Consider the following 576,716-nt stretch of genomic DNA (forward strand, 5'->3'; position numbering starts at 1 on the left):
ATGTTACCAACCTACTAATCCCATGTCTTTCAAACTTGTTTTCAGTGCAGAAAGGGGGAGGGATGGTGAAAGGGCGTGGACCAAAGTTATGAAGGTTACATTTAAAAAATGAACAGATATAGAAAATAGCAACATTTATGAAGAAAAAAATGAGCAATTACCTGAAATAGGCAAAATTACAAATTCAGAGGATTACTTCATAACCAGACTTCAGTTCCTTAGACTTACACTAGTCATCAATGGATTATTGTAGTAGGGAGGGAGGTTTAGTTGGGATAGGTGTTGGAGCCAGTGGGATTATGACCCAATGTCAGCAATTTTTCTGATGTTAAGGGGAGAGTGAAAGCGAGAGATTTGTGCAAACTGATAAAGAGTGAGATTTGCAAAAGTCAAGGCTGCATTTAATTAAAGATATCAACTCCTCTCTTTGTTGTTAAACTTTAAAAGGTACCTACATTACAATTTAAAAGATACCAGTACCTATCGAGCAAAAACATGTTCAATGTCAAGAAAAATGGGGAGAGGAAATTTCTCATTTCAGATCGATAAAGCAAAGACTGGGGAGCTCAAATCATTTTAAAGACGAGTTAGATACCCTCAGTCACCATCCCAACATCCAGCATTTCAAAAAAAATCAGACAAATTCTTCATTTAATGGGCATTTATGCCATAATTACCACATTAATATGGGTCAAAATATATAAAATGTAATATTGCTTTTTTTTTCACATTACACAAAAATATTCATGCCAGTATAAATCTCCAATAAGTTGGAAAGACACATCATTCCTAATATTTAGTTAAAGCATTGAAAACTGCTGGGGATGAGAACAAGGGTATTTATGACCGGGGCTCGGGATCTTTACCAGAATGTCATCTCTGAAGTAAATTGGCAATTCCAGAGGAAGCCAGAGGCAGAGACATGCCAGCTATGGCAGGGAGTGCAGGGCAAACACTATTAGATGGCTGTGATGCTTCATTACCCAATGAGCTGAACACCTATTCCCACTGTAAGAACCAAACAGTGCCTACTAGAATCCCTGAAAAGGCTGAACACCCTGCGATATCTGTCTCTGAGAGACATGTCAGAACAGCATTCAAGAGGATGAACCTGGCAGGGTACTGATAATCTGCACGAACCAACTAGCCGGAGCATTCATGGACATTTTCAACCTCTCATTGCTGCAGCCAGAGGTTCTCACCTGCTTCAAAAGGGCATCAATCACCCTGGTATCCAAAAGAGTTGTGTGAGCTGCCTCAATGACTACTCCCCAGTAGCACTAGCTCCTACTGGGATGAAATACTTTGATCATGGCCAGAATTAACACATACCCAAAGGTCCAGACCTTCTGCAATTCACCTATTATCACAATTGCTCTACAGCAGATGCAATATCACTGACTCTCCATCAGCTCTGGATACCTCTTAAACAGCAATTCATACATACGGCTGCACTTTATTGACTACAGCTCAGCCTTCAATGCCATTATTCCCTCAGGGCTTGTCAAACAGCTACAAACTCAAGGTTTCTGCACCCTTGTCTGCAACTGGATCCTTGACTTTCTCATCGGAAGACCAGTCGGTATTAATTGGAAACGGCTCCTCACTGATTATCAACACAGGTGCACCCTTCTAAACACCCATGACTATGTGACCATGGAATGTTATCTACAAGTTTGCCGATGACACCACAGTTATCGGCAGAATCACAAATGGAAATGAAGCATAGAGGAGGGAGATGGATCAGCTCGTTGAATGGTGTAATGACAACAATCTTGTGCTCAATGTCAGCAAAACCAAGGTGATGCTTGTGGACTTCAGGAGGAAGTCAGGGGGAATATGATCCAGTCCTCATCGAAGGCTCAGTAGTGGAGAGGGACAAGAACTTCAAATTCCTTTGTGTCAACATCTTGGAGCCTCCATGTTAATGCAAACACAGAGAAGGCTCGCCAGCAGCTATAATTTAGGCACTGCAGAAATATTGTTACTATTTGATCTCACAGAAGATGGATTCAGTCAAGACAGAGTATACAGGATCCTCAAATTTGACTGGCCTGAAACTCAGTACCATCTTGGTCATAAGATGCAAGCCATGATCCTCCTTAGTGGAGCCATGGGACAAATTCCAGTTAGAGGAGACTGCTGCAGACAATCATTTGCATTCTTTTTGATCCTTAGTACAATACTTCATCCTGCCTGCACCTGAGATCTGGACTTATTTACTTGTGATGCTTTCATGCATTCTTCCAAAATGACATTTTTCTTAAATTGTCAAGTCGTTTGACTTTATTCCCAAAACATTTTTGCAAATGATCAAAGGCTAATCTACCTTGAAACCTTTCCAGAAATTTTACCATCTTTTATGCATTTAACAACAGTTTCTTGCCGAATATTCCCAATTTCTGACAATTTTACAAGCCTTTTTGATTTAATAAAATTGTGTTTACCATTGCCAGACTACTTTTCTGATGTATCAACTTGAAGACCCATCGAGTCTGCCCGCCATAAGCTGATCCATTTTCCCACAGCCCTATTGTCTGGCCTTCTCTCCATAACCTTTGATGTCCTGGCTAAGCAAGAATCTTAAATACACCTGGCTTCCACAAAGGCTTGTGGCGACAAATTCCACAGATTCACTAGCTGAAGAAATTCCTACACATCTGTTCCAAGTGGACACCCTTCAATTCTGAAGTTGTACCCTCTTGTCCCAAACTCTCCACCATGGGAAACAACCTTCCTAGATCTACTCTATCCATACCTTTCAACATTTGAAAGGTTTCAATGAGATTCCCCCTCAGTCTCCTGAATATCAACAAATACAAGCCAAGAGCTGTCAAAAGCTCCTCATGTGATAACCCTTTCATTCCTGGTAATAGTCCTAGTGTACCTCCTTTGAACCCTCTGCAAAGTCAGCACATCTTTTCTTAAGCAGGAACTCAAAAATGCTCACAATATTCCAATTGAGGTCTCCATGTGATATTTGTATACTTTCAAGTTTTAAAAAATTAGATTAGGACACTGGTAGTTTCTCAGTCTACCATAGTAACACTGTTTCAAACTTTCAAGTAAATTATGCAAACATGCTGGAGACACTCAGCAGGTCACACAGCATGCATGGGAAGTGAAGGGTAACCAACATTTCAGGCCCGGGCCCTTCATCAGGCATCTTTCTGCATTGCGTATTTTATTTCAGACTCTGGTCCTTTCCCATTTTTATACAAAATAAAAAAAAACATTTTAGATTGGACAATTGCAAGATAGTTGAACCTATTGAATTGCTGCTTTGACCCCTAAAGGAATTGAAAGCATTAAATGGCAAATAGTTCAATCTTATAAAAATGTTGGGGTGTGTTCTAATAGAGATCAATGTTCTCTGAACATTTAAAGAACCAAGGCCTTATTCAGGAAACCACAGCACCTTACTTCAAACTGGAGTGGTTTTGTTCATTACAAGTACATAATGTTCGTAAAAGGAAAGTAGATACAGCATTTTTTTTTTTTTTTTTTTAAAAAAAGTTGATAGTTTATTAAAAGTAATTAGCATTCCTCTTTGGGGTACTAAACCACTAGTGCCTGGCTATCAAAGTGTGCCTCCGTTCCAGAACATTAAAGGACGATACAGTGGCATGTACAAAGCCACACTGGATACCAATCGGATACAATCATTTGGAAACTACGTACTGAGATTGTGGTGCAATTATTACAAATGCTCTGAGTAACAGGTCAAGCTCCCAACCCTTTTGTATTCAGCACAAAATATCCTAACACTAGGATTGCAGAAGCTAGTGAAAACAAACTTATTCACTGCTGCAGGACATTGGGTTTCATCATCACCACCTGTTTGAAGAACAATTTTCCAAAGTTTTGACATTTGAAATCCTTGTCACATTAGCCTGTTCCAAACTGACTGACAGCAATATCTAAAGATGCCATTAACACTTCCAGTGTGCAATACTACATTTGAAGCAGACTTTGAAACAAATTCTTATTAGTTTCACTGTTGTAAAGTTAATACTTCCAGACATAAATGACATGGTTAGTTAACGGTTATCTCTTGTATTGCATTTCCAATGGAGTTGATAATTGTTACATTTCCTTATTATAGAACAAATACAAACTGGAGTTCATTCATACCTCCCTCTAGTTTTATTTGTCAAATTACAGATTTTTGTATTACAGACTGGCATCTCTCACACAGACAAACTTGCTCTTTCACTGCCAACAGTCACAGCAACACCTCATAATCTGAGCACTGTGTAAGAATGCAATTGCTGACATTAGGGACAACACATCACCTCCATGGACACTGAAAAATTTACAGATTGCAGAAATTTGAACAGAAATGTGCATAACATTAGAAACCAAAAAACTCCATGCTTTCCAAACACAAGGATGAAGAACAAAGCAGCTATAGTGGAAGGTACTGAATGGACAATGGTTTACCGATTGAAAACAAAGAAAACTGACATTACAAATAGAGATCCTTTTCAAAATTCATAATTGCGATTTGGTCAAAACCACGAGCATTTAACCGCTGATTCCCGTATTAAATTAATTTGTTAACATTAATTGGAGGAGTTGTGTACTAAGTAGTTCTTTAGGCAGATTTTCACAAAAAGACATCTAATCTATTTTTTTTTAAATTTTCGCTCTCCATATATTTATACAAGATTGTAGAGTCTGAAAATGAAGTAATGACCCAGGTAAAGTTGCCTCAAAGTAACTGGTGCATGCATCCGCCACTGGAATTAGAAGGGAAGGGCAAAAGGTTGATATTAAAAGTGATTTAAGACTTAATTTTTGATTTCATGTGGAAAACGCGTTGGTGGATTTCCTCCTGGGTGACTGGAGCGGTGTGAAGAATCAGTGCAGCGATTTGCGGCTGCTCTTGCGGTAAGTGCGAGTGGTAAAGGGGAATTCCGGTCGGGCTTTCTGAGGAGACCTGCCAGTTACCAGTTTAATTACTGCAGCACTGGCTTCGACTCTGCGGACTGGTCTCCTGGAGGTCCACACCCCTGGTTCGGCCTGAAGTTCCACCTGCATTCTGAGGCTCATTTTTCGGCAGCTTTTTGGCTGGAATAAAAGGTTCAATGAAAACAGTTGTTGCAACACATTTAGTTTTGTATAATCTATTGAGAAATTGTTGATCCAAATGTCAAAGGTATTATTTATTGAGCAGTATTATTCCTACCCATGTGGGAGTTTAAAAAAAAAATCAAGAAACAAAGACCACATTTTAGATTAATGGCCATGCATCTTTTCTGCTTTGTCCTTGAGACAGGAAACATCTTTGGAAACACATATATTCTGGAGAGTTCCTCCTGTGTTGTGTCTACCAGTCTCAGTACATTTATATACTGTCTGCAGACCTCCAGATAATTTTTGTCTGGAGACAGGTTTTAATAAAAACTGCAGATGTTGGAATCTGAAATAAAAATAGAAAATGCTGGAAATACTTTGCAGATGAGACAGCGCCATGGAAAGAGAAGAGCCTTTATCTGAACCTCATCCTGAAATATTAACTGATTCTTTCCACGGATGCTGCCTGGCCCGCTGAATTTTCTAGCAGTTTCTGAATTTATTAGAAATGCAATGTGCAGATAGCCATAAGGTGCATTAAAATCAGATGGTGGTTGGAGAGATTTCCTTCAAGGCTTCCACATAGTTATGATTTTTTTTCCATCAACAGGAAAATATCCAGTGCAAATAAAGCATGTTAATAGCCCAATTATTTTCTCCACAGGTTACATTAGCTGGATAGTTCCCAACTCGCTTCTACTAGCTTAGCATCGATACACAAAGACAGTGTCCCATCCCATATTAGATGAGCTTTTAGCTCATTTAAAAGGAGCAATCCAGCAAACCTGTGCCATCAGTAAGGGCAAAGATGCAAACCAAAATGATTTCTCAAATTCAAACACAATTTGAAAGCTGTTGACTTCAGAAGGAACTCAAGTGACATGAGACAAGAAAATATATTTAAGAGAATCAAGAAAAATACTTACCTATGGCCATAAATATTTCATTCACATTCATTGCCGTCTTTGCTGATGTCTCCATGAACAGCAAGCTGTTGTCTTCTGCATATGCTTGTGCTTCCTGCAAGAGAAAATAAGTTCAATTCTAAAACAAAGCCCAAGCATTTGAGGTCTACACTTCTGAAATGCAAACACAAATGTGCAAGAACATTTTCTGAGATGTTTGAATGAATTTTTGACGAGGTTGGAAATGGGTAGTGGCAACCAATGAAATACATGGATGCAATTTTATCCCGACTTACCTGAAATTCCACGGTTCTTTTATTTGCAAGGTCAGCTTTGTTCCCAGCTAATGCAATCACTATATTTGGACTGGCCTGTCGCTGCAGTTCCTTTACCCAGTTCTTAGCTCGTGCAAATGTGTCCTTCAAAAATTAAACATTAAATTAACTTACATAGCAAGTGGAACAATGTGGTTAAGTTAAGATGATTGGCCAAATGTCTTAAACTTATCCATAAGTGATGTAGTCTTTCAATTTCCATTGCAGAGTTATGTTAACTGTTTCACACTTGACATTCAAAGTACAACTGGGCAACTAAATCTAGTTCAGGCACATAAAAATGAATTTGGGAAAACTGTTACATACACAAAGTAAATTCACACCAATATTCCAAATTTTGAGAAAGTTTGACTGCAGAAGTGAGCAACCAAGGTCAGCTACAAAAGCTACAAGATCAGTTATGACTAATCTCAACAAAATTGCTGCAAGTCAAATGCACCAAATCTTTTGCCTGTGTGAAATGATTGGGTGGGGGGAGGGGGTAGCAGTCAAAACCAGATCTAAATCAATACTGGCCTTAATTCAGCCTAGTACTTCAGCCACATGTGTAAAGGCTTTATCAAGCAAGAAAATAATGATTTTTTTTGGGTGGGGGCTTCTTTTCTTTTTTCTTTCTATTGATTTTAAAACTTGTAAAAGCCATGTATGACAGATTGTGAATGAATGTAATGCAACTGATTATATGGGATTTATAAATAAAATAAAAACAACAATGAATCTTTGAAGTTAATTTTTCAAGTACAGAATATTCTAATGCCTTCTGTTACTTGTAATCAGGAGGAAATGAAAGCAGTTCTTGCTTATTTGACAAAAGCTCCAAATAAAGGCAAGGTTTTTCCTTAGTAAATTAGATTTAGTTGACGCACAGCTTGTGATTAAAACCACTGCAATTAGTTCAGTGAATTTGAAGGGAAACCAAGTTCTCCAAGTTACACTTTCATAAATCATTTAATACGATTTTCAGTATTGGCTGTTTGTATTTATAACAATTGCCTTTTGTTGACAAGTTGTTAATTTCACATTCAGTCAATGTGGTGCAAGTCTGCAGCTTTAACCCATGCCAGAATTTGGAAGGCTCTTCATATTCTACTGTGCAATGGCACATGACCGAATGCCCAAGCAATAAGACTTCATTCATGATTTACTATAGCTTCTGCCTCAGTTCCAAAATAGGTTCAATTCTGTCAGCTAGTGTTATGTGGAGCTTGCATGTTCTCCATGTAGGTTTCCTCAGGTGTTCCAGTTTCTCCCCCCCCATCCCAAAGTGGCAATTTGGTCAGTTAATTGACTATTGTGAATTGCCTCTAGTGACTATGTGAGGGGTAGAAACTAGGGGTTATCCAAAAGTGACATGGGGAGAACAATGTGGGCTAGGGCAGGATTAGTACAGCAATAAGGTAGAGTAAATGTGCTGGAATAGAATTTTATGGAACTGCTAGGCCTAGTAATGGCAAGGCTAGGGTCAATGACTTCATGTGCAGAGGCCAGGGAAATAATCATGTGAGATACACTACACTCAAAATCACCAATGCCTGAAGAGGGCGCACAAAATCAGTGAACCGGTGCGGACTCGAAAGGCCAACATGGCCTGTTTCCGCTCTGTAAATGGTTATGTGGTTAATGAGTCCATTAAGCAGGCAAAAATTATTCAAATGTGCCCACCACATTTGAATTTGAGATTCAGACACCAGCATCAATTTATCAGTTCTTTGTTTCATACTCTGGGTGGGTGGGACTGCATACGGCTCTAAGAGGCAATACAAAGAACTTTCTACGATGAAAACCTTGATGCATGGAAACAGTGGTGACAGCCATGTTAAAAAAGGAAGAGAGCACCATTAGTGAAGATAGTTTTAGCATGTCTACCTGGGGAGGTTCAGTCCCCATCTCAGTAAAGTCATGGCTGCTGTTGACGCTCAGAAAGAGATGGGAAGGAAATACAAAACAAAGAAACGGGTATCACTTACTGTGTTGGTTATATCATACACCACAATGGCAGCTTGTGCCCCCCTGTAATACATTGGTGCCAAGCTGTGATATCTTTCTTGCCCAGCAGTGTCCCAGATCTCAAATTTAACAGTTGTGTCATCCAAACAGACAGTCTGTGTTAGAAAGGCAGCTGGAAGTAATATTTGATAGATCATTAATTCAGTTCAATGCATTCAGATCTCATACAAAACATTTGAAAAGTTCAAAATACATGGTTATAATCCTTCCACCTTCAAAAATCAGGTTTAATTGGAAATATCAAGCTAGAATCACACTCTAAAGGCCCTCAGTACAGGAAATGGTCCAGTTTTAATCCTGGGCAATACAACGCTGGATAATCCAATGGGATGTTACTCAAGAAATGGTCTTGTTCAGGCTTTGAGCAACTGTTCAATGCAAAAAAAAGATTGTGAATAAAATGAGCAAATTGGTCAAAATGTTTTGCATTGGTATTGGCAAAAACATTTTAAATACCATAGGTTGAAGTGCAAATGTTCATACTTCTCTTCCTTTCAAGTAGAATTTTAAAATTACTGGCAAATTTCCATACTCCAAAGACTTAAAATTGCTGAACATTCCATCAAAAGACAATTAAAAACCAAAGTACAACCAGTTATAATTCGACCTCAAAGTAACTGAATAAGATCAGTTTTCCCAATTACCCATTTCCCTTCCTGACATTCAATGTTAATGCAGCTATTCTGCTAGGAGGTGCCTAATCTTTTATCTGGGATTCCGAACACCAGCAACCTCCAAAAACCAGCACTTTTTTCAGTAGATGACATCTGCTCATCAAATATGCTTTTTAAAAATAAATGCTGCCAGTAGATCACAGGAATTTCTCAGAAAATTCCTGCAACACAGGTGGTGTATAAAGTTTCAGGCTGGAATTAGAAACTAATTCCCATCCAGAATTTTTCCTGCAGCAGCCCTGGACATTTTTGCAGCCAGCCTGCAGCCTAAACTGAACTGCAGGCTGTCTGCAACAAGTTAATGAATACACCTGACCGCTTCATTCCTAGGTGACATGCCAAATTTCCTCCAAATGAGGATGTAGAGGCACTTGGTGTACTTCCTTGACCACTGTCAAAATGGTTGAACTCAGTCATTAGAGATGGTTAACAGCTCAACAAAAGTTGTCCTCATCTCCATTCTCATACTGTGGATTCTGTAGATCCCATGGGACTGAAAATGCAGTAACCTTGCTGCTCTCTCTCTACTACTCCCCCAGCGAAGATAAGAGTTTGAAAACACCACAGATTCAAGGATATTTTCGACCCCATTGTTAGACCATTGGCAAAATACTGTCCTTGCATTGTTTGAATTGAACTTTAAGATCATAGTATGGACTTGTTTTGTACTGTTGTGTTCAAGGATAAGTTGACTTGACTGCATAACAAGGTTTTTCACTTTGTCTTGGTACATGTAACAAATAATTCTATTCCAACTCATTGGTTCAAATCCCACTTTAGGTTGCAGAATTGGATGAACCTGCAGTCAGATGTTGCATTGGATCATGGGTTAAATTATTGGACTAGAAATTCAGATAATTGAACCAACTATAGAGGCACCATGGTTCAATTCCCACCACAGCAGTTACATCCAGACTGAATGCGACTAGCTTCTTTCCTCCATACACTGAGATACTAAACAAACTCAAAGATGCTCCCACAGCATCACTTGGATTCCTATAACCTTGGCTAGCACTTGTTGCACAGCCATTAATAACATTATTATTCATCTTTTTTTACTTTTGCCAAATCTTGCATTGCAAAACACTGCAGTTAATTTAGGAAATCTATTAAAATGTGATACATTTGTACCATGGCCTTCATTTGTACAAATACTCTTATTGACCGACTCAATTGAGCAGTTAGCCCACATTAAAACAGTTTCAACATCATTCCAATATCTTAATACATTTCACGCAGTTTGCAAATTTGCGTGGCATACTTGATTTTTGATACAACTGTGCTTTTATAAAACTAATTAAACTGATAAATTAAGACAAACAGCAGAGAAATTAAATTCTCCATTTAACTTGGATTCACCTAAACTGTTTAAAGATAGGCCAGTATTCCTGCTGGCCCTATGCCAAGTTTCACATGCATACTTCTAGAAAGTAAACTTGTTACTGCTACATTAAATGAGAGCTTAGAATGACAAGTGGAAATATCTACAATAGCTGGAGATTCAAGCTTACTAGCTGCTTCACATCAGCTTCTTACGACCCAGTACCATCGTTACCCATGTGCAATATTCCGCCCCAAAAAAGCTCAAGCCTCTCTTTTTGCACAAATATTTTAAATTACCTTAGAGACTGAGAATTTGATATAACAGAACTTATTGGATGTTGTGTGGTATAACTTAATAGCCTGCACAAAAGCGTTGAACAGTGACGTGGGATATCTGCTGTTTGAAAATTTCAAGATTCCTTTATTGTCATGTGATAAAACAGGTATAATATTACTAAAAAATTGCTTTATTCTGCCATTAGGGAGACAGATTTGCCATCAGCAGAAATTGCTGGGCATCTCTTGGGGGAAAAAAAGGAAAATAATCTCTCTCTTCCCCCACCCCCCCCCCCCCCCCAAAAGTCACTGGGTGTTCATGAATTCATCTCCAGTGTTCCTACAGCCTCCATATTCACAAATTCCAGCCCAAGCCACTGGCAATCCAAACTCAAAATCGGCAGTCCAAAACCTGCATGGGTTTCTCGCCTCAAGACAACAACCTGCTGCTTGTGTTTTTCACTGTCCCTGTGGGTCGTCATCTCTGCTTCTTCTCAAACCTGGTTTTTTTTGGAGGGGAGGGGGGGGGGGGAATCCTGCTGTGCTCTGAACCAGTCCACTGCTTCCTTGGAATCTGCAATCCCAAAGGCTGTTGCCAAACATAGACACTGCCATCTTGGGCCCAGACCCTGCAGTCGGAAGAGTTTAATATAAATCACCATCTACTCTGTTAAAGCCTGTACAGAGCTGCTGGTATTTGCAGAAGAGTCCCTCCTAACTCTCTGTAGGGCCGCACCAGCAGTGCTATCTTTTTCCACTGTAATTTTTTAAACATTCTTCCCCCCACCACACCAAGTAAATAATTAATAAATAAACTTGATGTGGTCAGAGTTTGTTCATACTTAGATTAAATATTCAATCTGTTTTAGTTCAGATTTTTGTTCCTCCCAATTAATGCCAGTAATTGGTAAAAATCAGGCATTTTTTTCAGTTAAATTAGCCTACTTATCAAATTGCAAGTCACTGTGTTGCTGGACAGTTCCTCTTTTACAGGAGGGGACGATGGAGGAAAACAACTCTGGTAACAGCCTTTTCAGTGGTGGACTGCAATCAAATTGATCTCCTTTCTTGAAAACTGCCTCCGATATATTCAGTACATTCTCTTCTTCCCAGAAGTGGGATTAGAGATTAGGAATTCCTGACTGAATACTGTCACCATCTGCTCCAAAAAATGTGCTGCTTTTCCGTTGATTATGGGTCCTTTGTCTTCTTGCTTCATACCACAGTGACATCAATTGCAAAATGCTGGAATGGGGTTATACCTCCTTTCATTTAATTGCGAGAAATGTGCCACTCTTGATAAATATTGCATAATTTTGATATTATCAACTAAAAGCAGCACATTTTTTGATACAAACATATGTATGCCCATAAAGTTCATATGAAACAAGATTGACAGAGCTAGGGCTTTTCTCTTTGGTGGGGGGGGGGGGGGAAATGAAGGATAATAGGTAACTTAATAGAGGTAAATAAGATTATGAGGGGTTTAGACTTTTTTCCTGGGACAACAATAACAAATACTAGAGGACATCTGTTTAAGATGAGCGGAGGAAAGTTTAGGGGAGACGTCAGAGGCAAGTTTTTAAAAAAAACTGAGCCGTGAGTGCTTAGAATACATCCCCAAGCACGGTGGAGGCTGGTACAATAGGAACATTCAAAAGACTCTTAGATAGGCACATGAATGCAAGAAAAAAAGAGGGTTATGGGAGTGCGAAAGGGGAAAAAAGATTGTTGTGGAGTAGGTCAGCAAAACATGGGCTGAAGGGCCTGTACACTGCCGTAATGTTCCATGCTCTGTATCCTGACTGTCTGTAAACAGCATGTTTCAGTAACCCAACCATTGGAAATGTTACCTTTTAACATCTGCTCCTGCTTCAATTTATTCAAGTGCAACTTTTGCCCTCATGACAAATGCCAAAATTGTGACCGGAAAACTCCATTTCACAAGGAGAACAATAAATTACCAATGGTCACCAGACAACTCTCTCGTGCTGGTTTTCATGTTTAGAAGCCATTTCCAAACGCTGTTGAACAATAAACTTATCAAAGGTGTATTTACACAAATTTACAACCAGAGCATTAACAAAAAAAATCAATCTTGCAAAACTTCAAGCTGGCAGTACAAATTCAGGAGTTGGGACTTGACAACTTGAAGTACCAGGACTGCAGTCGACTCACATCCCTGCTTTGCACAGGAAGCTGTTATTATGGTGCATTATCTCTTGTTTAACAAATGTGATGAGCCTTGGAAAGCGAACGATCTGACTAATTTCATTACAGACAGCAGAAATGTCAAACTTGCTCCATAAGGTGCAAATGCTTAATTTAGGAAGACAAAAGTAATATTTTCATGCAAGTTGAGAAATGGCTCCATAAAAGTCTGAAATTCCAGCAAGCCCAAACCCAGGGCAACAGGGCTCTGCATAAATTGAAAATTTAGACTTTCATCATTTGGCCCATGAGCCTGTCCCACCCAATCCTAGCTAAATGACCTACAATCCCAGTACGTTTAAATGTGGGAGGAAACCCACGCAGACATGGGGAGAGCGTACAAGCTCAGACAGCTCCAGATTCTAACCCGAATCACTGGTGCTGTAACAGTGTTGTGCTAACCATTACATTAACCACTCTGTCCTGCATACTCATTGCACAACCTTCGCTGCATCAAGCAGCATTGGCTGATTACCTTATTAATTGATGCTAAAATCAGAGTGACCTCACCAAATGATTCAAACATTGACTGTAAATTTTCACTTACCTCCAATTGTGCTTTCTTGGTATTCATGAAACTGTCCTTTCACAAAGCGCAAAACAAGGCTGGATTTACCCACTGCTGATTCACCCAGGAGAACCAATTTAAACTGACAGATTTTGTTTCCAGCAGCTGGTCCATTGGATCGAGCCGTGCCACCCCGACCCCGACCCGCCATGGCCTAAAGTGCAGAGGCTTGCAGAAAAGTTCCGAGATTCAACAGCAGAAGTGATGCGTCAAGGCAGGGATTCCAGACACAGCTGTCAGCAAGTTTGGTACTGTAAAACACAATTAATAATACATGAAATATTTGTTGTACAGACACCCAGCCCAATGCACAGAAAAGTTTAAGAAATTTGATGAACGAGATGTTATTTTATGCATTGTAGATGCTGACTTCAGAATCTGCAGTTGTTATTCTCTTTCATTCAAGTTCCCATGCAAGAAAAATCTAATAATCTTCACCACTACACAAGTTTTCGATGATTTGAACATTAGGCCAGATGTTCTGCACATACACTCTGACCTTACAAGGTCTTAAAAAGGGAGACTTTCAGCCCAACAAGCTTTAATCAGCTCTTGGAGCTATCCCATATCCCCATTCATTTCCTGTGATTTATTCTTCAAATGACCATCAGCAACCTCAATTCTTCAACTACTACCCTTCACTGGGGTGAATTTATAGTCGGCAATTAACCTTCCACGGACTCACCTTTAAGATGTGGGAGGAAACAAGGAGATTCAAGAGGCCCAGGGTGAACTTACAAAACTCTCTATTACCAGCAAAGTAACTTTGGGAACAGGGTACATGGTAGGACGAAAAATTGGGTTGCAGGTCAAAGTACAAGGTTGGAGAAGGAAGATTCTTTAGGAGTCATGAAGAATGCTGCAAGCAAAGTAGTTTCAAAGGGAGGTCGAAAGCAGAATAGCTCAAGGATAAAAGAGGACATCAGCTTAATAGGTAAATGGAGCTTTGCAACAGGAGGTGGAACACAATTATAGATTTTTGGAGTCTCCACAATGAATATAATTGTCTTAATAACTCAATACCATAGAGATAAGAGGGTAATCTAATTGAGATGTCAATAGGAGATGATTTTTAAGGATGTGTAAAGTTACAATCCATAATTATCATAAAACAAATTGATCAGGATCAATGATTCTAAACAAACGAACAGGAGACACCAGATTACAAATCAGGATTTTTAATCAAAGAAAATACCACAATAGTAGCTTCACTCTTATCATAAATAGCAAAAGGGAAATGTTTTGTTTGCAAGGATTACAAAAAAACAACTTTGAAGGTTTGATCAGTTTAGGACATTTATATTGAATAAGTGCTTGAGGTTTATAGGAGAAAATTTAGCAAGTGAGGACAAAAAGCCATTAAGTGCTTTTGACAAGCAAGATTAAAGAGAATCCAGAAATCACAAGTGCAGAAAAACCCGCAGTATCTGGCACCTATAGGGATTGGTAGATGACTGACAAGTAAATTTTCTGGTTGCTTGAGCCTTGCAAACTAACTGATGGGGGTGGGGAGCAATTTTAATTTTTTTTTTAAAAAACCCATTTATTTTCCTTTTTTTTTTGCCAGTTGCTTGAGGCTGTCAGCTGTTTGAATTCCAGATAATGGGGATTTTACTATATATTGAAGCAAGAGGGCCTCTCAGGGAACCATGTGATACAAGATATTAAATGATACTTCCCATTCACAAGAAATGAAGGCTTGAAGAGCTAAGGCACAGGTACCCCAACGTTCTGGAGCACATCAATATTAGGGGAAAATATAAGTAACAGATAATAATGGGAAGGAATGAATGAAGATAAATCCCCAAGGCCGAACAGAATCCATCTCAGGGTGCTAATGGAAATTGCTGGGACTCAGAAGATTTTTGCATCTTCTTAAGCAGGGAAGGAAGAGACAGGAGGATAGATAACTTTGTCCTCTTGTTCAAGAGGAACAGAAGGGAATGAGTAATGCAGTTTCCAACAGTAGCCTGAAAACTATGTACCAGTAAACCTTTTTAATCATTGATAGGAAAGTTGAAGATTCTGAAGGCCAGGATTTACATTCACTTGGTGAAGCATGGATTGATTAGGAGGAATAACCATAATTTTGTGCAGAGGAAATTATGTCTCACAAATCTGACCACATTTTGTTTGAAGATAGTTGCTAGAAAATTTAATGCAGAGCAGTAAATATTATTTACATGGACATTAATATGGATTTTGATAAATTCCCCAGATGGGTGGGGCACAACAGATTGGAGACGTGTTGGCAAATAGGATTCAAAATTTGCGTGGGTTAAAAGATGGTGGCAGAGGGGTGTTTTACTGACAGGAAATCTAACAGCATACTGCAGGGACTGATGCTGGTAAAGTTGTTTGTAATGTGTACAAGTAACTTGAATAAGAATATAGGTGGCTTGGTGGGCAAATCTGTAGATGGCAAAGATTGTCTAAGGATTCAGCAGATATAGATCAGCTGAAATGCCAGGTGGAATTTCAATATTTTATGGTCATGTTACAAGACAGAAAATGTGATAGTAAATGAAATGTTCTTTAGTCTATCGCAAGGCAGACTAAAGCCCCTTTCACACTTGCCAGTGATCCCAGGAATCGAACACCAGTCAGCCTTTAAAGTGGCAAGTCTGAAAGCAAAATCTGATCAACGCTGGCGTGAGATGACGTCGTCTCACGCCAATCCCCGGCATCTGCAGAAGCTGACGTTGAGATTAGGCAAGTGTGAAACAGACAGCAACATTGCAGGCACTTCCTATTAAAGGTAGAACAGACCAAATGCAGGTGTGAAAGCTTTCAGTGTCCCAGTTAGGAGTGGTCTAGTGTGAAAGGCCAAACCCCCATTCCTATCCCGGGACACTGAATGGCCGGTTTACAGGGATGCAAGTGTGAAAGGGGCTTCAGACTCTATCAGCAGCGTCACCACTCTTTTCCCAAAGTGTGAAGTATTGCACCTCGGGAGGTCAAATTCTGATTGGCCATGTCGACTAAATGACAGGGACATTAGCTGCAATTGTAGTGGAGACACCTTGGGTAAAGTCCACAACTCCTTCAAAGTGACATAGATGGACAGGGTAGCAAAGATGGTGTATGCTTTCCTTCATAGTCCAAGGCATCTAGCCCAAGAGTTAAGATGCAACATTGTGAACAATTCTGCTCTCCACAGTACAGGATGTGGTATCAATGGAGAATGCAGAAGAGATTTACCTGATATTACCTGGAATGGAGGGCCATAGTTATACATGGACAGATGGGTTTATTTTCATTGAAACAAGAACCTGAATGGCAACCTCAGGTTTATAAATTATGAGTGGCAAGTTACAATGAATAGTTAGAAACTTTGCTCCATGGCAGAAAAGTTTAGGACAAGAATGTGCAGATCAAATATTAAAAATACAAATATTATACCACACCGAAAGATGTTTTTAATGTTGCCATAATTTAATTTTCCCCATAAATCAAAGATTGTCAAATGACATACAAAGAGACTGGAGGAATTCAACAGGTCAGGTAACATCCATGGAGAGAACTGATCAGTTTCAGCTAGGATCATTTATTGAGATTGTCAAATGATGCCCATTTGAAATGGTAGCCTGTAGATACTTTAAATGCAATATTAAGAAAACAAAATGTTCTGAAATGGAGTAAGAGGAAAATTGAGGTAGGTTTTTTTTAAGCAGAGATTAAGACAGATGCAGCAAGACAAAATAGATCAGGGAAAGATTTTAAATTCAAATGCAGCTGAAGGCTCTGTTAACAAAGATCCAAGATTATAGAAGAACAAAGCTGAAAAATTCTCAACTACAATTATTTTCAGATTTTATACCTTAAATGGACGGGAGGGGGGGGGAGGTGGGATGGGGGGGGGGGGGGGGAGAAAATGGCACTGTATAAGGAAAAAGTGTGTACCATGGTTAATGTGATTTATGGTGTGAAAAATAAAACATTTAAAAAAAACTACAATTATTTTCAGAGAACGACACCATCAACCAAAAATACATCAACTAGGATGTTAGTTCAACTCCCTCAAACAGCTAAATCTTGCACCAACAAGTTTGCCTTTATGCCATCAGCAATTTCTTGGGGTGGGAGGTAACACTGATTTGTAATCAAATTTTTCGCAATAGGCTTGACATTTTCAAATGGTTCTGACAAGACTAATCACCTCTATGCAAAACCATCTTACCAAATTATCACTTCCACAGCATTAATTAAAAGCAGGCCAAGACATCACTGTCAAATTATACAAATATTTACACAAGCCCGATAGGTCCAAAAATCACATTTGAATGTTTTTAATAATATTCAGAATGCAAAATTTGGAAAGGAAGAAAGTCACCTCTTTTGAACAATTTCTGGAACTACAACCCCCAACATAAATACACTAATTTTTGACTTTAAACTGTTAAAAATACAAAATAATCTCAAACATTGGTTGATTTGGGAAGTCGCCGGTCTAAAAAAAATCTCTGCTGACTCAACAGCACTTGGGTTAAACATGTTTAGCACAGGTAAAAGTCCTCCAGTCCACATTGCACTGAACCTGATGCAGAATTTATTGCAAGACTTTGCAGTCTGGACATGATATAGATCCTTCATAAAAGGGACAGTTGGAGAATGCCAGTAATCTAAACATTAGTACATTTTACATTAATTATACATTAGTACTGCAGCACTAGTGAAAACTCTGTTCAACAACCCCCAATTCCATTAAACTGTTACTGGTTTATGAAAAGTAACATGGATAAAGATCAGCATTAAACTGCCCTAAGAAAGTGATTCCTGCTTTGCAATTTGCTGTTAGCAATCACATTATGATTGTCTCAGTACCACAATACAGGGACAAACTGACGTTTTTCTTTAAAATTTGGGAGGTAAATCAAAAACATTGTTATTTCAGAAATGTTTCAATAAAAAGGCAAAAGCTTAGTTTTCACATTCCAAATTTGGACAGCGCTGTACGAAAAGTTGCCAACATGAGTAGCTCTCTACTTTTCTACTGTTTTAATCACTTTGTGGAAATAGATTTTAAACTTTGGCTTGGCGACATCATCTCTGTATCGCATATTTCATTGTCAATCACCCGAAGAGGATTAAAGTGGACAATGGTTTAAGATCAAGCTATTCATTGCTTACATAGCTACCCGAGCCACTGAAATCAAAGTAGATTAAATAGTCACTGTAAAGGCAAAGGTTCCATAATTGTCATGTAATATTACATTAACATGCATGAAATTCTTTTAATTTTTGTTTACTGTGAGACAGAGTTGCCACTTTGTTCAGCACCCCTCAGAAACCTACAGCATCTGGTGTTCCTAGGTGGTCTCCCCTCCAAGTACTGACCAGAACTGTGCCTGCTTAGCTTCTGAAATCAGACAATCTCAGACGTATTCAGCTATTATGTAAAATACATCAAAGCAGCTAAAAGTAATCAGTTCCTTCAGTCAATGTTTGCCTTTTTAAAACATTCATTTTTTTTTAAAAATATGTGGACAGATATTTGGAATTGCCAACCAGCTCAAATACCTTGGGGGGAGGGGGGGAAAAAATCTCAAATAATAGGTAGATTTATTCCAGAAATTCTAGTTTAAAATTAAAAATATTTTGCAAAATGAAGAGAAGATTTAATTTTGAAAATGAGCTAAACTGACTCAAAATCTGAACATCTGGCTGTTCAACATATGGCTTTACTGTTTCTCTTTATTCATGTTATGGGACAATCTTTCAATACAAGAATGGACCCCACTCAACTGGTTACTCCACATTGAAGTGCAATAATTTTAGATAAAGTACCTCCACATAAACATTACACACTTGGGTTCAATATTATCTGTTGGGAGGGGTCAAAAGGTAATCCTTTATGTTAATAACCTTTGATCCACATGCTTGTACTATTTACCACATCCCCAACGTCAGTAACCAACTTGGTGTAGATTAACAGGGACTGGTAGTAATAAAACACAAAAGTCTGCAAACACCATGGTTGAAGTAAAAACAACGCTAGAGAAACTCAAGAGGTCAAACAGTGTACTTTATATAGCAAAGACAAGATTGAGTAATCAACATTTCAGGCAGAGCTCCTAACTTCTCTCACCTAGGCCCCGGCTGCCCTCGAGCTAGAGCTTCCAATGCAGACTCTCACCACGAGGCTCTCGACGAGCACTTACTGCAGTCCTGACCTCGCTGCTGGATCCCACAGGCTCATCCCCCACCACCAACACTTTAGTTATGTATCTTTATCTTTGCTATACAGAGTACGCTGTTTGACCTGCTGAGTTTCTCCAGCGTTGTGTTTTTAATTCTAACAGGCACTGGTAAACCTCCAGCAACCTGCCAATTTCTTCTAAATGTTAATAAAATTAAACCTTCATAAATGGGAATGCAACCAAAAGTTCAATTTCATCTGTGGCAAATTCAACATGTGCTGGCTTTATTCAAGAATCACCAATTTAAAAAAGATTGGAAACTCATTTTCACTTTTTGTAATCAAGTCAAAGAATCTATAGATTAAGAGAATGAAACCAAAACCTCCTGGACAGTCCAACTCACTTTTACTGCTGTGACACTTACCCATGTTCAAGGCAGGGAACAAAATGGATGACATAGCAACATCACCCAACAAGCATTGACAACTATCCAAATGTTTCCAAACTCAATTAAACAAATGAAAACAAATAAACTTTAGCCTTACTAAAACACTGGGACAAACTGATTAGAAAGAAACTTCCCAGTTAATCCCAGGAAGGTGCTGGAATAGATCACCTCACATGGGAGTGCAAAGCTGCATGTGGCGGGAGCTCGAATTAGAAAAAGTGTGAAGTGGAACACTACTGTTTCTGTTCCTTAGACAGAATTACATAGAACACCGATGCTACTTCCCATGGTGAAACAGCCTCCAAATTTCATGTGGTTACATCAACATAGAGTAGAATACTAAGGAAATTAAAAGCATTCTTAACCAAACATGACTCAAAAATCTTGATTTTAAAAAAGAGAAATGAACTTTGAGCAGTATGGCAGCCAAGAGTGAACTAATCAGGTATGCATTACCAATCGTATTTCTCTCTCATCGTGTTTTACAATGACCAATCCAAATCTAAGTTCCTGATAGCCAAGAGTGAACTAACCAGGTACGCATTACCAATCGTATTTCTCTCTCATCGTGTTTTACAATGACCAATCCAAATCTAAGTTCCTGATAGCCAAGAGTAAACTAACCAGGTACGCATTACCAATCGTATTTCTCTCTCATCGTGTTTTACAATGACCAATCCAAATCTAAGTTCCTGATAGAGGTCATAGCAAATACAAACTCCATGGATATTTGCGGTCACAGTCAAGTGGGGGAAAATAACCAAACATCACTGTGCCATTGCCAAAAACCAACTCTCATCTCTGCAATGTCAAACTATATCTAATCATTTCCATCACACAGACCGGCATCAAATTTTTCAAGTGTTTCAATCCATTGGTTATCCTAGTCCAAGAGTAGCAAGATCACAATAGCCAATTAGGCTCTAATTGTAAACCCCAAAGTGTGGAGATTGGTGTTTCCATGCATTCATTCAAATTTTTGCTGTACATTCAAGCTCCCCATCTCAGTCCCAATGATTACAATTCCTAGCCATGAAGAAATGTCACTCTTTTACAATAGTCAAAAATTTTGATAAGATGCGAGAATCAATCACCTTTTACCAAAACAAATGTACTGTACAGAACATTGTTGTGATGACCGATATAAACCTACTCAACAATCAAAACCTTCACACCCATAACCCTCCAATTTTCTTGCATTCACAAGCCTTAGAGCCTTTTAAATGTCCCTATTGTACCAGCCTCCACCACCCCAGCAATGGATTCCAGTCACCCACTACGTTGTGTTTAAAAAAAAACTTACTCCAGATGTCTCCCCTAAAATTTGCTTCCCTCTCCAAAATCCTATGTATTTTAGAATAGTTATATAGGTTTTGTTAAGGCTGTAAAGATATTTCCTAGAAGAGTTCTCAGAATGAGAGAGTACAGTTACATCAATAGGCTAGACAGATTTGTTTCACTTCACATCAGAAGTGATGGGGAGAATTGATAGATGTATTCAAAGATAAAGAGTTTGGATAGAAATGAAATGTTTTTCAATGATTGGATTACTGATAGTGTGATGACACAAATTTAAATGTTTATGGAAAGAGCCCAAGTCCATAAAGTAGTTGAGCAACAACAAAAAAAATCACATGCTTAGGATTGAGTACATTTAAAGTATTGAAAACTGAGAACTTGGCAAGTACTCAACAAAATAAATTGTAGGGACACGACAACAGAAGAGAAATGGAACCAAGCAGACAGACCACTTTCCAAAAGAGCCTCGCTGCAGAATCCACGCAAAATTAGTTAACAATTCAGTAAGGTCACAGTATAAGCCTTGCATATTACACATGCAACTTGCATTATTTGCTCCTGCCCCTACTGAATTTGACTCGTGTTAAAATTCTTGGTACAGTAGAAACCCTAGTCCTTCAGAAACTGAAAACAAAACCAATATTTGCCCCAAATCCCCAAGATGGATCAGATCTAAACATCACAAACTGGTTTAAAGTAAAAATGGAGAAATGCATAGTGGTCAGCATAATACCTTTACAGCACCAGTAATCAGGACCAGAGTATGAATCCTATCTTCTACCCATATCTGCATGGGTTTTCCCTGGGGGCTTCAGTTTCCTCCCACTGTTCAAAATGTACCAGGGGTGTAGGTTAATTGGGTGCAAATTGGGTGACATGGACTCATGGGCCAAAATGGCCTGTTACTGTGCTGTACATCTAAATTTTTAAAAATTAAAAATTGCCCTGAAACTGTTTTTTTTTTTAAATTTTTTAAATTCTACTTAATTCCATGCCTCGAACATTTCCCAAAACCCTTCATCCCGTTAGAAATTGAGAAATTAACATTTTTGAAAATGTTATACAAGGGAATAAAATTATGCCAGAGAAACTAAAATAGTTCTCAAATATCAGTTTTTGCTTTGAAGAAAAATAATGGGAAACTGAGAAATTAGAAGAGAAAGGCAAGTTGGCAGCAATAGATTTTAGGAAAATGGTCCAGCTAAGTAAACCAAAATATTCAGTTGGTGAGGCTTTAGGTATGTTGATCTTGAACTTAGAGATTTATCATACATGTGCCCATCTTTGGATCATCTTCATTTCTTTTTTTTTTATAATTTTTTTTCACACTATGAACTATATTGACCAAAATACACAAACATTTCCCTCTTGAATATACACAGTGTCATTTTCTCTCCTTTTTCCCCCGGAATCATCTTTCTGATGAGCGTATGTGTATATGTCTGTCTCGAGGCTTTAAATGCCAACTCGCCTACATGTCAACCATCCACAAAAGGACAAGGTCTTCCATGGACTGGGAATCAGTAGATTCTGCAGTCTAACTGGTTTAGTTGCTCGAGACGGCAAACTCTCACAAATAGGTCAAATCTGAAAATGTGAGAAGTATTCACCAAGTAAAATAGCATCTGGACAGAGGGGAACATTTCAGACTGATAGAAATAGAAGCCATTTTATATCTGTACAATCAATACTACAGGTACTTCCTTGTGCCTAGCACGGTACATTAACATTCCAGTGAGATTTGAGAAGAAACCATTAATATCCAAACTACTTCAATTGCCCATTTCCCTTTTTGAGTGAAAGCCCTTTGATTTCACATTGTCAAACAGCAACTAGCTAACTAACTACAACTGATGCCAGAGGGCTTGGAATCAATAAATTTCTGATCTATTAGTAAGAGGGAGAAAACAAATTGAAGTGCTATAAAGCCCACAGATTTGTTAGCAAAGTGAATCTGCCAAAACCAACTTGTCTAATTTTTGTTTTATTTACACCATGGTAAGAGCAGATTCCGATCGTTTGAACCTGTTCAACCCAATTACACCCAAATTAACCTACAACCCCATATGTTTTGAAGGGTGGGGGGAAATCTAAGCACCCAGCAAAAACCATGCAGACACAGGGAGAATGCAAAACTCCTTATATTAATTTATAAATGTCTTGCGGTGACTCAAAAACATTAAGCATGTTCTCATCACCATTAATTTGGAACCAGCAATAAAATGCAGCCTTTAAACAAGATCCCAACCAGGGACAAAAAGATAGCAAAACCTTTCTCTCAAGCCAGAATGCAAGCCAAAATCTGCTGTTTGAATTCAAGAACCAAAAGATTTGGTGTGAATTTGAAAAAACAACATTATTTTCAGATTTGTGGCCTTGCAAGTGCTGTTGTAAGTGTTTAAAAGATAATCAACAATCAAGAATTAAGCATCCGTGGTTGCATAAAAATAATATTCAGCGCATCCATCTTTCATCATTATTACCATGTCCATAAAGATTATAGTGTAAGTCACATTTATCCAATTTTAAAGTAACCAGACATGCAAAATTAAAGTCATGTATACAAAGAAGCAGAATTCTTTTAAGCAGTCAATTATAAACTCCACAGCAGTTTTTGATGCCAGATATGCAAGTTAAATATCGTACAAATTAGAATAGGCCACTCTGGGCCTCAGTTGTCATTTAGTCGGATTCTGGCTGATCCAATTGTAATGTGACCCCCCCACCTCCACCATCCCATCGATCAAGTATCAACCTCTGCCTTAATAATATTCAAAAGCTCCACTTTCTCTGCACTTTTTGGAAGTATGCTACTAGACTTGTGACCAGTGGAAAGATATTGCCTCATTTAAAAAGTGACCCATTGCTCTAGACTTTCCCCACAGAAGGAAACTCCACACCAACCCTGCCCAGTCTCTTCTGGATATTGTTCACTTCAATTGTCACTTCTCATGTTAAAATATCTGAAGTTTATTTGCACTCTACGTTCATTTCCCCTAGCAATAAACATGATAGTCTTCCTAATGACTTCCTATACCTGCATACTAGAATCAGGGCAACAGATCAGTCTCATCTTAAAGTTCTCCAATCAATACTTTTCATTGTATTATATTTGCCAGATCCTTTTCTACTCCCTTACCCTATTTACAAGGTGTCAAACTTGCCAATCTTTGTGTCAAAGAAGTTAGCTTTCGTACTTTTGCTGCCTTCAATTTCATTTACATCATTTTATTTTTTAAGTGTTGATGCTCCAACACATCATTTGTAATATCTAGGCAACCAGAAAAATAACTAAGGTGAGGGGAAATAAAAATTGATTAATGTCAAAAGAATCCAGATAGAAAAATAAAACTCAACGACAATTGGAGATCTGGATGAATCATGAACACAACTCATTTGGATACAAAACATTTCCTAATCAGGAATGGAAAAACCAGAGGTGTTCGATTCAGTGATCATTGGGGGAAATCAGAGATGAAGAGGGTGAGCAAATTTAAGTTCCTCAGAGGATCTTTCCTGGACCCAACACAGTAATGCCATTGAGAAGAAATCACGTCAGCATCTCTACTTCCTCAGGAGTTTACAGAGGTTTGGTAACATTGGAAACCCTGGCAAATTTCTACAGATGTGTGATGGAAAGTGCTGACTGACTGCATCTGGTATGGGGACATCAAAAGCCCTGAGCAGAAAGCCCTGCTAATGGACACAGCTCAGGACAACACAGGCAAAACCCTACCCATCACCAAGAACATCAGAGAGCAGCAGCAATCATCAAGGATCCACATTACCCAGCACATGCTCTATTCCTGCTGCTACCAACAGGAAAGAGGTATAGCTGCCAAAAGACTTACCCCTCCACCATCAGACTCCTCAATAACAAACTCAATCAGGGATTTATTTAAGGACCCTTACTTTTGCACTTTATTGATTTTTTTTCTTCTTTGTATTGCAGTTTGTTTACATTTATTTATATGTGTACCTTGAATACATTTTTTTTTGCACTGCCTAAGTGCTACCTAATTCTGCCTTGCCCTCATGAGAAATAATCTCAGGGTTGTAAGTGATTCACGTATGTACGCTGATAAATCTGAAGTTGAAGCCACACATTTAAAGAGGGAAAGAAGCTGAGGAAAAGGCCCAGAGATGATAGATGGTCCAAGAGGTGGAGAGACGAGGGAGAAAGCAGTGAGGGGTGGTGGGGGAAGAAGGAGTGAAAGTTAGAAAAAGTACAGGTGTTATAAGAGATAGAAACAGTGGAACAGTTGGGGGGAGGGGCATAAAATTAATGATTGTACTTTTCATTTTAAGGATGCCCAGAAGGAATATAATGTGTCATTTTTCAAGTTCATATTTGTCTGCTGAAGATTCTTTGTTTATATTTGTCTGCTCCATATTTCAGCATCTGTAAATTTTCAATTTATTTTTATTGGAAATGGGTTTGGCAGCATTTGCCAGTTCTGGTGAGAATTCTGATGAGTACTTCCCTTGAAACCTGAACTATTTCTTCTACAAATACTGCCTCTCCTACTTGGTGCTTCCAGCATTTGTTATTTCAGATATTTAGCATCTGCAGTTATCATTTCTGACTCAACACATTTTTAAAACTTGTCACAAGCCCAAAACAAAATCCCAGCAGACCAAAGTATCCTGCATATTTAAGATAAACAATTCAGTTAAACAAGAATCACATTCCGTCCTGCCTTTGAGCTATATCTGGTACATGCTCAGCATTTCAACTTCCTTGTATGCCATAGGAAATTACAAAAAAAGTCCATTTTAGTCAATCACTTTAAGATCATAACAGGTAACACCCCTAAAACCAATTTAACAGAACAAAGAAACCAAGTGCACATACATTTGGATGAATCATGGATAGTTTCTATTCCCATCAGATTGGAAAACATTTTGGGGAAATTAAAGGGATGACAGATCAAACTTGACAAAAGAAAATCCATGATAAAAAAGATGATTCACAAGATGAACTGTTGAAAATTCACTCTCCAGTTTTAAGATGTCACCAACCCTAATGTCATTCAAATTATTTTCATTTCCAGAATTGCATTGCTGAATTATCAACTGCTCCCAAGACTGGAAAACCCTGTCAAAATACAAAACAACTTTGCAAATAAATGCAAAAATATTTTAGATGAAATGCCCAGTCGGAATAAAACACTTTAATTTTTGCAATCATTCATCTTTTATTTGAATGATTTTATTCAAGAATTGTTCACTTGGATTTCCAGAAGGTGTTCGATAAGGAACCACTTAAAAGACTTGTACACAAGTCTTTTACACATAGAGTTGGAGGGGTGATGCACTAGCAAGGATAGATGAGAGGTTAACCAATAGAAAGCAGAGATTTGGGATACAGGGGTGATTTTCCTGGTTGGCAGTGGTGAGCGGAGTGCTACAAGGGTCGGTGCTGGGCCAGCAATTGTTCACAAACGATCTGGAAGCAAGGATAGAGTGTAGTATTTCTAAGTTTGCTGATGACGCCAAATTGAGTGGAAAAGCAAATTATGCCGAGGATATGGAGAGTCTGCAGAGAGATATGGATACGTTAAGTGAGCGGGCAAGGGTCTGGCAGATGGAGCACAATGTTGGCAAATGTGGGCTTAACAACTTTGGAAGCAAAAAAAATGGGAAAAATTAGATTATTTAAATATCAAGCAATTGCAGCAAGCTGCCATGCAGTAGGACTCAGGAGTGCTTGTGCATGAATCACAGAAGGTCGTTTGCAGGTACAGTAGCCTTTCAAGCAGACAAATGGAACGTTGATCATACATCTCAAACAACTGAGCTACAACAAAGCAATATTAGCAATTACATTAAGAAAAAAAAAAATCACATCACAGGAAACAGCCATCTGGGTCTTTAACCTTTAAATTTGTCATTCTCAGCTCAATTCCTGTATCCCTTACACATTTCCGTTTAAACTCTACATGCCATGTACTTTTGAAAGTTAATTCCAAATCTCCTTCCACCATCTATTCCAACAATGAATTCTAAGTCTTGTTACTCTGCCTGAGAAAATTCTTGCACGATTTTTAGATCCAACATTTCTCCTCTGATGACTGAAACTTGGTAATTTTAAGTTTTACCTGATTTATCAAATATAACTGAATTTAATCCAGACACCCCTGCCCCCCCCCCCCCCGCATCTCTCCTTAATCTTCTCAGTTTTAAGCAAAATAATTTAACTTATTATCTTCCACAGTCAACATCAATTATCATTTGAATCACTTTGAAATGAAAATAGGACTGCCATTTCAATCAGTTTCTCTTTGGTGTTATACAGTGAGAAATTTGTTATCTGTACCCAGAATTGAGATGTTTTACACGAGATGATTTCTATTTGTTGATCAAAGGATTACTTCCTGCATCTTACAAAACAATGTTACTATATGACTATGACAAAGCCAAATGAAAATAATTCATCTTTGCCATTTGTTTAATTCAGCTTGTGAATAAAACAAAATGCAAATGTAACATTTTGTCAAATATTTTATTTGGTCAAGAATAAATCTGCTTTCATGCTTTTCCTGCAGTCAAGAGGTATACAGTACTTTTGCTAATGAATAAACCCTTTGGACTCCAGCCATTTTTAACCTTTCATAATATACACTCTGACTGGGTCCATGGGTAAACTACAGTACAAACCAGCTGGTGGTTGGGTATGAAACCGTCTCAGAAAATGGGGACACGGTGTATACGAGCTCATTGGTAGTCCCTGATCAATAGGGACACCGAGTCAAAAGTGTTAAAGCTAATAAAATACAAGCAATTATAGTGACAAATAGGAAGCTGAGTGATGGTGAAGGTGTCATCTTATGGCAATGCACTTGCCACACACTCATTGTCTGCAGATTTTAGCCTAACCATTAATACTTTCACATTATAATAGTCATACAAAATTACTTGCTCATTCCCATATACACTTTAAAGAACTTTAAAGTAAAAAAGCCTGTAGATAATGGAAAAAAAGTCAGAATAAACACAAAACACCCAGGTCTAGTAGCATCTCTGGAAATAAAAATAATTGGTATTTCAGTACAAAAAAAGTCTTTGTTTTTTCCTTCAGCAGAATTTATTGATTTGAAAGATAGGTAATTATTTAATTCAAAATCTGAGATTATAGAACTTTAATGAATTAAAAGGAATTGACAGTCATGAAGCAAACATTTTATCAATTAGTCTGTCATCTTATCCTGCATCATCATCCTGTAGAGTACCAAAATCAATGTTAACTACAATAGGCTGCCTGGTCTCTTCTGACTGTCTCATACACCACTTAACATCACACTTCCCGTTTTTATTTCATTTTGTAGGTTAAGAATTGTGGAATAGCAAGTCCCTTCACTCAAATCGAAGTACAAAAACCCTGCTTGTGCAGAAATGTGCAATTGCATAATTGTTTGATTTGATTAGGTGCAGGAAAAGGCAACTAAGTTTTAGAAAGTGTGTATCTACTTCTTTAAATAACCTCAAATTTTACTACACTTTGAATTCCTAAAACAAATGTATAATTATAGTGATTTTACATCAATATTCTGCACATAAACAAAAGACACAAACAACCTTCACTGATCAAGTTACCTCAATAAATGGCTCAAGACCAATTCATCACAGGGTATTTTAAAACATCTTGGCAAAAACACTCCAGCACCAACTTGAATGCACAGGATGTAAAAGTCGAAGAGTTTTCATGCATTGCAAAGAACTGATATTTTTGGAAAAATACTGAAGACAGAGAAAAGAAAGTTAATAGAGCCACAGAGAAAGCAGATTCCGAGAGGCAAACGAACTCGACTGGATTTGAGGTGCAGGAATAAATTGAAAACTGGAAAAAAAAGAGGAAGAGAGAGTTGATAACTGAACGAGAGAGATTTGTTCCAACCAGAAATAAAATAGTTTACACCTGGAGGTTAAACTTTCGAACCGTGTTCAAAACTGTTTCACAATAAACTTTTGTAAAAAAATCAGCTGACTCAGAGCAGAAACATCCAGGGCTCCTTCCAAATGTTGTTTACATGCGAGCTTCCTAAAAATAATGGAGCTGAAGATATCCAGCGTCATGGTAAAAACCAGGAACAAGGCACCATGACCACGCAGGTTGGACACAGACCCTTGCACCAGTGTCATTGAAACCTGGCTCCACCGTGAAGTTTCTTGCCAACATTTTGGGGCGGAGGAGGCCATGAAATCCCCTTTCACCTCGGTTCCTGGGGTGGAAATGCCCGGTGTTGCTGCCACTTGGCCCCAGCCACAACACAGAGAGCATTTCCTCCCTCAAACGAGCCACCAACCCAACTAACAGATACTCACGCGACGACAACAGGGCAACAACGTCGCCCTCGCCCACTCGTATCTCACTCCAATTCCCAGCTTCAGGATTTATATTTATTCTACCCAAAAAAATAACTCCAGGCCCGACTCTCAACCTCCACTTCCGCCTTTCCGCTTTCACATTGCCGACCCGCCCATTCCTCCTCCGGAAGCGACGCGTGAGGGTGGGAACATCTCTCCGATTGACAGGGCCGTTCACCCAATCGGAGATACGAACACCGCGCCAGCCGTCGGGTGACACGAGCTGACCAATTGCAAAGGCGCCAAGCGAAAGAAGGGACCAATCGCCGCGAGGAATGCCCTTTCCCGGCAGCTGTAGTCCGAGGCAGGCCACTTCATCTGGTTGGGGTTGAGGAGCGACTACAATTCCCAGAAGGCCTTGCGGAGGCAGCGTATTGTCTTCAAGGTTGATGAGCAGGTTACCCTGAGGAATTGGGTTATCATGTCCCAGGAATTCAGAGTAGGAGAATTATCTTTTGGACACCAAAATAATCACATTTCCGTCTTATGACATTTTCAATGAGGTACTTTGCAAACTTCTCCACCTTATTTATTGGGGGTGAATCTCAATTTAGTTTGTGAATATTCATTTTGGTGAGTATCACTATCGAAGTTTTCTGTTTTAAACAGTTTTTTGTTTCACTGGTTTACTCTTAATATTATTCTGAAATCTTGGAAATCAGGAGAACACGAACCAGTCCTCAGCGAGGGCTCAGTAGTGGAGAGAGTCAAGAATTTCAAATTCCTGGGTGTCAGCATCTCCGAGCATCTGCCCTGGTGCTTCATGTAGATGCAATCACAAGGCTATACATTGTGAGGAGTTTTGGTACGTCACTGCAGTCTCTCAAAACCTATGCAGGTGTACCGTGGAGAGCATTCTGGCTGGTTGTATCACTCTTTGATCCGGGGGTGCCAACACTCAGGACAGGGAAAAAAAAACAGAAAATTGTTAACTCGGCCTGTGACATTATTGGCATCAGTCTTCACTCCAACGAGAGCATTGACAAGAGACAGTGTCTTAGGGAAGCAGCATCTATTCCAGTGATTCTCAACCTTTTTCTTTCCATTCACATACCACTTTAAGTATTCTCTATGCCATAGGTGCTCTGTGATTAGTAAGGGATTGCTTCAGGGGTATGTGGGTGGAAAGAAAAAGTATGAAAACTACTGTTTTAATTGTACCTAATTGACTCGTTATGTGCACGGTTTCATAACTCCAAAGGAAATGGGCCAATGACAATTTTTCTCAAGCAAAATATTCCAGTTACAATTGGGTCCAGAGCTGTGGTTCTCAACCTTCCCTTCCCACTCACATATCACCTGCAGCAATAGAAGAGAGTGAAACAGAAACATCTGCAGATGCTGTCATTGTAGTAAAAATACACCAAAGTGCTGGAGGAATTCAGCAGATACCTTGCTGACTTTTCAGGCTCGAGCCCTTCTTCAAGGAATAAGCAAAGAATTAGAAAAAAACAGGAAATCTCAGAATACATTCAGTGCTGGCTGGGGGAGGAATCCAGACCAAGAAAAGGATATGATAAGGGGAGAGGCAAGAATTGATTTTGTCTGTGTGAAAGGAAAGACAGGGAAAAAAGGGAGAGAGACAGAGCTGGGGAAAGCGATGGGAGGTGGTGGGAGTGGGAAGAAGTTGGTGGGGAGGTTTATCAAAAGCCGGAGAAGTTGATATTAATGCCATCTGGTTGGAGGGTGCCCAAACTGAAGATGAGGTGGTGTTCCTCCAATTTGTGAGTGGTCTCAGTCTGGCAGAGCATGAGACCATGGACAGACAAGTCAGCAAGGGAATGGGATGGGGAATTGAAATAGATGGTCTCTGGGAGATCCCTGCTATTGCAGCAGACAGAACCGAGGTGCCCACAAAGCAATTTCCCAATCTGTGCCCAGTCGCTCCAATGTAGAGGAGACCACCAGAGGAAACTCTGTCATTTCACAAGTGATTCACTTGAAAGGACTGTTTGGGGCCCCGAATGGTAGTGAGAGAGAGTATCCAATAGAAGACAAAGATCTTGTTGGATTCTTCCATTAGCAAGGCATTGCAATCATTTGGCAGAATGCCTCATCACCAGAACTCTCAGACAATCACAAGGACTTTGCTTGGGTGGTGGTGAAAAGGGCCCTCCCCTTCAGATCCTTCATCCACTCAATCCATGAAATCCACCCTCAAGGAGACTCTAAGAAGACTGGGAAAAGGATGCAGTGTTTTTTGTCAAGAATCACCCGAGCAGCTGTGTAAAACAGGACTCTGTGCTGTATGATTTGTTCCTGCGGATGTATATTGAGACAAACATTGACTCATTGAAAGACATATTTTGGTCTTCCCAAAATGTGCTGGTCTTCCAATACATGGAGATATCCACAAATGAATGTTCCCATTTGCACATTCCATTATGCTGTAGTAACTACTTGATGTAGTTTGGTGCAGCCACTGAAAGGGCTCTGGGGGAATATCCATTGTTTAGGTCCTGCTGCCACTGACCATTGAATGTCAGCACCCCCTATGCCTTCCTCTCACTGATGCAATGTTTGGAAAGGAAATGTTAGTGGCATTGACATATTGTAGGGGCATATATTGAATTGATTGGTTCAATAGCTCTAGACAATGGCATGGCTCGTTCCTCAGATCATACTAGTCAACAAGTGTGGAAGGTCAGTAATGCCCAGTTGGACAATGGTCAAGGGAACAAAACTGAGTGCAATGCATTATGTATATTTCTGCTTTTTATTTAAGTATCCTTTAGACTTAGTTCTTACTTGCCCCGTTACCCCTTGGTCATTCTGCCATCACACTCTTAAATGAAACTCACCCTGAGAAAAGATGATACCTTTTGTCCCGTTTTCTATACCTTCTTCTGGGCTTTTCTCAATACCCTGCATGATTTGATGTGCTGCTCCATCTGTTGTTTTATTTATTAACTTCTTTATTATTATTATTTCAGTACCTGCACTGTATCTCAGTGCATGAGACAATTAATTTCTGACAGATCTTCCCTTTCCTCTTTTTCTGAATCCCAAAACTTATTTTTCTCTAACTTTTCTCAGTTGCTATGAAAATTCATTGACATCCTGCATTAATTCCCTTTCTGGCCTGCTAATTATATCAAGCATTTTGTTTTTTTGTTATTTACTGTTCTTGGGAGCTTGTTATGCGCAAGTTCATATACTCTTCACCTTGTATTACAACGTGCATCATACATTAAAGACACCTTTGGTTGGAAAGTATTTTGGGATACATGAGAATCGGAAAGGTATTTTGTTTTGCCTGAATGAGTTCATTGTTCAGAGTTTCTGCTTCAAACTGAAACATTATGTGCAGGATCAGTCATGCCACATATTTTATGTGACAGGGTGTCATACAGCACAGATGCAGACTCGACAGCCAACCATCTTTACTAATCCCATTGACCAGCAGTTGGCCTGAGGTGCAGTGGATGCTGAACCTGAAGTAATTAACCTGTGACAATCAGCTTTTATTCAGAAACAAAAGAAAACAAAATTCACATAAAATGAAAATATAATTGAAGTACTACTCATTCTATGTAGCTGTTTTGAGAAAATAGTTATCTTTTTAAATTTTCTAGAGCCAACAGGAAAGATACAGATGAATGCTGACTGTCAATTTCTGTCAGGAGTATTGAAGGTAGTAGCTAATGGGACAAATGTGAAACCAGCTTTCAATCCATAGCGACGTGAGAATCATAAAGGTGTTTGTGGTAAACCACTGTTATACTGTGATTGGCTACTGCCAGCTGGTCACAGCTTCTGAGACCGATCCTACCCATTACCCCTGTGCATACTCCCCACTCTTCCTGCCATGATCAGTCGATGAGGTTGGTTGCTGCTCCAGTCTATAGTCAATAAAAGCTGGTCAGTTTCACAACCTCAGTCTTTTGTGGTAATTGATGGTGCATCAATTTTATTGATCATATTTTTCAAAGAAAATAGAAAAATACCTGAAACCCAAGAGACTCGTCATAGACCCTCGATCATCTGATGCCCTGAACACGTTCGAAATCTGACTATGTTGCTTTGAGAACTTCCTGATGGCAACCGTGAATGCTGTTAACAGGAATGAGGACAGACTGAAACTCCTTTTCTCACAAGTCAGACCCTTGATCAATCATATGTGAAGGCCATGGGTACATTGAAGGTCCAGTATTGCAGAAGAATGAATGAGGTCTACACAAGACATATCCAGGCCACCAGAAAGTAGTGATCCGGTGAGTCGAGTGCCAAGTACCTATGGGGCCTTTGGGCCCTCTACAGAGGGTGCGACTACAAAGCCGTGATGGCTACCCAGAACACAGAGGACCTCATCGGGACCCCTATGTGGCCGGCATCTGGACCGGATACATCATACAGCAATTCCTGGAGCACAAGGTTCTTTACCTGCAAAGGGCGGTTGAATTAACAGAGACACTGGAGGTGGCCCTCCAAAATTTGGACAACTACTTGGCCTCCAAATGCACCTCAATTTTGGGATGGGGTTCCATCTCGTGCCATGATCAAATGGTTGTAGGCATCATCGCACCCTCTAACAACCTGACCTTGTGCTACTTCTGTGGGCAGGGCAAGGATCCAAGGAAATGCTGCCCTGCCAAGAAGGGGACATTATGCAAAGATTTGCTAGTCTAACCTGCCCGTGAAACCTAGCAGCGCCGCATGCTGACAGCCGTCAACCCAGACAGCACAATTAGCACCATCCCCTCTGTGGACTAGGGCCACGTGCGAGCCGTGGGGGTCGCCATTTTGGCCCACGTGGCTGGGGCCATCTTCTTGGGCCGGCAGCATAGAGGGGGATCAATGAAAGCAGCCATCTTGGGAACTGTTAGGTCTGCTTTGTTCATGAATGAGTGAGACAAACACCAGGCTGAGTCGAAATCAGGGTTCTTTGTTCTTTATTACCGGATTGTAACACTTGCGACTAAACATGTTAGTCGGAGAATGCATTCTGCCGTTATCAGCAAAATGGTGATTTTTTATACCCTTGGATATGTGCTTAGAACATCATCATATCATTACTTGTCCAATGACTAAAACTGTTGCTATCCTTTCCCTGCTAGCTTCCTGCCTCTCAATCCATCAATGTCTCTCTTATCTTGTAAGTACAAGGATGCATTCACATCTTGTTACTGCCCCGTACATTCCCATCTCATGATGTTTTACCTAACAGGAGTACAAGGACACCTCCCCTTCTTGTTACAGCCTTGTACAGGGTAACTCCCTACACATTCCCATCTCATGATGTTTTACCTTACAGAACCCATGCTCTCATCAGACTCGGACAGTGAGACTTTATTGGCCTCCATCACCCTGAACCAAGAGGGACCACACAAACTCGTCAGGTCTATGTTGGATGTCCAGGTAAACAGGTGTGTAACAAGCTCTTAGTTTGATAGCAGGAGCATAGAAAGCTTTATTCACTGTCTATCCCTCGAAATGTGGCCAGTCAGCCATATGATAAGACATGTCCAAATCCCATATGGCAGAAGTCCACGGGCCCTGTACGGTGACTTTTACCATTGGAGGCACAGTTTACAAACACTTAAGGCTCCTTGTCACGCTGCAGCCCTGTGCCCCCTTGCTACGGGGGCTAGATTTCCAGTGCCAACTTAAGAATGTTACATTGGAATTTGATGGGCCCCATCAGCCCCTCACCGTTTACAATGAACAGTTCCTAGATGGCCCTCTACCCATGACCTGTGGGCTCTTGACCCTCAAAGTAGCCCCTCCACTGTTGTTCGGAGATCTCACCCCTGCCTGCAAGCTGGTGGCCACCAGGAGCAGGCAATACTGTGCCGCAGACAGAGCATTCATCAAGTCAGAGGTGCAGCATTTGTTGGGCGAAGACATCATCGAGGCCAGGAGAACCCAGGTGGTCTAAGTAAAGAACACGATGGTCATAGACTATAGCCAGACCATAATTGGTACACGCAGCTTGATGCGTACCCCTCCCCCGCATATCTAATACGGTTAACCAGATTGCACAATATCGAGTATTCTCCATGATCGATCTCGTCAGCCTATCACCAGCTCCCGATTCGCCTGGAGGACTGCCAGTACACTGCATTTGAGGCAGATGGCCATTTTACCACTTCCTCCAGGTTCCCTTTGGCGTCACAAATGGGGTTTCCGTTTTCTCGCTGGAGATGGACCGCATGGCCACCTTATCCTATCTTGACAATGTGACCATCTGCGGCCATGACCTGCAGGACCATGATGCCAACCTTCGAAAATTCTTCTGGGCCGTGAAGCTCCTGAACCTTATTTATAAGAAGGATAAGTGTGCGTTCCGCACAACCTGACTAGCCATTCTCGGCTGTGTGGTCAAAAACGGTGTCATTGGCTCCGATCCTGACCGCATGCACCCTCTATTGAAGCTACCCCTTTCCCACACCCTCAGAGCTTTGAAGGGATGCCAAGGTTGCTTGTACTATGCTCAGTGGGACCCCAACTTGTGGACAAGGTTCGACCATTGGTCAAAGCCACCTCCTGCCCCCACTGGCAGAGGCCTGAGTAGCCTTCGACCATATCAAGGATGACATCACTAAAACAGCAATGCATGCAATAGATGAGTTCACACCTTTCCAGGTGGAGAGTGATGCATCTGACTTCTCCTTGATTGCCACACTTGCCTTCTTCTCACACACCCTCCATGGCCTTGAAATCCACCATTCCTCAGTTGAAAAGGAGGTCCAGGCCATCGTGAAGGCAATATGCCACTGGAGGCACTACTTCGCTGGCAAACACTTCACCCTCCTCATGGACCAATGGGTGGTTTCCTTCATGTTCAACAACAAGCAGAGGGCAAAATCAAAAGTGATAAAATTCTCAGATGGAGAATTGAACTGTCCACCTATAATTATGATATCCTATACAGGCTTGGCGATCTTAACAAGCCCCCGGATGCCCTCTTCCGCAGGACTTGTGCCAGTATCCAAATGGTCAGACTGCAGACCCTCCACAACAGCCTCTGCCACCCCAGAGTGACTAGGTTCTTCCATTTAATTAAACCATGGAATGTACTATACTTCTTTGAGTAAGTCAGAACAATGACCAAAAACTGCCTGGTCTGAGCCGAGTGCAAACTGCACTTCTAACGTCTGGACAAGGCACACCTGATCAAATCTACTCGCCCCTTCGAGCACCTGAGCATCGACTTCAAGGGGCTTCTTCCTTCCTCGAACTGGAACATATACTTCCTTACCATTGTCCATGAGTACTCTCACTTCCCTTTCGCCATCCCCTGCTCAGACATGACCACGGCTACTGTCATCAAGGCCCTCAGTGATATCTTCACGCTCTTTAGGTACCCCAGCTTCATCCACAGCGTCCGGAGGACCTCATTTATAAGCGACAAGCTGCGGCAGTACCTGCCAGCCAGGGCCATTGCCATGAGCAGGAACACCAGCTGCCATCCCAGAGGGAATGGGCAGGTGGAGAATGCCAAGGGCCAGAAAACCATCCTCCTGGAACTGAGGTCACGGGGCCTCCCCGTCTTCCACTGGCAAGAGGTGCTTCCAGCTGTATTCCACTCCGCATGGTCGCTCTTATGTACAGCCACTAACAATATGCCTCATGAATGTATATTTGCTTCCCTAGGATGTCTATGTCAGGTACTATGCTGCCTGTCTGGATGTCCTCCCCGGGACTGGTCCTGATTTTGAAGCACACCAGCCAATCTAAGACTGCCCACTAGTGGAAAGGGTCTACCTCCTCCACACAAATCTCCAGTATGCCTACGTAATCTTCCCCGATGGGCGCAAGGACACCGTCTCGATCTGGAATTTGGCACCATCGGGCGTCCCTCCAACCGCGATCAACCACCAACAGACAGTCACCCCCCCCCCCACCCCTGCCAGCTTGGGGTCCCCGAACCTGCTGCTGACCACACTTTACTCTTGGCAGCTGTTGTACCCATGATGCACCAGCACCACACTCCCTCCTCTCTTCATTTGTCCCTTCCCCCTGGCAAACTGTAACCAGTGATAACAGACCAGCCGCACAAACTGCCCATGGCGGCATCTCAACCATGTCATTCGCTGCAGCAGAGGAGATCCCCTGACAGACTTAACCTGTAAAATATGTATATGTGTATATATTTGCTTCATTTTTCTCTCACCCTGCAGGACTCTTCTTAAAAAAGGAGGGGTGAATGTAGTAAATCTCTGTTATACTATGATTGGCTACTGCCAGCTGGACACACCTCCTGAGATTGATCCTACCCATTACCCCTTTGCCATTCTGTGGTGGTACACCAATGGCCACTGTAAGGGGCAACCTCTGTATCTGTAGGGGGACAAGACAACACCTGGCCGGCTGTCAATCAGCCAACCTGAATGGACCCAGTTGGGTCTCAATCATCCTCCACTGTAGGGGGCAACCTCTGTACCTGCAGAAGAGCAGGGGGACAAGACAACACCTGGACGGCTGTCAATCAGCCAACCTGAATGGACCCGGTTGGGTGTCAATCATCCTCCAGGATATAAGCCTTCTAAGTACTCTCAGAGTTCATAGCAGCACACTCTCACAGCTGGCTCTGTGGAGTTTTACGTCGAATAAAGCTTGTTGTACAGTCTTTAGTTTTGTGTGTTTGCTTCTGACCAACACATTCTTCCTGCCATAATCAGTTGATGAGGCTGGTTGCTGCTCCAGTCTATAGTCAATAAAAGCTGATCAGTTTCACAACCTCAGTCTTTTGTGGTAGTTGATGGTGTATCATTGTTATTGTCTGCACTACTCTTGCTGTAGTAAAAGACAGAGGATTTTGAGTGTCCGGATTCCCAATAAAGTTGCTTGAACATACAGGAATGTTCTTGCCAGTTCTGCTGTGCTCCCATTGTAAATTCTATAGAGCCATTTGGCCATACCCAAAATGTTAAAGTTGAAACTGTATTTAATCACCTGCTGCTATATTTGCGATAAGAGTACAAAAGCTCAAATCAGAGAGATTCTCTTGAGATTCTTCAGGAAGAAATTCTTCCAGAATGCTTGCATATACTGCTGAATGAAAAAAAAGCCCATGCTGCGACTGCTCGTCTCCATGTGGCTCACAACAGGGACAAGGTCCCATGACTGGCCTCCTACTTCCTCATTCCTCTTTCAACTGATTTCTCTGTGTCACTTTGGAAACATTCCTGTCTGCTTTCCTTTATCATAGTTAAAATGAAACATAGTCAAAAAGAGTCTGTAAACCATCCAACACAAATGATGTCCAATCAAGTAACAGGAAATTTGTTGCAAATTTTGCAGTAAATTATTAGCTGACAATGGTTTTAAATTTTGAGACACAGCACCTTTCTGTTTGAAGCCTTGCTGCTTGGGAACCTGTTGATGGAATATTGGCCAGGATCAGTGACGAAGGAAACAAGTATTACTCAAAGTTTTATTCTTATCATATCTGTACGTTCTGCTATGATTAGTCCATCTTGAACATTGGAGTCATAATATAATATTATTTACATTCTCCACACTTTGTATTTTTTAAATTCTTGTTGTGCATGTTCCATATTAATGATAACAGTTCCCAATGTGGCAGTTGGATCATGTAGTTGGAAATTGAAAGCAAACATTTGAACGTCCTCCTGTCATAGGATGTGAAGACCTGGTACATTTTAAAATTTATACATACATCACTGTAACAGTCAATTTTGGCCCTCGAGCCCTTGCCACTCAATTACACCTCATTGACCTACAGCCCTTGGTACGTTTTGAACAATGGGAGGAAACTGGAGCACCTAAAGAAAACTCATGCAGACACGGGGAGAACCTTGAAACTCCTTGCAGACAGCGTGGGATTCGAACCCCAGTCGCTGGCACTGTACCAGTGTTGTGCTAACCATGCTGTCCAAACATTGGCCTAGGCACAAGAAACTTCTTTATCTTTTGGCAGAAAGAAGAGTCACTAAACTCTATAAAGCATGATTCATAAAGATACGTAGAAGAAGACAGTTGTGGGTGTAAATATTTGCAAAAGCAGTAAATGTAAAATATTTTAAATTTAACTTAAAATTTTTTAAAACTTAGACATATACGCCCTTTCAGCCCATGAACCCATGTCGCCCAATTACACCCAATTGTCCTACAACCCCTGATCCCTGGGGAAAACCCATGCGGACACGGGGAGAACGTACAAACTCCTTAGAGGCGGCATGGGATTCAAACCAGGTCCTGATCGCTGGCACTGTAACAGCGTTGCACTAACCGCTACACCAACTGTGCCACACTGGGATCCTGGGCTCCATACTCAGAGGCAAGATAGATATGCTAAAATGACTTAAAATCTTGACTAAACCACAAATGGATTATTGTGTCCAATTCTGGTCACCTATCTTCAGCAAGGATGTGTAACTTACAGTAGAAGGTACAGAGAAAATTCTGGGGGTCAGGGAATTCAGCCAAATAATTGGATTGGAGAAGTTGGGGTTCTTCTGGGACATCTGAATGATGCATTTTGGTAAGTCAAATATGGGTAGGAGAAAATACATTAAATGGTAGAATGCTGAGGGAAGTCTAAGTCCATAATGTTTAGAAAATGGAAACACTGGAAGATAAGGTGGTGAAGAAGGCATAGGCCAGGTAAAGGATATAAAAGTTGGGCTTATGTTGGAACAATACTTGGAGAATGGAGTGCAGTTTGGGTTGCCGCACTATAGAAAAGGTGTGGTCCCACTGGAGAGAGTGCAGCAGTGATTCACCGGGGTGTTGCTTGAATTGGGGGACAGTTTGGAATTACTGGGTTTATTTTCTCTGAAGCAAAGGAGGCTTGACTGATGAAGTGACAGAGGTTTGTACATAAAATGATAAGAGGCATAGATAGGGCAACTAGACATTTAGACACATACAGTACAGTAACAGGCCCTTTCAGCCCATGAGCCTGAGCCATCCAATTACACCAAATTGACCTTCAATCCCAGTATGTTTTGAACAGTGAGAGGAAACCCACGCAGACATGGGGAGAATGTACAAATCCCTTATAGATAGTACCAGATTCGAACCTGGATTGCTGGCGCTGTAACAGTGTTGCACTAACTGCTACGCTAACCGTACTGCGCCTGTCAGAATCTTTTTCACATGGTAGGAGTATCAAAAATAAGGAAGTATAAGTTAGGGTTAGAGGTAGAAGTTTTGAAGAGTATTTAAGGGGATTTTTTTTTCAAATAGGCCTCAATTATACCTGTGCTCAAGAAGCGTGTGTTAATCTGCCTAAATATTTACTGATCAATGGCACTTACATTCACAGGGAGGCTAGCGGTGAAGCAAATAAGCTCTTGTCTGATCCAATTTGCCTACTACAGCAGCAAATCTACAAGCAGATGCCATCTCCCTGGGTCTAACCAAAGCCCTGGACAGCAAAGAAATATACATCAGGATGTTCAGCATTCAATACCATTATCCCCTCAAAACTGATCAGCAAACACCAAGACCTTGCCTGTGTAATTGAATCCTGGATTTTCTCACCTCCAGATCACAATCAGTGAGGATTGGTAAGGACATCTCTTCCACAATCTCCATCAATACTGGAACACCACAGGGCTGCGTTCTTAGCCCCCTCCTCTACTCACTTTATACCAGTGACTCTGTGGCTCAGTTCAACAATAACACCATCTACAAATTTCCTTTTCAATCTTTGTTATAAACATTATAGTAAACAATACATGAGGAGAATAGAATACAGAATCGAATAGTTAAAACAGAAACATCAATATATTGCAATACAACATATAACATTATAACATATTGAACATATTATCCCATTCTCCTCAATTTGAAATATTCAAAAAAGAGAAAAAAACCCATTTAATTTACCAAATAAACAAAAAGGCTGGACAACCTAAACTGAGAGTTCACTACAACAGATCAGTACAAATTATTTATCTAGTCCTTGCCAATAAAAAAACCGAGAAATTCAGAACAGTCTGGAAGGTAAAGTCAAAATGCAAATGAACTAAAAAATGAAAATAGTTTATAAAAGGACGCCAGGTCTCTTCAAACTTATCAGAGGTATCAAAAGTGCATCTTTTGAGAGAGCCATTGCATCAAAGTAGGTGAATTAGAATCTTTCCATTTAAATAAAATGGCTCTTCTGGCCAATGGTATAGCAAAGGCTACAACCCGATGTGCAGAAGTGGGAACTCGACCCACCTCCGGAACTATAATTCCAAAAAATAGCAGTCATTGGATTAGGTTGCAATCTAATACCCAGTATAATTGACAAAATTTTGAAATACAGAGCAAGACCAAAACATATGCGTTAATGTGTCCACTTGTGATTTGCATCTATCACACATAGGACTAACATTTGGAAAGATACGGGCCAATATCATCAACAAATTTGCTGATGATATCATGGTAGTGGGTTCATGAAAAGGAGTGATTATTAGTCAGTGTACAAGAGGGAAATTGAAATATTGGATTAATGGTGTATTAACATCAACCTTGAACTCAATGTCACCAAAAACAAGATGATTGTGGACTGTAGGAAGGGAAAACCAGAGGGGTACAACTCAGTGATCATTGGGGTATTTGAGGTGGAAAGCCAAACCAAATTTAAATTCCTCAGAATCACTATCTCGGAGGACACAACACATTAATGAAGAAAGCACGTCAGCACCTCTACTTCCTCAGGAGTTTGCGGAGGATTGGGATGACATTGGAAACCTTGGCAAACTTCTGCAGATGTGCAGTTGAAAGAGTGCGGACTGGATGCATCACAGCATGGTATGGGGGCACCAATACCTCTGAGGGGAACTCCTTGCAAAAGGTGGTGAACACAGCCCATACATCAGAGGCAAAATTCTCCCCACGATCGAGAACATCGAAATGGAACGCTGCCGCCGGAGAGCAGCAGCGATCAGTAAGGATCAACACCACCCCAGCACACGCTCTGTTCTTGCTGCTGTCATCAGGAAAGTGGTAGAGGTGCCACAACAGACTTGCATCACCAGGTTCAGGAATAGCTGCTACCCCCTCACCATCAGACTCCTCAACCACAAACTCACTCAGGGACTCCTTTCCACATTATTTATTATTGAGTATTTATTTTCTGCATTGCACAGATAGTTTGTTTACATTTCTTTCTTTGTTTACATATCTCTCTTTTGTATACTACCCTTTCTTGAGTACAGTTTTTTGCATTACCGATAAGTAGAAATTCTGCCCTGCCTGCAGTTAAAAGAATCTCAAGGTTATATGTACTCTGACAATAAATCTGAACTTCGAATTTGAAATCTGGAGTTCTGAGCCAGAGGAAGTGATGGAGTAGTTTACAATTACAATGTTCTTAAGAGATATTTAGTCAGGCAGTTGGAGGAAACATCTCTTTGGCTTGGCTTCGCGGACGAAGATTTATGGAGGGGGTAAAAAGTCCACGTCAGCTGCAGGCTCGTTTGTGGCTGACCAGTCCGATGCGGGACAGGCAGACGCGGTTGCAGCGGCTGCAGGGGAAAATGGGTGGGTTGGGGTTGGGTGTTGGGTTTTTCCTCCTTTGCCTTTTGTCAGTGAGGTGGGCTCTGCGGTCTTCTTCAAAGGAGGTTGCTGCCCGCCAAACTGTGAGGCGCCAAGATGCACGGTTTGAGGCGAGATCAGCCCACTGGCGGTGGTCAATGGGGCAGGCACCCAGAGATTTCTTTAGGCAGTCCTTGTACCTCTTCTTTGGTGCACCTCTGTCACGGTGGCCAGTGGAGAGCTCGCCATATAACACGATCTTGGGAAGGCGATGGTCCTCCATTCTGGAGACGTGACCCATCCAGCTGGATCTTCAGCAGCGTGGTCAGGCAGTTGGAGGCAACATACAGAACAGGAATCTAATGCAGACAAAAGGCATCAGTATAGGTGAGAGAAGATTGGCATGGACATGGTGGACAAAAGGCCTGTTTCCGTGCTGTCTGACTGACTCCCTGAACCAAAAAGGCTGAGTGGAGATTGGCAGAGGGGTACAGGATTATGGTTTATAGAAGGTAACAGCAGATGATATTTATCTTTGCAGATAGGTCAAGTCCGATGGCACAGATATAAAATTTTAGGCAAAAGATAAATGAGAAAAAAGTGGAAAAAAGTCTGGAATTCACTGCAATTAAACCTGGAGGAAACAGAATTAAGCAAGGCTTTCAAAGGAATGGAATAAGCAACTGAAAAAAGGAAAAAGAAAATGTGCAGCAGAAGGATCAGGTGAATGGACGGCTGAGATTTGCTGGCATGGACTTGATGGGTCAAATCAATTATTTAATTCTTGGTTTGCATTGAAACATATGTGATCTTTAACCCCTTTTACACTGACACCCTGTCCCAGGAATTAACTGGGACAGGGTCCAGTGGAAAAGGAACACTGTTCGAATGCCAGTGTCAAATGATGTTATTTCACACTGGGGATTAACCGCCTCTACCCCTCACTCATATCCCCAGCATTTGCTGATCTCGGCGTGGTGATAAAACCAGTGGAAAAGGGGCAGCAGAAAGTCACCTGTTTCCGGGGATGAGTTGTGTTCAGTGGAAAAGCAATTAGTATCCCAGTTAAGGGAAACGGCATGAAGGGCTTCCTATCCCGGGACACTGCACAGCCAGTTAACTGGAATGCCAGTAGAAAAGGGGCTTTTGAATACTACTGGTCTCTGAGGATATTGGACAAAATTCTGGATCACCTCAGGGTTCATCTGGTGTGTGAAGTCCTGATGCCTGGGACCTACAGATAGGAGACTGCAGTCGGTGGCCAGAAGGATGTCAGGAAATGTTTCCAGGACCAAAGATTCACTTTTCAAACCCATTCTGATTGCCAACGTTATTTGATCTCAGCCTATGGTGCCTTTGAAGAAGACTGCAGAGCCCACTTCACTGACAAAAGGCAAAGGAGGAAAAACCCAACACCCAACCCCAACCAACCAATTTTCCCCTGCAACCGCTGCAACCGTGTCTGCCTGTCCCGCATTGGACTTGTCAGCCACAAATGAGCCTGCAGCTGACGTGGACATTTACCCCCTCCTTAAATCTTCGTCCGCGAAGCCAAGCCAAAGAAGAAGATGGTGCCTTTGGAGATGAGTCTTGAGGGGGTCCGGAGGGGGCTAAAAATCATCCACTTTTTATCCCTGCTGGTAGTGTGTGCATTGAAGTTGATGCTGTCTGCAGTTTAAACTGACAGATATTACTCACTGCCTTGACTTGTATGTGAGGCAATAGGTTAGAGCCTACAAAACTGGGGGGGTGGCTGGGGTGGGCGAAAGGAATTTGAAAAATTATTCCTGCTTGCATACTAATGTTTGTTGTTATTTTGGGAATACTTTCAGGACTCTTGACATATAAAAGATGCAAATTGTGAGGATAGAAACTTCCTTTCTGGAAACCAAATGATTTGAATTTTGCATTTAATTGCCAAAATGAAAATACAGATAAATAACACCGCCTCCGAAAAGGTGAACATAGCTGTGTTTATTTTTGAAAGCTGCCTTCTCTGCGAGGCAGATTTTATTGTTCAACTAACAATACTCAGGTCAGAAGTAAAACAGGAAAGTCTGAAGACAACGCGATTGAAGTAAAAAGACAATGCGGGAGAAACTCAGCAGGTCAAAATGTGCACTCTATACAGCAAAGATACATAAGAGGTGCCTGCTGACGTTTTTCCAAACCTCGGCGAAGGACACAAGCCCAAAACGTTGCTACATAAAATACACTGTTTGACCTGCTGAGTTTCTCTAGCATTGTGTTTTTACAATATTCAGGACAGGTCTGCTTAATAGCTAATTCATTGGCATTACAATCTTCCTCACTTCCTGTAGAGGGTGCTGTTATCCATCATCATGCCACATATGGCAAGCCAAACCAAAATTATTTCATGAAGTGATACACAAAAGTTTGCAGACACCGTGATTGTAATAGAAACACAGAAATGCTGGAGGAACTTAGGGAGACACGCAGCGTCCTTAGGAGGTAAAGATATATGACCAATGTTTTTGGTGTGAGCCCTTCTTCAAGGTAGGAGAAAGAGCAGGGAGCATCTGAATAAAGAAATGGCAGGGGGAGGAGTACAGACCAACAGACAAAAGGTGATTATTGGATATTGAGAAGAGGCCGGGCAAAAGGAAAGGCGAGAATTGATCGGGAAAGAGGTGAAGAGGGGTTTGGCTCTGTGAATGCAGAGCTGGGGTAAAGGAGATAGAGGGAACAGTGAAGAGAGAGAAACAGAGCTACAAGAAAGGAGACGTGGGTGGTGGTGGTGGTGGGGTGGGTGGGGGGCAGGGCTAACAGAAACCAGAGAAGCTGATGTAAATGGTGGAGTGTGCCCAGACAGAATATGAGGCGTTGTTCCTCCAATTTATGGGTGGCAGTGCATGAGACCATGGACAGACATGTCGGCAAGGGAATGGGGTAGGAAATTGAAATGGATCCCCACTATTGCAGCGGACAGAACCTAGGTGCTCAACAAAGCGATCTCCCAGTTGATGTCTGTTTATCCGATGTAGAGGAGACTACACTGGGAGCACCAGATGCAGTCGATGGACCCTGCAGATTCACAAATGAAGTGTTGCTTCACTTGGAAGGACAGTTTGGGACCCTGAATGATGCTGAAGGAGGAGGTGTGGGCATAAGTGGAGCACCTCCTGTGGACATAGGGGTAGGTGCCAAGGGAGTGATTAGTGGGAAGGGAGGAGTGGACACGGGAATCACAAACGGAGTGATCCCTGCTGAAGACTGAGAAGGGAGGAGAGGGGAAGATGTGTCTGGTGGTGGGATCATGTAGTAGGTGGCGGAAATGATGCAGGATTATATTTTGGTTGCCCAAAAGGTTGGTAGGGTGATAGGTGAAGACAAGGGGAATCCTGTCCTTGTTACATGTGGGGGCAGAGGGAGCCACGGCAGATATGCAGGTAATGGAGGATATGCAGGTGAGTGTCAAGTTTATGGTGGAAGAGGAGAATCTATGTTGTTAGAAGAAGGAGGACATCTCTAATGATCTGGCCTTGAAGACCTTGTCCCAGAAGCAGATGTGATGGAGATAGGGAAATTGAGAGAAAGGAATGGAATCCTTATGGGGGTCCGGGTGTGAAGCAATTAGGTCGAGGTAGCTGGGGAATTGGTGGATTTGTAGAAGATGTCTGTTGAGAGTTTATCTCCCAAGATGGAGACAGAGAGATCAAGAAAGGGGACAGTATTGTTAGAGATGGGCCAAGAGAATTTGAGGTCAGGATGGAAATTGGCAGCAAAGTGGATAAAGATGACCAGTTCAACATGGGTGCATAAGGCAGTCCTAAAGTAGTCGTCGATATAGCAGAGGAGAAGTTGAGGGGTCTTGCCTGTTTTGGCTTGTAGCATGGAATATTTGGTTAAGCATAGCTGGGGCCCATGCAAGTACACATGGCTACTCCTTTGACTTGAAGCAAGTGGATTGAGTCAAAGCAGTTATTGAGGGTAAGTCTGCCACCCAGAGGAAGGTGGTGAGAGAGGTGTACTGGTTGGGTCTATTGTTGAGAAAGAAACTAAGGGCTTTGAGGCCTTTGCTGAGGGGGATGGGCATGTATAGTGATTGGATGTCCGTGGTAAACATGAGGCGATTGACTTCAGGGAATTAGAAGTTGTTGAAGTAATGGAGGGCATGAGGAGTATCGTGGATGTAGGTGGGGAGGGAGAGGACAGGGGGAAACAAAATGGTGTCAAGGTAAGTCGACACCAGTTTGATGAAGCATGGCCATGTGGAAATAATGGGTTTGCCAGTACAATTGGGTTTGTGGATCTTGGATAGGAGGTAGAGCCGAGCAGTGCAGGGTTGGGCAACAATGAAGTTGGAGGCTGTGTGAGGGAGACGACTGGAAGATAGTTCATTTACTTATCAAATCACTGGAAGGATACATTCGATATTAGAAGCAAAAAAAAGAACAGGAGGGGCTCATGAGAATTATATGGTAGCCAGGAAGGAATTTAAGACAGGACTTAGGACAGCTGGAAGTGGGCATGAGATTAAGGCATTCTATGCTCATGAGAAGAATAAAAGATGACTAGAGGGAAGGTGGGGCCGCTTAAGGAAAAGGAGGCAACGTGTACCTGGAAGCGGAGGAGGTTGAAATGAGGGCGGATCTCATTGAAACATTTGAATGTTGAAAGGCATGGACAGAGTAGTTGTAGAAAGGTTGTTTCCTATGGTGGGAGAGTCTAGGACATGAGGGCGTAACTTCAGGATTGAAGGGTGTCTGCTTAGAACAGAAGGATGTCTGCAGAGGAATTCTTTCAGGCAGAGAGTGGTAAATCTGCAGAAGGCTGGCAGTGGGGCTGAGTGGGAAAATGAATCAGATTACGATTAAATAGTGGGCTCTTATGGATCTCCCAGAGGACACCCATTTTAAATCCCCACCCCATTTCCTTGCCAACATGTCTGTCCATGGTCTCATCCACTGCCAGGTTGTGGGACAACCTGCAAATTGGAAGAACAACACCTCATATTCCATCCTCCAACTGGATGCCATTAACATTGATCGGTTTCCTCCCCCACACCCCCACCCCACCCCTCCCTCCTCAATCCATGTCTCCTTTCCTGTTGCTCTGTCTGTCTCCCTCTCTCTTCCCCTTTCCCTCTGTCTCATTTATCCCAGTTCAGCATTCACAGAGCCAACCCCCCCCCCCACCACCTCCCATCCATTCCCTTTTGTCTGTCTCTTCTCCATATCCAATAATCACTTCCTGTCTGTTGGTCTGGTCTGTACTCCTCCCCCTGCCTTTTCTTTTATTCAGGCTCTTTCTCTTACATTGAAGAAGGGTTCAAGACTGAAACATGAGTAATGCAATATTCCTTTACCTCCTATGGATGCAGTGTGACCTACTGACGACCTCCAGCGTTTTTCTGATTTTACCAAAATTATTTGATATTTGCTTTTTAGCTTGCAGGGATATTCCTAATTTAGAATGTTTAAAAAAAACCGTATAATTAAATGTTTGGTAAGGTTTTGAGATATATGACATTCAATTGCAGACCATGAATCCCCACGTGGAAGGAACAAAGGAAGAGGAGTCTTGCATCATTTCAAAGAAGGGCATCAAATCGTCATTATGCTTATTTTTGTGGGTCAGATCAAATTATTAATTATTTGTCATGGTAACGGCAGTAGTATCTTGTCCTTAAACATAGAATCATCAAAAATAGGATAGGCTATCACAAGGCTGCAGGATTGGTGTAGTGCAGGGGTTCCCAACCTTTTTGTTCTTCTGTACCCCTTGGGCATTTTTATAGGTTCCCGTGTACCCCTAAAAATTAAGGATAAAAAAAAACGACATTGTGCAATCTGACTGCAGATTACAACACCGTGTATTGTACAGTAGTGGTTATTCTCTCAGACCCAATGTACCCCCTGAAAAGTGCAAATGTACCCCTGGGGGTACATGCACCCCAGGTTGGGAACCCCTGGTGTAGTGGTTAGCCCAACAATGTTACAGTGCCAGTGATTAGGACCAGTGTTCGAATCCCCCGTTGTCTGTAAGGAGTTTGTATGCTTTCCCCGTGTCTGTGTTGGTTTTCCCGGGGCTCCAATTTCCTTCCACCCTTCAAAACAAATTATAAAAAAATAATTGAAGATACATTGGATAAATGTCAAAGATGCACTATTCAGCCTTAGCTGCCTCCACCGGCTTAACTTGAGATGTTCCCTATCTTTCCTCATCTATATCTCATAGAGTAGTCCTCAATTCATGCTTGTTCTCCTTCCACTTAAATATAGCCATACATTGACTTCCGTCTGGGTTACGTTCTAGACGTGGGGACACAAATCAATTTGGGTGTAAGTTGATCATTATAGGTGAAATATACTGTACAACGTGACACACATACATATTTATCTAAAGCTCTATATTGTACATACATGTGATTATATATACATGCATATATTATAGATTTCAATTACACATATGTCCTGGCAGCACAAGAGTCTGCGTGTCGAATGTGTGATGCATGACTTAGCATCCTCTAATGCCACCAACATCGGTCTCGGCGTAAATTTTGCAATTTTTGTTAAGCCATTATCTGTGATCAGATGATACTCGATCGGGCGCAAGGTATGGCTGTATATCAGTACTATTCTCTTCAGCCACTTCATTGTCAGGGCATTGAGTATGGGAGGGTAGTGGTGCAGGGACATCATGTTACAACTGTTCAACAAGTTGGTGAGACAGCACTTGGAATATTGTGTTCAGTTCTGATACAGGATATAATTGAGCCAGAAGGTGCAGAAAAGATTCATGAGAATGTTGCTGGTACTGGGAGGCTTGAATTCTGAGGAGAGCCTGGACAGGCTGAGATGTTTTTCCCTGCAGGGTTGGAGGCTAAGGGAGGGCCTTGTAGGAGTTTACAAAATATGAGGGGTAGATAAGGTAAATAGTCATAGTCCTTTTCCCAAGGTAGGGGAATCTAAAACTAGAGATCTAAGGTGAGAAGTGAAAGATTTTGAAGGAACCTGAGAGCCACCTTCATCATACAAATTGGAAGAGGAAATAGTAGAATCAGGGACAACTGCTTAAAATACATTTGGACAGGTTTGGAGGGATAAGGGTTAAACACAGGCAAATGAGACTAGCATGATTGGCATGGACAAGTAGGGCTGAAGGGCCTGTTTCCATGCTGTGGAACTCTGATTCTATGACCTATTTTGTTAAACTCTCCTCCTCCCGACTTTATCAAATGGAAAAAGAGATCCAGTTCATTTTTTATTGATACATTCATGATCATTTTTGTAGTCTTTCCCTGTACACCCTCAGCTACGTCTGAATCCTATATAATGTGGCAACTAGCATGCTAAACGTGGCATAACTCTCAGTTGATGAAGGCCTGGCTTCTCTAAAAACAAAGAATGCTGGAAACTCTCAGCAGGTTAGGAAATTTCAATGGAAAGAGAAAAAGAGTCAATGTTTTTGATCAAAGATGCTCAGACAGATCTGGATAGGATAGTGTTACAGAATAAGTTAATTAAATTATGATAAAATACATATTAAAAGGGCGAGATTCTGAGGTTTAGTTATCAGTTCACATTTCACAAACATCACATTTGTCAACAAGAGCTATGCAAGGGTAGACTTTGTGTCTGCAGTTGGCTTTGCAGAGACAATGGGAGGTGCTTGTGAGAGTTTCACAAGTATGTGTTTGAAACAGCATGTTTGAACAGTGTCCAGGCTCAAGAACTGAGAAATCTTTTGCTGCTATTCTGGTTGAAGTTTTTCGTCCTAAGTAGGGCTATGTAAAATGCCTGGAGAGGATGGATTCCCAATAGAATTCCATAAAAAATTTAAAGAGTTATTAATTCCTCCTCTCCTGGAAGTAATGAACCAGATAGAAGAAACGCAAAACTTGCCAGATTCATGTAAGACAGCAATAATTACAGTAATACCAAAGACGGGGAAGGATCCATTAACACCAGCATCATATAGACCAATATCTCTACTTAATTCAGATTAAAAGATAATAGCGAAATTATTAGCATACAGATTGGCTGATTGTGTACCAAAAATAGTAAAACAAAATCAAACTTGATTTATTAAGAAAAGACGAACAGCAGAAAATGTCTGTAAACTTATTAATCTAATTCATGCAGTTCAAGGAAATAAGAAGCCAACAGTGGCTGTTGCTTTAGATGCAGAAAAACCCTTTGACAGAGTAGAATGGAATTATTTATTCAAAGTATTACATAGGTTCAATCTACCAGAAAAATATATTAATTGGATTAAAGCTTTATATAATGTATCATTGGCGAAGCTAACAGTAAATGGATATGTATTGAACCAATTTAAATCAAGTAGGTCAACTAGACAGGGATGTTCATTATCCCCCTCATTGTTCACCTTAGCAATAGAACCATTGGTAGAACTGGTAAGAACAGAAAATAAAATAAAAGGGATAAAAATAAAGGAGGAGTACAAAATCAGTTTATTTGCAGATGACATCATAGTATACTTAACAGAACCAGAAATATCAATAAAAGAATTACATATGAAATTGAAGGAGTATGGAGAAATATCGGGGTACAAGATCCACGCAAATAAAAGTGAAGTGAGTAACGCGGAATATACAGAATTTAAAAAATAATCATCATTTAAATGGCAAACACAAGCAATCTGATACCTAGGTGTTAGGTTAAATAATAACTTAAGCCACCTGTACAGACTAAATTATCTGTCACTAATAAAAAAATTGCAGGAAGACTTAAAACATTGGAAAGAATTACCATTAACGTTGATAGGGAGGGTAAATTGCATTAAAATGAATGTCTTCCCAAGGATACAATACTTATTTCAATCGTTACCAATTCTCTTAACAGAGAAATTCTTTAATGAACTAAAGAGAATAATAAGGAAATTCTTGTGGAAAGGGGGAAATCGAGGATAGCGTTAGATAAATTAACAGAGAGGTACAACCAAGGTGGTTTGCAGTTAGCAAACTTTAAAAATTATTATAGAGCCGCACAATTAAGGTATTTATCAGATTTTTACCAGACAAGGGAAAAACCAGACTGGACTAAGATAGACTAGATAAAATAGGGGAGAAGGTACTGGAACATATACTTTATAAGTGGGATGAAAAGCTGGTGCAATATATAAGCTCACCAGTATTGCATCATTTACTTAATATATGGAAGAAGATTCACTTAGAAAGGAAAAAAAACAAATTACCAAATACCAAAATTGTTATTGACATAAAACCCACTAATCCCTTTTACAATAGATAATCTTTCCTTTAGAGAATGGGAGAGAAAAGGAATCAAAAGACTAGAAAATTGTTTTTTGGGAAATAATTTATTAACATTTGAACAAATGAAGTACAAATATGGTACAATGTTTGCATATCATCAACTGAAATCTTATTTAAAGGATAAATTGGGAAACAGACTGAGATTACCAGAAGGAAGCAGCTTTGAATATGTGATTACAGACACAATGATAATTTATAACGAACATGTACATTAAGCTGCAAGATAAGGAAAATGATGAAATAAGCTGTAAACCTAAACAAAAGTGGGCAAAGGATTTAAACATAAAGATAAAAAGTGAAGCATGGGAAAAGTTATGTTCTGGAACTATGAAGAATATAATAAACACAAGGTTATGCATGATACAGTATAATTGGTTATACAGGTTATATATCACGCCTCAAAATTTAAAAGAATGGGATCCAACATTATCAGACAGATGTTTTCGCTGTAAGAAGGAAATGAGATCAACAGTACATGCAATTTGGGCATGTGAGAAAGTGCAAATGTTTTGGGAAGATCTAAATCATGTAGCAAATAAAATCACAAAAATAACATACCAAAAAATCCAGAGATCTTTCTTCTAAGTAATAAAGAAATAAGGAATTAGGCCTCAAATTGGATAAAGTGCAAAAAAGATTTATTATGATAGCCTTAGCAGTAGCAAAAAAATGTATAATGTTAACTTGGAAAATGCAAGAGAGCCTGAGAATACAGCAATGGTACATGGAAATAATAAATGTATTCCACTGAAAAAGATAACATATAATTTAAAAAATAAAGTCACATTATTTGAACAAATTTGGGAACCATACATGGAACATAACAGAGAGGGCTTGCCTCGGATCTCCACCCCATAAAATGATAAGAAGACAAAATGACTTGATCCAGTGTATAAAGTAGATGACACATTTTTCTTGTTTATTTTTCATTGTGTGATGACATTGTTTAATGGGTTTATTGTATTGTATATGTTGAATATTTATTGGTTTTTGAGGGGGGTGGGAAGGGGGGGAGGGAGGGTAGGGGGAAAAAAAGGGAGAAAATGCCGCTGTGTATATTTAATGAGAAACGTTTGTATATATTTTGGTTGATATGGTTCACAGTGTGAAAAATAAAAAATTATTATAATAAAAAAGGAAGGGCCACATAGTTTTTCAAACAGAGAGAAACCATCCATTGTTTGGGAATGTATCCTGCAGCAGATTGTGATGAAGCCTGCAAGTTGGCAGACCTGCTGCATTTCAAGATGGGTTTTGAGTTCTGCAGAGGTTGACGCTGGTTATTGTATTTCTCCTGGAATAGTGGAAAAAGAACTCCTTGTGGTAACCTAGAAGAAGAAGCAGTTATCTTTTGGAAAACCCAAGAGGGGGCAAGTTTCTTCAGTAAGGCGCTTCAGTTGCTGATTGAAGGAGATCAGTTTGTGTGTCCAATGAACAACAAATATCTCTCTGAAACCAACATAGACCTTCCTGAGTGGTAACAACTTAAGTTAAAGCACCAGAGCCTGGTCAATATATTAACTGCTTAATTTTGTGCACAGTATGGATAGCCTGCTGCCAGTGAACTTGGAGAAGTGAAAAGTGAATGATTGGATAAGGAAAAAGAACTTTCCTGAATACATAAACATTACATACACGTGGTCTTAGAAATAGAAGGGTGTTAAGTTAGGTTAAGTTAATAGTAATAAGTTAAATATTGATCTTATTATGAATTAAAAAAATAAAACCAGTTTAGTTTAAGTAGCCATTGCCTTTGTGAATTTCTGTTGCTGCTGGACTCAAGAGAGATAAACATGATAATTTTAAATTGTAGAGAAGGTGATGGTGTGGATAAATGAAATACTTATCCTATCCACCTTCTCTGAAACTTAAAACTGACCTTTTGTCCACTCATTCCTAGAATCGTTAATCCTCTTTCTCATCCTACATACGTTGCCTACCTGCTGAGGATTTCCACCATTTTCTCTTTTTACTTCAGATTTCTAGCATTTGCAGTTTCAAAAAATGTTCTTTCCTTCTAGAGATGTCCCCAACTGCTTGGTGTACATTTTAAAAATAGCCTTCTGTAAACTCGTTTTTTGCCAGTTTATCAGTGTGTGTTTAAGGCTGGGAAGGCACAAAAACTTTAACATCCTTAAACATAACATCTTCATATTCTTCTGTCAGTGGAAATGCTGGAAGGAAGAACGATTCAGTATTTGTACCAAAAATATAATTGCCTCACAAACTATGTCCATTCACATTTATTTTTGCAGTGGCTTCTATGGGCCTAGAAAAAGAATTTAAAAAACCACATAAATAACATGAAAAATAATCTTCAGATGCTTGAATTCCAATTATATATCAGCTTTCAACTGCATTTTCAATGATGTTGATATGACTATTTTTTCACTACATCCCATTTATCACACAAAAGGAGATAATTTCTCAAAATTTAATTTTCATGTTAACATTTCAGTTCTTTCTCTTTTCCTTTGTTTCATAGTTTCTTGTATGGCAAGGCTGGAATGGATGAAAGGGAAGGAGGAATAGGTTGTCAGAAGAAATTTAATTTTAAATACTTTTAAAAATAGCTGCATATACACATACATATGCATTTATCTTTCATGAGTTGAGCGGTTGCTTGGAGGGTGGTGGGTACTGTGATCCTGTTCGGTCGCCCCCCCCCCTCCCCCCCGCCCCACTGAACACAACCTTGGTGGGAGAGGAAAATTCATGGAGCCACCTTTGGCATTTCTCAGCTAGGAGCTATTTTTGAAATGTCTTGCATATGGCAGTCAATGTGTACACCATTAGCTTCCACAATGTACGAATGGCCAGATTGACTCCTTTGTGATGAGGGGAAGCGATTAGTTAGGAAGCCAGCGCTGACTCTCCGCTCTTCCTCAAAATAGTACAGTGGGATCTTTTGTATCAACCCTAGATCTTGGGGTTGTCTGTTCAGAATGATGACGCTTTGATAATGCAGCACTCAATAAGAATAGGAGCCATCTGACCCATTAAACATGCTTCACTATTCAATACATTCATGGCTGATCTGACAGTGGAGTCAAGCTCCACATCCATCTGTTCTCCATAATCCTTAATTCCCTTATTATTCTTAAGTCGATTTAATGGCGTCTTATATTCATTTAATGAGAGGCACTATCTCAGGCTTAATTGGGCGGAGAATTTCACAGATTCATTCTTTCCTGGAAGAAGCATTTTTTTTCTTATCTCTGCCTTAATTCTACTCCCCCTGAATCTTTAGGCTATGACCCCTAGTTGTAGTCTTATCAGCCAAAGGAAATAACCTGCCTCTTCCTTGGAGTCGCTGAAATGCCAACTTAGATCACTGCATTTCAAACTTGGGACATGAGCCTACAGTCTTCTTGCTGAGATGAGAGGGTATTAAATTGAGGCAAAGCTGGTAGCATTTTCCTGTGTTCAAATGGGACAGCATTATTAGAGGATCCAGCTCCCAAAGTGTGATTTATTTCCGTGGAGGAACAGAAGCTCTGAGTGTGTGAGAGTGAAGTGCCAGTTGATGAAGTAGACAAAGACGATGTGGTCAAACAATAATCATGGCTTTTATTAGCAGAAACTCATGATACGATAATTAAAGACAATAGGTGCATACACAGTAACTCCCAAGGGGAGTGTCCTTAACAGTAGAGATAATGCACAGCCAATGTTAGTACAGCAAAGCTCGCCAGAGGGGGAGACAGGCAGCTTGGCAGACATTCACCAAAGAGAGGACAGCAGAAGGGCATTTGATCCTGGAGAGCGAGGTAGTAGTAGTGGGGAAATAATTCCAGAGGATGACAAAATGTAATTAGATAACAGAACATGAGGTAGGAAATGCCTTCCTTGAAAGTTTTGAAGGGAAAGGGGTAGAGGAACTAGATCCCAGAATATACAGGGGAGAGATGAACAGGACAAAGTTGTGCTAAAAGTATCTGCTTGGTGAAATAAGTGTGCAACTGAGGACACTTAATTCTTAATCTTTGCTGCAGTAGCCTTAAGTTATAGGTCTCTTTAAAGAAATGGATGCATCAACAGATTTCTCATTTCTATTGCCTTCACACCCTGTGGTTCTGTAGAAATGCATAATTAAAATAAAAGACCTACAAGATGCAGGAAAATGAAAACAGAAAATGTGAACACACTAAACTGGTCTGACAGTATCACTAGAAAGAAAAGCAGAATTAACATTTTGGATCGAAGACTTTTCGAGATGTGATATTTTTATGTGCTTGACTAGGTATGCCAGAGCTAACTCCCTCTTTGGCCTCCTTATTTTCCTCTAAGTGAAGCATGTGGAGGTTTATAAAATTACGAGGGATGTAGATCGGAAAGTCAGAATCCTTTCCCCAGTGCAGGGAATTTTATAATTTAATTTAATTAAAAAAAAATTTAGACAGCAACAGGCCCTTTCGGTCACGAGCCAGTGCTGCCTAATTACACCCAATTGACCAACAACCCCTGTACATTTTGAAGGGTGGGAGGAAACCGGACCACCCGGAGGAAACCCACCCAGATTCGGCGAGAAGACACAAGCTCCTTACAGATAGCGCGGGTTCGAACCCCAGTCCCGATAGCAGCGATGCACTAACCGGGGCTGCCCTAATGAGAGGTGCGAAATTTAAATGAAGTGGAATGAGCCTGCTGGATGAGGTAGTGGAGGGTGAATCATTTACAATGTGCTTGGACAGTTACTTGGAAAGGAAAGTCTTCAGGGGATATGGGCCGAATGTAGAGAAAAAGAATTAGTTGACATCATGGTGAAGATAGGCTAAAAGGGGTAATTTTTGTGCTGTCCATTTTTTGATGAGTATAAAACTTCAAGGGGCCTCGATAGAATAATCTACTTCTTTTGGCAGAGGTGTTCAGTAATGGTTTGAGGTGGGGGTGGGAGTTAGGTTTCTGGATTTGGAGTGATTGGCAGAGGGGTGACGTGGAGATGAGGGAAAAATATCTCAGGAGATGGCAGGGGAACCTATCATAAATTTAAAAGAAAAACTGCAAATCAAGATGCATTTAAACATTATCTGGACGTGTTCTTGTAAAGCTGTGACCTGCAGTGCCAGGGACCCAATTGTTGGAAGGTGGAAGTAGAATAGGTAGCTCTTTCTCAACCAGCACACACAATGGGCACATTGGCATCCAACTCAGCAAATGTCCAATGAATCTGTGTACTATCTGGTTCAGTACATCATCAAAATGGTTTTCTAGTGCTTTTGTGTTACTAAGGCAGATACTAATCACTCTCAACCCTAATATTGTGACCTGCTTGTCTCTGCCTGCTATTGCACACACGGAATGTAATATTTGCAGCCCAATGCCTCACTTACACATAAAGAAGAGGTTTGACTCAATAAATAGTTCTGCAGAACTCCCAAGTTTTTAATTAATGAGAGAAAATGGACAGGATTTAATGTAAAATTTTGCTTGGGTGGGGGGGGGGAAATAAAGCAGAGTTCCAAATCAGCCTCAATTTCATCAGTACCTTTTTTCTAACACTTAAATGCAACTGAATAAATTTGAATCAATATTTAAATACATGTGCCTGAAAGATTTTGTTGCCTTGGTGCTGGTTACTGCAAGGTTTAAAAAAAGCTGGTGTGAACTTTCTTTCAATTTCTCCCACTACTTTCAGTCAGCTAAGACAATTGCTGGGGCTTCAAAGCAGACAGAGCCTGGATCACTGCAGATGGAAAGGCTCACTATCCCTTCTCCTCCACACCTCCAAGACCACTCAGTATTGTGTCTGCACATGTGCCAAACTGGAGCCAGAGAGTTTGTGTGCACCATTAATGCATCAGTCATCAGGTGGCATATCACAGGACGGAAAGAGACAGAATGGGACACTGAGGTAGGATAGATGGTTGAGGAAGGACAACTGAAGGCACAGAATTGGAAAGGAATTGACACTTGAGAGGAATAGATCGAGTAAATATATTTAAGATCAATTTTTACATAGTAGGGGAATTAAAGGATATGGGGAAAAGGTGGAGACGTGCCTATCATCAGATCAGCCATGATTACATTGAATAGCGGACAGGTTCAACAGGCTGGATGGTCTGCTCCTGCTCCTATTTCTTATATGAGAATTGCACTGAAACAGGCTCTTTGGCCCAAAATAGCCAACCCTTCTATCTATTAATCCCATGCCTACATTAGGTCCTCCATGCCTTGGCTTTTTAAGGGGTTCCCCAGAAGCTTCTAAAATATTGTGATTATTTCTGTGTTACCACCTCCTTTGGCAGCATGTTTTACTCTCTGTGTGAGAACCTTTCCCCTCTGATCCCTTCTAAACTCCCTCCTCTCACATTTGAAAGAGCACAGGAGAGGATTCTGGTGTTCCGTTGGGAATTCTGGCCCTTGATATGGAATTCAAAAGAAGCCATTGAGCGGTGAGTGCAAGTAAACTGCTGCGACTGAGCTTGTTTGAGGATGTTTGAAAGGCAATAAGGGACAAGGAAATAGATTGAGATGAAAATAGGAGGAAGATGTTTGAGTGAAGCATAAACATCAGCATAGACTGGTTAGGTTGAACAGACTGTTTCCCTTCTGTATAATCTTATCTTTTTTTATCCTAGGTAAAAGAGAGCTGCAGTGAGACTCTGAATTGATTTTAAGATGCAGACACAGAGTTAAAATGGAAGAAACTTGAGAAGAGGAGGCCCAAGTGTGCAGATTATTGCAGATACAATGGAAGCAGCAATATCAACAATGCAGTTAAAGAAAGGTTAGCAAGCAGAATTTAGGATTAAAAAAATCCTAAATTAGCAAAAAGATGGGTCAGGATTTCAATGGACTTGAAGAGAGGCATTGACAGGAAGAGTTATAATGACAAAAATAACATTATCTGTGGGCTCTGCCCATTTTACCATCGGACTTGGGTTACCCCAGCTGACTGTATTGGAAGGCCCCGCCTCTGATGAGCCAGTGAGTGGAATCCACTCGAATCTTGGGTCTCAAATCTTCAGCATTGATTTCTAGCAATACAGTACAGCATATGGGCAGGGTCACTTCAAGTCATAATGTGTAACAGCTGATCCAAGGGTTGAACCCTGTATCCATGGAAATTGTTTAATTTTTAAAATTAGACATGCAGAACAGTAACAGGCCCTTTCGGCCCACGAGTCTATGCCAACCAATTACACCCAATTGACCTACAACCCTGGTATGGTTTGAACTGTGGGAGGAAACCGGAGCACTAGGAAGAAACCCACGTGAGCATGGGGAAAACTCTTTACAGCCAGCGCGGGATTTGAACCCCGGCCATTGGTGCTGTAGCAGTGCTGTGCTAACCGTTACACTAATCATGTCACCCTATAATGAATTGTTTTTAAATAAATGGAATAAGAAAATATAGCAGGAGATCTGTCTTTGACTCATTGCTGAAATCTGATAATTTTGTACCATCTTCTTCAGTAATATTACATTCAAAGCTATACACTGGAAATAATTCATTATGGCTAAATAATTTTTTTTCGAAAGGCTCATGTATTCATACAAGAGTGGGTCATTGATAAGTAGAAATTAATTAATTCTGTGAGATGGGACAAATTATAGCTGATAAAAAGTAAATTTGGTGTTTGCAAGTTTCAGTGAGCTTGCTGGATTCTGCCCACAGTGGGATAAATGCTGTTAATTCAAATGTATTTCATTTTAAATTCAGATCTATCTTATTTTAAGATGGGCATTATCACAGATTAATCCAAACAGGCCACTACCAATTGTGCGAATTACAGTTTTCACACCGATAATACAAATAACTCACATTTATTGTTGGCAAAATACCCTCTTCAGATAGGAAAACACTGCAGAACATTGATTACTTAATATTTGCATCAATCGCTGCAAGTCAAACCTATCCAAATGTTCTCAGGGACATCAAGATCAAGTTGAAATAAAGACCTAATGGCTGGCGTAACGATTAGTGCAACGCCTTTACAATGTCAGTGGTCGGGAGCGGACCCGCATTGTCTGTAAGGTGTTTGTACATTCTCCCGTGTCTGACTGGGTTTTCTCCGGGGCTCTGGTTTCCTCCCACCCTTTAAAACATGCCAGGGATGTACGTTAAAGGGGTGTAAATTGGGCAGCATGGACTCGTGGGCCGAAATGGCCTGTTACTGTGCTGTATGTTTAAATTTTAAAAAACCCTAACCCTTTCTTTTCTTTTTCTTTGGCTTGGCTTCGCAGACGAAGATTTATGGAGGGGTACCTAACCATACTGAATATAGCAAAGAAGTTAGCATTCATTTCAAGCAATTAATTTTCATGCGAATATCTCCTCCAAAATCTCCATCAGTACTGGAGCACCCAGGGCTGCATTTTTAGCCACTTGTTCTACTCACTATACACTTATGACTGTGTGGTTCAGTTCGACAACACCATCCCCAAACCATGGTAGTGGGTTATATAAAAAAGGGCGATGAATCAGCATACAGGAGGGAGATTGAAAACTTGGCTGAATGATGCACCAACAACAACCTCACACTCAATGTCACCAAAATCAGAGATGGAGAGGATCTAGAGAGTCACTATCTTGGAGGATCTAGAGAGTCACTATCTTGGAGGATCTTTCCCGGACCCAACACACTAATGGCATATTGAAGAAAGCACATCAGTGCTTCTCCTTCCTCAGGAGTTTGTGGAGGTTCAGAAACCCTGGCATATTCTACAGATATGTAGTGGAAAGTGTGCTGACTGGCTGCATCACAGTCAATACTCCTGAGTGTAAAGCCCCGCAAAAGGACACAGCCCAGGACATCACAGGCAAAACCCTCCCCCACCATCGAGACCATCCACAGGGAATGATGCTGTCAGAGAGTAGCAGCAATCACCTAGGAGCCATACCACCTTGCACATATCCCGTTCTTGTTGCTACTATCTGGAAAGAGGTATAGGTGCCTCAAGTCTCACGCCACCAGGTTCAGGAACAGGTGCTATTGCACAGTCAGTTTGTTCACATTTCCTTTATTTGTTTACTTGTATACATTGAGTTCAGTTTTTTGCACGACCAATAGTGGTAATTCTGCCTTGCCTGCAGGTAAAAGAATCTCATGGTTGTATGTGATGTCATGTATGTACTCTGACAATACATCTGAAATATGGAAAAGAACTCCTGCAGTTATATAGTATTATCCATATCCATTTCAGGATTTTACTATTTTGAGATAGAAATATATTTCAGGGGTTCAAGCAACTTTAAGAAGAGCTTGGTTTGATCTGGATACTGTGAATTTCATGCACCATATGTTTGGTTTTGTTTTATTTTAAATATGCAAAAGAGATTCTTAATTTTTATTCTTTGAGTTGCAATGGGAAATACTATTTCTGTCAGGCAGATCAACAGTGAAACTTATTTAAACCACTTCCATTCTAAAAGCTGCAGTTAATTGCTTCAGCAGTATACATAGCAGCTGAAAGGTACCACATTTAATTGATTTGCTAATTAGTGCAGAGTGAATCCAAATCATCAGGTGCTCCTGCAGTAGACCATTGATTCCAAAAACTTCTGTTTCACATTGAATATGTTCAGATAGATGATGGCTCCAGCTGGAAAGGACGGGAAACTGAAAGTCTCAGGTGGAGGAATGATGAGTGCACTCATATCTAGATAAGATGCAAAGTCATTTGTTAACAGGACTCAATACTTGGTCTCTTAATATTTGATATGAGTGTGGTTTCTTTGTTTAATTAAATTGTAGGTACAAAGAAATGGATTTTAACATGGCTGTTGCTTTATGGTAGTTGAACAAATCCATTTGCTTCCTGTAATAAGATTTTGGCAATGTTAGGGTGAAATGATTCTGTGAAAAATCAATGGCCATGGTTAAAGATTTTCATGTTAACTTCAGCTCTTCACGTTATACTATTATCATAGTTTGTTGTTTGCAGTCTGACTCCTCCAGTTAAAAATAATGTTGCGTTTGTCTGTACTTGGCATCTAACTATTGTTAGTTTTCATTTAGTAACATGGTGCTTACAAAAAGTAGCAATTGAGTGGCATTATGTAGTCTAACTTAAGTATCTTCAATCAGAAGAAACCTTTTCAAGCAATGTCCTTAAAGTTAGAGGGACTCTTGGTAAAGTATTAATGTGGATTATTATTTCATTAACTCATTCAAAGCTGAATAAGTTAATGAAAAGAATCTTGGATGTTGATGAAGGAGTTGGAAATAATTAGATTGCCTTTCATTTGAGATGGTGCAGATTAAAAAAAAACCAAATAATTAAGTAGAAAGTGATTAAAAATAGAGTAATCTAATTGTTCAGTTTTCATCAAGTAAATAGAGTAAAATAATCTTGTATTTTAGAAAGCACCCTTTAATGACCTGAGCTCACTCCAAAGTGCTACATATCAAATACAATTTTTTTGAGGAGGACATCTCCATTTACTTTACCGTTGTACTTCTCCATCTTGCTCCCTGTCTTCAGTTTTTAATGTGGTTTCACTTGGTTGCAGGAACAACACTTTATTCTCTGAGATACATTATGGATTTTAGACTCCAGTCCGAGTTCAACAGTTTCAGTTATCAACTATTCTATCAGATTTCAGAACTTGTTTTGTATATTCTGGTCATTTTAAGTAATATTTTGCCTTCTCCTATTTACACTCTATCCAAACTTGCATTTTGTTATTAACTAATCTCTTTTAATAAAATGCTTATTAAGGTGCTCAGTTCAAGAGCAATTAACAACACTTGTGTCCTGAAAAATGAATTAAAAAAAAAAAAATCCTTCTATTGGCCATTTCTCAAAATATAAAGCCAGAAAGCTGCCAAGTTACAACAGCAAATGCCTATCAGAAGTACTTCATTTTGATTGTTTTTTCAAATGTCCTGTGGGGGGATATGAAGATATTATATAAATTTGCCTTTGTCTTATTTATTAACAGGTAGCATCTTATTTTTAACAGATTTTTGTAAGTCATTGTTACCTGCAAATCATTTATTTAGTGGCACAGGTCTGACCTTGGTCTGTTCTTTCCTGACTTGAGCACTTCTGTTTTTGTCAGCTCATCAGCTGTGCCAGTGCTTGTCATACAATTATAGGGGGCTGTTGGAAAAGCAACATCCTCCTCTCAATAAGAAGATGACAGCACAGAATCATCTCTTCAGAGGAGGGTTGGAAATAATTTGGCATAGTGTGCGGTTAATGACCTTTCCAGCTAGAGTATGGATGAGTAACAGAAAAATGTTTATGTAGCGAAATGTTAGGGAAACAGGCTAAAAAGGGATAAAAATATATTTAAATGGGTGTGACAACTCTAATTGTCTTTGTCTCAATCCAGTTCTTAATGGTGTATGTCTACCATGTAAAACCATCTATAATTTGTTATTAGTCTGATTCAGTGGTGCTTGAGTTGGAAAAAGTTGTTGAGGTGGGATTGGGGAGTGGGTGGGAGCAATGTGATGGAATGGGGTTGTTCAAAGTTTGTGATTACAGTGTTGGGGTAGGGTGCAGAATATTCCTACCTTGCTACCTTTGCTTGATGTGAGAGTTCGGAATGGTGCTGTTTATATATTTAAAAAAAAGCTCTAGATTGGATAGAAAATTGGTTTCATTCATAGAAGAAAGTAGGGGGTGATGGTGGAAGGTTGTTTTCTGACTGGAGGCCTGTGATTAGTGGTGTGCCATATGGTTTGGTGCTGGACCCATTGCTGTTTGTCATCTACATCAATAGGCCTTTTCACACTGGCAACCTGCGTGTGAATGACCCATTTTGAGATACCGGTGGGGCCATTCCCACTGGACTAACTCGGTATTGCGGCACCAAGGGGAGCCCAACCTCCAGTGATGATGTCCTGAGTGACATATTACGTACTCACAGGCAGTGAATGCTTTGTTCTATAGGAGATTACCGATTACCCACACCTCACTCCAGCCCCGCACTCTCCGGGTGGGTGGAGGTGTGGGGGGGGGGGGAGAGGGGGTGGGTGGATGTTATGAGTGAGAAAACAGATTTGATGGGTCTCAAAAGCAAGGACGGGACTGCAGTTTAGTAGTAAATGATTCTATTTATAAATGGCAGGCATGAGAAAATGGTAATGGGGATAACACGTGTGTGTGTGTGTGTGTGTGTGTGTGTGTGTGTGTGTGTGTGTGTGTGTGTGTGTGTGTGTGTGTGTGTGTGTGTGTGTGTGTGTGTGTGTACAGTTTTATAGTGAGCATGGGAAAGTGGTAGTGGGAATGAAACAGGAGTGTGAGAAAGTTGCACTGGCAATGAAACACACGCAGAAATGGTATCTGGCCAACCACCATCAGAATGTAGAAGTAATTGAGGATTTGTTTTACTCCATACCACAAATCTTTAATTTGATGAACAGCATGTGGACTGTTTGTCGTCATTCTGACAAGTTCCTGTTGTGGACCTCATTCTGCACCCTTTCCGTAAGTTTGTTCTCTTCTGTGTTCTCACCGTTTTGCTTTTTCTATTCCCTGTCTCTAAGAATCTCCCACACACGCAAGAACGACATCAGCGCATCGCTAATGGGACCCGGCTTATTCACTGGAGCTGAGTTGAAATGATCCTAGCTCTGATAGTATCTCCCTTGGCATATCAGTCCCAGGTCAATTTCCCCCTATACTGGGTTGGGAGCATTAAGACTGGAATATTGCTGGTTAATTCCCACTTTCGAGTGCCAGTGTGAAGATATGTAGGCCTTTTCACACTGGCGACCTGCTAAATTGGCATGTGAATGAGCAGTTTTGAAATACCTGTAGTGCCATTCACACTGAACCAAGAAAAACCTGTTCTGTGTGCCCTTTCACATTATCTACCTGTTATCGCGGAGCTAAGGGGGACCCAACCTCCAGCAGTGACGTCCTGAATGATGTATTACATACATGTAAGGCAATTGTAGTGGGGATAAAGTACACGCACACAATTTATGAAAGAGCAAGGGGAAAATTGCCCACAATTTAATAAGACATAGGTGCACAATTATAAAAGAGCATGGGAAAATACACACACAATTTAATAAAACATAAACACACAATTTATAAAGGAGTGTGGGAAAATCTACTGCAAGTATTGATCAAAAGAAGTGGATTTTAAACTTTTTCTTTCCACTCACATACCACTTTAAGTAATCCGTTACTAATCACCGTTACCTATCATTGGAAACCGATGGTGGGCCGTTGCTGGGGGAGTGGGGTGGTGGGCTTCAGACTGCACAAACTGAGGACAAACTCATAGACCAACTTGCTCACATTATGGCAGAACTAGTGTCCAATTTTTATGGTTTGCGATTGCCCACACAATCTGGCAGATGATACAACCTCCCAGGCGGTTAAGTCCCCGGTCAATTTGTACCCCCCCCCCACCCCATTCTGCTTTGGGAATGTTCACTGGTGAACTGATAAATTGCCGGTTAATTCCTAGTTATGTGCCAGTGTGAAAGGGGCTACTATGAGTAGTAGGGATATGGGGAGTGTTGTAGAGCAGAGGAATCTATGGGTACAGGTACATTGTATCTTGTGGTATCGCAGGTAGATTGGGTAGTCAAAAAGGCCATCTGCAAGTTGGCCTTCATCAGTCAGAATATTGAGGATAGATGTTGCAGTTGTGCAAGATGTTGGTAAAACCCCATTTGAAGGATTGTGTTTAGTTTGGTCACCGTGTACCAGGAATAGCCCTGCTCCACAGTTCAATCACCGCTACCTAATGGTTGATCTGGCTGTGGGTTCAGCTCCACTTTCCCGCTTGTTGCCCATCCTGTTTTAAATATATTTAATAAAGCGGTCTCTGCTATGATGGAGAAGGACAGAGTTGTAAGATGGTTTGAAGACTGTAATGGTATGGATTGTGTATGCTAATTGGCTCAGTCTGGCGCGCCCCCTGATGATACTCTGACCTGGACTCCTCCCCTGGGACGGGACCCAGGCCGCAAAGGTCAGACCACCTTTCCCTTCCCTGCACTACCCTAGTTTGGATCTGGGCCAGCTCCAGTCTTCTGTGCAATAAAGCCTATCGTTCCCCTTAAGTCTTTGTCATTGCAATTATTGGGGCAACTGATAATGCCCAACAAAGACAAACTCAGAATTTTAATTACATTTGTCAGATCCATTGGTGTTCAGCACAGAAAAGCTGATTTGTGCTCATGCCAACCATTTAGGAAGAGGTTTTGACTGGATTCAACATTAGGAAGCAGGCCAGTTAGGATACAAATGGCATTGTTTTAAATAAACTACAATTTTCAGAAGTTAGAAAATATGAGATCAGATTGGAGACAAAATGCTGGAAATCCCACAGGTCAGACAGCACAGTGGAGTGAGAACCCTTTCAGCTTGAAGACCCTCAACCCATTATCTGTTATTGTTTCTGATTTCCAGCAGTTGCTCTTTTTATTTGTTTTCTAGTCTATTGGAATTATTGAATATGGAGGTTTCTAATTTGATTGCTTTTTGTTGCTTTGAACAAATTTGAACAACATTTAAAAGTGCAAATATATTTAGAAATAAATGCTCTGCATTTACAAGAACTCTTCAACCAAACGTTTCATGGTTAAATTCTCTTTTTTTCTCTGAGCCAAGGTGTTCTTTCCATCCATGTTCCAAGGTGGTAATCTCTGGATTACTCTCAGTGTCACGAGTTAGGGAAGGTCAAAACAGGAAGAGAGGGCAGACAAATGAGAAATTGGTGGCAATGTGTTTGCTTTGTTATTGGTTAATGCCTGGAAGAGAGAATCACAATCTCCAGATTGTCATATTTTAGAGTGCTGGAAAATTTTAATAAAGAGGAGGAAGGCTTCAATAATTTAGTAATAATTTAATAATGTACTAATTAGCCTCTGATGTAATTGCCAATTAGCATACACAATCCATACAATTACAGTCTTTAAATCTATTGTTCGAGCACAAATCCAGGGAGCTAGACATTCCTTGAATTGGTGCAAAAGTTATTTTTAAAACAAAAAAGAATCGCAATAAAGCTCAGAGAATCCTCTATAATCAGAAGTTTGGTGATCCAGAATGGGCAGATTTTCAAGACTGTTTGAGGACTCGGCAACTGGTGAATGTCAGGAGCTGTACTTTGTTTCAGGGAAGTGGAGTGGATATTGGTGGGAGTCTGTGCTACAGATAGAACCAGTAGCAAAAAGGGAAGCTCAAGGAGAGCTGCCGGTGTGTGATTGGTCCAGTATAGGAGTGGAGAGTTGGATGCTTTGGCTCCAGGGGTTTGACCAACAGAGGTTGAGGACGTGCTTCAGGTAAGGTCCGGTAATAGTAGTAGAAATGAAAGCTAGGGCAGTGGAATGCTTCAATTGCAGGATGTGGGAAATCTGGGACAGTACAAGTGTTCCCAATGACTCTGCCTGCAAGAGGTGCTTCCAGCTGCAGCTTCTTCCAGATCGTGTTACAGAAATGGAGCTGGATGAACTCCAGATCAATTATGAAGCTGAGGATGTGACAGAAGCTATAAGGAGACCGAGAGACAGGTCAGGGGAATAGACCGTCAATGCAGAACACTCCTGGGGCTGTTTCCCTCAGCCACAAGTATACACCTTTGGATGCTGCTGGGGGTATGACCTATCTGGGCCACATGATGGCCAGACCAACACCACTGTGGTCAGCTCTGAGTCTCAGAAGGGAAGGATGTAGCCAGGCTCGATAATCAGGGGAACAGAGAGGAGATTCTGCGGCCACAAAAGTGATTCCAGAGTAGTGTGTTGCCTCCTGGTCCAGGAAGTCTCTGAGTGATAGGAGGATATTATTAACCATGTAACCATATAACAATTACAGTATGGAAATAGGCCATCTTGGCCCCTCAGGTCCCACCAACATGCTCCCTGTCCATAACCCTCCAATCCCCTCACATCCATGCACTTATCCAACCTTCTCTTAAATAACAAAATTGACCCTGCTGCAACCACCTCTTCTGGAAGGTCATTCCATTCAGCCACCACTCTGAGTGAAGAAGCTCCCTCTCGTGTTACTTCTAAACATTTTCCCCCTTAACTTATGACCCCTCATTCCAATCTCACCTACCTTCAAAGGGAAGAGCCTATTCACATCTACTCCATCGATCCCCCTCATAATTTTTAAATACCTCTATCAAATCCCCCTTCAACCTTCTACACTCCAATGAATAAAAACACAGTCTACTCAGTCTTTCTCTGTATTCTAGATACTGCAATCCAGGCAACATTTTAGTAAATCTTATTGATATTCTTCCTATAATTCGGGGACCAGAAATGCACATAGTATTCCAAACACCAATGCCTTGAACAGTCTCAACATCACCTCCTATATTCTATGCTTTGATTTATAAAGGCCAGCATACCAAAAGCCTTCTTTACCATTCTATCCACATGAGATTCCACTTTCAAAGAATGATGAACCATTGTTCCAAGATCTCTCTGTTCCTCTGCATTCCTCAATCTCCCTCCCCCCCCCCCCCACTTCACTGTAATCGTCCTGTTTTGATTATTCTTCCCAAAATGAAGCACTTCATACATATCGGTTTTAAACGCCATCTGCCATCTTTCAGCCCACTCTTCTAAGCAGTCCAAATCCTTCTGCAGTCCACGAAAACCATCTTCACTATTTACAACTCCCCCTATTTTTTTTGTATCGTCTGCATATTTACTCACCCAATTTACCACTCCATCATCCAAATCATTAATGTAAATGACAAACTACAAGGGACCCACCACTGATTCCTGAGGCACACCACTCATCACTGGTCTCCATCCTGACAGATACTTATCCACCATGACTCTCTGGCATCTACCTTCTAGCCACTGTTGAACCCATCTGGCTATCTTAACATTAATATCTAAGGGGGAGGGAGATGAGCTTAAGGACATGGTATGCATTGGTACCAATGACAAAGTGAGGAGTGGGGTAGAGGTCCTGCAAAGTAAGTTTAGGGAGTTAGGAAAGAGGCTGAAAAGCAGAACCTCCAGTGTGGTAACCTCTGGATTACTCCTGGTGCCACAAGCTAGGGATAGTCAGAATAGGAAAGTGGCATAGACAAGTGAATGGCTGATGAGATGGTGCAGGGGGCAAGGTTTCAAATTCTTAAATTATTGGAACCTTTTCTGGGGGGAAGGGGTGACTTATACAAATGGTATAGGTTGCACCTGAACTTGAGGGATATTTCCTGGTGGGGAGGTTTGCTAATGCTGTTGAGGGGGGGAGGGGTGCGGTGGGGGGGGGGTTTAAACAAGATTTGCAGAGTGGGAACTAAAGGGAAGAGGTGGTTGGATCACAAGTAGAGACAGCTGGTAGGGAATTTGTATGAAAGGACAGGCAGATAGCACATAATTGCAGCCATTGGGAAGAGTTGCAATGCAACAGGGAAGTTTGCAGATGATTCAAGGTTGGAGGTGTTGTGGATAGTTTTGAAGGTTGTCATTGGTTATAATAGGATATAGACAGGATGCAGAGTTGGGCAGGAAAGTGCCAGGTGGAATTCAATCTGGATAAGTGTGAGGTGATGCATTTTGGAAGGTCAAACTTGAAGGCAGAGTACATGGTTAATAGAAAGATATTTAACAGTGTGGAAGCATAGAGGGACCTTGGGGTCAAAATCCATAGATCTCTCAAGGTTACGCAGGTTGATAGGACAATTAAGAAATCTATGGTATGATGGGCTTTAGTAGTCAGGAGATTGAGTACACAAGCAATGAGCTGATGTTGCAGTTCTATAAATCTCTTGTGAGACCACGCTTATAATATTGTGTTCACTTCTGGACTCCTCATTTGCCTGTGGTGACCTGGAAGAAGAGGTTGACATCATTTCGAAAACTCATGATGGGGCAAATTTCTTCAGCAAGACACTGAAGCGACTGATTGGAGGAAATCAGTTTGTGTGTGTCCAACGAGCAACAAATGTCTCTCTGAAACCAACAAGAACCTTCCTGAGTGGTAATCGTTTACCTTTGAACTCCAGAGCCTGGTGAAAATTCATAAATGTTACATTTTGTGCCCAGTATAAGAATAGTCTGATACTGGTAAACTTGGAGAAGTGAATGATTGGACTATTAAAGCAAAGAACTTTTCTGAATATGTACACGTTACATACATGTGCACTTAGAATTAGAAGAGGCAGGTTAAGTTGATGGTAATAAGTTAAAGTTTGATCCTTTTTTATGTTTAATGAAAATTAAAAGCAACTTTTGTTTAAGTAACCATTAGTCTTGGTGAATTTCTATTGTTGCTGGGTTTTGGGATCCTCTGGGCTTGTAACAGTATACATTTTACCTTTCTATGCATACAAAACACTTAAAGATTTTGTCATGTATTTGGAAGAGTTTCTTAACATGGTGTTAACAGCAACGGATTCCAACTTAAAATAGTGGTCCTCAAGCTGAAAAACTGCTGAAGCTGTGTGCAGTCCATTTGTAAGTATGAATTATCAGAAAGTCGGATGTTCTTAAACCGGGGACTTGCTGCACTTACTTCCTCAAGTAAGGAGACTAGAATTGCATGCAGTTCTCCAAATGTAGTCCCACCAGTACCTTGTACAATTGCACCATAACCTCCTCTTAAATTCAATCCCTCTAGCAATGAAGACCAACATTCAATTTGCCCCCTTGAGAGCCTGCTGTACATGCAAACCAACCTTTGTGAGGTGCTCTGGTTTCTTCCAACGTTCTAAACAAATGTATGGGGTTATGTTAATTTGGGTGTAATTGGGTGGAATGTGTTTCAATGGCCATAATTGGCTTCTACTGTGTAAATAATTTTTAAAAATTTTATTAAGTTAAAGGTAAAGGAAAGGGTATATGAGCAAGTGGGAAGATAGAGGACAGGGAAGCTTTTAAAAACATACAGAAAACTAAGGTCATTGGGAAGGAAAAGATGAAGTTTCGAAGGAGGCTAGAAAATAATATCGAAAAGGGTTAGTAAAAGCTTTTAATGAGTAAAGCCATTCCCTGACATACATCCGAGTTCCATTCTGACCGATCAGTTGGATCTCAAAATGGATGTAGCATGTAGTCCCCACATTGATCCCACTGCCCTGCATTCTCCCAACATCCCACTGTACCTGTACAGCATTCTTTTGTCCTGAGAACTGAGAGATGCTGTAATGTACACAACTGTGTGACGGTCACTGTTGTACGTATACAGCCGTTAGAACTTGTGGACACATGATCAAGCATAATTTCTATATTTACATATTTTTCTTTATAACATTTGTACAGTATTTTTTGGTTGTATGTATGAATGGTCATAAGTCACATAGGTCGTAAGTAGGGGAGAGGCTGTGCAGTCCTATCAGAATTAGAGGGGCAAGTGTAGCTATAGGACCAATAGAATGATGCTGGAAACAAGGAGATGGTAGAGGAACTGAATAAATATTTTGCTTCACTGTGGAAGGCATTAGCCGTATACTGGACTTTGAAGAGTGCCTGGGAAATGAGTTGAATGCAGTCACGATCACCAGTGAGAAAGTGCTTGGGAAGCTGAAAGGTCTAAGGGTAAGTAAGTTTCCTGGAACAGATGGAATGCATCCTCCGGTTCTGAAAGAGGTAGCTATAAATATTGTGGAGACATTAGTAATGATCTTCCAAGAATCAATAGATTCTGGCATAGTCCCGGAGGACTGGAAAATTGCAAAGGTCACTTTGATATATAAAAAAGGAAGGAGGCAGCAGAACGGAAATCATGGACTGTTAGCCTAACGTCAGTGGTTGGGAAGTTGTTAGTCAATTGTCAAGGATAAGGTTATGGAGTACCTGAAGGTGCATGACTAGAGAGGCCAAAGTCAGCAAGTTTTCCTTGCCTGACAAACCTACTGCAAATTTTTGAGGAAACCACAAGCAGGCTAGACAAACGTGATGCAGCAGATGTTGTATGTCTGGATTTTTCAAAGGCCTTTGTCAAGGCACTGCTCTTGTGGCCATTTCACACAATGAGAGCCCAAGGAATTACAGGAAAGATACTAGCATTGGCTGATTGGCAGGAAACAGAGTGGGAATAAAGGGATCCTATTCTGGTTGGCTACCAGTGGTGTACACAGGGGTCAGTGTTGGGGGTCACATCTTTTTGCATTGATATTAATGATTTGGATTGCGGATTAAGTGACTTTGTGACTAAGTTTGCAGATGATACAGAGTTAGGAGGAGGAGCAGGTAGTGATGAGGAAACGCAGAGGCTGCAATGAGACTTGGATAGATTAGGAGAATGGGAAATAAGCAAATGAAATTCAAAGTTGGAAAGTGTACGGCCATGTACCTTGTTAGAAGGAATAAAAGGGGACTATTATTTGGTTGGGGAGATGATTCAAAATTCCAAGTGCAAAAGGTTTTAGTGCAGCATACCCGAAAGGTTAACCTCCAGGATAAGTCGGTGGTGAATAATGTGAATACAATGTTAGGGTTAATAGAGGAATGGGATACAAGATCAAGGATGTGATGTTGAGGCTTTATAAGGCACTGGTGAAGCTTCAATTAGAGTAGGGGGTACAGTGTTGGGCTCCTTATTTAAGGAAGGATGCTTGGCATTGGAGAGGGTTCAGTGAAGATTTACAAGAATGACTCCTGGAATGAAGGGATGAGCATATGAGGAATGTTTGATGGCTCTTGGACTGTACTCCTTTGAGTTCAGAAGAATGAGGGGGAAATTTATAGAAGCATATCGAATGTTGAAGGGCCTGGACAGAGTAGATGTGGCAAAGTTGTTTCCCGTGCTAGGGGAATCAAGGATGAAATGGCACAGCTTCATGATTGAAGGGTAGACATTTACAACAGGAACTTCAGCTCGAGAGTGATGAACCTATGGAATTTGCTGCCACGGGCAGGTGTATTTAGTGCAGATATTCAGTGAATAGTCAGGGTATTAAGGGGAGAAGGCAGGGGAGTGGGGTTGAGTGGGAGAATGGATCAGCTCATGATGGGATAGTGGAGTTGACAGGCTGAATGGCCTACTGCTCATATATCACAGTCTATTTTTATTAAAATCCCAATGTGCTTTCAATTTGCTTCTTTTGTTAACATATTTCATGCATTATACTAAATTGTTAAAGGTAAGTAGGTTTAAGGGGAATTCTGGCCCCAGTGTCTGGGAAGGATGTGTAGAAAATATCACCATCTGAGCCAGAAGCTAAAATATTGCAGTTTAAAAAAAAAAATAGTTGGATTGCAAATTATTGGAGAATTGTACACTGGCAAATCTTGGATATTTGATCTCATTTTGCCAGGTGTATATTGCCTGTTGGATGGAGGCTGTTGGCAGTGCCCAGTGGGAATAAAATGTATTCACTATTCAGTTTGAAGTTACTTGTTCAAGCTGCACCAATACTGAATGAGACTTGCTCAGGGTTATTGAATGGGCCCATCTTAGAGTGCTGCCAGGGATTAGAATTTTCATGGAATTGTGGTGGCATGGAAGAGGCCACTCAGTCCATTAACTCTTGTTTCGCTTCTTGTGGCTTCTTTAACTTTGTATTCACCACCCCAATGTCCACTTCTATCTTAATTGCCAGGATTATCAAGATCATCCATCATTGATGCTCCATCTAACTGACCAGCAGAAGATGGGGAGTAGGGGGAGCAGTGCCATGGCCCTTCACCTCTAACCCTGACACAAGTTTAGGACAAGCATCTATTTATGTGTGTATTTGTCTCTCCAAAAAAATGATGCTCTGTTGTCACAGCATGGTTCACTAGCATGACCCTCATGCATTGCATTGCTCAAAAACCTTTTACAATTACTAAAATGTTGAATTCTGTGGTTTTTTTTAACTTCTCATTTTGGAATATCTTATTGTCAATTTGTAAACTTAAAAAAGAATAGTCTATTGATTTGTGAAGAACATCCCTTGTCTAATTTTAAAGTAGTCGCAGTGTAAACAGTCCACTTGACATTTTATATGAACAAATATGACACAATGCATCAAACTTCACTTTTTTCATTGCATCCCTAGGGCTTTGAAGCAAAATGTCTGTTTTTTTCCCCCCAAATCTCCTGTTATCTCCTTTTCTGTAGCTGCTGTTTTCGGACTGAGCTCACCTCTTGTGACGCGTCTTGTGATGATGTCCTGTTCTCCACTGATATGCAAGCAAATGAAACCTCAAAGATTAGACATGACATTTCAGAAAGGAAATTATTTGTAAACTAGTTATTCCGTACAATGCAAGTAACGTAGCTGGAAATAAAGGAAGATTATTATAGTCACAATTGGCAGATATCACTGGACAACAAAGGTTTTGCTTACTGAATATTTTTGCATGCATTTTATGGAATTTGGACTGCTGATCACGAAAATCACCCTCAAATTTTCCTATTGCTTACTTTTTTTAAAAAAAAAAGCAACTTATTTTGTGATTTCCTATCCTATTTCAAGTCTACTAGTATATTGACCACAAAGCAAGCTGTGTTGGTCAGTCCAAGCATGCCTGGACATGAACTCAGTGCAGATACTATACAAATGTTGTCTGGGCATTCTTAGGATAGATGCAGACAGGCTATAAAAGCAACTCGTCTATATACATGCTGTGCATTATATTGAACACCTGTCTTCAGAGGGTACTTAACAATGGCATTTATTGTCTTCCGGAAGATTCAATACAGAAATGTTTTGTCAAGGAATCTCAGGGTTGTATGTGATGTCATGTATGTACTCTGACAATAAATCTGAAGCTGCAATGCATTGTTGCAGTTGTGGTGAGTATATGCTTAATGCTAAATTCAATAAAAAGTTAATGTTTCTCCAACTTCTTACACGGTACAGCAAAACTGAAATTATTTTTGTGTTCAGCTTAAGGTCGTCTATCATTATCCCCAATTTATTTTCAGGAAGATTGTAAAAATGTGTTGTCCAGTGTATTCAAACCCAAAAAAATCCAGTAAGATCTATCCACATATCTGCCTCTAATGTTGTCTTTTGGAATGGCTCTGTAATTCAATCCCAAATTGCAGTGGCTTCACGTAGTCCTGGACTGCCATTGTGAAATTTTGTTCATCATCCCAGTCAAAGTAAAATGTGCAACAGCATTTATCATGGATAGAAAATATCACAATTCCTCACTACGAAATGTTTTGGAATTTTACAAAACACAAGCACCGTATCAAGATGATGAATTTTAGTGTTGTGGCTCGAACGATTCCTTTCTGTGTTGGTCAACCACAGGATTGGGTTACTAAGAAGTGAGTGTACATAATGGCCAAAACATGAGAGGATGCAAAGAACAATTTGCGATCAGTTGATTGTCCTGCAATTTTTGGTACAGGGAGGAAGTCTCGTTGCAATGCATGTTCCCTGTAACCATAATAATCATCCAACTAATGCCCATTAATTAGTTAAGTGGACTGTTTGGCTATAAATACTAATTGAAATAAATCGTGGATTTATTCCAGTCACTTAAATTATAATTATGAAAAGGACAATACATTAATTGTTGCTTCTGTGTTTTTACAATTAAAGGGGATTGTCACAGGAAAGAAGCTTGCAGGACAAAGAAGGCTCTAAATGGAGGTTGTAACACCTTATTAACATTATCTGTTGTTGTAAATTTATCAAGAGCCTATTGTGAGAATATACCATCTGTGGCCAACAGTGCAGAAAGGTAACGTTTCTTGGCTGTTCTCCATGAACATTCAACCTATTTCCCAAATCCTTTCAGTGAACTGGTGTGTTTCCTTGATATTATTCTGTTCCAACTTTCCCACTGTATATCTGCTGCTTTATTACTGTCCATTGAATTTTCCAATTTTGTCCTGGCTTATTTTTACTTTCAATGTGCCACTTTTGTGATAATTTAACCATAGTAAAATTTAAAAAAAAATTCCATCACAATTCAGGTGATAATGTTGATATTATTCTGTGATATTGCTCACCGTGACTCTGTTCCCTCGGCCATGAACAAGACAATAAATAAACTCTTCTGAATCAAGTACTACCTCTTCACCCTCGCAGTTCTTTCTCCTCTGAAGCCTGAGCCCCCAAAGCCAATTCCTGATGAGAGGTGACTTGGAGGTCTACCAGATTCTGATGGGCATAGATAAGGTGGACAATCAGCCCTTTTTCCAAGGATAGGAGTAGCAAATGCCAGAGGACATCTGTACTAAGTGAAGGGAGGAAAGTTTAGGGAAGACATCAGGGTTGTTTTTTTGTGTGGGTGCCTGAAATGCCTCACCTGGAGAGGTGGTGGAAGCTGGAAAATGGGGGCATTTTCAAGAGACTCTTAGACAGGCACATGGATGAAAGAACAATAGAGGTAGAGAAGGTTTTTTTTGGGGTAAGTCTTTATAGGCCAGCTCAACATCGTGGGGCGAAGGGCCTGTAATATGCTGAAATGTTCTCTGCTCTAATGTCACCCTAACTACTAGATCCTGCTTCCAGTCCCTCAACATCCACATCCTGACCTTGGTTCTATTACCTTCATCCTCCAGAAGACCTGGTTATGTCCCCCTGAATTCATCCATAATGTTCAGGCAAACGACAGAAGTCCTGTTCTCTTTATCCTACTCTCTGGCCAATCACTGGTCACCAATCCCCACACAGTCCCTTAACTTCCAAACCATCACACTTTCCAACTTCTAACCTTTGGATCCTGATCATTGATCCAAGACATTGTGTAAACCTGCCATTACCCCACCATAATTTATTAAAACTTAATTATATATATATATATATATTTTTAGACCTATAGGCATAGTAGCAGACCCTTCCAAGCTACGAGCTTGTGACACTTGATTACACCCAATTGATCTACAACACTGGTATGTTTTTGAAGGGAGAGAGGAAACCCATGCAGACATGGGGAGAAGGTACAAAGTCCTTACAGACAGTACTGGATTCAAACCCAGGTAACAGGTTTGTGCTATCCTCGCCGCCAATCATCCAAAGCAACCATTTTGGTTGCACCAGAATTACTCGTCTACATTTCTCAGAATGTAACCTCCTCATAAACCTTCTTAATTTGTTATGGCAGCTCATGTAACCCAGCGAGCACAGACTTTATATTGCATCTTTGACAGCATTAATGAATTTCTTTTGTTCATAACAAGAAGAATGCTTTAATTGTAAATTAATTTGGATGTGAAATAACAAACAAAATCAAGATAGGAATGTTAACTTCTTAACTGATGTTTCTAGTGATAAAGACTAGTTGGAATTTGAGGGGTTGTGTAGAAATATAACCTTATCTAGAATACAATATTTAGATGTTTAACAGGATAACCATCTCAATATTAACATGCAAATAGATTGACATTGAGACAATGTGCTGTTCATCCCTGTAGTCTGATGGGAAAGATCCCGAGGTCTTTGCATTTATGGGAAAGTGATCATAAGCTCTGTAAAATGCGCTGGGTACAGTTTTTTAAAAAATGCATTGTCATTTACATTCAACTGTCTTCTTTAACATGAAAGAAAGCTTTGCTTTGTTGCCTCTTCAATGTTTAATATTTTTTCAAAGTAGTTCAATCCTGATTCTTCTATGGACTGAGCAAGCAAAAACATTATTGGTTCCTTTGGTTTAGAGGTGGAGTCCGACCCTAACATGGGCCAATGAGCGGAGTCAAAGTTTCTTGATTACAAGATATTCAAATTAAATAGTCACTGATGTTCCTTGGCCTCCCCCCCCCCCCCCCCCCACCCCACCTTGAGTTCTTGGATGCAGTCAAACTTGTTCTTCATCATATGCAAGGTTTAGCTGATTTATCTGCAATGGCCAATTGTATCTGAATGCCAGTCATGCAGAAACCAGCATAACAATTATGAACTGAAAATAAGTTTAGATATGGAAGATGCATTAAACTGATTTTATTTTTCATGTGGGTTCAAATAAACTTGTGCACTACCCCTGAGATTCGGATGTTTCTGATTTTTATCCTGCACACCTCTTCTGGAGAGGTGTTCATGTGCAACTTCTGTTTTCCCATTATTTTTCTGGCCAAACTCTACACTGTTCAAGTTAAGAGAAACTCTGTTCTCAATTCTCCACCAACTTTGCTCTATGACCAGCGGGAAAGAGTAGTGGGGCTGATTCGTCCTCTCATTACACTTCCCCCTGGGAGTGTTTGGCACAACTTTTGGCTGCCTGATTGGAACTGACTGCTAACCCCATTCTACCACTGAATGACACATTGGCTTTGTGACTCACAGAAAAACCTCAATGCAAAAGGAGGCCATTCAGCCCCTCTTCTCAGTGTTGATCTAAAATAGCTACCCAGACTAATTCCACTTTCTCACATTTGGTTCTCTGTCCTATATTTTACTGCTCTTCAGATACACATTTAAATACTTTTTAAACACATTGAGGGTTTCAGCCTCTGTTACCTTTTCAGACTCTGACTTCCAGACCTTTTCACCTTCTGGGTGAAAAACCTTTCCCCAGTTCCCCTCATCCTTCTACCAATCACTGTCTCTGTTTTACATTTTATATCTCTGCTAACAGAAATCATTCCCCTCTCTGTGCACCATCTTGGCCACACATAGTTTTCTACAGCTTGGTTAAAGTCTCTTTGCTTCCACTGTGGCAAAGAAAACCACTACTTTATCCAATCTTTCCTCATGGCTACAATTTTCCAATCCCATTGACACCAGTTCACCTCCTAGCTCCTATTTTTTTAAAATTTTGAATCCAATAGTTTCTCTTTAGATTTTTCTTGTTCTAAATATGGTTCAAGAATAGGAGAAACTAATCCTTTTGTAAACCTTCTTAGTAATTTAATCTAATTTCTCAGGTTGTTGCAATATTAGCTCTGCAGAATGCTTCCTTATTGAAATGCAAATTGCTCTCGTTAAGGATCAAACAGTGTGTTCTATTACACCATGATCTTGGAAAGAGAAGATTGATATGCAATTTGATATTCCTGGTTGTTGGTGTCTATCATTCATTTCGGATCATGTCTTTGTGAACTGAAGACCAAGTTTAAATTGTATCATGCGCAAGGAGAGCCAGTTCTGAAACAGCAACTCGTGAGCCCAAATAATTTTTTTGGAACCCATGTCATTTGTTCAAAAGATACAAATAACACCGGATTAAGGAAATTTACTCCAGATAATAAGGCTCCTTAGCAAGGTATTATCTGTGTCCCTGAATTAATTCTGAAACTACTTGAGCTCAAGATATACATTCATCACTCGTGCCCCTGGAGTTCAGATCCATCAGATCATCCCTAGAACTCAAGCCAGTAATTGAAGAGGCAATAAAAGACTGATTGGAGGTTGGTGAACCAAAGATATTGGGATTGGGGATCACTGAGAAGGATTGCCCAATGGTTCGAGTTACATTTTCAGTCTGATAAGGCATTGGAATGATAGAAATAAGTGGGCTGGTGGTGGGAGAAATTTTGGCAGGGTGTACAGGATTTGAAGAGTTTTCAGTGGATGGCCTGGCATCTGACGTTCTTGAGGCAGATCGATCCGGACTCGCAGAGATCAGGGGAGAGTTGTGTGGACTCTGAGGAAGACCCAGAGAGTGACAGGGACTTGCTGTTGTCGAAAAACTGGGCTTCTGCATCATTGGCGTTTGTCGTCCTGTTTTGGGCGTTGAAGTCATGGAGCAGCCACTGCTCACAGGCAGGGAGACTGGCTGAGCAATGTTTGGAGAGGCAGCAACAGACTGAGTAAAATTTTGATTTATGTCTGTGTGAGTAACTTGGCCCTCTCGCTGATCTCCCAGACCCATTTGATAATGAAATGACGTCACTGGATTTGACATTGCATGGAAACAGTCCAGCACTGGATGAAGTTCCACATCTGCTGTCCTCTGACATGACACTGTTGCCCTTGTGGATCTCCCAGGATAGCACACAGTTGAAGGTTTGTTGTAATTCCACGAGCAGGGAGCTTGTGTGCTTTGGCTGAAGGAAGCTGCAGCAAATGGTCCAGACTGCATGTGAAGGGTCGACTGCTGTACAGAATGCGAGCACCTTGGTTGCCATTCATTCCCACTGCTGTCAGTAGAAGGTGATGAAGGAGAAACCACGGAGACACCATATGGGGTGTAGGCCATTGCAGGGGTGTACTGCTGAGCAGACATTTGCCTTTGAAGAAGATGCATCATATGATGAAGCTCCTTGGTGAGATAAGATACCTCCTGATTCAGGTTATTCATCTGCAAAAAAAAAAAAAAAAAGTTTTTGTAATTTATTTCATAGACTATATCAAATTGATATTGTGGAACTATTAATGCAGATCCACCTGTAACAAGCTGATCAAAATGATAAGGGCAGCACTAAACATATTTACTGCAAGATGTTATAGATATTAAGTCTAGATTCAGGATTATTCCATTTCAGCATTAAATGAAGTGTTACACAAATAAATAAAACACATAACAAAGTCAAACTTTTGCTTGTATGATACACCATCACAACAACCTATTTAAAGATCTTGCCCTTTTTTTTTGGTCAAGAGATCTGCATGTACCGTCCTGCAACTGGGAAGTGGGATGACTGGAAAATGTCTGTGAGGCAATCGTCTTTTTAAAAAAAAAAGCAGCCTCTATCCTCAAAGGCCTCCACCACCCAGGCCATGCCCTCTTCACCATGCTACCATCGGGGGAAAAGATACAGGAGCCCGAAGACGAGCACCCAACGGCACAAGGACAGCTTCTTCCCCGCTGCCACCAGATTCCCAAATGATCAATGAGGCAAAGACATTACTTTTCGTGCACTATTACTGGAATTATTATTTTAGATTTATACTAATGTTGTAAGATGGTTATAATATGTATGTTTGCACGATGACGCTGGCACAAGTCGCCAAATTTCACGACTTGTTCATGACAATAAATCCTGATTCATATACTGTAGCTGTTATTGAAACAGCATTCAGGTCAGGGGAATAGGATGGAGCTCCACAAGTCATGTGATGCAGTCTGTCTCTTCTACCAGGATGCCTTCCTTCACTGCTTGAGTGATTTTAGCACTTCTGACCAACACAAAAGGGAATAGTTAGAAATGGCAACTCGGATTGGCACCAAGTTCATCGATAATACCAGTTACTTGAGGAAGGATGTTCTGGCTTTAGAGGTGGTGTAGAGGAGGTTCACCAGATTGATTCTGGAGATGAGGGGGTTAGCTTGTGTGGAGAGGACAGTATTAGCTGGAATTTAAAAGAAAGAGAGGGGATTTTATGGAAATGAATAAAATTATGGAACACATAGATAAGATAGAGGTAGGTACATTGTTTTCATTGGTGAGGGAGACTAGAACTAGGTGAAATAGCCTCAAGATCCAGCGTAGTAAATTTAGGTCAGAAATGAGGGGAATTGCTTTTCCCAGAGGATGGTGAATCTGTGGAATTCGCTGCCCATTGAAACAGTGCAGGCGACCTCAGTGAATTAAATTAAGACAAGGTTGGATAGATTTTTACATAGCTGAGGAATTAAAGGATATGGGGAAAAGGTAGGTATATAGGTGGAGATAAGCCTATCACCAGATCAGCCACGATCACATTGAATGGCAGAGCAGGCTTGACAGGCCAGATGGCCGACTTCTGCTCCTATTGCTTGTGTTTTATGTTCTCATCAGGTCAGATAGCATGATGATGCTCTCTAAGCCGTGGTTTAAAGATTAACAATAACTTGGTGAGAATGCACGATACTTACGGAATTGTTCTGTGGCAAGAAGTGAACATCATTAGAAATGGAGAAAACTGGTGGAATAGGATACTACTATACTTCATAAAAATCAGATTTTATTTGGTTTAAGTTGGCAGCAAAGGTGTCAAAAGATGCTGTCAAGTAAAAAAAGAAATCTTGTAATAATCTCCATCCCGCAGAAAAATGGTATATGTTGAACTACTCTTTGCAGACGATGCCGCTTTAGTTGCCCATTCAGAGCTAGCTCTTCAGCGCTTGACGTCCTGCTTTGCGGAAACTGCCAAAATGTTTGGCCTGGAAGTCAGCCTGAAGGAAACTGAGGTCCTCCATCAGCCAGCTCCCCACCATGACTACCAGCCCCCCCACATCTCCATCGGGCACACAAAACTCAAAACGGTCAACCAGTTTACCTATCTCGGCTGCACCATTTCATCGGATGCAAGGATTGACAACGAGATAGACAACAGACTCGCCAAGGCAAATAGCGCCTTTGGAAGACTACACAAAAGAGTCTGGAAAAACAACCAACTGAAAAACCTCACAAAGATAAGCGTATACAGAGTCGTTGTCATACCCACACTCCTGTTTGGCTCCGAATCATGGGTCCTCTACCGGCATCACCTACGGCTCCTAGAACGCTTCCACCAGCGTTGTCTCCGCTCCATCCTCAACATCCATTGGAGCGCTTTCATCCCTAACGTCGAAGTACTCGAGATGGCAGAGGTCGACAGCATCGAATCCACGCTGCTGAAGATCCAGCTGCGCTGGATGGGTCACGTCTCCAGAATGGAGGACCATCGCCTTCCCAAGATCGTGTTATATGGCGAGCTCTCCACTGGCCACCGTGACAGAGGTGCACCAAAGAAAAGGTACAAGGACTGCCTAAAGAAATCTCTTGGTGCCTGCCACATTGACCACCGCCAGTGGGCTGATAACGCCTCAAACCGTGCATCTTGGCGCCTCACAGGCACTTGAGCAATCTCCCTCATTCGGTTTTGCTTGTCTTCTTTGCCCATGTTCTCACTGTCGCGGGTGAGCATCTGGGACCAATGCTGGCTAAAAGTGTTTTACCAGGGTTTGTAAGATGTAAGTGAAGTTTTTGCATTGCAGCCTTAAAGGTAAAGTTTAGACTCCACCATTAACTAAAGGAATTAATATAATGCAACATCTAAACCACTAAGATCAGAAACGAATTAAGGTCTTTGTAATATTAGCTGATTTTTTTTTAGGTCTGCAAACTGAATACGACAAATGTAACTGTTTTTATGTTGGAGAAAATGGTGGTGTGGACCCACAGGGCGTGAAGCACGGAGATGCAGTGCTCCTGTGGGATTCAACCACGCAGTCAACTGCCGTCAGCTCCGCACAGGCTTTGAATGGCCCATTAAAGGAGCCAATGGTAGTTTTATTTAAAACCCTGCGATGTCTGGGTCGGTGCCCAAGATGGCGGTGCCTCTGACTGGCAGCAGCCACGAGGGGTTGCAGACTCCAGGGGAGTGGAGGACTGGCACAGAGCACCAGAAAATGGGGAGACCATCCCCTATCTGAGAAGGAGAAGTAGAGGACCAGTGAGGGGGGGCTGTGCGGCTGAAAGACCAATGCATGTGGCGAGCTGCTGGTGACTTGAGGCGAGGAACCCATGGACGTTGTGGGCTGCTGGAGACTGGTGTCAGGAGACTTGTGCCAGGCTGCAGACTACTGAAGACTGGCTCAAAACTGGCTGAAGGGATACCAGGTATCTTGACCGGGATGCGAGAGGGTGCCGAAGGCATTGAAGGGTTCCTGACCGTGTCGGAGGTTGGATCTGGAGGTCGGGTTGTCAATGACTTGGACTGGACTCTGTGGTTGCAGAGGCTGTGGAAGTGCTGGAGGTGAATCCATGGACACTCAGTGGAGGGGGGGGGGACGACTCTCTTACTTTATCTAACTGTAAGGAGGTGCTTTTTTAAAATTTTTTTTATTTTTCACACTGTGAACCATAACAACCAAAGTACATACAAACATTTCCCTCTTAAATATACAGTGGCATTTTCTCCCTTTTTTTCCCCCCACCCCCCTCCAAACCCAATAAATATTCAACATATACAATACAATAAAACCATTAAACAATGTCATCACACAACGAAAATAAACAAGAAAATTGTGTCATCTACTTTTACACACTGGATCAAGTCATTTTGTCTTCTTATCATTTTAGGGGGTGGAGGTCCGAGGCAAGTCGGTTCCCAAATTTGTTCAAATAATGTGACTTTATTTTTTAAATTTTGTTACTTTTTCCAATGGAATACATTTATTCATTTCTATGTACCATTGCTGTATTCTCAGGCTCACTTCTGATTTCCAAGATGACATTATACATTTTTTTTGCTACAGCTAAGGCTATCATACTAAATCTTTTTTGCGCTTCATCCAGTTTGAGGCCTAATTATTTACTACTTGTATTACTTAGAAGAAAGATCTCTGGATTTTTTGGTATGTTGCTTTTTGTGATTTTATTTAATACCTGATTTAGATCTTCCCAAAACTTTTCCACTTTCGTACATGCCCAAATTGCATGTACTGTTGTTCCCATTTCCTTCTTACAGCGAAAAGATCTATCTGATACTGTTGGATCCCATTTTTAAAAAACTTTTGAGGCGTGATATATAATCTGTAACCAATTATATTGTATCATGCGTAACCTTGTGTTTATTATATTCATGGTTCCAAAACACAACTTTTCCCATATTTCATTTTTAAAAGTCTTTGTTTAAATCTTTTCCCCACTTTTGTTTGGGTTTATAGCTTATTTCATCATTTTCCTTCTCTTGCAGCTTGATGTACACGTTCATTATAAATCTTTTTATTATCATTGTGTCTGTAATTACATATTCAAAGCTGCTTCTTTCTGGTAATCTCAGTCTGTTTCCCAATTTGTCCTTTAAGTAGGCTTTCAGTTGATGGTATGCAAACATTGTACCATGAGTTATTCCATATTTGTACTTCATTTGTTCAAATGTTAATAAATTATTTCCCAAGAAACAATTTTCTATTCTTTTAATTCCTTTTCTCTCTCATTCTCTAAAGGAAAGGTTATCTATTGTAAAAGGAATAATTTTGGTATTTGGTAATTTGTTTTTTTCCTTTCTAAGTGAATCTTCCATATATTGAGTAAATGATGCAATACTGGTGAGCTTTTATATCGTACCAGCTTTTCATCGCACTTATAAAGTATAAGTTCCGGAACCTTCTCCCCTATTTTATCTAGCTCTATCTTAGTCCAATCTAGTTTTTCCCTTGTCTGATTAAAATCTGATAAATACCTTAATTGTGCGGCTTTATAATAATTTTTAAAGTTCGCTAACTGCAAACCACCTTGGTTGTACCTCTCTGTTAATTTATCTAACGCTATCCTCAGTTTCCCCCTTTTCCATAAAAATTTTCTTATTATTTTCTTTAGTTCATTAAAGAATTTCTCTGTTAAGGGAATTGGTAACGATTGCATCCTTGGGAAGACATTCATTTTAATGCAATTTACCTGCCTATCAATGTTAGCGGTAATTCTTTCCAATGTTCTAAGTCTTCCTGCAATTTTTTTATTAGTGGCTGATAATTTAATTTGTACAAGTGGCTTAAATTATTATGTAACCTAATACCTAGGTATCGGATTGCTTGTGTTTGCCATTTAAATGATTCTTTTTAAAATTCTGTATAATCCGCATTACTCATTGGCATCACTTCACTTTTATTTGCATTGATCTTGTACCCTGATATTTCTCCATATTCCTTCAATTTCTTATGTAGTTCTTTTATTGATATTTCTGGTTCTGTTAAGTATACTTTGATGTCATCTGCAAATAAACTGATTTTATACTCCTTCTCCTTTATTTTTATCTATTTTATTTTCTGTTCTTATCAGTTCTGCCAATGGTTCTATTGCTAAATCGAAAAGTGAGGGAGATAATGGACATCCCTGCCTAGTTGACCTACTTAATTTAAATTAGTTTGATACATATCCATTTATTCTTACCTTTGCCAATGGTTCATTATATAATGCTTTAATCCAATTAATATATTTTTCTGGTAGATTGAAACACTTTGAATAAATAATTCCATTCTACCCTGTCAAAGGGTTTTTCTGCATCTAAAGCAACAGCCACTGTTGGCTTCTTATTTCCTTGCACTGCATGAATTGGATTAATAAATTTACAGACATTATCCGCTGTTCGTCTTTTCTTAATAAATCCAGTTTGATCTTGTTTTACTATTTTTGGTACACAGTTGGCCAAACTGTTTGCTAATATTATCTTATTATCTGAATTAAGTAGAGATATTGGTCTATATGATGCTGGTGTTAGTGGATCCTTCCCCGTCTTTGGTATTACTGTAATTATATTGTCTTGCATGAATCTGGCAAGTTTTGTTTCTTGTGTTACTTCCAGGAGAGGAGGAATTAATAATTCTTTAAATGTTTTATAGAATTCTATTGGGAATCCAACCTCTCCTGGCCTTTTATTGTTCGGCAGCTTTTTTTAATATATCCTGTACTTCCTCTATTTCAAATAGTTTTATCAGTTTGTTTTGTTCCTCTTCTTGCAATTTCGACTGTTCAATTTTAGCTAAAAACTCTTCTATTTTATCATCTTTCCCCTCGTTCTCATTTTGGTATAAATTGTTCATAAAATTCCTTAAAGTTCTCATTAATCTCTATTGGATTATATGTAATTTGTTTGTCCTTTTTCCTTGATGCCAATACAGTTCTTTTAGCTTGTTCTGTTTTAAGTTGCCAGGCTAATATTTTGTGTGGGTTTTTTTCTCCTAGTTCATAATACTTTTGCTTTATTTTCATTATGTTCTTCTCCACCTTGTACATTTGTAATGTTTCGTATTTTATTTTTTGTCCGCCAATTCTTTTTTTGTTATATCATCCCTTGTTGCTAGTTCCTTTTCTGTACTTACTATCTCCCTTTCCAATTGTTATATTTCCTGATTGTAGTCCCTTTTCATCTTAGTTACATAACTTATTTCCTGCTTTGGCAAATACTAGAGCGCATCGGATGTCCCCCAAAGTTCCTCAACATGATTATCCAACTGCACGAAAACCAACAAGGTCGGGTCAGATACAGCAATGAGCTCTCTGAACCCTTCTCCATTAACAATGGCGTGAAGCAAGGCTGTGTTCTCGCACCAACCCTCTTTTCAATCTTCTTCAGCATGATGCTGAACCAAGCCATGAAAGACCCCAACAATGAAGACGCTGTTTACATCCGGTACCGCACGGATGGCAGTCTCTTCAATCTGAGGCGCCTGCAAGCTCACACCAAGACACAAGAGAAACTTGTCCGTGAACTACTCTTTGCAGATGATGCCGCTTTAGTTGCCCATTCAGAGCCAGCTCTTCAGCGCTTGACGTCCTGCTTTGCGGAAACTGCCAAAATGTTTGGCCTGGAAGTCAGCCTGAAGAAAACTGAGGTCCTCCATCAGCCAGCTCCCCACCATGACTACCAGCCCCCCCACATCTCCATCGGGCACACAAAACTCAAAACGGTCAACCAGTTTACCTATCTCGGCTGCACCATTTCATCAGATGCAAGGATCGACAATGAGATAGACAACAGACTCGCCAAGGCAAATAGCGCCTTTGGAAGACTACACAAAAGAGTCTGGAAAAACAACCAACTGAAAAACCTCACAAAGATAAGCGTATACAGAGCCGTTGTCATACCCACACTCCTGTTCGGCTCCGAATCATGGGTCCTCTACCGGCACCACCTACGGCTCCTAGAACGCTTCCACCAGCGTTGTCTCCGCTCCATCCTCAACATCCATTGGAGCGCTCACACCCCTAACGTCGAGGTACTTGAGATGGCAGAGGTCGACAGCATCGAGTCCACGCTGCTGAAGATCCAGCTGCGCTGGATGGGTCACGTCTCCAGAATAGAGGACCATCGCCTTCCCAAGATCGTATTATATGGCGAGCTCTCCACTGGCCACCGTGACAGAGGTGCACCAAAGAAAAGGTACAAGGACTGCCTAAAGAAATCTCTTGGTGCCTGGCACATTGACCACCGCCAGTGGGCTGATAACGCCTCAAACCGTGCATCTTGGCGCCTCACAGTTTGGCGGGCAGCAGCCTCCTTTGAAGAAGACCGCAGAGCCCACCTCACTGACAAAAGGCAAAGGAGGAAAAACCCAACACCCAACCCCAACCAACCAATTTTCCCTTGCAACCGCTGCAATCGTGTCTGCCTGTCCCGCATCGGACTGGTCAGCCACAAACGAGCCTGCAGCTGACGTGGACTTTTTACCCCCTCCATAAATCTTCGTCCGCGAAGCCAAGCCATTATTATTATATTACATAACTTATTATCTGCCCTCTAATGAAGGCTTTCATTGCATCCCATAATATAAATTTGTCTTTCACTGATTCCATATTTATTTCAGAGTATATTTTAATTTGACATTCACTAAACTCTCTAAATTCCTGCCTTTTAAGTAGCATGGAGTTTAACCTCCATCTATATGTTCTATTGCTAATAACATGGGTGAATGATCAGATAGCAATCTAGCTTTATATTCAGTTTTCCTAACTCTCCCTTGAATATGGGCTGACAACAAAAACATATCAGAGTATGTTTTATGCCTACTCGAATAATATGAGTATTCCTTCTCCCTTGGGTGCTGCCTTCTCCATATATCCATGTTTAATTTCCTGCATTGATTTAATCATAAATTTGGCCACTTTATTCTTTTTGCTGGTCTTTTGTCCAGTTTTATCCAACATTGGATCCAAATTAAGGTTAAAATCCCCTCCTATCAATATATTCCCTTGCGTATCTACAATCTTCAAAAAAAAATCTTGAAAAAATTTTGATCCTCTTCATTAGGTGCATATATATTGAGCAAATTCCAAAATTCTGAATATATCTGAAAACTTTATCATTACATACCTCCCTGCTGGATCTATTATTTCCTCCTTTATTTTAATTGGTACATTTTTATTAATTAATATAGCTACAACTCTAGCGTTTGAATTATATGATGCTGCCGCTACGTGCCTTACCTAGTCTCTCTGTAATTTATTGTGTTCCACTTCAGTTAGATGCATTTCCTGCACAAATGCTATGTGTATTTTTTTCTTTTTTCAGTAAATTTAATAGCCTCTTCTGTTTAATTTGGTTATGTATTCCATTAATATTTATAGTCATATAATTCAACATGGCTATCTCATACCCTGTTTACACCTCATTTCCGCTTCCTCACCACCACCACCCCCCTTTTCCCCATTTTCATCTGTTTTCCCTTTTTAAACTCAATGAATGACAACACGTTTAAAACATAAAATACTTCAACAACTCCCACATCCAATATTCCCTTAGTCCAAAATGTCCCCCCCCCTCCCTCTGAGTTTCCCCTTATCCCTTGCCGGGCAACCACAACTCCCCTCTCCATTTGGATTATGAACCTGCTCACAAGCATCAACTGATTTTGCAGTGACGGTTATTCCCTCCCACCCAACCCCCCCCAGAAAACTTTTTTTTTTTTTTTTTTTTTTATACACATATAACAAAGCTCACCCTCTTTTTCCCCTTACTTTCTTTCTTCCCTTCTCTTTCCCTTCTCTTGTTCTTACATATACATTATTTTTACATTTTTATATGTATTTTATCGCCATTCTTCATTCTTGTTACATCTCTTCATCTCTCCTTCTGACCTGCAGGCATTCTGCAAATTCTTGTGCTTCCTCCGGATCCGAGAACAGTCTGTTTTTCTCCCCAGGGATAAATATTTTAACCACAGCTGGATATCTTAACATAAATTCATAACCTTTTTTCCATAGGATCGATTTTGCTGTATTAAACTCCTTCCTCCTCTTTAAGAGTCCTTGTATTTCAATGGTTTTTTTGTCTTCTCTAATTTTATTCCTTGCCCGCTCCAGTATATTTTCTCTTGTCGTACATCTTAAAAAATTTTACTAAAACTGATCTTGGTTTTTGATGTGTCTGTGGTTTAGGGGCTAGTGTTCTGTGTGCCCTTTCTATTTCCATTCCTTGCTGTATTTCTGTCCTTCCCAGGACGTTTGGGATCCAATCTTTTATAAATTTCTTCATATCTGTACCTTCATCTTCCTTTAGGCCCACTATTTTATGGGATCCAATCTTTTATAAATTTCTTCATATCTGTGCCTTCTTCATCTTCCTTTAGGCCCACTATTTTATGGGATCCAATCTTTTATAAATTTCTTCATATCTGTGCCTTCTTCATCTTCCTTTAGGCCCACTATTTTATGGGATCCAATCTTTTATAAATTTCTTCATATCTGTGCCTTCTTCATCTTCCTTTAGGCCCACTATTTTATGGGATCCAATCTTTTATAAATTTCTTCATATCTGTACCTTCATCTTCCTTTAGGCCCACTATTTTATGGGATCCAATCTTTTATAAATTTCTTCATATCTGTGCCTTCTTCATCTTCCTTTAGGCCCACTATTTTATGGGATCCAATCTTTTATAAATTTCTTCATATCTGTGCCTTCTTCATCTTCCTTTAGGCCCACTATTTTATGGGATCCAATCTTTTATAAATTTCTTCATATCTGTGCCTTCTTCATCTTCCTTTAGGCCCACTATTTTATGGGATCCAATCTTTTATAAATTTCTTCATATCTGTGCCTTCTTCATCTTCCTTTAGGCCCACTATTTTATGGGATCCAATCTTTTATAAATTTCTTCATATCTGTGCCTTCTTCATCTTCCTTTAGGCCCACTATTTTATGGGATCCAATCTTTTATAAATTTCTTCATATCTGTACCTTCATCTTCCTTTAGGCCCACTATTTTATGGGATCCAATCTTTTATAAGTTTCTTCATATCTGTACCTTCATCTTCCTTTAGGCCCACTATTTTATGGGATCCAATCTTTTATAAATTTCTTCATATCTGTGCCTTCTTCATCTTCCTTTAGGCCCACTATTTTATGGGATCCAATCTTTTATAAATTTCTTCATATCTGTGCCTTCTTCATCTTGATTTAGGCCCATTATTTTATGGGATCCAATCTTTTATAAATTTCTTCATATCTGTGCCTTCTTCATCTTCCTTTAGGCCCACTATTTTATGGGATCCAATCTTTTATAAATTTCTTCATATCTGTACCTTCATCTTCCTTTAGGCCCACTATTTTATGGGATCCAATCTTTTATAAATTTCTTCATATCTGTACCTTCATCTTCCTTTAGGCCCACTATTTTATGGGATCCAATCTTTTATAAATTTCTTCATATCTGTGCCTTCTTCATCCTCCTTCAGGCCCACTATTTTTATGTTGTTTCACCTACTATAATTTTCCAACATATCAATTTTCTGAGATAACAACTCTTGTGACTCTTTAATTTTTTTATCACTTTCTTCTTGTAATTTACTTCCACTTCTACAGCCATTTCTCATTCTTCCACATTTTCTAATCTTTTCCCTATTTCTGTCATGACCAGCTCTATTCTATTCACTTTTTCTTCTGTACTTTTCTTTTCACTAAATTCTAATGTCAACCATTCCTTTAATGCTCTCATTTGTTCTTCAAAAAAAGCTATCTATATTCTGTCCATCTGTTTTACCTTCTATTTCTCTGTGCAGATCTTGGTCTTCTTCTTCTGCGTCTGCACCTGTCTTTGTGTTGTCTTCTTCTCTTCCTTGAATCTGTCTCTTCAGACTTTCCTGATGAGTTGCTTGTCTCACTTTGCTGGGTTGCTTCTTGCTGTTGGTCCACTTCTGGGCTACTCCTCTGTTGGGCCTCCTCCTGCTGCTCTTTCCTTTCACTCCCTTTCATGTTGCTTTCCTCTTCTTCCAGCTGAGAGCCCTGGTGTTGGGCATCCCTCAGCTGGTCGCATTGTGTTTGCCCGCTCCTCAACTGAGTCCCCCTCCCATCAGTGTTCTCCTTCTCCTTAGTAAGCGCAGTTGCGCACTTTTGTTTGGCTCAGAGAGCCATTTTTGCAGTCCAGCGGGGGGGGTGGGGGGTGGTCGCGACTCTGCGGGGTTGTCACCAACCTTGGAGAATGGGCTCTCTTCTCCACGATGGCACCCTGTTTCTTCATGCAGGTCAGGCCTTCTACTGTAAGGAGGTGCTTCAGGCAATTTCTGCTGATGGTTAATCTGTCTGTCTTACAGCAGGAAAAAGCAATTTCATGTAATATCGCACTGTTTTATTACAATAGGAGGACGTCCTGTTTTGCGGAAACTGCCAAAATGTTTGGCCTGGAAGTCAGCCTGAAGAAAACTGAGGTCCTCCATCTACCAGCCCCCCCACATCTCCATCGGGCACACAAAACTCAAAACGGTCAACCAGTTTACCTATCTCGGCTGCACCATTTCAGCGGATGCAAGGATCGATAACGAGATAGACAACAGACTCGCCAAGGCAAATAGCGCCTTTGGAAGACTACACAAAAGAGTCTGGAAAAACAACCAACTGAAAAACCTCACAAAGATTAGCGTATACAGAGCCATTGTCATACCTACACTCCTGTTCGGCTCCGAATCATGGGTCCTCTACCGGCATCACCTACGGCTCCTAGAACGCTTCCACCAGCGTTGTCCCCGCTCCATCCTCAACATTCATTGGAGTGGCTTCACCCCTAACATCGAAGTACTCGAGATGGCAGAGGCCGACAGCATCGAATCCATGCTGCTGAAGATCCAACTGCGCTGGGTAGGTCACGTCTCCAGAATGGAGGACCATCACCTTCCCAAGATCGTGTTATATGGCGAGCTCTCCACTGGCCACCGTAACAGAGGTGCACCAAAGAAGAGGTACAAGGACTGCCTAAAGAAATCTCTTGGTGCCTGCCACATTGACCACCGCCAGTGGGCTGATATTGCTTCAAACCGTGCATCTTGGCGCCTCACAGTTCGGCGGGCAGCAACCTCCTTTGAAGAAGACCGCAGAGCCCACCTCACTGCCAAAAGACAAAAGAGGAAAAACCCAACCCCAACCAACCAATTTTCCCCTGCAACCGCGTCTGCCTGTCCTGCATCGGACTTGTCAGCCACAAACGAGCCTGCAGCTGACGTGGACATTACCCCTCCATAAATCTTTGTCCGCGAAGCCAAGCCAAAGATTACAATAGCTCCTTTTGCGTATGTGAGCATGTGTTTAGCACTACATCAGAGTTGGGCTGTAATATTTCCCCGTGACGCATTGAATGAAGTACAGTGGTACTGTGATAATGTCAGTAGACTAGTTATCCAGAGGCTAGATCAATAATCAGAGTGGCAATGTCAAAACTCACCTGGTCAGCTGGGAAATATAAATTCTGTAAATTAAATAAAGCTGGTATAAATGATTACATAACCGTCAGATTTTCATTAAAACCTCAAGATTTGCTAATTATCACCAAACTCATCGCAAAGTGTACTGCATCTTAACTACCATCTGAAATGGCTTGGCAAAGCTCAATTCAATGTGAATATGGGGTGGGAAATGTGTTGGTCAAGTAAGTGAACCCCATGTCCAATCAGGCGAATCAGAAAGGAACCAGGTAACATTTAGAATATTTACTCAAACATACCTGAATAAGTTAGTAGGAAGACTGTGGAACTGTATCCAGCAAGGAGTCAATGACTTCAGGACTAAATTGGTAAGAAGCTATTGTAAACCAAAATCGATGTGTTGGAAAGTGAAACGAACTTTTATTTTTCACTCTGTGACTATTGAACCATGCTTGATCTGAGAACAATACAGAAATTGTTCTCAACCAAACCTCTACCTGAGGAGTCACGTGATGGAGTAGTGGCCGGACGGTGAACTCCAGCCCTCTCCAGAAAAGTCAGAAAAAACAAAGCAAAACACAAAGGCACAAAAATAAAAATCAAAGTAAAGCGAATATAAAGGTGGAAAGAAGATGGTGACGAAAAAAGAAAAGTCGAAACCAACGGTAAGAAGAGAGGAAGAGAAGACAACGGAAGATGAAGGAAAAGGCCTTACCTGTTTGAGGAGGCCCGCGGTGGAGAGAGAAACCCGCTCCCTCAGGTCGGTAGAATATGGACTACAAAAATGGCTCGCTAAGCCGAGTAAAAGTGCGCAACCGCGCATGAAAAAAAACACACCGACGGGAGGGGTGACCAGCTGGGGAGTCGATCTCCACAGCCGGCAACGACAGCTGCAGAACACCTGCAGCAAGAGGAGAACATAGAAGACAACAAAAACAAGAAAGAAGAGAAGAAAAGGGCAACAAAGAAACAACAGATGGCCAACCCAGAGGAAGAAGAAGAGGAAGAGTACAGTGAAATAGAAGAAGAAGGGAAAGGCAAGATAAAGGATATACTTTCTCTTATTAAAGAATACATGGAGTCATTTGAAGAATGGCAAGCGCAAGAATTTAATGATTTAAGAAGAAGAATAAACAACACAGAAGAGAAAATGAATAAAATAGATATGACCTTATCAGAAATGGGAAAAAGAATGGACAAGGTGCAAGAACGAGAAGCAGCAGTAGAAATGGAGGTAGAGGACTTAAAAAAGAAATTAGAGGAATCTAATAAAAATGTTAAAGAGACACAAGAACTGTTAGCTCAGAAAATAGATATAATGGAAAATTATAACAGAAGAAATAACATAAAGATAGCGGGCCTTAAGGAAGATGAAGAAGGCAAGAATATGAGAGAGTTTATAAAAGATTGGATCCCTAGGATCCTAGGATGTCCAGAACTACAGCAAGAAATGGAAATAGAAAGGGCACATAGAGCATTGGCCTTTAAACCACAATCACAACAAAAGCCAAGATCTGTTTTAGTAAAATTCCTAAGATATACTACAAGAGAAAAGGTACTGGAGAAAACAATGGAAAAAGTAAGAGAGGACAATAAGCCACTGGAGTACAAAGGGCAAAAAATCTTCATTTATCCAGATATAAGTTTTGAACTCCTGAAGAAGAGAAAGGAGTTCAATACAGCAAAGGCGATTTTATGGAAGAAAGGGTATAAATTTATACTAAAGCATCCAGCGGTATTGAAAATATTTATTTCAGGACAACAAAACAGACTATTCTCGGATCCAGAGGAAGCACAAAAATTTGCAGAACAATTACAAAATAGACTGAGAGATGAAGACGTGTAACGAGAGTACAAAAGACTGAAAACTAAAAAGACATAAGTTTTGAACTCCTGAAGAGGAGGAAGGAGTTCAAAACATCGAAAACAATCTTATGGAAAAAAAACTATTCTCGGATCCAGAGGAAGCAAGGAAATTTGCTGAACAACTACAAAACAAACAGAGAGATGAAGACATGTAATAAGAGTAAAAATGACCACGATTTATATGTATATGGGTATATGTGTGTATATGTATAATGTGCATACATGAATGTATCTGTATTTAGAGGAAAATATAGATAGTATAGACAAGAATTAATAAGGGAAGGAAAAGGAATAGAGGGAATAAGGAGGGAATTAAAAGAGTGACCTTTGTCACATATGAAAAGTGAAATCTTTTCGGGGGGGCTGGGTGGGGGGGGTGTTACGGTCACTGCAAAATCAGCTGACGTTTGCGAGTGAATTCGCAAATCCAAATGGAGAGGGGAGATGTGGTTGTCCGACAAGGGATAAAGGACAACTCAGGAGGGGAAGGGGGGATTGGGGCTAAAGAAGTTTTAAATAGGAGAATAAGGAAAATGTTTGATGTTTTAGGAATGTTGTCTTATAAAGGATTCAAAACAAGAAAATAGAAATGGATAAGAAGGAAAGGTAATGATGGAGAAACGGAAAGGGAAGATAAACAAAGTATAAAATGGCTACGTTGAACTATATGACTTTAAATATTAATGGAATACATAACCAAATTAAAAGGAAGAATGTTAAATTTACTGAAAAAAGAAAAAATTGATATAGCATTTGTGCAAGAAACACATTTAACTGAATTGGAGCATAAGAAATTAAAGAGAGATTGGGTAGGACACGTAACGGCAGCATCGTATAATTCAAAAGCAAGAGGAGTAGCTATATTAATTAGTAAAAATGTGCCATTTAAAATAGAAGAGGAAATAATAGATCCAGCAGGGAGATATGTAATGATAAAATGTCAGATATATTCGGAGTTTTGGAATCTACTCAATATATATTCACCTAACGATGAAGATCAAAAGTTTATGCAAGATATCTTTTTGAAGATAGCAGATACGCAAGGGAACATATTAATAGGAGGGGATTTCAACCTGAATTTGGATTCAAATATGGACAAAACTGGGAAAAAAATTAACAGAAAGAACAAAGTAACCAAATTTATAATTAAATCGATGGAAGAAATGCAACTTTTGGATATATGGAGGAAATAACACCCAAAGGAAAAGGAATATTCATATTACTTGGCTAGACATAAAACATACTCAAGAATAAACCTATTTTTGTTATCAGCTCGTATGCAAGATAGAGTAAAAAAACAGAATATAAAGCTAGAATACTATCGGACCATTCACCCTTAATATTGACAGTAAAGTTAGAGGACATCCTTCCAAGAATGTATAGATGGAGATTAAACCCCATGTTACTTAAAAGGCAGGATTTTAGAGAATTTATTGAAAAACAAATTAAAATGTATTTTGAAATAAATACGGAATCAGTGGAAGATAAGTTTATACTATGGGATGCAATGAAAGCATTCATTAGAGGGCAAATAATAAGTTATGTAACCAAGATGAAGAAGGACTATAATCAGGAAACAGAGCAGTTGGAAAGGGAAATAGTAAATATAGAAAAATAATTAGTAATGAAGGAAGATATTACTAAAAGAAGAGAATTGGCGGATAAAAAAATAAAATATGAAACACTACAAACATATAAGGTGGAGAAAAATATAATGAAGACAAAACAGAAATATTATGAACTAGGTGAAAAAACGCACAAAATCCTAGCATGGCAGCTTAAGACAGAACAAGCTAAGAAAATGGTATTGGCATCAAGGAAAAGAGACAAACAAATTACATATAATCCAAAAGAAATTAAGGAAAACTTTAGAGAATTCTATGAACAATTATACCGAACTGAAAACGAAGGGAAAGAAGGGAAAATAGATGAATTTCTAACTAAAATTGAACTACCAAAACTACAAATAGAGGAACAAAATAAATTAACAGAGCCATTTGGAATAGTAGAAATACAAGAGATAATAAAAAAATTATCAAATAATAAGACACCAGGAGAGGATGGACTCCCAATAGAATTCTATAAAACATTTAAAGACTTATTAATTCCGCCCCTCCTGGAAGTAATCAACCAGATTGATAAAACGCAAAGCTTACCAGATTCATGTAAAACAGCAATAATTACAGTAATACTAAAGCAAGGGAAAGATCCACTCACACCAGCGTCATATAGACCAATATCTTTACGTAACACAGATTATAAGATAATAGCTAAATTATTAGCAAACAGATTAGCAGAGTATGTACCGAAAATGGTAAATCTAGACCAAACTGGATTTATCAAAAAAAGACGCACAACAGACAATATTTGTAAATTTATTAACTTAATTCATGCAGTAGAAGGGAATAAAGCACCAACAGTAGCAGTTGCTTTAGACGCAGAGAAGGCCTTTGACAGAGTAGAATGGAATTATTTGTTCAAAGTATTGCAAAAATTCAGTTTACCGGAGAAGTATATTAATTGGATTAAAGCATTATAGAAGGGACCATTAGTGAAAGTGACAGTAAATGGACATGTATCAAAACAATTTAACTTAAGCAGGTCAACACGACAGGGATGCCCACTATCACCTTTATTGTTTGCGTTAGCTATAGAACCACTAGCAGAATTGATAAGAACAGATAATAATATAAAAGGAATAAAAATAAAAGACAAGGAGTATAAAATCAGTTTATTTGCGGATGATGTTATAGTGTACTTAACAGAACCAGAACTATCAATAAAAGAATTATATAAGAAATTGAAGGAATATGGAGAAGTGTCGGGTTACAAGATAAACATAAATAAAAGTGAAGCAATGCCTATGAATAATGCGGATTTCTCAAAATTTAAGAAGGAATCACCATTTAGATGGCAAATGCAAGCAATAAGATACCTAGGTGTACAAATAAACAAAAATCTCGGCCAACTATATAAACTCAATTATTATCCACTAATGAAAAAATTACAGGACGATTTAGAGCATTGGAAAGATTTACCACTAACACTAATAGGAAGGATAAACTGTATTAAAATGAACATTTTTCCAAGGATATTATACTTATTTCAGGCATTTCCAATACAACTGACAGAGAAATTCTTCAAGGAGTTAAAGAAAATAATAAGGAAATTTTTTTGGAGAGGGGGGAAACCGAGGATAGCACTAGATAAATTAACAGAATGGTATAAACAAGGAGGCTTACAACTGCCAAACTTTAAAAATTATTATAGAGCCGCACAATTAAGATACCTATCAGATTTTTATCAAACAAGGGAAAAGCCAGATTGGACGAGATTAGAATTAGATAAAATAGGGGAAAAGATACCTGAACACACATTATATAAATGGGATGAAAAATTGGTACAACATAGAAGTTCTCCAGTATTACATCATCTCCTCAATATTTGGAAGAAGATTCATGTAGAAAGAAATAAAACAAATTATCAATTACCAAAACTAATATTGACGCAAAACAAGTTACTCCCTTTTACAATAGATAACCTTTCCTTTAGAGAATGGGGAAAAAAAGGGATTAAAAGAATAGAAAATTGTTTTTCAGGAAATAGATTCTTATCCTTTGAACAAATGAAAGATAAGTACAATATAACTGGAGATACAGCGCTGGCATATTACCAATTGAGATCCTACTTGAAGGATAAATTAGGAAGCAGTTTGAGTTTGCCAGAGGGAAGTAACCTTGAATATGTGATTACAGATACAATGTTAATCAAAAGATTTATAACAAATATGTATATTAAACTGCAAGAAAAGGAGAATGAGGAAACAAATGGTAAAACTAAACAAAAATGGGAACAAGATTTAAATATAAAGATAAAAAAGGAAACATGGGAGAAGCTATGCTCCGGAACGATGAGAAATACAATAAATACGAGGTTACGTATGATACAATATAACTGGATACACAGGCTATACATTACACCTCAAAAGTTAAATAAATGGGACCCAACAGTATCTGATAGATGTTTTCGATGTAAAAAAGAAATGGGAACAACAATTCATGCAATCTGGACATGTGAGAAAGTAAAAAAATTTTGGGAAGATCTAAATCAGATATTAAATAAAATAACAGAAAACAATATACCAAAGAATCCAGAGATCTTCCTCCTAAGTAACATAAAAAATAAAGAATTTGGAATTGATTTGGAGGATGCACAAAAAAGATTTGTTAAGATAGCTCTAGCCGTAGCAAAAAAATGTATTATGTTAACCTGGAAATTGAAAGATAATTTGAAAATACAACAATGGTATATATAAATGTATTCTATTAGAAAAAATAACATATAGTTTAAGAAATAATATTGAAATATTCGAACAAATATGGGAGCCTTACATTAAATACAATAGCGAAAACCTACCGGGGACAATCATTACCTAAGTTAACGGAAGGAAAAGGAAATGAAAAGAATGGACTCAGTAGAATTTCTGGTGTATTTTTATTGAATGACAACATTGTCTGACTGGTTTAATGTATCCTTGTGTGGGATGGGAGGAGGGAGGGGGGGGGGGAGAAAATGGCACTGTATATGTGTGAAAAGGAAAAAGTGTGTATCATGGTTAATGTGATTTATGGTGTGAAAAATAAAAAAATTAAAAAAAAAACAAACCTCTACCTTAACCAACCAAAATAGTTCTAACAAAGGAATATTGATCTGAAACTTTAACTATTTCCCTCTTCAGATGCTGAACATATTCTTTGACCTCCTATTCCATCAACTGCCAAGATGCATGATCATGAACAGGGATAACTTAAGGCTTCATGTGTGGTCCTTGCCTCTATACCTCTGATTGGTAGCCTAGGTCACTTCCATAGTAATCTACAAATACACTGACAACACCACCACAGTTGGCTGAATAACAGGTAATGATGAGTCAGAATACAGGATGGAGAATCAGGTCGTGTGGTGCAAAACATCAGGAAGGAGAGTCTGAGGAATCACACACCTGTCTTCACTTGACGGGTGAGGGTTAGCACCTTCAAGGTCCTGGGTGTCCATGTATGAGAGCACAACTTCTGGATTCAGCACATTGAAGCAGTGGTGAAGAAGGCCCACCAGCACTTTTTACTTTCTAAGAAGTCTGTAGAGACTTGGCAAGTTGTCAAATACCCTAGTGTACGATGGAAAGTATGCTGACTGGCTGCATCACGGGCAGATTTGGAAACTCAAGTGTACATGAATGCAGAAAGCTGCTGAAGAAGTTGCAAACCTAGTTGTGGGCACTGATTTTTTTTTTTCCCCATCCATTGAAATATCTATACGAGGCACTGCCTCAAGAAGGAACCCAACATCATAAAAGATCTCCATCATCCTGGTCACAATTTCTTCTTACTGCTACCTCCAGGCCTGAGGTCTGGGACCTCTCGGTTCAAGAATAGGTTTTTTAACAACAGCCTCTTGGAACTCTCTGAACTATCCTAAACAGAATTAACTCCAGGTCCACCAAATGATCTATATACATGATGGAAACATCACTTATTTTTCACAACAGAAACTGTGAACATGTGTTTATCTAAACTTTTTCTAATTATTATTGCTTTTCCTGATCATGGTACATTGTCACGAAATTTTGTATGTACTATTGTTGTTGATCTATCTTGTGTGGCTGCAACAATTAAGAATAATGGTGCATTTGTACAATGTATTTGTGAGAAAGACAATAATAAGATTTGTTGTGCGGCTGGAACTGCTGTAACAGCAACGCTGCCACCCGTGTGGACACGGGGAGCAGAGACACAGCATTGGCCTGTGGGATTCTACCATCCAGACTGACAACTGATGACCGGTTTAAATGGCCTGTTAAAGGAGATGAAGGCATTTTGTTTAAAATCCTGTGACCGCAGGTTCTGGCTCCAAGATAGCAGCACCTGTGTTTGGCAGCGGCCTTGAGGGGTTGCAGACTCCAGGGAAGCAGTGGACTGGTGCATTCACCAGTAATGAGAACTCTCCCCAACTGTTGAGAAGGAGAAGCCCGAGGAGATGTCCCTAAGGATGGTGACCACAGTGGCGGACTGGTGAGGGGGTTCTGCAGCTGTAGGACACACAGAGGCAGTGAGCTGTTGGTGACTTGCGGGCGAGGAACCCTCATGGGCTGCTGGCAACTTGAGGTCAAAGGATTCGCATCAGGCTTTGGACTGCTGGGAGACTGGTTTATGAACCAGGTATCAGAATCGGGATTCAAGAAGATTCTGAGGGCAAGGAGGGCTCCTGAAGAGCCCTGGGCACTGAAGGCTTCCTCATCATGTCAGTGTTTGGATCTGGACTCAAGCTGCCGATTGTTTGAACAGAACTGGAGTCTTGTGCAGCTGCTGAGGCTGTGGGAGCACTGATAGACAATCCATGGACACATAGTGACTCTGGGAGCCTCAGATTCTCTTTCTCTGACTGTAAGGGTACCAGGCAATACTAATGCTAATGGAGAATCTTAGTCTGCCTGACAATTTTGTGTAATATTATACTTCTGATTCATTACATGACAATAAATAGGATCTGATCATTATATATTTTAGAGTAGCAAGCATGGAATGACATTAAAAGGCTGATAACAGGGATTGCTGGTGGAGCAATAAAAACTGGCCACTTGACCAAGGAGAACTTCCCATCTCTGCATTAAATTGCATTCTGGGATGTTTCTCAAATATCTGATTGAGCAGTTTCTCGTCTCCTCTGAACAGCTGATGCTGCTGACCTCTTCTATACTGTAATGTAGTTTGCCTTGGTATTGGGTGATTTGCTTGAAGAAATAACTTCTGACTTAAAAGATAGAAATGCTATGAGCAACTTCTAGTATAAGTATGATACTTACAGAAATATTTTCTGATGTGAAATTTATTTTCCAACTGGTAAGGTGCACCAGTCCATTGCACCCTGGTCCTGAATTTCAGATGAAGAGAATAACTTTCAGATTCTACTACATTATTAGGAGAATTTCTAAGTAATATTTCACTGCAAAATATGAAAATTGCTGCTTCCAATTTGTTCAGTCTTTGTTAGCTTTTCAAAATCTGCAGTATTCTTCCCTTTTTTTAAGCTCTCCCTGATTAGAATACTTGTTTATATTTTAGTTCATGTTTATATGAATGGCTTTATTTTAAAAAAAAACCTGAATTTCTTGTTTTTGGATGAATGTTTGGAGTTATGGTTTAGTTGGAGTATAAAGTGAAGAACCCGAGAGCAGCCAAACACTGGCTGATGCTGCATTAAAAAAATACACAAAACAATTTGATATTGGAGAGGAAAACGGTGCTTTGACAATTTGAACCTTGCTGTGAAAGCAAGGATGCTTTTGTTATTCTGTATTGACTGTTGAGTGTGAAATCCAACAACAGATAAAACATGGAAATCTGATAGCTTTCATGAGAACAATTTACACCTCACTTTACAATTATTTCCCATGTGAGTAGACTAGTTTAGCCCTTCTTCCAACTGACTGACAGCCTACACTTTGGCTAAATTAATTAACACATTCATTGATAAGTAAGATACGAAACTCCATAATGTCTCAGAGAATAGGAAAATATAGAAAGTAGAAAAGTGCAGAAATTGAAATGTGTTTGGATCAGGGTATCATTTTGTAGATAAATTATTAATAGTTAATTTGTAGGTTGAGGAAGCAATTAGAAAGACAAATTGTATGTTAGCTTTATTGTAAGTCGATAAGAATACAAGAGAATAGATGCTTGCTTCAATACTATGGAGAGTCTCTCCCTCTTTCTCTCTTTCTCTCTCCCTCTCTCTCCCCCTCTCTCTCTTTGTTGAAGAGGTGTGGAAATTCAAATTATTTCCTCAGGTGAAGGGTTTATCTGATAATTGAGGCCAAGTTGTATTCTCTTGAGTTTAGAGCAAAGTCAGGTGATTCATGATAGGTTTTAATTTCTTGAAGGTTGATGCAAAGTTTCTGTTGGGGTGTTTTGAACCAGGGGTCACAGTCTCAAAATAATATAGGCCATTCAGAACAGAGATGGAACATTTCTTCAATTCAAGGGTAGGGAATCTTTAGAATTAATTGCCCAAAAAGTTTGTGGAGACTTGGTTGCTAACTATATGCAAGACAGAGAAAATAAAGGGATATGGGGTAAATGATTGGCAAATTATAGTGCAAGGGGAGGACACAATTACTTCTGATTCTATTTCTATGATCTCACGTTCTCATGGTTCTGAGAAGCTACGTTAAATATTTCCTATTGCTTTCAAATCCACCTGTCCACTTATCAGTGTGCCCATAATGGCCAATAACAACAGAAATTAAGCATTGTCTTTACAGCTTGCACAGGGGAGTCGACAGTAAGATGCACTCAACATCCTTGAGCACATGGGCAACATGCCCCATGGAGTTTTCTTTTACATTTTTTCACAGGATGCTGATAACATTTATTGTTCTCCCTGACTGACCCTAGAAGCCATTTTAGAAGATAGTTAACCAGAGTATTTGATCTGGGGACCTTTATGGACCAACTTATGCAAAATAACAGACCTTTTCTCCTGAACCATACATTACAGCACTGAAACAGGCCCTTCTAGTCTGTGCTGAACTATTATTCTGCCTCGTCCCACTGACCTCCACGCAGTCCAAAGCCTTTCCTACTCCTCCAACCCATGTACCTGTCCAAATTTTTCTTAAATGTTAAAATTGAGCTTGCATTCACCACTTCAACTGGCAGCTTGTCCACACCCCCACCACTCTCTGTGTGAAGAGGTTCCCCCTAATGTCCCCCTAAACGTTTCCCTTTTCCCTCTGGTCTGTAGTTTACCTACCATAGAATCCTTATTTTCTTTGGCTTGGCTTCGCGGACGAAGATTTATGGAGGGGGTAAAAAGTCCACGTCAGCTGCAGGCTCGTTTGTGGCTGACAAGTCCGATGCGGGACAGGCAGACACGGTTGCAAGGGGAAAATTGGTGGGTTGGGGTTGGGTGTTGGGTTTTTCCTCCTTTGTAACAGGCCATTTTCCCCCTCTAGTCTGTGCTAACCATCATCTCCCTAGTCCCAATCCATAACCTCAGTGGAAAAAGCTTACCTAGATTTACTCTATCTATCCCCCTCATAATTTTAAATATCTCTATTAAATCTCCCCCCATTCTTCTAAGCCTCAGGGAATAATGTCCTAACCCGTTTAATCTTTCCCTGTAACTTGGTTCCTGAAGTCTCGCCCACATCCTACTAAATCTTCCCTGCACTCTTTCAATCTTATTGATATATTTCCTTAAAACAGCACACAATACTCCAAATTTGTCCTTACCAATGTCTCTATACCTTTACCATAACATCCCAACTCCTTAATACTTTGATTTATGAAGTCAAATATGCCAAAACCACTCTTTACAATCCTATCCGTCAGTGACACTACTTTCAGAAAATTGTGTACCAGTATTCCCAGATCTCTCTGTGCCCGACAATTTACCATGTCTTTTCTTGGTTTGTCCTTCCAAAATACAACACCTCACACTTGTCGGCATTAAACTCCATCTGCCATTTTTCTAGTCCTTTGAAAGCTGCCTTTGCTGCTCACAATGGCTTTAATCCTTGTGTCATCCAAACCTGCTGATCCAGTTTACCACATTGTCATCCAAGACGCTGGTGAACGAGACAACAAGCTCATAGGTTAGTGTGGAGACAAGGTTTTACTTTATTCCTGCTTTATCTTTTAATAACTTGATTTTAAATTCTCCAGTTGTAACTTATGTCTTGGACCTCTGCAAGCTGGTGCAGTATCTTAACCTTCATGCTACCAAACCCTCAAGTTTGCAGTTACATAATGAATGGGAGAAACCCCCCATCGCTTCATCCAGATCATGCTTCTGCAGTGTTTACTAGCGTGTTGATGAAAGCCACCCCAGTCAGCAGTTTCCTAGGGTTTCTGTTAATTTTGGGAATTGTCACCACCCCTCAGTGTTCCCTATTGCATAGCCATGTGGAGAGGAAATAAATCTGCAAAGGAGATAAGTTATGACTTTATTGTATCTAAATCAGGAGGCCCCGGGGGGGGGGGGGGTTTGATGGGACTATCAAGGGGTCGATAAATGCCTGGGGCTTGAAAGGGGTTTGATTGAACTTTTGATGTTGAAAACAGGGGTGTATATATGGAAAATCATGCCTATGGTAGGGGTGGCCAACCTCTTGAGAGCTGGCATTGGTGGTCAACCTCTTGCAGGAGTTGGCCGCCATGTTGTATTTGGCTCCGGCCATCTAATAAGTTGAGAGAGAATGGGAGGTCGAGAAAGGTGGACGGCAGCATCGTGAAACCACCCCCACCCCCAACATCCTTGGACAGTGTCGCCACCCCACCAATCAGACACCTTCTGACATGCAAAGAACACTTCAATGGCTGGGGGTTGATGAGGGAGCAAGGATTCCATGAAGGGGTCGATGGTCTAAAACATTTGGATGATGAGAGAACAATCAGAAGGTGAGTTTCTATTGTGTTACCACTATCCATTCATATTTTCATGCAGTACGATTTGTAAGAGAATCAGTGTTGAGGCTTGTGACGTCCTGTTTATAAAGGCACAATGAACCACTCAGAACAGGCAATTCAGCCATGACAAAACAGGAATTACTTGAGTTTTCCAACATACTTTACCTCCTGGTTAAGTCTGCAGATGTTTTGTTTTATATCCTGTGCCTCAGCTGCCGCACTGGAATTCACCTGAGATGCAGCTGCCAACAAAAGACAGTATTGTTAAAAGAAACTGAGGAGAAAAGGGGTTTGGGGGTGTGGAGAGTTTGGGTGGGGCGGGGGGGGGGAAAGAAATAAAGGATCAGTGCAGGTCTATGGAGGAGAGTTATTGGCTGAACAAGATTTTCTGTAAAACAACTTGAGATTATTACTTTAACTGCTCAAATTACTCCAGATGAATTTCTGTGAGGAAGGTACATTTCTGGGTTAAGGTGTGGGTTTAACTTGCTAGGTTGTTTGCAGCCTCCTGGATCATTGTTCCAGTTAGATGTACTTCCAACTTCTCGGAAGCACTGTACAATACTTGGGTGGGTTTACTTAATCTGAATATTTTGATATGATTATGTAGGTGCTCTGGTATGTTTGGGCTATTCCAAATTCAGTAATGAGGGATTATACAACTTTGGAAGAGAGTGTTGGAGAAATGACCCAGGTTCCTGCTGGATATCATTATCCCATGATGCTTGAACTCCCACTTGGTTGAGAAATGGGTGTGGTTAACAAAGAGAGCCATAGCCTGATAATTCTACTGGAACATGCACAGAATTCTCGATCTGTGCAACCCACTGGGTGAACATTAAAAAATAAAAAGCCTAGAATGCATGTCTAACAGCAATTGAAAGCATATTTGCTAATGGTTCTTTTGGCTCTATTGTAATCGTGGATTTTTAAATGCACTTATAGCTTGCACCAGAACACAAGAAATGGGAGCAGGAGTCGGCCATCTGGCCCGTCAAGCCTGCTCTGCCATTCATTGAGCTAATCTGATGATCGGCTAATCTCCACCTTCCTGCCTTTTCCACATATCCCTCAACTCTTTTAAAAAAAAACTATCCAACCTTGTCTTAAATATATTTACTGAGGTAGTCCTCACTGCTTCTACGGGTAGCAAAATCCTAGATTTACCACCCTCTGGGGGAGAAACAATTTTAATTTAAAAATACAGTATAGTAATGTGCCACCCAACTAACCAACAATCCCCCCTTCCCACTGATCTAAAGTGGGTAGAAGGCCAAAATGGATTGTCCTAGAGGAGGAAGAAGGTTTAAGATGCGAGGAATCTGCAGTGGTGTGGGGTGGGGGGAAGGGAGGAAAGAGTAGAAATTCTGGGGAAGAAGTGGGCTTGGAGACGTATGGAGGAAAAAAAAGTTTAACATCATGGGCTGAATGAAACTCGTTGAGGTGTAAGTGAAGGGGGATGAAGGCGAGTTCCTGTACTGAGGACCGAATTTTCTGTCTCTGAGAGGGGGCAGTAAAGAACAGATAGGGGTTAGAGTAGGAGCCAGTAGGTGGAGGGTGTCGGACATAGAGAAATATTACATCTGTTCAAATGGTGTCTTTGGGAAAACTCCTTAAATGGAGGAATTTCTTTGCCTGTTATAAGAATGCATCTTCACAACACTAACTTAGAGTGATTTATCACTGGTAAAAAGGTTTAACACTGGTAAAGGTTAATGAGGAAATAACACATAACGAAAGGTTGCGACTCCAGGCAATGCAAGTTCCCAAATTAATTTCCACTGTCAAGAGAAGGAATGGAGTAGGGAGAAGGAATTGTATAAGACAATTTGACAAATCCTCATTACTCCCTCTTAGCAGTTTTTGTAAATCTTCGTCCGCGAAGCCAAGCCAAAGAAAAGAATCAAGACAGATGAATGCAAAGTGGTTAGAGGGCGATGCTGACGAGTGGATGAGAAAGAAACTACCCTTAGAGTGAAAAAAAACCATGCTGGCAAGAGCTGATCGGGCCGGATAATCTGCATATTTCACCTAATTTTTGGGGAAGGGGGAGTGATGCCCTGTGGCTTAATCGTGAAATGAAAAGTGCCACAAACTGGGAGCTTGCCTCTTTTCAGATTGTGAACACCCCCCCTGCCCGCGACCAGACAGTTCACTTCAGTTGGACATTTCATTCAGAGGATGTAACCACCTAGAGGCTCGTAAAGGATCAAAACAACAAAGGTCAAATTACACCTTGTCTTGTAAATTATTCTTTCTATCTTTAATTTATCTTCATAGTTTAATGCTCCTAGAATGCATCATGGTTTTGTACTTCGTGCTTGTGCACGAGATAAATGAACACGTGTTTAAATTGTTGAACATTAAGCATAAGGCACAGGGTGATGCACTTTGGATCAATCCTTTGTGTTCTACAGCAATCACCTAGGAAACAGTAAGATTTTCATTCTCACTGAATGTTCCAGCCATTTAGCATTTATGATAATAGGATTGATTTCAATTACTTAACAATAATTAGTAAAATGAGATCTGATGGTTTTGAAACCTAATGAAGTCTTTACATTCATCTTTCATTGTAGATTCTTGATGTCAATACCATTATGTTCTGGGATAAATAAAGAAACATTTTTTGTCTTTAACTGCCATAAATTCTATATCTCAATTGATTTGATGGATGGTATAAGAATAATTAATGAGGCACATGGATCTGTCTTCCCCCTCCCCCGGTGAGGCAAATCTAAAACCAGAGGGGTGAAGTTTTACAAAGGACTTGAGGGGCTCCTTGTTCACACAGAAGAAAAGCTGGCAGAGGAAGTGGGAGTGGTGGGTACAATTACAACATTCAAAAAAAAAATTTAGCCAGGTACATGGATAGGAAGTGTTTAGAAGGATGCAGGAACATGGGTATAGCTCAGGTAGACACCATGGTCTGCATGTGAAGTTGGGTTGCAGGGCCTGTTTTGGTGTGTACAGGTGCTCCTTGCCCGATGGTAGAGCCGGGTGTACTTTAAAGGAAGAGAAGTTTGTGCTGAAGCGATCCTCATGGAGCCTGAGCCAGGGATCATACACGATGGAACTTTGCACACAAAGGAAAAGGGGAGACCACCCTCAGTTTAAGAAGGAGAAGCTGAGGAGATGAACCACGGGATGGTGACCATGGCAGCGGACCAATGAGGGGTTCTGTGGTTGAAGAACACACAGGCTGTTGATGACCTGAAGCGAGGAACCCATCCAGGCTGCTGGCAATTGCGGTTGAGGGATTCACAGCAGGCAGTGGACAAATGGAGAATGGCTGAAGGCATGTCAGGTATTGGAACCAGGACATGAAAGGGTGCTGAAAGTTTTATCGAAGAATTACAACACAATACAGGCCCTTCAGCTCACAAAGTTGTGCCAAACATGTCCCTACCTTAGAAATTACTCGGCTTTCCCATAGGCCTCTATTTTCCTAACCTCCATGTACCTATCCAAAATTCTCTTAATGGACCCCAACATCTCTGCCTCCACTACTGTTGCCGGCAGCCTGTTCCACACACCCACCACTCTTTGCGTTTATTTTTTAAAAAATTACCCCTGACATCTTCTCCGTACCTACTCCCCAACCCCTTAAACCCGTCCTCTTGTGGCAACCATTTCAGCCCTAGGAAAAAGCCTCTGACTCTACATGATCAATGCCTCTCGTCATCTTAAACAACTCTATCAGGTCACCTCTCATCCTCTGCCACTCCAAGGAGAAAAGGGCGAGTTTACTCAACCTGTTTTCATGAACCAGACAATGTCCTTGTATATCTCCTCTGCACTGTTTCTATGGCTTCTGTTAGTGAGGTGACCAGAACTGCTCACAGTACTTCCTGATCGTGTCAGATGTTTGGATCTGGAGGTCGGGCAGTGGCAGTGCTGGAAGTGAATAAACAGATATTCGGGGACTCTGAGGGAACTCTCTTTTACTTCTCCTCTGACTGTAAGAGATGCTTTAGGCAATTTCTGACAATGGCGAATCTGTCTGGCTTATGGAAAGGAAATTCCATGGAAAAAGTGCAGAGTTTTTACATGACAATAAAGGAATCTTAAATCTTGCCATTGACACTGAACTTGGAAGAGAGACCCGAAAACTGCACACCCATCCCCACTCCAGTCCCTCAAGGGCTTCGTAACTGAGGGTTTATCTTGCATCAGCTCCCTGGTTGGTGCAAAGTACTGTTTGGTGTGGGGTTGGGGAAGAAGAGTGTCACATGCATGATTGGTTGGACAAATTATTAAGCTGGGGTCAGTGGTCTGGATACACTTGGCAGGTCCTGTTCACACTAGCAGTGAAAGGGGAAGATGGAGTGAACAGTAAGAGAAATACTGAAAGAAAAATCTACATGTAGACACCTTGGACTCCACAACCACAGTGGAAGCCATCTAAATAAGCATGGAAGCAGACTTCAACTCTGATGTGCATACCTCAAATACTACATTTTCTTTGTGACAAGAGGACCTGCATCACACCTTGAATGAATGAGTGTTTATTGTCACGAAGACAAGAACAGATGCAATGAAAATCTTGCCTGCTGCAGCTTCCCAATTAAGCAATTTAAGTGTAATTAACACAAGGTGCCACAAAGAGTGAAAAAAAGATAATAAATGTACAGTAAAATCCGTTATCCAGAATTCAAGCAACTGGCAGTCTTAAGCAACCAGCAATTAAAAAAAAACCATGGAAAATAAATAGGTAAAAAATATTTGTTTAAATTTGGCATGCCTTGCTGTTAATTTGCCAATCTATGCCTCATGTAATCTCAAGCAACCGGAAAATTTACTTATCTGGCATCTTCCAAACCCCATGGGTGTCAGATACCAGGGGTTTTACTGCAAAAGGAAGAAAAAATAAAATAATAAATATTTATAATTGGCTGGTAGTCCAGAAGATGTGCAGACAGATTCTTATTGGTCTTGAAATAGAATTATAATTTGGTTGGTTAAGGGAAATACAAGGGCCTGATAGCTGTTGGAAAAAGATTTAATTCTTGAACCTAGAGGTGTTTGATGTTCCTGTGCATGACTCATGGCTTCTTACAATCAGGATCTTGACTAATTTCAATTGTGTGTTTCGCAATTGAGACCATGAGCAACTTGCTTGTGAACAGCTCTGAGTGAGGTAAAATATTCAGGGTTATTTTGCCCAAGTATAGTCATGGAAAAACTAACATCTAATCAAAGAAGCAGAGGCTAGAGGAGGAGAGGAAAACATGCTGGTTTTTAAGTACATTGTAGAAAAATCCATTTAAGATTTTTCTAACATTATGTAACCTGCATCTTTATCTAATTCTACTTTTTCCATCAGTTCTTCATCTATGTCTGTTACTTTTCTCTCCAACTCACCCCCTCCCCTTGCCTGGTGGTCTCTCCCTCTGGCTGTCTCCATTTCTCCTACCTTTTGTCCCCATTCCAGCTTCTTCCCCCATTTATATATTAATATATCAACCCTTTTTACTTCTGATATTGGTAAAAGGGCCCAGATTCACTGGGGGGAGGGGGGTTGGGGGTGTAGACTGTACCAGATGATACAGTCAGAGGGGGTGACACCAAAATGATTGACCATAAATTTTTTTGTGCAGTGTTTCAGCAGAAATGTATTTTTTTTTTTTTAAAATGAAAAATATCCCTGCAGTTAGTTATAAACAACAAAAACATTTTTTTTTGTAAGCCCAGCTTACATCTATCAATATCCCTACAAGGCTAAAACTCTATGCTAATTTACTTTTTCAACCTTCTAATGCGATCCAGTCAGAGCTGTCATTATTACCCGATTACAACAATGCTTCAGATCACGGGGTTTCGTCTGCACGCGCTACAACCACGCGCTGTTGTTTTCGTTGCTGCCGGTGTTTTTATAGTCGCTGCTTTTGTCAAATGTTCTAGTGTTTTAGCTACAATATTGTGGTCATTAGTATTGGTGAACTGATATCAATAACTTTTCTGCGAATGAAGTTTTCTTACTGAATTTTCACTTTAACCAAATTAAATGATGTAAACCTAAATATGATATTATAATGTAATGGTGTAATTTAAATTTTGCTAGTTGTTTATCTCACTACTATTGCCGTTACACTTAGTGATATACGGAAATTATGATTTATGAATAACATTAACACAAAAAAACATTCCTAAGGATTCTGTATGGTCCGGTATGGGAGGGGGCCCATGGGTTGGGGGAGGGTGGTGACACCATGAGTTACCGCACTGGGTGACATCAACCCTAGTGATGCCACTGCCCTGACTCAAAGTGTTAACAGATCATTTCTGCCCATGGATGATGCCTGCCTCGCTGAGATCCTCTCACAACTTAAATATTTGAGCCAGTGCTGTTTTGTGGTCCATTTGCAGCCCTATATACATTGACATTGGGACAAAACTTTCACTTGGGCCAATGTGCTGTGAATGATTTTGGTCCGTAAACATTTAGGTCTCATTATCCTCAGTTGAAATTAGATGTTCAGTTAACTGGAATATTAAATTCCAATAACCAGAATCCATTTTAATGTGCATTTTTTTGTTGCCTTGTTCCCTTAAGCAGTGTAGCTGCTGGGCATTGTGTTAACTAATGTGGCTGCAAAACTTGGATGTGTCAAGGGATTGTGGAGAATCCAATTAGTAAGGTTACCAACGAGTTGACTTTGTGGACATCTAAGCCCTTCCATCTCTCTGGTGTTTACTGAAATGAAATAGAGCCTGGACTTGGGTGTCAAACCATCCCCTCCCAGGGAGCAGACCAATTTCTTTCTTAGTGGCTTAAAATCAGCTTTAAAATAAAGCTTTCAATTTGGGATGGTGATTGTGTCTGGGCACATTTACCTTTCACTTACGAGGCCATATTCCTCTCAGTCAAAACTGCAAGTTCAATGGCAGCCCTTGTACTGAAACCTTGGAGTCGTTTTATCCCATACCAGTGGCCTGCCACATAATCAACACGAGCAGCTGTCATGGAGCAATGGTTTTGAAGAGAGCAAATAATGGACTTCTATTGCACCATTCAACAACACAAACATAATGGCATACCTGTAGATTGAGCCAAAGACTGGCTTATGGTTAAACATGGCCTCATAGGTTTGCCACGAATAGAGAACACTGACCACACTGCGTATGTGAATATAATGCACTCACCATTCAACAGTCAAATATCTTAAAGAAATCTGTAGACTCAAAATAATTTTTGCTTCATGCACACAACGGTCTCCCACTAAATGCTACCCTCATAAATTTGTAACATCGTCCAGAACCTGCTAACAAGTTTCCAAGCGAATTTTTTTTTCTCCCTTGGTGCCTGCCCCATTGACCGCCGCCAGTGGGCTGATCTCGCCTCCAACCGTGCATCTTGGCGCCTCGCAGTTCGGCGGGCAGCAACCTCCTTGGAAGAAGACCGCAGAGCCCACCTCACTGACAAAAGACAAAGGAGGAAAAACCCAACACCCAACCCCAACCCACCAATTTTCCCTTGCAACCGTTGCAACCGTGCCTGCCTGTCCCGCATCGGACTTGTCAGTCACCAACGAGCCTGCAGCTGACGTGGACATTACCCCTCCATAAATCTTCGTCCGCGAAGCCAAGCCAAAGAAAAGAAAAAAGACATCCGTTCTGGCAGAGAATTAATAGCCTGGAGGTCATTAGTAGTTCTTTATGTTGAACTAAGTACTAAGATTATGCATTAGCTAAAGATTGTGATTTTTTTTGCATTAAGTACAGGGGGGAGTGTTGACTCCAGCTGCCTAGTGTAGTGAAATAATAAATCCCTTTTCATGAATAAATTTATGATTTTGCTGCATCTAGTGATCACAGGAACCCTTTACCACACAGCTAACTCTTTCACAGGAAACTATTCTAAAATCTCCACTTAAAAATATTGTCCTCCTGTATCAATAGTTGCACCTTCTCCATAGTGTCACATATTTCTGTCCCTCTTTTCAAGGCTGTCCTCAATACTTGAATCCTCAATAATTGCCTCAATGGAAGGATCAGTGGACTATTTAACACTGCAAGATAGATACTACAGCAAAATCTGATCTTCCCACATTCTCTTTCCAATAGGAATGGATGGGCAGGATTCAAGAACCCGGCCAAATAATCTCTCCCCATACACAAGCAATCTTCTTTTTTTCTTTGGCTTGGCTTCGCGGACGAAGATTTATGGAGGGGGGGTAAAAGTCCACGTCAGCTGCAGGCTCGATTGTGGCTGACAAGTCCGATGCGGGACAGGCAGACACGGTTGCAGCGGAAAATTGGTTGGTTGGGGTTGGGTGTTGGGCTTTTCCTCCTTTGTCTTTTGTCAGTGAGGTGGGCTCTGCGGTCTTCTTCAAAGGAGGTGCTGCCCGCCGAACTGTGAGGCGCCAAGATGCACGGTTTGAGGCGAGATCAGCCCACTGGCGGTGGTCAATGTGGCAGGCACCAAGAGATTTCTTTAGGCAGTCCTTGTACCTCTTCTTTGGTGCACCTCTGTCACGGTGGCCAGTGGAGAGCTCGCCATATAACACGATCTTGGGAAGGCGATGGTCCTCCATTCTGGAGACGTGACCCACCCATCGCAGCTGGATCTTCAGCAGCGTGGACTCGATGCTGTCGGCCTCTGCCATCTCGAGTACTTCGATGTTAGGGATGAAGTCGCTCCAATGAATTTTGAGGATGGAGCGGAGACAACGCTGGTGGAAGCGTTCTAGGAGCCGTAGGTGATGCCGGTAGAGGACCCATACCAATTTATTATCCCTTTTCACACAGCCAACCCTCCGAGGAAGCGGGCAAACTTGCCAGGCCTGCTGCACTCGTGGAGCCTTTCCCACTGCACCCTGATTTACCTGGTTGTTTGGCAACCCGGCATTTTAAGGGAGGAGGGTCCCCACCTCCAGCAGTGACAACGCAAGAGCAGGTTGCGCTTTCATGCTGCTGGAAGACAATCAGTGAGTTAACTCAGACAGGCTCTGACACTTGCCCCCAACCAAGTGTCAGAGCCGGGTTGAATTTAACTCGCCCTGCTGGGTTGGGACGTTTCACACCGCACGATTACCAGGTACGGACTCAGTAATATCTAGTTTTGTCCAGTCTGACAGAAGACTAGAATTCGCATCTGCCTTGACAGCCATAAGCAGAACAACCTCATCAGGGCGCTTATAAGTGCTTAACTTAATCACAAAAGACTGTGCCATAAGGATATTCCTATGAAAACTTTTCTTGGAAACTCCTCCTTTATCTTTTGAGTAAGAGTTGAGGAGTGAAAATTCACTTGACACTGTAAGTGTTGCTTGGCAACTTCGAACTGGATTACCTATTAGGTTAAGTGAAGCTTTAAGAACTAAATGGCTTTAATACAAAGTGGTACAAGATGTACCATTTGCTGAGTATTTGCTGCCCTTTACTAAAAAATGTTCCAGTTATATTTCAACCTTGGTTTTTCAATATGCAAAAAGACAAAAAAAAAGAGCCTGCAGACATTGTGTCTGAGCCCCTGAAGGTACTGCAGGGCCATGATCTAGGTGATGTGGGTTCATTTAGTTGTAGATCGATAAAAGAATTCAATGTTTGTTGGAATATTCAGTAGAGGTGAAAGTATAGTTATGATACTTTTTAAAAGCTAGAGGATTTTTTACTCTGGGCCTGACTCTGAGATGGAAACGGTGAACAAACCTATAGAAACAGCAATGGTAGCCTTCGCTGGGTCTGTGACACTGGAAGTGGGATTGCTGGGTCGCTTGAATGGAAAAGGTTGCAAGCAACGTGTGCTAAAGGCAGGTAGCACAACGTGCACATGATATCAAGTTGGCCTCCTACTACAGTTGTCCCAGGATAGGACAAATCCCTGAAGAAAGTAACTCCTGGTAAAGTGCAGTATGTAAAAGTGCATCCAAAGCAAGCAAAAAGATGGAAGTTCCCATTTCTCTGGGATGCTAAAGGATGTGGAAGGGTTTTGCCGAGGTATTACATATACCGCAGAATCAGATCATTATGAGACGAAGTAGTGGATGCGTAACAATACATATTGCACATCCAAAGCAGTGGAGAAGGACAAATACTTAAGGTCAGATCAAAGTTCTTTGGTCTCTTTCTGGATTGACTCTGAGTTTGATAACACTGGACAGCAAAGATTTTGCTTCTTGAACACTTTTGGCTATATTTTATGGACTTTGGGCTGCAGATCATAAAAATCACCTTAAAAACTTTCCTATCACCTATTTTAGATTTAACCTTTTTTAAAATTTCCTATCATATTTTAAGTTTACTAGTATATTGTCCACAAAGCCAGCTGTTTTGGTTAGTCCAAGATTGCACTCAGATCAGGTGCTTTGTAAATATTGTCTTAGACCTGGGCAAACTTAGTCAGGATAAATGTAGACAAGCTATAAAAGCAGCTCACATATACAGATGCTGTGCATTACATTGATTATAGATTGAACACGTGTTGATGCACATTTTCTTCAGGCAATAGCATAGTGAGTGTACTGAACAATAGCATTTAAGTCTTCAGGAAGATTCAATACACCATAATGTTGCGACGGTGTGATACATTCTGTTACATTTGTGGCGAGTATACACTCAAGGCTCAAAGATGTAATGTGACTGCACTTATTAAGAGAGTCTATGAGCTCTACTTAGGTTGTAAAATTGATGACCAAGGCAAACCCTGGGCTCCTCACATTTGTCGTGCAACATGTGCAGTCAACCTGAGAGCTTGGCTCAGAGATACATTATGTTAAATTCAATTATAATTTAATGTTTCTCCATCTTCCTACATGATCCAGCCAATCTGAAATTACCTTTGTGTTCAGCTTGACGTTGTCTATCATAATCCTCATTTTCTTTACAGGAAGCAAACTTTTTGAAAACATTTGTTCTCCAGTGTAATCAATGAGATGAGTTTGTGACTTCACAGGAACAAGCAGGAGGGGCAAGGGGAAAGTTCAGAGTCTGTTGGAAGTCTGATAGGGAATCAAAAAGATGATGTGAAAGCGGATACACCGAAATGGAGAGCCTTCAAAAAGCAATGGAAGTGGAGATCATTGTGAATGAGTTCACGGTGTTCAGTAATATACTAAAATATATTAATCATTAAGAGCAAGTAAGCTTATGCTTATGTGAATACTCTGTGTGGGTGGTTTGTGCGTGTGCTTGTCTGTGTGTGAGTGCATACTTGTCTGTTTATATGCACACACTCATACAGTATTCAATTTCAGAAAGCTATTTGTGTCGAAGCCACAATTTCATAAATGGATACGAGCCAAAATGTATGTCCCATTATTCTGCAAAAGTGATCCATTCGACTCATCAGTACCTGGAGTGGATGTTCATGTTCAAGAGTTTTGTGGATGACACTTACATCTGTGAGAATTTTTAAATGATCAAATTTATAACTGTCCATGTACATCTCTGTAAATACCTTCTTAAATGTATAATTTCATATCTGTAAATAATTATTTTTGTATGGGTTTACGATTTTTGTAAAGGGGAAGCGCTGTGAGGGTACCATGCAGTATGATGTTTGGATACAATAGAACCATACAAGTAATAATATTTCCAAGAGATAACTCATGGTCATGCACATTGGTTCAGTTACTTACTTTAACACAGATGCAGCCAGCTCCCAGCAGAGCAATCCCATCACATCTCTCCTAATTTCCCTGTAGTCTCACTATCTATTCTTTCTCAGGAGTCCATCAACTTGTCTTTGATCCCTAAGCCGTTTACCTATGTTAAGGGGCAGCTTATAATCGCTAATTAACTGGCCAGCACATCTTCAAGAGGTGGGAGGAAAGTGTGCCCCCAGCAGCAACCCACATAGTGGCAGGGAGAATATACAAATTCTACAGCAGTCAAGACTGAATTCAGATCCCTTAAGCTATGAGACTGCCATGGTAATTGCCTAGCAGCCCGCTCTTGCCAGGGGAATGAGACATATCCCTGAGGAAAATGGTAACAGTGTATTAGTATAGAACCTAGTCTACACGGTGAGGTTCAGGACCTGGGCAATCAAAACCTCCCAGGGCACTTAGACCCCACGTTTGCAAGCCACGTTGCAAAGACACACAATAATGTCCCATAATGGCTTTGAAGCCTGATGTAGACAGCCATCCCACAAATTCTGGCAATAAAGGACTTGAATGGGCACTTACATACTGGAAGTTTCAGGATTTCAACCTGAAGAATTTCAATCCCTCCACAGTACTCAACAACATCTTTTCATCTCGCTACATTTTCTCAGAGACATTGCCAGTCAGACTTTTGTGGCTGTTTCTCTGCTCTGTTTCCTTGCTTATGGCACCCTTCTTCCTCTAACGCATTACCTTTCTTTGGAGATAATCTGGTCGATTTCTGAAAGCTCTGATCAATGTTGAAATGAAATGTGTGTGTTTCGGAATTCTTGCCATCATCTTCAATCCCATCAACGAACCTGTGACAATAATGAAAGGAACTAAATGTGAAGTACTCATTATTTTGATGACGATTAAACTCATGACTCATTCAGCTATGCTCAGCAGAGGCATTTACTTGTGAATGCACACTGCCACATCATTGCATTCAAAGCTGGAAGGAAATATTACTGGCTGACACCTCAAAAAGTCATTTATCTGACATTTTCAGCTTTAATACTGCAATTCCAGCTCTCTATCCCCTGTTTACCCCATGACCAAAGTATTAGTTGACCAAATCTGCTTTCTTTAAGCAAAAATATCTGCAGCATGATAGCACGATCTTCACTGGCTTGTGACTGCCATGCAAGAAAAAAAAAATGAAAAAAGAGAAATAGAGAGCAAGAGAAAGACTTGAATTCATATAGTGTCTTTTTCAATCATGTGGACGTAGACAACATAATACAGGCCCTTCGGCCCTCAATGTTGTGCCATAGTATTTTTGTGCAATAATATGGGTTAGCACAATGGGATAGAGTGGTATCCAACACCTATGGGGATTGGTAGATGCTGGATAAGCATGTTTTCCAGATGCTTGAGACTCACTCTTACAATGCCTAACTAATACATCCGCATTAAGAATAAACAAAAATACCATACCGTACTTACACCAAACAAATTTCACTTCCCTGAATAATATATAAATCTTAAAGTGTTTTATTTATTTTCAGTTACATTTTTTCAAAACATTTAACTGTTGCTGCATCTGTAGGTTCCTTCCCCTCCATGGAGCTGCCCAAAAAAAAGAGTAACTTTATATATATATATATATATATATATATATATAGATATATATATATCTATATATATGCATGTGTGTGTATTATATTTACATTGTATATTATGTATTATATTATGTATATTATGTATATAATGTATATTATATATTTCTTTGGCTTGGCTTCGCGGATGAAGATTTATGGAGGGGTATGTCCATGTCTGCTGCAGGCTAGTTGGTGACTGACAAGTCCGATGCGGGACAGGCAAGCACGGTCGCAGCGGTTGCAAGTGAAAATTGGTTGGTTGGGTTTTTCCTCCTTTGTCTTTTGTCCGTGAGGTGGGCTCTGTGGTCTTCTTCAAAGGAGGTTGCAGCCCGCCGAATTGTGAGGCACCAAGATGCACGGTTGGAGGCGATATCAGCCCACTGGCGGTGGTCAATGTGGCAGGCACCAAGAGATTTCTTTAGGCAGTCTTTGTACCTCTTCTTTGGTGCACCTCTGTCTCGGTGGCCAGTGGAGAGCTCGCCATATAACACGATCTTGGGAAGGCGATGGTCCTCCATTCTGGAGATGTGACCCACTCTGCGCAGTTGGGCCTTCGGCAGCGTGGATTCGATGCTTGCGGATTCTGCCAGCTCGAGTACTTCGATGTTGGTGATGAAGTCATTCCAATGAATGTTGAGGATGGAGCGGAGACAGCGCTGATAGCTCCCCCCCCACCCCAAAAGTTTTACAGATAAAGGCTCTGACCGAGACAACTAAGCAGGAATAAGGAGATAGTGAGCAGCATCAACCAGCTCTTCATCCTGAATGATGCCATTGCTGTTTCACACAACTTTATTTTAACAGCTGCTTCGAGCAATCCCTGATCAAGGTGAAGATGGGAGCAAACATTTGGTCAGCGGAGCACCCCAGTCATGCTCGCCTGCAGCAGCTGTTGGAATAAAGTAGTGATTGAATAAAATGGCAGCGCCCAGGATGAAGAACTGGATGATGGCGCTTGGGCGACTCTCCCAAAGTGTCTTCCTATCCCTGCCTAGTAAATGTCTTTATATTTATTAGTATTAAGTCTATTAGTAAGGCTTTATCTGTAAACTTGGGGAAGTGGCACAGTTAGCGTAGCACTTAGCCACAATGCTATTACAGAAACCAGGATTCGAATTTACATTTTGTAAGTTACGGGAATTACCTGATTAAAGTGAATTTTACATAATTAAAGACTACAATACTGAATATTTTTAATCAAATTACTTTATATTTTGCACTAATTTTTTAAAAACTGTTTATTCTTAATGCAGGTGTATTAGTTAGGTATTGTAAGAGTGCAACTGGAAAATTCGCATATCCGGCATCTGCAATCCCTGTAGGTACCGGATAATGGGCATTTTACTATATTCAATTAAGATAAAAAGGAAATTGATTAATGGTTTAAATGCTTCACATCTCAGGTCCAGTTCTTTAAGAATTATCTAATTTTGACATTTGAATGTTCTTTTTCCTGATTTATGTTCCTTCTCTGTGCTACTTTTTTCCATCATGTTCACTGCATCAACATTCATTAACAACACCCAGCTCTTCTCTTTCTCCACTGTCTCACTTGACACTTCCTTCCATTTACACCATCCTCCATTCCTGTGTGTATGGGTTTGTGTGTGATGGCAGGCCACAAATTAATCACATGTATCACATTTCTAATAGTTAAACTAATGTTTTTTCTTTGGAGTAATTTTAACATTCTAATCTCTTATTTCAAGGCACCTCCTTAACGTTCTCTGAGATCTCCAGAATTTTGCCTTCCTGATCATCCCTGATTTGAATTGTGTTTCCCTTGACAACAATGCCTTCAGTTGCCAAGGCCACAAGCTTTTGTATCACCTCATTACCAAGGTTTCCTTCTGTGCATTTAGTTACCCATCCTGGTATCACGTCACATGTCTCTAGTGCTGTGAAGGGGATTGAGACATCTTCCATAAATGTTCTTGACAAATGTTATTGTTGAGTCAGACAGACCAATGCTGCTGTGTCACATGGAACAATTCTGGAGGTCTTATCTGAATAACAAAGATTGCTTTTAAACTTGCATCTACATGACAGTAGATGTACTCTTGCAGACTTTTTAATATCTGCTTTTGTCTACAACTTGCAACTCATCCATGATAATTAAATATAATTATCAGCTGGGTTAGTTCACATTTCCACCTTCCTCTTACATTGTCACTCACAGTCTCCTAACCTGCCTTTTGTGTCAGTTTCAGGAGTTACAACAAACAGGAAAGGGAAAATCTAAATAACCTGTTGTCCCAGTGCCTCCCTCCTCTCTGTTCTGAGATAAAACACTGCGGCTTCTCTTTTGTAAGATGAGTCGCAGGATGAACCTCGCAAATAAGAACCTTATAGCAACCATTGTTGGACTGCAGCTCAGCACAAGTTCTTTTATTTTTAGACTCTACATTGTTGGGAGAATTTATGGTTAGTAAAAGTGACACAGATCACAATATTGATTAAATAAGTCAAGTTACTCTTGTTTTTCCAGTAATGTGCATCAAAATAATGCATTCATGAGTGAGTGCCACTCTTGTTTGAGTGTCAGTTACGCAGACAGTGCGTTCATAGAGAGAAAAGAAACATGTTGGCTTAATAATCTTCCCTTGTGTTCTAGGTTTCTTACTGAGCAGGAAGTGCTGCACTTAAATGCAGAATATCATTAACTTGGCGGGTAAGGTGACAAATTATTAAAACCTTTTGATCATCCCTCCCTAGGGATCCAAGTCTCTAATCCGGCCAACAACCTTTTTATTTGCTGTTGATGAGCTTTAGTTTCAACCGCCTGGTGGTAGATGGGTCATTAGGTGAAACTCACTTCAGCAATTAGAGTGCACTTGGATAGGAAAATCATCAATTATTGATTTCGCCATTACACAACAGAATGCATTTGAAGTGGTCCAAAGTCACCCTGGGACCAAATGCTTTTGTCCAACTGAGAATGTAAACTGTTTCTCATCTAGTTCATCGAAAGGAATGATTCTGCTGCATCTCCAATAATGGGTGCCACCAACCTGCCTGTTCCACAAGTCCACATATTGCTCACAGGTTGCATCCATAGAGTGACAATGTTATGGGCCAGGCATGCTGCAGATAATTCCACTAACAATTAAGAGAGTCATTAATTTTATATACATAATTTTTAAAATGTGATTAACCATCGTATTTTCCAGAGAACTTACCCAACCAAGAGAAAATACTGCTCTTTGACCAAAAGTATGACCTGAAATCTCTCTGTTTAGCACTATACCCACTTCATTGCAATTTTACTGTTTCACAACAGATTCCTGATGACCTGCAAGGAATCTGTCACGAAATTAATGGAGAATGTACTCAGCAGGGCAATTGAGCCATCATTCATGTGACAGGACATCAAGTCCAGTTGTAGATCAATTCAGAGCCAGAAGGTTGTGGTCCCTACAATTGTATCTTAACAGAACCAATAAATCCAAAAGGAAAATGTCTGTGTGTGATAGAATTCTCTGTTAACTTTCTTGCAAGGGAAATAGCTCCATTAATAAGATCATAAGAGATGGGAGCAGAATCGGCCATATTGCCCATCGAGCCGACTCCGCCATTCAATGAGATCATGGCTGATCTTCTGAGAGGCTCATCTCCACCATCCTGCCTTTCACCCATATCCGCTGATTCCCTTATGTAAAAATCTATCCAACCTTGCTTGAATATATTTACTGAGGCTGCCTCCACTGCTTTAATGGACAGCAAATTCCACAGATTCACGACCCTCTGGGAAAAGCATTTCCTCCTCATCTCCGTCCTCAATAATATAGGCAAATAATATGTTTTTCCCTCTGATGCTGACTGATGAATGAAGTCACTTTGGAAACTATGTTTCTTGAAGCTACACGTCACTCCGTTTCCATTAGTGGCTGACAATATAGATAATTATTTAAGAAATACATTCCCACATCTACATTTATTGTGTATTACCTTCCAGACATCTGCTCTGTGTGGAAAGTCTTTTGGCCAAAGCCAGCCACAGTCTGCCTCTATATTTAATGAAATTCTATGATTTATTAACATTGTAAACCTTGGAAGACTCTTGTAAAGTCATAGAGGATACAGCACAGAAACGGGCCCTTCAGCCCTATTTATCGTTGCCGATCTTGTCTGCATTTGGTCCATATCCCTCTAAACCTTGCCTAATCATGTGCCTGTCCAAATGCCTTTTAAGTGGTACAATTGCATCAACCTCTACCACTTCCTCTGGCAGTTCCCTATATCCACAGTTCCCTTTTAAATTTTCCCCTCTCACCTTAAATCAGCCTCTATCCTCAAGGACCCCCTACCACCCAGGTCATGCCCTCTTCACCCTGCTACTGTCAGGAAAAAGGTACAGGAGCCTGAAGATGAGCACTCAGCGGCACAATAACATCTTCTTCGCCTCTGCTGTCAGATTCCTGAATGAACCGCAGGCACTTTGTCTTTTTCTTGGCCAATATTTATTTATTTTGTAAGGTGGTTCATAAAAATGTTTGCAGTGTGAGCTGCCGCAAAACAATGAATTTTGTGATATGTTCACGGCAATAAATTCTGACTCTACTTTCTATTTTAGATTCTCCTACCCCGAGTAAAAGACTATGAGGGAAGTTTCTTATTTTTTAAATGCCCCCCTCATATTAACTAATTCTATTCTAGTCGACAAATGTTCAATACACAAACATGCAGAAGGTATCTCAGCAACATATGATCTCATCCCTGTTGACTCAATTGTCTAAGTATATAACTCAGATGACTTTTCTACAGCAATATCAGTTGTACAAAACAGGTTGATCCAGAAACACTGGTTTAAAAAAAAAGTCAAATTTATTACTAACTAATGAGACACAAAACACTGCAGATGCTGGAATCTGGAACAAAAAAATCAACTGCTGAAGGAACTCTAATTAGTCGAGCATCTCCCATGGAGAGAGAGAGAGAGAGAGAGAGAAAGAGAGAGAAAGAGAGAGAGAGAGAGAGAGAGAGAGAATGCCAACCATCCCTCTCCCTCAACTGACGTGCCTTGACTTGCTGAGTTCTTCTAGGGCACTTTCCCTTTGTTATCACCAACTATTTCTTGTGTAGATAGGGCTGTTAGAAATACATTTGTTGTGTTTAGTGCTCATTCTATGTGTACATTAATGCAAGAATATACCTCACACCATCAGGTTCAGGAACAGCTGCGACCCCTCCTCCATCAGATTCCTCAACACAAACTCAATCAGGGACTCATTTAAGGACTCTTACTTGTGCACTTCATTGATTTTTTTCTCTCTCTGTGTTGCACAGTAAGTTTGTTTACATTTCTTTATTTGTTTGCATATGTACCTCGAGTAATTCTGCCTCACCTGCAGGCAAAAGAATCTCAAGGTTGTATGTGATGTTATATACAGTATATATTTGACATATGAATACATCTCTGTGGAGTATTCAGTTGGAAGTCAACAAGTTGAGTGTTATTTCTTGTAAATAATGCATGGAGAGATATTATTACCTTGGGCTTAGGTCAGGGGGTCCACAGCAGTTCAATGATGGAAGAAGGAGTTTTGCTGGCTTTCGGACATTGCCATTTCCACCACAGTATGTGCTGTCTTCTTTTTTATGCTGGGGGCTTCCCACCTTCCTGCACTTCCTTGGAGATCGGCTCCCGAGTCGGATTGCCGAGTAATGCTTCAGCTCCTCTCCCAACAAGCTGCCAAGTGATCCTCGGCGGTTCGGACTGTTCAAGCCTGGCAGTGTGAGCTTCCTGCGGGTCTTGGCTGCTGGCGAGAGGTGTGAATATTCATTTGGTTCGTCTTCAGATTCCAAAATGGAGGGAAGTTTCTTATTGGAGTTAACACTGCTATCCAACTGATGCTGAAAATAAAAGCGTCCATTCCATTAGCTGTATATTTTGTTTTAGAAAGACATATAAAGAAACCAAGTTTTTGAAGAACTTTCCCAGTAATCTTCTGCTGACGAGTTTGTCAGCTACAAATCAATGGTAAACTCATAACTCTTCCCTTAAATGCACAGTAGGAAACGTCCTCGCTGGAACTCAATAGGTCTCTCTGTAACTGGATTCTGAACTTCCTAATGAAGAAAACCACAGTCTGTCTGGGTCGACAGCTGATCGTCAAACGCGGTCACGCTGAGTACAGGAGCACCTCAGGGCTGTGTGCTCAGCCACTCCCGTACACACTACTGACCCACTCATGACTGCTTCGTCAGATTCAGCTTCATCAGAGTCATCAAATTTGCAGATGAGACCACCGTAGATGACCACGTCAGCAACAACGATAAAGCCAACTACAGAGAAGTGGAAAACCTTGTGATATGGTGCAAGAATAACAACCCAAGTCTCAATGTGGACAAGATGAAGGAGATTGTGGTGCACTGTTAGCCAGAATCAGACGCACTCAAAGATAAAGACTGTACAACAGGCTAACAGTGCACCACAATTTAATCCACAAAGACTGCCACAGAGCCAGGCTGGCTGTAGGTGCAGTAACTCTGAGCTTTGGGAGGCCGGCGCAGGCTTATATCCCGGAGGGTGATTGACACCCGACCGGGTGGGGCTTGATCCATTGAGACCGACTGATTGACAGCCAGCCGTGTTGTCCTGTTCCCTTACACTCCTGCAGGTACAGAGGTTGCCCCCTGCAGTAGGTACCACCACAGAGATGATCGTGGATTTCAGAAGGACCAGGTACAACCACCCTCTAGAACACATCAACAACTCTGTCGTGGAGAGAGTGGAGACCATCAAGTTCCTTGGAGTTCACTTAACTAGCGACCCATCCTGGACCCACAACATCACCTCACTTGTCAGGAAGGTGCAACAGTGACTGCACTTTCTGAGAAGACTGAAGTGGGCAAGGCTACTGACCACCATCCTGTCAACTTTCGACAGGAGCTCTATCAAGAGTATCCTGTGTAGTACGTCACAGTGTGGTTGTTGTAGAGAATTGGATCAGAAGTAAATCCACAGGACAGAGAGGATCAATGGAGTCTCCCTCCCCCCACATCTACTGGAACCGTTGTCTGAAGAATGTGTCCAAAATAGTTAAGGATCCCTACCACACGGCATCTTTCAGCTACTCCTGTCAGGAAAGAAATACAGGAGTATCAGAGCCAGCCACCACCAGGCCAAGAAAAAGCTTCTCCACATGGGCAGTGAATTTGCTGAACAATAAAATTAATTGCTCACTCTAACCAACTGACACTCTACTCTTTTATTAAATGATACTTATTTCTTTTTAAAATATGTATATTTGTTGTGTATATGTATTGCTTGTCTCTAGGTGTGTTACACCTGATTGTGTGTTTGCAGGTTTTTGCACTGAGGACCGGAGAATGCTGTTTTGTCGGGTTGTACTTGTAAAATCAGATGTTAAATAAACTTGAACTTGAAATAAATGCCAACTGCAAAAACCTAGGTTCAATCCTGACCTCAAGCAATTTATACCAAGGACATCCTGTGTAGAACTTCACAGTGTGGCATGGTTGCCGTGGAGCATTGGATCAGAAGTCAATCCACAGGACTATAAGAGTGGCAGAGAGGATCACTGGTATCTCCCTTCCACCACCACCCCACCCCCCCAATCAATGTGATCGATTGGGTGATAGTGGATTTGAGGAGTGAGTGGGCATCTGAAAGAGAATAGTTGTAGACCCGGCAGGCTCAACGGACCAGATGGCCTACACATGCTCCTATTTCTAATGCATAGGATGGATGGAATTTCTCTGAGCCAGGAAATTGTGTTAGGAAAGGAAAGGACTGGTGTTGGAAGCAATTTTAATCTCACATGCACTGAGCCACAATCTCTTGACTCTACTAGTACTTCAGAAAGAAGCCTCAGACAAAGTACGTAAGCGAGCTATTTGAACGCAAGGCCTCTGCTTTCCTCAACTAACTTCCACACATCGGTCACAATGTTGTTTTATTTTGCTTAACAACAGTCCTGTGAGCCGCCTTGGGATGTTTTTTTCAACTCTCTCTGAATTAATTTGTTGCTGAGCTAGAAGGAAACCCAACCTGTTTCACCTCTGAACTTTCCCATTTTGGACCAAATTCTTCTGGGTAAGGATTGCACTTGCCGTTTTCCAGACACGATCTGACCATTCTACCCATGGATGCTGCCTGACTGGCTGAGTTTAATTTAATTTCAATTTAATTTTTAATTTAATTGAATATTTAATTTAGACATGCAGCATAGTAACAGGTCCTTTTGACCCATGGGCCTATACTGCCCCAATTACACCCAATTAACCTACACCCCCAGTACATTTTTTTTTTAATGGTGGGAAGAAACCACAGCTCCCAGAGGAACCCTACACAGATACTGGGAGAACATCCTATGCCATTGGTGCTTTGTGGTTAGTAAGAGGTTACTTAAGGAGGTAAGCAAATGGAAAAAAATGGTTGAGAACCACTGGCCTAGGCTTTCTGGATGACAAGCACCAACGAAAATAGCAAAAAGGCCTACAAATTCAGACGTGGGTTTTTTAAAAAAAATCTCCAAATCAGTGGTTATCAACCTTTATTTTCCCACTCACATACCACTTTAAATGTTCTTTATGCCATCTGTGCTCTGTGATTAGTGAGGGACTACTCAAGGTGGTATGTGGGTGGAAAGAAAAAGTTTGAAAACCACTGTTTTAATCATATCTAGTTGACTTGTTATTTACACGGTTTCATAACTCCAAAGGAAATGGGCCAATGACCATTTTTCTCAAGCGATATATTTCAGTACAATTGGGTCCAGAGCAATTTCCCTTCCCACCCACATACCATCTTAAGCAATCCCTTACTAATCATGGAGCACCTATGGCAGAGGGATTCCTTACAGTGGTATGTGGGTGGAAAGAAAAAGGTTGAGAACCACTGACCTAAATGTATATGGGTAATGCATTTCTTTTCTCTCATCTCCAACCATATAGTCTCACGAGCTGACCCACCTGCAATGTCACCTCAGGCCACTGTCCCAAGATCCTCCTTTACCAGTAACACCACACCCTCTTCTCTTTTACTCCCACCTCTGTCTTTCCTCAAGCACCTGTAGCCTGGAATATTGAGATCGCAGTCCTGCTCCTCCCCTGATGAGGTTTCCTTATCATGTTTATCCATGTCTGAAGTTCATCTGCATTATCTGACAACCCTCAAGCATTAAAATAGAAATAATTTAAACCAACTGTCCTTCCTCACTCCCTACCTTTTTCCAGCCCACTAAACTTTCTATCATCACCCTCTCATTTCCCTCATGCTGTTTAAATATTAAAGCTATGTAGAGTTTACAAAAAAAATCTTTTTCATGCTAATTAAACTAATTAAATACAAATTCACCAGGGGAGCTGTGTGCACATGGGGATCCAATAATACTGAAAGCAAACTCTGAGATAGAATTGCAACCGATGCCAGTCAGCTCTAATGAGACCTTGCCTGGTTGAATTCAACACTAGAGCTGTCAATCTCTGATCCGAAGCTCCAATATGAATGAAATTTCACAGAATTTTATTCATATTATTAATGATTCTCTTTATCTCCCTTTCAGTTTATTGCCGGTTCAGACCACAACAGATATAAAATGCATCACAATCAGAATAAAATAACCAACGTACCTGAGGGAGTCTTGGGGACTTGGAGCATTTTAAGATTCCCTGTGAAAATAATAGAAGGAATTTTTATAATGCAGTGAGCAAGAACAGTTACAACTGAAATTATGTGCAGATAATCTCGAAAATATGACCGTATTGACAACAAGGCCATCTTGCATTATCAGTGCTAGAAATCTACAGACAGACGAAACCTTTCAGGAAGTCAATGTCTATAATCATATTTTTTTTCTCATTTTACCTGGTGAAAGGACTGGGTGAAAACTCGTAAAGGCTGATGCTTTCCAATCAATTTGCATAACGACAAATTTTTTTATACTGTTAGCATTGTGGTTAGTGTTTGTGGGGTTCAAATCTGGTCAGCAAGGAGTGTATACGTTCTCCCAGAATTGCATGGGTTTCCTCCCACCATTTGAAACATATCTGGGGTTGTAGGTCAATTGGGCGGCATGGGCTTGTGGGCCGAAAGAGTCTGTAACCATGTTGTATGTCTCAATTTAAATTGATTTGATGAAATTAATTAGAACTATAGAACATTACAGCAGAGAAAAAGGCCCTTCGCTCCTTCCATTCTGTGCCAAACTATTATTCTGCCTCGTCCCACCGACCTACACCCAGTCCATCGCCCTCTAAACCCTTCCATCTATGTACTTGTTCAAATTTTTCTTAAATGTTAAAATTAAGCCCGCACTCACTTCAGCCAGCAGCTCTTTCCATACTTCCACCACTCTCTGTGTAAAGAAGTTCCCCCTAAAGTTCAGCCTAAACTTTTCCCTTTCACCCTGAACCCACGTCCTCTGGCTTGTATCTCACCTAACCTCAGTGGAAAAAGCCTAATTTCATCTACTCTTATCTAGATCCCTCATAATTTTAAATGTCTATCAAATCTCCCCTCATTCATCTACGCTCCATGGAAAAAGTTCTAACCTGTTTAATCTTTCCCTGTAACTCAGCTCCTGAAGTCCCAGCAACATCCAAGTAAATCTTCTCTGCACTTTTTCCAATCTTATTGATATCTTTCCTGTAGTTAGGTGACCAAAACTGCACATGATACTCTAATTTGGCCTCACCAGTGTCTTGTATAACTTTACCATAACATTCCATCTACTATATTCAATACTTTGATTAATGAAGACCAGTATGCCAAAACCATGCTTTACAATCCTAACTACATGTGACACCACTTTCAGGGAATTATGTATCTGCATTCCCAGATCTCTCTGATCTATTCCAATCCTCAGCAATCCCTTACTAATCACAGAGCACCTATGGCACAGGGATTACTGAAGGTGTATGTAAGTGGAACGAAAAAGGTTGAAAACCATTGTTTTATTCGTATCTAATTGACTCGATATGTGCACGGTTTCATAACTCCAAAGGAAATGGGCCAATGACAATTTTTCTCAAGCACAATATTTCAGAAGCAATTGAGTCTAGAGCAGTAATTCTCAACCTTCCCTTCCCACTCACATCACATCTTAAGCAATCCCTTACTAATCACAGAGCACCGATGGCATAGGGATTACTTAAAGTGGGATGAGAGTGGAAAGTAAAAAGGTTGAGAACCACTGATCTAGTTGGTACCTCAATATATTGATTTACAAAACTTTCCTGAACACATTTGACAAACTCCAAGCCATCCAGCCCTTTTACAGTATTGGAGCCCCAATTATTCTGTGGAATCTTTAAATCTCCTACTATCACAGCCTTATGTTTCCTGCAGCGGTCTCCTATCTCTCTACAGTTTTGCTTCTCCAATTCTCGATAACTATTGGGCTGTCTTTAATGCAGTCCAATTATTGTGGACATACCTTCCCTAGTTCTCAGCTGCACCCATATAGCCTCAATAGATGAGCTCTCTGGTGTGTCCTGTCTGAGCTCAGCTGTGATATTTTCCATGATGAATAATGCCTCTCCTCCCCCTTTCATCTCTCGCATTCTATCATGTCTGAAACAACAGAACCCCGAAATCTTGACACTATTGGCTACAATGTCATAATCCCACATACCAATCCATGCTCTCAGCTCGCCTGCCTTTCCTATAATACTCCTTGCATTGAAATTAGTCTTCACATCCTCTTTTTCCTCCTCTACTGCAGCACTAGCAAACCTTCTCGTAAGGATATTAGTCCCCTCCAGTTCAGATGCAGACCATCCTGTTGGAACAGGTCCCACCCTCCCAGAAACCAGAAGCCCTCTCTCCTGCACCATCTCTTTAGCTACACGTTAAGCTGCAATATGCTCCCATTTCTAATTTTTATAGCATGTGGCCCAAGTAGCACAACCCTTTAACTTAGTGCCTCACTCCCTGAACTTTTTTCGGAGGACCCTTCCTACCTATGTCATTGGTCTGTACATGGACCATGTGATCTGTCTGCTCACCCTCCCTCCTGAGAATGGTGCGAACTTGATCTGAGATATCTTGGACCTTGGCACCAAGGAGGCAACATGCCAGTTGGGATTCTTGATATCTTCTACAGAACCTCTTAATGGTTCCACTAACTTTGGAATCCCCTATTACTATAGCTCACCTCTTCTTCTCCCATCCCTTTTTAGCCACAAGACCAGACTCAGTGCCAGAGATCTGACCTCCATGGCTTATCCTTGGTAGCACCACCCCCCCTCCCCAACAGTATTCAAAATGGTATTCTTGTTATTGAGGGGAATGGCCACAGGGGTGCCCTGCACTGACCACCTGTTCCCTTTCCCTCCCCTGACTATCATACAGCTACCCTCCTCCTTCCTCCTAGGTGTGAAAGCGTCTCTGTAACTCCTGTCTCTCACCCCCTCAGTCTCCCAAAAGATCTGGAGTTCATCCAACTCCAGCTCAATTCCCTATTTGCAAGGAGATGCAGCTCGATGTACTTCTCACAGGTGAAAGTCTTCAGGGAAATATCAGATTTGTTGGTCAAGGCCAGGAAATGTCAGATATGTTGCCCATCCCTAGATGATGATGAGCCACCTTGGTGACCTGCTGCTGTCCACATGGTTAAGTTATTCTGACAGTGCTGTCAGGCGCCAAGTACTGTCACAACTCTTTAAACCATCCATCACTGTGCCCTAGGGCTTGGGGGGCCTGGTGGCGAGATGTCTAGGTGACCATGTTTGAGGACCCAGCCATGACAGAAGGAACAGTCAACTACTTTCAAGCCAAGATGGTGTGCAACTTGGAGATACATTTGCACTTGGTGATTGACATTTCACTCGACTCTCCTGGTGATACAGATTACCAGATGAGAGACGCTTCACAGAAATTTTGATGATTCACTGCAGTGCACCTATCGATAGACCCACCATAGTCTCATTATGCCAGAGGTGAAGGGGGTGAATATTTAGAACATATGCACATAGGAAACATCATCTTTTCCATCCTCCACTCCACTCACTATCTGCTCTGGCACTGGATCCCATCCCCTGCATATCTCGTTTAACCCCCTCCCGGAGCAGCACTAGCAACCCTTCTTGCAAAGATATTTGCCCCCTCCAGTTCAGAACAGGTGTCACCTTCCCTGAAGCCCTCCCACCTGCACCATCTCTGTAGCCACGCATTAAGATGCATTATCCTCCTATTTCTAATGGCTCTATCTAGCACGTGGCACGGGTAGCAATCCTGAGATCACAACCCTGGATTGGGCTATTCTGTCCCTTGAACTTGCTTCACCATTAAATAAGATCAGAGCTATTCTTTTGCCTCAGCCTTGCATCCTTTGATACTTCTGCCTAGAAATCTATTGATCTCACCGGAGATACAAGAGACGACAGATGCAATCTGCTGGAGGATCACAGCAGGTCAAGTAGCAGTCGGAGCAAAAGAAAGGTTGACATTTTGAACTGCAGCCTTTTATCAAGACTGGGGAGAGACAATATCATCCAGTTAGATTTCTGGTCAAGTTAACAAAAGGCAGACGATGGCAGGAAGATTTTTTTCGACAATAAAATAACAAGTGAATTGGTCAAAAATCCATAACATAACTGTGAGTCAGACGACATCCTAATTATCAGTCTGATACCACAGGCATGGCTGTTGCAGGATATTGAAATGGCACAGTAGGCAACAGAATTCACCATGATAACATCACTCTTCTAGCAAGCCAAACCACCCATTGTTTGGTTATAAAGAGAAGAGTCTCCAAATGCCATGGTCACTCTTCCCGTTACCCACAGACATCAAGCCAGAAGGGCTGTTTCCCAACACACAGTAAAAATCAAAAATCTGGACCACTTACGAACCTGGACTTCAAACTTTTAAAATTTACTGGCTTGTGTGTGTGTGTGTGTGTGTGTGTGTGTGTGTGTGTGTGTGTGTGTGTGTGTGTGTGTGTGTGTGTGTGTGTGTGTGTGTGTGTGTGTGTGTGTGCACGCATGCGTAAGCATCTCAGATACACAGAAGTCGTGGAAATATTTATTTATTTGTTTTTTTCCTACTTTGTATTTTATACGAAAGCAGACCAGATTTTAGGACTTTTACTGTATCTGACTACTGTGAAGATGAGAGAGTGTTAAACCATGGGAAGCATGTAACTGTGTAGGGAGACAGTGATCAGAAGGATCACCTAATACTATCCCATTTGCGCATTATTCCAAAATCTCATTAGGCATTTTATGTTCACTAGTTTGGGGCTTATCATTACTGCGTGAAACAGATTTGAAGTTTAATTAACTACTGTTAAAATAGGGCAGACATTAATTTATCACATAGAGAGAGAGGAAATTTAAATCTCAAATACTTTCTAAACAGCTGTTGAGAAGGAATTCATAAATGTTTACACATGCTTTGATTTGGCAACATTTTATAAATGAAAGCAGCTGCTTCTCCACCACCACAATTTCTAACTGAGAAGTACTTTACCCCATCCTGTTTCTGATTAATGTAATTTTTTCGAGTGGAAGAGGCTGTTAGCTCTCATCTGCAAGCCCAGAAGAATTATGATTGTTGGCGAGTACATATATGGTAATCCCATCAAAAGAAATTGTGTATTCCTGCGTTAGGTTGGGCACAGAACCTCTGCATCTAATCTTCCAAAATCTTTCACCCATCAGAGGAACATCCTGTATTAGCAGGCAGCAACTTTGTGACATCTTTGCTACTGTTACCCACTGATGTGCAACACATTTGGTTAATCAACCCTTCCTTTAATCCAGTAGCAATTATATTATTGGAAAGTTGTATTAAATTAAATTTTAAATTTCAATTTAAAAATGTAACAGGCCCTTCTGGCCCATGAGCCCGTGCCACCCAAATACTCCCATGTGACCAATTAACCTAGATCTGTACATCTCTGAAATGTAGGAGGATATCAGTGCACCTGAAGGAAACCCAATGGGACACGGGAAGAACTTTGACTCAGTGATAGTGTGTGCTAACCACTACACATGATATGCTGCCCAGAATCAAATGCTGAAATTAGCAATTCTAAACACACAAGGATGGAAACAGCAAAGGAGCAAGTGAATTTGGTGGACCTTACCAGGTTCCAGTTTACAAGCATTGGCAATGGCCATGATTTCCAGAAAACTCCAGTTCGAATCAGCCTACACTGAAGTCAAGGAAATCCTGGACATTTAACATTTATTGCCAGCTTCCATAACATTTTCTCTACAGAAAGAGCAGGTTCAGATCTCGCCAATTCTGATGAAAGATCAAGGGCTTAAAATGTTAACTGCTCCTCCTTCTGCAGATGCTGCCTGACCTGCATTCTCGGTTTTAATTTCAGATTTCTAGCAACTGGAGTTTTCTTTCCACAACAGTGAATGGCAATCGAGAACATCTGTCAATGTATCCTTTCACAAAATAAGATTACAAACTCCACATAGACCCTAACCAATCTTATTAGAAAATGCTCACTTTTCAAATAAATCAGCATAAAGCCTCTAAGAATTTTTATTCATCCATTCACTCACATTAGTCCAAAAATCTGTAATCAGAGAAATTTAAGTGTTAACATAACTTGAACATATTGTTCAATGCATTCAAAGAAAAATGTAAAAATCTAGTCTCAATGATCAACAAAAACATTGGAAAGAAAAGAATGACTTTTCCCCTCTCATGTATCGTACATACTCGTGAAATAGTCGAGTTTTTCGGACCAATTTTTCAAGTCAAATTTGGGAGGGGTCAACTTTTACATGGGTCATACTTTTGACCCATAATTGCATCGTTCAAGGCGTCGGGAGCTTGGATGGCCAGGACCCGGTGGTAAGTCCGTGTTCGGGGCGCTGGGAGCTCGGATGGATGGGCAACTGGTGCTTTGGAGAGAAAGTCTATGGGTGGCCGGGGCGAGCATCTGCAGTTGGGGCGTCAGGACCTTGGATAGGTTGGTGGTTGGGGCCAAAAATAGGGTATTTACACAGGTCATAAGAAAAACATGCAATTTTTGGAACATAAAATGGGGGTAGAATATTAGATGGGATTGACTATTACATGAGTACGTATGGTAATTGACGAGATTTGACTGTGTCTGCGGGGTATGTGACCACATGTTTGGAAGACAGTTCCATGGCCAGCAAACTTAATGTGCAACTGACAAAGGTGGAGGTGACTTGGAAGTAATGTAGCTCCACGTATTTACTCACAGATCTTTTAAACCATTTGTTGTGGGAAAAAAAGGCACACGGGCTTATTGTCACAGATTATGAAAAGGTCCACATAGCGCAATTCCTAAAAGATCTGCTCTTACCAGAGCTTCACGTCCTTCTTCGAGGTTGAAGGTCAGGTCACGGTGGATGTTAGACAAGAATTTGCTTGAATACTCAGGATAGAGTTCTAGCACCTCATATAAGCCTCTCAGACTGATATATTGCAGGTCACAATATGTTAATGCTTTCACATCTGCATTTGTTTTAATCACTTGTCCCTTGGCTGAAAGATCTGCACCAATCAAGTCTCCTTTGCCTGCAACGTAAAGCAGTTCAGAAAATTTATAGGCACCTTGGTATCTTGAATTATGGATCCAAATTGCAGAAAGTGATTTAAAAAAAAATTGAATATTTTATGTTTGATTTTCAAAGACTCATAAATCCAAATAAACAATACATTTTCCCCACAGCAGTGTACATCATGCAGACTCTATTTTATACCCTACCCATCTCCCCTCCCTCCTCCACCCTAATACAACAAAGAAAAACAAATACAAAGAACGGAATATCATTAGTAAAAAAAACCTTAAGGGAACGCAAGAAGGACCCAGAGAAATAAAAGGATAAGAAACAAAATACAAGAGCCCGTCCCTTGCGCCATGACCCACTTCACTGATCTCAAGTATTTCACGATTGCCACCATTTATCTAAAAGGGGTACATCTGTGCACCAATGCACTGCAGACAGGGACAAGACAAAGAAAATGATTGTGACTACAGGTGGACCAGGAATGACCTCCCTCCACTGCACATCCACAACTCTGTAGTAGAGTGGAGAGCACCAAGTTCACTTAACCAGTGACCTATTTTGGACACACATCTTCTCAATTCTCAGGAAGGCCCAACAGCAACTGCACTTCCTGAGAAGACTGAAGCAGGCAAGGCGACCGGCCAGCATTATGTCAACCTTCTACAGGAACACTGTCGAGAGCATCCTGGCCAACTGCATCAGTGTGATATGGTTCCTACAGAGAAATGGATCAATGGATCAGAGGTCAATCCACAGGACAACAAGAGCAGCAGAGAGGATCACTGGAGTCTCCCTCCCCTCTCATTGCTGTGATCTACCAGGATTGTTGTTGGAAGTGGGCGAAGACCCCATCCACCATGCACACAGCATCGTTCAGCTGCTCCCATCAGGAAGGAGATACAGGAGGATCGGAGCCAACGCCACCAGGCTGAGAAACAACTTCTTCCCATGGACAGTGAGAATGCTGAATGATCAGAGACTCTCATATTCATGAAACAATATTTAAGAAATCCCTATATCATAGGTGCTCTGTGATTAATAATGGGTTGCTTAAAGTGGTATGTGAGGCGGGGAGGGAAGGTTGAGAATCACTGCTCTAGACCCAATTGTTATGGAAAGATTTTGCTTGAGAAACATTATCATTGGGCCATTTCCTTTGGAGTTATGAAACCCTGCACATAACGAGTCAATGAGGTACGATGACGTAGGTGTTCTGTGATAAGTAAGGGATGGGATTACTTAAAGTGGTGTGTGAGTGGAAAGAAAAAATTTGAAAACCACCAGTATATGAATAGTTGTCTTGAATATGTATTGTTTGCCTGTATGTGTGTTAAATCCGGTTTTGTGTCTGAATGTTTTGTACCGAGGACCAGAGAACACGGTTTCATCGGACGTACTTGTACAATCAGATGACAATAAACTTGACTTAATCGAGCGAAGATTTTTGCCTGAACTTGTAACTTTTGAATTTATTAATTCAGAGAATATAGATGTTGCTAGCAAGGCTGTCATTTATTTCCCATCCCTGATACATAACAGCCTTCAGATCAGAAGCTATTCTTTTATATCACCTTTTACAAGAACTAGAGGACAGTTAAGGTGAAAAGGTGAAATTCTTAAATAGAACATTACGAGGGACTTCATGCGGAGAGTGGTGAGAGTGTGGAACAAACTGCTCACTGAAGAGATGAATGCAAGCTCCATTTTGACAATTAAGAAACATTTGGATAGGTACATGGATGGGAGGGGTACAGAGTGCAATCATCTGGGTGCAGGTAAATGAGACTAGGTAGAATAAGAGTTTGGCTTGGAATTGATGGGCTGAAGGGCCTGCTTCTTTGCTGCAGTGTTCAATGAGAACTGTTGTGATGAATGATGACCATCCTGAATTGTTGGCTGTCACTCTCTCCCCGAGACGGCCTGACTTAGTGAATATTTTCAGCATTTTCTGTCACGACTGCAAATCTTGGCCCAAACCGATTAGCTCAGCGTTATATTTGCTTTTCTACTGAGCTCCCTTTCACTATCAGTACTAAACAGTTTTTTTTTGTGAATCAGTGTAATATTTTTGGAGCCTGTAGTTTCCAAACACAAAGAGGATATTGCACAAGTGTGAAGAATTAACAAATGTAATGGAACATGGAATTTTACAGAACAGCCTGTCATCTTGGTGAATTGCACATTATAATGTGATAAGAATATTTACAGTACTTCAAATTTTTTTTTGAGGGTTGTAAAATCACTTGGGTTATCAGGATCATCCAGACCTATTTCAGAATAATCCAGATCCCCTTTGTAATTCTCTGCTGCCTCTGGTATTCAATGATGGTATTAAAAGATGAAAGGCGAGAATGAACCAGTTTAACAATCAAATTTGAAATGGAGGAGGGGATTGTTTAATAGTTCACTTAAAACTTGCAAGCTGTTCTCACTTTGCAGTGCATATTTCACTGAGACATACTTATGTAATAACTCCCTCCTACTCACATTATATAAATTTGTAGCTTAGCAACTGCAGCAGTATCAATGCGGGTTTTCAGTGCCAGAACACAGTGCATAAACTGATTGGTGCTTTGGCAAAAATGCAACCCTCTTCAGGGCCATTGTTACTTAAAATGAGGCAGCAGTATTTTAATCAGAAGACTACACTTTATGTCTAATTATCAAGGGAAAAAAAAGTAATTGGAATCAGAAATCAACATTAAAAACAGAATTCATTCATTCACGTGCTTTGCCGTTCAGTGTGGGTGATCACGTCTCTCCATCCGTCATGATCTCTGACCCTCCAAATTGTAGTTGTTGCCTCCCTTGTTCTCCTTCGGTGAAGGCTCCATCTTTGAGCTGAGGCTGTAGTCTATGTTGAGTTCATGATTATACAAGGGAAAATATACTGAAGTGTTTCCCTGTTCCCTTCTTCAGTTGCAGTGTCCGTACTGGACGAGTAACCCTGGCCATTGATCAGCCGATTCACCTGCCCAGCATTTTTTAGTATTACAACCATAAATTCCAATTTGTAGAATCTGCTTGTAAAAACCATCCACCATCTGCAATCCATGGTTTCACGTGACCCTGATTGGGAGGCTAAACAGATACCACACTTTGCCCAAGGGTGGCCTGTAGGCTATTCGACGGAAGGAGCGCCTTACACCTCCTTTTGCTGAGCAATTGCACAGCACTGACACCGAAAAACAGAATAGGCTATAAATTTCTGCCCGTGTTTGCACCATGAACATAATACCTGTTCAAAATGTGGTTCTTCCTGCAAACTCGTGAAATTTAAATCTATTAAAGATTAATTCTTCTCACTTCATAGTTAGGAGTATTACCTCGGTTAGAAACTAGTGGGCTAGGTCACATTCCACAATTTGGGTCTGTATCCTAGGCTGGCAGTTAGAACTAGTACTGAGGGAATGCTACATAGTTGGATCCAAAACAAGACCTACGTGATTATTTCTTTTTACAATGTTTCTTCAAATAATTTGCTATTTCTGGAGTAGTTTGGTTGGCCAATAACATTGATAACACATAAAAAATACCATTTAGTCAGATATAAAACACCCAAGACATCTGGATCTAAATAGTTGGGACTCTTAGCCATATTTTGCTTTAAATTCCCAAAAGTGTGGTGGCATACTGAAGCATAGAGTGTTTGCTTTTACTCTCAACATTTCTGTGAAATTAATAAAACAATTTGGTCGAAAACGTAAAAAGTAAATATATTATGTGGGTACTAACACCAAGTAGAATTAAATCATGCAAAATATTTAATTGGCTCAGGGAATTTCTGCTTCTTATAGATGGTTTTAGTGTAGTGGTTATCACGTTGGCCTCACATGTGCAAGCCCCCTGGTCCGAAGCCAGGCAGAAACATTTGGGGTGGCACGGTTGACGTAGTGGTTAACGCCAGTGATCGGGAACTGGGTTCAAATCCCGCGCTGTCTGTAAGGAGTTTGTATGTTCTCCCTGCGTCTGTGTGGATTTTCCCTGGGGGATCCAGTTTCCTCCCACCATTCAAAACATACTGGGGATTTAGGGTGTAAATTGGGTGGCATGGTCTAAATTTTAAAAAGTTTAAAAAATTTAAGTTGAGGTTAACCAAATATAGATGGTCTTAAACTTAACCTAATCTTGATTGCAGGCTCTGGAATTGTGTTCCCCTGTTAGTGCACTTTGCTAGCTCCCTTTCTTCCTTTAAAACATATTCCTTAAACCCTGTCCTTTTGACCAATCACATCCACCCAAAGAAGATGTTAGGTGAAAAGTCAAGCAGTTGTTAGCTCTTACCGAGAATTGCCAAGACCATGTTGTCCTTCAGAACTTCCATAGAGCCTGAGCACACAAAGTAGTTTGCCTGCAAGGCATCACCTTGTCTGATGAGATACTCTCCAGGAGCACAGAACGAAGTTTTGATGTGGAGAGACAATGACCTCAAGCATCCATGACTGGCCGATATAAAGAGGGGTAACTGCAGAATCTCCTTGTGGAGGTGCATGGCAATGTCAGCACGGAGCTCATCTGGGAAATCCCGTAAAAGCTGCAGCAAATAAATAGATTTAAACAATACCTCCAGGATGTATTTTTTAAGCATAAAACTCAATGCACACTTAATGGTGAAAATGGAAGGCAGGATTTAGATACACATTGGTCAGCTCAGAGAATTGCTGCCTCACAGCTCCAGTAGTCAAGGTTTGATCCTGACTTCCATCGCTGTTTGCACATTCTCCCTGTGACTGTGTGAGTCTCCCATGGAGGAGGGTCTAGGAGTCTGGTTTTCTCCCACATCCTAAACATTTGCATGCTGATGGAGTAATGGGCCACTCTAAAGTAAGTGTGTGTGTGTGTGTGTGTGTGTGTGTGTGTGTGTGTGCACATGCGGTAGGATCTGGGGAGTTGATAGGACAATAGGGAAAATAAAAGAGCAAGGGGATTTGTGAAAAAGGGAGTGATAGTCTGGACTCAGTGGAATGAAGAACTTGCTTCTGCTTTGTATAACTCCATAACTAATCTATATGTGGTATCTCTTTGATGAACATATCTTTCCTTTTTGACCATTTCTATCCAGGAAAAGCATGACTGGAAAGTGAGTCCTGTAGTATTGTGTTTCTGTGCATTGTATCATTCCACATCAGTGAAGAATGAAATGTTTATTCAAAACTTCATGAGAGGAGCAAAGTCTGTGATTTCCCTTTCAGCTCCTTTTCATATGTGACTAAAGCTCTAATATGCAAAGCATCTGGACACAGTCCGTGGCATCAATGATGTGGAATGAATGGCTAGTGGCAACGTTCATGGACGTTGCAGTGCCTCTGAAGCCTTCTTTTGATTTAACTGATTTCTCTGAGCCGGTCCCAGATCAGAGCTGGCATCCAGACTCAAGCTGGATCCTCCTGAAGGCTGGTGTTTGAAACTGCCCCATATCAAAGCAACCAACCCTCCTCCTCAAGCCTCACAACACTTGGTTGTCTCTGCCCTCTACCCGTTCCACCCCTCCATCTGCTGACCTTAAACGATTCTTCACACCAAGTCAAAGCCTAACATCGACCACCAGCCATTGATAATACTACCATTGTTTTTCTGATCCTATCCCATTGCCCACTGAATCTTAGCGACCAACGCTTAATCCAAGTAACTCAGTCAAATGTCTTTTCAACCTCTTCCTTCTCTGAGTCCTGTGGATTTACTGATTCATTTTCCCCATGACTGATCTGAGCATATCACTCATGATATGCATCTAGTGCTCCACTGGGAATGTTCCATCTAAAATGCTGATATTCCTCTTCTAATTCCGCCATTGCAGATACTTCACCCTCCCCAGGTGGTGTTGACGCACCCTATGGGGCTTGTGAATTGAAATGGTACACGGGGATCTGTGCTCAGGTGCAAAGGGGAGGCTTGGATGTAATTCACATCTTGAACGATACAGTCTGTTACAGGTCAGAACAGTCCCATCAGGACACTGACTTTCTCTCTCAAGAGACTTCCGATTTGTAGGTCAGACTAGAAGAGTATGTGTGCAGGTGGCCTGGATAATGTACCTCATTGGCATCAATCCCGTTATTCACTGACCAGGTGGTCTGGAAATATTCAAGCATTCGCTGCTTGAGGTTCTGAGGAAGGCGATGAACTCGAATAAAGTCTTTCAGGTCCTTCATGCGAGTGTGGTAGAGTGAGCGCCTCGAGTACATGCGTTGAATGATGGCGGTAACGTTCCCAAAAACAACAGCGTGCATCAGAGCTGGAAGGAAAGATGAAATAGATGGAAATGTAAGAAAAAGGAGCCAGGATTTGTCTTTCTGATAGCCTATTTAAATATTTATCAGCTCATGGCTTTTTTGACAGTCCTCTTTCCAAATGTTTTCTTGAATCATATGCCTTTTAAAAAAAATAGAATTGCATTCAGACAGTAGATTGAGTTGAGGTTTAGGATGGCCACAAGATATTGGGTGGGAGGAAGGACAATATGTAGTTGTACCTTTAACACAATGCGAATGTATTCCTGATCTCTGGTCTGTATGTGCATGGCTGCAATCAGGCCTGTAGGCACCCTCCCAATGCATATACTTGAATACAGGCTGTGAGTGTACTGTTAAACTTGGGCCTGCACTTGAACACAGGGCTCTCAGCCCACAACGCCAAAATTCGCACATCAGTGCCAGACTTGGAGGGTGCCACTTATACAGACTGGAGCCTATAACCTGTGGTCTGTGAGGGTTCAGGGGTGAGAAAGCCTGAAAAAATTGCAGGTATGAATTTAGTGGGTGAGTAGAATAACTCGTAAAGAATTCACGAGTCACATCACATGCTGGATACTTCAATGAGCCAAAGAGGAAACTGGCAGAATAGGTATTCACATGCTCTCCCTCTTCTGGCCTCTGCATTTTGTCTATTTTTCCCCAATCTGACATGGCTGTTGAGTGCGGGGTTGGAGGGTATGAAGCATCTTGTCACAGTGCCTGACCTTTCATTGGCCTGGTGCTGATGTGATGGCACAGCGAGCTTTTATCTGCTTGTTGCTTTCAGATGTTTGTGCTGGGAATAAACATGCCAGGACTCAATCACGTACCCCCAATCAACATTGTGCAAATTGAAAATATCTTTTCCGCGTCTGTGTTTGCAGAAACGTTTCCGAAGCCAACACTGGTTAGGCTACTCAGGGTGAAGTAGAGGGCAGCGATATAGGCACTTCGAATGGTGGGGCCACCCAATGAGTTATTAGTGTATGGAGTCTCCAACCGTTTGCCGAGCTCATTTAACCAACCTGGGGAGAACAAACAAGCAGGAGTTTAAATTACAGACCAGCTGAAAATTGGGAATATCAATATATATTCATATAGTAAATCAGAAATAAACTCACCTAAATTGTTAATTTTAGCTTACGTTTTGCCATCACACCTTCAATTATAACCACCCTCCCTTTCTTGTTCCTTCGATCACCTACCATCTCCTATCCCGTGGACCCCTCAGACTGCTACAGGCTGACAATCTCTCTTCTTCCCTCTCAGCCCTGATGCAGGACCTCCATGTGGAATGTCAAATTGAGCCTTTTGCCTCCACAGACGCTGCTTGACTCTTTTGAGTTCTTCCCGCATTCTGGTCTCCGCTTACCTCCAATTTTCCCTTCAGTTGGAAGCGCAGTAAACCAGAAAGGAATCATTTTGATCACAGCCAAGGACGAAGATATTGCTGGAGTTTACAGTCAAGTTTATAGTTGAGTCACCATCAGTAATAACTTGCGTGTACTTACAGATCATGAAAAAAAAACCTACTTGAGAGAGATAAATAATTAAAATTTTGAAGAATCCTGATTTTCAAGGAAGTTTTTGTCCAATGAAGTACAAACAGATTTAAGATATTTTGTATCTTGCTTTAATTTAATGAGAAATAAAAATGCGGAACTATAGGGGTGAATATCTAATATCTCTGACAGAGATTGTGTATAATTTCTTTACTATGAGATTAATTCTTTGCTGTGTTAGTTGGCATGAACATTTTAAAAAATTCAGATGCTGTAAATCTAAATTAGAAACAAAATGCTGCAAAATACTCAGCAGTCAGGCTGCATCTGTGGGGGAAGAAGCAGAATTCATGGCTCAAGCTGAAGACTCTCCATCAGAATGTGGTGCATTTGGTGTGTTTTTTTTTGTAAAAGAATGTAATGCTTTAGCCGGAATGCTGTAGTGCCAGTTGGTCCTTGTGCAACTCCATTCTACAATAGTATTGTTGACTAATAGCTGCCTTCTGAAGGTGACCAACCAGATGTTCAGTGCAGCAGCTTTAGAAGGTGCCAGAAATGCTGACCTTGAAGCCAACTTCAGCATCTCAAGAATGATCTGGAGTAGTGGGTTTCAAACTTTTTCTATCCACTCACATACCACCTTAAGCAATCCCTGTGCCGTCGGTGCTCCGTGTAAGGGATTACTTAGGTGGTATGTTTGAGTGGAGGGAAAAAAAGGTTGAGAACTACTGCTCAAGGCCCAGTTGTTACTGAAATATTTTGTTTGAGAAAAATTGACATTGGCCCATTTCCTTTGGAGTTATAAAACCTCCTTGGTGCCTGCCACATTGACCACCGCCAGTGGGCTGATCTCGCCTCCAACCATGCATCTTGACGCCTCACAGTTCGGCGGGCAGCAACCTCCTTTGAAGAAGACCACCTCACTGACAAAAGACAAAGGAGGAAAAACCCAACATCCAACCCACCAATTTTCCCTTGCAACCGCGCCTGCCTGTCCCACATCGGACTTGTCAGTCACCAACGAGCCTGCAGCAGACGTGGACATACCCCTCCATAAATCTTCGTCCGCGAAGCCAAGCCAAAGAAAATAAAACCGTGCACATAACGAGTCGATTAGATATGATTAAAACAGTGGTTTTCAAACTTTGCCTTTCCACCCACCTACCACCTTACTAATCCCTATGCCTTACTAATCACAGAGCACCGATGGCATAGGGATTACTTAAAGTGGGATGTGAGTGGAAAGAACAAGTTTGAAAACGACTGATCTGGAGGTTGGATACCAATTGTTGCATTTATCGGGGTTTCAAAAGTTGCACAATGCTACACCACAAACAACTTAATGCATTACTGGCCTAATTTCTCCCTGTCTATTCAGCAATATTGTATAGATTTAACAATTTATATAAAAGCTGATGAGGTAGGAAGGAAAAGTTACTCATCTAGTTTGCTGCTGGTCCATTCATCTCATGGAGCAATCATCCGGATTGCAATCGAGGTCAGAAGATGATCACTGCTTGACGTGAGAATTTAGGGATTGCGTGGCGATTGTGGATTTCCAAATCAATAAGGAATCAGCAACATTTTTCTTTCTTTTATAAGTGAGCAATGTCGAGAATTAACTGCACTAACTCATACTGCTGAAGGTAATTAACTTACTCTCTTGATCCTAAATGCCATATCTACCCATTTCTCCAGTGAGCCAAAAATTTAATGTCTCGATCTTCAATATATTCAGCAAATGAGCATCTCCAGCACTAATGGAGCGTAGAAGGCCAAAGGATCCAATCTCAGGTTTCAATGGGCTAAACATTATACTGAGACCATCACACCTCGATCCATTATCCCCAGCCAAAGCCAAAGGAAGTAGGCTTTGAAGTCTATTTCATTTATTTCAGATTTATTTTCAGACTACATACATGTCATCACATCGAACCCTGAGATTCCTTTATCCTGCGGGCATGGCAGAATTACCATTAATTAGTAGTGCAAAAAATAACCTGTACACAGTGCAAAACATGTAAACAAAGAACTATAAACAGATAACGAATGTAAACTCACTGTGTAATACAGAGAGAACAAAAAGAATCAGTAAAGCAAGAGTCCTTAAATGAGTCTTTGATTGAGGCCCCTGATGATGGAGGGGTAGCAGCTGATCCTGTACCTGGTGGTGCGAGTCTTGTGGCATCTACACCTCTTTCCTGATGGCAGCAGTGGGTACAGAGCGTGTGCTGGGTGGTGAGTGTCCCTCCGACGGCTGCGTTCCCTGTAGATGTACTCAATAGCGGAGAGGGTTTTGCCTGTGACGTCCTGGGCTGTGTCCACTACCTTTTGGAGGAGCTTATGCTCAGGAGTATTGGTGTTTCCACACCAGACTGTGTTGCAGCCGGTCAGCACACTTTCCATCGCACCTCTGTAGAAATTTGCCAGGGTGTCTGATGTCATATTAAACCTTCGCAAACTCCTGAAGAAGTAGAGGCGCTGTCGTCCTTTCTTCAGTGTTGGGTCCAGAAAAGATAGTCCAAGATAGTGACTCCCAAGAACTCCCAACTGCAGAAGTGGGCAGAAGTTCTTCAAACTTTTAAATGAGCAGATATATGTCTCAAGATTCACAATAGAGATATAAGTAACACGCCTTTGGAATAATTGGGATTATTTTTAACTGTCATAAATCCTGGTCATATTTTTAGACCTATTACATTGAACTATTTCTAGTCTTCGATATAGTTACTCAATAACAGAAATGCTTCTAAAAATTTGGTTATTTTGCACATCATAGCTGCGTAGGAAATTGGTCAATTTCTGCTGACAGAAGGACTCTAAAATCACTGGAGTATTGAAATATGGACCGTAGAAAGAGGAACACTGAGACTTATTGGGAGCGGTATGCTTTGAAAAATACTAGCTGCAGTTTTTCCCCCAAGATTTCTTTGTGTTGACATGAAAAGAAATTTATTTAATACTTAGTTATTGTTTTAAGATTAAAAAAATGCTTTTTTTTTCCTTGTTGACTTATGGGTTTCTTGTTAACTTAGATATACATCTATAATTTAGCCAGAATATAATTCAATTATGTTGCACAACTTTGGATTTCTGTATTTATACCACACCCCAACTGAAAGCAATGGGATTAACAATCTACTCTTTGCATCTCAAGGAGAATAAACTGGAAGTAACATTGAACAAGGAAAATAATAAGCATTAAAAGTGAGCCTTGGATAGTAGCATTAAAGTTTCCAACTAATAAATGTTTAGACTGGTTAAGTTCAAGGATATATCTGTATGATCCAAAACCTCGTCTAGTCTTACCAATATCCCAACTGTGTGGATCATTCATTTCCATCTCGCTCCTGCCAATCACATACCAAATGCAGGCCATCCAATGAGCAAGTAATGCAAACATTGACATGAGCAGTGTGAGGACCATAGCACTGTACTGGGAATACCGGTCGAGCTTTTGTAACAACCGCAGCAGCCGCAACAGTCGCACGGTCTTCAACAAGTGAACTAGGGAGGTCTGGAAAACAAAGGAGAGCAGTTGCATTAACTCTGGGAGAACATCTGAAGTAGCCACTACACTGATGCAAGGGCATTCACTTTGAGCCAGTAACACATGGACACTGACGCTGAATAATTTGAACAAGCATGGATCTCTACTCCACTCCTGCCCATGTCATTGGTACCATTATGAACAACAACCTCTGTCTGATCACCCACCCCCTTAAGAACACACTGCACCTACTCAGAGACTTCTTGAAACTGAGCACCCAGGAGGTAACACCCTATCCTGGTGCCTTTTGAGGCCACAGATTCTCCTGACTATAGAGTCCCCTATGATTTCTGCTCTACCTGATCACCCTTCCTTTCTGAGGCTCAGGAGCTGACCAAGGTGCTATTGGTCTGGCTGCTGCCTTACCCACATAGATTATTCAGGCCCCCAGCAGTGTCAAAGTGGTAATATTTGTTGCTGAGGGGAATGGCTGCAAGGATGCCCTGCATTGCCTGGCAGTCCCCTTTCCCTCTCTTTAACTGTTACCCAGCTACTTTCCTCCTGCCTCCCAAGTGTGCTGGCATCTCTGTCTAACACCCCTTTAGCCTCCCGATTGATCCAGAGTTCATCCAGCTCCAGCCTCCAATTCCCTAACACAGTCTTGAAGGAGCTGCAGTTGGATGCACTTCTTGCAAATGAAGTCATTGCATTCCCTTACTATCCACATTCTGCAAGAAGAGCATGTCCCTGTCCTGACTATTAAAGAGCAAAGAGTTAGAAATACCTGTCCTTACCTTGCTTCAACTCCTGCACCTTCTCCTCGGCCTCTGCTCACCAAAGTCTTAAACTCACACTCCTCCACTGGGCCACTCACACAATTGCTGGTCCGCTTGAGCTTCCCCTCTTTTTAATGGCTGCCGCCAATTGGCTAATGGAGGAATGAAAAGAGCACCTGCTTTTCCTGCTGCTTTCTAAAGGCTACTCTCCTCCTGTAATAGCCCACTGTTGCAGTCCCTGATGGAAGTTATCTGGGAAATAAACTGATTTGTGGAATGTCATCAATGAATCCTGTCGACATTCAGCCCCATCTCCTCATCTACCTGGGTCCCTCCACCTCTGTTCATCTGACATCCAGCAACTGATTTTGCCCTCTCTGGTCATCCTGCAAACTACCAAATGTTCATTGGGTTTAACACAGCTGACTTTGCAGTCACAGAGCCACCTGTACCAACCGACGTAACATCACCTTTGCCTCAGCTGTGAAAATATTCACACTTCCCCCTAGAAGGACTCCTGCCCTCTGTGTATATCCCACCGGGGCAGAGTGACAGAGACATTCCCAGCATCGCTCAGTTCTATCTTTTCAGACCAATCTAAGAAAACATCCAAATCTTTATTTATTCATATTTATTGTCTTACCAGACAAGTGCTTGCCACTTGATTGCTAGCCTGAGAGAATTTAGGAAAACAACACAGATTCTCTTTTAATTTGTGAGTAGGTGGTTATGGAATCATTAAACTGAAAATTTGTTAATTATATGCCAAGAAAGATTTATAACAGTTAGCTCCATCATCTGATTGAAACAATCCATTCAGGCATTAACTATTGGATAGTTCAGAGGACCCTACCAAAGCGATTGCTTTAAAATAAAGACTTTCTTTAAGAGATTGGAGCCTAACAACCACGAGAACATCACTTTCTCTCTAGTCCTCTCACTAGATGTTGCTTTTGAAATCTGGTTCACATTTCTGTAATCAATGATCCTCTTCCTTCATCCCACATCACCTACTTGTTTACCTGAGGGCCCTCATTTAAGCCTAAATTATATTTGTTATATCCATGACTTTAGAAAAATGCAGAAAAATCTCATTGTTGCTGCAGATTTTGACGCAGTGCTGCTCTGCCTTATCCTCCAGCACCTCTCTTGTTTCCGTGAGATTTCCATTCTTATTTATTGATTTGTATTTGGAATGGTTTATTTTGAACTCTTGCACTGCTAACTGGAATCCTGCAAGACATTTCCTTCATCTCCTTCCCTTTCCTTGAGTCGTTGGTGGTATCATTCAAATCCACAGGATATTGATGCCATTCATCTCCATCCCGTCGCGCCAGTGCCTCTCTGGACCCAGACCGCTTCCTCGTTAATCACATTATCTGTCTGATGTCAGAGACAGAATGAGGAGAAATTGCCCACAACAAAGTTTGGCTGAAACCACTGTCCGTGATTTATGACGCAGAGCGCCTCTGGCCACCACTTCCATCTGAAGCAGCACCAGGTCATTCACAGCTGTGATGCTTGGAGTGACACATCTGAGGTTTGGATTCCATCTCAAGACTGCCACTCCCGCCTCTCAAATTTCACTCAACTCCTCCATTTCCTCAGATGATCTGCTCCCGAAAGCTGCATCCTTGTTTTTGTTTGACTCTTCCATCCCAGTTCTCCTTGTCCTTACGTCATCTTCCCTACATAAACTGCTCACTTACAACTTTGCCTCCATATCTTCACTTGCCCCAGGTCTCATCTTTAATTATAGCTTCGCTTGTTGATGGGTACTGGTCCCCAAACTGAAAATGCCTTAATTTTAATATTGTATTCCTTATCTTTGAATTGCTCCAAGTATTTCCATCTCTAATTCTGCCATTTCTTCTGGCTATAAAACCATGTTCACCCACTCTAGCTTTTTGTGATTGCTGATATTAATTGCTATATCAATAGCAGCTGTGCCTTCAATTGTTCAGGTCCTATGTTCTGGAATTCCCACTACCCTGCCCTCTCAATCAAACCTCTTGCATCTCAACCATGCCCTTTTTTCCTTCTTTGGCTTGGCTTCGCGGACGAAGATTTATGGAGGGGGTAAAAAGTCCATGTCAGCTGCAGACTCGTTTGTGGCTGACAAGTCCGATGCGGGACAGGCAGACACGATTGCAGCGGTTGCAGGGTAAAATTGGTTGGTTGGGGTTGGGTGTTGGGTTTTTCCTCCTTTGCCTTTTGTCAGTGAGGTAGGCTCTGCGGTCTTCTTCAAAGGAGGTTGCTGCCCGCCAAACTGTGAGGCGCCAAGATACACGGTTTGAGGCGATATCAGCCCACTGGCGGTGGTCAATGTGGCAGGCACCAAGAGATTTCTTTAGGCAGTCCTTGTACCTTTTCTTTGGTGCACCTCTGTCACGGTGGCCAGTGGAGAGCTCGCCATATAACACGATCTTGGGAAGGCGATGGTCCTCCATTCTGGAGACGTGACCCATCCAGCGCAGCTGGATCTTCAGCAGCATGGACTCGATGCTGTCGACCTCTGCCATCTCGAGTACTTCGACGTTAGGGATGTAAGCGCTCCAATGGATGTTGAGGATGGAGCGGAGACAACGCTGGTGGAAGCGTTCTAGGAGCCGTAGGTGGTGCCGGTAGAGGACCCATGATTCGGAGCCGAACAGGAGTGTGGGTATGACAACGGCTCTGTATACGCTTATCTTTGTGAGGTTTTTCAGTTGGTTGTTTTTCCAGACTCTTTTGTGTAGTCTTCCAAAGGCGCTATTTGCCTTGGCGAGTCTGTTGTCTATCTCATTGTCGATCCTTGCATCTGATGAAATGGTGCAGCCGAGATAGGTAAACTGGTTGACCGTTTTGAGTTTTGTGTGCCCGATGGAGATGTGGGGGAGCTGGCTGATGGAGGACCTCAGTTTTCTTCAGGCTGACTTCCAGGCCAAACATTTTGGCAACCATGCCCTAAGATCTCACTTAATACCCACTTATTTGTCAAAGACTCGGACCATCTTATCCTAAGCTATTCGTTTATGCCAAACATTTGTTGCTGAGGTGGTTTGATGGGTGTCTTCTGTTGTTTTGAATACAATGGAGGAGCAAAGTGTTTGCTGGTTGTTGCCATTGTGGATTACCTCTTAACTCACAGAATGCTTAATAAAAATAACATTTCTTATTGCGAGTGTGATCAAAAGTGGATCTCATGTTTTCACAGTTCAATAGACTTTACGATCATTGATAAGTTCATGGTAAAACCCTAAATATTTCTGCTACGAATACCGAAACATTATTTCCACAAGGAAAACATCATTTTGAGATATGGATGTGTGGGTAGTGAAATTACAACTATTAAGCTGCAATAGAATCTTTGCACAAAGATATTATGTTTTGTAATGTTCTTCTCTCTTGTAAAGTCACAGATCGAGGTATTGAGTTGTGCAGGACAGAAGTGGGGACTTTGTCCAACTACATCCATGCTGACATTTTTGCCCATCAATACTAATCCCATTCGCCTTCATTAAGTCCTCACCCTTTCATATTTTGCCTTTTTAAGTGATTGTCTAAATGTCTCATAAACCTAATATGATATGAGATATGGGAGTTCATTGTCATACATGTTAGTACAATGTACAGGTGCAATCACACAGATATGTAAAATGCCCCCCAAAAAGATTGATAAATAAACATTCACAGTTGCGGTTAGTGCAATAAAAAAGTGATGTTTAAAGAGTGCAGGTGGTCCCAGAGAGGATTACGGTTACAATAGTTTAGGGAGGTTCAAGAGCCTAATATAGCAGCGAGAAGAGATCATGATCAAGGTGATGGTCCTTTATGATGTTGGCCAACTTCTTGAGGCACTCACAATGGACAAGGAATCAGTGTTGGACTTCAGCTTCCATAGAAGCAAGAAATATTTCTCACCATCTTCCCTATCTAATATTATATCAGGTCACTCCTCAGCCTCCTTTGTTCCATGGAAATCTCCTCCCAGGATGACATCTTCCATACCAGATCATCAGAGATGTCCTCCTTCTTCAAACAACATGGCTTTCCCTCTACTACCATCAACTCAGCCCTCCCATCTGCATAGCCTCCATTACCAGTACATCTGCCATGTCTCCCTCTGCGTAACAAGGACAGGATTCCCCTTGTCCTCACCCACCACCCCAACAGTCTCCGTGTCCTCTGTTGTTTCCGCCACGTACTATGTGATCCCACCACTATGATATTCCCCTCTCTCTTCCATGATTCAGAGAACTATCGCATACATTTATGGAAACATTTCCAGTGGACCCTCTGTATATTTCATTTTCTCCAGTCTAATAAAAAAACTGATGTCCTTAATCCATTGTGTAATAGAAGGACCCCTGTCAGACGTCTAGTGTATCACCATTAGATGCTTGGTGAATAAAGATGTAAACACTATTACATCTTTCTATCGAGAATTTAGGGAGTTGTTGGGAAAAAAAACTTCTTTGTCACACACATATCCACATACTTATCCTGCTACTTTCCAATTCAGCGTTTCATTTCAGTCTTTTTCAAACTTCCCTCAGTTACCTGCTAAACAACCCTGGGAAGAGCTGGTATCAGTTAACCCAGGAGTGAGAGGGACAATTTCAAAAATTTATAGCTCTATCCTATAAATCAAAAGGCAATCACTTTCCAAAATAAAGACAGAGTGGGAGCAAGAATTAGAAATGGGAACCTAGGAGAAACTGTGGGAAGAGGCTATTGAGTGAATTTGCTCTACCACCTCCTGCACTAGGTTGGGACTTATTGAGTTTAAGATGCTGCACAAAATCCACTTATCTAAATCCAAACTTACAGCCATTTATCCTGTAATTAAGGACAAATGCAATTGGGGTAATGGCTCCCCTTGCCACCTAAATCACGTGCTTGATCAGTGCCCCAAAATACAGGAATTCTGGAGCAGAATTTTAGGACATTATCCAATATTGATTGTAATATTTGGAATCTCCAACAATGCCATATCCCTATTTGACTTCTCAAACTGCAGTTCAGAAATTCATTCATTCTCATTGTGTGAATAAATGCTTGCAAGCATCTCCAAGTTAACTGGGAAAGGGGAAATGCATAGATATAACTTACCACGGTAATGTTGAAGGCATACAGTAGGTCAAATGGCAATGCAGCTATTAAATCCACAATAAACCATGTGGTTCCATAATGGATGCATATGGATCGGGCATCATACACCACTTGTCCTGACTGACTGACATATGTGGTCCGAAAGTTCAGGATAATATCTGTTGGACAAAGAAAATAAAGCAACAAGTGTTAATGCAGAAAAATTAGTATACACCCAATTTTCATAATAGTAAATGATTTCATGGAATAATGTACGTTAGCACCAATAATTTTAAACCTAGAATGAGTGGCAATTATATGCTCTCTTCCCTTGACTGGTATTGGGAGGTGCATTAGGTGATGGGATGTCGAGTCCAGGGAGTACTAAGGAAGATTCCACTCTGTAAGCAGTTTGCCAATTCCCAATTGGTTGCACCAATGTTGTGCTCAGAAGTGACAGTCAAACCAGCCAAGGATCCCATATCTGATCACTCTGCATTAACTCCCATTACAGTTGGTGTGGGGCTTGAATGAGGACAAGCTGGAATTTTAGCTTCATTTGGTCACTGTGTTGGCTGCACTCCCTTATGGGAGCCGTCAGAGAGTCATAGAATCATGTAGAACTTAAATAGGCCCTTGCAACTCATCTTGCTCATGCCAAACTTAAAGCCTATCTACGCTCATCCAATTTACCTGCATTTGTCCCATATTCCACTACACCTTCTGATTTATAGGTGCTTTCTGAACATTATTACTTCCACCACCTACTACTCTACAGCACCAGTGACCCAGGTTCAAATTAGACGATTTCTGTAATGAGTTTATACCCTTTCCCCGTGTCTGTGTGGTTTGCTCCAAGTGCTCCAGCTTCCTCCCACCTTTAGAAAAACGTACCAGGTTTGAAGTTAATTGGGTTTAATTGGGCAGCACGGCCTTGTGGGATGAAAGGGCCTGTTATTAAGTTAGATGTCTACATTTTAAAAAAATTAACTCTTTTGGAATTTTTCAAATGCAATTACAAGTGGGTAATAAATACTGATCTTATGAGTGATGCTCCCATCCCATAAAATTAATAAATATAATCTAATACGCTTGTACTGTGATTAGGAAGGCAACAGAAACATTGGGATTTCTATGCATGGGTAGTTTAATGTAGATTTATTCTGTTGTCTTGTTTGGCATGTGAAAATCAATCTTTATTTCACATTGTAAAATACTTAATATTTCAGAAATAAATTGTAATTCCTTTCCATAAATACATAAAAGATTTGGACTACGTTTACTCTGCAATATTAAGCTTCCATCTTAATTGGACAAGTGGACTTTAATCTTTAAATTACATTCTAAAATATTTAAAATATTAGTTAAAACTTGTACTTAACCATTTTACTTTGTAGGAGAAAGGAAATGTGCTATTAATAAGGTGGAAAGAAGGTACCTGGAAAACAATAAGGGACTGGGCAAATTCATCATCCATTTATGAAATTTATTGAGGTTGTTATGGGTAAAATAGTAAAACCAAACCAATTGATGTATGGGGTTCTTGGATTTTGAGAGGACCTTTGATAAAATGTCATATAAAAGATTATAGATTAAAATTAAAAAGCATATCATTGGAAAAAATGTTGTCACAGGGGGAAGAATTAGTTAATTAAAACAGAGCATAGAGATGAGAGGGTCATTATGTAGCTGGGAGACTATGACCAGTAGGATGCTGCAGGGTTTCGTACTGCAGCTAATTCACAATCTATATCAGGCACAAATCATCCAGGTTTGGCCATGATACAAAACGAGGTGACAAAATATGTTGTGAAGAGGATGCAGGGACTTCAAGGGGATATAGATTGGATAATGCAATGGCAAGAACAGTAGATAGAATATGGTGTATGAAAAAGTATGCCATCTACTTGGGGGGCCTCGAAGGTAGAACATGAATTCCAGAACAAGAGCAAGGGGCTGAAAGGCCTACCTCCTACTTCTATTTCTTAAGTTTTTTATTCTTGTGTGGTCAGGTTGATACCATCACAACAGGTGGAGGCCAGCAATCCATTGACTCCTGATAATAATGACACTAGAAAAGGATAAGCTCACAGCAAAGACTGCTCCTTTCTTTGAGATCGACTGTGAGCACACTTGCTTGGTCTTTGAACGTAAACCCTCACTTTTCCAGTTCCAGCCAACTTCCCACTGAACCGCTATACGAGGGGGAACCTTCTATATCTCTGACCACAGTTGGAAGCAACATACAGCTCCACACTACAAATGGAGAAGAACAGACCAGGCAAAGCCACAAAAATATCAATCAGCCAAAAAATTAAATTGAAAGACAACTGGTTAGCAAATGGTCTGTTGGTACAATCTTTAGAATGTTTTAGAATTTAATTGAACTTTTATGTCCCTCAGTCATGGATCTGCAAATATTAATTGGAATTAATTTTTCATTTTCAATTTAGAATAGAAATGAGAAGTTTAGGGAGCTATAAAAAAGACAGATTATCAAATATAGAAATGTAATCATAATTATTTTTTCAACTAAGTCTTGATCTTCATGAAATGAGCTGTAGACTGGAAAATTCATTTCAGTGTACCAATGCATCGTGTAACGGAGGAGAAGAGAATAAAGGCTCGACATCAGCCCATATCTTTGCGGCCGCAATGAAAGCAGCACAGTTGGTCATACTGCAACTTTCCATGAACAACAAGCAGCGGTATCAACTGCAACTTGAGATTTCAAGCAAGTTCAATTCCTCATTGAAATATTACTGATCATAATAATTAAATTTTGCTGTCAATTTAAAAAAAAACATCAATGTGGTGAAACACGGTAGTGCAGGTGTGACCTCAGTCAGCTGTACAGGCTGGCCTGTCCCCAACTCTGTCACACCTCCCCGAAGGATTCCCAATAAAGGCTGATAGCCCTCATCTTCTCCCTGCATAGCAGCCTTGGATCTGGGCCAGCACCAAGTAAAGACATACCTGATGTTTCAGGATATTAAAGCCTTTAATCACTTACTTTGGGACTGCTTATGGTTTTGATCACGCTACACTCAAAAAAAACTATGAAATATGACAAAACAACTCCAAGTAATTTACAAGAATCACACAGTATGTTGCAGCCTTTGGTAATGCTTTGATGCACTTTTAAGTGAAATTATCACCTACTGATGGGAGCAATAAGGGTACAGGCAGTCCCCTGGTTATAAACAAGATCAGTTCTTCTGTCTGTCTTTAAGTTGAATTTGTAGATAAGTTGGAACGGGTACTTACGGTTCTTATCTTACTGATCCCACTGCTTCACTCTCTCCCCACAACTCCGTGTCGGTCTCCACACTGATCCCACTGCTCCGCTCTCTCCACACAACTCCGTGTCAGTCTCCACACTGATCCCACTGCCCCGCTCTCTCCCTACAGCCCCGTGTAGGTCCCCACACTAACCCCTACTTACAAATAAAAAGTTTACAGGTACACTACAATATCCCATATAGCTTTTCTAACTATATAATACTTACTCTCGTTCCATCCATGTCTTGCATACCAGAAGGTAACATTATGCCCATACACAAATTGGGATACAATTTGTTCATAAGTACGGGTTGTCCACAAGTTGGACGTTCATAACTCGGGGGATTGCCTGAAATTCATTCATATTGAGGGACAGAACTGCAGGGAAATGTATAAAATTAATCCCAATCAATCAACTGGGATGATTACCTGAGAAGGGAACTGGAAACATTGTGGCATGGTTAGTGTATCAGTTAGCGCAATGCAGTTACAGTACCAGCAACCATGGTTCACTGTCCGTAAGGAGTTTGAATGTTCTCCTGTGTGGGTTTCCTCTAGGTGTTCCAGATTCCACACCCCCCCACCCTTCAGAACATACAGAAACTTGTAAGTCAATTAGGTGTAATTGGGCAGCACGGGCTCATGGGCTGAAAGGCCCGTTACTGTGTTGTAGGTCTTAATTTAAATTGGAATTTAAAATTTTTACCCAATCAGAAAAGGTAGCGAAGCTTTATTAAATAAGCAAAATGAGTAAATAGCTTAAAGAGAAGCAAGTTCAAAAAAGCTGAGCAAATGCAACCTTGTTTTCTCTTTTGGCCTGATGAAATTCTACCCTGTTGCATTCTATGGCTTGGGAATAACGAATTGAAAATTTGCCTTACCGAAAATGAAAAGCATTTCCACAGCTACGTCACTCACAGTCGTACTGCGGGAAGCAGAGGAGCTATCCTCAATCTCCGTGAAGCAAACGTTGTAAGGAACGGTCACTGCAACGTAAAACGTGGCAAGCAAGATCAGCCAATCCCAGCCGGCTTTGAAGGTGCTGTAATGCAGGAGGATGAAGCGTGATTTCTGGACAGACGCCACTTTGTACTCGGGTAGAGAAGGCTTATTTTCAAACATATTCTACCAAAGAAGAAATTCAAGTCATTTAATGAGGCAATATGTTATTCTATAAGTTTTCAGCTTTCTATAAGTTTTCAGCTATACAATAAAGTTCATGTCTAGAAATTTATTCCCTGTCATAAGCTCCATGGCCATAACTACACATGCCATAGTGTTTCCAAAATTCAATTTCAACAGAATTACGTTTTGCACTGGGAAGAAGTTTTTTGGGCACCGGTATTTCTAAGTTGATTTTAATGCCATAAAACATCCCTAGAATATTTACAGGAACGACTATCAAACATTGGGGATGTTTGCACCTTTGCAATCCAAAATTGGGGATTTGTCTCTCCTAAGAATTTAACCCATCAGTTCCAGTCACAATTCTTTGGAACCTTTCTTGCACCATTTCCAGCTTCAGGACATCTTTCTCTTTCCTTCCTGCCTGGAGGAGTTGTGCTTTCTTTCCTCTTGAGCTACCAGGTTTATGAACTGAGATTTATGCATCTCATCAATCTGCAAAATCTACCTCATTTCAAAAATGCATTTTACAATTTCTGCGTTGCCTGGTACATCTCCAGGTTCTACATATCTAGGTGAATGCAATTTGCAACTTTTCTCTTCCATATCCTATAGATTCCCACGTTTGATTCTTTCTGCATCTGTACATTGGCCTTTTATCATTTGAGGTACAGAAGTATGAGAATATGGCAAATACTATTCCAAGGAGCAACTTTACTGGGAGATCGATGTTAGAAGCGTCAACACATTGTGCTCTGTGGCACTGTCCTGTTGAGTCAGGATTATAAAGAAGTGCCAAACCAACTTTCTATTTAAATACAGAAAGCACAGTTGGATTTAAAATCTTATAACTCTTCACTTTAAGCCCACAGATCTTCAGGCAGATGGTCTATTACAAATTTTTATTTTGTCTGAGTTCAAGTCTTGTTTATTCTGGAATGAGGTGTTTGGAAGCTATTTTATTCTTGCACTTTGTAAAGAAAGATTGAAGGTCATTCCTGAAACAAGCGACTCGACTACCTTGTTAAACATTCTTTACCTCCTCAGCCAGCAACACCCCAAGGGCTGATAGGGTCTGAACTGATATGCAGACATCCCGGGAGCTTCCACCCACAGGGAGCTTCCACCCACAGGGAGCTTCCACCCACAGGGAGCTTCCACCCACAGGGAGCTTCCACCCACAGGGAGCTTCCACCCACAGGGAGCTTCCACCCACAGGGAGCTTCCACCCACAGGGAGCTTCCACCCACAGGGAGCTTCCACCCACAGGGAGCTTCCACCCACAGGGAGCTTCCACCCACAGGGAGCTTCCACCCACAGGGAGCTTCCACCCACAGGGAGCTTCCACCCACAGGGAGCTTCCACCCACAGGGAGCTTCCACAGGATTCCCTCAGTGCTGCATTGGCCCAGATTGATGCTGCATCGTCACATGTTGCCATCAAATGCACTCTCAAACAAATAAAAAATTCTGTCCTAAATTCCTTCGTATTCAGATTATGAATGAAATCACCTGAGAGATGGTGATGATTTTATAGATTTGATATCATTTTAAAATTTAATTTGTATTGTTTTAAATGTTTATGTAACTAAATATTTTAGTATACACAATATAAAACTGCATGAACATTTATTTATTGTATTTTTTGGCATTAATTAACAAAGATAATTTGTTTCATTGTTTGGAGTTTTAACGTTTCATCGTGGGGTTGTTAATGGAACACAATACATTCAGGGTGGATAGATAAACAGTTGTTGAGTGGAAAAGTACAGGTTCAAAAAAAAACCAGGGAATTAGATTAAAAGTTCCAGTGACTAATTGTCTTTGGTATCATCAAATGTCTGGTAATTTATTGATGACAGTTCACCTGTCCAAGGTATACAGGTAACCACCCATGTATGAAACTCTCTCCCTCAAAGGTAACAACCAGGATCATTTCAGTGCAAGCAGCGAACACCAAACTCCTTGAATACTTAACTTGGGATAAAATTAAAGCCCATTACCCTGTTCATTCACTCTCTTCAAGTCCAGCACACCACGGCTCTCGCAGCATGAACAAAACACACACCACAGTTCACGTAGCATGAACAAAACACACACCACAGCTCTCGTAGCATGAACAAAACACACACCACTAATTTACCAAAGAGTCTCCTCTATCTGGATCTCTCCCTTCAAGAACAAGGAAAAAAAGTGCATAGAAATGTCACCACTTAAGATTTCACTCTAAGATTTTAAACATTTTGAAAAAAATTACTTGCACTGAAAGCTGGAAGGAACTCCCTGCCCAGAAGATCTGTTGGACTCTCTTCAGCTGAGAGACTCCATTGAACAAGGTAATGCTCATTATCACCTTTGCAAGACAAACATGGATTGGCGATACCTACTGGCTTTGCTTTTGATGCTCTCACCTACATTGATAAAACTGCCAAATCCATCTACCTACTTGGAGAATCCTCAACAATGTTCTACTAACCCTGGTGTTACGCTGCCACAAAATTGTCACCTCAAAATGAAAACCCTTCTGCGTGAGCATTGATGTCTCAGTAAACTGTGGCAATAATAAACTTTAAATTGATGAAGGTAATTGCTGCAAATCTTAGATTTTATGCAGAGTGCTTAAGAAAGAAACCATTTATACCCAAGGACCCTCGATGAATTTTATTTTTTTATATGCATTTGCCCCATAAAACATAAATGTTATATTTGTGTCCAAACTATTTATTAATCAGGTTCAGTTTCTTGCCTTAAGTTCTAATGTAGAAGCCACATTTTGATTTTATTTAAATACTTTCTGGGTATAACCATGTGATTTTATTTAAATACATTCTGGGTATAACCATGTGATTTTATTTAAATACTTTCTGGGTATAACCATGTGATTTTATTTAAATACTTTCTGGGTAATACCATGTGATTTTATTTAAATACTTTCTGGGTAATACCATGTGATTTTATTTAAATACTTTCTGGGTATTACCATGTGATTTTATTTAAATACTTTCTGGGTATAACCATGTGATTTTATTTAAATACTTTCTGGGTATAACCATGTGATTTTATTTAAATACTTTCTGGGTATAACCATGTGATTTTATTTAAATACTTTCTGGGTATAACCATGTGATTTTATTTAAATACTTTCTGGGTATAACCATGTGATTTTATTTAAATACTTTCTGGGTATAACCATGTGATTTTATTTAAATACTTTCTGGGTATAACCATGTGATTTTATTTAAATACTTTCTGGGTATAACCATGTGATTTTATTTAAATACTTTCTGGGTATAACCATGTGATTTTATTTAAATACTTTCTGGGTATAACCATGTGATTTTATTTAAATACTTTCTGGGTATATCCATGTGATTTTATTTAAATACTTTCTGGGTAATACCATGTGATTTTATTTAAATACTTTCTGGGTAATACCATGTGATTTTATTTAAATACTTTCTGGGTATAACCATGTGATTTTATTTAAATACTTTCTGGGTATAACCATGTGATTTTATTTAAATACTTTCTGGGTATAACCATGTGATTTTATTTAAATACTTTCTGGGTATAACCATGTGATTTTATTTTACTTTCTGGGTATAACCATGTGATTTTATTTTACTTTCTGGGTATAACCATGTGATTTTATTTTACTTTCTGGGTATAACCATGTGATTTTATTTTACTTTCTGGGTATAACCATGTGATTTTATTTTACTTTCTGGGTATAACCATGTGATTTTATTTTACTTTTTGGGTATAACCATGTGATTTTATTTTACTTTCTGGGTATAACCATGTGATTTATGCACTAATCAATAGCTCCAAGCAGGGGCTTCTCAAAACATGACCAGGTTCTACTTACAAGCATTCCTGACTGGGAGCTTTCAGTTTCCTGTCCATTGAGTACATGCAAATGGAGTAACAATAAGAGAGAATAAGGAACTGACTTGAATCACTCACAGAAACTTGTCAATGACAAACAAGGCAAAAAAGGATACCAAAACAGGACACATATGATGTCTTCACAAGGATCCACAGACTCTCTTTGTTCAAATATGATGGGGATGTTACCAGGTTTACTTCAGACATGAATGGAACAATGAAAAATGTTTCCAATGAACTCCAAACCATCAGAGTCAATAATAGTGTGAGAAACTTTATATTGTTTTATTGACTTAGGGTTGACAACATACTATTGGGTAATCCTTTTCTACCCAACAGCTAAGGCTCATCTTTAGATTTAGACATACAGAATGGTAACCAGCCCTTTCGGATCACGAGCCCTTGCCACCCAGTTACACCCAATGAACCCAAAACCCCTGTATATTTTGAAGGGTGGGAGGAAACCCACGCAGAAACGGGAAGAACGTACAAACTGCTCATAAAGAGCGACAGATTCGAACAGCGTTGTGCTAACCGCTACACTAACCGTGCCACCCATCTTTGTTCTGAAAGATGTGCCTCACTGTACCTTTCCTAAGAAGATCAAGTCTAGAAATCTCAGCCTTCAGAAAACACTACTTGCAGAAGGTGCTGGGAAGTGATAATACCCCTCTCTTTCTTTCAAGAATCCATGGCAAACAAGAGCTTTGAACAGTTGAGGCCTGTAATTCACAAAAAAACACTTTAGCGTGACTCATGACTGAAATTAATGTTATCAAGAGAGAAACTGCTGGAAACCGCAGGCCAGTTAGTTCCTGTGGAGTGAACGAGATCTGTTGATGGAAGGTCATTCCATCGATTTCTTTCACACACACTGACTGACAGGTGGAGATATCCCAATCTTTTCTATTTTACATTTCCAAGATCTACTCTTTTCCTCTGCCATTCTCCTTTACAAGTACATTCTTGTTCCAATAATGACACATGTAGAACAAAAAAAAAGACGTTTATTTAAGGCGGCACGTTTAGCTCAGGGCTAGCACGACATTGTAAAAGCACCAGTGACCAGGGTTCGAATCTGGCGCTGTCTGTAAGGAATCTGGGTCTGCATAGGTTTCTTCTGAGTGCTCCAGTTTCCTCCTACCCTTCAAAATGTACTGGGGTTGTAGGTCAGTTGGGTGTAATTTAGGTGGCACGGGCTCGTGGGCCGAAAGGTCCTTCACTGTGCTGCATGCCTAAATTTATACACGGATCTTCATGTTCCTTTTAAATATTCCAAAGTGCTTTGCAACCAATTAAGTTTGGTCTTGTTGCAATGTAGGAAATATAGTAGCCTCTGTTTGTGCAATAAACATTTCAACTATAATGTAATAATGGCGTGATAATCAAGAATGTTGCCAGATGGAAAATACTGGCGAGGACGCTGGCACTAACTGCCCTGAAAGAGGTATGTGGGATTTTTTTTCCATCCAGCTCAGGAGGCAGACAGGGCCTCAGTTTAATGCCTCATCAGAAGGCCACAGCCCCTCAGCTTGGAAGTTAGAGCAGATGCTCATGTATTGGGATTTGAACATTTGACTGGGGAGCAAGACATCTAACAACTGCACTAGTTAGCAGTGGCTGCACCAGAGCTTCCAAAAGGCAAGGAAAGGCTTGAAGACTTTTACATTTCAGCTTATTCAAATAAACCAATCATATATGACAGGCGTGCTGTGCCTTCTAGATCTTTCCAACTTGTTGAGTGACAGAGTGCTCAGTGTGCAGTTACAGACATTAGGTGTTCTTTTGCCAGTTCTAACCTTACATTGCCTCTTATTCCACTCATAAGGAAAGCACTAGCTCAGGGAACAAGAAGAATTCCTGGCACATAAATATTTTTAATCTTTCCTATGCATCAAGACCATTTCTACTGTTGTTGGGGTGCAGAATAGTATCTTCTTCTGGTTTTGTGGATACTCTCCTGTGCTGTGCAGAAGAGCTCTAGGAGCCCAAATAAAGACAATTTTACATCACGGGGTAATACAGCTAGATACAGTACTGTCTCAGATCAGTCAATTTGTCCATTGTTATACAAGAGGGTAAAATTAGTAGTTTGTCTCATGTACCATTTATAGTGACAACCACTTGTTAAACTCCACTTGCAGATTTCAGTCCCATGAAGTTACTATACAGACAATGAATTGCTACCTCAAGGTTTCTATATCCATGAGCCAGGCTTCCAGATTTCAGATTTATTGTCAGAGTACACACATTATATACAACCCTTTTCCTGTGGGTCAGGCAGAATTTCTACTTATTGGTAGTGCAAACTTTACTCTAGAAAAAAAGACATGTCTACAAAAGAGGGAAATGAAAACAAATGAAGAGATGTAAACAAACTAACTGCAATATCCAGAGTTGACTGAATTAATGAATGAAACACAAAATGAAGGCGGGTCATCCGCAGTTGCCAATCAGTTGATTAATTGGCTGCATCTCCACCGACCAATCACAATTTACAAAAGCTTTTTGGACAGGGATCCTCACTCAACCAAAATAACTAACGACTGTCAATTCTTCTGGTCTGTTTAAATAATTCTGAAGATTATTTACACGGAGATCCCAGCAAAGGAAAATTCTTTTCACTGCAGCCAGATCAGGAAGTTTAAAATATGTATCAACATAATATACTTATTTGAAAGATTGAAAAGACAGATGAGATTAGATGGGATCATGGTCAGCACCGATATTATGGACCAAAGAGCTTGTTCCTGTGCTATGTAAACCTACTCCGCAACAATTTTACCCTTCCCAACCTCACATCCATAACCCCCTCTTTTTCTCACATCCATGTGTCTATCGAAGAGTCTTTTGAATGTTCCTGTTGTACCAGCCTGAATGCAAGGCATTCAGGGCACCCACCATGTTCTGTGTGTAAAAAAAACATACCTCTGACATCTCCCTCAACTTTCCTTCATTCACCTTAAACAGATGCCCTCCGGTTATTGCTGATGGCTGTCCCCTCTATCTAAACCCCTTATAATTTTGTACACCTCTTTTAAGTCATCTCTCATCCTTTGTCACTCCAAAGCAAAGAGCCCTAGCTCTGTCAACATTGCTTCTTAGGGGAAGTTCTCCAATCCAGGCAACATCCTGGTAAATCTGAGAGAAACATGATAGGCTGCAGATGCTGTGATTGTAGTTAAAAAAAAAAACCACAGAAATGCTGGAGGACCTCAGCTGGTTTATTCAACATCTAGGATCTTTTTGATTAAAAAAAAACTATATTGCTGACGTTTCAGGCCTAGGCCCTTCTTCAAGTAAAAATCAGAAAAGGCAGAATCAGGAGATATCAGAAAGTCTCAGAGAATTCAGGCAATGGGGGAGGAATCCAGACCAACAAAAAGTGTTAATTGGATAGGATGAGGGACTAGGTGGAATTTATCATGTCTGTGAGAAATGAGACAGGGAATGGAGAGGTGACCGGGATAGCAAGGGGGTTGGGGGGAGATGGTGGTGGGGGGGAACTCTCATCTGCATTGCCCCTAAAGCATCTACATCCTTCCTGTCATGAGGCGACCAGAAATCAGTGCAATACTCTTAAGTGTACAGCATCTAGAGATACTGGGCATGGGAAATTTTAATCTGAGCAACCCAGTAGGAAAGTGGATGTGTTCAAACCACCATATTTTCTTCAACAGACCCAAATCTATGTCCACATGACTCAGATGTGAAGACAGACGGGAACAATTGGTGATTGAGATCATAATTTCCATACAGTCGATTCAGTGGACATATTTCTAAAGGACTGTTTTAGCATTTTTTGCTTAAATCTGTTATAAAGGCTATACATTAACTTATAATGCACATTAATTGCAAAATTCATATAATTAGCCATTCAAAATAAATCACAGCTTTATATTGGAAAAAACCTAATGCAATTAAAGTAAATCCTGAAATATTGCACTTTGCAGAGATGGTCAGACAGCAGGACATTCAATTTCAGAAGTGTGTGTAGTCCAAAAACTCTCAATCCACGGGCCATTAATGAAAAGGGTTGCTTTTAACCAGAGAGTGTCTACTTAATTTTGGTTCTGACTGATTGAAGTTGATGGAGAATTATACTTTGCTCCACAACCTACTAACGCAATCTGTCAACGTGTGACACAAATGAGCTCTGCATGAAGCGATGTTGTCAGAACCACCACATTCCTTCCAGCAAAGGGAAGTTTGATAGAAGGTTAAAGAGGGGAAATGCAAGTGGCAAAGTTTTTACTATGACACAAAGCAGTTTATTTTGAAATTTTCAACAGAGTGGAACTTGCTTTGAATCACGCCAGTTGGCTTCACTACAATTCTGTTACTGGAGAGTTTAAAGAGCTGATTTTCACAGTTTCAAGCAGCACCCCCACCCAACACCTCCCCCCCCCCCACCATAAAAAGGAATTGTTAATCTGAAACTCAGGACAAATTTCAAGTGTGTTCTGAAAGCAACACAATAATAATTTTTATTATTATTAAAAAGTTAACTACATTGGCATTATGTTTTCATTGGGGTCCCGTGAAAATCTGTCTCCTTAGTTTACTTTGTGTGAAATTCTTATTCTTAGGCTTCAGACTGAGTGCATTTCAAAACTGTTGATGTTTCACTGGTTTCTGCTTTCTGCTAAGGTACAGACCATTCAGGTTTCTCGACTGCAGGCACATAACGGCACAATCAGTGAAACTTGCTGCTACAGAGGCAGTCTAAAAAGGAAAGTGCAGGAATTTTTAGTCAGTTTCTGTACCGCGATTTATACTTTGAGGGAAGCCTGCAGTCTAAATCACACCGCAAAACTCACTTCAGGAATTCAACATCCATCTGATGACTCGGCCCATGTTGTACCACATAAAAGCACTGGGACTAACGTGAACGGGAACTTAAAGGCATGCAGTGTAAATGACCAGAAGGTGAGTAATTATGTTATTTTTGAGATTTTTCCAGACATTGCGGTCTTACAAAACATTTGTGATGTACAATTTCATCCTTTACCAGGAAGAATGTGCTGGCATGAGATAAGCTGTAAAGGAACTTCCAAGGTTCTACCAGAGCTTTGGAAACTTAGTCACGAGGGTTTGGCTAGGTTGTTTCCTTGGAAACGGAGGGTGTAATTTAATAGATCTGTATAATACTGTTAACACTCATAAGTGGAAAGGTGAGAAGTCAGCTCTCAGTATTCTCTCTCTTTCTTACTCACACCCACCTCCCCCCCCACCCCCCCAAACCAGATGCTCACTTCCATTTATCCTACTCTGTGGCTTGATCTCTCTTATCCCTCAATCCACTCCATCCCTTTATTTTTGTTCTCTTTCAGAATGTCCTGCCCCTGAACCTCTTCCTACAGACTCCCTTCCTCTAGCTCTCATATCCTCCCCACTTTGTGGACTAGCCACTTCTTTCTTTCTTCTCTTCCTCCCCTCTACCTCACCAGTTTTCTCTCTCTCTCTTTCTCTGCATGCTTTCTTCACTCTCCAGTCTGGAGAAAACTCCTCATAAGCTGTCATTGAGCAGCAGAAATAATAGGGCTGGAGCGTCGGAGCAAATGGTACTAGTGTCAGGTCAGGGGAATGGCATTGTTACAGGCCCCCAGTAGGATAGGGAATCAAGTCCCTCAGAAGGCCAGCCAACCACCCCTCTCGGCTCCCTCACTCAATCCATTTCAGAGAGGCACAGAAGGACTCATCATGATCCTTCCAGACAGTCCCACAGAATATCAATGTCCAGATTCTTTGATGTTGACATAACTGGCTTGAGTGAGATGTAATGAGCAGCTCAAAGACAAGGTGGTGGGTATACTACTGCTAGAAGGGCAAACAAGAAGAGGTGCATAAAATTCAAGAGGGTGGGTTTTAGTATCAGGGATGAACTGGTCTGGAAGCTCAGGGACTTGATGCTCTGTTCACAAATGTAGATTGTTTGCACTATGGACATGAGCAAAAATGCCCCAATGATGGAAGGTCCCTCATTCTTAGAAGGACTCACCTCGAAGGGAGTCAAATTGATCCTACTGAATGACTTTGATCCCAGGAAAAAAAAAAATTCTTGGGCAAATCTTTAACTGGGAGAAGGGGAAAGCCAATTCCTTGGAGCATGGTCTTGATACAATTTACGGTTGGTTTTGACAGAGGGACAAGTACAAGATCTCATGACAAAACAGTGATCCAGGTATTGGCAACGGTTAGATTATGTCGTTGTTTAATTGACATGTTATAAGGATATCTGTCTAACCAACACATACCATTGACAACCACCTAATCTGCTGTTATCCCCATTAATTGAGCACCAAAATCACCAGAAATATTGATGCAAGGAAGTTAATGCTGAAGGAAGGTTTCAAGGACCAACCACCTAATCTGCTGTTATCCCCATTAATCGAGCACCAAGATCACCAGAAATATTGGTGCAAGGAAGTTAATGCTGAAGGAAGGTTTCAAGGACCACACAGTAAAAACTTATCCAAGTCAGCACCTCACACACAACTTCCCGAGTCCCAAGCGTGACAAACAGTCCACGACATCTGAACTGCCCTGTGAGGAGATCTTTGCCAATACCTCTCTCCTTCCCCACTTCCAAAGAATTGTGGCCCATACCTACTCAAAGTGGATAAGCAGCATTTAGAATGGCACTGAGAAACTCTCTCCCATTTGTTGAAAGCATACAGCCCCGAGGTTGTCACCCAGCCAAATGCACACCTACCTCATCCCTCACCTATGGCAGAATCTGTGTAACATCAGCAAAGTACTAGAGAACAAAGAGTTCAGTAGCTAAATAATTAGAGGCTCTTTTCACCCTTTGCCTACTCCCCATTCTCCCTCTCTCCTCCTTCTCTCTAGCTCTCCATCCCCTTCCCTCTCCATTAACAGAGCCACCCCCTCCCTTTCTTTAATGGTGTGCCCTCTCTCCCTTATCTACCTATTACCTCCTGCCTATGGTATGGTGCTCTGCCCCCTGCTCATGCTCCCCCCTTACTTTTTTTTTGGGTGCCTGCCTACATTTTGTTTATACCTTGATGAAGAGCTCAAGACCAAAACGTTAGTTCTGTATCTTTATTTTAACTATATAAAGTACACTCTTTGACCTCTATCTCCAGACTGAAGAGAGTATGCAGAGGATGAGAGAGAGAGAGAGAGAGAGAGAGAGAGAGAGAGAGAGAGAGAGAGAGAGAGAGAGAGAGAGAGAGAGAGAGAGAGAGAGAACTGGTGACGTGGGTGAGGTAGAGGGGAGGAAAAGAGGTGATCAGCACTGGGAAAGAAAGAAATGGCCAGTCCGCAAAGTGGGGAGGGTATGAGAGCTAGAGGAAGGGAGCCTGTAGGAAGAAGTTCGGGGGCAGGACACTCTGAAGGAGAACAAAGGGATGAAGTGGATTGAGGGATAAGAGAGATCAGGCCACAGGGTAGGATGAATGGAAGTGAACATCTGGTTTGGGGAGGTGGGTTTGAGTAAGAAAGAGAGAATACTGTGTTTTTACCAACAAGAAGCTTCCTGATATTCTTTTGGCAGCCTCCTATGTCTTTAGAGCAGTGGTTCTCAACCTTTTTCTTTCCATTCACATACCACTAAGTATTCCCTATGCCATGGGTGATTAGTAAGGGATTGCTCAAGTTGGTATGTGGGCAGAAAGAAAAAGTTTGAAAAGCACCGCTTTAATCGTACCTAATTGACTCGTTATGTGCATGGTTTCATAACTCCAAAGGAAATGGGTCAATGACAATTTTTCTCAAATAAAATATTTCAGTAACAATTGGGTCAACCTTCCCTTCTCTTCTCTTACAGTCTGATGGTTTGGAGTAAGGTAGGGCCATGAACCTTGAGTGCAAGTGAAGATGATAAGGCAAAGGAAGAACCCACAGGGGTGTGAACATTGAGGGCTAGGAAGAACATTTTAGGGAAAGCTGATTGCAGTTAAATAGCAAAACACAACACAACAGGAACTTCAGACATAACTTCTCAACAGTGCATGATCGAACAGGCTCACCAGCCAGCTCAGTGTAGGATATTAAATTCTGTTCTGTGTGTGTTCCTATTATGGACTCAATAGCTACTTTACGGTAATGCAAGGCTTACAATATGTATTCAGGAAAGGCATATGTTCATTTCACAGAGGATTGCCATTTCCTTGACCTACAAAGATTGTGCATCAGCTGTGTCCTGGGCTGGACCCATTCTACATCCTGACACTGAAGGTTCTGATCAAAATTCACCAGGATGTTCATCACTGGATATGCATTTAGGTTTCAACAATTTCTCACTTTTTTCAAAGTTATTCAACAAAAAGGAGAAAAGAACCATTTTAGAATAAACGCAAGTACACAAGAAGATCTCAAGCCATGGTTTACAAATTAGGAGACGCTGTCATTCATCCTCATCTTATGACAGGGTAATACACTTATTGCGTACATAGTAAAGGACATACTCACATTATTCAATGAAACTTTACTCTTGTCTCGTTTCTGAAGATGGCTGGTTAGATGGTAGAGGACTGTTCGTCCCTGTCTACGTGCGGCGCTGAAATGAGACCCACCTCCCTTTTTGCTTTTGTGCTTCTCCTCTGTTGGGAAGAAGGAGAAAATATATCAATGGTACGCAATGAGGTGGCAGGGGAGGGGGGGAAACAGAGTCAGTAGACCTTTTGTTGGGTGGTCAGGATCATTTATTTACTGACCACTCTCTTGTGGGCTGATTGGAAATGGATTGAGGAAATTCTGCAGGATAATGAATGACCACCTCTCAGAAAGACCCTGTGGGATTCAGCAATGAGGTCATGCTAGCCTGCAGGAACTGGGGCTGCTCTCCTTGACCATGTACTTTTTTTTTGACCATCCTGGACAATGGAGGTTTGGAGAAGGTGAACACTGGATTTTGGTAGAGTAAATAGACAGAAGCCAGTCACCTAATAGATGGTGTAGGACCGTGACATTAGACAAACAATTTGGAGGGATGTGAGAATTTTTTTCTCTCTAAAAACTTATGATGTGGAATTATAAAACTGGTGGAAACAGAATGAAGAGGGCATTTATAAAGGAATTGGATGAGAGAGTACCATGCTGAGACTCTGAAAGGTGGTATGGGATTGCACCAACATGGAATTGATGGGGCAAAAGGACTCCAGTTTCACATCAATTCTCTGAAATATTGGTTATCAAGACTTCACTTGTTGTAAATGATGATCACCTCCCACAAGATCTAAAGTCACTCACCATTCAGTTTGAAGCTTGTTTTGTCATCTCTCCACCCCTTAAAATGCCTAGCTATCCTCATCCTTCAAAATACATCTGAAACTGGCTTTATATCATCTTTTCTTGTATCTCATGCCACTCCACATCATTTTTTTTCTCAATACTCTGAGACATTTTGTTAGATTAAGTGCTCTCTATAGACTGAAGTCAGTGCCCTGGATGGCTTTTCTGATGGTAATTGATGTTCAAGTTGCCATATGCTCATCAGTGATGAACTTTCTGTAATATTTATATCTCAAGGCAATACAAACAGAATAATTATTGGAGGAATCAGAGATAAATATTAATGTCACAGTGTGAATAAAATTTATAATTGTCAACAAATTTCTATCTGCTATTTATTACTGATGTTCATTCCAACCAAACAGCTAAGCCTTTAGATCAGTGGCTTTCAAAGTTTTTCTTTCCACTCACGTAACATTTAAGTAATCCCAATGCCATAGGTGCTCTGTGATTAGTATGGGATTACCTAAAGTGGTATGAGGGTGGAAAGAAAAAAGTTGAGAACCACTATTTTAATCGTACCTAATTGACTCGTTATGTGCAAGTTTTCATGACTCCAAAGGAAATGGGCCAATGACAATTTTTCTCAAGCAAAATATTTCATTAATAATTGGGTCTAGAGCAGTGGTTCTCCACTATTCCCCCCCCCCCCCCCCCCACTCACATACCACCTTAAGCAAGTCCTTACTAATCACAGAGCACCTAATGGCAGAGGGATTACTTAAATTGGTATGCAAATAGTAAGAAAAAGGTTGAAAATCACCACTTTAGATACTTGAGAATGGAGTCGGCTCTCGTGGTTCCCTACTCACCCTGCCTGGGAGAGATGTGGAGGGGCTGATTGCGCTGACCCTCTGTCCCAGACGGGTATAAGGAAGCACTGACAGACTTGGTGTGGCATAGTGATGTAGCAAGCTGCATTACTGTCACAGAGTTGCAGGGACCCAAGTTCAATCAGGACCTCTGGCACTGTCCCAGTGGTGTTTGTGGGCGCTGCAGTTTCCTTCCACATCCCAAAAAAACATGGTTGTTTGTTAATTTACCACTGTAAATTTCCCCCTCATGTGTAGGTGAGAATAAATTCTGAAGGGATGAACAAAGGCCATGAGACCATAAGATATAGGAGAAGAAGTAGGCCATTTGGCCCTTTGACTCCACTCTGCCATTCCATCATAAGCTGAAACATTCTCTCACTCAGCTCCATGCCTTTTTCCCATAACCTCCCCCCTACATTTTGCTCGTACCTTGATGAAGGGCTCAAGCCTGAAATGTCGGTTATGTATTTGTATCTTTGCTATATTATGTAAACAGTTTGACCTGCTGAGTTTATCCAGTGTTGTGATTTTACTTCAACCACGGTGTCTGTAGACTTTTGTATGTTTGATCCCCTACTATTCAGATAGCTATCAATCTCTGCTTGAAATACACCCAGTGACCTGGCCTCCACAGCATAATGTTCACCACTCTCTGGCTAAATAAATCCCTTTGCATCTCTGCTTCAAATGGGCCACCCTCAATCCTGAAGTTGTGTCCTCTCATCATTGACACCCCCCCCCCACCATGGGACACAACTTTGCTACATCTACTCTGTCCAGGCTATTCAACATTCAAAATGCTTCCATGAGCGCGCCCCCCCCCCCCCCCATTCTTCTGAACTCCCAAGGAATAGAGTCCAAGTGTCCTCATATGCTAATCTCTTCATTCCAGGAAAATCTCCAATGCCAGCATATCATCTCTTAAATAAGCAGCCTATAACTGTAACCTGTGCTCCATGAAGCCTCACCAGTGCTGAGTAAAGACTCAATATCACATTCCTGCTCTTGTATCCTATTCCTCTAAATAGGAAGACCAACATTGCATTTGCCTTTGTCATCACCGATTCAGCCTGGAGGTTAACTTTTGAGTATCCTGCACGAGGACTCCCAAGTCCCTTTGCACCTCCAAATTTTGAATTTTCTCCCCATCTAAATAATAGCCTGTCCTTTTATCCCTTCTACTAAAGTTTATGACCGTACACTTTCCAACATTGTATTTCATTTGCCACTTCTCTATCCATTCTAAGTCTCTCTGCAGCCTTTCCTTTCCCTCCTCACTACCTGCCCCTCCACTTATCTTTGTATCATCTGCAATCTTAGCCACAAAGCCATTTATTCTGCAATCAATAAAGCATCAACAGACAACATAAAAAGAAGTGGCCCCAACATTGACCCCTACGGAACCAGAATAGGATCGCTGATCAGTCAATGATCTGCCCGTCCTTCCTGTAATTCCATGGGCTCTCGTTTGTGAAGCAGGCTCATGTGCAGCACCGTGTCATAGGGATTTTCAAAAGGCCTTTGTTTAGCCTGCTTGTGGCTTCCTCAGGTTTATCAGGAAAGATTTTCCCTCAAGGAAACTGTGCTGATTTTGTCATGTCCCTCCAGGTACTCCATCATATCATCCTAGAAAATTGACTTTAACAGCTTCCCAACCACTGATGTTAGGCTAACAGGTCTCCAATTTCCTTTCTGTTGCCTCCCCACCCCCAACTCATCTTGAAGAGTGGGGTGAATTTTGCAATTTTCCAGGACCATGCCAGAATCTATTGATACCTGAAAGGTATTATCAATGTCTCCACATTCTCCACCACTACATCTGTAAAGAATTCACAGGTCTGCGTGGGTTTCCTCCGGGTGCTCCAGTTTCCTCCCACCCTTTGAAAACGTAAGGGATTGTAGGTTAACTGGGTGGAGCTGGGCAGCATGGGCTCGTGGGCCCGAGCTGCTTGTCTTAAAAAAAGATTCCAATGGAATTTGAGGGAGCAGATTTGAGTGGTTTTATGTTGAGAAACTGGAAAACCAATGGGTTTGAAAGCTGTAACCTCTTGCAAATGAGAGTGAAAGATGAATGAGTGAATCTCCAGTCAATCAAGCTTGGTGCTTACATCGAAGTCAGTGATTTGAGATGGAGTTCATGCTCCTCGTTTCAAACATGACCATTCTTCACTTATTGCATTTACTGGAGAAATTACCTTTCTCTTATTGGGAGAAGATGTTTGGTTCCTCTGAATGTCTTGAATGAATCAATTTTGCCTGCTCTTCCGCAGATTGCTGACAATCGTGCAGCTCCCATCACTGTAGTTCATTGCCTGAACCAATATCGCCAATAAGGTATTTTAAAATGGGATTATTTACTTGGGAATAAAAAAAGCACCTCACAATTGATGGCACAAAATATTGTGCCACTATCAATGCTAGATCGTTATGGAAATACATGAAAATGGAAACAGGTCTTTCAAGGTGGCCATAGATTAGAGAACACAGGACTTGTCACATCTCCAAATTATTACCATCCTATTGAAATGTGATTCTGAAGGGACTCTACTCCATAGCGCACCCACATCTGCCTCCATACCAGCTGTGAGATGACTGTCTGAAGTGTAAAATTCCACTCTTAGTTGCTCATGCGGAACCCAATGGTATTCAAGATTCTTTTATTGTCATGCAATAAAATAAATAATCTGATATCACACAGAGTTTCCTTTAGTCTACTGCAAGGCAGACCAAGATTTCCCATCAGCACAATTGCCTCGGTGCCCTTTCAGTTAGGGAAAGAGAAGAAAAGGTGAGCCAATGAGTGTCCGTGGATTCATCTTCAGCGCCTCTGCAGCCTCACAGCATTCCGTCTCAACCATCGGCAATGCGAGATCCAGATCCAAACTTCTGACATGACCAGGAAGCCCTCAGTGCCCTGGGCACCTTCTCGCATCTCGGTTCTGATACCTGGCGCCCCTTCAGCCAGTCTTGAGCAGTTGCCAGCCGCCTGCATGGGTTCCTCACCTAGAGTCACCACCAGCCCACCACTTGCATGTTCTTCAGCCTCGGAGCCCTCTCTGGCGTGTAGCCATGGTCACCATGATCCCGTAGGTCATCTCCTCTGCTCCTCCGCAGTCTCCCCGTTATCTGGTGCCCTGCGTCAGTCCTATGCTCCCCCAAAGTCTGCAACCCCTTGTGGCCGCTGCCGATCACAGGCGCTGCCACCTTGGACACAGACCCTGTGGTCGCAGGATTTTAAAAACCACCGTCAGCTCCTTTAACGGGCCGCTTAAAGCCCGTACAGAGCCAACGGCAGTTGGACTGGGCAGTTGGACCCTGCAGGGAGCGCTCTCCATGGGTCTGCCCCAGTGGCAGCATTGCCATTACAACAGCACCACCATTTTGACTACTCACAGTCGAAAAAACATCTTGCTCCACAATAGGAAATATATATGGGCCCAATGTGATAAAATTAATTCTTGCAATATTAGTAAATATTAATCATACAAAACTCCTTAACCAGATATTGTATTTTTAAAATAGATCAGTGTCAGAATTAAATGTTATTATGAACTCATTACATTCTCAAATGCCAATATCACAAAGCAGTTCCACAAACACCAGTAGCCAAATGATAAAGAAATATTATGGATTTAATTAAAAAGCAAGTTAGGTTTTAAACAAAATATTACCCTTTAAATGTCTGAGCTAAATCTTAATGTTGGTAATTGCTGACATGTTACATCATGGACCAATTGTCAGAGGTTTTAGAATAATATTTGAATAATTGTCAGTGATTTCCCACAGTCTGTAATCATTGCTTTAAAAGTGATGGGCTTCAGGCATTTTGATTTTAAATAATGGCACCACAATTAAAAATGCATAATAGTGTGGAATAGAGTAAAAATTACTAAGATTAACCTTTACAGAGAGAGGCATGAAAAATATATTGGAATCGTGAAATGATGAAGTGGGATAAACTCTAAATTGTGTATATATATTATATATATATATATACAAGGACTGCCTAAAGAAATCTCTTGGTGCCTGCCACATTGACCACCGCCAGTGGGCTGATAACGCCTCAAACCGTGCATCTTGGCGCCTCACAGTTTGGCGGGCAGCAGCCTCCTTTGAAGAAGACCGCAGAGCCCACCTCACTGACAAAAGGCAAAGGAGGAAAAACCCAACACCCAACCCCAACCAACCAATTTTCCCTTGCAACCGCTGCAATCGTGTCTGCCTGTCCCGCATCGGACTGGTCAGCCACAAACGAGCCTGCAGCTGACGTGGACTTTTTACCCCCTCCATAAATCTTCGTCCGCGAAGCCAAGCCAAAGAAAGATATATATAATATATAATATATATAATATATATATAAAATATATATATAAAATATATATAATATATATATATAATATATATATAATATATATAAGATGAAGAAAACCTTTAATTTCAAGATATTATTGTGGATAATATGAACATTGCATGGGAGCCCCATCACCACCAATACTTGCTAATGCTATTTATGTCAACTTCCTGCATTTGCCTGAACCAGCATTCATCACGGAGTCCGTGATCCACAAGCCTTTGGGACAGAGCTTATCTTGAAGATCAATCGGCTATTGGTGGAAACCTGAACATTCGGAGAAAACCCATGCAGTCAATAGGGAGAACATGCAAACACCACTCAGACAGCAGTAGAGGTCAGGGTTGTCCCCTTCCCCCCCCCCCCCAGGTCATTAGAGCTGTGGGGCAGCAACTCTATTAATTGTTCCACTGAATTCCTCCTGATTTATGATAGATAATAATGGCAAGAACTATATAATTACCAGAGCTTACAAGTTAATAAGTATTGCTTTGTTCGGGTGATTACATTACCATCCCATTCAAATGAATTATTAATTGTAATAATGGCAAAGAATACATTCAAGGGTCGATGGCAAACCTCCCTGGGTTTCACTAGCCTCAAGACACCAGGGCGGCTCCAAGGAGCTTCTGAACAGGACGAGAATGTGGCCAATTAATCCACAAGCGATAAATCAAACTTTGCCAAAGTTGATTGTTCTGAGACTGAGCAAAAGTGACAGTATTTGCATAAAATCTTGAAAAGAACGTCAACCACTGACACTCCTACCTTCCTTCCCCTCTCCCTGATGGATTTTTCCTCGGTTATCTGTGACATCTTTGAAAGAGACGAGGAACAGTACAACCTCTCCTTTTTCATTCTTAATGGGGACGATGTCAAGTAAACACCAGAATGCAGCTCCTGTAAGTGAAGAACGGAGAAGTCCACATGGAATAGGTTATTGGATCAGTGATTGCATTGAGGGTCCCATCACAAACACTAATGTTGGACCTACAAATATTGCTTCCTTGATTATTCTTTAATACTGACCTCTTAAAATCCATAAAATGGTTTTGTGTAGGATGCACAGAAATACAATTACAAAGGCTGAGTTTATTAACAACCTAATTCAGATCAATGAGATTCCACAAGAAATTGGCCCAAGGTGTCATAGCTTCCTGTATAACTTTAATTAGTTAGCTATTTCTAATAGCTGGGGTGTAGGATTATAGAGTCAAAACATTAGGATGACTCTCAAAGATTAGGATTAGACTAATAGTTAAAACAATAATTGATCTCACATCAATTGCTGACAACCCCAGCAAATTCTCCCGGCAGTGCACTCCCTATTGAAATGGTTAGAATTGTGTTCCACTCAAAAAAAAAATGATAGGTACCCAAACAGCTGCTATGGTAAATGCTACCTCTTCTTATTGAATACACATCTTAGGCCAGGTTTCCTCAAATGTGTAAGTGATATAAACAACACAAACTTTAACAATAAAATCTCCCCTTTTTCTTCCCCTCAATGACAAATCTCAGTGAATAATTGTTAAAGGTAAAATATATTTTAATGAACTGGAGCTGTATTGATTCTGCCAATCAACATTTTTATATGCGAGTAGGATAGCTGTGAAAATGCTTCTGTAATCAATTCAGAGTCTCATACACCTCAGTGGGTGTCAGGGATCATGACTTAGAAGTGTAACAGTGACAAGTGTTTTTGTTTTGGTACTAACACCTCACTGACAAAAGGCAAAGGAGGAAAAACCCAACCCCAACCAACCAATTTTCCCTTGCAACCGCTGCAATCGTGTCTGCCTGTCCCGCATCGGACTGGTCAGCCACAAACGAGCCTGCAGCTGACGTGGACTTTTTTACCCCCTCCATAAATCTTCGTCCGCGAAGCCAAGCCAAAAAGAAAAAAAACACTCAAGTTATGTTGTGCAACCTCTCCAAACTGATACCAGGCTGATTGTGGGAACTGGACTTAAGTGGGTCATGTTGAAGCAAACTGCTTACCTACACATCTCATCCCTTCCTCAACCCTGACCTCCATACCTGCGCAACTAAGACCCACAGCTCACCATCTTCATCTCCACGGAACCAGAGACCACGACAGCACAGAAATAGCCCATCTAGTTGGAGACAAACTATTTTTCTGCCTCGTGCGATTGACCTGTACCTTCTGGACATGCCAGAGTCTTGAGAATTATTAGATCGAAGTATTTCAAACTTACTCTGCACTTTTTAAAGAGTTAATTTTGAGCCAAATCTCTTAACTGCTTGATTTGGTGTTATTGGAGAGAATGATTAGAATGCCAACGACATCCAAGCTATATGTATTAGTTTTTATTTCCCTTATGGCCAGATGGGCGATGTTGCTCAGATGGAGGGACATTACCCTGTTTACTCACGCTCAATGGCCAAGTGACATCACATTTAAACTTGGAGAAGATTAGATGCTCAATTTCCGATTCGCATGTAAATTTTCAAATACTCTGAGGACCCTTTTTGAGTTTCTTTTCTAATCTTTGATATGTCTCTTTGGCTTGGCTTCGCGGACGAAGATTTATGGAGGGGGTAAAAGTCCATGTAGAAATATTGATCAATGAGGTAATTTATCTCTCTGATAAGACTTCTGTGGTTTTGTTTTTCTTTTTTTATGGCCAAACAGTTTCTGTCTTGGCAGTGGGGTTAGATTTTTTTTATATATATAACAAAATATTACAATATAATCTGTTTGATTAAATTGTGAGGAACCTTGGGTGCAATGATGTGATTTAAGGGTAATGTAACTTTTGGAATTTTAACATGTGCTCTGTAATTTTGGATGTGAAATTTCAATGTTAATAAAAATGCTGAAAAAAGAAAGAAGAAAGACCTGCACCCAGACCATATCCCTCCATACCCTTCCTATCCATGTACCTATCCAAATTTTCGTTAAATGTCAAAATTGAGCCCGCATTCACCACTTCAACTGGCAGCTCGTTCTGCACTCCTACCACTCTCGGCATGAATATTCCCCCTAAAATTAGATCATAAAATTATAAAACATAGATATAGAAATAGGCTATTCAGCCATCAGTTCTGTCCTGTCATTTAATCATGAATTGCCCCACTGCCTGGCCTTCTCCCCATAACCTTTCATGCCCTGGCTAATCAAGAACCTATCAGTCTCTGCCTTAAATACACCAATGGCATGTGGCAACAAATTCCACATATTTACAATGCTCTGGATGAATAAAATCCTCCACATCTCTGTTCTAAGCACATACAATTCAATCCTGAAGTTGTGCCCACTTGTCTTAGACTCTCCCATCATGGGAAACAACCTTTCTACATCATGCCTTTTAACATTTGAAATGTTTCAATGAGATCCTTATCATTCTCTAAATTCTGACAAGCACAGGCCAAGAGCTGTGAAAAGCTCCTCGTGTTTAACCCTTTAATTCCTGGAATCATCCTTGTGAACTTTCTCTGAACCCTCTCCAACACCAGTACGTCTTTTCTCAAATAAGACACCCAAAATTGCTCACACTACTCCAAATGAGTGCCTTCTAATGAGTGCCTCAACGTCACATCCCTGCTCTTATATTCCATTCGTCTCGAAATGAACGCCAGCAAAGCATTTGCCTTTTTCACCACTGACTCAACCTGCAAGTTTACCTTCAGGCCCGTCCTGCACGAGGACTCCCAGGTCCCTTTGCATCAGGACATTTTCAATTTTCTCCTCATTTAGATAACATTCTTCCCATTCATTTACTTATTTATTTTTGCACACACCAAATGCATGACTGTACACTTTCTGACATTGTATTTCATTTGCCACTTCACTGCCCAGTCCTTCTACAGCCTCCCTGTTTCCTCTACACTACCTGCTTCTCCACCTACCTTCATATCATCTGCAAACATGACCACAAAGTCATTCATTCCATCATCGAAATCATCAATGTACAACATAAAAAAAAAGCCGTCCAAGCCTTCTGGAACACCACTAGAATATGGCAGCCAATCAAAATAGGATCTCTGTATTCCAACTCTCTGCATCCTGCCAATCAGCCAATACTCTACCCATGCTGGTATGTTTCCTGTTATCCTTGGCTCTTATCATGTTAAGTAGCCTCTGGCGGGAGGGGTCCTTTGTGTTGCCAGAAACTGAACCACTGGTCCAAGATGTCCAGTCTCTTTGGCCAATGTACTTATCTGGTATCGGGCTTCAGGTATTGCTCCATCTTTCTTGAAAAATTATAATCAATAAAATGGATGCATCAACAATTACCACAAAAGAACAAGGTTGTGAAACCAATGGGCTTTTATTGACTATGGACTGGAGCAGGAGCTAACCTCATCAACTGATCCTGGCAGAACGAATAGGGAGTATGCAAAGGGTTGTGGGTAGGATCGATCTCAGGAGGCGTTTCCAGCTGGCAGTAGCCAATCACAGCATTACTGTTGTTTACCACAAACATCGATTCATTTACGAATTGAGACTTTTAGCATCAAGGACGGCCAGAAACAGAAGCACTTAAAAACCAATCATATCCAAGGATTAGAGTCACATATAAAAGGCTTATGAAAGTAAGTTGTTTCCATTGTTGGGGAAACTAGAACCAGAGGCCAGAGCCTCAGATCCAGAGTAGTAAGTTTAGGATGGAGATGAGGAGGAACGGCTTTCCCCCAGAGGGTGATGGACCAATTTTTACATAGTAGGGGAATTAAAGGCTATGGGGGAAAAGGCAGGTAGGTGGGGATGAGCCGATCATCAGATCAGCCCATGATCTCATTGAATGGCGGAGCAGCTTCGACAGCCCGGATGCCCGACTCCTGCTCCTATTTCTTATGCTCTTAAAGGATACACCAAGTAAGTCTCTCTGAAGGACAGGCTGATTTTAGTAGATTCACAATTAGCAGGATTGATGGCTTCAGCACATTTTAAAATTACCTATTTATTTAGTTACTTTAAAATAAATTCTCCAGTTTCTATAGTGAATTCAAACTCATGTCCATAAGATTATAGGACCAGAAGTAGACCATTCGACCAGCTGAGTCCAGCCCACCTTTCTATTATGAGCTGATCCATTCTCCAACTCATGAAGCATGAAAGTCTGGAGGAACATAACAAGCAAAGATATTCATTCTCTTATCCCTTGAAGAAGGGCTCAGGTCCGAAATGTCAGCAATATATCTTTGTTTTTTATAGATGTTGAATTCCTCCAGCATTTTGGGGTGTTTTTACATTCTCCCACTCAACCCCACTCCTTTGCTTTCTCCCCCAAACCTTTGATACCTTGACTATTCAGATACCTATTAAGCTCTGCCAACAACCTGGCTCCACAGCAGCCCATGGCAGCAAGTGCCAGAGGTTCACCACTCTCTGGCTAAAGACATTCCTCCACATCTCTGCTTTAAATAGGCGTCCTTCAATCCTGAAGTTGTTCCCTCCTGTCCTTGATTCCTCAGATTAATGGTTCACACTTCCGGATATTAGACCTGCATCTCAACTGTACAAAGTTGAACGTGAAGTGAATGTGGTTTACAGTCCACCTTGTTGAATCTGGCCATTACGTTCTTCCTGAGAGACAAATCAGCCCAAGTCAGAGTGTTCTCCGCATCCTGCCACACACAGTTCTTGATTGCTTCATTATCTAAATGTAACTGCAATACTCAAAGGTATAAAAGATGATTGGATTCCTCAACTGAAGAAATTAACATCTCTAGGGCATCCCAATCTTTATCGAAAGGATTTATTGCATTGTATAGACTGTTTTCATTGTGGTCAATCAAATAAGAGAATTTTGTTTCTCATTCAAACTTCATTTTCCTTTCATAGAGCTCTAATTATAATCCTGTTCGCATTCTTGTGTGCTTATCCTGGCATCCTTGGTACAAATGCGAAAATGGAGAGGGTAGAGCACAAGAATCAGTAAAAATTATTTGGCAAGATCATTATTAAATTAATAGATTGATGTATTTTCACAGAGAGAGGATTGCCTTTTGAGGAAGAACAAAAGACCACACTGTTGGAAGGCTACAGGATTCCCAGTTTGTAGTCCATAGATACATTAGATAGTTCAGTCACCAGAGAGTCAGGATGGTCCCAAGTGCCCAAGACAGCTTTGTAATTAAAGTTATTATTTTCACTCTAATTAGTAGAGAGGGAAAGAGATACAGGAGTATCAGAGCCAGGCTGAGGAACAGCTTCTTCCCACGGGCAGTGAGAATGCTGAATGACCAAAGGATCTACTCACATTAACCACCTGAGACGCTCATATTCATTAAAACAAAATATTTATTTATATCGATGAATACTTGTCCTGCATATGTGTTTTGTGTTATGTCTGGTTGTGTGTCTTGCAACAAGGACCAGAGAAAGCTGTTTCGTCAGGTTGTATTTGTGTAATCAGATGACAATAAACTTGACTTGACTAGAGAAGGATATTTACTGGTAATTAAAATTAAGGCTGAATTTGTAAGGCTGAATTCATGTGTTTTTTTTTAATGAAAAGGAGGTTTGAAGTTTGTAGGGAGGTTGAAACTACTTAATTTTTTCAAGGAAGCCAAAGATGAAAAAAAATTGCTTGGCAGTACATTCCACTGAATAAATCTCAGAGATCAATATCTAGATACTATTATAAAGCAAGATTAGAATTTCAAACTGGGCATGTCCTTCCAGTAATTTGAAACTTGGCACTGGTCGGTTCTATGCACGATACAGTAACGTTCCTGGTATATGGAATTCAAGCAACTGGCAACCCAACCAACAGGCAAAAGAAAAATCAAGGGAATAAATAAAAATTTAAATAAAAGTTTAAAATTGTATAAGTAAGTGTTTTGTGACACAACACACAACCTCTTGGTGAAGATGGGAGCAAACGTTCAGCCAGCAGAGCGCCCTGCAACTGTTTGAATAAAGTTGTGTTTAAATAAAATGGTGGCGCCCAGGATGAAGAGCCGACCGAAGTTGCTTGCCACTGGGGCAACTCTCCCAAAGTGTCTCCCTATCCCTGCCTAGAAAGAGTCTTTATCTTTATTAATTTTAAGTATATTGGTAAGGTTTTATCTGTAAACTTAGGGGATTAATTATGACGGTGGCATGGTTAGCACAATGCTGTAAGATCGCCAGCGACTGGGCTTCGAATTTAAATTTAAATTTTGTAAGGTACGGAAATTATCTAATAAAAGTGAACTTTACATAATTAAGGACTACAATACCGATTCTTTTTCACATTTTGGACTGTTTTTTGTCTTTTAATCTGTGCATTCTTAATGCAGGTGTATTAGTCAGGCATTGTCAGGGTGGGTCTCAGTCAACTGGAAAATTCACATCCACAATCCCCGTAGATGCCGGATGGCGGGGATTTTGCTGTATAATAATGGAGCAATTTATTGAAGTCCTTGACTTCAGAAATTCAATGCTTAAAGACATGGAGCCATTTTTAGCTGCTTCTACTTTGTATGATCCGTGAAGATAAATGAGAATAAAATTCTGTAGTTTATTTCCAACTTGTTCGCTAATACCCTTGTTGTATTTACTCCAGAGGCTTGACCATAAAACGAAAATCTGATGAATAAATGCTGATCTGACAGGGAGCAGACCCTGATATTAAAACTGAGGTCCTAATAGCCTGAATACACGTGAGATTGTCTGATCTCGGAAGCTAAACAGGGTCAGGCCTGGTCAGTACTTGGAGGGGAGAGCGCCTAGGAACACCAGGTGCTGAAGGTTTCTGTGAGGGGCGCTGGACAAAGTGGCGACTCTCTGTCTGCCTTACGGTGGACAAAAGTTAAAGAATTTCATGTAAGTTACATTGTAAATGTAGTGCTATGTGACAATAGTGGAACCACTACCTGTTTGTTCTGTCTGTTGTACTTTAAGGCTCCTCAACCTTAACTAGAGTTATAATTAACACATCTCTCAATCAACATCGGTAATGATGACCCTCACACTGCTACATTTCCTACATCACAACAATAAATGGACTTAAAAAGAATGTCACTGGCTGCAGAACCTTTTTAAAAGACAATACACAAATTTTCTTTTCTTCCACCAAACAAATTGGATTGGAATTGGGCCGATCATCTAGTAATCATAATAAAGTGAGAATGTTTCAATACAGGACAGATGTAGAGAGAGTTGCTCAGTTTAGATTGCCAGAGTTCTAAGTGATCATTTCTAAGCAATGCCTTTAGTGACCCTTTTGATATGCTACCAATATATGGAACGGCTACTTTGGGGGAGAGGTAATGGGTACATACGATCGCACAATGCCCTGCAGCACTGAACACCTTACCAGATTTCTTGTATAACTGCACTTCCCCTTGAAACTCTTGCTTGCTGTCAAGTGCTTTTTCAATCTGGATGGAGAGCTGGTCACTGGTCTCTGCACCGTACAGGAACCGGCATCCACCATTCTTCTGCATAACCTCTGTGCGGGCATAGCCAGTGAGGTCACAGAATCCATCCGAGCAGTAGACAATGGGAAAGCCCCGGTACACTTGAGCATTTGCAAGGATGAAGTTGCTGTCTGTAAATTCACAGAGGAGAAAGTTCTAGAGATGAAAATGTTTATGACAATGACAACTTGCATTTCCTAACATTAAGTCTGGCTAATGAATGGACTTTCACTCAGTGCAATTGTACAGATACGTCAACGTTAGTGGCTTAAAAGGAAAACAATTCCATTGGTGTTGATACTTCCATCAATGAGCGTCACTGTGAATTTCAACAGAGAACTTAAAAATGTTGGCATTGATCCTACATAAAAGAATCCATGCACACTCTATCTATCCATTCATGTCTTCGATAGTGCACTGTTGGGAGACTCCAGTGGTCCTTGTGAAGATCATGGGTGTGACTGGCTTTTCACATGAGAAGACTGACCACTTCACAGGAAATTAATATGGAAAACAGTGGAACCGGTAAAGATTGCTCACTCTTCATCCAATTGACTTGAAACATTCCCTTTATTTCTCTCTCCACAGATGCTGCCTGGTCTGCTGAACATATTTAGCACCCACAAGATTCTGCTTATGAATGAATGAAACTAATAGGAAGAGGAAAACCAACTACGATGTCAAATCCGCCCTGCTCTTCTACGATAACCACAAAATGACTCAGCATTTCTTCACTCGTTCTACCAGCTGTGATTAGTGTGGTAATTGTTGATTTCAGGAAGGGAAAAACCAGAGATGTACGAATCATTGATCATTGGGAGAAATCAGAGGTGGAGAGGGTGAGCAAATCTAAGTTCTTGGCAGTCATTACCTTGGAAGATCTTTGCTGGAGTAATGGCACTAATGGCATCATGAAGAAAGCACCTCTACTTCCTCAGGAGTTTGCAGAGGTTTGGCATAACATTGGAAACCCTGGCAAATTTCCACAGAGGGGTGGTGGAAAGTGCCTTTTTCCCCAGGGTGGGAATAGCAAACACCAGGGGACATATCTACAAAGTGAAGGGAGGAAAGTTTAGGAGATTTTCTTTTGTTACGCAGAGTTGTGGGGGCCTGAAATGCCTCACCAGGGATGGTGGAGGAGCCTGGAACAATAGGGTCATTTAAGAGACTCTTAGACTGGCACATGGATGAAAGAAAAAAAGAGGGAAGAATATATAGGTCAGCACAACATGAGGGCCACAGGGTATGTACTGTACTGTAATGGTCTACGTTCTATAACAGCTTACAAGTACAGATTCCAAAGGGCCATCACCAATATTTGTTCTGAATCTGGGCTCCGATTCTGCATTTTGCATGTTGGATAATGCAGTGATAACAGGTCAAATAAGTGCACCAGATTCAGCAATACTGTACACAAATATGTTGGAGAGACTCAACTCGTCTCTCAGCATCCATAGGAAGTAAAGGGTAATTAACGTTTCAGCCTTGGGTTATCCTTCACTCCTCATGGATGCTGCATGACCTGCAGAGTTCTTCAGCACGTTTGTGGATTGCGCTCGGCCTCAGCATCTGCAGACTTTCTTGTTTAATAATACACTGACTGATGAGTGACATTGCACTCTTTCCTCCTCTGAGAAGTCCTTGGCAAAGCAGCAATAAGACAGGATTCCGTCACTGCCATCATCCTACTGCATTAAACAGTGTTAAAAATCATGTTATTAGTTTATAAAAAAATGTTAGTTATTTTATGGCTTTGGAAACAGGAAAAAACATACATAGAGCCATATCACACATTTGTGTTAACAGATAAGAAAGGTCTTCCAGAGACATCAAAGTTCTCTATTGAAAGTTTGGACCATGGATGTTTGCTCAGAAAGGCACCTGTGCATACAAAAAAAAGGCCGGCTGCTTGTTGGCTGTGTAGACAAATCGGAGGCATTTTCTTGTAAACATTTGGAAGAGATGAACTTCAAACAAAACCAGTAGTGATGTCACATCATGTGATTGGGACCCTACAAGAAAGCATGTTTTAATTTTGAACCAGTCTTCAACTGAAGTCAGAAATGCAGTGACATTCTAAGGAGAAAGTCGGCCGTTGTGTTCTCCTTGTCATGGGAGGTACACAAGATCAGTGGCTAGTTAAGAAAGGGCCACTTCAACTGTTTCTTTGTCAAGAGAGGGCAGTTCTGCTGTGTCCATTTTAAATGGTCACTTCATTTAACCCTTGCCTGGGTTTGTTAAATCATCATGAAAAACATAAGTCCTGTAACCTCCATGAAAGAGGGAAATTTGAGGAAAATCATTTGAATGAAGAAACATTTCTCTAAAAGCAACTCTACAAGTGTTCATGAGTTTTGAGAAGTCTGATGACTTGGTGTCTCAAACTACTTCACAATCACTTTTGAACAACAGGTAAGATTCTGAGTTTCAACACCAAACATTTCTAAGACTAAACTTTAAAAATCTACTTTTCAGAATTGTAATGGTTGGGACCTGCCATACACACACACACACACGTACGCATAGAGGGGTTAAGTTTAGAGTTAAGTAAGAAATGTTATGTTAATAACAATTATTAATAAAAATTATTGTTTTTGAAGATACCACTGTCTTGGTGAATTTCTATTGCTGCTGGCCTATGTTGTAACAACAGAGATACTGTAAATGATGGAAGTTGCTATTCCAAATACAGTAAAATTCCTGTTATCAGAAATCAAGCAACTGGTAAAGAAAATTGCAGAAATAAAAGGTAAAAATACAAAAGTTTAAAATTGGCACCCCTAGTGATTAGTTTACCAATCGCTCAACCACACAATCTCAAGCAACTGGGAAATACACTTATCCAGAATCTACCAATCCATAGGTGCTGGATACCAGGGGTTTTACTATCCATAGAATACCATCTTATTCCACTATCTTGTGAAAACATCAAAATGAACAGAACACTTAAAATTTGCACTTCTTTCAGATTAAAAAAAAATTGAACAATGTTTTAAAATGTGAATTGGGATTAACAATGACAACATGAAACAAGCTGCTTCTGGCTACTAAACCTCTCCGCATGTGGGAGTTAAGTAAGTACACAGAGTTAAAATAACAATGTCACTGACACAGTCTAGGTAAATGACTTTTATGTTTTCTGCACAGCTGAGCTCAGCAAAACCTTCAAATGAGGTCAGGGGCATTCAGATAAAACCATTTGAACAGAATCCATACCATAGGAAACATTAAAGTCGGAAAGATCTAGGTTAGACCATGATAGATTGATGTTATAGGTGGTGCAATGATGTAATGGGAAGGTGCCAGGAAAGCAGTGGAGTATTGCGTGGAGTTGGAAACTGCTATTCAGTTCAGCGTGGAGAATGGAGCTCACTCCTCTTCCTGTCATAAACTTAAGCTCATTAATAATTCTGGAGCTCATATTCTACCTTGAACAAAGCCTAATTCATCTATCATTTTCATGTCCCTTGTTGGTTAAGCAATGCTTTGCTGTTAATGAAAGAAGAATTTCAAACATAGAACATTTTAGCACAGTGCAGGCCCTTTGGCCTTCAATTTTGTACCGACCTATATATTCCTACCAGAAAAAAATACTAAACCCTTCCTACCTTGCAACCCTCTATTTTTCTTTTATCCATGAGTCCCTTAAATGCCCCAATGTTTTAGTCTCCACCACCACCTCTGGTAAGGCATTCCAGACACCCAAAACTCTTCGAAAAATACTAACCTCTGATGCTCCCAAAGCTTCTCCCCCTTCATTTTGTAGAGATGTACCCTGGTGTTTGCTATTCCTGCCCTAGGAAAAAGGTGCTGCTGTCCACCTATCCTTCTCAGAATCTTCTAGATCTCCAAGTCTCCTCTCATCCTTCTTCACTCCAAAGAGAAAAGTCCCAGGTCTGTTAACCTTGACTCAGAAGACATTTTCCAATCCAGGTAACATCCTGATAAATCTCCTCTGCACTCTCTCCATAGCTTCCACATCCTTTGTATAATGAGGTGACCAGAACTGAACACAATATTCTTAAGTGTGGTCTCACCAGAGGTTTGACCTCTCAACTCTTGAACTAAACACCCCTGTTAATGAAGCCCAACATTCTATGGACCTTCTGAACTAACCTATCAACCCATGCAGCAACCCTGCATGAATTTGGATCCAAGGTCCCTCTGTTCCTCCACACTGTCAAGTATATAACCATTAACCCTATACTCAGTCTTCTTGTTTGACCTTCCGGATTGAACTCCATCTGTCACTTTTCTGCCTAACTCTGCATCCAGTCTATATCCTTTTGTAAATGACAACAACCTTCATCTCCATCCACAGCTCCTCCAACATTTGTATCATCCACAAACTTACTGACCCACCCTTCCATTTCTTCATTTAGGTCATATATAAAAATCACAACAAGAACAGATCCCTGCAGAACTCCACTAGTCACTGACCTCCAGGAAGAATTCTTTCCATCCACTACTACTCTCTGCTTTCTACAGGCAAGTCAATTCTGAATCCACACAGCCAAGTTTCCATGGACCCAATACCTCATGACTTTCTGAATGAGTCTCTCATGGGGAACCTTGCCAAATGCCATACACATCACATCTACTGCCCTACGTTCAGCAATTTGTTTTGTTACCTCCTCAAAAAATTCATTTGTGAGGCTTTTATTGTCATATACAAATAAGTACATTGCTCAGATGCAATGAAATTCTTGCTTGCTGCATCTACCCAAGTAAATACATACAACACACTAACAATGTTTACATTAAATCGACACATTGTGCCATGAGCGAAGACAAATATGAAATGACAGATTAATATTCAGAATTGCAATATTGCAAAAATATGATGTTTAAATAGTGCAGACAAATCATTGGTTTTCCTGGGGCTGTGCTTGTTAGGGTACGTTGTGGAGGTTTAAGAGTCCAATAGCAGTTGGAAAATAAAACTGTTCTTGAACCTAGATACTGGACTTCAGGGTCTGAACCTCCTGCCTGAAGGTAGCAGCCAGAAAAGAGTGTGACGAGGTTGATGGAGATCCTCTACGATGTCCCTGCCTTCTTGATAGAGTGCCTCCTGCAGATGTCTTCAGTGGAAGGAAAGTGAGTGGCCATATCGGGCTTGGCGAGGTTTCAATTTTCTGCGGCCTTCAGCAAACTTGACTTTCCAAACCAGGCTATGATACAACTCCATCTTTTAAGCTTCTGTAAACTGTGACAAAGATGGGAATGATACTCCAATTACGAATTCTTGTGTACTACAAATTCAATTATTACAACACTGGTGTCACATCTACAACACCAAGACCTCTGTCTTAGAATTACACTCCTCCCCCAACTTCTACTTCCTTTTGGATCTTTCCTGTCAGTTGCATTAAATATTTTGTTTGGTTCTGTGTGGAAGCTCGAGATAGTTTGCCTTCTTTGCTTTAATTTTGTGAATTAAAGTAATGAGAGGATACAGATATATGTGGACTGTTTATAAGATACAGATGAATATGTTTTTAAAGGAATGCCTTGGAGTGTTTTTGCAATAATCAGAGAATTGCACAAGTAAAAATGGTTGATTGATGGTACAAGATTTTTCCCTCTATTCATCAGACCCCTGCAACTTGCAGACCCCTTCTGCAACTGGTGCTTCTTTCACTTCCTCTTTTAATCTCACTAGTTACCCCTTTCATTTTGCCCCAAAATATTTACCCATCTTTTCCCTTCAGAGTTGGTCACAGGCTCACTGCATTTCAAGTGGAAACACAGAAATGCGGGAGGAACTCAGCAGGTTTCTCAGCAGCCATCGAAGGTGATGATGTACAAGTGATGATTTGGGCTTGAGGCCCCCTTCAAAGAGGGAGTTAAAAGCTGGCAGTTGTCGGAATGAAAAGGCTGGCAAGGAGGGGAAAACACAAAAGTGGGGGGGGAGAGAGAGAGAGAGAACGTGAGGGGGAGGAGTACAGACCAACAGACAAAAGGTCTGGATATAATAAAAGGACAGGAGAGAGGAAATAATTGATCGATTTGGGTGGGGGGGGTGGGTGTTTTTGGCTCTGTGAAAGGAGTCAGAGGGAAGGGGAAGGGAAAGAGAGGTAGAGCTAGATGTAAGGAGACAGGGGAAAATGGTGGGGGAGGTGGCTAATAGAAACTGGGGAAGTCGATGTTAATGCCATCTGCTTGGAGGGTGCCCAGACAGAAGATGTGTTGTTCCTCCAATTTGCGGGTGGTCTCAGTCTGGCAGAGCATGAGACCATGGACAGACATGTCAGAAAGGGAATGGGGCGGAGAATTAAAATGGGTGACCACTGGGAGATACCCGCCGTTGTGGTGGACAGAGCAGAGATGCTCAAGGAAACGATCTTCCTGACTGTGTCCAGTCTCTCCAATGTAGAGGAGACCACAATGGGAAGAATTGGATGCAGCAGATGATCCCTGCAGAATCAAGTGTTGTTTCACCTGAATGGGGCCCCGAATGGTGGTGAGGGAAGAGGTGTGGGTGCAAGTGGAGCACCTCCTGTGGTCACAGGGGGTGAGTGCCAATGAGGAGCTTGGTGGGAAAGGAGTAGTGGGGGATGAGGAGACACCAAGGGAATGGCAGAGAAGGAGGAGAAGATGTGTCTGGTGGTGGTATTAAGTAGTACGTGGCAGAAATGATGGAGGATGATATGTTGGATGCAGAGACTGGTGAGGTGGTAGGTGAGGACAAGAGGAATCTGTTCTTGTTGTTCATCTGGGCATAGGGGGCCAGGGCAGATATACGGGTAAGGGTTGAGTTGATGGTGGTGGAAGGGAAGCCACGTGGTTTGAAGAAGGAGAGCATCTCAGATGATCTGGCATGGAAGACCTCATCCTGGCAGATGTGACAGAGACAGAGGAATTGAGAGAAAGGAATGGAATCCTTACAGGGGTGAAGATGTGCAGTTGAAGTAGCTGTGGTCGTTATTGAGCTTGGAGAAGGTGTCTGTAAAGAGTTTATAAAGTTGACCAGTTCATCATGAGTGAATGGAAACAACACCAAAGTAGTCATCAATGTGGGAGAGGAAGAGTTGAGCCTTGCTACACAGACGCAGTACAGGGCATCATGGTTGACGTAGTGGTTAACGCAACACCTCCTCAGCGCCAGCAATTGGGACTGGGGTTTGCATTTCGCGCTGTCTGTAAGGAGTTTGTATGTTCTCCCTGTGTCTGCGTGGATTTTCCCCAGGGGCTCCAATTTCTTCCTTCCATTCAAAACGTACCAAGGGCGTATGTTAATTGGGCGTAAATTAGGCAGCACGGATTCATGGGCCAAAATGGTCAGTTACTGTGCTGTACAACTAAATAAAAAAAATTTAATTTGTGGATTTCTCCACATAATCAAAAAAAAAACACAGGCAGAGCTGGGGAACATGCAGGTACCCATGTCTACCCCTTTGACTTGGAGAAAGTGGGATGAGTCAAAGAAGTTATTGAGGGTGATGACAAATTCTGCCAGCCGGAGGAGGGTAAAAAGAAAGAAAGAAAGGAAGGCCTTCAGTATGGAGGATGGGGGTTTAGTGATTGGAGTCCATGGTAAAGATGAGCCAGTCAAATTCAGGGAATTGCAAGTTACTGAAATGATGGAGGGTATTGAGGTTTCACAGATGTAGGTGGGTTGGACTCAACTGGAGGCAACAAAACAGAGTTGAGGTAAGCAGATACATGGCCTGTGGGGCAGGAGCAAATGGGAACAATGGATCTGCCAGGAAAATTAAATTTGCGGATCTTGGGTAGGAGGTAGAACCAGGCAGCGCAGGGTTGGGCAACAATGAGGTTGAAGGCCATGTGAGGGAGGTGACCGGAAGTGATGAGTTCAGAGCTGGTGCGTGATACAGTGGCTTGATAAGCTTTGGTGGGGTCCTGTGGAGGGGTAATTAAGAGGAGGTGTCTGACAGCCGTCATCTGGCTTTGGCACCAGCCTTGTCTGCGGGTTTGATGGTGGGGTTGGGATCAGTGCGGAGAGGGTAGAGGGCCAGGTCTTCCAAGAGACTGAGATTAGAATGTGTGAGGGAAGTCAAGTTGAGACAATTGCTATCTTGGAAGCAGTTGGAAATATAAAGGTCCAGAGAAGGCAAAGGTCAGAATGAGGTGTCCAGGAAGAGAAGATTTAAAGCAGGAGAAGGTGTCTACATTGGGGCGTGGGGTGGGGAAAGGGATGGAAAATCCTCATTGCAGGAGTGAGATGGAGCCGACAGAAAAGGAGTTTGGCATCATGGCACATGCGGAACTTATTGATGTGTGGGCCAAGAAGGACAACGGTGAGGCCTTTGCTGAGGACAGAGCATTCTGTCTTGATAGGGAAGGTTGGAGGGGGTGGTAAAAATCATTCTTCAGGAGTGGGTGGTTAATGAGGTGGAGGGTGTCTGGAAGGGGGAGGAAGTTGGGGTGAAAGAGAAGGTGGATGGTAGATAAAATTAATTGAGGGAGGGGAGGGTGAGAGGGACCATGATGGAGGCTCAGTCCCGTGGGTCACTGGGACCAGAGTGCGAGTTCATGTTGCTCCTGTAGGCTCACTGCATTTCCAGCGTCATTCAGGCTTTTTTCACGAGTTGCCACATAATGATTGTCTCCCGATTTGACATTCGAACAATTAAAGAGAGTGGATGGTAATGCGAACTGCGCCTCTGGAAAGATTCCTACTTTTAATAAAGCTGGCATATTTACTTTGCTTTGTTGATGCTGTGTTATTTGCCTAAAGGTCAGACTAAAGATGCCAGAAATAGAGGGTGAAAGTTTATTAAGTTGAACCACTGTTGATCTGGCCCTTGCTTTGAGTTGCTTCCTCCCTGGCCTTCACCCACCCATACCTCAGCATGGCCGTGATTATGTTTGGTGTTAACAACAGAGTGAGGTGTATATAAATTTGCTGATACTGAATTGTGCAGAGGATATGGAGAGCCTGCATAGAGCTCTCTGCAGGTTAAATGAGAGGGCAACGGTCTGGCAGATGGAGTACATTGTTGGTAGATGTGAGATCATCCACTTTGGAAGGAAAAATGGGAAGATCAGATTATTATTTAAATGGCAAGTGATTGCACCATGTTGCCCTGCAGAGGGACTTGGGAATGCTTGTGCATGAATTGCAAAAGGTTGGTGTGCAGGTGTAGTCAGCTGTCAAGAAGGCAAATGGAATGTTGACCTTCATTGCTGGAGGGATGGAATTTAGGAGCAGGGAGGTTGTGCTGCAACTGTACAAGGTACTGGTGAGACATCTGGAGTATTGTGTGCAGCTCTGGTCTCCTCACTGGAGGAAGGGTGTACTGGTTTTGGAGGTGGTGCGGAGGAGGTTCACCAGGTTGATTCCAAAAATGAGGGGGTTAGTCTACGAGGAGAGATCGAGTCTTCTAGGGCTGTACTCACTTGAATTTAGAAGAATGAGAGGGGATCTTTTAGAAACATGTAAAATTATGAAATGCCTGGATAATTGAGAAATAGGCAAGTTGTTCCCATTGGCAGGGGAGTCTAGAATAATGGGACACAGCCTCAAGATCCAGGGTAGTAGATTTAGGATGGAGGAGGAGGAACTGCTTTTCCCAGAGTGCAATGAATCTGTGGAATTCACATTGCACAAATATTTGCCAGTAGTTTACATGTAGTATGTATAATAATAAATAGATATTGTTAAATAAATAGAAGATTCTTGGAGGAATTTATAAGAGCAGTTCATCAGCCATACAGCAGTTTCACTGCCCGTGGGAAGAAGCTGTTTCTGATACTCCTGCATTTCTTTTCTAACAGGAGTAGCTGGAAGATGCCGTGTGCAGGGTGGAAGGGGTTTTAATGATTTTGCAAGCCCACTTTAGAAAACTTCTTGGTAGTTCATGTTGATGGAGGGGAGGGAAACCCCTGTGATCCTCTCTGCCTCTCTTTATGGTCCTGTGGATCGACTTCTAATCCATTTCTCTGCAGCAATAATACCACACTGTGATGCAGCCGGCCAGGACGCTTTCAATAGAGCTCCTCTAGAAGGTTGACAGGATGGTGGCTGGTAGCTTGGAGTGAACAGATTGGAATTTGGAGCCACTGGATCTTTGGCCCCAGAGATATATGTGTGGGGGTTGGTGGGGGGGGGGGGTGCCGGAGGAATGTGAACATTTTGGATCGAGATCCTACATCAAGACTGAGAGTGAGCAGTTTAAAGAGGAAGAGGGGGATTAGTGAGACAGAGTTCAGTGGGTGATGGGTGAACAAAGAATGATAGGGGGATAGAAACAGGTGGGGGAGGGGGGAGTTGGGAGATGGAGGCAGGTGAATGGTAGCAGTCAAGGAGACAGGGAGGGTGAAAGTTGAGACAGCAGTTGGAGGCTGATAAGTGGGGACACAAAGGCTGCACGTGCTGGAAACAAATCATTAAATAACGTGATAATGGGAAGAGCAGACGGAACCAGAAGAGGGAGGACGAAATGTGGAGGTGGTCAGTGAAGGGAAAGGTAATGGAAATGGGTGATGGAGGGGCTGGAAAGGGGATTGAAGAAAGGAAAGAGAAATGGGACAGAGATGGATTGGAAGGAGAGGGGTGTGTGGGGTGGGGAAATGACGACATGAAACTGGAAAATTCAATGTTCACCATTATATCACTCTGCCTTACTTTTCGTGCACTATTGTTTTAATAATAATGTTGTAAGATGGTTATAAATATGAATGTTTGCCCTATGACGTTGTGCAAAAACACCGAATTTCATGAGAATAGATTCGGATACAAGATATGGACCTCATTCAGAGTGCACTGACGGTTTTGTTATACCACAGACACTGTCTTTTTGAGCTGAACACAAATTAATAGTCAGTGTGCCCAGAAAGGAATAATGTCTCCATTTAGCACCTCAGAACATGCCAGTTCAAATATCTTTCATTGATAGCCTTCTTATGGGGGACTGGATTTTGTTGTCATTTTCTGACAGTGAAAATTCATGTGTGAAATCGGGCGGTAGGGGGACAATCTGGCTTGATGCGAGCCTGCAGCATGGAATCTGAAATGCTAAATTAATAGAGCAGAGAGTTCGGCTGGAAGCTGCTGTGTCACATCTGAGATAAGAGCATTTCACACTGAGCACGTGTACCACTATGCAGGCTGACCGACCTCGTCCAATTACTTTCCTTCCCCGCCCCCCCCCACCTCGTGGGAGAGGATGCTAGCCTTCTCTTGCACTTGTGGATGGCACAAAGTCCAGCCCAGAGGCGTCTCCCCAAGCTCCACGAGGCCAAAATCAGGTTCTCTGTGCGTAATTACGACAAATATTTGAATTGAGCTCCTTGCTTCTCTTTTTTTTTTAAACTCAGGACCTAAGTGATTATTGAAACTTTAATGGTCCCACAGGAACTATATGTACTATCTCAAGGTGCATCATGCATGGAGATGTATCCTCATTAAACTAAATTAACTGGAATAATACAAAATAGAGGCATCACCTCAAATGAAAAACAACAGAGCTTCATCAAGCAACACACAAGCAGCAGAGGTTCTGATATGGTCCAGTGAAGAAAAGGCAAAAGTAGTCAACACGCCTTTCATACCTCTGCACGTGCAACGTCCGGCACTTGTGCTGAAAAATTAAAATGCATTTGATTATCAGATTGCAGTCGGTCTCAAGAGAGCATCACCATACTTCTCCTGACAAGATGCTGGAGATAATGCTCAAAAAAATAGATGGCATCAGGATCTTCTAATGAGTGGTGAATAATATGTTGCTGCCTGCTTTAGTACGGAGTTAGAAACCACAAATTCCTGCAGTTGTTTATAAACCTCTGAGTCACAGCCACCTAATAAAATCCAGTTTGCAGAGCATTTTCTGTTAATTTTTTTTTTAAAGTAACCTTTTTGTTCCCTCTCCAATAGGAATTGCAGTGCAACTCCAACACAAACATTTTTTTTTTAAGGCTAATAAGAACATAAGAAAGAGGAGCAGGAGTCGGCTATCCGGCCCGTCGAGTCTGCTCCCCCTTTCAGAGCGATCATGGCTGATCTGATGCTCATCCCCACCTACCTGCCTTTTCCCCTTATCCCTTAATTCCCCTACTATGTAAAAATTTATCCAGCTTTGTCTAAAATATATTTGCTGAGGTCGCCTCCACTGCTTCAATGGGCAATGAATTCCACAGATTCACCACCTTCTGGGAAAGCCGGTTCTTTCTAATTTCTGACCCAAATCTACTGCCCTGAGGCTATATCCCCTAGTTCTGGATTCCCCAGCTTTGTAAATTACTTACCTACCTCTATCTTATTTATGCCTTTCATAATTTAATACGTTTCTACAAGATGTCCTGAATTCCAGCAAATATAGTTACAGACTGTGGTGATATATAATTATACCATTAGGTCACCAGGGGTCATCCCAGTGACCTTGTATATAAAAGTCCAGAGCTACAGTCTAGCCTTGCAGGTTCATCTTGCAGAGAGACAAGACCTCTTAGTGTACATATTAGTTTATTAAAGCTGTCTTACACTTGCACTGCTGGTGTGGTTATTGTCAGTGCAATTTAATAAACTAATACCATAGGTGCTAGGATGGAAGCTGCTTCTGCTCCAACACGTGTTCCAAACTACCTGGAGACTCTTCCTGAGGAATGGAATCCGGGGATGAACAGCACACATGTGCATCCGAGGTCAGAGATGGCGAGGGAACGCCGAACTGGAATCGTGGTGGAATGTGGGGAAGACCACAGAAGTACAATAGGGCAGGTAAGAAATGGCCAAGAGCCCCCTGCCTGCCCGTGGGTTTTTCAGTACAGGTGCCACTGACTCTAAACCCCGGTCCGATCAGAAAGGAGGCATTACAAGCGCGGGTGGAAGGATCTCTACAAGTCGGGCTCCTGATCGCCACGTATGTGTAGCATTCTCGACCACTTAAGAGCCAGGGAAAGCAGACACCGCTACCGTCACTCCCCCAGCAAAAGTTTCCCCAGACCCACGGAGACCCGACACTATCGCTGGGATCCCCCCTAAGCCCGCTGCAAAAGTCCCAAAGCCAGAAACTCAGCCAACAGCCCCAAACACCCAGGTACTCCTCCAGCAGACACAAGCCCCACAGAGGCTCCCAGAACCCCATGGTCCGCCCTTGCTACACCTAGACCCAGAGACCACATGGAGACCAGGAACAACCCCCGGGGTTCCCCCGCATTACCCAAGGGATCAGAGACCGTGGCTTAGCCATGTGCTGCGACCAGACAGGCTGGAGCTCGACCCCAGAAATCCCAGAGCCAGTACGCACTTCAGCCGCTGGCAGAGATGCTTTCTGAATTACATGGAGGGTGCTGAGGCATCGGATAAAGAGTTATTAATGCTGCTGTTAGCACAGCTGGGAGACCACCCTTACTCCCTTACACAGGATGCCAGGTCCTACCAAGAGGCAATGAGCACTTTACAGTAAGGGGCATAGCGAACTCCACTCCCAGTACAGGCTCATGACCAGGTCACAAGTAGGGGAGCCTGCCAGAGACTTTATACTCTCTCTGAAAGACCTGGCGAGAGGCTGCAACTTTAAAGCAGTATCAGCTCAGGAGTATGCGGAGGACCTTATTAAGGAGAGAATTGTTGCGGGCATATGGTCCACTGAGAGGAGACATCAATTGCTGGAGAAAGGAATGGTGGGGCTAGATGAGGCAGAGACTATTGCAGGAGCTTTAGAAAGTAACAGGAAAGAATTGGAGGAGTACTCACAGGACCCTGGGGCTGGGACAAACATCACACTGCTGGACTCTCTAGTCCCACAAAAAGAAAAATATGCTGCCTCACAGGAATTCACAGTAGCAGCACACCTTGAGGGTCCCAAGTGCTTTTTCTGTGGATAAAGAAAGCACCCCAGAACCCTCTGCCCTGCCAGAGAAAATGTCTGTTCCAACTGTGGAAAACGTGGGCATTATGCAAAAGTCTGCAGAAGCCCCAAGGACACAGCCAAGGCCCATTCTCATGCTAATGAGAGGCAGGAAAGCTCTTCTTTCTCCACAGACAAATACAAGAAGAAGAATGCCATGTGCAGCCGGCCATTTTGGACAAATGCTACAGAGCAGAGGACATAGTCTTCAGGAGATGAATAAGATGCCAAGTACTATCAGATGGAAGGACATGCCAGACTTGCTTCCTTATGCATGAATCAGGTGAGTCTACACAATTTATCTGATACCACTGTGTGCATCAAAATTAATGATGTGTCATGGCTATTGTGATTTATGGTGTGAAAAATAAAAAATTTAAATTAAAAAAAAAAAAAAAAAAAAAAAAAAAAAAAAAATTAATGATGTGAGGGTAAATTGCTTAATAGATAGTGGAAGCACTGAAAGTTTTATTGACCAGAGGTTAGTCAACCGTCTTGCCCTCCCCACATGCCCGAGTGAGCACCAGATCCTGTTAGCAGCCAGGAGCCTTGGGGCTGAGGTACAACAGATTTGCAGGGTTACTCTAGAAATCCAGGGCACAAAATACGAAGGGTTCAAATTACTAGTACTCCCTCACCTCTGTGCCCCGGTACTATTGGGATTAGATTTTCAGTGCCAGTTAGAAAGCATTACAACAGTGCACAAGGAGTCTCACCCTCCACTACGCCTTACAAAGAATCAACACTGCAGCCTGTCTGTCCTGAACATAGAACCCTCTCCGCTGTTCACACACCTGACCCCAGAATGCACACCAATAGCCACAAAGAGCAGGAGGTACAGCCCGAGGGACAAAGCCTTCATTAGGACAGAGGTCCGCAGGCTACTATAGGAGGGCATCATAGAGCAGAGCACCAGCCCCTGGAGAGCCCAGGTGGTTATAAGTCAGGAGAAAAACTACGCATGGTAGTGGATTACAACCAGACAATCAACAAATTTACACAACTAGATGCCTACCCCCCTGCCACGCATAGCAGACATGGTCAACAACATTGCGCAGTAGGAGGTGTTCTCCACCATAGACATGAAGGCAGCATACCACCAAGTGCCCATTAGAAACAGCGATCACATTTACACGGCATTTGAGGCAGACGGCAGGCTGTATCAATTTCTGCAACTCCCCTTCGGTGTCACCAATGGAGTGTACCTGTTTCAGAGAGAAAAGGACTGAATAGTAGATGAGTTCCAACTGAAAGCGGTGTTCCCCTACTTAGACAACGTGACAATCTGTGGCTACACTCAGGAGAATCTTGACACGAATTTAAAACGCTTCTTCCAGGCAGCCAAGGAAGGAACCTAACATACAACAGGGACAAATGCGTCTTTAGCGCCAGGAAGTTGCCAATCCTGGGCTACATAGTGCAGAATGGGGAAATCAGCCCAGACCCAGCCTGTATGCACCCTCTCCTAGACCTCCCAGTGCCACACACGCTGAAAGCACTAAAAAGGTGTTTGGGACTGTTCGTTTACTACGCCCAATGGGTCCCCAACTACGCCGACAGGGCCCACCCACTTATAAAAGCCTCAGTTTTCCCACTGTGCCCAGCAGCCACCTGAGCATTCAGGGACATTAGGGACCATATCGCTAAAACTACCATATCGCTAAAACTACCATATCGCTAAAACTACCATATCGCTAAAACTACCATATCGCTAAAACTACCATATCGCTAAAACTACCATATCGCTAAAACTACCATATCGCTAAAACTACCATATCGCTAAAACTACCATGTGGTCCATAGATGAGTCGATCCTGTTTCAAGTAGAAATGGATGCATCTGATGTGGCTCTGGCAGCCACCCTAAACCAAGATGGATGACCGGTGGCCTTTTTCTCACGAACCCCAAGGGGTCAGAGGTAAGACACTCAGCAGTAGAGAAGGCTACCAATGGCTTCCAAGCCATTTTGGAAGCAGTAAGGTACTGGCGACATTATTTGGCGTGCAAACACTTCACCCTCATCACGGACCAACGGTCTCTGGCTTTTATGTTCGATAACCAGAACAGGGGGAGAATTAAGAATGACAAAATCCTGCGCTGACGGATTATTCTATAGACAATTCTGTCTACATTTAACTACGACATTCTATACTGCCCCAGAGACTCAACAAGCCCCCGGACGTGCTGTCCAGAGGCACCTGTGCCATCCTTAACCACACGTCCCAGTTGCAGAGCTTGCACAATGATCTGGGCCACCCGGGGCCGCTCGACTGTTTCACTTCATTAAAATCCAAAACCTCCCATTTTCGGTAGAGGAAGTGAGGTCAATGAAGAAGAGCTGCCCCATCTGTGCAGAATGCACACCACAATTTTACCAGCCAGACAAAGCCACCCTGATAAAAGCTACCAAACCTTTTGAGCGCCTCCACTCCTGTCCAATAATAGAAATGTCTATTTCCTAAATGTAATAGATGAATATTCCCATTTCCCCTTCACAATCCCGTGTTCTGATATATCTGTCACCACTGTTACAAAATGCCTCCAACCCATCTTCAGCATATTTGGGTACCCGAACTACATACACACAGACAGAAGAGCTGCATTCATGAGCACAGAAGTACAGCAGTACCTGCACGAGAGAGGGGTTGCCACCAGCCGCACTACAAGTTACAATCCCAGGGGGAATGGACAAGTCGAAAGGGAAAATGCCACTGTCTGGAAAACGGTTCTCTTGACCTTAAAAGAGAAAGACCTGCCTGTTATTAGATGGCAAGAAGTGTTGCCAGAAGCCCTACTCTCTATACGTTCTTCGTTGTGTACTGCCACGAACATGACCCCACATGACCATATCTTTTCTTTCACAAGGAAAGCCACGACGTGCTCAGTGCTGCCTAAATGGATGATGACACCGGGACCTGTTCTCCTCCGGAAGCCCTGCAGACCCCACAAAGTGGACCCACTGGTGATCAAGTGGAGTTGAGGCACGCGAACCCTCAGTACGCCTTCATCACATTCCCAGATGGAAAAGAAGACTCAGTGGCCACCACAGATCTTGTGCCGGCCGGACGTGTGAACAACGTGGAGGAAACACAGACGTCTACGGATCAACAAGGAGCACAGCAGCAGTCACCAGAACAGTCGTCCATCGAGTCACCCCAGAGGACTAGACCACCCACCCCGGAAATCAGGACCCTGGGTACGCCCGCCCCACAAAATATCTCCACCCTAGACTTGATGGCAGGACCTAATCCCATACAAGAGGATCCCCAGCCCACACGGCCACATGACCAACCAGTACTTCCCACTCCCACACCTCCACCAAGAAAGGCTGAAAGGCAGACTGCACTCCCCACCCCTATACCACTACTGAGGAGGTCCAGAAAGCAACAGAAGCCACAAAAAATTTTGGACTTATGTACTTACAAACAAGGGAAGGAAGCTTTTATAAGTGGGTGGGCCCTGTCGGCATAGTTGGGGACCCATTGGGCATAGTAAGCGAACAGACCCAAACACCTTTTTAGTGCTTTCAGCGTGTGTGGCACTGGGAGGTCTAGGAGAGGGTGCATACAGGCTGGGTCGGGGGGGGGGGGGGGGCCGGGGGAATAACAGTTTAAAGAGGAGGTGAATGTGGTGATATGTAATTACACTACTAGATCACCAAGGATCATCCCGGTGACCTTGTATATAAAGCAGTCCAGAGATACAGTCTAGCCTTCCAGGTTCATCTTGCAGAGACAAGACCTCTTAGAGTACATATTAGTTTATTAAAGCTGTCTTATACTCGCACTGCTGGTGTAGTTATTGTCAGTACACAGACAATTCAATCTTGCCTCAAAGGCCAACCCCTTCAGACTTGGTATCAACCTGGTGAATCTCCTTTGCATCACCTCCAAAGTCAGTACATCCCAAACTGAGTGACAACATCCTGATGCTTTGCATTTCCAGCACACCTTCAGATTCCAATTTCTCATTGTTCCCTAATCATCAGTACCCCAGCAGCAGTCAACTCAGATAGGTAACAATACTGACACCGCTTCTACAGTGATTTATTAATTAATAGATATTTGTAATGTTCAGTCATTCTAAAAGACAATTGATAAATTTAACAGCTAACAGCTATACCTTGCACAAAAATGCAACAGCAAAATAGTGTTCTCTACGTTAACTTTGATAGTTTATTTGAAGCAAAAAGGACTGATTTTCGTTGAGGCAAAGCATACAAGGTTTGCATTTTATTGTGACAATTCCCCATCTGTTAGTTGTGCCTACCCATAGATAAATACCCATGTATAATTTTTAATAGAAGCACCGAGATGCCTGTGTCACATCACTCATCTGGAGCTCTTGAAGTGTGCTAGTTCTCAACTGGAATTGCTGTTGAAAACAGTAGGATTATATGTGATGGTCTATTGGTAAAAGTGCAGGAAAGCTTGTCAAGCTTGACATCTGGCTGCAGGAGGGATAAATGGAGATTCTCAGGAGTGTGAGTGACCACTCTCCAAAAAATAAAAAATGGATGGGCTGATCAGCAGAATGCTAAAAACAGTAGACTATCAGTGACCCATTATTCTCTCAGTGCTGATCAAAAAGCTCCAAACCCTGGGCCTCTGCACCCACCTCTGCAATTGGATCCTGGACTTCCTCATCGGAAGACAACAGTCAGTATGAATTTGAATCAACGTCTCCTCCTCACTGATGATCAACACAGGCACACCTCAAGGATGTGTGCTTAGCCCACTGCTCTATGCACTCTACACCCATGACTGTGTGATGAGGCACAATTCAAATGCTATCTACAAATTTGCCGATGACACCATGGCAGAATCACAAACGGCAATGAGAAAGTGTACAGGAGGGAGATAGATCAGGACCCTGGGTATGTCCGCCCCACAAAATATCACCACCCTAGATGATGGCAGGACCTAATCCTATACACTCAAAGTTAGCAAAACCAAGGAGATGATTGTGGACTTCAGGAAGAAATCAGGAGAAATCATCGAGGGGTCAGGAGTGGAGTGGGTCAAGAACTTCAAATTCCTGGATATCAACATCTCTGAGGATCTTTCCTGGAGCTTCCACATTGATGCAGTTATGAAGGCGGCCTGCCAGTGGTTCTACCTTGTAAAGAGTTTGAGGAGATCCTGCATGACACCAAAAACTCTCGGAAATTTCTGCAGGTGTTCTGTGGAGAACATTCTGAATGGTTGCATGACTGTCTGGTACAGAGGTGCCAATGTTCAGGACAAGAAAAAACCCCAGAGGGTTATTAACTCAGCCTGTGACATCACTGGCAACAGTCTTCACTCCGTTGAAGACATCTACAAGAAGTAGTGTCTTAAGAAAGTAGCCTCTATCTTCAAGAACCCCCACCAACCAGGCTTTGCCCTTTTCACTCTGCTACCCTCAAGGTGGGGGGGGGGGGGGGGTGGAGAGAAAGAACAGGAACCTGTAGATGAGTACTTTGTGGAACAAGGACAGCTTCTTCCCCTCTGCCATCAGATTCCTGAACGAACAATGAACTACAGACACTGCCTCGCCTCGTCTTTTTCTTGCACCATTTTTATTTGTTTTGAAATGTGGTTTTATAGAAATGTTTGAACACCTAGTGCTGCTGCAAAACAATTAATTTCATGATGTGTCCATGCCAATAAATTCTGATTCTGACCAGAACTGAATTCAGTATTGTGTGCTGCAGCAGATTCCCGAAAATCATTTCATTAGAATAAAAGAAATGGAAGCAGAGCCTGAATGCCAAATAATATTACGACCCATCTTTACCTCAGTGTCATTTTCTTGCATGGACTCCATATCCACATCTATTAACGCCATGGTTTCTTTTTACTAAGACTGAACTTTTCCATCGGATGTTTGAGAGAAAAGAATTGTTTGCGCGATTGTGAGTCACTAATTTTTTTGCAACTGGATTACTGTGAAGATTTACTATGTATCTATTTATCGTCTCTTAATTCAATTAAGTTTACAATTATAGTTTTTTTTTTTAAGTACCTGCTCAACTGCAGCAAATAAGAATTTTGGTGCATATGTACATTATATGTACACCTCACTGACAAAAGGCAAAGGAGGAAAAACCCAACACCCAACCCCAACCAACCAATTTTCCGCTGCAACCGTGTCTGCCTGTCCCGCATCGGACTTGTCAGCCACAAACGAGCCTGCAGCTGACGTGGACTTTTACCCCCTCCATAAATCTTCGTCCGCGAAGCCAAGCCAAAGAATGTATATGACAATAACTAAATTCAACTCAAATAAACAGAGAATCTCATTCTATTTTCTTTAAATTCTTACCCGACATTTAAACACTCATTTAAATTACGTACCATTTGTGATATACTAAATGGATATTGTAAACGAGTGAACAAGGGACATCAATTCAAAATTAAAAATTTCCAGTGTGTGGTTGTAGTTACCCAGAACAGATCATCGAATAGATAACATTCCCAAAGAACCTTGGGGGCTGAAAGCTTCCTGATTGTGTTTGGGCTGCCGAGGCTGCGGGAGCACTGGAGGCCAACCTATAGATACTCAATAACTCTGAAAGGGCTCTCTTTTGCTTCTCTTTCTTACTGTCAGGGACATCAGGCAACACTATGGGTGACTCTTTGTCTGCTTTATGGCAGGCAGAAGGCAATTCTGTGTAAATTACATGACAATAAAAATAAATCTCAAAGACCAGAATTAAATAATGAGATGGAGGTGTGGAATGATACATTTTGCTATTCCTCATGTGTTTGTTTGCCATACTCACATAAATGTAAAATTATAGGTGCCATTCTACATCAGCCATATGAAAGAAGGAAACCAAGTGCTTGAGGGAGTGCAGGTGCTACCTGGGTTGTGAAAGGCTTACTGAAGTCTGACTTCACAAAAATTCTCCCATTCACTCATGAAGCACTTTCCCAAGCTTGTAATAGCAATAAAATGTTTCGTGGTATTCATTAATGACTGGATACAGTATCTATTCCATTAGTTTATTTATGGGTCGTGTAAGGGTGATTGCTCAATGAAAGATTTTTAGTAAATGTCTGTAGAATGATACAAAATAGATTACCATAGAACGTGGACATCTCTGACTTGTGAACAAACAGCTCTCAGTTGACCCGGGGATGGGCCATCATTTACCCACCTCCACTCCATCAGTTTCATTAAAATTCGCTCAGTGTTCCAATAAGGAACAAGTCTAGATCACACTGGGCAGCAAGTTATTTCAAAATGTTTACATCCTGGGAAAAAAAAACCTGGGGATTATGATGGACAACTTCAAGCTGAACACAAGGATAATTTCAGATTTGATATATCAGATAGGAAGTTGGAGAAACATTAAATTAATTTTTATTGAATTTAGCCTGTTGAATTGCACATTGGACTAATTCAACTGACCTAAAAATGTTTTGCCGCTGATTTTCGTTTGTACTCAGCATCTGATGTCAATGTCCAACAATTGTCGGCCAGCATTGATGGATTCCACTTGCCCTGATCCCACTTTCCCATCAATGCAATGTCCTGGTGAAACCTTTCACCATGTTCATCACTGACTGCACACCAAGGTCAGCAGGGAAGGAGTCCAAGGACGAATGCAGAAAATGAATTTTCAATGACATGCTGCACTTCATGGTTTTGTACGCTTGAAGCATGTTGCCAATCAGCTTGATGTAGTTTAGTGTTCTGAATTGCCAAGACAATTCTCAGCAACATCTTTAAATCCCTTCCATCCTATTCCAGACCCAAGATGACATAAGCATAGGACCTGCAGTGAGTGCATGCCCAAGCATGCATGGACTGACTAAAGAGCTCGCTTTGCGGGGAATATAACTAGACTTAAAAAAAATGACAGGAAATCACAAAAATTGGCTATATCTAAAACTCAGCACAGGATCAGAAAATGTTAAGGATATTTTCTTGATCAGCATCCTAAAATCCACAAAATACACCCAAAAATGTTCAGGAAGCAGAATCTTCACTAGCCAGTACATGTATTATGGATCTGCAGTTGTGTTTAAATCCACAGATTGCCAAATCAAGAGGGTTCTCATTGCTACATTCTCAAGCTAACATCTCTTTAAAATCAAGATTTGTTAGTTTAAAATGTAAAAATTTGCTTCATTGCACTTTTTTTTTTGGGAAACCAACAAGAACCAGAATAAACCTTTGCATAGACTATTGGGAAATGTTTCTTAAATATAGTTCCACATGACACTGTTGGGGTAATTGATTACTGTAATATTTTTAGCTTTTTCCATTGAATTTAGGGCAGTGCTAAGCTTCAGCCAACAAGTTATCAGCTTGATCTTGATGAGTAACTTGTTTGCTGGCAAGTCTCTGAAGTTGAATATCGCCCTAAATTTAGCTGAACCAGCTAAAAATATGACAATAATGAATTATTCCAACACTACCATCAGATAATGAACAAGAGATATATTGGCCCCATCTTACATGTCACTCTGTGCTCTAGGCTGTAATCCCGTCTTAATCCAGTTTGGTTTTGAATTGCACTAGATTGACATAGGGTAAACTTCTCTTCATAACCAGTAGAGGATTTCATACATTGCCAGCTGTTATTTTTGATATGTAAAACAGGTGCATGATTGCGCAGAGCAAGAATATTTTGCCTTCTCTCTTGCTGTGGACACGGCTGTATCACGGTCAGATGTGGAGACCAAATACCCCTGAGCATAGAGCCCGGAAAAAGGTAGGGGACACAGCCCAGGACATCACAGGAAAAGCTCTCCCCACCGTTGAGAACATCTACAGGGAACGTTGCCGTCAGAGGGCAGCAGCAATCATCAAGGATCCACACCTCAGCACACGCTCTGTTCTTGCTGCTACCATCAGGAATGAGGTAGAGGTGCCACAAGACTCACACCACCAGGTTCAGGAACAGCTGCTCCCCCTCCACCATCAGACCCCTCAACGACAAACCCATTGGACTCATTTAAGGACTCTTTAAGCACTACATTATTTTTCCTCTCTGTATTACACAGTCATTTTGTTTACATTTCTTCATAGGTGTACATTGTGCAGTTTTTTTTGCACGACCAAGAAGTGGCGATTCTGCCTCGCCCGCAGGAAAAAGAATCACAAGGTTGTATATGATGTCATGTATGTACTCTGACAATAAATCTGAAATCTGAGATGTTGTTATCTATTAGGAACAAACCAACAGACCACAAAGATCCGTGCAATAATTCAAGACAATTATCATCTCCTTGACCTCCTGCACACATAATGGTCAAATCATTGATTATCCAGCATGCAATGATCAAGATACAAAGATTATCTGAATTAGGACAATTACATTTCAACTCTGCTCTTTTGAAATGGTATTGCTTTATGCTTGTGAAAGCCAAATCATGGACAATATTGATCAACATCAGTGACCATTTTGAACTGACTGATAGACCATGTTCTATAGCAGCTGATCTGACTGATTTTTCATTCCCTTCACCATCAGGTCTGATTATCTGAAGGAGTTGGGATTGTATTGCAAAGAAGCTGCACCATGCTGCCTGTTCTCGTGCTACAACAGTCACCCAAATGGATGGCATCTCCAAAGGCTTAATGTACAACATTCAAGCTACTGTGAATAAAGACATTCTTCGGGGGAATAAAAAAAACTTCTTCCTGATTGATATTACAAGGTGAACTGTTGAACTAGGTTTTCCACTGAAAACAAATTCAAGCAGATCTTAAGACCTAACCATGATTCTGTCCTGTTACTCCAATAACACAAGATATGAAGTTCCTTCTTAGAAGTGAACATTAATCCTTCAGTGGTCTATTATGAAAATAAAAACATCAACCTGAAATATTATCAGTCTTCACAGATGTGGCCTGACATGCTGAGTATTTCCAAGAATTTAGGTTCTCATTTCAGATGTTTGAGGTAATGTTGCAGTTCTATAATTCTCTGGTGATTTAATCACAGGAAGATTGTGGAAGCTATGGAGAGGGATCAGAGGAGATTTACTAGGATACGGCCTGAATTGGACAATATGTCTTATGAGACAAGGTAGAGCTAGGGCTTTTCTCTTTGGTGTGAAGAAGAGGAAAGGTGACTCAATAGAGTTCTACAAGATTATGAAAGGCACACAGCCAGCACCTTTTTACCAGGACAAGAAAATCAAACACTAGAGGATATCCATACAAAGTGAAAGGAGGGAAGTTTCGGCGAAACATCATGCTAAATTTTATCTATTTTACACAGAGTTTTGGGTGCATGGAATGCATTGCCGGGGTGGGGGTGGAGGCTGAAACATTAGGGGAATTTAAGAGTCTCTTAGACTGGCACATGGATGAAAGAAAAAGAGGGTTATGAGGTAGGGAGGATTTCATTTTTTTTGGTAGGTATATATAGGTTGGGATATTATCATGTACTGTGCTGTAATGTTCTAGTTCAGATTTTCAACATTTATTTGCTTTGTAATTCTGTTTAAAATATTTTTATTGATATTTTGATTATAAACAATTTAACAGTACAATGCACTAAAAGATTCAAAATTTTTTTTCAAAATAGTCTCACAAAATGGAAATCAAGATCAGAATCATGAGAATGAAGTAAAATTTAACAAAAAACCCAAAGGAAAAACAAGTCAAAACCCCTTCCTCTAAGCAAAGTTGAAAGTTGACCAACATGAATCAAATGTCACCAACTTGGAGAGGGACAGCACAGCACCCACATTCCAGAAAAACACTAAATGGCCTCCATGTCCTTTAGAATTTAACATTTGAATCCTTAATAGCATATCTAATTTTTTTTCTAGACTTCAACATGCCATAATATCTTAGTCATTGTGTATGTGTAGATTAAGTATTATCTTTTCATTTTATCAAAGTTGCACATCTGGCTATCAATGATGCCAAAGATCAAATTGGCTTTCAATTGAAGTCAGTAAAATATCAACATTTTGAGGTGATCCAAAAAGAGACATTTTGTTCAACCTCAGATCCCTGGAATCCCCGAGGTGACAGTTCTTGACACTTTTTGATGTACAATCTTTCCATAAAGGCTTAATATCTCACATTTACGATAATTTGGCTGATCTAAGATAGCCCCTCCCTCCCCCCCCCCCCCCCCAAGTTAAAATCAAGAATGCCTGGGAGCAGGATTTGAATCTTTCATTCTCCGAGGAGGTTGGGGAGTCCAATTTTAATTTGATTAACCCTACTTCCATTTGTACATGTGTTGTTTGGGTTTGTGTGGGCCTCACAGGTTAAAAAGCAGACCAAAGTGCAGGTACAAAGCACAAATTTACTGTAGGGATGGAAATGGGACAACAGGGTCAATATGTTAGGCAAACCTCTATACATGCGCAAGCATACACACACACACACAATAAAATGGTACATATAATGATCACTACGTTGCCCCACCACCCTTTGGCTCTATGCTACAAGGTACACTAATTAAACCCTCCCAACCCTTTTAACAGTGCACATCTTACCAACAGTTTCTCCAGCACCCTTTCACATTTCTAGGCCTGGAATGAAGCAGGGTGGTCCCAAGCTGGCAGAGAGAAGAAGCAGCACATGGCACCTTTATAGTGCTGGGGGGGGGGGGGGAAACAAGCCCACATCATTTACTGGGAGCCAATAGCTCAGTGGCAGGAGGGTTAATCTAATTACAACAGCCAATGTCCCAAGGCCAAGTACAGGCAGGCTGGAGAGTGCAGTCCAAGTAATTTACATGTGGCCAACAGCAAGGTGTGCACTAATGGGTGGGGTGGAACCAAATCTTGATTGGCAGCTGGTGTGTCCTCTAACGAGGTAGGGGGCAGTGCTGTCACATGACAGGCTTTCCCAATACAGCATGGCATTGTTTGCTAAAGTTAAATTTTCTCATTTTTATTCAGACACAAATCCTTTATGTGACAAAAGCCTTGTAATTATTAATCCTATTTTTTTTCTGTTTGCTGGAGAGAAATAATTTTATTTTAATTTGCAGAAGTCAATACTCCTGTAAGATATTTTGGAGCAGTGCAACTAGTTCTCTCTATAGCATTGCTTTACAGTAGGTTACATTGCGGAAACTTAGCAGTATTTACTTTTTCTAATATTTGATTGACAGGGAAACCAGGAAAAAACACTGATTAAGGAAGGTTCAACATCTTTCTATCAGAAATGGTGGACAGGTTAGAACATAGAACATCACAGCACAGACCCTTCAGCCCACAATGTAATGCTGACCTAATAAAATCTCTGTGAAGGCTGATGGCGAATTCTTCATGGTGCTCCTATAACCTAATAGGGAAGGGGTGGGGGTGGGGGTGGGGCATGGGTTTCCAAGAGGACATTTGAAAATAGCCAAAAATAAAATTGTTTTGGATTTCTTTCTTCCTGCTGTGGCTAGTCCCTAGGTTGTTATCAAAAGTTCAGGAAACAAGCTTTTCATGATTTCCACATTAAGCGAAATAGACAGAAAATTGTAGGCAATCTGGATAAATCTGCTGTAAGATCTTGAAACCACTATTATATCAGAGCATGCTTACTTTAATTATCCAACTGGTTCATTTTCCTGTTTTTTTTGGTTCAATGCATTTCCCTTCAAAGTACTCTTTCCATTCTATTTTAAACGTACTTCTATTAACAAATAGCCTCTCAGCAAAGTAATGGTTCTAGAAAATGCATTAACCAGATGCTTTAAAAGCTTTACAATAAACTCACAATTACACCAGCTTTGCAAAACCTTGGGAAGTTGCAATAACATGACTTTCATAATCTTGCTTCTAATTGAGACACCTTTATTCAAACAGGAAAAACTAGACAGTAAAACCTATTTTGGACATACAGCAGGGTAACAGACTCTTACAACTCATGCAGCCCAACTAACCTACAAACCCCATACATTTTGAAGGATGGAAGGAAACTCACGCAGACACAGGGAGAGACTCCTTACAGACAGTGCTGGATTTGAACCCAGATCGCTGGCGCTGTAACAGCATTGCACTAACCATGCCACCCCCCTATGCTAATGGTTTAAATAAATATTTCTTATTTGTTGCCCATCACTAATTGCTTCTGAGAATGTGAGCCGCCTCTTAAAGTGTGTGTGTGTTTGTATTTTCAAGATGGTGCCTCACTCTAACCAACTTAAATATGTTTGCATGTGAAATGTTGGCCAAGGCACTGATGTCTGCACCCAATGAATGATTAAGAACAATGCTCTTATTGGTCTTTCACTGATTGGGCTGCTCTTTTAAGATGTTGATTTATGATATTGAATAACTTCCTTTAATAAGAACCTCTTTATTGGCAGTGGAGGCAATGATAATTCACGGTGTGGACCAAAGATCCTATTTCCATGCTGTATCTCTTATGAATGATGTTATGCACCTTTTTGAGGATGGATCCAGAGAGAAGCATTGCAAGTTGGATATTCCGAATGTCGAGCAAAAGTTTTTGAGAGTTCTTTTGGAAACTATTGGGGTTAGATGGAAAGAGCATCATACATGTACACATTGTGCTGTCAAACCAGAAAGTCTGCAGATGCTGGGGTTGAGTGCAATACATAAATGTGCTGGAGAAATTCAGCAGGTCACACAGCATCAATAAAAGGGTAACCAACGCTTCAGGCTAATGCCCTTCATTGGTAAACACTGTGTGATCTGCTGAGTTTCTCCAGCATTTTTATGTCTTGCATGTAAACATATATGGCAGCCGCTTATTTTGCTGCTTACAGTTTGACATTATTTCTGGGTCAGGTGAGAAGTACAAACAATCTCTCACCTTACGTTTCAATGGCCCTCATCAATATTCAGATAGACACAATTAACAGTCTTCAACACCAAGGAATGCATTTCAATTACGTGGTATTCCTTCCCCACAGGTAACAGGTCAGAATTGATAGAATTTAGTTTATGGTCACATAGGCCAAGATATGGTGAAAATCTTAGTTTTGGATGCTATCCTGATGTTGCCACTGGCTGGCACAATTTTGTATTTAAAAATGTGCAGAAACTTGGTCAAAGCAAAGATTAATCTTGGATTGAATCTTCTAAAGAGAAACTAATGAAGATTGCAAACCATATTCTAACCCTCAGATTCATCAGCCCCATTTATCCTTCCATGCATTGTGTGTAAAAAATAATTGCACCCCATGCAACCCCACGAGAAATTGGCAGCCAAGTCAACACTCATTTCTCTGAGGTAAACTATTTTGAGGCCATTGTATGGTCAGTCGAGTAGCCGAGTTGGACTAATATCTGTCAAGGAAACTGCAGAGGCTAGCTTTGAAGCAATTTCTTCAGGCAGTTTAATATTGGATATGTATATTTTTGGTTTTTGATTATTAAATTGTCAATAAAATTCTCACATCCCTGACTGAAGAAAATCTACTTCTGGCAATGGTGTAGCTGTTACAGAGTTTGGTTTATATTTAGAAAGTAGCTTAAACGTGTTCTTCTTCTACAGGCTTAGTTATTATTAAAAACCAACAGCTCTGGGGAATATAATGATCTCACATCTTGCACCTTTAGTCAAGTTTATTGTCATCCGATTGCGCAGGTACAATCTGACAAAAAAGCGTCCTCGGTGCAAAACCCGCAGACGCACACCCAGACATAGCACACATACATACAGACAAACAAAACATACGCAGGACAAACGTTCCTATATATGAATAATAAAGAGATATTGTTTCATGAATATGAGAGTCTCAGATGGTTAGTGTGAACAGTTCCTTTGGTTGTTCAGCATTCTCACTGCTGGGAAGAAGCGGTTCCTCAGCCAGGTGGTACTGACTCTGATATTCCTGTATAGTATGTCAATTAGATCTACCCTGGCAATGAGCAATGCAACGCCCACACCAGGCCCACAGAGTTATGAAAGTAACTTAGCTTGGAATCACAGCAGAACAGTATGATTTCCTCTCTTCTATGTTCAAAGTTCAAATTTATTGTCAGAATACATACAACCCAGAAGATTCTTTCTCCTTCAGGCCGAGCAGAATTCTTAATTCTTGATAACTATAAACTGTACTCAAGAAGAAATGCACACAAAAGAAAGAAGTGTAAAGAAATTGACTGTGCAAGGACAGAAAAATATTCAGTAATAACTAATGCACAAAGTAAGAGTCCTTAAATGAGTCTCTGAATTAGTCTGTTGTTGAGGAGTCTGATGGTGGAGGGGTAGCACTACTCCTGAACATGGAGGTACAAGTTTTGTGGAACCTATACCTCTTTCCTGATGGCAGCATTGAGAGCATAGCATATCTTGGTTGGCGAGGATCTTTGATTATTGCTGCTGCTCTCTGAAAGCTAATGTTCCGTGTAGATGGTCACAATGGTGGGGAGAGTTTTGTACTGGACTGTGTTCATTACCTTTTACAGGGCTTTCTGCTCAGAGATATTGATGCCCCCATACCAGACTGCAATGCAGCCAGTCAGCGCACTTTCCGCTGCATATCTGTGAACGTTTGCCAAGTTTTCCAATGATATACTGAACCTCTGCAAACTCCTGAGGAAGCAGAGGGGCTGACGTGCTTTCTGCAAGATTATGTTGGAATGATGAGTCTAGAAAAGGTTCCCCGAGATAGTGATTCCCAAGAATTTAGATTTGAGAACCCTCTCCACCTCTGATTTCCCCAATGATCTCTAAATCGCACACCTCTGGTTTTCCCTTTCTCAAGTCCACAATCAGCTTCTTGGTTTTGGTGACATTGAGTGAGAGGTTGTTGTTGGTACACCATTCAGCCAAGTTTTCAATCTCCCTCCTGCATGCTGACTCATTGCTCCTTTATCTACAGGCCACTCCCATGGTATTGTCAGCAAATTTGTAGATTATGTTATTGTCATACTGAACCACACAGTCATGGTTGTAAAATGAGTAGAGCAGGGGCTAAGAACGCAGTCCAGTACTGATGAATATTGTGGAGATGTTCTCACCAATCCTCACTGATTGTAGTCTGGAGGTGAGGAAATGCAGGATCCATTTACACAGTGGGGTGTTGAGACCCAGGTCTAGGAGTTTAATGATCAGTTTTGAGGGGATGATGGTGTTGAAAGCCAAATTGTAGTCAGAGAATCCTGATGTATGGATTTTCGCTGTCCAGGTTTTCCAGTGTTGTGCAGAGCCATTGAGATGGCATCCGTCATAGACGTGTTGCTGCAGTGGGAAAATCGGAATCGATCCATGTCATGCTCAGACAGGTGCTGGTATGCTTCAACACCAGCCTCTCAAACCACTTCATTAGTGTGGATGTGAGAGCCACTGGTCGATAGTCATTTAGGCAGGTGACCACCCTCTTCTTGGGCATCGATGTGACTGAAGCCTGTTTGGAGCGGGATATTAAAAATATCTGTGAATAAACTAGCTAGTTGGTCAGCACAGGTTTTCAGTGCTCGGCCAGGTACTCCATCCGGACCAGAGACTTTCCTTGGATTCACTGTCCTGAAGTCCATCCCTTTACTTGGATACTGACTGTAGAGGATCATCACAGGAGATGTGGTTCTTCTTTGGTCAAACTGGGCCCAGAAGGCATTGAACTTATCTGAGAGTAAAGCATCGTTGTCTGCTACTGCACCAAATTTGGTTTTGTAGCAGGATACGCCATTTAGCCCTGCCACGGCTGTCGGGTGTCCTTTGTTGTTTCCACTCATTGTTGTGTCCTGTCAGCTCTCTACACCCAGTTGTTAAGCTTCTGCTATCTCCAAAGCAAATCTGTGAATCCACTCCAGTGCCTGGGAACTAAATCCAAACCCAATTTGCCAACTGTTACAATGTACCACACGGTTGCTAACGGTCCCGACAATGGCATTTTAACATTACCTTCCATATGCAAACCAAATGCCATGGGTGACAATTCTAGTGCAACCAGAACTTGAGAATTAGCCTTTCAACTTGTTATAATATTGACTGGGTAAGATAATTTCAAGATTCAAGATTCCTTTATAGTCATGTAATAGAACAGAACACATCATATTACATGCAATTCCCTCTGCCTGCCGCAAGGCAGATAGAGTCTCCATTTGTGTCGTCCAGTGCCCATAAGATCTAGGAGCAGAAATGGGCTATTCAGCCCAACGAGTCTGTCCTGCCATTTAATAATGAGCTGATCCACTTGGCCACCATTCTCCCCACAACAGTTGATGGCCTGGCTAATCAAGAACCTATCAATCTCTGTCTTAAATACACCCAATTACTTGGCCTCCACAACCTCCTATGTCAATAAATTCTACAGAATTACCATCCTCTGGCTAAAGAAATTCCTAAACATCTCTGTTCGAAGCTGACAATATGAGAGAAAGAGTAGCAAAAAAGGGTCCTTTCAGAGTCACTGAGTGTCCATGGATTTGCCTCCAGTGCTCCCGCAGCCTCTGAAGTCACACAAACTCCTGTTCAATTCATTGGCACCCCGAGATCCAGATCCAAACCTCCGATACAATCTGGAAGCCTTCAGCGCCCGAGGCCCTTCGGAAGCCCTTCTTGCCCTCAGCACCCAATTGAATCCTGGTACTGATACCTGGTTCCCATGAGACAGCCTCCAGCAGCCTGCAGTCCATGCCAGTCCCCTGACTGCAAGTTACCTGCAGCTTCTGTGGGTCACTCATCTGCTGTGTCACCATCCTGTCGGGTTGTCTCCACTGCTTCTCCTTCTCAACAGGGGGTGGCGGGTGTTCTCCCCATTTCTGGTGCCCTGCACTGGTCCACTTCTCTCTGGAATCTGCGATCCCTCGTGGCCACTTCCAAGCACAGACGGTGCCATCTTGGGTTAAGAAACCACAGATTCTGTGGTTGCGCAATTTTAGTTAAAAAAAAAACACCATCAGCTCCTCTAACAGGCCGTTTAATGCCTGTACAGAGCTGCCTGCATTAGTACCGGACCCTTTGGAGCAATACTGTCTCCACTTTCCCATTTCCACAATAGCAGCAGTGCTGGCGTAATAGCAGCGTCACCATTTTTTAAAACTTAAAACTGGATGAAAGTGTCAGCAAAGGTTATTGCACACTAATTTTTGACGTGAATGGCTTGTTGGCTCATCTCAAAGGTTTCAGTGGTGACCACACATCAGAGCTGGTAAGAATCACTAACTTTCTTCCTGGGAGACAATCATGAATCTGATGAGTGTTAGGACAATATAATGATTTTATAACCTCCTGACATGGATTTATCGGGTGTTTTATTGAATTCATTGTATTTGAAATCCCCAGTTCTCAAGGTGGGGTTGGAACTCTCATCTCTGCTTGATTTTCCAGATCTCTGGATGAATGGGCTGACATCACCCATATGAAAAATAGTTTTGTTTTCATGACAGATTCATATGGTGGAATGTTGTGATTGGCCATGATTAAGGTGGGCACGGTCAGCGCGATGCTGTGATCGGGACCAATGTTCAAATTTGGCGCTGTAAGGAGTTTGTACATCTGCCCACATCTCCATCGGTTTCCTCTGGCTTTCTCCCACCACTCAAAACATATGGGGGTTGTAGGTCAATTAGGTGGCACGGAATAGTGGGCCAAAAGGGCCTGTTACTGTGCTGCATGTCTACATTTATAAATTTAAATCATATAAGATACAAATATTGAAAAAAGGCCTTAAGGATAACAATCGACCTGAGATATTAACCCTATATCTCCACATTTGCTGCTAATCTATTGAGTATCACTGGGAATTTACGAGTTTATTCCAATGAAACTGGAGTCCAACCAATTGCAGAGTTCGGATAAACCCGTAAATACACACAGGGAAATGCCACAGGCAGCTTTGATATGATTGATTTAAGGTTAATGACCAGAGCCATCTTCCTTGGACATGTTGTTTTTAATTTTAACGACGTAGCTCGGTTGAAGCCCCACGACCTATCCAATTACACCACATACATTTTGGAGGGTGGGAGGAAACTGGAGCACCCGGAAAAAAAAACCCTGCGCAGGTCACGGAGAGAGTGTATCAATCACTTAAGGATTCAAACCCAGGTCCCTGACACTGTAATGGTGTCGTGCTATGGAGCCACTGGAATTTCCCAAAGGGGCAGGTAGAGTTTTGATGTACTTCTTCCAAACAGACTCCTCAACAGCTTTCTTCTGTTTAAGAGTGGAGGAAGGTCAGATGGACAGTTACAAAGAGAATTAGTTAATGGCTGCAAGAACAAATTAATATTCCTCAGGCAGCCTGAAACCTTTCTCGGATGATTTATTTTTTTACTTTAAAAAAAATTTTTTTTCTTATGCTATTTCCCATATGTTCCCCCTCCCCCTCCCCCTCCCCCTCCCCCTCCCCCTCCCCCTCCCCCTCCCCCTACCCCTCCCCCTACCCCTCCTCCTCCTCCTCCGGACCTCCAACCCCGGTCTGTATTCTGCCAGATGTTTTATGTTCTTAAAGCCTATCTCTTTCTGTTAAGAAATCAGATTAAAATGATATTAAAGAAAGAAAGTGATCATTAATTAACAACGTAACTACATCGATTGATTTCATTTATTGTACTGTGGGTGAAGAAAGTAAAGATCTAATCATCAGTCAGGAAATGGGTGAGGGAGGCCAACATTTCTGTGACGCCCTTGTAATAAAAAGAGAGGAGGGAAAATTGAAGGAGGCAGCAACGAAATGGCGATTTTTGTCGATTCGTTTGATTTTGGTTCATGGGAAGTCGATGTACGTGACTTAAAAGAATCAGAAAACAGCAATCAAAATTTTCTGGACGCATCAGGGCGAAGAGACACATTAGAACATTTAGTTACAACCAGACAGCTGGAAGGAAAAAAGCCGAGGCAGATACAATGAAAATGAGATAGATAAAAATCATGGCTTAGAAACAGGGGAGGAAACAATTATAATTCAAAGGGTCAGGGAACGTGATGGTTGGAGAGACGTGATCATCGATGCCAAACGGCAAGGCACCTGAACGAACGAATGGACTTGTAATTTAAAAAAAATACATTTCATCAGGCTGAGTCCTGGGATGAAGACATGGTCTTGTGAGGAAAGGGTGAAACCAGATTCCGGCATTTAGAGGAATGAGAGGTAATTTTAGCAAAGCAAAAAAAATTCCCTCAGGAAGAATACTAGTGAGAGAATATAGCTCTTGGGGCATAATTTCAAGAAAAGGAGATATCAACACAAGAGTGAGGAGAGGAGAGGTTTCACATCCTGGAAAGCTATACATTTTAAAACTCTCTCTCCCAGCGAGCTGAAAACACTGACTCACTAATTTTAAAAATACAAATAATCCTGCAGTTGGTGGAAATCGAAAAAGCTGGAAATAATCAGCAGGTCAGGACACAACTGTGGGATGAGAAACAAAATCAATGGTACAAGTTGAAGACATTTTTCCCGAATCCGTTCTGACGAAGTGTTCCAACTTGCAACCTTATTCCCTCCCCAAATGGCATCCCTGGTGGGGTGCAGACCGCACCGGGTGACACCATCAGAGGGGGTGACACCAAAATGACTGTCTATAAAATTTCTGTGCCGTACTTAAGCAGAAATTTATTATTTTTTATAAAAATATCCCTGTAGTTAGTTATAACAAAAATATTTTTCGTAAGCTCATTTACATGTTTCAATATACCTATAAGGCTGAAACTCGATGCTAATTTACTTCTTGGATCTTCTAATGTGCTCCGGTCAGAGCCATCATTATTACCCAATTACAATGACACATCAAATCACGGGGTTTCGTCTGCACGCATCATCAGAAAACGCTGTTGTTTTCATTGCTGCTGGTGTTTTTATAGTCGCTGCATTTGTCAAATGTACTCGTGTTTTAGCTACAATACTGTATTGGTGGAACTGATATCAAGACATTTTCTGAGGATGAAGTTTTCTTACTGAAATTTCACTTTAACCACATGCAACTATGTAAACTTAAATACATTTAGGCTGAGTGTATGATGTTGTAATTTAAAGGTGTAATTTTAATTTTTCCAGTCGTTTACCTCACTATTATTGCCATTATATGGGAGTTATGATTTACAAGGAACACCAGTACAAAAAACATTACTAAAGATTCTGTCGGTCTGCTACGGGAGGAGGCCCATGGGTTGAGGGAGGTGGTGACACCATGAGTTACCACACTGGGTAACATCAGCCCTAGTGACGCCACTGCTCTCCCCACAACCTGACCTGCTGAGCATTTCCAGAACCTTCTGTTCTGGTTAAGGTTGAAATGGGGAAAATAGAACATGGCACAGGTGATGGGAACGTTTCCTTTTTAACCCCCTTTTTAGTTTTAGTATTTTTCCCCTTTTATTTCTTAATTGGGTTATTTAGTTAATTAAGGCTGTTCCTCGTTTTAGGTCTTTGGTGAGGACTCTGATCCCCACTTGTATTTGTATAATGTGTGATTGGTATCGCTATGTGTTTGGGGGCAAGGGGGGGGGAAGAAAACCACAGACTCTGTACGTCCCATGCATGTTGAAAAAGATTGCATTGATTATTACTTACTTTATGAGTTTGTAAAAAAAAAATCAAAAAATGTGCAAAAAAAAATGGAGATAGGGAGTTTTTGGAACTACAATAAAACCAAGAGTTATGTGATTAAGTAGGAAAGCACTGAGGTCAACATTAAGAACAGCCATGATAAAAGTGGTGAGGAGGGTAGTTGGCTCATTGGACTTGTCACCTTCTTTGCTTCCCTTGGTTTTCCCTCTCACTGTTTGCTTTCCATCTCATTAATCCCAAGTCTGACATCTTCTAATTCCCATGCATTGTTGTGGCTTGTCTCCTTCAGTGTGGGATTTAGTTTATTTATTTTTTATTTAGACATACAGCACGGTAACAGGCCTGATTACAACCTGATTGACCTATGACCCGGTGCATTACGAAGAGTGGGGCCCCTGGGTTAAAACCCACACAAGGAGAACATAAAGACAACACGGGATTCGAACCCTGGTCCTGATGACTGGTGCTGCTCTGCCGACTGTGCCGCCTCAAGAAGTTCTTCACTGCTCATAAAAACAGCCTGCATCATTCCCCAAGTTGAAATGTCACGCTTCTGCTGTTAAGGTCTAATTAGACTCAAATGAGGGTGCAATTGTTAGTTAATTAGTGTTAGAATAGGAACTTGCTAAATTGTCTTGAAATTGAGTCTCCCGATAATGTTTCGTAAAAGCGTATCATCTCTTTAAAATGAATGCAGAATGTTAATTTTATGTGGTGCTAGGATAACTAATGTCAAACTTTAAATTCACTGCTCATGGAGTTATGATATGAGAATAATCGCTGCCCTAATAGACAGTGTTCTGACCCATTTAAAGAAAATAACATAGCACACTGTCCACCCACACACCTGCTAGTCTGTATCTGCAATGGTCCACACAATCTGTTCACTAAACTGCTAAGATTTTTACAGCCACTTCAATGCAATTTTAACAAATTTGAGTGTCGGTGAAGCTATCTTTAAAAAAAAACATTGCAGTGTTTTTTTTCCTCTAGTAATCACAGAGCTGTGAAATTTTCCTCACAAGGTAATGAAATAATTGACCCCCAACCAATAAAGTCAATAGCCAGTTTGAAGAATGCATAAGGAGAACAATAATTTTAGAGAGGACTTGTAAACCATAGTGACAAAGATTAATGTACCTTCCTAATCTTGTGTTTCTTTGTGGGAGAAAGGAGGAAAATGGGAGATGAATAACTCAGGCTTTTCTCAAGGAGAAAAGAGCCCATGTAATTGGCATCCAATCCTCCTCCTCTTTTAGCTTTATGGCTGTGAAATGACCATAAGGCTGTTGTACAAACTCTTTCACAAATATAACTGAAGGTAGCTAATGGAGAAGGTGGGCTGGCTATTCTGAAGGTAACTAGACCACATTCAGATTAACTAAACCACTGGCCTAGTTACTCTGAATGTAACTAGAGCAGTGGTTCTCAACTTTTTGCTTTCCACTCACTTACCACCTTAAATAATCTACAGAGAACCTATAGCATCTTATGCAAAAGGTTGATCGATAGTCTCAGTGCAGGGATGTCGGCCTGGGTGAAGAAAGATATTAGTTTGATTATCCTTCCAGTGAATGTGGAGGATATTGTAGTGGTAATGTCTTCTTTGTAATCCAGGTCTCTGTATAAATATAAATTCACTCCCTTCACATCACCAGTGCAGTCACGCTCCAAGCTTAGTCCAACATGGGGGCACGGTTATCTTAGCAGTTAGTGCAATGCTACTACAGAGCCAGTGGCCAGAGCTCAAATCCGGCACGGTCTGTAAGAAGTTTGTACATTCTCCCTGTATCTGTGTGGGTTTCATCTAGGTGTTGCATTTTCCTTCCACCATTCAATAAAAAAAACATACAGTGGTTGATTAGGATATTTGGATGGCATGGGTTCGTGGACCGGAAGGATCTGTTACCGTGCTGCGTGTCTAAATTAAATCCCTTAAGATCATTACCTTTCCATGAAGAAGGAGAATACTCACTGCTCGAGGTTTCCTTCAAAGTGGACGTACTTTCACAATTGCTGCACTTTAACATCAGCTCTCAACTTTTTTTTTCCACTCACGTTCCACCTTAATGCCTTAGTAACCACAGAGCACCTGTGGTAAGGGGTTACTTAAAGTGGTATGCGAATGGGACAAAAAGGGTCGGGAACCAAGGCCTTAAACTAATACTGGACTAAGTCCCTATCTGAGGGAGGAACTTTCACATGAGGTACTGCGGCAGTCCAAGAAGGCAGCTTCTGAAGAACAATTAGGAACCAAGGCTAGCTTTGGTAAATGAGTGTCAGAAGTAGTATGTAATACATAATCAGCGGAATGAAGATAATATCAGACTGCATTTGAAAGCTTGAAACAAAATCTCAAATGAACGAATTGCAGTGCTGGCGTGATTAATATTTTTTGCCATTTAATCGAACTGGTCACTGTTGTCTGCTTCTCCAGAGTTTAATTCATTCCCTTCACTCAGTGCAGTTCTTTCCTCACTGCTACTGTTGAATTTTTCCACTCTCCTGATGGTAATGGTCAATAGTTCCCCCCCCCCAACTTTCCTCTTATCCTTCTTTGATGTAGTCCCTTGGGTTTGAGGATGAATTATTTACGTCCCAGGTAAAAATTCAAAATTCCACAATTGTACCAAGTTGGCTTACAACAAACTACATTAATTGGCCCAAGATGCAGAATAGTGTGAAGCCCGTGGATGCTGGAAACTGGAGCCATAAAAAAAAATACTGCTGGAAAATCTCAGCAGTATCTGAGGATCCAAGAGAACGGTCAAAGTTTTGGGTTCTGATGCAGGGACTCGACTCAAATGGTGGATGATGCAGAATAGAAAGTTTGTTAAGATTCTTTTAACAAAGTTCCTTGCTGAGCAGCTGTGTTGCTGGAGGCCATGTAGGTAACATTTAGAAACAAGCTCTTTGAAGCTGTTTTAAAGTCAGATCTTGTTGCCAGTGGGACGTGTGACTGAAAATTAGTCTTGTTGTCCTTTATGTAATTGGGTAACTTAAAATGACTGTTATTTTAGCTATGAGGCTGACTAAAGTAAGGCAGTCCCCGGGTTACAAACAAGATCCATTCCAAGTCTGTCTAAGTCGAATTTGTAGGTAAGTCTGAACAAGTACATACAGTTCTTATTTAGCATCATTTAGTCAAAATTCTTGAAGTAGGCATCAAGGGAGGTTTGTACAAAGCTTTTCCTGTATCGGATTTACACTTTGGAGACATGGTTAAAAAGGTAAATAACCATGATCCAACATAAAAATGGCGGATGTCGTTCTCCTTCCTTGAGTCAACAAATCACTGAAGCTGTGCATAGCCAGTTCTTGAGTACAAGTTGTCCACAAGTCGGACGTTCATAATCCGGGGGCTGCCTGTACTTCAGATGGGAATAGTGGTGGGAGAATAAACATGCTACTTCAATGACCAAGTGTAAAGGATAGTTTATTTTATCACTCCTTTCCAGTCAGCATGTACAGATGTAGTTGCCACAAGGTAAGACCATCAAATATAGGAGCAGCAATAGGCCATTCAGCCCATTGAGTCTGTCCCACCATTTAATCATGAGTTAATCCATTTTCCCACTCAGCTCCACTGCCCAGCCTTCTCTCTCCAACCTTTGATGCCCTGAATAATCAAAAACCTATCAATCTCAGTCTTAAATCCACCCAATGACTTGGCCTCCGCAACTGCCTGTGACAACTCTCAGGCTGAAGAAGTCCCTTCACATCTCTGTTCTTAGCGGATACCCTGCAATCCTGAAGTTGTGCCCTCTTGTCCTAGACTCTCCCATCATAGGAAACAACCTTTCTACATCTACCCTGTCCATGCCTTTCAACATTTGAAATGTTTCAATAAGATCCCCACTCATTGTATTCCAATGAATACAAGCCAAGAGCTTTCAAATGATAACCCCTTCACTCCCAGAGCCTCCTTTCAATCCTTTCCAATGTCAGCATATTTCTCTTAACTGAGAAGCCCAAAACTGCTCATACTACTACAAGTGAGGTCTCCCGGTGCCTTATAAAGCCTCAACATCACATCCCTGCTCTTGTATTTTATTCCTCTTGAAATGATTGCCAGCTTTGCATTTTCCTTCTTCATCAAGTTTACCTTCAGACGATCCTGCACAAGACTCCCAGGTCCTTTAACATTGGGGTATTTTAAATGTTCCCATTTGAAAAATAATCCGCCCCTTTATTTTTTTTCTGCTACAATGCATGACATTTCATTTGCCACCTTTTTGCCCATTCTTCTAATCTGTCTGTCTTCCTGTGTCCTCCCTATTTCCTTTACACTACCTGCTCCTCCACTTACCTTCCTATCATCTGTAAAATTGGCCCCAAAGCCATTATTTCCATTGTCTAAATCATTTACAACATTAAAAGAAGTGTCTCCAACACAGACTCCTGTGGAGCACCACTAGCAACGGGCAGCCAACCAGAATATGATCCCTGTATTTTGACAATGCCAATCAGCCAATGCTCACCCCATTCTGATATGTTTCCTGTTATACTCTTATCCTGTTAAGTAGCTTCATATGCAGCTCCTTGTCAAAAGCCTTCTAAAAATCACAACATCCACTGCATCTCCCTTATCCAGCCCGCTTGACACTTCTTCAATAGATTTGACAAACAAGAACTTCTCTTGAAAAAAAAGCATGCTAGCTTTGGTCTATCTTGTCATGTGCCTTTAAGGACTCCGAAACCTCATCCTCGACAATCAACTTCAACATCTTCCCAACCACTGATGTCAGGTTCAGGGGTGTATCCAGGATCTAAAGTTAGGGGGAGTGAGCACATTAAAAAAAAAAGCGCCACGACACATGCCTGATAGTGAGTCAGTGTTTGAATGGCTGGCTGCACTCATTTTTCAATGGCGTTGGAGCAGGGATGGGGGGGGGGGGGGGGGTGGGGGGTGGTGGTGGGTGGTGGAAGTGACATCAAAGTAGGGGGGGTGGTGGAGTGTCAGAATGGGGGGAGTTTGGCTCCTCCTGCACCCCCTTCTCTCCCCATGCCACTGGTCAGGTTAAATGATCTACAATTTCCTTTCTGTTTCCTCTTTCCCCCTCCTTGAATAAGGGGGTGGGGGGTGACATTTGGGATTTTACAGTCTTCTGGGATGATACCAGAATCGATTGCTTCCTGACAGATCATTATCAATGCCTCCACAATCTCTACGGCTATCTCTTTCAAGAACCGAGGGTGCAATCCATCTAGTTCAGGAGACTTATTCACCCTTAGACACTGCAGCTTTCTGAGCACCTTCTCCCTTGAATTACTCACTTCCCTTCGCAGATACCCTTTGACATCTGGTTAGCGTCTTCCACAGTAAAGACTGATGCAAAAGACTCATTTGCTTCCTCTGCCATCTCCTTGTCACCCATTATTATTTCTCCATCGACACTGTCCAATGGTCCTACTCTCACCTCTTTTACATCTTAAGAAGCTTTTTGTATCCTCTTGGTAACCTATTTTCATATTTTATCTTTTCCCTCCTTATGAGATTTTAGATACCTTCTGCAAGTTTTTAAAAAAGTTTCCCAGTCCTGTCTTCCCACAAATTTTTGCTTCCTTGTATGCCCTCTGTTTAGCTTTTAATTGGCTTTGACTTCCCTTGTCAGCTACAGTTGTATCATTTTTCCATTTTAATATTTCTAAGCCAGTGGTTCGCAACCTTTTCCTCCCCCCCACTCACACACCACCTTAAGTAATGCCTGACTAACCACAGAGCACCTATGGCATAGTGCTCTGTAGTTAGTCAGGCATTACTTAAGGTGGTGTGAGAGTAGAAGAAGGTTTAGATCCACTGCTTTCAGCTCTCTAATCATCTTGGGTGCATTACACAACACCCAATCCAGTACACCCGGTCCCTTAGTGGGCTCGTAAACAAGCTGCCAACAGTGTCTCTTTACCCTTCCCATTTCTTAACTCAACCCACAATGATTTTATGTCTTCAGATCCTCTTTCTCTAATAATTTAATGTCATTCTTCACACCACCCCCACTGCTGACTTGCCTATCCTTTTGATATACATTAAGTCCCAATAACGTCCATCCTTAAGCTAGCTAATACTCCACGATGGCCACAACCACATAGTTTCCAATGTAGCTGTTCTACAAAGTCATCCCCTTTACTTATGCTGTATGCATTTAAACACAAAAACATTAGACCTTTATTTGTTACTTTTGACTGTGCCCCTGTAGCATTGTGAATCATCCCCTTGGCTTCAATTTGACCCTATCGGCCTGTCCTTCCACATGAACTCTGTACCAGGTGTCTCCACTTGTTTGTCAACCACCTCTTCCTCTGCTTCACTCCAGTCACCCACCCCCCTACTTTCGAATCAAGTTTAAACCTCCCTGCGCCCCTCCACACCCCCCCCAACGGAATTAGGAAACCTACCTGCCAGTATATTGGTTCCCCTCGAGTTCAGGTGCAACCTGTCCCATATGTACAAGCCACCCTTTCTCCAGAAAAATACTTCACTCTCTCACTGATGAAATTGACAAAGTGATGCAGTAATTTTAGTCATGGCTATTACCAGTTAAACTTTAACAAGGTTCCAAAATAAGCAAGAGATGTCAGTGGGTACATTGAAGGTTGCAATGAGTGTTACGCTATATATCTATATACATCACTACCTATACACATATATATCTAGATACACACACAACAGTAGACTACTATTGACAAGATCCTGATTTCAAGCTCTTTTTTGTTCATCAGTAACTCATTGGAAAAGCAGTCCTCTTTAAATGAGCCCTTTTTCCTGGGCCATTGAATAATAATGGACTTATCAACCAAAATGATTGAGACCGTAATCTAATCACCTCATATGCATTATCAAAACATTGCATGTTGGACCTCATGGATTTGTGGCAAGAAATCATGCCAGGGGAGTCATAAATGATGTCAATAATTTAAATGAAAAGGAGAGATGGTGTGTGTGAGACATAGGTAGAAAACAAATTTACCAGCAAACATAAACCTTTGGTCTTTGTACTTACACTCCAAATATATCATTGCAATGCCTCAGTAAGGGAACAGGTTGTAACAATAATTAGCTTAATAGACCAAATAATCTCTTCCTGCATGGTACAATTTCTGTCAGTGGTGCTAAATCTGTGATATTGCGGCATTTATACTTTGAAACCTGCCTCTGGACTTCAATGAACTGCTCAGGAGATTTTTCAACTGAAGTCAATGGAAGTGAATTTTGGAAGTAGTACACAATTCTCCATTGCAAATTTAACAATACTGATCCAAGGATAAGTTTCCTCTTTCAAATAAAAATTGTGCTCTAGTTATTCCCAATTTGCATTTCGGAACGTTTTGCAGTTTTGAATTGACGCTGCCCTCATATTCCATAGCGGATGGATAAAGACTTCAACTCGTGGGACAAGTTGCTACTCTTCAGGCCAGTCCAAAACCTGAAAGGAAAGTAGCTGGGATTCTCCAACAGCAGAGTTAAAATTACCCATTAAAAAACATTTTTGATAGCATTCCCGACAAAGATCATCCTAAATTGAAGAAGAAATTAAATCATTAATCAGTTGACGGAAACATTCACGGATCCAGATGTGCAAATGAATCATGTCCTCTTCAAAGCCAGGAAAATTTTTTAGCCAGGCCACTGGATTCTGATATTGAAATTTTCACCGTGGATTCAGACTCTGTGTAATTTGTTCAATAAACTGCTTTCCATGAAATTGTCCTCTTCTGCATTTAACACATCATGCAAGCTTCCAGCTAAGCACTAACCTTTATGCATTTATACTAAAAATAAATCAAATATCATTTCTTCTTAGTCTATTGCAAACAGTGAGAAAAATATGTGTCAACCAATATGATACTGTTTTCCCCAAAGGCATGTTTAGGTTTTAGATTTTTTTTAAGATCGTGAATGTGAATTTGCCCATGCTGAGATAATGTGGTGATTTGGAAGGCTCTGCAGATTAAGGAACGTTAAATTGATCTGCTTCTGAGAATTCAGACAAGAGTAAAGGCCATTCAGTTCATATCCATGTGTTGTCAACTCACCACTAAAAGTCATGCGACACGTTTCACAAGATATAGGAGCAGGAGTAGGCCCATCAAGTCTGCTCTGTCATTCTAATCACAAGCTGATCTATCCTCCCACTCAGCCCCACACCCCGGCCTTCTCCCTGTAACCCCTTGATGCCCTGTCTAATCAAATACCAGTCAATCTCTGCCTTAAATATACCCAACAACCTCGCTTTCACAGCCACCTGTGGCAACAACTTCCACAGACTCACAACCCTCCAACTAAATATGTTTTCTGTGTATCTGTTTTAAATTGATGCCCTTTTATCCTGAACTGATGCCCTTTTGTCCTAGAATCCCCTATCATGGGAAACATTCTTGCCACATCTACTTTGTCCAGACCTTTCAGCACTCGAAATGCCTCTCTGAGGTCCCTCCTCATCCTTCTGTTCTCCAATGATTACAGTCCAAGAGCCGACAGTCATTCCTCACATACTATTCCTTTAATTGCTGGTTTCATTCTCATAAGTCTTCTTTGAACCATGTCCTTTCTCAAATAAGGCACCCAAGACTGAACACAATGCTCCTAGTGAGGTCTCATCAGTGCTTTATAGAGTCTCAGCATAATATCCCTGCTCTTATATACTATTTCTGTAATAATGCCAACATTGCATTCATATTCTTCACCACCAAATCAACCTGGTGGGGGGGGGGGGGGGTGGGGGGGTTAATATTTTGTGTATCCTGCCCGAAGGCTCCCAAGTCCCTTTAAACCTCAGAATTTCACATCTTCTCCCCATCTAAAAAATAGTCTGCCCATCAATTTCTTCTATTAAAGTGCCTGACCGTACATTTTCTAACATTGTATTTCATCTGCCACCTCTTCGCCCGCTCTCCTAATCTATCCAAGTCGCTTCAGCCTTTTGGTATCCATAGCACCACCTCTCCTACCACCTATTTTGGTATCATCCACAAATATAGCCACAAAGTCATCTATTTTGTAATCTTAATGATTAATATACAATGTTAAAAGAAGCAGCCCCAACACCAACCCCTGTGGAACATCACTGATAACTGGAAATCAACCAGAATAGGATCCCTTTATTTCTACTCTGTTTCCCGCTGATCAGCCAAATGATCTGTCTATGCTGGTGTCCTTCCTGTAATTCCATGGGCTCTTGTGGATTAGAAAAGTTATTAACAAAAGTCTAACCACTCGGGTTTATTTCTTGAGGGACATACTTGAAAACAAGGGGTGTTATACCAAATTTTCTGCAGGACTTTCATTAGATTTCAAGTGTTACACCCTGCCTGAAAAGGATAAAGGAACAATGAAGAGATGCAGAAAGGATTTGCAAAGATGATTCCAAAATGTGAGGATAAATGTATCAGTCAAGGATGAAAGATGGAGTCTCCTTTCTCTCAAGAAAATAAGGCTGAGGGGTGAAAAACAAAATCAGTCAAAACACGTAGAACCTGGAAATCTGAAATAAAAACAGAAAAAAAGCAGAAAACAGGATATCATCTGTGGAAAGAGGAAGAGAATTAATATTTAAAGTTGAAGTCTCTACATGGGTACTGGGAAGGAGAGAAAAAACAATTAGTATTGAACTAATAGAGGTCTTTAAAGCTGTGGGTTTTCCCAAAATGGATGCAAATATAACACTTCCACAAAGAGAAGAGTTGAACCAGAAGTCATAAAAATAAGATGGTTACCAAGGCAAGTATGTAGAACTCAACACCACAGAGAGTGACTGACCCCCTAATAGTATGGATGTAATTAAGGGGATGAATGATTGAGAGAAGAATAGAAGTTGCTTGAGGAATAAGAGGAAAGAAAGAAAGAGGCTCAAGTGGAGGACTGACAACATTTGGACTGATTCAGTCTATCCTATCCAGTGCATATCTTTGGCCCTCTACCCCAACCAACATCCTGACAGGAAATTTCCTCTGAATCTCTCCTAAGCCAAAGATATATCTGAAAATTATGATGTAGTAGTGCTATCATTGCACAGCTTTGAACTTAAACTGGATGCTCCGATTTCCCCTGATCAAATGAGGTTTAGTTAAATATCAAGTACAATTGAGTACAAGGCTTCTTAATCCTTTAATTGTTGAACTCTATGATGAATATGAGCAATGTCATTTTACCTTTTGAAAAATCATCAGTTAATGCATTGAATATTTAAAATATTGGTGTAAAATATTAATGTTTAATAAAACAAGATATTGTCAGAAACACATGTATTAGAACCAATTTCTGATGTGCATGGATTTGAAATGCCATTGCTTGTGCTTTAGAATAAATCAAAATCGTTCTCCTCAAATTCTTTTCTATTCCATTCCTTCCTATTTCAGAATATGCTGTATTTTATTTTATTAGTTAGAATTAACAACACTTGAACTGCTCAGTATTCAACAGGAAACAGCAAGGCTTCTTTCTTTCGTTACCTTCTGTTGTTTCCAATAAACCACTCAGTTGTGAAAGAGTTAAGTAAATCGGCACAAAATGTTGGCAATTATTCTGATAAAAATGTGATCTGAATTAACACCTAAAAATTGTGGAAATGCATCTGAACTCTCAATTCCAAGATAAAATGCTTTTAGCTTTCCCCATTCGAATAAGTAAGGGATCAAAATTCTTGCTGGGCCTTTGACCAGCAGATAGCCTGTCTCTCCCCTCACACTCTCTCCCCTCACGCACTCTCCCCTCACGCACTCTCCCCTCACGCACTCTCCCCTCACGCACTCTCCCCTCACGCACTCTCCCCTCACGCACTCTCCCCTCACGCACTCTCCCCTCACGCTCTCTCCCCTCACGCTCTCTCCCCTCACGCTCTCTCCCCTCACGCTCTCTCCCCTCACGCTCTCTCCCCTCACGCTCTCTCCCCTCACGCTCTCTCCCCTCACGCTCTCTCCCCTCACGCTCTCTCCCCTCACGCTCTCTCCCCTCACGCTCTCTCCCCTCACGCTCTCTCCCCTCACGCTCTCTCCCCTCACGCTCTCTCCCCTCACGCTCTCTCCCCTCACGCTCTCTCCCCTCACGCTCTCTCCCCTCACGCTCTCTCCCCTCACGCTCTCTCCCCTCACGCTCTCTCCCCTCACGCTCTCTCCCCTCACGCTCTCTCCCCTCACGCTCTCTCCCCTCACGCTCTCTCCCCTCACGCTCTCTCCCCTCACGCTCTCTCCCCTCACGCTCTCTCCCCTCACGCTCTCTCCCCTCACGCTCTCTCCCCTCACGCTCTCTCCCCTCACGCTCTCTCCCCTCACGCTCTCTCCCCTCACGCTCTCTCCCCTCACGCTCTCTCCCCTCACGCTCTCTCCCCTCACGCTCTCTCCCCTCACGCTCTCTCCCCTCACGCTCTCTCCCCTCACGCTCTCTCCCCTCACGCTCTCTCCCCTCACGCTCTCTCCCCTCACGCTCTCTCCCCTCACGCTCTCTCCCCTCACGCTCTCTCCCCTCACGCTCTCTCCCCTCACGCTCTCTCCCCTCACGCTCTCTCCCCTCACGCTCTCTCCCCTCACGCTCTCTCCCCTCACGCTCTCTCCCCTCACGCTCTCTCCCCTCACGCTCTCTCCCCTCACGCTCTCTCCCCTCACACTCTCTCCCCTCACACTCTCTCCCCTCACACTCTCTCCCCTCACACTCTCTCCCCTCACACTCTCTCCCCTCACACTCTCTCCCCTCACACTCTCTCCCCTCACACTCTCTCCCCTCACACTCTCTCCCCTCACACTCTCTCCCCTCACACTCTCTCCCCTCACACTGTGCGTGCGTTCGTGCGCGTGTGGGGAGCTCACTGAAATCGTCTGTGACCAGCTCAGTATCAACAACGGCAACAATTAAAATGTGGCACTAATTATGAACAAGAGGCTTTGATAAATGCTGGAAAACAAACCTATGGAGGGAAAGATAATTGCTGCAGTTCAGTTTGAAATTTGTCTGCTGTGATAATGTTATCCTTAAAAGGGGTAGTTAGAGAGTCACTGTGATAATGCAAAGAATATTTTTATTATCCATTGTATTTCTGTGATATTCTATCACTTCCTAGGCTATGTGGAGGAGGCTGGTAAGAGACAACTCAACCTTCGGTGTCACCATTACATCTTTTAGAAAATATTTGCAACTCACCCTGTTAACTGTGATTTGTACGGACTTTGTTCATTAATAAGGATAACTGAGTTTAAAATATTCAACAAGATGATAATTTAGTGTTAATCTGATAGAGTTTCATTTCATCCTTGAGCGTTAGCCACTTGATTCTAAGCTTAATGTGACGTTCCTACCTTGTTAAAATTTGTTGTAGCATTTTCTTACTGAAATCATTGAGTAATTCAGGTTCAGTCATTTATTAACACCCTTAGCATATCATGTTGGTTAAAATTCATGACCTCTGCAGCCCCCAACACAGCTTTGAAACATTTCAAGAACAGTAATCTGTTATCAAAGGAAGCTGCCGTTTCCTTTCTAACTGTGAAAGCTCCAGTCTGAAGTGTACAATTTAAAAGAAATTCTCGTTTGAACATTACTTATTTGGGAGAAAGTTAAATATAACCACATAGAGCTGCAGCAACAACAAAGCTTAGAAGTTAATCATTAGTTAGAAGTTCAGTTGTGCACCATAGTGGAAGGACCTCCATCATTAATTGAGGCCCCCTCCCCACCCCCACCCCTGCCTATATATTCTGACACAGTATGCTTTCAATTCCTCAATACTCAGTTTAGACTAATTCCGGTTTCCAATGCTTGCAGATGAGCTCCGTATTTAAAAAATAATGTAGTGGCAGCATGACTCCTGCCTGTTGGTTTTCCAGACCTGCAGAGAGAGGGTGTCAGTCACATTAGATGTTATCAGGTACAGGAGTACCCAGATAACAAGCACTTACCCTGTCAGCTGAAGACACGAGCACCTGCGAGAAACTGAAAGCTTACAATTATGTGTTACTTGATTTATGCACGGTATTGTAATGGTGAGTGGCAACAATGACTTATTTTTCCCCCAAATTTGGTGTTTTCTTTCATTTATCTTGAGATGGGTGTGATTAAAGAGTCTTGTCTTTGGCTTGGCTTCGCGGACGAAGATTTATGGAGGGGGTAAAAGTCCACGTCAGCTGCAGGCTCGTTTGTGGCTGACAAGTCCGATGCAGGACAGGCAGACACGGTTGCAGGGGAAAATTGGTGGGTTGGGGTTGGGTGTTGGGTTTTTCCTCCTTTGCCTTTTGTCAGTGAGGTGGGCTCTGCGGTCTTCTTCAAAGGAGGTTGCTGCCCGCCAAACTGTGAGGCGCCAAGATGCACGGTTTGAGGCGTTATCAGCCCACTGGCGGTGGTCAATGTGGCAGGCACCAAGAGATTCCTTTAGGCAGTCCTTGTACCTTTTCTTTGGTGCACCTCTGTACGGTGGGATTTCAAAAGCAGTCTTGATGTTGACACTCAGACAGCATGGTATATGGGAACATAAGAAACACAAAGAGAAGTGGGAGCATTCCAATCTGCCCGTGTGAAACGGCTTAAGCCACTTTTCTATCCTGACAAAGAAAAGATTAACACTCCAAGAGCCTGACTTTCACATTAAAATATTCAAGCATTTCAATGAACTAATTATGATTTTAAGGAATCAATTTATTCTTGAAGCTAAACTCAAACTCTGATACATTTGCTACCATGGCTACTTGTGGAGTTACACTTCAGTAACAGGAGCCAAGGGAAGGTTAGGTAGTTTCAGACATCTTCTTCTTTCTTCTTCTTTGGCTTGGCTTCGCGGACGAAGATTAATGGAGGGGTAATGTCCCCGTCAGCTGCAGGCTTGTTTGTGGCTGACAAGTCCGATGCGGGACAGGCAGACACGGTTGCAGCGGTTGCAAGGGAAAATTGGTGGGTTGGGGTTGGGTGTTGGGTTTTTCCTCCTTTGTCTTTTGTCAGTGAGGTGGGCTCTGCGGTCTTCTTCAAAGGTGCCCGCCGAACTGTGAGGCGCCAAGATGCACGGTTTGAGGCGATATCAGCCCACTGGCGGTGGTCAATGTGGCAGGCACCAAGAGATTTCTTTAGGCAGTCCCTGTACCGCTTCTTTGGTGCACCTCTGTCTCGGTGGCCAGTGGAGAGCTCGCCATAGAACACGATCTTGGGAAGGCGATGGTCCTCCATTCTGGAGACGTGACCTACCCAGCCCAGTTGGATCTTCAGCAGCGTGGATTCGATGCTGTTGGCCTCTGCCATATCGAGTACTTCGATGTTGGTGATGAAGTCACTCCAATGAATGTTGAGGATGGAGCGGAGACAACGCTGATGGAAGCATTCTAGGAGCCGTAGGTGATGCCGGTAGAGGACCCATGATTCGGAGCCGAACAGGAGTGTAGGTATGACAACAGATCTGTATATGCTAATCTTCGTGAGGTTTTTCAGTTGGTTGTTTTTCCAGACTCTTCCAAAGGCGCAATTTGCCTTGGCGAGTCTGTTGTCTATCTCGTTGTCGATCCTTGCATCCGATGAAATGGTGCAGCCGAGATAGGTAAACTGGTTGACCGTTTTGAGTTTTGTGTGCCCAATAGAGATGTGGGGGGGGGACTGGTAGTCATGGTGGGGAGCTGGCTGATGGAGGACCTCAGTTTTCTTCAGGCTGACTTCCAGGCCAAACATTTTGGTAGTTTCCGCAAAACAGGACGTCAAGCGCTGAAGAGCTGGCTCTGAATGGGCAACTAAAGCGGCATCGTCTGCAAAGAGTAGTTCACGGACAAGTTTCTCTTGTGTCTTGGTGTGAGCTTGCAGGTGCCTCAGATTGAAGAGACTGCCATCCGTGCGGTACCGGATGTAAACAGCGTCTTCATTGTTGAGGTCTTTCATGGCTTGTTTCAGCATCATGCTGAAGAAGATTTAAAAGAGGGTTGGTGCGAGAACGCAGCCTTGCTTTACGCCATTGTTAATGGAGAAGGGTTCGGAGAGCTCATTGCTGTATCTGACCTGACCTTGTTGGTTTTCATGCAGTTGGATAACCATGTTGAGGAACATTGGGGGGCATCTGAAGCACTCTAGTATTTGCCAAAGCCCTTTCCTGCTCACGGTGTCGAAGGCTTTGGTGAGGTCATCAAAGGTGATGTAGAGTCCTTTGTTTTGTTTTCTGCACTTTTCTTGGAGCTGTCTGAGGGCAAAGACCATGTCAGTCGTTCCTCTGTTTGTGCGAAAGCCGCACTGTGATTCTGGGAGAACATTTTCATCGACACTAGGTATTATTCTATTTAGGAGAATCCTAGCGAAGATTTTGCCTGCAATGGAGAGCAGCATGATTCCCCTGTAGTTTGAGCAGTCTGATTTCTTGCCTTTGTTTTTATACAGGGTGATGATGAGCTTGAAAAACTCATGCAGTTTGGCATGCAGAGTTTTGCCGCCAGCCTTCCAGACCTCTGGGGGGATTCCATCCATACCTGCTGCTTTGCCACTTTTCAGTTGTTCAATTGCCTTATATGTCTCTTCCTAGGTGAGGACCTCATCCAGCTCTAGCGTTAAGGGCTGTTGAGGGAGCTGGAGCAGGGCGGATTCTTGGACTTTGCGCAGGCCCGAGGACATGTCCACATCCTCCCCCTCCATGTCCTCCCCCTCAAAATATGCTCACAAACTCAAGCTAGCATGCTGGAACATCAGAACCATGCTAGACAAGGCTGACAGCCACCGACCTGAACGTCGGTCTGCCCTCATCGCACATGAACTCCTCAGACTTGACATCGACATAGCTGTTCTCAGTGAACAATGCACCCCTAAAGCCAACAAGGTTGTCATCCTTGGTGACTTCAACGCTCGCGTCGGCAAAGACTCAGAAACCTGGCCAGGAATCCTGGGCAAGCATGGTGTCGGCAAGTGCAACGACAACGGGTGCCTCCTGTTGGAGCTCTGCACAGAACAACGGCTTGTCATTACAAACACCCTTTTTCAGCAGAGGGACAGCCTTAAGACCACCTGGATGCATCCCCGATCCAAACACGGGCACCTCCTGGACTACGTCCTGGTGCGAGAAAGAGACAAACGAGATGTGCTCCACACCAGGGTCATGCCCAGCGCGGAATGCCACACTAACCACCGGCTTGTTCGCTGCAAGCTCAACCTTCACTTCAAGCCAAAGTCCAGGAACAGTAAAGCCCCCAGAAAGAGGTTCAATGTTGGAAACTTGCAGTCAGACGAAGTGAGAGGAAACTTCCAGGCAAACCTTCAAGCAAAGCTCGAAGATGCAATCCGCCTCATGGACTCGTCCCCTGAAATCCTCTGGGATCAGCTGAAGACTGCCATACTGCAATCCACTGAAGAGGTACTGGGCTTCTCCTCCAGGAAAAACAAGGACTGGTTCGACGAAAACAACCAGGAAATCCAGGAGCTGCTGGCAAAGAAGTGAGCTGCCCACCAGGCTCACCTTGCAAAGCCGTCCTGGCCAGAGAAGAAACGAGCCTTCTGTCGCACATGCAGCCATCTTCAGCGCAAACTCCGGGAGATCCAAAATGAGTGGTGGACTAGCCTCGCCAAACGAACCTAGTTCAGCGCGGACATTGGCAACTTCAGGGGTTTTTACGAGGCTCTAAAGCCTGTGTACGGCCCAAGTCCAAAGCCCGCTGCGCAGCTCAGACGGCAAAGTCCTCCTCAGCGACAAGATCTCCACACAGGGTAAAGAGATGGAATTATTGGAAGTAGATGGAGGTGGAGACTACCTGAAGTTAGAACAATTGATATTCATGATGTTACATTTAAGGTGGTCCAGGAGGAATATGATGCGTTGTTCCTCAAGTTTATGTTTGACTTCGTCCCGACAATGAATGATGCTGAGGACAGACGTACATGTGCAGGAATGGTTGGCGACAGGAAGTTCGAGCTTAGACCCACAAACGGAGTGTAGGTGTTCCACCGTGGGCAACCAGTCCTTTACCTGCGCCATTGCCTTCTACCTCTCCAACAGAAAAGTGAGCCCCCCAAGCATTCTCCTTGTCAAACCCTCTCAGCATCGGTTCTAATGATTTCCAAACAATTAGCATCAAACTGACAGCAACTTCTCAACACAGTCATGGTTTGGGGCAAAAGTCAGGAGGCTTCGGCCCAAATTTCTGCCTGCTCCCATCAACTGTTTTGCAGCTTTCCAGTGAGAACAGAGGGAGTTCAGTGATGAGAAACCGGATTGAACAAGGGCCATATGTTTGGCCTGCTTGCTACAACTTCAAAGATAAAGAAAATGTATTTCACAGACAGAGACTGTATATGGGTTTTTATTCCAAGCATTTGCAATTGCACAGATTTACATTATCCAAGCCATGTATTGTTGATCTATGCAGAGACATTTTCTGTTGCACCTGCAGTATGTTTATGTGACATAAAGTCTCTGGAGACCTGACCTAGGGAGTTATAAAAACAGGAGCAGAAGGTGGTCAATCAATCTCTTGAGTCAGCTCCACTAAGATCATGGCTTATCCCAACTTGACCTCAACACTGCCCATTTGCTTTCTCCCCATACATTTTGACTCTCCTGTGCCTCAAATGTCCATCAGCCCCCACCTTCAATATAATCCACATCCCTACCTCCACAGCTCATGTTGGAGAATTGCAAGGTGTAACAAGCATCTGAGAGAAGAAATTCTTCCTTATCACTGTCGTAAATAGGCATCCCCTTATTCTGGAATTATGCCTCAACTAAAGAAATCATCTTCTCAGCCTCTTTGCTCCAATATTAACTCCTGGAATTTACTTTGTGAACCTTCTCTGAATTGCAAGAATAGCATTCCTTAAATAGAACACCTAGAATATTGTGTTCAGTTCTGGCCACCTCATTATAGGAAGGATGTGGAAGTTAAGGAGAGAGCACAGAGAAAATTTACCAGGATGTTGCCTGGACTGGAGAATGTGTTGTATGAGCCAAGGTTAGCAGAGCTGGGGCTTTTCTCTTTGGAGCGAAGAAGAAAGAGAGGTGACTTAATAGAGGTCGACAAGATTCTGAGTGAAAGTTGCTAACATAAGAGGACATCTATTCAGAGTGAAGGGAGGAAATTTTAAGGGAGACATTGGGGATAATTTTTTTCTAATATACATGGAGTTGTGGATGCCTAGAGCAGTGGTGGAGGCTTCAATATAAGGAGCATTAAAGAGACAGGTACATGGATGAAAAAACAAGGGTTTTGACGTAGGAAGGCTTCGTTGTTTTTTGGTAGGAATATATAGGTTGGTGCAACATCAGGGGCTGAAGGGTCTGTGCTGTTGTGTTCTATATTCTAGGTTCTAGAAAGACTCTGGTCTCTCTCGGAGCCTGTAAAGTTACATCATAGGTTTGGCAATAAAGACCACTCTTTGTTGGTCTTCTAATGGCTTGTGTACCTGTCTGGCTATTCCTTGTGTTTAATAATAATTTGTTTTCTTTCTTTCAAGGTAATATCCTTACATTTTCATGAATTTAAACTCCACCTCACATTTCTTGCCCAGTTGCTTGACCTATATCCCTTCGTGTCCTCCTCAGTTTCTTGACCTTCCTGACTTAGTGTCTTCAGCAAATTTGGCTGTAATCTATTCATCCCCTTTATCCAAGTCATTAATATAGATTGTAAATAGCTATGGTGACAACATTGACATCTGTAACACACTACCAATTGTTGTCTCTCCCAGTGCAAAAGAAAATCATTTATCCTTTCTCAGTTTCCTGTTAATTGGCCCATTGTTGGAGACAACCAGAGCATCCAGAAAAAACCTACGCACTCACAGGGAGTAGGTGCTTCCTCTACCCAAGGTCAGGATTGAACCTGGATCTCTGGAACTGTGAGGTAGAGGTCCCAACAGCTTCATGAGATTTATATTGCTTTAAAGCAAACTTTTGTACTAACCTATGTTCTCTTTTCTACAGTCATAAAGTCAACATTTTAACCCTGTTTTTCCTTCTACAGATGATGCAAAACTTGGGAAAACACTTTCGGTCCCTGCGCACCCACACACATCCCTGGAAGCACTCAACTCACCTTTGGTTGGTAAGAATAACAGTAGACCACTACTGGCAGATGGTTTGTGTCTGAACTGGAGGGGGACTAATATCCTTGCAGGAAGGTTTGCTATTGCTCTCCGGAAGGTTCTCAGGTACATCTATTTCAATACAAGGTGTGTTGTAGGAAAGTCAGATGAGCCAAGACCAGCGATTTTCAAACTTTTTTTCCCACTTACATAACACTTTTAGTAATTCCTATGCCATTGATCCTCTGTGATTAGTAATGGATTATTTAAGGTGGGACGTGAGTGGTGGAAAAAGTTGAGAACCACTGCCAATTGTTACTGAAATATTTTGCTTGAGAAAAATTGTCATTGGCCCATTTCCTTTGGAGTTCTGAAACTGTGCACATAACGAGTCAATTAGGTACGATTAAAACAGTGATTTTCAAATTTTTTCTTACCACCTTAAGCAATCCCTTACTAATCACAGAGCACCTATGGCATAGGGAATACTTAAAGTGGCATGTAAGTAGAAAGAAAAAGTTTGAAAACCACTGGTTGGCACATGGAATTATGAGATTTTTTTGTGGCCATTAGTGAAATTTGGTTGCAGGAAGGGCAGGACAGGCAACTGAATGTTCTGGGGTTCCGTTGTTTCAGACGTTAGAGTGGGAGGGATGAAAGGAGGAGGAGTGGCATTGTTCATCAGGGAAAATATCACAGCTGAATCTAGAGGGCTCATCAAATGAGTGTACATGGGTGGATCTGAGGAACAGGAAAGGTATGGACACATTAATGGGATTATATTGTAGACTATCCAATAGTCAACAAGAATTAGAGGAGCTAATTTGCAGTGAGATAGAAGTCTGCAGGAAATATAAAGTTGTGGTTGTGGGGGATTTCAATGTTCCACATGTTGACTGGAATTTCCCATATGATGAAATGGCTGGATGGCTTAGGTTTTGTCAAATTGTGGTCAGGGAAGTTTTCTAAATTAATAGATAGAGGTACCAACTAGAGAGGGTGCAATACTGGATCTCCTATTAGGGAACAAGATATGTGACAGAAGTACACTTAGGGTCCAGTGATCACAATGTCATTAGTTTCAAGATAATTATGGATAGGAATAGGTCTGGTCCTCGGGTTGAGATTCTAAATTGGTGAAAGGCCAATCTTGAGCAATTGAGAAAGGATCTAAAAAGCATGCATTGGGCAAGTTGTTTTTTTTGGCAAAGATGTGCAAGGTAAGTGGAAGAGCTTCAAAGGTGAAATTTTGAGTGTAGTGTTTGTATGTTCCTGTCAGGATTAAAGGCTAAGTTAACAGGCACAAGGAACCATTGGTTTTTAAGGGATATTGGGGATCTGGTTAAGAAGGGAGAGGTGTACAGGCAACAAGGAACTAATGATGTAGTTGTATTAAAAAATGGAGACACATTTTAAGGGAAATCAGGGGGGCTAAAAGAAGACATGAGGTTGCTTTGGCAGACAAGATGAAGAAAAATCCTAATGGCTTCTATGGGTATAATAGACTTCGGGCTGCTGATCACAAAAATCATCTTAAAATTTTCCTACGACATACCCTTTTTAAAAAAAAAGATACATCTTATCCTTCAAGCATGGATGCTTCATGATTCAAGCACACAAAACTGCAAAGTCCAACATGTCATTAAAACAAAATAATCTTCTGCATTCGCTCTTGGACGTCTTCCCTGCTGATCTCGGTGCAGTCAGTTATGGACATGGTGAAAGATTTCACCAGGACATTGCGACCATGGGAAAGCAACTGGAATCCATCATTGCTGGCTGACTATTCCTGGACACTGACATGAGAAGCATCAGATGCGGAGTACAAACGAAAATCAGCGGCAAAACATTTTTAGGTCACATCATTATGTGACTAAACATGCTATATTCAATTAAAGTTCATTTAATGTTTCTCCAACTTCTTATGTGATACAGAAAATCTGAAATTATCTTAGTGTTCAGCTTGAAGTTGGCAATCTTTATCTCCAATTTTTTTTTCAGAAAGCAAATCTTTGGTGGGGGGGTCCAGTGTTTATGAGGTGTGCCCTTGACTGGAAAGTCTTCCACAGTTAACAAATATGTTCCATAAAGTGGAGAGGTGAGGAGGGACAAGAGTATAATAATTGAAATAGCATTTGTTGGAAAAAGAAAACAAGACACATAAAAAGTGGACTCGTTGTTATGTGCTTTAAAATAAATTCACAAAGCTCCAGAGGTGAACCCAGGTGTACAAGCCAAACACTCATTAATTGTTGTCTGCACCAGCTCAGTCACACCCACAGAGTGCCTGAACAGCAGCCAGTGGAATTATCCTATTTAATTGGTACATTACATTACTGCCATGATAAAAATATAATCAAATCTTCCCTTTTTTCGTAAATCTATATTGTGATGACAGTAATGTGTGTGACATACAACTAAACAAAAGATATTTACCAAAGGTGGCACTTGACAGTAACGGCCATTATTCTGTTAACATCACTCAAGGAAGCTGATAAACATTTGAAGAAATTCATGCTTTATAACGCCGAAACTGATTGTCTAAGGGGTTGCTGGCCTTGTGCCATGAGGATGATTGTGGAAAGGCTAGATAAACATTCTGATAATGCTGCCTGAAGATTGGCCAACTAGCGCCAAGAGTGCTGATGGCCTGGTACCAAGCAAAATTAAATCCAATTGTGTTCTAATTCTTGACAATCAAACCTTCCGTTCGCATCTAAAATATCTCATCCCCTCAGATTGATTACAAAATGCTGAACCTTGGATGGTCACTACCCTTACTGTTGTCTTAACAACCACAGAAAGAAGTAGTCCTACTCTGCATTTTAGGTCAGCCTTATTAAACCCCTCCCCCCCTGTAATTATCAACCTCTTATGCTAATGCACATTTTATTTGGCCTGTTAATTCCACATTCATTTCATTTTTAGTAATGTTGTTTAACACCCATTCCTGGTAATTAATAATCTTCCATTTGACTCAGAAAATTTAATGTAATATTTTCTGGCAATAATTGTTCTGTAGCTTTCTTTGTTAGTTGCACCCTCACCTTAATTTAAAATTCTTCTTTCACTTATTTTGACTCATTGGTAGTAATTCATGGCAAAGTACAGGATGCTGTCTGGTTCCATTGCATTACAATTCCTTCTCCTTTGATGTGGAAAATATGTATCAATAATCTGTTAAACCGCAGAAAGGGGCAGTAGAGAAAAATCTCTGTAATTTTCACATCCATTCTTTCAAGGTGGGGGGGTGTGGGGGTTCACCCAATGGTGATCAGAAGTTATTTATTTCCCCTTTCCATTTCCTGTATTACTGAGACTAATTATAGCCCATTATCACCACACTGGCACCGAATCTGGTACCTTCTCATTTGTTGGGCTCAGCGCCATAGCAGATGGTGTATTTACTCATTGAGCCACATTTCCTATCCAACCTGCTTTCCACGAGAAGTTCCATCCAAATATATCCACTGTTGTGGATGTTGAAAATTTTAAATCAAATTAGAAGATACATAAAATGTGCAGCAAGAGGCAATTGGAGAGAGTGCAAAGTTAAAGGGCATGTGCCTGAAATAGTTTCTGTCTACAGCAGTTGTCTGTTCTGATGAGTACTTCAGGATCTTCTGTTTTTACTCTATCTTACTACTGTTTCTTACATTAACTGAAAAGCATTTTTAAGTTTGTGTAGTGATTACAACCTCGGCACATTGACTTGCTTTCCTTCCATTTTGAATATCCTATCCCTTTTATCACTCTTGTGAGGTTGGTTCTAATAATCGGGTGTTTAATCTTCTCACCCCGTATCTAGTTCGATCTTTTTCCATTTGGATTCCCATTTCCCACTGTGAAAAATTCAGAAAGAGTATGCAGGACCAGGGAAACTGGGACTCAAGTTTGAAGGTGGCAGTTCATGATGCGAGGTTACATTCCACAAGAGTAACTTTCATTTTATTATAGAAGCAGCAAAGTTATGACGGACCTTTATGAAACTGATCAGACCACAAACTCTCTGGATTATTGAAATGTCATGCTTTTTTCTTTCACTAATTGCAATTGTGAATATTTATTTATGTACCCTTCTATGTTTATTTTTTTCTTCTGTCATGTCATTTTAAATTTAGACATACAGCACTGTAACAGGCCAATCGGCCCTACAAGTCCGTGCTGCCCAGTTTACACCCCTTTAATTAACACCCCGGTAGGTATGTTTTTGAAGGTGGGAGGAAACTGGAGCCCCCAGAGAAAACCCACACAGACACAGGAAGAACATACAGGCTCCTTATATTTTGTGTCAATTTAACTTGTACTGTTGTAGTTGGTGTATCCTATGTATCTGTATGCCTGCAGCAAGTAAGAATTTTGCTACATTGGTACATTGTATTTGTGTATTTGACAATAAACTCTACCTCATCTCAACCATTACACTAGTTCTGGTCACCACATTTAGGAAAGGTCAAGTCCATTGTCATCTGATTACACAAGTACAACCTGACAAAACAGCATTCTCCAGTCCTCAGTGCAAAACACTTGGACACACAACCAGACATAACACACATACAGATAAATAATACGCATGCTGGACTTGAATTCATATATACAAATAAATCAATGAATATTGTTTTAAGAATATGAGAGACTCAGATGGTTAGTGTGAACAGTTCCTTTGGTCATTCATTTGGAGTAAAGACTTCTTGCAATAATATCTCTGATACTGGATTGTAATCAAGGTTAGAGGGAAGAACTGGAGAAATTGAGATCCAGCTTCAGGGCCCGACCTGAAATGTCGACCATCCTCAATTACTACTTTATCCACTGAGTTTGATTTTTTTCTCCAGATTCCAGCATCTGTAGTCTCTTGTGTCTCCCTCGATAATCAGCCCTAAATTCAACTTATTTCTTAAACTCTCCTTCTCAACTCCACGTCGATTAAAACTGAGTGTTCTTTTTACTTTTGCAGCAGGGTGGTGTTATCTAAATTTATAACCTGCTATGAAATGGGGATTTGTTCTTCCTTAGTGGGGCTTTTAAAATTCACCCTGAGGTCTGCACTCAAATCTTTTAATAAAAGCCCTTCTCAACACTGATGAGTTTGGTTTTAGTATGTACACCATGTTAATAGACCCTTCCAGCCTGTGCCATCCAATACACCAATGCACATACAACTCTTGCATGTTTTGATGGGTGGGAGGAAACTGGAGAACCTAGAGGAAACCTGGGGAGACACAGGGAGAACATACAAACAGACAGTGCCAGATTCGAACCCGGGTGTCTGGTGCCGTAATAGCATTGCCCTAACCGATACGCTAACTATGCTAACCTACGGATCTGTTCTGTTACATTTTACCATTCACGACTCTATTACAACAATGGATGTAGAAGAAATTATGTATTCTTGGGTGCTTTCATCAGCTAAACATCTCCACATCACTGCCCATTTATTTATAAAATCTGAACAGTGAATTCATCTTTCTGTAATGTACCAATAACATTTGCACAGGTTGACTGAATAAGCACATTGAGAATGGCAAAATACTTGGGAAATTGGCTGTAAAGACTCTTGAAACAGCATTTTGGTTGATGAACAACCTTAAAGGCACACTCCCCATTGCAGCTATGCGAATTACGGTTGCCAAAGTGGAGTGAGAGTCTACAGGGGACAGGGAGAGAATTCTAGGTTCATTCAAAGGTACTTGGAAGTCCTGGTCAAGGAGAAACATACGAAGAGGGAGGAGGGAAGTACTGGGTGCCAAGAGGGTCACGGTCACTACAAGAACAGCAAAGCAGAGAGTGACTCCATTCGTCTCCACCAGGTAAGAGAGTCACCACTCAATAAGAAATACAAAAATAAATTTCATGTCCTGAGAAGATATGTCCGGGTAACCTGCAAGAGTAGTTTATCCAACCATTTCACTATTTGGATTTGGATAATAGATAAATTATCATTTGTGTGGCAAGAACTGAAAAGTAGTATCAGAAAGCACCTGATTTGATTAAAACGGTTACACCACAGACACTGATCTCTCAGCTGTATTGATACCGGTAGAAACGAATGATACACCAAGCAGTGGCATCATTAGGAATATGCCAGTTGCATAAAGTAGCCAGGTAAGTTAGCAGATTGTTGGTCATGTTCAAGCTTGAATTCACCCAGAAGTTATCTTTAACATGATTTCTAACATGGAATTGGATTGTTTGGTGCAGATTTTATTCAAAATTGAGTTCCTAGTTAATTACAGGATCAGCAAATTCCACCTTCATTTCCCAATGGTTCAAACAGAAGAAGCAAGGAATATTATTATGGGAGCCGTCACGTGGCCAAAACACAATGACTTGCTATCAATATCAAAATGACACGAGATTCCCATACCAGACACGAGATGCCCATCCAGGATTACTTTAGGGACTTGTATTTATTACTAGTTTTACACAGAGATGGACTCCATGTAATTGAAATCTGTCTTTGGTTGATGATGTTGAACAGGAATTATTGTGACAAAACCACATCAAAAATGGGATGGAGTGTCTTCAGTGCTATTGAATAACAGGAGGTTGATAACATGATGTCTGTTAGGCATCAGAGATAAAAGGGAATTCATACTACCTTTTATTGCCATTGTGTTCCACAGAATTTTTTTTTATTGGTGTGACCCCTCTATCGCCCTAGTATCACGCCTCTATCCACGTACATGAAAGTATTTTTCAGCAGGAGATCCAATTACATGATTAATACTTGGGACTCTAGCCATTTTTAATCTTTTATAATATAAACTCCGGACTGAGTCCATGGCTAAACTGAAGTATGAAAGATTAAAAATCAATATGAACCAGCTGGCGGTTCGGTATAAAAACAATCCCAGAAAACAGGGGCTCGGAGTCCAAATTAAACCTCATTCGAAGAAAATGTAAAATAGCTTCTTGCAATACATTTTATAGTTAGAAGGCAATTCCGTTGGCACAATAATGAGCAGAAGAACATAATAGGTATGGTAAAAACCCAATGCTGGAGAAAGTCAGCAGGTCAAACAACATCCTTTATGTAGCAAAGAGAAAGATGCAGAACCAACGTTTTGGGCTTGATCCCTTCAAGGGATGAGCAAAATGTAGAGAGGCACCTACATTGGTCATACCTTGATGAAAGGCTCTCGCCCGAAACATTGATTTATGTATCTTTATTTTTGCTCTATAAAGGACACTGACCTGCTGAGTCTCTCCAGCGTTGGGTTTTTACTTCAACCACAGTGACTGCAGACTTTCGTGTTTTGCTCCTTTAATAGGCATAGTCCCGGATTCAAATAATAGCTTGTTGTTTCTGACAGTGAACTACCGATTCAAAATGTCACATTTATTGTCTTGTTCCTTGTAGTTTTTGTTCATTTTGCCATATATTCACTAAGTATTCACCATTTTCTTTATGGCACACTGCCCTTGCTTGGTATTCATTGATCCTTTATTTTCATTCTAATTCAGTAATTGTGCTTTTATACCTTATCCGGCGAAGTGTATGTTGGAGTTAACCTATTAGACAGTTCGCAGAAGAACCCTTCTCATTTTACTAGGTTTAACGTGACAAATACACTTAAACTGAAACATAAACAGGTAATTGGAGGCTGCATGTGAGAAAGAAACGTTAACCAATTTTTATATAGCCAGATCCTGATTCATGGAAACCCAAGCTCCAGAATTGGCAGTTTTGCTGATGGCAAAATCACCATCATTATTTTCTGAAATTAAAGCCCTCTATTTTGCAATACAGTCAGTTGTTGATCGATTCGGGAGTTTCGACCACAAGACATAGGAGCAGAAATAGGCAATTCAGTCCATCGGTTCTGGCCCACCATTTAATCATGAGCTGATCCATTTTCCCATTCAGCCCCACTCCCTGGCCTTCTCCCCATAACCCTTGATGCCCTGGCTAGTCAAGGACATGTCAATCTCAGTCTTAAATACACGGTTATGGACCTTGGTCAATTTTATTTTTGACTGAGGACAGGACTGAATCTACTGCAGGGGATTTCACAGCTGTTAGGAGCTAGAGTAGTGCTGAGAACTTTGACAGATGTCAAAGCACGAGAACCTTGCACAGGAAGACTATGGGCTCGCAGGAGAGTGAGCCTGCGGCTGTTAATCTCCCTCCACCAATGGGGAGAGCTGGAAGCACGTGCTGGGCAGTTAAAAAGTTCAGCGCACTTATTGTGGGAAGGTTAGTCAGTGGTTTGGACTACAGGCAGTCAGAGAGTTGGTCTGACTGTGCGTGCTCACCCAATGGCTTCTGGAGGCCCGACGCTGAGTTGCTTTGCTCATGGGTGCTAGCACTGCTGTCGGGAACTGTATGTCAGTGTGCTCACCCAGTAGTTTCAGTGGGAAAAGGAAGACTGAGCTTCTTTATCCATGGATAATAGCAGTTTGGGGAACTCTGATACCCAGAGTTGCCCAGAGTGTGGGACAGAAGGTCACTTGGTAATCCCAAAGAGGGCTTTGAAAGACTTGTGTGACAGAGGTCACTTGGTAACCCTAAGGAGGGCTTCGGATGCATGAACCTCGTGTGGTGACCAGGAGGACACTATGAAAATTCCTCGGTGAAGGAAGTCAAGGTGGTTGTTGTCACATTCAAAACTCAAGCAAGTCTCGTGTTCCCCTGACAGGGTTGTGAGTCTATAGGGACCATAGTCATCTGGATACAACCTCAAACTAAAAGATCAGTGGGCAAGGAAACAAATAATCCCAAGCCTGGAGACCAGATCTGTGAGCTGACTGATCGACTTGATGTGACTGACTTGGATTTATTTTGGGAATTTTGTTTGTTTATGGGGGCATTTGAGCTTGGACTGTAATGGTCTGGGGTTTCTCCCTGCCCACATATACCATATAATTATCTGTTGTTCGAACAGAGTTGCCATTGTGTTCGGGTGTTAAGCTTATTGGGTTAATTCTATTATTTGTTTGTTAATAAACTTTGTGTTAAACTTAATTCATTTGTTTATGCATCTCTCAATTGCTGCTGGGGAGCGTATCAACACCCAATGACCTGGCCTCCACAACCATCTGTGGCAATAAATTCCAAAGATTTATTACCCTCTGGCTGAATAAATTCCTACATATCTCTGTTCTAAGTGAACGTCCTTCAATTCCTGAAGATATGTCCTCTTGTTCTAGAGGCTCCCACCATGGGAAACATCCTTTCTACTTTATCCATGCCTTTCAATATTCAAACTGTTTCAGTGAGATCCCTCTCATTTTCCTAAATTCCAACAAATACGGGCCAAGAGCTGTCAAACACTCAATGTTTTCATTCCCAGAATCATCCCAGCAAACCTCTTTCAAACCCTCTCCAACGTCAGCGTTTCTTTACTTAAACGAGGAGCCCAAAACTGCTTGCAATATTCCAAAGAGAGGTCTCACCAGAGCTGTATAAAGACTTAACATCACATCTCTGTTCTTATATTCTACTCCTCTCAAAAAATGAATGCAAGCATTGCATTTGGCTTCTTCACCACTATCTCAATATGCAAGTTTACGGTCAGGCTATCCTTCACGATAATTCCCAGATCCCTTTGCATCTGGGTATTTTCAATTTTTTTTTCTCCATTTAAAAAAATAGTCCGCCTGTTTTATTTTCTACAAAGGTGCAGGTCCGTACATTTTCCGACTTTTCATTTGCCATTTGTTTGCCCATTGTTTTAAATCTGTCCATGTCCTTATTCAGTCTTCGTGTTTCCTTTACACCACTGGCTCCTTCATATCATCTGCAAACCTGGCCACAAAACCGACCCCTATGGAACACCACTAGCAACTCACAGTTGATCCTTCTATTCCAACTCTACAGATACTCATGGAGTAAACCCACCAATCAACAACGTTATTTGGCACAAATTTTAAATTTGCAGACTTTTCCCCATTGTAAGAACTTTTAAATGTCTAACTTTTAAATTGTAAGAACTTTTAAATGTCTAACTTTTAAATTGTAAGAACTTTTAAATGTCTAACTTTTAAATTGTAAGAACTTTTAAATGTCTAACTTTTAAATTGTAAGAACTTTTAAATGTCTAACTTTTAAATTGTAAGAACTTTTAAATGTCTAACTTTGCTGATTAAGGCACAGCTGAATTTTAATAGACCTAATGCCTTGATAAAAGCGATATAAATAGATTGCCATACCCCATGATTATTTTTCAAAATTCTCTGGATTTCAGCTTTTTATCTTAATTCTATGCACGCCATAATTTTTTTCCTTTTCTGTAAAATGTTTTAAAATTTGTATCAAAAGTAGCACTACTCTTTCTTTGTTGTCTGAGAAAATTTTTTACCCTCATTGGCAGCTCAGCCAGCTGCCATTTCTATTGTTCGACACCACAGGTCAGCTGCTCATGGTACCAGACTAATGCCAGACTGGGAAAGGGGAATCCATAGTACAGAATCCACTTAGTCTTTATGATATTTTTTCACTGTAACAAATGCTGCTTGGCTTTAAACCTCTGGAATTTTCTGCCACACAGACAGTACCAGAGGTTGAAGTCACTGGATCGGCGGAGGCGGAAGCTGTGCTATTGCACAGTCCCAGTTGGGGATGCCCATGCTCAGTCACAGAATGCACTCACTTGTCTGAGTCCAAAGATCTTAGATGCAAGAACTCTGATACATCAGGCATTTATAAACATTGTAGAATCCCAGAATTCAACTCTAGTAAGCTGCCTACGCCATCACTCTTAAGACCTCCCTTTTAGACACTGGGCTATCTTCAGAAGGAAAATCTAATGCAGAGTCCTAACCCTAATAACCGACTGAGGTGGAATTTTTAAGAAGGGTTTAAAGCCTTAGCCACAACACACACCATTGAAAGATGATCAGTGCCTTAATTTCTACTTCCTCTTTACTTTCAGCTACCTGAGACCAAAGCTTTAAGATTCTCTCCCTGAATCACTGTCTCACACCTCTCCTTTCTCAAGGTGTTCCTTAAAATTTGACGTTGTAACGATGCATTGGCTCGGCAATCCTGATAGTCCCTCCAGGTATTACTGCACTACATGTTATTCCTTTGAAACACACTAGGCTGTTCAACTACGTCAACAGTGAAAATAACATCGGACTTGTTGTTGTTATTGAGGAAGCAAAGTGAGAGTTGGAGAGAAGAAAGAGAAATGATCAAAAATTTAGATGTAGGGGTCATGTTTTGAAAGGAAGATGATAAAGTAGAGACCACTAGGGCAAGACTTTTGGATGTAACGGAGTTGTGGGCAGTTTTGAACTGCACATAGGAAGAAAGAGTGCATTGGACCATGGGCTGTAAAATATGGCATCGGTTTAGGATTTAAAATCAAGGATTTTTTTTTTAAGGTGAAGAGATGGAGGTGGTAAAATATAAGGAGGAAAACAATGTTTCATATAAATCAGGTAGTTTTGCCTGAAATCATTTAAAAATGTCAAGAAATGCACATTACTTAACCAGGCTAATGGCGAAGATTGAATCTTCAGTGAATAGTGTAAAATGATTTATGGCAATAACTCCAGGAATCAAGTAGCAAAATTAAACTAGATTTGCAAATTACTGGAATGGCCAAAGTAGATACTAGTGACTACTATCGAGTTTTGTAGGCGCTGAAACATTTATTTAGAAGTGTTTAGAGATTTATTTTATGCATGATTGGAGACTAACAGCAGTTTAGCCAATATTTTCTGATTAAATTGCAGGGTGTGAATGGCTTGCTCTGGCTGGAATTGGCCAACGAACAGAAGCTCTTCCCTATAAATCGTGTCTGGTTTCCCGATGAATGAAATCAGCAAAGATGGAATCTTCACCGACAGTTACACCAGTGAGATTCTCTGTCCTTCACAAGGTGATTTGCCATCTCAATGTCCAGAACACCGAAAGCAAAGAATATTAGATGGGGATAGAGATATTTAAGACAGGTAGCTTCATGCCCTCCGTGGCCTAGGACAATGTCCTCCCAGTGTTACTCTACCAAATCCCTTACTAATTTTAAATGTCAATGAAATTAACCCTGATTATTCTGACTCTGTCGCATATAATCTGCCCTTATGCCCCTTTGCCAGAGATAAGAGCAGCATATTGTAGCAGTGTCTCTGAGAAAAAAAATAATTGTACACAGGTGTGATCTCACCAATGTCATATATATATTTTTTTTTAAATTGCTTTTATTTAGCCCTTAGGAATAAAGGCCAACATAACACTTGATTTCCAAATTGCTGGTTGCATCTCTATTGTTAGCTTTCTGTACATGTCTGTGTTGGATAAGGAAATGAGGTAAGAATTTATAATTCTTGTGCAAAAGGAAATGGAATGGAGAGACAGAGTTAGGAGGAAGACATTGGGAGAAGAAGTGAAAGGGGGAAGAAGTGAAAGGGGGAAGAAGTGAAAGGGGGAAGAAGTGAAAGGGGGAAGAAGTGAAAGGGGGAAGAAGTGAAAGGGGGAAGAAGTGAAAGGGGGAAGAAGTGAAAGGGGGAAGAAGTGAAAGGGGGAAGAAGTGAAAGGGGGAAGAAGTGAAAGGGGGAAGAAGTGAAAGGGGGAAGAAGTGAAAGGGGGAAGAAGTGAAAGGGGGAAGAAGTGAAAGGGGAAGAAGTGAAAGGGGGAAGAAGTGAAAGGGGGAAGAAGTGAAAGGGGGAAGAAGTGAAAGGGGGAAGAAGTGAAAGGGGGAAGAAGTGAAAGGGGGAAGAAGTGAAAGGGGGAAGAAGTGAAAGGGGGAAGAGGTTGAAACGAAAGCCAGAGAAGTCGATGTTAATCCCATCTGTTTGGTGGACTGAGATTTCCTGCTGCCAGCCTTTTCCTCAAAGAGGTGCTCAGGGCTGTAACATTGATAATGTATCTTTGTCTCCTCTGGACACTGAAAAGACCGGCTGAGTTCCTCCAGCATTTTGGTCTGTTTTTACTACTTTCTGTATATCTGGTTCAAGTGGTGTTTGTCCAAGGACTTAATAGGAAATTATTTCATAGTTTGTGAATTAGTCCTGACATTAATTCTTAGTCTATGAAACACTCACTGAATAAACGGTTAAAATAAGAACATTATCTTGATGTAGTTGGAAGAAAATTGACAGATTAATTTTGGTTATTTTCAAGATAAGTGTTTGCAGAAATCTATCATTCTTTGGATAAATAGCTTCATATGGCTGACCACTTGCTTTTTAGACATGAAATTTTCCTGCAGTTAGAATGGCATTTATATTAAATAAGTGCGATTTGAAGGATAATTTGGTAAAAATTTAACTAATTTCTAAAGGTTTGTCTATCCTAATAATCCAGAACAATGAACATTGAAAAAGGAAAGAGTGTAGGTCGAGTGAGATTTTAAATACAGGGTTCGGATTGTCAGTCATCTAACAATTCTTTGGTGGTATTAGCATTAATTCCAGTTACAAAGATTCTCTAACTATTATTTAATATGGTTATTGAGCTGGATTATTAGTCCTTAATCCAACCCACATGTTAATTCATTTGCAATAAAAGATTGTGCCAATAATTTCAAGTTAGATTAGAAACAATCTTAAGGGACAATCTTCTCTACATGGGCTTAGCTGAAGTGCCCAAATGAATAGAACCACCTTCTAAATGGAGCCAGTGTCTCCAGATTTAAGGTTAATAAAGCAACGTGGTGATTCTTTTTTTATTTCACAAAATCATTTCCCGAAGAGCAGATGAAATGAGCTCCAGAAGCAAGACCGAACGAGGAAAACATTTCTCCCTGTCTCACCATTTCTACCATTCTCCATGACGAAAAGCCCTGAATCAAAAGGAGCTTTGGTGGAAAATAAACCGCATGCTGGCCTCCCCAACACACGCACCTTCCCAGACCAAAACCCAACTTCATGGACTGCAAAATTCAATGATTTCAGCCCCAAACCGCGAGCCACAATTCATCCCTCTGTTTTATTAGGACGTTCGTCGTTCTAAAGCGCCAAAAAAAAGTCTTGGGTAGAATCACAAATATATCATGTTGGAAACAAACCGAGATGGGAAATAGAAACGTTAAGTGACAAGTTTATTGGATCCGTTTTGCGTGCTATTAATTATAGTGGTTTAAACGGGAGATTTCCGTGTCATTGCAATCTTATGAAATCAGCGCAAGATGGAAATGCTACGGTTAATTGGATTTCGGAGATTTGGAAGGCAAGTCGTGAAGGGAGGGGGAGAAACATTCGTTTGAATGAAGCTCTTTCCGTGCGTTTGCAAAGTCCCAGCCGACCGCACTTCCCTGTCCATGGTCCTGAAAGGGCGCCAATCTGCCATCTCCGCCGGCGCAGGACCAGTCGCGACATCTCCAAAGATGGGCCGAAGGGTGAAGCTCGAACTCCAGCGGCGAGGGTTGCACACGCCAGGAGGGGAGAGGGACATCCCGTCCCAGTGTTCCGGGGAGAGAGGGGGGTGGGGGAAAACAGGACCGGGGTTTTGTCCGGATCGAAAGAGAAATGATCCCCTGGAAGCGCAACTGAGGCAACGCGGGCTCCCAGAACCCCAGCCCGGAGCTGTTTACCACGCGTTCGGTTCTCCCGCGGGGCAAAGCAACCGCCAAACAAGGAGTTTGTTTTTCCACTTTGTGAAGTCGGTGTGTTAGTTTAGACCCCCCCAGAAACGGAATAGCCCCCATGGACACGCACAAGCAGAACTTCCAGCAAAGGAACGGAATAAAACCCCAGGGAAGGCGGGTTGATCTCCTGCTGCAGGCGGGAAATGCAGTCGGGATGTCTCCATTGCCCGCCAACATTTCATCAACTTAAACTAATAGCCAAACCTGCGCCAAAATCGCCCATTCATTGCCGTCTCACACTTACGTGTTCCATCAAACCGTGTTGCGATGGTGTCTAAAAAGGTATTTTGAGGCGCCAGCAAGCCTTTGATAATAGGCATTTTCCCCCTCCGTCGGCCAGTCTGTTCTTTAATCACTTTAAAACTAGCCCATTGCAGAGCGAAGTTGGCCAGAAGCGGCAGCCTGAACTTTCCGCTGCAAGGGATCACAGACTCCGAGCAACAGCGCTGAAACCAGCTCTCAGTGCATCACATGCTGCCCTTCCCAATCCATCACCGTCATTAGTCATTAGTTGCTCCTCGGTGCAGCAATTCAAAGCCCTCGTCGTCTCCATCTTTCGGGGCTGCCTCGCCCCCCAAACACTCCATCAGATTGCAGCACCCTCTGGCACTCACTCCCCCCCCCTCCCTAGCAGTCCCGGATCACAGCCCCCCCCCCTCCCTAGCAGTCCCGGATCACAGCCCCCCCACCCTCCCTAGCAGTCCCGGATCACAGCCCCCCCTCCCTAGCAGTCCCGGATCACAGCCCCCCCTCCCTAGCAGTCCCGGATCACAGCCCCCCCTCCCTAGCAGTCCCGGATCACAGCCTCCCCTCCCTAGCAGTCCCGGATCACAGCCCCCCCTCCCACCCCTCCCTAGCAGTCCCAGATCACAGCCCCCCCTCCCTAGCAGTCTCGGATCACAGCCCCCCCCCCTCCCTAGCAGTCCCGGATCACAGCCATCGCACGGGACCGATGTGACTCACTGGCGACTGTACCAACGCGTCCTTTTCTCCTCCCCTTCTTTCACCCAACCTCTCCTACTTTACATGTGAAAAGAAATATTTGGGGGGGGAGAGATCAACAGGATTTCTTTTCAACGCTGCGTGATTTTTATTTTAAAGGCCAAAGTGATTTGTCTTCAAAGTTTGAGTGAAAAACTCGTAATAAAAACTCTTTATGGAAGGGAATGGTGTGCAACCAGCTTGTGGGGCAGGGCAGTGGTTATTGACTAAGTGAGGGAAGGTATGGGCGACACTATTGATTAACTTAGGGAAGAGAAAAAAAAATCAAACATTAGACCCTTTTCCACTGGCATCCCACTTAATTGGCTGTGCAGTGTTCCCCCCCTCCCCAGGATAGGAAGCCCTTTGTGCCATTTCCACTGGGCTGCCCTTAACTGGGACGCTAATTGCTTTTCCTTTGAACACACGCATCCCCGGGGATCGGAGGGTTCTGCCTTCAACTGCTGTCCCTTTTCCACTGGTTTTATCAGCGTCGGCAAACGCCAGGGATATGAGTCGGGGTAGAGGTGGTTAATCCCCGAAGTGAAATGACGCCAGCATTTGGACAGTGTTCCTTTTCCACTAGGCCATGCCCCAGTAAATTCCTGGGACAGGGAGCCAGTGGAAAAGGGACAATTGATTAAGTGAAGGAAATCATTGCTAGCATGCCATCTCCCAATATAAGCTTCAAGGCAACTGGTTGATGCCCTACATGACTGGGTGAAAGGGACATTCTACCAAGTTGGGCATTAGGGTTTGATTATAATGAACAATAAGTAATCAGTACAGCCTGAAGAAGAAAGGGTTAAATTCCAAGTGCAGGTACCTGTAAAATCTAGGGTTCTGCCTTTGAACATTGAAATTCAGGAAATTGGGAAGCAGCCATATTTAAGGACATAAGATTTGTAAACTGTGCCAATAATTTCAAGTTAGAAACAGTCTTCCAACACATAGCGAGATCCCCTTCGCTAATTTGGCTTAGCTGTAGTGCCAAGGGAGAGTTCAAACGAAGAGAACCACATTCTAAATGCAGCCAATGTCTCCAGATTGAAAAGTAAAAAAATTGGTTAAAATTGGTTAAAAAACCCCACATTTCTGGGAGAGCAGATTAAATGAGCTCCAGATGTAAGGCCCAATGAGGCAAAAAATTCTCCCTGTCTCATTCTATCCATAGTGTCCATGATTCTCCTTTAGGAAAACTCTGGAGTGGAAAATGGAATAAAAGCTTCCTCTAAGGTTTTCAATTTTTTAATTTCTACTCAGATACCACTTCAAGGAATCCCTATGCATAGGTGCTCTGTGATTAGTAAGGGATTCCTTAAGGTGAGTGGGAAGGGAAGGTTGTGAACTCCTGCTCTCGACCCAATTATTACTGAAATATTTTGCTTGAGAAAAATTGCCATTGGCCCATTTCCTTTGGAGACCTGAAACTGTGCACATAACGAGTCAATGAGGTAGAAATAAAATAGTAGTTTACCCTAATCACAGAGCCCCTGTGGCATAAGGATTATTTAAGGTTGCAGGTGAATGGAAAGAAAAAGTTTGAAAACCACTGCCTTAGAGGAAGATTTTATTCCATTTTGCACTTTGAAACATGCAATCACTTTTACAATAACATTCATGATTTCTTTTGGTTTATGGTTTAGGAGAGGGATTTTTTTTTAAATCACAAAACAAATAATTCTTGATCTTTTTTGGAATGTTGGATACTATTGGTGTGGAAAGGAAGAGTACAATTCTGTTAGGTTAGTTGTAGATCTCAGACTGGATTCTCAAGATCTGAAATGGACAGGTTTTGCTCAGCCTGTCACTTGGTAAAGGAAATTTTTGGCAATTTGGGAAATGTCATTCACTGTTTTAACATGCAGGTGACAAGTCTGCTGTGATTATTATTATGTTCCAAGTATTGACCACTCTCAGTGAAGAACATTCTCTCATTTTAGTCCCATAAGGTCTAACCTTTTATTTTAAATCCACCACTCCTCGTTCTAGTCTGGGTGATGTCCTTCCAGAACACAGCAGGCTCTTCGAGAATTTTAACTGGCCCTATGTGTCCACATCACCCATCAAGCCCCTTTTAAACTAAGCTCATTTTATATTCCCCACATTCCCATCAATTTCCCCACCCCGAAATTCTAACATCCAGCTACACCCTAGGGGAAGATTGAACTATCCTACCAACCTGCATGTCTTCAGGATGTGTAAATTTCAAGAAAGAATCAGTAACCCTCATTATTAGCACTGGAAAAAGTACACTGCTTCATCAGAGAGGAATGTTTGGATCCTTGGATAGGTAAGGAAAGATACAAGACAATAAGAAATGCTGTGAGAAGGAGAGTGGATGTTAGCAGGCTTGAGAGCCGGGAATTGTGGCAGGAATGGCCCCAATGGAATGCGGAAAAGAGTTGGGAGGGGAGTGTGTGTTGACATGATGTTGAAAGGTGGAAGAAAATGGGCTGCACAGATCGCATAGTGGTTAACCCAATGCTATTAGAGCACCAGAGTCCTGGGTTTGAATCTGACACTCCCTGTAAGGAGTTTGCATGTTCTTCTCATGCCTGTGTAGGTTTTCTCTCATTATCCAAAACGTAGGTTAATTTGTGTGTAATTGGGTGTCATGGATTTAATTGGTCTGAATAGGCTTCTCCTGTGCTGTAAATAAAATTGAACTTAAATATTTAAAAAATGCAGAGGATCATTGAGTGTGTGAGATGAGTGAGATGTTAGCTAACTTAATATCTCACTGGTTGTTAGCTTCCTTCTAGCTTGTTTATCTCTTAATTGGGTTGAGAGCAGGGGCTCACAACCTTCCCTTCCCACTCACATACCACCTTAAGCAATCCCTTACTAATCACAGAACACCTTGAAATGGTATTTGAGTGGAAATAAAAAATTTGAAAACCTTAGAGGAAGCTTTTATTCCATTTTCCACTCCAGAGTTTTCCTAAAGGAGAATCATGGACACTATGGATATAATGAGACAGGGAGAATGTTTTGCCTCATTGGGCCTTGCATCTGGAGCTCATTTAACAGATGGCCATATTCCACCTGTTTAAGTGTCCTAAATCAACGGGTCTTGAAATAAATTAGCAATTAATTACTTTGCAAAGTCCAGTGAAGAAATTCAGCTTGGTATTTCAAATGCATCGATCACCATGAAGCCTGAATAGTTCCAGAGCACATGGATCTTTTTAATCATTTGCAAATTTGTTTTTAAGATTGGCCATTGGTTTGCAATAATGGACAACATTGTTGCAAAGTTCAATAGTACTTAATTTATATTTAATGACTCAAATTGATTAACATGAATAAAAAAACATTTGCTTACAAATCATTCGTTTAAGTACCTTTAATGAGGAAAGGATTTAATTACCAGGCAACATCAATTTATGAAAGGCAGATTGTCAGTTTCTAAGAACATCAGCAGGTCATGCAGCATCTATGGAAAGAGAAACAGATTTAATATTTCAGATCCAGGATCCTGGATCTGAATGCCATTAATTACTGTGAAATTCTGGCTCCATCTATTTTCCCCACTGCTGAATATTTGGAGCTTTTTCTGCTTTCTTTTCAGGTCACCAGGATTTGCAGGGTTTGATTTTCATTTACTCTCAAGTAAGTCTCGAGTAAGTTTAGTTCTTTCATTAGAAGTACATAATATTTGATGATAATTAGAGCTGGACTAGATTTTATAAAAAAGCAGAATAGGTCCTTTGAAATTGTCTTGTGGTGAGAAAAATCAGTGATTCCATGAGTTAATTTAAACCAACACTTTAATTGGATCTCTCGTCTCTGATCTCGTCCAGTAAAGAGAAAGCACTCTGTGTGGGGTGCTCTGGGTCTCTGGTGCCGTAATCGCTTTGTGCTAACTGTACCACCCATTTTCTGCTCTGCTTTCTCAAGGTGCCAAGGGTTTGTTAGAGTTCAAGCACAGTTTCCGATTCCTTCAGTGCAGACGTTTAGGTTTAGAAGGTTCTTTTTTTTTACACACTGTTTATAATTGGTTACGTTCACCAAAGAATCTTGTTTTCTGCTTTTGCCACGAGGTACTGAATGGATTATTTAGAAATGTATGTTCATTAATTTTCACAAGATCAAAGGAGAAAGGGAAGTGGAAGAGGAAGGCTAGGGGAGAGGAATAGATGTTTGTAGAAGAGAAGGGAGAAGTAGAAATGGAAAGACATGTGTGAATAAGGCTTAGGAGGAACGCTAGCTGAGACGAAGGAAGGAGGAGGTTACAAGGTGAACAGTGGAAGGTGTGTGTGAGTGTATGCATGAGCATGTGTTTGTCTGTGAGTAGCCATTTATCTGAATGTGTGCGTTTGTTTGTCTGTGTGCAGGTGTCACCTTGTTTGCCTGAGAGTCTGTCTACCTGTGTGCTTGTGTGTGTGTACGTATGTCTGTACATGTATGAGTGTATCTATCTGGCTGACAGCTTGTCTTTGAGTGTCTGCAAATGTGTGTGCGCTTGTGTGTGTATGTTTGTGTGTATGTGTGATTGTGGGGGTAAGGTGGGGGGAGGGAGGTGTGTACACATTGTAGTTCATCCAGCTGAACCTGGTCTCCAATCATTCATGACCCTCTTGTAATTGGAAAATATCCCCTATTAAGTCAATGTGTTTGCTGCTATGAAACAACCACCCAATGTTAAAAGAATTGCTGCAATTTTCACATCTTTCCATGCAACCCATCCTGCTAAACACCTCGTCCCACCCTGTAGTGAACTGGGATTCACTAGAAGTGTCTTGTACTAACGACTGGTCCTGCCTCCTGGCTCCTCCCCCTGGGGGCTTCATATAACCCGGATTTCCCATCTAAACCCAGAACCCCTCTGAAGCCTGTTCATGAAACCTACTTGTGTTGTAAGCTAATAAAAGCATTAATTCTCCCTCCATTCAAGTATGAGCTTTTATCAATGCTACACACCCTGGGCAGAAACTGCAGATCCCACATAAGGCTACCCAGAACACACAGATCTGGTTAAGAAACAACTCTTCTTAGTTTAAGGGACTATTTAAAAACAAATATAGTCTTGGCTTCCTGAAATTCCCAATGGATCCACATCGAGAGTTTTGTTTCTATTGATCCATTGTTTCTTTTCTGCTCTAACTTGCTGACCGTTTGCGTCCTGACTGTAAACTTAGTTTTCTCACTGACCACTTCTCCTTTAACCCCTTGAACTGGAGCAGCATTACAGTCAATTCATTGGGAGTATCTAGTTTAGAGAAATTTACACTAGAACACATTGCTTATAAATGCTGCAAAGTAATTACAGTGAAAGTATAGCTTTTGCCATTTCATAAACAATTTCACTTTCAATGCACAACTACCATTCCGATGATTCAGCATCTAACATGTATCTTCAGTAACTTTTTCAGAGATCACTGCATGGAATAGCCTGCCATCTAGTGTAGAAAATCACCCAACTCAAGCAATGTTGTGAGACACATTTCTGATTAGAAGCAGGGATTCGTGATGCCCCATCAATAACTCCAAAAGATTGGACGTTGTGCAAAACTAACAGGCTTTTATTCACAATAAAATGGAGGCACGTCCATGCTGGTCAATTGTCCTGAACTGGGGAGGGGGCTGTGGAACAGGCACCTTTATTTAGGAGTCTGTGGGAGGAGCCACAGGGTACAGCCAGCCCAGGGGTGTGCCCTTACAGACAGGGGTTTACCACAATTTGCAGATTGGGAAATGGAAAGAATACTCACATCTGAACTTGTCCTGCAGGGCACCTTTAATCATGTTCTCTTCACTTTGGAGTTCTTCCCTGTCGACCTGATGTTAAGAAATTCATTGTTCTCTGACACTAACACCTTTGTCTCTCACTTTGGTTTCAACTTTTATTCCTCTGTTTCCTTTCACAGAAACTCTGCATTCACAGAACTACCCCCTCCCCCAATTGATTCTTAGCTTTTCTCCCCTGCCCTCATGCCCATGACAACTAAGGCCTCTTAGATGTCGGCCTGTGCTCCTCCCCCTGCTCATTCTCCCCCTTCCTTTGTATTCAAGCTCCTGCCTGCTTTTTGCTCATATCTTGACAGAGAACTCAGGCCTGAAATATTGGTTTTATATTTTTGCCTCCTAGGGATGCTGTGGGATCTGCTGAGTTTCTCTAGTTAATTCAACTTTTTGTTTTGTTATGAGAACTGTCTATTGCAGAACTTGTTTCAAGAAATGTTACAGTGCCACAAATCACGAAGGTATTTTAATTACAGGGTTAATGCTTGACATTATTAGCAACAAATTTACAGTATGATTTCATAAGTGGCTAAAGCTATTGGTCTCAACATGTATGTGTAAATGTAGGCAGCAACAATTTAGCATTCTATTGGTCCATGCCCCTGCTTTCACCCATCTTAACTCCATCCCGATTGGTTCAACCCCAAGCAAGAATTCAACCAATTATCTCTTTCCAAATTAAGCTTACTCTTGTAGCCCAGCAGAAAGCCGGAATCAATCTCGAGAGCCTTCTTTCTTAGTTTGGCTAAGCTATGTGTTTGCACGTTATACTAGGTTAGCTCACTGAGACCTTTAATTATGTATTTTGGGCTGCACCATTTCATCGGATGCAAAGATCGACAACGAGATAGACAACAGACTCGCCAAGGCAAATAGCGCCTTTGGAAGACTACACAAAAGAGTCTGGAAAAACAACCACCTGAAGAAACACTCAAAGATCAGCGTGTACAGAGCCGTTGTCATACCCACGCTCCTGTTCGGCTCTGAATCATGGGTCCTCTACCGGCATCACCTACGACTCCTAGAACACTTCCATCAGCGCTGTCTCCGCTCCATCCTCAACATTCATTGGAGTGTCTTCATCACCAACATCGAAGTACTCGAGCTGGCAGAGTCCGCAAGCATCGAATCCACGCTGCTGAAGACCCAACTGTCACGTCTCCAGAATGGAGGACCATCGCCTTCCCAAGATCGTGCTCTATGGCGAGCTCTCCACTGGCCACCGAGACAGAGGTGCACCAAAGAAGCGGTACACGGACTGCTTAAAGAAATCTCTTGGTGCCTGCCCCATTGACCACCGCCAGTGGGCTGATCTCGCCTCCAACCGTGCATCTTGGCACCTCACAGTTCGGCGGGCAGCGACCTCCTTTGAAGAAGTCCGCAGAGCCCACCTCACTGACAAAAGAGGAAAAACCCAACACCCAACCCCAACCCACCAATTTTCCCTTGCAACCGCTGCAACCGTGCCTGCCTGTCCCGCATCGGACTTGTCAGTCACCAACGAGCCTGCAGCAGACGTGGACATACCCCTCCATAAATCTTCGTCCGCGAAGCCAAGCTGAAGAAAATAGAGTGAGTGGCCACAGGTGACATCCTGTGGCCAAGTTATGAAATGGCAGGTATCCATATTATCACTGTCCTTTACAAGAAATTAAATCTATTAAATAATTAATTTTAAGTATTTCTAGTACAGTAAAAAAAAACAGTATCCGGCACCCTTGGGGATTGGTAGATGCTGGATAAGTGGAAGTTCCCAGCTGCTTGAGACTGCGTGTTGTGTGGATTGGCCAACTGACCGATAGAGGGGCACCAATTTTAAACTTTCACATTTGTTACCTATTTATTTTCCGCAATTATTTTTTGGCAGTTGTTTGAGGTTGTCGGTTGCTTGAATTCCGATAACGGGGATTTTACTGTATTTTAAATGTTTTGTTCTTTTAAAATGTTTAATATTTTTAAAAGATGTTTTGTAATCTGATAAATTTTTTAAAAGGCTTTGAATTCAGGTGTCAGGCTGTGATTTGGCTTAGTCGGCTTTAATAGTTCAGGACCTGCTCTATGGAGCATTATATAGTGCTGGTAGATTTTTCCCAAGTAAGTCGAGACGTCATGGTAGGGATGTGCTGAGCATAAAAGGCTCATTGGGTCCCAAGAAATTCTTGGGAAATACAGTCATGTTGTCGAACTGCAGACTGGGCATTTATCATCCACACGATAACTGTCTGAATCTATTGCCCCAAAGTGTGCAAGGTTCCTAAGCAGAGTACAGGTATACCCCGCTTTACTCAGATTCTCTTTTACAAAGAAACCTGTGTTCACTTTTACAAAAGGATGTTATGAAAGCAGCAAGCTTTTATAGAGACTGCGCGCCCTTCCCGAGCAGCTCCTTCCCCGAGAACTATGATGAGATGTCAATAGATAGATGACCCTCTTCCTCTCTCCCTCCTCCATCCCATTCTCCTGTACCTCCCACCCAGTGGCATCACTAGGGTTGGTGTTACCCACCCCATGGACCGAGTGTACCAAGCGTAGAAGAAACAAGTGTGCTTTCCTTGTATCCTTGTATGTTCGGGATGGCAGCAGCAGCACTGAATGGGGGGTGGGGGCTCTGGCCAGAGCTTAAGTAAATTTTTACTTTAAAGGATGTGTATTTATCACATCAGTCCAGATTTTAATAAATGTTAGTGTTATTTTAGGTTTTATATGTTATTAGGTATGATTTTGAAGGTTATTTTTTTGGGTCTGGGTATGTTCAAAACATTTCCCATGGAGATCAGTGGTCATCGCTTCTTCACTTCACGCCATTTTGGCTGACGAGAGGTTCTTGGGAATGCTCCAGTTTCGCAACGTCGGATGTTCCTGCATTAGGATGGAAACATTTCAAAAAGGAAACAGCCCATTGGTTGCAGTGAATCTAAAAATGCAACTTTAATTGCTGTACACTCAGATTTCCAATCTAGGAGCCACATATACAAACATTCACCTTCTTAGAGGGGATGGTGGTCTCACACAATTTCCTTGCAAACAGCAGCAGTTTCATTGCAAAGTCCATCAGCCACTTAAAACTGTGTATGTGAATTGATTCAAGAGGACCAGATATTTAGAATGAATGCCTATGTTTCTTGGCATCATCAATGCTGATAAAACAGTTTTAAATGTGTGAGAGATTCCATGGCTCTCAGCCTATGTTAGCCATTTGGGGCTCGGTAAAGTTTTGCACCTCCTTTGACCCCAGCTGAAGATCCCATTTGAAATACTTCTTCAACAGGGAAGTAATGTCTTCACAGGTCCTGGCTGCCTCTGGGATGTTGTCAGCCAAAGAGACCCCCTGAGGTTCTTGTCTCTTGCCCATTGTGAGAATGCCATTGGCTTGGTTCTCTAGACCAAGGAGAAGATGGTGCAGTCGGCTCTGGAAGGCCTGGGCATTTGTTTTCCTCTTGTCCAAAGTAAGGAGGCCAGCTGCATGATTTCCACTTCCATGAAGGAAATTAATAAGTTCACATGAGCATGTTTGCTGGCGACAGCACTTAGGGACAGTGGGAGAAGCAATGACTAGGGAGCAGAGCAGGGCCAGAGTTAGAATTACACCCGTCTTCTGCAAGAGCAAGAAAATACTTTAGCTGAAATAAGACAGTGTAACCTAGACTGTAATGAGCAATAAAGCTAAGTTATTCAGTTCATTGAAAACTAAAGTATATTGAAATAGAATTGATATGTTATTTTCATTGCTACATGAACACAAATATCTACTGGGAGTACCCTGCTTTATTGTTCAGATACAATGTTATATCCCCTCAGATGAATGTGAACATCTACTTTGAAGGGCAAGGGAGGTGTCCCCAGCATCCTGGTCAATATTTATCTCACCATCATACAAAAAATAGATTATGTGTTGATTATAACAATGCATTGTAGCGGCGGCTACACTGCTAACGGAAGGATTGCACAACCAGACAGGTTGAGTTCAGTGAGCAAGAACTGATTTATTGCAGTCTGCCTGGCTGCGGACTTGGCTGAGAACTGCGCTGGGGGGCCCCGACGTCACCAGGGTGTCACGTGGGTCCCGAAGCTAGGGCTTCTGAGGAAACTCCTGATGGCGCCATTTTGGCCAGCTGTCCTGCCGCGTGCGTGACAAGCAGGGCTGGTTTGCCTGCCTAATGGCGTACCACCACAGCGTGTGTGTGTGTGTGTGTGTGTGTGTGTGTGTGTGTTTGTGAACTTGCTAAGTATCGAGTACAGAGTACAGCAAAACCCCTGGTATTTGGCACCTACAGAGATTGGTAGATGCCAGATAAGTGATATTTCCAATGCCTAACTAATACACTTGGATTAAGAATAAACATTTTAAAAGACAAAAATACTCTTCTGTACTTACACTGAACAAATGTCACTTGCATGAATATATAAAACTTAAATAGTTCTTTGAAAACATTTAACCATCACTGCATCTTCAGGTTCCTCTCCCTCCACGGAGCCGCTCAAAAGATGAACAATAACATTATGGAAAATGAACTCACCCCCCCCCACCCCCACCCACCTCCCAAGTTTCTAGGTAAAGTCTCTGACCAGGGTAACTCTTACTAAGCAGGGATAAAGTGACCCTTTGAGAGAGTCACCCCAATGGCAAGTGGCATCAACCAGCTCTTCATCCTGGACCACCCCATTGCTGTTTCACACAACTTTATTTAAACAGCTGCTAGGAGCAAAGCCTGGCCAAGGCCCTCTGCTGGCTGGATATTCACTCCCCATTTCACCAAATGTTTCCATGTTATTTCAGAGAACATTTACTTTTACAATTTAAAATTTTTATATAAATGTTCATTTGTTCCTATTTAATCTATCTATTTATTTACCTCAATTTTGTTTTATTGGTTGCTTGAGTATGCCGGCTGCTTGAATTCCGGATAACAAGGGTTTTACTGGAGCTGCCCAAGTTCTTCCACACTAACAATAGCGATTAAAATTTATAACCATTTGAAAGGGATGGAAATGGAAGTCTTTCTTTTCCTTCTACACAGTTACTACTAAGTGCCACCAACACTTTCTGATTTTATTCCAGATTTCAGTGTCCACAGAGTTTTGCTTTTGATGCTTGACTGAATTTTAAATTTAGTCCCCATGGAGGGGAGACCATCTAGAAACACAAAGTGGAGACTCTCTATCTGCCTTACAGTAGACAAAAGTTAAAAAAATTTAATCTCTGTTACATTCTAAATGTAGTATTACGTGACAATAATTGAACTTTTACCTTTAGCATGCCCTTTCAGCCCACGAGTCCCTGCCGCCCAATTACACCTAATTGAACCACAACCCCTGGTACATTTTGGAAGGTGGGAGGAAACCGGAGATCCTGGTGAAAACCCATGCCAACATGGGAAGACCATACAATCTCCTTACAGATAGCACCCTGTTCGAACCTTGGTCCCAACTGCTGGCATTGTAACAGCATTGAGCTAACTGCTACACTAACTGTGCCTCCCGCTAATTTGACATTACATGAGAAGGAAATGAATAATGCTCGTCATCATCTGGTGTGTGATTGGTATCTTTTTTTTTATACATTAAGCTTTTCCTGTAACATTTGACAATGTTGTGGGAGTCATTTAAAAAAAAATTTTCTTCCCTAATCACTGAATAAATAAATATATATGTGAGGTATTTTGTCTCTGCTAAAGAGAAGATGGGTTCTACTAAAAGGAATGCAAATGACTCGTATAATGCTGCCGTATCCACATATGTGGGTATTCAACAATATGTACTGAAAAGCACTGCTCTAAATATATATCGGCAGCATGGTTGGCAGTGCCAGCGATTGGTGAAACCCTGCACTCTCTATAAGGAGTGTAGTGGTAGAGTGCTAGTGACACTCCTTAGCATGAGAGGGAGTTGGAGACTAGTTTGTTGCAGCTTTGTGGATTCAAGATGCATGCCTCCAAACGGTCATGAATGAGTTCTTTAGCTAATAAAGTCTAGTGGTTTTAATAGAACCCAAATGTCTTTACTAAAATAAACATCACATGGTACTAGGAGTGTGAATCAATCGTTATCAGCAGAGATATGGAGAGTGTAAAGACTTATGACGCTGTAAATTGGACTGGAAATGTCAACAAAAAGTGGAGGCTGTTCAACCAAAGATTCATGGTGCACCTGAAAGCTATTTGACTCAATAGTGAACCTGATGCGCAGAAGACTGCATTGTTACTTACCGTGGCGGGACCTCAAGCACATGAGGTTTTCAATACACTTGTTTTTGCCAGGGCAGCTGACCAGAACAAGTTTCCTCAGGGACTCCAGTTTCCTCCTACAATTCGAAGCGTACCAGGGGTGTAAGTTAATTTTGTGTAATTTGGGTGGCACAGACTCGTGGGCCAAAATGGCCTGTTGCTGTGCTGTACGTCTAAATTTAAATTTATCAATTTAAATTTTGTAGGATTGTATTTAAGACTAAATTTGCATCCAGAATTTTTCCATGCAGGATTTCAATGGTTCTTTTCAGTATGTTTAAGTTTTAATTTAGTATCTAAACCCATTATTATCATCTTCCGAGCTAAAGCCCCACCTCTACAATCATGGAATCACTCCTGGTTGCTGCGTGATAAGTTTGTTCAAGTTGAGCAGACCTAATAATAATGTGAACATCCTTGACTCACTGCAAGTGTTATTAATAATAATAGAAATTAAGCCAAAGCAATGGATCGCAGCAGGGATGTGACACCAAACACATCTCCAAATCTCAGGGTGGAGTAGAGGGAGGGAAGGACAAAGATGAACAAAGATCAGCAAACTGGAATGCAGCCAGGCTGCAAAATGTAAAGGATGACTACAAAAAGAGGCAAGGGTATTTAAACAAGGAAATCATTCGAAATAAAAATCTAATTAATCAGAATGGACGTATAAGAAAACAGGAATTGGACAAGTGATTCAATTAAAAGGTCGGCAAAGACAGTAGATTTCAAATAGCGGTGAATCATTGGGCTGGGAAAATCAGTACGAAAAACATGCAAGATGAAAGAAAAAGCCAGAATAACAAGCACAGAGTGACTGTGGGCAAATGTTATACTTATCAATAATTTTGGCATTTATATTAATTTAAAACATAGATTTATTCAAACTAATATTTTAGGACCTTTCAGTATTTTTGCTCAGAATTGTAGCATTTAGACCAGTGGTTCTTAACCTCTTTCTTTTCACTCACATTCCACCTTAAGCAATCCCTATGCCATTGGTGCTCTGTGATTAGTAAGGGATTGCTTAAGGTGGGATGTGGGTGGGAAAGGAAGGGTGAGAATCATTGCACTGGACCCAATTGTTACTGAAATATTTTGTTCGAGAAAAATGGTCATTGGCCCATTTTCTTTGGAGTTCTGAAACCGTGCACATAACGAGTCAATGAGGTACGATTAAAACAGTGGTTTTTCAAACTTTTTCTTCCAACCCACTTAAGCAATCCCTTACTAATCACACAATAAACATTCAAACACTGGTGATTATGCGCCTTGGGCTGGGGAAGCAGTGAGAGATGCTATATAAATGCCAGGTTTCCTATCAATAAATTCAAAGGAAACACGTTTGAAACAAAATTGACACCAAAAGACAAATCATAGAAAGTTGATATTGTTTTTTTTTCCCCCATTTCATCCAGTCTCTCACAATTTCTAAATTTCTTCTACTTACCTTAAGTTTATTTCCAATGCCTACACCCTGATTTCCTACACCCACAACCCTCAACCCAAACCCACCTTTCCCCCTTCTCACCCACACACACACGAACATTACTTTTATTGCAGCAACTTCCATCTCCGCGAATCCTTTACAGAAATATCAAGCGGTATGTTCTTGTCACAGATGTTCCGCTCTATGAGACGAACTGAGAAGCAGCAACTCTTCAATCCTTTATTTATATTGTTTTCCTTTCCTTATATTCATCAGCATTTTGTTGACAGACAAAGGCACCATTAAAACCTACCGGAACAAAAGTGATTCACAGAAATTTTCTTCATTTAAAGCCATTCATTAGTTGTTATGCTATTCATATTGGGGGAAAAAAATGGAAAATAGAAAACCTCTTTGCACTAATATTATCTGGAATAACAATGTCACTGTTGGATTTGTGCTGTTAATAGACTATTGGGCCTTTGAGAGGGAGACAGTTTGTTTCAGTTTATCTATCCTTCTTTTCAAATTCGTCTCATTCAGCTTCACCTGATTAGCTCAGAAAATTGTAACCTAGCACTGATTAGCTCCTGATCACTAAAAGGAATGTGCTCTTCCTTCCGAGAGATGAGGCTTATTAAACCTTTTTACATTAATTGCTTTTCATTCATTTCTTTCTGAGTCAAGGCTTCGATTTTAGAGCTACAGGTATTTTCAACTTGGTGTTATTTTGCTACAGTCTACATCAAAACAAAACTTACCTGGTTTAAGTCTAGTCTCATGTCCCCAAATTTTAGCCATGTTTCCTTTTTAGTCTTTGATATGAAAAATTAAGTAGGTTAAATAAGGATTTGGAAGCATATTCTTTTTTATTTATTTATTTTTTTTATTTTTCACACTATGAACCAGACTGACCAAAATACACGCAAACATTTCCCTCTTGAATATACAGTGTCATTTTCTCCCCTTTTTCCCCCCTCCCTTCCCTCCCTCCTTCCCACCCACTCAATGTTCAACATATATGATACATTAAACCCATTAAACAATGTCATCACACAATGAAAATAAACAAGAAATTTGTGTCATCTACTTTTACACACTGGGTCAGTTCATTTCGTCTTCTTCTCCTTCTGTCATTTTAGGGGGTGGAGGCCGCGGTAGGACTTCTCTGTTGTGTTCCATGTACGGTTCCCAAATTTGTTTGAATACTGTGGTTATTTCTTAAATTATATGTTATTTTTTCCAATGGAATACATTTATTCATTTCTATATACCATTGCTGTATTCTCAGGCTATCTTCTAATTTTCAGGTTGACATAATACATTTTTTTGCTACAGCTAAGGCTATCATAATGAATCTTTTTTGTGCTCCATTCAAATCAAGTCCAAGTTCTTTACTTATTTTACTTAGAAGAAAGATCTCTGGATTTTTTGGTTTGTTGCTTTTTGTGATTTTATTTAATACCTGATTTAGATCTTCCCAAAACTTTTCCACTTTCTCACATGCCCAAATTGCATGTACGGTTGTTCCCATTTCTTTCTTACAGCGAAAACATCTGTCTGATACTGTTGGGTCCCATTTATTTAACTTTTGGGGCGTGATATATAGCCTGTGTAACCAATTATATTGTATCATGAATAACCTCGTGTTTATTCTATTTCTCATAGTTCCGGAGCATAGCTTTTCCCATGTTTCATTCTTTATCTTTATGTTTAGATCTTGTTCCCATTTTTGTTTGGGTTTACAGCTTGTTTCCTCATTCTCTTTCTCTTGCAGTTTGATGTACATGTTTGTTATAAATCTTTTAATTATCATTGTGTCTGTAATCACATATTCACATTAGCTATAGAACCACTGGCAGAACTGATAAGAACAGAAAATAAAATAAGAGGGATAAAAATAAAAGAGAAGGAGTATAAAATCAGTCTATTTGCAGATGACGTTACAGTATACTTAACAGAGCCAGAAATATCAATAAAAGAATTACATAAGAAATTGAAGGAATATGGAGAAGTGTCGGGGTACAAGATCAATGCAAATAAAAGTGAAGCGATGGCAATGAATAATGCAGATTTCTCAAAATTTAAGAAAGAATCACCATTCAGATGGCAAACACAAGCAATCCGATACCTAGGTATTAGACTAGATAATAATCTAGGCCATCTATACAAATTAAATTATCAGCCATTAATGAAGAAATTACAAGACGACTTAGAACATTGGAAAGATTTACCACTAACACTGATAAGAAGGGTAAATTACATTAAAATGAATATCTTCCCAAGGATACGATACCTATTCCAATAGTTACCAATTCACCTAACAGAGAAATTCTTCAGGGAGCTAAAGAAAATAATAAGGACATTTTTATGGAAAGGGGGGAAACCGAGGATAGCGCTAGATAAATTAACAGAATGGTACAAACAAGGGGGCTTATAGCTACCAAACTTTAAGAATTATTATAGAGCAGCACAATTAAGGTATCTATCAGATTTTTATCAAACAAGGGAAAAACCAGATTGGACCAGATTAGAGCTAGATAAAATAGGGGAGAAGGTACCTGAATGTATACTATACAAGTGGGATGAAAAGCTGGTGCAACATGGGAATTCACCAGCACTGCACCATCTGCTCAACATTTGGAAGAAGATTCACGTAGAAAGGAAAAAATAAAACTAATTACCAACTACCAAAATTAATATTGACGCAAAATCAACTAATCCCTTTCACAATAGATAACCTTTCCTTTAGAGAATGGGAGAGAAAAGGGATCAAAAGAATAGAAAATTGTTTTTCGGGAAATAAATTATTATTTTTTAAACAAATGAAGTACAAATCACGGTACGATGTTTGCATACCACCAACTGAAAACCTACTTGAAGGACAAATTGGGAAGCAGGTTGAGGTTACCAGAAGGAAGTAATTTTGGAAGCATATTCTTTGAAGTGATTTTGTCAGTGTCAATAAAGTTACTGAATTTTTTTTCCTGTAAAATTCTTTCTCACTTTTGTCATGAATTTTCTATGCTCATTGATGGGTATGTCCAAATGTCCATGGCACTGACTGGGAACCAAACTGCAGTGACTTGACTTAGTAAAATAGAAGTGAGAGCATATTGCATATCATTTATAACATTATGTATCATTCCTTCAATTTACGATTGGAAGAGAAGTTTGCCAGGACAAAACAGAAACAAAAATGATACTATTTTCAGTACATTGAGGCAATTCAGCTGTGTTGTTCCTGTAAGATCCATTCAATTAAGTTCAAGGTAATTGTCAGAGGACATACATGACATCACATACAACCGTGATTCTTTTTCCGGCGAGGCAGGCAAAATTTCTACTTATCAGTGGCATAAACTACTCAAGAAAATGATACATATACAAAAAAAATAGAAATATAAACAAAGAGAGAAATGTAAACAAACTAACTGCAAATACAGAAGAAAAAAAAATAAGTAAATGGGCGACAAGATTTGCGTGGCGGTTAGCACAACACTGTTACAGTGGCAGCGATCAGGACCGGGGTTCGAATCCCACGCTGTCTGTAAGGAGTTTGTACTTTCTTCCTGTGTCTACGTGGGTTTTTCCCAGGGACTCCGGTTTCTTCCCACCATTCAAAATGTACGGGGGGGGGAGGTGTTGGAGGTTAATTGGGTGTAATTGGGCTGCACGGGCTTGTGGGCTGAAATGACCTGTTACTGTGCTGTATGTCTAAATTAAAAATTTAAATAACATACAAAGTAAGAGTCCTTAAATGAATCTGTTATTTAGGAGTCTGATGGCGAAGGAAGCAACTGTCCCTGAACCTGGTGGTGTAGGTCTTGTGGCCCCTGTACTGTATCTCTTTCCTGTTGGCAATAGCATGTCCTGAGTGGTGTGGATCCTTGATGATGGCAGCATTCCATATAGATTTCCTTGATGGTAGGGAGAGTTTTGCCAATGTATTATTGGGCTGCGTCCAGTACCTTTTGCAGGACTTCCCATTCAGAGGTATTGGCGCCCCCATACATTTTCAATTACACTTCTGTATGAGGTTTGCGAAGTATATTGAACCTCCACAAGCTTGTGAGGAAGTTAAGACACTGACACGCTTTCTTCATGATGACATTGGTATGTTTGGTCCAGGAAAGGTCCTCTGTGTTAATGACTCCCAGGAATTTAAATTTGCTCACTCTCTCCACCTCTATTCCCCAATGTTCACTGGATTGTACAACTCTGATTTTCTCTTCCTGAACTCAGCCATCAACATTTGGTGACATTGAGTGAGAGGTTGTTGTTAGTTTATCATTAGTCCAAGCTCTTTCTCCACAGCCATCATTTTTCCATTTTCAACCACTAATGTATATATTGAAGGTCACTGTTGAATATTCTTCAAATCTAAATTTGAACTTTGATTCAATTTCTACTCTGGTCCAACTTTAAAGTTCAAGAATAATTAGTTTCATTTTCACCATTCATATTGACCAGTACACAATCAGCCATTTACCATGGTTCAAACTATATTTATATTTGGTTATATGGCACCCTCTGCTGGATGTGTCCACGAACACATACTGCTCAGAAATATTTATGTTTCTAGATTTCATATTTCTAGATTTATTGTCAGAGTACGTACATGACATCACATACAACCCTGAGATTCCATTTTCCTGCAGGCGCATCACAATGATCACTAATTGGTAGTGCAACGGTATTTTAAAGGTTTAAGTAATGGGAATTCTGTAGCCCGCGGAAATACCCCGTGAGTCGCCGGTGCCATCTTGTTTTTTTTAACTAACACACAGGGACCCACACATAAGTGACAGATATACAAACCTGCCCATACACATGCAATTGCACGTACAGACATGCATGTGCAGATCCATTTTAACATTTTTTTACCTGCACTGGAGTGCCAAGATGGTGCTGATCTTTGCACCAAATCTGCATTTTCTGTCCTCAGGAACCCTACGGTAGGCCTTGGTCAGAGGCTTGAGCACTGACCTTTTCTTCTTTCCTCACCCTATCACACCTGGGCCCACTTCTGGACTCTACGGAGCATGAAGTGAAGTGTGCACCAAGCTGAAGATTGGCACCACAGATGTCAATGAATTGCTACAAATGGCACATGTCTGGAATACAGCCCCTATGGAGCACATAGGCAAATGCATACACCCAGAGTGTATGCATTACTCTGTGACAGAGTATTTAGAGGTGGTTTGGGAGGAATTGTTAGAGCAGCTTGCACACATACAGTTTAAAACACAGAATATTTGCAGGACTTTTGCAGAATGCTTTTTGCAGGAGGGAACGAAGTATCGACTTGTCTGGGAGAGCATGTGATCTTTGCAGGCAGAGGAGAAGGGTTTTGCTCTTGGAGAGGAAGGGTGTGAAATAGAGAGGAGAGATACAGAAATCTGTTCCAGAGGGACAAGCTGGAAAACTTTGGAAGGACGCCTGGTCAAAGGAGAAGACTGGCGGTGTGAAAGGTGACCTGAAAGAAAGAGGATCATCTGGAGAACTCTGAAGGAGGCAAGTTTCGTCAGCAAGACTGATTGAGAAGGAATCAGTTGCAGATGTCCTGGAAAAGGAGTCTCTCTCTGAAAACCAACAAGAACCTTCCTGAGTGGTAATTATTTGCCTGTTAAGCACCAAAAGCTGGTGAACTTTGTTAATGCTAACTTCTGTGCAACCAGTGAGATTGGACTGTAATCCAAAGAACTTTTCTTATCTTAAATATACATTACACACACCTGCGCTTAGTATCAGAGGGGGGATTAAGTAGTTAGGTAGGTTAAATAATAAGTTAAAGTTTAATTCTGTTTTCTTGTTCAAATATAATTAAAAACAAGTTTTGTTTAAGTAACCCTGTGTCGTGGTGCATATCTATTACTGCTGGTTTTTGGGGTCCTCTGGACTCCATAACAACAGTGAAAATGAATCCTTAATGCTATTATAAACTGAATTTACCAGAAACATTCAACAAGGTTGAACATTCTTCTAATAAAAGCACACGGAGAAGCTCAACAGGTCTCGCAGGGTCTAAAGGAGGTAAAGATATTACCGACATTTCGGACCGGAGCCACTCTTCAAAGTATTAGGAAATAAAGTATTAGGAAGGTGTCAGAATAAAAGCTGAAGACTGACAGAGGGGAGGTTTCCAGATCAACAGAATGTGTTAATTGGATATAATAAGAGGAAAGGTGAGAATTGATTTTGGCTCTGTGAAAGGAGAGGGAGAGTTGAGGTAAAGGCTATAGGGGAGGATTTCTGTGTGTTTTTAGTACAATCACATTGTCTGCAGACTTTCGTGTTTCACTCTGAACAGTTTAATGTCTCATTTGCAATCTGGACTGGAAACATCCTGTGACTATTGTAGTCCTTCTACTAATGTGGTAGAAATTTAATCCTAGCATTTAAGGAATATCTTTTCTGAGAGCACTTTTCACTGCCGTTGAAAATCTGTATTGATGAAGGTAGGGCAGTAGATGTGATGCAGATGGATTTTAGTAAGGCGTTTGACAAAGTCTCCCCATGAGAGACTTGTTCACCAAGTCATGAGAACCATGGATGGATTTAGAATTGGCTAGAAAGCAGAGAGTATTAGAGGATGGAAAATGTTCTGCCTGGAGGTCAATGACTATGGAAGTTCTGTGGAGATCTGTTCTGGGATCCCTGCTCTTTGTGATTTTTATAAATGACCTAGATGATGAAGTGGAGGGGTAGGTTAGTAAGTTTGTGGATTATATGAAGTTTGGAAGAGCTGTGGATAGTGTTGAAAATTGTCATATATTACAAAAGGATATAACAGGAGGCAGAGTTGAGCAGAAAAATGGCAGATGGAGTGCAATCTTGATATGTGTGAGGTGATGCATTTTGAAAGGTCAAACTTGAAGACGGAGTACATGGTTAATGGTTGGATGCTTAACAGTGTGGAAGAAGAGGGACATTCATCGGGAGAATTTGATTTAAAGAGTTGAGAGGTCATGTGGCAACTCTACAAATCTCTGGTGAGACCACACTTAGTGTTCAGTTCTGGTCACCTCATTACAGGAAGGATGTGGAAGCTATGGAGGGGATTTATAAATCTTAATAGGGAAGGTTAGCAGAGCTGGGGCTTTTCTCTTTGGAGCAAAGAAGGATAAGAGGTGACTTAACAGATGTTTTCAAGATTCTGAGAGGCATAGAGCCAGCATTTTAATGGACATTTATTTTCAAATTAACGATTTGTTGTGGACCTCAGGAAACTTTCATTGGAAAAGTAAGAGATGCTCTTTGTTCCACTCCACTACTTTATGCATTAGTCAACAACGGTGCATAATGTTGATGGTCATTCTGACCAACTTACTAGCGTTTCTCCTCAAATAACAAGAAATTCACGCCCCACCAACTCTGAATGAATGAGATTCTCATTATCCCCTTCTAGGTTTTCACAAAAATGTGAGAAAATAGGAAGAGGACTGGACCATGCTAAATTCTCTGGCATTCATTGACTGCCCAGTTATGACTCTTCAGATTGAATTTAAAATTTTCTTGAAAAATGTACAAACACATTTTCTTTAAACTTTGTCTTTTGTACTTTCTAATTCAGTAAATATGAAAACATTGTTCTTTTGCCCCTACTAATCACAGCCTGGTTGCCTGCTGCAACGAGGTCATGGCAGTGTCCGACTTCAACTTCGTCCTTCCAGTGAGTTTGAATGGTGCCAAGGATCACACTTCACATAGTTGGAAGAACAGTTAGTTTATTTATAATGTGTTTTTTTTCTTCTTTCATAGCAGCTCAATGACATCACAGAGAAATTCAACAAAAAAAATAAAATCTGTTTGCCTGATTTTTTTTTATACACGGGAGGATGTAAAACCCTCTAGAAACATGTCAGCCTTGTAATTTATTAATTGCATTTATACCCTATTACTTTTAAACTGAAGAGTTCCGTTAATGTAAAATAAGGTCTTTCATCCCTGATCAACAGCTGGAGAGAAAGATGCAAATGAATTTTCAAAACAATTTATTTAGAAATTCAAAATGGGAAACATAAATATTAATTTGCATGGTTGTATTACACATTATTAGATGGAGTAATTGCCCAGTCACAAGAACTGGAAGGGGGACAATGTTTGGATCTGACAGGTCCTTTTGAAGTGAAGTGAAGTGAAGTAGGAGAGTACATGATGGTTTCAACACATTCTTTCTATTCACTAAACTAATGAATCTATCCCTTTGCCGGTGATGAAATGGAACTCGAGTTTCAACCTCAGGTTGAAAGTGACATAACCATTGGAGGAATTTTGTTCAATTGTTTAGCATTTTCAGTCAGATTCCGACCTCATTACCAGGCTTGTTATCCACCTATTCATAGCCAAAATGTAGCAAATATACTCTACCTGTTCTAGAACTTTTTTTGCAAGGTTTATAATAAGCACCTGAACAACACAAAGGTCATTTCATACACAGACCTGAGACTGGCAACAGTTGTGCTCTCCATCCAGTTTTGGGCCTCTAATCATGGATGTGACCCAGCTTCTAAAGAGCAAACAAAATATTTTTCTGAACTTAAAATGATTCAGTCAAACAATTAATTTTTGTTCCCACACCATTTCTTTGTTTTAATGGAGAAATAGCCTGTTCTTGCATTGCAAGAACCTATGGAAGTACAGTCAGGTTTTGGAGCACAGAGAGTAAGGGATTATTGTACAGTAATAACATCCCACCCTCAGTAACAATCCTGATCTTTCTCAAGCAGAGTATTCTCTTAGAACGTGGGCCTCCATGGACAGACTGATGCTTCCAAATATTCTCAGCATCTTCTGTTTTAATCTCAGGAGTTGGGTTGTCCTAAATTTTTGACAGAAAACTGATTAAACCCAGCATCAGTGTCCCATTTCCATAATGAAATGCAGTTAGATGACTCTGTCAAATCCAATTCATGTCCAACAAAATCACCTGTCAGTGGAGCTGAGCGTGTGTGTACAAATTCTTATCATTCCCATGCCTGCTGCTGCCAGCAGGAACCATTGTCACTTGTGTTCTCACTTTCAGGAATGGTCTCCAAAGCTCCTCGTGGCCGCAACTGGTCTGGAGATGTTGAGCTGCTCTTACTGATACCACAAGATTGTGCTGCATAGTGGATCTGCCTCGTGTTATCCAGTGCTTCATTCTTTGCATGCTTCAGTAGATCTGCTTGGCCCTGAAAGTGACAAATGCACAGAGATTACTCCCACTGTGGTCTCTAATTCCTTTTTACCAGCTGTGACTCATCAGATAATTTGCCAAATCTCTGAGCTGGATGCTCACAGCTTCAAATTCCACTCCAGAGATTTGAAAACAAAAAAAGTCATTCACATTTGCTTCAACACGGAGATAACTCACACTTAGTCCTGTTGTAAAACAGAACATCCTAAGTGCAATGGTCTGCTCAAATCAACAAATAGTTGCAGACAAGGAATCACACAATCAAAAGACCCATCTATAAAGGCCAATAATGCCATTGACTGGGATCGTTGTCTGAAAATTATGAGGACCCCTTCCACCCCGCACACAGCATCTTCCAGCTGCTCCCATCGGGAAAGAGATACAGGAATATCAGAGCCAGCACCACCAGGCTGAGGAGCAGATTCTTGCCACGGGCAGTGAGAATGGTGAACCACCAAAAGAACTGCTCACACTAACCATCTGAGACTCCCATATTTTCAAGTAATATTTATGTATCTATTTATTTATCTCCCTATCTATTTATCTAGCCATTCATCCATCCATTTTACCCACCCATCTGTCTATCCATTTAACATAACATAACAATTATAGCACGGAAACAGGCCATTAGGCCCTTCTAGTCCGCACCGAACCAAACACCCCTTTCTAATCCCACCTCCCTGCACAATGCCCATAACCCTCCATCTTCCTCTCATCCATATACCTGTCCAACCTTTTCTTAAATAATACAATTGACTCCGCCGCCACTATTTCTCCCGGAAGATCATTCCACACAGCTACCACTCTCTGAGTAAAGAAGTTCCCCCTCATGTTACCTCTAAACCTCTGCCCCTTAATTCTTAACTCAAAAGAATTATTTACCCATCTGTCTGTCTTAATTATTTTATTTATCCATCTATTTGTTTATTTATCTTTCTATCTATCTATTTATTTATTTATATGAGTATGTGAATTCCTGTCCTGCATACGGATTGTTTGTCCATATGTGTACTACGTCTGGTTGTGCGTCTGCATGTTTTCCACCGAGGAGCGGAGAATGCTATTTTGTCAGGTTGTACTTGTCCAATCAGATGACAATAAACTTGACTTGACAATCTTCCTTCCACTCGCACCTTACTTATTCAATTTAGATCTGCGTGCATTCTTAACACCTCAATTTATTTCACCTCCACTCTATCCAAAAGGTAAATATTGATTATCCTTTGAATATAGCAATGTAAATCCAAAATCTTTTAAAAAAAAATATAATTAGCAGTTTCAGGGATAACAAATGGGGCTCAATTTCAATCCATGTTCAACTCTAGTGTTAATTACTGAGATGACAGGATCACAGGCCTGACTATAAGGAGAAAGTAGATCAAGTGGATGTGATAAGTTTAAGATATTGAATTTGTCCGTACTATTAAACAGTAATAACTAATAGTGGGGATTCTCAATACAAGTAGTGCGTGAAATAATCTTCTGACATCATACTTATTGAGGGGCTTTAGTTGTTCAGTTTAATTTTTAATTGAAACATTGTAAAATTACAGACTTTTAACCATGAAGAGCAGCTTTTATTCAGTTTTTTTAATCTGAAAAACAACTTCTTCCATCTGAGAAGAATACAGTACAGTACAGACCCTTCGCCCAACAATGTTGTACTGATCTGCTCCACATCAATCTCATCCTTCCCTACCTCACACCCATAACTCTCTATTTTTCTTACATCCATGTACCTGTCTAAGAGTCCTTTGAATATTCCTTTTGTACCAGCTTCCACCACCACCACCCTGGCAATGCAGTCCAGGCGCCCACCAGTCTGAGATAAAAAAAAGACCTGACCTCTGACTTCTCCCCAAAACTTCCCTCCACTCACCTTGAACAGATGTCCTCTGGATTTGGTATTGTTGCTCCAGGAAGACAAACAAATGCACACATTTCTGGGTCAGATCACACTGAAACATTACTTCAAGGAACGACCATGCTCTCACAGCACTGCTGCCAATATTGGGAACACAATCCAGGTAGGTGGCCTTATTTTTTAACTTCGCTTGTACTTCCCTTTTGGCAACCATATCAGTCTGAGTTTGTATTTCTTTCTCCCTCGTCTTTACCAACCTGCCATTCCATCGATGTCCATATATTTTGCCTCAGCCAGTGACCTCATAGACTGTTCTGAGTTCTAACTCCACTTGGACTAAAGAGGAGAGTCTTCTGTATTCCCTTTTGTTTTTATTTCCCTCTTTTGGACGCTCATTCCCCAACCCTTCCTCACAGGTCTATGAACTACAACTGTGCTTTAAAGGTCCCCCTCAGTTGTTCTATTCAGAGGATATGGAATGATCCTTGAAATTCCAAAGTGTCTTTGGTTTCATCGTTAATATTCCCAAAGAGTTTTTTTAAATTTAGCCATACAGCACGGTAACAGGCCCTTTCAACCCACAAGCCCATGGGCTGTCCGATTGACCTACACCCCGGCACTTTTTTGAATGGTGGGAGGAAACTGGAGCCCCGAGGGAAAACCCATGCAGACACGGGGAGAACATACAAACTCGCAGGATTTGAACCCCAGACCTGATCGCTGATCATGCAGTTTCGTCTGGGATATATCTTATGGGGTACAATTATTACATATAAATCAGAAGGATCTGGTTACTGAAAAATAACAATTTCACATGAATGTTCGTGTAAATACTGATATGTGCGTTTGAGGTGGGTATGTAGTGAACTGCCTATCTTTTTATACATGTTTTTATTTGTACACATGTATCCTGAGTGTGTTTTTCTGGGTACTCTTTACATGTAAATGATCAAATTACACCTATAAAAAGATTAAATCTTAGGAAAGGCAATAGAGGAACTATACTCGTTAGGAAATGGAGGGCTAGAAAATGGTCTGGATTTCACATTAAAGTGAACCATGAATTACATGGACATCAAAAGGAGAAACCATTTTATTTAAAAAAAATTGCTTAGATCGAGGTTGGGAGAAGCAGGGAGAGCCGGTTGTCAAGGTGTTAACCCAATTACCACAGGTTGAAATATACTGCTGAGGACTGACTGGGTGAATCCAATCAATCTGTATTTTCGGTATTGTACAGTTCTCCGCCATGTCAGTTGGTTTATTTTAAGCATTGTGGTTTCCTCTTGAACTGTAAGAGGGAACTGATGAAAGGGAGGACATGCTGCTTCTTGGTACCTGCATGGGTCTTAGCGTGCTGTTTATCAGGACCAAATGTCAGGAACAACAGAGTGTCTCAGCATACACATGAGGACATGGGTAGGCAAGTTTCTGTCTGAATGCATGCAGTGTGTTTGAATGTGGATATCTTGTGTGCTTTTGTGTGTGCATCTCTCTATATACATTTATATCAATATATATATATTTACACACACACACACACACACACACACACACACACACACACACACACACACACACACACACACACACACACACACACACACACACACACGTTGGCATTCCCTTGCCCACATCAATCCTGCTCAACCACTCTCCTCTTCATCTTTACCATTTACTTTTCAAGAGGGTTTACTACTGCATCAAAAACAAAAACTGGGTAATGAGGAAGAGTACAAGAGGGAGATAGATAGTTGAATAGTGTCACAACATCAACCTTGAACTCAGCGTTAACAACCTAAGGGGCTGATTGTGGACTTCGGAAAGTTAAAGTTAGGAGAACATGAACAAGTCCTCACTGAGGGTTTAAGCAATGGAAAAGTTAAGAGTTTCTGCGTTTCAACATCTCAGATCTGTCCTGGGCCCTCCATGTCGATGCAATCACTCACCAGCAGCTATACTTCAAGAGGAGTTTGAGGAGATTTGGTATGTCTGCAGGTGGACCGTGGAGAGCACTCTGACTGGTTGCATCACTGTCTGATATGGAGGTGCCAATGCACAGGACAGGAAAAAAAACTCCAGAGAGTTGTGAACTCAGCCAGCATCATCACGGGCACCAGTCTTCACTCCATCAAGGATATTCACGAGGCGGTGTATTAAGAAAGCAGCCTCTATCACCCAGACCATGCCCTATTCTCATGGCTACCATCAGGAAGGAGGTACAGGAGCCTTAAGGCAAGCACCCAATGGGACAAAAAATATTGAACCACAGAAACATAGAGCAATGCAGCACAGAAATAGGCCCTTTAGCCCTCTAGTCCATGCCAAACTATTATTCTCCCAAGAGCCACTGACCTGCACCCCAACCAGTTACTTTATACCTGGCCCCTTAACCTCTGGAATGCAGTACTTCCTAGCATATGACCAATAGTCTCAGTAAACTCATCAGACCAACTTTTTTTCATACAGTGAAGATCTAACCTATTTAATCTTTCTCCATAACTCAGTTCTTGAAAACTGGGAAACATCTTCTCTGCACTCTTTCAATCTTATTGATATCTTTCCTGTCGTTAGGTGACCAAAACTGCACACAAAACTCCATATTTGGTCTTACCAATGTCTTGTACAATTTTGCCATAATATCCCAACTCCTATACTCAATACTTTGATTTACAAAGGCCAAGATGCCAAAAACTCTGTTTTCAACCCTATCCACCTGTGACGCCACTTTCAGAATGGATCTGTATTCCCAAATCCCTCTATTCTACTGCAATCTTCAGTTCCCTACCATTTACTGTGTATGTCCTTTCTTGGTTTGTCCTTCCAAAATGTAAAACCTCACACTTGTCTGCATTAAATTCCATTGGCCATTTTTCAGCCCATTTTTCCAGCTGGTCCAAATCCCTCTGCAAGCTTTGAAAGCCTTCCTCGCCATCCACAACACCTCCAATCTTAGCGTCATCTATAAACTTGCTGATCCAATTTACCGCATTTCATCCAGATCACTGATATAGATGACAATGGCCCCAATACTGATCCCCGAGGTCCACCACGAGTCACAGGCCTCCAGTCTGAGAAGCAGTCATCCACTGCCATAGGCTCCTCCTGTGTAACCAATGTTGAATCCTGTGGATTCCTTCCCCTCTGCCTTCAGATTTCTGAATGGACAATGAACCATAGATGATACCTCCCTTCCTCTTATTTTTAGACTAATTTATTTATTTCTAAATGTAATTTTACATTACAAATGTAAATTTGCACGGTAATGCTGCCACAAAGCAACAAATTTTGTGACATGATGGAGGAATTGGGAGAATGGAACAAGAGGCAGAGTGGAAGGAAGAATTGTGAAGCTAGCTGTGCATCGATGGGCTTGTCATGGTTGCTGGTATCTAAACTATAGCCTGAGATGGAAATGGAGAAAGAGGAATAGACAACATGGAGGTGAGAGCTGGGTGGAAAATGGGAGCAAAACCAATGACACTTTCATGGTTTGCATGAGTTCAGGAAGCAGCAGCCACGCTGTTAGGAAAAAGGGTTGAGGGAACGGCTATGAGCTGGCCTAAAACCCCTGTCACTTCCATGTCAGTGCCTGAAGAGTGACCCCATTAATCACCCTCTGTCAACGTGTGCATCAGAGGGATGTAAGTGAAGGCGACTCATCTGAGACAGCGGCACAAGATGCATTCTCTTCAGAGGGCCTGGGGCCGTGATTCCTTTTCATTCACTAATATGATTCGGCACAGATTCAGTGTCCACCTAATGAAGTGTTGTATTATAGATGTTGCTTGGATGTTTGGTACCTTCTGCACTTAATGCCCTCCAGATCACACATAGATCAACTGTAGCCTGAACTTTTCATCCTGAAACCTCCAGTCTGATAAATAGTTATTTTTCATCAACATGGACTCCATAACCACCAAGGAGGCTGATCTTTAATTCCATCCTCAGTTTAAGATCAACAATAAAAGCTGGCTTTGCCTGCAAAGCCCATCTTCCACAGACATATTAATCTCAGTAACCACAGCATTGAAGACGTTAAAACCACTTCAAGTAAAAACACCATGAAACTGGAAGTGTTCCACCATCCTCCTGCCCTTTGCTTTGATTTTAAAACTAACAACATTTATCCACAGTTGAGAGACATTGTATTAAACTGGAGCAACACATAACATGCTGGAAGAACTCAGTGGGTCAGGGAGGATCCATGGATGGCTTTGAACTGTATTGTGGGTGCGATGTAGAGCAATACCTGAAACCCACCACTGGGAGGCACCATGCTCCCTATAAATGCCCTGAACAGTATGCCTACCTTTGAATGAGAAAAAGTAATATATATTTCAAAGTCTTCATGCACGTTCCTGCAGATAATTGGGACGTAACTGTTAACTATCATGCAAACTACATAGGAGAAACGCAGGAGAATCCGAAGCTAAATGCCATCCGCTGGGGGATATTAACAGGGTGAGCAGCATCGGGGGGGAGAAAAAGAATGGTCTACATTTCAAGCCATGACCCTTTGTCTCGATAAAGGGTTTTGGTACATACGACACAGATAGAATGATTCTTTTGAGAAATATCTGACAGAAAATATATTTCAGGTAATGGCGATGAGCGCTTGACATGATCCCCAGCCATATTCTTTTATATAATCTGACTGGTTTTCAAATTTCTCCATCCCTTCCTCTCAGAAATCTCCAGGAGGCTTTCATTCTGGGTGGTGTTGATCCTTGAATTGTGACCAACTCTAAAACTCTCCTCCTTTCACCCAATCTTCGAGAGGCTTTGAACAGATTTATGGTCGTCCAGCCTAATTTCTTAACAAAGCCTGGGGTTAATGTTTGATTGTTAAAACTCCCACAAAGCAGCTTGAGGAAAGTTGTCACGCTGAAGGTGCTATTTAAATTCACTTTAAAAAAAAATTATTTACAGCCGATTCCAGTCATTTAAACTCATGCATCCCAATTAGACCCAATTTAACCTACCACCCCGTGGGTTTTGGAGGGAGGGAGGAAACTGGAACACCCGCAGAAAACCCCATGCAGACACAGGGAAAATGTTCAAATTCCTTACGGGCATTGACGGATTTGAACTAAGGCTGCTGGCGCTATAAATAATAGTGTCACGCTAACCTTGCTGCCCATATTTGAAATATTCGTTAAAGCCACAACAAGAATACTGCTTTTGCTGAAGATACTAAATTAATAAAGGAGACCTGCAATTATTTAATTGATATTGCAAGTCTGCTGACAAATATTGGGTTTGGTAATTATTCACAATTGCTACATTTTCATTTATTTATTTGGACACTGGTTTAAGATTTGATAAACCATCTCTCAGACAAAGTTCACTCGAGTATACAAATTACAATGAATCCTTTTCTTATTTTTAGTTGTCCTGATTCAGCCGTAACACTGGCATCTCCTGATGGAGTGGAATATAGCTAGATGGCTGGCTACATCCTGTTCACAAAAACAAGGATAAATTTAATCCTGCAAATCCTGAACTTGTGCAGGAAGAATGTTTGCTTTGCAAGAAATCCAGCAAGCCGTCTGTCAGTGTTACCATGGGTGCCGGATTACTGGAGATTTCTTGTGATTGACAAAGGCAGGCCAGACAGGATGATCTAACAAAATAGTCCTTAAATTTTTTAAAATTTAGACAAAACAGGCCCTTTCTGCCCACGAGTCCATACTACCCAATTACAGCCAATTGACCTAAAACCCCTGGTATGTTTTGGAGGGTGAGAGGAAACTGGAGCCCCCAGGGAAAACCTTTGCAGACACAGGGAGACCATATAAATTCCTGACAGACAGCATGGGATTTGAACCCAATCCCGATTGCTTGTGCGGTAAAGGCATTGCGCTGACCACTACACCAACCGTGCCATCCTTGATTGAAGCCATGATCCAATGGTTAGCCTATGAGCTATGGACATTGCTTATAATTTGCTTTAAGTAGGAATGCAGAACAATTCTTTCTTACAGTTTTCTAAGAGTTCCCTCACTCTTCATCATGCATGAATGCTTTCAGTTGTGGGTCAGTTGTTCTCTGATGAGGCCCCAATCACAGCTGTGCCCCATAGTGGGAGGATCTAAGGAAGGGGATAATGTCAAAAATCAAAGGATCATTCCCGACTCTTTACATTTTTACCAGCGGCTGGCAAAATGGCATCAGGATTAGCCTCAAGGACGTTCATAATGTTAAAATAACTGCATTACTATTTATTTTAGTTAACCAACAGTCGTTTAGAAAATATATATTCTCAATTTCTCAGATTTCACTAAGGCGATGAACCGGAAAATAAATGCCTGCAGAGGGGACAATTCTGCCTTCTCGGTCACTTTTGGCCAATCTCACTACTCTGTTCCCTTCCTGGAGCAACATAAGGGATCATGGCCTGGTTTGTTTTGGTGCAATGCTGTTTCAGCGCAAGTAATTGGGGTTCAAATTTGGTGCTGGCTGTAAGGAGTTTGTACGTTTTCCCCTTGTCTGTGTAGGTTTCCTCCCAGCAATCATAATGTACCAGGAGTGTAGGATAATTAGGTGTCATTGGGCGGCACGGGCTCGTGGGCCAAAAGGGCTGTGTGTCTAAATTTATAACTTTAAATGTAGAAAATAACCCATTTTAACCAAATAATTTTTTTTTTAGCTGTTTATACTCTTAAAGAGCATGGATTTGAAATATTTATCTGAAAGAATAATAATCTCCACAGTAAAGTTAGTGCTTTGGAGGCAGAATTGTAAAATAGTAATTATGGCTTGATATTCCATTAAAAATTCGTTTGGAACTCATTCAACAAATTGCAATACTTTCAGCAAAAATAGTTCGTAAGAAGTTAAAGATCTCGTCAGTTCAGTTATATTGGAGATGATTGTGAGAGCAGACTAATACCTGAAGTTTCTCATTTACTGAGCCAAATGTATCGCCTACAGCCTGTTGTCAAATCTCCTCCATTAATAAGGAAATCACTGCTGCCATCATTGCTATTCCCCTTGCACATTCTGGGTCATAAGGTAAAATGAATTATACATTAATCTAATCATACTATCCCAATGCCCCAGGAATCTAAGGATATCAAGTTCATGTCGAGTAAATATTTAATGTATATAGATTTTAATATCTAAGGCATGATATGAACCTCCAAGGTAGTAGCTTAGGGTACCAAGATTACCAAGCATCTTCTGAAGATCATTTAAAGCCAAATGTTATCATTTAAATGAAATAACTCTGTGCCCTTCAGGAAAGGGTGAATTATAGTAGATAGAATTCACCATCAGATTTTGATTGGGAGTATATCAAAGTGGGTAAGACACTCACCATTTGAAAGTTCTAGGAGATCAACAGATGTCCACTCAATGAAATTACTTACTTTTAATACAGTGATATTCCATGCAAAGCTCTCAAATACTTTTTGGAGTTTTCGTCCTTTCAGGCCTTCCTTTGATCCAATTTCATGTAGGTCTCCATGGAAATCCAACCCTGCGCATTTGGAAGAGGAAGACACAGTCATGAAATGGGAGCTTCTTTTTGGATTAAGACAATGAAATACAATTCCTCTGCAGACAGCAGGTCAGCATGAAAAATTTCTGCTTGATCTGTTTTTCCATCCTCTCATATTGGGATGCAAACAGTAAATGGGTAATGGGTATAGACCAGTGGTTCTCAACCTTTTTTTTTTCCACTCACATACCACCTTAAGTATTCCCTATGCCATCGGTGCTCTGTGATTAGTAAGGGATTACTTAAGGTGTGATGTGAGTGGGAAGGGAAGGTTGAGAATCACTGCTCTGGACCCAATTGTAACTGAAATATTTTGCTTGGCCCATTTCCTTTGGAGTTCTGAAACTGTGCACATAACGAGTCAGTGGTTTTCAACCTTTTTCTTTCCACTCACATACCATCTTAAGCAATCCCTTACTAATTCCAGAGCACTGATGGCATAGGGAATACTTAAAGTGGTATATGTGAGTGGGAAGAAAAAGGTTGAGAACCATTGGGGTATACTATGCTAAATTAGCCTTTAAGTTTAACCAGACACGATTGGAATTGTCAGACCATTCAACAGTAGGAGTCATTATCACTGTGTTTTACATCTAATGCAGCAGTTTATTTGGTGGGCATCAAGAACATAGAACATTACAGCAAAGTGCAGGCCCTTTGGCCCACAATGTTGTGCCAACCCATATACTGTATAGCTACCAAACAAGTGAAACCCTCCCTATCTCATCACCCTCTATCTTTCTTTCATTCATGTGTTTGTCTGCGTCTTTTAAATGCCCTTATGTTCCAGCCTCCACCACCACCCCTGGCAATTCCAGGCACTCACAACTCTCTGTATAAAAAAACGTACCCTGGCGTCTCCCATAAACTTTTCTCTTTTCGCTTGAATTGTTAAGAAGATTGTTAATTTTCCCATGTGACTTACTGTTGAGTTCCCATCAGTACGCCGGTTCATCTGGGGTCTCAAAAAAGTGTCCTGATCCGAAACATTGACTCTCCTTTTCTTTCCAGGGATGCTGCCTGATTCCGTTGAATCCCTGGACACTCACATGTCTACAACAATCATTCTCACCGGGAGCCACAGCACATTTAATTAAAGCCTCGTTTTCTTTTTACCTCAAGGAACACTAATATTTTTTTATGAAGTTGGAAGGAGAGAAGTAGGGAAGAAACCAAAACTTGACTGCTTCACAGGGAAGGGGGCCATAAGAACATGAGCAGGAGTCGGCCAACTGGCCCGTTGAGACTGCTCCACCATTCAATGAGATCATGGCTGATCTGATGATAAGCTCACTTTCACCTACCTGCTTTTTTCCCCATATCCCTTAACTCCTTTACTATATAAAAATCTATCCAACCTTGACTTAAATATATTCATGGAGGTCGTCTCCACTGCTTCAATGAGCAGCGAATTCCACAGATTCACCACCTTCTGGGAAAACCAGTTCCTCCTCATCTCCGTCTTAAATCTACTCCCCTGAGTATTGAGGCAATGTCCCCTAGTTCTAGTCTCTCCTTGATAATTTCTATAAGATCCCCTCTCATTTATCTAAGAGTCTCGGATGACTCAATCTCCCCTCATAGGCTAACTCGCTCGTCTCTGAAATCAAGGACATAGAACACTACAGCAGAGCACAGGCCTCACCAGTACCATGTACAGTTGCAGAATAACATCCCTGCTCCTAAATTCAATCCCTCTGTCAATGAAGGCCAACAATCCATTTGCCTTGATTACCTGCTACACCTGTAAACCAACCTTTTGTGATTCATGCATCAGCACTCCCAAGTCCTTCTGCACGACAGCATGCTGCAATCAGTTTCCATTTAAATAATATGAACGAGCAGAGGCCTAAAGGGGCCATAGCCAAAGGAAAGGGTGAGATTGGCTGTACTACAAAGATCCTTTGGAAGTGACTGTTGGGTTTCTTAATGATAACATTAGTTTTTTGTATATCTGGAGTATTAAAAAAACATGAGGCAGAAAATGCAAAATCGATTTAAGAGGAAATAAATTGTTCATAACATGAAAACCTGGAAATAATTATCATAATTTGTTGTTAAAATGGCCATGAAGTTATCACTTGTTTGCAGTAGGTGGTTTATGCTCAAGTTCACTGGGGTATTTCCGACATTACTGAGAAGGACATGTCCGTTTGCAATACTTTGAAGTGAAATGCTTAAGAGACTGTGAAAGGTCATAATGAAAATTAACAGTGGACCCAACACAGTGGCTACCTTTCCCCTGCTTGATCTGATCCCATGCTATTTCATGAGGTCTGGAGACAATGTTGAGGCCTCTAAGGGCCATTCCCTCCCACCTGTACACTGTTGTGACTTTTTCCACTCAGTGTGCATCCCGCATCTGGAACAAGCTGCTGGAGGAAGCTATAAGTTGCTACAATAACAACTTTCAAAACATATATGGACAGAGATGGCTAGAGACCCAATGAAGGAAAATGGATCTCGCTCAGTATGCCAAGTTGGGTGGCATGATGAGTTGGGCCGAAGGGCCGGTTTCCACAGTATAATAATAGAGCGCTAGTGATTCCCCCAGACAACTAGAGGGAGTCAGAGACTAGTTTGTTGCAGCTTTGGGGATTCAAGATGGATGTCTCCACACTGTCATGCATTTGTCCTAGAACTAATAAAGTATAGTTGTTTTAAAAGAACTCAAGTTTCAATAAAAGGAACATCATATGGTACCCAGAGTAGAAAAAAATGCCAGGAGTGTGCAGAGTACGTATCAGTCAACAGCAGCAGAGAAGTGGAAAGTGTGGAAGAACCCGATGCTGTAAATTGGACTGGAAATGTCAACAATGAGTGGAGGCTGTTTAAATAAAGATTCATGCTCAATAACAAACCTGATGCATGGAAGATCTCACTGCTACTTACCATGATGGGACCTCAGGCAAATGAGGTTTTCAATACATTTGTTTTATAATAAAAGAAATATTATACACGGTGCATGGAGTCATGACTCTATAACATTAATTTTCTGTTGATGAAATGAGACTCCCCATTCATCAAATTAGTATTTGATTAAATTTGAGGCAGCTGACCAGGGCAAGTTCGACAAGGTCATCGAGATGTTTGATGAAAGCTATTCACCAAATAAAAATGAAACATTTGAGAGGTTGGTATTTCGCTTGCTCATGCAGCTGCAGGCAAGGAGTTTTGATACTTTCTTAACTGACTTAAAACTAATTTTGGATCGTTAAATAATCCCTTACAAATGCAGAAGATCCAGCCAGCAATGCACCAGAGGAATCACCAACAGTGCTAGACAGTAGAGGACCAGCAGAGTCGACACAAGCACCTGTATTAAGAAGATTCACATGTGTTATCAAAGTTTGTGCTGCTGATGTTTCAATTTAAAGTTTGTGTTGAACTTTAAATTGAAATGAATACCGAAGTAGTGTGTCATATTGGTAGATTAAACATCAAAAGGAAAGTGGATGCAATGATAGAGTGGTAGTGACCTTCCTGACCACTAGAGGGAATCAGAGACTAGTTTGTTGCAGCTTGGTTTGATTCAAGATGGATGCCTTCACATGGTTGTGAATGAATTTTATAGCTCATCAAATATAGTTATTTTAAGAGAATCTAAGTTTCTTTATTATAATAAAAGAAACATTATACACGATGCATGGAGTCAAGACTCTATAACATTATTTTTCTGTTGATGAAATGAGACTCCCCATTCATCAAATTAGTATTTGATTAATTTTGATGATTGTCCAGCAGTAATTGCCAGTTATTTTACTCAAGACTCAATTATTCCTTTTTGTATAAACCCCTGTTTATAGTCAGTCAGTCAGTTCTTCACAGTGAAATCTCTGCAGGTTCCAATGGCAAAGGCGACAAGCACATAGGCTACGAGGGAGCAGAGTAGCATGAATCCAGGATTTCTGCAACTAAATGTCCATGAACAGATGCAAGTGGTTACAAGCTTGAGCCACAGGTGATTTTCAATTGGCAGCCTGCTCTTATTAGTAAAGCAAAATTGTACCTCCAAACTGCAAAACAAAATAAACATCTCACATCTGTTGTAGTTAAATGCTCTGGGGAAGACGACCAGTGGCTTTATTCGATCCAGAATTTACTAATTATGGTGGCTGCCTTCATTAAAAGTTATTTCTTTTCATCAAATTAAAATGCTCTGTGAATGAAGTCAGAGTTTAGTGCTACAAAGGTTTTTCGAGGTAACATGTTAATCAAAGATTTGTTCTTCAATTCCATGTGCAGCCCCAAGGTATCAGAATTAAATGGTTCTGCCTTAGTTTATATGACAGAACAAGCTGCTCAGTTTCTGAAATTTACAGGCATAAGCTCAATAAAATGCCAGGAGACACAAATAGGTTTCAGGCCAAAACTCTGACAATTTGTTTTCTCTCACTGATTTTGGTCACCTCCAGCAGATTGTTTGTGACCCAACGAAATGACAGAATGGAAAATGAAGTGAAACTTAGAAAACAGCTAAAATTTCATTGAACAGCTGAAAGTTTCTCCAATGCAATGTAATGTGGCAATCAAGACCAGGGTTTGAATCTGGTGTCGTCTGTAAGGAATTTGTATGTTCTCCATGACTGTGTGGGTTTCATCTGGGTGCTCTGGTTTCCTCCCACTGTTTGAAACATACTGGGGGTTGTAGGTCAAATGGATAAAAGTGGGCTGCACGAGCTCATGGGCCAAAAGGGCCTGTCACCGTGGTGTATCCCTAAATTTAAAAAAAAATTACAAAATGTTGGTGGATTGATCCATTGGGAGAAAGACTCTTGTCACTTCCACATTTCATGAAATTGTTAATTTTTTTTGAGGTTTCCTGTAACAGATATCCCAATAAATGCATTCAATGGGAAGTCAGATAAACATGTTTATTGCCTCTGAACCTTGGATGGTCCATGACAGAAGGGCCTCTTAATCAGCATGCTACAGCAGAAACTGGACCAATGTATTTTATTCCAAGAGTTCCATCATCTCACTGGTTGGGCAGAGAGGTTTTAGGCACCTTTAAAAGGAGGAGGTGGAATAGTTCTCGAGTTTGACTTCCACATAATGGAAGATTCAGCTGCAAGGTGCTCCTGCTTTGGTCTCCTCTACGTCGGAGAGGCTGGACACAGACTGGGAGATCGCTTGGTTGAGCACCTTGGCTCTTTCCGTCACAAAAGCGTGGATCTCCCAGGGGCTCCCCATTTCAGTTCTCCATCCCATTTCTTTGTCGACATGCCTGTCCATGGTCTTACGCCCTGCCAGACTGAGACCACCCATAAACTGGATGAAGAGCACCTCATCTTCCGTCTGGGCCCCCTCCAACTGGATGGCATTAATAGCGACTTCTCTGGCTTTCATTAAAACCCACCCCACCCCCTTCTTTCCTCATCTCTCTCCTTTTGCACAGACATGATAAATTCTACCTAGTCCCTTATCCTATACAATTAACACCTTTTTGTTGGTCTGGATTCCTCCCCCAGTGTTTGAATTCGGAGACTTTCTGATATATCCTGCACCTGCCTCTTCTGATATATCCTTGAAGAAGGGCTCAGGCCCAAAATGTCAGGAATCTATCTTTGTCTCCTATAAATGCTGAGAAGACCAGCTGAGTTCCTACACCATTTCGGTGTTTTTACTTCTGCAGCCTATCGTGTTTCACTGAGTTCAGAAGCTGCTCTCTTCTTCTTCCTTGCTGCTTAACCAAAAATACAATCCTTCCCATCATCTCACCAATGAAGCAATAAGGATGAAGTGCTCATATAGACCTTCTGAATTAGATTGGAATTGGTAGAGTAATTTTATGACAATTTGCTTGATTTAAGAATGGCCTCGTTAGTTAAAATCAAGAGAAGCTGGGAACAGGATTTGAATTTTTCATTCTCTGATGAGGTTTTGGATTCCATTTGTAATCTGATTAATATGACATTGCTTAATGGAATAGAGTATATATTTCTATAGTTAAATTATCCTGTTTTCACTCTGTATAAACCCTCTATGTGACAAATGTAAAATTGCTGATACACATGTTTTGGATTTACTCTAGTTTAGGCAAATTTTAGAAAGAGATTTTTCAAACATTATCAGTGATTCTTACGGTTAAATTGGAACCTTGCCCTTTATTTGCTTTTTTTGGATAATTTCAAGATGATGACATTTTACTGACTTCAACTCAAAACCAAATTTTATCTTTTACTTCGTTGATGGCCAGACGTGCAATTTTGATTAAATGGAAAGATATTACCCCACCTACACACACACACACGCACACACACACACACACACACACACACACACACACACACACACAAAATGGTTAAATGATATTATGTCTTGTTTAAGTTTACAAAAAAATTAGATGTATCATTAAAGATTCAAATACCAATTTCCTAAAGACATGGGGCCCTTTTATGGACCATTATCATAAATCTGTTGTCAGACCCTTCGATGCTGTGCTGCCTGTTTCCAGGATGTCGTCACTTGATACCCACTTCTTTATTTTATTTTCCAACTTTGTATCGTGGTCAGGGTTTTGAATTCATGATTTTTTTTCTTCGTTTTCCTTGTAATTTGCATATAATTATATAACTGTACGGTTTAATCTTTGATTTATTGTAAACCTTAATAAAAATTGCTTAAAAGAAAAGAAAAGGAATTGGTAGAGAAATAATGTCCACTATTATTTGATTGCTGGTTACGCTGGTGGCGCATGAATGAATGAATATTCTCATTCATGGTGGCCTTGGTTGACAAAGGCATATCGCAGCATTTAATTTTCCAGTTTTCTCACCCTTGGAATAATTCATTGATTTGTAGATGCAGGATAATGTTACCTTTATCAATGATTTGATGTCATTTAGGGCCATTGTATTATATAACAGATGAATGATGAAAGAAAGCATTTCCAGCAAGACTTGAATAGTTACCCTACATTATTCTTTCTCCCAGAAGCCAGATTGATTATTTCCTGCTTTAATTTCAACCAGTACGGGTTGGACTGAATTATTCTACTGATAAAGTGATTTATGGATATTGCTCCAACATTTTTTTAAAAATCCAATAAAGGCTAATGTAATAGCTTTCCTTTATAATGAAATCATTTTAAGGACCGCGATGTACAACTCAACTCTCCTGTCATTTTGTCAGAATGAAAAACAGGTATATGGTGGCTTTGCAATGCCAGAGTGTAATATATTCTTCTCCAAAGAAGAAATGATGAAAATCACCCTTCTGTACTTCATTGTTCGCCAACTGCGCTACACACTCTGACTCCAGACAGTTAGAATATCCACTGGGAAAGGAAATGGCATAGGCGTGGAAAAAAATGAACAAATCAGCCAAGAGTGTAAACCTCTCCCCTAATCAGTCTGGGCCATCTCTCAGCATTGACTTGCAAAGAGACCACATCTCCTTATCCTATTCTGAAAAAGATACACCTCAGCGGTAGGGTCCTCCTTATGATTTGTTTTCTTTTCACCCTGAGTGTCTTCTTTTTATACTGGGATAATTTCATTACAGTGTTATCAATCACTACCTAGCCAAAGTTCAGTAGAAATTGATGATTACTTTTCTGTCCTCATTTCATAAGATTTTTAATATCTTCTAGACCTAAAACATATTTATACATATACATATACAGGTCAACATCAGGTGCCATCTCGCTGGCCCTCAGCTCTCCGTTTGATCCCCTGGATGACAGGAATATCTACGTTGTTCATTGACTACAGTTCGGAACATACCAGCAAAACCTATGACCAAACTTAACGATATATGGCTCTGTTTGACAATCTGCAACTGGGCCCTCAACAGCGGACTCCAATCAGTGCAGATTGGCAACAACACCTCCTCCACACTGATCATCAACACAGGAGCACCCTGAAGCTGCAGGCTTAGTTTTAAAAACTAAATGAAAAAAAATTAAATGCTGTGCTCTATTCCTTGCAAACTCTGACAAGTTTGCCTCAACAAATCTATAAATTTGCTGCCAACATCACAAGTGGATGAGTCAGTACCGGGTGGGGATCAAGAATCTGATTGGGTGGTGTCAGAACAACAATCTCGTTTCCAGCATCACCAAGACTAATGGCTTTCTTGTTGATTCTGGGAAGGGGAGGCAGAGTATTCTTGCACCTGTCAGCCTTGATGGGATGGAAGTGGAGAAGGTTTAATACCATCAAGTTCCTGGCAATCCATATTGGAGAAGACCTCTTCTGAAGCTAGCTCATCGAGACAACCACAAAAAAAGGTACAAATGCCTATATTTTCTAAGACGTTTGAGGGAAATTTCTTATGTCATACTCTGAAACTTCTACAGATGCCCTGTGGAAAGAACACTGACTAGTGTTTGGAAATTCGCGTGTCCTGGAAGGCAGAAGGCAGCAAACGTAACCATCCCAGGCTCCAACCTCCCATCCTTTGCAGACATCCATGTGAGGCTCCGCCTCAAGGTGGCGGCCAACATCTTTAAGGACTCCCATCACCCTGGTCATAATCTCTTCTCATTACTACCTTTGAAGAGCAGCACTTCCAGGTTCCAGAACAATTTCTTTTACCAATGGCTATCAGGCTCTTGAACTTCCTCTTGTTCCACTAATCATGGACTGCTCTGACACAACAAAAGAACTGTCTGCACGAATGTAACACCACTTTTTAATTCCTTTTTCCTGCATTAGGCTCAATGATAACTGTGAATATTTATTTTCATTTATCTCTTGTATTTAATTGAATATATATTATTGTTATTTTTTATATGAAGTACCTGTCCAGCTGCAGCAAGTTAGAATGTACATGACCATAAACTCATTGTTTTCATCATTATTAATGTCCTTCTGCAACTTAGTGCAAATTCTCCTTGGTTTTAATTTCCATCCAAATGGTTATGTCTACAAATTTATTGTTGAGGTGAACGATGCCTCTCTCTTTAAATGACAATGGAACTTATAACAAACATAATTTCCTGATATTAACGTACAATATCATTTGACATTTTCCGTAACATAATTTTAAATTGACTTTTCTGCTTAAGATCATGTAATTTCGTATTGATAGACTTCTTCCTTCCCCAAGAAGTTTGAATTTAGGCAATACACATTAACAGGCTTCTTAAATATATAAATTTGAGATTGGTGTAATTGAGGAAATAATCATGGCTTTCAAAAAGGAATTTGTGTATCTCATTGAGGTAAAATACTTTGAAAAGAGGTGAAAACGCAGCTGATTAGATTGCTCAACAAAGACTTAAAGGATCAAATGTCCTCCACCTGTGCTGTAACACACATCTGATTCCATCCCTATTTTCCAGCAAGGGTCGCTGGCTTGCAATCAGAAGCAGGAATTAATGCTGATCTTTCTTTTTGAGTAATTTAATATTTATCTGTTTATTCATGGTTTGGTCAGCAATATGGCTATCTCTGAACTCCCAGGTATTGAGTGGTTTGCAAGGCCATCAGAAACAAAAGGAAGGATTCTGTGCTCCTTGAGATTGTACCATCATTCAGTAGGAAATTGGTCAATCTTGTCCTTCAAGTCTACTTTCCTGTCTGATTTCCCTGAGGGTAGTTAAGAGCTAACTACAATCCTACAGGCTACCTATTAGTCAGAGCAGGTGAGAGCAACAGACTAACTTCCTTGAAGATCATTAATAAATTAGACTTTTTAAATTGTTTTTACAATGATCCAGTTACTTCCTGAACTTCAGCTTTATCTTTCCTGATTTATTTAGTTCTTTGAATACAAATCCCCCAATTGGCATGGTGAGATTCAAACTCTTTTCTCCTGAAGTAAACCATCATTCTTTTAACATTTCTTGTTCTGATTTACCTGAGATAAAGGTAAAATCAGAGGTTCCATTATTGTCATGTTTAGAATATAAAATAGATGAAATTCTTTGACTTTTGTCTACCGTAAGTCACCACTTTGTCCAGCGCCCCTCACAGAAACCTACAGCACAATGTTCCTCGGTGGTCTCCCCTCCGAGTACTGACCAGGCCTGAGCCTGATTAGCTTCCAAGATCAGGTGCATTCAGGCTAATTTGACAGAAGAAAAAATCCACAATCTGAGTGACACACAGGTGAGTTCTGTATTGATGTAACAGTGAATTTCTAAGCCCAATAATAAGGTGTGTTCAACAGTCTAAATGATTGGGCTTGAAAGGAGTGTCATTTGCAGGCTTCTTATAAAGGAATAAAGTCACCGATCTATATTTTACTGGGGAAATCTAGTTTACAGACAAGGCTGACTCCTACTGTACAGCTGCAGAATGAAGCTGGATCAGGTTTGAACTCCATATGTTGTAAGTGGAAATGAACCTCATGCCAGGAGTACAATGTGTTAAGTGTCCAGAGGTTTCGCACTACAGCAACGGGGAAATTTAAACTGAGTTAATGAAATGAATGTGCAATTTTAAAACAAAATCTGTTGTTAAAGACCTTGTGATTTCCCCGTTGTCCTTTGGTAAAAATGAATCTACTCTCTGTGTTTGTTCTTCCTGAACGACAGTAATTTTATTTACATAAATATCCTCAGAAATTAGTGCCGCTTGCAGTGTCAAAAAGACAGTACTCCACTATAGTCAGGGTTGGGCAATAAATGTGGGTCTTCCCACAGATGCCCACAATGTGGAGATGAATATCTGAACAAAAGTACTGACTTCAACATAAAGTGCTTCGGGATAGCCTGAGTTCACGAAAGACGCTCCAGGATATTGTTTTGTTTCTTTCTCCAAATTACATCACAATTATTGAAAGTGGCTCAACTCATATTAATTGTCTCAACATTTGCGAAATTTCCCACAGGAACCAAACAATAAAGAAACTTCTGGTTCCAATACCCACATTGAACCATTGACCTCATAACCTCTCTCAGGGGGAGAGAAATTCTGTAATCCCTTACTGTCAACCTCTAAGCAGGAACAGGCACAGTTATGTCAAATGAATTAGAGAATCACATTCTTAAAGTCTGCAAACTTCAGTTGATTTTTCCCTTTCAGTTTGGCAGTATCCGTCGCATAGTCTGGTTAGAACTCATAGAGGACAAAGATAAATTGATATGATTTACAATTAGCAGATAATCTAGAGCAGCCATTCTCAATGGGGAACCTGCACCCCCACTTCCGGGGACCACGGCACATTTAAGTAAAAGCCTTGTTTTCTTTTCTTGTTCTCCATGTGGTTGGTGGGAGAGAAGCACGGAAGAAACCAAAATGTGACTGCTTCGCTTGGGAAGGGGCCCCATAAACTTTGAGCAGAGTCCAAGGGGGGTGTAGCCGAAAGAAAAAGTTAAGAATGGCTGATCTAGAGCAAGCAGAGGATGAATTGCAGAAATCTCCTGAATGGCTTTTCAGTCCTGTCCCAAAGTGAGACGTAACCTATATTCCAGATGAAAGCATTAACGTCCCAAATATATAAACATCCCAAATACACAAAACTGATGAAACAGTTTCCATCAAAATGACAAACTCTGGAAAATTCAGTCTGGGAAAGATCGCATTCAATTTTAATTATTGAAGTATTATTTCTTCTACATTTCTAATAATCTTTCTTTAAAAATATGTTCTTTTCAATAATGTTTCCGAATGTGCAGAAGAAAGTGACTCAAAAGAGAGAGAGCAAAAAAATGGAAATAGAATAAGGGAGAGAGCAAGCCTAACGGGAAGAACTGATTCAAAGATGACAGAATTAAAGAGATGGACACCTTCAAAGAGAGACAGGTCCGCATTACTTTCAGAGCTTCTGCTCCTCGGCTGTAATGAGCACAGAGAGCGATGCCATGAAAGCGGAATAAAAGCAGGTCTAATATTTTTCTCTCATTATAACTCACACATGATGCCCCATTAATAGGTTGCAGTGGGTATTGCAGGATATGAACACTCTCCAAGGATACCATCAAGTTATTACCAGACTCTCAATTTTCATCCCAAGGGTTCTGGTGCGGAATGGACACATGTGGTCTAATAAAAAGTGAACCTTTTAATCAAGCCTACCTGCTCCCATTGCTACAGCTGCTTTGCAGTTTCACAATGAGTTTTGCTCATAAGAGTCTTAAATCTCTGGGGCCAGTGCTTTTCTCTCAGTTTTTACAAACATGATCTGGCTTATTGTTCCATATTAATTGATCACTGTGCATCTTATATAAAATTTCATAAAGATATAATTCCTGACATTGTAAAAGGCTTGATATGGCGATGGAAGACTAACATTATTTCTGTATCCGGGACACCCACACTGCATCTCTGTTTGGTCTAGTGCAGGATGCAAATCTAAGTTTGTCCGACAGGAATCTCACATCAAATCAGCTCTCTTCCTGTAACAGCTTCCGCTCAACCATATCCCTGTTGATAGTGCTTCCCAGAGATCTTCAACAATTCCTTCCCAGGTTTAATGACCCAACCCGCTGGTGCTTCCCACTAATTCAGCCTTGCATCTTGCTTTCAATTTGAAGGACAGTATTTTTGTCTGATTCAGTCTGGGATACTGGACTTACTCTATCAATGGTCCATCATCCATGAAACAGATTACAGGATCGACTGCCATCCTTATTCGATTTCAAGTTCTTTTGGAACTTGTTTCACCAAATATTGTCATCATACTATCCCACAGTTAGTCGTATGAAATAATCCTTTGACGAAGAACTATTTTACAATATATATGTGACATATTCAGGAAAATTGCTAAAGTTCCTGATTTTTATTTCTTTTACATGATAGCTGATACACGGAACAGTACAGCACAGGAACAGGCTCTTCTGTCCATGAAATGTGGGCCGAAAATGATGCCTAATTAAACTAATCCCCTCTGCCTGCATGTCCCCTTTATCTCTGTACATTCATGTATCTGCCTTGAAACCATCTAAATGCTATGAACCTATCTGCTTACACCACTACCCATGCCACACACGTATCAAGTGTCTCTCACTCTCTTGACCCACGCATCACCTTTAAATGTTCTCCCTCTCATCTTAAACACATATCCTCCAGTACATGACATTTTGTTTACCACGGGAGAAGTCTACTTTACCTATGTCTCTCATAATTCTCTGGCATTAGTTGTTCCCTCAGCCTTGGACACTCCAGAGAAAACAACCCAGATTTGTCCAACCACTTCTGGATGTAAAAATCTATGTGTAGAGGTTTTACATGAAAAGGGGTTCATATAAAATAGGAGCAGGAGTAGGCCATATGGCTCAAATCTGTGGGCTACCCAATAGGTCCATGGCCAATCTGACCACAGGCCAGAAGGTTGAGGTCAGATACACAGATTCCCGTATAGGCTGGATTTTTATCTAGCTCAGTGGTTCTCAACCTTTTTCTTTCACTCACATACCACTTTATGCCATCGGTGCTCTGTGATTAGTAAGGGTTTGCTTAAGGTGGTGTATGAGTGGGAAGGGAAGGATGAGAATCACTGCTCTTGACCCAATTGTTACTGAAATATTTTGCTTGAGAAAAATTGTCATTGGCCCATTTCCTTTGGAGTTATGAAACCCTGCACATAACGAGTCAATGAGGTACGATTAAAACAGTGGTTTTCAAACATTTTCTTTCCACCCACATACCACCTTAAAAGCAATCCCTTACTAATCACAGAGCACCTTTGACATAGGGAATACTTAAATTAGAAAGAAAAAGGTTGAGAACCACTGATCTAGCTCATGTTGAGTGCCTTCACAGGTCTCTGGTATGGAGAATTCCAGAGATTCACAAGCCTCAGAATAAATTTCTTCTCAACTTAGTCTAGTTATCAACATTTCTTCCTAAGAATATTGTCCCAGCTCCCAAAACCAAAGCTACGGGCAAGATTCTGTTCAGAATTTGGGAATACTGTTTCAAGGAGAGGGTTAGTCTTTTTTCCCAATTTAAAATATATTTTTAATTTAGAGAAACAGTGATTTAATGTAACAGTTAGAAGTACCAAGGGCACCTGGTGAAAGGCCCAATCAGATCCGGTGACTTAAATAAGCAGATTGGTGTATGCGTTTCCTGATCATATTCAGGGAAGTAGTAAAGAAGAATGAAATTATTTTTTAAAGAAGTTCATACTGCACGCTCAATTTGAACAATAAATTTTAGTCTGAACTACTTAAATATTACTGTGCTTTGGGGAATAAATTTATATTTTATATTTTTTACATATTCAGCAGAAATGAGCCACAAGGCCTCAGCTTTGAGACATTTTTCACGTGCTTCTTTAACACTTCAGTTCATTTCCCATTAACTATTTATATTTATTAATTACTTTTTAAAATTAAATTTTAGACATACAGCATGGTAACAGGCCATTTTGGTCCACGAGTCCGTCCCTCCCAATTTACACCCAAGATTTAGTTTTGAGATTGATGCAAATGGGCTATTTCTGTTGCACTGAATATTTCTAAGATGCATGGCTGGTTCAACTTTTGTCACATTTTTCTCCTAAAACATCAAGCATCAATGCATCCCATCGAAATCTTCAATACAAGTGTTCCCAGGAAGAAGGTGGAATGCAAGGTGGGCCACAGAATCATAGTCGTAGAATTTTACAGCATGGAAACAGACCTATGTGCTCTCACTCACCAAGTTATCTACCCAAGCTAATCCCATTTATCTACATTTGGTCCAAATCTTTCTAAACCTGTCCTATTCATGCCTTTGAAACATTATAAGTTTACCGGCCTCACTATCTCTGGTAGCTCGTTCCATATACCCAGTACAGTGATAAAGGTATCTTTTGGGTAATATTAAAATATCAAATATACTCATGTAATAATCAAGTTTGGGGACCAAGTTTTTGGGTCAAATTGGGGGAGTCAATTTTACACAGATACTACTTTTGACTGCCATAAATACCTATGTTGTTCAAAGCATCGGGTGCTCAGATGACCGGGACATGGTGGTAAATCCTTAGTTAGGGCGGTGGGAGCTTGGATGGGTGGGCATCCAAGGGCTGGGAGAGAGACGACCGGTTTTGTGAGCTCCTGGAGGGCAGGTGCTTTATGGTTGGGGGGGGGGCACGAGGATCTACGGTCAGGCGTCGAGAGCTCCGGTGGGCTGGCAGCTTGTATGAGGATCTGTGGTTGGGGTGTTGGGAGTTCTGGTGGGCAGGCGGCCAGGGCGAGGATCTGCGGCCGGGGCATTTTGGAGATTGGATGGGTGGACGGTCGGAGCCAAAAATTGCAGGGGTTGACTTTTATATGGAAAATATGTAATTTTTGGGCCAAAAAAAGGGGCGGAGGTTGACTTTTACACGTGATCAACTATTACATGGGTATATTAGGTAATCTTACAAGGTCAGGAATGCCTTCAGATGAGGCACCTTATCAAGTCCCTGTAAATACAAAACATCCTGCCCTGCTCACAATCTCATTAAGGTTACATTATTTTCATGTGATCTTACTATACATGCAATAAATGGACTATTCAATGATGGTGACATTTTCTTTGGCATATAAAACTTAATTCACTAGTCCCTTACAGCACACTGGCCAACCGTAGCCTGAGTAAGTGTAAATCCTGCGGCAGTGATGAGAAATTTAATGCCATGAAGACAGGCTTTCCTTGGTATAAAACCAATAGCAAATAAAGTAAACAAGAAAATCTGTCAATGCTGGGGTTGAGTCCAATATACAGAAGTGTTGGAGAAACTTAGCAGGTCACACAGCATCTATAGGGAGCAAAGGAAAACCAATGTTTCTGGCCTGGGCCCTTTGTCAGGATTGAGGAAAAAGAGGGCACACACCTGAATAAAAGGGTGGCGGGAGGAGGAAAGGAGGGGGTGGGGGCACAATCCAACCCACCCTCTCCCCCCTATTACTGTTCACCTGAGCTATGTCTTTTAATATATTGTCAATTTACCGAAGGCAGCAGGTGGTGCAGATAGAGGTGACTGAAGGGAGGTTGGTTTGTGTGATGACCTGAGCTGTGTTCACAGTTCTCTGTAATTTCTTTGTGGTTGTGGTCAGAGCAGCTCTCAGACCAAGCTATAATGCACCCAGGCAGGATATCGGTGCATCTATAAAAGTTGGTAAGAGACACCAGGGACAAGCAGAATTTCCTTATGCTTCTGAGGAAGATGAGCTTTCTTGGCCAGAGTGCCAATGTAGTTGGAACAGGATAAATTGTTTGTGATATTTACTCCTTAAAAAATTAAATATCTCCACCATCTCCACTTCAGCACCATGGATGCATCACAGGTACACCACTTGCTGAAGTCAACAACCAGGTCCTTTATTCTGCTGACATTGAGGGAGAGGTTGCTGTTAGCACCATGCCACTAGATTCTCCATCTCCTTCTTGTATTCCACCTTGTCACTGTTTTTTTTATTTATAATTTTTTTATTTTTCACACTATGAACCATATCAATCAAAATATGTACAAACGTATCTCATTAAATTTACACAGTGGTCTTTTCTCCCCTTTTTTCTCCCTTTCCCTCCCTCCCCTCTACCCACCCCCCTCCAAAACCCATAAATATTCAACATATACAATACAATAAAACCCTAAAACAATATTTTCACACAAAGGAAAATCAACACGAAAATGCGTCATCTATTTATTACACCCTGAATCTAGTCGTTTTGTCTTCTTATCATTTTCATTCTCATTTTAGGGGATGGAGGTCGTAGGCAAGCCCTCTTTGATATGTTCCATGTATGGTTCTCAAATTTGTTCAAATATTGTGACTTTATTTTTTAAATTATATGTTATTTTTTCCAATGGAATATATTTATTCATTTCCATGAACCATTGGTGTATACTCGCTCTCTTCCATTTTCCAAGTTGACATTATACATTTTTTTGCTATGCTAAGGCTATCATAATGAATTTTTTTTGCACTTTATCCAATTTGAGGTCTAATTCTCTACTTCTTATGTTACTTAAAAGAAATATCTCTAGTTTTTTTTTGGTATGTTATTTTTTGTAATTTTATTTAGTAGCTGATTTAATTCTTCCCAAAACTTATTTACTTTCGTACATGCCCAAGTAGCATGTTGTTCCCATTTCCTTCTTACAGCGAAAACATCTATCTGATAATGTTGAATCCCATTTTTTAATTTTTGAGGAGTGGTATATACCCTGTGTAACCAATTATACTGTATCACGCGTAACCTTGTGTTTATTGTATTCTTCATAGTTCCAGAACATAACTTTTCCCATACTTCATTTTTTATCTTTATGTTTAGATCCTTTTCCCACTTCCGCTTAGGTTTATATTTTATTTCATTTTCCTTATCTTGCAGCTTAATGTACATGTTGGTTATAAATCTTTTAATTATCATTGTGTCTGTAATCACGTATTCAAAGCTGCTTCCTTCAGGTAATCTCAAGCTGTTTCCCAGTTTATCCTTTAAATAAGCTTTCAATTGATGATATGCAAACATTGTACCATGAGTTATTCCATATTTGTACTTCAACTGTTCAAATGTTAATAAATTATTTCCAAAAAAACAGTTTTCTATTCTTTTGATTTCTTTTCTCTCCCATTCTATAAAGGAAAGGTTATCTATTGTAAAAGGGATTAGTGGGTTTTGCGTCATTTGTAATTTTGGTATTTGATAATTCATTTTTTTCCTTTCTAAGTGGATCTTCTTCCATGTACTAAGTAAATGATGCAGTGCTGGTGATTTTTTATATTGCACCAGCTTTTCATCCCATTTATAAAGTATATGTTCCAGTACCTTCTCCCCTATTTTATCTAGTTCTATTTTAGTCTAGTCTGGTTTTTCCCTTGTCTGGTAAAAATCTGATAAATACCTTAATTGTACGGCTCTATAATAATTTCTAAAATTTGGTAACTGTAAGCCACCTTGATTATACCTCTCTGGTAATTTATCTAACCCTACCCTTGGATTCCTCCCTTTCCACAAGAATTTCCTTATTATTCTCTTTCGTTCCTTAAAGAATTTTACTGTTAAGGGAATTGGTAATGTTTGAAATAAGTATTGTATCCTTGGGAATATGTTCATATTAATGCAGTTTACCCTCCCTATCAACGTTAATGGTAATTCTTTCCAATGTTCTAAGTCTTCCTGCAATTTCTTTATTAGTGGCTGATAATTTAGTTTGAACAAGTGGCTTAAGTTATTATCTAACCTGATCCCTAGGTATCGGATTGTTTGTGCTTGCCATTTAAATGGTGATTCTTTTTTAAATTCTGTATAGTCTGCGTTACTCATTGGAATCACTTCACTTTTATTTGCGTTGATCTTGTACCCCGATATTTCTCCATATTCCTTCAATTTCTTATGTAATTCTTTTACTGATACCTCTGGTTCTGTTAGGTATACTAAGATGTCATCTGCAAAGAAGCTGATTTTATATTCCTTCTCCTTTATTTTTATCCCTTTTATTTTATTTTCTATTCTTATCAGTTCTGCCAAAGGTTCTATTGCTAAGGTGAACAATGAGGGGGATAGTGGACATCCCTGTCTAGTTGACCTACTACATTTAAAGTGACTCAATACATATCCATTTACTGTTACCTTCACCAATGGTCCATTATACAATGCTTTAATCCAATTTATATATTTTTCTGGGAACTTCTGAAATACTTTAAATAAGTAATTCCACTCTACTCTTTCAAAGGCTTTTTCTGCATCTAGAGCAACAGCCACTGTTGGTTTCTTATTTCCTTGAACTGCGTGGATTAGATTAATAAGTTTGCAGACATTGTCCGCTGTTCGTCTTTCCTTAATAAATCCAGTTTGATCTTGTTTTACTATTTTTGGTACACAGTTGGCCAATCTGTTTGCTAATAATTTTGCTTTTGTCTTATAGTCTGAGTTAAATAGAGATATTGGTCTATATGATCCTGGTGTTAATGGATCCTTCCATGTCTTTGGTATTACTGTAACTATTGCTGTCTTACATGAATCTGACAAGTTTTGTGTTTCTTCTATCTGGTTCATTACTTCCAGGAGAGGAGAAATTAATAACTCTTTAAATGTTTTATAAAATTCTATTGGAAATCCATCCTCTCTTGATGTTTTATTGTTTGGTAGCTTTTTTTTAATATATCCTGTAATTCCTCTATTTCAAATGGTTTTATCAGTTTGTTTTGTTCCTCTTCTTGTAATTTCGGCATTCAATTTTCACTAAAAATTCCTCTATTTTATCATCTTTCCCCTCATTCTCAGTTTGATACAATTGTTCATAAAATTCCTTAAAATTTTCATTAATCTCTGTTGGATTATATGTAATTTGTTTGTCTTTTTCCTTGATACCAGTATCGTTCTTTTAGCTTGTTCTATTTTAAGTTGCCGGGCTAATATTTTATGTGTTTTTTTCTCCCAATTCGTAATACTTTTGCGTTGTTTTCATTATGTTCTTCTCCACCTTGTATATTTGTAATGTTTCGTATTTTTTTTTTGTCCACCAATTCTCTCCTTTTCATTATATCATCCCTTTTTACTAATTCCTTTTCTGTACTTACTATCTCCCTTTCCAACTGCTCTATTTCCCGATTGTAATCCTTTTTCATCTTAGTCACATAACTTATTATCTGCCCTCTAATGAAGGCTTTCATTGCGTCCCATAATATAAATTTGTCTTTCACTGATTCTGTGTTTATTTCAAAATATGTTTTAATTTGGCGTTCAATAAACTCTCTAAATTCCTGTCTTTTAAGTAGCATGGAGTTTAACCTCCATCTATATGTTCTTGGTGCGATGTCCTCCAGTTCTATTGCTAATAACAGGGGTGAGTGATCAGATAGTAATCTAGCTTTATACTCAGTTTTCCTAACTCCCTTGAATATGGGCCGACAACAAAAACATATCAATCCTTGAGTAAGTTTTGTGCCTACTCAGATAATATGAAAATTCCTTCTCTCTTGGGTGTTGCCTCCTCCATATATCCATAAGTTTCATTTCCTGCATTGATTTAATCATAAATTTGGCTACTTTATTTTTTTTACTTGTCTTTTGTCCAGTTTTATCCAACATTGGATCCAAATTAAGGTTAAAATCCCCTCCTATCAATATATTTCCTTGAGTGTCTGCAATCTTCAAAAAAATATCCTGCATAAACTTTTGATCCTCCTCATTAGGTGCATATATATTGAGCAAATTCCAAAATTCTGAGTATATCTGACACTTTATCACTGCATACCTCCCTGCTGGATCTATTATTTCCTCCTCTATTTTGATTGGTACATTTTTGTTAACTAGTAAGGCTACACCTCTAGCTTTTGAATTATAGGATGCTGCCGTTACGTGTCCTACCCAGTCTCTCTTTAGTTTGTTATGTTCCGCTTCAGTTAGCTGCTTTTCCTGCACAAATGCTATATCTATTTTTTCCTCCTTCAATAAATTTAGTAGCCTCTTCCTTTTAATTTGGTTATGTATTCCATTAATGTTTATAGTCATATAGTTCAACATGGCCATCTTATATCTTGCATACACCTCTTTTCCACCTCTTTTCCACCTCCATCCCCCTTTCCCCATTTTCATCTTATTACACTTAATGTACGACAACACATTTAAGACATGAAGTACCCCCGCAGTTCCCACACCCACTAATATCTTAACCCCAAAAGATCCCCCCCTCTCTGAGTTGCCCCATACCCCTTGCCGAGCAACCACCTTGTCACTGTCTGAGATGCACTGCAAAGGTGATGTCATATGCCAACTTATGTGGAGCCATATATGACCTCTCACTCATGGATGCACATGGATCATTACCAAAACCAATCATTACTGTAAATTCCTAAGTGTGGATCTAGAGCCACAGTAAACAGTTAAGAACCCATCACCCATAGTGAAGTCCATCATGACTGTGACCTCCCATCCATTGAGGATATCTTCAAGATGGCTGCAAACATCATAAAAAGACACGCTCAGTGCTGGCAATGCTCTCTTCTTATTGTTACCTTCAGGCAGAAAATAGGGAAACTTGAAGTCTGTCAACTGCAGGTTCAAGAAAGAATTTCTTTCCAGCACCCACCAGGTTCTCTAAGCTCCTGCACTTTCCCCACCATAACACTGCTGTAGGACCACTGAAGATCTGTCTTTAATGCTGACTCAGATCAATTTTTCTTTGCATTACAATAAACTGTGAATATTTTTTTCCTCTTTCTTTTGTACAATTACATATCTTTCTCTTGTCTTCTTATGTGTTTTGTATTTTATAAATTTAAATTTAGATATACAGCATAGTAACAGATTCTATCACCAATGTGCATATGTACAGATTGTAGGGTAGAATGACTGTGATTGGCTGAGAGCGTAGCCACGCCTACTGGCAGGTCTTAAAGGGTTGCTCCTAGCCAGACCAGATCATTCTGGACTGGTCGACCTACATGTGATATGATCCAGTCTTCTAGTCAATAAAAGCCTTGGTTTGGACCAACAAGCCTTTGATTCTTTTGACACGCTCTACACAGGCCATTTTTGCCCATGAGTCTGTGCCGTCCAATTTACACCCAATTAACCTACAATACCCAGTACATTTGGAATGGTGAGAGTAAACTGGAGCCCCTGGGGAAAACCCACGCAGACATGGGGAGAACGTACAAACTGCTTACAGACAGCGTGGGATTCGAACCCCAGTCCCATTTGCTGGCGCTGTAAAGGCATTGTGCTAACTATACCACCCAAAAAATGCAGTAAATAAGACTTTCATAAAAATGTACATTGAACTCGTATATATGACAATAAGTTTAAACTTGGTAGCAAGTTAAACACCCCAGCTGCAGTGATGCTTACCCCTAGATCATTAGCCTAGGCTCTCTAAGTTGCTACCATTCAGTATCCTCTAACTGGTGTGGTGTGAATGTCCCGTCTGAGATGGGATGGTTTTGCAGCTCAGCCTGTTTCATTTTCTGTGTGGCCGCTCAGCTCATTTTACTCCTCACTGAAATCACAATGCAACCAGCCTCTCCCAGGCACTGCAAGTAGAAAGACATCACCTTCCTTCACCTCAAGGGCAAGCCACTACCCACCCCCAAGACCCACAACCACCTTTATTCTCCCAGTTGTGATCTTCCATTACAAGATGTAAAATGCTGGAGGATCTAACATCCACAGAAACTGGTATTTTCTGCAGATGAACTGGACCTTGTAAAGACAAACTATAATAAACTAATAGAATTAAATTAGTTGAATTAAAATGGTGTATGCCAGTGTGTGAGACCTTATCTGGAATATCTCTTCAGCCCTCAGCTCTCTGAAATTTTGACAGACTGCTCTCATTAAACGTGAATGTTGATGATAAGAAACTGGCCCTAGAGCTGTTTCTCAATCCAAAATGTGGCTGTCTGACTCAAACTGGACTGCTGAAGGCTAAAGTGAATTTGTCGCGGACCAACTATAATTGCACATTGGATCGAATGCTGGAGAAAACTGCAAAATGACGAGCTTTTTGGATTTACACATAGTTGTTCTGAATAAAGAGATTGGGGCCATTGTAACGACACATAGAAATCAGGACAATTGCATGAAAAGAGGGAAATGATTGAACTCCTTTGCTTAGTGCACAAAAAGCCTGCCAAGTTCCCCACTACATGGCTGAATGGATGTCCACAGATGTCACATGAGGTTTTCCACTGCTAGCCCAAAATATTATTCATATTCAACGACCAAACCTGAAAAAAGGTTGTGTTAATATAATGAACCATCATATTAACCTTAGCTCTTTCACGTTTCAGATTATGAAAAAAGCTAGCTTGTCTACAGACAGTATTCTTTTAATTCATATCACAGAACACTTTAAATCAACTAACTCAACCAATGACGAAGTATACTAAAACATACAGAGCCCAGGCCGCCCAATTACGTATGACCCCAGTACATTTTGAATGATGGGAAGAAACCAGAGCACCCATAGAAAACCCACGCTGACACAGGGAATACGTACAAACTCCTCATAGACAGTCCTGGATTCAAACCCTTGTCACTGGCACTATAACAGCGTGGCGCTAACTGCACCACATTCAACATTATAACCATCTTTCTCTCTGTCTATTGGCCCTCTATTGTCAGGTGTTTCCTTGTGCTTAACATGGTTATCCAAATGCACGAAAACCAACAAGGTCGGGTCAGATGCAGCAATGAGCTCTCCGAACCCTTCTCCACTGACAACGGCATGAAGCAAGGCTGCGTCCTCGCACCAACCCTCTTTACTATCTTCTTCAGCATGATGCTGAAACAAGCCATGAAAGACCTCAACAATGAAGACGCTGTTTACATCCGGTACCGCACGGATGGCAGTCTCTTCAATCTGAGGCGCCTGCAAGCTCACACCAAGACACAAGAGAAACTTGTCCGTGAACTACTCTTTGCAGACGATGCCGCTTTAGTTGCCCATTCAGAGCTAGCTCTCCAGCGCATGATGTCCTGTTTTGCGGAAACTGCCAAAATGTTTGGCCTGGAAGTCAGCCTGAAGAAAGCTGAGGTCCTCTATCAGCCAGCTCCCCACCATGACCACCAGTCCCCCCACATCTCCATCGGGCACATAGAACTCAAAAAGGTCAACCAGTTTACCTACCTCGGCTGCACCATTTCATCTGATGCAAGGATCGACAAAGAGATAGACAACAGACTCGCCAAGGCAAATAGCGCCTTTGGAAGACTACACAAAAGAGTCTGGAAAAACAACCACCTGAAGAAACACACAAAGATCAGCGTGTACAGAGCCGTTGTCATACCCACGCTCCTGTTCGGCTCTGAATCATGGGTCCTCTACCGGCATCACCTACGGCTCCTAGAACGCTTCCATCAGCGCTGTCTCCGCTCCATCCTCAACATTCATTGGAATGACTTCATCACCAACATCGAAATACTCGAGCTGGCAGAGTCCGCAAGCATCGAATCCATGCTGCTGAAGATCCAACTGCGCTGGATGGGTCACGTCTCCAGAATGGAGGACCATCGCCTTCCCAAGATTGTGTTCTATGGCGAGCTCTCCACTGGCTACTGAGACAGAGGTGCACCAAAGAAGAGGTACAAGGACTGCTTAAAGAAATCTCTTGGTGCCTACCACATTGACAACCGCCAGTGGGATGATATCGCCTCCAACCGTGCATCTTGGCGCCTCACAGTTCGGCAGGTAGCAACCTCCTTTGAAGAAGACCGCAGAGCCCACCTCACTGACAAAAGACAAAGGAGGAAAAACCCAACACCCAACCCCAACCCACCAATTTTCCCTTGCAACTGGTGCAACCATGCCTGCCTGTCCCGCATCGGACTTGTCAGTCACCAACAAGCCTGCAGCAGACGTGGACATAGCCCTCCATAATCTTCGTCCGCAAAGCCAAGTCAAAGAAGAAAGAAAGAAGAGTAGGAGAGTACTTTACAATCAGGTTGGGCAAGACTCAAGATCTCCAACGGTGTTTCAGTGGTTCTCTCATATAATGTCCTGTTTAAGTTCCGAAAAAAATTAGAAATCATGTATTTGATTCATCAGTGAACTTTGAAGATACAAGGTGACCTTTTAGGTCTTATTTTCATAAGATGTAAATGTTTTTAATGTGATTAGATGTACTCACTCTTCCAGATGAGATATGGTCTTACCATTGTTTTTTGATTCATCATATGAGTCAAAAATTACAGAATATATGTAACCCTCAGGATAAGTTGCTCAGATTTGTTTTTGGTTAGTTTTTTTTAATATATAAATAATATTTTTTATTTCTTTTCTGTCTTCACCCAGTGCCGTGGAGGGGGGACTGAGTTTATACTGTTTGAAGTTTTATCTTTTTATTGAGGTATTGTATTGTTCCCTTTTCTTCATCATACTGTATTTATTATAAAAAAAACAATAAAAAAAGATTGAAAAAGATCAGGTCGGGTCAGATTCTTATCCTTGATCAGAATCTTACAGCCTCCCCAGCAGCACCCAAGTCCAAGAATTTACAGACGACACAAAACAATTCCTCTCCACTCAGTGTTCAACAACTCTCTCTCGGCTCATTTCCAAGTACTGTAGACGGAGAAATCAGCATGCAGTCTGTTCATGTTGTGGAGATTGACACTCACCAGCCTTCTGAACTTGCATTATCTTCACATATACTACATCAGCAGATTCAATTAGCATCTTGCTTGTCTGAATCATCTGGAACACAATAACAAAATGAAAAAAGAAATCTTTACATATTTAAATTCTTTTCTCTCCCCTTATTGAAGGCCCTCATTCATTGCCCATTCTGCACCTGCAAATGTGAATGGATCTCTCAATTGGGGGTTGGGGGGGCTAACAATACATCACAACTAAGTCTGTCCATCGCTACCCTTAATCGTCACTTAATACCAATTAGGTTCCCTGCCAGATGATCTCTTCTGATGTCAGAGATGCTGGAGAAATTGCACAGACCCTACTCACACTATGGTTTGAAGTCTGAATATCCCTGGCAAATGGCCCTTGCTGGCCCTAACTTTCATGAGAGGCCATTTTTGGGGGCAGTTAAAAGAAACAGATTGCTTTGGGTTTTAATTACAGGGACTGCAGATCAGGTTAGAAAGCCAAATTTTCTTCCCCAAAAGGGGCAAATAAGGTGATTTATTTTAATCATAGCTGGAAGTTTTATGGAACTATATTTTTTAATTACAGATACATTGAATTAAATTCAAATTCTGCAGCTATCCTGGAGGAATTTAAAACCATTATTATTATCCTTGGCCTCTGGATTACAACTCTAGTTTGTGATTGTACCCTCAGTTGGAGCAGAAAAGTAGCAAACTTTGGATCATTCCATCCAACATGATTTAAACATTTACATCGTAACCAATGAGCCATAGAACCAAAGCCTGTGCTGTAGAGAGTATGAAATATTAGGGTAAGTTGTGAATTTTCAAATATCAAAAGGTTGACATCTTCCAGCTAATAGATTGTAAAGTTATGATATTATATTCCATGGAGATGTCCAATTTAAAGAAACCGCTGATTGTATATTTTACATTATTCTAGTCCCTGCAGCTGACGTGGACTTTTTACCCCCTCCATAAATCTTCGTCCGCGAAGCCAAGCCAAAGAAGAAAGTCCACTTATTTTAAATTAAAATTTAAATTTAGACATACAGCATGGTAACAGACCCTTTCAGCTCATGAGCCTGTGTCACTCAATTGACCTGCAACCCCAATACGTTTTTGAAGGGTGGGAGGAAACCGGAGCCCTCGGAGGAAGCCCACACAGACGTGAGGAGAACATACAAACTCCTTACAGACAGCACGGGATTTGAACCCCGGTCGCTGGCACTGTAACAGCTTTGCACTGACCATTATGCTAATCGTGCTACACATTGTAGTGATATATTTCAGAACTGTTAATTCATTTGCCATTTTTAGGATTAAGATTCTTTAATGTTAATACTGTCAGAGAAATCTGGACTTTTATATTTCAACCCACACATTTGAAAGTGCAAAATCCTATTACATTGCGGTATTGATGGAGAGATGCCTTTGTAACTTAAACAACATAAATGAGATAGTATTTTATAAACTGCTGGTGTGAGATATGACATCACTGTTGGCTATTTGTTCAGCCTTTAAGTTACAAGTCCAGCAATAGAACCATAAAATCACTGAGTCAGGAATTTTTATAGCACACAAGGTTATCATTCAGCCCACCATGACAGCTGAAATAAGAACTTTTGAGAGAAACGTCTGAGAACTTTTGGGTTGCACGGCTAACATAGCAACTAGTGCAATGCTGTTACAGTGCCAGAGATTGGTTTCCTCCCACTGTTCGATATGTACTGGGCATTGTAGGCTAATGGGATGTAATTGGCAGCATGGGCTCGTGGGCCAGAAGGGCCTGTTACCGTGCTGGATGTCCAAATTCAATGCCCTTCCCATTTCCTGGCCCGTCTATTACAATGTCTTTTGCTGATTCAAGTACCTTTTAAATGAAATAAAAGATCCAGCCTTACTAATCATTTCAGGCAATGAGTTCCTATCATTTGTGCAAAACAAAACCTTCTCCACTCTAATCCTGTGCCAGTTATCTGAATACAGTTATGCTCTTTCCCCATCCATCGTTCATTTAATGCTAAATTTGGAGATAGAGCAAGGTAACAAGCCCTTCCAGCCCACGAGCCCGGACCACCCAAATACACCCAATGTGACCAATGACCTACTAACCCGTACGTCTTTGGAACATGGGAGGAAACCCAGGCACCCGGAGGAAACCTACATGGCCACAGGGAGAAAGCACAAACTCCTTATAGACAGCAGTGTGCTTGGAATCGGGATGTGAGGAGGTGCTGAGGGCGCTGAAGGGTTCCTGACCGTGTGGGAGGTTCGGATTTGGAGCTCGGGTTGCCAATGGTTTGGACTGGACTCTGGGTGGCTGCGGGGGTTGCAGAAGCACTGGAGGAAACTCTACGGACACTCAGTGACTCTGGTGGGGGGGGGGGGACTCTCTTTTGCTTCTCTCCCTCTGACTATAAGTCTGACTGTAAGAGACGCTTAGGCAATTCCTACCGTTGGCGAACCTGTCTGCCTTGCAGCAGGCAAAAAGAAATTTCATGTCATAGTACACTATTTTATTACTACGGCAATAAAATGAATCTTGAATCTTGAACCCACGCAGACACAGGGAGAACGTGCAAACTCCTTAAGACAGCGCTGGATATGAACCCTGGTCCTGATTCCTGGCGCTCTAACAGCATGGCGCTAACTGCTACACTAAGCCAATTTTGAAATAAAATCAGCATTCATTTTCACGATAGTAGATTTTTAATTACAGATGCATTTAATTAAATTCAAATTCTGCAGCTATCCTGGTGGGATTTAAACTCTATTATTATTCTTGGCCATTGGATTACAACTGCAGTAACAATCTGGAATTCATCTAATGAATTGGTCTGGAATGACTCCAGTGCTCTTATATTCCTTAAATAAAGGAACCAACACATCACAGTACAACAATAATCACACTCTAAAAAGTATTATGAATGGCTAGACGATGGAACATTATGAAAGAAATGGGAAAGGTACTTTAGAAATGGAGCATTGTGGTCTTTTAAAGAAAGTCCAGCAAAACCTACTCTTATAAAATATGGCCCCCAAGAAAGCATTGTTGTAGACAGCATATATATTGAAGTGTGAAGGGGGTCCATGGTTGTTTAATTCACACGGGATAAAGATACATCATCATTTGCAGGGTCCTGTTTCATGTGACAAAAAGATGCTTCATTAGTTATATTTACAGAGCACAGAGCTAACTAATGAGAACTGTTGCTTTAAGCAGCAATAACTCAAAAGCTGACATAAACCCTTTCTCCACTGGCATCCCAATTAATTGGTTGTGCCGTGCCCCGGGATAGGAAGTCGTTTGTGCTGTTTCCTCTGTGCCACCTTGAACTGGGATACTGACTGCTTTACCACCGAACACAACTCATCCCCGGTGGGGGTGGTGGGGGGGGATCAGGGAACCTACCTTCGAATGGAATGGAATGGAAGGAAGATCCACTGGTTTAATCAGCACGTTAAACGCTGGGGATATGAGTAGGGGGTAGAGGTCATCAATCTCCATCGTCATTTGATGCCAGCCTACTGATTGCTTTCCTTTTCCACTGGACCATTAACCAGTTAATTCCCTGTTCATTTCTGGGACAAGGTGCCAGTGGAAAAGGGGCAATTGTGTCAATCTGAGCCCATTAAAAAAATAAGTATTAAAGTTTCTATCCACCATACATCAAAGTTATTTAAAAATAAACCCTGTGGTTTGAGTTTCAACATTTAATTGAAATGATCTATTCAACCCCGTGTGTTGAAATAACTGTGTAGAGTGAAAGAGGGATTAGATGCAGTTTTAGTTTTTAGTTTTTCTTTCTTTCATTCTAATAACATCGATTTCTCAGGAAATGAACTTTTTCCAAGCATTGTCTCATTCCTTGAAGTTTTTGATTTAAAAATGATTAGAAATTTTAACACAAATATTTTATTTTCCCTTTCTCTGATTTTTCCTAAATGATTTTATACATTTTAATTTACATTTTTATTCTTGTTCCTTGTGTAGTGAATTTCACAATCCTTTATAATGATTGGTTAATGCAATACATTGTTGTTTGCTATTTTATTCTTCATAAGTTACAGTAGGGACTTCAATTTCAGGATTTAGTAAAAGAACCGGGCAGCACGCTTGGTACAGTGGTGAGGGCGACGCCATTAAAGTGCCAGCGATCGGGACCAGGGTTTGAATCCCACACTGTCTGGAAGGAGTTTGTATGTTCTCCTTGTGGTCTGCGTGGGTTTTCCTCCCACCGTTCAAAAAATGTACCGGGGTTGTCGATTAGATGGGTGTAATTGGGTGGCACGGGCTTGTGGGCTGAAATGGCCTGTTTCCGTGCTGTATGTCTAAATTAAAATTTTTAATTTAAAATTTAACCTAAACCTAAACGTTGAAAATCAAATCAAATCACTGTTGGATTCTACCTTTGCTCATTAAAGCAAAAAAGATTCCTGCTGAGGAAGAAAACACGAAAATGTGCAGACACCATGGTTGAAGTAAAAACAACGTAGCACGGAGATGCGAACCAGTCCGCAAAATGGCCGACGAACGCAGCGTCCATGTGGACCTGGGGGGGGCGACACAGGCCGTCGTCTCAGGTAACCTCCACACGGTGGGTGGATGGGGAACTCTGGCGGGAACGCGGCCAACCTGAAGTCGGCGCCAGGGGCCCATATAAAGCAGAACTACCAGTGCAATAAAGCAGTCTTTGATTTCGACTCCTCGTGTGTGTGAGTCTTCCTTCCACACACATTGTAGCACGTACACTACAATGCTGGAGAGACCCAGGAGGTCAAACTTTGTACTTTCTAGAGCAAAATAAAGATACATAACCAACATTTCGGACTTGAGGCCTTCATCAAGGTATGGATGAAGTGCTCAGATTCCAGATTTATTGTCAGAGTACATATGTGACATCACATACAACCCTGAGATTCTTTTTACTGCAGGCAAGGCAGAATTACCACTTATTGGTGATGCAAAAAAACTGCAGACAACATATACACTTAAACAAATAAAGAACTCTAAAAAGATAACAAATGTAAACAAAATTCTGCAATACAGAGAGAATTAAAAAATCAATAAAGTGCACAAGTGAGTTCTTAAATGAATCCCAAATTGAGTTTGTTGTTGAGGGGTCTGGTGGTGGAGGGGTAGACGATGATACCAGACGATGATGCAGCCAATCAGCACACTTTCCACCACACATCTGTAGAAATTTGCCGGGGTTTCTGGTGTCATACCAAACCTCCGTAAACTCGTGAGGAAGTAAAGCTACTGATGTGATTTCTTCACAATGCCATTGGTCTGTTGGGTCCAGGAAAGATCCTCCGAGATGGTGACTCCCAAGAATATAAATTTGCTCACTCTCTCCTCCTCTGATCCTAATGATCTGGATTATATTCCTGAAGTCAAGAATCAGCTCCTTAGTTTTGATGACATTGAGTTTGAGGTGGTTGTTGGTGCACCATTCAGCCAAGTTTTCAATCTCCCTCCTGAATGCTGACTCAACACCTTTCTTTGTACAACCTATTACCGTGGTATCATCGGCATTTCTAGCTGGTATTACTGACATTCTGAACTGCTCAGTGGTAGGTGTAAAGTGAGTAGAGCAGGGGGCTAAGAACACAGCCCTGTGGTGCTCCGGTACTGATGGAGGTTGTGTAGGAGATGTTCTTACCAATCCTCACTGTTTGTGGTCCGGAGGTGAGGAAATGCAGGATCCATTTACACAGTGGGGTGTTGCTGATCAGATTTGAGAAGATGATGGTGTTAAATTCCAAACTGTAGTCAATAAAGAGCATCCTGATGAATACATTTTTACTGTCCTGGTGTACCAGGGCTTTGTGTAGAGCCAGTGAGATGGCATGAAGCCTCAAGCCTGAAAGACTGGTTATGTACATTAATCTTTGCTATACATCATACACTGTTTGACCTACTGAGTTTCTCCACATTCCTGCTAAGTCCAGGGAGATTAGGTTTGTGATTTTTAAAAGCTAAACTTTGCTGCAAAAATTTGTATTTAATTAAACAGCCTGTTGCCAAAGTGGAGCCCAAACTGGATTCAAAATAAATAGAAAAATGCTAAAGCACAAGATCTGAGAGAAAATGTGCTTTGGAATTCAAATTAATTAGTATATATAAAAGGAGAATTATCACAGCTAATTAACACAACATTCCAAATGCTTTCACAATTATACAAGTGCTATAAAGACTGTAATTTTTTTTTATCTTGAGCTCCAAGCCACTTTCTAATTGACTGCAAGTTGGATCAAGATGTCAATGACGATTAATAAGTTTGGTTTAATGGATTAATGATTATTTGCATTAATAAATCAAAACCGATGAATCATATTGCTGTGAAATCAGCAAAATAGGAAAAGGTTTGTGGTTGCACATGGCCTAAAATATTGAGATTAAGAGCAGGTATCCCCCTCATGTAACAGGTGAAAGAACATGGGTGCATTGAGAGTGGTGCAGTTGGCGCCACACAGTTAGAGAACCAGCGACCAGGTTCAAATCCTGTGCTGTCTGTAAGGAGTTTGTACGATCTCCCTGTGTCTGCGTGAGTTTCCTCCGGGTGCTCTAGTTTCCTCTCACCCTTCAATTGTAGTTCAATTGGGTGTCATTGGATGGCACTGGTTGTGGGTCAAAAAGGCCCTATTACTGTGCTGTATGTCTAAATAAAAAAAAAACTCCTGTTCCTGAAAATTGCAGCTAGATGAGTTCAACTACAGCCATAAGATCATAAAGATACAGGAGCAGGTCGGCCCATTGACCCATCAAGTCTGCTCCATTATTCAAATCATGAGCTGATCCATCCTCCTACTCAGCCCCACTCCTCAGCTTTCTCCCTGTAACCCCTGATGCCCTGACTAATCAAATACCTGTCAATCTCTGCCTTAAATACACCCAACTGCTTCCACAACTGCCTGTGGCAACAAGTTCCACCGTCTCACGCCCTCTGTTCCCTCTAAGCTGTGTACATGTGCGCCCGCACGTGCACATTTTGCCACGAGGACAGTTGACTCCGACAGCTTCCACTGACGTCAGGCTAATAGGTCTATAATTTCTTTCTTCTGCCTCACTCCCTTCTTAAACAGCGGAGTGACATTTGCGCTCTACCGGAACCACACTGGAATCCATTGATTCCTGGAAGATCCTTACAAATTCCATCACAATCTCTGGACCTACCCCATTCAGAACCCAAGGGTGCATTCCATCTAGTCTGGAAAACTTATCTACCCTTAGACAATTTAGCTTCCCAAATACCTTCTCTCTCAGAATCTTGATTGTACTCACTTCAATTCCAAGAGCAATTGGTGTGCTGCTAATGTCTTCCACAGTGAAGACTGAGCCAAAATAATCATTCAATTCCTCTGCCATCTCCTTATCTCCCATTACAATTTCTCCAGTGTCATTTTCTATTGGTCCTATGTCTACTTTAGTCACTTTTTTATTCTTTATATATTTAAAAAAGCTTTTAGTATCCTATTTAATATACTTGCTAACCTCCTTTCATCATTCTTATTTACTTTCTTAGTTGTCTTCCCCAAGTCTTTAAAAGTTTCCCAGTCCTCTATCTTCCCACTAATTTTTGCTTCCTTTTGGGCCCTCTCATTTGTTTTTCCTTTAAGACAATTGGTGCTGGAGTAGGCCATTTGGCCCATCGAGCCAACACCGCCATTTATTTAGATCATGGCTGATCTTCCACTATCAGTAACCTGTCCCTGCCTTCTCCCCATAACCCTGAATTCCCCTGCCCCCTTCCCTGTGAAGCAGTCAAGTTTAGGTTTCTTCCATATTTCCCTTCTATAGACTACATAAAAAAAATATGTAAGCAGTTAGTGCATTGTTGTTACAGAACTAGCAACCTGGGTTTGAATCCGACGGCATCCTCCAGGAGTTTGCACGGTCCCCTCCATGTCTGTGTGGGTTTCCTCCAGGCAACCCAATTTCCTCCCACCCCTCAAAAACGTACAGGAATTGTAGGTTAATTTGGTGTAATATTAGGGTGGCACAGGCTCGTGGGCCGGAAGGGTCTAAATTAAATCGAGAACAAGTTTGACGTCCCTCGTCAGCCACAATTGTCTCATTCATCTATTTACAATTTTCTTTCCTTTTGGTATGTGCTTGACCAGCACTTTCCTCATTTCTCGCATAAACTCGATCTGCTATCTTCCCCATGAGTGTGCTTTTCAAATGGACTTTGGCCAGTTCCTCTCTCATGTGACTGTAATTTCCACTGAAATACGGACACAATGGACTTTAGCCTCTAATTTTCAAATTTCAAAGCGAACAACACAGTCGTATTGTGATCACTGCCTCCTGAGGGTTCCTTTACCTTAAGCTCTCTAATCACCTCTAATCCAGAACAGCCGATCGATCCCCTGGTGGGCTCATCAACAAGCTGCTCCAAAAATCCATCCTGTAGACATTCCACATACTCTCTCTCCTGAGATCCCGAACTGCCCTTCTTTCCCAATCTACATGTTAAAATCACCCATGATTATTGTAATGTTGTCCTTCTGACATGCCTTCTCTATTTCCAGCCGTAGTTTGTAATCCACATCCTTGCTGCTGCTAGGGGCCTGCATATGTCAGCCTGAAGAAAACTGAGGTCCTCCATCAGCCAGCTCCCCACCATGACTACCAGCCCCCCCACATCTCCATCGGGCACACAAAACTCAAAACGGTCAACCAGTTTACCTATCTCGGCTGCACCATTTCATCAGATGCAAGGATCGACAATGAGATAGACAACAGACTCGCCAAGGCAAATAGCGCCTTTGGAAGACTACACAAAAGAGTCTGGAAAAACAACCAACTGAAAAACCTCACAAAGATAAGCGTATACAGAGCCGTTGTCATACCCACACTCCTGTTCGGCTCCGAATCATGGGTCCTCTACCGGCACCACCTACGGCTCCTAGAACGCTTCCACCAGCGTTGTCTCCGCTCCATCCTCAACATCCATTGGAGCGCTCACACCCCTAACGTCGAGGTACTCGAGATGGCAGAGGTCGACAGCATCGAGTCCACGCTGCTGAAGATCCAGCTGCGCTGGATGGGTCACGTCTCCAGAATGGAGGACCATCGCCTTCCCAAGATCGTATTATATGGCGAGCTCTCCACTGGCCACCGTGACAGAGGTGCACCAAAGAAAAGGTACAAGGACTGCCTAAAGAAATCTCTTGGTGCCTGCCACATTGACCACCGCCAGTGGGCTGATAACGCCTCAAACCGTGCATCTTGGCGCCTCACAGTCTGGCGGGCAGCAGCCTCCTTTGAAGAAGACCGCAGAGCCCACCTCACTGACAAAAGGCAAAGGAGGAAAAACCCAACACCCAACCCCAACCAACCAATTTTCCCTTGCAACCGCTGCAATCGTGTCTGCCTGTCCCGCATCGGACTGGTCAGCCACAAACGAGCCTGCAGCTGACGTGGACTTTTTACCCCCTCCATAAATCTTCGTCCGCGAAGCCAAGCCAAAGAAAGAAGATGGTCGACAGTCTTTGTTTCTGATTTCATCCTGCACGTCCATGTAAAGGTGCCCGTTTGCAACCAATGAAATCCTATTGAAGAGTATTCATTGTTGTTACATAAGAAACATTGTGCCAATTTGCACCTAGAAATACCTTATAAACATTATTCCAAGTTTTCCCAAATGTTGATTGCTCTTAATTGAGTAAAATACCCTGAGCCATTTCATAGAGAAGTGGAAAGAGTTTGTCACTAATCCACATAAGGGGATATTAAAATAAAGCATGGTCAAAGACATGGATTGAAAGAGCATATTATATAAAAACACAAAGGCAGTTAGATAAGCTGATGCTGTTTTAGTTGTTATTTTATACAACAGAAATGAGACAATGTTCTATCCAGATCAAGAAAAATGCTATCAATATCCCTACAATTAACATCTGCAATGCAAAGAAAATTATGAATCTTTGGTATCAAGATAACATTTGAATACAAGTAAGGTAGTAATTTCAGCTTTTTTGAAACCTGACTTATTCTTGCAAATTTAAGGATACTTCTCAGTTTTTCATTAATTGCAAGTTTCGTAATTCAATCAGAACATATTTTTGTCTGAATTTTTTGCAGCAGGCCGAGAATTTGCATCGTCAATAGCTGCATCAACATTTTCAGCCTAAGATGACTTGAGTTAGTAAAAACATGTTCATAATGGGATTTACCTCCCTCATTTAAAGCTTTTGAAGGATTGAAAACAGAATTTAAACATCTACCGTGGCTTGAAATTCACTGTGAAGCTGGAAAAAGTTTTGAAAGGAAAAGGAGCTACAAAAATTGTTGGGCAGGATACAGAGCTCCAGGCCAAACTCTGCTCAGTGAGATTTTTTATTTCATTTTTTTTAAATTCGGGCCCTTCCAGGCTGTTTTGCATTCTCGTGAGCTGAATGATAATCAGATCAAAGTATTTAACAGAAAATTGAGAAACTTGAGAGTAAGTAACTTAAACACAGAACATGGAACGAACCCATCATGTCTCCAAGAATTTCTGCTTGCTCATTTAGGAGTGAAATCAAGAAATTCCACTCAATGGGTGCAGTGAACTGGGATTCACTGGTGGTGTGTTGTACTGATGGCTGGCTCTGCCTCCTGGCTCCACCCCATCTACCCATATATAACCCTGGTTTCCCGCCTAAACCCTGAGCCCTTCTGAAGACCACTGAAGACCCTACCCTCAGTTTTAAGCTAATAAAAGCATATGTTCTCCTTCCAGTCTTGAGAGCTTTTATTCACGCTACAATGGGTATTGGAAATCTGGAGTGAGAACACAGCAAGAAATTTCAGAAGTGGGACAAGTGAATAACAAGGGTATTTTAAATTCTAAAAAGGGGGGGGTGTTGGAAGGGACATTTGGAATGTCAAAAACAGAGTGAAGAACAAGAAATTCAAGTTGTCTAGGAGAGGATACTGTGGGCTTTATTCATGTATCTGAGGAGGTGGAAAAAAAAGAATCAGAATCAGAATTTATTGTCATGAACATGTCATGAAATATGTTGCTTTATGGCAGCATCGCTGTGCAAACATTTTATAAACCACCTCACAAAATAAATTAAAATAAATAGAGCAATAAAAAGTCAAAGTGAGGCAGTGTCTATGGTTCATCGTCCATTCAGGAATCTGACGACAGCGGGGAAGAAGTTGTCCTTGTGCCTCTGGCTGCTTGTCTTCAGGCTCCTGTACCTTTTCTCCGATGGTAGCCGAGTGAAGAGGGCCATGGCCTGGGTTGTGGGGGGTCCTTGAGGACAGAGGCTTCTTTCTTGTAGATGTACTTGATGAAGTGAAGGCTGGTGGCCGCGATGCTGCAGGCTGGGCTAACAACCCTCTGGGGTCTTTTTCCTGTTCTGTGCGTTGGCACCTCCGTACCAGACAGTGATGCAATGGAGGGTGAAAGAGGAAGACCAGGACCAGAAGAGGGTAGGAAAAACATACAGCTGTAACTTTGGAATGATGCAATTCAGATCACTGCAGTTGGTGGAAATCTGAAAGAGAACGCTCGAAAACGCTTGAAGCGTCTGTGATCAGAGAATAATTTCAAATTACAGGTGGATGACATCAGAACTGGACAGGCATGACACCAACTGCTATGGCTGCTCATCTGATAATACTGAATTCAAGTGAGTGTCCTGAGGGCCATAACCTACACCTTCCTGATCCCAACGTGCAACCCCTTTGATTAAATTTCATCTGTGAAATGACAAGCTGCCTCAGGTGGAGTTCTCTTGAACTGTCGGTGTGCCTGTGTCGTCATTTTGTTTCATTTCTAGAACCATTGCAGTAAATACCGTTTCTCAATGCTGCAAGCAGCATTTAGCTGTGGCTTCAGTTCAGTCTTCCAATGCAATTCCAAAATGATGCCCAGGGCATAGGTTAAAACAATAAGAAGTGAAGAAGATATTGAGTTACTGGGGAAGTCGTAAACATGGAGCAGAGAGAGCACTCTTTAAAATTTATTATTTTTCTTGTTTTGTAGGCCAGTAAATGAGGAGTTCCTTGTTTAACAGGGCTGAACACAGAGCAATTGGTACAGGAAGGAAAATGTTGAAGAGGGATGATGGTTGATAAGGTGCACACTGCACACTATTTCTGACCTGTGTGAGTCTGTAGCTCCTTTGAAGACACAATGGCACAAAAAGTAGGTTCTATTTATCCCTTTGAGTCTGCTTCCCCTTCATTAAGATCATGGCAGATCTTTTACTTCAATGCTATTTTCCCCTCACTTTCCCCAGAATCCTTGCCATCCTCAAATTCCTTATTTCCTTTAAGATCTGTGAAACTCTGCTGTGTCCTTGTGAAAGTCAACCCACGCTGTAATAAAACAAACAGCAGAACACTGCAGAGCCAATTAAGCGTACAACAGTTTATTTATTCAGCCTGGATAACGCTAGCAGGAGTGAGGGGTTCAAAGAAAAAGTTCAGTAACTCGTTCTCTACACTGAGCCCCACTCAAAGCATACAGAGTACCCATCCTATTTTTACACACCTTTGGGCAGGGGTCTGCGTGAGACCTTACAAGTTTCAATTGAGTTTCACACAGCTAGCTATTCTTGTTTTTATAACACGTGTTCCCCTGTGGTGTCTGCAGACAAGCTGGCAAAAACAGGATGGCCTGACTTCTTTATCTATTTGGTCTTACTACATTTTTTCTGGTGTTATTTACTGTCTCACTATAGCACAGGGAAGGCCATGTTTCCACCTATGTGACAAGGCAACTATATTCTCACCCAACTCATCAACCCTGTGTTATGTATATTTATTAAACTTATTCATTCACAGACTCAGCCTCCACAGCTCCAGGGTAAAGAATTCCAGACACATCATCAAATGAATGAAGACACTTCTCTCCGTCACAGCTCATCCTAACATGCCTATAACCTCTCCCGAGACTGTCACCTCGTCTTCTGCTCAAACAGCTTGCAAAATCTGAGAAGAATTTTGTAAGTTTCAATGAGATGCTCTCTCATTTTTCTACACTCTATAGAATATCACACTATCCTATTCAATCCATTCCCATCTGCCACACCTACCATCTTTAACACATGAGAGACTGTGGATACTGGAAACTGGATGTCTCAAGTGAGTCTTGATGAAGTGTTCCAACCGAAAATGTCGACAATTCATTTTCTCCCACTGGTCCGCTGAGTTCCCCCATCAGATTATTTCATTACTACTATTTTTGAAACCAGTATCATTCTCAATGGTAAACGCATCCTTTTTGTTAGATAAGGAGACTAAAACAATACATCAACTTTGGTCTCATCAAGCCTTTTTATAATTGTAATGAGACATCTTTACTCCTGGACTCAAAACCCCTCATTGCTTTCCCTGCATGCTAGTTTCAGGCCTTGCGCATACCCCAGGTCCCTGTGAACAGCAACACTACCCATTCTCTCACCTTTTTAACAAGCACTCTGCTATTCCATTTTGTGTCTCTTTAAATCCTACTACCTGCTCACAATTCCATCCCATCCCATGACCAACTTTGAAAATATTACTATTGCAGTGACTTTTGATGGATCATTTGATTGCTTTCCTGACACTATTTGGTGGAGAATCCACATACTGTAGTTTCTTGAGAATCCATGTTCCTTACAATGAGGCAATCTGCTTGGATAAACAAAAGATCTCAGTGACCGCTCACCATTAAACCTTTATTACAACATCTCATTTGCCTATATATCTTGAGCATTAAAAGCCATCTTAGCTTCCGTGCTTTGTAGTTTCCAATCATTTATGAATATTAGACATACATACAGAATGGTAATAGGTCTTTCCGGCCCACAAGCCCGTGCTATCCAGATACCCAATTCACCAACAACCCCCCTATGTTTTTGAAGGTTGGGAGGAAACTGAAGCACCCAGAAGAAACCCACACAGACACATACAAATTCCTGACAGACAGCAGCGGATTTGAACCTCGGGCCACTGGCTCTGAATTAGCAATGGGCTAACTGCTACGCCAACTCTGCCACCCATTTTCTATTATTTTTAATTACTGGCTCTCTTCCTTGGTGAACGTTGGGCCATGCAACCTCGGAGCTTACTTGTACCCTTGAAAATATCACCTTTCTGAGAAGGTTCCCAGGTGATTAAGCCCTTCAATCTGCTAACATCGACAAAGCTCAGCCTGTATTGGTGACAAGATCCAGTCTCAAGAGAAGAAAGACCCAATATGCTAATATCTGCAAACAATTTGCTAAGTATATATATCCATCAGCATGTGGAACTGACATTCCAAAACATAACAACCTAAAAATATAAGGCCACATAATTGGCAACTGATTGTTTATTTTATATACGGAATGAAAATAATTTGAAGGAAGTGACTCATGACCGGTCAATTCATAATGTGATCTCCTCCAGGCCAAATGTACAGCTAACATCTGCTAACATCTGTTCTGGTTTGGAGGCAGAGTACAAAAGCATCTCTGTCAAAGGACTGAAAACCTGAATGACACTGCAATATGTGAATAACATTGCCCTAATTGTCTCTCCAGGCATCTCTCTTATTCTTATTTTCCTTTTGATCGATTTTGTCCATATGTTATTTTGTCAAAACCTCCACAGTCTGTAGTGAATGCATCAAAAGCACATAAGGCTAATAAGAAAGAAGAATGATTCAAAGAGAGAGAGAGAGAATGAATTAGTTCTGCTCTTCGTTAGAACGAACACACGTGTGCATGTTAAACCTTGAACTTAATCATTTACTAGTTTGTTCAGATGTAGGAGTATCTATCGACAATAAAATCCCCATTATCTGGAATTCAAGCAACCTGCAGTCTCAAACAAGTGGCAAAAAATTGCAGCAAGTAAATTGGTAAAAAAATTCTAAAAAACCATAGTGGTCAGTTCTCCAATCCACACAACACACAATCTCAAGCAACCGCCAAATTCACGTATCCGGCATCTACCAATCTCCATGGGTACTGGATACTGGGGGATTTTTACTGTATTGGGGTTTTTTGAATCCAGGGACAGCCTTTATTCTCAGGTTTGGGTGGTAATATCTTTTGCCTCTATTAATTTTTTCAATAGGTTTTCCTGTTATTGGTTACATCAGCCCTGAACCAGTTTTGACTGTGGAACGTGATCAAAGGTCCCCTAAAATATCACATCAGTTAAGTCTTCTGGTGAGCTCCCATCCACTATGCCAGTTACTGCCCAAAAAATTCCACTAGAACATTGACCCCTGAGCCATGCTAAAACTGCCCAATGTGCCTGTGGCCCTGATCCAAGGTGATCACTAATATATAACACTGGGGATAGTGGTTGAGGCTGGTACAACAGGGACATTTAAGAGACATGTAGCTAGACAATTGCATGCGGGAAAGATAGGGGCGATGGATGTGGAGAAGGTTTATTTTGGTCGGTACCTAGATTGATTGTGGGCCGAAAGGTTGGTGCTGAGCTGTATGTTTAAAGAAAAGATAAGGTTTGCATTAAGTCTAGCAACTCTGTTATGGTAATGGATGCTGAATACGAACTCAGTAAAAAAAATTCCAGAGCATCAATAAACACGAGAAGAAAATATTTCATTTCTACGAACTTTGTGACATCAATATCCATCTGTTTCAATTGTATTTCTGTCCATTGTAGTAATGACTCTTGTTCACTGATCATTAATCTTTCAGTGCCAATACTACTAAATATAATACAAATTAAACTGAAATGCATTAATTGGAGGGGAGGCCGCCTGGGAATACCAGGTGCTGTAGGTTTCTGTGAGGGGCGCTGGACAAAGTGACGACTCTCTGTCTGCCTTACGGTGGACAAAAGTTAAAATCGATGTTACATTCTAAATGTCGTATTACATGACAATAAAGAAACCTTTACCTTTAAAATAGATATTTGTATAAACACATGCCGGATACGTGAATTTGGCGGTTGCTTGAGATTGCGTGTTGTGTGGATTGGAGAACTGACCACTATGGTTTTTTATTTGGATAATTTCTTTTCATAAACGACATGACTTTAATCCAAAATTTTCCATTCATGTTTGGTAAAATCATTGTACACCCTAGTCTCGGTGTTTCATTTGGATTCATTAGCTAAGCAGTGCAAATAACATGAGGCACGGCATGTGTAAGGGTCAAGGCAACAGTTTGCAGGGGCATATACATGCTAACCATTCTCATTCTACAACATCCTTCTGCTCAGGCAGCACTAACTTCCTCAACACTCCAGGAGGCCTCAAACAACACAGGAACAATAAGAAATGCTCAAGATTCTTTGCATTTCCTATTAATTAAAGCAGTGTGTTGTCTTCAAAAGCAATTGATATTTCATTTGGCTCAGGAGTTGGTCCTCCAACTGAAGCAGTTGGGTGAATTTCCAACTTTTCACACTGCTCTGGGTCAGCAAGACTTCTTCAAGAGCCTTCAATATATTTATCAGATACACTTTATCCTTCATTAAAACCACACTGATCTGGCTGATTACATTATAATCTTAGAAATATGTTGCTGTTGTTTCCTTGATTGATTTTAACATACTATGAACAAACGATGCGAGACTAATAGGACCAAATGCTGAACTAAAGGTTGATGGATTAGGTAAGAAAATACAGTAGCTTCCTGTAAAATGGTGGGAACATGATTGCTTTCTTAACCTAACCTTTCCTGTGCCGTAGTGAGATAGTAACTAACTCCGCAAGAATGTCAATGTACCTTGAGGTAAGAACACTCCGACATTTTCCAGACACCACAGGGTAACGTTTTACTGTAAGCACAAAATTACCAGGTGTGCAAAACTTATAAGGGTCTGCATGTGAAAGGTGTATAAAGAACACTTTGATGCTTTAATTGGAGGTTCGGTGTAGAGAACGAGTTTCGAAACTCTTTCCTCATCACTCCTGGGGTTACCAAGTTTGAATAAGGAAACGGTTTTACACCTTATTGGTTCTGCTGTTTGTTTTATTACAGCACAGGCTGTCTTTAACAATAGTTGCCTGCTTTTTGCCTCCCTCCCTTTTTGAATAGGGATGTCATGTTCACAGTTTTCCAACCCTCTGACACATCTCCAAAATCGCATGACTTCTGCATGACTCAGCTAATGCATCAACTGTGTTAGTCACCATTTATTTTAGGATCCCAGATTGCAAGCCACCCAGGTCGGTGGACTTATCTGTTTTTAGCCCCTTGGACTTGCCTCAAACTATTTCTCAATTGTTGATGATTCTCAATTCCTCCAATATTGATGGACGATTGTCATATCTTCCATCAGTAACACTGACACCATGACCTTAATCCCCATAACTGTTCCTTTGATCTCATCCTTTCAATGGAGCTATGTTTACTTGTACTTCTCTTTTCTTTATCCTTAAAAAAAACCACGTTTTGTCTGCTTTTATATTCCTCACTGAATAACACTCAATTGTGTTTTTACTTCAATCACGATGGTGTTTTACTGAATTTTACTCATAGCTTGCTTTCCCTCTCTCTGTTTACCTTTCTGTCCTGCTTTGCTGAGCTCTGAATTTATTGCAGCCTTTGGGTCTATTGCCCACTCGTAAATTTCTTTTCTGACTTAATACCTTCTTTAACTCGCTTGGTTAACCAAAGTTGGTTCATTCCCCCCCGCCCCCCCCTTAAATTATTTCCTTCTTTTTGGGTATATCTTTCAGACTGGCATGTATTACCTTGTTATACATCGATTATTGCTTGCCCACTCCCTTTCCTCCTTATCTATCTGCTTGGTCCTCTTTACATTTTTCCAATCGCTGTTTCTTAAGATAAAAATATAAATTGTTTCTGATATAAATGTCTCATTCTCAGTGAGTATAAAAACAAGCTCCCCCACCCCCCCCCAGTTCTTCAAAGTCAGGTGCATTTCATATATTCCTGGTAAAATCCCATGAAGCCAAATTTAGTGCACATGTAATTATATTAAATGATCTTGAGATTAACAAAGGCTTTAATTTCCCATTCCTTTTATCTACATTTCTAGTCTGGTCACATATGTGAATGGAATCTCAGAGATTAAATATGCTCTCCATTTATTCTGGCTTGATTTGAAAATGATAACTTCTTCATTTTAATAGGTTAGGTTATGAATTCAGGTACAATGAAAGCTGTACAGTTTAATTATACTGGTCAACAATTTTTTTAATTTGGGTTGCTTCTTGAAAAAAAATTGGGGGATTATGATAGACAACCAAGATGAACGCAAAGATAATTTCAGTTTTGCTGTATCATGTCAGAAGTTGGAGAAACATTAAATTAACTTTCATTGAATTTAGTATGTTTAATCGCATATTGCGTGAGTTCAACTGACCTAAAAATGTTTTGCCATTGATTTTACTCAGCATCTGATGCCTCTTGTATCTGCTGCCCAGCATTGAAGGATTCTAGATGCCCACTTAACTGTTTTTTCCATGGTCGCAATGTCCTGGTGAAACCTTTCACCACATTCGTCACTGACTGCACCAGGATCACCAGGGAAGGAGTCCAAGGGCCAATGCAGAAAATGTATTTTCAATGGCATGTTGCACTTCACGGCCTTGAATCCACCTAAACTTTTTGTTTTCTAGTTTAATGTTCCTCAGTGTATAGTTTGATCTTTTTGAGTCTTTAGTCAACAGTGTAGTCCTGAGTTAGCTAAAGATTGGTGAGATAAAAGGGAGAACTTGTCTTGCTTGTCACCTTGACATGAGAAGAGGGCTCAAGGCATCAACAAGTGTCATTTTCTCTCATTTTGGCATCAGAACAAATCTAATCAGGGGCATTAGGGTAACCGCGGTGGGGAGCACAAACTGTTGTTCATGTTACAATTTCATTTTCTGTTCCTGATGTTTCACATTCACAATAACTCATTTGGGTGGGGGGGAGGGCGGCCTGCGACTGCCCCCCTCAAGATGCCAATCAGGTCTCTCTTCATTAGAAGTTTGACCAGCTCGTGCAAATTTGTGCAGTGGGCCTGAACCCTTTAGAAACAAGTCACACGCATTTCAGACCAAATCTAGTGGAGAAAATATTGAACGAAAGGACTCACTGTATCATAGGCTGCCAGAACCTTCCTGAGGAGGTCTGGAATTGGACCCTGTGCCTCCATGGAAGGATACTGCTCGCTGAGGTTCACTGTCACCAACACCGTGTTGTCACTGTTCAGTAACCACGACGACAGAGTTAGAATGCATTGCTTCATGTTCGCGGCAGGAGTCAGACCGCACAACTCTTTAAATGAGACCATGGCATTCTGTGCAAAATACAAATCCGTGCATTAAATAGAGTGTCATACCAGCTGTCTACATCTGATCCTGTACAACAAGCTGGTTGCATTTTTTACCACATCAGGATGCTTAAAATTAATAATTTATTGACAAATACAATGAATCTCATTTTCGAGAGGTTCAAATCTAATCCTATGAGTTAATCTTAACAAACAATCAAAAACAGTCAATTTTACATACTACAAATCTGCAGAAATGTTCACTAATAAATGATGGCTGTGTAATTATTAGGAAGTCCAACAATCATTTTCTAATCAGAGGAATGGCATAATATTGCAGTGAGATATTCAAGGTTGATGCTGCTGGAGAAAATGTCCTCCATTGAAGCTTCAATACCATGGGCAGTGTTCAGGGAGCTTCAGTGCAGACTGTAGATATGGTGTGAGAGTAACAAGATGAAGGAAATGATCGTGGACTTCAGGAGGACCAGGAACGACCACCCTCCTCTACACATCAACAGCTCTGTGGCGGAAGCCCCAAGTTTCTTGGAGTTCACTTAACTAGCAACCGATCGTGGACACTCACATCTCTGCACTTGTCAGGAAGGTGCACAATGACTGCACTTCCTGAGAAGACTGAAGTGGGCAAGGCTACCAGCCACTATTTATGTCAACCTTCCTCAGGAGCTCTATTGAGAGCATCCTGGCTGGCTGCATCACAGTGCAGTTCGGTTGCTACAGAGAAATGGATCGGAGGTCAGACCACAGAGTGGCAGAGAGGATCACTGGAGTCTCCCTCTGTCCCCCCTCCCCCACCTGTCCTCTCGCCATCGACATGATCTACAGGAATCGTTGTCTGAAGAGGATGTGCAAAATCATTGGGGACCCCTTCCACCATGCACACAACATCTTTCAGATGGTCCCATCAGAAAAGAGATATAGGAGGATCAGAGCCAGCACCACCAGGCTGAGGATAGTGAACGACCAAAGGAGCAGCTCACACTAACCACCCAAGACTCTCATATTCATGAAAAAATATTTAGTTGTAAAACTTGTCCTGCGTATGTATTTTTTGTCTGTATGTGTGTTATGTCTGGTTGTGTGTCTGCAAGTTTTGCCCAAAGGACCAGAGATCCCTGATTCGTCAAGTGATCATGAATTTGACTTGATTTATACTCTGTTCCACTAAATTTCTGTGCTAGATTTAAAAAAAAATGCTGCTAAAGCTTTTTGAAGAGCCTGGGAATTTTAATAGCGATGGATGCATTAAACTACTTGAAGGACTCAATCAAACACAAACTACAATCCAAATGTATGTTGATGCCACCCCGCTCTGCTTTACTCCTGATTCCTCTATGCATCCTATCATTCATGCTGGGTGGGGGGGTCCCACATCCAAAATTGATTGAGCTGAAATTTCTGCCGTTATCTTTGATGCTTATGGGCAGCATGGTTAACATAGCGATTAGAGCAACACTGTTAACACGCCAGCGACTAGTGTTCGAATCCGGCGCTGTCTCCCCGTATCTGCATGGGTTTCCTCTGGGCGCTTTGGTTTTGAAACATACTGTGGGTTGTAGGTCAGTTGGGCAGCAGGGGTTTGTGGGCTGCCCGTTACTGTGCTGTATGTTTAAATTTAAATTCCCATCCTAAGTAATGCTCTCTTTGAAAACTGCCAAGCCTGATGTCACAATTGATTGTAAACAAACTTCTGCCCACAAACCTGCTCCATCATCAAGATCGCTCATCTCTCCTACCTACTCCGCTCACAGACTCAAATCTTGTGATATCTGGACTCAGTTGTTCCATTGAGTGTTTGCTTCCCATCTTTATAAAATTAAATGAGCTCATCCAAAGCATTGCCGGCCACATCTGAAGTAACATCAAGACCCCTTTACGCATTTTGAACCCCAGTCAAAACTCTCATCTTTATTTCCAAGATCTCCATGCTCTCCTTCCCCACCTACCAATCCCCTCCAGCCCAATCTCTATATCTAAGCCTCCCTTATTCTGACCTGACCTGAAATCTCTCAGCCTCTCTTATTCTGACCTGACACAACCCACATTTTAATTCCTGCTCAAATGGTGTTCGAGCTTTTCAGATGCAGAGACCCTATCTATTGGGACCTCTTCCCTAACCTCTCCACCTCTCTTTAAAGTCTACTTTTTATATCAGGCCAATTAATCCAAGATCCCCTAATTTAACTGGTTTTCGAATTTTACTGGTTAATTGAAGTGTCTATGTTATACAAATGCAAGTTCTTTTTGACATTTTTCACTCTCAACCAGGCAGATCATTCTTTCAAAAGAAATTAGTTAGAATTAACCTTAGATTTTGGGTGGAAGAACTGTCAACGAAGTCCTCCTACTGCTACGTGAAAGTCTGAGGCACACTGGAGGTCAAAAGTCCGTGACCTTCCCTCCAGCTCTGAAACTGAACTCAACACGGTAATGTATCCTAAGCTAAGTGGCTGGAAAATCCTTTCATCATTTTATGCCAAGGTAATGAATGTCTAGTTTCCAACTCCATTCAATTAGAACAGCACAGGAACAGGTCCTTTCGCCCACATACCTGTGCCAAACATAATGTCCAATTCAAACTAAAACTACTGCTTGCACCTGATGGATATCTTTTTTATTAAATTTAAATATTTTTTCGATTTTAAATTAGACATATAACATGGAACCAAGCCCTTCCAGCCCACGAGCCTCTCAATTACACCCAATTTGCCTACGTCTTGAAAAGTGGGAGACAACTGGAGCCCCCAAGGAAAACCCACGCAGACACAGGAAGAACGTACAAACTCCTTACAGACAGTGCGGGATTCAAACTCCAGTCCCGATTGTTGGCGTTGCACTAACCGCTATGCCTACCGTGCCATCTCTTATCCCCCTCATATTCGTGCGTCTATGCACGTCTCTTAAAATAACTAGAGGTTTACAATCCAATGATCATTGGGGGGATCAGAGGTGGAGAGGGTGAGCAAAAATTTAAGTTCTTGGGAGTCACTATCTCGGACAATCTTCCCTGGACCCAACACACCAATGGCATCGTGAAAAAAGCCTGTCAGCGCCTCTACATACTTAGGAGTTTGGTATGACATCAGAAACCATGGCAAATTTCTACAGAGGTGTGGTGGAAAGTGTGCTGACTGGCTGCATCACCATCTGGTCTGGGAATACCAATACCCCTGAGCATAAAGCCCTCCAAAAGGTAGTGGACAAAGCCCAGGATGTCACAGGCAAAACCCTCCCCATCATTGATACAGGGAACGCTTCCATCGGAGAACAGCAGCAATCATCAAGGCTCCATCTCATCCAGCACACGCTCTGTTCTCGCTGCTGCCATCAGGAAAGAGGTCTAGGTGACCACCAGGTTCAGGAACAGCTGCTCCCCCTCCACCATCAGACTCCTCAACAACAAACTCAATCAGGGACTCTTTTAAGAATCGAACTTGTGCACTTCATTGATTTCTTTTTCTTTTTGTTCTCTTGTATTGCACAGACAGTTTGTTTACATTTATTATCTGCTTACAGTTCTTCATTTGTTTACATGTGTACACTGTGTACAGTTTTTTTCTGCACTACCATTAAGTGGTGATTCTGCCTCGCCCACAGAGAAAAGAATCTTAGGGTTGTATGTGATGTCATATATGTACTCTGACAATAAATCTGAAATTTGCAGACCTCAGAATGGTGGGGTGGTGATGAAGGGGATGGGAGTGTTACCAAAAGCAGTAAAAACACTGTGTTCCACTTTCTAATGATTTGGAATTAACATCTCAACACTCACTTGGTTTGATTTCATTTATATAGTCAGATCATGTTCCAGTGAGCTAGGTAGTTGAAAAGGTACGCAGGAACTAGTTTCCTGTTCTGCTGGTTGGCGCATGGAAATCAAGAACTGTTGAGTCCAAAACGAACGCGAGAGTCAGGATTTTGAAGTGTTCGCGTGAGTACAGAAATGGGGTCCCGGTGACTGGAGACGGCAGTGGGAAACATCACCTGTTGAGCCATTGGGTCTTCTGAATTGTTAGACAGTGGAGGGCTGGACTTTTACTCTACTTGGTAACCCCTTTATAATAATCAAGTCTGAAATGAGAAGTTAAAGCTGCTCAGTTCAACTGAAGTTGAGAGAGTCCTATTGAACCACGGGTGGGGTGATTCTGGAAGAGGGAGTGAGAAAATCAGCCAAGAATCCTGCAAGTATTGATTATCCAGCAGTTTGTTGCTGCAGTCTTATGCTCAGTTATAGAAATGACTTAGATTTAGATTTCAGATTTGCTGTCAAAGTACATGGGTAGCGGCACTACATCTCCCAGGAAGCTTTGAACCGGCCACATGACGTCAGTGCGTGATGACGTCAGTGCGTGTCGAGCGCATGATTCTGGCTTTAAAAGGTTGCGTGGGTGCTGAAGAGTAAATCCGTTTGATTCACTCTACAAACGCCTTATGTGGTTATTGCGTTGCGTCCACAGTGATTCCAGAGGCCACACGTACATGACATCACATACAACCCTGCGATTATTTTCCGTGAGTGAGGCAGAATTCCCACTCATTGGTTGTGCAAAAAAACTGTGCAAATGTAAACAAATAAAGAACTGTAAACAGAAAACAAATGTAAAAAAACTCTGCAATACAATCAAGAAAGTGCAAAAGTAAGAGTCCTCAAATGAGTCCCTGAGTGAGTTTGTGGTTGAGGAGTCTGATGGTGGAGGGGTAGTAGCTGGTCCTGAACCTGGTGGTACGAGTCTTGTGGCACCTAGACCTCTTTCCTGATGGTAGCAGCAAGAACGTAGCATGTGCTGGGTGGTGTAGATCCTTAATGATTGCTGCAACTCTCTAACGGCAGCGTTCCCTGTAGATTTTCTCAATAGTAGGGATTTGTGCTGGGCTGTATCCACTACCTTTGGAGGGCTTTATGCTCAGGGGTATTGGTGTCCCCATACCACACCGTGATGCAGCCAGTCAGCGCACTTTCCACCACATATCTATAGAAATTTGCAAGGCTTTCTAGTGTCAAACTCCTGAGGATGTAGAGGCGCTGACATGCTTTCTTCATGATGCCATTAGTGTGTTGGGTCCAGGAATGAGTAATTCAGTACCCAAATTACAACTATCTCCCTCAGCTTTGCAAACACATAAAGGGTCCCATTGATGTCATATCAAAGAAAGGTTTGCATTTATCTGCATAAGTGCTGGAGACACTCCAATGTTTCAGGCCTGAGCCTTTCTTAAGGTCCTGAACCTGGTGATACGAGTCTTGTGGCACCTAGACCTCTTTCCTGATGGTAGCAGCAAGAACAGAGCATGTGCTGGGTGGTGTAGATCCTTAATGATCCTTTAAGAAAAAAGCAGAGTTCAGGCCTGAAACATCAGTTACCCTTTACTGCCTGCATATACTGCATGACCTGCTGAGTTTCTCCAGCACTTTTGTGGATTTGACTACAATTAGAGCATCTGCAGACTTTCCTGTTTAACTAGCATGTGTACCATACCGTACCTCTCACATCTCTTTCAGGACATCCCAAAAGCATTTTGGCAAGTTAATGAAGTACTTCTGAAGTTTAATCCCTGCAACAATGGAGAAATGCAGAAGCCAATTTTTTGTGATAATGGATAGTGTTATAGAATAAATATTGACCAGAATCTCCCCTTGCCCTTCATTGTGATACGGCTGTGTGATGTACGAGAGGAACCTGGATGAGAAGAAGAGGTGCTAGGTTGTAAACAGTACCTGTGCCAATAAAACACTTTGCTCAGTAGCACCACATAGGGTCAAGCTATATTTTTGTTCAAGCCTCTGTTATAAATTTTGAAGTCACAAATTTAGCAGTACCAAATGACTCATGTCTGGATGAAATTTTTAAAAACCTTGGGTATTATCAATGAAAACAGTGCATGAGGGATTCTCATATGTGAGATGCAGGAAATGTTGCTCTGCAAACTTACATCAATGGGTACCAAGGTTAGGATAGCAGTTAATGCAATGGCATTACAGCACCAGTTCCAATCCATCTATAAGGAGATCATATGTTCTCCCTATGTCTGCATTGGTTGCCACCCACCCTTCAAAAATGCACCGGGGGTCATTTGGGGTATTTGGGCAGAATGGGCTTGTGGCCCAGAAGGACCTGTTACTGTGCTGAATGTCCAAATTAAATTTAAACATTAAAATTAACTTGTGGAGAGAGAACAAGGAGATAATAAAAAGAAATAAACTGCTGAAAGAACTCAGTGGGGCAAGCATCTATGGAGGTAAAGGGATGGTCGACGATTCCTCCATGGATGCTGCCAGACGTGTTGAGTTCTTCCAGCAGTACAGCACCTGCAGTCCCTTGTGCCCCTTGTCTTAATGCTAATAAAGTGATACACAAGAAACTCTTCATGCAAACAATGGTTATCAGTTAGAGTGGGGGAATGGCTAGCATACCAGAAACAGAAAACCGAGACTCATCAAAGAGCCATTTGAATTGCAGGATTCTCATGAATGGGTCCATTATCTGTGATGGAAGATGGGCTGGATGGCAATCATGATTTGTAAATATATTTTGGTGAGGAGAGAGGAAACAAAATAGGAAAGAAATGTATCTAATCACATCTAATCATCTTGTACAACCTTCTTTGCAAGATATTGTCTTTAATGACTGGCACAGATTGGGTATTAAATGTTTAAAAGACCTTTTTATTCATAACAATTTTCCTTCCTTTGAACAACTGGTGGCAAAATTTAACTTACAAAACACTTGTTTTTTTTTTAAGATAGTTAGAAGTTAGACATTTTGTTCAATCTCAGATCTCTGACTTTCCGTGAATTCCCGAGGCAAACATCCTTGATATATTTTTTGATTTACAACTTTCTCATAAAAGTTTAATATCTCTTATTTATAATAATTTGCTTGATTTAAGAATAGCCTTGTTAGTTAAAATCAAGAACAATTGGGAACAGGATTTGAATCTTTCATTTTCAGATGAGGTGTGGGACCCTTATTTATAATCTGATGAATACGACTTCCTTTTGTGCACGACATTGTTTGTTGCAATTTAAAGTGGTCTATAGAGAGCACATGTCTAAAGTTAAATTATCTCATTTTTATTCAGATATAAATCCTCTATGTGACTAATGTAAAATTGGCGATGCATCTTTGTTTCACATGTTTTGGACTTGGCCTAGTTTAGAAAAATTTGGAAAGATACCTTTCAAACATCATCGGTGATTCTCAAGTTCAAACTAGAACCTTGCCCTTTAATTGCTCTATTCTGATCATTTCAAGATGCTGATGTTTTACTGACTCCAACTAAAACCGGATTTTATCTTTTAGTTCATTGATAGTCAGACATGCAATTTTGATTAAGTGGAAAGGTAATACCCCCCCCCCCACACATGCACAATGGTTAAATGATATTTTGTTTTGCTTAAGTTTAGAAAAAAATTAGATATGCCATTAAAGAATCAAATATTAACTTTCAAAAGATATAGGGCCCATTTATGGACTAGTATCACAAATGAAAGATTTAGGGTTGTTCTGAAGCTTCAGGGCTGTGCTGCCCATCTCAGGATGTTATTTCCTGATTTCTCTGTATCAACTTTTAACCTTGCTTTAGTGGTAGGGGTTTTGAATTGTAAGGTTTTTTTCTTATCTTTTGAATTGTACGTTACAATATATAACTGTACTGTTCAATTTTGCATAATATAAACATCAATAAAAATATTTTGGAAAGAAATGGAAGAGGGAGGCAAGGTTATTGTAGCGGTTAGCACCACACTGTTACAGTGTGAGCAACTGAATTGCCTGTTGTCTGTAAGGAGTTTGTAAGTTCTCTCTGTGTCTGCGTGGGTTTCCTCCGGGTGCTCCGGTTTCCTTCCACCCTTCAAAACATACCGCGGGTTTTAGGCCAAATGGACCGAAAGGCCCTGTTACTGTGCTGTATGTCTAAATTACTAAACTTCAATTAAGACTAGGAGTACCAAATAAAAGCTAATTGCAATGCAAATCATACCTGTACGTTTTCTCGTAAGTCCATTGCTTCACGTAATGGCTGCGTGGCTGCTCTGAAAACCTCGTCAATAACCTTGATCCCTATGGTTTTCGTTGAAGTGTACTCCCTGGCCTTTTTTCCCTTACGAACAGAAAGCCCCTTTTTCTGGGATTTCCCACCACCTCGTCGATTGCTGACAGCCACATGTATGAATAAGGTCGAGTGTGGGAGAAACTCCCCTGTTAAGGACTGAAGAGGCACATGTCTGTATCCTGCCTGCAGGCACTCAAAGGGTATAGTGTATTGTGCGATGAATTCATCTCCAATGTAGTCATCATCTAGAACTACAAAACGCAAGAGTGCAAGCTCAGGTAAATTAATTTGAAACTCAAAGCTCTCGTCAAAGATTGGATTGCCATCATTTTGTGTCACTGTTTTAGTCCTTTGTTCTGAACAATCAGCAGGTATCCCATGAATCTCCACATACACATATGGTTCTACAACATCCCCCTTGGCTGCAGAGTCTTTAGGCTTGGGAAGGTTTTGACCACTAATGATTTTAATGTGAAGCAGCTGTGCCGAGACTCCTGGTAAGGAATCCTTTGTGTTAGCGCTGAAGTAAGACACCTTTTCCCTCATGATGGCTGGACGCAGTACATACCCGCAGTTCCCATTCTGTCGAAACCAGCCAATATTGAGATCCATCATGAGCCCGGGAGTCTGATAGTTCATTGCCACCATCTGGCAACCACATTTCCAAAAGTCCTGGGGATTCATGTTACTAGCATCTATTCTCATGGGGCTTGGGTAAACCCTGGACAAGAACTTTTTATTATAAATCACAAAGTCCTCTGGATATTCATTTGCAATTCTGCTTGCCACAACCTCATTGAATGAGCAGATTTCCCAGTATTTCTGATTTCTCCTGGAAACATCAAAGTCCCTAAATTGCACAGACTTACAGAAGCTCACCAGGTCGGAGAGCTCTTTTGAAAGCCGCAGCTTTCTTTCCAGGGGTTCATTCAATTGATCAGTACCATCTTCAGCCATGCTTTGGCACATTTCAATCCCATTCTCTTCATCGCTTACATCTCCTTCAGAATCAGAACAATTCCCGGGCAACTTCTTTCCTTTGAGAAGAATCTTCCCTTTGAGTCGTTCTGGTGATGGCAGGTAATGTTCTTCGGGATCTGGAGGGTCCACATGTAACCTGTCCCCCAGAATCTTCTTGATGTGTTGAGCCATGACTTTCTGCTGTTTGGCCGAGCAACGTGTCACCAAGCAGAGGATCAGTGGGTGTTGTGAAGCTACAAAAGCATACTTATTTATCACATCAATAACTGTCCGAAAGGGTATTTGTACTGTCATCAAATTACCAGCATAAATTAAAGGCTCATTATCGGGGCCATCCCAAACCACAAGTTCAATGCTACGGCATCCCATTTTCAGAACTCGAATATACCCATTAATATCTGAGGAGCCCCAGAAGTGGTCCTCCAAAAGAGAAGCATTGTGGGATGAATTGATGTAGTAATGAGACAAAGGTTGAGTCATATCTTGACAGACCTTCTCATGCTGCAGATCAAAGAGATGGCACTCAAGTGACAAAAGATAATTGGTAAAGCCATCTATGGAAAGGAAACCCTTCTCCTGACCTCCTTGAGATGGTTCATATTTGCGAATGATTTCCAAACACTTCTCTTCCGCCAGGCCCTCCATTCCTTGCTCTGCATCCAGAAACAGCATGAGGTCCTTAGAATCAAGACATTCTTTATGGCTGGAGAACTGTACAAGCAGGAAATATATCTCTGGTCGGGTGCAGAGTTCACAGTAAGCCTCGGTGAAGATCTCCAAGGACACCTTGGTTCCAAGTTTGTCCTGTGCCTTCTGTAATTCTTTAAATTTGAGCTCAATCTTTTTGGTCTTCATTCCAGGGCTCAAACTTTTAATGAGTTGGATCGCCATGCTGAGTGGAATGTGGCCTTGAGTACCAACATCTGCTGCCTGGAACACAGATTCCAGCCAGGAAGATCGCAAGCTGTTCTGGTTTGACTCTATCATATGGAGTGTATGTTTTCCATAGGAAGCCAAGTACCTCAGTCCCATTACCCAAGTGTTCACAGTGTCAGCAGAACTAGCCACTAAATCCAATGATTCATAATTCTCCCCATAAATAATTGAGAAAGTACATTCATCAGAAAACTGGTCTGAAACTCCATTATTGCGAAGCACAGGAGTCTTCTTTCCCAATCTCACTTCTTTGATGGACCGTATTTCAATTTTGGCTTTGTCAGCGTCCTTTTTAGATGGTTCCCATCTCAGCGACCTCATGTCAGAATCCAGGATAAAGAAACGACTGTACACTCTGGAGTTCGAGCGAACCTTTTTCATCTCGCATCCCTCCAGCATGAAGGAGATGCAGGCTGCGGTGGTCCTAATCTTGCGGTCACAGGGCATGCTGCTGAAAGAAACCGTTTTCTTCCTGTCCCGCCTTTGCCGCGATCCATCCTGAAGCGAACAAAAGAAAGTAATTAAATAAAGACAGTACAGCAACCAGTTGACAGCAACGTCCAATAAAAAGGCAAAATTGAACTCGACAAATGCAAATTATAAATTAAGTAAATTAATTTGCCCTCTATGTCCTTTGTTGTCACCATTTGCTATCTCCATCTCTCTCTCCTAGTTGAGGGAGAAGATAGACTTGCACACCGAGGCTGAGCACTAGAGATACATTTTGACTTTTATATGATTGGCTCATTCTTAAATGTAATGACTTTCTAGTTGCCCTTTTTCCAAACATTATTTGTCATTGACATGGTATTCACATCTAACCCAAAGCAGATTTCCCACAGAAAACTGAAAGTCATTTATAATTATTATTTTATTAAAAAACACAGGTTCCAAAAGGTGTCAGTTACGTCTGGAGTTCTCTGTCCCAATCCATTACTCACTCAAATTCCAACTGCAATTCAGCCAAGGAAAAAAAATGGATGTTATTTTCTCTTTGAAATGCCATGACCCGAAATATCTTTTGCAGTTTTAAAGCACACATCAACTGCTCGAGCACTCATGGGCCTTTAAATAGCTTTTAGCAGGATTATAAGAATATACACTCTCAAAATGTTACTTGGATGAGAGGATTAGGAGAAATTCATTTAATATCCTGTTCCGTACCCACACAGGTCTCTCTCGAGAGAGAACCAATCCGTTTCCAGTCAAATTTACCCTTCTGCAGATCTCCAACTATTTTTGAAGGCTGGTGATTATTGAGAGGCCCTGCTATGAGCAAATGGGAAGAAGTCCAATGCTTGTCAATCATCAACGTCTTTTCTTCTGGTTTGGGAACAGACTCTGGGAGAAGACAAACAGACCCTCCCCACAGACTTCAATACCCCCAGCTAAACTTGGAGTTTGCAGCAATAGTAATAATCTCATGTTAGTTTCAATACTACGATACATTTCCTAAGCAGGGATAATCTTGCAATTCATTTTTTAACTGTATTTAAAAAAATAGCATTTAATAATATTGCAGTCTTCACAATGTCAGGGCTTTCCAAAATGCTTCAAGGCCAATGCAATGGCTTTTGAAATAAATTCTCTGTTCAATAGGATCATCCTTGATCTGGCTGTGGACTCAGCTCCTCCTTACCCACTTGTTCCCCCACGGCTCTTATTATTCAAATATCTATCGATCTGTGTCCTAAATACATTTATTGAGGCTTTCCTTCTTTGAGGAGAGAATTCCAGATTCACTGCTTGGTGGGAAAAAAAGTTCCTCTTCATCACTGGTCATAAATCTGCTTCCCTAAAATCTTGAGGTGATGCCCCTTGCCAGTGGAGACAATCTCTCTGCTTCTCTTATCTATTCCTTTCTCCCAAGTGGCCAACCACTTTAATTCCATGGCCTCATGTACTATCCCACCAAAACCAGCCGTAAATTGGAGGAACAACATTTGATTTTCTGTCTGGGCACCTTCTAACTGGCTGGCATTAACATAGTCTTCTCTGGTTTCTGCTAATCTACTCTCTGTTCTCTCTCCCTTCCTTTTCCCCTTGTCTTCATTCCTCCAGCTCTCCACCCCCTTCTCTCTCCATTCACAGAGCCATCCCTCCACCCATTGTTTGCTGGTGTGCCCTCCCTCCCTTATCCACCCACTACCTCCTGTCTCTGGGACAGTGCTCCTCCCCCTGCCCCCTCCCCCACCATTTTGTTCAGGCACCTGCCTACATTTTGCTTATACCTCAATGAAGGGCTCAAGCTCGAAAAGTTGGTTATGTATCTTTATCTTTGCTCTATAAAGTGCATTGTTTGGACCTGCTGTGTTTCTCCAGTGTTGCGTTTGTAATTTAACCACTGTGTCTGCAGACTTTTGTGTTTCATGAAGAATATAGTATGAGCACATTATTTTGTGATGTAAGGGAAAGTAGCAATGTTGAAAACAGAGGCCCCCAACAAGAAATATGTCTTCAGTTGGAAGTACAGCACATGCATTTTTATTTAATTCTTTTAGAGGAACCAGACATGGTTGAAAATGCCAGCCGCTGTGACCATTGAAAAGGCAGTGGTAAACCACCTTCAGCAACTGTTGCAGTCTTCCAAGAGAAGGCACTCCCATAGTGTTCTTGGCTAGGAGGTATTCCAGGATTTTAAGCTCACAATGAAGAACTAATGGCTCCAGGATGGTGTGACATGGAATGAGAATCCTTCAGGTGATCCACCTGTCCCCCTTATTCTATTTGGTTTTGGGTAAAGCTGTCAGTGTAGTCAACATTTTGGTAGTGACTGCATGTTACCTTCCGACTGAATCAAAATGGCAAGAAGAATACAACCTTTATACTTTTATTTCCAACTTGGGTTATTTTAGACCAGTGGTTCTCAACCTTTTTCTTTCTACTCCCATACCACTTTAAGTAATCCCGATGCCATCGGTGCTCTGTGATTACCTAGGATGGTACGTGAGTGGAAAGAAAAAGTTTGAAAACCACTGTTTTAGATAGTTAGCTAAAGCAGTTCTGCAGCCATCTCAATATAAGAGAGTTTGAATTGTAAAATAAAATTACGTACAGTAAAATCCCTGTTATCCGGAATACAAACAACCAGCAAAAAAAAATCGTGGAAGATATATGGAAATAAAATACATTAAAAAATGCAGATGTTTGAAATTGACACGCCTCGCTGTTAGTTTGCCAATCTCAAGCGGCAGGAAAATTCACTTTTCCTCTATATACCAATCCGCATAGGTGCCGGACACCAGGGGTTTTACAGTAGTTAACTAAAAGTATTCTTCAAAACGAGTCAATTTCTCCAAGTCGAAAGCAAAGGTTTGGCCTGGTTCAGGAACTCCACTTCTGTGAGCCACATTAGTCATTACATCAGGATCTTACCTTCCGAGGGACCAACGACATGTAGCGTGTGCAGACGAAACCCCGCAATTCAAAGCGTCATTGTAATTGGGTAATAATGATGGCTCTGACCAGAGCATATTAAAAGGTTCAAAAAGTAAATTAGTATCGAGTTTTAGCCTTTAGTATTGATACGTTACAAAAAATGTTTTTGTTGTTATAACTAACTACAGGGATATTTTTATAAAAAATAATAAATTTCTGCTGGAACACTGCACAAAAATTTTATGGACAGCCATTTTGGTGTCACCCCCTCTGATGGTGTCACCTGGTGGGTTCCGCACTCCTCCTCCCCCCACCTCGGCACGTCGGAGGACCTATAGAAGTTTTTGAGAGTCTTCGGTGACGTATCGAATCTCCTCAAACACCTCACAAAGTCTAGCCGCTGGCGAGCCTTCTTCGCGATTGCATCGACATGGAGGTTCCAGGGCAGATCCTCGGAGATGGCGACGCGCCCTTCAGCCCGGTATCCACACCGACCAAGGTCCCTTCCTGAGCGAACCCCATTGCTTGCAATATTCCTATAATCCAGTGGTTTTCAAACTGCTCCCTCCCCGAACTCACATTCCACCTTAAGGGGGCAGTTTGAAAACCACTCGTCTAATCCTTTCCTGTCCATGAACTTGTTCTTTAAATATTGTAATTGCATGGAAGCAGAGTTGGGTGGGGCAAGGAACAAAAATAAAGAATTCTCAATCACATTGTGGTAAATAATAAAAGATGAATTATTTCCGTTGCATAAGCATGAATATATGTGGAGACAATTGCCCAAAATATTTATTTCACAGTCATTCATTGTCTCCTTGGAACTTGGCTATTTTTGGTTACTATTGTGAACCAACTAGTCTATACTTGTACCAGATGTTTTCCTGTGATCCTTCTGCATCTGTTATCTTCAGCAACAGATCACTGCTCAACTTGCAATAACTTCCTGGTTTCAGACTCGGGATGTGTAAAGCACCAATGCTATTCCTCCCCACAAGGCTATTTGTATCCAGATGCTGCCAACAACAGTTTAACAGTTTCAGGTCAAAGGTGAGGCTTCCAACTTTAAGGCACTTAAAAGATGACAAGATTCAATTTTATTTACCCAAGGAATGCTTTGTAGCTCAATTTTGAGATAATCAGGTTCATTGTATTTCTGGCTGGTAGAGTTGTAGCCTGGTTTGATGCAAACGAACCTGGGAGTCCTCGTGCAGGTTAGCCTGAAGGTAAACTTGCAGGTTGAGACAGTGGTGAATAAGGCAAATGCAACGCTGGCGTTCATTTCAAGAGGAATAGAATACAAGACCAGGGATGTAATATTGAGACTCTATAAGGTACTGGTGAGACCTCACTTGGTGTATTGTGAGCATTTATGAAAGGGATGTGCTGGGTTTAAAAGAGGATGATTCCAGGAATGAAAGGATTATTATATGAGGAGCATTGAACAGCTCTTGGCCTGTACTCATTGGAATTTAGGAGAATGGTGGTGGGGGGGGGGGGGGGGGGGGAGGGAATCTCATTGAGACATTTTGAACGTTGAAAGGCATGGACAGAGTAGATGTAGAAAAGTTGCTCCCCATGGTGGGAGAGTCTAGACAAGAGGGCACAACTTCAGGATTGAAGGGCATCCGCCTAGATCAGAGATTCAAAGGAATTTCTCCAGCCAGAGAGTGGTTAACCTGTGGAATTTGTTTCCACAGGCAATTGTGGAGGCCAGGTCAATGGGTGGATTTAATGCAGAGATTGACAGGTTCTTGTTTAGCCAGGGCATCAAGGGTTATGGGTTGAAGGTCAGGCAGTGGGAAAATGGATCAGCTCATGATTGAATGATGGGGTAGGCTCTATGGGCTAAATAGCCTATTTCTGCTTCTATGTCTTAGCATGTATCAAGGCTTTGACTTTCCATCCATTGAATGCATTTGTGAGAGATGCTGCCTCATGAAGGCACCAAGATCATAAAGAGTCCCCATCGCAATGGTCACAACCTCTTCTCATCCACCTTCAGGCAGAAGCCTGAGGACGAGCACCTCGAGGTTCAAGAAAAGTTTCTTTCCAACAACTATTGGGCTCTTGAAACTCCCCTTATTTCACTAACCAGGATCTGCTCTCACACCACACGAGGACTGAACACACTTGAAGTTGCACCTTGATAACTGCTAAGTATTTATTATTGATCATTTTTGTATTTTTTTATGTCTTAATTATATTGGAGTTGGTTTTTAGTTGCTTTCCTTTTCAAAGTACCTGTTCTGCCATAGCAAGTAAGAATTTCAGTGCATATGTATGTTATAACCGCCGCTGTGCAAATAATCCTGACGCAAAGTCCAGACTGTACGGCAGGCTTTAATTAGCTTAAATGGACACACCAAGTCTCAGTACACTCCTGGCTCCACGTGTCTGACTGTCCCCAAAGAGGCCGGCTCGAGTTTTTATACAGGCTGGTGAATGACAGCAGGCAGATGGGGGCCAATCTCCCAGGTTGCCTACCTGGAGGTACAGTGGTTGCCCCCTGCAGTAGGCTGGTAGGAGGGCAGCCAGTGTAGTGGTTGTATCACCACATTTATTATAGGATATACATATTAACAACATTTTCTCTAACTGCAAATCTCTCTGTCTTGGTGGAGCTGCTAATTTTAAAAAAAATTTAGTCATACAGCACAGTAACAGGCCATTTCAACCACTTTACACCCAAATAACCTACACCCTTAGTACGTTTTGAATGGTGGGAGGAAACTCGCGCAGACATGGGGAGAACGCACAAATTTTTTGCAGGCAGCGCGGGATTCGAACCCTGGTCCCAATCTCTGGTGCTGTAAAGGCTTTGCACTAACCGCTATGCCAACCTTGCTCCCCAAATTTTAAAAGACTCATCCCATCCCTGTCACACTCTCTACTGTCAGTCAGTAGCTACATGTGCTTGGGAACATGAACCATATTCAAGGGCAATTTCTTAATTAATGCTATCCCACTTTTGAATAGGATTCATACTGGTAAGAGATGATATCCTTGCACTGTAAAGTGACAGGAAATTTTGAGTTAAAGGTTGCAGATTATCAATGAAGTAAATGTGTAGATTGAAGCACATGGTATTAAACTCTGATTTACGATGAAAATCAATTAACCGTGCTCTCTTTGATATTCACTTGATTTAATGTGAGTGGTTGGGATGAAGCAGTTTCCCGTCCACTGTTCAGAGATCAGGAATTTTATCCATTTATGTGTCCAACTAATCATTCCACTACCAGCGGGAGAACATTAAATACATATGTTTCTGTTCACTAGGAAGAATGTTATTGTTAAGCAATTTTTCCCCAACACTATGCCTTCTATGGACTGTAACATAACATCATTCATGAAGTGAATTATTAAACATTATAGGATTAGCAATTCCCTTTCGGTACTCCAGATTCCCTACGGACACGTCTGCATCCTTTGTATAATTTCAGATGTAGTTAAATTTAATGCCACTTAAAATTCTGTGGTTCTTCCCATTTCAGAAATGTAAATCATGGCACTGCCGTTACAGCAGATCCGGCAACGCTGCCGCTGGTGCCGACCTGGAGAAGCGGAGGCTGGAGACACAGCGCTGCTCCAAAGGGTTCGGCCGCGCAGTCCCAATACCTGTGGCTCCGTGCAGGCTTTGAGCGGCCTGTTGAAGGAGCCGACGGTGTTTGTGAGTAAAATCCTGCTACCGCGGAGGTCTGTGCCCAATATGGCAGCATCTGAGCTCAGCAGTGGCCACGAGGGATTGCAAACTCGGGAGCAGTGGGCTGGTGCAGGGTGCCAGGAACGAGAAGAACATTTCCCCCCACCCCACCCCTGTTGAGAAGGAGAAGCAGAGGTTATGCCCCTACAGGGAAGGGGCCCACGGCAACAGACCAGAGAGGGGCTCAGCAGTTGAGGGACTCGCGCAGGCCGCGGGCGAGGCGGTCAGGGTACCCGCATGGGCTGTGGGCTGCTGGAGAGTGGTTCATGGGAGGTAGGCATCAGAAGCTGGGATTTGATAGGGAGCTGAGGGCAGGGAGTGCGGAAGGTTACCTGATTACGTTGGAGGTTTGGACCTGGGGCTCAGGTTGCCGATGAATTTAAGAGTCTGTGTGGCTGCAGAGGCAGCAGGACCATTGGAACCATAAAACATTACAGCATAGAAAACAGGCCCTTTGGCACTTCTAGTCAGTGCCAAACTATCATTTTGCCCTACTGACCTGAACCCAGTCCATAACCCTCCATTCCCCTCCCATCCATGAGTCTGTCCAAATTGTTCTTAAATATTAAAATTAAACCTGCATTCACCACTTCAGCTGGCAGCACGTTCCACACTCCCTGCATAAAGAGGTTCCCCCCCCCCATTGTTCCCCGTAAACTTTTCCCCTTTCACCCTTAGCCCATGTCGCCTGGTTTGCATCTCACCTAACCTCAGTGAAAAGAAATCAACTCGCATTTACTCTGTCTATACCCCTCATAATTTTGTAAATGTCTATCAAACCTCCCCGCATTCTATCAAACCTCCCCGCATTCTTAAAGTCCTAACCTATATAACCTTTCCCTGTAACTCAGTTCCTGAAGTCCCAGCCACATCATAGTAAATCTACTCTGCACTCTTTCAATCTTTTTAATACCTTTCCTGTAGTTAGGTGGCCAAAACTGCACACAATACTCCAAATTTAGCCTCACCAATGTCTTACACAACTTTACCATCGCATCCCAACTCCAAATCACTCCTAGATTTATGAAGGCCAAGATGCCATAAGCTCTCTTTATAATCCAATCCACTTGTGACGCCACTTTCAGGCAATTATATGTCTGTATTTCCATATCCCTCTGTTCTATCACACTCCTCAGTTCTCTACTATTTACCATGTATGTCCTTTCTTGGTTTGTCCTTCCCAAGTGCAACACCTCACACTTGTTTGCATTAAATTCCATCTGCCATTTTTTCAGCTGGTCCAGATTTCTCAGCAAGCTTTGAAAGTCTTCCTCACTGTCGACTGGGCCTCCAACCTTGGAAGTGAACCCACAGACACTTAGTTACCTTGAAGGGACTCTCTTTTGCTTCTCTTTCTCGGCAGGCAGAAGGCAATTTTATGTAACAATACATGTTCTATACTATTACATAACAATAAAGGAATCTTAAATCTTGAATAACATAAATCAAAACACAATATTGAAACCACATTTGATTTATTTCCCAGGCTTAAAAATACTCAGTTTTCTCTGAAGCTCAGCGATTCTTCATAGAATTATTTATTGTTTATTCACCCTGGCACGTCATTGAAACATTTTTGAACTGAGTACTCAGCCACTAGATAAGTAGGTTTATCCCTCTGCTGCCCTGAACTAATTTATGCTCAATACATCTAGAAAACAGAGAATAATAAAGGAAATAGAATAGTCAACCATACTCAGTACCATGGAGTGCGTGAAGCACAGGAAGTCATGATCACACTAAAGAACTTCCATTAAGATGCCCCTTGAACATTAAATTCCTGACACTAAAGTCCCTTTCACACTTGCATCCCACTAAATCAGCTGTTCAGTGTCCCAGGATAGGAACGGGGATTTGGCTTTTCACACTAGACCACTCCTAACCTGGACACTGAACGCTTTCACACTCGCAAGGGCCTATCCCCGGCGTTTGGTCTGTTCTACCTTTAATCGGAAGTGCCTGCATTACGCGGCACGCAAAAGAGAGAAGAGATTGCCCGTTTCACACTTTCCTGATCTCAACGCCGGCGTCTGTGCTTCTTTCTTTGTTTACTCTTCTCTCTTTTGTATGTGCATCTTTTCTTGAGTAGAGTTTTTTTTGCTCTACCGATAAGAAGGAGCAATGTGGCTCTCAGGAAAAAATTAATCTCAGGATCGTATGTCATGTCAGGTATATACTCTGACAATAAATCTGATCTCTGAACTTTACCTGAAGATCACCTTCCTCGATTACCCCATTTCCCTTAATTGTCTCAAGAATACCAAAATATAGTCCAAAGCTATCTAGGCAATCGGACTCGGACAGCAGATAGTGCAGTCATAGCGAGTGAACAAAAAAAAAGTGTAGTGTGTAATAACAATTAGTCAAATAGTACAAAACCATGGGGCAGGGAACAGGGAAAAATATAGTTATAAAAGACAGTGCAAGGATATCATCTCTTACCAGTATGAATCCTATTCAAAACTGGGATAGCATTAATTAAGAAACTGCCCTTGAATATGGTTCATGTTCCTAAGCACATGTAGCTACTGACTGACAGTAGAGAGTGTGACAGGGATGGGATGAGTCTTTTAATATTTGGGCAGCAAGGTTGGCATAGCGGTTAGCGCAACGCATTTACAGCACCAGAAATTGGGACCAGGGTTCGAATCCCATGCTGCCTGCAAAAAATTTGTGCGTTCTCTCCATGTCTGCGCGTGTTTCCCCCCAGTTTCCTTCCATCATTCAAAACGTACCAAGGGTGTAGGTTATTTGGGTGTAAAGTGGTTGAAATGGCCTGTTACTGTGCTGTATGACTAAATTTTTTTTAAAATTAGCAGCTCCACCAAGACAGAGAGATTTGCAGTTAGAGAAAATGTTCTTAATATGCAAAATTTTATCATCTTGAATTTACTCATCAAATGAGTCTCCACAACCTTCCTGGGTTGAAAATATAGCCAGGGTAAGCCATTTTTCTGAATTTTGGTCAGTTTCTACAGCACATCATATACAGCATGGGGCAGCACGTTTAGCGTAGCGGTCAGCACAGCACCGTTACAGCACCAGCGATCAGGACCGGGGTTGGAATCCGGCACTGACTATAAGGAATTTTTAATGCTCTCCCTGTGTCTGCGTGGGTTTCCTTCAGGTGCTCCAGTTTCCTTCCACTGTTCAAAAAGCTTACCAGGATGGTAGGTCAATTGGGTGCAACTGGGCGGCATGGGCTCGTGGGCTGAAACAGTCTGTTACTGTGCTGTATGTCTGTATGTATGTATCATAAATATTATAATAACAGTGTGTTGGCCAAGTACACAATTAAAATCGATGAAATTAGTTTAATTTAGTCTATTTATATAGCTCATTTAAAACAACTCACATTGACCAACATGCTGTACGGATCATAAATTACATTTTAACTTAAGCAGCTATTTAAAGTGCAGTATAAAACCTACACTCGAGGATCAGAATTGTACAGACAACAATGTAACAATGAACAATCACCTCAAAACACTTGTGAGTAAAAATAAACCTGGATTTAAAAGAGTTAAAGGAAGGGGCTGATTTGATGGAGGGAGGAATGTCGTTCCACAGTTTGGGGGCTGGAATAGCAAAGGCGCGATCTCCCCCGAGTTTGCGATTCGAGTGCGGAGATTAGTATCCTGCCTCATCTAATTGTTATGCAACTTGCTTGAACAGACATTCAGGACAACCTTTCACATTGTGCAGGGTCCTCTTCAAAAAGAAGCCCAATTACACCTCAATCAGGAGGCATTTTTATGGTGTAGGCCTGCAAGGTGGATCCAGCGTTGCTTTCTTACTAAGCAGAGTTGGGAGCCATATTCCGGAGTTGGAGGCAGGGCAAGTGGTGCAGTAGCTCCGCCTGTCCCCGTGACTTCATCCATGCGCACCAAGAAGGGAAAGCAGCCTACACCCAAAGTGGCAACTGAAGAGCAGGTAAGACGACTGGTGGAGATCCGTTCAAGGAGTCTTAGGACTCAGGCAGATCTCCTGAACAACATAATTAGCTATATTACAGCATACAAGATTTAAAACATCCCGCTCGTGGGCCACGGGCTGATGACATCATTGTGATGTCATCAGCCCCACCTCTTCGCAGCTGCTTTCAATGACAGAGGAGGAGAGAGTTGCTCCACCTCTGACTCTACTCCCGAGGTGGATTGGAGACCAGAATCCGCTCTTGGAGCTTACAACAAGGGAAGTTAAGCGATGTAAAGGCAGAGAATATCTACCTTTACATTTCTTTTTTTTCCACTATAAAAACCCTGTGATCTCTCCAGCTATGGGTAACCTTTTAACCTTTCCACCCTCCCTGCTATAAAACCCATAACTTAAAATCTAGAATATACTCAGACAGTTACCGAAGCTACCTGTGACAGTACAGATTCTATCACCAATGTGTATATGTACAGATGGTCGTGTAGGATGACTGTGATTGGCTGAGAGTGTAGCCGCACCTAAGGCAGGTCTTCAAGGATTGCTCCTAGCCAGACCAGGTCATTCTGGACTGGTCGACCTACTTGTGATACGCTCCAGTCTTTTAGTTCATAAAAGCCTTGGTTTGGAGCAACAAGTCTTTGGTTCTTTCGACGCACATTACACTACCAATTTATGAAACACATTCTACAGGCTAAACAGAAGCACATGAAGGAAAGGAGCAGGATTCGCCTTGACAAAAACCTAGCACAAGTGCATGCCACATTTCGAAAGCACTTTTAGTGTCACTCCATGAGAATGCATGTTGATCTGGAGATTCACAGCCTTGAGACAGCCAAGGTCAAGCAATCAAGTGGTCACTTTAAAACCAGTTCAAGTAAATGAGTCACCAGCCACAACTCCCCTCCCCCATGGCCACCAAGCCTTGTTAACATAGGGCTGGTTGCTATGATTCGGCAGCCCATTCAGGAGAAATGCAAAAGCACAATGCAAGTATAAAATGGGTAAAAAAGAACTGTTCTGCGGACAATCAGAGTTTCTGGCAGATGGAAAAGAAAGTCCTCCCCCCCCACCCCATTCCACTCTCCCCCATGTGATGAATAAATGCTGAATTCATGCTTCTCTAATTTATGCCTTGGAGCCAATTTCTCAAGAATTCTCTCTTTGTAATTGATTAAATTATTCCACTGAGGACAATTGAATTACTGTGAGCAATTCACGGGGATTTTAGATGTTGTGAGACCATGACAGAAGTGATGGGTTAAGGCTGCAAAAATGAGGGCTGGTTACCATCAAGTCACTTGGGCAGGGGTGGGATGACGACGAGGAAATATTTCAGTGCTGTTATCATATGGCCCACCTCACATATTTAGGAAATACAATCTTTTCTCTGCCCATTATCCACCCATTGCTCCATTCTTTTAGCTACCTGGTGGACAGATTAGAATTTCTGACAAATCATTGGACAGTCAAAATCAAAATGCTGAAAATTTGAACTTTAAATAAATTAGAATGGCTGCCGTTGTGAAACCATTAACCCAAAGCATCGACTTTTCCTCCTCTCTCAAAAAAGTTTTTTTTTATTCTGAAGGCTGGTTCCAGGAGTTTTTCATTTCATTGCACAGATCACGGCACTCAAGAGTTACAGCTGTTGCATCGTGTGCCATGCCAGCAGAGAAGGACATGATGTATAGAATGACAAATAGATATATATTGTACAGATCTATAGACATATAGATGTTCAAAAGAGACAGTAATGAAACCTTGCTTTCTTTCTTGCACTAACTACAATTCTGAATATTTATCGATCCTTATATATTTTTTATCTATTTTTCTGTCTTGGTGTATTGTTGTAATTTAGTTTATACTATTGCAGTTAGTTTATCTTACGTACCTGTTTGAGAATTTTAGTCTATCTGTACATTGTACTTGGTAATGAAAATAACTGATCTCGTGTGTCCACACACACACACAGACATGCATGCATATGCGTACACCCTCACACATACGTGTGCATATGTGTACATACACCTGCACATGCATGCATATGCTTACACACGCACATACACATCCGCATATGCGTACACCCTCATACAAATGTGTGCATATGTGTACACACACATACACGTTTGGCAGTCCTGAAACTTGTACAACGTGGGCATCAATACAACAGGTAAATGCTGGAAACACTCAGTAGTTTCGGCAGGATGTTAGTTTCAACATTTGTAATTTAAAAAAAAAATTATGGGCTTATTTTTGACACCAGAATCAAGCACCCTAATATGTATCTCCATTATCTGATCTCTGCTGCTAATGTACATCGGTTGAAGTGCATACCATCTGCAAAACGTTCTGTGATAATTGATCAAGTCTTCTTTCACTACAGCCTTCAATGCCGCCACATCTACCACAGAGAAGAGCAAGAGCAGAACATGCATGGGTGCACATTAAGGCCAAGTCCTCCTCTGGTTTATTGTTTCTTCCTTCAATGTTATTGAGTCAAAAACCTGAAACACTCTACCCAACACTCCAGAGGGAGCATATGTATGGGAAGAGCTGCTTCACAGTTGATCAAAGAAGAATGGGCCATACTGAATGGACTAAGCACAAAAATAAAATTCTGCAGATGATGCAAGTTGGAAACAAAATTCATATATGAAATATGAGTGTTACAGGCCAGTTACAGCCTTTAAAAGTGAAGGTCAACCTTGCCCCTTGTCAAAGCTTGTGCAGTGAACTGGGATTCACTGGTAGGGTGTTGTGCTGATGGCTGGCCCCGTCTCCATCTGTTCACATATAACCCTGGTTTCCCACCTAAACCCTGAAACCCTCTGAAGACCACTGTAAGACTCCACCCTCAGTTATAAGCTAATATAAGCGTTTGTTCTCCCTCCAGTCATGAGAGCTTTTATTCAAGATACCATTTTATTAGCTTATTCCCTAACGACGGAAGCGATACTCAAGCCAGATACGCTGCTGATACACCCTCTGTCCCTCGGCACAGCTGAGGAGTTCACACACTGGCTAGATTGCTTCAGGCCTACCTGAACGTGACCAGAGACGCCTTCCACACCGATGAACTCAGGAGGTCCACAATCGTTTCCAGGGTAGGAACGAAAGGGTATGCAGTCATTAGGGTCTGCTCTATGTATGATGCTGCCATAGAGGCGTGGTAGCTGAAGTCGCAGAACGAGGTCCTAATGAGGCACTGACTTGCTCTATGTCACCAGTGGCCAGGAGAGACTATTGATGACTACCTGCTGGATCTGTGGATGCTTGTCAACAAATGTAGGTATGAAGCGGCTACGGGCCGTGTTCGTGAGGAAGAACAGATCCGGGACACTCTAGTCACGGAGGGTCCACTCGAGGTACATGAGACAGCAACTGCTCAAGTCAGGTAAGAAGGACCTGACTAGCCATGACAAATTGACCAAATCACTGGAACAGGCCAAGCTCGAGAACGACGACCTTGAAGCTAACGAGCTCGCTCACCCAGGTGACCCTGTCCAAGGACTGGATGCTCCAACTACCCCTGCCCTAATGGGTGCCACTTCCCATGACAGGGGGTGCTTTTTCTGCAGCAAAAACCAGCATCCTTGATCTTGTTGTCCGTGTGTTCCAGCTGTGGCAAGAAGGGGCATTGGGCGAGGGTTTGTCATGCAAGAGGAAGCCCAGGGAAGTCCGTGGATCTGATTCCAGCCCCAAGCCATCTGCTCCAAATTCATCAGAACCCACTTGCTGTGCGACACACCGACTGAGGATGGCAGTGAGGAAACGGCGTAGAAAGGCTCGGCGTCCATCTTGCTGCACCACAAGATCAACGCCATCTTACCCACGCAGGGAAACCCAGGACAGTGGGGCCACTTGAGTGAGGAGCATGGAATCTCCGGAGACCTAGCCTCAATGGTTCTAGATAAGGACAGACCTCACCAACTGAGCAACTCCATAGTGACTGTAAAGGTAAACGAACATTCCACTAAATGCCTAATCAGCACAGGCTCTTGGAAAAATACAACCTGAAGATGTATCCTTCCAATTACCACATATTTCTCATGTCTCATTCGTGTATAGTACATCTGTTGCTTGGGGGGGTGGGGGGTGGGGGAGGGGAATTCTGTAGATTTTGCTTGTACGTACTTGATGACTTGTGTGCTCCGGTGTTGTTGGGTCTGGAGTTCTTGTGTCACATTAAAAGCGTGACCTTGGAGTATTCTGGTCCCCTCCCCCCTATAACAGTTCAGAACGGAGGGGCCTAAAATCAGAACCCACATGCAGTCACTCCACACTGAATATCAAACCCCCTCCTCTCTTCCCGAATCTGTCCTCAGACTGCAAACCCATTGCTACCAAGAGCAGGAGGTACAGCATAGCAGACAGAGATTTTATAATGTCTGAGACACAACGCTTGCTTGATGAAGTATCATCAAACCTAGCACCAGCCTGTGGAGAGCGCAAGTGGTAGTGGTAAAAGGGGAAAACACGTCCAAGCTAGTAATTGACTATAACCAAACTATTAATCGGTACACACTCCTGGACGCATACCAGCTCTCTCAAATTTTGGACACGGTGAATTATATTGCACAGATTGGGGTCTATTTGACTATCGACCTTAAAGCTGCCTATCACCAGCTGCCAATCCGTTCCGAGGACCATCCATATAAAGCATTTGAGGCTAAAGGTCGTCTCTATTAATTCCGGAAGGTCCTTTTTGGTGTGACTAACAGGGGTTCTATCTTCCAGAGGCAGATGGTCAGAATGGTGGTTGAGTATGGATTGAAGGCTACCTTCCCCTACCTCGATAATATCACCATCTGTGGCCACACCTTGGAAGACCATGATGCCCACCTCCAGTTTTCTCCCTGCAGCGAAAGCCCTGAACCTCACTTATAACTCTGACAAGTGCGTGTTCAGGACTAAACCTCTGGCTATCCTTGGCTATGTGGTGGAGAATGACATCATTAGCCCCGATCCCAATAGGATGTGTGCCTGTTAGAGCTCCCCATCCCCACAATCAAAAAGATTTTGAGGAGATGCCTGGGGTTTTTTCTCACGTTACGCCCAATGGATCCCTCAATATGCTGATAAGGTTCGCCCTCTCTTAAAAACCACTAATTTCCCCCTCTCGGCTGAAGCCCAAATGGCTTTTAACTACCTCTGAAACCACATTGCAGAAGCCGCCATGCATGCGAGAATGTACCTTTCCAAGTGGAAAGTGACACTTTGGACATAGCCCTGGCCGCTACCCTCAACCAGGCAGGCAGGCTGGTTGCATTACAAGGCCATGACCTTTGGAACCCATCGGTGGAAAAGGAGGCTCAAGCCATTGTAGAAGCCGTAGGCATTGGAGACACTACCTGGAAGATTTACATTCCTCACTGACCAGCACTCAGCCTCATTCATGTTCAATAATGTCAAGAGGGGAAATATCAAGAATGACAAGATTGCTAGATGGAGGATCGAGCTCTCCACCTACAATTATGACATTGCCCATCAGCCAGGGGCCCTTAATGACCCTCCAGATGCCTTATCCAGAGGAAGCTGTGCTCTGCACACCCCAGCCAACTGTGTTCTCTGCATAATGAGCTCTGCCATCCAGGGGTCACCCGCATGGCTCATTTTGTCAAGGCGCGTAATTTGCCCTACTCCATGGAAGACGTCAGGGAAATTACCAGGTCTTGCCAGGTCAAAGCGGAGTGCAAGCCACACTTCTACCACCCGCAAAGGCGCACCTGATCAAGTCACCCAAGCCCTTTGAATGGCTCAGTGTCAATTTTAAGGGATCTTTCCCCTCCATGAACGGGAACACCTTCTTCCTCTCTGTCATTGATGAGTACTCCCGCTTCCTGTTTGCCTTTCCATGTCTAGACACAACTACTTTAGTCAGTCATAAAGGCCTTAGACTCCATTTTTGCTCTGTTTGGGTATTCCAGCTATAATCATAGTGACCGGGGCTCATCCTTTGAGTGACGAGCTACGTCAGTACCTGCTGGTGAAGGGCATCGCGTTCACCAGGACTACTAACTACAACCCCCTGGGGAACGGGCAGGTTGAAAAGGAAAACACCACAGTCTGGAAGGCTATCAAACTGGCCCTGAAGTCAAAAGGCTTTTCAGACTCACGCTGGCAGCAAGTCCTCCCCATTTCATTCTATTCTATCTGGTCGCTATTTACCGCAATAAACGCTACTCCTCATGAGCTCCTATTCACTTTCGAAAGAAGGTCGGCATCGGGAACTACACTCCCAGCCTGGCTCACTACTGCTGGTCCAGTCCTTCTCAGGAAACACGTGAGGAGAAGCAAGATCGACCTCCTGGTGGAAAAGGTGAAACTGCTCCATGCCAATCCCATGTACACCTAAGTGGAGTACCCAGATGGCAGGGAGGACACCCTCTCCATCAGGTACCCAGCACCTGCCGGAACTGAGGGTCCATTGCCTCAGGTGCCCTGTGAGCCACTCAGGGCATCGGGGGATCCAGCACCCCTCTCCACCTTTGAGCCAGAGACCCAGCCCACATCTCCTCCCTCACAAGGGGACCAGGAGACTCAAGGAGTCTAAAGCTCCCTGGTGCTAAGGCGCTCCACCAGGATCTCCAGATCACTTAAATCTGTAAATTTGTAAGTAACTGTATATTTTTTAACCATTTGTTTCTGAACCCATGTTCTCTGTCTTCATTCATAAACCCTAAATTCTACAGGAAGGGGAGAATGCAGTGAACTGGGATTCACTGGTAGGGTGTTGGTAGGGTGTGTTAGGGTGTTGTGCTGGCCCCACCTCCTGGCTCCTCCCCCATCTGCTCACATATAACCCTAGTTTGCTGCCTAAACACAGAACCCTTCTGAAGACTACTGTGAGATCCTATTCTTAGTTATAAGCTAATAAAAGCATTTGTTCTCCCTCCAGTCATGAGAGCTTTTATTCATGCTCCAGCTTGTCAGCCAGTTAGTGGGCAAGGTCTCATCTGTGGTGCCCCTGAGGTCCATTGGAGGCAGAACCTCTGCTTAATCAGTCCTCTGCTTCCCCTCCTACTTAGTGCAGACAGGAACTGCATCCAGACAGCCAGATGCCAGGCATAATCACCAAATTCTGCTGCACAGCCACGTCCAGTACGATAGGGTGCAAAAACTCTACCGATTTTAAATAGAGGCTGGGAATGCAGTCTGGGATATATGTAGGACCAATAAAAGTGCTTTTAAAATGTGAGAGCTAATCAAAACTTCGTCAGAGTTCTGAGAAATATTGTGTGTCAGGATTGTTCCCAGATATTTTTTTTCTGGAAACATATGCCCTGATTTTCTAATTCACTGTGGAAGAGAAATACCATGGAACAGTGATGTAATTCTGCAGAAGAAAAGAAATGGAGAAAAACTGGGCCTAAAATAATGGCAGGGGATTCAACAATATGTAAGTAATTATGTGACAAGTCTGAGGGATGTCAAAGTGTTTGAAAGTAGTTTTAGTGATTTTCTGGCAGTAAGAAAACATAAGAGGAACTGTTAACCACATAGGTAATAAATCACAGTCAAAGACCTAATCACTAACGTCCCAGCAAAAGGGTTCTGGAGGGAGAGGAGAGGGGCTTCCAAAAAAATGAAACCTCCCTACCTCATAACTCTATTTTTCTTTCATCCATGTGCCTGTCCAAGACTCTTAAAGACCCCACTTGCTCCAGCATCTACCACTACCCCTGGCAATGCATTCCAAGCAGCCACAACTCTCTGCGTAAAACACTTTTACCCCTGATGTCTCCCTGAAACATTTCTCCCTTCACTTTGTATATGCTACTCGGTATTTGCTACTCCCACCCTGGGGAAGAAAAAGGCACTGGCTATCTACCTTATCTATGCCTCTCATAATCTTGTAGACCTCCATTATGTCACCTCTCATCCTTCTTTGCTCTGAAGAGATAAGCCCCAGCTTTGCTAACCTTGCCTCATAAGGCACGTTCTCCAGTCCAGACAACATCCTGCTAAATTTCCTCTGCACCCTCTCCATAGCTTCCACATCCTTCCAATAATGGGGTGACCAAAACTGAACACAATACTCTTAAGTGTGGTCACACCAGAGATTAATTTTCTAATTTATAGCGTGGTAATAGACACAAAGCCAGAGCACAGGGAGATCAGGGGGAGGGGGAATGGGGCACAGCAGCCCTACAAACTGTTTTGAGACCATGGACTGAAGCTGTTTTAGGGAGATGGCCACTGACAACAGTCATTTAAACATAGAGGAGTACACAAGCTCAGTGCCCGGCTGCATCAGCAAGTGCATTGAGGATGTCACTGAGATTAAATACTTTATAACCAATACTAACCAGAAACTCTAGTTGAATGCTGGAGAAACTCAGTAGTTTACACAGCGTCCATATGAAGTAAAGGGACAGTGCCCTTCGTCGGTTTCTCCAGCACCTTCATGTCTTGCATGTAAACATATATGGCTACTTACAGTGGTGACATTATTTCTGGGTCAGGTGAGAAGTACAAGCAATCTCTCAACTTAAGTTTCAATGGCCCTCATCAATATTCAGATAGAGACAATTAATAGTCCAGGCACTTTTCAGAGTTTGTAATGCTCTCTTCAGGACAGGAGACAATGGCACGAAGATCATCCAGGGCCGAACTCTCCTGTGCAATGTGAAAGGCAAAGCAGGGGTACACACATAGACAGCTGTGTGACACCAGCGACACGAGTTGTGGGTACCAGGGGATCAAGACCATAGGCAAACTTGTGAATCAAAGACAAAGATGCCTCCCTTCGGACCAACTGAACATCTTCTATTCACGGTGTGATGAGAAGAACAGGTTGATGCCAAAGCAAATTCTGTGCTCCCCCTGATGAACGGGCCTCCTGCATAGCCGCAGCCAAAGTGAGGAGAACCCTATCCAAGGTGAACCCACAAAAGGGTGCGGGACTAGACCGCATACTTGGTTGGGTACTGAAGGACTGCACAGACTAATTATCGGAGGTCTTTATGGACATCTTCAGCACTTCACCGGCAGTCTATCGTCCCTTTAGGGTTTCAAGACAGTCACTGTCATCCCGGTACCAAAGAGAACGAGAGGAAAAGGCCTCAAAGACTACCACCCAGTGGCATTGACCTCCACCATTATGAAATTCTTCCAGTGATTGGCGATGGAATGCATCAAAACACCCCTCCCAAAGATGCTGGACCCATTTAAATGGGTCTAAAGAAGAAACTGTTCCACTGACGATGCTACAGTCTTCTTCCTCAACTCTATCCTAACTTACCTGGAGCATGATGCCTCGCATATTAGGCTTCTGTTAATCGACCAGCATGGCATTTAATACGATCATTCCCCGGAGGCTGTCCTTGCTGGGACTCAACACCCCTCTCTGTGACTGGATTCTTAATCTCCTAATGGAAAGAGCATTCCAAAGTCTGATTGGGTTGGAAGACTTCGCCTGCTCATCCTACTGACCCACGATTGCATCACTAGATCCAGTTCTGACAGAGTCACCAAGATGGCAGATGACACAACAGTAGTTGGCCACATCTGCAACAACAATGAGTCGCACTGCAGAGAAGAGGTGGAAAATCTCGTGATATGGTGTGAGAATAACAACCTTCGACTCAACGTAGACAAGATGAAGGAGATGATTGTGGACTTTAGGAGGACCAGGAATGACTACCATCCGCTACACATGAATAACATGGTAGTGGAGAGAGTAGAATACTGAGTTCCTTGGAGATCACTTAACAAGTGTCCTATCATGGATGCATTACATCTCCTCATTTGTCAGGAAGGTGAAACAGCCACTGCACTTTCTGAGAAGACTGAAGCAGGCATGGCTACCAGCCATCATCATATCAACCTTCTACAGGAGTTCTATTGAGAGCATCCTGTCTGGCTGCATCATAGTGTGGTAAGGTTGCAGTAGAGATTGGATCAGAGATCAATCCACAGGACCATATGAGTGGCAGAGAGGATCACTGGGGTCTACCTCCCCACTATCGACATGATCTACCTGGATTTTTGTTTGAAGAGGGTGCACAAAATCATTGAGGACCCCTTCCACTCCACACACAGCATCTTTCAGCTATTCCCATCGGGGAAGAGATAGAGGAGTATCAGATATAGATCCATCAGCCTGAAAAACAGCTTCTTCCCATGGGCAGTGAGAATTCTGAACAACCAAAGAAACTATTCACACTAACCATCTGATACTCTCATTAACGGAGAAATATATATATATATATATTATGTCTGGTTGTTTATCTGCACGTTTTGCACCAAGGACCGGAGAATGCTGTTTTGTCAAGTTGTACCTGTACCATCAAGTGATAAATACATTTGAAATTGAAATTTAAAACAATTGGACCACACTTGCCACTCTCCAATCCTCCGGCACTGCCCTGTGGTCAAGGAGGATGCAAAGATCATTGTGGACATACAAATAGCTAAATAGATATACAGGTACACAATCCTTTATCTGGAACCCTTGGGGGACAGTGTTCCAAATTTTAAATTTTTCTGGATTTCAGAACAAAAGCCAGATGCCCCAGATTTAAGCCGACCTGAACTGTGCTGCTGTATCCACCCACTTCCAGTTGCGCTGGCATCCCTCTCTCCCCCCCTCCGCCCACCCGAGTCGCGCTGCCGTCTCTCCCTCCACCCCACCACCACCCACCCCCCCCCCCCCCCCCGCCTACCTGCCCTAGTCACGCTTGTTGGCTCTCTCTCTCCCTCCGCTGTACCAGCACCTGGAAAAAAAATGCCGATTTTTGGAGCTTTCCGGATTTTAGATGTCCGGATAAAGGATTGTGTACCTGTACCACACGCTGTGACTGGAGATAAAGTGGAATCCTTCCTTACATCTGAACAATGAAGTTCATCCACACAATGACAAACTGCCCTGCAGCCAGTTGAACTGAATACTCTCATCATTCAGTATTAAACCATTTAATATCCATATGCAGCTGATGCTCAGAGATTTAACTCAATCTGTTTCAGCCACAATTAATAGCACTTCCTTCACAGATTATAATTTAGGACATGAAAATGTATCTCTATAAGCCAGTATACATTTTAATTTTATAAATTATTCCAACAGAACAAATCGTCCCTCATATAATCGCACAAACCCTCTGTTTATCACAGCACAATGTCTTTCATAGAACGGGCCAGGTTCAATCCAAAGCATAGATTTAGTTATGGCTTTTCCATTGAGGATAAGGTCTTTAGCAGATGAACTTTGGAATCCAGTCACTCTTTTGTTTAAGGCCACAGCAACTTGATACATTGTTGTTCAGATTTGCTGTATCACATCGGAAGTTGGAGGAACATTAACTTTTAATGAATTTAGCGTGTTCAATCGCAAAATGATGCTGACACATTGCATTTGTTTAACGGACCTAAAAAGGGTTTGCCGCTGATTTTTGTTTGTACTCAGCATCTGATGCCTCTCATGTCAGCGTCCAACAATAGTCGGCCAGCTTTGATGGATTCCAGTTGCCCTGATACGGCTTTTCCTTGGTCGCAGTGTCCTGGTGAAACCTTTCACCATGTTGGTCACTGAGTGCACCAAGATCAGCAGAAAGTGCGAATGCAGAAAATGAAGTTTCAATGACATGTTTTGCATGATTGAAGCAGACTTAAAATATAACAGGAAATTACAAAAATAGATAATATCTAAAAGCAGTACGTGAGGGGGAAAATTTAAGGTGATTTAAATCTATAAAATACACCCAAAAGTGTTCAGGAAGCAAAATCTTGGTTGTCCAGTGTTAGAAACAGAAAGGATAGAGATGAGTTTCACATGAGATGAAGCAGAAATCAAATGATAAAAGCTGCAATGATGTGAAACAGAGTTGGCAGAGGCTTGTTCAGACCATAAACATTGAAGAAGGCGCAGAGTGACCTTGGTGCACTTATCCGAGAATCACTGAAAGCAGAAGCGCAGGCAGATAAGAAAGTATACAGGATACCTGACTTCATTAATTAGATTACATAATATTGGGCAGTACAATGACACAGCTAGTGGAGCCACTGATTTATAGTGCCTCAGACCTGGGTTCAATCCTCACCTCTGGTGCTGTCTGTGTGGAGTTTGCACGCACTACCTGCAACTACTCTGGTTTCCACTCACCTCCTACATAAGCTCAGCCATGGGCTGAAATTTATTAATATTTCCAAAGATAAAGCTGGAGCTTTAATACTAAAGCTGTGATTTTATTGATGTTAATGGAGAACCAGTCCAAGAAAACATGTCTAGTTTTTATTTTCAGGTAGAATTAACCACAATTTAAAAAAATCATACTGAGTTGATATTTCTCAATTCTCCAGCAGCCAGATGAGTTCTCTGCTCTCATGTAGTTGTATGAGTACGTTTAAAATTCATAAAGTGAATTCAGTTCCCATGGATCTGCTGTCTGAACAAATCACTGCAAATATAATCATACCTTTTTCTTCTGAGTTGTCATTGGCTGAAGGCTGTGATTCTGCCCTGATTATTCTGTGCTAAACTTAAATTACAGTTTCATTATACTTATTTCTAACAGGAACAGGCTCATCTTGTATGCAATGTGATGCTTCGGTCAGTTTTAGCAAAAAGCTCAGTCACCACAAAAGAAAGTGATTGACAGGTATTTGATTAGTCAGGGCATCAAGGGTAACGGGGAGTGGGGCTGGGTGGGTGGATGGTTCAGCTCATGATTAGAATGACAGAGGAGACTCGTTTGGCCAATGGGCTGACTTCTGCTCCTGTATCTTGTGAATGTTTGCACAGTCTTGAGAAAGGAAATGCTTGTGATGCCTTGTGCAGTCAAACTGCACACCAACGCTCACCATCTCGGTGTGTGGACAATAAAAAGGCGCTGGTGTGAGACACCAGACATTCCAAAGGTTATAGAAAATCACTGTCAGGTGCTTCAGCCTGAAAGTAAATTAAAATATAAAGTATAAAAGGAGCACGAAAGCTTAAATCTGGGGTGCTGTAGGCTTTAAGTTCAAGTTTACTATCACATGTACCAAGATGCAGTGATTTATGTTTGTTTTGCAAGCAATCCATCTGGACTTAGGCAAGTTCAAGATTAGATTCTTTTATTGTCATGTAATAAAACAGTAAATTTAATGAGATGAAATTTCCTTTAGGCAGACAAACATTTGCCATAAGCAGAAATTGCCCGGCATCTCTTAAAGTCAGAGAAAGAGAAGCAAAAAAAGAGTCCCTTCAGAGTCGCCGACTGTCTGTGGATTTGCCTCCAGTTTTCCCGCAGCCACACAGTTTTCAGTCCAAACCATCGGCAACCCAAGCTCCAGATCTAAACCTCTGACACGATCAGAAAGCCTTCAACGCTCTCGGCACCCTCTCGCATCTCGGTTCCGATAGCTGGTACCCCTTCTGCCAGTCTTGAGCCAGTCTCCAGTAGTCCACATCCTGGTGTGAGTCCCTTAACCAATGTCGTCAGCAGCCCGCAGTCTCCGTGGGTTCCTCAACTCGAGTCACCAAGATCCCGCCGCCTGTGTGTTCTTCAGCCTCAGAGCCCCTCGCTGGTCCACCACTGTGGTCACTGTTCCATTGGGCCATCTCCTCTGCTTCTCCTTCTCAAATGGGGGAGTGCTCTCCCCATTTTCTGGTGCCCTGAGCCAGTCTTCTGCTTCCCCGGAATCTGCAACCCCTCATGACCACTGTCGAACATACGTGTCACCATCTTGGGTCCAGACCCCGCGTACGCAGGATTTTAAAATAAAATACCGTCGGTTCCTTTGACAGGCCATTTAAAGCCTGTCTGAAGCCGATGGCAGTTGGACTGGGGGAAGACACAGGTCAGAAGTGAGATCAAACGGTATAGCACAAAGTCAACATAATTTTACCATTGTGAGATTTTTTTCAGAAGCTTGATTACAGGGTAAAATCAACTATCCTTCAATCCGGTGGTGCATGATCTAACACTTGTGAATCTTCTTCCCATTGTGAAGGGTGGGGTCAGTCTTTTAATATATTGGAAGGCAGCGAAGAGTGTAGATGGAGTCGATGGAGGGAAGTGGTGTGTGTGTGTGTGTGTGTGGATGGAGTGAAGTGGTGTGTGTGTGTGTTGATGGATGAAGTGGTGTGTGTGTGTAGATGGAGTGAAGTGATCTGTGTGTGTGTAGATGGAGTGAAGTGGTGTGTGTGTGTGTAGATTGAGTGAAGTGTGTGTGTGTAGATGGAGTGAAGTGATGTGTGTGTTTAGATGGAGTAAAGTGGTGTGTGTGTGTTGATGGAGGGAAGTAGTGTGTGTAGATGGAGTGAAGTGGTGTGTGTGTGTAGATGGAGTGAAGTGGTGTGTGTTTGTAGATGGAGTGAAGTGGTGTGTGTGTGTTGATGGAGGGAAGTAGTGTGTGTGTAGATGGAGTGAAGTGGTGCGTGTGTGTAGATTGAGTGAAGTGGTGTGTGTAGATGGAGTGAAGTGGTGTGTGTGTGTAGATGGAGTGAAGTGGTGTGTGTGTGTAGATGGAGTGAAGTGATGTGGGTGTGTAGATGGAGTGGTGGTGTGTGTATGTAGATGGAGTGAAGTGGTGTGTGTGTGTAGATGGAGTGAAGTGATGTGTGTGTGTGTGGATGAAGTGGTGTGTGTGTGTGTAGATGGTGAAGTGGTGTGTGTGTTGATGGAGTGAAGTGGTGTGTGTGTGTGTAGATGGTGAAGTGGTGTGTGTATGTGTTGGTGGAGGGAAGTAATGTGTGTGTGTGTAGATGGAGTGAAGTGGTGTGTGTGTGTGTAGATGGAGTGAAGTGGTGTGTGTGTGTGTGTGTGAGATGAGAGAGAGAGAGAGAGAGAGAGAGAGAGATGCCCTGAGCCATGTTCACAACCATCTGCAGTTCCTTGCAATCTTGGGTAGAGAAGTTCCTGTGTCACACAGAGATGCATCTTGACATGATACTTGCAATGGTGCATCTGCATATCTTGTCAAGGGATGCTAAATTCCCTCCAGCCTTTGCAGAATTTGAGACACTGGTGCACTTTCCTTGGTCATTGTAGTGGTATGGTTGGAGCAAGGGAAGCCACTCCAGGGAACAGCCCACCATCTCCACCTCAGCAATATTGATACAGATCAGGGATTTCTCTTCTAGAACCATATATAATTGCAACAATGAGTACCCATAGATTATAATTACCAGAAACATTTGCTGGCATCTTTAATATCTACCCAAGTGCAGTTTGCACTTCTGTGACCATTTAATGTGACATCTGAAATGCAAATATGAAACATTGCCCCTGTGAGAAATTTGTTTTAATAAAACAATTTGTTTGATATAATTATTTGTAGAGGAATTCACATTCATCAGTACCACAACAAGCTTTATACTAAGTAAAAATACAAAGTGCAGGAGAAGCTCAGCAGGTCCAACAGTGTTTTTTATGTAACAGAGGTAAAGATACAGAACCAATGTTTTGGGCTTGAGCCTTTCTCAAGGTATGAGAGAATGCCGGCAGGTGCCCAAAAACAAGAAGCTAGGGGGGAGGAGGGGGGAAGGTTGCAAAGGCAGCAGATGATAGGTGGAGAGAGGAGGGAGGGGGCAGCAGCAAGAAGGGGGTAGAGGGATGGCTGGGTGAATAAAGGGGGAAGGAAGGGGAGAACTGGAAAGGGGGTGGGGAAAGAAAAGGTGAGCAGGTTTAACAGGAAGCAGTGAGCTCAATGTTAAGGCCATCTGGCAAGAGGGTGCCAATACAGAAAATAAGGTGTGTTTCCTCCAATCTGCAGGTGGTTAGAGTGGGATAGCACACAAGGCCATGGACAGACGTGAGCTTGGGAGTGTGACTCAGAATTGAAAAGGCTTTATAATAACCTCACCACAGTTTACACGGCTTCCACACACCACTCCATCACATTGTCCCTGGGGGTTTGAAATATTTTGGGTGATGACTTCATGTGGGAAGGCAGCTTGGCATGTGATTAAATCCCCATATGGTTGTTGATTGTTTACTGGTGTTCTTCAATCTCATTTAATTTTGAGTATGGTTGCTTCATGTACAAGTAAATATTTTGATCTCTTCAAACAGGTAGTGCATGTATCGGGTTCATTGTCTAAGAATTGGGTGAGGGTCAATTTATAATCTCATAGTGTGGCAATTTTGTTTCACTGATACGCCACGGGGGCCAGAATCACCCAATCACTCTGTGAGGTTTAACCAACAAACCATGCTGTCCAGGTTTGTTCGTCTCTTCCTCCACTTGAGTTGAACGCACGTGGTATCCTTCTGGGTCTGCAGTAGTTCCGATTGCCATATCACAAGTGTGTCTGTGGGATATGATGCCACTATACATATCTGCATGTTGCTCTAGGTCAGCCATTCTCAATGGAACCCTCTGGGAGTCACAGCACCTTCAAGTAAAGCCCCTATTTTATTTTCACCTCACAGAACATTAAAATTTTGTATGATTTTTATGTAGTCAGTGGGAGAGAAGTATGGAAGAAATCAAAAGTTTTCTCGCATCCTCTTTTGTCCAGGACAAATCAAGAATGGCAACAATGAGCCAGCGGACATGCACCTTTGGGTGCAACTCAATGCTTTACATTGCCAATCCTAGTGCATCATTTCCCTGAAGATGCAAGAGAACTGAGGCAATATTAAAGCAGGAGAGTATTCGGAGGATTTATTATTTGTGTCACTACTTGTTTTGATCTGGACAGTGAATGGATGTAAGGATGAAAAATGATCTGAATATACAAATGAAAGTGAGAAAGAGGATGGAGTTACCTGGAGTGTCTGTTGGCAAAACTGTCTCATATACAATGGTCCAGTCTTCTGTTCTGCGTAATTCAATAATTGATTCATGGACCTTGACAAGCCTGAGCTCGCCAACGTAAGACGTGCAGTCCATGCACACTTTGGTTCGTTATTGGCTACCACAATTGTGTAAATAGGCATAGGATCACAAGATACAGGAGCATAAGTCAGCCCATTGGCCCATCGAGTCTGCTGCGCCATTCTAATCACGAGTTGATCCATCCTCCCACTCAGCCTCACTCCTTGCCTTTCTCCCCGCAGCCCTTGATGCCCCATACCTGTCATTCACTGCCTTAAATGCACCCAATGGCCTTCCATAGCCATGTGTGGCAATAAGTTCCACAGACTCATGTCCTTCTGACTGAAGAATTTTTTCCGCATTTCTGCTTTAAATCGTCAGCCTTTTATCCTGAAGTTATGCCCTCTTGTCCGAGAATCCCCTACCACGGGAAACATCCTTGCCACATCTACTCCAGGCCTTTCAGCATTTGAAATGCCTCGGAGGACCACATCATCCTTCTGCTCTCCAAGGCGTACAGTCCAAGAGCCGATAATCATTCTCCTTTCCAATGCCGGCACATGAAATACAATGTTGGATAGTGTACGATCGTGCATTTTGGTGGAAGAAATGATTTCCCAGGATCTGCAGATTGAGACACTAATTTTCTACGTGCAGGAAGATAATACTGATGATCCACAATTCTTTGAAAAGCCTTGCAAAAATAAAAAGCAAACTCTCATGTGATCCAGGAAGATGCTCCTTTTTTGCAGCAGTATTATATTATATGTTGGTTTAATAATGTCTAAAAATATTCTGCCTCAAACAAATTGTTGTGGCCTGCTGGCTTTCTGCAGGCAGTAGCTACGATGACTTATGACATAGTCACTCCCTGTCTCATGATCTACAGCCTAGCTATTTTTATGACATTAATGATCAGCACAGAGTATGATTTGGAAACAGATAAGAGGCAGCTGAACAAAGATCACAATAATTAAATGGGGGGGTGGGGAGGGGAAATTGCATTTCATTTATTTTGAGGCACTGAGCTCGGTTTCGGTTTCTCATTAAAAGGATTTGCTGAACTCACGGGGGGGGGGGGGAACCAGAGTTACTTATTGTCCCACCTTCTGAAGGACCGCAAGTCACAGTCTTTGATGTGTCATGACCTCGTGAATGTAGAACTGACAACGGGTCAGGATGAAGTGGAGCGGATTCTGCAGAAGTTGTTTTAAAAGGCTTAGTACATTGAAATAAATACACATTTCCATTAACAGCCATCAGGTTTCCCAGGTATTGCATGCAAGTAAAAATGTTATAAAAGGCTAGTCATCTATTAACCCACTCTCCGTGTAATTCCCCACTTTTTATGACCCATTAGATTATGGAATATAAATCTTCAGATTATTTAAAACCTATCACAGACGTCTGGTGAAATCATCATATAATCCCCATTACTTATTACAAATGTTACTCGTTTTTATGACTCCCCAAAGTCTTTTTCAGAATATATTAGACCGGATAAATACTGAAAACTCTTGGCCCATGTTTACAGTAACTGTAATTGCTAAGTAATTTTGGTGGGAATAGGACTCACATAATATCAGGTTGTGGTTGTTCTGTCAAATGGGAATATTGGCCAGGGATGTAGGAACTACCCCACTCTGAGGAAGTCCATGGAGGGTTGGAACATCCGTTTACTGACCAGCACACTCATTGGGAAATGAGGGGGAAAGCTGGAAAACATATCATTAGTAGTTCTGCAGAGACAAACACTGCAAGAATGAAACAGTAAATCTCATGGAGGGGTTGAAACACGTTTTGGATTACAAAGTTTATCTAGGTTTTCTTATCTGACACGTTATGCAGCACTAAAAGAGCTGGGAAGATTATATGACAATATATTCCCACCACAAACTAATAAAAGGATTTATTGGGTTTCAACGGAATAGAATGATAAATTTTGGTTTGAGGGCAAAGTAAGTGGCTCAGTTCCAATTTTACAAATTAATGTTACATTCATTCAGGTGAATTGTTACTATAACCTTGTGAAAATATTGATATATTGTGACAAGAAGAAAGACAGAATAATTACCAAGTATGCCAAAGTAACGGTCCTGACATTTTTTTGTGCAAAGTGTTAGTTTTATCTTCAAGGAGCATATTGAAAATTCAGTACATTTCTCAAGAAATTTCTCAACCTGCCTAAATGACAACTGACCAGTGGCACTCACATCCACAATGATGGTGTTTTGAGAGACTAGTGTTGAAGCACATCAGCTGCTGTCTAAGCAGCGACATTGATCTGTTCCAATTTGCCGACCTCAGCAACAGGTCGAAGGCAGATGACATCTCATTGGTTCGACACAAAGCCCTGGAGCACCAGGACATCGGGATGTTCTTCATCCACTACAATTCGGCATTCAACACCATCATCCCCTCAAAACTGATCAGCAAACTCCATGACCTGGGTCTCGAGACCCCACTGTGTAATTGGATCTCGGATTTCCTCACCTCCCCCCAGACCCCAATCAGTGAAGATTGGTAAGAATATCTCCTGTACAATCTCCACTGCTGGGCTGTGTATTTAGCCCCCTGCTCTACTCACTTTGCACCTACGAATATGAGGCTCAGTTTAACAACACCACCATCAATAAACCTGCTGATGAGACCACGGTAGTGGGTTGTACAAAAGGGGGGAATGAGTCAGCGTACAGGAGGGAGATTGAAAACTTAGCTGAATTGTGCACCAACAACCTTGTCACCAAAACCAAAGAGCTGATTGTGGACTTTAGGAAGGGAAAATAAAAGGTGTATGATCCAGTGATTACTTGGTGGGGGGGGGGGGGGGGGGGGGGGGGAGGATATCAGAGGTGGAGAGAGTGAGCAAATTTTAATTCCTGGGAATCACTATTGTGGAAGACCATTCCTGGACCCAACATACTAATGTGATCGTGAAGAAAGCATGTCAGAGCCTCTACTTCCCCAGGAGTTTGCGGAGGTTTGGTATGACATCGATAACTTTGGCAAACTTCTATAGAAATGTAGTGGAATGTGTGCCGACCAGCTGCATCACGGTGTGGTATGGGGACACCAATACCCTGCGGAAGGTCAAGGACACAGCTCAATACACAACAGAGGCAAAACTCTTCCTCACACTGAGAAAAATCTACAGGGAACGCTGCAGTCGGTGAGCAGCAGTAATCATCAAGGATCCACACCCTCCAGGACAGGCTCTTTTCTCGCTGCTGCCATCAGGAAAGAGATAGAGTTGCCAAAGGACTCACACCACCAGGTTCAGGAATAGCTGCCACCCCTCCGCCATCAGATTCTTAAACAACAAACTCAATCAGAAATTCATTTAAAGACTCTTCCTTTGCACATTATTTATTGCTGAATGTTTTTTCTGTATAGTCCGGTTCTTTACATTTCTCTCTTTTGTATATGTATCTTTTCTTGAGAACATTTTAAATTCTGCCTTGACTGCAGGAAAAAGAATCTCAGGGTTTCATGTGATGTCTCGTACATGTATGTACTCTGAACTTAAACTTTAAAAAACTGCAGATTATTGAAATCCAAACGAAAATTAGAAAATATGTACTTCTCTCTCATGGCATCCATGGAGAGAGAAACAAAGTTCATGATTCAGAAAAGAGAATGTTCATGTGCAGGTTTGCTGACAAAATTGTTTAAATTTTTCAGAGGAGTTCACTGTCACATCTGAAGGCCATTCAAATTCAGGTCACAGAGACGGGAGGACAATATTTGAGGTCTGGATCGAGTTTAAAAAAAACAGTAAAATTAAGTTAAAAGCAAAGATTGTAAAAATCTTGGCTTTGTAACACTGAATGGAGGTGACATTAGGAATATACAAGAGCCATAACATCATGAAACCATGATGAATTTCAAGCTCCTCTCCAAGTCACACGCCAACCTCTCATATAGTTGGCTCAAAATCCTGAATTCTCCCTTGGCAGGATCAAGGATTTCAATGCGTCAAGAAGGCGGCTCAAACTGTGCAACTGTGATGGGCAAGGAACATACATTTCCTAATAGTATTCATATTTAGAAAAATAACAGTTATTATCATCTTGTCTCTTTTATCAGTCTAAACTAGCATTTGAGAATAGAGTACTATTTATTGATTTGGATTCATGCAGATTTTTGAATGGATAATGATCCACAGACTGTTACCAGCTTCTATATGTTATATCTTTTAGTAAAGTTACTTTGGGGGATTGGGCCAGGGAAGGACATGCAGATAACAATATTTTTTAAGAGACACAAAGTCCATAAAATCAGTGTTATTGTTCTCAATTAAAAACATGAAACAATGAAGGTTAACCCAAAGAGACACCTGTTCAAATAGTAGGCTATTTGCAATATGACTCATGTTTTTTGGGAAACTAAAAACCAGTATTAATGAAGCAAATCATGTTATTAAGACACTTTAAAAAGCATCCTTTAGTATCATCAACCAGAGTAATCTTAAGATAGAATTAAAGTGACTTCGGGAAAGATGGTCACTTCTGCTGTTTCTCCTGGTCAAAAGAGAGCAGTGATACTGTGGGCAGTTTAATGGACAATTTTAACTGACCCATATCTGGGGTAAAGAAAGCAAGATCATTCTTGTATTTGGACTGAGACCATTTTGATGGTTATTTCATCTGACCCTTGCCTGGGTCTTTGAAAGCATCGTGGAGGTCACAACTCTTACACAAAAAAAGAGGGGAGCTGTGACAAATCATTCATATCAAGGAACATTTCTCTGAAAGCAACTCGCCCAAAATTTGTGGGTTTTGAGAAGCCTAATGACTCAGTGTCTCAACTGCTTCATAAGTACTTCTGAACAACAGTTTAAAAGTTCAAAGTTTCAACACAAGATTTCTAAAAATGAACTTTGAAACAGACTTTTCAGAATTGTGCCTAAGCAGTAAATGGTTTGGGTAATTCACAGACGCACGTGCTGGCACGCACTTGTGCATATTTGGGATTAAGTTTAGAGTTAAGTAAGATGTTATATTATTAATTTTAAAATTAATTTGGTGAATATCTATTGCTGTTGGTCTATGAAGTAACTTTTTTCTCATATTTTGCACTAATTATGTCACTTGTAGCAATTTGTATACCTGCAACCCCCTAATGCTGCTGTAAAACAACAAATGTTATGTCACATAATTTATGATAATAACCTAATTCTGTTTCCAAATATTTAGTTTGGTGTGTGACAGATTATAGATATGTTTTTGTTGTGCTTTTATTGTATATAGATATGTTTTTGGGAGATAAATTGGGGCAGGTTTTTTAGTGTAGGTCACATACAAATACTTCAAAACAGATCTCAATGAAGTACTGGAGCTCTGCTCATGCTAGATAGACCAGCTCCAAGAGCCTTTGCAAAAGCTTTGGAGAGTGCCCAAAGGGCAAGAGGTGAAGGAAGTCGGAGCCGCAGGCTGTCTGGAGTGGAACTTGCTGTTCTAAGAGGATCATATGGTTTTTGCAAGCAGAGAGAGAGAGAACAAAACAGGCTTTTTCTCAGAGAGAAAGAGAGAGAGAGAGAGAGAGAGAGAGAGAGAGGGGGATCAGTTCTGCAGTTTTACAGTCAGCAGCAGCAACTGGGACTGGAACAGGACAAGCTGGCAAGCTTGTGGAAAAACCCCATTTGGAAGATGGGTTGTGAGTGCTTAGTTCAGCCTGGTCAAAGCCTTTGTGGTTCATACAAGGGGAGAAGACTGGCTGCCCAATGTCTCATTTGAAATAAGTGAAACAATGTAAAAGTAGATGACACAATTTTCTTGTTTATTTTAATTGTGATGACATTGTTTAATGGATTTATTGTATTGTATATGTTGAACGTTTAATGGGTTTGGAGGGGGGTGGGAAGGAGAGAGGGGGGAAAAAGGGGGAGAAAATGCCACTGTGTATATTCAAGAGGGAAATGTTTGTGTGTATTTTGATTAATATGGTTCATAGTGTGAAAAATAAAAAAATAAATAAATAAAGAGATAAGTGAAACAAAAAGGAACTCTGTGGTGACCTGAAAGAAAGAGGTTATCATCTGGAAAACCCTGATGGGGCAAGTTTCTTCGTCAAGACACTGAAGTGGCTGGTTACAAGGAACCAGTTGTGGGTGTTCAGCGAACAACAAATCTCTCTCTGAAAACCGACAAGAACCTTTCAAGCACCAAAACCTGGTGAACTTAATAAATGTTAAATTCTGTGCACAGTCTAAATCACCTGCAACCAGTAAACTTGGAGGAATGACAAGTGAGATTGGACTGTGAATCAAAGAACTTTTCTGAACTTACAAGCACATTACGTACAAATGTGCTTAGAATTAGAAGGGGGTTAAGTTAGGTTAAGTCAAATAGAGATAAGTTAAAGTATGATTCTGTTTTCATGTTTAAAGATAATTAAAAGCATCTTTTGTTTAAGTAACCATTTGTTTTGGTGAACATCTATTGCTGCTGGGCTTATGGCTTTTCTGGGCTTGTAACAGGTGACAGATAAATTTTGTCTTAAACAGATAATTTGGTGTTTCAACCACAATTGTGAAATGGTGAAAGCACACAAGAGTATTGACTTCAGTTCTTATCACCTCATTTAAGGAAGCTACAGAGAGAGCGGATTTACCAGAATATTGGATGGATTGGAAAATAAGTCCTATGTGGCAAGGTTAGCAAAGCAAAGCTGGGAGTGAAGAAGGATGAGAGGAGACTTAAAAGAGATCTACAAGATTCTGAGAGACATAGATAAGGTGGACAGCCAGCACTTTTTTCACAGGGCAGGAATAGCAAACACCAGATGACATATGTACAAAATGAAGGGAGGGAAGCTTAGAGGAGTCATCAGGGGTGAGGTTTGATTTTACACAGAGTTACAGGTGCCTGGAATGATTTTCTGGGGTGGTGGTGGAGGCTGAAACATTAGGGGGCATTTAAGTGTCTCTTAGAGAGGCACATGGATGAAAAAAAAACGAAGGGTTATGGGGTACGAACGGTTTTGTTTTTCTTTGGTAGGAATATATAGGTCAGCACAACATCAAGGCCTGAAGGGCCTACACTATTCTGTGGTGTTCCATGTTCTATGTTCTTAACTGTGAACCAGGGATGTCATGTTTTACTCACTGTTCAGATGCTGGTGACACACAAGAGACCGCAGATGCTGGAAGTATGAGAAAAGAACAATCTGCCAGAGGATCTCTCTAGGTCAAGCAGCAGCAGTGGGAGGCAAAGAATAGTCGAGGTTTTGGGTCAGAACCCTTCATCAAGACGCAGATTCTCTGCATTGGCAAGTGTTCCAAATTGGTCTGGAGGTTAACAAGAGGTTAGATCAGTGGCTGTTATCTCCTCCCTGGGTTATCTCAAGCTCCAGATGATAGTAAGAAACTGCGCTTCTTGTCATTTTCGTCAGTTGTGATTTGCTGGCTTCCACATCTTGTGACCTCTGAGTTGTGATATAAATTTTCACAAAAATTCCACCAAGATAGTTGGAAAGGTAAACCTTTTGAGAGAAAGTGAAAATCTGCCTAAAACAAGCATCTGGAAATACAACAGCAAACAACATTCTAACAGCAATAGCGACCCCCCTGTTGGCTTCAACAGAAGGGATGGTGCCATAACAAACCAGGCCCCTTGACCAACCTGTCAAATGCTGTTATAAAATGGAATAAATTGAAAAACAGCATCGCAAGCTCTGAACAACTCAATCCGACCATTAAAGTGAAAGACTTAACACCATTTTGTTTGAGTGTAATTTTATCCTATTTATATTCAATCAAGGTTTTAAGATAGGAAACAGACTCACTTTAAGTACGGCCATTATTTTGACTGCTAACCCGCAAGAAAAATACTGCCTTTGATCATCAAGTTTAATATTTTCAAACTACCATCAAAAACCTCACAAGCAAGCAAAATGAAAATCTGCTATATATTTGGTACCAGTATCAAGCAGGCGGCTGCAATCTGAATGGCTTCCCAGAACTGTAGTGTTCAATGTGATTAGGCTTGACTATGAATTCCTGGTCACCTGCTTAGAGTTGCAAACGGCCGGGTTTGGCAATGCCCAACAGTGGATTTCAACCTTTATCTTTCCACTCACATACCACTTTAAGTAATACCGATGCCATCAGTGCTCTGTGATTGACCCAAATTGACATGTCTGGGCCTTAATGAACAGCAATTTAAGTGACAGTTATAATTGTCTTCCAAAATTTAGATACACATACATACAGCACAGTAACAGCCCCTTTTGACCCACGAGAGCATGCCACCCAGTTATACATAATTAACCTACAACCCTGGTACATTTTTGAAGGGTGGGAGGAAATTGGAGCACCCGAAGGAAACCCGTGCAGACATGGGGAGAACATACAAACTCTTTACGGATGGTGCTGGATTAGAACCCCGGTCGCTGGTGCTTTAACAGCATTGCACTAATTGCTATCCTAATCATGTAATGTTTAATTCAAGAAAAATTAAGAATTGGCAATAACCAGGTCTTCCAGCAAAATACAGTCCTACAACAAACAAAAACGCATGTGGTTCGGGAGCAGCACTGCTGAAGCTTGGAAGAAGCTACAGAAGGTCATGAAGGTCATGAAAATAATGAAAACATCTCACCTTTCCGTGGGCTTCATCTACATCTAGGGAAGAAGGTAGCCAACATACCGGAAGGCCCATCACATCCCGGACACATTCATTTCTCCCTCCTCTAATCAAGGAGAAGGGAAAAATTGTGAAAACGTGCACCAACTAGCTCAATGATGGTTTATTTCCCACAACCATCAGGCTCCTGAATGAACCCCATAATAGTGCTTTTAGGCTGCCCTTGCTTGGTGCTCATTGATCTTTCTTTTCATTGTAATCTTATACTCTGTGAATTGTGCTTCTTCACACATCTGTATGAAGGCTGGAGATGACCTGTTAGTTTGCTCGTAGAAGGATCATTCTCACTGTACTTGGTTTTTTGTGACAACTTAAAATGGGTATATTAATTCCAAAGCTCTATTTGTGGACCTGTTTTGCTATTTAATCAGTAAACAAGGGAAAACTGCATAGACACAATACAGTAAAACCCCTGGGTATCCAGCCTCTAAGTGAATTTTCTAGTTGCATTGTTGCATTTGGCAAATTAATGGCGAGGCATGCCAATTTTAAACTTCCATATTTTTTACTTATTTATTTTCCACGAGATTTTTTTTTGTCAGTTGCTTGAGGCTGCTGGTTGTTTGAATTCTGGATAACTGGAATTTTGCTGCAGTCATTTAAGACAGTTTAAGCACAGAGTGGGGCTGCATGTCCTCCTCTCAAATACATTGTTGACATGTGGCAGCTGCTCCAACGATAGTTCAGAGAATAAAGCATCAAAGTTATGTGAAAGCCAACAACCGAATATTTAGACAAGCCCTTGAACAAGGCGACAGAGGAATTTTTACAACTACATTCTCCCTGAGAACCAGTTCTAAAATGCTGAAATAATTGACTCCAGTGCACATTCCAATTTCTGTAACTCCACCACAGTCCACACAGCAACTTTCCCATCCAATGTAACACAGATTGTTTGCCCCAATTTCCTGTTTGATGCAGTCAACCTGAGAACAATTAAAGTTTGTACTGTTTACATTTTACTGGGCTCCTTCGCCAGCTCGCTAATCCATACACATTAAACCAATAATTTTCCCATCTTGGGAGAAATGATGATGCTCAGCTCTCTGGACTAAATTGCAATCTTCAGAAATGAAGTTATCGCCAGATTAGTTCTACAACATACGTTAAGGAGTCATTCATTTGGCTCTTTTAAATTTTCTTGGACCGTTTCGTTATAAAATATTGGAATTTGTCGAGCTCATTCAATTGGCTGGAAAGAATGGCGTCAGGAGAAGGGAGGAGTTAAGTGATCAAGGGCAGTAGATACCTGGTGAAACTTCAACGATGATATTCACTCAGAGATGCAATGATTGAACATGGACCCCTCCTATATTTGGAACTGTTTATTTTGGTGTGGAACTAGTTTCTAAATGTTAATATTTTGTCTTATAATCATGACTTTCTGCTCTTTTACCCCCTCCATAAATCTTCGTCCGCGAAGCCAAGCCAAAGAAAGAATCATGACTTTACAAAGTGTTTGATTAATTGCCTGTGTAACACAGCTTTTTGCACTTTTAGATGTGACTGCATGAGTCATATTGTAACTGACATACAGATGTCATCCCACATGAGGCATAAGAACTTATTATTTCTTGTTCGTCTGCAATAAAGTATGCGCCTACATTCTGAAGGTGCTGAGCTCCCTTGGAGATCATCGTGAATCGTTGTAAACAGCATCACAAAACAATGTCACATAGCACCTCCCAATACACTTCAACTTGGACATTTATTTTACAAGCAGGGACCAGTGGAGGCACCAAGGCTTGAGACATTTTGGCTTGTATCGCCACTCCAGAGGCACGAGATTGGAAAACTGGGTTGAAGGTCTAGTGCGGTGTGGGAGCTGGGTGGGGAAGGGGAGCCATCTATTAGGAGTTATTTAGCATCCAAGTCAATTCTTTGCAGAGCAACCCAGTAGCCCCGTCTGCCTGCTCTGTCCTGCAAGTTTACTCCCATCAATTGTTAATCCAATTTTCTTTTGAAATTACTGCCCATTCTGCTTCCACCACTCTTGCTTTCGGTTAAAGGAAGGACCCTCAAGTCAGAATAAAAGCATGCGCCCTGGTCAATATTGTCCCATTACAACATCTCCAATCAGATTAACTGCTCACATTCCTTCTGCTGTTCAAACTAGCTACATGACCACGGGGATTAGATCCAAAGTAACTTGTTGGCTAAAAAGCACTTTGATGGGATAATTAGTCTGATGTAAAAAAATTCTTCAATGCTTTTCCTACAGTGTATAAAGTTGAAAAATGGTTTGAATATAAATCTTCCTTCTGTAACAAGTATGAGCCATTTAACAGCAGATCCCAGAATTTATGCCATTTAAACAGTTAAGAAAATTACTGCCACTAGGAGTAATTACTTCTAAAGCGATTGAAAATTTATTTGTCTTGTATTGCCTTGAATTCTTCTTTCTTTGGCTTGGCTTCGCGGACGAAGATTTATGGAGGGGGTAAAAAGTCCACGTCAGCTGCAGGCTCGTTTGTGGCTGACCAGTCCGATGCGGGACAGGCAGACACGATTGCAGCGGTTGCAAGGGAAAATTGGTTGGTTGGGGTTGGGTGTTGGGTTTTTCCTCCTTTGCCTTTTGTCAGTGAGGTGGGCTCTGCGGTCTTCTTCAAAGGAGGCTGCTGCCCGCCAAACTGTGAGGCGCCAAGATGCACGGTTTGAGGCGTTATCAGCCCACTGGCGGTGGTCAATGTGGCAGGCACCAAGAGATTTCTTTAGGCAGTCCTTGTACCTTTTCTTTGGTGCACCTCTGTCACGGTGGCCAGTGGAGAGCTCGCCATATAATACGATCTTGGGAAGGCGATGGTCCTCCATTCTGGAGACGTGACCCATCCAGCGCAGCTGGATCTTCAGCAGCGTGGACTCGATGCTGTCGACCTCTGCCATCTCGAGTACCTCGACGTTAGGGGTGTGAGCGCTCCAATGGATGTTGAGGATGGAGCGGAGACAACGCTGGTGGAAGCGTTCTAGGAGCCGTAGGTGGTGCCGGTAGAGGACCCATGATTCGGAGCCGAACAGGAGTGTGGGTATGACAACGGCTCTGTATACGCTTATCTTTGTGAGGTTTTTCAGTTGGTTGTTTTTCCAGACTCTTTTGTGAAGTCTTCCAAAGGCGCTATTTGCCTTGGCGAGTCTGTTGTCTATCTCATTGTCGATCCTTGCATCTGATGAAATGGTGCAGCCGAGATAGGTAAACTGGTTGACCGTTTTGAGTTTTGTGTGCCCGATGGAGATGTGGGGGGGCTGGTAGTCATGGTGGGGAGCTGGCTGATGGAGGACCTCAGTTTTCTTCAGGCTGACTTCCAGGCCAAACATTTTGGCAGTTTCCGCAAAGCAGGACGTCAAGCGCTGAAGAGCTGGCTCTGAATGGGCAACTAAAGCGGCATCATCTGCAAAGAGTAGTTCACGGACAAGTTTCTCTTGTGTCTTGGTGTGAGCTTGCAGGCGCCTCAGATTGAAGAGACTGCCATCCGTGCGGTACCGGATGTAAACAGCGTCTTCATTGTTGGGGTCTTTCATGGCTTGGTTCAGCATCATGCTGAAGAAGATTGAAAAGAGGGTTGGTGCGAGAACACAGCCTTGCTTCACGCCATTGTTAATGGAGAAGGGTTCAGAGAGCTCATTGCTGTATCTGACCCGACCTTGTTGGTTTTTGTGCAGTTGGATAATCATGTTGAGGAACTTTGGGGGACATCCGATGCGCTCTAGTATTTGCCAAAGCCCTTTCCTGCTCACGGTGTCGGTCACGGTATAATATCCATAATAATGCCTCAGTCAGGTCAGGAGCTTCAGAACCGGAGCGCACAGTGTGGACTCACAACAAGCTAATATACTGTTTTTCTGATATCAGTCTCTCATTGTTCATTTGCAAATGCGTAGACCTTCTGTGGAAACTTAGTCACTGGATCAGCTCTAAAGCAGAAAACAACTCTCAGACTAAACTTATTTACAGGAAACTTGTGTCAAGATTTGAGGTTATACATAAATGCCTGGAGTAATTTCAAGGCACAAAGTCCCCAGAGGGAGTGAGTGCAGCCAGGTTTATGTGCACCTCGCACACCACAGATGGTGCTGAGTTGGAAGGTGCCCTATTCCACAGAGAAAGCTGTTGCTTTGCTCAAAGGCTTACAGCTGAATCCTGGTGGCCTCCTGATTCCTAAACAAGCTCAAAAACCCCAGCGGTCGTGGAAGCTGCCAGGGCTACTCCCGCAGGCGCACTGCCCAGAACATGCAGCACAACTTCTGCAACACAATGTTCGCTGGCATCACAGAGCATGAAGCATCCAAACCAAAATACTGGAAGGAAAAATCAGATTGTAGTAAAATATTGAAACCATGAGAAAAGGGCGAAGTAATGAAAAATACTAATATGTGTTGTGACAACAGTCCTTCTTCAGATGGTCTGATACCCTTGCATTAATTAATTGGACATAACCATGGAAAATGGTAATCAATCATGCAAACATTAAAAAAAACTGCCATGTTTGCTTGTGTCTCAACATGATCCAAAAATTTTCAGCTCCAATATTAATTGCTCGCTGATTTACCTTCAGTACACAAACGTGCTGGAGAAACTCTGCAGGTCACGCAGCAATCATCGGAAGTAAAAGGAAAACAATGTTTTGGGCCTGAGCTCTTCATTGGGAATAACAAGGCAGAAGAATTAATAAAACAGAGGCGGGAGGGGGGCAAGGAGATGACTTACCTCCACTCTATAATAATTTAATATTAATTTAGACATACAGTACTGTTACCGTCTATTTCAGGCCATGAGGCCATGTTAAGAGCCCAGAGGACCCCAAAACCCAGCAGCAATAGATATTCACCAAGACAAATGGTTACTTAAACAAAAGATGCTTTTAATTATCTTTAAACATGAAAACAGAATCACACTTTAACTTATCTCTATTTGACTTACCCTAACTTAACCCCCTTCTAATTCTAAGCGCACGTGCATGTAATGCGCATGTAAGTTCAGAAAAGTTCTTTGATTCACAGTCCAATCTCACTTGTCATTCCTCCAAGTTCACTGGTTGCAGGCGATTCTTAGACTGTGCACTGAATTTAATATTTATGAAGTTCACCAGGTATTGGTGCTTGAAAGGTAAATGGTTACCGCTCAGGAAGGTTCCTGTCAGCTTTCAGAGAGAGATTTGTCATTCGCTAAACACCCACAACTGATTCCTTGTAGCCAGCTACTTCAGAGTCTTGATGAAGAAACTTGCCCCATCAGGGTTTTCCAGATGATAACCTCTTTCTTTCAGGTCACCACAGAGTTCCTTTTTGTTTAACATTTCAAATGAGACATTAGGCAGCCAGTCTTCTCCCCTTGTATGAACCACAAAGGCTTTGACCAGGCTGAACTACCATCTTCCAAATGGGGTTTTTCCACAAGCTTTCCAGCTTGTCCTGTTCCAGTCCCAGCTGCTGCTACTGACTGTAGCATGGCAGAACTGAATTTTTTTTCTCTCTCTCTGTCTGACAAAAAGCCTGTTTTACTCCCTCTGCTTGCAAAACCACATGATCCTCTCAGACCCGCGTTCCACTCCAGACAACCTGCGGCTCTGACGAGTTCTTTCATATGTTTCCTTTTTGTACACAACAATCCATTAGTGAAGTCTCTTGGGCACTCTCCAAAGCTTTTGTAAAGGCTCTTGGAGCTGGTCTGTCTAGGATGAGCAGAGCTCCAGTATTTTAAATGAGGTATGTTTTGAAGTGTTTGTATGTGACCCACACTAAAAAAACCTGCTCCAATTTATCTCCCAAAAACACAACATAATCTGTCACACCTGTGCCGCCCAATCATACCCAATTAACCTACAACCCCCGGTATGTTTTGAAAGATGGGAGGAAACTGGAGCCTCCGGGGAAAACCCATGCAAACACAGGGAGAATGTACCAATTCCTTACAGTAGGCACTGGATTTGAATTGAGGGTCCTGTCAGTATTATACAATGAGCTATAGTAAATGTTCAGCTCATTATCATAAATTATTTGAGGCATCAGGAAATTACTTCAATGCAGATGATACCTAAAGTCACAGCCGGCTCCAGGCAACCTCCCACAGACAGTGAAGTCCCACTTCAAGTTGCAATTGAACACTTCCAATTTGTTTTCTGTTTAAAATCTCAGTACCTTGTACATGATTAAAACAGTTGCTCTCTTCTTCATTACAAACTCATCAGGAACGTTCAGTTTCGTTGATGCTTCCCCCATTGTATTCATTCATTTGGCACCTACACTATGAATCCACCATTTCCAAAAGTCTGAAATAGTTCATCATTTCATAGTGAACATGCCGCTTGCAAATGCGGTTCTAAGTTTCACATCAGATGCCATTTCCCATATGTTTTTGCAACCATTCCTCTCCTTCGTGCAACTGATATTAATCTCCACAACTCCCTCACTGTGTCATTCTAACTCTCTTAAAATCTTCCCTTTGACAAGCATTTTGCTCCTATAGTGTGGCTCAGTGTCAGTTTTGACCAAGAGCTCTCATATGATGTGGCCTGAGAGATTTTGCTGAATTACAAGGTGCGTTATAAATGCACGTCATTGTGCCATTAATGTGAACTAAGCAATCATACAGCAACTGTGACGTGACAATCTTTCCCTAGAAGCTATTCTTAGCCCGACAATCTCTCCCAAGAAGCTATTCTCTTAGCCCCATTCACCTTTTCATGATATTTAAACTTTTCATCCTTGACTATCAATCTATCCCTCTTTTAAGATCTTATGAATCTGTTTTCAGTGCATCCCATCTTAGCAGTCCAATAAATTTAGACAGGACCTTCCAGCCCACGACCCCATCCCACAATTAGACCCAGTGGACCTGCAACCCTTGTACAAGGAAACTGGAGTACCCGGAGGAAACCTACACAGACACAGGGAGAACATACAAACTCCATACAGACAACACCGGATTCAAACCCGGATTGCTGGCGCTAACCGCTACTCTAACCGTGCTGCACTGGGGAAAGATAATTATCTCAATCCCTTACAATGCTATAGCCAGCCTCAGAGTACTTGATTGGCTAATTCCCCTACCATTCAAGTAGTGAGTGATGAAGGTTGATTTTACATGGCCATACAGCACTGAATACATTTAGGTTCATAGGGGGAGTCAGCTCAGAAACAGGCCTTCTGGCCATTGAGTCCACACTGACCACTGAGTGTCCCTTCACACTCATGCTGCATTCATCCCATTATATCTTTCCCACATTCCCTGCAACTCCCTGCAGATTTTTTATTACTTATCTATGCAAAAGGAGCAAAAAATTAGGGGCATTTAAGCCTACCAACTGTGATATGGAAGGTAATCAGGGCACCCAGAAGAAAGGCAGGTAGCTGAATAAGAAAGTCTGCAGATGTTGGAGTTGAGTGCAATACACAGAAGTGCAGGAGAAACTCAGCACGTCACGCAGAATCCATCGGAGGTTAAAGAGAATCAACATTCAGGAATACTCAGGCCTGAAATGTTGGTTCTCTTTTACTTCCGATGGTTGCTGTGTGACTTGCTGTTTCACCAGCTCTTTTGTGAACAGGGAGGAGCGTGCAAGTGCTGTACAGATGGCACCAGATTGAACCTTGGGTCATTCTGAGGCAGTATCTCAACCAGCAGGGCCACGGAGCTGCCTCATTTGTTTGGAGACATTGACATGCATTGGATCCTCTACTCTTTGAAGCAAATTGTCTGTTTGCAATACAAAGCCTGTTGAGTCATGTCTCAATTTTACAGTATCTGCAGACCTCCCATTTACCCGACCTGCCAATTCCCATAAGGACAGAAAGCAAGGTCAGCTATTTGTCTTCTATTCTCTGCACCTCCTCCAACGTCCATTTAAACCATGACTGATCTTTTTTTTTATCTCAGAGCCGTTTCCCTTACAAGCACTGTGCCTTAATTTCATTTTTTTTTTGTAATTCTTTATTTATCGCACTATGAACCATATCAACCAAAATATTTACAGATGCACCTTAATTTCATTCTTGAAGATAATCTGACCAAACCTTTCTGGATTAATGTGTTAGAGAATTCCAAAGATCACTGTTTTAGGTGAAGAAGTTTCTTTTCAACTTTTTTTTTTACAGATTAGAGGTAGAAAAGACGTTCTCCCGACTTTTTTTTAAGTAACCAAGGACATCTGCCTCATTTACTTGGGACAATTCAGAGGATCATCAAAACAGCTGAGAAGATCACTGGGGTCTTTATTTTATTCTTTAAAAATTATTTATTATTTCTTTATTGATGACATCTACTGGAAGCATTGCTTAAATAGGTTTCCTCTCACCATTCAAAATGTACCAAGGGTGTATGTTAATTGGATGTAAATTGGGCAGCAGGGACTTGTAGGCCGAAATGGCCTGTAACCATGCTGTATGTATGTATGTCTAATTTGGCAGATGGAATTTAATCCCAACAAATTCAAGGTGATGCATTTTTGGAAAATTAAATGGAATGTTGAAGAACAGAGAGACGTAGTGGTCCAAGTTCATACGACCATAAGGCACAGGAGAAGAAATAGGCCATTCAGCCTATCGAGTCTGCCTGGCCATTTAATCATGAGCTGATCCATTTTCCCACTCAGCCCCACTGCCCGGCCTTCTCCCCAGAACCTTTGATGCCCTGGCTAATAAAGAACCTATCAATCTCTGCCTTAAATACAGCCAATGACCTGGCCTCCACAACAGCCTGTGGTAACAAATTCCTCAGTTTTACTACCCTCTGGCTGAAGAAATTCTTCCGCATCTCTATTCCCAGCAGAATTTCTTCAGCCATAGTTTTCTGAAAGCAGCAATGGAGGAAAAATAGGCTGGTGGAGAAGGCATGTGGCATCCTTGTTTTCATAGGCCAGCGAATAGAATACACAAGTTGGGACGTCACGTTGCAACATTACTAAACACTGGCTAGCCTGCACTTGTTGTACTGGTTGCCACACTACAAGAAGGATGTAGTTTTGCCACAGGGAGTGCAGAGGAGTTTCTCCAGGATCTGAGAATTTTAGTTGTGAGAGAGTGAATTTGTTTTCTCAAAAGCAAAGAAGGCTGTGGTCTAGCCTGATAAAGAGACATAGATAGAAAATCTGGAATCATTTGATAGTCTCAATCAATTTTAATACTCAGGGTGGAATTATCAAAAACAAGGGGGCACAGGTTTCAGATGAGAGGAAGGGATTGGAAGCGATTTTTATTTGTATGCAGTTGATATTTGGAACATACTATCAGAAGATGTGATGGAATCAGATACAATCACTACCTTCAAGGTACACAAGAAGGTACTCGAATAGCCATGGCATAAAGTGAATATGGGCAAGTAGGATCATTGAACTAAAATGACCATTTTAGCCATTTTTGGACTGTACTGTTCAGTGGGCGAGTCCACAGTACTGTAGAACAATTCTGAGGATTTCTTTCTTAGTTTTGTGTCTGGAGATCCTGGCAAAATCCTTCCTCAAGAACTCTGCCCCGATGAAGGGCTCAGGCACAAAATGTTGGTTATGTATCCTTATCTTTGCTGCATTAAAAAAAATACTTTTGAGCCTCCCCTACATTTTTGTGTAAAGGACTTCTGCCATGTTTGTATGCTACGCTTCAGCTAATTGGTTTCATCTTTGGGCCAAACCTTTCTTCAGTTATCCCTTTGCTCCCCATGAACGCTGTGGAGTTCCTCCAGCACCTTTGGATACCGCACTAGACCCCAGCATTCAGTCGGCATCAGAACAAGTCTAATCAGGGGGCTTTAGGGTAAACTGCGGTAGGGGGAAGAAAACAAACTGACATTCGAAAAATCACTCAGCGAGGGGGGGGGAGCGTGTGCCATACCTTCCATGAACCTCCTCTGTGCGTCGCCATCACACTTCCCCCTCTCTCCAACGTAACAGACAAACGCACGTGCTTACAGCACATGAAATCAAAACCACATGACGCTAGTGATATTAGTCCTGCGGGTGGGTGGATGGGGGAGGGGGAGGGCACAATAACTCCATCGGGCAGAGATGGATTGCGAATGCCCCCACATCACGACGCTGAGCCTACCAGCATCTGCAGACTTTCATTTACCTAACGAAGGTGCTGTATTGGATACTGATTCTGATCGTAAACATTCCTCTCTCCTTTTTTTCCACCTTCACTCAGCCTCACTATAGAAGTAGCAATGTGTACTTTCATTGGAACCTAGCAGCCTGCAATAAGCCACATAAGAGGGCAGACTGCATGAGCAAACCTCAGTGGTGATTGCCAGCAGGTTTTATCCCTTGACAACGGCGGTGCTGCATGCAAACTCAATTTTGGTTTGAGCCATCATCCATACAACCGTGTTTCCTGTTCAAGAACATGAACCTTAACACTGTATCCCCTCCCAGGTCAAACTCCTAGCTACCTTCAAGTTGATATCTTCAGAACACAGCTGCAAGAAATCTTGGAGAAAATAGCAGTGACATTAACATAAACAATGCACTTTTATTACATTTGCCTTGAACTCATTTTTTCTGTTAAATAAATATTGATAACAAAAAGTAAGACTCTTTCCAAATAGAAATGCTATTCATTAGTCATTTTTGGTTATTATGGCAAGGCTGCCTTCTTAGGCCCTTGCTTTACTCACTTTACACCTATGACTGTGTGGCTCTGTGCACTATCTACAAATTCGCTGATGATACCAACGTGGGGGGGGGGGGGGGGTTGTATAAAAAGGAGCGATGAGTTAACATGCAGGAGGGAGACTGAAAACTTGGCTGAATGGTGGGCCCACAATTATCTCGCACTCAATGTCACCAAAACCAAGGAGCTGATTGTTGACTTCTGGAAGGGAAAACCAGAAATGTTTGGTCCAGTGATTATTGGGTATCAGAGGCGGAGAGGGTGAGCAAATTTAAATTCTTGGAAGTCACTGTCTCAGAGGATCTTTCCAGCACCCAACAGGCTAATGGCATCATGAAGAAATCACGTCAGCGCCTCTACTTTCTCAAGAGTTTGCAGAGATTTGGTGTACGTCGGAAATCCTGGCAAATTTCCATAGATGTGTGGTGCAAAGTGTGCTGACCGGCTACATCACTGTCTGGTATGGGGACAGCAATACCCCTGAGCATATAGCCCAGGACATCACAGGCAAAACTATCCTCCACTATTGATAATATCTACAGGGAACGTTTCCGTTGGAGAACAGCAGCAATCATCAAGGATCTACATCACCCAGCACACGCTTTATCCTTGCTGCTACCATCAAGAAAGAGGTATAGTTGCCACAAGACTCGCACCACCAGGTTCAGGAACAGCTGCTACCCCTCCACCAACAACAAATTCAATCAGGGACTCATTTAAGGACTCCTATTTTTGGTTTATTAATTTTTTTTCCCCTCTCTGTATTGCACAGTCAGTTTGTTTACATTTCTTTATTTGTTGACATGCGTACGTTGTGTACAGTTTTTTTTTGCGCTACCAATAAGAGGCAATTCTGCCTCGCTCACAGGGAAAAGAATCTCAGGGTTGTATATGATGTCATGTATGTACGTGGACAATAAATCTGAAATCTGAAGGCACTACATAGTATGAATCAAGCGATTAATAGCAGGCATGTGCAGGTGGGACAGAGTGAAAGTGTGGGTTGTTGATCCAATTGCAGGCAATACTTAGTGGAACATGCACTGCAATTCGTCCACCTGGAGCTGGCAACCCTTTCAGTGTGACTGATGTTTAATGTAACTACTCCAAATATCACCTAGGATGAGGACATGTTAGTTACGCAGTCAATAAAACAAATGAACCTCAATTGTTCAGTTCATCACTAGGAGCTCGTTTCAAGATGGATCTTTGATTTTCCTTTGGTTAAAAGCACTAATCATGCTTATCTTGGCAATAACATGCTCAAAGATCTTTTAGTGTTTGGTAAAATGTCACTTTTGATGTTGGCGCGGAATAATAGTCTACAGGTCACCCTCAGGCAAGGTGTAGAACCTGTTTAGCCTCCCAGTCAGGGTCATGTGATCCCATGGTTTTTACAAGCAGACTCTACAAATTGGAATTTATGGTTGTAAAACTAAAAACGTTAGCTGATCAATAGCCAGTACGGACGGTGCAACTGAAGATGGCAACGGGAATCCCTTGGATAATCATGAACTCAACATTGACTACGGTCTCAACTCAAAAGATGGAGCCTTCACCGAAGGAGAACGGGGGAGGCAACAACTACAATTCGGAGGATCAGAGATCGTGATGGATGAAGAGACATGACCGCCCACGCCGAATGGCAAGGCACCTGAAAATGACACCGTGCTCTGTAAGTGGGAAAAAACCTTCAGCCACATTCCTTTTCACATCTTCTCAATTCTGCTTCAAAACTGGGACTTATCCAAGTGATAGAAAATGAGAATAGAATTGTGTAACTTTGAAGAAGAATTATACAAATTGCATGAATATTCCATGGAAAATAATACAATTTATCAGAAGTTAGAATAAAATTGGTGTAATAATAATGGTCTGAAAAACAGCAGTTAACGAGATTTTTAAGAGGATATTTCTATCTGGTGTGCCAGTTCACAGACAGACATGAAGACACACCCAAGATCTTCCGAAAGATATTTTTCAAAGTTACATAAGCAACACTGAAATAGAATCATCAATGAAGTCAAAACAGAATGAAAGCAATTTGGTCCAACGTGGTTGCATTGGATATTTGGTGAGGAATTTCAGTGGTCTAGAAGCTCAATATCACAATGTTTACTTTCTGCTCAACAACACAGTATTTAAAATGGATTTTCATGCATCCAGTTTGATTCAAGCCACTGTAGAAATTCAACTGGACCTACTTCAGAATGATTCACCTTCTACGAAAACACAACGTCATTCCACGAGCAACACTGCTATTGCTGCGATCAAGTGAGCCAGAATATGCCCATTACTGAATACTCCGAGAGTTATTAGGGCTACAATGTGCAGTACAGGATTTGGGATCTTTCCAAGGTACATCCCTCCTTTCCACTTTGGGCCCAACCTGTCTCATCCTCAATCTCTATCCCCATATACCAAACTCCCAGAATCTGACCACCAACCAATACAAGGAGCAGCAAATATTGATTACCCAGAAATGTACACCAAGACTTTAAATAGTTGTCTTGATTAGTTGCCAGGCAGGCCAGGGTAAAATGGATCAATATCCGCAAACAATCTGGAGGTTTGGAAGCAAACTTGCTGATGATGTTGAAAAGAGATTTGATAAGATCATTCGGGAGAAAATGGAGGTGGTGAGGATTGAGCAGAAATATCAGACCTGGAACACCTTGGATCTGGGATTGTTAATAATAAAATTAGTTGCTCTTATAAGTGAAAGGGAAATCACAAAGGACCATGGAAAAAGAGACACTAATTGGATAGATCAAAATGCCGACACTGGCACACTGGATACAGGCCCTCCTTCTCTGCCACTTGATTCAGTGGCCTCTCTTAAACTGCAGCACCTGAGTCACCCTCCTGGGACCCAAGTGCGATTACTGGGGCAAAGGTGTTTGAAGCACCCTTTAAATTCCAGGGGGAAATCGACCCATTAAACTGCCAACCCGACGATTTAAGGGGGTTCCCGCCCCCGCAATGACGCATCACGTACTCACCAGAAATACTTCCCGATGTTCGGATGGTGCCTGCCCGGTGACGTGTGCCCGCAAGCGCTGATGTCACTGGAATAAGCTGGTCAGCCATTTTTCATTTTCAAATCTCCTGTGGACGCGATCTAGGTAAGTTTAACTGGGTTCCCTCTGAGGTAGGTGAGGGTTCTTGACCGGGTTGGACCCTTTCTAACTGCCGACTAACTGGCAAATCACCCAGTTAACCCTATTTTACATGGCAGTTTGAAAGGGCTTAGTGAGTGGCACCGAAGGAGAACAGGTATCCACTGTGAGAATGTTACCACGTGAGTTACAAAAGACATGAAGTGCACCAATAAATGGGGGAAAAAAATGTAAGTCAATTAACTCACTGATTTCTTGTTTTAAGTTAAATTAAATTTAGACATACAGCACGGTAACAGGCCCTTCCGGCCTACAAGCCCGTGCCTCCCAATTGTACCCAATTGACTTACAACCCCAGTATGGTGGGAGGAAACTGGAGCACCTGGAGGAAACCCATGCAGAAAACGTACAAACTCCTTACAGACAGTGCCGGATACAAAACCAGGTCACCGGCTCTGCCACAAAGCCGCGCCCGTCACTACACTAATTGTGCCACCCTTTGATTTTCCTTTTGTTCTGGGGTTGAAACCCAATCTTGTTGCTTGATGGAGGTAGGAGGGGCGGGAGGAAATGGGTGGGACAGTAGTGCTGGGCCTGCTGTCTCACTAATTAACCACAGCAAGCACAGATCTGGAGTAACTGTGTCAGGATCACATTGCCAATCACGGCTGACTTGTCAGTTACAACCAGCTGAGGCACAGGAAGACAAATATAATTCTACAGGTGCTGGCATTATGAACAAATAAACAAGTATTCAGCAGTTCAGCCAAGCTCTACTGGAGAAGAAATGAGTTATGTTTCAGGTCAGTGGCCTTTCATCACCAACAAAATCTACTGAAAGGTTGTCAGATTGTTGTAATGACCAAAAACCTGCAGATGCTGGAAGTCGGAGACAAAAAAAAAACAGATAATGCCAGAAACACTCAGCAGGCCAGGCAGCTTCCAGAGAAACAATTAGCATTTCAGATATAGCGCTCGTCATCAGAACTGGGTCGTGGATCTGAGATGTTAACCATTTCTCTTTCCACAGATTTTAGCTGACCTGCTCAATGTTTTAGAATGACAGCCACACCAATCTAGTTGAAAATTCATTGGCCGAGAAACCTGCACTGGTGCTACTGACCTTCACACTATACCTTTCCCTTCACAAGATGCGGAAGGCCCAAAGGGACCTGTACATTGTGGGACTGGGACCAGATATGGAGAGGTGGGAGAGGAGAGAGAGAGGCCCACTGGTTTGATGCTTGATCGGACCATTGAAGATCATGGTTTGGAAGAGAGGTGGTTGCCACAGCCTTTGGGAGTGGAGAAAGAAGATTCAGAAGCTTGGAACATGTTTGGAGAGATCAAAATACTTATTATCAGGCTTCACTCCAGAGAAAATGCTTCTCCAATAGATTGTTAGATTGTTTAATCAGCCCTGTCCTTGACGGAGTCTGGATTGTGACACTGGGCTTGTTATAAAGCTGCAATCACAATGTTTTACTATAACTGACATTCGCACAGCTAGAACACAAACCTGTTTCACGATCACCCTGTACAAAGTAACACAAGCTAAACAAATTCCTCAGAACCATCTCCGTCATTATAAATCTGCTGCATGTCTGCTAAACTGACAGGAACCATTGCCTCCCACTGACAGTTGACCCAGATTATCACAGCCTCTGTCTGACTCATCCTGAACACAGCATTGCAGATGGTGGAAATCTAAATAAAGGCAGAAGAGCTGGAAATGCTAAGCAAATCAGTCAGCACCTTAGGGGGCAGAGGCAGTATTAATGTTTCTGGTGAGTGACCATTCGAAGGTTAGTGAGTTGAAGTGTCATCTGCATTGCTCTGTCCATTAATCCTTCCTGAGCTGCTGAGTGTTTACATTTTCTCACAGAGAACATCACAGCATTGGACCAAGTCCATCAGCCTTCTCTATCTGCACCAACCATATGCCAGTCCAGCTAATCTCATCTACTTGCACGTGGCCTGCATTCTTCCAGGTCCCTGTCCACTCATGAATGTCTCAAATATTGTAATTGTACTGGCTTCCACTCTCTCCCCTAGCAATGTGCTCCTGGCATCTCTCAAGTACTTCATTCTCCTTTAAATTTATCCCCTCTCACTTTAAACTCATATTTGGCACATGAACATTGAAAAAAGACTCCCACTACCTACCCTGTCTATACCTCTCTTAATTTTATATACAGCCACTGACACTCTTACAAAAACAATCTAGGTTTGTTCTGCCTCTTCTCCCAATCCAGGCAATGCACTAGTTAACCTCTTCTGCATTCTCTCCAAAACCCACATATCCTTCCTATACTGAGGCAACCAATACCTCAATTGGGACCTAACCGAGCCAGATAATCAGAAGAAAATGGAGGTGGCCATTAAGAAATAAGACTTACAAGTGTGACCTCAAAGATCTTAATGGATGCAAACTTTGTCTTTACAAAATCAACTGTATCCATCGAGATGGTCACCTTCATCATTCTCGATGATTGGTCGCATGAATTCCATTAAAATGAACATCTTACCCAAATTTTTGTACCTTTTTCAATCCATACCCATTTTAAAATTCCTGAATCTATTTTGGACTCGCTTGATTCGCTTATATCTTCTTACACATGGCAAGGAAAACAACCCCGCTTAAATAAAGCTCAAATTCAAAGAGCTAAAAGGAATGGTGGACTGGCACTTCCCAATTTTGGATGATATCATCGGGCGGTCACGATACACAAGTTAATTCTTTTGTTAGATTTTGATCATTTGGTTGACCGCCCTTCATGGATAGATATCAAATTTAATTTCACAAGGAATACCTTCCTGTGCATCTTCCTCTTTATATAAGATAACTAATAATCTGATAATTAAGCATAGTTTGAGAATATGGGCACAATTTTTGGATTTTGGAATTTTTCCCTTGCCAGTCCCATTATATCTAATCATCTTTTTTTAAACCTCCTTTGCAAGACACAGTATTTAATGATTGGCACAAATTGATCCTTCAAAGACCTTTTTATTCTTTTGAACAATTGGTGGCAAAATTTAATTTACCAGATACAAAATCAATCATCTTCATTGACCTGTTAATCATCTATTATATAACCCAGATCAGTTAACAGGCCAAGTTTCCATCAAAAGAATTCCTCGACATGCCAAGTTTATAAATATTGTTGTTCCCTCATTGATCCCCAGAATCTATTGTAACGCTATCTCATACTCATTGCATTTATGACCTCAGCTCCCAAGTCCGACTCAAGGCTGCATTAGAAAAATAGGAAGAACAATTTGTCCACAAAATAATAATTACGATAAAGGTAGGTGGAGATGCTGGAAGTTTATGGCTTATAAACCTTGTCCCACACTGATAGCAAATGAGACCAGGGCTACATACACTTCCATCTAGAATATTCCTCAGCCACTAATGTCGTTATGTGCAGAAGTTGCTGCATTTGGGCAGCCTCAGAAACTGCAATAACGTGATCAATATGCATCCATTTGCATTAAATAAATTCCAGAGCATTGTTCCATCCTCTCTGCAGAGCATTTGATAAAGGTTTCTTTGCCAGATAATAAAGGGCTTTCGACCAGAAGCTAATCCATCTGACACTCAAGCCACTTCATTCAAACCTTTTAACATTCAATCACAGAATAGGATTCAAAGATAGAATTTAATCTGACAAGTGTGAAGTAATGGACTCTGGGAAGTCTAATTCTGATAGGACATAGAAAGTAAATGGCTGGGAGCATTAACGTACAGAGAGATTTGGAGAACAAGTCCGTTGTTCTCTGAAAACGGTGACACAGGTGGATAGGTGTAATGTGGAGGATCATGTGACATCTTTGGTGGGAGCTTGGTCGGAAGTCACCACACCTGCCAATCAAGGTCAGGTCCACCCACAGGTGAGGCTACCTTGCGATAGGCTCTCTGGAATACATTACTTAATTTGGACATACCTGAGCCAGCTTCGCTAGCCAGCTGTAGCATAAAGCCCACCATATGGGGGAGAACTTTTCTCCCCTAAATCCACTCCAGGTTTCCAGCCATGGGTGACACTGGAGAGTCAATTGTACGGTGTGTGCAGTACGGTGGGGGGGGCTCCTGTGGTGCATACCTGAGGACTATTGTGCCTTGCTCATTCTTATCAGTGTAATTGCACTTTGTGGTTCATTGGGACGCTGTGCCTGCTAGTGAACGAGGGGTGACAGGTACTGTTTGTTTTATCCTCACATTTATCTGTGAGAACTGTGATTAGTATTGATCCATCAGGAGTGGCGAGTATTGGTTGTTCAGCTGTGTCCAATGTACATGAATTATGTGTAGCTTCTGTGAGAGTGTGAGTGTGTATGTGTGTGTATGAGAACCTTGTTGTGACTTCATCCACATGTAAATATAGATCCTCGTTTGTGCTTAAACTACGTTCAGACTCGTCACTTCTTGGACCCTCTGAACTTGGTGCTGCAAGCAGGGTTTTGAACTCTGACTGCAGGGATTCCGTCTTGGAGGGGAAACCTTTTGTCTTTGGGGGACGAAGCACTTCCTTGGATGGGCTTCACCTCACAGAGTTTCTTCCAGAGCGCGTACAGGGTGGAAGAGAGTATCTCGATGATCTATTCCCGGCCTGCAACAGTGCCAGGTAGAAACCCTTGTGGGCATTACGGGATATTCTGTCCTACATCGTTATCTGTGCCTTCCGGACCTGGGCTGGTGCTCTCTGCTCTAAGTATTCCAGTCCTTCTAGCAGGCAGGTGGTTTCCCTGACTGTCCTCCCAGCCACCAGGCCGATCAAGGACAGGATTGCCCATTGCAGGTCAGGGCAAACAGTGGTTACCAAATGCCCCACCAGCGTGGAGGTGGAGTCCCAGATGTGGGCACCCAGTGACCAGAGCTCACTCCCTGATAGCCCTCGTCCACTCCTCTAGAGTGCTCCCCTCTGCCTGGAACTGCAGGTTCTATTCCAGCAATGAGGGGTACCTCACTCGGACTGCTACTACCACCCAGTCCCACAACCTGTCCAGCATGCCCGCTTCCCGATGGGATACTCTGGTGCTAACCTTTACCCAGAGTCGGAGCAGCCATGTGATCAGGGGCTCATCCATAACAATTCTGCAGCCGAGTCAGCTCTTTGGCTGAATATTCCCAAATTTTGGTAGTTTTGGAAGGGCCATGGGTATGGAAGCATGCGGCTCCCTGGGCCTCTTTTATATCCTCATTGGCATTACTGGCAGTGTGCCTCCATGCAGGGACTGGGACCGTGTGGTCACCTGTAAGGGATCAGGTAGATAAGGAGGAGAATGGGTGCAATACTGTTCTGTGTCCTCACCATCATCCCTCTATATCCACATATCCTTCATCCTCATGTTGGAACCATTCCCCACCACATCATGGCTCAGGCTTTGACTGGGTCTGGCTGCCGCCTGAAACATCAAGAATAAATCTTTGTTTCCTGTAGATGCTGAAAGGACCAGCTGAGTCCCTCTAGCATTTCAGAGTGTTTTTACTGACTGCCAGCTGGCTTGGAGGGCCACTTCTAGTTGCTGCTGTTTAGCTGGTTTGGTCCCTTTGTTCTCCAATTCTGTGGCCCAGGTTTGCACAGCCAAGACTGCCTCTTGTAAAGTGGAACAGCGTTGCTATAATGCCTCCATTTCCCCATCTAACTGGGCAATTCTCTGGTCCCTCTCTTCCAGGGCCTCATCTTGGTATCTTAAGAGGACTGTTAGCAGGCCATTAGCACCCCTTACTTTCCAGGAACCCGGACTTCTTGAGGAGGGACACAATGTGGTGCCCAATCTTCTCCCTATGCAGATCCAAACGACAAGATCTGTCCACTGGTCTGCACTGTCTAGTTGTCTAGCTAAACTATTGCACTGTCGTCACTCCAGCCAGGACTCCATCCTCGGTGTCTGTAGATCCCTTCCTACTACCCCGTTCCAGAACATTGTGCAATTGTGCATGTGCCCAGCCGAAACTTCTCAGAACCTGCTTGTAGCACCAATTGTGACGTGGAGAACAAGTTCAGAGCATCCAAGAAGTTGACGAGTCAACCCACACACACCCACCCACATTCACCCACCACCCACACCCCCACATTCACCCACCCACCCACCCACACACACACACACACACCCACCCACCCACACCCCCACATTCACCCACCCACCCACACCCCCACATTCACCCACCCACCCACACACACACACACACCCATCCACCCACACCCCCACATTCAGCCACCCACCCACACACACACACCCACCCACACCCCCACATTCACCCACCCACCCACACACACACACCCACCCACACCCCCACATTCACCCACCCACCCACACCTCCACATTCACCCACCCACCCACACACACACACCCACCCACACCCCCACATTCACCCACCCACCCACACCTCCACATTCACCCACCCACCCACACACACACACACCCACACACACCCACCCACCCACACCCCCACATTCACCCACCCACCCACCCACACACACACCCCCCACATTCACCCACCCACACACACACCCACCCACACCTCCACATTCACCCACCCACCCACACACACACACACCCACACACACCCACCCACCCACACCCCCACATTCACCCACCCACCCACCCACACACACACACCCCCCCCACATTCACCCACCCACACACACACCCACCCACACCCCCACATTCACCCACCCACCCATACCCCCACATTCACCCACCCACCCACACACCCACATTCACCCACCCACCCACACACACACACACACACACCCACCCACTCACACCCCCACATTCACCCACCCACCCACACACACACACACACCCACACCCCCCACATTCACCCACCCACACACACACACACACACACACACCCACCCACACCCCCACATTCACCCACCCACCCACACACACCCACCCACCCACCCACACCCCCACATTCACCCACCCACCCACACACACACACACACACACACACACCTAGCCACCCACACCCCCACATTCACCCACCCACCCACACACACACACACACACACACACACCCACACCCCCCACATTCACCCACCCACACACACCCCCACATTCACCCACCCACCTACACCCCCACATTCACCCGCCCACCCACACACACCCACCCACACCCCCACATTCACCCACCCACCCACACCCCCACATTCACCCACCCACCCACACACACCCACCCACCCACCCACACCCCCACATTCACCCACCCACCCACACACACACACACACACCTAGCCACCCACACCCCCACATTCACCCACCCACCCACACACACACACACACACACACACACCCACACCCCCCACATTCACCCACCCACACACACCCCCACATTCACCCACCCACCTACACCCCCACATTCACCCACCCACCCACACACACACACCCACCCACACCCCCACATTCACCCACCCACCCACACCCCCACATTCACCCACCCACCCACACACACCCACCCACCCACCCACACCCCCACATTCACCCACCCACCCACACACACACACACACACACCTAGCCACCCACACCCCCACATTCACCCACCCACCCACACACACACACACACACACACCCACACCCCCCACATTCACCCACCCACACACACCCCCACACACACCCACCCACCCACACCCCCACATTCACCCACCCACCCACCCACACACACACACCCCCCCCACATTCACCCACCCACACACACACCCACCCACACCCCCACATTCACCCACCCACCCATACCCCCACACACACCCACCCACCCACACCCCCACATTCACCCACCCACACACACACACCCACACCCCCCACATTCACCCACCCACACACACACACACCCACCCACACCCCCACATTCACCCACCCACCCACACCCCCACATTCACCCACCCACCCACACACACACACACACACACACACCCACACACACACCCACCCACGCAAGTGCATCAGATGCAGCTAAACAACCGATACTTGCTACTCCGGATTAATCGCTATTAATTGAGGTCCTTACGGGTAAACGCAAGGACAAAACAAACAGTACCACCCCTCGCTCACTAGCAGGCATGGCACCCCGATTAACCACAAAGTTTAATGACACTGATAATAATAAGCAAGGCACAACAGTCCTTCTAAATATGCACCACATTCGCTCCCCCCCCTTCTCCCAACCTTGTACCAGCACACACCTTATAATGGACTCTCCAGTGTCGCCCAGGGCTGGCAAACTGAAGTGGACCTCGGGTTCATTCCCTGAGGAAAGAGAAAGATCTGCTTTAAGGTGCAGCCAGCTGGAGGAGCCAGCAAAGATATGCCCAAATGTGATAAAGTATTCAAGAGAGCCAATGGTAAGGTAGCCTCAGCTATGGGTGGGCTTGACTTTGATTGACAGGTGAAGTGACTTCCAACCAGGCTCCCGCTGAAGAGGTCACGTGATGAATACATTTTGTATGCTTGCCTTCATAGATGGATATTGAGTCTAGGAATTGGGGCATCATGTTACAGTTGTACAAAACATTTGTTAGACCATATGAGATATTATGCCTGCTCCAGTCTCCTCACTACAAGATAAAAAGTGTGGAAGTGACTCACCAGGATGCTTTCTGGAATGGAGGGTTAGAATTATGGAGACAGTGGGTTTATACTCAATGGGACATAGGAGGCAAAGAAGTGACCTTATAAAGGTCAGGGAGATAGGAGAGAGAATCATTTTCCAATGGGGAGGGGAGACTAGATAGAGGACACAGGTTTAAGGAAAGAAATGTCAAGGAGATGTGAGGATTAAGTTTTTCCACTCAGAGAGTGGTTATATCAGTGGTTCTCAAACTTTTTTTTCTTCCCACTCACATCCCACGTTAAGTATTCCCTATGCCATTGGAGCTCTGTGATTAGTAAGGGATTGCTTAAGGTGGTATGTGAGTGAAAAGAAAAAGGTTGAGAACCACTGGGTTAGATGGAATGAGCTGCCAAGGGAAAGGCTAGAGGCAAAGACGATTACTATGTGCAGAATGTATTTGGAGAGGTACTTGGAAAATAAAGGAATCTAGGGATATGGCCCCACTATGGGCAGTCAGGAGTGCATACACAGAAATGCTGGAGGAACTCAGCAGGCCACATAGCATCCAGTGGGCGCTTCCTATAGGTGCTGCATGACTTGCTGAGTTTCTCCAGCAGTTTTGTGTATTGCAGTACAATCATTTTCCTCTTCAATTCCGAAGGTCAATCAGGAATGCCACAATTGGCGCAGACGAGATGGACTAAAAGGCCCTGCTTCTTCTGTACTATAAAGAAATTTAAACCCACAGCACGGAAACAGGCAATTTCGGCCCTCGAGTCCATGCCGCCCAATTACACCCCATTAACCTCCAATGAATAAAGAAGTTGGTTACTGTGAAATGTGCGAAGCACATGGGGTCTCAAAGTTTTCAATCACGAATTTGTACCAAATGTAATTTTCACTTTAAAAAAAAAATGCAAAAGAAATATCAGATTTTTTTTGCCACTGGATGTGACAAACAAGAAAAAAAGTCAGCGAGTTATGTAATCCATGCATGGAGTACTTCAAATTAGGGCTATTGCAAGTGGTTGAAGGAAAGTAGAGTGTACTGGCACCTTGCAGGGAATGGAAGAAAAGATCTCGTGAAAGATTACCGCCAGCAGACCACTTCACGAAGATTTCAATGCATTGGAGGATGAATAATAGCAGTTGAGTCTAAGATCAGTCGATGTTCTTATATGAGCATAGCTCCAGGTAGTTTTTAATCCAATAACAATATTGCCTTTCCAAATAAGGCGCCAACAAGTTAATTTGTCTTTAGTGTTATTACATTTTTATCTACCATAAACAGGTAACTTTTGTCATATGGGTTCCTCCATTTAGTGACGTTATCTACACTGCAGCTGTGGAGGAGGCTGGCAGACTTGGATTATTGAATCTCAACACTTGCAAGATTTAACAATCTGAGTGCCAATTGCATCACAAATTCATTTGGTTGTCGTTTCCTCTATTAAGGCATAAAATCAGCTGTGTGGTGGAGCATTTGTCTAACTGGAACCTATGTTCCCTTGCCAGAATAACTTTGTTGACAGTGGGGCTAGGTTAGAAGGATTAACATGAGCCAAATCACAAGGCAAAGAACATTGCATCAAACAAAATAAGTGAGGAAAGTTGCATACCTTTTTGCTTGCTGAAAAAAAATAGGAACTTAATAATGTTCCTATTTAAATCATTCTTGCCTTCTGGCTAGCTTCCCCTTGGCACAACCACAGGAAAATGATCAATTATTCAATTCTTCTTCTTTGTCTGGAGGAGGCCCAATGCAATGTCCACAGACCGGATTGAAAGACATCCAGACAGACAAGAGACAATGATGTTTAAACACCAATTAACCGGACAATTAACGCTGCAGCGCTTTCCCCTCAGAATAGTGGCCTGCTACCATTTAAATCGCTATGCAATGCTGCTATGAATTGGTGAATTCCTGCCTATACTCCTGTGTATTGTCTTTCATAAAATACTTGCTTGAGGGTGCTTCAGGTCACTGGCTTTAGCTGACTCCCTTGATAATAAGATGATCCTTTTTGATGAATTAACAGACACCTTATGTGCAATTTACTCTGTTGGTGGAAATCACCGGAGAATAGTATCATTGCAGAAGGTGTGTGCTTAACCAGGAATTTATAGTTTTACGAAAACACAGAATAAACAGAGGATTGATGGGTTCAAGAGTTTGGCTTCACTTATATTCAAGAGGCAATTGAAGATTCCACATCCAAATAAATACCTCTTTAAATCCGATGCACCGATCCAACCCAATACAACTGTTGCTCAATTCGGTGACTTTTTGCTCAGTAATGTGTGGTTGAACTGTTGAAACTCTAAACTAATGAACAGGTCGTGGTAAACAGTTTGGGTTTACCTTGTTTCTCAAAAAAGTAATGATGTGTGCCAACAAATCCAAGGTGCAGAATTCACTCATTTTCACTCACTTTGGCTTGGCTTCACGGACGAAGATTTATGGAGGGGTAATGTCCACGTCAGCTGCAGGCTCGTTTGTGGCTGACAAGTCCGATGCGGGACAGGCAGGCATGGTTGCAGCGGTTGCAAGGGAAAATCGGTGGGTTGGGGTTGGGTGTTGGATTTTTCCTCCTTTGTCTTTTGTCAGTGAGGTGGGCTCTGCGGTCTTCTTCAAAGGAGGTTGCTGCCCGCCGAACTGTGAGATGCCAAGATGCACGGTTTGAGGCGAGATCAGCCCACTGGCAGTGGTCAATGTGGCAAGCACCAAGAGATTTCTTTAGGCAGTCCTTGTACCTCTTCTTTGGTGCACCTCTGTCACGGTGGCCAGTGGAGAGCTCGCCATATAACACGATATTGGGAAGGCGATGGTCCTCCATTCTGGAGACGTGACCTACCCAGCGCAGTTGGATCTTCAGCAGCGTGGATTTGATGCTGTCGGCCTCTGCCATCTCGAGTACTTCAATGTTAGGGATTAATAAAGGGCAAATTGTTTCATACAGTCTCAGACACACATCAACATAAGGCATCTTCTGCCAGGTCCATTAAAGGTGAAATATAGATTAGGAGAGAAACATAAAACAGATTATGGCAACATGAAAATAAAGCTTCTCTCTCTATCAGCAAAATAAGCAGGGACTCTCTCACAGCCTGGAGAAATTTAGCATGACAGATTGCTCGAAAAGTAATTGTAACCTGTGGAAGTTGCAAGTGAAAGGGAGAGATCTCAAAAGAAAATCGAATTCCAGTCCTTTGTGCTTTTAAGATTGAGTAGAGCTCAATTTGAGATTTATAAAAAATTCAGTAGAGTAGATACAGCAAAATAACTTTCCATTTGAGTGAGTGGGGAGAAGTGGGTGGGAGAAGGCAAACCAAAGTAGAGAGTATTTTTTTAAAAATTAAGAGGTGACTCATTATGATTGGATTCAAGGAGCATTTTTTTTTATACACCATAATATAAATCTGGGCATCTCAGTGCAGAGGTTGGGTTACGTTAGCTATTATAGCGGCCGCGACCCAAATTTGAATCTGATGGTGACTGTAAGGAATTTGCATGTTCTCCCAGTGTCTGCATGGATTTTCCCTATTTACTCTGGTTTCCTCCCACCTGCCGAAACCATAGGTTAATTGGGTGGCATGGGTTCCAACAGTGGGAAATTGCTTCTACCGTGTTACAAGTTCAAAAAAAATCAGAAAACACTACAGAACAAAGATATAGATCACCCCAGTTAATGTCAGATCAGGCTTGAGGGTTATCTCCTCCTTTCTTTTAAGCTTGCCAGTCAAACATGTCTGAGAAGCAAAAGACTGCACATGCTCAAAATCTGATATAAAAGCAGAGAAGGTTGGTAAAGTTCAGCAAATCAGGTGCCTTCTCTGGAGAGAGAAAAACAGAAACAATCTTTCACCAGAAATGGAAAAAGTTAGAGATAAAACAAGTTTTAATTTAAACCAGCACAGGTTCAGCGGCAACATTCTCTTCACTGGAGTGGTATAATCAGAGGGAGATTGGCAAGTTTAAAGTCGTTTTTTAAAAATTAGTTGAATTTGATTAAGTGATTTAATTATTTTTAATTTATTTTAAAATGTTAGATACATTCTAATTTAAAAATTTTTAAATATACACATATTTCCGAATCATTACTGCAGATTGTAACTTGCAGGTTGCCCTGCACTAGTCTCAGCCTACCAAACAGAGAAAAACCACATTATTCTCTGTTTGATAAATCAATGCACATCATTAGATTCCACACAGCTCCACATTCTCTAACCTTGTTGATACGTCACCTCTGCAGGAACTTATCAAAAAGCCTCCTGAAAATCCAAATGCTGCACACACTCTGTTTCTCTTCCTCCATTCCACTTGTCTAGAAACTCCACTACATTAGTCAAACATAATTCTTCTTTAAGAAATCCAAGCTGCCTTGGATCAATCCTACTATTCTTTTCAAGGTGTCAAAGCAGTTATTAAAAAAAGTTGTTTTGAGAACTACCAAGTGCTGCAAAAGTACTACAAAAGTGAATATTACCACTGACCACCAAGATTCAGCAATTAATATCCCTTAATGCAAAATCTTTTTTAAAAATCTACTATATATTCGTTGCTTATTATAGTTGTTTTCCTAGGATGGGGAGAAGACTAGAGGAGAGGAATTTAAGATGAGAGGGGAAAGATTTAAAGGGGACCTGATGGCAATGTTTTCACACACAGAGGGTGGTGGGTATATGGAACGAGTTGCCAGAGAAAGCTGTAGAGGTGAGTATAATTATGAAGTCTAAAAGAAATTTTGCAGCTACAGTAAAAAAAAGCCCGGTATCCGGTATCTATGGGGATTGAGAGATGCCAGGTAAGTGAATTTTCCAGTTGCTTGAGATTGTACGTTGCGTGGATTGGTGAACTGACCACTAGGGAGAGTGTCAATTTTAAACTCATATTTTTTTACTTATTTATTTTCTGCAATTTTATTTGCTAGTTGCTTGAGGCCGCCGATTGCTTGAATGTTGGATAATATGGATTTCACTGTACACGTATACGGAAGATTTAGTGGTAGATGGGCGAAACACCGGTAAATCGGATGAGCTCAAGTACACCATTTGGTCAGCAGGAACATGTTGGGCCAGAGGGCCTGGTTCTGTGCTGTACATCTCTTGCATTGCTACAGAGTTCTGACTAACAGTTAATATTTTCATGTTTTCTGTTTCTTGAACAGTGGGAACACATTTTTTCCCCCGATTCAGAGGAACAATTCTGGAATCTGTTGAATTTTAAAAGATGGTAACCACAGTAAGTCTTTCAAAACTGCGGCATACTTGATCCTTGAGTATCCTTGATCCTCTCAGATCCTTGAGAGTTATCAGCATTTAATCTTCGCAATTTCTCTAGATTTTTAAAATTTAATTTTTATTTCCCCATTCTCACTGGTGTTTGTGTCGGTACTCAGTACCAATCCACCGATCTATTTTAGAACCTTTTATAATCTCCTGTCACCATTCTCATCGCAAAGCCAAGTTTCCCCCAAAACACCCCGTGGAAGGGAGCATCTTCATTGCAGAAATCAATCTTGTAAACATACTCTACCCTGACTCTAAGGATGTAATATCCTTCCTCTAGTGCACAGAATTACAGTCTGTCCTCAAGACTGTCAACATGTTGGGTGAGACACCTCATGACGTTGACATTTTCCTGCACTGTCCAGCTTGAAAGTATTAATGATACTGGAGAAATAAAAGATATTGATGGGGTAAGATCAGCAAAGAGTTCATAAAAGAGTTCATTTTTCCCCTGAGCTGTTACACTTGGAGATCATTGAGATGAATTTTGATGTGGATGTCAGGAGAGATTTATTCAGGAGAAAGATGCCAGAGACAACAAAAATTCTCCAAAAAAAAATGCAAATGGGAGTCAAGGTCGATGGAAATGTGAAGAGAATTGATCTATTCCAGGCTAAGCAAACTCTTCTCAGTAATGCTTTGGATTTCTGTGAACCAATTTCACAATAACATTTCAAATTAATGGATCATTTTTTAAAAATGATGAAAAAACTTGGATTTGAGCCACTCTTTTAGTAAAAAGCCTTGTGTGACAAGAAAGTGTACAACATAATATTATTTTATCAGCATATTTTCTGCAATCACTAAGTTAATGAATGTTCTGCTTTGATAGGCAATGTTTTAGCTTAGGAAACAATTTATTAACCGAAATGCAAGTCCTTCATGAGCTACAAGGTTTAATTGCTGCGTTGAGAATACCGGACAAACTCACACTAAATGACTGTACAACATCAAAAACGGTGGACGTGGCTGGCTTTCAAAAGTTTCATGGCCTGATTACCTTGAAATGAGACACAAATTTGAACATGACACAGATGTTTATTCAGGATTATAAATAACTAAACACACTCTAAGAAGGCATGACTGCACCAGGATTACTCAGGCACTTTGGTAGAGAAAGAAATGTGCTGGATGTAACAGGGCCGAGATATGTGAACCTCATTCTGGTTTTACTCCAGTGAAGATTGGTGATTCCCAGTGGCTTTTGTAAAAGACTATCATTAACACTCTTAGAAAGATAAAAGTGTGTGCTGAGATTTTTAACTCCCTGTCACAGTGCACAGTTTACCCATCCTCAAATTTTTACCATCTCAGTTTTCCCAGGGTATGCTGAATTATCTTTGAGAATTGGCCAGGTTGATAAAGGGAGCACTTTGTTTCTAGTGCCCATTGATTTTTTTTTAAAAAGTGATCTGTTGAAAATAGCTATTAATTGATATTCCATATTGAAACCAAAGAAAGTCATCAAAATGGTCATTGTTCCCTTGACAAGACGTACCAATGGAGACCAATAAATAAACATTGTGTCTAAGATAATCATCTTCAGGCAAAAGCATGCTGCATAAAATTGCATAATCAACAACATTTGACATCACGAAACACACGTTACATAATGATGATATCAAGTAAAATGTCTCACTAGCCACAAGTATATAATAATCGCAACATAAGAATCACAGGAAGATAGAAGTGAGAGTAGGCAATTTGGCCCTTCGACCTTTCCCCACCATTTAATGCGTTCATGACAGATCCATATTGGTCTAATCCTCTCTTGTGTAATTTCTCCATCACACTCTATTTCTTGATCTATCCCCCTAATTACCCACCACATCACCCACCAGAGGAGAGATTTCCGGAGATTCGCCACTCTGAGAGGAAAGTGTTGCGTATCTCAGTTTTAAATGGATGGGCAGTGATGCCCACTTGTTTGAGATTCTCCCACTAGTGAAGATATCCAAACATCTACCTATAAAGCCCATTTAAGGACTTGTATGTTAGAATAAGGTCACCCCTCATTTTTCTAAACAATGCTGCATGTATGTTCGCCCCTCACTGTTCAGTTCCAGATGACTAAACATTCTATCGTAAGGTTGGTTTATTGTGTTTAGTTGGAAGGTTAGTTTCCATTATACTGCAATAAGCACATAACAAAATTAGCAGATTGTCTATCAACAAACAATTGGGGAGTTGATATACTTTTACTGAGCAAGTGGTAAAGAATGAGGTGGAACTACCGAAGGTCTTAGCAAAAAAAGGGTGGCATGGATGGTGTAGCGATTAGCGCAACACTATTACCGAGCCTGTGACTGGCACCAGGGTTAAAAATCCCACACTGTCTGTAAGGAGTTTGTTCGTTCTCCCCGTGTCTGCGTGGGTTTCATCCGGGTGCCCTGGTTTCCTCAAACCCTTCAAAACATAACAGGGGTTGTAGGTCAACTGGGTGTAAGTGGGTGGCACAGGCTTGTCGGCAGAAACGGCCTTTTACTGTCTAGCGTTAAAATCAAAGGAATTTCAAGAAGTCTTACCGATCAGATAAAAAAACAAAGTATTGGTATAGGATATAATTTTAAAAATACTAGTAAATATATTAGATATTTTAGGCACTTCATTAGATTGTTATACACGGACCGTTTATATTTATTTCTCTATAAATTTAATCTCTTGCATTGATTCTGAAATCTGATTCATTTATTTTATCACCATGAACCTGAATCAGAAGCTTATTTATTGCATTGATCATCAACACATCGACTTCTAATTCATCACCTCTATTTGCTCATTACTGACAGACTCGCAACTGCAATATATCAACACAGTGTTCTGGTGTTCAAAGATCCTTCACCAAACACAATCCAGCTTTGAAATGCTGGCGTGTTGCCCAAGATTCAAGGATGCACACTTTGATGTGCATTCAAGGTTTTGTTTTATAGCACTGACAATGGCAACATTAATATCACAGTGCAGTTACTCCGCATGGACAAGTAGTTCTTACCTCACACTAACATATTAATTGATGGAGTAAGGAAGTGTTGATGCATTGAATACAAACTGAAAGCACTCGGCAGCTCAGGCAACATCTATGAAGGCAGAAACAGCTCTCATCCCTCAGGTTAATGGCCTTTACTTGGACCTGGGGAGAACGAGTCCTTAAACACGTCTTAAACAGGAGCCACGGGAAGTGTTTGGGGGGGTGGGGGGGGAAAGGAAAGGACAAAGTAGCATTTTTTGGCTCCTCATTTAAGAAATGTACTGATGTTAGAGAGGGTTTAGAGGATGTTCACGAGGAAGATTCTGGGAATTAGAGTTATCATAAGGGGAATGTTTGATGGCTCTAGACTAGTAGTCATTGGAATTTAGGAGAATGGGGGGGTGGATCTCATTGAAACATTTTGAATGTTGAAAGACATGGATAGAGTAGATGTAGAAAGGTTGTCTCCCACAATGGGAGAGTCTAGGGCAAGAGGGCACAACTTCAGGATGAAAGGGCTTCCGCTTTGAACAGAGATGTGAAGGAACTTCATCAGCAGAAGGGTGGTAAATCTGTGGAATTTGTAGCCACACGTGGTTGTGGAGGCCGGGTCAATGGGGGTATTTAAGACAGAGATTTATACGATAGGTTCTTGATTAATCAGGGCATTAAAGATTATGGGAAGAATGTTGGGCAGTGGGGCTGAGTGAAAAAACAGATGAGCTCATGAATAAATGGTGGGGCAGACTCGAGGGGTGAATAGCCTATTTCTGCTCCTATATATGGGTTTTTCTGCCTCTACAGATGCTGCCTGACCTGATGAGAGTTTACATCATTTTCTACTTTTATTATAAAAATTGTGGATTTAACAGCAGCCACAGATTAATTACCAGCAATCGTTATGATCCAACATAGATCAAGATGGCAGGCCTGCTGTAGCTATGACAACGGCAATGCTGGCGTGGGCCTGGGAGGAGTGATGGAGCAGAAAGGGGCCCTTCACCACTCTTCCTGCTGCCCAGCCCTCCCACATGATGGCCCTATACAGGTTTAAACCACCTGTAATGGGCCAAGTGGTGTTTTTGTTTTACATTGGAGAACAGAGAGAGAGGTCCATGCCCAAAATGGCAGGTGCTGATGCTTGGCAGCCCAGACCACAAATGATGCCAGCTCCAGGAGATTAGCAGACCAAACCAGCAGAACCCTTACCATCACATTGTCCATACTGAGAAGAGGCCTGGGAGAAGACCCTACTGGATAGGGGATCACAGTGGTGGACCAACCTGCTCGCAGGATGAAGGGATCACACCAAGGTGCAGGCTCCTGCCAACCAGCTTGTGAGTGACTTGGATGTCTCAAACTCTGGTTCTCCGCTTGCAGTGGAGATTAAGGGGGCACAGGAGGTAGCGGCTTCGGAGGAGGTGTGGGATCCATAGACCTTCTGCGTCTCTGAGAAAACTAGCTGCTCTTTCTCATCTTGATAGGGGTGCTGGACTAGTGGCTCCTCTTGTATACCTCTACAGGGCAAAATTAGGAAACAAACTTTGTTCATTTTGTAAAGGAATCTGGAATTCAGTTTTGATCCTTAATGGACTGTAAAGTGCCTGTTAAAAAGCTCCTTAGGGGGATGTACTCCAGGCCAGTGAGGTAAGAGTGTGGCATTGATGCAAGCCTGGAAAAAAAAATCCTTTTTGTCCAGGGGTTAGGTTGGGAGTGAAGTGGCATCCAAAAATTATCACTCCTAATTTTATCTTGTTGGTTGATAAAGGGAGAAACAGTCTTCAAGTTAACTATTGTAATGGGTCTTATGAGATTAAAATAGGAATCTGCTTCATGGACAGGCATGGCTCCTTTCGCTCAGAAATTGAAGAGAATAAACTGCTAACAATACTATGCTCCCAGGCAGAAATTGATGGGGCATCCTGCTGGATCAATAACTCAGTAATGTTACTATTGCCAAAATGTTAGCAATTGCATTAAAACGTTTCAAAAAACAATTGAACCAGTGCTCCAACATGAAAGCAAGAGCTCTTTGCCTTCTGCTAAAATCATAGATGCTGAATATTTGAACTGGGTGCATAAGGGCTTGACCAGTGTTTAATGGTTAAGTGAATTCATGCAGTCTCAGCTACTATTCTGAGAGAGGCTGTTGGATTTCAACTTATTGTGTCCTTCCCTCGTCCTCTATCTTATTGTGCACCCCTTTGTCCAACCCCACACCTCCAAACAACCTTGAGATGCTCCTCCCTACGAGGGAGATTGAATATTGCAGGAGGTTGAGATGGATAAAACACTGAAATACCTTGTTTTTTCTGCACAGGTGCTGCTTGACTTACTAAGCATTTCCAGCTATCTTTCTTGGTTATCATTTACTTCTGATTGCCCTAGGCAACGAAGATTTTGTTTCCTGAACACTTTTGGGTGCTTTTTATGGATTTTGGGCTGCGGATCTCTAAAATCACCTAAAAATTTCCTATCACATTTTTTTTTAGATGTAACTTATTTTTATGATCTCCTGACATATTTTAAGTCTTACTTCAAGCTTACAAAATCATTAAGTGTAAAATGTCGTTGAAAATTCATTTTCTGCATTCGCACTTGGACTCTTTCCCTGCTGATCTTAGTGCAGTCAGTGACGAACACGGTGAAAGATTTCACCAGGACATTGCGACCACAGAAAAACGGTATAAGGGCAGCTGGAATCCATCACCGCTGGCCAACTATTGTTGGACACTGACATGAGACGCAACAGATGCTGAGTATAAACAAAAATCGGCAGCAAAACATTTTTAGGTCAGTTGAACTAATGCAACGTGTCAGCATCATTATGTGATAAAACAGGCTAAATTCAATAAAAGTTAAATGTAATGTTTATCCAACTCCCTACGTGATACAGCAAATCAGAAATTATTTTTGTGTTCAGCTTGAAGTTGTCTATCATAATCTCCATTTTTTTTTCAGGAAGCAAACCTTTTGGAAGAAAAAAATGTTGTCCAGTGTTATTCATTCTCCAAACTTAATTTGTTTTACAGAAATTCAGACATATTTAATTTCATTATTTGCATACCTTGTATTCAAAACCTTTGCACATAATTGGGATCCAAGTGTAGCAATTCAATTTCCACGCAGGTGTAATTAAACCCAATTTGCTCTCTGTTTCTAGGATAATTTAAATACAAGTTTATAGATAGAGTTGTTGCAGCATTGGGTACACAGGCAGTATAATGGGGGGAGGGTCTGGGTACACAGCCTTGCAGAGTACTGTTGCTAAGGGCGATTGTAGAGGAGGTACTATCTCCATTCCTCACTGCTTGTGTTCTGCTGGACAGGATAATGTGTATCCAGTTGCAGAAGAGAATCCTGAGACCAAGGTTCCATAGTTTGGGGTTGGGTTTGTTTGGGTACAATGGTGTTGAAGGCAAAACTGTATCCAACACACAAGCGAATGTTCACAATTATGTCCAGGCTAAATGAAGGTGAACAAATACGCTATCCGACAAGTTTAATTGGAGAGGAGGATATTATCGTTCCTGTCCTGTCATCTGCCAATCCTGGTCTCCATTTCGGGCAGCTCTTACTGATTGGTTGAGGGCCAATCACCACCAGAAGTTCTAATATCATCTGCTGGTACTTTAAGGCTCTCAGCAGACACTGAGTAAACAAAGCACCCTTAAAATTGTCGGAGACTAAAAACCTGGTCCGACTCAATTAAGGAGAATGGCTACCAAATATACAACAGCTAATCAACATGGACACTATGAACCAGACATAGACAATACATTGTAGTGCTGGCTGCATCTGTGAAAGAAGAAGCAGAGCTGATGCTGCCTTTCCAACTAGAAAGGTTGCTGAGCTGAAATGTTGTTCCCTTCATGGATATTACCTTATCGGTGAAGCATTTCCGGCCATTTCTGCTTGAACTATTGGCTGTTGATTATTCACCTGAACCTAAAGCACAGCTTTCACCTATACTTAATCCAGGAGCAATTCTCAATGTAAACCTTCACCAGAGAGATGATCTGCGTGGAAATGAATGCACCTCTGCACCTCAGTGACTGATGGCCATGTGCTTATTTCACATGGCTGCTTTGCTACCTTATTTTCATGCAACCAGCACTGGGTCCCACCATCCACTCCACGGTTTCAGAGTTCAGATTTATTGTCAGAGTACATACAGGACATCACATACAACCCAGAGATTTTTTTTCCTGTGTGTGATGCATTACAGGTACTTAATCTTATCTGAAATTCTGAAAACCAAAACCCAAACATTTTTTCCATGGATGTCGTCTGCCCACCAAAACTCGCGTTTGGCACCAAATGTGGCCTGACGCGACCCATGCTGGACTCACGCTTGAATATCCCGTTTCAGTCATTGGTGGAACCCTAGAGAATCCCTACATTATCCCAGCGGAAAAACAGAGTCCGGTGCCTCCAATTTTCCATAGACGGATGTCTGATTCGTTGTAAATGGCCCAAAGCTCAGACACCCCATCTTCAGCGCTGCCACAAACACCCCCATCCAGAGCCATCGCAACTGACCTGTCTGGTCCGCCAGCAACCCTTCTAGTTGGAGTGTGTCTTTGTTTTGTACAATTACTTAATGTACTGTGCAAAAGTAAGAGTCCTTAAATGAGTCCCTGATTGAGTTTGTCGTTGAGGAGTCTGATGGTGGAGGGTTAGTAGCTGTTCCTGAACCTGGTGGTGCAAATCTTGTGGCACCGATACCTCTTTCTTGATGGTAGCAGTGAGAACAGAGCATGTGCTGGGTGATGTGGATTCTTGAAACCGCTGCCTGATATTATGAAAATGATCATCTTACAGTAGGAGAATTTGCTCTAGGTAAGAACTTGAAGGCCACTCACAGAGAATCAATGTTACTTGACACATATCATGTTTTACTGAGCTGTGACTTCAGCGCAATAAAGCTGACCAAAAGTTGCCCAGAGTAAAACACTAAAGTCTGCAGACACCGTGATTGAAGTAAAAGCACTATGCTGGAGAAACTCAGGTGAACAGGTGCCACCCTCCTTCCATTTTGTTCGGGCACCTGCCTACATTTTGTTCATACCTTGATGAAGGGCTCAAGCCCGAAACATTGGTTATGTATCTTTACCATTGCTATATAAAGTACACAGTTTGCCCTGTTGAGTTTCTCCAGCTTTGTGCTTTTAAAAAACTTGACCAAGTTTATAATGTATCAGCCATGTCAACAAAACTGGGCTGAACTGCTCATTTTGCTCTGTGTGAAAGCAGCAGAGGTGAGGTATGAGCTGTTGATAAATGTGCTGGAATCTCCCTTGCTCCCAGCACCAAAGTTTGCTACCTTATCTGACATGGACACTTGTTCACAGAAGACATGGCCGGCATAGTGGTTAGTGCAACACTGCTACAGCACCAGCGATTGGGACCGAGGTTCTAATCCAAGAGGTTCTCTTCTACATAATTTGTGCCTTGATTCTTGCCGTCTCTCAAGAACCAGAACTGAAGACTCTATTTCATGTCTGGGAGCCGCCGCTATAATTAATTATTAAATAAAGCAGGGCCAGAGCTGGAAGAATCTGGCAGCTCTTAGCCTTGGCTCAAGCAGCAGTTCAAATGGCTTTGATGAAATCTGATCAGGTTCTACACGATTCCATGAAATAACAGTAATCATCTGGAGAAATGTCCGACAAAGCTGGCAGTGGGATGCTTTACTCCTAATTCTGAAAGGGCAACCCGACCTCACACATAATAGTTCTTGCATAACAGCTTTTCCATTTCAAGACAATTCATGGATTTCTGCCAGCTGTGACATGGAAGAGCTTACCTCAATGCAGAACCGAAATGATGCCACGACAAGGCTTTAATTTCTATTTATTAAATGTCATTATTCACCTTTTAACATCTGTAGGTTACTGAACATTATTTAATCCCCTTCAGATATAATTCCAGAATGTGTAGTTTCTCTAGATGCTGAGAAGGCTTTTGACATAGTGGAGTGGAACTATTTATTTGAAACATTAAGGAGATTGAATTTTGGTATGGGCTTTACATCATGGATTAAATTAATTTATAGTACACCCCACACCCCCCTTAGCTATGGTGGTTACTAATAATAACAACTCCTGCTTATTTAGGCTGTTTTGGGGAACTAAACAGGGATGTCCCCTTCTTTTTTCTTTGGCTTGGCTTCGCGGACGAAGATTTATGGAGGGGGTAAAAAGTCCACGTCAGCTGCAGGCTCGTTTGTGGCTGACAAGTCCGATGCGGGACAGGCAGACACGATTGCAGCGGTTGCAGGGGAAAATTGGTTGGTTGGGGTTGGGTGTTGGGTTTTTCCTCCTTTGCCTTTTGTCAGTTAGCCCCTTGCTATTTGATCTAGCTTTAGAACCTCTGGCAATGGTCCTTAGAGACACTCATGAGATTCTCGGGATTGTCAGAAGCAGAGTAACTCAAAGTTTCTTTGTCGGCAGATGACCTATTAGTTTATATTTCAAATCCCCGAAAGATCAATCTGTGTTTCTCAATTCAGCTCTTTCTCTGGATATAAATGAAACCTTCATAAAAGTGAACATTTTCCCAATTAATATGCAGGTCCCTATCTACACTCAAGTTCCTTTAGATCATCAGAGATAATTTCACATGCTTAGGGGTTAAAAATTACTAAACAATTTAAAGATTTATATAAACAATTTTTCTCCTCTATTCAAGTATGTGAGATTGTCTTTTCCTAGATGGTCTCCTTTATCATTATATAAGTCAAATTAATGCTGTTCAAATGATAATATTATCTATGTTTTTATATCTATTTCAAGTGATTCCAGTTTTCATCCCAAAGTCTTTTTTTTTAAAGTAACATTGATTCAAAAGTTTCTGCCTTTATTTGGAAGAACAAAAACTCTAGAATTAGTAAATTTCATTTACAAAAATTGAAAAGAAGATGGATTTATGGCCCTACCTAATTTTAGATTTTATTACTGGGCTGTAGATATTACATTATCTAACACATTGGATTTTTATTCTGACAAATTGGATCGTCCATTATAGACAGATTTGGAATTGAAATCTATACTGCAGTATTTACTGGCCTTTTTCATTGAGCATCTCTCTTCCATTTAGTTTTTCCAAGATCAATAAAGATATATCTAATCCAGCACACAAACATATATTGTAAATCTGGTTTCAATTTAGGACTTTTTTTTAAATTTAAAAAAACTTTGTTTTATTTGGTGCTATCTCTCATAATCATTTTTTTGACCCTCAATAATTGATCAATCCTTCTCTATATGGAAAATCAAAAGGTATTATTTCTTTTGCAAATTTATTTCAGGAAGGTTGTTTAATGTCTTTTGAACAGCTTGGAAGTAAATATGACTTACCAAATATTCATTTTTTTTTAGATTTACAGATTAGAAATGTCTTAGATACCCTATTACTGAACTTTCTATTTGAATATCCACCAGATCTAGTTGATAATATTTTTCAACTGAATCTTTCTCAGAAAGGATTAACTGAAATTATATAGGATAGATTTTTGAAATTACATCCAGTACTTCACAGTAAGATTAAAAAACCTTGGGAATTGGAACTTGAAAGACTCTTACTGGGGGATCTATTGGACAAGATTCTTAAACTGGTGAATACATCTTCAATATGTGCTCGACATTCATTAATCCAATTCAAAGTGGTGCATGGTGTTCACATGGCTTGTATCTTTTATATTAACCCTACTTGTGACAGATGCAAATCTGATATTGCTACATTGACACATATGTTTTAGTCTTGTCCATCCTTAGAAATCTATTGGAAGGAAATTTTTAATATCTTTTCAACTGTATTTCAGGTAGAGTTGCAACCCAATCCAATAACTGCCTTTTTGGGGTTATTGAACCAGACATAGGGAGTTTTTCTATACCTGCGCAACGGGTTGTGGCCTTTTCTACATTGTTGGCTAGAAGAACCATCCTATTCAAATGGAAAAACTTTAGACCTCCCACAATGTTTCAACGGTTCTCTCATGCTATGTCCTGCTTAAGTTCAGAAAAAATTAGATATCATGCATTTGATTCATCAGTGAAATTTGAATATACATGGCAACCTTTTATGTCTTATTTTTATTTGATGTAAGTGTTTTTAATGTGATTAGTTACACTCACTCTTCCAGATGAGATATAGTCTTACGGCATGAATCAAAAATTATAAAAATATATGTAACCCTCAGGATAAGCTGCTCAGATTTTTTTTTGGTTAGTATTTTTTTTTAAAATAGAGTAGGTTAGGTGTTTTTATTTTTGATTTTCTTTTCTGTCTTCACCCAGTGCAGTGGAGGGGGGGGACAGAGTTTATACTTATTAAAAAAAGATTGAAAAATAAAGAGTTAATTTGTTTATTTTGTGAATTCATGAGACGATGATATCACCACTATCCACTTGACTGGTACGGTCAAGAGCAGGTGGCACAATAGTGGAGCCAGTAGAATGGTGGCCTCACTGCTCCAGGAACCCTGGTTCGATCTCAACCCCTGGTGCTATCTGCGTGGGATTGGCATGGTCTCGCAGTAACCACACAGGTTTCCTCTAGCCGTCTAGTTTCCACCCAAATCCCAATCTGCAACTGTAAGTGGCCTCCTAGGTGTGTGGGTAAGCGGCAGTATTGGGGATGGGAATGCGGAGGTAATAAAATCAACGTGGTGGGGTGACACGGTTAGCGTAGCGGTTACCGTGACTCTGTTACTGCAGCAGCAAATAGGGTTTGAATCCGGCACTGTCCATAAGGAGTTTGTACATTCTCCCCGTGTCTACGCGGGTTTCCAGGGCTCCCGTTTCCTGCCACCCTTCAAAATGTACTGGGGGTGTAGGCCAATTGGGTGTAATTGGGCAGCATGGACCTGTGGGCTGAAAGGGCCTGTTACTACGTCTAAAGAAAATGGGTTAAGGTTCTGTGTATAAGTGGCTGGCCCGCCCACTGATGATTCAACTCCCTGTAACCTGGCCATAAAGGACGACCTCCCTACCCCCTTCCATTCATTCGAGCACATGGAGTAGGGCCAGCTGAAATCTAATGCGTATTAAAGCCTATCATTCCTCACTCAGCCTTTGGAGTCAGTGATAATGTGTATCAGTAATATCACTGTGATCCAGGGTATGTGATGGCTGGTACAGGCTCAGTGTTCCAAGGAGCCCATTCCATGCTGAATTCCTCATGGAATAACATAACCACAATTCCTTGCCACCTGCAAAAATGTGGCACTCTATCTATTACCTGCAAGTGCAGTTTGTTTACTTAGTTCCTTAAAGAAAGCATCTGCAGCAAGGAGGCATTCCCTCAGGTCTGTGTCAGTCTAGATTTTATGCTCACTCTTGAAATGGTAATCTCTCTTGGAACAATAGTTTAGCTAATCCATTTCAAGTGTGTTGCTCAGTCATCTACAGTGCTCACGGTCTTTCTGCGGTCACATACAAGCTAAATTGGCTAACGAAGGCGGATCTCCTTCCATAAAGATCATTATTGAACCAGGTGATTTGGGCAAGTGAGAAAGAGAAAAGGTTTTGGGAAGATCTAAATCAGGTATTAAATAAAATCACAAAAAGCAACAAACCAAAAAATCCAGAGATCTTTCTTCTAAGTAATATAAGTAAAGAATTAGGCCTCAAACTGGATGAAGTGCAAAAAAGATTCATTATGATAGCCTTAACTGTAGCAAAAAAATGTATAATGTCAACTTGGAAATCAGAAGAGAGCCTGAGAGTACAGCAATGGTACATGGAAATGAATAAATGTATTCCATTGGAAAAAATAACATATAATTAAAAAAAATAAAGTCACAGTATTCTAACAAATTTGGGAACCGTACATGGAACACAACAGAGAGGGCCTACCACAGACCTCCACCCCCTAAAATGATAGTTCTTCTTTGGCTTGGCTTCGCGGACGAAGATTTATGGAGAGGTAAATGTCCATGAGAAGGCGAAATGACCTGATCCAGTGTGCAAAAGTAGATGACACAATTTTCTTGTTTATTTTCATTGTGTGATGACATTGTTTAATATGTTGTATATGTTGAACATTTAATGGGTTTGGATGGGGGCTGGGAAGGAGGGAGGGAAGGGAGGGGGAAAAAAGGGGAGAAAATGCCACTGTGTATATTCAAGAGGGAAATGTTTGTGTGTATTTTGATTAATATGGTTCATAGTGTGAAAATTTAAAAAAAGAACTGTCACCTCGGGGATTCCAGGAAAAGCAGGGATCTGAGATTGAACAGAGTGTCTAAATTGTAAATATCTAAAAGAATGAGTTGGGGTAAATTAAATTTCACCTCCAAATGTTCAAAATTTTTGTCAAATAAAAAGAACTTTAAAACAATTAATACCCAATCTGTGCCAGTCGTTGAAGGTAGTGTCTTGCAAAGAAGGAAGAAAAAAGTGATTAGATATAATAGGGATGGCAAGAGAAAAACTCAGAAATCCAAATATGTTCCAATATTCTCAAACTATGTCTAATTATCAGGTTATCAGTTAGTTTATATAAAGAAGAGGTAAAGAAGACCCTAGAATTGCCAACATGGAAGTATTCTTAACAAAATTAAGTTCCATTTCTATGCATATGGGGTGGCCAACTCAATTATCAAATTGTAGCAAAAGGATCAAGTTACATATATTAACCGCCCAGTAATAAAATCTAAAATTAGGAAATGCCAAACCATCTTTTCTTTCAGCTTTTTTTAAGCGGGGGCATTTTCTGTGCCACTTATAAGAAGATGTAAGCGAATTTGTGTCTTGAATGCCTTACTGACATTTTTGCAAATTGAGTACTGGCAGCTGTAAGGAACACACAGCTTTTCATGAATGCACATTGTTTCTGAAATATTGTGGTATGATACAAGGCTGCGCTGAACCATATTCTAATCTTTTTATAGGTTCTTAATGGAGACATACATCATCATTTCAATGCTGAGAAAATGGCACATACAAATTTACAGCAAAGTGTTTAACTTAAGACACATGCTTGATAGAATGTCCTTTAAACATTTGAGTTGTGTTACTGAGCTTTCTTCCTGTCACTAACTCCATTTGCAGACATAGAACATAGGTGGCCCCTTTTTGAACAAATAAATGAACAAATGAATGAATGGAGTTTATTGGCACATATAACCATATACAGCACAGAACAGGCCAGTTTGGCCCTACTAGTTCATGCTGGAACAAATCCCCACCCTCCAAGTCCCACTGCACAAGTACAATATACAGATGCAATGAAACTCTTACTTGCTACAGTTTCCCAGGTTGATAAAACACTTAACAACACACATGAAGAGAAAAAATATAAGGAAGAAAAAAAAATTGAATATTCACAGTCTGGAAATAAACCACAGTGAAAAGATGTGCTGAGTCAGTCGTGCAGACAAATCGTTGGTGGTCTTGAAGAAGTGTTATGGGTAGGTAAGAACAGGGAGTTTCAGGAGCTTAGCTATTGTGGGGGAAAAAATCTGTTCTTAAACCTAGAGGAGCTGGACCTCAATCTTCTGCACCTTCTACCTGAAGGTAGCAGTGAGAGGAGTGTGTGATCAGGGAGATGGGGGCCTTTTATAATGTTGGCTGCCTTCCCGAAGCATCATCTCACATGGATGTCTTCAGTGGACGGCAGCTCCAAAGTATTAAACAAAGTGTATATTTTACTCACTTGCATTAAGCCTAGTTTCAGTATCGAAGGAGACCATTTGGCCTCTCTGATCCATGACACGGTAATTCCACCAATCCCATCCACCCTCCTTATTTCCCTGGAGCTCAACAAATGATTCTCTCTAACCTGGAGCTGTGAGACATCAGTACTAACTGCCGATTTATAATGCTATCCTATAACACTGGAAAACACATTTTTTCTAAAAGGTTTGGTTCCTGAAAAAAAAAATTAGGGATTACGAGAGACAACTTCAAGCTGAACGCAAGGATAATTTCAGATTTCTGTATCATGTAGGAAGTTGGAAAGACATTAAATTAACTTTTATTGAATTTGGGATGCTGACATATCACGTTAGTTCAACTGACCTAAAATGTTTTTCCACTGATTTTTGTTTGTACTCAATATTTGATGCCTTTCGTGTCATAGAGTCCAACTACAGCAGCATTGATGGATTCCCCTTTTCCATGGGTGCAATGTCCTGGTGAAACCTTTCACCATGTTCGTCACTGACTGCACCAGGATCATCAGGGAAGAACATAGAACAATACAGGCCCTTCAACCCTCAATGTTATACTGACTCATATATTCCTTCAAAAAAAAGTACTAAACCCTCCCTACCTCGTAACCCTAATTTTTCTTCCATCCATGTGCCTGTCTAAGAGTCTCTTAAATTCCCTTAATGTTTCAGCCTCCACCATCATGCCTGGCGAGACATTCCAGGCACTCACAACTCTCTGCATAAAAAATCTCACCCCCTGATCTCTCCCCTAAAATTTCCTCCCTTCACTTTGTACGCATGTCCTCTGAAATTTGCTATTCCTGCTACCTGCTGTTCACTTTATCTATGCCTTTCAGAATCTTGAAGACCTCTAAGAAGACTCCTCTCACCCTTCTTCGCTCCAAAAAGTTCCAGGTCTGCCTACCTTACCTTATAAGACTAGTTTTCCAATCCAGGCAACATCTTGGTAAACCCAAGTGAGACTCCACGAAGTCCAAGTGTGAGTGCAGAGAATAAACTTACAAAACCATGAAATGCAACATGCTTGAAGCATCTTAAAAAGGTCAGGAAATCATAAAATAAGTTTCATTTAAAAGAAGGTACTTAATAGAAATGTTTTAAGGTGATTTTCATGATCAGCAGCCCAAAATCCATAAAATACACCCAAAAGTGTTCAGGAAGGAAAATCTTCATTGTCCTGTGTAATCGCTAAAGGTAAAGCCAATCTTCAACACACGACTTCCCAACCGTGTGTTAATAAAGTGATCCACTAAATCATTCACTAAATTATGAATAGCAGGGCAACCTGCACAAGGAAATGATGCTTTTATTTTTTAAAAGGGAAATTAAACGATGGACCAATTCTTGACTGCACTGATTGTGCAATATTCTTGCATCTGCATGTTGATTTCTGCTTTTAAAGCCTGAATCTATTGATTTTGACAGAATCAACTTTCAATAAATCAGTATCTTGAATTGCACAATTAAATGGAAGGTTCGAAGGTACTTCATTGTCAGGGATGAGAAGAGGACCTAATGCCATTCTCAGCTTCTTTGCATTTTAGGTTGTTGAATGCAAAAGGTAACTTTTCCTGAGCAAAATATTCCCATATTAAAGATTTCAACTCTGTTTTATATATTTATTTTTATGATACAGGCATTTAATTAACCTTGAGGAGGTCGGGTGAGCCATTTCCTTTAACTGCCACAGTCCTTCTGGAAAAGATATTCCCAAGGTAACTCTTGACCACTTCAGCTACTGATAACCAACCAACCTACTTTGTTATCTCAGCATTCTCCAGGTGGCTGGCACATTGACTTCTCCACTTTCTGCTAGCCTACTCCCATTCTTCCTTTCTCTTCTCCATCCCGGTCTTCTTTCTTCCAGCTCTCCATCCCTTCCCAGTCCATTCACTGATCCATCCCTCCTCTCCCTGCTTGCTGGTGAGCTCTCCCTCCCTTATCCACCTACTACCTCCTGCCTGTGGGACTGTGCCCCTCCCTCCACTATTTTTTTGAACACCTGCCCACATTTTGTCCAATCCTTGATGAAGGGCTCAAGGCCGGAATGTTAGGTACATATTTTGCTGCATAAAGTACACTGTTTTGACCTGCTGAGTTTCTCCAAATCAAATCAACTGGCTCCAGTTCTCATTTTATTTAAAGATACTGGCAATAAGAACAAGGGATAAGAAATTTCTTTGTGAAGCGAAGTTGTGATTTGGATTGTAATGCATGAAAGGGCATTAGAGGCAGATCTAAGAGTCGGATAAATATGAAAAGACAGAATATTTCGACCTGAGAAGCCAAACGACTCACACTTACAGGGCTCCTCTGATCAAAAGCAGAAGGTGTAACCCCAGGGAAAACACTCAAGGTGCCAAACCAGGTCACCAGACTGAGAGGGGAACAAAACAATGGATTTAACAAATGTGGAAGATGAATCAGTGAGGAAATGGATCCCAGATCAGAGATGGAGAAATTAGGAGAGCGCCAACTAAAAGTTGGAAATAAAAAGTGTTATTTCAGAAGGGTTTTTAAATCTAGAGGTAGACATTTGAGAAGGGAACTTGAATCTATGTCCCCAATGGGAATACGAAGATGATCGTAGGTACCTCTTTCTATCTGTCGTGTCAAAGGGAAAGAAAAACCATGCACTGATGTTAGATGATGTCATTAACAAGCTACAAACATCTCGAGCACCTGACAGATTTTGAAGTACTCTTTTTTTAAACTTTATTTATTCGTTCAAAAAACATATACAGCAATTAAACATGAACATTTTTCTGAAGTACTCTTGAAGTGCAACCATTATCGGAATTACCCTAAAAAATTTGGCTTAATAGTGTTTAATTTTCCTACCAGCTCCTGACCACAGTGTGTTGACCTTAACCTGCTGATCTGCACTTTCAAAGACATACAGTACATATGTTTAATAGGTATGTACTCTAGGAATACAAAGCCCTGGAAACCACGTCCTTTCACTAAAGACAGGAAGGTGGGATAGCGAAAATTCAGGGTGCTGAGTAGGCGAGGAGCAGGTTCAACTTGCACGTTGCTGCATTGCTGTTTGACTTTTCTCCAGATCTTTCTGAGCTTTCAATTGATGTCTGACAGACCTTGCATGCATCTGACTAATTCAAGTTGTCTTTAGTCTTCAGGAGTTCAATGAGGTTTACTAAAAGCTGTCTCAGTGCTGGAGTGCTTCCTGCCAGGTCCCTATGAATGCATTCAACAGAAATGTTTTCCACTAGGCACTTAGCTCTTCCACCTCAATGGTGAAGAATCACCGTTATTAAACGCTGCAGTTGGGTTCCATCATTTTAACCCCGTTATATAATGGAATGAACATATACTTCCAAGTTGCGACGGGAGCTCAAAAGGTTGCAGGCTTGAGAGGTGTTGGTGAAGAAGACTTGTTGAATTTCAAAAGAACATCTTCTGGCTGATACAGGGTTGGCATCAGAACAGGTCTTAGCGGGGGCATTAGGGTAACCGTCTGACGTTCAAAAACTCACAGTGGTGGGGTGTCTCACAATACCTCATTTTGGGGGCGCAGTGGCTGCGAGCGGGTGGGGGAAATCGCAACACTTCATTTTGGGGGTCGATGCTCACAAATGCCCCCCCTTGGTGCCAGCCCTGAGCTGATACATACTGCGAGTTAATGCGGAAACTGGTGGCTGGAATACCAATGTGGATGGTGATGAATCTCTTGATCAAAGGTTATCTTGAAAATAAGAGCTCGGCACTCACTTTAGTCAATAATCAGTATTTTGTTTTCAGTACGGAACAACTCTACAATCCCGGTGGAACCCAAACTGAGGAGGCCTGTTGATTAACAGCTGTACTAATGATTAAACATGGGCAAGTGGGACATAATTGGTCAGATTTGTTCGCAGAGAACAGATGGAGTGCTCTCAATTCATTATTTATTTACAGGATTTATTTTCATTGGGCTCAATCAAGGTTCCTCTGATAACTAATGAAAAAGGCCAGTGCTCTCACTTATAATAGGCCGCTGTCTTTATTTTGAACTAGACCTCACGTCCAACCTGCACGTCTACCACTCTGGATGTGAAGGGATAATTACAGCCTGCTGTTCTCTTTTAACTACAGCCTGCTGTTCAAGGTCAGCCTCTCCGGCATGCACCCCCTCTCTCAACTACGTATCTCCTCACTGCAAAAATAAAGCCTGTGGTCAGTACAGCTCTGCAGAATGCATTTGTCCAGCATGTGTTCATCTGTATCTCTACTTGGTTTTGTAACAAGCAGCATTAATATGAAGCGGAAAATACATTTTATGCTTCACAAGAAAATCTTTCAGAAACTGTGATGACTGATTAAAAAAAAACCACAGAGCATTCATGTTTTATGCTATTTAAATTAAATTTAAACCTACAGCACGGAAACGGGCCCTTTCGGCCCACAAGCCTGTGTTACCCAATTACACCCAATTAACCTACATCTCTGGTATGTTTCAAATGGTGGGAGGAAACTAGAGCACCTGGAGGAAACCCATGCAGACACAGGGAGAACATACAAATTCCTTACAGACAGTGTGGGATTCAAACTCCACTTCCAATAGCTGGTGCTGTAAAGTCGTTGTGCTAACCACTACACCAACCGTGCCAACCAACACGACTATCAAATTTTACTAAACCTTAGATGTATCGTTTGTTTTCACAGACCAATACTGATCCATATGTGAAGCCAGGTCACCCACTTTCTTTACCACATTATGGGGCTGTAGTCACTTATAACCCACACTCTTAAGCTCCTGCCAAAGTCCCTCCTTCCTTAAAATCCTGAATGAGACAATTCCAGGATGTATAAACCTCAACCTTGTATTTGGTTCCTGTTTTTTGTACTTAACTACCAATTGCAAGGTCCAGTCCTGGAAATAAGACAATGGACCTAATAATAAACTGAGCATATATTGAGGAAATCAAAGACGTTGGTGTAGAAGTACTAAGATCTTGAAGATAGTGGGGCAGGTAAGTAACATGACAAAGTAGGCATATTGGAATCTGGATTTCATTGGTCAGGGCATTTATTACAAGAGCAGGGAGGTTATGCTCCAATTTTATGAAACCTTGGTCAGACCTCAGCATTCAGTTCTGATTATTACACCCTAGGAAGATTTGATATTGCTGGAGAAGGTTCAGGAGAGATTCACCAGGACGATTCTCGGGTTGGAGAGTTTCTCAGGTTGAGATGAAAGGCTGGATCTGTTTTCCCCAGAGCAGAAGAAGTCAATAGGAAGCACAATGGAGGTTCCAATGACATAGATGGGAGTAGGGATGAGGTATTGAAGAGCAATTACAGGGAGTTAGGAAAGAAGAAAAAGCAGAATCCAAGGGTAGCGATCTCAGGATTGCTGCCTGTGCCACGCGCCAGAGAGGGTAGGAACAGGAAGTTGTGACAGACAAATGTGTGGCTGAAGAGTTGAAGCAGGGGTTCGGATTTCTGGATCATTGGGATCTCTTCTGGGGAAGGTCTGACCTCTACAAAAAGGACGGACTGCACCTGAACTGGAAGAGGACCAATATCCTCACAGGCAGGTTTGATAGATCGGTTGGAGAGAATTTAAACTAGTTCGGCCGGGTGGGGGGGAATCAAAATCTGAGTGCAGAGATTAGGGTAGTAGGCAACTAGGGTGTTAGGGACAAGAAAGAGGAATAGAAAAAAGTCAAAAAATAATGTGCAGCAAAAATGATAAAAAGGACAGGCAGGTGAAAAGACAAGATAATTTGCTGTGCAATGAAAATACAGCAAGATCAGTAACAGATACTGGTCTAAGGGTACTGAAATTCACGGAGCTTTAGGAATAAAGTAGATGACCTTGTTGTACAGCTATAGATTAAAAGATATGACATTGTGGTCATTACTGAGAAGTGGCTTTAATAATGGATGTGATTGGGAGCTGAATGTCCAAGGGTATAGGAAAGACAGGCAGCTCGGTAGGTATGTGGGGGGGGGGTGCAGGGGGGGGGGTGGTGGCGGTTGGCATGGCCCTGATGGTGAGCAAAGATATTAAATCACTAGAAAGAAGGTACATAGGGTCAGAAGTGGTAGAATCTTATGTGTTGAGTTAAGAAATGGCAAGAGTAAAAGGACTCTATTAGCAATTATATACAGGCCCCCAAACAGCAGCCAGATATAGAAAAAACCATGTCGTGAAAGGAATAAGGGAAAGTCAGGAGGTACTGGATCTCAGGAGAGAGAGTTTGTAGAATGCCTAAGGAATGGCTTTTTGGAACAGCTTGTTGATAAGCCTACAAGGAGATTGGAGGGTTTGGATTGAGTGATGTATAATGAACCTGAGATGATTAAAGGTAATGGAATCCTTAGGAAGTAGAGATCATAAAATGATTTGAGTTCAGTTTCAAATTTGAAAAGAAAAAGTTGATATCAGGTGCGTCAATATTTCAGTGGAGAATACAATGGAACTGATCCAAGTTGACTGGAGAAGTAAACTGGATGAGGGATGGCAGAGCAGAATTGGATGATATTTCTACAAGAAATAAAGAAAGTGCAGGATAAATAGCTTCCAAGATAAAAGAAAATTATGAATGGAAAAATGGCACAAATGTGGCTAACAGAGGTGAAGGCTAAAATAAAAGCAAAAGGGAGGGCATACAAGGAAGCAAAACTTAGTAGAAACACAAGGGACTGGGAAACATTTAAAAAAACTTACAGAAAGAGACAAAGGAAGTCACTGGGGGAAAAAAAGATGAATTGTGAAAGGAAGTCAGCAAATAACATTGAAGGATACTAAGAGTTTTTTTTAAATATGAAGAATAAAAGATATATAGGACCAATTGAAAATTATGCTGGAGAAATTGTAATGGGTAACAAAGAGATGGCAGAAGAACTAAAAGAGCATTTTGCGTCAGTCTTCACTGAGGAAGACAAGCAAAATATCTGATAGTCAGAGGTCTCGGGGAATAGAATTGAGAACAGGCAAAATTACTAGAGAGAGTGCTTTGTAAGCTAAATGGACTAAATTAAACAGACCGGATGAAGTCCACCCACAGGTTCTGAAGGAGGTGACTTTGGAAATTGTGGAGACATTGGAAATTATTTTCCTGTGTAAGAAAGGAGTGAGGCAGGAAAAAAGGAAATTATGGTTTCCTGAAGGGAAGATCCTAACTGACCAACCTATTGGAATTTTTTGAGGAAATCTCAAGTAGGATGGACAAGGGAGAGGGTGTGGATGTTGTGTATTTGGATTTTCAAAAGGCCTTTGATAAGGTGACACTTAAGAGGCTGCTTAATAAGATGAGAGTTCATGGAATGATATTAGATTGGGTGGAACATTGGCTGATTGGCAGGAAGCAAAGGGTGGGAATAAAGGGATCCTGTTCTGGTTGGTTGCTGGTTTCTAGAGGTGTTCCGTAGGGTCGGTGTTGGGGCCACTTCTTTTCACATTGTATATTGATGATTTAGATTATGGATTGAATGGTTTTATGGCTAAGTTTGCAGATGGCACCAAGATAGGTGGAGGTGCAGGAAGTGTTGAAGAAACTGAAAGGTTTCAGAGAGAATTGGACAGCTTAGAGGAGTGTGGGCAAAGAAGTGGCAGATGAGATACAATGTTTAGAAATGTACGGTTATGCATTTTGGAAGAGAAATAAACAGTCAGATTGTTATTTGGATGGGGAGAAAATACAAAATTCGGAAGTACAAAGGGACTTGGGTATCCTTGTGCAGGATACCCTAAAGGTTAACCTCCAGACTGGATCGCCAGTAAAGAAAGAGAATGCTACATTGGCATTCATTTCCTGGCCAATAGTGTATAAGAGTAAAGAGGTGTTGATGAGGCTCTATGGGGCTCTGGTGAGACTTAATTTGGAGTATCTGTGTGCAGTTTTGGGTCTCTTACCTTAGAAGGAATGCAATGATGTTGGAGAAAGAACAGAGAAGATTTACCAAGATGATTCCTGGAAACGTATGAGGAGCATTTAGCGGTTCTTGGACTGTATTAATAGGAGTATAAAAGAATGAAAGGGGGTTGCATGGAAACATTTCAAAAGCTGAAAGGACTGGACAGAGTAGATGTAAATAAGTTGTTTCCCTTGGTGGGTGAATCCAGGACAAGAGGGCACGGTCGAAGAATTAGAAGATACCTGCTTAAAACAGAGATGAGGAGAAATTTTTTTAGCCAGAGGGTTGTGGATTTGTGGAATTTGTTGCCTCATACAGCTGTGAAGGTCCGATCATTGGGGAAGTTTAAAGTGGCGATTGATAGGTATCTAATTAGTCAGGGTATCAAGGAATATGGGGAAAGGCTGTAATTTGGAACTAGATATGAGAACAATTTAGCTCAGGGTGAAATTGCAAAGCAGACTCAATGGGCTGAATGGTCTACTTCTGTTCCTTTATCTTGTGACCTTATGAACTAACATTAAGAGGGTTAGACTGCAGGAAACCTCCCCATATCTGACATTGATCAACCATGAAGATATAGATTTGACACAAGGATTAAGAAAGTTAGAGGGGTTGGGGGTGGGTACCTGGGAGCTTCTGCCCACTTTTAAGTAGTGTTGGATGAGCACTTGAAACACTAAGCTTCCAGACAAAAGGCCAAGAGCTGGAAAGTTAATTGGAGATGGGTCTCCACCAGTTAGTGTGGACATGATAGGCCATGATCTAGAACTGTGCTATAATCAAAGTTAACAGAAACGGTGGAAGGATCGTTAGAAGCAAGTGGGAGGGGCTATGACAAAACTTTTGTCTAAAACTTTAGTCACCTCTTCAAAAATATTGTTTTTCTTCAAGATAACATTTCTCATCACAATTTATGAAAACTAAAAGGCTGAATGACTCAAATCCACCAGATTACCACTCTGGCTGAGAAGCCAAAGGATTTTTCCGTTTTCTTAATGGTTGTGGTTCAATAACAGACCAATACACTTTCCAACCATCACCTACCATGCTTATTCTTTCAGACTATATTTATAGGATTTAAACTACAAGTATAATTACATTTCTTTTTAAAAACCATGAGTTGATAATATGCCAAAATATGCCAACCTGTTGGTTATTCTAGGGTATGGCAAATCATTTATTAGCTATGATTAGCATTTGGCTCTTTAAAACAGCAATCTTAATATTGTCAAGTTGGCAACAACAACTAAAGTGGAACAGTTAACCAATTTTTTTGACTGTGGAGACACACACAGGTGCTTTCAATGAGTACTGAGGCATACAGTATATGTCAAAAACATATGTCGTGTTATTTTTTTTATCTTCAGCCAAGGTGAAATGCACTGTTACGACTTTGTTATTTCCTCCCAGAAGCGAATCTGTTCTGTTGATGTTCCACGCAGACCGCAAAGCACAAGGTTGCTTATTTTCACAAATCCAGAAGGAACAGAAGGTATAACTCATGCAGAAGTGTTTTATATCTTGGTAGCATGGAATGATGGCTTTTTATAAGTGCAGGAAGAGGCCATTCCACCCATTGAATCAATGACTGCCCTTTATAGAACAATGCTGTAACTCCCATTCACTGCCAATTCTCTGTCGCACTGCAAATATCGGACTCTTAAAGAATACTGAAGTTGCTTCATAAACAGTTTTTGCTGTCATCCAAGAGATTTCAGAATGAGAGAAATGGGTTGATACTGCAGCCTTGCCTGACTCATTGTATAAAGGAGGAAAGGTCCAATCGGTATACTCAAGCATAAGATTCACATCAAGACCCAAAAACTTTCCCCAAGTTGTTGAACCCGTCAGAACACTATACCATCACATCCTTCCTCAAAAGTGCAGAAACTAGGTGTTAGCATTGAGATGGAGACCTTTTTTTTTGCCATTTCTGGTGGTAAGAGCAAACATAATAGAGGGAAATAGGATGAGGAGTAGGGTGCTCAGCTCCTGAAACATGCCCTGACACTTAACAAGATTGTGGCTGGTCTCCCCAGGCCTCATCTCCTCTTCTGTGCCAGTAACCACCTGCCCTCAATTCCCTGATCCCTCAGAAAACTATCTACTTTCTCATCAAATATGTCCATTGATCTAGTCTTCACAGCTATCTGAGAGAGAGAATTACAGGGATTCTTTATTATTGGTGAGAAGAACCTCGCATGAACCACAGTTTCAAATGGCCCTACCTTGTCGTAACTACACAGCTGAAGTGGCACCTTGTCTTTCCTGGAACACTGAGTGACCGGCTAGGTGCAATTTCAGTTTCTGGCAGGTTTACTTTGTTCTTTAACTGTTACAATATAACTATTACATGTCAAACCTTTGTTATTTTCTATAAAATGTAATGGTTTCGTAGTTGTTAGCATGCGTGTGCGCATATGTGCATACTTGTATCAAAGTAGGCTCAACCATTACATAGTCAACTGACACAAAACCAAGGAGCTGATTGCTGACTTCAGGAAGGGAAAACCAGATGTGTATGGCCCAGTGATCATTGGGAGATCAGAGGTGGAAAAAGTGAGTAAATTTTAAGTTCTTGGGTGTTAGTATTTCAGAGTATCTTTCCTGGAGCCAACACATCAATGGCATCATGAAGAAAACACATCAGTTCCTCAGGAGTTTGCAGAGGCTCGACATCGGAAACCCTGGCAAATTTCTAGATGTGCGGTGGAAAGTGTGCTGACCGGCTACATCACGGTCTGGTATGGGAACACCAATACCCCCGAGTATAAAATCCTGCAAAAGGTAGTGGGCACAGCCAAGGACATCACAGGAAAAACCCTCCCCACCATTGAGAACATGTACAGGGAATGCTGCCGTCGTACTGTACAGTTAGTTGTTTACATTGTGCACAGTTATGTTTTACACTACCAATAAGTGGTAATTCTGCCTGACCCACAGGAAAAAGAATCTCAGGGTTGTATGTGATGTCATGTATGTATTCTGACATTAAATCTGAAAATAAATTATAATGCCCCTCACATAAAGGCTGGTCTTCATTTTGCAGCCATACACAATTGTTTACTTCCTATATGTTGGAATGTCACCTGTGATTTTATCGGTATTGTCCCTTGGTTACAGAGAAAAGCGCTGCTGCCATTTAAATAAAACAGCAAAACAGTTAGAAGCCTTAACTTGCATATAAATGTAACTCCAACAGCTCAAATGCACAGTGCACAAGTGACTCAAAACTGCCTTTCTGTTGAACTACTCAATGATACATTTCATGTTTCACCACCATCTAATCACTCAAAGAACACTCAGGTGCTCCTTGCAGTCAGTTCATGAGAAGGGTTGGTGGAAGCATATCTCTCATATCTCTGATCAGTCTCATCGTGGCTGCAGGGAGGATCGTCCACAACCCACGTACCACACTGCTCATATAACACCCTCCAAACCCATGATCTCGATTACCAAGAAAGAAAAGGACATGAAGGAACACAGCCTGCAGATTCACCTCAAAATAATCCCAGTTTGGAACTATGTCTCCAGTTCTTCATCGTCAGCAGATCAATATCCAGGAAACCCTGACACAATAACACTTATTACGGGGTATATTATATTATATATAAATGTTTTTAAAAGAGATAGATTGTGGGGGTTTATGTTTAGGTCACTTCACAAACAGATACTTACACTTCATATCTTATTTAAAATGCATAACTAGAGACCACAGTGACTTTATAGAAACTTTGTAGAATGCCTATGGAGACTTCACAAGTAGATGCCCAGGCAGAAACTGATTCCGATGCCAGCAATCTGTCCGGTTGCAGTTTGCTGTTCTAGGAGGGGTCATGTGGATTTGCAAGCAGAGAGAGAGGAAAAGACCAAACAGGATTTCTCTTTTATAGGGAGAGGGAGAAGGGGGGAAATGAGTTCTGCAGTGGCTTTTAGAGGCTGTAACATGACAAGCTGGCAAACTTGTTGAAAACCCTATTTTGAAGACGGGTTGTGAGTTCCAAGTTCAGCCTGTTGAAAACCTTACAAGAGGAAATTGCTGGATAGAATTGTTTCTCCTGAAATGTGGTGATCTGGAAGAAGAGGTTATCATTTAGAAAACCCATGATGGGGCAAGTTTCTTCAGCAAGACACTGAAGTGACTGATCGGAGGAAATCAGTTTGTGCGTGTCCAACGAACAATAAATTTACCCCTGAAACCAACAAGAACCTTCCTGAGCGGTAACCATTTACCTGTAAGCACCAGAGCCTGGTGAAAATTCATAAATGTTACATTCTGTGCACAGTATAAGAATTTCCTGATGCTGGCGAACTTGGAGAAGTGAGAATGGACTGTGAATCAAAGAGCTTTCCTGAACATATACACACATTACATACACGTGTGCTTAGAATTAGAGAGGGGGGGGGGGGGTTAAGTTAATAGTAATAAGTTAAAGATTGATCCTGTTTTCATGTTTAAAGAAAATTAAAAGCAACTTTTATTTAAGTAACCATTTGTCTTGGTGAATTTCTATTTTTGCTGCTGGGTTTTGGGGTCCTCTGGACTCGTTGCACACTGCAGTAGCATCTTCACTAGAGGACTGTACTGGTACCCATCACTCCTAAGGGCAACACAGCCTTGACAATACCCACATTTTTAATTTTAAATTAGACATACAGCACAGTAACTGGTCCTTTTGGCCCATGAGTCTGTGCCTGCCCAATTATGTTTTGAACGTTGGGAGGAAACCAGAACACCCAGAGGAAACCCACATAGACGCGGGGAGAATGTACAAACTCCTTATAGACAGCACCGGATTTAAACCCCGGTCACTTGTGCTGTAACAGCATTGCGCTAACCGCTGCACTAACTGAATTGCTCTCATGAATGAATTAATCAACAAAATGGTCAAGGAGTGTGGCATGGAGAGGGTCAAAATCATCTGCCATAGGACATAATCCATGACTCTAACACCCCAGAGTTTATCAATGAGTAAGTAGAATTGTGATTAAAGTTGTAGGTCTAGTATCCAGGGGCTAGGCTTGTTGAAAAATAGAAATGGTTTCAATTCCAGCCAAGGCAGCTGGGAAATAAGTTCAAGTAATAAAATAAAAACCTGGTGACCAAACTACCAGAAGTAAAACACGAAAGTCTGCAGATACTTTCACTGATGTAAAAACACAGTGCTTACTGATATCCTTCCAGGAAGGAAATCTGCCACTCGTATTGTTCTTCATGCATCAGATAGCCCGGTAAAGTGGTCAACTCCAAACTGCCTGCTCAGTTTGGGATAAATAATAAATGCTGATATTTCTGGTGATGTTCATGTCCTGTGAAGGATTAGGATTTTTTTTTAAAAAAAGACAATATTGAGAAGATCCTGTGTCTGCTCCAACCCCATAATCACAAAGGCACAGCCCAGGGAGAGGAGTCCAAGGATCCAATTCTCACACAATTGTCCAGAAAACATACAAGAGGAAAAATGGTTACTTAGCAACAAATCTTTTCGCCAGTGCCAGACATCTTTTAACAAAAAAAAACCTCAGTGCAGCATTTATCCCCTTCTTGTAAATAAACCCTTGAAATGGTTTCTAAGCTATAATCTGATACACATCTTTAAGGTCCAAATCCACTTTAAATAAAGTATGCAAATTAGCAAACTGCTCCAGTTATGAAAACATTCCCATCAAATGGAGCACAGGCCCTTTTAAATTATAATAAATCAATATGTGGAAAACACATAGTATTGGACAATTTGTATTTTAATTTTTATGGCGTCTACAATGGATTGGGTCAAACAGCTTAAGAGCTCCTGTTAGTGAAATGTATATACCTTTGGTATTAGTACAAGTTGTTCTTAATGTAAGAAACTATCATAAATATAAATTTAAGCCACTCCATATTTTTTTGTGTGAAGAGCACATTTTAGTGTTAGAGATGAACGTCCAGATATAAAGATTTTACTTTTCATTCCCAGGGGTGTTATCAAGCTAAATCCTTTTCATGACACAGGAGACCATTTCAGCCAGTTTGCAGAAGCAATCTTATTGCTTAATTGTATCCTATTCCCCATACTCCCATCCTCTTGCCTCCGGGTCCACCCAACACACTAAGGTCAGTTTGCAGAGGATAATGAGCCTAGCAGCAGGTCTTTTCTTTTTTTTAAATATAACTTTTTTATTTTTCACACTGTGAACCATATCAACCAAAATATGTACAAACATTTCTCATTAAGTTTACACAGTGGCATTTTCTCCCTTTTTCCCCCCCTTTCCCTCCCTCCCCTCTTCCCACCCCCCCCTCCAAAACCCATAAATATTCAACATATATAATACAATAAAACCATAAAACAATATCTTCAAATAAACAAGAAAAATGCATCATCTATTTATTACACACTTAATCTAGTCGTTTTGTCTCCTTATTATTTTCATTTTAGGGGGTAGAGGTCCGAGGCAAGCCCTCTCTGTTATGTTCCATGTACGGTTCCCAAATTTGTTCAAATAATGTGACTTTATTTTTTAAATTATATGTTATTTTTTCCAATGGAACAGATTTATTCATTTCCATGTACCATTGCTGTATTTTCATGCTCTCTTCCATTTTCCAAGTTGACATTATACATAATTTTGCTACACTAAGGCTATCATAATGAATTTTTTTTTTGCGCTTGATCCAATTTGAGGCCTAATTCTTTACTTCCTATGATTTTTAAAAGAAAGATCTCTGGATTTTTTGGTATGTTATTTTTTGTAATTTTATTTAATATCTGATTTAGTTCTTCCCAAATCATATTCATTTTCGTACATGCCCAAATTGCATGTACTTTTGTTCCCATTTCCTTCTTACAGCGAAAACATCTATCTGGTAATGTTGGATCCCATTCTTTTAACTTTTGAGGCGTGATGTGTAATCTGTGTAACCAATTATACCATATCATGCGTAACCTTGTGCTTATTGTATTCTTCATAGTTCCAGAACATAACTTTTCCCATACTTCTTTTTTTATCTTTGTGTTTAAATCCTTTTCCCACTTTTGTTTAGGTTTATTGCTTATTTCATCATTTTCCTTATCTTGCAGCTTAATGTACATGTTCGTTATAAATCTTTTAATTATCATTGTGTCTGTAATATTCAAAGCTGCTTCCTTCAGGTAATCTCAAGCTGTTTCCCAGTTTATCCTTTAAATAAGCTTTCAGTTGATGATATGCAAACATTGTACCATGAGTTATTCCATATTTGTACTTCAACTGTTCAAATGTTAATAAATTATTTCCAAAAAAACAGTTTTCTATTCTTTTGATTCCTTTTCTCTCCCATTTTCTAAAGGAAAGGTTATTTATTGTAAAAGGGATTAGTGGATTTTGCATCAATAATAATTTTGGTATTTGATAATTCATTTTTTTCATTTCTAAGTGGATCTTCTTCCAAGTATTAAGTAAATGATGCAATACTGGTGAGCGTTTATATTGCAGTAACTTTTCATCCTACTTACAGAGTATATGTTCTGGTACCTTCTCGCCTATTTTATCAAGTTCTATCTTAGTCCAGTCTGGTTTTTTCCCTTGTCTGGTAAAAATCTGATAAATACCTTAATTGTACGGCTCTATAATAATTTCTAAAATTTGGTAACTGTAAATCACCTTGATTATACCTCTCTGGCAATTTATCTAACGCTACCCTTGTATTCCTCCCTTTCCACAAGAATTTCCTTATTATTCTCTTTCGTTCTTTAAAGAATTTTACTGTTAAGGGAATTGGTAATGTTTGAAATAAGTATTGTATCCTTGGGAATACGTTCATATTAATGCAGTTTACCCTCCCTATCAACGTTAATGGTAATTCTTTCCAATGTTCTAAGTCTTCCTGCAATTTCTTTATTAGTGGCTGATAATTTAGTTTGAACAAGTGGCTTAAGTTATTATCTAACCTGATCCCTAGGTATCGGATTGTTTGTGCTTGCCATTTAAATGGTGATTCTTTTTAAAATTCTGTATAGTCTGCATTACTCATTGGCATCACTTCACTTTTATTTGCGTTGATCTTGTACCCCGATATTTCTCCATATTCCTTCAATTTCTTATGTAATTCTTTTATTGATATCTCTGGTTCTGTTAGATATACTATGATGTCATCTGCAAATAAGCTGATTTTATACTCCTCCTCCTTTAATTTTAATCCCTTTTATTTTATTTTCTATTCTTATCAGTTCTGCCAAAGGTTCTATTGCTAAGGCGAACAATGAGGGGGATAATGGACATCCATGTCTAGTTGACCTACTTAATTTAAATTGATTACTGCTACCTTTGCCAATGGTCCATTACACAATGCTTTAATCCAATTTATATATTTTTCTGGTAGATTGAACTTCTGTAATACTTTAAATAAGTAGTTCCACTCTACTCTTTGAAAGGCTTTTTCTGCGTCTAGAGCAACAGCCACTGTTGGTTTCTTACTTCCTTGAACTGCATGAATTAGATTAATAAGTTTACAGACATTATCCACTGTTCGTCTTTTCTTAATAATCCAGTTTGATCTTGTTTTACTATTTTAGGTACACAATTGGCCAATCTATTTGCCAATAATTTCACTATTATCTTATAATCTGAGTTAAGTAGAGATATTGGTCTATATGATGCTGGTGTTAGTGGATCCTTCCCCGTCTTTGGTATTACTGTAACTATTGCTGTCTTACATGAAACTGGCAAGTTTTGTGTTTCTTCTATCTGGTTCATCACTTCCAGGAGAGGAGGAATTAATAACTCTTTAAATGTTTTATAAAATTCTATTGGAAATCCATCCTCTCCTGGTGTTTTATTGTTCAGCAGCTTTTTTAATATATCCTGTACTTCCTCTATTTCAAATGGTTTTATTAGTTTGTTTTGTTCCTCTTCTTGCAATTTCGGCAGTTCAATTTTAGCTAAAAATTCCTCTATTTTATCACCTTTCCCCTTTTTCTCAGTTTGGTATAATTGTTCATAAAATTCCTTAAAGTTTTCATTAATCTTTCTTGGGTTATATGTAATTTGTTTGTCCTTTTTCCTTGATGCCAATACAGTTTTCTGTTTTAAGTTGCCAGGCTAATATTTTATGTGTTTTTTTTCTCCCAATTCGTAATACTTTTGCTTTGTTTTCAATATGTTCTTCTCCACCTTGTATGTTTGTAATGTTTCGTATTTTTTTTGTCCGCCAAATCTCTCCTTTTCATTATATCATCCCCTTTTTACTAGTTCCTTTTCTGTACTTACTATCTCCCTTTCCAACTTCACTACTTCCCGATTGTAATCCTTTTTCATCTTAGTCACATAACTTATTATCTGCCCTCTAATGAAGGCTCTCATTGCGTCCCATAATATAAATTTGTCTTTCACTGATTCTGTGTTTATTTCAAAATATATTTCAATTAGGCGTTCAATAAACTCTCTAAATTCCTGCCTTTTAAGTAGCATGGAGTTTAACCTCCATCTATATGTCCTTGATGGGGTGTCCTCCAGTCCTATTGCTAATAACAGGGTGAATGATCTGATACTAGTCTAGCTTTATACTCAGTTTTTCTAACTCTCCCTTGAATATGGGCTGACAACAAAAACATATCAATCCTTGAGTATGTTTTGTGCCTACTCGAATAATATGAATATTCCTTCTCTCTTAGGTGTTGGCTCCTCCATATAGCTATAAGTTTCATTTCCTGCATTGATTTAACCATAAATTTAGCTACTTTATTCTTTTTACTTGTCTTTTGTCCAGTTTTAGTCAACATTGGATCCAAATTAAGGTTAAAATCCCCTCCTATCAATATATTTCCTTGTGTGTCTGCAATCTTCAAAAAAAATCCTGCATAAACTTTTGATCCTCCTCATTAGGCGCATATATATTGAGCAAATTCCAAAATTCTGAGTATATCTGACACTTTATCATTGCATACCTCCCTGCTGGATCTATTATTTCCTCCTCTATTTTGATTGGTACATTTTTATTAATTAATATGGCTACATCTCTAGCTTTTGAATTATATGATGCTGCCGCTACATGTCCTACCCAGTCTCTCTTTAATTTGTTATGTTCCACTTCAGTTAGATGCGTTTCCTGAACAAATGCTATATGTATTTTTTCCTTCTTCAATAAATTTAGTAGCCTCTTCTTTTTAATTTGGTTATGTATTCCATTAATGTTTATAGTCATATAGTTCAACATGGCCATCTTATAGCTTGCTTACACCTCTTTTCCACCTCCTCGCCACCTCCATCCCCCTTTATCCCAGTTTCATCTCTTAGTTTTCCCTTATTAAACTCAATGTACGACAACACATTTAAAACATAAAATACCCCAACAGTTCCCACACCCAATAATACCATAACCCCAAATGCTCCCCTCTTCTCTGAGTTACCCCTTATCCCTTGCTGGGCAACCACAACTCTCCTTTCCATTTGGATTGCAATCTTGTTCGCAAGCGTCATCTGATTTTGCAGTAACGCTTATTCCCTCTCCCCCCAGCCCCCCCGAAAACACTTTTTTTTACACATATGACAAAGCTCTTTCTTTTTTCCCCCTTCCTTCCCTCCTTTTTTCCCTCTTTAGTTCTTCACATATACATTGTTTTACCTCTTTATATATACTTTATCGCCGTTCTTCATTCTTGTTATATCTCTTCTTCTGTCCTGCAAACATTCTGCGAATTCTTGTGCTTCCTCCAGATCCGAGAACAGTCTGTTTTGCTCCACGGGTATAAATATTTTAAGCATGGCTGGATGTCTTAACATGAATTTGTAACCTTTTTTCCATAAAATCATTTTCGCTGTATTAAACTCCTTCCTGCTCTTTAAGAGTTGAAATGTCTGGGTAAAAAAAATATTTTTTGACCCTTAGATTCCAGTGGCTTATTATCGTCTCTAACTTTATTCCTTGCCCACTCCAGTATATTTTCTCTTGTCATATATCTCAAAAATTTTACTAAGATGGATTTTGGTTTTTGATGTGCCTGTGGTTTCGGAGCTAGTGTTCTGTGTGCCCCTTCTATTTCCATTTCTTCCTGCATTTCTGTCGTTCCCAGGACCTTTGGGATCCATTCTTTTATAAATTCCTTCATGTCTGTGCCTTCTTCATCCTCCTTCAGGCCCACTATTTTTATGTTGTTTCGCCTACTATAATTTTCCAACATATCAATTTTCTGAGATAACAACTCTTGTCTCTCTTTAATTTTTTTGTCACTTTCTTCCAATTTTTCTCTTAAGTCATTCACTTCCATTTCTACAGCCGTGTCCCACTCTTCCACATTCTGTACTCTTTTCCCTATTTCTGTCATTACCAGTTCCAACCTTTTAATTTCATCTGTTCTTTTCATTTTCCTTTTAATTGCACTAAATTCTAATGACAACCATTCTTTTAGTGATCTCACTTGTTCTTCAAAAAAGACTTTATCTATAATATGTCCATCGGTTTTACCTTCTATTTCTCTGTGAAGATCTTGGTCTTCTTCTGTGTCTGTACCTGTGTTTGTGTCTTCTTCTTCTCTTCTTTGTGTCTGTGTCTGCAGCAGGTCTTTTCGATGGTGGAAGAAGCTGCAGTACCTGGGGCTCACCCACAAGGTCAGAGGGAGATGTGACTGCATCAGAGGTCAGGGTTGTTGAGCTGAGAAACAGCAGCTCTATTATCTGTGTCATTTTATTTATTCCCTAACTGAGGCACCCAACCATAAACTTAGTCAAAGAAATGCTATTTAAAGAAGAGTTGTGGTGAAGTGGAGAAGATCAAGGAAAATAATTCCAGAACTTAATTTTTCATCAGTTGACACTGCACATTTGATTCATTTATTTTAACTGCAATGGTACAGCAAATAGCCATTAATGCTTTTAAAACATCTTCTACCAGCAGAAATAGAAATCATTGTTCCAAATCTTTTAAGACCCTCCTGGGAAATTTTGAGCGCAAACTTATAACCAATTTAATTGAATGACGCAAGAGTTTTAAAACTAAATCCACCACCTTTTCAATATGGACTCTGATTCAAAATTTTCCAAGGATTAATGCAACCTCCTCTTTATATTTGACTTTGAAGAGAAACAATGGAAATGCTGAAGAATTTGCTTGAAAGCTTCCTGGGCCTGAATAACAAGGCCAGCCCCTGCCCAACTTTACCAAATACATTTGAGGATTTTATTTCATAACAAATGCTCAACAGGGCAATAGCATTGAATTAACTCAGTCCACCATAGGATCTTCATTTTATGCCATATTTGCATGGACATTATTTAGCAAACCCTGAACTATCAGGCAGATAGAGGACCAGTTCCAGCAAGCCTGCCCACACATGAAGATTGGACAATCATGAATAATAACTTCTTCCCAAGATCAAGGAGAACTTGCTTCCACCCTGATGTTGCAGCAGGATGGAAAAGGCGTTTGCCTTGTGGATGTTGGCCTCATGCCTCATCCCTTTGACAGGCTTGAGTGAAGAACATCGTTGCTCAAGCTCAGCCGTAAACTGTGCTGCAGCTCAACTACCAAGGCTTCAGCGACTTTGGTTCTGAAAAATCATTCCAGTCCCACTGGACATTTCTCGCTGGTCAGGAATGAGAAAGATTGACATAGAGTTGGAGCAATGATGCAACCTTGTCTGTCTCTAGTCCTCATTAAAGATTGGCTCGGTTTCTTTTTTTTTTCACCACTCCCAAGACCTGCCTATCTGATCTGTTCAGTAGCTCATCACAGGACATGTTTTCTGTGTCACAAAATTGTAATGCATAACATTTGTTCCATTTCATGTATATCATTCACATACTGTACATTTCAAAACTAATAATATTGGTATTGCACAGAGATGGTGTGAAATGCAAATTTAACTTACACTCTTTAAATGTTATTATCCATCTTGTTTCATTTACACTTTCTCCGATTGCAACTGAATGCTCCAATCAATGGCAATTATAGGATGAGATTTTCTAATGGACAAAGTATGGGAAAGAAATCGGCCTGACCAATGAGGAAGTTGTGGACCTTCCCTTTAGAACATTTCAGGTCACAGTTCGGTGCTGCTAAAATAAACGTGGGATGAAATTATCACCTTAGAAAGGACCTCATGTTGTGCAATTAGGCTAAATTAATTATTAGATTAGATTCAACGTTATTGTCATTGTGCCAAGTAAAATACAAAGCCAATGAAGTACAATGAGCATCCAACCAGAAGTTAAAAACTAGTGCTATATACAAATAAATACGTGCAAATAAAAACAACAGCATTCAGCAAGCAAACAATTATAAAAGTACTGACAGTACAATATGAGTGCAGGACCACTCAGTGCTGGGATTTAAGGTTCAGCAGGTCACAGTCTCAGGGGAAAAAAGCCCTTCTTGAGCCTGCAGGTTCGAGAGCGAAGGCTCCTGTAGCACCTACCAGATGGGAGAGAGTAAACAGTCTATAGTTAGGGTGAGATGCATCCTTGATGATGCTCTTCACCCTGTCCAGACAGCGTTCCTGATAGATGATCTCAATGGTGGGCAATTGGATACCGATAATCCGCTGGGCAGTTTTCACCACCCACTGAAGTGCTTTATGGTCTGATATGAGACAATTGCCATACCACACTGAGATGCCATAGGTAAGTAAGCTCTCAATGGTATAGCAGTAAAAATCCATCACTCTCCTGGGACACAGATGAACTTTCTTTGTGCTCCACAGGAAGTAAAGGCGCTGTTGGACCTTTTCGATCAGGTTGGAAGAGTTCAGGGACCAGGTGAGATCATCAGAAATGTGGACACCAAGGAATTTAAAGCTTGATACACGTTCCACCACAACTCCACTGAAATAAATAGGGGCACAAGTGTGGCTTCCACCACATTTGTATATTTACATGGAAGCTACAACCATCAAGATGACACATACAGAAAAAAAATGGTCGTAAAATACTGAATAAGCTGAATTAAAACAAACATGGAGTTCGGTCAGTATTGCAAGGTCTATAATCACATTTGATCCACCCTGAAAGATTACCTCCTTGTAATCACATCCACTAACTCAATATACCCTAAATAATTAACAGAGTTGTCAAATTTGCATTTTTAAATTGTGACTTGCTTGTCACAATTTGGTGTCTACGATTCAGATCAACTAGTATTATAAAGCCTCATTGATCAGAACCTAGGCCAGTCCAAACTGTACTTTAATACATGAATTTCAAAGCTGAAATATCGTATGAAAATTTGCAACCCATTTTCCAGTAACATTTACTTGTTAATGGGAAATTTACTGACCACACACACTGAAATATTATATTTCTACTTTTATTACGACCTAGCCTTACAAAAAAGCAATCCAGCTGTACAGAGGAGGAGATGCAGAGGAGGTAGAAGTTGCATGTACAAGACAAATAAGTCCTTGAGAAGAAGCACAAATACATTGTGCATACAACCAAAATATGACAGCCTTGGATCAGATCAAGGATAAAAGAGTCACAACCACAGGTCACAGAATCTAAACTGAGCATAACTTTACCCCGGCACATTCTTTTCACTGAAGTGACTGGATAGTTTTCCTGTACTTGAATATTTTTGGAAGGAAGAATTGTACCCAAAAATGTACAGAATTTGTAGGTTAATTGGGCAGCACGGTGTCATGGGTCAGATGGGCCTTCGACCATGCTGCATCATTGAAATTAACATATAAAGAATAGTGCACAATACTGTATTTATAACATTATAAAAAACATGAGCAGGAGCTGACCCACTGGGCCTGCTCTGCCATTCAATAAGATCGGACTAATCTGACTCCACTTACCTGCCAATTTCCCCAAAAAGCGACCTATCGGTGTCTCAAATACATTCAGCAAAACAGCCTCCAATGCTCCCCCGGACAGAGGATTCTGCAGATTCACTACTCTCTGGGAGATTCCTTACCTCGGTCTTAAATCTACTCCCCTGGCACGAGTCAACACCGCTAGCAGCTTTGATGATAGTGAGCCTGGGGACTTGTGCCACGCTGGCTACCAAAGTGATTCCGCAAGAGCAGCCATCCCCTTGAGCAGGGTGCATGCTAATTGCCTGGGATTTTCCAAGAAGACAGCACTGAGAATAGAGAAACACAGCAGTACAGTTGGTTCATAGCTAGTGATCCAGGGTCAATCCTGAGCACTTGAGCTCCCAGAGACTCTGTCCATTGCCCCCAGGCGATCCAGTTTCGTGGATTAGTAAACTAATTAGCTACTGAATTGCTCCCAAGTAGAGGTGCGTGTTGCCATCTGGGGAGAATTGGTGCAAATGCGGGGAGGATAAAAGGGGATGTGTAGATTTAGTGTAAATGGGTGCTTGATGGTTGGTGTGGAGTTGATGAGCTGGTTCTGCGCTGCCTCTCCGTGACTCTAATAAACTGGAAGATCCAGCATGTTATTAAAAGTGCTGAGCAGCCACAGCTGAGTATTCACATCAGCTTTATTATTTGCTGTTCCATTGAATAATTGCTCCAGTTTGCAAATCTTCCCCCATTCCTTATCAGTTTCCATGGAAATGTATCTCAATTTACACTGTGAATGCTTTTATGGACAGAAATCAATCTGTAGATAAGCCTTTCCTATTAAATAAACTTGGGTCTGAGCAATGAATAATTCATAGTTCTGTATCTAGATACATTGTAAAATATAAAGCCACAGATTAAAATTAAGGGGTAGGCCATTGAGAACCAAGTCAAGCGAAGAGCAGGCATCGGAGACCCAGCGCTCCTCCGCAAGATCCAACCGCCACTGTTCACTCCGTAGCTCTGTACAGGTTTAAAGGGCTTATTAAAAGAACTGACGGTGGTTTTCCTAAAATCCTGCGACCACGGGTCTCATCTTAAGATGGCAGGGCCGATGTTCGGGAGATGCCTCAAGGGGTTGTCGACTCTGGGGTAGCAGAGGACTGGTGCATGGGGAGACCAACCTTGCTTGAGAAGAAGCAGAGGAGATGACCCACAGGACGGTGGCCATGGTAGCAGACCAGTGAAGGGCTCTGTGGCTGAAGAACACACAAACATGTGGGATGGTGACAACCCTCCGCAGGCTGTGCACTGCTGGCGACTGCTTTTAAGGGACTCACTGTACTACCAATCAACCTCAATCAGGCAGAGAATCATGATTAATAGGCTTTAATCACCTTAAAGAATCAGCACAGCTTGCACATTGCTGGCCCGGTTCCAAGGCAGGTAATGAGGGAGGGGTTTGGGTGTAACAGCCTTTATGGGGATGTCGGGGAGGGGAGAAGTCACAGGTTCAGGGGGTGGTCCAGCCCATACATACATCCATACACATAGTGGTAGCACCACACTCACACCAGGCTGCCGACTGCTGAAGACTGCCTCGAAACTAACCAAAGGGGTACCACGTATCGGAACTGGGATGCGAGAGGGTGTCGAGGGCATCAGAGGCCTCCTGATTGTGTGGGAGGCTCAGGTCTGGAGCTCGGGCTGCCGATGGCTTGGACTGGAATCTGTCCAGGTGCGGGAGGGCTGGAGGGGAATCCACGGACCAACAATGACTCTGGTGGGGGTGGGGGGGGGGGGGCGAGACTCTCTTTTGCTTCTCTTTTTCTGACTGTAAGGGGCACCAGGCAATTTCTGTTGATGGCGAATCTTTGTCTGCCTTATGGCAAAATAAAGGAAATTTCATGTAATATTACATTTTCTGTTTCATTACATGGCAATAAAAAGAATCTTGAAAGAAAAGATGTTTTCACCAGGGGACTGTGCATCTTTGGAAATGATGGGGATTGAACTGCTGAGTTTATTCCAGATTATTTAAATAGGAAGGGAACCACCAAAAACCTGCCTGCTCTATTGAAACATCAGGTTTTTTTTTGCACTAGCTGTCAGTACTTTTTTGCACATGGCAATATTTATTTATCTATCCTTTTATATTTACATAATATGTATTTGTACCCCCCTTGGCACTTTATGGTAAGTTTACATAAATTTTTAAATGTAGATATAGCAACAGGTCCCTTTGTGCTGCCAAATACACCCAATTGACCTACAACCCCAGTATGTTTTGAAAGGTGGGAGGAAACCCACGCAGACACTGCCTGAACGAACAAACTCCTTACAGACAGCGCCAGATTCAAACCCCAGTTGCTGGCGCTGTAACAGCATTGCACTAACTGCTATGCCCCAAGGGGCCATGCCCCCCCACCCCCCGGTATTAATGGAGTGGCAGCGAGAATTTCAATGCACTTGTACATTGTACTCATGTATATGACAAAAACCTCTCATGTCATCAACAGATATGGGGATATTTCAGAGCTGCAAGTTCAGCCATGATCTTATCAAATGATACTGCTGGCATGAGGTGGCCTGCTCTTCTTTTACATTATGTTCCTTTTCACATATTTCCGAACTGTGGCACTTTTCATTATGGTGCTCATCAAACAGTAGCAGAGACATGGGCTTCAATTTCCTTCTACCTTTGGATTTAGAGTTGGAACCTGAAGAAGCTTTGATTTGCTCCCCGCTTTTCCAAACGGTCCGTGAGCATGAAGGTCAGTCTCTGTGAGTCTAGGCGTAGTGTAGCTTTACCCTCACTACTATTCTCACCTTTCACTATTGTATTGAAACTAATACGGTGATTATTCTTTTAAAAGAGTCTGATGTCCCATTGCAGAACGTCGCTTCGCAAGCTGAGCCCACGGGTTCCTGACTCTGCACGTCAAGTTTGGTCGAGATAGATGTATGCTCTTGATGCAAGAGTTAGGAGGAGGAGGTGGGACGGATCTGTGCCACCCCAGCCCAGCTAAGAACTTTATCCAAGTCATCTCTGCCTGCTTACTATGGCTGCACATCTTAGGGTCATAGATTCTATGGAATGGAAACAGGCTCTTCTGCCCAACTTGTCCATGCCGACCAAGTTAGCCTCATTTGTTAAAACACGAGTCTGCAGACTCCATGGTTGAAGTCAAAACACATTACGGTGGAGAAACTCAGCAGGTCAAACAGTGCACTTTATGGAGCAAAGATAAAGGTACATAACCAATGTTTTGAGCTTGGGTGGCACGGTTAACATAATGATTAGTGCAATGTGGTGACAACACCAGCAATCAGGACTGGGGTTCGAAACCGACACTGTTCTCCCAATGTCTGCGTGGGTTTTCCCCCTGTCTATGTGGGTTTTCCACAGGGTCTCCGGTTTCCTCCCACCCTCCAAAACATACTGGGGGTTTTAGGTCATTTGACTGTAATTGGGTAGACAGGGATGAAAGGGCCTGTTACTGTGCTATGAATAAATTTTTTTAAAGTGAAAAATTAGTTTAATTTTCTAAAACAATTACATTTATATGAATGCTAAATGTGCAGGGGTGTGAACTTTCCAATATCTGATCTCACAAATTGTCATAAAATATTCTATGATACCAGTTTTAATTTTCACTCCTGGTGTCCTGCTAATATTTATTCTTCAGGCAGTTCCTCACAACCAATTATCATGTTAAATCACACTGATTAGTCTGATTCACGGAAATGGGTTGACACATTATATTGATAGTGCAACATTTAAAAATTAATGGAGCCACGAAAATTGCTGTGGACCTCCAAATCATTCCATATTTTCCCCTCCTGCTAAAACATTGCTTAAAATTATGTTCCTCTCACTTTCCAACCTCATGAAGTAAAGACCTACAGCATGCTATCATTCACTTTTAACTTAATCTTTCCCAAGACCTCCATGGTACAAGAAGAACTAAAAAATTCTGAAAATGTAAAATTAAAATAAAATATTTAGAAATATAAAAGGTAATTTCCTTTGGATGTCCCAAAAAGATGCTTCCATCAGTTGGGGAGAATAGAACAAGGGGACATGGCCTCAAGATCCAGGGTAGTAGATTTAGGATGGAGATGAGGAGGAACTGCTTTTCCCAGAGGGTGGTGGATCTGTGGAATTCGCTGCCCTTTGAAGCAGTGGAGGCCACCTCAGTAAATATATTTAAGACAATGTTGGATAGATTTTTCTTTACAAAGAAAGGGAATTAAGGGATATGAAGAAACAGCAGGTAGGTGGAGATGAACCTATCATGAGATCAGCCATGATCTCATTGAATGGCGGAGTAGATTTGAGGGGCTTGATGGCCTATTCTTCAACCCATTTACGGCCCTTATTTATGGCATGGTGAGCATAGCGGTTAGCGCAGTGTAATTACAGCACCAGCTATCCAGACCATGGGTTCGAATCCCATGTTGTCTGTAAGGAATTGTATGTTCTCCAGTGCCTGTGTGGATTTTCTCTGGGTGCTCCATTATCCTCCCACCATTCAAAATTTTCCAGGGTTGTAGGTCAATTGGGTGTGTGTCGGCAGCACGAGCTCGTGGGCTGAAAGGGCCTGTAACTGTGCTGTAGGACTAAATTTAAATTTTCTAAATATTTATTTCTTATTTTCTTATGTTCTCGTTCAACATCTGAAAGAGATGTTTATCAGTCCTTTTGTTCCATTCAAAATTGGCACTTATACAGATCTTGGGTTCTTTTTCCAACTTTTCAAACAATGGCTTAGGATCACGAGACCATAGTGGGCTTCGCCTCATCATCTCTCCCACGTGCTTTGTGCCTATTCTAGCTCAGTCCGAACATTTATATTGCCCAACTCAGCAGAAAGAAAATAACCTCCACATTTAGAAGGTTTACACCAGGCAGACAAATTGGAAGTAAATAGGCATGGCTGAAAGATAACACGAGGCTTTTGAACATTAGATTAAAAAAAGGTTTTGAAAGTCAGAGAGGGGGAAATTCTAAATGGTGATTAAAATATAGATTTGCAAAAGTGGGGCTGATAGGGATTCAAAACTCATTTCAAAGCCTTAGCACACAACCTTGGACTGAACGGGAGTCAGAGCTGCATCCTTTCAGATAAGGTCAGGTCAGCCCTCAGCCTCCTTTATTCCAGGGAAATCAAACATAGGCCATCCAATCTCACCCCACACCACATAATCCAATTTGAGTGACATTCTGGTGAATATTCTTTGCATTCTCTCCGGCTTAATCACATCCTTTGTAAACCAGGACTGCACATTATGGTTAGTGTGCCAGTGCCTGACAAGTTTGGATCATGGCACGCCAATTCTTATTTTCCATGCTTCAACCTATGAAGGTGAGTCTTCGTCGTTACCTTATCATCCTGTGTTGTCACTTTCAGGAAATGGAACTTGGATCCCAGGTCTCTCTTTTCATCAACATGGCTTAGTGACCTATCATTTACTGTATCTGTCCAATTCCTATTTGACTTTCCAAAATAAATTGCCTTGTATGTGGCAGATGGAATTAATCCTGACAACATTTCACCCAACTTTCTATTTTATCTATTTCCTGCCTCAGTCAACCTTCCTCACTTTGACTAACACCATAATTTCTCCTCCCAAGGCACACAAAACACCAGACGCAGATTGGAGTGTGTTTTAATGACGTGCTGTTGGTGCAGTTGGATTTGAGGTTCTGAACTTTGCCTGAGCAACTGCATTTCAAGCCCACTGGGCCACTCATGCACACATAAACAATCCACAAGCTTATCAAGAGAGATAAATGTCTGATAACAGAGGAAGAAGTAGATAGGTACAGGAATATATGATAAACTACGAGTGATAAGTCACAAAATGATAAAAGCCCCCAAATAATTACTGTCTCACACAGCCTGCCCAAGCCCATCTTGAGTATCGGATTCCTTTGCACAGATTTGGCATCACGAGGAACATCAACTAGCCAATGTATTTCTTGTCAAAGCATCCCTGTTGATGACTACTATAATTTATCTTAATCAGGACCATATTAACAGGTTACAATCAACTAATCACCAGCAGGAAATAATGGACAATTAGTAAAAATCACACTTCAAAACGGTTGAATAAAAAGGAACTCAGCAAGTATGTCAGAGGCAGGATGTCTACAGCCTATAAAACAGTGGATCTCAACCCTTCCTTCCCCATTCACAGACCACTTTAAGTATTCCCTATGCCAGAGTGCTCTGTGATTAGTAAGGGATTGCTTAAGGTGGTCTGTGAGTGGGAAGGGAAGGTTGAGATCACTGCTCTAGACCCAATTGTTACCGAAATATTTTGCTTGAGAAAAATTGTCCTTGTCCCATTTCCTTTGGAGTTATGCACCGATGGCATAGGGAATACTTAAAGTGGTATGTGAGTGGAAAGAAAAAGGTTGAGAATCACTGCAATAAAAGGATGTCGCCATGAAACTGTCCATTATTGGCTGAGACATTTCTAATCTTAAAATCTAATATAGAACAAAGGGCTAAATTTTTAATTACAAAAACAGATGTATCAAAGATTTAATATCAAACAGAAAACCTGAAATGCACCTCAAACCCACCCATGCCCTGGTTAACTGAGATGCAGCTTGGTTGGACGTGCAGATAGCTTAAGAATGAAAGTCTTCAAGACTACAGCTGAAATGTTATCTCATCATATAGTCCCGCATTTTCAATGCTCTCAGCTGCTTTTTGAGATCAGATGGAGTGAATTAAACTGGTTGAAGACTGGCTTCTCTGACTTGGGAGAAAGCCGAGGTAGATCATGTACTCAATACTTGCAGGGTCAACAAGCTATAGTGTAAACCACCCTTCTCACAATCTGCACTCTTTTCCCAGCCACCACATGTCCCACTTGACCACCACTAGACACATTCATTCACATCTGCAATGGTACCGTACACAGACCATCCACTTGAAATCCTCACCACCCAACCCAGTCTCAATATCATTGGGATTGAGTTTAGGAACAGGGAGGTTCCGCTACAACTATACAATGTACTGGAGTTCTGTGTGCAATTCTGGTCTCCTTACTTGAGGAAGGATATACTGGCTTTGGAGGCGGTGCAGAGAAAGTTTGCCAGGTTGATTCCAGAGATGAGGGGGTTGGCCTATGAGGAAAGATTGAATCGTCTAGGACTGTTCTTGCAGGAATTTAGAAAAATGAGAGGGGATCTTATAAAAATGTATAAAATTATGAAATGCATAGATAAGATGAGGTAGGTAAGTTGTGGGGGAGGTGAGAACGAGGGGACATAACCTCAAGATCAAGGTTAGTAGATTTAGGATGGAGAGGAGGAAGAAATACTTTTCCCATAGGATGGTGAATCTATGGAATTTGTTCCCACTGAAGCAGTGCAAGCTATCTCAGTGAACATATTTAAGACAAGGTTGGATAGATTTTTACATAGTTGAAGAATTTGCAGTGGTTCTCAACCTTTTTCTTTCTACTTACATCCCACTTTAAGTATTCCCTATGCCATCGGTGCTCTGTGATTAGTAAGGGAGTGCTTAAGGTGGGGTGTGAATGGGAACGGAAGGTTGAGAACCACTCCTCTCGACCCAATTGTTACGGAAATAGTTTGCATGAGAAAAATTGTCATTGGCCCATTTCCTTTGGAGTTCTGAAACCCTGCACATAACGAGTCAATGAGGAACGATTAAAACAGTGGTTTTCAAACTTTTTCTTTCCACCCACATACGTCACAGTACAGGGCCTTTGGCCTTCAAGTAGTGCTGACCCATATGCTTGCCTGGCATGGTGGCCTAACATTAAAGGATTATTCCAATCTGGATTCTTTTAATTCAATTAAAAATCAAGCAACAACAATCACCTTCTCTTACCACAGCTCAAACATTTTTAAACCATTTTTCACCTTTGGAAAGGAGAGATAGATTTTAAAAAAAAATCAGAAATGCTCAAGTCTCTAAGCAACATCTTTAGAGATAAGAAAGTCATTCAAATTGCAAGTTTCTCTTTGTAACAAAAATGCTTCGACATCAATCTGCTTCTTAACAGTCTGAATGTTCCCAGCTCATTTCTCATATTGTTTTCGTTTATTGTAATGGAAGCACATTAGCCAACCAGAAGTAATTACTGAAATCTGACTGGAAAGGCCATTAAAAGAAATCTCAATCTACATCTCCTCTTCACCATTTGTATCACCATTCTGGTCTATAAAACAAGCGTTTGAACCTGGATTTAAATCTCAGTTATAAATGGTAAATGTTGATTGCTGACTGCAAATGAAATGGTTCTTCTTTATTATGGAAAATATTGAATTGCACGAAGGTTCACAGTTCACTGGCAAACAGAGTTCTAATCTGCTCTTGAAAAATATTAGAGCAAGAGCAGTATAGCACAGGAACAGGCCCTTCAGCCACAAGACGCCAAATCTCTTCTGCATGTTTTTGATCCATATCTCTCCATATTTATGGCCTATCTCAAAGCCTCTTAAGCTTATTCCTTGAAACAGATAAAGTCGTAGAGTTTGAGAGGCCAGGATTTTATTCAAGTGTACGTGCAGAATGTTGGGAAGTTTGCCGAAAAGGCATGCACATTCACAATTCTGTCCCTGTGCACACTGTATATTATAGGCCTCCCTGCACAATTATAGGGTGTCTGAGTACAATATGCAAGTATTTGTGTTTGCAATATACATGTGTGTGCACATGAATGCCTGCTTCTATGTGAGTGTCTGTTCCATATGCATGTCAGCCATGCGGGATTCAATATAGAATAAACTACAAAAAAGCTGAAACGAGTTTGGAAATAAATATAGCAGAAACACATTTTGCGAAATGATCACATTCACTTGTCATGTGCCGTTAACTTATCACAGGTAAACCCCTTAAACTAGGATCTCATGTAATGAGTGCTCGGGTTAAGATTTTAATCTTGTGTAGGTAGCCACAATTTCCTCTGTTGGTTACCTGGTCCCTTACAGCTCTAAAACATTAGATGATCTCTAACCTGTTGACTGATGTTGGCCTGTTCTGAAAGCGAAACGCTTATGAAAAGGGACCTGCTGCAACAAGTACTGTAGTCAGTGCACCACACTGATCTGTTTGGATAAGCCCACTTTTACTTCGCCGTCAACATGGCACAAATAAAGGAGAGAATGCCATTTATTTGAATATTTTCACCATTATGAAAAACACAGCCTCTCCCACTTCATTCCCTGACAACTGAGGTCCACTAGTCTAGATTTTTTTAAGCAAGTTATTATCTTACAAAGAACTGAAATTCGATTTTGAATTGGGATTTCACTCTTGATTTTCTACAGTGTTTGTTATTCTGTTCCTCCCAGGTCATCTCAATTGGAAAAATTTCACTGCAAAGATCTGATGTCAAATTTCCTCTCTCTTCATTGAGACCAAGTAGAATTGGCAAGAGCTCTCAAATGTGCTTCTTATTTGATACAGTGGTGCAAAATTCACCACTGATTAAGGTACTTGCCATTTCCTTTCTAAGATGTATTTGATTTGTATCTGATATGAATTTAATTTAATCCAGCACAGGTATTCAATTTAAACATACAGCACAGTAATGGGCCCTTTCAGACCACGAGCCCAATTAACCCGCAACCTCTGGTTTATTTTTGAAGGATGGGAGGAAACCGTAACCCCCAGGGAAAACCTATGCAAATGCAGAGAGAACATACAAATGCCTTACAGACAGCGCAGATTCGCACCCCTGTCCAGATTGCTGGCGCTGTAACAGTGTTGCACTAACCACTTGTCCTCATTCTGACTACCCACCCCCCCCCCCCCCCAACTTCCTGTTCTTTGCTTATTCCTTGAAGAAGGGCTCAGGTGTGAAACATCGGTAATATTTCTTTACCTCCTATGAAATTTACGATACTGGCTGGGTTCCTCCAGCATTTCTGAGTAGATTACAGTAGATTAATGTCAATCTCTGTATTTAAAAGGAGGAGCAGTCACGAGATGGCGGGTTTGTGTATCTCTGGCACAAACTTTTAATTTTTCTGTCTAACTTCACCCCTTATGGCATTATCATCTTGCCATATCAATAGTTTGGTAAGGACATTACTTCCCACTTCATAACCGGAGTACATTTGAAGCTAATGCTCACCTAATGATAAAGGAGTGCTGTACAAGTGGATGCAACAACTTTTAGACGAATTAAACTGAGATCCCATCCACTTTCTCCACTGAATGCAAATGATTCTAGTGGATTCTCGTGGTAGATTTTGTAAATGAGAATTCTGTCATGAAGGTGTGCTACACGGTCAGAAACGCTGTATTACCATTCCACAAAAAATATCTCTGGTCTTTATCACGCTCCCTCTCCGAACCTCTTTACTTCTCTTCCTCTTGAGGACATTCCTTGAGCAGCTTTTGATCATCTGGACACCATGCTGAGTCTGTGAGAATGCTTCCACTGAGATGTTTTTACGAGTGTAAAGCTGCAGATTTTGCTCCTGCCAGATGATAGTGACTTCTTAAAGTTAAATTTAGATTCTAAGAGCAGATGCAGTGATTAGAACATAATATAAGAAAATATGCCACTTTGCCTTCAAGCCTACCTCACCGTTCAATACAATGGTGGTCAGTCTGCTGCAGGATTCATTGCATTATCTATGCCAATTCCTCATTATTATGTGAACTTATCATTGTTTTCCCAAAATTACTTTTTTAATTGTACAACATGCATCTCAAATGTATTGAAAATATTATGCCTACATGCATTTCCTGCCAACCTGCTCAGATTGTACAGATAAAACTTCGGCACTCCACCAAAAGTGCCTCCCACACTCAGACACTGAGGGGACACGACATGCATAATATTTACTTTTGAGTAAGCCTAGTGCCTTGAAATCATTTTCAAATGCTTGTTTTTGTATATACTCTGTGAAATGCAATAGTAAATCGATCTCTACTGCAGACTGGAAGTGTATATGACTAGTAATGTAATCTCCATTATAATTGGACACCAATTAAAACCAAGTGCAAAATCTTGAAAATTTCCACCAAATTGCCCATCTTGCCAAAGTTGATGATATCCCACCGCGAATCCAAATCTACGTGTAGCCTTGGCTTTCACTTCAGTAAGACTCTGAGCTCCCATTGATTATTTAACATATAATTCTTTGCTTTCAAGAGTTGACAGGTGATAAAAGGGAAAACCTTTCTGCTTCGAATGCCGTCAACTTCAAGCCTCGTGTTCAACAAACTTGCCCTGCTTCTGAAAAACAGAGTTCACACTTTATTCCTGTGGAGGCAAACCCTGATGTAATGTTGTAAATGTGTATCTACTGAAACCATTTAGAACAGCTATTCTCAATCTTATTTTGGTTATGCCCCCCCTCCCCCCCACCCCAGGACTCGACTCATTTTTTGAGCCCCCTTCCTTGTGAAGCAGCCATACTTCTCTCCTACTGACTGCATAAAAATATTTATGCAACTTGAGGTGAAAAGGAAACAAGGCTTTTACTTAAACGTGCTGTGGCTCCTGTTGAGAATGGCTGATTTAGAGCAAGTTTGGATCACATTGGTGTTCACGTCAAGTTTATTGCCATTTGATGGTACAGGTACAATGCGACAAAACAGCAAATCTCCGGTCCTCGATGCAAAAGACGCAGACATACAACCGGACATCTAGCATTCTCACTGCCCTTGGGAAGAAGCTGTTCCTCAGCCAGTTGGCGTTGGCTCTGATCCTCATGTACAATATCTCTTTCCCAACAGGAGTTGCTGAAAGATGCTGTGTGCGGGGTAGAAGGGTCCTCAATTATTTTGTGTGCCCTCTTCAGACAATGATCCCATAAAATCACACTGTGTGTGTGTGTGTGTGTGTGTGTGTCTGTGTGTGTGTGTGTGTGTGTACTTGTGAGCAGTGCACAACAGAGCCTGATTTTAATATTGCATCACACAAGGAATGTGGAAAAGCAAGCATTCGAGAATGATTTCAAGGCACAAAGCTTTCTTAAAAACACATGCTACGCTTCACAGATTAACTCATGGCCAAAATCAGGTGTCAACAGGATGCTTCATGTACTGAAGGTTGTTGCTATTTCTGATAAGCAAGATTTGTGGTGGTGCTTTCATCAAGGATTTTGACAGACATTATCCATGTAATATGCTCGAATAGCACAGAAAATACCATGAAATGGTGCAATTAAGTTATCAGTGTGATAATTGCTTGTGTCTAATTCTTATAAAAATGTTACCACTAACCTTTCAAATCAAAAGTGGCTACAGCCAGTTGGAACTAAGCAAGAAAATTTCAAAATGCTCAACCAATATGTTGGCTTTTGTGGGCAATTTGTTCAATTTGTATTTTGTGCGCTGATTTACTATAATTTAGCTTTGCTTCATGACTCTGAAATAATTTTCAACTCGCATTTTTCTTCTTATTAATTACAGCAACAAGATTGTTTTGTAAAAGTTGCCTGACTCAGAGCTAATGTAATATTTAAGGATTTTTTATTTATCTTTTTTCTAAAGCCAGTATGCATTGACCATACACAAACTGTCCTTGAGAAAGCAATAGGGAACCATATACCAACTGTCCTTGAGAAAGCTCTCCTAAAGTATCATTGATTGGGGAGTTCCAGTCTTTGAACCCATAAATGATGAAAGAATAGTGAGGTACTTCCAAGTCAAGGTCATGCAGTTGCTTTGGCAGATAATGTCAAGGTAAACCCAAAGGGTTTCTACGAGTATGTTAAGAGTAAAAGGATAGTAAGGGACAAAATTAGACCTCTAGAAGATCAGAGTGGTCAACTATATGTGGAACCTCTTGTGATCGGGGAGATCAGTATTTACTCAGGAAACTGGTGTAGTGCACAAGGAAGGAAGGGAAACAAGCAGTAGTGGCATGGAACATGTAGAGATTAAAGAGGAGGAGGTGCTTGCTGCTTTACAGCGAATAAAGGTAGATAAATCCCCTCGGACCTTGAGGAAGACTACTGTAGAAATTACAGTACTGTAGAAAAACCTCCTTAGCCACAGGTGAGGTGCCAGAGGATTGGCAGGTAGCTCATGTTGATCCATTGCTTTAAAAAAAAAGGCTCCAAAAGTAAATTAGGAAATTATAGGCTGGTGAGCCTGGTAAATTATTGGAGAGTGTTCTGAGAGATCGGGAATACAATTATTTGGACAACCAAGGGCTGATTAAAGGAGAGTCAGTGTGGTTTTGTGGATGGTAGGTCATGTTTAACGAATCTTATGGAGTTGTTTGAGGTTAACAAGAAAGTAGATGATGAACGGCTGTGGATATTGTCTACATGGACTTTGGGTTTAAGCATCTAGAGTATAGGGAGAGATTGGTCTTTATTCTTTGGAGCATAGAAGGTTGAGAGGGGATTTGATCGAAGTATTTAAGATTATGAAAGGGATAGACAGAGTGGATGTGGATAGACTATTTCCGTTAAGAGGAGGAAAGATTAAAACAAGAGGACATGAGTTAAGAATTAAGAGGCAGAGGTTTAGAGGTAACATGAGGGGGAACTTCTTTACTCAGAGAGTGGTAGCCGTGTGGAATGAGCTTCCGGGAGAAATAGTGGCGGCGGAGTCAACTGTATTATTTAAGAAAAGGTTGGACAGGTATATGGATGAGAAGAAGATGGAGGGTTATGGGCATTGTGCAGGGAGGTGGGACTAGAGAGGGGTGTTTGGTTTGGTGCAGACTAGAAGGGCCTAATGGCTTGTTTCCGTGTTGTAATTGTTATGTTATTATGTTATTTGACAAGGTCCCACATGGGAAGTTATTTCAGAAGGTTCAGACACTAGGTATCCATGGAGAGGTTATAAATATGTTTCAAAATTGGCTGAATGGGAGAAGACAGAGAGTGGTAGTGGATGATTGCTTCTCAGAGTGGAGGCCTGTGATTAGTGGTGTGCCTCAGGGGTCCATACTGGGACCATTGTTGTTTGTTGTCTGAATGATGATGTGGTAAATTGGATCACCAAGTTTACTAATGATGCTAAGGCTTGAGGTGATGTGGACAGCGAGGAAGGCCTTCCAAAGCTTGCAGAGAGATCTGGGCAAAATGGAAAAATGGGCCAGAAAATGGCAGATGGAATTTAATGCAGACAAGTGTAAGGTGTTGCATTTTGGAAGGACAACCCAAGGTAGATCAGACACAGTTAATGGTAGGGCACCGAGGAGTGTGGAAGAACAAAGGAATCTAGGAACGCAGATAAATAATTCCCTGAAAATGGTGTCACAGGTAGACAGGGTTGTGAAGAAACCTTTTGCTATCTTGGCCTTTATATATCAAAGTATCAAGTACAGGGGTTGGGATGTTATGGTGAGGTTGTACAAGTCATTGGAGAGGCCAAATTTGGAAGATTGCATGCAGTTCTGGTGGCCAATCAGTAAGATTGAAAGAGTGCAGAGAAGATTTACTAGGATGTTGCTGAGTCTTCAGGAGTTGAGTTACAGGGAAAGATTAAAAAAGGTTCGGACTTTATTCCATGGAGCGAAGAAGAATGAGGGGAGATTAGATAGAGGACTACAAAATTATGAGAGGTAAAGACAGATTAAATGCGAGAGTAGGATCTTTCCACTTTGATTAGGAGAGATAAATACAAGAGGACATGGCTTTAGGGTGAAAGGGGAAAGGTTTAGGGGAGACATTAGGGGGAAATTTTTCACTCAGTGAGTGGTGGGAGTGTGGAATGAGCTATATGACGTGGTAAATGCAGGCTTATTCTTAAGTTTTAAGAATAAATTAGATAGATACATGGATGGGAAAGGTCTGGAAGGTTCTCATGGGGGCCATCCTGAATGGGTGCAGGACAGTGGAACCAGCAAAATAATGTTTTGGCACAGACTAGAAGGTCCAAATGGCCTGTTTTCTAGGCTGTAGTGTTCTATGTTCAACTTGATGAAGTCCCTGTCAAATTCTCAAACTCAATAAACATGAAGAATCCTAACAGTTGCCATTAACTGGGTAAATATTCACAGTCGTTACTATTCATCCCAGTTTAAATCAAAAGAAAGTTAATCAAGTTCAAGTTTATTTCTCATCTGATTGCACAAGTACAGCGTTCTCTGGTCCTCAGTGCAAAATATGCAAACACACAACCAGACAAGCAATACAGATGCAGGGCAAATACTCTTCACAAAACTCAGGCAAGTGTGGAAATCAATGGTCACCTATGTTAACTTCCTATGGAGGAAGATCAACCTCCGCTTCCATCAGATAAGAAAACCAGTTTGGAGCCGGACCACCAGGAGAAACACGGTGTGGCAGCAGCAGCAAACGGAGATGAAAGAAGAAAGGCAGCAGGGGGAGAAAGTAATAGGGTTGGGATGTAAAATGAAAAAGGCTTTACTGAAAGGTTTCCCATCCCCTCAGGGAACAGGCACTGGATCTAAATGGTCTTGTTCTGCAATCTGCAGGAAGTGTGCAAATAAGAAACTGAACCTTGTACCCAAGATGGCTTCATCTTTTCAGGTCCTTTGGGATCGGGGATAATTTGCTTCCAGTGGAGTTCTGTGATTCGAGAAGTGACTGATGATCTAATCTGAGACCTGCAGGTTCTACAGCAAGAGACTTGACAAGGTAGGCAGCTGAGTAGTTTCACGGGGGGGTGATTTCCTTTTGCCAATTTGGCTGTTCTTCCTCTTCCTGCTGGCAAAAGTTCTCATGGGGGCCATCCTGAATTCTCCTTCTCTATTTTGAAAGACCATGAGGAAGGGATTCGCAGAAATCAGTGAGGATGGGGGACTTTGTCGAGTAGGTTTTGAGAAAATCCTTGAATAACTTCCCCATGCCTGATGCTGTGGTAGATAAGAGTGTCTGGGGCAGATGCCTGGTGTTAGGCTTCTCAACCAGTTGGCCTGCCCATCACAGTCAATTTAATTTAGATATCCAGCACGGTAACAAGCCCTTCCTGCCCACGAGCCCATGCCACCCAATTACACCCATTTAACCTACAACCCCCATATGATTTGAAGAATAGGAGGTAACCAGAGGAAAATCACACAGACACGGCGAGTACTTACAGATAGAGTCGGTTTTGAACACGCTAACAGTGTTGCACCAACTGCTACACTAACCAATCCACATAGCCTCAGTAATGCAGATGTTGACCTGGGAGAGGATGCTGATGTGTGGTTACATATCCTCCTGGTGTTTCCAGGACTTTTCAGAGACTTTTCAGAGACGCCTGTGTGCCTTTCAGACACACTCAGTGTGTTGAGTTCACTCATCTCAGAGACCCTCAGGTCAGCAAGATAACATTGGATCATTGCACAAATCTATTTCTTTCACAAATTCCTTTGCCCTATCTGACTTTAATGTTTATTCTCATTAGCGATGATACAATGGTTGACTAGTGGTTTGAGGGTCATTGAAGATAGTTTCTATTTACTCGGACTACATAAAACAAACAATATTCAAGAAAGCGTCAGGACAGATTTGCCTGCAAGAGAAAATTTGACCAATGCTAGAGGCAATTTTCCCCTTTTTGAAGCACCATCTTAAAAATAGGTCTCAATGCTCAACTGCACATATGGGAAGAGACAGTATTCTTTGGGGAAAAGAGTTTAGGGCACCATGGTATAGCTGGATATTCTAGTTTATTGATGTGTTTCTTGACCCATAAGACAGAGGACTAACCATAACACAATGCCGTGTGGTCTTAGGTGGACTGAATGATGCTCATTAAAACGGAGATTTGGAACAAGTTCTTCAGCCAGAGCATGATGAAGGCTTTGGAATTTCCTACCATGAGCAGCTGTGGAGGCTGTCATTGGGGTGTATTTAAGGAAGAGATTGACAGGTATCTGAATGGTCCGGGTATCAAAAATAAGAAGGAGAAGGCAGGGGGGTGGGGCTGAGTGGAAAAATGGATCAGCTCATGAATGGAATGGTGGAGCAGATGCAATGGGCCAAATCCCCTTCTTCCTCTCCTATATCTTAATCATTAGTCATTGGATTTTTCCACATACACGCAATATCCATTTTTTGGGCTCTGCCAGATTTATAATAATTTCAATCTGGACTTTGTAAATAGAACATCATGGCAGAGAAAACCCCAGTATGGATCACAATTGCAAGACGGTCATAGAAGTCACAATTTTCCCCCACCCGACTCTCAATTCCACTCTCAGCAGGTCGGCAGTCAAATTGCAACCTGACCCAGAATTAAATATGTTTACTGAGAGAAGCAAAGGTGGAGGACTGTCTGAAAGTTTCCGCAAGGGATGTGAACAGGCAAGCAAGGAGGAGAAGGTGGCCACTGTCATCCTAGTGCCAAAGGAGAATACAATGAAGGATCCAAATGATTGCAGGCAAAGTGCTTCAACAGGTCGATTTTGACTCGTATTAATTCCAGCCTCCTAGCCACCCTTGATCCACTCTCATTCACATACCACAACAGATACCTTTTTCCTAGTCTTCTGCTCAACCACAGAATACCTGGACAGCAAGCACACCTACATCAGGCTTCTATTTATCAACTACAGCTCAGCTTTCAACACAATAGTACCAAACAAACCTATCCCCCAACCATGTGACCTTGGTCTCAGCACCCCTGTCTGCAATTAGATCCATGACTTTCTATCCCGAAAGCCACAATCAGTGAGGTCTGATGACAGCACTTTTTCCATGATTATCTTTGACTCTGGGGCACCACTCTGCACTCAGTCCTCTACAATACTGTCTGTACATCCACAACTGCCTGACCAAACACAGCTCCCACTGCATCTATACCATAGTATGAAGTGGAGAACAATAAAGGGAAACTTGTGGCCTGGTGACAGAACATCAAAAGACCCTGTATGTCATTAAGACCAAGAAGCCAGTCATCAACCTTTGGAGAAGAGGTGGAGTTGACTTCCTGAGCTGCAAAAGTGCCGAGGCGGAGATAATGGACAGCTTTAAGTTCCTAGATGTAAACATTTTGAGGGTCCCATCCTGATCCACGCATGTTGATGCAATAGCTTAGGAGGTGCACCCACACCTGTTCCTCCTCCGAAGCCTGAGAACACTTTGGCATATTTTACAACTTCTACAGGTTGAGAGGACCATTATGAAGTCATGCAGGGGGTGACCTCTGGACCTGCAGAAGAGCACAGGGGACAAGGCAACACCTGGCCGGGTGTCAAACAGCCGATCTGAACGGACCAAGCCCCACCGAGTCGGCTGTCAATCACCCTCCGGGATATAAGCTAGATCCGGCCCTTCAAAAACAGTCTCAGAGTTTGCAACAGCGCTCTCACGGCCAGTTTATGTCGAATAAAGCCTGTAGAACAGACTTTATGTTTTGTGTGTTTGCTTCTGTTCGATAGCGCACCATAGAAGTACATGAGGGGTCCCAACAATCTCTTCTCATTCAGGGAATGGTGCAGCGAAAACTAATACAGTAAAATCCCTGGTATCCAGCCCCTATGGGGATGGTACAGGCCAGATAAGTGAATTTCCTGGTTGCTTGAGACTGCGTGCTGCGTGAATGAAGAACGAACAGCGAGGTACAACAATTTTAAACTTCTGTAGTTTTTACTCATTTACTTTCCACCATTTTTTTTTGCCGCAGCGCAACAAGGAACTAGTAATACGCGCAACAAGGAACTAGTAATACGCGCAACAAGGAACTAGTAATACAATTAAACCCTCCTTGTCTCATCTTCTAACTTTATGTGTGTTGCTGAGGGATGGCAGAGCGAGGAGATAAAATATCAGGCAGAAGATCTTTCTGACTGGTCACTGGTGGTCATACAGCACCAGGAATAGTCTATTGTACCCTCTCGGGTGGGTATTTATGTGTGACCCATAAGACAGAGAACTAACCATAAAAAGATCTTAGATGGGCATTTGCTCAGGATTCTCAAGTCAGAAGTTTTAAAACACATTTTAAATCTTAAGTTCACCACCTCTTTTGCAGCCTGGTGTAGTACTGATGGAGAACATCTGTGTCTAAGACGCTGTCTTCAGATGAATGTTAAATCTTCCAGTTATAAGTTTGGATAGGTTTGTTTAAATTCTGTCGCACTTCTTGTTCTTCCCCTTGTTACGAGTCCAGAGGACCCCAAAACCCAGCAGCAATAGATTGAACATGAAAATAGAATCAAACTTTAACTTAACTCCGTTGACTTACTTAACCCCCTTCTAATTCTAAGCGCACATATGTGTAATGTGTGTGTAAGTTCAGCAAAATTCTTTGGTTCACAGTCCATTCTCACTGGTTGCAGACAATTCTTGTACTGTGCATGGAAGTTAATATTAATAAAGTTCACCAGGCTTTGGTGCTTAACAGGCAAATGGTTACCACTCAGAAGGTTTCTGTTTGGTTTTCAGAGAGAGAGTTTTCCTTGTTTCAGGTCACCACAGAGTTCCTTTCTGTTTCTTCTATTCCAAGGGAAACACCGGACAGCCAGTCCTCTCCTTTGACCAGACCATCTTCCAAAGCTTGCCAGCTTGTCCCTCTGGAACCAATGTCTGTGTCTCTCCTCTCTCACTTCCTCCAACTCTGAGTGCAAAGCCTGCTTTTTTTCTCTGCTCTCTGTCTGCAAAGATCACATGACCTTCCAGACAGTCAATGCTCTTTTCCAGACAGAGCTGCTAGTGCCTGTTGTTACATTTGTTGCCTTTTGCAAATAACAGTCCATCATGAGTCTCTGAGTTCTCTTGTAAAAGCTCCTGCAAAAATTGTGTTTTAAAGTGTTTGTGTGTGACCTGCTCTAACAAACCTTTCCCAATTTATCTCCCAAACACCTCTATATACTCTGTCACACCCTCTTCTCAATAACCTTAACTAACCCTTAACCAGTAGCATCAAAAAGCAGGTTACTGCCTTCACTATAGCCAATAAGATCTAACTGTGTGCTATTGAGCCAATGCAAAAACAATCTTCCAAAAGTTCACTGCATTCTGTAGGACTGCAGCACATTATTTTGTAGTAGGATTTTATGTGTTCTTTATAAATACAAGCACAGACTAGAATTTCTCATTATGAGCAAATGGGCCTTAAGTACAAAAGGAGAGGTTGAGCCCTTCAATAATGAATGAATTCCAACTGGGCTTGTAGTTCAAGGATGAGTGCATCCCTTTTCAAAAAGGCCTGGTATTGAAGAATAAAGTCGAAGAAATGCAGGGACAGTCTTCATGGTCACATCCCTCCTATCATTGCCAAGCATGTGTGGAAAAGCTGCTATTATGTTGCCCAGTGTTAGTGGGGTTTGGAATATGTGGAGATATGTATGCCTGTAAGTGACTGACAAATTACAAGTTTGGATATATTTGATTGACAGGAATGGAATTATATGTGTTCCAAAATATCCCCTTATCAATTAACACTGAATTCTCTCCTCCATTTTTATAAAAAGAAATGCAATAAATGCACTTCCAAATCCAATCATCGGTGGGCTCACATCACATGCTAGCTGTTGTAAAATAGGAATTCAACTTTCTAACAGAAAGAAACTTGCTGGAAATGTGAAACAAGCTGAGCTGCTATAGATGGAAACAGGCTGATTAATGCTTCAAATGTAACTTAGTTTTGGCAGATAGTCTCATTCAAAGTGTCAATCCAACATTCATAAAGTTACATGGAAACAGGCTCTTTAGCCCAACTTGTCCATGCTGATCAATTTGTGTACCCAAGCTAATCCCATTTGCCTGTGTTTTCCCCATATCCCTCTAAACCTTTCCTATCCAAATACTTGTCTAAATGTCCCTTAACTGCTGTAATTTTACCTGCCTCCACAGCTTCCTCTAGGACAAGTTCCATGTACCCACTACCCCCGTGTGAAAAAATGTGTCCTTCAAGTCCCTTTTAAATCACCCCCCTTTCATCTTAAACTAGCTTTAGAGTCCTCTACTCTGGGAAAGGGACGGTAAGACCTTGTTCACCTCCTATGGCTCCACACTTAGATAACCAATTTGACCCTTAAGGAGTCTTATTGTCTCCCAGTTTACCCTTTTGTACAATCTCTTACCTTCAGACCAGTTCAGGCCTGGATTAACTATTAAGCAAAATAAGCAAGAGCTTAGGGCACCAAGGGAAGGGGACACCAGTTTTTTTTTCCCCCCCAGAGCAGATTGACTATAGTGCAGCTGAACTAGGGCCCCTCAAAAAGGTCCCCCCTCCCACAATAAATGAAAAAAAAAATCCTGATATATACAGGTTGTATTTAAATAATGCAGGTGTGGGGTCTGGCCTGGAAGAAAACCAAATTTTTAATCTATTATTTCACATTCAGCACTTATTAGTCTTAATGTCTTGTCATTTGTCAACAGAAAGGTCGAGGAGGAACCATTGATAGGCTGTGCTTAGGGCATCATCCGGCCCTGGACCCATTGTTCAAGCAGTCTTGCCACAAGAGATGTTAACTTTGGTGGCATTTTCCTTCTCTACTCTGGGACCCAAAAGAAGGATTAATATTCCAGCTTTGCTAGGTGGATATTCTTCCTCAATAAATGATTTAAAATTTGGGCCAAAACAAAAACCAAGGAGATGTGATTAAATACTTGACAAGAAGTCAAGGATAAGTTTGATCTGCAATTCATTACCTGAAATGGGTGGAAACAGAATCAATTCGGACTTAAAACAACATAGTTCGGCCCTTGACTTAGTCCAAGTTTTTAATTTTGACCCTCCGTGAATTTGAGTTTGACACCTCTGCTCTATGCCATTGGTACTCTGTAATTAGTCAGGGGTTGCTTAAGGTGGGATGTGGGTGGGAAGGGAAGGTTGAGGACCACTGCTCAAGACCCAATCATTACAGAAATATTTTGCTTGAGAAAAATGATCATTGGGCCCATCTCCTTTGGAGCCATGAAACCCTGCACACGAGTCAATGAGGTACGATTAAACCAGTAGTTTAACAATGGGCAGCATGGATAGGGCCAGGCTGTTACAGTGGCAGTGGCCAAATCCAGAGCTGTCTATAAGGAGCTTGTACATGCCTCTGGATGCTCAGGTTTCCTCCTCCTTCTCAAAAACATACAGGGGTGGTGGGCCAAGCGGGTATAATTAAATTTTACATTTAATTTCTAAGACCAGCCATCTTTTAAAAAATATTCCAGTGGTATGTCTGAACTTAAATTCTGCAACGGATCTGGGAATTAGGTCTACCCAATGATATATCTGTCAGGTCTCTTCCAACTGAGAAAACAGGATTTTTCCAGGAGCTACGTTCATGTCATTGGGAGAGGGTAAGGAGATAGGCTGCATCTTCTTCTAATGCTTTGAGCATTGGTCACACATGGTGAGACGGCTTCTGGAGCCTTTGCCATGAAGAGCTGGAGTTTCCGAAGTTTGGCCCAAGGATGATCAAGGAAGAGTGATACATTTCCAAGTCGCTCAGAGACATAGAGAGAGACAGTGCACCTGCAGCGTTATCTATCCAGGGCTCACGGGTTTGAAGGAAGCCTTGGTAGATGATCACAGTGCATTGACCGCGACATCAGTGGCTTCGGTCGGGGGCCCCGGGCGGTGTCACGCTTCCTACTGGGGCATCAAAGGCGAGCCATGCGCCGGAGGGGAGGGGGTGGGGGGAGGAAATCCCTGGCCTGTGAACTGCCCCGTTGCTCGAATGGGATGAGATCAGCCTCTTCTTATCCGAGAAAACGTAAGTGAAACTGAACAGTGTCAAACGTGGGTGTTTTGCACCGTGCCGTCACCTGCATGTCTCCCCCCCCCCCCCCCCCACCCCACCTCCCCGGGCAAACAGAGCCCCCGAACCCCTCCGCAGCATTTCTTTCTCCATCTGACTTCTCGAGTCACTCCGTTGGAACCCGGTTTGATCGCATCGAGGAAAAGATTGTTGGAGTTTGTGTTTTATTTAACCCACTCGGGTGGGAGCGAGTTCTTTTTATTTAAACCCCCCACCCAACCACCCCGCGATGCTATTTAAGCACCAGATGCGATTCAATTGCCTCCAATGTTCTGCTAATAAATCTATTCCCGCGGATAAATTGGATACAGGACACTGGAACAATAACGAATCTGGCAGACACTCCCTGAACTCGCTCAGACTCGTGTTCTCACCCACTCCACGCTCACGCTCGCTGCCCTCGGCCAGCCCACCCGCCCTGGATGTGGACGGGAAGAGGTCTTGCCCACCCGCCCTGGATGTGGACGGGAAGAGGTCTTGCCCACCCGCCCTGGATGTGGACGGGAAGAGGTCTTGCCCACCCGCCCAGGATGTGGACGGGAAGAGGTCTTGTCCACCCGCCCTTGATGTGGACGGGAAGAGGTCTTGTCCACCCGCCCAGGATGTGGACGGGAAGAGGTCTTGCCCACCCGCCCAGGATGTGGACGGGAAGAGGTCTTGCCCACCCGCCCTGGATGTGGACGGGAAGAGGTCTTGCCCACCCGCCCTGGATGTGGACGGGAAGAGGTCTTGCCCACCCTCCCTGGATGTGGACGGGAAGAGGTCTTGCCCACCCGCCCAGGATGTGGATGGGAAGAGGTCTTGCCCACCCGCCCAGGATGTGGACGGGAAGAGGTCTTGCTCACCCTCCCTGGATGTGGACGGGAAGAGGTCTTGCCCACCCGCCCTGGATGTAGACGGGAAGAGGTCTTGCCCACCCGCCCTGGATGTGGACGGGAAGAGGTCTTGCCCACCCGCCCTGGATGTGGACGGGAAGAGGTCTTGCCCACCCGCCCTGGATGTAGACGGGAAGAGGTCTTGCCCACCCGCCCTGGATTTAGACGGGAAGAGGTCTTGCCCACCCGCCCTGGATGTGGACGGGAAGAGGTCTTGCCCACCCTCCCTGGATGTGGACGGGAAGAGGTCTTGCCCACCCGCCCAGGATGTGGATGGGAAGAGGTCTTGCCCACCCGCCCAGGATGTGGACGGGAAGAGGTCTTGCTCACCCTCCCTGGATGTGGACGGGAAGAGGTCTTGCCCACCCGCCCTGGATGTAGACGGGAAGAGGTCTTGCCCACCCGCCCTGGATGTGGACGGGAAGAGGTCTTGCCCACCCGCCCTGGATGTAGACGGGAAGAGGTCTTGCCCACCCGCCCTGGATTTAGACGGGAAGAGGTCTTGCCCACCCTCCCTGGATGTGGACGGGAAGAGGTCTTGCCCACCCTCCCTGGATGTGGACGGGAAGAGGTCTCTCTCAGTGCGTTGGAGCCAGCCCGGGAGTGTCGGAGACAAGGTTAAAGCACTCGCTTTACAATCCGCGATTCATCCGAGGGGAAGGGTCAGCAAATGAAAAGTCAGCGGCTTTAAAATACACTTTCTTTTAACGCCAGCGGTTACCGGGAGGACAGGGCGCCCCTTTACCTTGATGATGCTTGGAAGCGGCGGAGCCGGTGTCCTCGGCGACCCTTCGCTGCTGACACATGGGTCACCCGGCTCCGGACATTTCCCGTTGGAGACCGCTCGAGTTTCGGAGAGGGAGCCGGTCGGGGAATCACTTGGAGCCTGAGCATCGGGCAGCCCGGGTTCAGCACCGTCTCTCTGTCCATCCGCCATGGTTAGAGGAACATGGTGGGCACGGAGTCAGCGCGGCCACATGCTGCGGAGCCCCGGGCGAGCCCGCACTCCCCGCTGGGGGTGGGGGTGAAACTCACCAGCGCTGCAGAGGCGTGTGGGCTCCGCGGCTGAACCCCCCCCCCTCCCCTCCCCTCCCCTCCCCTCCCGCTGCTCTCGTTTACTTCCTGTGAAATTGACGGATATAATCAGACCGGGCGTGTGTGACTTCCTCGTCTCCAACTCGTGCTGTGTTGCAAAGGACGTCCCTTCCCCAGACCCCCCTCCCCTTGAATAAAATCATTGCATCCTCTCGGGCTTCATTCAGCTCCGCGGCAGAACCTGTCAACGAGAGCAGACGCAAAGCACCAGCCTCTCTCGACTGTTTCCAGGCACTAAATTGGAATTCAAATGAATGGAGGGCTTTCACTGCCCCTGTCCCAGGGCAAATCATCTGTTGGCGCGGGGGTCGCACCGAGCAAGATGGGTTTAAATTCAAGTTTGCAATCATCTCAGCGTTTTAAAAGCAAAACTCTCTGCAGCTCTTCATTGTTTGCTGAGTTACAAAACATCTGCACTTTTCGTCTTTTCAGCGGCGCCCACTCTCCAAAGCATTCTGCCTGCACAGATCGGGTGCACGACTTGGCAATGCAATCTCCTGCCCAAGTTGGAGGGCATGCCGGCACACCCGGGGGGCGGGGTGGGGGGGTGGGGGAGAGAGCTGCTGGGACGACCCAGTGGGTCGAGCAGCGTCTGCGATGGTGGAGAAGGCACTGCAGGAGGAGCGTCCACCCCCCCACCCCCCAACCCATGTCCCTCCTGCGCAGAGGCTGCTCAGCCGCCCGACTCCCCCAAGCAGTGTTCGTTGTACCTGTGTTGTCCTCGGTGTCGCCTCGCCAGCCCTTGCACACAGTGTTGGTTCGCCACCTTTCATCCGAAATCAGACGGTAGCGGCCGATCGACCCTGTTATTTTAAAAAAAATAAAGAAAAATAACTTTCCGAAGAATTGGCCGATTGCCCCCCACGTCCCGGAGTTTGGAAACACACCTTCAACAAGAACGCTGGTCAACAAAGGAGTTGCTTCCTGAACACTTCTGAGTGTATTTTATGGAGTTCGGGCGGATGGTCCCGAAAATCCCCTTAAAGTTGTCCTATCACATACCACTTTTCAGAAATCACTTTTTTTTTTAAATTCCTGTTACATTTTCAGTCTACTTCAAGCATGAAAATTCAGCACTTGGACTTCCTCCCTGCTGATCCTGGTGGGATCAGTGACCAACCAACAAGGTGAAAGGTTGCACCAGGACATTGTGACCTTGGAAAAGTGGTATCACCATTTTTCACCAAAAACAGAGGGAACAAAATAAAATCAGTAAAGTGCACATGTCAGAGTCCTTAAATAAGTCTCTGATTGAGTTTGTTGTTGAGGAGTCTGATGGTGGAGGTGGAGCAGCTCTTCCTGAACCTGGTGGTGTGAGTCTTATGGCACCTACACCTCTTTCCTGGTGGCAGCAGTGAGAACAGAGCATGACTTGGGTGGTGTAGATCCTTGATGATTGCTGCTGCCCTCTGATGGCAGCGTTCCCTGTAGATGTACTCAATAGTGGGGAGGGTTTTGCCTGTGATGTCCTCAGCTGTGTCCACTACATTTTGAAGGGATTTATGCTCAGGGATATTGGTGTTCCCATACCAGCCCATGATGCAGCACACTTTCCACCACACCTTTGCCAGGGTTTCTGGTGTCAGACCAAACTCCTGAGGAAGTAGAGGCACTGATGTGCTTTCTTCACGATGCCATTGGTGTGTTGGGTCCAGGAAAGATCTTCCAAGATAGTGACTCCCAAGAACCTAAAATTTCTCACCTTCTCCACCTCTGATCCTTCCCCCACCCCCAACTCCAATGATCACTGGATTGTAAACTTTTGGCTTTCCTGTGCTGAAGTCAACAATTTAGTTTTGGTGAAATTGAGTGCAAGGTTGTTGTTGGTGCACCATTCAGCCAAGTTTTTCAATCTCCATCTGACAGAATAGATGATAATAGTGGGGTTCCTTTATTGAGGAGGGCACATGGAGTACAGTTACTTCAGGGGTCAGCAAGAGTTTTACAGCACGGTAACAGTGTCCATGTCAACTAAGTTGTCTACCCAAACTTACCCCATTTTCCTTGAAACATTTCCTATTACACACCTGTCCAAGTGTGTTTTAAATGTAACAATTGTACCAGTCTCTAACACTTCCTCTGGCAGCTCATTCCATACATCTACTACCCTTTGTATGAAAAACATGATCCTCAGGGTCTCCTTTAATTTGTTTCCCTGTCAGCATACCTTCCAGTTTTATATTCCCCTACCGTGACTATTTACCTCTGCTATGCTCATTGTTATATAATCTTAGAAGTCTTAATGAAAAGGACTATGGATCTGGATTTCATTGCTTCAGGGGGCTGTTAATATGCAGTTGCTGAGTGCAGTCAAGACTGGAGTAGGTAGATATTTGGACACTTAGTCTGAGAATTTGAGTCTCAAAATAGTGACAGAAGTAGAGAAGCCAAGAGCGTTCAATTGTTTATGTTGATGATTCAGCAAGGCTGAAGCTGATTGTGTAGAAGAACAATAGCTCCTTATTTGGTGAAGATAGATAAAGACTATTGACCATTTGGTAATGGACATGACCTGGTATACATGAACTTGTATGGAAAATTCTATTTGAATGTTCTGGAAAGCTGTAAGTGTGTCTGTATAAATATGCAACTTGTGAGCCACATGGCAGACTCCCTTGTGGTGAGTCTAGCTATTTGTGGCATTGTTTCTTGCCGTAACAGAGTTCTCATGCTTTACAAAGCATCAATAAAATACGATGAAATTTGTAATTATATTTGTGTTCTTTTGTCAAGTAATCTCAGGTCCATTTTCACAAGTCAAAATGTAGGGGATTGAGCGGGAAAGTGGATTATCAAATGATGGAGAAATCACAAGCATTTATTTACATCCTCCTTTTTCTTGCATCCTTGCCTCTATAAAGGAGTGTCAAAATGAAGACTCCTGCTTATCCGCATCGCACATGTTAAATAGACACTAATTTGAAAATGAAAATCAAAACTCTGCCAATCCTGGATACCTCAAATGTAAACAAGTGCTGGAAACTCTTATTTAGGCTGTCCAGGGAGAATCTGTGGAAAGAGAATCAAGGTTAATGTTTCGGGTTCAGGTCCTTTTGCTAGAACAAGAAGAGAGAGTTAGTTTAGGGTGGGAGAGGAATGGGTAGAATGAAGATCAACATCTCTGATAATTTGAAACAGCTTCTCTCACTAATGTTTACAGAAACCAATAGCTCTGTTACTAAAAGCCACTAAGAAAACATTTGCTCACTAAACTCATCATACAGATCACCTCTGGGAAATGTGCATAGTTCCTACCCTATTTGCATTGTTCTCTAATCATATTGTGTCTAACTGTTTTTTAATTGAGATACAATTCAAAATCTCACTCAGAGAGATTCCTGCTTGATGAAATAGACAGGATACTTCACTTTGGCGTAGCAGTGAATGCCCCTCTGCAATCTCATTAGACATCCTTGGACAACAAACCACAATGGGTTGGTTTGCAAAGTGTCGAGCAAACTTTGGACACCTAAACGAAATGGCGCATTCCCTAGTAACAATGTTTCCTTGGAGTAATACATGCAGACATTGTGATTGAAGTAAAAATACAATTCTGAAGAATCTCAGCTGGTCAAAGAGATATATAGCAAAGATAAAGATACATAACCAAGGTTTCAGGCTTGAGCCCTTCAAATTATAAAGCAAACTGTAGGCAGGTGCCCAAATGAAATGGTGGAGTGGGGGGGGGGGCAGGCAGAGGAGCACCGTCCCACAGGCAGGAGATAATAGGTGGATAAGGGAGGGAGGGATGGAACATTAGCAAATAAGAGGAGGAGGGTGGCTCTGTGAATGGAGAGGGAAGGGGGTGGAAATAAAGGAGGAAATAAGACAGGGATGGAGAAGAGAGGAGAACAGGAAGTAGACTAGCAGAAATCAGAGAAGTTAATGCCATCCAGTTGGAGAATGCCCAGATGGCAAATAAGGAGCTCCTCCTCCATTTTACAGGTGGTCTTGGCTTGAAAGAGCACAAGGTCATGTCAGTAAATATCGGCGGGGGAGTCGGGCATAGAATTCAAATGGAGATCCCTGCTTCGCTGAGGACCTTCACTCTGTCCGCTAACCTGCACAAAAAAAAGGTTTCGGCGATTGTGCCTGGCTTCTGAGATCCCCAATTTGGATTTACTATCTCCGTCTTGGGAGAAAAGTTTGATTAAACAAAATTCAGAAAAGAAAATGCTAATTCTGGAAATCTAAATAAAAACAGAAAATGGTGGGAGTCTTCAGCATGTCGGGCTGCATCTGTAAGAGAAACGGGGATAACGTTTCAAATTGGGAAGTTTTGACCCGATTCTCTTCTGTCAGTTGTAGGTTGGCCAGCAGAGCATTTGCACCATATTCTGTTGAAATTTAAGGGCTTGATTCAGACTGGATATCCATGAGAGAGAAAAAGAAAATCAATCAGTGAATCCTTCAGTGTCAAACATATAAATATTTAATCCTTTTCACCAAAGTATTTTTCTCACTAGAAAGAAATGTTATCAAGCCATTATGTATGAATATCAGATCAGGTGTGGGCTCTCTCCCAAAGGTACACTAATTATTTTTTATCCCCAGCTGAACCCATTCATTGGTTTAACAATATTACTTGACATCTTCAAATTTGTTCTCACCAAAATATCGATAGTTTTGAATTTTTTTAAAAAGTCTAAAATCGTGGGCAGAAGCAAATGTCCTCTCCTATTCTTAGAATTAAACAAAACTATTATAAGCCAGGTATCCTTAGGAACCTGCAACTTTCCTCAATGGACTCAATCAGTGTAATAAGTGGTTCACAAACACTCAGCTGGACAACTGCAGCATCAGCCCCTAGTGGGTAATTAAATCACTCCAGTGACTCCTGAGATGTTTCATCTTTCTCAGCCATTAAATACAAAGTAAATTACACACAATAGAGAAAATTCACTGCCTTTTTTCCAGAAATGACCAGTCGTCAATCAAAGTCTCTATCGAAAGGAGATTGTGTTGCCATATATTTATCAGTCTCTGAGATGTTTCCACTGAAATCTTCTTAAAAGTATTTTAAATCTACAATCAGAAAATATATTATCTGCGAGATTTTTTCTTCTTCCTCATTCTTCCATGTTGTTAAAATATATACATATACCAGTAAGTATTGTTACAAAATCTATTATAGGTATACCCCACCTTACAAAACTAGAGCGTTCCTCCGAAACCTGAAATGGCGTAAAGCGAAGACCCATTCACTACTACCGAAGGCTATTTTTGTAAAAGCATTAACCCATTCAAATCCTTTCGTAGAAGCGAACATGGCTTTCTTTGTAAAAGCAAATTTTCGAAAAGCAAGTATTCATAAATTGGGGTATATCTGTATAGGTAAGGCAGATACCTACACAGCATCAATACGTTGGGGACCAGAATACCGACGGAGATCCTTCTGTGAGAACTTAAGAGTGGAAGGGGTGGGGAACATTCTGAGCTGAGTTCTGAAAGGAGGGGGGAATTGACCTTTAAGCATCGATAACCATCTTTTGAATGATGGAGAATGGAAATGGGCATGCAAGTGAAAAGGGGAGGAGTTGGGAATCTCTTAATTTTCCCATCAGCATCAAGAATACACATTGCCACTGCACCACCCAGGCTTTACGTGCTAGAAAACAAAAAAAAATTTTTTTACCATCAGATTTAAAATATGTCTATTCTATCTCAAATTTCTTCTTCAACACTGCGTTCAGCCTCTGCGGCAAGTTTCTTAGAGGTGGATATTTCCAATAGTGTTCCATAAACTCTCCCTCATTGTGGGGGATAAGAATATCCCTGATAAAGTTAGAACTATACAACATGAAATGAAAACAAGCCTTTCTGCCTTTCTAGTCTGTGCCAAACGATTAGTCTCACTGACCTGGCCTCCAGTCCATTGCCCTCCATACCCCGCCCATCTATGTACCGGTTCAAATCTTTCTTAACTGTTAAAACGGGCAATGCATTCACCATTTCTAACATTGAAACAAAAAAATGGAAATATGTAGGCTGGGGGAGGTAAAAATCATAGAGTTCTTCTGAAAATAATCAGGATGCTTCTTTACATGAAATCACAAAATGCACAGTGAATTCAGAGAGGATAAAGTTATTGCGAAACCTCACAAAACGTATGCAGTGAAGCTTGATTCTGCTTTCTATGACTGGGTTCCCTTAGAGCTCAGAGAGAGCATGTATCTTGAAGAGGAAAAGGCAAAGATGTAATAGTACAGATTCTATCACCAATGTGCATAGATGGTCATGTAGGATGACTGTGATTGGCTGAGAGTGTAGCCCCACCTACTGGCAGGTCTTAAAGGATTGCTCGTAGCCAGACCAGGCCATTCTGGACTGGTCAACCTACTTGTGATATGCTCCAGTCTTTTAGTTCATAAAAGCCTTGATTTGGATCAACAAGTCTTTGGTTCTTTCGACGCGCATTTCAAAAGGTAGGTAATGAAAATACTTACAGATGTATATGCCTTTCTTCAAGAATGGCTCATTTGCTTCAAGTTTCAGGATTGAATTCGAAGACCAAACATTTTGGTGATCAGAAATCTGTGTGAAAGCAATAAAGGCATTTTGAGAGACTTAAAAGAATTTTGCTGTTGAGCATGAACTGATGACCAGGAAAATCTACAATGCCGATGAAACAGCATTAATGTGATCCTGGTGCAAAAACTTTGCACCTGGTTTTAAACAAAGCAAAGATCACTGACCTATGCGAATGCCACAGGAACAGGTCAAGTGCAGTTGCTTGTTATTGTGAATGGTTCCAAGCCAAGATGTTTTCAATCTTTTTCTTTCCACTCACATACCACCTTAAATAATCCCTATGCCATAGATGCTCTGTGATTAGTATATGTGGATGGAAAGAAAAAGTTTGAAAACCACTGTTTTAACTGTACCTCATTGACTCGTTATGTGCACGGTTTCATAACTCCAAAGGAAATGGGCCAATGACAATTTTTCTCAAACAAAATATTTCAGTAACAATTGGGTCTAGAGCAGAGATTCTCATCCTTCCCTTCCCACTCACGTACCACCTTAAGCAACCCCTTACTAATCACAGAGCACCGATGGCATAGGGATTGCTTAAGGTGGTACGTGAGTGGAAAGAAAAAGGTTGAGAACCATTGCTTCAACCTATTGATTATAAATACCAAAGTAATGATGGGTGGACTGCAGAAGCGTTTAGATGAAGGTTTCATCTGGTTTTCGCACTCAGTGTGAAAGAATATTGACCAAAAAGGGACTGCCTGAAGATAGTAAAGTCATGGAACCAAAACCCCCTCTGCTGCCCCACTGGAGATGTGTTTCGCTCCAGCTTCCAGCATCGCCAGTGGCTCCTGTGTCCATACTAAAATCATGCTTTCGTTAACTAACTGCCACAATCATCTTCCTGCAAAGATCTTGTGAATGGAAAAGTGAGATGTGCTAAAAATGTTCCGTCATGGTTTTAGGGGAGGGCGGGCAAACTGCATCGGGAAAATTCAAGATTTACGGTCAAAATACTCCATGAAATGACCAATTTTTAGTGTATGGGGAAGATGGTGGAGAAAATCACATCTCTTGAAGACGTGCTTGTAGGACTTTGTGTGCATCAGGGCAAGGCAGATGGTGAATGTGTGATGAAATCATGGAATTAGTGTCTGTAGGACTATAGAAAATTCAGTGAAGAGGTTGTTAAGAGATTAACTGGATGAGTGGCTGAAAATTAACAAGGATACGTGTGTTACCGTGACATCGAATACTGATGAAATTACAGGAAATGTTTTTGAATCATAGCAAACCTAAAGTTCAAGAACATGATGATGGAGAAGAGCTTCTGAAAACTGCTGCCAAAGGAATCAAAAACATCTTGAAATGTTCAAACTGTAATGTCATTTCACCTTTGTCATTTGCCTGTTATCCTCCTTTGTTCAATGATAGCTCTATGAGTCCCTCTCTCACTGCCCACCCCCACCCGTCTACAGCTGCATTGTCTTCTTCCCCAGTCTCGAGAAACAGTTTTGGCTCAAAATGTCGACTGTCCTTCTGCCCCCCCTTTCCCCCCCCCCCCACCCACCGAGTGATGCTGTTCGACCCAATAGTTTGTTAACCATATTCCAGCATCTAGTCTCCTGTGCATATTTTTTTTAAACTTTTTTATTTTTCACAGGCTTACAAAATCCAATGAACATTCATGTACATATGCATACCCAAAGTCTGTATTTGTCCCACAGCAAACATATTTTAAAAACTTATCTCAATTCCACTCATCGTGGGGCACGACCCCTATCAAGGCCTTGTTGTGAATGAGGAAACAGGTTTGGTAGGTCTGAAAGTCAAGGACTCTGAACACAGTTTTGATGGGGAATGATTTTATTTACAGAAGGCAAGTGTGGGAAATGGTAACTGATGCCACACACGCAAACACACATATGCTTTAGAGCAGCTGTGGGAAAGAAATAGCGGACCATTAATAACGAATGTGGGGACAAAATACACACACACACATAATGAACTGGTACATACATTGATCAAGGAAAAATCACTACAATGTCCCACCACCCCTCGACTCAGTGCAGGCCCGGCTCTCTATGATGAGGGACACTAATTAAACACTCCTTTTAATGGTGCACATCTTACCAACAGTTTTTCCAGTACCCTTCCACATTTTTAGGCCTGGAGTGAAGCAGGATGGTCCCAAGCTGGCAAAGAGAGAGAACAAGGAGCACATGGTACCTTTATAGTGCTGGAGGGTCCAACCCAGATCATTTATAGGGACACAATGGCTCAGTACCAAGAGAGTTAATCCAATTACAACAGCCATTAGCCCAAGGCCAAGTCCAGGCAGGGCAGAGAGTCCAGTCCAGGTAATTTACATGGTAAAAAAAATGGTGGGGAGGAACCAAACCCTGATTGGCAGCTGATGTGTCCTCCGACTAGATAGGGGGTAGTGCTGTCACATGGCAGCCACAACCCTTCCCAATGCAGACCTGCAATGAAAAGAAATCACAATGGCAACACCTCTCAAAGAAAACACTGAAAAGAAAAGAAAGAAACTAAAAAAATATATAAAACTAAGAACCTGAAAAGGGCAGATGCGTCAGCAGATGCGTCATCTGCGCCAAGATCTATTTCTGTAAACACACTTCTGGTCGTATTGGGATAATTTAACCTTATCCTTGTTTAAAAGGAGAGGGGGGGGGGGGGAATCAATCTATCAGAATATCAATGTACTGCAAATAAAATTACCATACTCTACCCAGTCATAACCCAGTTATGTTTCCTCCTTAGGTTATATGTGATTTTCTTCAGGGGAATGCAACTCTGCATTTCCATATTCCATCGTGTGGTACTTATACTTAGCTGGGAGTTGGACTTCCACAAAACTGCTCTACACTTCCTGGCTATTGCCAAAGCGACCTTCACAAACAAAATTTGGAATTTAGTCAGTCTAAACTGCACTTCTCCAATATCCCCCATGAGGAACTGCTCTGGGTCCAGTTGAAAAACCACTCTTGTAATTTTTTTTTAGAAAATCCCCTAGGTCCTCCCAAAAAGGTCTTGGCTTTGAGCACAGCCAGGTAGAATGGACTAATGTTCCCACCTCCACACCACATCTAAAACACATTTTGGAAATCTCAGACTTTGATCTGCTAGCTTCTGAGATGTAAGTTACAACTGGTGCAGGAGGTTATACTGCACCATCCTGTATCTGGCGTTGACAATCCCTGCCACACTGTCCAGACACCATATAACCATTTACGGAGCAGAAACAGGCCATGTTGGCCTTTTGAGTCTGCACCGGTTCACTAGAACAACTCCACTAGCTCAAACCTCCCGCTCTCCGCCAATAACCCTCCAACCCTCACCTCCACGTACACATCCAACCTTCTCTTAAATGACAGAATGGACCCTGCCACAACTATCTCATTCGGAAGATCATTCCATTCTGTCACCACTCGCTGAGTGAAAAAGTCACCCCTAATATTTCTCCTAAAGTGTTGCCCCCTTACCCTTAACTCATGGCCTCTTGTTTCAGCCTCCCCTGCGCTCAGGGGAAAGAGTCTATTTATGTCTAGTCTATCTATTCCTTTCATAATTTTAAATACCTCTATCAAGTCCCCTCTCAGTCGTCTACGTTCCATTAATTGTTGTATCCAATACCGACTCCCATCTCCCCCTTGACCTTGGACCCTCATTTTGGAATACGGAATACATCTTAGAAATAAAAGTACACACGTTCCCCTTTCGAATTAGAATCTCCATGTCACTACATTCAGGCAAGGTTCCCATGCGTATTATTCACGTGTTCTGCATGAGAAAAGGAAGAAAGTGGATACAAGAAGGTGATAAATTTGTGTCTCCTCAGCCCTCAGCTTCAACTCATGAAGATTCTTTTGAGACTAAGTCTCCAGAACATTGGACTGTGGAGAGCAGAGGAGACTTTGGGTTTAATATCTCATTAGAAAGAAGTTACTGTTGAAAGTCACTTTTTTTGGGCTCATTGCAATTATAATTTTATATTTATTATCTCTTTCTATATATTGTTGCAAAAGTGCATCAAGTAAGAATTTGGTGCATCTCTACATTGTACTGATGTGCCTGACAATGCATTCTCAGAATCATACTTCTGACAAGAGTTGCGCTGCTCTGGACCAGTCACCTCAAAATTGATATTCAAATCAGTGGAATGGGACATAAATCACAGCTTAGCTGACTCCGAAGTCAAAAATCTATCCACTGAGCTGCAATAGATCCAGGTTTGACATGTTCCTGCTCATTCCCTGTGCACCCAGCTTGGCTCTACGAGCTGCAGTAACTACGAGCTAAAACAACATGAGAGTGAACAGGGAAAGCAATTTATGTGTACTGTGAACAAATCAGGATGGTGATTTCCGAAATTAGCAGGGTAAAGACTGAAAACTATAAACTAGGACCGTGACTCGATGTCAAACTAGCTACACAGAGAGGAGGGAAGGAAGATTGGAGTAAGAGAAGGAGATACAAAGGAGCATGAAAGAAAGAGGAAAAAATACATTGTCATTTTAAATTAAGTATATTTTAATAATTAAACCATGAAGGTAACAGTAATTGCCACTTAGTGTGCTACTAAGGGGATACTTGAGCTTGAAATGACTTGACTTGTGTCATCCTTAGTTCTTATTCACATGTTCAATATGTCTCTCTGGAAACTTTGCCACAAGGCACTGATTACCCCTCTGATTCACTGCTTTTATGATGCTCTAATAATAGAAAACCCCCACCACTGATTAATCATCAGGATTTGGGCAACCAGCTCCTCTTCATCCTTTTCCAGGTGTTTTCAAGTTATTTTTGCTGAAGTGGGAAAGAATCTTGAAGTGAACGCCAACAAGTACAAATTAATAGTGAATGAGTGGAACGATTTATTCTTGCGCTGAGCCACGGAGACAAATCAGAAGTCCGAGATCAACTCACCAACGGGCAGTTAAGAAATTAGTTGGCCAGATTCTTTTGCCAATGCAATTATAAGTTATTTTTAAGAAAGATAAAGACCCTTTAAAAACTGGATCTTTATTGAATGTTGATTATAAAATTGTCGCTAAGTTCTTAGCGAATAGGTTAGTGAATTCATTTAGATCAGGCTGGATTTATTAAAAAATGTTATTCTGCAGATAATATTGAAAAATTAATTCGTTTTACTCATATTTCTCAGAAGAAATCCAATTTACCAATGGCCTTATCATTAGATTCCAAAAAGGGTAGAATGGAGTTTTTTTTATTTAAAGTATTGGAGAAATTTAAGTTTGGACCAAACTTTATTAGTTGGATTAAGTCCTTATATAAAAATCCTTCTGCCAGAGTGGTGACAAATGGCCAAATAGCATCGCCATTTTTATTAAAGAGATCTATTAGACAAGGATGCCTTTTGTCCCCGGCATTGTTTGTACCAGCTATTGAACCTTTAGCACAATTGATAAGACAAGATAGTAATATCAAGGGTATTAAAGTTAATTCTGATTAATTTAAAATCAATTTGTTCGCTAATGATGTTTTGACTTATTTAATAGAACCACAAAATTATTTAAAATCATTAAATGAGAGATTGAAGCAATATGGGCAAATATCAGGTTATTAGATAAATTGTGACAAAAGTGAAATTATGCCATTAGTTATTGGTGATTATACTCAATGCAAGAAAATTGCTCAATTTAAATGGTCAGTATAAATTAAATATTTAGGCATTAAATTTGATAATGGTCTAGATCATTTGTATAAAATAAATTATTTTCTCTTTATTTTATAAAATAAAAGAGGATTTAAATAGATGGAAAGACTTACCTATAACATTAATAGATTGGGTTAATTGTATTAAAATGAACCTTTTTCCAAGAATTCAATATCTTTTTCAATCTATTCCTTGTAAAGTTCCTCAAAAATTCTTTAAAGATTTGAATTCTATAATTAGAAAGTTTCTGTGGAAAGATCAAATGATGACTTCGAAATATGAATTGGGAGGTTTGCAACTTCTGAATTTTCAAAATTATTATAAAACAGCACAACTGAGGTTTATCAATAGAATGTTTGATTTGGATTGTTTATTAGTATGGGCTAATATTGAATAATTTATTATTTTGGTGAGAAAAATATGAGAATTTATTTATAAATTGAACAAGAAGTTGATAATTGTTAATAATAATCTATTCATTTTGAGGCATTAATTGCATTATGGGATAGGATAAATGATGAGAAAGGTACAGAGGGGAAGATCTCAGTTAAAACACCTTTATATCAGAATAAACTTTTTCCAGTTAATCTTAATAATCAGTTTTTGAAAATATGGAATCAGAAAGGAATTAAAATGGTTGGAGATTGTTATGAAGGTGGATATTTTATTTATTTTCAAAGAATGAAAGAAAAATATGAAATTCCAAATAATACATTTTCTTGTTATTATCAAGTTAAGGCTTTATTGTTGGATAATTCTGGACCTTCCTTAAGATTACCAAGACAAAATAAATTTAAAATTTTGCTTACTGAAGGTGGTACAAAAAAAAATTTCTGAAATGTATAAATTATTACAAAGCAAGATGCTTAAATTAGATATAATAAATTGAGATTAAGATGGGAGAATGATTTGGTAATATTAATTGATCAAGATGATTGGAGGTCTATATGCAAGGATAGAATGATTAAGATTATTAATGTTCAATATAGATTAGTACATTATAATTTTATATATCAATTGTATTTAACCCTTCAGAAATTAAAGAAATATAATTTAATTTCTTTAGATTTATGTTTTAGATTTACTAAAGAAGTAGGTTCCTTTTTACATTCGACTCGGTTATGTGATAAAGTTAAACCCTTTTGGATATGACAGGGAATTTTTACAGAAAGTACTACCAATGAATCCAGCTTTATTTTTATTAGGTAATGTTAAAGTATTGAGTTTGACTAAGTATCAAATTGCGTTTTTAAGGTTGGCAATGGCTATAGCTGGAAAATGTATAGCCATAACTTGAAAAAATGAGATTGATTTGGGGTTGCAGAGATGGAATTCAGAATTGAGATCATGTATGCCTTTGGAAAAGATAGCATAAAAATTACATGATAGTAATCTCTTTTTTTTCGAAAGCGTGGAGCCCTTATCTGAACTATGTGGGTGTAAAATGATGAAATCCCTGGAGCTCGACGTGTTGCTTTGATTCATGGCGTCGTTTCGTATATTTTTTTATGCTTTAAATCTCCTATTTCTTTTTTCTTCCTTTAGGGTTTAATGGGGTGGGAGGAGGGTGGCTTATGTGGGATGGGGCCGGGGAGGTGGTTTTCATTTATTTTTCTCTATTTGTATTGTATATCTAAAATGTTTTAATAAAATATTCAAAAAAATTAGTTGTTAACTGCAGGATGGATCATCCTAAAAGGGCAATCATATTTTTGGTCAATTCCAGGACAGCTGTTTATAATTGATATCTGGATTTGTCGTATTCAATGAAATCTTAGATTATGAACATTTGCCGTGTTCGATAAATACGGTACCTGTACTGCCATGCGACCTCTCCAGGAGCCACCTGATCGGAAGCCACCACATATGTCAATCAAGGTCAACACCACCCATGCTGAGCAGTCACCTTGTATCTAGCCTTTTCAAAAAAAACCACGCACGTGACCATTGGCTGTTAATCATAACTGGGCCGCCCCTGCTGGCCGGTAGAGAGTATAAAGCCCAACACGTGGAACAGCTGAGTCTCCTTTTCCTGAGGAATGAACCATAGCTCCACTCCAGGTCATAAGCCAGAGCTGATGCTGGAGAATCAATACCAAGGTGTTTGCGAATAACAGGTGCAGGGCTTTTGTGGTGCGCACTAACGAACCGTCATCTTACTGTGTTTCATCTTTCCAATTAATCAGTGCCATACCTGCACCATGTAGAAAGGTGGTGGGTACTGTTGGTTGTTGCATTTTTTACCTACACTACATATTTAGCACGGTTTGCAGTTATTACCTGTTCAGTTGCGACTGATGCGGCTGCATGTACCTTGTGTGAATGTGTGTGATTCCCTGTGGCGAACCTCACTCATGGGCAAATAAAGGCTTGTTATGACTAAACTGTGTCCAGACTCATTGATTCCTGGACCCGTTGAACTTGTTCCTTACATAACAATACCCTCAGTCCAATAGACATTAAATCAGATAAACATGATAGAACTGCTCAGCATGTACATGATAAATATCATAATTATATAGAAAAAACAATGTCTGAATGATCATTAATGGTGTCACAGAGACTGGATTACTTCATAATTCATTGTAATATCTTGGATAAATCAAAATTTTGACTGCTTACTATATACAGTGATAAAAATAATGTTAATGATTGATGATGGGGTGAAGTTATTGTATGTAATGCACCATCAACTACCACAAAAGACTGAGGTTGTGAAACTGATTAGCTTTTATTGACTATAGACTGGAGCAGCAACCAACTTCATCGACTGATCAATGCAGGGTGAATGGGGAGCATGCACGGGGGTTATGGGTAGGATCGGTCTCCGGAGGCGAATGCAGCCGGCAGTGGCCAATCACAGTATAACAGTGGTTTACCACAGTATAGTTTCATTCTACTCTTTGCAATAACAAAATCTCTGAGATTGTGGCACCGCACATAATTGCAGCGGTGAACCGGCCCCGCTTGTCACGCAAGGTCAGCGGAGCAGCCGTGGCAAAGATGGCATCGCGGGTCCTCTTCTCCCGACGCAGACCAGAAGAACATGTACGTCAGTATGATGCAAGTTCCACGAAGCGAGGGGTGGGCTCGGAACGGCCTTAAAGGCTGCAGCGTGAACTTCAAAGTAAATCAGTTGTGCTAAACGAGCTTACAGCCTCCTGTGCCAGTTCTTTTCGCTGTGCTCACGCACAACCCCCTACTAGAGATTGCCCACTTATTTGCAACTTCATGTTGCGGCTGGATTTTAGATCTCATACAACTTTGTTGGCTTTCTTCTAGTTTTCAGAAAATATGGACAGGGCTTTTGCCAAACCAAGTTCCAACAGAGTATTTCCAACTAGCCTGAGGTTTGACACCTTTTCACTCTGGCATCCCCAAGGCTCTGGCCCATTAACGACCTTCTCCATTAACAATCTCCACAGAGGTGTTCAGAATTGACTGCAGCCCAGCCCGGATGTAGATGCTGAATCCCTGAACAAGCTACTGAGAATTTCCACTTTCCCCCTTCACCAAGCCAAGTAGAGGGATTCTGCAGCATGGGCAGTGGTCAGGCACAGTAGGGGAGAGGGAGAGGGAGGGTGGGACTCTTTGGTGTTGGATAAATGATTTCTGAATGTTTAAGTCAGAAAGTGTGAATGTATGGTTATAAACAGCTTTACACAAATGAGGATTTTTTAATGTTATGGCACAGGGAAAGGTAGCTAGCTAGCCCATCCTCGGCTCCCTGGTTACCTTACATACTAAGTCTATTGACTCAAAGTAAGAATAAGCTCAAAGGAATAATGCAAAGGTGTGGTATGGTTGGCGTAGCTGTTAGTGCAGCACCTTGCGATTGGGACCTGGGTTCAAATCCCATGCTGTCTGTACGGAGTTCGCACGTTCTCCCCGTGTCTGCATGGGTTTTCCCCAAGGGACTCCGGTTTCCTCCCACCATTCAAAATGTACCGGGGATGAAGGTTAATTAGGTGTAAATTGGGCAGCATGGACTCATGGGCCGAAATGACCTGTAACTGTGCTGTATGTCTAAATTTGATTTAATTTAAATCCAAACTTATTTGTCTTTTTAAAGATTTTCTCCCAACTTCATGTCCAGATTTATGTACTTCCAGGTAATGACAATGCTAAATGCTTCAATAACACCAGAAGCTACTTGAAAATGTTTTGTTTTTGTCTGCATTTGGCTAATTCTACTTGCCAGTAAAATGTATCTCTGTTTCTTTGTACTGCAGCAATCTAATAGCATAAAATGACTGAAGATCACTCTTCTCTTTGGTACCAAAAGTATCAGAACTGCTCAGAAAGATGAACAGATGAACATATCAACATCCTCTCAGGGAGTGTTTTACAAGGCAAACATTTTATTGACAAGGGAAAATCAATTCCAGATTTGAATCTCAGCACCAGAGCTTTATTGCTTTATTCTTTGTGACTCATCCTCCATGGTGAAGATTTCTCATGCGGCATGCAGAGGGAGAGTTGAAATGGGGCAGGAGAGTTGATTTAAACAAATATTCAGGGTGATGGGTGATCCTGTAACAAGCTTTGAAAGGGATAAAACAGAGTTTCTAATTTTAGCCATGAGCAAAGATTTTGAGACAAAGCAGAGGTCATGTTCCCCACCAGGAGGAAACCAGGGCATTCCAGGAGCCAGGGTAAATGCCAAAGGTCAGCGGAACATCCGCTCAGAATGGCCCGAGAAAGTACAGAGAAATAAACAAATGAATCAGATCTTTGTAGCAAGATAGAGGAAGGAAACAAGAGAAGTGTATCTTCAAACATTCTATGAAATAGAATCAAGCTCACAGGGTCAGGAGAAAGATACAGTGACCTCCAAGGGCCTCTCTCCACGTCGAGGTGGTTGAGCATGGGATTTACGGTCTAACATTCTAAACAAAATAATGGCTGGTGATGCCTTTTTCTGGTCTTTCAATAAAAGAGATTTGCAATGTTCTTGTTGATTCAATATTGCATAGAAATTATTGAACTAAATCTTTCAAACAATACTGACTGTTCTGGCCTATTGCTTATCGTGTACTCGCATCAATTACGGAACTCAATGTCATGTTCTTCGTCTGACAAGGTGACTGAGGGACAAATTATTGAACAAAGAGCTCACGCTTAACTACAATACTCCATCTCTTCTCTCAAGCATGCAACTAAATATGATTATTTGCTCGGTATCCATGGCCTTGGGATGTTGACTCAATGGGAGAAAAAGAATGGTCGATGTTTTGAGCCAAAATGCTTTTTCGAGACTGTAGAAGAGAAGCCAGCGTGAAGAGGATAGGTTGGGAGAGGTGGGCCAGGAGTCTCATGTGGAATTGGTGAACAAGCAGAGGTATAAAAAAGTTTCTGCAAGAAATGGAAAGCACTATTTTTTTCCACTGGCACAAAAGCACCTGCTAATGTTTGAGTAAGACTTAGGAAACATATACCTGGCAAAAAAAATGTTTTAATGATGCCTGCTTTAAATCAGTGAATATTTGGTTTGGAGACTGATATTTCAGAGTATTCAATAAAGGCTCAATTCCAATGCCATCTACAAATTTGCCGACGACACCACAGTTGTCAGTAGAATCGCAAACGGCAATGAGGAAGTGTAAAGGAGGGAGATAGATCAGCTCGTTGAATGGTGTCACACCAACAGCCTTACACTCAACATTAGCAAAACCAAGGAAATGGATTTCAGATGGAAGTCAGGAGAACATGATTCAGTCGTCATCAAGGGCTCAGCAGTGGAAGGGGTCAAGAACTTCAAATTCCTGGGTGCCAACATCTCTGAGGATCTGTCCTGGAGCTTCCATGTTGATGCAATCACCAAAAAGGCTCGCCAGCAGCTATACTTTGCAAGGTGCTTGAGGAGGTTTGGTATGTCATCCAAGACATGAAAACTTCTATAGGGATACCGTGGAGAGCATTCTGGCTGGTTGCATCACTGCCTGGTATGGAGGCATCTAATCTCAGGATAGGAATAAACTTCAGAGGGTTGTTAACTCAGCCTACAACATCACAGGCATCAAACTTCACTCCCTCGAGGACACCTACAAAAGGGAGTGCCTTAATGAAGCAGCCTCTGACCTCAAGGATCCCCACCACCCAGACTCTGCCCTCTTCACTTTGCTACCATTGGGAAAAAGGTACAGGAGCCTAAAGACGAGCACTCAGCGGCTGTCATCAGATTCCTGAACGATCAACAATGCCTTACTTTGACTTTTCGTGGACTATTTTTATTTATGTGAATGTTTGCACTGTGATTGGCTGCCGCAAAACAACAAATTTCAAGACAGTAAATTCTGGTTCTGATAAAAACCACTTTTTCAGTTAGTGGGTGCAGACAGGAAGCTCAAACATTCTTATCTTAAAGAAAAATCATTATTTTAAAATTGATGGAGCTATCCCTTTACTTAGCATTTTCACACAGGTAGAATATACTGCATATAAAGTATTGGTATTGTAAAGATTTGCTATCTTGTGAACAGAAAGAAGCAGTTTGTATACTGGAGAGAAAATATCAGCTCAGCAGGGAACAGTTAGTGGTGTTTTTCTCAGAACTGAATGGGAGAGAGGGAGAGGAAGTAAGAAAGAACACTCCATGGTGTTGAGTAGGTATCTTTCTTGCAATCTGTCCTACTGAGTGAATTGCCATTTAATTAGATCAAAATGTCTGTTAAAGTCCAGAAACATGCAGTGTTCAACATCATAAAAATATGTCAAAATCAGCATTTTTGTGGTGCATTTGGACTTTCAAAAGGTCTTCGACAAGGGGCCACATACAAGGCTGCTAAACAAGATGAGAGCCCATGGAGTTACAGAAAGGACATGGGTGGAGCATTGGCTGATCGGCAGGAAACAGCCAGGGCCGGCCAGGGACCAATGTTTGAATCCAACACTGTCTGCAAGGAGTTTGTGCGTTCTCCCCATGTCTGTGTGAGTTCCCATTCCCAAATTGTACGAGGGGTTGTAGGGCAATTGGGGCAGCACGGGCTCATGGGCCGAAAAGGCCTGTTTCCCTGCTGTATGTCGAAATCTAAAATTCAAAAATGGGGGGAGCATTCATGTAATTAGTATCATGTGCTTCTCAACTTCCATAATCTGAGCTGTGCAGAAATTTCCTTGAAATGATTGTTTATGTGTGCTCTGTAGAATTCCTTCCTTCAATTGCTTATTTTTCGACAAGATTTGCCCCTGAGAGTTTGGCTGCTGAAGTTGGTAAATTCAACCTTTTTCCCTTCTGAAATCCAGAGTCGTCAACAAGAGCCCAGAACCAGAGTCAGGGCCTCTCCTCTCTTCCCAGCTTCAAATCTCTGACCAAATGATGAAAAGTTGCACCAAATGAATGTGTGCAAAATTGCAGAAAGCAGCAGACACTTTGCGCACGAGAGAAGATCTGAGCATTTCCTCCCTCCGACATAAACCAGAAGGTGTAGAAGAATAGCAGAAAGCAATCTCATTTTCTTTTTCATTAATCTTGTGGTGAGAGTGAAATGTAACCCATTCATAATTGTAAACAATGCAAGGGACAGGCTGAGAATATTTGTGCTTTTAGCATTTACAAGCTCCATCTGTGCAGCTTGGCTGATAGAAGATTTTAGTAGGACCATAAGACAGGAGCAGAGATGGGCTATTCAGCCCGTCAAGCCTGACCCACTACTTAATCATGAGCTGATCCATTTCCCCATTCAGCCCTACTGCCCGGCTCCCTCCCCATTACCTTTGATGCCCTGGCTGATCAAGAACCAATTAATCTCTATACAGTAATGAAAAGGACAGTCTGGAAATGCAGACAATTTAGTTGTCTGAAAAAAAAATTACTCAATGGGTTGGGCATGAGAAAACAATTGATGCAAGTGTCTACCCCAGATGGGAAGGAGAATGAAATGGAGTGAAGTAATGCAAGGTTACTTTCTCCAGTCTCATAGCCCACACACCCTGTGCTCATTCTCATCCACGCTGGCTCTGTCATTCCCCATTTTCCACACCACCCCTAGCCGCTGTTTCCCTCCTTATTTACCGTACATACGCATATATTGTAAAAGTCGACCCCCTCATTTTTGGGCCCAGCTGTCCACGCATCTGAGCTCTCAACGCCCTGACTGCCATCTCTTGCTCAGGCCCCGGCCACCCGCCCACCAGAGCTCACGATGTCTCGACCGCCATCTCTCACCCAGGCCCTGGCCGCCCATCCAAGCTTGTGACGCCCAGACTGCTGTCTCTCGCTCCGGCCCCGGCCTCCTGCCATCTGAGCTGCCGACGCCCCGGCTGCCCATATATTCAAGTTCCCGTTGCCTTGGCTGCCTGCCCATCCGAGCTTTCGGCGCCCCGGCCTCTCGCCTATCCAAGATTCTGGCGCCCAAGCCTCCCGAGCTCCCGCCACCCCACCTCCTGCCCTTCTGAGCTCCCAGCGCCCCGCCCACCCACCCATTCGAGCTCCCAACGCCATGGCCACCCACCCATCCAAGCTCCTGGTCACCCCGAATGACGTAGGCCAAAGGTAGGATGTGTGTAATAATCGCTCTCTAAATATTACCCTAAAAATTGGTCCACAAATTAGACATGTGTATATTACATGAGCTCCATCACGCTGTTGTAATTGGATTAACCCTCCTGGCACCGAGCCATTGGTCCCTGCTAACGACCTGGGCCTGGAACCTCCAGCACTATAAAGGTGCCAGGTGTTGTTTGTTCTCTTTCTTTACCAGTTTGGGACCACCCTGTTTCACTTCAGGCCTAGAAATGTGGAAGGGTGCTGGAGAAACTGTTGGTAAGATGTGCACTTTTAAAAGGGTTGGGAGCATTTAATTATTGTCCCTCATATCAGAGAGCCGTGCCTGCACGGAGTCGAGGGGTGGTGGGGCATTGTAGTGACTTTTCCTTAATCAATGTATGTACCAGTTCATATCTTATTCCCACACTATTTTACTCACATTTGTTATTAATTGTCTGCTATTTCTTTCTCATGGCTGCTCTAAAGTAAGTATGTGTGAGTGTGTGTGTGTTTTGCATCAATGACCATTTCCCACACTTGCCTTTTGATAAATAAAATACTTCCCGACGAAAACTGTTCAGAGTCCTTGCTTTTGACACTTACCAAACCTGTTTCCTCACTCACAACAGCGTGGTAACAAGTGGCTGTGATGTGGGCGCAGGAAATGTCCATCACCAGGACGGTATGTGTTGCAATTCTCATTTTGGGCCAAGTGTGACATCATGGTTTATTTTCAAAGGCGTAGGAGTGGGAGAGAGGGAATGGAGGATGTAATTGAGACCAAAGCTGAGGGTTTCAATCCTCACATTTAAAAAAAATTTCTATGGGTTACTAATAACAACACTGGTGAGGTGAGGGGAAGTTGCGGCAAGGTGGAGTTGGGTGGCATTGGTGTACAAGCGGACAAAGGTTTGCTTTGCAATGAGGCTGCTAAAGGCCAGTATATCATTGAGAAAAAGGTCATATCTTTGGTGCTCCTTATGAAATTATATTTATCCCAATGAGATTGAAATGAGTTTTTGAATTGTTTTAGCTATGAGTAATGGAATATATTTGAAACATTAATGAAAATGAATGCATTTCCGCATTATTAATTGATCTCTCTCTTGCAGTTTTTAAGTGCACAGTAACACAGTTACTGAACTTCTGAAGAATAAGCTCAGGATGTTTATTTGGGTGGTTTCCTGGAATCAATTTTGATTCTACCTGAGTGTAATGACAGCGGACCCTCAATTAGAAATGCTTGCAAATCTTCTGTAACATTTAACACGCCAGGTAACAGTTTTGAGTCCGTCATTAGACAAGCATTGTGTGCTCTGTCAAATGTCAGAAGCCAACTTTGAAGAAGATGTAGAAGTCACAAGATATAGAGGCACATGTAGACTATCCATCGAGTCAAATCATGGCCGATGCATTATTCCTCACTTCCTTGTTCTTCTGCCTTCTCCCCATAACCTTTGACAAAGCTACTCAAAAAAAAGCATCTTTCTCTGCTTTTAAATCTATCCAATAACTCAGTCTCCACGGCTTTCTGCTGCGACAAATTCCCCAGATTCACCAGCATCTGGCTGATGAAATTTCTCCTCATCACTTTCTAAAAGTACATCCTTTCAGTGGGATATTTGGACCACACAAAGCTCCACAATCCTCATTGCCTGGCTGATTAATTGTGAGTTGGATTAAATCTAAACTTCTGTGCAAGTTTAGTTGATCCAAGTCACCGCTATACCATCAGGTTAAAGCAATGGTTCTCAACCTTTTTCTTTCCACTCACATCTCATTTTAAGGAGCCCCTATGCCATCGGTGCTCTGTGATTAGTAAGGGATTGCTTAAGGTGGGATGTGAGTGGGAAGGGAAGGTTGAGAACCACTGCTCTAGACCCAATTGATATTGAAATATTTTGCTTGAGAAAAATTGTCGACCCATTCCCTTTGGAGTTATGAAACCGTGGACATAACGAGTTAATTGGTTATGATTAAAACAGTGGCTTTCAAACTTTTTCTTTCCACCCACATATCACTTTAAGTAGTCCCTATGCCATAAGTGCTCTGTAAGGGATTGCTTAAGGGGGTATGTGGGTGGAAAGAAAAAGTTTGAAAACCCACTGTTTTAATTGTACCTCATTGACTTGTTATGTGCGCGGTTTCATAACTCCAAAGGGAATGAGCCGACAATTTTTCTCAAGCAAAATATTTCAGTAACAATTGGATCTAGAGCAGTGATTCCTTTCCACCCACATATCACCTTAAGCAATCTCTTACAATTACAGAACACCGATGGCATAAGGATTACTTAAAGTGGTATGTGAGTGGAAAGAAAAAGGTTGAGATCCACTAGGTTAATGAATTTCCTTGTCAGACCTTTTCACTTTCTGCTAATGCTGCCTGTCTTGCTGAGGGTTTCCAGTAGTTTGTGTTTGATTTCAGAGACCACAGGTCTATCTTGTTGAATTTCTTCTTGTGACCTAACCCATGAGATCAAGGCTATTACTCTGGTAAGTTTATACTGTGGTCTCTCCAGGACTAACATCCTTCTTAAAATGTGGTGTTCAGAATTGCACATTGCGCATGTTAGCAGTTACCGCAATGCTGTTACAGTGCCAGTGACCCGGGCTCAAATCCAGCACTGTCTGTAAGGAGTTTGTACCTTCTCTCCGTGTCTGGATGGGTTTCCTCTGGGTGCTCCGGTTTCCTCCCACCCTTCAAAATTCGACAGGGATTGTAGGTTGATTGAACAGCATGGGCTCGTGGGCCAGAAGGGCCTCTTACCATGCTCTATGTCTAATTTAAAAAATAAAATATACTGAGGAGTATTAGGGCTATGAATGGTTGGTCATAATTTCTGTACTCTTGAATCTTGGTTACTTTTTGTAATTGTCCACACCATTTTGAGGATCCATACCATGGACCCCAAGATACTTTGGAGCTTCACAGATTTCTTTCAGCTCCACCAAATTCTCTTTATTGCTCACTACTTTGCAAAAGCTTTGTGTAATGTTGTTCATGGTTCCAATTTTCTGCCATAAATTGGAGAGGTCAATGGGAGATTGTTTCATTGAGCACCTTTGCAATAGCAAGGAACTTCCAGTGGGAAACCACTTCAGTTCCACACACCATTCCCACGTCAACATTGCCTCATGCCAAACCGAGGCTACCCACAAGATTCCATCTGGGCACTCTCCTACCAGACGGCATTAACATGACCTCCAATTCCTGCTAACCCCCTCCCCTGAGTGTCTCTCTCTTTCCCGATCTGTTTCATTTCCTTCAGCTCCCCAACCCCTTCCCTATCAGAGAGTCACCCCCATTACTTCCCAGCCAGTTTCTCTTCTACCATAACCTCTTGCCTGTTAGCCTATGATCATCCCATTGCCCCATCCTGCCTCCTCTCCCCATCTTTTGCTTGTATCTGATGAAGGAACTAGGCCCAAAAGGTTGGGTACCCTTTACTTCCTATGGATGCTGCATGACCTACTGAGTTTCTCCAGTACATGTTTACATTGCACTCAACCCCAGTGACTGAAAACTTTCTATTTAACTGTAATTAGATTTTGCCAGCATAAAGTATCTCTTAGCAGCAAAATAATGCAGAGTTTTAAAAGTACATCACTATGAACGCCACCCTGGTAAACAATATTTATTTAGTTTAAAAACCGATGAAAATCCATGTAAACAGTTTTTCTCACATCTTTCAAAATGCTTGCAGACTTTTGGCCTATCTCATTTTGTCTGTGAGATGTGCTGTTCAGTGGTTTAAAAAAGAGTTGAACAATTAAACATGAGAGGAATAGGGCAGAAAAATAAGCAGTGCTCGTGGCAATGTGAACAAGGATGAAGAGTTTAAGCAACGTCACAAGGTAAAGCATGGACGAATCCACAATTATCACCAATTTGATTGTAGTTGCCCAAAAGTTGATGCACTTTGAGTGTTTTTTTTAAAAAAGCTGAAAATATCAAAACAGGAACAAAAACAGGAGAAAAGAAAAACTGAGCTTAATCACAATTTTAAAAACTGAAGCATTCAAGCCATACTTTGTACTTTGCAAGAATCTCTGGAGATGGCAAATATTTGTATCCAAGGCAAAAAACAATCCACTGGAAGAAGTCGGCGGGTTCTTGATAGCATCAGTGGGGGTACAGGGAATTGCAGACCTCTCAGATGAAACTTCATGATGAAGTATTTCGACCAGAAATGTCAATAATTCCTTCTCCTCCTTCTCCACTGAATCTACTCTCCCCTCTCTTGTGCTTCTTCCTCATTTTTGTTAGGGGCCCCAGGCAGAGTTTATGGCAACTCTTTGCCTTCTGGCAGGACAAAAGTTAAAGTACATCTTGTGCATTACATTATGTGTACAGTAAGTCCTCGAATAATGCCATTTCATTATAAAGTTGATGAGAAAAAAAATCTATTTAAATAAATTTTATCTTGGTACATCTGCAAAGTGAGGACTTGCTGTATTATTACGTGACCTAAAGGGAACCTTGAACTTCTCCAACGAATTTTGTTTTGGCCTTTGTTGTTTTAAAATTAAGAGCATTTGAATTAAACAGTTAAATGAACTATCCCCCTGTTTAACCCCAAGTTGTTCTAAGTAGCTTCAATGATCTAATCGTGCTTTCAGTCATTAAGTTGGGCCATATTCACTAAGCTCTTAAATTTCCAATAATAGGTGGAACAGTAAATAGGAGTTGATGGGAACATTTTAAGATGACATCACAGAACATTACAGAATAGGTCCTTTGGCACTTGATATTGGTGCTGACACATATTCCTTAAAATAAAAGCACTGAATCCTCCCTACCCCCTTAACCCTCCACTTTTCCTCCATCCATGTGTCTAAGAGTTTCTTAAATGCCCCTCATGTTTCAGCCTCCACCACCATCCCTGGCAAGGCATTCCGGGCACCCACAACTCTCTGCATAATAAAAACTTACCCTGATGTCTCCCCTAAACTTCCCTCCCTTCACTTTGTACAGATGTCCTCTGGTGTTTGCTGATCTTGCCCTGGGAAACAGGCACTGGCTGCCCACCCTTTCTATGCCTCTCATAATCTTATAGACCTCTATTAACTCTCCTCTCATCCTTTGCTCCAAAGAGAAAAGTCTCAGCTCTGCTAAACTTGCCTCATAAGACTTATTTTCCAATCCAGGTAATATTCTGGTAAATCTCCTCTGCACCCTCTCTGAAGCTTCCATATCCTTCCTATAATGTGACAAGAACTGAGCACAATACTCTGTGTGGTCTTACCAGAGATTTGAAGGTTGTTACATGACCCCTCTACTGAACTCAATCTCCCTATTAATGAAGCCCAGCATCTTATAGGCCTTTTTAACTATCCTCTCAACTCGTGTGATGATCTTGAGGGATGAATGGATTTGGACACCAAGGTCCCTCTGTTCATCCGCATTCTGAAGTGACTGACCATTAACCCTGTACTCAGCCTTCTGCTTTGTCCTTCCAAAGTGCATCACCTCGCACTTATCCAAATTGAACTCCATCTGCCACTTTTCATGCATTCTGTCTATAATCCTCGTAACTTCCAACGACCTTCAGTTCCAACCACAACTCCTCCAACCTTCATGTCATCTGCAAACTTACTGACCCATCCTTCTGCCTCTTTATCCAGGTCATTTATAAAATATCACAAAGAGCAAGGTCCCAGAACAGATCCTTGTGGTACTCCACTAGTCACTGACCTCCAGGCAGAATTCTTTCCTTCCACTACTACTCTCTGCTTTCTTACTACAAGCCATTTTTTATCCACATGGCCAAAGTTCCACTGATCCCATGCCTCATGACATTTTGGATGAGTCTCTCCTGGGGGACCTTGTCAAATCCATGTAGACCACATCTACCACCCTAAATTCATCAACTTATTTTGTTACCTCCTCAAAAAAGACTCAATTATACTTGAGGTACCAACTTCCCTTCACAAAGCCATGCTGACTATCCTTGTCAGACTGTACTTCTCCAAATGCTCATAGATCCTATCTTTATTAATCCTTTCCAATAGTTTTCACACCACAGACGTTACACTCATTGGTCTATAATTCCTAGGATTGTCCCTATTTCCTTTTTTAAAGGGGACTACATTTGCCATTCTCCTATCCTCCGGCACCTCCCCTGCAGCCGGACTCAAAGATCATAGCTACTGCCCCAGCTATCTCTTCTCTCACTTCCCACTGCAACCTGGGATATATTGCATCTGGTCCCAGGAACATCAATCTTGATGTTTTAAAGAAGATCCAACACTTTCTCTTCCTGATCTACACAATCTCCAGCACACAGACCTGTTATATTCTGACCTCGCCCTGATTCCCTTGCGAATATTAAAGTATTCTTTTAGGACCTCCCCAACCTCCTTCACCTCCAGGCACATGTTGCCTCTTTTATCCTTTAGCGGCCCTAACTTCATTCTCGTCATCCTTCTATTCTTCACATATGCATAAAACGACTTGAGGTTCTCCTTAATCCTACATCCAAGGTCTTCTCATGCCCCCTTTAATCTCTCCTAAATCATTTTTAAGCTCTTTCCTGGCTACCACATGAGCTCTTCCTGTTTCCTGCTTCCTATATCTAATATATGCTTCCTTCTTCCTTTTCACTAGTTGCCTTACCTGGTTTATCAGCCACGGTTCCTTTTTCCTACCATCTTTTCCATGTCCCAGTGGGACAAACCTAGCCTGAACCCAGTACTTCCACCACATGACTTCTGTGCTTTCACTATTGAACAACTGTTTCCAATTTACTCCCTAGTTCCTGCCTCATACCTTCTTAATTAGCCCTTCCCCAATTAAGCACTTTCCCATTTTTGTCTGTTTTTATTCTTTTTCATAGCTATCTGAAGGAGTTGTGATCACTCACACCAAAATGCTCCCCAACTAGAGGTCTGCCACCTGACCAGGTTCATTACCCAGAACTAGATCCAGTATGACCTCTCGTCAGCTGATCCATATACAGTGTCAGGAATCCTTCTTGAATACGCCTGAAAAATTCAGCCTCATCCACCGCTCTTGTAGTCAGGAGGTGCTGGTCAATATTAGGGAAGTTGAAATCACTCATAACTAAAACCCTGTATTTCCTGGACTATTCTAAAATCCACCTACTTATCTGCTCCTTAATGTCCCGAGGGCTATTTGAGAGCCTACAATCTACTCCTAGTACAGTGATAACTCCCTTCCTTTTTCCATCTTCCACCCACACTGACTCAGTGAACACTCTCACTGCAGTGTCCTCCCTTTCTCTAGCCGTGATTCTCTCCCTGACCAGTAATGCTACTCCCACCCCTTTCCTACCTCCCATCCTATTCCTTTTACAACACCTAAGCCCTAGTACCTGCATCAGCCAATCCTGCCACTTACTGATCCATGCTCCAAGTTCATCCCCATTTCAACCCCTCTAACTGGTGACATTTGTGTTTTGTCCCCTGCTTCTCCTTCCTCGCAAACTCAGAACACATGGCATCATGCTTTTGACCTTCTTCCCTCATGTTGTGGTTCCCACCCCCCTTGCCAAATTAGTTTAAACTCTCCCCAGCCGCTCTAGCAAACCTATTTGCCAGAATATTGGTACCTTTCCAGTTCAGGTGCAGCCTGTCCTTTTTGTACAGGCCAGACCTTCCCCAGAAGGTCCACAAATGATCCACAAATGATCCACAAATCTGAGCTCCTGCCCCCTGTGCCAACTCTTCAGCCACACATCTGCCACATCCTCCTATTCCTACCCTCTCTGGTGCGCCACACAGGCAGCAATTCCAAGATTACCATCCCTGAGCTCCTACTTTTTAACTTCTTTCCTAACTCCCTACATTCCCTCCTCAGGACTTTGTCCCTCCTCCTAGCCATGTCATTGGTCCCCATGTGGACCACGACATTTGGCTGCTTTCTCTCACCCTTCAGAATGTTGTGAACTCGATCAGAGACACCCCTGACCTTAACCCTGTCACCTGGGAGGCAACTTGCCATCCTGGAGCCTTGATCCCATTCACAAAACCTCCTATCTTCTCTCCTAACAAGTCCCCAATCACCATAGCTCTCCTCTTCTCCCCCTTCCCTTCTGAGCTGAGAGGCCAGCTTCTGTGCCGAGACATGAACCACCATGACTTGTCCCTGGTAGATCATTGTCCCCACAAACCATATCCAAAACAGAATGTTTGTTGTTGAGAGGAATGGCCACACAGGTGCTCTGCATGGGCTGCCTCTCTTAACAGTCACTTGCCTCCTGACCTTTAGGCATGAACGTCTCCCTGAAGCTCCTCTCTATCACTGCCAATGCCTCCCAAATGATCCAGGTCCAGTTCCCTAACTCGGCCTCCCAGGAGCAGCAACTGGATGCACCTCTTGCAGGTGTTGTCATCAGGCAAAATTGTGCTGTCCCAGATTTCACACATCCTGCAATCTACTGCCCTAGCAGCTGTCTCCATTAACTCTTAATTTAAATTCTTACTGGAATCAAGCTCGTCCTCTGCCTCCAAGTCCCACTCCTACCCTGAGCCACTCCTACCCTGAGCCACTCCTACCCTGAGCCACTCCTACCCTGAGCCACTCCTACCCGAGCCACTCCTACCCTGAGCCACTCCTACCCTGAGCCACTCCTACCCTGAGCCACTCCTACCCAGAGCCACTCTCCACTGGCTGCTCCCCTTGAGCTACCCCTCTTTTTATTTGTCACTGCTCCTCATCTTAATTACCCCTCCCATCAATCACCATTCTGTTTAACCTTTAACTTGCCCTCCACTCACTTAAGGCACTTGTGTCAAGCTGGCCCCTGACGCTTCCAATTCTCTCGAGTCCCACACTCCTCCTCTTTCAGTAACAGATGTCTGCGACCTGACTCCCACTCCACTCACTTTTATTTTCATGAAAACCTCACTGCAGGAAGAAACCCTTAAGCCGTTCCCCGATAAATACGTGCACAGCCATAACTTTAAAAGATGCAGAGCCAATGTGATATATCTCAATTGCACTACTCAAATGATAAAGCCACAAAAGTTTTCAATGGTTCCAATGTGGCCTCCACAAACTGACTGTGGCCTGAAACTGATTTCATGATAATTCCCCACAAATGGGTAAAAACAAAATCCAGGAAGAATTCCATCCATAAAGGGCTGGTAATGTTCTTTATCAATTCTATGTAACCAAGAGGTGAATGAGGCCAAATTAAGGCTCAAAACCAAATAAGCATAGATTTCATGAAATTACTTTTCTTTGAATGAAGTCCAAAAATTCCTTGTTCTTCATGACACGGGGCATTTGGAACTGATTATACGAAGTACCTACATTTGCAATGATGAAATCTGTTAGCTCCTTGAAGCTGCCCATTGCCACAATGTGAACTCTCACTGGTCCAATACTGCCCTTGCGTCGAAATGACTGATAGACCATTGAATCTTCTTGAAGGCACTGATCCAACTGGAGGAGATAGAAAAAATGGACCTTGATAATAGCAAGGTTGAAGAATAATCATTACAGTACAGCTTAGTTTTTATAACCAGAGAACACTACAGCACAGAAACAAGCCCCTTGGCCCTACTTGTCTGTGCCAAACTATTATTCTGCATCAGTCCCTATCCCTCCACACCTCCCCCATCCATGTACACATCCAAACTTTTCTTAAATGTCAAAATTGAGCTTGCGTTTATTAATTCAACGGGAAGCTCGTTCCACACTTCCACTACCCTTTGTGTGAAGTTTCCACTGACGTTCACCCTTAACCAATGTCCTCTAGTTTTTATACATATTGATCTCACTGGAAAAAGCCTGTTTGCATTTATTTTATCTACACCCATAATAACTTGGCATACCTCTATAAAATCTCCTCTCATTCCTCTACACTCCATGGAATAAAGTCCCGTTGGACCGTTCCCTGTAACTCAGTTGTTCAAGTTTCGGCAACATTCTTGTAAATCTTCAAGGCACTCTTTCAGTCTTATTGATATCCTTCCCGTAGTTAGGTGACCGAAATGGCACACAATACTCAAAATGTGGCCTCATCAAAATCTTCTAAAACTTCACCATTAAAACCCAAATTGAATAAACAAATACTTTGATTTATGAAGGCTGATGTGCCTAAAAGCTCTCTTTCAGACCCCATCTACCTGTGATGCCATTTTCGAGGACTAGTGAAAGTAACTGAGCACATACCAAATCTAAAATTAATAATCATGGTCTGATTAGATGGTTAGGTACATCTGCCGCCATTCAGAAGAGGGTTTTGCTAATTTACAGGACTTTACAACAGTCAGCGTCGTCTAACCCAAAGGAGAAACCATTTTTAATAAAGTGTAACTACTCTCCTTAACAGACAACATGGATGAAATCTTACCTTATAACGTTGATCCTCTGACAAATTTCGGACTCCTCCTATCTCTACAAAAACCTCATAATGAGGATCTGAACCACCACAAAATGGTCCTATAGGAAAACATGTTCAAATTATCAGTATAACCCAGTTTTCAGTGGTTTCAATTAAATACTTTACCAGAGCCTTCAATTAAAATTGTCTTCTCATTACTGTAGTTGTTTGCTGTAGTTACAGTCACTCCCATAAGCAATGTGAACTTGGTCTCAGCACCCTCTGCAAGTGGATCCATAACCATCTATCCCACAGGCTGCAAGCAGTGAGGTTTGGTTACAGCACCTCTTCCATGATCATCCTACCACATGGCTGTTTACAGCCTTCTACCATACTTCCTGTACACCCATTCTTCTTCTTTGGCTTGGCTTCGCGGACGAAGATTTATGGAGGGGGGTAAAAGTCCACGTCAGCTGCAGGCTCGTTTGTGGCTGACAAGTCCGATGCGGGACAGGCAGACACGGCTGCAGGGGAAAATTGGTGGGTTGGGGTTGGGTGTTGGGTTTTTCCTCCTTTGCCTTTTGTCAGAGAGGTGGGCTCTGCGGTCTTCTTCAAAGGAGGTTGCTGCCCGCCGAACTGTGAGGCGCCAAGATGCACGGTTTGAGGCGAGATCAGCCCACTGGCGGTGGTCAATGGGGCAGGCACCCAGAGATTTCTTTAGGCAGTCCTTGTACCTTTTCTTTGGTGCACCTCTGTCACGGTGGCCAGTGGAGAGCTCGCCATATAACACGATCTAATGCTACCGTTGTCGGCAGGATGTCTAACAAAGCTGCAGCAGAGTGCAGAAGAGAGATATGGCTTGGCACCAGGGTAGCAACCTCTCCCTCAATGTCAGCAAGACCAAAATGCTAGTTCTAGACTTCAAGAAGAGCGCTGGAGCTCACTGGTCTGCATTGGCAGCATTGAGGTGGAGATAATAGATAGTTTGATGATTGGACCTGAATGTTTACATGTATGAAATTAACAATCCAGTGACACGTCCTGGTCTACCCATGTTATGAAAGCGCACCAGCGCCTCTACTTCCTCAGAAGCCCGAGGGAAAATTTGGTACGTCATCTGCATCCTTCGACAACCTCTACAGGGGCACCACTGAACACATATCAGGGTAGGCGTCTTGCTCCGCCAAAGGCAGCAAGAAACTGCAGAGGCCTGTGAATGTTTCTCAGCCCATCACGTCCACCCCCCTCCCCTCCAACTCCACTATTTCCACTACCTTAGAAAAGCAACCAACACATTAAAAGACTCCTCTCACCCTGGCCATACTCTCTTCACCCCCTCCCATCAGACAGAATATCCAAAAGTATGGGATCACACATCACCAGATTCGAGGATGTTCCTTTTCCACCATTCAAATTTCTGAATGAACTCCAAATTAGTAAAATGGTGTTCCCTGATATCCCTCTGTAATTCTGCCCTTTGTACTTTTGTGCTGTCTTATTTGTTGTACTATGTACGAAATCTCGACTGATATGCTCGCATAACAACCTCTATCACTGCACTTTAGTATATGACCAAGTTGAAGTTGGATGCCCTGTCCACAAATAGGAGAACTACTGAGCTACAAAGGCTCTTGTACTGAGGTTAGAGAGGAAGGTCACTCAACCAGCAAAGATATAAATGAGTGAGTACATACTTAACATCAGAACTTTATGTCAAGTGATCTCGTTCTGAAAGAGATTGATAGTAGCCAAGAAACTGTTTCCTCTACTGGAAAAATGTGGAAGCGGAGGCACATTCAAAGGAGGGGGAGTCGGTTGAGTTCACGACCTCAGGTCTGCACTCTGACATTCAGAGAGATGTTCTGAGTCCACCCAAGGCAAACAAGGTGAAGCCTACCTAATTGGAGAACATCTCACCTAAGGTTAAAGTGTCATGAATTCTGATTTGACTGCATCCATTTAATGTAGAGTGCAACCTTAGTGAAGACTGTGGTGATATGTAATTCCACCACTAGGTCACCAGGGGTCACCCCGGTGACCTTGTCTATAAAGCAGTCCAGAGCTATAGTCCAGCCTTCCAGGTTCATCTTGCAGAGACAAGACCTCTTGTAATTACACCATTAGGTCACCAGGGGTCATCCCGGTGACCTTGTCTATAAAGCAGTCCAGAGCTAGTCTAGCCTTCCAGGTTTGTCTTGCAGAGACAAGACCTCTTAGTGAACATATTAGTTTATTAAAGCAGTCTTATGCTCGCACTGCTGGTGTGGTTATTGTCCGTACATAATTGCACCATTGGGCCACCAGGGGTCATCCCGGTGACCTTGTATATAAAGCAGTCCAGAGCTACAGTCTAGCCTTCCAGGTTCATCTTGCAGAGACAAGACCTCTTAGTGTACATGTTAGTTTATTAAAGCAGTCTTATGCTCGCACTGCTGGTGTGGTTATTGTCAGTACAAAGGCAAATCTCGGGGATGTCCTCTTCGTGATGCAGACATGTTGATTTGGCTACAAGGATTCATCAAGTTCAGAGGACAAGATGGTTGCCCTTCTTAGATCATCTTGAAGTATCTTGAAGCACTGTGATTTGAATGATTCTAGAAAATTAGATGTCTACAAAAATTTGCCTTCAAATGACTGATGGATAGGGGAAAACCAGCAAATTCTTCCAGCAGATTATGTTTAACTGTGGGCATTTTCTATTTCTGTGACAAACGTGGCTCTCAGTGTCAACATTCTGACTTGGAGGTAGAAATCGGTGGGTTTAAAGTTCAATCCAGTGGCTTGAGAATTTAAAACAAAAACTGACGCACTTGTGTCACACTGAGAGATTGCAGAACTGAGAGAGGTTCCCTGTTTAGGTTGAGGCAATAGGTTTATGTCTGCTCACTCAGGTGAAGGGCACGATTTCTCAAAAGGACAGAAACTCCTGGACATCATCTGTTGTTCCCCATGTAATATTACTAAATCAAACTATCTCAGCACAGGATCTTTGCAGTGCACAATTTGGCTTATTTAAATTACAAGTTTTCTAAAAGAATCTGAAAAATGCCTATTTTATATTTTTATAATGTAACACATTTATGATAACAATGTCCACTTCATCTGGGCACTCTCCAACCCCAACTTTCCCCCTTTCTTCCCCCCCCTCCCCCAACTAATTATTCCAGTTTCTACTTCCTTTCTCTCTCCACCAAGCCTAGACTCTTCCCCTCCCCCTCCTCTCCACCTATCATCTCCCACCCTCACCACCCCTTCCCCCTTTTGTTCGGACATCTCTCATGTACCCCCACACCTTGATGAAGGGCTCAAGCCCAAAACATTGGTGATGAATCTTCACCTTTGCTACATAAAGGCCCTGTTTGACCTGCTGAGTTTCTCCAGCATTTGTGTGTTTTTCCACTTAACAACAGAATCCTGTGTTTTACCTCCATTTCAGAGCAGTAATCGTCTTAGTTATTTCCTTTTAATTAGATGACAGGCATCTTGCTCTCTGTTAAATTCAATTTCAAACCCTTCCTTTTAATTCTGGACAACAGAGGTATGAAATTTAGGATTTCTATACTCCAGTCATCAGTTACCTTCCTCTTCAGAGAAAAGCTCATTACACACAATACCTGATAAAAACTTTTATTTTAAAAAAAATACACCATCTTTGATGGATTGATCTGTGATCCAGCTCAAAGAACTGGTCAATAAACCACATCCTTTCACCACAAGCTCTGAAAAATCAAGTACAGTGCAGTCCGAGTAACAGCTGTTCTGATGAAAGATCATCAATTTGAAACAACCCTGCAGAGATGTCACCTCCTGACCTGCTGGGTATTTGCATCATTCACTGTGAGATTTCCAACATCTGCAGTATTTTCCCCAGTGAACAGGGACAAGCTCCTGATTGCAAGCCTCTCACATGGCCATTTTGAAACTTCCATTTTAGACACCAGCTCACCTTGGTTTATCACTGACTAACCATTGCATCTCATGACCATTTTTTTTAAAAAAACCTAGTTCCGATTTTGATATCGGGAGCTGATTTAACCTCATTGTATTTGTTAAAGTCAGATGTTCACTTTTACTCAATGCATTTGTAAGGCATATTTCAAAGGAAAAAGATGTATTTAATAGCTACTTTCCATCCCTCTCAATTTTCTTAACTTTTTTCTAATTTTAACTATGCAAGGCTCCTCCAGTTTATGAAATCCATGCCACCCAATTAACCTACCAATCCTGTACGTTTTGAAGGGTAGGAAGAAACCGAAGCAGACACAGGGAGAATGTACAAACTCCTTACAGACAACGGCTGATTCGAACTCGAGCCACAGTGCTGTACTAACCGCTAACCGTGCCACTCAAATAAATTCCAAAGATCAGATAGCACACTGGGGTAGCACTAGGAGAGCCACTACCTCACAACACCAGAGATTCAGGTTCAATCCTGAGATCATTTGCTGTCTATTTGGAGTTTTCATGTATTCCCTTTGTACACATGGGTTTCATCTTGGTGCTCTGGCATCCTCCCACGTCCTTGGTAGGTTAACTGGCCACTGTGACTATGGAGGAGGATAACACACTGGGTTAATGTAAATGGTTGGCTGCTAGTTGACATGGAGGCAGTGAGCCAAGCTGTACCTATTTAATGATGGAGCCTTGGTTTACCATCTCATTTGAAAGATGGCATAGCTTTCCTGCAGGAATTTTCTGGAGACAAGCCTGGGTTTCTGGACTCGAGGCTTCAGAACCAGAACTTGCCACTCGAGCTGATACATCGTACACGTTAACATAAAAAACAACCACCTGAAGAAACACACAAAGATCAGCGTGTACAGAGCCGTTGTCATACCCATGCTCCTGTTCGGCTCCGAATCATGGGTCCTCTACTGGCATCACCTACGGCTCCTAGAATGCTTCCATCAGCGCTGTCTCCGCTCCATCCTCAACATTCATTGGAATGACTTCATCACCAACATCGAAGTACTCGAGCTGGCAGAGTCCGCAAGCATCGAATCCATGCTGCTGAAGACCCAACTGTGCTAGGTGGGTCACGTCTCCAGAATGGAGGACCATTGCCTTCCCAAGATCGTGTTATATGGCGAGCTCTTCACTGGCCATCGAGACAGAGGTGCACCAAAGAAGAGGTAAAAGGACTGCTTAAAGAAATCTCTTGGTGCCTGCCACATTGACCACCGCCAGTGGGCTGATATTGCCTCAAACCGTGCATCTTGGCGACTCACAGTTCGGTGGGCAGCAACCTCCTTTGAAGAAGACCGCAGAGCCCACCTCACTGACAAAAGACAAAGGAGGAAAAACCCAACCCCAACCAACCAATTTTCCCTTGCAACCGCTGCAACCGTGTCTGCCTGTCCTGCATCGGACTTGTCAGTCACCAACGAGCCTGCAGCAGACGTGGACATACCCCTCCATAAATCTTCGTCCGTGAAGCCAAGCCAAAGAAACATAAAATTGGACACAATAGGTTCTCTATAATTCAAATGTGCCCATAAAATCCATTTAGATTTAGCACCAAATCTCACAGCATGGAAACAAGCCTTTTTGGCTCAATTAATTAACTGAGCTAGTCCCATGCCTTTGTTTGATCCACTTCCATTCTAAATCTTCACCATTTTCACCACCCACCCCTTCTAAATGTCTTTTGAATGTTGTAATTGTCTCGCCTCTACAGCTTGTTTCATTACTTGTAGAATAATCCACTTACCAAAAAGGCTGCTCTCTATACAACAATAGTCTAGAAGCACAGCTCCAGGCCACAGCTTCACAGCCCGCTGTAATGTTTGGTAGAAGTCCTCCTCTGTGATTTTCTCTCCTCTAACATTTAACATCTGGCTTTTCCTGACAATGGAAAAAAATAGAACCAATTTGAAGTTCAGCAATAATGTGACAGGAAACAAAATAAATAAACTGTGATAAAAGTTAATTCACTCACCTATACTTAAATTCAATCACGGGACTTTGATTGTGAAACGCCACCACCTTTACAATGTCCCCTATCCGATATCTGAAAAGATCAACAAAATCACAGGCTTTTGGGCGGCACGGTTAGAGTCGCAGTTGGCGCAATGGCAACATAGTGGGAGCGACCTGCCGCCGTCTTTGAGGAGGAGTTTGTACGTTCTCACCGTCACTACATGGGTTTCTGCTGGGCGCTCCAATTTCCTCCCATGTCCCAAAGACGGTCAATTGGTCACATGGTTGCATTTGTGTGGTGTGTGCTGGATGAGCCTGTCATGTTGCTGTATCTTTAAAGGAAATTGAGGTGCAGCCTGAACTCTTGAAGGTTGAAGATAGGGTTTTATTTCAATATTATACTATTGTATGAATTTTTTTTTTAAAGTGAAGTGAAAATGTGTTAGGTTATCTAATAGACCAGAAAATCTGTCAGTCCAATGCTGGATTATCAGAATTTTACTGCTTATTTACAAGGAGTGACTGTATTGGCAACATTTGGTGACAGCATTTTAGTGAGCTTGGGTGCATATAATTGGATAATTCCCTACTAATCAAACATGGTATTCAGATTGTTGTAAGTGTCTAAGGATGATTCCATTAATATAATTTATAATTCCATTCACTGCATTTTTTTTGTAGTAATTACACTGGTTTTATAGGAAGAATGTGCTGTTGTTAATTTCCTCAACTGTTTAAGTTGATTGTTTAGCACGTTGACTCTTCTGTACAATAGGTTGCTTGCCATGAGCCATGCACCCTACCCAATCTGCAATCTACATCGAAGGGTCTGTTTCCATGTTGTAGAACTCTGTACGTGGGCAGCAAATGGGACTAGCCGGGTCAGCATGGACAAGATAGGCCAAAGGGATCTACAGCAGTGGTTGTCAAAATTTTCCTTTCCACTCACATTCACATACATCTAGGTGGTGTGTGAGTGGGAAGGGAAGGTTGAGAATCGCTGCTCAAGACCCAATTGTTACTGAAATATTTTGCTTGAGAAAAATTGTCAATAGCCATTTCCTTTGGAGTTATGAAACCGTGCACACGAGTCAATGAGGTACAATTAAAACACGGTTTTCAAACTCACATACCACCTTAAGCAATCCCTTACTAATCACAGCACCTATGGCATAGGAATTACTTAAGGAGGTATGTGAGTGGAAAGAAAATGTTTGAAAATCACTGATTTACAGTAATTGGATCCAAACCCTGGTGTTTTCCCCAGCGTTGTGTTAACATTTTCTCCAAAAGTTGCTTAAAAAATTGTCATATTGTCATCTGTCACCGTTGTCTCTGCACTAATTGGCTGTCATAGATTCTATATTATAATTTGCATTTTAAAAACAAGTCAGTGGTTATGAAGTTTGGGAGGTCCTGAGGTTGCCAAAAGCTGTCCAGATTTTGCTGCCTGCCCTTGAAATGAGTTTTAGCATAATTTCAGGTATCCTTGCATCTAGAAACATGGATTCAGCACCCCCCCCGCCCCCCCCCCCGCCCCCACAAAAGGCAACCTTGGCAAGTGTTTTACCTTAAGATCAGTGAATTAGATTAGGTTTTAAACTACAATCTGGAAGCCTCACTTTTGTCATTATTGAGCTTTTCAATTACTAATTCACGTTTTAAAAAAAAAACCAATTCATTTTAGAATAGTGTGGTTGAGGAGGCCTGCAATTGCAGAGATCGGGACGGCACATCGCGCAACAGCAGACGCGGACAGAGATCGCTAAAGTGACTCCCAGGACAACGAACCAGCAGAGGTAGAAGCTGGGGCAGCATCAGTCCAACAGCACCTAAAATGGCGTTGGTCAAGCCGCCCAGCTAACTCAGCAGAAACAGGCTGGGGAAGAAGGGTATTCAAATGCATGGATGTTCCCGCCCACTACTGTTATTCACACGGCTGATTCAGTCAATCAGCAAAAACCGGTGGGAACTTAAACAGTATAAAGGCAGCCTTTCCAGCCCTAATAAAGGAATGAGCTTTACCTGCCACACTGTGTGTGTGTGTGTTTCTTTGTAGTGGTCAGCTACATGGGTAAGGGTTTTCATTGCATATGGGGTTATATTGTATGTTTTTATCATGATGTTTATAACTATTTTAATTTCTGGTTGATGCTGATTCTGTTTTCGTGGGCTGGTCTTCTAGCACATTGACAATAAAGTGTTTCAGCGTTATCACTTAGCAGAATTTAATACTTCCTTCGTGCAGTGGTGGAATGTGAACTCTCCTGTTCAATAACATCTCCCATGTAAAACAGTGCAACGTGTGTTGATGCTTCAAACGGAGTAGAGTGGTGGAATTGTACTCCAGTATGAGAGTGAGGGAAGTGTGACAGTGAAAAGGAGATGCGGCGAGACACTATCGCTGCTTTAACACCTCCACTGGAGATAATTTTGTGTGTTACGACTTGTACACAATCCACACATCGTGTGTTGGGTGTGGCTATTCCCTGGGATAAGAGGCAGAGGAGCTGTTTACACACATCAGTTAGACCAGAGCTCCATTTTGTGGCCATGTGTTGGTACTACAAGCTATGATTGGATCATTTTTACTTTCCTCCTAATCCCTCCGTGCCAGAACCTGGATATATCCAATTCTCTGCAAGTGGCAGTCAATCTTGGAGGCTCCAAAACATCAGAGTTCTGCTGAAGGACTGGACAGCTATTTACGTAGGGTTGTTGATGGCACTCTATGGTATAGTAAGAAGGATAGGTGGAACTAAAGGTTGCAGAGGGTCAGTACTAGACAAAATGTGCAGGAAGGGGTGAGGTCCCACACCTAAAGCAAGATAAATCAGTATTTGCAAAGCATTGAGAAGCTGGCAAGTGCAGAAGAACAGAGGGAGCTAGAGGCCTTTGCACAAATTTCATTGAAAATCCAACTGGTAGCCACAATATAGTTTAGAAATCTAATAGAATGTTAACCTTTAAGCCAAAACATCTGGAACATGATGGAAATGCACCACGTTTTGGTTAAAATGCAGAACATTTTGAATTAAACAGAAAAAACCTGCTGGAAATGCTCATTTTAACATCAACGGGAGTCGCTATTTTAGGTCGGAGCTATTTGTGCAGCGGACAGCATTCAACTCTGGGCCTTGGGAGATTATACTGACCTTGCAGAAGACATGACAGAGATTCACCAGAATACTACCAGGACTAAAAGGGTTGTCAAACAGCAAAAACAAAAATGCAAATGTGAGAAATTTGAAATAAAAACTGAGCAGGTTGTATTTACAGAGAGAGAAAAATGAGGAATGTTTCAGGACAAAATAGTTAGTGGACTGCATTGAGCTGATGGTTCCTAATCTTTCTAAAGGAAACCACTTTTTTCAGCTGTTTCCTGGTAAGTAGGAACCTCCCTCACATGGGTGAGTTTGGGACATGCTGCTATCGTGTACTTCAAAAAGCATGATCTGGAGTTTCATGAATGTCCCTGAGAATCTCTATCTGATGTATGGAGGTCGCTATCCAATCCACAATTTCCCTTTACTTTTACAAAGGCACCTTGATTAGAGAGAGGGGATCGAGTAGATTTCGTTTTTTGTTTGTTTGACTGTACTTGTTTGTGTACAGAGGGATGAAGGGGACCTCAGAGGCATTTCAAATGTTGAAGGCCTGGACAGAGTAGATATGGCAAGGTTGTTTCTCATGGAAGGGGTTTCTAGGACAAGAGGGCATAACTTTGGAATAAAAGGGCATCAATTTAAAACAGATGTGGAAAAATATCTTTAGTCAGAAGGTCGCGAGACTGTGGAATTTGTTGCCACAGGTGGCTATGGAAACTAGGTCGTTGTGTGTTTTTAAGGCAGAGATTGACCGGTATCTGATTATTCAGGGCATCAACAGTTACTGGGCTGAGTGGGTGGGTGGATCAGCTCATGATTAGAATGGCGGAGCAGACTTGACGAGCCAATGGGCCGACTTCTGCTCCTATGCAGGTAATTCCTGACTTGCGATTGGGTTCCGCTCTGGCACTACCGTTGTGAGTTGAAAAAATCTTAACCGGAAAAAGAATTCCACGCTTCTTCATTATAATTAAATGTGGAATACAACATGTTGAATACAGCGACTGAGAACGTGTTTGAGTCCACATCACGAGAGAGTATGCTGTATGTTGCCATCGCCCAGAATCACGGTGAGAGTAGCGTGCAGCATACCGCAAGCGCGGGGACACATCAGATCTCAAAATTGATGGTACGGATTCGAACCATCGTCAGAAATCACAAAAATAGGTTATATCTTTTTTTTAAAAAATGGTGTGTGATAGGAAAAATTTTTTAGGTGCTTTTTGTGATCAGCTGCCCAAAATCCATAAAATGCATCTAAAAGTATTCCAAAAGAAAAATCTTAATTGCCCTGTGTAATTTAAGCAGCCCAGATGTCTTTTCATAATGCTCCAACTTGCAAGGTTGGTGCATAATTTTAATTTAATTTTTAAATTTAGATGTACAGCACGGTAACAGGCCCTTCCGGCCAATGAGTGCATGCGTCCAAAATATCCTAATTGACCTTTAACTGTGGGAGGAAACTGGAACTGGAACATCTGGAGCTCCACGGGGAGCGCCAGATTTGATCCTGCGTCACTGGCACTATTAACAGCGTTGAACTAAGTGCTACGCTAACCGCACAAGGTACAAGTAGTCAGAACTTGCCAGATGCGTTGAATGTCATGGCTCTCCTCACATCGTCAACTTTTAAAACTGGTTCATCAATCCTGTTACGTTATTCATAGGGAAGTATGACAAAAGAGTACCCTTTGATCCTACGTCCCGATTAACATAGACATTAGGAAAACTTTGGTGCCTTTTTGAAAATTTGTAAGTCGGATCATCGTAAATCGGCGACTATCTGTGAACCACAGTATTGTAATATCATTTAACAACTCAACCTTTATAGCATTTTCTTATAAAACATATTTACAACAAGTAACTTGTAAAAGAATATTTAGGCTGCATATTTAAATTGGTGCCTTGGATACAATTTTTGCAACCTGCTGAGATTAAGAAAGTAATTCTGCGAGATATGTAGAATGAAAGAAACAATGTTGAAAGTTGCTTTTAAACATCCAATATCTTATACCTGCACAAACCAGATGCATTGGTGACAACAAGTTCGAACACCTCGTTTTCCTTCACTTCATCCATAAACAGTGTTCGGGGTTGCTCTTCTTCATGAAGGTTAATGGGAATAAATTCATAAAACAGAGATTGAGGACATAGAAGGTAATGTTGTTCTTTCCGTTCTGGCCATAGATTCACTCCAATGAGACCTGAGAAAGAAGCAAAAGATGTTTCAACCAATGCACTCACATAGGTTTTATATGCCCTTGAGTGAGAAAATAAAATAAAAAAGCCACTGCTACAATTCCTCATTGCTATTCGGTGATTCTTGTGGGAAAATGTTCACAAAGGACATTTTGGGCAAAGAGTATCACATGGTTTGCCAGCATTCACTAGTAACTTACCAGAGATGGAGGCAAATCCTCGATTTGAACCAGGATAAGCAAATGGCTTATTTTGTACTAGGCACACCTTATTTGGTTTCCCTTCACAGGCTTTATTGCTCATTTTGAATTGCCATTTGCAATTAAGAACAAATCCCATTTGTGTGTTCTCGTGTGACACAGTCCAAATAAAGCACTGCGGTTATACTTCCTTCCCTACATGACATTGGTGAATCACAAATTTATGGCCAGAATGACAAGGTTATTCTTTTTAAACTCTGGATTTTATCAATTCCATAGCTTTAAGTCCCCCAACTACCTCGGGGAGTTTTGAACTCATGCCTCTTGATTAATTTTTCATTCCTTTGGATACTAGGCCTATATTCTTCAATACTGCCCCTTCAAATTTGTCTCGATGGCTGCACGAGATTAATACTGGAGCAACATTTCGTGCCCAACCTTTCGGATCAAAAACTGGATGTAAAATTGTCAGTAGCTGCACATCAATGCAGAGATCCTTACAAAGAATTACACAGCAATCACTTGGCCAGTCTTGGAATCAATGCATCACAGGAAGAAACCATTTTACCCACTAAATCCATGGTGGCCACATTGACATTCTCCTGACACAGCAAGTATGTAAAATGCTAATGGCGCAGCATCAGTCGAGGCATTCCTCTTCCATGATATCACACTGATGTTACTCCTCTGTCTTAAACTATTTCAGAACCCACAATGTTCACATGGCGAAGTGGAAACTGAGGAAATAGCCTGCTCCCTCTTAATGGTATTGAGTTGGAAACACTGGACAACAATTTTTTCCAAAAGGTTTTCTTCCTTTAAAAAAAAGAGATTATGATAGACAACTTCAAGCTGATAGATAATTTCAGATTTTCTGTATCACATAGGACGTTGGAGAAACATTAAATTAACTTTCCTTGAATTTAGCCTGTTTAATTGCATAATGATACTGACACACGGCGTTTGCTCAACTGTCTTAAAAATGCTTCGCTGACTTTGGTTTGTACTCAGCATCTGATGCCTCTCTTGTCAGTGTCCAACAACAGTTGGCCAGCGTTGATGGATTCCTGTTCCCTGATAGCGCTTTTCCACGGTTGCAATGTCCTGGTGAAACCTTTCACTGTGTTCGTCACCGACTGCACCAAGATCAGCCCAAGAGCGAATGCAGAAAATGAATTTTCAATGACATGTTGCACTTTGTGGCTTTGTCTGCTTGAAGCATCATTGAAAATATGACAGGAAATCACAAAAATAGGTTATATCTTTTTTTTAAAAATGGTGCGTGATAGGAAAAAAGTTTTAGGTGCTTTTTGTGATCAGCTGCCCAAAATCCATAAAATGCATCTAAAAGTATTCCAAAAGAAAAATCTTAATTGCCCTGTGTAATTTAAGCAATCCAGATGTCTTTTCATAATGCTCCAATTTGCAAGGTTGGTGCATAATTTTAATTTAATTTTTAAATTTAGATGTGCAGCACGGTAACAGGCCCTTCCGGCCAATGAGTGCATGTGTCCAAAATATCCTAATTGACCTTTAACTGTGGGAGGAAACTGGAACTGGAACATCTGGAGCTCCACAGGGAGCGCCAGATTTAATCCTGGGTCACTGGCACTATTAACAGCGTTGAACTAAGTGCTACGCTAACCGCACAAGGTACAAGTAGTCAGAACTTGCCAGATGCGTTGAATGTCATGGCTCTCCTCACATCGCCAACTTTTAAAACTGGTTCATCAAACCTGTTACGTTATTCATAGGAAAGTATGACAAAAGAGTACCCTTTGATCATAGTCATTAGGAAAACTTTGCTGCCTTTTTGTGATCCAGACACCAGGTGAAATACCCCTGATCCTGACCATGCGACAGGAAAGGTGGAGGTGTAGTACCCTGCTTCTCCTTCAGAACTCGGCATTCACCAAAGCTTTTAGTTACTATTCAGTTTTGGCCTTGGCGTCTTTCCCCCCATTCTGCACTTCAGTCTTGGGACCTCTTATTTTTTTTCCATGTTAAAGGTCCAATATCAATGCAAATTCACAATTGCCAAGTAGAGCCGCACCTTAGTTTGGGTGATTGCCTCGAGGAGCAGCTGCAGTCTGTCTGTGGGTTAATGCCAGAACTCCCCTTTGCCAACCATTTCAGCATCCCCCCACAGATGTGTCTTTGGCTTTAACCAGACTCAGGGTGAGGCCAAGCGTAAACATGAGGAACAACACATCACATTCTTTCAAGATAGCCTAACAGCAAGTGTTTTAAATTTTCTAACTCTAGCTACCCCCACCTCCATCTGGTTCCACTATTTCCATCTTGTCTTTCCTTACTCCCAGTCTTGCTTTTCTCTCTAATCTTCCTCACCTCCTCCATGCAGTCATCTCTCCACCTCTCTCAATACCCTATCACTTCTAAACTCCTCCCAGGCTTCTTCCATCAGCCACCCTTGATATATTTGACATCACCCCTTCCCATTTTAGTCTTGATAAAGGGTCCTGACCTGAAATGTTGACTCTTTTTCTCTCCATGGATGCTGTCTGACCTGCTGAGTCCCTTCAGCTCTCATTGTTCTTTCAAGATCTGTTGTTTCTGTGTATCTCTATAACAGTGGTTCTCAACCTTTTTCTTTCCACTCACATCCCACTTTAAGTAATCCCTATGCCAGTGGTACTCTGTGATTAGTAAGGGATTGCTTAAGGTGGGGTGTGAGTGGGAAGGGAAGGATGAGAATCACTGCTTTAGACCCAATTGTTACTGAAATGTTTTTGCTTGAGAAAAATTGTCATTGGCCCATTTCCTTTGGAGTTATGAAACCGTGCACATAACGAGTCAATGAGGTACGATTAAAACAGTGGTTTTCAACCTTTTTCTTTCCACCCACATACCATGTTGAGTAATCCCTTATTAATCACAGAGCACCGATGGCAAAGTGGTATGTGAGTGGAAAGAAAAAGGTTGAGAACCACTGCTGTATATCTCCATCTTGATGAGACTGGGACCAAGCTGTGAAACCTTGGAAGATGGCAATCAATAGACATTATTTGAAAAGCAAATCCAAGAGAAACTTCTTTACCTTCAGTGGCTGCATAAATAGGAGAGTAGGTAGGAACACCCTCACAAAAGAAGTGTTTCAGATGACTGCCATACAGTTTGTTTGCACCTGTATCTACTGCAAGAACTAAGTTGAGTTGGGGCCACACTCTACGAGCAATGCCACGGAAGCCACTCACAAACTCCACAGCCAGTTGTGAAGCTCGCTGAGGATCAGGCTTCAACTGTGCATTTAACTTCAGGCGAACATCATCGGCAAGAGACAACTGGGGATTTACTCGTCCCAATCTAATGTCCTCTACCAATGGTTCCCAATGATGCTGCAGGAAAGCAAAAGCATGATAAAGTATGGAGGCAAAGCTGGCCTCCAGGAACCCCAATGTTCCATCTTTGAGGGCAAAAAGGAGATGAATGTACTGTGCCTCTGTCTCTGTTGTTATTTCATATCCAGCCGCAGGTGTTGAGTAGGAACTTGATCCAAGTTGGGAAGCCGTGGGAGAGATGTCATTGGGGCCAATTGGAATACCAGATTCTGATTTTTTCCAAACGGGAGGATAGAAAAACTTTGCAGTTCTCTGTAAATTTCTGGTGTGTGGGTAGGCGATAAACTTAGCATTGAAGCATGCCCCAAATCCCTGTAACATGGAGAGAGGAAAAAAATAGTGTTAGATAGTCTTCTTATCAAGCAGTGACAGCAAAGAGCTTCAATATACTGGAGAAATTACAATGGTTATTTCTGCAATATTTACCAATCATCCGAATTTTAGGAACTGACTTGCCATGAAGGATTTATTTAATCATTTGGAATCCGGCCATTTTTAACTTTTCTTAGTGTATACTCTGGACTGGGTCCATGGCTAAACTGGAGTTGGTTGATCTCTTCAGTCACTGATACCACATTATATCTGGCCAGTCACTGTCCTGTTAATACCCTACTAGGTCCAAGATACTCGAACAAGAGTTTTGAATGTTCTTACCTTTACTTATTGTACTTTTTCCTGTTGAGAAACTTGGCAAAGCAGCTGTTTTTACCCCACCCTTTGCAAAGATGCACTTTACAGTATGAACATCAGCTGGTGGTTGGGTATAAAACCAGTCCTGAAAAACCAGGACAAAGTGTAGTCCTGGAAATATCTTAAAGAAGACATTTAAACTTTATACTTCACACCTGTGAAGTGTGCAAAAGAAGGCCTTGTGCTTACCTGGATGAGTACAACTCTAGCTGCACCCAAACAGCTCAACACTCATCCAGGTCCAGGCACCAACTACCATCCAATTTATTGAACCCAACAGTCACGCAGTGGATAATATGCATACATCCAGGAAATGGTATATAGCAAAAGCCAAGGCTTCTTCAGCAACTCTTCACAATCCAGTGACCATTAACACCTTGAAGGACAAGTGCAGTGGCATGCTATATTCATACTTCCTCTAAGTCGTACATAAGCCCAACTTTGAAAGGTATCACCCTTCCTTTATCTGGCACACTTCACCTAATACCACTGGAAGAATGCAGTCACTTTAAAGAAAATCATAGTGGTTCCCTCTGTATCATCTCAAGGTCAATTAGGACAAGGCAAAAAAATGCCGATTTTGCTAAAGATCACGATGTCCATCATTTTGATTAAAAACTAGATACATTAGAACTAACCTGTAAATCTTAAACTGCACTTTGAAATCCCCTTTAAATATCCTACAGGTCGAGTACCCCTTATCTGAAATGCATGGGACCATAAGTGTTTCAGATTTTGGAATGTTTATGGATTTTGGAATAATGTGTTTAATCATGTTTTGTACTTACCAAAAAAAAAACCACTTGATCTCTGCTTACAAAAGATTAATTCAGCACCAAATACTAGAAATTCTGCTGGATGGCAAAAAAACCCACAAAAAATGCCCGTAGGTCTGGCGGTGACTGTGGTTGGTAACAAAGTGGCGCCCACTTGTGGCGTATTTCAGAACTTTGGATGAGGGGTACTCGACGTACTTAGTAACGTTTATCCCATTTTAATGCCATGCATTGCATAAAACACTTTCAGGTGAAGATCTGTTGATGCGATTACTTTCCCATGTGTGATACCAGCTTGAAACAACACCTCCATCTAAATCAACTTGAGCATGGAATGATAAATCTCAGCCCAATGCTGGAAATATGTATTTAATAGTCTCAGTAGGATTTTAAATTGTTAATATAATCAATAACGTCATCTAGCAAGAAGCACTTCAAAATATTTCCAATATTTCACGATTAAGTTTTGTTGAGAATTAGATTTCATGACTTTGTATATTTATAATTAGCAATTTTCCTGCTGTTTCCAGGGCTAACCATCAAACAGCTGATATTTGAGAATGTCTGAATTAGTCCAAGAATTTAAAATGGGTTCAATTAGGTGAATAGCTTCCTGTGCTCTTATGGTTCCATGATTTACTGCACACAGAGCTTTTACAAGGCACTTACTGCGTGTACAATGTAGATCCCTTACAGGAATCGGTGAAATGTATGAACAGGAAAAACAGTATCAAGGCCCTTCAACCGAATGCTATCACTGCGGCCTTGTCAAAACCAGAAACCTATCAGGGTTATGAACAGAAAGTAGAAAACCAATACTTTTTTTTTTAAAAACTTCCAATATGATCTAAATTCTAAAGAGATTCTAATGGAAATTTTCGGATAAGTAAGATCGTCTGCTGGGAACGATGATGTATTACTGTCAAAAATTCTAACACGGGTTCCATCCATTTCCAGAGGTGATCAGCAGAGAAGAGCAAATATCGGGACTTCATGGTCTTGTGTGGATTGCAGTGACAAATATATTGATGGGGTGTTTTTCAACCACAGCCAAGAAAGTGGCAAGTAAAGCAAAACTACAATTTTCAGAATTCTACTATCGTGGGCAAACTGTCAGAATTACTTCATAGCAACATTGAATTCTGTCTCATATTGCCATGTCTTAATTAGTTTGCTCAGTAAGTTTACTTCTGTGTATCCCAACTTCTAAACACTACAGAGGTATGGAGGTAAAACATGCAGAATTACACAAGTTTCATTCACGGAGGCAAGAATGACCTCATATGCTCATGTAAAAGTTGATTTTTTTTTCCTAGACCATTTTTTAAATTTATGGAGTCGACTATTATATGGATACTACTTTTGAGGGGCTGAAATTTACACTAGAATCCAAAATACCGTATCAGTAGCAGAAGCCAAATGAAGTCTTAACAAATAAAGAACAAAAATAATAGAATTTGTGCTTTCAACACACACATCCTACCACAGGTTGGGACTGCAGTCAGTGCCCTGCGCCATCGGAATTTTAAATCGGGAGGGTGGCTGGGCTGAGGTAAGAGACTGCATTGGAGGCAGAGGTAGCTCTGATAGCTGGGCGGACGGGGCTGCGGAGTGAGTTTTCGACTGAAGTATCGGGATCTCCAGCATGTGGGTGGCTGGGGCCAAGGTGAGAGACTTGGGTTGACTTGTATGTTAGATGTATGGTAAATTCCAGATTTTTTGGGAGCCAAAAATAGGAGGTGGACTTTTACATGAGATCGGCTTTTACGTGAGTATATATGGTACAACTCAGAAATATGACTGGTTTCCACCCCCCCCCCCCCCACCCCCACCGACCCCAGTGTTTTTCAGGTTCTCTGCAATGTTTAAACTTTTTATCTTTACTGACGTTGTGCAGGCTAGATTACGTTTACAAACTGGTGTGAAGATATATGGGGAAAGAAACATTTTGTGCGCCCTCTTCAGGCAATGGTCACGGTAGATCACTTCGATGGGGGAGGGGGCGAAGGAGACTCCATTGATCCTCTCTGCCACTCTACCACCTGAAATAACCCCTTACTAATCCTATGGCATAGGTGCTCTGTGGTTAGTAAGGGATTGCTTTAAGGTGATATGTGTGTGTGGGGGGGGGGGGGGGGGGGGGGGGGGGGGGAAGGTTGAGAGCCATGATCACTGAAAATACTCTCTAAGCCCTTGGGTTTCCCCTTACCCACCCTGCCCAGACAACGTTCCAGTCTTTTTCTAGTGCAAGGGCACATTCCAGTCCAGTACCCCACCTCTTCCTTCTAAATGCAAGCACAAATTTCATTTGCAATGTTCCTCGTGCGAGTCGTGCAACAGAGCAGTATTTTTCTCAAATGTTGCAGAATGTTTTAATCATAATTTGTGCAGTGAAAGCTATTTGTAATATGCCTGGTCATATTTGAAATATGATTCCTATAACAGGATGTTTCCTGGTACGGTGAAACTGCGAGCATCTGGCACCTGTGGGGATTGGTTAGATGCCGGATAAGTGTGTTTTCTGGTTGCTTGAGATTGTGTGTTACGTGATTAGCAAACTAACCAAATAGTCCATTTTAAACTTCCGTATTATTTACCTATTTATTTTATTGCCGGTTCCATGAGGGCTGCTTGGTCACACGAATTCCAGATAACAGGTGTTTTACTGGATATTGATGCATCTGATATTCATTTGTGTTTTTTATTTAAATATGTATGAAAATTGCTCATCTTCTGTGGCATTGAATCAACAACTAAGTCACTCAATGGAAATCAAATTCTTCTACCATGTGGAACAACTCGCTATCATTGGTTTAACCTATTATATTCTCTGTTTATCCAGAAAGTAGTTAGTTGTGGAGAGCATCCAGAAGTCGACAACAATCTTTACATGGAGACTCAAAAAAAATCTCAAAATGCTGAGGAGAGGCGGGAACAATGTTGCCAAAAATTTGACCATATGACTTTGGAGCAGAATTGGGCCATTTGGCCTGTTGAATCTGCTCCATTGTTTGAATTGTGGCTGATGTACATTTCCTTTCAGCCCCTTTGTCCTGCCCTCTCCCCACAACCTTTGATGTTTTTGCTAATCAAGTACCTCTCAAACTCGGTTTTGAACATACACAATAACTTGACCTCTACAGCAATGAAGTCCACAGATTCACCACCCTCTGGCTGAAGATACCTATAAGGATGCCCTTTAATTCTGAGGCTGTGCCCTCAGGTTCTGGATTTGCCCACGACTGCAAACATCTTCTCCATGTCCACTCTATTCAGCACTTTCAATATTTATTTTTTTTTACCCAAGAGCCTGTGCCACCCAATTCCCCCAGGTACTCCGGTTTCCTCCCACCCTGGTATTTTCTTCTTTTGAAGGGTGGGAGGAAACCAGAGTACCTGGGGGAAATCCATGCACACATGGGGAGAATGTGCAAACTCCTTACAGACAGTGCTAGATTTGATCCCCGGTTGCTGTTTTGATGAGATCCTCCCTCATTCTTTTAAACGCCGCCTGTTCTGGCCCAGAGCTCCTCGTACACTCACCCTCTGATTCCTGGGATCATTCTCATAAAGCTGTGTTGGATCCTCTCCAATGCCAGGCCCACCCCCCCAACTGCTCGTAATGCTTACACGAGGGCTGACCAAATCCCAATAAAGCCTCAGAATTAATCTTTGCTTTCTAATCTATTTATTTATTTAATTAATTTGTACAATTGATTTACAGCACGGTAACAAGCCTTTTCGGCCCATGACCCCTATCTTGCTCAATTTACACCCACTTAATCTACTCCCTCGGTACGGTTTGAATGGTGGGAGGAAACCAGAGCCCCAGGGAAAAACCCACTTAGACACAGGGAAAATGTACAAATTCCTTACAGCGCGGGATTCAAACCCAAGTCCCAATCACTGGTGCTGTAAAGGCATTGCACTAACTGCTATTGCCAACTGTGCTGCCCCCCTTTCAAGTTCCTCTCATAACATTGCATTGATCTTTGTTACTACCGACTCAACCTGCAAGTTATCTCCCAAGTCCCTTTGGTCTACTTCTTCATTCTTTTGGCCAAAGTACATGACTATCCACTTCCATATACTGCATTGGACCTGCTACTTCTTTGCAATCTATTCCCTCTGCAGACTCTCTACTTCCTCAACACTACTTGCCCCTCCATCTATCTTCATATTATCCACAAACTTGGTCACAAAGCCATCAAGTCCACCATCTAAATCACGGGTGGTGTTAGGTCTGCTTTGTTCATGAATGAGTGAGACAAACACCAGGCTGAGTCGAAATCAGGGTTCTTTGTTCTTTATTACCGGATTGTAACACTTGCGACTAACCATGTTAGTCGGAGAATGCATTCTGCCGTTATCAGCAAAATGGTGATTTTTTATACCCTTGGATATGTGCTTAGAACATCATCATATCATTACTTGTCCAATGACTAAAACTGTTGCTATCCTTTCCCTGCTAGCTTCCTGCCTCTCAATCCATCAATGTCTCTCTTATCTTGTAAGTACAAGGATGCATTCACATCTTGTTACAGCCCTGTACATTCCCATCTCATGATGTTTTACCTAACAGGAGTGCAAGGACACCTCCCCTTCTTGTTACAGCCCTGTACATTCCCATCTCATGATGTTTTACCTTACAGTGGCCAACCTTTTAATTTTTAATTTGGCCTACGAGTCTGTGCCACCCAATTAACCTACACCCCTGGTACATACTCATGGGCTGAAATGGCCTGTTACCGTGCTGTATATCTAAATTAAAAGGTTGGTCACCCCTGATCTAAATCATTTACACACAGCGTGAAAAGCAGTGGACCCAAGTCTGACCCCTGTGGAAGACCCCCTTTATTCCCACTCTGCCAGTCAACCATCCATCCTCTTTCCATGCGAGTACCTTTCTGTAATATCCTGGGCTCCTATCGTGTTTAGCGGCCTCATGTGCAGCATCTTTTCAAGTTGATGAAAGGAGGAGAAAGAAATATTTAGTAGTTGGATTTTGAGGGGGAGAGGGGTCGGTCAGGCACAGAGCACAAAGATACTTCACATGACATAGAGTACCATTACCTGTTGGAATGTAGTAGTGGTTATCTTAACACTTGGTAAGATCGTGGTCGAGCCCGAGGTTCCTGATGTCACAGAGAGGACACGTGGTCTCTCTGAAATCAATACATTTTCCTCCCCTTTTCCAATTTGCCAGATGTAATCTTTATAATGTCCGTACTCCGTTAGGGGATGAATCCTGCAGTACAACTCACGGTTGGTAATCTCTGAGAATCGGTACAGGTTTCCATACTCTGTGTTTCTATCTCTGCGGATCCTGCGGAGCAGAATTCTTTGCTGCTCTTGTCGAACATTCTTGGTGCTGAATTCAAGTGTCCTTCTCTGCCAAAGGCTCAGGAGGATCAGATATCTCTGGGACAGGTATTGGTGCAAACGGCTGAGGTATGTCCTTTTCTGGTCCGGTGACTTTCTGCAGATATCAGACCAGATCAACACCAATATCAACAGGGTCGGGATTAGAAAGGCAGCAAGGAGAATCATCTGTCAGGAGATAATTGATGTGAATATATCAGTCATTACAAGTGAAACTCCATCATTATGTTTATTATCTCTCCATGATTACGCAACTTAACTTGACATGGAGGCATAAGTAGGCACTTTCAAATTGTAGCACCCTGATGGACCCAGGTGAGTGCCTCCTGCACCTTTCAAATAGCAGCCTAACCTACCTGTTAAATCGCCAACCGGATGATTTAAGGGGGGATCCCGCCCCTTGTTCCCTGTGTTCTTTCTGTGTAAAGTTCCAGAGTAACTGGGTGGACCATTTCCCCTTTCAAATAGGCAGAGGACACCTAGGTAAGTTTTACTGGGTTCCCTGACCACTGCCGAAGTCGGTCTGGGACCTGGGCAGATTTTGACCGGGCTTGGCTAGTTCAGCCCTTTCATATGGCCCTGTTCCTGGGTCTTCAACCTAATAAATTGTCTGGTTAACCCCATTATACAAGGCAGTTTGAAAGGGCCTCGTGCTGATGCCCTACGATTCCAGGAACCCATCCTTGGCTGCCTGTGCAGCATTTGGACTTTCACTTCATCATTGTGTGGATTTCTTCCTGGTGCCTGGTTTCTTCCCACCTCCCAAAGATGTGCTGGTAGATAAAATGGCATGTGTAAAATATCCTTTTGTGAAGGATAGTGGCAATGAGATTCAATAGGGAGTTAATATGTGACACAGAATACGTCACAGGGAAATCGACAGGGGTAATGGAAGCTGGCATCGACTTAATGGGTCAAATGGCCTGTGTTTTTTTTAAAATACAAATCTAGCACAGAAGAGGTATTTAGGCCTGGGATAGGTCAGCATTAGTTGGGGGATAAAGTTCAAGAGCTGTGAGGTAATTTTATAGTTCTATAAAACTCTGGTTTGACCACATTTGTGGCACTGTGTTCAATTCTGGTCACCTTATAATAGGAAGGATGTGGAAGCTTCAGAGAGGGTGCAGAGGAGATTTACCAGGATGTGGCCTGGAATGGAGAACATGTCTTATGAAGAAAGGTTGACTAAGTGAGGGCTTTTCTCTGTAGAGTGACGGAGGATGAAAGCCAATTTAATAGAGGCATATAAGATTACGAGAGGTGTAGACATCGGGTGGACAGCCAGCACCTTTTCCCCAGGACAATAATGGCCAATACCAGAGAACATCTGTATTGGGAGAGTGGAGGAAAGTTTGGGGAGACATCAGCAATTTTTAAAAAAACTTAATGTGGTTGGTGCTTGGAATGCATTTCCAGGGTGGTGGTGGAAGATCGTAACAATAGGGACATTTAAGAGACTTAGACACGTGGATGTAAGAAAAAGAGGGTTTGGGAAGGGTGAGATTAATGGAGTGTTAAAAGTATACAAGATAAAGCTGAAAAAAACAACTTAAACATGTTTACTTTATCAACATTCTTGAGGCAAATTATTATAAATAATCCTTTGATTAATCTTTTCTACATGTGTATAAACTTCCTATTTATGGTTCCTAATCTTCCCAAATGCCTCAGTGGATGAAGATGATGTTGCACTGGCCCACACAAATTACAATGGATTTGGTTTGGCTTTTCCTGAAGTCCAACTCGGGCACAGAAAACACTCAAGCTCAATCACGATGCATTTCAGTCTTACACACTGCCAATTTCACGTGTGAAGGAACAATATGCTGCAATATGCAGTCAGCTGCCAATAACATCCAAGTTTTCCGGGAGAAGGGGAGAGAATTACATAAGAGATTATGCCACAAGTTAACAGCTTCAAACAAGCTTGTATGTCATAATGCTGTATGTTTTAGTCCTTTGTCCACTGACCCCATGTAGTATTGGGCAGGGATGCAGTACTGCCAGAGCACACAGGAACACCATCCAGCATCTCACCAGGCCACTTCAGGACCACTACAGACGTGCTCTGGCACATCGCATAGGAGGCCTCACCCCCCCCCCCCACCCGGTTCTTGGCGGCTGCCCCACACCCCGCCCCCCCATTCTCAAGTCTCGACAAACCCCCTCATTACTGTTTTGATGAGCTGCAGCACCTAAAAATTTACCACTTATATTGGGAATCTGTCTCAATCAAAACTCTGGATTTAATTTCCAGACATTCCTCCTGCTGTCTTTAAAATGCCTCCCAATTAACCTTGCACCTGCAGTCCCTCACGTTGACATCTAAACTAGTTCCAAATGCACTACCCTATTTTTCATGACTTCAAGGATCATCTTCAATGCCCCAGTGCCCGGGAAAAGCAGATTGAGCTGCCTCAATGACTGCCTCCCAGTAGCATTCACATATTTGGTGAGAAATGGTTTGAGAGGTTGGTTATGGCCAGAATCAACTCATACCCACCTTTTACCACTATATCTCTGCAATTTCACTGGCTCTCCACTCACCCTTGGATCACCTAGTCAACAACCTCATGTCCATCAGGCTGCTTCTCATCGATTACAGCTCAGCTTATCATACCCTCAGTACTGGCCATCAAGCTTCAAAACCTGGGCCTCTTCTGCAACTGGATCTTTGACTTCTTCATTGGAAGATGACAGTGTAAATCGGTAGCAACATCTTCTCCTTACTGATGATCAACACTGCTACACCTCAATCTACTCTGCACACCCACTGTGTGGCCAAGCACAATTCAAATGCCATCTATAAATTTTCTGATAACACCAGAGTCATTGGCAGGATCTGAGATGGCAAGGAGGAAGCATACAGGAATGAGATAGATCAGCTAGTTGAGTGGTGTCACAAAAACAATCTTACACTCAATGTTAGCATTACGAAGGAACTGACTTCAGGAAGGGGAAACTAGAACACCAACCAGTCCTCATGGAGGGGTCAGCAATGGAAAGGGTCAAGAACAAATTTCTGGGTGTCAACATCTCTGAAGATCCATCCTGGGGCCTTCAATCCAATTCAATCATGAAGAAGGTTTGCCAATGGCTATACTTAATGAGGAGTTGGAGGTGATTTGGTATGTCACCCAAGACTTTTGCAAATTTCTACTGTGGAGAGCATTCTGACTGATTACATCACTGTCTGGTATGGAGGTGCCAATGCACAGGGCCGGAAAAGATGACAGAGTTGTGAACTCAGCCAGCACCATCACATGCACCAGTCTTCACTCCATTAAGGACACCTACAAATTGCTGTGTCTCAAGAAAGCAGCCTCTCGTCAAGGATCCTCACCACCCAGGCCATGCCTTTTTTTTTTCCATTGCTACCATCAGGAAGGAGGGGCAGAAACTTGAAGACAAACACTCAATGGCACCTGCAATGCTGACAACTTTCATGACGGATGTTCGTGACAATAAAATCTGATTATTTTAATCACATTGCCTCACAGCTGGATTGTTCCAATGGAAGGAATCCAAATCAGGGTATATTTTTTTCCAGACCTAGCAGCATGCAAGTTAATTCTAATGTACCTTCTCTCTACAGGACCAGTTTAACTCGTACTGCACCCAGTTCTCTAATTGTATCCTTATTAAAATTTAGTGTATTACAATTTCTATATTCAATATCCTCCAACAAAATATGGTATTTTATTTAAAATAAAAGCAACCTGATAACAGCAAATTTACAAACCCTAAACTCGGACCCCTATATAGGGGCATTTGTCAAAATAGATTTTCTCCACCTTAAATGACATGGAACCAAACTGCCTTTTTTATTTTCAGTCTCTCCTCCAACAAGCTTATCTCAATTCTCCTGAAGAAATAGCTTAGATAAGCAGCCGGTAGGAGAGCCCATCAAAATATGATGATACGTTTGCTTAAGACAGGAGCAAAGTCTATTTCTTCACTTGTTCAGATAGATACAGGACACACTCCACTCTTGCAATACAAAAAAAAATGTGCTGGAGAAACTCAGCAGGTCACGCAGCATTCATGAGAAACTGGTTTTCCTTGACTTCCCATGCATGCTAGAAGCATAGAGCATGACAGCACAGAAAGCAGGCCCTTCTGGTCTATTCGGCCCTTCTGGTCTATTCTGCCTGATCTGCACCCAGTCCTCCAGACCCCTCCCCATCCACGCACCTCTCCAAGTTTCTTTTCATTTGTGGACCCCAGCATATTTGGAAGTTTTCTTGTTTGTGCAGTTTTATTTCAGGACAGGCAGATCTGCCAAGCAGCATCCCATTTGGAAACGAGTTTCGTGCATCAACCCCCTCCCCCCGTCTTCCTCACGCTTTCGTTTACACTGGCGACCCGTTTATTCTTCTGGAGGCGGGGGTGGGAACTTGGCCCAGTCTCCGCGAACTTTTCCAGAGGGGAATCGCTCCGCGGCTTGGGGTCGCGGGGGAAGGGTGCCCTTGAAAGGAGGCCGAGCTTGGCGACCCCCGGCCCCAATCGCACGAGAAACAGCCGCTGGTTGAAAGCTGGGATTTCAACTCACCTTCTTCCGCCTTCAGCCACGCAGCCGAGGCCGGTCCCTGCGCGCTGACGCCGGGCAGCAACGTGGGTGGGCGTCGCGGGACCGTCCCCGGGGCGAGGTGCCCGTGAAATTGCCACTGAAGGACGGACCCCCACCCCCCCACGGTTGCTGCCCATCCTTTGCAAAGCGTGGTGACCAGAACTGCCCACAGGTTGGTGCAGCCTCACCAACCACTTGAACCACTGGAACATGCCCCAACTTTACCCCCCCCTTCCCCACCCCCTGACCTAACTTTCCCCACCCCCTGACCTAACTTTCCCCACCCCCTGACCTAACTTTCCCCACCCCCTGACCTAACTTTCCCCACCCCCTGACCTAACTTTCCCCACCCCCTGACCTAACTTTCCCACCCCCTGACCTAACTTTCCCCACCCCCTGACCTAACTTTCCCACCCCCTGACCTAACTTTCCCCACCCCCTGACCTAACTTTCCCACCCCCTGACCTAACTTTCCCCACCCCCTGATCTAACTTTCCCCACCCCCTGACCTAACTTTCCCACCCCCTGACCTAACTTTCCCCACCCCCTGATCTAACTTTCCCCACCCCCTGACCTAACTTTCCCACCCCCTGACCTAACTTTCCCCACCCCCTGACCTAACTTTCCCACCTCCTGACCTAACTTTCCCACCCCCTGACCTAACTTTCCCACCCCCGACCTAACTTTCCCACCCCCTGACCTAACTTTCCCACCCCCTGACCTAACTTCCCCACCCCCTGACCTAACTTTCCCCCCTCCCTGGCCTAACTTCCCCCCCCCAAACCCTGGCCTAACTTTCCCCCCACCCCCTGGCCTAACTCTCTTCCCCCCCCACCCCCTGGCCTAATTCTCTCCCCACTCCCCACCCCCTGACCTAACTCTCTCCCCCCCCCCACCTCCTGGCCTAACTCTCTCCCCCCCCCACCCCCTGACCTAACTTCCCCCCCCCCCACCCCCTGGCCTAACTCTCTCTCCCCACTCCCCACCCCCTGGCCTAACTCTCTCTCCCCACTCCCCACCCCCTGGCCTAACTCTCTCTCCCCACTCCCCACCCCCTGGCCTAACTCTCCCCCCCCACCCTAACTCTTTCCCCCCCCCCCACCCCCTGGCCTAACTCTCCCCCCCCACCCTAACTCTTTCCCCCCCCCCCCACCCCCTGGCCTAACTCTCTCCCCCCTCTCACCCCCTGGCCTAACTTCCCCATGTAACATTAACTTTACACTGACCTGAGTTAACTTTTTGCCTGGTTTCCCAATTCAATATCCCATTATCTTGTGGAATATTTTTTTATTTAACACTTTACCATGAACCACATCAGTAACAATATACCCCCCCCCCCCACCACCACCCATAACTTAAAGCAAGATAAAAGGAGAGGAAAAAAAACAGATCAGAAGGAAAGAACGATCGTGTCATCCGAGACTATATTAAACTATTTTCTTGATTGCAACTTGACACATCAAGAGATGGAGGCCTGAAATTGGCAGTTCCCAGGAAACTTTAAGCAATAAACTTGATTGCAACATGACACATCAAGAGATGGAGGCCTGAATTTGGAGGTTCCCAATAAACTTTATGAATGGTTCCCAGATTTGTTCAAATAAAGCAGATTTGTCTCTTAGGTTGTATTTTTTTTTCTCTCTAATGGATACACTTATTCATTTCTATGTACCATTGTTGTATTTTTAAGCTTTATTGTGGAATAAAATTTGAAACCTGATTAAACAATACAATGTTATGGAGGGACTAGAGACAAATGCAGGGTTTGAGAAGAGGCCGCATGATATCCTGGATGTGAAGTTTGATCAAAGTGATGCCTATTCTTTTGCTTGAGGGAAAGCAAAACCTTAACATTTCAGTAATAACTTGGCTCAGTTAATTTCTGTGACAAGCTCAGTTTGAATCCACATTTAGGTTCAGGCCAGTTTTAAAGTGCAGTGGATTATTTTTTTTTGTGAACTCATCAGCGTCAACCATTGCATGGAGGATTTGAATGAATGCCTCACCTTCTCAAACAGTAATAAAGCTATTCCCACCCCCACAAATTTAGCATAAATGTATTCTAACAAGAACATTCCTTTGGTGAGGTTGCCAAATGTCAAGGATTTTAAAGGATATCCTGGAAATCAAACATAATGCAGCAAAGAAGGAAATAACAGGGGTTGGGAAAATGATGGGTCGACATTTAAAAATCATCCAGACTTTTGGAGTTTTCCCAATTGGTAATGACAACAGAGTGCAATTAGAAATGAAAATAAAATGGCAGATGCTGGTATTCTGAAATATACATAGAAATGCTTGAAGCCCTCTGGTCAGTCAGCATTTGCCAAAAGAGAAACTAAGATTTCAAGTCAAATATTTGTTGATTCCCATCCACACTCCTGTAGCCTTCTCTAATCTTCCCCTTTTTAATCTTTCTCAGTTCTTAGTTTTCAATCCAAAATATAATAAGCATTTATCGCAAAGGGTTGGAGGTAGGTTGGTTCGAGATACTCTATTTGACTACCATCCAGTTATAATCGCCTACAAAAGATGCCGATCCAGCTAATGTCAAAGAGAGCTAATTTAAAGAGAGATGAATTGGCCAATCAATTGAAGCTTATAGACCAGCATTATGCCACCACTTTGAAACCTGAGCTTTATATAAAAAAAAGTTGAACTTAAAACTAAGCATGATTTAGTTCTTATCCTATTGAGACTCAACTTTTAGAGTGAATCCAAACTTTACATTCACAGTGATAAAGCAGGAATGCTTCGAGCTAGCCAATTGAAAGATTATGCTAATGGACTTACTTCAGAAATTCATAAAGCTAATCAGGTTATTACTACTGACCATATAGAGATAAATGAAGCTTTTTCAAAAGTTTTATTCTAACATTTATAAATCAGAATCTCTTAAGGATTTAATTTTTGGGAAGAATTTTTAAGTTGGCTGTTCCTTTGCTTTTTTTCATTAGTCCAGTTACGGTTGGAAAAGTCTGTCCCCTCTGAGATTGCTGCAATTAAGTCTTTACAATCTGGCAAAGTTCCTGGCCCGGATAGTCTTCCAGCTGAGTTTTATAAAACTTTCTTGCAATTATTGGCACCCCATTTAAACTCAGTTCTCTCTGAATCTTTTGCTGTTGGGAAATTACCTTCTACTTTTTAAATGAAGCCTCAATTTCACTTATTCCCAAAAAGAAGGCGGCTTTATCTGACTGTTCCTCTTGTAGGCCAATCTCTTTTTTGAATGCTGACACTAAGTTTTGTCTAAAATATTGGCCTGTAAGTTGGAGAACATTATGCTCCTTATTTCTGAAGATCAAACTGGGTTAATTAAGGGTCACTATTCACAACTTAATGTATGTGGCTTATTAAATATTCTTTACTCTCCTCCTGTCTCACCTTCTGAGTGCATTATCTTGTTAAGAGGCTGTAAAAGCATTTGGATTAAATTGACATATTTATCTTCTGATGCCTCAATCTTCACCAACTCTGAAATACAAACCCTTTAATCTTTACTGCAGAACTAGGCAAGGTTGTCCTCTTAGCCAGTTATTATTTAATTTGGTATTAGAACCATGAGCTGTGGCCTTTTGGCAATCTATTGACATCTCTGTATTCTTAAGAGGTGGAAATGTTCATAAGGTTTCTTTATATGCAGATAATCTTACATTGTATATTTCAGACCCAGATTGTTCGATTCCATCCATTCTGTCACCGCGCTACCAATTGGGTCAAATTTTCAGGTTATAAAAGCAAGTTGTCTGTATTGATCTCTTCTGATTCTCTAGCTACCGCCCTTCCTTTTAAATTAGCTAAAAATCAATTTAATTACCTGTGTTACTATTACTAAAAATTATAATTTGTTTAAAGAGAATTTTCTTACTTTAATGAACTATGTTAAGAAATCTTTAGCTCTCTCGATGTCCTTAATTTGATGAATTAATGTTATTAAGATGAACGTCTTACCCAAGTTGTTATATATTTTTCAAAATGCTCCTGTTTTTGTTCCCAAAATTCTTTTAACTCAATTATTTTGTCATTTATTTGGAAAAAAACAAGCATCCTCTTCTTAGTAAAAATTTCCTTCAAAACCTTGAAAAGAAAAGTGGTTTGGTATTACCTAATTTTAGATTTTATAATTGGGCAGCTAAAATTACATGCATTCATTACAAGGATAGAATAGAGGCTTCAAATAGGATTGATTTAGAAATTAACTCTACTAAAAAATATTTTCTTATAGTGCCATTACTGTTCCAGCTTCCAAATTATCTGATAATTTTGTTAAGTATACTTTGTATCTGGCTTCAATTTAGAATTTTTTTTGGATATCATTGATTTTTTTACTTGCTAACCCAATATTTGTTCATTTTTTTTCCACCTTCTGAGCAAGATTGTTTTTTTTGTGAATGGCTTAAGTTGGGTATCCAATATTTTCAAGATTTATTTCTTGATAATATTTTAGCTTCATTCAAACAACACTCTTTTAAATTTAGAAACATACAAATTAGATTTTTTTGAACTCTGTAGTGTTGAGACATCAAGATCTTGTTATAAATACAAAAGGGATGATCAATGATTTTAAACCGAATTTTTTTTTAAAAAAAGCTTCTATCAGCTATATATGATTTATTATTAAACTCTAGGGATAATTCCCTAGGCAAGATTAAAAAATTAAGGTAGTAAGATCTTCATCTTTCATTTTCGGATACTACATGGGATTCTATCTTAAAATTGGTAAATTCATCTTCTTTGTATGCCCGACATACCCTTTTACAATTCAAGGTAGTACATCGAGCTTACTTTTCTAAAGTTCAATTGGCTAAATTTTACTAACATTTCCTCAAAATTTCACAGATGTAAGACTGAACAAGGAGTTTTGCTACATATGTTTTTTTGGGAAGATATCTTTTGTACCTTATCTATAGTTCTCAATGTGAATCTGAGACCTAATCATATAATTGCTCTTTTTGGATCAACTACAATTGATTTGAATTTAACTACGTCTCAATCCCATGTAGCCTCTTTTGCCTCCCTTATTGCGAGATGTTAAGATGCTTTCCCTCCTACTTATACTCAATGGCTATCAATGACATGCCCAACTTTTTTTTTGGGGGGGGGGGAAATCAGATGTTGTTTTATTGTAATGGATTTAAACTTTCTAAGTCTATGGGGTCCTTTTATCAATTATTTTTGAAATTTATAAGATCATTGGATCTTGCTTTGTGAGTTTATAGTTTATTTTAATGGTAGTGAAATTATAGAATTGTATAAGTGTTTTACTACCTTTTTCCTGTATGATATTGAGTTGACATATGATAGTTTAATTTTTCTTATATAACTTTTTTCTGTATATTCCTTTTGATTAACGGCTTCTACTTGTTTCTGTAAAATCCAATAAAAATATTGAAAAAGATGCCAATCCTATTTCAAAAAATCAATGCAGACAGGATTTTTTTGTTAAATTTTGCCCTAACTGAAAAACATAATAGATGTAAAACAAGAGAAGCACTCAGACAACAGAGATCGTTAAAAAATAAATCAATTTACTGGTAAAGCTTATTAACAGACATACATTCTATCCAATTTAAATGAACTTTTAGATTGTAAACGTTTATGTTATTACAACACCTTTGTAACTAAATTCATGAAATGTGTGCTATTATTATAGATTTAATGAAAACCATACAATTATCACTGTTAACCTGTATTGTTTTATGGTGTGCACAGCATAAGCTCAATGAAGAACATATACAGCATAACTTAGGTATTCCATTAAAAATATTGCTTTGACTAGTATTAGTAAAATCAGGTCAAGACTGCAAGTTGTTCTCCCCTTCTCCCATCACATTGTCCCTCCCCCAAACACATTTAGGTATCTAGGCGAGAAGTGAAACAGGTTTAAAGTTCATTGGAGGTGTAGTGTCCACACTCCTTATTTACAGGGTTCCTTCCTGTTCTAAATTACCAATATAATGCAAGCCTAAATGAAGGATGCAGTATATTTTTCTCTTTAAAATTCATGCAGGAATGCATTCATCAGTTTATGTCGTCATTGTGCCATGTCCTCTCATTCATGCTTGTCCTCAATTCTTTTCTAGCCAGTTAGCATTAGACTCTCTGAAGGACTAAGAATAGAAACAAAATTGGACGTGCACTCGCAAAGTAAATTAAATTTCATGAACTACTCAGCATATGTGCCTGGCAAACATTAGGTCAACACCGAGTAAAACCTGAGCAAGAAAATACTTTCAAGCAAGGTTTTCAAACATTCCAATAAGTAACAGTCCTGTTACTTAAATTAAGTAACAATTCAGTTCTTTAACCCAGTGGCTGGTCTACAAGGTCACTTTAATTTTATTCTAGTTATAAAGTATCACTGGGGGGAAAAAAATTGACCTGTGCTTGAACCAATTGTGAAAGTCACAGCAAAGCCCAATTCTGTTCTCAGCCAATGCCATAGCTTTCCATCTTCTGTAACTGAATACTGATTACAAGGTTCATCTTACAGGTTACAGTTTAGGAGTGAAAAACAGGACCAAAGAAACAGAGTAGGACATAGGATTCAAACTTGCTAGAAATCTTGTGGGATCACAGCAGATCTTATATAAAGTACCACAATTCTTACTGGTTCTGGAATAATTTTTTTTTTTGGTTCTGAACTCCAAGTTGACACAAATAACCTATGATTCCACAAGTTATTTGGGTGTACAGATGTAAGACTTGGGCAACATTCTTTAAAAAAAATCCTGTGTTGCAAAAACATTTCTTCAAAACTCTGACCAAAGTTTAATGGGTTGATGAGGTCAAGGCGCATTTGGGACAAATTGGGGGAAAAAAATGACAATTCTTTCTAGGTAGATCTCAATTTCTGTCAATTTTATGTTTCAAGAGCTATATCACAATTTTCCTTAAATATAAAAATTCCTTTTACTAGTAATAGTGAGGGGCATGCAAAAATTAAGTTGCATTGTGTTTTGATCTTATTATCCTAGATTCTGCTGACACAGGCTTTCCCAGACTCGTCTTATCTCAGTGTTCTGATCCAAAACCCTGATTAGAAAATTGGATTAGAATGAAGACGCCCCTTCCCAGAAATTAATCTGAATTCCTTTAACATCCCATCTCTGTCAGCTGCCAAAAACATCAATTTCTAAAATGCTCCTGGTTTTGACAGTATGTTTTAAACCCATTAAAAACTTTAAAACATCTAAAAACAAACATCTTCAAATAAAGACATCAAACACACCAAAAATAATGATAAAACGGCTTACCCACTTTTCACTGCATACCTATAATCCCCATCAAAATCAACTACCTTGGCTCAGGATCCACAAACTGATCCAGTGAACCACGGCAAAATATAACTCTTTTGCCAGGAAACCAGTAGTGGACATATTGAAAGAGGCAGGGACAAGTTTTGCTAGGTTCAAGACTTTACTTGGGATTTATCCAGCAGAATCTCAGCTGCGATATTCCATGCAGTTGACTTATGAAAGCAGCCTCTCATGTCCACCTAATCCAAGCTTTAGTTTGGTCGACACCAACGATGCTGCTTTCAATATACTTCTGTTGGCAGCAAAGTTAAATTGTTGTACATCACCAGCGACTTTGCTGAAAGCTATCAGATATACAAAAATGCCTTCTCTCTAAACTACAAATTCCTTATCTAAGCACAAGACTAGCAATGGATAGAAGGTAAGGGACAGAGAGCTTCATAATGGAGGGGGAAGGGGATTTTGGAGAGAAAATTTATTTTTACAACTTAGAGTGGAAATTTTCTTAATAGTATGTTTGGGTTCATAAATATCCAAAGAGAATCACTACTGGCCTATATGATTCCGTTTTATTTTGAATGATGCATTCAGTTAATGTAAAGTTTCGATCTCTGCATGAGAAAACCTCTCTCTGAAAAGAGATGTTAGACACAGACTCAACAGTTACATCTGACAATCCTTTAAAGGCTCATAGTCGGGTAAAATTCTTGGTTTATTCTTCTTTCTTTACATATAATGAATGACAGTTACACATGAATCTTTAAATCTCGTGATGAACGGAGGATAGCTGAAATGTTATTTTTCATCTGCTATCAACTTTCAGTACAATATAGTTTCAGAGCTGATCTCGTGTGACCTAACAATCCTGAACACTCCCTCTGCACCACTAAATAGTGCAATGTAGACTGAGAGCCTAGGAATGAGATAAAGCATCCTTACAATCTGAAAAGAGAATGAACCACATTCCTGCCTACATTGAAGTCATACCCTAAAATAAATGATTGCATTGCTTTCTGATATCATACAGAAGGAATTAAATGTATCCTTCACTACTGGCCAACAGTGTAGCGAAGTGCGGTGACTAATACTAGACTACATACAATCAAACCATGCATCAGGTGAGATGCATTTGAAACTGATTTAACATTGATAGTATATCCAAAAACTTCTCACCCAGATTTCAGTGTCAAAGAGAATAAAGGTACATCATATAATAGGTGAAAGAGGGGATAAGATTTGAAATAGTTTATAGAAAGCTAGACCGTGGGAGCATGCGGACCAGAATTTAAAGGAATAAAATTTCACTTTTATGGGCTGCATTTAGGAATATATGCAAGAATCCTGAAGAAACGTTTTAACCATAATATATACAAATCCGTAACTGTCAGAACTAGAAAAAATGTTCGGCAGTAGCAATAAACTGGTCTTTTGTTAGCTTACCTTGTATTAAAGATAACCAAATGTAATATAACAAAATTTAAATTTGTTACAACTCAGTAGGCCCAAGCAATCGAACAAAATTAAAAACAAATGAATGGATTTTTAAAAAAAACAGGGGTTAGCATATCCGGTAATTTAAAATGTAAACATCTCCATTGTTTTAATCTTCCCCATTTTGTTTGTAGCTATTAGACTGAACATGGCATTCCTGGACAAATGATAATGGCAAACATCAGAATGGGCACCCCTTCAAAAAAAAACAAACATTGTTTCAATTCCTGTAAATTGCATAAAAACAAATGATTACAAAAAACCACTCAATTACCAAAGGGGTGGTCCCACTGAAATAAGTATTTTTTGGGTTTTGGTGAAATAAGTATTTTTTGTCTGAACATTGCCAACATCAGGAACAGTGACGTCACATTCAAGTTTTTAAGTACTCTCTGTCCACTGCACCAATTAATTTACACCTGCAGCTTTTTAAGGCATCTCAAAATAGTCTGGCTGCTTTGCTTTTTGTAAGCTTTATCTATCATAGATCAAAATTCTTTAAAACGTACGCACATATTCCTTATTACATACAAAACAAATGACACGATAATGAATACAATTGACCTCAGCACTGCTTATTAGCTAAACATTACATCAAAGAGAAGACTAGTCTTCCATGCAGGCATAAAGGCAACCAAAGTAAAATATACTTTCTTCAAGTAGGCCTGTTACAGACAACACTGCTCTTGCAAGATAAAGCAGCACCTTATACAGCGTCTCTCTGATACCCGAAAAGAATTTTAAATATCCCAAACAAATCAACTAGTTCTTATGACCAAATTTAGCAAGTACTTAATTTTGCCAAAAATGGTAAAGCACAAACTAGTCATCTTGATTTTGCAAATCTTGACAGTTATGCCATTCCAAACTTCTGTTTGGAACTTAGGTGCACTTTTGATAGCCTAGATTATGTAATAAGATAGTCTAAAATTGCCTTGATTCTGAAAGAGGCCAAAGGTGTAAATACCTTTTTTTTTAAAAAAAAACCTTTTCCAATAGAAGAAATCAAATGCATGGTCACTTTAAAAAAATCTTGTTCAATTCAGAGTGATCGGGGAAGCAACAAACACAATTATGAACAAAATGGTTCAGGGATACAAAAATATACATCATAAACTATCCCCCTCCCAAATATATCACCGACGCTGTGATGTCTATTTTTTTTTTTAAAAAGAGCAAAATCATTCTTAGTGTGGGTCTTCTGCACCAATTATGAGATAACGGTCAAAGCTTCAATCAAAAGTGGAGTATTAATTTCCAATAAACCATGTAAAGAACTATAATGGTAAATGACCAAAAAGTAGAATTCACACACACAAATAAAACATCTCTGACCAGCCTCTCAGTAAGGACAGTGATCCACACAAAAATACAAATGAAAATTATTTACCAAAAAAAGTAACTGAAATTCCAAATGGGTAAATAAAAATCATGCAAATGAGCAACTTGCATTTTTTTTACAGCCGGAAAAAAAACAATTGAAGTCTTCAAAACTGCAACCTTCTTCCAAGCAATCAGAAGATTTAAACATTTGCACTGCTTCAACATGCACCAAAAATATTAGATTCACAAGCAATATTAACATTTCACATTATGAATGATTTTTATGGAAATGAAACCATAAGAGATCATTTTCTATGAGGTGGGATGGCAAATCAGGTTGATTGATGAGGAAGCCACTGATTATCTATAGGTCTGCGCAGAAGTTCTTCAACATGTCTGGCAACATCCATTGTGTCATCTAGGTCAAAATCCCCATCGGGATCAAGCATGCTGTCTGGGCTGAAAGAAAATCATGAAACCTTATAAAGATGGTGTTTGATTTACAAAAGGGCAATCTTATTATAACAATTATTTGTTGCATTTTCTAATGAATCTTTATGAGGAATCTTCAAGAATAAATTGCTAATTTCTTTATACATCCAAAATCAAACATATTAACAACTTCTATTTACACATTTCATTAGGACAATATCCCTTGCCAATTTACAATAAGTAGCTACATATGAACTGACATTAAGCCAATTAGACGAGGGGATTGGGAAATTAAAGTTAAAGCAAGCTGGTCATATCGATGGTCAAACTATCTCATTTCAGAAAGGTAGTGGATACCTTGACCAAAATGGGGAATGGAGACTGCAAAGGTGTTTGACATAATAATTTTCCTGTACTCCCACATCTTGCTGAGTGCCAGAGGAGAGGTACAAAAGGAAACACTATATCCTTAGCAATTATTGGCAGGACAGTTTAATCTGTGTGGAGAAAAGTCATTCAAAGCTATCACAAGAATATAGTGGGCACTTGGAAATAGCAACTTCTTTATCCTCCACAGGATCAACTCTTTCTATGTGATCCTGGCACAAATAAAGGTTTGTAAGCTTACCCACCTCAAAACCCGCAGTGCTCTGTGAGATTTTCCCACTCACTTTTCTGCCTCAAGATCCGCTGCTGCCAATCCTTCCACACCTCTCCCAAGCTCCTGACCTTGTATCCCACCTCCAACTTAAACACTACTTTTAATTCTTCTCCCTCTGTGCTCTGCTCTGAATCCTACACCAAGTTAGCCCCAAACCTTTGCTCCTAATACCCTCTTCTGAACTAAGCCTAGCACCAGCTCCAGTCCCTGCTGTACTCACCATTATGTGTATGCATATATCTTTCCCTCCATCTCTCCATATCTATATCTATAGACATCTGTATGTAGGAGAAGCTATTTCCTAGCCTGGAAGTCCTGGTTTTTAATGCTCCTTTCCTTTTTCTCATCAGTGTCAATGCAAGGGGCTCCTTCCATCCTTTTGTTGCTCACCCTTGGGCTAAGTGTAGTACTTTTTTTAGCCTCCCAATCGGGGTGACGTGAAGCCATGGATTTCAGACGGTGGATGGCTTTTACAAGCAGATTCGACAAATTGGAATTTATGGTTGTAAAACTAAAAATGCTGGACAGATGAATCTGATCAACAGTCTCAGCTCAAAGATGGAGCCTTCACGGAAGGAGAACAGGGAAGGCAACAACTACAATTTGGAGGGTCAGAAGTCATGATGGATGGAAAGACATGATCACTTGTGCTGAACAGCAAAGCACCTGAATGAATGAACCTTGTACTTGATTGCAGTTTCTCAAAGATAAATCGATATACATCTATCTTTGAGAAACAACCTTCAAGGAAAAGATACTGGGGCCTAAAAACCAGGACTGCCAGGCTGGGAAATGGGTTCTTCCCAGATAGTGAGACCGTTGAATAATCCTAGAAACCCATAAAAATTATTATTTTTATTATGCCGCCTCTCCCCTACTTACGTCCATCCATACATATGACCACCTGCCCATTAATCCTTATTCACATGGATTCATCTTTTGCTTGCTAGCTCCTGCCTCACCCATCCATATGTCTATCTCTCTCCTACATCTTAGACCCAAAATGAGGACTATCGCTTTTGTTCCACAGATCCTTTTTTTTTACACTCCAGAATCAAGCATCGGCAGTCTCTTGGTGTCTCCATTTGAGTTAATAAAACAGCCAGGCTGGATCTGTTAAAGATAAAGTGTGTTTGACAAACCTGAATAATTTGTCTGATGAGGTGGTAGAGATTTATGAAGGAAATACAGATGTTGTTTCTGTGGATTTTCAGAAAGAGTTTAACAAAGTTTCAGATTAAATACTGGAGGATGTTAGATAGTTGAGCATGGACCATAAACTGACCTGCCTTCAGATGCTAGGGATACTGGAGGATGTTACATAGTTGAGCATGGACCATAAACTGACCTGCCTTCAGATGCTAGGGATACTGGAGGATGTTAGATAGTTGAGCATGGACCATAAACTGACCTGCCTTCAGATGCTAGGGATACTGGAGGATGTTACATAGTTGAGCATGGACCATAAACTGACCTGCCTTCAGATGCTGGGGATACTGGAGGATGTTACATAGTTGAGCATGGACCATAAATTGACCTGCCTTCAGATGCTAGGGATACTGGAGGATGTTAGATAGTTGAGCATGGACCATAAACTGACCTGCCTTCAGATGCTAGGGATACTGGAGGATGTTACATAGTTGAGCATGGACCATAAACGGACCTGCCTTCATATTCTAGGGATACTGGAGGATGTTACATAGTTGAGCATGCACCATAAACTGACCTGCCTTCAGATGCTAGGGATACTGGAGGATGTTAGATAGTTGAGCATGGATCATAAACTGACCTGCCTTCATATGCTAGGGATACTGGAGGATGTTACATAGTTGAGCATGGACCATAAACTGACCTGCCTTCAGATGCTAGGGATACTAGAGGATGTTACATAGTTGAGCATGGACCATAAACTGACCTGCCTTCATATGCTAGGGATACTGGAGGATGTTACATAGTTGAGCATGGACCATAAACTGACCTGCCTTCAGATGCTAGGGATACTGGAGGATGTTACATAGTTGAGCATGGACCATAAACTGACCTGCCTTCAGATGCTAGGGATACTGGAGGATGTAGATAGTTGAGCATGGACCATAAACTGACCTGCCTTCAGATGCTAGGGATACTGGAGGATGTTAGATAGTTGAGCATGGACCATAAACTGACCTGCCTTCAGATGCTAGGGATACTGGAGGATGTTACATAGTTGAGCATGGACCATAAACTGACCTGCCTTCAGATGCTAGGGATGTTATACCTTCCTATTATTCCTCCCCTATGGAACCTTCTCTGTTTGCAGGGAGGTCTGGAAAATTCTATCAAGCCTTTCTGTAACTACCACCTCCTTTTCACTATATTAATGACTTGGATACGATTATGCTGAGTATAGTTTCAATACTACAGATGACGTCAAACTTGGTAATCAGTGAGCCTAATTTTAAAAAATACAATAGGTGACCAAAATTAACAGCACCAAATTAAAAGTGAATTTGTATACTCTGGCAGAAAGAACCAGGACAAAACAGATTAAATGTTACATTCCTAATATACTGCACACAGAGGAGTCCAGGGGTATTTATATTAATCTCTTGAAGATAGTTGAACACTGTGATCATATACAAAAGGAAAGTTCACAAGTTAATGCTTTCTAGTATGACTGACTAAATAATCAAAAGAAAATAATATGGGATCTAGAGCTTCAGGAATAGTAGCCACTTCGAATATTTATAAAACACTGGTACAGAATACAAATTATGTTCCCAATTCTAGTCATCAATGTGGAAGGATGCAAAAGTGCTGGACACGCAGAACAGATTTTGCAGGATGATACAGCTGATGCAAAACTAAGGACAAGGTTAGAAAAGAGAAGTATACAAGTAACAGAGGATGTGGTGACATTCAATGGATACAGTATGTGCATGTTTAGATCGAGTATTTCAATAATATTTCAACTTGTGAATGATTTATGAAAACTTGAAAGAATGGGTAAACAGATTTCAATTTTATGGATCTGAACAAAACCAAAAAAATAATGCTAACATTTTACAAGCTGTGTCAGTATCTGTGGTCAAAGATGCTGGCTGACATACTGAGTGATTTCAAACTGTTATAATGCCTATGTTTTCCTTTTGAATCTGATTTTACTTTTGATCACCCATAATCTAATAGGCAATGCAGTTCTCTTTTGGTGACTGCCTCGGAGGGAGTGCTGTCTTACTGGAGGTACACCTATTTATTGAGATATTAACTGAGACTCTGTACATCAACATCTTATTTTGAAGGTACACATCATTTCAAGATATTATGGTTTAAATGATATCTGATCAATTTGTGGGAATTCTTTGGTACTTGCTTGACTTATACAGGCAGAGATTAAAGCCCAATTATTTTATTTCATGATATTGCTTGATTTAATAAACTGTCTTGTATATTAATTGGAAGCCTGTTCAGGTCATTGGATTTGAAATGAAAAGGCAAACTTTCAGACAGTAGAAATACGGGTTTTGATGCTCACGGTGAGAATTGCAGGTGATAGGGAATAGAATGGTTCCTCGTGATTGTGAATTTCTCTATTGCAGAGATCTGATAGAAAATGGAGTTTCCCCAAGGAGGAAGTCAAGAACCCCGCACCTACCATTTTTATAATTTAATTTTGAATACCTTTATTCCACACTGACAAAACCGTTAACGTACACAGCTGAAAGCACACTGAGCATGAAGAATGTTTGAAGTTTTGAACTAAAGCGCCCAGCATTGGGAGAGAGTCGCGGATTGCATATCGCAAGCATGGGAACTGATTGGAATTTGAAATTGAAAGTATGAACTCGAACCATCGTAATTTTGAAAAATCGTAAATTGGACCATCGTAAGTAGGGGAGCACCTGTACAGCACAGTACAGGCCCTTCGACCCATGATGTGGTGCTGATCTATATATTCCTACCAACTAAAAAACAAAACCCTCCCTACTTCATATTCCTCTTTCCATGTGTCTGTCTAAGAGCCTCTTAAATGCGCCCATTGTACAAGCCTCGACCACCACCCCTGGCAATGTGTTGCAGAAACCCATAACTCTGTTTTGTTAATAAAAATAAAAACTCACTCCTGGTGTCTTCCCTAAATTTTCCTACCTTCATCCTGTACAATGTCAAATATGATTGATAAACCTGCACCAGACCCTTGTCTTGAAGCAATTAATGTGCTTGTAAATAAGTTAACCCATTACAAGCATTATTTTATGTTATAGGCATATTATCAATTTAATATTTGCCATTGTAGTCATTATGTTGTTCACTTACAGTGCAGAGTTTTAAATCTCTGAGTCTCTCTTCCTTGGTTGGGTGGGGGAGGGGTGGGGGGGGGCACACGCACTTCCAAGAGAATATGAAACAAAAATGCATATTGTAAACTTGACGTAAAACCATCACGAACATTTCTTGATGGCATAAACAGTATACTGTTTGGTTCAAAAAGGCAAATTATTGTTTACACATATATGGGATCTCCACTGGACTATTTGCACTAAATAATCCTCAAAAGAGTCAATAATTGAAAAATGCTTACTTTGGTGGGTAGAGAGGATACTGTGGTGGATGACAAACTGCAGGTGACGCTGCTGGTTCCATATAGGTACTACTCGCTGACGCTGCATCAGATGATGCGGTAGCAAATCTGCAAGCAGCAAGATAATCGATTCTATGCAGTGCAGTTAGTTGACTGAATAATCAATTTTCTTACCACTCCACAATAAACTTGAACACTGTAAATGCAAGCTTAAAATAGCTTTTAGTGTGGCAGCAAAAACACAAGAGGAACTCAGCGACAGATCAAGCAGTAGGAGAAAATTAGAATGGTCAACGCTTTTGGTCGAAATCATTGAATTCTTGAACATGCTTGAGTCACTGAGTTCCTCGAGTAGACTGCTTTTTTGCTCCAGATTCCAGCATCGGAAGTCTCTTTTGTGTTTCCAGCATACAGTGTGGAGGTATTGGATCATAAGATTTTTAGGACCAAATTAGTAAGATCCTAATAAGCCATGTTCCACTGAAGGAACAACTTGAGAAGAATCCCACATCACGAATGATCAAATTATTCTCTCCATAATTCAATAAAAATATTCTGGTAATCTAACCATTGGGTATATTTTAAATCATAGAATATGCTGGAAACACTCAGCATGTTGCGTAGTATGTGTGGAAGACCTACACATTCGAGAATAAAATCTACTCTGCCATTTAATTAAATCACAGTTAGTCTGCCTGTTCTTTTTCTTTGGCTTGGCTTCGCGGACGAAGATTTATGGAGGGGGTAAAAAGTCCACGTCAGCTGCAGGCTCGTTTGTGGCTGACAAGTCCGATGCGGGACAGGCAGACACGGTTGCAGCGGTTGCAGGGGAAAATTGGTGGGTTGGGGTTGGGTGTTGGGTTTTTCCTCCTTTGCCTTTTGTCAGTGAGGTAGTCTGCCTGTAATATATGGTTAATACACCAGGGGGCAATGCTATTACAGCGTCAGTGACCAGGGTTTGAATCCAGCACTGTCTGTAAGGAATTTGTATATTCCCCCTCCCTCTATCTGCGTGGGCTTCCACTGGGTGCTCTGCTTTCTTCCCACCCTTCTAACATTTTCCTCACAGAAAATGTATAGATAATGGTCTACAGATTCCTGTTTTCTAATTCTCTCTCTCTTCAAATGAGTTACATCTGCTATTTTCCTGATGTTTGCAAACTTTCCTGCATCTAGGGGATTTTTTTTTAAAATTAAAACCAACCCATCAACTATTTCACAAGAAAAAGTTAACATTTCAACTTGAAGTTTTATAAATGGTTGAAGTTCACTGATCTGAAACTAATTAATTTTCTCTCCCCTCTGATGCTGTCTTTCCTGATGAACATTTCCAGAATTTTGAATGAATTATTGTATTAGCTACATCATAGATATCCAAAATTAGAATTACACACATAGTAGCAAAGGCAGGTGATAAGAAATCAAAATTCAGACAATTGTTAAAGACTATGGATATTTAAGTGAAACAAAGTCGAAGTGTTCCAGAAGGTCTCATTGCAATACTTACTCTGGAACCACCTGTTTAATCTGCGGTTTCACATATCCATCTACTGCTTTTGCTGTAATTGAGGATATGCAGAAAACTAGTTAGTCAAACATTAATGCTTAGAGATCTTTAAACATTCTAAATAATTAGAGACACTTAATCTTTTTCACAGAAATAAAACATCTCCAGGATTACTTATACAGGTGCCTAACCTCTTATCTGGAATCGTCAGGACCAGACACCCGCCACTTTTCGGAATAATTTTAAAATGGCTGTCTCTTTAAGCCCATCTGCCCAAGTTATGCTACTTTCTCTCTCCCCTGAACTGAGTTGCGCTGCTGTCTCCCCCCTACCCCCACCCGGCCGCTTGCCTGAGTCACGTTGCCATCTCTCCCCCTCCCTTGCCTGCCCAAGTCACGCTGCCATCTCTCCACCTCGCCTGCCCAAGTCGCGCCGCCATCTCTCCACCTCGCCTGCCCAAGTTGCGCCACCATCTCTCTCTCTCTCCCCCCACCCCTGTACTAGCACTAGGGGAATGGTCCCCTTCTTGGGTCCCCTGGCCTGGCAGTGGTTTCAACTGCTTGGGGGGGGGGGGATCATGGGTAGAAATGCCAGCCATTGATCCCTCATTGAGCTGCCACCAGGCCGACTGGAAGCACTGTGACACTGGACGGCCGTCAGTACACTGTGATTTGGAGGCACTTATAAAGTAGTGGAACGACACGGGATAGTCCAACATAATGATGCTTGACGGGTAGGGTACTTATAAAGTTATGACACCACTAATTAGCGACGCAGAATGCAACAGGATGCACGGGAGTTGAGCGAGAGTCGTGTCATGTTTGGCGCCAAACTCCCATCTTTGATGAGCAGATGTCATCTACTGGAAAAAGTGCCCGTTTTTGGGAATCCTGGATAAAAGGTAAGGCACCTGTACAGTGATTTGAACGTTTGATTTAAAGCTGATCGCTTCATTATTAATTTATTATTACTTTTGTTGATACTTCAAGCAACTATAGAAATTTCACGGTAGCCATATTATTTCACAATGGCAATCAACAAATATGGTATTTATGAGACTTATTAATTTTTTTCTCTGTAATTTATCATGCACCCTAAACCACTACATCTTCAAATTGTAAAAGTGCCCACTTACATAATGGTGGTGTATAATATTTAGAAAACACATCATCTTTTGGTCTGTCTGGATAAAGAAAGAGCAAATGATTGAGGTCACTGATGCGATCTGCCAGTGATCGAATTGAAAAATCTTTGGTTGTGTATGGCATCAGATTCCAAACCATCCTTTCTCCTGTAAAAATTGAATATTTTAAATTAATACATTTTATGCTTTAGAAGCAGAAGAAATAGTTTCACAAAATATCCTTATGTTGTAATATATTTTTTTAAACTACTTCAAATAATGAATAAAAACAGACCCATAAAGGCTCTGATAACCCCATGCTTGCAATTCCTCAACAGATTAGAATACATTAAACTAATTTTTTTAATTTAAATCTATTACTTTGAACAAATATACATTTTAAAAGATTACCATTTAATCATAAATGACTTAAACATTTGTAAGTTCTGACCCCTGTGCAGATAGTAGGACACAAATGATCACACCTGCTTTGTTGGGATTATCTGCTACCCAAGCTATTGTAATCCCTCCAATCTCTGAGTCACTGAATCGCAGTAGAAATGTTCCATTTGGCTTGGAAAGCAGCATATCTTGCGCCTGTTGCTTGTTTACAAACCCCAAAATTGCCCTGCATTGAAGTATAACATACTTATATTTCTAAAGTTTTAACACGATTTATTTTAAATAAAATACAAAAGTTGCATCAAAAAAAATTAAAATGGCAAATAAATTAGAACTTATTCTACCCCAGCCACAACCCCTTCAGCTGCCTCTTGTAAGACAGAAGATTTACAAAAATGAACTTGTGCTCTATGGACATTTAAGAAGTTCCGTTACTGCCACCATCAGACTCCTGAATGAGCCTCACACGCATAAAACAATGTTGCCTTTGTTCTGCACTCATGTACTGTATTTTAATTGCTGGATAAGGTGTGGGATGTCTAGCTGGACGGCTCATGAAATAAATTTTCTCTCTACACCTTTGTACATGTTTAGCTTATTTTAATCTATTTCTTTATATAGCACATTTAAAACAACTCATGTTGACCGAAGTGCTGTACTGATCAAAAAGACGTCACTACTAAAAGTACAGAATAAAACAAATACAAGAGGTTAGAACACAAGGTAACAATCAGGTGCTTGAGGTGGACTCAAAACGCTAGTGAATAAAAGTAGATCTTCAATCTGGATATAAAAGAGTTGATGGAGGGGGCCGATTGGATAGGAGGAGGAATGTTGTCCCATGGTATGGGGCTGGAATAGCAAAGGCACAATCTCCTCTGAGTTTACAATATGAGCACAGAACAGCCAAGCGCCTCAAGTTGGCCGACCTGAAGTGGAATAAGGAGTTAGGAGATCTGTGATATGAGGGGGCTAGCCCATTAAGGGCTTTACAGACAAACAGCATTCTGAACCAGTTGCATATGGGATAACAAAGGCTGACTCATCTCAATATATAGACAATTAGAATGCAAGGGCATGCATAAATTTGTCAAGATCTTTAAATGAAAGGAATGATTTGATTTTGGCAATAATGGTGATGCTGTTAAAAGCTAGATTTTTACTACTGCATTAACTTGGCTGTTGAACTTGAAGGTGGAATCAAATATCACACCAAGGGATTTAATGTGGGGTTTGATAAGGGTAAATAAGTTACCAAGACTATTGGAGATAATTTTGGTAGAATGAGGGAGACCAAATAGGATAACCTCAAATTTGTCTTCGTTGAGTTGCAAGAAGTTTTAAGTCATCCGATACTTTATGACCTCTAGATAGTTAGTGAGGCTGGTTATCTTTGATTGGTTGTTAGGTTTCAAGGGGAGATAGAGCTGAGTATCATCGTCACAGCAGTGGATGTTCTAAACAAGGGGAAGCGTGTATAAAGAAAAGAGAATGGGGCCGAGAATAGACCCTTGTGGGACCCCGCAGGAAAGGGTAGCTGAGGAAGTCGAAAATTTGCCCATATTGACTGAGAAAATCCTATTATTAAGATATGATTTAAACCAGTCCAAGGCTGTGTTATAAACACTGACCCCCTAGTGGAAATGGTCTATTAAAATAGCGTGATCCACAGTATCGAACATTCTAAGGTCCAAGAGAATCAGAATGGCGGAGCCAAATGAGTCAGTAAAAAGGAGCAGGTCATCATATACTTGTATTAAGATGGCTTCTGTGCTAAGGTGGGCCTTATAACCTGACTTAAATCTTTCCAATATGTTGTTTAGATGTAAGCAGGGCAACAATTGGCTAAGAACAACTTTTTCAAGGACCTTTGACAGGAATGGAAGCTCAGAAACGTGATAATAAACTTGAAATGGAAAACTTCACTGTTCCTTACTCCATCAATTTTCTTTCCTCAGAGTCTAGGCAGTAATCCAGATGTTTAATCAGGGATGAACAATAAATGTTACTGGCTATGTCCATACTTTGTGAATAAATGAAAAATATCTTTGAAAACTAAAAATTACATTAAAGTGATCGTATCTGTTTTGAATGACTTGCAATTGTTTCAAATGCAGTATTATGGACATCTGAAAAAGGCAGATACAGTAAAATAGTCACAGCTTTACAGAAATTACCCATCATTCCAATGAGGTTTTAGATGCTTTTTTGTCAGCTCCATGACTCCATCAAACCATTGCCAGAATGTGAAATTTCGGCCAGGTAAACTTTCCTTTAAAAGAAAAGAAAGTGATCAAAAGGTGTCCGATAGCATCCTATTCATCTTTCTCATTGGTTTTTATAGGAAATACAATGAATAAAAGGGAACAAAACTGAAAATATAGTATCACATATAGTATACAGGTGCCTAACATTTTATCCAGAATTCTGAAAACCGGCAACCTCCAAAATCTGGCACTTTTTTTTCAGTCGATGACACCTGCAATAGGTGGAGTTTGGTGCCAAATATGACCCGACACGACCCTCGCCCTCAAAGTTCAGTTCTTCATGGAATTTTCAAGTTTTCATTACAAACAGACCAGTCAGTGGCACGCGTTCACATCTTTGTTGCCGCACCAACTCATCAAGCACTTGGACGATATTTACGTTTTTTTGCCCTATGCAAAGTTTTCTTTTTATTCATCGGTCTGTAATCATCACTCTCACTGTAAAATTTCACAATCCTGTCGCGTTCTGCGTCGATAATTTGTGGCATCATCACCTATTAAGTGGCCATCCGTGGCATGCGCGGTTGCTAGTTGCTACTGGGCGACGCACTGATTAGCACGATCATTAGAGCCCCTCCATGAAAAGCTTTATCGTCCCCTGCCCTCTCACTCAACACTACCAGTCAAAAGCCTCTGTGAAGCCGCAGGTGGAGTTATTGCAGAAGCTTGATAGTGGCATATCGATGGACTATCTAAAGGAAGATTATGGTGTGCGATCATCCACCATATACGATTTGAGTAAACAAAGAACAGTTGGTGAAATTTTTACAGTGAGAGTGATGACTACAGACCGATGAATAAAAAGAAAACTTTGCATAGGGCAAAAAACGTAGATATTGTCCAAGTGCTTATTGAGTGGGTGCGGCAACAAAGACGTGAACGCGTGCCGCTGACTGGTCTGCTTGTAATGAAAACTTGAAAATTCCATGAAGAACTGAACTTTGAGGGTGAGTGTGAATAATCACATGGTTTTTGGCTGCAAAAAATATTACGAAGCGTCACAGTACAAGATATCTTAAAACCTGTGGTGAAAAAGCTTCTGCAGATTATGATGCAACTGAACGTTACATGGATGAATTTGCCGAAATGATACATGAACAAAACCTTCGTCCAGTGCAAATTTACAATGCAGATGAGACAGCTCTCTACTGGCGTACCTTCCTAGAAAGACATCAACAACAGCAGGTGAAAAAGCACCATCAGGTTTCAAGTACGCTCAGGGTGACTGTTTTCTTGGGTGTGCAAATGCTGCAGGCACACAGAGGTTAGCAGAGCTTGGAAGAAGCCAACATCATCCCTGCTTTAAAGGTGTAACAAGATTAACTGTGCATTATTATGCCAATAGGAAAGCAGAATTTTTCTTTTCTGATAACCATTTCATACCGGCTGCAGATGCACATTGGACGGAGGCTGGCCTGCAAGAAAACTGCAGCATTTTTATTCCTGCTAGACAACTGCTCCACGCATGCCCCTGCTGAAATTCTTGAGAAATAATTTGTTCGGCATTTACTTTCCCCCTAATGTTACATTGTTAATAAAGCCTTGCAACCAAGGAATTTTACGCTCAACAAAGAGCGACGACAAGGACATTTTGCTGAACTGCACGGTTGATGCAGTCAACAAAAGTGTATGGATTGAAAACTTCTTGAAAACATTCACTCTAAAAGAAGCAATTTATGCATTTGTTTACGCATTAAGAAATTTAACTGAAACAACATTAAAACCTGCTTGGCATAGACTTTGGCCGTCAACAATATTCAATGAAAATGAGCCTACAGGTGAAGACTTTAAAGGTTTTCTGCAACAGAGCGTTGCAGCAGAAAATGTTAGAGGCAGCTGACATTGAAGAAGTGATGAACATTGAGAATGATGCACCTGTTGTGCATTCCTTGAATGATGGAGAAATTGCTGATAAGCACGAGGAGAGTATTGATGGGGATGAAGACATTGTGGTTAAAATGTGTGATCAGTTAATTGGTGGGATGGAACAACGTTCATTTATCCGTGAGCATGAGATTATGGCTGTTTATTCAATTAAAGAGAGACTGCTTAGACAGAAACCTCTTAATTAAACTCTTTAAAAAGAGTTCATTTTGATGCGATGTTTGAGCTGTAATGTGCGTTTACTGCATTGTCTGAAGTTTTACTTTAAAATAAAAAAACATGCTATTGATATTATGGTCTTTATTATCTAAATTCATTTAACACCCCACGCCCCTTTTTTGTGCAATTTTGAAACATCGCATTTGCTTAAAGGAACCGCCATTTTAAAATGATTCCAAAATCCGGAAGATTCCAAATAGCAGGTGTCCGACGATTCCAGATAAAAGGTTCGGCACCTGTATGCATGTGTGTGTATTTATATTAATATAAAACTTCAAACAGCATAAATGATCCCCTCTCCACTGCAATGGGTAAAAATGGAACAAAAAAATCAATTGTATAAACACACCCACCTAACCTACTCTAATAAAAAGCTAACAAAAAACAGCTGAGCATCTTATCCTGAGGGTTACATATATTTTGTAGTGTTTGGTTCCTACCGTAAATCAAAAAAAGGTAAAACTCTATCATCTGGAAGAGTAAATACATCTAATCAAATTAGAAACATTTTTACATCATATGAAAATAAGACATAAAAGGTCTTCAAATTTCACCGATGAATCAAAGACATGAGTAAACTACTGAAACACTGTGGAGATCCAGAGTCTTTCCATTTGAACAGATTAGCTCCTTATGTTGATTCCTTTATTTTCAAATTTGAATGAACAGCCTTTGGGTAATTTCAACCATTTTGAACATATGTACCATAAAATCTATGAATGAGTGTTTACATCCCTTAATTTTTTAACTAATCTCTCTATAAACAAACCATGGACAAAAGAAAAGCATGCTCCGAAATAACAGATACTGAATTTTGCCATTAGACTCAAGGAAACGTGGAATACATCCTAAATGTCCAAAAGCATTCAATATCCCTGTCAAAAAGAATATTTAATAACCTTTCTTTTGCTTGTACCTGCAAGGAATTAAAATTTGCTAGGAATAGCTACAAGAACAAGTCAAACAATAGATGTACAAGTGGGTAGGAACAAGGAAGAGGACCACTCATGGGACACATTTTAGAGGAAAACTTAACCATTATATAATAAATAAACACAATTATGTGCCCCTTGTAATATTTTAAGAGGTCCTAAAATCCTTTTTTGAAATAGTCACTTATGTAGAAATCATTATTAATTTACTTGTAAATTTAAATTAGACAGGCTCTTCCAGCCCAAGAACCTATGCCACTCAAAAACACTAACCAATCTACAATCCCTGTACATTTTGAAGGGTGGAGGAAATCAGAGCACCCGGGGAATACCCACATAGATACTGGGAGAACGTACAAGCTCCTTACAGTCTGCATCGGATTCAAAACTGAGTTCTTTGGCTTGGCTTCGCGGACAAAGATTTATGGAGGGGTAATGTCCACGTCAGCTGCAGGCTCGTTTGTGGCTGACAAGTCCGATGCGGGACAGGCAGACACGGTTGCAGCGGTTGCAAGGGAAATGACACTTTAATAGCATTGTGCTAACCACCACACTAACCATGTCTGGGAACTCCTCAGGTTATATCTAAAGATTCCAATAATTTGAGAAGATTAATAACTCTGCATCAGTGACCTGCAACAACTCATGACAGTATCTGAAGGATCTCAAGAAGAGCATAAAGCCAAGCACCACTGTACCAACTTGAGTTTTACAAGTTTCAAAGTGTAAATGATATTGACCAGATGACATATATCTATGAGGTCGACTGAGATATAAGTATTTCAGATCAGGTTGTTGTCTTTAAAACTCTAGACTGTCTTGAAGTTAAAACCTTTTAACTCAGAATTAATACTGCTATCAACTGAATCACAGCTAATACTTTAGAGAAAAAACATGAAAATTGAGATGAAAGCATACTCTCTAAATGAGAGGCTAGGAATCAAGGTGGTGATCTGACAGTATGAAAAGAGGTGACTGAAGATGTATGGGAAGGATCATATGGCAGAATATTATCAGAAGCCTGGGAGAGGAATGAAGAGTCAGTAAAGGTATGATTAAGGCAACCATTATAAAACATCGAAGTACTCGAGATGGCAGAGGCTGACAGCATCGAATCCATGCTGCTGAAGATCCAATTGCGCTGGGTAGGTCACGTCTCCAGAATGGAGGTCCATCGCCTTCCCAAGATCGTGTTCTATGGCGAGCTCTCCACTGGCCACCGAGACAGAGGTGCACCAAAGAGGTACAAGGACTGCCTAAAGAAAGCTCTTGGTGCCTGCCACATTGACCACCACCAGTGGGCTGATCTCGCCTCAAACCGTGCATCTTGGCGCCTCACAGTTCGGCGGGCAGCAACCTCCTTTGAAGAAGACCGCAGAGCCCACCTCACTGACAAAAGACAAAGGAGGAAAAACCCAACCCCAACCAACCAATTTTCCCTTGCAACCGCTGCAACCGTGTCTGCCTGTCCCGCATCGGACTTGTCAGCCACAAACGAGCCTGCAGCTGACGTGGACATTACCCCTCCATTAATCTTCGTCCACGAAGCCAAGCCAAAAATAAAATGAGAACAGAAACTAATATCAATTTCACATGGAACTTAGATGCAAGTAAAAATTATCACGTTGCATGAGCGATTGGGGAAAGAAATCAGCAATTGTGAAATTAGAGGAAGAATCAGGACTGCCTGAATTAACTACAGGATGAAGAGTGTGAGATAAAGTGGGAATGAGGAAAGGCTAAAATGTCACTTTTGCAACTTCTTAAATACTTCAGGGGTTAACAGTAATTGTCAATGAACACTTAACTCATCAAAAAGGAATGTGGATTCGTATTAAGTCACAATTTTCCCCAAAATACAAACATGCCATGACATTTTTGCTGTGATTTTAAGTCTTGGATCTTTGGCAGTGCTAGTTTCCCATCGTTAACTTTTCTGGAATAGTGGAAGGCAGACTTCAGAGGTCTTTCAGATTGGCATATAACACAAAGGTTGCACAATAGCTAAGATAACATCTTACCCTATTAAATTGAGACCAGGTGATGGTCATATTGCTAAAATCTTCTGGATGTATGGCCGAACTGCTGAATGCTTTCTGAGCCAAGAAAACTAGATTTTCTTCTGATAAACCTCTGGTGCTTTGAACCTCTGCTTTGAATTTCATGTTGAGAGCTTCACATAACTGTGGCCAGAGTACTTTATCAGGAACTACAAATGGCACTCTACCCTGAAATTACAAATAGAAAACCAATATGAACTAATGAATATTTTTACCAATTTAAGATTTTTATTTTAACACAACACGTCACCTTTTTCAATGGCAAACAGCAGATTTCTAAACAGGTAATGTAAAGAAAAATCAAATAGATTAATAACTGATTTATTAAATCCACTGAATTACGATAAATGCTTACAATTTGGAAGGTGTCCATTAATGCTGTGAGCTTATTGAAATGTAATTAACATGCAACTGAAAAACTTGACTTTACACTGGTCCATCTTGTATCTTGTGGGAATGCCCACTGAACTAAAATTACTAATATTTTAAACTCAGGTTACAAATGTACATGTGGGCCAAAACAGATTCATTTGAGGTTGAAAATAACATCACATCACCTTCCTCAAATGTTCTATTTTGAAAGATAAGTACATTATCTGAGCCATTTTATCCCATCCTTGCAGAATTTTAAAAAATCTAATTGTTTGATGATGACTTTATGATGGAGCTAATAATTCTGCAGAGGGATATTTAGCACCTCCAGTTTCATATTGATCTTTATTCAGTACAGTAAGCATTTCTATAGACCCAAATAGTAAACTAATACAAGGCAAATTATATGCAACTTACTGGCTCTGCAAATGCATTATCCCAGAGTACAGTGGCAGTAGCGTTGTTGTCTTGGCTGCCATGAACTATTACTACCACTGGAAGTGACAAAGTCTGCCAGAAACAAAATAATTACTCAGATACTAATTAGATTCAATGCCAAAAAATACTGTTAAAATCACTCAGCAAGTTCTGTAGGCAACATACCTTAACTTGAAACACTAATTCATTTCCACCAACACTGAATTGTGATTCAAAAAGAATTGTGAATTTCTCTTCAGTAACTGATTCTGCTCCACGTCGATCAGAACGTTTGATACGTTTCAAGGACTAAACCAAAATCAAAGTGTATGTGGCATCAAGAGATTTATACATTTTGAGTTTTTGCAATACAGGTAGTCCCCAATTTATGACCTATGCGACTTAAGTTACAACCATCTGTACATATGACTGGAAAAAAAACCTGTATTAATTAAAATATAAAGAAAAATTATATAAATATAAAAATTACACCTTTGGGGTGAAAGTAAGGGCCTATCTATGGAAAATAGTGCATTTGGTAGGAGTGGCCAACCTCTCACGAGAGCTGGCCTTGGTGACCACCATGTTGTATTTGATGAACGATAAAACAGATACGACCGGTCGGTCAGAACGGAACATGGTCGTAAGTTGAGGACTACCTGTACTTCAGAATTTATGAAACAAAATGTCAAAGGCATCAAAGTAAAGAACACAGTAAATTCCAAACATAACACAGAAGAAACCATAACACAATCAGAAATTCTCTCCCATTTTGTTTATATAAAAAAAAACATAGCTGCACTTCTGGAGTTCCTGTAACGGCAGCGCTGCCACTGGTGTGGGCGTCGGAGTGCGGAGAAACAGCGCTCCTCTGTAGGGTCCATATGCAAAATCCAACTGCCATCAGCTCTGCACAGGCTTTAAATGGCTTGTTAAAAGAGCCAACAGTGGTTTATTTTTAAAATCTGCAAGACTGGGTCTGGATGGCAGTGGCCACGGGGAGTTGCAGGTTCCTTGGAAGCAGAGGATTGACACAGGTTACTCGAAAAAGGAGAGACCACACCGTTTAAGAAGAAGGAGAGGAGACAACCCTATGGGGTGGTGACCACGGCAATGGACCAGCGAGGGACTCTGAGGATGAAGAACAGACAAGCAGCAACTTGAGGAGAGGAACCCAATCAAGCTATGAGCTACTGGAAACTGGATGAAGTTACCCAGGTATCGGAACAGAGATGTGAGAGGGTGCTGTGGGTTTGCTGATGGTATCTGGACCTCAAGTTGCCAATGGTTTGAAGCGAAAGCTGTGTGGCTGTGGAACACTGGAGGCAAATCCACAGACACCAAGAGACTCCGGGGGGGGGGGGGGGGGGGGGGGGGGGGGGGGAGAGTGGTGTTGGAGTACACTCTTCTTGCTTCTCTTTCTCTGACTGTGAGGGTGATGGGCAATTTCTGATGGTGAATCTTTGACTGCCTTACAGTAAATGGAAGGAAATTTCATGTAATATTACTTTTCTGTTTGATGAAATGACAATAAAAGAATCTAGAATCGAGCATTTGACCCATCCTGAGCCACCAAAACTATTTTATAAACAATATCCCATCAACTTTCTATTGTTTTTCCTCCACTTTGAGCTATTGTGGCAACATTTTGATTTACTTACTGGACCTGTCATTCAGACACAAATTTGAATCCCATCACTGGGGAAATTAAATTCAAATAGATGTGGAATTAAATGAGGAATTAAAATAGCATGCTTTCAAAACACCAATCTGGTGCTGTGTTGAGTTTGCACACTTTCTACCAGGTGCATTGCTTTCTTCCTACATCTCAAAGACATGTGGGTTGGTAGGTTAAATGGCTACAGTAAATTGTTTTTGTGTGTGTCATAATAATGAGTTTATTGTCACATACAATGGAAATGTACCATATGCATGAAAATCCTTACTTGGTGCAGCTGATCATATATTTTACAAAAAAAAAGAAAGAACACATACAATATTACATTTAATTGAGTTTAAACTGAGTAGGCAAGTGATAAGCAAATTGATAACAATATGGGAGAATAGAAGTTGGGGAGAATGGGGATTAATTGAAGATTAGTGCACATGGCAGTTGTGGTTCAGCAAAGAGCCTTATCTCCATGCTGCATGACCAAAATTCCATGTAGGATATAGAACAAACTGCAATTGGGTTGCGATCTGATAGTGTAATTAACTGGCCCTCAACTCAAATGGGATTCTAAATATTGGTCTGAAGTTTTTTGCTTACCATATTTCTAAAGTTGGCACTCAAGGTTCCCGTTGCTTGATGGTACTCCATAACACAACAGTTGTTTAGTATTTCACCACTGCTATCACTGCCAGAAACACATAGATAAAAATTCAGATTCTTTTAAAAATGACTGATAAAAAGATTTGTTTCATTGAAAGGTTATTCGTGATAATGTAGCGAGGTACTAAGGGACAATAGGCAGCTAGCTCCAAACACAAGAGCAAAGATGCTCTGAAACAGTGATTCAATTCCTCAGTTTGGAGGACAATTTATCATTTTAAGATATGACATTTATTTTATCTTCAATAATATCCACAATATTACCCATATTTGGTTGAAAAAAAGAATTTTGCTATATCCTGACATTATCTTCTTCCCTATAACTTTATCATCTCCAGAAATAAAAGCCCAATAATCTATTAAATTGATTTTCTAACTCGTCTTCAAATTCTGCAACAGCGAGGTCTGGACCCAAGATGGCAGCGCCTATGACTGGCAGCAGCCATGAGGGTTTGCAGACTCCGTGGATGCAGAGGACTGGTGCAGGATGACCTACGGGATGGTGACGGACCAGTGAGGGGCTCGATGGCTCAGGAACACACAGTGGGCTACTGGCAACTCAAGGAACCCACGCAGGCTGCGGGCTGCTGGAGACTGTGGTCAAAGGATTCACACCAGGCTGCAAAATGCTGGAGAGTGGCTGAAGGGGTACCAGGTACCAGAACCAGGATGCGAAAGGGTGTTGAGGGCAATAAAGGATTCCTGATCGTGTCAGAGGTTCAGATCTGAAGCTCGGGTTGTCGATAGTTTAGAGTGCAGTCTGCGTGGCTGCGAAGACTGCATGAGGGTTGGAGGTGAATCCACGGACACGGTGACTCTGGGGGAAACCCCCTTTTGCTTCTTTCTCTGACTGCAAGTGGTGCCCAGCAATTTCTGCTGATGGAATATTAAGCAATGTCACCACCTTTAATCGATACTTCCCTTATTGCTGCATCATAGCCTATTTATTCTTGTAACTCAGCAACCATGTCATGTTTTAAGTTGTGGTGGTATTCTTCATGGTTTTAGCATATGACATTTCCTTCTTTAGTTTTATTCAAAACACACTTTCCTTTATGTTCACTTTTCAGTTCTATGTGCTACCCTTAAATTAGTTAAAACTCTTCCAAACTATACTTGAATACCTCCTTAAGGATCTGTCGTGTTGAGATGAAGCCCTTTACTTTTGAACTGATGTCTCCTATCCCAGAACCGGTCAATTTGAACCCCTTGATTCCACATGATGCCTCAAACTGTACGTTGATCATCTTATTTCCACTCCATCCAGTGCAAGCCACTGTATATCATTCAGAAATTACATACAGTTTCACTCCATTTTTTTTCCCTGAAAGTCTGATCATAGAATCTGACAAACTGGCCTATATTACTGATAACAACCTGCATTACACATCTCACTCTGCAGAATATTCTGTAACCTTTATTTGATTGCCTTGAATCTTGGCAATCAAATTGCCATACGAGACAGGACTCGCGTTAAGAGATGGTTTCAAGTTTTAGGTCGAGGAGGAAAACAGAAACAAGTTAGAAATATCAAGTACAAAAATTAATCAGAGGCGATTAGGAGAACAAAGACTGATTAGTACAGTCCAAAGGAAAGGAAGTCATAAGAACAAATTATAATAATATTAGAGAAGGAAATGGAAGATTTTAAGTAAGGAAATATTCAATGCAGACATCTATGTTGATTGTTTTTAATCCAAGAGGAGTGAAATGAGGATCAAGAAAATGAACTGCAGACTGCAACTACAGTGTGCAAAAAGTAGCTGATGGGACAAAGAATAAAGCATTCAGTTTATATGGCTTGAATCCCAGAATATTGGATTTTGATGAGGGATTACCATCGAACCAACTGTGACTGGAAGATAATGACTCACTCTCATTTTCTGAACAGGGGTGAAGCAGAAATTGTCAATTAATATTCCTCAATTGTGGGAAAAAGGCTACAGGACTCAGGCTGTTTTAGGAACAATCAGTACAAATTCACAAAGGGAATAACTTGATTAATTTAGAATGCATAATAAAACCCAATATAGTCACAGTGAATAATGGATGAACAGTATGTTTAAAATATGCATTTCCTTTAACAGCAATGGGACATGGTTACTTGTATAAAGGGTTGACAAGGATGTAAAGGAAAAAAAGGAAAGTCATGTTTTAAGTTGTGCAAGAGTATGCCATGATAATCTGTGCTATCTCTTTCCATTATAGTAGATTTGAAAATGGTTTGGAATATATAATTAGAGATCTGGACAAATTAGAGAAAAAAAACTGCAAGATGAATTCAGAAGATAAAGTTGCATACATGGAGACAAAGTGCTAGTCAACGTTTCAAGTCAAGCATTGAAATAGGGTTTTAACCTGAAACATTAACCACGTTTTAACCTGAAACATTTCTGACTGACCCACTAAGTTCTTCCAGCAGTTTGTTTATTGCTCCAGGTTCCAACATCTGCAGTCTCAGCTTCAGAGAAACATCGCGGAGGGTAGATCATATTCCATGCAGAGAACCATTAAATTATGCAAGTAATGAAATGAAAAATAACTTAACGAGTGAACAGAGGTAATGAGATGAAAAACAATTGATCAATTTGAAAATCTAAGAGTATTATGGAATGAGCTCAAAGGGAAAATCCGTTTTTTTGAATTGCTTGAATGAGGTACTTACTTTCTTGTGTTTTCATTTTTCAGAAGTGCCTTTGCTTGCTGTTCGCTAATAATAGTTGCTTTCACTTGGGGTGGGTTCATATGTACATTCAGCTTTCCACCGACTAATAAACGTACTGTGGCTGCAAACTTAGTCTGAGTTTTCAAAACCTGAGGGGGCTGTTTCTCAATAATAAAGGTGCTGGGAAATAAATTAAAAAAAGACTTGTTACAAACTGTTCCACTTAAATACTTAAGCTTATTACAAATAAAACATTATAAAATCTCCAAAAAAAAAACACTTCTTCACAATTTTTACAGGTTACACCCCTGCAAGCTGTATTTTCGCCTGTTGGGTCTATGGTGAATCTACATCAGAACATTTCCACACCCGACATACCTCCATATCCTGTAATTATTGGTGCTGAAATGGAGAATCTCTAAAGGTAAAATACATTCAATTAAGATGTTCAGTTTCATTGTCACATGTATCAAGATACAGTGAGCAGACCAGTAGACATCACATAGTGTAAGTAAGACAATACAAAAGTGCAGGATTAGAGAGAGAGAGAGAGATCAGAATTCAGACGTTGGAATGAAAAGTTGTTTGAAGAATGACATTTTACAATTGAAGTATAAGAAATAGGTTGATGCAGTACAAAGAGTGAAATATTGCATTTCTGAATACACACTGTTCACAGTGAAATATTAAAAAAGATGACATGTTAACGTTGCTGACCTTGTAACTAGTGCAGATATTACATCTGTAATTGTTGCATTGAGCTCTGTAAGTAATTCTTCCACTGGACCTGGGATGGGAAGCTGCTGCCGTTGGTGTTCAGCACGCTTGATCTGCTGACGATTCTGCCATATTGTCTCCGCTAATTTCTCACACCTACAGGTTCAACACATTCGAATAATAGCACAGCAAATATAAAACTAAGTTTTCGCCTGGTTATACTGGTCCATAATGAAACAGTGTAACAATTCTAGAAGCTGAAAGATGTGTAGCAATAATTTATTTTTATTAAAACAGTTTCACTCCAACATATTGGAGTGAATTTCCTCTGGACCCCTTCCAACTTATTGATCTCCTTCCTGTAGTTGGGTGACCAAGTGTGGTCTCACCAATGTCTTGTACAAGGTCTAAGGTCCCAACTTTGGTACTGAATTCCCCGCTCAATCAAGGCAAGCATTCTAAACGATTTTTTCACCATGTTATCCATCTGAGTTACCATTGAATTATGCACCTATACCCCCAGCTCTCTCTGTTTAACTACCCTCACCAGGCCCATGCTAATTTCTGTATGTCCTACCGTGGTCTGAGTTACCAAAGTACAACACTTTACACTAGTTAAGAGTTAAATTCAATTTGCCACTCCTTGGCCCACCTGATTTCAATCCTGTTGTAAACTCAGATATACTCACTATCTACTATATTCCAATTTTGGTGTCACCTGCAAATTTACTAAATGTGTTAACTACATTGTCACCCAAATCATTAAAAAAGTTGAAAAACATCTTTTAAGGACTGAGCACTGATCCCTGCACTGGTCACAGGCCTCTAATTTACAGTGTATAAGAAAGACAGGCAGATAGGAGAGGGGGTAGCATGGCCCTGATGGTAAGCAATGGTATTAAATCACTAAAAAGGGACATACAGTCTAAAGTGATAGAATCCTTATGGGCTGAGGGTAAAAGGACTCTTATTAGCAGTTATATACAGGCCCCCAAACAGCAGCTGGGAGGTGGACTATGAGCTACAGCCGGATATAGAGAAAAGCACGTCAGAAGAAAAAAGTCAAAATAATTATTGGGATTTTAACATGGGAGGAAATTGGGAAAGTCAGGAGGTACTGGATCTCAGGAGAGAGAGTTTGTAGAATGCCTAAGGAATGGCATTTTGGAACCGCTTGTTGATTAGCCTACCTGGGGATTGGAGGTTTTGGATTGGGTGATGTGTAATGAACCTGAGGTTCCTTTGAAAAGGAAAAATCAATATCAAGTGTCAATATTTCAGTGGAACAAAGGAGATTTCAGTGGTATGAGAGAGGAACTGGCCCAAGTTGACTGGAGAAGTAAGCTGGATGAGGGATGGCAGAGCAGAATTGGATATTTCCACAAGAAATGAAGAAAGTGCAGGACAGATAGCTTCCAAGAAATAAGAAAATTATGAACGGAAAAATGGCACTAATGTGTCTAACAGAGGTGAAGGCTAAAATAAAAGCAAAAGGGAGGGCATACAAGGAAGCAAAACTTGGTAGAAACACAGAGGACTGGAAAACATTTAAAAATAACTTATAGAAAGAGACAAAAAGTCATGGGGGGGAAAAAGATGAAATATGAAAGAAAGATGACAAATAACAGAAGAATACTAAGAGTTTTTTTTAAATATGAAGAATAAAAGATATATAGGACCAATTGAAAATTATGCTGGAGAAATTGTAATGGGTAACAAAGAGATGGCAGAAGAACTAAAAGAGCATTTCGTGTCAGTCTTCACGGAGGAAGATGAGCAAAATATCTGATAGTCAAGAGGTCTCAAGGAATAGAATTGAGAACAGGCAAGATTACTAGAGAGAGTGCTTTGTAAGCTAAATGGACTAAATTAAACAGACCGGATGAAGTCCACCCAGGTTCTAAAGAAGGTGACTTTGGAAATTGTGGAGACATTCAAAATGATTTTCCTGTAAGAAAGGAGCAAGGCAGGAAAAAAGGAAATTATGGTTTCCTGAAGGGAAGATCCTAACTGACCAACCTATTGGAATTTTTTGAGGAAATTTCAAGTAGGATGGACAAGGGAGAGGCTGTGGACATTGTGTATTTGGATTTTCAAAAGGCCTTTGATAAGGTGACACATAAGAGGCTGCTTAATAAGATGAGAGCCCATGGAAAGATATTAGATTGGGTAGAGCATTGGCTGATTGGCAGGAAGCAAAGGGTAGGAATAAAGGGATCCTGTTCTGGTTGGTTGCTGGTTTCTAGAGGTGTTCCATGGGGTCGGTGTTGAGGCTGCTTCTTTTTACAATGTACATTGACGATTTAGATTATGGATTGAATGGTTTTGTGGCTAAGTTTGCAGATGACACCAAGATGGATGGGGGTGCAGGAAATGTTGAAGAAACTGAAAGGTTGCAGAGAGACTTGGATAGCTTAGGAGTGTGGGCAAATAAATGGCAGATGAGCTACAATGTTTAGAAATGTACGGTTATGAATTTTGGAAGAAGAAAAAAAAGAAGCAGATTATTATTTGGATGGGGAGAAAATCCAAAATTCGGAAGTGCAAATGGACTTGGGGGTCCTCATCCAGGATAATCTAATGATTAACCACCAGGTTGGATTGACAGTAAGGTAATCAAATACTATGTTGGCATTCATTTCAAGAGGAATAGTGTATAAGAGTAGAGGTGTTTATGAGGCTCTACAAGGCACTGGTAAGACCCCATTTGGAATACTGTGTGCAGTTTTATCTTAGAAGGGGTGTAATGATTTTGGAAGCGCATATCGATTTACCAGGATGATTCCTGGAATGCAAGGGCTAACATATGAGGAACATTTAGTGACTCTTGGACTCTATTCATTGGAGTATAGAAGAATTAAAGAAGATCTCAGAAACATTTCGAATGCTGAAAGGATTGGACAATATAGATATGAGTAAGATGTTTCCCTTGGTGGGTGAATTCAGGATAAGAGGGCACAGTCTTAGAATTAAAAGATACCTATTTAAAACAGAGATGAAGAGAAATTGCTTCAGCCAGAGGGTTGTGGATTTGTTGCCACATTCAGCTGTTGAGGCCTTATCATTGGGGGAATTTAAGGAGGAGATTGATAGTATCTAATTAGTCAGGAAATCAAGGGATATGGGGAAAAGGCGTCATTTGTGAGAACAGTTTAGCTCAGGGTGGAGTGGCAGAGCAGACTCAATGGGCCTTTTTTCTTGTGATCTTGTGAATTTGAGCAATCGTCCTCTCCCCTCCGTCTCCTACGATCAACCCAGTTTTGAATCCAATTGGCCAGCTCACCTCGGATCCAACGCAATTTAACCTTCTCGAATAAAGCTGCCATACAGGACCTTGTCAAAGGCTTTGTTAAACTCTATATATACAATGTCTCCCTCGCTGCCTTCTTCAATGCTCTTGGTCACCCAAGAAAACAAGATTTATGACACTGTGGTTTGTGATCTTTTCTTTCATAATTTTAAGTGGTTTCCTTTCTAAATATATTAACTACTGAATTAAATGGAAAAAAAATCCATCATCCAAAAATTTTCAGATATAATACCCATCTTTGAAAGATTCCAATCTCAGCCACGTAACTGGGGCAAATGGAGCTCACTTACATCAATAAATAATGTAAGAAATATTTTTGAAAAAGGTTCTGCTATTTTGACAATTTTCAAATAATTTAATGAATCAAGAAGAAATTCCTACCATGACTGAAGAATGTCCAAACCTCCTTCAGACTGACCACCGTTCCCTGCTAACTGTTGGCGACGTTTCCACTGAATCAATTCATCATCTAAAATAATTGTCTGGAGCTTACGAAGCAACTGCAATGTCTTTTGATGTTTCTCAGCTAAATCCTACAAGTACACAGGAGTTCACACTTTGATTAGAAACTGTATTGCTAATGTGATGAAGGCTGTCAGAAACGTTCTAAGCTATTTTTTTAAGGACCCAAAATACTGATTGAATTAATTTTATTTGAGGCAAATCTTTCTGATGAAAAGTCCATCCACAAATAAACTGAAGTCTTCAATTTTCTATCAGAATTAGCAGTCTGGTAGAAAAATATAAACTGCTCGAGATTTACAAGACAAAATCTTCATCACACAATATTGATGTTTATTGCCATAATTAAAGCTGAAAATTTTACTTGCTGCAGCCAAACACATACTTTTATAAAAACCTTCAAAAGTATAAATTATCCCAGTATTAACCATATAACTGTTTACGGCGTGGAAACAGACCATGTCGGCCCTTCAAGTCCACGCTGGTTCACTTGAACAATGCAACAGATTCACTTCTTCCTGTAAAGTGGAAAATCTTAATTCATGAAAAAATTACATTTCTAAAGCACAGTACATGAAAACGGGAATCTCCAAAGTCCTTTCCAGGCAATGAAATGTCTGGAAGGTTGTTCCCACAGTTGGAAGCACGCAGCAGGATACACGGGGAGGAAGATCACTAGCTCCACGTACCGAGAAAACCAGGAGCTATGAAAACGGGAATCTCCAAAGTCCTTTCCAGGCAATGAAATGTCTGGAAGGTTGTTCCCACAGTTGGAAGCACGCAGCAGGATACACGGGGAGGAAGATCACTAGCTCCACGTACCGAGAAAACCAGGAGCTGAATTGAATTGACTGAATTGAGCAACTCAGCCAGTCTCGCAGCATCCATGGGAGGTAAAGGTATATTACCGACCTATTTTTACCTCCAATGGTGAAGCCCGTAATTGCCGAGTTCCTCCAGCATTGATAGAGATAATACAAAAGATATTACGTGCAAGAAAAAAGTGGTGGCATGTTTTTTTGTGATGCTGGAGTAGCAATGATAAGGGGAGATTCAAGGGCCTGACAGCCACTGGTAAAAAATGATTTTGAAGCTGGAAATGGTGGATTTCAGACTTCTGTGCCTTCTTTCTGAATGTAGCAGCAGGAAGTGGCTGTGAATAGGGTGATGTTAGTCCTTTAGGATGTTGGCTGCCTTCTTGAGGTGATGTCTCACACTAATGTCTTCAATGGATGGGAAGTCAAAGCTCATAATATCACAAATATCACTCTCGGTAGATGCCACTTGGACTTCATCGTTTACTTTTCTCCAGCATCTGCAAACATCTGCTTTTCAAGTCAAGTAGTTATGGGTGTTGTTTAAAGGATACATGGGTTAATTGTGCAGCTAAAAGAACAATGTCTGAAGTGGCAGAAAGATAAAATTATTCTTCAACACTCGTCTTAATTTAATAAAAATGAATCAACAACAATGTTTACAGTGATTAAAGACAGATTAAAATACATATTTTAAATGTGGCAGATTATAAAATTGGAAAGTACAGAAAGGATGCTTCTTTGGGAATTGAAGGAACGTTTCAAGTTCTTGCCTCAACAATCTTGCTTAAATCTGTCAACCTGACAAACAGTTTTCAAGAAATGCTTTGGCATAATAATAATCTAAGATGAAGTTAAGTGGCATTTGGCTGAATATTAAATGAATAATCACAGATCTGTTTGACTAATTTGATCAAGAACTTTAACTGATGGGAAAGAATAAAGGAAGGTAGTGCTATTGATGTATGTTTGAAGCATCACAATCCAAGACTAATTAATAGATAAAGCAGTACGAATTCAAAAGAAAATAAATACAGGTACACAATCCTTTATCCGGAACCCTTGGGGGGCAGTGTGTTCCAAATTTCAGATTTTTCCGGATTTCAGAACAAAAGCTAGCTGCCCCAGATTGAAGCCCAACCGAATTGTGCTGCCGATTCCACTCCCTTCCAGTCATGTTGGCTTCTCTCCCCCCCCCCCCACCCCACCCACCTAAATCATACTGGCATCTCTCTCCTCTCCCCCCTTGTCCATCTGAGTCATGCTGCCGTCTCTCTCCCTCCCCCGCCTGCCCGAATCATACTGCCGTCTCCCCCTCCCCCGGCCCGAGTAGCGGTGCCGTCTCTCTCTCTCCCCTCGCAAACACGAGTCGCACTGCTATCTCTCCCCCCACCCCCCCGCCCAACCTAGCCGCGCTGCTGTCTCTCTCTCTCCCTCCACTGAACCAGTACCAGGAAAAAAAGTGCCAATTTTTGGAGCTTTCCGGATTTTAGATGTCCGGATAAAGGATTGTGTACCTGTACTAATATCACCATTTTTTCTGATACATCCTTAATCTGGACTTGAATATACAGGGTAAAATTTTAGTACTTGCAGAAGATTCAGTAGTTGAGAATGCAGCAAATATGGTAGGGGATAGCTCCTGCTTCAGGGTGACATGCATTTTAAATGAACATAACGAGGAAATTAAACAGAAGTTTGAAGAAAAAGGTTTTTTAAGAAAAATTAGGAAACACAATATAAAGTAATGGCACAATTTTAAAGGTCTGGCAAGCAATAAGCAACCTGTCAAAAAGGATATTTAGATCCATCAAGAGCTTAATGTTACGAATTGTGCAAAATGAGGAACAATAGGGCAAATGTATCAGACAGTATTTACTTTAAAAACATTAATTTATTTCTAACTCAAACTATAGTCTTAACTTTTAAACCATCCTTAACAGTGTCTGTGTGTGTGTGTGTCTGTGTGTGTGTGTGTCTGTGTGTGTGTCTGTGTGTGTGTGTGTGTCTGTGTGTGTGTGTCTGTGCGTGTGTGTGTGTCTGTGTGTGTGTCTGTGTGTGTGTCTGTGTGTGTGTCTGTGTGTGTGTCTGTGCGTGTGTGTGTGTGTCTGTGTGTGTGTGTGTGTCTGTGTGTGTGTCTGTGTGTGTGTGTGTGTCTGTGTGTGTGTATCTGTGCGTGTGTGTGTGTGTCTGTGTGTGTGTCTGTGTGTGTGTGTGTGTGTGTGTGTGTGTCTGTGTGTGTGTGTCTGTGTGTGTGTGTCTGTGTGTGTGTGTGTCTGTGTGTGTGTGTCTGTGCGTGTGTGTGTGTCTGTGTGTGTGTGTCTATGTGTGTGTGTCTGTGTGTGTGTGTCTGTGTGTGTGTCTGTGTGTGTGTCTGTGTGTGTGTCTGTGTGTGTGTGTCTGTGTGTCTGTATGTGTGTGTGTGTCTGTGTGTGTATGTCTGTGTGTGTGTGTCTGTGTGTGTGTGTCTGTGTGTGTGTCTGTGTGTGTGTGTCTGTGTGTGTGTCTGTGTGTGTGTCTGTGTGTGTGTGTGTCTGTGTGTGTGTGTCTGTGTGTGTGTGTGTGTCTGTGTGTGTGTCTGTGTGTGTGTGTCTGTGTGTGTGTGTGTCTGTGTGTGTGTCTGTGTGTGTGTGTCTGTGTATGTCTGTGTGTGTGTGTGTCTGTGCGTGTGTGTGTGTCTGTGTGTGTGTGTCTATGTGTGTGTGTCTGTGTGTGTGTCTGTGTGTGTGTCTGTGTGTGTGTGTCTGTGTGTGTGTGTCTGTGTGTGTGTGTCTGTGTGTCTGTATGTGTGTGTGTGTCTGTGTGTGTATGTCTGTGTGTGTCTGTGTGTGTGTGTCTGTGTGTGTGTGTCTGTGTGTGTCTGTGTGTGTGTCTGTGTGTGTGTGTGTGTCTGTGTGTGTGTGTCTGTGTGTGTCTGTGTGTGTGTCTGTGTGTGTGTGTCTGTGTGTGTGTGTGTCTGTGTGTGTGTGTCTGTCTGTGTGTGTCTGTGTGTGTGTCTGTGTGTGTGTGTGTGTGTGTGTGTGTGTGTCTGTGTGTGTGTCTGTGTGTGTGTCTGTGTGTATCTGTGTGTGTCTCTGTGTGTGTGTGTCTGTGTGTGTGTCTGTGTGTGTGTGTCTGTGTGTGTGTCTGTGTGTGTGTGTCTGTGTGTGTGTCTGTGTGTGTGTCTGTGTGTGTGTGTGTCTGTGTGTGTGTGTGTGTGTGTCTATCTGTGTGTGTGTGTCTGTGTGTGTGTGTGTCTGTGTGTGTGTGTGTTTTCAAATTCAGTGTCGAAGCACAGGCCTTTGAAATTTGATGCCCAGAATTAATGTTGAACTGATGGGAAGACTGGAGTTTGTCGCTGCTACAAACTCATGAATTCTTCTTGCATTGCCTTTGAGGAAATGTCCATCCACACGAGCTTTGGTCACAACACTCCCAGTCCTTTGCAGGCAAAACTCGAACCAGACGGCTTCCATGAAGCTTCCAAGATCCTTGCACTGGTCTCTCGAAGTAACTTCACTGCTCATCACACTTAAAATTAAACAGTCTCTCCAAGTGACTTCCTCTGTTACTCAATCAAAATGAAGCACTTTGCTTCCCAAAAAGACTCTCCTGGCACAGGTCAATTCATCAAAAAGGTCCAGTCATTCACAGAGCATGCCTTGCTCTGAATTTCACAGAATGGCTGGCCACAAGAGCTGTTTCAAAAGGCTATATTCTTGCCAGCAGTCAGAATGGTTCTTCCTTGCAAAAATGTCTTTAGAAATGTATTGAATTCTGGAACAGACTTGTGGGAAGCCTTCCCTCAGTTCTTCCAATGTATTTAACTGTGACCACTCAGTCCCTCCTGTCTATACTATCCCTTAGAGCGATCATCTTATTTTACTAAAACGGGAGCTCATAATATTAATAAAAGAAAGCTCATGCTAAATCATTTTCAAAATGCTCAGACTGCCACTCGAATATCATGTTTGACCTTGGAACTCTTTTCTATAGTGTGATGAAAAGGCTTGGAGAAGAAGTTTCCAGAATTGTAGGGCTTTGGTTATAAGAGATTAGAGAAGCATGGTTTCTTCTCAGAGCAGAAACAGTTTCAGACATTTGGCAGAGGTATTCAAAATTGTGAATGTTTTTGATGAGTTAATATCCAGAAGTAGTTCTCAACATGAAAATGGTCAACAGATTTAAGATGATTGGTACAAGACAAAGCAAGGATTTTTTAAAAATCAATAAAATATTCTGATCAGGAATTCAACACCAAAAAAAAATGTGGAAGCAAAATTCAAAGATAAATTCTTCCAGTGGGTAAAAAATAATGAACAGAATGATGCGCAAGAGATTGTGGCTAATTAGCTCATTCTACCAAACAGTCTAGAAAAGGGCACTGGGTCAATTGGTCCACTCTAATATGCACAGATTACCTTGTACTCAACACTCAAGTAGTTATTGTATTTCTGATGAGTAGGAAAAAAATTTCAGAATGCACGATGTCATGTATGCACCCTGACAATAAATCTGAACTTTGAACTTTAGAGCCAGGACATACTTTGGATGAAAATGAAGGAATTTTATTTCATATTTGAGCCCAATACATCTGAATTGGGACAGCTTAGTTGCAAAATACAACCAACAGACCCTCAAAGTTAAAATATGTTCTTTTTTCCTTGCATCTACTTCCCTCAATTTAACCATCCCAAAAATGTAGATGCATCGAATCACTTTATATCCTTTATGTTAAATTCTTAGCAGCTGCTTTCTGAAATAGTCAATTCTTTCTCACACTCATGGGTGCAAAATTCTACCAATATAAATGTCGTTGAAACCATAATATTCTGTTGTTTAATGCTATTAATTATCAACCTATCTTTTTTTGAATATTATTCAGAAAATATAAAGGAGCACATTTTTTGTAAAAATGTTTTTGAAATTATAAATACCAGTCTGTATTGCTGTAGTGTCTGGGCTTCTCTTTGTAACCACCCCTCCAGAGATGTTCGTTTTTGTTGCAAGCTTTGCTCTCTCAAGATACGATTCTGGTCTTGAGGACTCAGCTGTGCAAGTTGAGCAAGCTGGGCTAGAAAAGGAATAATTTCACATCAGCATTAAATAGAAATAAATGGCAGTTAAATTTTATGTTTAAAATGGTTTTATCTAAGTACGTCATAATGCTCAAATGCATCACTTTCCACCTGTACAATGGTTAGGGTGTTCACAAGGATATTACCAAGGCTGGAGAGTTTGAGCTATAAGGAGAGACTGGGGCTTTTTTCTCCTGGACTATAGGAATGGAGAGATATTATGCAAGTATACAAAATCGTGAGGACACAGTCAAGGCAAAAGGTCAATCTTTTTCCCCAGGTAGGGGAGTGTGAAACTAGAGGGTATAGGGTTAGGATAAGAGGGAAAAAGAAGTGGTGAGTGTTTGGAACAATCTGCCAGAGGAAATGGTGCAGGTGGGTATAATTATCGTGTTTAAGATATTTAGATAGGTTCAAAGTTTAGAGGGATATGGGTCAGGAATGGTCTTTTTATAACTGCCCTGAGTGAGCAGTGGGAATGACAGCCAAAGCAGTAGTACGCTTTGCTTGTGAAATGTAGGAAATCAGGGAAGCCACGAGTGTTCCTGGCTGCACCTGCAAGAAGTGTTGCAGCTCCTCAGACGACATACAAGAAGTCACATCCAACCCCGAGATTCTTTTTCCTGCAGGCGAGGCAGAATCACCACTTATTGATAGTGTTAAAAAAAAACTGTATTAAACATACACATGTAAACAAATTTTAAATGTAAACAAACTGACTGTGCAATACAGAAAGAAAAAAAGAACAGCCTGCATTTCAGATGTATGAACTCCAAATCATTTTGGGTGGCAGAGAAAGTGATCGGAATTACAGGGGGACAGAAGCAGGAGACAGCCAGATGGGTGATCATTAGAAAAGGGAATAGGCAGTCAGTGGAGAGTACCCTGTGGCCACATCCCCTCAACAACAAGTGGATATTGTTGAGGGGGATGACTTAACAGAGCAAGTCACAGTGGTCAAGTCTCCGGCCCTTTGACTCAGAAGACAAGGGAGAAGAGCTGTCGCGATAGGGACATTCAACAATTAGGGAAACAGAGAGGTGATGCTGTGGATGAGATTGAGGCTCCCAGACAATATACAAATGTTCTGGAGAAATTCAGCAGGTCACACAGCATCCACAGCAAGTAAAGGGTAATCAAATGTTTTGGGTCAAGGCCCTTCACCAGGTTTTGCTCTTATGAGAACCACATACACTAGACAATGCAAAATACTCTGCATTGGATATGTAGAGTATTTAACATGGTATACCAAGCTATGATCATTGCTCAAAACAGGTCCAAAAACAAAGTTCTTTGGTGCAGGTAATGCCCCAAAAAAGGTAATAATTTTATTCTTCATAATGGGTCCTGGAGACAAGGACTCCTCCTGAACCAATGTCCAACCACAACAGTGCTGGAAGAAGTAGAAGCCTCACCACAGAGATTGCTGAGTATTTAAGAGCTTTAAGAGGTCAGCAGCAAGTGCCATCACTGTGGGACCAAAGGCAAAATCCAGACCTTTGCCTTTTCGGGGTCCATTAGGATAATTCAAATGGTACATCCCAACAAAATCTTTGTGGCTGTTAATAAACTCTAATCCGTTATCTAATTTTTGCAGGAACAATAGCTGCAATCACAGACTCTGCTGGAAAGAGTCTCAGCCCAGCTGTCATCAGCCCAAGTAATAGAGGTTTGTCAGCCAAATGAAATAACCTGACAGGCTCAAGAAAACAAATCTGTGTTGTATCCAAGGGGGCCTAAGCAACACTGTCTAGAAGGAATAGTCATGATGATTGGATTCCCCAATTGCTGCTGAGGTCACAAGAGATGGAATAAGTTTTGCATTTTTTCCACTTTTTGCAACAAACTAACCTTTGTGCGCTGCCATCACACTTCCCCTTCATCGTCCATGCACCAGCCTGCATTCACCCATGGAGAAGAGGAGAAACATGGTTGTGCATGCCCTATGGACCCACATTTAACAGGTAAGTGTCCTTTCTGCCCTTTAATTTGTCCTCCTTTTGGGGGGGTGTAGGGCATACACCACCCAATGAAGGGCAACTTTACATATGGCTCAAGGTGGTGCAGGATCAAGGACAGTGCGCTCAAAAGCCAGGCTGCCCAGCCTAAAATCAGATGTCTGGCCACCCTAGTTAGTTCTGGATGGCAATTAATGTTGGATATAGCAGCGACAGTCATCGAAGTGAATGAATGAGAAAAGAGTGAAGTTAGTAACATAAGCTGCCAGTTGTTTTTGAAGCTTTAAGGCATGGAAAATAATTTTCAAGATTCGCAAAAGGTTGTAGATTTGCCAAAAAATGCAATTTCATGTAGCTTTCACTCAAAGAAACAAGACTTTTGATCATTCTCTTTCATTCTCCTGATAATATGCTTATCTCTGAAAATTTTCTATTATGAGTCAGGTTTTCCATTTGGTTGTAAGAAAATGTTCCTGTTTCTCCCAGAATTTATAACTTAATACAATTATCACATTTATGCGGCTTCTTACAAACTGAGCAGAGATAAACTAGATTTTCATTCTCTTTGATATTCTACTGAATTATCACATATAAAAATGGATCAGTTTTTGTCCTCAGCGCTCCTTCAGAGAAGACAAAATACTCAACATGCATATTAGTAGATGCAATTTGCACACTTTTGCCCTAATATACAACATGGAGCAAAACGCAATGATAAAAACTTTATGAATTTGGGATTTTTTTTTGAAAATGCATGATTTTAAAAAAAATAATGAAACTTCACCAGAACAGTTAAAATCCACTGAAAACTCTGCTGAGTTGAGAAATCCAGGTTACCTTGTATCCGCAGACTTTCTTGATATTGAATGATAAAGTATTCTTGAGTGTGTTGAAGCTTTCGTAGCTCATTCTCAGTATCTTGAGTCATTAATCTTAGTTCCTCAAATGTTTGGTTTATTTGAAGGTGTTTCTGAGACATGGAATCTAATAAACCAACTGGTGAACTTGGCTACATTTAAAAAGAATTAGTTGAGTTCATGGATCTTACACAGCAGTTTTACTACAGAAAACTAATCAGGTAGTCCTCAGCTTACAACCGTGTTCTGTTCTGACCAACCGGTCGCATCTTGAAGTGGACATGAATCAGAAATTTACTGCATCCGTTTTATCATTCGTCAAATACAACATGGCGGGGGCCACCAAGGCCAGATCTCACGAGATTTTGGCCACCCCTGCCATCGGTGCTATTTTCCCGAGTTAGGCCCCTTCTTTCACCCCAAAAGCATAACTTTTATATTATTTATTTATTTTTTTAAAAATTCAGTCGTATGTATGGATGGCTAAATCGTATAGGTTGTAAGTCGGGGACTACCTGCATCTCCATTAAAAAAACTATTTACTTAAATATTGAGATCTCATGAATAAAGAATAAAAGTATCGCCTTTATTTTTTTTCCCCAAACAATAAATCTGAGTTAATACAATTATCCTAAATATTGGCAAATCATTGTAAAAATGTAATTTTTCTGTCAACTGAATGTGATATTCAAAGGAAGAAATTGGTTTCATCCTGTTTACATGAATCATCCATTTATAACAGTACCTATTAACACTCAATGACTTAGCCTTCAACCGGTCTACATGTCCATTCTACTAAAGCAATAGGAAATTATTACCAAAAATAAAGACTGCACACAAGTTAAACTGTGTTGTAATCTTGATATTTCTTGCCTTTCAGGTTTTCTAGATTTCAGTGCCTAAAGAAATTGTGCCCTAATCATGGTAAATATTTTGGTTTCTCTAAATTAGAATAACTATTCCGCAAATTGTTGCAGCTACTTACTTAGTATTAACAGTTTTTTCAAAGTAATGCAATTATTCATCAAGATAATTGAACAAATAACCTCAAGGATAATGCACAAAGACAAGGAGGTAGAATCATGTATGGTTTGGTACAACAATTTAATTGGGTAATTTTGTCTAAGCAAATAAACCAAGATAAATTCATTCCACGATATGTGACAGTTCATATTTTAATGCCTCTTTCTAATTTAAGGAAATCTTGTAAGTAATCAAACTTCCATAAAATACAAATATTGTTAAGTTTCTATAATCCTTGATAATTAATATGTTTATTTTAGCGATGGTACAAGCGTAATCATTCCACATTTAGGGCATTTATGATTTTTTATTATCTAAGGAATAGCGTGGACCAATAATTGAGGCATGGAACATCTAAAGATTATATACAAAATAAAGTGTCCCTATCTCACAGTTAATATTAAAGTAATCTAGAAATATGAAATTTTACATATGGGTTAGATTTAGCACGGCTGTGCAATATACTCTTTTCTAAAACACCCTTAGGAAGTCCTCTATTGCCCAAACGGAGCCTAATTTTAATTGTTCCCGTTAAAAACAGATGAGTGTTTTTTATTGTGCCTCTAGGGCAAGAGCTTTAATATTTTAAATTGTGTGAATCCAGGCCAAACAACAGACAGGAAGTTGACACCATTTCCGACCAGCACGGACTTTTTAAGCACGCAAGTTTGAATCAGTAAATTTGTTGGTTTGAAACTCTACTCGACTCAGTGCGTTTCTTCCACTCGCGGTGGCCGATAGCCACAAAATCATAAAATTGCTCTAAAATGCCACAAAGAAAGGCTTCAGAGAGTATTCTATGGAAACAAAATTTTGCCAATTCTGTTTCCAAGCAACATGATTGTTAGCCCCAATAACCTAAGCAACAAGATATATTAGATGCTACATGAATAAAAATGGATTTAAATTTCATTTTCAACCTCATGACTATTTTTTAAAAAAAGCATTTTAATTCTTCAAAGAAAAATTTCCCAGATCTCCTGCATGTCAAGTTACCAACTATCTGACAGTACACTTCTTGTCCTCAGTCACATTTTTTTTTAAACTTTGTTAGTTCTGCTGTCCTTGCTTGAATTTGTATCTTGGTAATTTCAAAGGAGGTTTTTTTGAAAAATATTTTCATTAGCTTTCTTTACTGTTCCATTTCTGGGGATGATTTACCATTTCATTTGCATTTTTATTTAAAAACATTTCTTTTAAGACCAAGATTTCAACACAAGTTTGTAACTTCTCTTGCATTTCTCTACTTTATCAACTCTATTTCTGGTCCGTCCTTATTTGATGACTTTCTACGAGTCAAATACAATAATTCATACGCTCTTCTTGCTCTCCAGGGATACCAATGGTCTATCCTCTTCCATTTTTTCAAGAGTTTTTGGGCTTTTAAGCCTGAGATCAAGTGATCATTACTTTTAAAAATGATTTGACTTATTCCTTTGAATCTTGCCAAGTCTTCACCCTATTGTTCAATTCAATAAGTTTCTCCACTACTTTTTACACCCCCGATTAAACAGGCCTAAAATATTTCTTCCTTCAAATTTAACTCACTGTATATGGAATGACTAACTAGACTGTTCTCAAAACAAACCTTCTCACTGCTCCGAGGCGTACATGAAAATAACTTGAACTTGATACTTACATTTGTAGCTTCTCTAATTAGTCTTTGCTCATGGTACAAAATGTGTTTGATTGATCTAACCAGTTCCAGTGGACAACGGTCATAAGTATTCTAGAAAGAGTAATTAAAAAATCAAACTAGTCAACAAAAGTCAAATTTTCCATAACTGAGATATGCTCAAAGCCTAATCTCACATCTATCCAACTGTGACATGAGAAAAAAGTATTTAATAGTAAAATAGTCTTTTCTAAATGTTCAAGTTTGTCTTATTACATGCTTCCATTTTCCAGTCCATTTAGAGTGTCTGTGAAACTGACTATAGATTGAAGACAGCACTTTCCTAAATTGGATACATCTTGCAGAGAGAGAAAAACCCAGATGACCTAGAGATTCAAGATTGAGTACACAGCTTTACTCAGGGGCCATTTTAAGGAGACAGTACTGGAGCAAACTGCTCTTGGAAGAAATACTGTGCTGGATTGGCCTCATGTGTGGTTATAAACAATCTGTCTGATTTCCTCCTGACTGTTATATGGCATTTAGATGAAATTAGCAGTTCATGAAGTGGGTGAAAAAGATTGGGTTGGGGAGGGGTGGTGTGGAGAATGAAACAACAATATTTATAACTCACAAAACTGTTGTTGAGGTGCTTCCAGTTATATAGATTCTAGTTTCTATGGTTATATAGACATAGCATTCTGGATGGTTGTATAACTGCCTAGTATGGAGGTGCCAACTCTCAGGACAAGAATAAACCCTTTCCACCCAGGCCATGCCCTCTTCACTCTGCTAACATCCAGAAAAAGGTACAGGTGCTTAAAGACGAGCACTCAGTGGCACAAGGACAGACTCTTCCCTGCTGCCATCAGATAACTGAATAATCAATGAACCGAAGGCACAGCCTTACTTTTTCTGCACTGCTATTATTTTATTTTTTATAGTAATGTCATAAGACGGTTATAATATATAGGTTTGCACTACGATGCGGCCGCAAAACACTGAAATTCATGACTTGTTCATGACAATAAATCCTGATTCAGAATGGGAATATAGGCAATCTGTCTGATTCCTCCTGTCTGTTATAGAGGAGTGAGAATACCACTCTGTGACAAAAACAGTGAAGGTCACTTTTGTTTGGCTGGCCCACGGAAAGGGTTCTGAAAGCAGAAGAAATATTGCGCTTGTATAATGACCAGAGTGAGAGTCACGAGTTCGGCTAACCAACAGAAAGGGTTCTGGAAGCTTTGTGAGCATCACTTGCTTTGTGTCCTCAACGCCAAAGAAGAGGGAAGTTTTGGTTGGCACTCATCTAAAAAGGACACTTTGCTGGAAGCATCTCAACAAGGATTTTGTGAGTTATAAATATTCTGTCACCCCCCCCCACCCCCGGTCTCTTTCACCCACTTCATGAACTGCTAATTTCATTTAACGCTTGTGTGTCGCATCAATTTCAAGCCTACACGTCAACACTAAATTTCTGAAACTGAACTTCAAACTGTCTTCTGAGAATTGTGCCTTGAGCTGTAGTGGCTTGGGGTAGTCCACACATATTCGTGCATGGTTGGGGGTTAAGTTAGAAAAGTTTAGATAGGTTAGTTAAATTAGATAAAGCATTAAGTCAATAATTTCTATTGCTGCTGGCTGGTATGTAACAGTCATCAGTTGAAGATTTACAAGTTTGTAGTTACACAGATACAAAAAGTTACCCAGTGGCAATAATTTTAATAAATTTGACAGGTAGTGCTAGCAATAATTTTGTCGAAACAGGCAGCAAACCCATGACCCAATCCACCTGGTCAGCCAATTCAATTCAATCCAAGTCAATCCAAGAAGAGGCTTAGAGCTAGAGCAGAAAGCAATCAAAGATTGGTCATTCTGTTGGTGCAGAAGTGCAGAGAAATATTGTAGAGAGTCAAGTTTGCACATGCTTGTAATTCTTCTTTCAGTAAATCTTTTACATTTTAGGCAATGCATTTTTACTCAGAGATGTTCAAATAGTTGATGAATTTTATTTTCTTCTACATATACTTGGTCAGTGAAAAATAAAATTTCATTAGTCAGTTGAACATTGGACAATTTCAATAAAAAATTTACACTTCTTTATGTGGCTTATTATGTTTAAAATATAGTAATCAATTCATTACTATCTAGTCTCAAACACAAAGCTTTATATAGCTGGATAATATTTAAAAATAACATTTACCTTTAATTGTGTGGCATAATTCCCTAATTTCAACTTTTGTACAAAAATATCTTCACCCATTAGATGATCAGCTTTCTTCTGTAACTCCTGTATTAACGTCTCAAGCAACCTCTGTGCTCGATATTCTTCTTGTGGATTCTCCAGATCTATTGAATCCCTAAAAGAAGGTGGAACAGAACAGTACAGGACTTTTGGAGCACAATGTCTTTGGTGAATAAGTGCCCAAATTAAGCTAAAACTCTGCTGTGTGCATATGGTACTTTTTTTTTAAAAACCGATTGGGTATCCCCTCAACTTCTTATGCTCAAGGGAAGACAACCCAAGCTTGTCCAACCTCTCCTTCTAGCTCGTGCTTTAATCCAGGCTACATCCTAGTAACTCCCCTCTGTGTCCTGTCTAGGTCTCACATAAATCTATGCCATCTGCCATGATGAAAAGATTCCATTTACCCCATCTTGGTCTTAAATACGTTGTCCCTTAACATTAACCAAAGTGGCATCCAAAGAATACATCCATTGAGCAAAGGTGAAGGAATTTTATTTTTGTCAAACATGCCTAACATTTTGGAATGTCACATGGCTATTCTGAAATTTCTTTAGGAAAACACTTCATTTTGAAGAAACCAATCAAACTGATGTGAAAAGAATAGATGATAAGAGAGTGCTCCTGGAAAATCAGTTTTAAATTGGAGAACATTTGATCAACTTTTTAGTGCAATAATTGCACTTTGGCAGCTTGACAGAAGATTAATTTCCAAATTGCATACAAATTTGTTTATTTATGAAACAGCGTTTTCCGGTCCTCCGTATAACACACTACAAACACAGTATAGACAAACAATGCATGTACAAATATTTTAAAAGTAAATATTATTGTTAAATAAATCATCGAGTCACAGAGGTATTTTTATGAGCAGTTCATCAGTCATTCAGCCAGTGGGAAAAAGTGGTTTCTCAGCCTGGTGGTTCCGATTTTGATACCCCTGTATTTCTTTCCTGATGGGGAGTAACTGGAGGATGCTGCATTCGCAATGGGAGGGGTCCTCACTGATTTTGTGAGCCCTCTTCAGACAATGATCTTGATAAATCCCATCAATGGGTTGGGGGAAATGGGAGACCCCAGTGATCCTCTCTGCTGCTCTTATGGTCCTGTGGATTAACCTCTGATCTGATGCTCTACAGCAGCCGGACAGGACACTCTTGATAGAGCTCCTGTGGAAAGTTGACAAGATAGTGGCCAGTAGCCTTGCCTATCTATCTCGGGCTTCTCAGTAAGTGCAGTCACTGTTGCGCCTTCCCGACGAGTGAGATGCTTTGTGTCCAGAATAGTTAGGTCACTTCTAAATGAACTCAGTGGAACTTGGTGCCCTCTCCTCTCTCCATTACCGAGCTATTTATGTGTAGTGGAGGGTAGTTGTTCCTGGTCTTATTTAAGTCCACAATCATCTCCATCTTGCCCAGGTTGAGACTCAGGTTGCTATTATCGCATCGCTGTAGTCCAACTCATCGTTGTTGCTGATAAGGCTTAACTACTGCAAACTTGATGACTCTTTTGGAACTGCATTGGGTGTTGCAGGCATGGGTCAGTAGTGTCATAATGTGAACAAGATCGGGCTGAGCACACAGCCCTGAGGTGTGCCAATGTTCAGCATGATGGTGCTCGATGTTCTGCTGTCAACATGGGCAGGGATGAAGGAGAGAGGGAAGGGAGGGGGGCAAAGGGGAGAAAATGACATGGTGTATATTCAAGAGGGAAATGTTTGTGTGTATTTTGGTCAGTATGGTTCATAGTGTGAAAAATAAAAAAAAATTTAAAAAAACATGGGCAGACTGTTGTCTTCTTGTTAGGAAGTCCAGAATCTAGTTACAGATTCAGATTTAAGATTTATTGTCAGTACCTACATGACATGACATACAACCCTGCCGGGCAAGGCAGAACTACCACTTATTATCACGGAAGATGGCATGTAAACAAAAAAAGAAATGTAAACAAACTGACTGTGCAATAGAGAAAGAAAACAAATCAAATAAAATGCAAGAGTCCTTAAACGTGTCCCTAATTGGTTTGTGGTTGAAGTGCCTGATGGTAGAGGAGTAGCATCTGTTTCTGAAACTGTTGGCGCGAGGGTTGTGGCACCTCTACCCCTCTCCCGATGGTAGCAGCGAGAACAAAGCGTGTGCTGGGTGATGTGCATCCTTGATGAATGCAGCTGCTCTCAGACAACAGCGTTCCCTGTAGATGTTCTCGATGGTGGGGAGAACTTTACCTGTGATGTACTGGGCTGTGTCCACTACCTTTTGCAGGGGTATTGGTGTCCCCATACCAGACCATGATGCAGCCTGTCAGCACACTTTCCACCAGATATATGTAGAAATTTGCCTGGGTTTCTGATGTCATACCAAACCTCTGCAAACAAGTAGAGGTGCTAATATGCTTTCTTCACGATACCATTACTGTGTTGGGACCAGGAAAGATCCTCCAAGATAATGACTCCCAAGAACTTACATTTGCTCATGCTCTCCACCTTTGATTCCCCCAATGGTCACTGGCTCGTACACCTCTGGTTTTCCCCTCCTGAAGTCAACCAACAGCTCCTTTGTTTTGGCAACATTGAATGTGAGGTTGTTGTTGGTGTACTATTAGCCAAATTTTCAATCTCCCTCCTGTATGCAGACTCATCATCCCTTTTTATATAACCCATTACTGTGGTACCATCAGCGAATTTGTAAATGGTGTTGTACTGGGCCACACAGTCATAGGTGTATAGTAGGTAGAGCAAGGGGCTAAGAACATAGCCCTATGGTGCTCCAGTGCTGACGGAGATTGTGGAGATGTTCTTACCAATCCTCAATGATTGTGGTCTGGAGGTGAGGACAACCAGGATCAATTGCACAGTAGGGTGCTGAGCCCCAGGTCTTGGAGTTTACTGATCAATTTTGAGGAGATGATGGTGTTATCGAACTGTAGTTGATAAAGTGCATCCTGTCCAAGTGGTCCAGGGCAACATGTGGAGCCAGTGAGATGGCATCCATCATAGACCTGCTGCTAAGATAGGTGAATTGGAATGGACTCACGTCGCCACTCAGACAGGAGATGATATGCTTCAATACCAGCCTTTCACTATTGATGTAGTGCCACTACATGAAGGAAGGTTACCATATTCTTCTTGGTTGCCAGTACAATTGACACCTATTTAAAACAGGCTGGTACCACACCCTGCCAGATTGAGATGTTGAACATATTCGTGAATACATTGGCAAGTAGGTCAGCAAAGATGTTTAATACTCAGCCATCTGGACTGGATGCTTTCCTTGGATTCACTGTCCTTGGATACAGAGGAGACAATCATCAGGACACATGGGAGTGCACAGTAGTGGGTCTTCTTTATTCTTATGGTTGAATCGAGCGTAGAAGGCATTGAGTTCATCTGGTAGTGAAGCTTTGCAGTCTCCTACTGCACTGGATTTGCGTTGGCAGCATGTTACATCACTTAGACCCTGCTACAGCTGTCAGGTATCCTCCTTAGTTTCCATTTTCGTCCAGAAACTCCATTTCATCCAGGAAATGGCTCTCCAAAGGTCATAACTGCTGCTTCTTCAGTGATATCGATCTCCAAACTTAAATGCCTGTCATCTGGATCTCAGCAGATTCCAGATTTCATTGTTCATCCAAGTCATCTAGTTAGGGAAACGCTGAACCATTTGGTGGAGGCACACTCACCCACAGCTGTTTTGATCATTTCTGTGACAGCCCTGGTTACAGAAATGGGTTTTGAGACCCAAAGAGGACAGCTTCTTTATGAGCCTCTGGGATAAGATTGTATTAAATGCCTAGCTGAAGTCTATGAACAGCAGCCTGGCATATGAGGCATTGTTCCAAAGGTGGAGCAGGACAGAATATAGGGACAAGACTTTAGCATCATCATCAGAACGGTTCCATCTGTAGGCGAATCGAAATGGGTTCATTGTCCCTGGGAGGTGCATTGTGATGCATTTCATCACCAAATGCTTGAAGCATTTCATAATGGTGGAGGTCAGTGCCACTGGGGAGTAATCATTGAGGCCTATTACTGTCATCCTCTTGTACCAGAATAATGATGGGTGCCTTGAAACCCACAGGGATGGCACGTTGATTGGTCCGATTGGCTTGTGTGGATAGGTCCTCCTCACCTCAGCCATGGATGGCTATGAAGAGGCCCGTTCATCTTAGGGAGACTGAACTTGCTGTGCGTCAGCCTGTTCTTCTTGTCAAACTGTGTGTAAAAGTCTGTCCAGAAAGGAGGTGCCCTGGTCTTTGACTCAAGGTTGTCTTGTGTTCTGTATGGTCTTGATCCCTTGCCACGTGAGCCTCATATCGGTGGTTTTGCACAGCTGATTATGGATTTTCTGTGCATACCCATGTTTTGCCTCCCCTCCACCGACCATCTACACTTCTCATTACCTCATAAAAGCAGCCAACATATAATTGGACTTATCCCACGCTGGCGACACTCCCTCCTCATGTCGGGGAGAAGAATCAAAAATGTAAAATCAGAACCACCAGATTCTTTCCACTATCAGATGCCTAAATAAATCTCACATTAGTAAAACAATGTCACCCTTCTTCCATTCTGATCTCTTTCTGAAACTCTGCACCTGTACTACATGGGAGATGCTGTATTTATTTATATTTATCTAAATTGTACATACCATGCCTGGCTTTCAATCCATTGTGACAAATAATGCCGAACTTCAATTGGAAAATGCTGCCCATACAAGGATTGCATCTGCCGCAGAGCTTCGCCCTGAAGCTGCTGGGCCTGAATCCATACTGACATGGTCTAAGATCTGAAAGATAAATAAAAATCACATCAAGC

The 576,716-nt window shown here is 41.4% G+C and overlaps 5 protein-coding genes and 1 long non-coding RNA gene across 8 annotated transcripts; 1 reads left to right on the forward strand and 5 right to left on the reverse strand.

The window, feature by feature from the left end:
- Positions 1 to 4,123: 4,123 nt before the first annotated feature.
- On the reverse strand, positions 4,124 to 29,753 carry rab5c (RAB5C, member RAS oncogene family). The gene is made up of 6 exons (XM_069907240.1): positions 29,591 to 29,753; positions 13,358 to 13,629; positions 8,287 to 8,438; positions 6,281 to 6,403; positions 6,006 to 6,099; positions 4,124 to 5,073 (listed from the first exon to the last, which is right to left on the reverse strand). The coding sequence occupies exons 2-6, from the start codon at positions 13,527 to 13,529 to the stop codon at positions 4,958 to 4,960; spliced, it is 657 nt and encodes a 218-aa protein (XP_069763341.1). The 5' UTR covers positions 13,530 to 13,629; positions 29,591 to 29,753; the 3' UTR covers positions 4,124 to 4,957.
- Positions 29,754 to 79,351: 49,598 nt separating this feature from the next.
- LOC138746674 (voltage-gated delayed rectifier potassium channel KCNH4-like) lies at positions 79,352 to 252,271 on the reverse strand. Its single transcript, XM_069904963.1, has 16 exons — positions 252,196 to 252,271; positions 183,155 to 183,388; positions 175,650 to 175,781; positions 168,894 to 169,024; positions 156,327 to 156,570; positions 152,185 to 152,342; positions 146,134 to 146,341; positions 142,153 to 142,347; positions 141,125 to 141,324; positions 139,374 to 139,623; positions 134,882 to 135,096; positions 128,211 to 128,249; positions 124,105 to 124,466; positions 117,724 to 117,830; positions 105,584 to 105,660; positions 79,352 to 80,347 (listed from the first exon to the last, which is right to left on the reverse strand). The coding sequence occupies exons 1-16, from the start codon at positions 252,269 to 252,271 to the stop codon at positions 79,352 to 79,354; spliced, it is 3,624 nt and encodes a 1,207-aa protein (XP_069761064.1).
- On the forward strand, positions 231,253 to 249,553 carry LOC138747245 (uncharacterized). The gene is made up of 3 exons (XR_011347387.1): positions 231,253 to 231,431; positions 237,354 to 237,434; positions 249,100 to 249,553. It is a non-coding gene; the product is annotated as an uncharacterized lncRNA (long non-coding RNA).
- A 22,042-nt stretch (positions 252,272 to 274,313) lies between the features above and the next one.
- Positions 274,314 to 464,757, reverse strand: LOC138747732 (inactive phospholipase C-like protein 2). Of its 2 annotated transcripts, XM_069907247.1 has the most exons (7): positions 464,426 to 464,480; positions 360,666 to 360,716; positions 336,990 to 339,476; positions 328,812 to 329,015; positions 309,818 to 309,893; positions 284,752 to 284,861; positions 274,314 to 275,509 (listed from the first exon to the last, which is right to left on the reverse strand). In XM_069907247.1, the coding sequence occupies exons 3-7, from the start codon at positions 339,423 to 339,425 to the stop codon at positions 275,303 to 275,305; spliced, it is 3,033 nt and encodes a 1,010-aa protein (XP_069763348.1). In that variant the 5' UTR covers positions 339,426 to 339,476; positions 360,666 to 360,716; positions 464,426 to 464,480; the 3' UTR covers positions 274,314 to 275,302. The 2 variants fall into 2 exon arrangements, with proteins under 2 accessions (XP_069763348.1, XP_069763347.1); XM_069907246.1 differs by lacking the exon at positions 360,666 to 360,716 and having other exon boundaries at positions 464,426 to 464,757.
- Positions 464,758 to 473,085: 8,328 nt separating this feature from the next.
- Positions 473,086 to 522,145, reverse strand: ghdc (GH3 domain containing). 2 transcript variants are annotated; one of them, XM_069907249.1, is made up of 9 exons: positions 521,917 to 522,145; positions 517,056 to 517,532; positions 510,216 to 510,828; positions 506,773 to 506,962; positions 501,671 to 501,742; positions 501,443 to 501,576; positions 495,763 to 495,851; positions 494,718 to 494,849; positions 473,086 to 473,732 (listed from the first exon to the last, which is right to left on the reverse strand). In XM_069907249.1, exons 2-9 carry the CDS (start codon positions 517,530 to 517,532, stop codon positions 473,679 to 473,681), a joined length of 1,761 nt encoding a protein of 586 aa, XP_069763350.1. In that variant the 5' UTR covers positions 521,917 to 522,145; the 3' UTR covers positions 473,086 to 473,678. The 2 variants fall into 2 exon arrangements, with proteins under 2 accessions (XP_069763350.1, XP_069763349.1); XM_069907248.1 differs by lacking the exon at positions 473,086 to 473,732 and having other exon boundaries at positions 489,061 to 494,849.
- An 8,423-nt stretch (positions 522,146 to 530,568) lies between these two features.
- On the reverse strand, positions 530,569 to 576,683 carry LOC138747734 (signal transducer and activator of transcription 5B-like). Its single transcript, XM_069907251.1, has 18 exons — positions 576,550 to 576,683; positions 571,862 to 572,018; positions 569,680 to 569,769; positions 566,998 to 567,169; positions 564,062 to 564,198; positions 558,250 to 558,401; positions 554,559 to 554,714; positions 553,842 to 554,021; positions 551,114 to 551,201; positions 549,031 to 549,153; positions 548,845 to 548,937; positions 548,017 to 548,223; positions 542,871 to 542,965; positions 540,777 to 540,919; positions 540,304 to 540,459; positions 539,169 to 539,220; positions 537,662 to 537,769; positions 530,569 to 532,466 (listed from the first exon to the last, which is right to left on the reverse strand). Exons 1-18 carry the CDS (start codon positions 576,675 to 576,677, stop codon positions 532,340 to 532,342), a joined length of 2,364 nt encoding a protein of 787 aa, XP_069763352.1. The 5' UTR covers positions 576,678 to 576,683; the 3' UTR covers positions 530,569 to 532,339.
- Positions 576,684 to 576,716: the final 33 nt, after the last annotated feature.

Source organism: Narcine bancroftii, chromosome 12 (assembly GCF_036971445.1).
Source record: "Narcine bancroftii isolate sNarBan1 chromosome 12, sNarBan1.hap1, whole genome shotgun sequence".
Taxonomy (NCBI): Eukaryota; Metazoa; Chordata; class Chondrichthyes; order Torpediniformes; family Narcinidae; genus Narcine; species Narcine bancroftii.

What these genes read in the sequence shown, in the direction of transcription:
- ghdc (XM_069907248.1), bottom strand. Translation starts at nt 517,532, where the DNA reads ATGATTCTCCTTGCTGCCTTTCTAATCCCGACCCTGTTGATATTGGTG. An exon ending in AATGCATCTGGTTTGTGCAG is followed by an intron (nt 501,743 to 506,772) that starts GTATAAGATATT and finishes TGATCTTTTCAG; the next exon opens with ATATCGGATAGGGGACATTG. An exon ending in CAGAGGATCAACGTTATAAG is followed by an intron (nt 494,850 to 495,762) that starts GTAAGATTTCAT and finishes TATCTCCTCCAG; the next exon opens with TTGGATCAGTGCCTTCAAGA.
- rab5c (XM_069907240.1), bottom strand. Translation starts at nt 13,529, where the DNA reads ATGGCGGGTCGGGGTCGGGGTGGCACGGCTCGATCCAATGGACCAGCT. An exon ending in TGTATGATATAACCAACACA is followed by an intron (nt 6,404 to 8,286) that starts GTAAGTGATACC and finishes TAATTTTTGAAG; the next exon opens with GACACATTTGCACGAGCTAA. An exon ending in TGAAATATTTATGGCCATAG is followed by an intron (nt 5,074 to 6,005) that starts GTAAGTATTTTT and finishes CTTTTATTCCAG; the next exon opens with CCAAAAAGCTGCCGAAAAAT.
- LOC138747734 (XM_069907251.1), bottom strand. Translation starts at nt 576,677, where the DNA reads ATGTCAGTATGGATTCAGGCCCAGCAGCTTCAGGGCGAAGCTCTGCGG. An exon ending in CACTACAGCAATACAGACTG is followed by an intron (nt 558,402 to 564,061) that starts GTATTTATAATT and finishes GTGTACTTGTAG; the next exon opens with GATTTAGCTGAGAAACATCA. An exon ending in AAACCTCATTGGAATGATGG is followed by an intron (nt 540,920 to 542,870) that starts GTAATTTCTGTA and finishes ACTTCAATGCAG; the next exon opens with GGCAATTTTGGGGTTTGTAA.
- LOC138746674 (XM_069904963.1), bottom strand. Translation starts at nt 252,271, where the DNA reads ATGCCTATTATCAAAGGCTTGCTGGCGCCTCAAAATACCTTTTTAGAC. An exon ending in ATGCCTTCAACATTACCGTG is followed by an intron (nt 146,342 to 152,184) that starts GTAAGTTATATC and finishes TTTGTTTTCCAG; the next exon opens with ACCTCCCTAGTTCACTTGTT. An exon ending in TCTGCAGACTTAACCAGGAG is followed by an intron (nt 80,348 to 105,583) that starts GTAAAGTATGTT and finishes TTTTTTTTGCAG; the next exon opens with ATGAATAACCTGAATCAGGA.
- LOC138747732 (XM_069907246.1), bottom strand. Translation starts at nt 464,617, where the DNA reads ATGGCGGATGGACAGAGAGACGGTGCTGAACCCGGGCTGCCCGATGCT. An exon ending in TTCTGGCAGCCTATGATACA is followed by an intron (nt 309,894 to 328,811) that starts GTGAGTCCTTTC and finishes ATTGTGTTCCAG; the next exon opens with ATGATTCAGACAAGCAAGAT. An exon ending in GGAATATCACTGTATTAAAA is followed by an intron (nt 275,510 to 284,751) that starts GTAAGTAATTTC and finishes TGTCACTTTCAG; the next exon opens with GGCCAAGCAGATCTACTGAA.